Source organism: Panthera leo, chromosome E3 (assembly GCF_018350215.1).
Source record: "Panthera leo isolate Ple1 chromosome E3, P.leo_Ple1_pat1.1, whole genome shotgun sequence".
Taxonomy (NCBI): Eukaryota; Metazoa; Chordata; class Mammalia; order Carnivora; family Felidae; genus Panthera; species Panthera leo.
Window position 1 is genome coordinate 14,359,868 of NC_056694.1, and position 576,716 is coordinate 14,936,583.

The window sequence follows — 576,716 nt, forward strand, 5'->3', positions numbered from 1 at the left end:
CCCATTCGGCTTGGGGATCTATCCTTTGGCCCTTGACCTCTCGTTCTTTTGCTGCCATGATATGATGGCTACAGCTGCAGCAACCATGTTGTAAGTATAAGGTGACTTTGAGAACAGTGCGGTAGAAAATAAAGATACCCTGGGTCCCTGATGAAGCTATGGTACTAACTCTGGGTTGCTACTTCGGAATTTCTTTACACGGGACAGAAATAAAGCGAAACGGAAACCTTTCGCTTATGCGACCATTATTTGGGATTCTCGATAACGTGGCATTGAACCACATCTTACTGATTCAGAGACAAAATCTCTTCTGATTCAGCAAACTTGATTCAGGGTGGCCTAAAATGTCTGCTGCAATGGCTCAAGCCTGAAGGTACAGATATATACATATCTATGTATGTATGTAATATATATATATATATATATATATATATATATATATGTCTCGAGGATTTAGGCTAGGCCTATACTGCCTACATCCATTCCCTCCAAAATGATAGTCCCTAGCCTCTCACTCTCACGCTGTCTCTGAAAAGAGAGAGAGAGAGAACACAAGAGTGAGTGGAGGAGGGGCAGAGAGAGAGGAAGAGAGAGAATCTTAACCAGGCTCCACGTTCAGCACAGACCCTGACTCCGGACTCGGTCTCACAACTGTGAGATCATGACCTGAGCCAAAATCAAGAGTCAGACGCTCCACCGACTGAGCCATCCAGGTGCCCCTTTAGTCTCTTTTGAAAATGGATGAATAGATGACATCAGGTGTCTACATTTCCCCCCCAAGACACCGTAGTGGATGTGATGGGTGTCTTTTTGGGGCTGAGCTTTCACTGAAGTGTGTTTGCCTCCCCCACGCTCCCTTTCCCCTTCTGGGCCGGACGCAGACACCAGTGGGATCTCAAAGGATAGTGGAGCCATAAGGTGGAAGGATGCTCAGCCCCTGAACGACTGCATGAAAGAGACCCTCTCATTGGCCCGAATACCAAACCAGGGTTGTTTTGTTGAGCCATTATATGTTTGGGTCTATTTGTTACTGCACCGTAGGCTACCCTAGCTAATACAAGCTCTTTTATACATTGTGTTGGCTATCTATTGCTGCATAACAAATGATTCCAAAGCTTAGAGACTTAGAACAACATTTGCACCCTCACAGTTTCTATGGGTTGGCTCCTGAAGGCAGCTTCTCTGGGTCCTCTGCATGGGGCTGGAGTCATTTCAAAGCCGTGCTAGGAGAAGATCTCCTTCCAAGATCTATGGTTGTTGGGATGATTCGGGTGGACTGAGAGTTTGAGTTCTTTGTGGGTGGCTGGCCAGAGGCCAGAGGCCTCGGTTCTTTGCCGTGGGGCCCTCATGACACGGCAGCTTCATCAGAGCAAGCAAGAACACCAGAGAGGAAAAGAGCTAGTGAGACTGAAATCACGATCTTGTGTATCCTAACCTCAGAAGTGAAATCCCATCGCTTTTGCCATTTGCCATTTTCTAGAAGCAAGTCACTAAATCCGGCCCACCCTCAGGCAGAAGATACACAAGGGCCTGGATGTCAAGAGGCAGCAGTCACAAGGAGCCATTCAAAAGCTGCCTATCACACACGCGAAGGCCCCACAAGAACCCTGCTTGAATCCGGTATTTACCCCGATTTGGTGAGGCCTAGCTACGTAAGGAAACCGAGACCCAGAGAAGTTAGGTAGCTTGGTCAGGGTCCTCGGTGGTAGATGGAGAACGATGTGTGGGACCAGCACCTGTGTTTGTCTCACTGCACCACCTTCCAGGCTGCAGGGCCATCGTGTCCAGCAGTGAGCCCGCATGTCTGGGCTGCAGGTGCATTGTGTCTGGTAGTGACCTTGCATGGGTGGGGTGGCAATCCATTGCATGAGAGCCTGAAAAAGAGGCTGTCCGCCCACTTCAATCCCTGTGCAGGGTCCCTGCTTTCAGGAGCTGCACTCTGGTCCCCAGCCCCAAATAGCTGATCACAGCCTCAGTGTGTGTGTGTGTGTGTGTGTGTGTGTGTAAGAAAGAGAGGGAGAAGGAAGGAAAGAGAGGCAGGAAGGGACAGGAAGTGACAGTAGAGGCATATATAAAGACAGAAACAAGTTCAGAAGGAAAGGGAGGAAGAAACAGCATTGGAAATGCAGATGAGACATTCAGAGAAAGCCGAAGAGATAGAAAAAACGACAGAGAGAGAGGAAAAGAAAGAAGGAGCAAGGTAAGTAGAAAGTGTGGGAGACCGGCAAGAAAGAAACTAGCAGAAGGGAGCGGGCTGGTGGTCCTGGGTCTTTTGCCAAACCTTCTCCCCGGCCCCGCCCATCCCGCCCTGGAAGAACGGTCCAGGGGCTTCTCTCACCTGCAGGCCCAGCGCCCCCTGCTGGAAATCTGGGTTTACATTCGTCAATGGCGTGGAAGCCACTCCCCCTGCTTACCTGTTAAGAGGACAGTAAATTGGGGGATCTGACGGCTGGGTCTGGCCCGGGTGTGCGGAATGGTTGCCATGGTTGCCGAGGACGGCGGCACGGTGTGTAGCTGGGCGGCCGGGCATGTTGGTGGCTGGATGTGTGAACAGAGGCTGCCTGGGCCCCGCGGATGACCTGTGCGGCCCAGAGCGATGCTGCCACACCCCCTGCCGGCGCCCGGCATTGATTTCTGTTGCTCCTTTCTCTAAAATGAGTTCAAAGAACACGAGGGGGGTTGTGACACTTGAGTGACTTTTCAGGGGATGGCGAGGAGGAGGAGCCCAGAACTCTCTGGTAACTTCCCAGGGCGCTCTGGTCTGACAGGCGGTCCCAGCCCCGGGTTGACCTGCTACCTCCTGGCATTTGAAGGCCCGCCAATCATTTTTAGCGTTTTCCACGCAGCGGAGCCTCTTGGCGGTCGGTGGAAGCCTATAGACCCCTTCTTAGAATAACATCTTAGAAATGTGTGAGATAAAGCACGTAGCGTTACAGAGAAACCCGGTTCTCCAGAAACACACAAATTTTATGGTACAGAAATACACGTACCTTTTTATTAATACATTAAATAAAATATATGAAGAGCCCGATCACTGTAATTTCAACGTTGTAGGAGTACATACATCACAAGGTTTGTGCAACAACTAACCCGACGTGAAACTGTGATTTCTACTGGTCACATTCCATCTACTGTGGATGGACTTTCATAATGGAAGGAAATGCGAAATGTCACTGGGAGGTGAAAGACACGAAGGGCTCGATGATTTTCCCACCCAAGTTCACGGACTCCCTGAGTTCTATACATGGAGCCCTCAGGCGTCCGTGGGTCCTGAGGTTTAGAAACTGCAGATATAGAGAGCTCTTGTCCAGGTCTTACCTTGCCGAGGCACTTCTGGACGCCAGACAAGTTTTCTTGGAGCCGATCCCTAAGTGAGTTAAAGGCAATTCCATGGATGTTGCCCCAGCCACTGATAATAGTGATGACAATAATACACTTTGGTAAAAGAAGAGTGGCCAAAACATCTCCCATGTTGACACCCATGCAAGGGGCTTTATTTCATCTGATCTGTCCACCCCAAGCCCCATAAGCAGCCCAGACAGCCCCACAAAATCCCAGAACAGTGCTGACTTCCTGGGTCATCGCAGCCAGCTCCCATACCAGGGTCCTGGGGCCGGCGGGGGCGGGGTGGGGCGGTCGTGAGCAGGTCAGCAGGGAATCTGGGAGCCTGCCTCTCAGCCCGCCCTGGGAAGCCACTGCCAGAGGCTGTCAGCGAGAATGGTTCTGGAAACCGGCTCTCCGTTACTCTTTGCTCCCAGCTTTCCTGGTTCCAACCTCCATTTTGCCACACACCGGGCCAAAGATGCTTGCCTCCGTCACCTACTTTGAGGACCTACTTTCAACACGTTTCTCCGGTTCGATCCCAGAGGGAGCATTTGCCCCATAGGCTCTCTCCCATTACATAAAGGAAATACTTTGGTCCTCCCCTGGGACCCACGGGGCCTGGTATAGCCTTTCCCGTCAGGCCTTCTTGCTGGCAGAGGATGATTACCAGGGTAACAGATGCTGTCAGGCCTTCCACAGTGTGCACTGGCCGACTTCCAAATGTCCTTACCCGTGTCTCTTCGCCTGGGGGCTTTCCACGGCCACCAAAGCAACGCCTGACGGGAGTCGTATATAAATATCCAGCTTCTTCCTGCTCAAATGGGAAAAGTCTGAGCCATCAGAATTTGGGGAAGCCATCCATGCCAATTCCCCGAATCTCCCCCACAGAATTAAGCTCAGGTCATCCAGGCGGTGGCTGGCTTTATCGGCCTGCCTTTCTGTCCCTTCTGGGGTCCTGCTCGTCCCAGATAAACTGGCTGCACTTGAAGGTTTGTCGCAGTGTCTGTGTGTGAGGGGAACGAGCTAAGACAAACAGCTACCCCGTTCCCTGGCAGGCTTGTCTCTGGGGGAAGGAATCGTGGTCCAGGGGCATGGAGCTGGTCTAGAGTCCTTTCCTGTTTGAAGAAGAATCACAGCTAACTGGATCCAGCCTCGGACCCCAGCCCAGGCCCTGAAGCCCCTCTTTAGATGCTTTGTGAGGGGTAAAGGGCTCTCTGATGGGGTCTTTTGGAAACTTCCATGCGTGTGCTCATCGGCTGAAGTTACGGGGGATGTATCTATGGGGCAGGAAGAGGGTTCCCAATATTCAACATTCTCCAAGTCTGGGAACAAGAATCTCTTTCCTTCTCTGTGCCCTCTGACATACTTCTCTTTCTAGATTCTTCCTGCAGGATGGCTAGTGAGGGCTCCTCTGTGAGTTCGGGATTTTACAAAGGATAAAAGCAGCTGGCTTCGGGGGCACCTGTGTGGCTCAGTCGGTCAAGCGTCCAATTCTTGATTTTGGCTGAGGTCATGATCTCGCGGTCACGAGACTGAGCTCCCTGTTGGGATTCCCTTCTTCCCTCTCTCTCTGCCCCTCCCCTGCTTGCGCTCACGCTCTCCCTCTCAAAATAAATAAATAAACACTAAAAAAAAATAAGCAGTTGGCTTCGCACACTTCAGCGAATGACCTGCCATAATTTCCCCTCAAAGTACAGCTGTAGCTAACCTTCCAGAAAATATGGGGGAGGGGTGGGTTATCCAGCTGTGCAAACAATGCCTACATCTGTGATCAGATCCTTTGAATACAACAGTATCTGGGCCACAAAGCAAGGACCAACCCTTGTGTCTACAACAGACCCAAGGTCACTAGGAATCTGGAGCTGGTTAATTCTGCCCATCAGGGCACCTGTACAGAGAGGCCAGTTACTGTGCCCACATGTCACAGGTGGGCATGGCCAGGAAACCCCTTGACCCTCATAAAGTGCCCAGTAGGACAGACAAATGTGCTCGAGACAAGCTCTAAGGTTAAATATGGAATTCGAGGCACCGTGGACACCATAGAGAGGACAATAGGGAGGAGACCACTGAGTAAAGACCTCTGGAAACTTCCGGCCTCCTGGGCCCTGCCGGTGTCTGAGCCTCCTTCCCAGAGGTTTCCGAAAGAAACACTGTGCCGGCGCCATCTAGTGAGCAAGAGAAGAAGTGCCACAGCTGAGATGATCTTCAGCTCCGAGCAGAATCTCTAGCTTCATCGGCCGACCAAGCCCCCTCAGTTCATCTAAACTTTAGACAGTCTCTTCCTGACTCTAGGCCCCCGGCCCCCCTTTTCTAAGAGCATTTACTTTAGAAAACTTGCCAATGAAAATTCTTTCTCCGCCCTTTGGAAATATGTATAAATCGTCTCCCGCCTCTTGCCAATTCTGCAACACAGGAATGTCTTTCTCACGGACCTGGGAGCCGTCCCTTTGAACTCTAGTCATGGAGGAAGACGGCAACCTTATCCCACAACTTCTGGGGGTGGGGGTAAGAACCCAACTTAGACGGATGCCCATCAGCAAGCACAGATGGCCGAATCACAGAGAAAACGATCTGCAAGCTTGGGAGTAACTCAATGTACTGGACACATCCTATCGTTTGGCCTCCTCCCCGGCCTCCTCCAGGGTTCCCTCCCAGCTCACCTCATTGCACAAAAACTCTGCTGCCTTTTGCTTCAGCAGAGTTGCGGTCAATCTTTCTCCCCTATTGCCGTCGTCTTGACTAAAGTCTTCCTTGCCTGCTCCTCTTGTCTGATGCCATTTTTCTTTGACATTCTTAACTTAGCTCTCCTGAGGCCCCTTCTGCAGGGCCTAACGTCAGCCCCAGGAGGCCTTAGGACCAGCAGAACCTCTCCCGCCCCATCCATCAGGGTAGGCAGTGTCCGCCCCAGGGCTCCCAGGGTCCTCTTGCCCAACCCACTGCCCTAATTCAGGCCGCTGTTCAGCAGAGCGGCCCCACCACCCTGGGTCCGGAAGTGTGGAACAGAGAGCTTCTGGGATGCTCTGCGAGAAGGTGCCATTGACTAGGCCCTCACTGATTTATTTTTCCTTTGAAAGCTGTCTTCTCTGTTGCTCATGGGATTCTGGGTAGAAGGAGTGTAGTCAGATGTCAGGCCGCCATGTTGATCTCATTCCCACACCAAAGAGGCTGTGATCCTGAAACAGGAGCTCGGGCACAAGACCCCTCTTCCTGGGACACCTGTACTTTGGTGCCGCTCCCCAGCTCATTGAAAAAATTCCAATCACCCACTCTCTACAGCTTCAGGCTTCATGGTCCCCAGTCTCAAACCACAAGGACCAGTTCTGAAAACTTAGGTTGTTGGCAGTTGTAGGAAGAACCATCTTTAATTTCTTCAAAGATTCCAGAGCGTTTCTTTACCTCGGTGGTCAACTTGTGGTACGGTGTCCCCTTAGAAGCTAGAAGAAGGGCTCCCAACCCCCTTTATAAACAGAGCAGAGAGAGGGGCGCCTGGGTGGCTCAGTCGGTTGAGCGTCTGACTTCGGCTCAGGTCATGATCTCGCGGTCTGTGAGTTCGAGCCCCGCGTCGGGCTCTGTGCTGACAGCTCAGAGCCTGGAGCCTGCTCTGGATTCTGTGCCTCCCTCTCTCTCTGCCCCACCTCCCCCCCACACACACTCTGTGTCTGTCTCTCAAAATAAATAAACGTTAAAAAAATTTTTTAAACAGAGCAGAGAGAGACGCAGTCCTGGCCAGTGGTGACTCCGGTGCACGTAAGACGCGAGCTTCCTTCATTTCAAATTTTAGAAGTGAAATTACGAGTGTGTCGCCGTGTGGGTGACTTTGGCCGGGAGGAAGTTTGTGTCAGGAAAACTGTTTAGCTCTGCACATTCTCCTCAAATCTTCTTTTCAAGATGTTCTGGCGACTTAGAGGCTTCCGGTAGTTTGTATGTGTCTCCTGGGGTCCATAAATGAGCTGCAATTTTATGAAAATGGAATCGACTTGACATGTAGGGTCTCATCCATTACTGCCAAGTAAGCGATGGGTGGGCAGTTGGCGATAAACTTAAGCGTTCATTTCCTGCCATTCAAAAGCAATCCCTCTAGGTAAATGGGTATTTCAAAGTTCAGCCTTCCTCTCTCTCTTTTCTCCCAGTTTCACTGAGCTATAATTGACATTGTATCAGTCTAACGTACACCACATAACGATTTGATATCTGTAGGTGTTGCAAATTGATTCCCCCAATAAGTGGGACGGGATTCCCGTCACCACATACAGTTACATGTTTTCGTGTGCGTGATAAGGACTTGTATGATCTATTACCTCAGCAACTTCCAAATGTACAATACAATATTGTGGTGGTGGTGGTGGTTGTTTTTCATTTGAGAGAGAGTGCACATGTGCACGCGGGAGGGGCAGAGGGAGGGAGAGAAAGAATCTCAAGCAGACTCCACGCTCAGTGTGGAGCCCGACGTGGGGCTCGATCCCGTGATGCCAGGATCACGACCTGAGCCGAAATCAAGGGTCAAGACGCTCACCCGACTGAGCCACCCAGGCGCCCCACAATATGGTATTGTTAACTATTGCCGCCATGCTGTGCATTGGATCTCCAGGACTCACTTGATCTTATAACTAGAAATTTGTACCTTTTGACCACCCTCGTCCACGAGTTCGGTGTTTTAGATTCCACACAGAAGTGAAATCGTATGGTATTTGTAATTCCTCTGCATGATTTATCTCACTTAACATAATGCTCTCAGGGTCCATCCGTGTCGTGGCAAAGGGCAGGGTTTCCTCTTTTGTTAGGGATGAATAATATTCCACTGTGCGTACATACCCCATCTTACCCATTCATCCGTGGATACTCAGGTTGTCTCTGTGTCTTGGCCGCAGTAAAATGGGGGTGCAGACATCATTTCAAGAGAGTGGTTTTGTTTTCCTTAGATAAATACCCAGCATTGAAACGGCTGGATCACAGGGTAAGCTGTATTTTTAATTTTGGGGGGACCCTCCATGCTGCTTTCCAAAGTGGCCTTCCACTCTCACCCACAGTGCACCGGGATTCCCTTTTCTCCACATCTTCACCAACGCTTGTTTTCTCTTGTCTTCTTGAGAACAGCCACCCTAACTGGGGTGAGGTGACATCTCATTGTGGTTTTGATTTGCATTCCCCTGAGGATGAGTGATGTCGAGCACCTTTTCGTGTACCTGTTGGCCGTTTGTATGTCTTCTTTGGAAAAATGTCTGTAAGTTCCCTGCCTATTTTTAAGTCAGTTTGTTTGCGTTTTGCTATTGAATCGTAGGAGCTCTTTATGTATTTTGAGTATTAACCCCCAAGAGTACTTGCAAATATTTCCTCCCATTCCGGAGCTTGCCTTTTCCTTTTGTTGCTGGTTTTCTTTTCCGCACAAGACGCTTTTTAGTGTGATGTATCTCTCATCGCTTCAAACGTACATATCCTCATATATCATGTGCCTCATATATATGGCACATGTGGGGTGCAAGTGGGGTGGTGGGGGTGGGGTAGGTATCTCTGGTCTCCTTGCAGTCCGTGGGGCCTCTGCTGACCTCTACTGGAATGTTCTTCATTTTGTGTCCCAGGGATGGGCTCAGCAAGTAACTGAGTTACGTTGGCATCTACCTACAATAACCAGAGGTGCCTTCTGGGCACGAGATGCCATATTTTGTGGCCGCTTTATCCTGTCCCCAGGCTTCCTCTGTACCATTGTTCCCCTCACTGATTCCAGGTCCCTACAGTGGCGCCTGCAGAAATTTCTAGACTCCCTATGGGCCCCGCCTAGGCCATAGGAAACTGGAAATTTCATCGGTCTCACTGGGCTGGACACCATTTCTACAGTACTCTGACCACCACATGTTGGCACAGGGCAGCCTATAGGTAGTTGGTTTTTCCACTAAATTCCAAAGCTCTGTCTTCTTTGGCTTTCTTTCCATCTTTCCTCCCTTCTCCAAATCTCTTCTGCACACCTCCATAACTGAAAGGGGAAAGGGGATTGCCCTCCTTCCCGTGGGCACCGAAAGTCACCTTCCTGCACCAAAAGTCGCACGAAAGCCTACATTCAAACCACCCAGCTTGGCTCTTGCTCCATAAAGGGAGACAATTGGATGCTAGAAATCCTTTCCTCTGTCAGCAAAGCCTACAACTGTGGGCTTCCTATTGACTGGGAAAAGTGGAATTTGAAACACAGAACTACACAAGGACCTTTTGTCTCAGGCCACAGCCACCTTCTCTTCGAAACAATGAACCTTCTCATCTGATAGGCGAAGGAGAGACCTCGTGGCACAAGCAAAAATCAGGAATTATTGGGAATAAAATTACATTGCTGTATAATCTAAGAACACGTGAGCCCTTGTTAAACAAGATTTTGCACGTACATCCATTTGGGGGGAGGAAAGCAGTCAAAGCTTCCATCACATTCTCAAAATATCAAATTACCAAAACAGAACCGCTATTTTAAGGCATCTATCTGGCTAGTCCTGACAGTGTAATTTGCCCCAGACATTAACATGTCAACCTAGAAAAGCTCATCATGATCCCTTCATGCACACTGGAGTGCCCCAGCATCTCTTTGTGGCACGCAGAACAATATCGCGACCCTGATCTTACAGGTAAGAAAGACAAAGCCCTGGTCCAGCAGCCAGTGAGTGTGGCCAACTTTCGGGAATGTCTTGGCCAATCTCATTGGTTTTCAGGGGAGGAAACGAAGCTCTGAATGAGAGACTTACCTTCCCCACCCCACCCCCCCACCCCTACCACCATCGGTGCAGAAACAAGACTGGAAGGACTGAGAGCCTCAGGAATGGAGCGGGACCAATCCTGGTGCCGAGGCCCAGACAGGCTCCCAGGATCTCCCATCCTGGAAACAGTTTCTGTACCTGAAAATGCTGTTGCCGATCATAACCGGCAAGGTCAAGGTGTGATGGGAAACTGAAGATGGGAGGAGGGGGGTTAAAAACAGCATTAAGTACATATTTTAAGACACAGCCGATGAAAATTCTATAGGGAGTCTCTTCTCAAAACAAATCAAATTCCATGGCATTGAAGACTCTGTCTTGGAAATGATCGTCTTCCCAAATCACCATCTTTAACTGTTCAGTAATTGTCAATAACCCATGATCATCTAGGGCAACTTGTCCTGCAAGTTTTACGGAAAGCAAGACAAACTTCTTCGAGTGTTTGTGACAAAGCCCGTCCCTACTGGCTTTGTTAATTGCCTTCTCCTGTTTCCCCTCCCTCCCTCCCTCTTCCCTCCCTCCAGCTTTCCTTCCTTCCTTCCTTCCTTCCTTCCTTCCTTCCTTCCTCCCTCCCTCCCTCCTTCCCCCACCCTCCCTTCTTCCCTCCCTTCCACCTTTCCTCCCTCTCTTCCCTCCTTCTTTCCTTCCTTCCTCCCTCTCATCCTCCCTCCCTCCTCCTTCCTTCCTTCCTTCCTTCCCTCCTCCCTCCCTCCCTCCTCTATCCTCCCTTCTTCCCTCCCTCCCTCCTCCCTCCTTCCTCCTTCCTTCCTTCCTTCCTTCCTTCCATTCTCCCTCCCTCCCTCCTTCCCTGCCTTCCTGCCTTCCTTCCTTCCTTCTTTTCTTCCCTCCTTCTTCTCTCCTCCTTCTTTCTCTTCTTTGTATTTTTCCCCACGGGCCACCGCTCAGTATGGTGAACCCATATGCGGCCTTTTCATAAATTACTGCCTCTCTGGGTTTGATCTTGGCAGCATGAACCTGGAGCTTGCAGCAGGACACAGCATGCTCGGTGCTGATGCCTGGTCCTTCCAACAAGCGCCACACGGTGGCGAGAGCACACTTGTTCTGGAACGGTTCAGTTTAATGGGGCTAAACTGGGTTGTTGACAGGTTTTCAAAGACCAAGGATTTTCAATATTTGGTTTAGGCATAAAGCTGAATTATTTCAAAAACCTGGGTGGAAAGGAAGACATCCAGATGGCCAACAGACACACACGAAAGGATGTTCCACATCACTCACCGTCAGGGAAACGCAAACCAAAACCACGGTGAGATGTCACCTCACACATGTCAGAAATGGCTGAAGCCAAAAAGATAAGACATAAGTGTTGACGAGGATGTGGAGGAAAAGGATCCCTTGTGCACTGGTGGTGGGAAGGCAAACCGGTGCAGCCACTGTGGGAAACAGTACGGAGGTTCCTCAAAAAATCCAAAATAGAAATACCACACGAGCCAATAAGTCTGCGATTGGGTATTTACCCCAAGAAAATGAAGACACTAATTTGAACAGATACATGCATTCCTCTGTTTACTGAAGTATTAGTCATAGTAACCAAGATATGGAAACAACCCAAGTGTCACAATAGACAAGTGGATAAAGAAGATGTGAGATATATATATATATATATATATATATATATATATATATATATGATGGAATATTACTCAGCCATAAAAAGGGACAAGACCTTGCCATTTGCAACAACATGGATGGACCTAGAGGGTATTTTGCTAATTAATCACACCTATAAATACAGAGAAAACACTGGTGGATGTCAGAGGGGAGGGGGCAGGGGGTGGGGAGGGGGGACAACAGGTTTCCAGTTAAGGAATGTATCGGGCATGGGGATGAAAGGTACAGGGTAGGGAGTACAGTCAAGGGTATTAGGTGGTATGACGACAGATGGTCGTTACACTTGTGAGTGTAGAATAACGTACAGAATTGCCAAATCCCTATTTTGTACACATGAAACCAATGCTACGCTGTGCATCAACTATAATCAAGTGAACATATTTTTTTTTGAAAAACCGGGCATTTTAAACAATTAAAAAAAACAAACCTCAGACGGAGAGGGCTTGCGCCTCCAGCTTTGTGACACAGAGTCACCAGCAGTTCCCCCTGTGACATCTGGGGAGCGATTAAAAATTCAGATTCCTGTGGCGCCCCTGGGTGCTTCAGTCGGTTAAGCGTCCGACTTCTACTCAGGTCATGATCTCACAGTTCATGAGTTCGAGCCCCGCATCGGGCTCTGCGCTGACAGCTCGGTGCCTGGAGCCCGCTTCGGATTCTGTGTCTCCCTCTCTCTCTGTCCCTCCCCCGCTTGCACTCTGTCTCTGTCTCTGTCTCTCTCAAATATAAATCAATATTTTTTAAAAATTCAGATTCCTGGGCCCCACCCCCACCCTACTGGTTGAACCCTTTGGTGAGAGGCCTGAGAAGCTCCGATTTTATCAAATTCTCCAGTGATTCCCATGCAAAGAACCCAGCGCTGGCTGGTAGGAGCTTGGGATTGCCATGGTTGTGGTACCCTGGGGGGGGGGGGGGGCGGCGGGGGGTGAGGAGTGGGGGACAGGAGCAGGCATTTCCTTCCAGGCTCCAACCCGGCCCCTTTGGCAATCAAAGTCCATTCGGTGATCTGAGCCTGGGTCTCCAAACCAGCACTTGGTCTGACCCCTTGGGTGGCATAAAAAGGGTACGTTCTGGACACACAGAGCCTTCATCTCTGACCACTGTAAGGACTGGAGTCCTTATGCCTCCACTTAGGGCTTGTTGGAGGTCAACTGTCTTCAATGCTTTCCTCACGACCTGCCCCGGACTTACTCGGGGACCTCACGGCAGCTCTTCTCTCTTCAGAGAGGAAGAGATCGTTCGTAAACGATCGAGCACAATGCGGAATAAGTATGATCATCAACGTCGTTGCCCGTGGAAGGCAGGGTGTCGAGGGTCCCCGTGTCACCCTGTGTCCCATGATTCGTAAGACAGACTCCCAGGAGCCAGAAAAACGATCATCCCCCAAAGTATGGTTTATTTCAGTGGAAAGGTACAGCTGAAAATCAGCAACCGAGAAAGGCAAGAGTCCAGGAGAGACCAGGCGGAAGCTTCCGGTTGTGCACGCCCAGTGGTCACGCAGACAGCACCGAATCCTCCCCGCGTTGATGTGGGACCTGTATGAGGTCTCGCCAGCCAGGGAGGCTCACAAGAAATTTGCCCAGGGCTCTTCCTGGGGGTCATGTAGGCCTGAAGCAGCTCACTGACCTTAGGTACTCAGTACCCAGCCCCTCACCCCACCCCCAGAGGTCAAAAGGGTAGACCCCAGGCAAACAAAAGCAAACACTCATCATAAATCTTGTTGTTAGCTTACGCCCACAATGACCCCCTTATCAGCCAGGATATTCCAAGGGGCGGCTCTCCAGGGGTCTGGAAAAGCTAGTCCTAAAGGCCTTTGAAATGTGCAGGGTCTTGGGGGGGGGGGGCTGCAGCTGAGTTAACCGGCTGAGCAGGCCAGGCAAGAGTTATTGTCAACATCCGATACACTGGGAGACGGAGATTGACATATGACAAACGTCAGGGCACTTGGGTGGCTCCGTTGGGTTAAGCGTCCAAGTCCTGATTTCGGCTCCGGTCGTGATCTCACAGTTCGTAGGTTCGAGCCCCGAGTCTGCTGAGGGCGCAGAGCCTGTTTGGGATTCTCTCTCTCTCACTCTCTCTCTCTCTGCCTCCACCCTGCTCGCGCTTTCTTTGTCTCTCAAAAGAAACAAAACATTTTTAAAAATTAAAAAAGAACTGTGACAAAGTCACAGAGGATAAGACAAGAAATGAGGTGTCCTACCGCCAAAGGGGTACAATTCAAGACAGGGATACTGTGTGAAAAAGCGACTGAGTGAAACGAGCAGTGTTGACCAGGGTTGTCGCTGGTGGAAAAACCCAGCCGTGGAGAGCGGCTGTTGGAAATGCCCGAGGGCGACCGTGTGCGGGGCTAGGGTGCTGAGACCCCCAGCCTGCAGCCGGGCTAGAGGAGAGGATTGTTCCTATGTTCATTCGACTTCCGTCTGCACGCTCAGGAAACGCACAGAACCAACAGCTTCAGCATTTAAGTCAACATGCGGGGGACAGGCTTGCAGGTCCGGGGGCAAGAACCAGGGTTCAAGGGCGTGCCCAGCCTGGTGCCAGGCTCCGTGCGGGAAGGCAGAGGGCAGGGGTCCTGGTCTTGGCACCAGCCCGTATGAGGGCACAGGGTCCCACTCTGCTCTGCTGGCAGCAACAGAGACAGTCACATGTCACCTTTGTGTTTCTTTTTTCTTTTCTTTCTCTCTCTCCCCCTTCCTTTTCTTTCTTTCTTCCTTCCTTTCTATTAAATAGACAAAAAAAATTTTTTTTTAATTCGAGAAAGAGAGAGAGAGCACACAGGTGGGGTAGAGGGGCAAAGGGAGAGAGACTTTTTTTTTTAACTTTTAAAATGTTTATTTATGTTTGAGACACACACACACACACACACACACACACACAGTGAGAGTGGGGGAATCACAGAGAGAGAAGAGACCCAGAATCCAAAGCAGGCCCCAGGCTCTGAGCTGTCAGCACAGAGCCTGACGCGGGGCTGGAACCCACGAGATGTCAGATCATGACCTGAGCCAAAGTCCGAGGCTCAACCAACTGAGCCACCCAGGCACCCCGAGAATCTTTTTTTTTTTTTTACGTTTACTTACTTATTGAGAGAGAGAGAGAGAGAGAGAGAGAGAGAGAGAGAACAAGAGCAGGGAAAAGTCTGAGAGAGAGGGAGAGAAAGAGAATCCCAAGCAGGCTCCGCACTGTCAGCGCAGAACCCGACGCGGGGCTCGAACTCCCCAACTGTGACATCATGACCTGAGCACAAATCAAGAGTCCAGTGTTCAACCGGCCGAGCCACCCAGGCGTCCCACAAATGTCACCTTTTTTAAAATTTTGGGCTACAAAATTGTTAGAGCAGCTCCCTGGTGTCCTACCTGCCGCCCCAGCGGATCTCCCTCTACCCGGAATTCTGGTCATTTTTTTAAGGGAAAATGCTAAGTATTCTTAGCATAAAAACAAAACCTTTCACAGCTCAGAGTCCAAGCGGGTGCAGCCCGACAGCCGCAGGAGCAACAACAGCAGTACAGGATGGGCTAGGACTCGGGGTGGGGGGGTGGGGACGACGCTGAGCTGGATGCCCACCCCGCCCGCACACGCTCAGGGTTCAGGGTCACCCTGCCCAGCGGGCGGAGGGCCCTGGAGAGTCCTGCGGGGCGGCGGGAGGCGGCAGCAGAGAGCACCGATCGCCGCTAGAGGGCGCCCCGCGGCCGTCACCGGAGGACCCGAGACCAGCCGCCGAGAGCGCCCCGCTCCCTGAGCTCTGCCAAAGGGACCCCACCGCCCACGGCCTTGCCCTGCCCTCCCCCCATCAGCCCTTGCCCTCTGGGCCGCTTCAGCCAACCCAGCTCAGCCACTTCTCTGGTCCCTGGCACCTGGACGCCTCCTCCGTGCCGCCCTCCGTGCCACACCCCGTGGACTGATTGTGGATTCTGGTTGGTCCCAGAGGCTCCAGGCGAGGGTCTGGCCATCCGCCTTTCTGCCCACCGTGGGTCTGCACCTTTAGGGGTGACCCTAGGAAAACTGGGGGCCCGCGACCTGCAGGGTGGTAGGGAGAAGCGCGCCCCCCCCCCCCCCCCCCCCGGTGCCAATGTGTCCAGGTTGTTGGTGTGGACAGAAGCCAGTGCCAGTAGGAGGACCGCTTCCGGCCCGAGGCCGCCCTGGTGTGGCTGACCGGGAAAGCCAGGGTCGCGCAAGGAGGAGCAGCCCCACCAGCCCAGCGTCCTCCTTGACTCCCAGGCGGGAAGACAAAGAGGGGGTGCTGGCGGAGGACCCCCTGCGGCGGGAGCCTGGAACTCCGCCAGCCCCGAGAAGGGCCCGCTGGGTCACCACCGGCAGGTCCCTCTGCCTCTCCGCTCTCCACACCTCATCTGTGGAGTCCTCGCTCCAGGATAGGATTTGCCAGGGGCCTGGGGACAAATCTATGAGGACAAGCTTTGTTCAGTAAAGGCCATCTAGGCGAAAAGAGAAGGTAGAAAAAAAGGAAGCAAGGGAGAGAGAGAAGAAGCCTGTGCCACAAATCCGATGCTCGCCATGACCATGTGGACAAAAGAGCAAATCTGGTATTTTCCTTGGTGCCAACTGGCGCTGTGATACCCTGTCCCCCCAGGAACCTCACTGCCTGCCTCTCAGTCCACCCAGTGCCCTTCCCTGCCCTGCCCTTCCCTTCCCTTCCCTCAATACCATGTTCTCAGAGCTTCCAGAGACAACCTTGATGGAGGAGGGAACAGAGCGACCCTGCGTGCCCCCTCCCATCTTCGTCTCTGACACGGGGTCCCTGGGCCTCAGTTTCCCCATTTGCCAAAAAGGCTCCCCTGATTTCTAAAGTTCCTTTCTGCTGACTTTCAAGTAGCCAAATTGTCCAGATTCTCAGCCTTCCCTGGTTCAGCTTACAACTGCCTGGGGAGCTTTAAAATATTATGGTCTGGGCGCTCCTCCTCACCCTCCCCATCCTGATGTAATTGGTCTGCGATAGAGCTCTGCATCAGTATTTTTTCAAAGTTCCCCAGATAATTAGAAAGTGCAGCAGAGTTGGGAACCTCTGGCATCGAATTCCTGCTGAGAAATATTTGCATCCTCTTAGGAGACTCCTGGAAACTACAAAGTCCCCACTCAACTCCTCCCTAATGGTTGAATAACAAGCACGCTCTCGGGGATGGAGTGATATTTGGGGACAGCCCCCCTCGAAGACTTGTGAGCCTCGTGGATAATAGGCATGACAAGCAGAGAGCCTCTTTTTCTCTTTGTCCTGCCTCTCTGCCCCTTTCCCCCACTGCTTCCTGCCTGCTGCTACCCCCCCCCCCCGCACCCCCCACCACCCGCCGCCACGCACACCCATCTGGTGGCAGTTGTGTTGACTGATTGGTAGAAGGTTCTGCCATCTGGGATGGCTTTCCTTGCAGTCTTTCTCCCCAGCTTCCATGCCGTCCTTCTCTAGGACAATGTCCCTCCTCACCCTCCACAGGAAAGGACTCTTTTCCTTCCAAATGTCCACAGCCTGAGCTGGCAATCAGAATCCTACTGCTGAGGGTCAGGGGTTTGGACAGGAGAGCCCAAGGGAGGGGGTGATCTCTAACAGCGACATTCCCTGGGCCACATTTGGAGCAAACTCAACAGCATCCTCATTGTCCTGATTCAGACCATTCTGGGAAGCGAGATTCTGCAGCTTTCAGATTGTTGGGAAAAGCTGTAAGGGAGAAGGCAGGGTCAGGACTTGGGGGACCTGGTTCATGTCTTAGTTCTGCCATTAACTACTTGGTACATGACCTTGAGCTTGGCACTTCTCTCTGAGCCTGTAAAATGAGATACTACCAACTATTCCTTTCAATGATGACTTTCTATGACTTCTGTGACTCTCTGTGGCACATCCTGGATGCCAGAGAGAACAAAATGGTCTTATGGCAACAAACAGGAGCCGGTTGAAATTTATTCCATAATTACTTGAGCACCTCCTATGTTCAGGACACTGGTGTAGGTGCTGGGAATATGGCAGTAAATTCAGTAAATCCCTTCCCTCCTGAAGCTGGCAGTGTGGAAGGAAGCCTGGCATTGGGTATGGGGGCCTCCCGTTGCATCCTGGCAGGGGATGCATCCTGGCAGGGGGATCCTGGCAGGGATCCTGGCAGGGGATCCCTTTTTTACATCCTGGCAGGGGGAGGCACTGTAGGAGCCCCAGCAGTAGGGTTCTGTGGAGCCCACAGAAAATTCAGGGGAAGGTGCCCTGTCATAGGTTGTGGTTGAGGCAAATGAACTACTGGTAGGAGCTCTGAGCTATAGAGATATTGAGGAAAGAGCTTCCGGGCACAGAAGCCAGCAGTGAACCAAGAAATCTGTTACCAAAAGTGTGATTCTACAGTCTCGCTAAAGTCTAGTTGCTTTTTTGGGAGATTTTATCAGACTTTCCATACAGATAATCACGTCTTTTGCAAGTAAAGACATTCTAATCTGGATGCATTTTATTTATTTTTCTTGCCTTATTGCACTGGCCATGGCCTCCCCATACAAGACTGAATAGAACCAGTGAGAATGAACGTTTTTGTCTTGTTCCTGATATAAGCACAAAAACATTCTGTCCGATACCATTATGTCTGAATGCTAGCTGGTTTTTTTGTAGCTACTGTTTATCAGGTTGAGACGGTTCCCATAATTTTGGGGGCACCTGGGTGGCTCAGTTGGTTGAGCATCTGACTTCAGCTCAGGTCAAGATCTCATGGTTTGTAAGTCTGAGCCCCGCATCAGGCTCTGTGCTGACAGCTCGGAGCCTGGAGCCTCCTTCAGATTCTGTGTCTCCCTCTCTCCCTGCCCCTCCCCCACTCACACTCTGACTGTCTGTCTCTCTCTCAAAAATAAATAAACATTAAAAAATTTTTTTAAAGAATGGATTTTGGGTTTTGTCACATGCTTTCTCTGCATCTATTGAAATCATTTTACATTTTTCTTTTTTAGTTTGTTATTATGATGACATTTACATTGATAGATTGATTTTTAAATGGTAAACCAAGCTTGCATTCCTGGGATAAACCTCTGTCAGTTATGTTGTGTTATTCTTTTTATACGTTATTGAATTTTATTTCCTAATGTTTTATTAAAATTTTTTGCATATAGGGGCGCCTGAGTGGCTGAGTCGGTTGAGCGTTCGACTTCGGCTCAGGTCATGATCTCACAGTTCGTGGGTTCGAGCCCCACGTCGGGCTCTGTGCTGACAGCTCGGAGCCTGGAGCCTGCCTCGGGTTCTGTGTCTCCCTCTCTCTCTGCCCTTAACCCACTCGCATTCTGTCTCTATCTCTCAAAAATAAACATTAAAAAATTTTTTTTAATTGTTTGTATGTAAATTAATGAGGGATATTGGTTTGTAGTTTTTTTTTTTTTTCTTTTGATGTTTTCTTCTGGTTTTAGTATTGGAATAATTGTGGCCTCATAGAAGAGGTTTGGAATTTTTGTATCCTTTTTAATTTTCTGAAAGAGTTTGTGTGGGTTTGATATTAATACCTCTTCAAATGTTTGGTAAAATTTACTGCTGAAGCCATTTGAGGCTGGAGTTTCCTTGGTGGGAAGATGTTTAGCTAAAGACTCACCCTTTCAATACTTATGAAAATCTGTAGTGATATCATCGTTTCATTCCTGATACTGACTGTTTGTGTCCTTCTTTCTTCTTTTCCTTCTCGGTCTGATGAAAAGTTGTCAGTTTTACTAATCATCTCTCCCCAAACCAGCTTTTGGTTTCATTTATTTCCTTCACTATTTTTCTGTTTTTGTCTTCATTCATTTTCCTGCCTGATCTTTATTATTTCCTTCTGCTTTAAGGACGACTTTAGTAGATATACGGAGTATGTCTGCTGGTGACAAATTCGTTCAGCTTTGGTGCATCTGAACACTCTTTACTGTGTCTTTGTCTTTGAAAGATATTTTCCCTGCATAAAAAAATCCCAGGTGAGCAGATCCTTCTTTTCAGCATTTTAAATATATTTCTTCAAGCACTCCTACGTCGTTTCCTGATATCTACACTCACTGCCAGTTTGATTCTTTATACATGATATCTTTCCCCACCTCTTGGAAGTTTAACTCTCTTTGTCACTAGATTTAAGCAATATATTGTAATATATTATAGATATAATATATATTGTATATATAATTGTCTTCATATTTCTTGTGCTTGGAGTTCATTGAACTTCTTGGATCTATGGTTTGTAGTTTTTGTCAGATTTGGGAAAGCATTAGACATTATTCCTTCACATATAATTTTCTATTGGATGCCCGAGACTGTGAATTTTACCTTGTTAGTTGTTGGATAGTTTTGTATTACCAACAAAATTTTTGAACTTTTCTCTGGAATACACTTGATTGTCTAGGAAGAGTGAACGTTTCGGTCTTGCTTTTTTGTCAGACACCAAATCAGCATTTTAGTCTTGGGTTAACTTTCCCCACGAGTGAGACGAGATCTTGCTCAGTACTTTTATTGGGTTGAATAATGTCCCCCCTCCCGATATTCATGTCAACCTGGGAACCTCAAAATATGGCATTATTTGGAAATAGAGTCTTGACAGATGTTAAGATGCCATCACGGAGAATTAAGGCGGGTCCTGAATCCAAAGACTGGCGTCTTTATAAGAAGAGGAAACAGGGGCACCTGGGTGGCTCAGTCCGTTGAGCACGCGGCTCTTGATTTCGGCTCAGGTCATGATCTCACGTTCGTGGGTTTGAGCACCACTTGGGGCTCCAAGCTAGCAGTGTGGAACCTGCTTGGGATTCTCTCTCCCTCGCTCTCTGACCCTCCCCAGCGGGCACACACATGTGCACACGCTTTCTCTCCCTCTCTCTCAAAATAAATAAAGAAAATGTAAAGAAAAAAAAAGAGGAAACAGACACAGGAATGATAGCCATGTGGAGGCAGAAGGAGAAAGCAGGAGTGATACAGATGGAAGCCAAGGATTGACAAGGCGTGCCGGAAGCCCCAGAATCTAGAAAGAGGTGAGGGAGCATTTCCCCTTCGAGACTTGGGAGGGAGCATGCCCACCCCACCCCCCCGCCAACATCATTATATCAGACTTCCAGCTGCCGGAGCTGTGAGGGAATAGATTTCTGTTGTGTTAAGCCACCCAGTTTGTGATCATTTGTTACAGCAACGCTAGAACATTAATACGGTACTTTCACTGATGTTCATAATTGAATTGTGAGGTTTCTACGCTGGATTTGGGAACAGGCATCATCTGAGCTGTTTTCTCTCCCAGAATCTGATAGAGTCCTTAACGCACATTTGATGGTCAGCGACCGGATCCTGCAGGAAATGCTCTGCAGGCCCTGAGTCCTCTGTGTGCACCTGTTACCTCTCCAATTCTCCGCCTGTAACCTCCAGCCACTCGGCCGTCTCCGAGTGTCCAGCTCCGATTTTTCAAATCAGGAAGCTCGCCAGCCTCTGGCTGATGTCCAGTGTCTCGCCGAGCTTCGTACGTTTGTCCTTTTGTTCGATTTTGTCACGATTTCATGTGGGGTGATCAGTCCTGGTTACTCCATTTTGTCTCATATATTTTTTTGCTGATCTCAGTGAAGAGCTTTTCCTGTCTTCAGTAGGGAACTCACTTGTCATGCGGGCTTAAGATTTTTTAAATGTATATTTGTTATTTTTTTATTACATAAATTTTAATTACCGTTGTTCCCTCCTCCATATCTTTAAAGTTTTTAGACGTATAGAAATATTGAAAGAAATAGTGAAATGAGCACATGTATATCCTTGATCTAAATTCAGTAATTATTAACATTTTCCCACCTTTGCTTTCTCTTTTCAGTTCTCTCCCTCCCACCCACCTCTCTCCCAATGTGACTACTAACTCATGATTTTTTATTCATTGTGTTAAAAGCAATCGTGGTTTCTCTTCCCTTTTTGATGTTCAGATCATTCCAGATTTGGCCAGTGGCATCCCCTTCATGCTGAACTCTGATGGATCGCCACTATTCTTTGAAATTTGCTTAATTACTGGCACAACTATATGTCCCAGATTCACTCTGTATTTTCTGAGCCCAGCCCTAGAATCAACCTAGTTCTTTCTGGTGGCTTTTCGAAACCAAGCTCTGGTCACCAGGTGTCCTCATTGCTGTAAGAGTGTCTTTTCAGCCGTCAAAAAGAATGAAATCTTGCCATTTGCAACAAGGTGGATGGAGCTAGAGTGTATTATGTTAAGCAAAAGAAGTCAGAGAAAGACAAATACCGCATGATTTTACTCGTATGTGGAATTTAAGAAACAAAACAGATGAACGTATGGGAGAGGGAGAAAAAGAGAGGGAAACAAACCATGAGAGACTCTTAAATACAGAGAACATACTGAGGGCTGCTGGAGAGGAGATAGGTGGGGGAAGGGCTAGCTGGGTGATGGGCATTAAGGAGAGCACTTGTGACGAGCACTGAGTGTCGTATGTAAGTGATGAACCACTGACTTCTCTTGAAACCCATACTGCACTGTATGTGAACTAACTAGAATTTAAATAAAAATTCAGAAAAAAAAAAAAGAATACCATAGTACCAGGATAAGCAAAAAAAAAAAAAAAAAGAAAAAGAAAAAAGTGTCTTTTCTTCTATGTCCTTTCTGTGGAAACAGCCAGGGAATATGTTAAAGTGAAAAGTCATGAGTTCATTGACATGCCCGTTTCAAAATAATCATTACAGAGTTTTGGTCCACTATTGCATTGCACAGTATTTTTAGTTGTTTATGTCTTTGTGAAACGAGTATTACATTCTAAAAACACATTCTTAAACTTTTACTTCTGTAATTCCAAGTTAGGAAAAAATCTGTAGGCGTTTTCTCCTTTTATGTAAAACGGGGAGACAAGTATCTTTTCTTAACCGGCCCCCTTCCCATCTCTTGTTAGGTCTTCATTAATTTCATCTTCGAGTCAGACAGAAGTAGATTTAAATCAAGGATCTGCTGTTTTCTTGATTTGGCTCACCTTGAGAAAGATAGCTAAACTCTCTAAACCCCCCTAGTTTTGCTGCCATGTCGGGATTAATAATAAAATCTGTTTTATATGGTGATTCTTAGGATTTGATGAGATAACAAAACTACTTAGCCAAGTGCTCATAGTGATCATTATTAATGTTATTATATTTTATTACTCATCTTGCGATATGTGTCTCTTTCGATTTGGGGGGTGGAGGCTAACACTTACCCTATAGTCTTTGCCACAATAATTTAGCACCAGCTCTATTAAACTCTTCTGGGCTTCGCCACTGGTCCCTTTGGGGGACAAGCTCTTCATTTTTGAGCGAGTAAGTTTGAGGTCTGTCTCAGGTTGTCCAAATACAATCTGATTGCTTTAAAATGTACGGATGTTTACATTATTTCTGGTACAGTAAACACTAGCCACATGTGACTATGTAAATTTCAATTCAGAATAACTAAAATTAAAGGAACTAAATTATGCAGTTCTTGGTTGGCACTGGCCACATTTTGAGTCCTTGACAGCCACATGTGACTTACGGCTTCTGTATTGGACGGTACAGATAGAGAACATTCTCATCATAGAAAAGTCTATCAGAAAGCACTGATACAGACAATACTATATTGTTTTCTGATACCAGAGGTTCTTAGAACAGTCCAGTTTTATGTTTCTTTGGAGATAAATCACCTTTCTTTTTTTATTACTTATTTGAAGACTTATAAGACTTTTTCCTTTATCCTTGAAATTCAAAAAAGAGAAGCCCTTTCGTTCGTTAGCACAGTAAATTTTTTTCCACTGCTTAATTTAATAAAAGTACTCCAGTGATATGGGAATGTAATCATGGTGTGCGTTTATGAAATTTTAAACAAAGTCAATATTTTCTAATTGAAATAAAACATGAAATACCGAAGTGTATGGAATTAAAAATTAAACCTCCTTCATTGCCTCAACTCTTCTCCCCAGGGGGAATTACTGTTAATAATTTGGTATACATCCTTAGGCATGCTTTATGTAAGTAGATATTCACAAGTTAAAAGCGTGTAATTGAGACATTTTCCGTTAATTGGCTGACACAGTATTTACTGTTCTATAACCTGCGTTTTTCACATAACAATATTTATTAGAAATCTTTTTGTATCTATTCTATTTTTTCTAAGGCTGGGGAAAATGCCCTCCTGCTGAACATTTGAATTTCAATTTTTTTTTCTTTTCTAAAAATGTCATGATGTATATCTTTAACATGTACCCTTATGCCCACCAGATGTCTAAAAGCCAGTAGAAGCGCTGGTTGAATAATACATACGTTTACATTTTTTTTTTTGCCTCCCCAAAAGACTTCTCCAGTTGATAGCTCTATGAACAATATAGGAAGATATCAATGATACAGTTTTCCACACTGCCGTTAACACTGGAGAGTATGATTTACCATTTGTTTTTGGTAAATTACATGGTAAGACTTAACTCCCATATTGTCTTAATTGGGTGGGACCAACTTACAAAGTCATTCTGTAAAGAGTCCTTTATATTCTCTGAATATTGACCCAAGGACTCCTCTTCTCTGCACATGGGGCGCTTAGCTTAGGGTCTCTCCACGTCCATCTAGCGATATACATTCTCTTCCCCTACAGCTTTCTCCCCAATCTCTGGTGTTTGGACTCCTCCTGCATCCACTTGGCCACCGATATAACCTCCCTCCCATCCTCTGAACGCTTGTCAAAACCACAGGGTCTCTGATGACCTTTCTCTACTGCTGATGACATCTGACTGGACTCTGAAGGTAAGAGGGAAGGAGACATGGGTCCTCTATTTTCGTGATTATCAAGGTTCCTGTCTATACAGGAATATTTAAATAAAATATATTGTACATACTTTGAACATGGTTTTTACGCATTATTTCACAAATATTCATATGCATTAAAAATATTCTACATCTTTAAGAGCTGCATTATAATCCACTGTATGGATATTTCATAATTTATTTCATAAACTCACTATTGACACATATAAACTGCTTCCCAAACTTTTATATCAAAAATAAGTGTGATGAATATTTTTGTAACAAGAAGTGAAATAGTTGGGTTAAACATATATATATATATATATATATATATATATATATATACACACACACTAATATATACATATTAGTATATATATTATATACTATATATTAGTATACTACATATATACTATATTTACATACTATATATTAGTATATATATTAGCATATATATAATATATATTATATATATGCTAATATATATTAAGATTTTATATATATATTAAGATTTTATTTTATATATTTATATAATATATATTTATTTTATATTTATTTATTATATATATTTATATATATAATATATATATATTAAGATTTTATTTTTAAGTAATCTCTACACCCAACATGGGGTTCAAATTTACAGCCCTGAGATCAAGAGTCACATGTTCTACTGACTGAGCCAGCCAGGTGTCCCTGATGGGCATATATTAATTTAAGGCCAAAGACAGCAAGTTTTCTCTAGATATACTATACCAATTTATGATCTCCTCAGTGATGTATGAGGTCCTAAAGAATTTTCCTATATATATATATATATTTTAAATATTTACTTCTTTTTGAGAAAGAGAGAGTGTCCACACACGGGAGCACACGTGCAGGGGAAGGGCAGAGAGAGAGAGGGGGACAGAGGGTCTGAAGCACTGACAGCATAGATCCCAATGGGGGGCTTGAACCCATGAACCTTGAGATCGTGACCTGAGCTGAAGTCAGATGCTTGACTGATTCAGCCGCCCAGGCACCCCTTTCCAATGTTTTCTTACTTAAAGTTTATTACTTAACCTTTTACAGAGAAGACTATGTATGAGCCATTTAAAATTAATGTTTTTAATGGTGTGAAGTAGGACTTCTTACACTTTTAAAAAATTTTTTAAATAGTGAAATTGAATAATCATGCAAAAAGTTTATAAAACATAAATAGGTTTCTTATTACTACCAAATGAACATTGTGTGGTTTCTCACTTAGTTGGAGAAAAAGAATATAAACAGCACCCCAGGCCTTGCCAAACCAAGGCCACAAAGATTTACTCTTATATTCTCTTCTTATATTAAGGTCTGTGATCCATTTTGAGTTAATTTTTCTGAATGGTGTGAGGTAGGGGTACAAATCTATTATTCTGCATGTTTATATCTAGTCCTAGCACCACTGTTGGAAAGACTGTTCTTTTTTCCACTGAATTTTATTGTCATCCTTGTTGAAAATCAGTTGACCATAAATGTGGTTTATTTCAGGACTTTGAATCCTATGTCACTGATTGTGCCAGTGTCACCTGTATTTGTTTACTATAATTTAATAGTTTTGAAATGTGAGTGTGTGACTTCTCCAACTTTTTTTTTTTTCAGGATTGTTTTGACTCTTCTAGGGTCCCTTGTATTTCCATATGAATTTTAGGATCTGCTGGTCAATCTCTTTAGGAAAGCCAGATGAGGATTTTGGTAAGGATTGTGTTGAATCTGTAGATGATTTGAGAAATATTGTCATTTTTACAATATTAAGTCTTCTGTTCATTAAACATGGAATGTTTAGAGATAGTTTTACTTCTTCCCTCCCAAATTGGATACTTTTAATTTTTTTCTTCTCTACTTTCCCTGACTAAAACTTCCAGTACAATGTGAGAATGTACATCTTTGTCTCATTCCTGATGTTAGAGGGAAAGTTTTTGGTCTTTCACCATTAAGTACCCTACTAGCTTAAGGGTTTTTGCAGATGCCTTTTTTAGGTTGAGAAAACTCCCTCCTATTCCTAATCTGTTGGGTGGTTTTTTTTTTTTTAACATAAAATAAAATGTTTAATTTTATCAAATGCCTTTTTTGGCAACTATTGGCATGATCATGAGGATTCTGTATTTTATGCTATTGATACTAATGCTATTACACTAATTGATTTTTTTGATGTTAAATCAACCTTGCATACTTAAGATGCACTGGGTCATGGTGTATAATCTTTTTTATATGCTGCTAGGTTGGTTTACCAGTAATTTGTTGAGAACTTTTGTGTCTATATATTTATAATGGATATTGGTTGGCAGTTTCCTTTTTATTGTGATCTCTTTGACTAGCTTTGGAATCAGGATAATGCTGGTCTCATAAAATGATATGTGAAATGTTTCTCCTCACTTCTTTAAATGTATGGTAGAACTGGCCAGTGGAACCATCTGGTCCTAGATTTTCTTTATGAGAAGTTTTAAATTTTTTTGTTCACTCTTTTTGTAAGTTTATTTTATCTTCAATTTCTTCTTGATTCTGTTTTGGAACTATGTGTTTGGTCTACGGTTGTTCATAGTATTTCTTTATAGTCCTTTTTATTTCTGTTAGGTCAGTAGTGTTGTCTCCTCTTTCACTCCTGATTTTAGGACTTTGAGGTTTTTTTCCTTTTTTCTCCCCCCTCAGTCTAGATAAAGATTTGTCAATCTTGGTTGATCTTTTCAAAAAACCAAAATTTGATTTTATTGGTTTTTCTCTACTGTTTTAGTGTTTTTTTAAATAATTTTTTAACTGACATAAAATCCATATGACATAAAATTTACCATTTTTAAAATAAACATTTTCATCACCTCAAAAAAACAAAAAACAAAAAACAAAAAACAAAAAACAAAAAAACCCTGTACCTATAAGCAGTCACTCTCAGTTCCCCACTCCTGCCATTCCTGGCAATCACTAACCTGCTTTCTGTCTCTGGATTTTTCCTTTCTGGACATTTCATAAAAATAGAATTATATGATGTATACTTGGTGTTATATGATGTTACTTGGTGAATTATATGATGTTACTTGGTGTCATTTCATTTAGAATACTGTTTACAAGGTTCATTCATGTGGCAGTTTGTATCAGTACCTCATTCCTTTTTATAGCTAGATAATATTTTATTGTGTGGATATACCACATTTTGTTTACTTGGTGATCAGTTGGTGGATATATGTGTCATTTCTATTTTTTTCACATATTAATAATGCTACTTTGAACATGCTTGTGCAACATTTATTTGAACATATGTTTTCAATGCTCTTGAATATATACCTAGAAGTAGAATTGCTGGGTTGTATGGTAACCCTAAGTTTAATGCTTTGCCAAACTGTTTTCCACAGCAGCTATATCATTTTACATTTCCACTAGAATGTATAAAATTGTTGACAGTTGAATTGCTGAATTGTTCCAAATTCTCCACGTCCTCCTCAAATCTTCTTATTTTCTTAAAAAAAAAAAAATCATAGGCAACCAAGTGTGTGCGAATACACTGTGGTTTCAGTGTATTTCTTAATGACTAATGATGTTGAGCATCTTTTCATATGTTTATTGACCATATCTTCTTTGGCAAGTTATACATTTAACTCCTCAGCCTATTTTAAAGGTTGGATTATTCCTCTTTTTCTTGTGAGAAACATTACAATGGTAGTAGTTTTTCATATATTCCAAATACTAAATCATTATCAGCTATAAAATTTATGAATATTTTCTACCATTCCTTGGGTTGCCTTTTCACTTTCTCGATAGTGTTCTTCAATGTATAGAAGTTTTTATTTTCTATGAAGTGTAATTTATCTGTTTTTACCTTTCAATGCTTGTGCTTTTGGTGTCATATCTAAAACAATGTTGCTTAATCCAAAGCCATGAAGATCTAAACCTATTTTTTTCTTCTAAGAGTTCTATTGCTTTAGTTCTTACATTTAAATCTTTGATCAATATTGAGTGAATTTTTGTATATAAGGAAAGAGATCAACTCCATTCTTCTGCATGTGGATATCCAGCTGTCCCCAAACCATTTATTGGAAAAACTGTTATTTTCCCCACTGAATGGTCAACACCTTTGTCAAAAATCATTTGACAATAAATGTATATAGATTTATTTATGGGCCCTCAATTTTATTTCACTTGCCATTTATCCTTATGCCAGTATTACACCTATCTGATTAACTTGATTTTGTGGTAACTTTTGAAACTGGGAAATGAGAGTCTTCTAACCTGGTTCTCCTTTTTCAAGACTGTTTTCGTTGTTCAGAATCCTTTGCATTTCCATCTGAATTTCAGGACCAACGTATCAATTTCTGCCAAAAAGGCCGTGGAATCTTTTTAGGGGTTTTGTTGTATCTGTATTTAATGTTAAATCTTCCAATGCACAAACATAGAATGTCTTTCCATATAGGTCACTTCCATTTTTTTAAACACTATTTTGTAATGTTCAGACTACAGCCTCGCACCTTTTTTTAAGTAAGCTTTACATGCAACATGGGGCTTGAACTCATGACCCCAAGATCAAGAGTCACATGCTCTACCGACTGAGCCAGTCAGGCATCCCAAACCTTGCACTTTTCTGATTAAATTTATTTTGAAGTATTTTCTTCTTTTTGATATTATAGCAAACATAAGTGCTTTCTTGATTTCATGTTTAGACTTGATTGTTAGTGTATACAAATACAATTAATTTTTGTATATTAGTACTGTATCCTGCAATTTTGCTGAACTTGTTTATTGATTCTCATACTTTTTGTTTGTGTGGATTGTTTGAAGTTTTCTACATACAAAATTATTTCAACAGGTAATAGAGATAAGCTTATTTCTTCCTTTACAATTTGAGATCACTTTACCCCCATACCCAATTCTTTGGCCCAAGCCTCCAGTGCGGTGTTACATAGAATCAAGAATGGACATCCTTGTCTAGTTCCTGATATTAAAGGAAAAGCTTTCAGTTTTTCACCATTAAGTACATTTTTAGCTGTGGGTTTTCTCTAGATGCCCTTTATCAAGTTGAGAAAGCTCCCTTCTATTCTTAGGTTTTTGAGGGTTTTTTTTTAATAATGAAAAGGTATTAAATGCTTTTCCTGATACTACTGACATGATCACAAAGTTTTTGTCTTTGTTATATTGATATGGAGTATTAGAATAATTGATGTTTTTGGATCATAAGCCAATTTTGCATTCCTATGATAGATTTCACTTGGTCGTGGTGTATGATCTGTATTGTGAGCTACTTGATTTGACGTGCTAGAATTTTGCTGAGGGTTTGTATGCCTATATTCAAAAGGGACATTGATCTGCAGTTTTTTCATGTGATATTTTTGTCTGGCTTTTGGAACCAGGATAATACCGGTCTTATAAGAGGAGTTGTGAAGTACTCTCATATATTTTACAGAGATTTTAAGAGAAATTATGTTAATCTTTCTTTAAACATTTGGTGGAACTCACCAGCGAAACCATCTGAATCTGTCTGGGCTTTTCTCTGTTGGGTGATTGTTTACTGATGTAATACATTATCATAGATAAGTTCAAATGCAAAATAGCAAATTCAGAAAAGATTTCTATTTTTTGTCTTGAGTCAGTTTTGGTAATTTACATATTTCTAGGAACTTGTTGATTTCATACAGGTCATCTAAATATTTAGAATACAATTGTTCACAGTGTTCTGTTACAATCCTTTCTTTTTCTATGAGATCAGTAAAAATGTCCCTTTTTTCATCCCTAATTTAGTAATCTGAGCCTTCTCTATTTTTTCTTGTGGTAACTCTAACTAATGATTGCATATTTTGTTGATCTTTCTAAAGAACTAAACTTTGGTTTTCTGTGAGTTTTCCTGTTGTCTATTTACTTTATATATACCCTCCGTCTATATTATTTCCTTTCTTCCTCTTGTTTTGGGTTTAGTTTCCTCTTTTTTTCTGACTTTTTAAAGGTGAAAAGGTGGGTATTTGATTTGAGGCTGATATTTTTCAGTGTATGCATTCACAGCTATAAATTCCTTCCTAAGAGCCAAAGCATAAGAGACTGTTAAAAACTGAGAACAAACTGAGGGTTGATGGGGGGTGGGAGGGAGGGCAGGGTGGGTGATGGGTATTGAGGAGGGCACCTTTTGGGATGAGCACTGGGTGTTGTATGGAAACCAATTTGACAGTAAATTTCATATATTAAAAAATAAAAATAAAATTAAAAAAAAAAATAAATAAATAAATAAATTCCTTCCTAAGTACTGGGTTCACTGACTCTCTTAAGTTTTGATATGTTATATTTTCGTTTTCATTCATCGCAAAGTATTTTCTAATGTCCCTTGTGATTTTTTTCTCTGACCCATTAGTTATTTAAGAGTATGTTGTTAAATTTCCACATACTTATAAATGTTCCAAATTTTCTTCTGTTATTGATTTCTAACTTCATTCCATCGTGGTCAAAGAACATACTTGGTATGATTTTAATTTTTACAAATTTAGTTAGGCTTATTTTGGTCTATAACCAAACAAATGGCTTTCCTGGAAAATATTTCATGAGCATTTGATAAGAATGTGTATTGTGATGTTGGGTGGAGTGTTCTATAAATGTCTAATAAGACTACTTAATAGCTTTTCAAGTTTTCTATTTCCTTGTGATCTTCCATCTGATTTTTGTTCCATTAATGAAAGTTGGTTATTGAAGTTTCCAAATATCATCGTAAAAGTATATATTCTTCCTTCAATTCTGTCGGTTTTGCTTCTTTGTATGTTTTGGAACTCTGTTGTTAGGTATGTGTATGTTCATTATTTTTATATCTTTTTGATGAGTTGGTCCTTTTTAAATTATATATCCTTTTTTTGTCTATGGTAACAATTATTGCCTTCATACCTATTTTGTTTGATATTAGTATAGTCACTAGAACTCTCTTTTGGTTTGTATTTGCATGGACTGTTTTTTTATTGTGGTAAAATAGATATAACATTTTCCATTTTCATCATTTTTAAATGTACAACTCAGTGGCCTGAAATAAATTGACAGTGTTGTGTTAGCCATCATCATCTATTTCAAGAAGTTTTTCATTATCCCAAACAGAAACTTTGTACCCATTAAATAATAACTCCCCATTCCTCCACCCCTCCAGTCCATGGTAACTTTTATTCTACTTTTTGTTTCTTTTTTTTTTTTTTAATGTTTATTTATTTTTGAGACAGAGAGACAGAGCATGAATGGGGGAGGGTCAGAGAGACAGGGAGACATAGAATCTGAAGCAGGCTCCAGGCTCTGAGCTGTCAGCACAGAGCCCGATGTGGGGCTCGAACCCACAGACCGTGAGATCATGACCTGAGCCGAAGTCAGAGGCTCAACTGACTGAGCCACCCAGGCGCCCCTCTACTTTTTGTTTCTATGAATTTGCCTATTCTTGATGCCTCACCAAGTGGAATCATATGATATTTCTCTTTCTGTGTCTGGCTTCTTTTGTTTAGCATAATGTCGTCAATGTTCATCATGTTGTAGCATGTATCAGAATTTCATTCATTTTTGTGGCTAAATAATATTTCATGGTATTCGGATGACACATTTTATTTGCCCATTGATGTGTTGATGAACTCTTGGGTAATTTCCACTTTGTGGCTATTGTGAATAACGGTGTTGTGAACATTGATGTACAAATATCTGGTAGAGTCCTTGCTTTCAATTCTTTTGGATATAAAACTAGGAGTGGAATTGGTGAATCATACAATATTTTTATGTTTAACTTTTTGAGGAGTTGCCAAACTATTTTCCACAATGGCTGCACCATTATCCATTCACACCTGCAACGTATGAGGGTTCCAATTACTCTAAATTCTCAGCAACACTTGTTATTTTCTGTGTAATAGATAACGGCCATCATAACACATGTGAAGTGGTATCTCATTATTTTGACTTGCGTTTCCTTTAGAACTAATGATGTTGAGCATCTTTTCATGTGTTTATTGGTCATTTGTATATCTTCTTTTGGTAAGTGTCTATTTATGCCTGTGCCCGTTTTTAAATCACGTTGTTTGGTATTTGGTCTTCAGTTGTAGGAGGTTTTTAAATATATATTCTGCATATTAATGTGTTATTGTAGGTATGATTTGCAAACACTCTGTCCCATTCTGTGAGTTGTGTTTTTACCTCCTTGATACATGTCCTTTGATGCAGAAAGGTTTCAATTTTGATAAAATTCAATTTATCAACTTTTTTCTTTTGTTGCTTGTGCATGTAGTGTCAGATCTGAGAAATCATTGCCAAATCCAATAACATGAATATTTTCCCTATTTTTTCATCTAAGACTTTTATAGTTTTAACTCTTAATTTAGGTCTTTGACACATTTTAAGTTAACTTTTGTATATGGTATACAGTTAAGGGTCCAACTTCAGTCTTTTGCATGTGGATATCCACTTTCTTTTCACCATCTGTTGAAAAGACTGTTCTTTCCCCATGAATGGTGCTGGCCTGTTTGTCAAAAAATGAATTGACTGCACATGTGAAGATTTATTTCGAGGGCTAATTATTTCATTTCATTGGCCTATATATCTGTCTTTATGCCAGTACCATACCCTTTTGATTACTGTAGATTTGTAGTAAGGTTTGAAATTACTTTTGGCTATTTGGGGTCCCCTGAGATTCCATATGAATTTAAGAATCCTTTTTCCATTTCCTGGAGAAAAAAAACACCATTGGTATTTTGATTAGGGATTGCATTTAATTTATGTCTTATTTCATTTCTTCCACCCCCTTTTCTAGTTTTTGATGTACAAATATTTTACTGATTTCATTACATTATTCTGAAGTATTTTATTCTTCTTGATGCTATTTCAAATAGAATTGATTTCTTTATTTTCCTCTTGAATTGTTCGTTGCTAAAATGCAACTGATTTTTGCATGTTGGTTTTGTGTCATTCAACTTTGCCGAATTAATTTATTAGCTCTCACAGTTGTGCGTGCATGTGTGTGTTTGTGTGATCTTTACGGGTTTTACATATAAGATAATATCTTCTGTGAACAAAAATAATTTTACTTTTCCAATTTGGATCCGTTTTATTTTTTTCTTTCCTAATCCCTCTGGCTAAAACTATATTAAATAGAAATGATGAAAGCCAACATGCTTGTCGTGTTCCTGATTTTAGAGGAAAAGCTTTAGTCTTTCACCATTGAGTGTAATGTTAGCTATGAGTTTTTCATACAAGGTCTTTATCATTATTAAGGTAGTTCCCTTCTGCTGTTAGTAGTTTTTTTTTTAATCATGAAATGGTTTTGAATTTGACAAATGCTTTTTTTGCATTGAGATGATCATGTGTTTTCTCCTTCATACTATTAATGTGGTGTATTACATTGATTAACTTTCATATATTGAACCACCCTTGCATTCAAGGGTGTATATACAAAAGTTATACTTAGTCATGGTATATAGTCGCTTTAATATGCTGCTGAATTTGTTTACTAGTATTTTGGTGTGGAGATCTTTGCATTAATATTCATAGAGGATATTGGTCCATAGTGTTTGTGTGTGTGTTTTTTTTGGCTGGCTTTGGTATCTGGAAAATGCTGGCTTCATAAAATTAGTTAGGAAGTGTTATGTCCTTTTCAATTTTTAGAACACTATGGAAAGTGTTTAGGTTAATTCTTCTTTAACTGCCTGGTAGAATTCATAAAGCCATCTACTCTAGGTTTTTATTTGTTGAGATATTTTTGATTGCTTATTTAATCTCCTTCATATATCTTTAGGTCCATGCATATTTCTATTTATTTATGAGTCAGTTTCATAATTTATGCATTTCTAGGAATGTTTCTATTTTTTTAGGTTATCTAAATTGGATATTAAAAACTGTTCATAATTTTCTCATAATATTTTCTATTTATGTGAAGTTGGTTAATGATGCTCCCACTTTAATTTCTGATTTTAGAAATTTAAAACATCACTCTCTTCTTTTTGTAATCAATCTAGCTAAAAGTTGGTCCATTTTTTAAAAATCTTGGGGCGACTGAGTCGGTGAAGCGTTTGACTAGTGATTTCAGCTCTGGTCACGATCTCACAGTTCGTGAGACTGAGCCCCACGATGGGCTCTGCCCTGACAACAGTGGAGCCTGCTTGGGATTCTCTCTCTCATCTCTCTCTCTCTCAAAATAAATACACAAAATCTTAAAAAAACATTAAAAACCTTTTCACAGAACCACACTTTGTTTCATTGTACTTCTTTACTGTTTTTCTTTTTTCTTTTTTTTTTTTTTAACGCTTTATTTATTTTTGAGACAGAGAGAGACAGAGCATGAACAGGGGAGGGTCAGAGAGAGGGAGACACAGAATCCAAAACAGGCTCCAGGCTCTGAGCCGTCAGCACAGAGCCCGACACGGGGCTCGAACTCACGGACCGCGAGATCATGACCTGAGCTGAAGTCGGCCGCTTAACCGACTGAGCCACCCAGGCGCCCCTCTTTACTGTTTTTCTATTCTCCATTTCATTTGTCATGTTTTAGTCTTAATTATTTCCTTACTTTTTCTACCTTTGGGTTTAGTTTATTCTTCTCTTTTTAGTGCTTTGAGATGTACAATTAAGTTATTGACTGAAATCTTTCTTCTTTTTTAATGTGTTTACAGCTATAAATTTCCCTTTCAGCACTGCTTTTGCAGTATCCCACAAATTTTCATATGTTGTGTCTTCACTTTCATTTGTCTCAATATATTTTCCAGTTTCCCTTGCGATTAATTCTTTGAAATTGGTTGTTTAGAAGTGTGATGTTTAATTTCCACATAGTTATGAATGTTCAAGTTTTCATTCCTTTATTGGTTTAGTTTTATTCCACTGTGATTAAAAACATACTTTGTATGATTTCAACTTTTAAAAATGTATGAAGACTTGTTTTACATCCTAACATATGGTTAAACCTGAATAATGCTCTACGTGCACTTGGGAAAAAAGTGTATCTTGCTCTTGTTGGGTGTAACGTTCTGTATGTGTCTGTTAGTTCTACCTAGTGTATAGTGTTGTTCAAATCCTCTATTTCCTTATTTTTTTTATTTTTTTTAATTTTTTTTTTGACGTTTATTTATTTTTGAGACAGAGAGAGACAGAGCATGAACGGGGGAGGGGCAGAGAGAGAGGGAGACCCAGAATCGGAAGCAGGCTCCAGGCTCTGAGCCATCAGCCCAGAGCCCGACGCGGGGCTCGAACTCACGGACCGCGAGATCGTGACCTGAGCTGAAGTCGGACGCCTAACCGACTGAGCCACCCAGGCGCCCCCTCTATTTCCTTATTGATCTGTGTGATTGGTCTAAGAATTATTGAAAGTGGGATATTGAATTCTCCAATTATTATTATAGAACTGTCTATTTCTCCCTTCAATTCTGCCAGTTTATTTTTTGCTTTATGTTTGGGGGCTCTGTTGTTAGGTCTGTATGTTTATACTTGTTATATCTTCTTGATGTATCAAACATTTTATCAATATATGATGGTCTTCTTTGTCTCTGTAAACTTTTAAAAATGTAAAGGTTAGTTTTTTATTTAAAGCCTCATATTAGTGTAGCCACCTAGCCCCCTTTTGGATACTATTTTCATAGAATATTTTTTTTCCTTCTTTTGGTTTTAATCTCTTTTTTGTTCTTATATCTAAAATGAGTCTGTTGTAGATAACATTTGGATGGATTCTATTCTATTATCCAGTCTGATACTCTCTACCCTGTAACAAGAGGCTTAATTCATTACATTTAATTTGATTCCTAATAAAAAAGGATTTTTTATAAATAAATATAATAACCTCTGTTATTTATCTATTTATTTTATGTGTCACTTTGTGTTCTTATGTGTCACTTATGTTCTTTGATTCTTCCATTATTTCCTTTTTTGCTGCTTAGTATTTTTTATAGTGTACTATTCTCTTGTTTCATTTTCTATATCTTTTTTAGTTCTTTCCTTAAGAATTGCTTGGGGCACCTGGGTGGCTCAGTCATTTGTGTCCTACTTTGGCTCAGGTCATGATCTCACAGTTTGAGTTCGAGCCCCGTGTAGGGTTCTGTCAGCTCAGAGTCTGGAACCTGCTTCAGATTCTGTGTCTCCCTCTCTCTCTGCTTCTCCACTGCTCACACGGTCTCTCTCTCAAAAATAAATAAACATTAAAAAAAAAAAGAATTGCCTTGGGATTATAATTAATATCTTAAGCTGATAACACCCTAGGTCAAATAATAAAAAATTAGTCAATAGTATACATCTGTTTTCATACATTTCCTTCCTTCTCCTTTTATATTTTTATTGTCACAGATTATGTCTTTATACATTGCATGCCCATTATAATAATTATTATTTATAATTATTATCATTATTATTTATAACAATAAATATTTATAATTATTATTTTATAACAATTATTTATTATACTTATAATTATTATTTATAATTATATTATAACTTATATGATTATAAATTTATAATTATTATTTATGGCCTATTAATTAATATGGAAAAATAGAAGTTGCAAACCATACCAAAAGTACAATAATACTGGCTTTTATATTTACCTATGTGGCTAACATTACTAGTAGTCTTTATTTTTTTATAGCTTCAAGTTAATGTTTAGTGTCCTTTCAATTCCTCATGAAAGATTCCCTTTAATATTTCTTATATGGCAGGTCCTAATAGTAATAAGCTTCTTCAGCTTTTGATTATCTGAAAAAGTCTGGATTTATTGTTCATTCTTTTAAATGTTTATTTTTGAAAGAGAGAGAAATTGAGAGAGAGAGAGGAGAGAGAGAGAATCCCAAGCAAGTTCCATGCTGCTAGTACAGAGCCCGACATAGGGCTCAAACCCATGAACCGTGAGTGAGATCATGATCTGAACCAAAATTAAGAGTCAGATGCTCAACTGACTGAGCTACCCAGGCACCCCTCTTCTTCATTCTTAATAGCTAGTTTTGCTACAAATCTATTTGTCTTGGTTGCTACAAATCTAGTGTCTTAGTTGACAAATATTTTCCCCTTGGACTTTAACAATATCATCTGATTGGCCTCTATTCTCCATGTTTTCTAAGGAGAAATGAGCTGTTAATCTTATTGAAGGCTGCTTGTATGTGACGAGTTGCTTCTCTGTTGCTGCTTTCAAAATTCTCTTGTCTTTAAATTTTGACAGCCTGAATATCACATTTTTAAAATTTTTTTTAACGTTTATTTATTTTTGAGACAGAGAGAGACAGAGCATGAACGGGGGAGGGTCAGAGAGAGGGGGAGACACAGAATCTGAAACAGGCTCCAGGCTCTGAGCACAGAGCCCGACGCGGGGCTCGAACTCACGGACCGTGAGATCATGACCTGAGCTGAAGTCGGACGCCTAACCGACTGAGCCACCCAGGCGCCCCATGAATATGACATTTTTTGATGTGTATCTCCCTGATTTTATCCTCCTTGGAGGATAGTGGACAAGCACTATCTCTTTAAATTCTTTGAGAACCACTTCCATCTGTGAGATTTAAAACAACAGCCAGCCTCTGTGCTTGCCCCTCAGCAATCAAAGCAAATATCAGAATTCAAAACACGCAACCTTGATGTTTGGAGGACATGAGTCTCATTGCCCATGTTGGTTCCAGCAAGCTACACAAGAATGCTGGCTACTCTCCCCACGGCTGCCTACTGTGGCATTGGGGGCTGGTATGCAAAAGGCCATAATTCACTAGAATTTATTGAAGTTCACCAGCTTCTTTACCAAGTTCTCCCATGGACACACTGCAAGTGTTCAAGTAGATACCAGAGTTCTAAACTAGTAATTTCAGACAGTTTTTGCCAGCTCAATAGTTGCTTAGGTGGAGGGGCAGATTTCTAGATCTCCTGACTCCACCATGTTCTGTGATGTATAAATTTTTACATCCTTTTACTTATCATTTGCAATTTTGAATCTATAACAAGTCTCTTGCAGACAGCGTGTAGTTGGATCATGTTTTATAAATCTAGTCTGCCAATCTCTATCTTTTAGAGAGTTTAATCCATTTACATTTAATGTAATTACCAACAAGGAAGCATCTCTGTCATTTTACTACTAATTCCTATATGTCTCTTTTGTTCCTAAATCCTCCATTACTACCTACCTTCTTTTGTGTTAGGTATGATTTTCCAGCATACCATTTTATTCCCCTATCATTTGTTTTCCTACACTTTCTGAGTTATTTTCTGAGTGGTTTCCATGGGAGCTGCAATTAGTATCTTAATTTGTAATAAACTAGTTCAGATTAATACCAGTTAATTTTCAATAGTATACAAAATCTTTGCTCCTGTAATATCTTGGTTCTTTCATGCTGTCATTTTTACAAATTATACCTTTACACATTATGTGCCCATCAACATAGATTTACAGTTATTGCCTTTATGCAGTTGTCTTTTGAGTCAAATAGAAAAAAAGGAGTTACAAACAAAAATGCATTTATGCTGTCTCGTTCTCTCGATGGAGAATCTGTGATTGAGTTTTTTTCTTCCAACACTTTGACTATATCATACCATTAGCTTTTGGCCTTCATGGTTTCTGATAAGAGACCAGCTGTTAGGCCCTAATCTAACAGTGTTCCCCAGATGAGTTCAAGGACAATCTAGTAAATGTCCCTAGGATGGAGAGTTTCTGGCTCCCTTACACCACAGTTGTGGGGAGTAATGAAGAGAAGGGACCTTTATTAAATCAGAGAGATGAAGACATAGCTTGTTCTACTTTAAGTCTACTTCAAGTAGACTCCCTACTACTTGTAGTTTGGCAGAGTTATTATGGCTCGGAAGGAGGACTACGAGTTGTTAATCCATTATATTTCTTCATTCAGTCTCATTGGTTCTGAAGTTATTAGGAACTTCCTTTGAAACTCTTATCTTTGGTTTCCAGTGTTGTATTTTCCCATTTTTACATCTGCACGATTATTTTAATAACACTTGGGAGAAGGAAAATGAAGCATTATCCATTATCTTTCAACAATGCATATAACTTCTCGAGTGGCTTTTACACCAAGATAAACAGTGAAGTAAGGAAAAGCATGGAAAAAAAAATACCATAAGAAACTAGAAGCCCTGGGGCAGTTGGCTGGCTCAGTCAACAGAGCCTGCAATTCTCCATCTCAGGGTTGTAGGTTCGAGCCCCACATTGGGTGTGGATTACTTAAGAAAATAAAATAAAATCTTGAAAAACAAGAAACTGGAATCCCCTCACGAAAAGCTGTCTTTCTTTGCTCTGTAGAGTGGCAGACAAGAAACTTGTCAGGAGGGCACTAATTTGTATGAATATATAAATCTCTTATAGTTAAGCTAAGGTATCTGTGGTCTCACATTCCTGTGGTTTCAGTTACCTGTGTCAACGGAGGTCTGAAGGCAGATGATAGCACCCCCTGTAGGCTATCATGATGCCTACGTTATTTACCTTCATTTCATCATGAAAGCGTTTTATCTTCTCACATCACCATAAGAAAGGTGAATGCAGTACAGTAGGATATTCTAAGAGAGAGAGAGAGAGAGAGACCATGTGCACGCGCGTATTTATTATATATATTATTATAGTTATTTTATTATTAGTTATTGTTGTTCATCTCTTCCTGTGCGTAATTTACAAATTAAACTTTCATAGGTTTGCACGTATAGGAAGAAACATGGTGTATATGGGGTTTGGTACTACCTGTGATTTCAGCCATTCACTCGAGGTGTTGGAATGTGTCCCCTGCAGAGAAGGGAGACTACTGTATTTGGAAAGTAAAGACCATCCACATAAAGCCACAAGTCATTGCAGGAATCAGATTGTGCGGTGAGGGTCTCACATGTATATTTCACATCGGTTCTCGCCCTAAAGGCTTCTATCCTGACAGGTGGGTGGAAACGGATTCTCAGGGCCCTCAATATGTGACATGCGGTGATATGTAGCTGCAGTGAGGACATTTGAGAAATGGCTCAGCGCTCAGACACCCTCATAAAAATTCTGGAATCTCCAAACTTGCTGAGAGAAGGCAAGGGCCGTAGTATTGCCAAAATGAGTCAACCAAAGAAATTTCACTTTTTTTTTTTTCTTTTTAACCTCTGGGAAGGGAGTTCAAAGCATATTATTTCCGAAAGCCAAGCAAAGAAAATTCACTCCAATGATATGGATATTTGACTTTATACTTCTTAGGCAAGATAAACTATTCTTTTGTGTGGGCCGACGTTGAGACTCTTGCCAACATTCTACTCGGGTTTAATAGGATAGATTACCTCGGAGCTTCCCAGAGTCAAAACAAGCAACCAGCCGAGGTTGCTGAAGTCAGAGCGGTAAGATCTTCCAGAAATCACAGAGGAACCTCAAGTTAAAGAGAAAAACCACAGGAGTTCAACTTGATTTCAACCCTCACATTTCCTGGAAATCATTTGCGAAAACCCAGGTTTGGCAATGAATCTGTTAAATAATTGAGCTAAGGTCAAGATTAGCAATGTGTGTGGTGGGACCGTGGGCTCATGGCCGAGAGTTTGATTGACCAACTGCTTAGGTGTGCACATTGTAGAAGGGCTTAAAATGAGTCCTGTGCTGGGCTGTTCATTTGAGTTGAGCAGAAGAAGCCTCTCGGGATGGTGTCCTGATCCCACAGCCACTGCCGCTGCCTATTTAGACCCTAGGAAATCCATAGGTTTTCTCCCCCAGTTGTTTTGGAAGTTGGTGGCTCCAAAGGAAGCAATCACATGGGGCGCCTGGATGGCTCAGTGGGGTACGCATCCAACTCTTGATCTCAGCTCAGGTCTTGATCTTAGGGTGGTGAGTTCAAGCCCCGTGGGGGGCTCCGCGCTGGGTGTGACGCCTACTTTAAAAAGAAAAGAAAGAAACAATGACAAAGTCCAGCAGCAGGATTTCTTGTAATGTGGAAACTGAGGCACCATACTCTGTCTCCATGACACCAGCCTGTGTACCCACTCAGAGACGGCTTTGATTTTACTCCTACCTTCCAGCCCATCGCTGGCACAAAACATCCCTCATCTGCCCAGTTTCTGCAGAGCCAGGCTGATGCGGGGCGTACCTGATACCCAAGCCTGAAGGTGAGCAGTTTCCCTGAACTCTGAGTATGGGGACGTCCCCACGCTTGGATGGTGGAAACTAACCAAGACAGGCTGCAGTTTGCTCTCTGGCTGCAAGGTGGGGAAGGAAGAAACAGATGGGGAAGGTTTGAGAACAAATTTGTTTAGGTGGCTGCCTTTTTCGGAGGCTTATCGAGGGCAGAGAGACCAAACGGCCACTTGTTTTTCAGCAGCAAAAGCTACTTAGCCCAAATCTATCCGCTACCGATTGGATACCCCAAATTTGCTCAAATTTATCATGATTTAAATTAAATTCAGTGACTCCCCCACCCCTTCTCAAACCAGAACCCCAGGTCTCCCTCAAGCCACATCAAGTCAACCACCAGGCACTGTGGCCTCTCTTTCCCCAGTCTGTCTGGGTCCTGACCTCTTCTTCCCCACTCTCACTTTCTGCGGCCACCATCGCATGTCTCCCCTGGATTAACACAAAGTCTTCCAACAAGTCTCTCAGCCAAGTGCGCCGTGCCTCTGGGCTTTGCACACGCTGATCCCTCTGCCTGTCACGCCGCGTCCCCCCTCTGCCCGGCTGACTTCTTTGTCCTGCCCCTCCAAGAATTCCCCTACAACAAATATAAATGCCAACAATTTCAGGAAGGTGGCGTATCCAAAGAGGGAGGGGAAAGGAGAATGATAGATCCGAACTGCAGTATCCGAGGCATCTTAACTGTTTTTCTTCTTCAGGGAGGGAGGGGGCGGGGGGGGGGGGGGGGGGGGGGGGGGGGGGAGAGAAACCGTGAGAGCGCGCGCCAGAAATCTCAACCAGAACATTGACATCTATTAGAAGTGGATGAAAGGTATACTGTTGTCTGTTTTACATGGGTTTGAGATATTTCGTAATTGAAAAGAAAAAACGTGTTAACACAACCGATGTTCCTCCTTGGCGTTGCTGTTATCTTTTGTGGCGAATCCTTCGGTAGGGCTTCTGATCCTGGGCTGTAATCACAGGCTTACCTGTCTGTGCTTTCTATGAGACTCTAAGCCGCCCGGGGGTCTTGTTTATGTTTCTATCTGCCTCCTCTTAGTCCCTAGTCAACACCTGCCAGGTACCCAAATAGGTCTGTAAAGAATTGGCCTGATAGCGAAGGCTGGTGCTCCGCGGTGGGGTTGGTGGTGGCAGGTGTTGAGGAAGACCCGCAGACATGAGAGGAGGGATGGGTGTAGACCAGCTGAAAGCCCAGCCCCCATCCCAGCCCAGGGGGACCAAGCCTTAAGGCTGTGAAGACCTTGATCCCGGCTGAGACCAAGCCGGTGGCATAGATGCTGTGGCTTTCAGGGAGGGTGAGGGGAGAGCCAGCGGTGATCCCAGTTCTTTGGTGCCAGATCCAGTAGGTAGCGCCTTCGAGAAGCTTAAGGCACCGAACCTAGCGTATCAAGGAGGATAATTCCTAGACCGGCTGGAGGAGCTCGGAAATAAACAAACATGTAAACACAGGCTGGCCTGATTTTGACCAAGGCTTGGGAGCCAGGGTGCAGGGGCGGGAGGGGAGCGGAGGCGACGGAGGGGAGGGCGGGCACAGGAACCTTGTGCTCCCAGAGAATTCAGATATCTGGGCGACGTGAGGTAATCTGGTTTATTTAGCAAACACTTATTGAGGACCTACTGGGTGCTGGGCATAATACGACACGCTAGATATTAAATGATGAGAAAAATAAATTGTGTGGCTAAGAAGCTTAGTTCAGTCACATGGCTGGGGCTGCTCGCTCATCCGAAGTTACAGATGACCGGGAGTCTACACAACCCGCCTCCACCCTGCACACAACAATCCCCTTCTGGCCGCAGATGCCTCAGGGGCTCCCCAGCCCCCCCAAGTTCTCTTTTCTACGACAGGGCACTTCATCCTTGGAAGAGAAGCCTGGTAGGAGGCACGGAGGGCTGGCGCTGGAGAGACCCTGATCAAGAAGAAACAAGTCTGTGTGGTTCCTGGGCCAGGGGGCTCGAACACGTGAGGATTGGGTCTGGTCCTCTTTGTGCCGAAAGGCCCGGAAGAGCGAAGCCTGTCCCAGGGGGTGGGCTCCTGCCTGCTCTGCCATTGCCTCTGAGAGGCAGGATTTTCTGCCCAGGGCAACTGGGAGCTGGGCCAGTTGCCCCAGATGGCAGCCTGAGGCTGGCATACACGTGAGCGCCTCAGAGCCTCCCCATGCCTCTACCTCCTGCTTCTTTGTCTCGTTCAAGGCTGCTTTTGTGCTCATTTTTTATAACGGCCTTATTGAGATATAATTCACACACCAGACAATTCATTCTCCCTTTCCGCTCTGTTTTCTCCTGCTGTCATCCAGATTATTAACCTCAGGGAAGACTGGGGAGGGGGAGTGTCATCTATCCCGCATACACCGCTCCCACCCTTTTGCTTCCTGGCAGCCATGGCTTTGGCTTTGGCAAGGCAGGTGGGGGAAGACCACGAAGCGCCTCCAGTTCAGGAGCCAGCGGCACCTCCCTGGGAGGGAGAGCAGAGGTCTCTGCTGCCCCACATATGTCTCTGCTGCTGTGCTTAGGGCATGTGAGTTACTACTGCAACCCCAGCCTGGGAAATACTTCCCGAGATCGCATTACTAAGAGCATTGCTGAGGGACCGCTCAGGGAGATGGCTCCCGATCCCTGGCCTGCCACTTGAGGCAGTGAACCCAAACTGTCTGAGCCAGCGTGTCCCCTTAGCACAGCCCGGAAGCTCTTCTGCATCGAGGCACCTGCCCTTCTTCCTCATCCTAGGAAATTTGGATGTGAGAGAGCAGGGTCCTGGCTGGCTCTGAGCTGCAGGGCTGATTGCTGAACATCGCTCAAGCCAGAAGAGCTTTCTGGCACCACCAAAGTTATGGAAAAATCCCCATGGGATTCAAAGGTACGTTCATAACTTGAGGGAGAGCTTTGATCTACCAGGTCTGAGCCAATGTTCAGGCTTCACTGTCTCTGTGGTTCAGGGGTCAGAGATTTGTCGCCCCACCCCACCCCCGTGGGACTTTTATCCTGCAGGACACTCCATGCTGGGGTAATTACCCCAGAAGAATACATATTCGTGACTAAATGCTCCTTGATGATAAAAAAAATATATTAAAAATCAGAACAGAGAGGATAAAATCGAAGTTATTATCACCGGAATTTGCCAGAGGCCCCCTTTAGCAGAGAGAAAACCATGTGTTTTCTGCCGAGAACAGTCTATTTTTAAAATTTTTAAACGATAACAAATGCTTAGTGATGTTACCTTGTAAGTTGCCCCGCCGGAGAAGGTGTATAAAATGCAACAGTGAACAAGGGGTCTCCTGGGAGATCCTGGGAGAGTCTACCCAAATGGATACTCAGCCTGTTGCCTCAGTACATTTGGGGAGATGTGTGAAAAGTACTTTACTTTTGAAAAGTAAAGAAAAAATAGGAGATGCCCTCATGGTTTCTGGCATCAGGAGGTCAAGGTTCTGGTCCAAACTCAAGCGGGATCTCTTAGTGTCCTTAAGTCACTTAACTTTCTGGTGTTCTTCTTTTCCCTATTGATAGAAGGGAACGGGTGTCTCTTTTTATGCCCGAGAAGCTCCAATAACACTGCAAATTCCAGAAGTTTAAGGGAAAGCTATGTAATGCCTGAATGCTAACATTGGGGAAGAATTTGGCAAATGCAATCCCGAAAGGGTGACACCATTAGCTTGGGTGTCTGCAAATGTCTGGCCCTGGCCAGAAGATGTTTTGTTCTTCTCACCATATGATCCATAACCAGCTTATCCCCCCTTATGCCAATCATTCCCTTCCAAAGCCCGACCGTGAGGACCAGATCCCCAGCCGCTTTCCTGATCCTTGCTTCTTGGAAGAAGGTGATGCCGGACTGCCGTCCAAATGGGTCTGGTTGCCCTCCAGGGTCACAGGAGTGAATTTTGTGACAGCTTTGCAAGCCACACCACAGATAATGAACTGAATCTCTCATCAAAAGAAAAAAAAAACTTTTATTTTTTTCTATTGCATAAATAATGGTAAATTAGACTCTTTTTTTATACAGATTATATATTTACAGACAAGTCTGGTTACAGAAAACATCTGGTTAATATGGCAGTCAGTTTTCCTTTATACACTAAGAGGACATATTAATAATATATACTTCATTGGATTAGTAAGTTGCATGCCAAGTTAATTTATATTAATATTTACATTTTATATAAAGATTTCCTTTTGACTAGTCTGCTGACTCCCATCACTTAATAGCAGAAATAATCATCTAACACAGAATGAGGAAAAAAAAAAAAAAAAAGGAACATGAATGAGGTAAATGGGAAGACTGTGACCCAGGATTTCAGTCTGAGTGGCCCATTCTGGAAACGAGAGCTGTCAGGCTCCAGGCATGCTGGTCCTAGGATCCTCAGCTGTGCTCCAGTCTGCATCCAGCCACTAACTATACTGTGCTTTCAGAAACAAGTCACGTCTCCAGTCTAATGACTCCTAGGCTCACTGACCCCACCCCTTCCCATCCTCAAAGATGACAGTTTGCCAGCCCACTGCCTGACCAGACTTTCTGGATCTGATTTCCATCCAAGGGCACGGTCTTTGGTTAGTCCTTGGATAAACAGCTTCTTCTTGGATTTCAGAACTGGTGGGGGGAAGTCAAACCCCACTAAGAAGCCACTCAAGGACCCCTGAAACCAGATTTCCAGGTCAGAAAGGAGGAATATTCTTTGATTTTCTCTGGGGAGAGCCGAGAGACCCTGGCTTGTGTAAGATTCTACCAGGAGCTGAGAGGACCCATTCCTTTCCGGACCAATCTGGGTCTTTCCAGGGAAGGTCAGTAGGGCTTCTATGAAAACAAGCTTATGTGAAAATCTCAGTCCAATTCAGGTAGAGGTAAAGGGACAGAAACCTAGGATGTTATGTTGTCATGGGGCAGAAGGGCTAGGGATTTTATGCGTCCAGTGGTCACTCTTGTCCTGCCCTCCACCCCTCACCAGCGTCGGTGTTTCCAAAGCAGGCACCTGTGCTCAGCATCCCTCAGCCTCCAAGAGACCATCCCGCAGCGGCTGGTCTCCCCAGACTGCTAATCTCATTCCTGACAATCGTGAGAGACGGTGACTCTCTCCCTTCTGCAGTGTTAGGAATAATTGCAAACCATTATCACATATACCGGAATGGCCAGGAAAAAAAAAAAAAGAAAAAGAAAAAGAAAAAAGAAATGACCGGAAGTTGTGCTCTTTATTCAGTAGCTTCCAGTTAGGCTTTCTCAGATGGAGAGACACCCACTTTGTCCTGGGATCTGGCTTTGTTTCACTCTACTGATCCCGGAATTCTCATGCCCGTGATCTGCCATCAAGTGATCAAATCCCCTTACTTTTCACCCTGGCTCAGCCCATCTTTGATGTTCCCTTGAGTCAGCAAGACCTTAGGGAGTCAACAAAACCTCTTACTTGCAAGACACCACGCATTTGACGGAAACCAATTTGCACTGTTTCACCTACAAACAACGGACAGCAAATGAGACCCTTTATTACAACTGCCTCTTGGGACCCGTGTGAGAAAAGAAACCGCCAGTCCCCAGTTCACGCGGGAATCCGGCCCCTCTCAACTCTAGGCATCATCTTGACTTGTTTCAGACAAACAGAGTCACGATGGGCGGGCTCTTCTGGTTTCCCTTTCCTTTTGCTTTAGCGATGAGAGAGCTGAGGCCAGGAAGGGAACGTCACTCAAATGATCGGGCTGGTGGGCGGCCGAAGCACGTGAGGTCCCGCACGCGATCGTGCTCCCTTACGTCTGGCTCTCCCCTCCGCTCTCCTGGCCTCAGTTCAACAGGTCTGAGCCCAGACACAATGCCCCCTGGGGGGGGAGGCATTTTGAGCTTGGCAGATGTCCCATCCCCCAAGGAAAGACGAGCTACGGCCTCCACTTGACGTCTGCCACCACCCGTGTCACTGGGGTCAGGTTGATGGGCAGCCCCGTGGCACTCAGTCCCCCGCAGGCCACAGATTCAGGGAAAGCGTCCAGAGACCAGCCTCTGCAGCCCTTCACAATCTTCCTTTTTCTCTCACAGGTCCAGTGATGCAGCAACACCACCCTTGAAGTTTTCATTCCCTGGAATATTCCTTCCTAAGTAGCCTCCTCCTCTACTCCCCTGGAAAATCCCAGCCCTGCAGCCCTTTCACTCGGACAATAACTTGTAACATCGTGAGAAGCACTGTTTTGAAAGCCAACCCATCAAGCTCAAGGAAAAGAGGCGGATGAGGGCTCCACCCACCATGGGTGTTGAACCGATTAAGCTACCCAAAGTCGGGCCAGGCAGGGGGCAGGGGGCTGGGCGAGTCTTTTCCGGGTCCAGAGGGCTGTCTTATGGGACTGGCAAAACCTGATCCTTTGTGGCTATTACCTCAAGCCAACGGCATCAAATTAATTTTGCCGTGAAGACTTTCCGAGCTTTGTCACCGCGTCCCTTGAGACCATAGAAAGAGGGTCCCAAACCAGTATAAAGTAGAAACCATAGTCATGCGCTGTGGCCATGCGCATTAGCAAACGAGCACGGCAGACTAAGAGAAGTGTGTGGCTGGTGTGTGCATTTGACCTTATTCCTCCCCCAACCAAGTGTCAATGGCAAGGCCACCATAGCTGAGGACAGTCCCCTGAGTGATTTAGTCAAAGGAAGTATGAAGTGAAGCTGGACAGTTCTGACATTTAGATGGCTGTGGAGACAGGGTCCACAAGGGGCAGCCCGCCCGTCCTCCACTTTGCTAGTGGTTCAAATAATTCCACTGGAAAACCCTAGCTGCTGAATAATGTTACTTTGTTATTTCTGATGGATCTCCCCCCACCCCCCCCCCCAACCCTTCCGGGACAGCCGAGTAATGAGGAGGTGAGGAAAGACGGCTATGGCGAGGGCTTAAGATTCCAGACTCTTAGCCCCGTGAGGATCCCTGAAGAGGCCAACGGGAAAGTTGTGAACTCGGGTCACTGCAGACAGACGTTCTCCAGAGAGTAGTCCTCCTGGGAATACAACCGGTATGTGCCCGAGTCCAGAAGCCTAGGCTCGGCCCGTCTGTATCATCGTGGCGCTATGGGAAAAGGGACTGTTCCCTGCAGTGGGGTTCCAGATCTCCCTACAACTCCGTGGAGCAGGGTGAGTGATACTATCGTTATGGGCTTTTGGAGAAACAGGGCAGTGAAATGACCCAGTCTGGTTGGGGACCTCCAACTGGGAGGAGCAGAGCTCAGCAGCGACCGCGACCATGGAGAGAAAATGGCACAGCAGAAACAGGGTTTCATGACATGTAGCCACACCCGTGGCCAGGCCAGCCAACCCCAGGACCTGTGCTTGGCCATCACACCCTCCCTCCTCAGTCATGGTCCCGGGGAGGCTGCCAGCTACAAGCTAAGAGCAAAACTCGCTTTGATTTATAACCTGAGTCTGGACTGAAGCCTAGAGAAGGCATTTAGAATGAACGAGAAATTTCCCCCTCCCAGTGCTTAGATGCGTCACTTAACGATTCTCTGCAGGGGAGGTGAGGGGCATGACCCTCAGCATGACCTTGCCAGCTTTCACTAGGTTCTCTGGGTAATCGCGACAGACCATTCGTCATGTGCGACTTGAGACGGGGGACAGGTATGGAGAAAGGACACGCCTCGCGGTACACGTCTTGTTCTCTGCGAATAAAACACCTAGAAAGTTCAGAAGCCTCTGGGCTTGCCTAAGACCCCACGTAAACCTCAGTTCACTTCAGTTCACATTTCTGGCTTGTGGGAGAGCCGTCTCAACAGGCCAACAGATGCTTTTAAAGATTGAGGCTTAAAATATTTTTTGCCTTCCAAATGACATTTCTGCCTTTTCGCCCAGATGAAGGGGTCCTTGCTCTGGGCCCTGGGAAGGGTTGGGGGGGAGGAGGCGGGGTGGGGAGAATACCACCCGGCTTTCAGGTAGCTCCTGTTCTCCTGAGCACATGGAAGGACGGTTTCAAAACACCAGAGAAGGCAGAGAAACCGCCAGATTTTTCTGAGAGTAATTTACCCCACCAGGGGGGATATGGGTGCACGGAGCCCGGTGTTCTTTAAGAAAATGTTCCCTATTTTTGTGTGCCTTGGCAAACTCAGGGTGGAATGCGAAGGTTGCCATGGCAACATCACCCCCCCTCTTTTTTTTACAGATTGGTCACGTGGGACCCACGCACATTCTGGAAGCCACTTCTAATATTTCCCATGCTGGGTCCTGTCTGGGGGCTCTGTCTGCTTCTGGAGTGATAGGAGACAGCTTTTTTGTGGGGCCAAGGGGACCAGGGTCTGCATCCCTTGTCCCCCTAGCAAAATGCCTCCCCGATCATCCCTTGTGTGGTCTGGGGGGCACCTGTTCTTACAGCAAGAATGAGCCACGCTTTAACCATGAGCATCATAAGTGCTGTGTGTGTGCGTGGGGCGGGGGGGGGGGGGTGGGCACGGGGCTGAAGTAGCTCTGGAATGGACAGGACCTGGGGTGGGGCTGCAGAAAGTCAACATCTTAAGTCTTACAAAGAATCCCGACACCTCTGAAAGACCATCCAGGCAAAGCAGCCAGGGCTCACCTCGCAGACACAAGCTCTCGCCTCCCAAAGCGTCAGGCGCGCCTCTAACTCTGGGCTGTCTCCCCACACTTCAGCTCCTGGGTACCATGCGTGACGCCACCATGGTGGCAGGTCAATTCCAGCCCGCCCCAGAGGAAAGTTCTATAGCTTCCTTTTCGTCCTCTCTCCCTGCAAGGGACACCTGCTCCTCGAATCCCTCCTGGGTAGGATTCGCGGGTCACTGGGAGAGGAAAAGGGTCCTGTTCAGGGAGAGGATGCTGGGGCCTCGAACAGGCTGTTGGTGCCTCTCCAGAGCTCTCTTTACTCTCCACCCCTGCACAGCGGCTCATTTCTCTTCTAAGCCGCACATCCTTCGGGGACCCGGTTCTCCAGGGGGAGGCACAGAACTTGCAGACAGCCAGCCTTTGAAGAAGCGTTGCGATCCCCTCTCACGGGGCAGCGGCCTTTGGGAGTCCTCCCGGGGTCTCTATTTAGTCTGGCTCCCCAGGAGGGCATGGCCTAGAGGTTCAAGGGGTCTTTCCCATCCAAGTCCAGTTGTGGGGCGGGGGGGAAGGTAAGCCGCTTGGGGCAAAACCTAATGACGCAGTCGTCTTCTGTGTTAGTGTTCTGCGCTCGGACCTGTCCTCCTTCTGGAAGCTCATCCTGAAGGGACCGTGGGGAGTCGGGCAGGGGTAGAGAGAGGAGGCAGACGTGCACTGGGTATTGTGGCAGGACGGAGCGGGCAAGGGGGAGAGGCAGGCTGTTGCCTTCCTTGGCCTGGAAGGAACTCCCGGTAGGACTCTGGGCATTTTCCCAGCAAGACCCTCAACCCCCAGGGCTCTTGGGAACTCACACCTGCTCCGTACTATGGCTCAAACCCTAGTTTTACTTGTGCTCATCAGGAATATTTGCGGGCTCCCACCATGGGGAAGTTTCTACAGCTGCCCCCAACCCCCCCCCCCCCACCAGGCTGCTGCAGGAAGTGCTTGCAGAGTCGAACTGGAAAAAGACCCTAAAAGGACAAGTCAGGTTGGAAAAGGCGGAAAGGGAGAAAAGGAAAGGGAGGGGCCCCTGGGGAAGGGGTTCGGGGGACACACACCCCACACCGCAAAACCTAGAGAGGAGACATTCTGGCACCTCCATACTGGAAGACAGGGGAAAAGGGAGAGGGAAAAAGCACGTAGCTTCAGGATGCAATGGAAAGAAAGGGGCGTGACACCATTCTACAGAAATAAAGACCTGAGCTTGGAAAAGTGCAAAGGAAAACACGGCATGGAAAGGTTATGGGCCGATCGGACTGTGCAAGCTTGAATCAATAGCGGTGGCTGATACGGCGTCTGGGAAAAGTCGGGAAACTACAGGTTGACATGCCACTGAAGAGGGACCCTGGGGTTCGGGTCCCTCCCCCCCAGCAGAAGTATTCCGCAGGCAGGAGCGAATTACCTGCTGGCTGCGCTGCTTCACGCCTCTTTGTTTCCCCGGGAGGGGGGAAAACGAGTCAGTTGCAGAATCTGACCGCTGCAGGAGGTGATGTACGTTTCCGTCTTTTCACTGTGGACCGTATTTCTCTTTTGCTCGGGGGAGGACTAACAAAGCAAGTTGGAAATGGAGAAGATAAGGTGCTCGAGGCCCTTCGCTGACCGAGGTCTGCTGGCACGGAGGCGGGTTCGGGCTCCGCGACTCCGGGCGAGTGGGGTGTGAGGGTCCCAGGCCCTCCCCGCACCCCCCACCCCCGAACTACCTGGCCCACCCGAAAGAGGCGGGACGTATGTCGGAGAACGAGCTTATACCGGGAGTAAGCGATTAGGAAAGGGGGATGTCACACACGAAGGAGCCCAGTATATACGTCTGTCTACATGTCTATGTTACAGGGACGCCCACGAGAATGCTTTTTTTTTTTTTTTTTTTTTCCCACTAATGGCAGCACAGGTGGCAAAAGCCGGGAGAAAGGCTCTCTGCAGATTCCAAAATGCTGGTGCGCGATGGGCTCTAGGAACAGAAAGCCAAGTGCCGACGGAAACCGAGAGCTCCCCAACTCTGCCAACAAGAGTCCTCTAGAAAAGGCAGTAAGAACGGAAGCGAAGGGGTGCGGCGCTGCACCCCGCTCGATGGCTTTCCCCTCACGCCTTGGGGTGGGGGGTGGGGGGGGGGGCTCCACTGGGTGGAGGAAGGAAGCCCCCTCTTCCGTAGCAACCAGCAGCCAGCCTCTTGGGACTGAGGGTTCCCGCAGCCGGGAGTCTCCAGCGGACCCCTGGGGTTGAAAGGACGGGGGTCACGGAGGTGGCCGCGGGCTGACGCCTCGCCCTTGCTCTCTTACACCGCCAGCCTGGGTGGCCCCTGGAATCCCGGGATGGAAATGAAGTCTCTCTTCAGAGTTCCTAGGGGTGGTTGAAGCAGTCACTGGGAACTCCTGGCTATTTTATTGCATTAGGAAACAAAACCATTAAAGCATTTAAGACAGCCCTTTGGTGTCCCTGCCAAGGAGATGAAGTGAATGGGCAACACCTGTTGCACTGCAGCCTTGGGGGGTCTTCGCCCGACCGTGCCTGGTCTGCAACCGTATCTGCTTTTGCGGAGGAACAGAGTCTGCCCGCTGGGCATGCGCATGCGCGGTGAGCTGGGCACGCAGCCCGGTGGGGGGCGGCCTACTCCATGCCGCTCCGGAGGATCTGGTTGGCCGCGATCAGCATGACGCTTATGATGAAGGCCATGGCGAAGGCGCAGATGAGGCTCTTGCGGACGCAGGTCTGCCTGTTCTGTTTCTGCGCATGCACTGGGGTGGGGGTGGGGGGGTGGGGAGCGGAGGGCAAGGAGACGCGGGGTGGGGGGGGGAGTGGGGAGGGGGGGAGAGAGAAGAGAGAAATGACACAGTGAGACAGGCTGACCTCCTCCTCGTCAACAAGCCCAGTTCCGAGGCTGAAGACGGGTCACACCGACAAGCATGCCCCGGACCATCCTCGGACACTGAACACCACGTCCTCTGGCAAACCGTGCGAAACAGTCAAAACTTGACCAGAAACCAAGAGAGATGTGATGCTCAGAGGAGGGTACAAACTTCCGGGTGCAGTAGAGCGCCAGTGACTTTCTGCGCAACAAGAGAAATGTAACGTTTTGGAGTTTCGCAAAAGGCACCGTCCAGGCATGGCTGTGTCGGTTTCTGCAGAATGCCGGGCTCCCGTTTCTGAGGCAGCTGCTAGATTCAGATGCTTCCCTACGTATTCACGCTGGGCCGGAAGCAACTTACCTTCCAGAATTGTTCTTGGGTGGCTGCTGGTCGGGATGACCCTAAATGACTTCTGGCATTACTTGAGTTACGCACGCCAGGGGGGTTCTAAGGAGGGTTCCCTGGGCTGGCAGCATACACATCCCTGGGAGGTTTTTTTAAAAAAAAAAAAATTTTTTTTTAAATGTCTATTTATTTTTGAAGGAGAGAGAGACAGAACATGAGCGGGGGAAGAGCAGAGAGAGAGAGGGAGACACAGATCCAAAGCAGGCCCCAAGCTCTGAGCTGTCAGCACGGACCCCACCGTGGGGGCGAAATCATGACCTGAGCCGAAGTCGGACGCTTAACCGACTGAGCCGCCCAGGCACCCCCATCCCTGGGAGCTTACTAAAAATGCAGGTGCTCATTCTGGACCCCACGCCCAGTCTACCGAATCATAAGCTCCAGGGATGGGGCCAGTGATCTGTGTTTAACCAGGTGATTTCGGTGAAGTCCACATGCTGTGTGGACAGGACCGGTGGGAACCCAGGAGAGAGTCACAAAGCTCTGTCAGACCTCGCACAGGCAGGGCGTCCCCGCCCCCACATCCTGCGGCACCAGGGGTCTGCCCTTGGGTCCTGGGATTGTATTCTTTTCATCCTTTTGTTGGGCTACGTCTTGCAACAGCATTTTTATAAGGCCCTTAAGAAACCATTGGGAGGTCTGCATCAGTTGGGAAAGTAATATGGACCAGAGACAGAGAGATGGAAATTACCAGAAAGTAAAGTTTTGGTCAAGTGTGCCGAGGCAGAACAGATCTCTCTTCCAGGCATTGCTTCCTATACCAGAACTTCTTTTCCTTCTTTGAGTCTACACCCCCTCCCCCCCCCCATCTGTCTGTGCATCCGTGATCTTTGCACACAGTTTACCACTTAGCGTATGAGAGAAATCTGTGCCCTGGAGGCAGCTGGGAAGCTGTGTACAGCAGAGCTACTCACTGGACCAGTGGCAACAGCACCATCTGGGAGTTTGATGTAAATGTAAATTCTTGGGTCCCACCGCAGAATTCCCGAATCAAAATCTCTGGGGGTGAAGGCCAGGAATTTATGACTTAATAAGTTTTTCGGGTGATTAGGGAATTGCTAGGCCCCACCCCAGAATTTTTGATTCAGTAGGACTAGGTGGGGCCAAAAAATTTGATAGAGTTTGAGTTGCTGGGGACCTGACAGGTGTGTGTGTGTGTGTGTGTGCTCATGTGCGCGCATGTGTGTTAGGGACATAGGGTGGGGGGTATCGGGGAAGATGGTTCTTCAGATTCAGACGTTAAGAAACCCAATGCCAGGGGGCACCTGGGTGGCTCAGTCAGTTGAGTGCCTGACTCTTGATTTTGGCTCAGGTCATGATCTCATGGTTGTGAGGTCGAGCCCCACGTCGGGCTCTGTACTGACAGCATGGAGCCTGCTTGGGATTCTCTCTCTCTCCCTCTCTCTCTCTCTGCCCCTCACCTACTCACGCTCTCTCTCTCTCTCTCTCAAAACAAATAAATAAACTTAAAAAAAAAAAAAAAAAGAAACCCAATGCCAGAAGAACAGCAGAACATTTTCAGATTACCTTCCATTTTGAAAAGAGGTCCTTCTGCTGGACGTTATACTCTACCTTTGCAAACCTCCAGCTGAGGGAAAGTGGTTTTTCTCTGGATGGGATCAGATTATGGCATGGAGAGGAGGTGTGTGTGCGGGCGCGGGGGAAAGAAATGCAATTTCCCTTCATATTGCTTGCAATCTCTCTGTACGAAAGAAGCATGGCAAGAGAAAAAGGTCAAGGTAGGGTCCACATGCCGTTCAAGAACCTAAAAGTCATTCAATTTCAAGTACGTCTTCCCCTTGACATTCAGGGGCTCCTCTGAAATCCCTGGAAATCACAGGGAAGAAGTGGGAAGCCGGGGATGTTTCCAAAGACAAATGCAGCTTTCTCTAAGAGAAGGGGTGTCGGGGGCTTGTCAGGGGGCCTCTGTAAATTACATCAGGAGGGTTTCTCCAGCAAGCCACGTTTCACAGAGACCCAGGGCCCCGTGACGCAGCTCTGCCCCCACCCCTAACACTTGTTGATTATTTCTGCACTCTTAGGTGCTGTCTTTTTTTGTTTTAATGTTTTTATTTATTTTTGAGAGAGGGAGAGAGAGCAGGAGCGGGGGAGGGGCAGAGAGAGAGGGAGACCCACAATCCGAAGCAGGTTCTAGGCTCCGAGCTGGCAGCATAGAGCCCGATGCAGGGCTCAAACTCACAAATCATGACGTCGTGACCTGAGCCGAAGTCGGACGCTCAACCGACTGAGCCACCCGGGTGCCCCTCTTGGGTGCTGTCTTGTTCTCTTTAATCCTGGATCCCCTGGGCTTTTGCTTCCCTTGGGTGATTGAAAGTAGTTTTGGTTCCGTTCTCAACTTGTTGATCATGTCCGGGTCTTAGAATCTTACAAATTCTTACCCGGAGAAAGAAAACTTCCTTGGTGCCGAGATGCCCCCATCCCAGGACTGGGCAAATATAAAAAAAAAAAAAACTGCCAGCCCTCCCTCGGTAAGGAAAAAAGGAGGTGGCGTTTAAGAAGGAAAGAACCAGGGCTGAAAATAGGAGGATGGGAAAGTGGCGTATCTGGCACTTTCTGAGAGCTGGCTAATTTATTCTGGGAAGTTCCTCAGCATAAACATGCTTCTGAAGGCAGTCATCTACCTTTCCTTCCTGAGGGCTAGCGAAGGCCGAGAAAAATTGTGTGATTACGCTGAGGGAGAAATCTTTGGCTGAAGCCCTTCTTTGTGAAGGACACTCGGAAAACAAGGTTACAGGCGACAGGATTATCCCGCAGGAGAGCGGCTGCACCTTTGATCTGAAAATCCTTCAAAGCAGTAGGAGGGGAGAGATAAGGAAGGAGGAGAGGCCTGGAGACCTAATAGGGTGTACTTGAGGCCATGCAAATCCCAGTCTAGACCAAAGTCCTATAAGCAGAGTGGCACTCCCAGCTTGCTCCTCTCGGTGGCCCTGAAACATCATCATTTCAGCCTCTGTGCCTCCACGAGAATCCTGTGACGTCCAGTTCTCACGTTGTCATAAATCGTGTGGCAGAGTAAAACAAGTCATGATTTCGGAGCCAGACCCAAGTCTAAATCATAGCTATTCCAGCTCTCGGCTGTGTGACCTTGGGCAAGCAAAACTTCCTCCGGCCTCAATTTCCTCATCTATAAAATGGGAGTAGTAAAAACTGCCTTGTTGTGAAGAGTGAGGATATATGAAGGTACTAGGGTATGTTTGTGCCCACGGAGTGCCAATTCTCTTTTGTAAACCTTTAAAAACTTTTTTAATGTTTATTTTTTGCGAGACAGGGGGAGGGGGAGAAAAATGTGGGGGGGGGGGAGGGGCCGAGAAAGGGAGACAGAGAATCCCAAGTGGGCTCCACGCTGCCAGCGGAGAGCCGGATGCGGGGCTTGAACTCACGAACCGTGACGTCGGGACCTGAGCCGAAGTCGGACACTTAACCTACTGAGCCCCCCGGGCGCCCCCGGAAACCTTTTCGAAACTTGCCTTCACTTACTGAACCCCGCCTGAGTAGGCCAGGCGCACGCCGCGTGCTCTGCACGTGTCATCACAGACCTGCATGGTGGCCGTCCCCGTGAGAGCTGGGTGTGTGACTGTCCCTTGACAGGTGGGAGCCTCTGAAGCTCCACGAGGTGGAGTCCGAGTGCATTTGGCCAATGGCGCAGGTGGGGCTTGGGCCAGGGTCTGGTTCTAACACCCGGGTTTAAAACTTCTGCACAAACTCTGCCTTCTTGACCTTTCGCTTAGCGACAGGACACTCAGCGATAGGAAGATCCAAAGAAAAGCCACTTCAAACCCCTGATGTGCTTGACGGTACAGCCCGCCCCGGGTTAATGTGTTTGTTGATAATAATTCAAAGCCTGTCTTCGGCTCTCATACATTTGCACTGTGCTACAGTTTGGGGTTTTACTCTGTGTCTAGGGTTTGCTTCCCCAGCGGAACTCCGGCTCAGCCCAGGATGACCTGTGACTCCGGGCTAGGGCTTCTCTTAACCACCGCGCAGGAACAGCCCCGGGGCAAGCGACTGAACCTCTCTGAGCCTCAGTTTCTCTCTCTGTGCAAGGAGGCGATGCTAACCGTTCTGCTAATGTCGAGCATCATCTCAAAGATGAATGAGCGGATACAAAAAGTGAAAGCCACGCCCAGCTGTGAATTGCCAGAGAAGTGCAAGACGCCCTTGTATCCCCTGAGGGCTGGAGGAAAGGTCTGCTCATTTTTCTCCCGTTCCCCGCAGCCTCCAGCACGGGAGTGAGCATCCGAGCAGTGCTCCCAGACCTTTGCCGTGGTCCCTTCCCTCGTGAATTCGTTCCGGGCTGCAGTGAAACTCACCTTCCCAAAGCAGCACTTAGTATGCGCCACGGATTCCCGCGACCTTTCTGCCAACGCTTTCTTGCTGGGGAAGCGCGTGCCATCCAGCATCTCAGCTCAGCTGGGAGGGCCGCCGACCACCTCCTGTCCCTTTCCCACCTCTGCTCCTAGACCGCTGTGCCTCCTTGCCGAGCAGCTTCTGTTTCAGGCAAGCAGGGGTCCCCACGCGTCCCCACACGAGACTGTGCGATGCAGTCCAAGGCTTGGCGCCCGTTCTCTCTGCTGGGGGTGCCCGCTGACCTCCCCTCTCATTTCTTCTGGGCGTACCCCAAACCTCTCTTCCCTAGGAGGCTTCTCCTGAATGTCTTGCTCTCATAGAGCCTGATCTTTAAATTTTTGTAATGATTGGACTTTTTTTTTTTATGTTTATTTATTATTTTGAGGGAGAGGGACAGGGAGAGAGAATCCCAAGCAGGCTCCGCACCAGCAGCGCGAAGCCCGGCGTGGGGCTCGAGCCCACGAACTGTGAGATCACGACCTGAGCTGAAACCAAGAGTCGGATGCCTAGCCAACGGAACCACCCAGGCGCCCCATGGACTGGTCTGTCAATACTTGCTTATTTTTAATTGAGATGGCATTCCCATACCGTAACATTCAGCCTTTTAGCGTGGACAGTTCAGTGGCATTTAGTACATTCACCAGGTTGGGAAAGAATCCACTACCCAATTCCAGAATGTGTTCATCACCCTAAAAAGAAACGCCACACACGTTAGAAGTCACGCTTCGTCCCTTCATTCCCGCCTCCCCAGCCCCTGGCAATCGCTAATCTCCTTTCTGTCTCTATGGAGATACCTCTTCCCGGCATCGGGCATAGCAGATACATGCAAATGTACAACGTGTAGCCTTTTGCCTCTTACTTCTTTAACTTGGCCCAGCCCATGCATGCTGTCGCATGTGTTGGTCCTTTATTTCTCTTTGTGCCACCTTTTGTTTCTCCGTTCACCAGCTGATGGACGTTTGGGTTGTTTCCAGTTTTGGGCAATTATGGATAATGCTGCTAGAACATTCTTATACAAGTTTTTGTGTGGACGTGTTTCCAGCGCCCTTGGGTACAGATCCGGGTAGGAGTCCAATTTCTGGGTCGTATGGTAACTCTTTTCGAGGAACTTGCAACTGAACAGGGAAAATGGCAAGAATGTATCATGCTGCTGGCAATCTTTTCCATGTTTCTCTTCCCATGGGGCCCGAGCTCTCTTTCCAGCAGAGTGGTTGACTTAGGAGCCCAGAAGGAGCATGGGGGGAAATTGACACAGGAGCACATAGAAGTGGGGTCTCCAGTTTTCTTGAAAGCTTGGTAGCAAGTCCTGAACACCTACAGACTCCTGGATGCTATATGGCAGGACCTGGGTTTGTGAGCTCAAGCAACAGACAGGTTTTGCTTTGTTATTTTAACAGATTTAGGGGCGCCGGGGTGGCTCGGTCGGTTGGGCGGCCGATTTCAGCTCAGGTCATGATCTCCAGGCCTGTGGGTTCGAGCCCCGCGTCGGGCTCTGTGCTGACAGCTCAGAGCCTGGAGCCTGCTTGGGATTCTGTGTCTCCCCCTCTCTTTCCCTCTGCCCCTCCCCTGCTTGCTCTCTGTCTCTTTCTCAAGTAATAAACATTCAAAACAAAACAAAGAACAAAACAGATTCACACTGCTCCACTCGGCAAATGACAGGCAGTGACTCTAGGAGTTTTCTCCTGGAGTCTGCACGGATTTTGCCACGGACTGGCTGGGTGACCCTGGACGTATTGGGTTCATAATCCCTCTGGCTCAGTCTCTTCGAAATGGGGCTGCGTGTCTGGAGGCTTTGGCTCCCAAATGAGGCGAACCAGAATCATAACAATTCTGATTAATTGCCCCCACACAGACCTCTATGTAAGTGATATTTCTGGCAGGGAGTTCGGGGCTCAGGAATGTTTAAAAACAAAACAATACAAAACCCATCTTAGGTGATTCTCACAATGAGCCAGAACTACCAAGTCTGGGAGCTATTACTGCTCTGTGATCCTTCCAGGTCTCACATTTTATGATTTTATGAAACTGAATATTTCCATAGCCTAAAGTGGAACTAATTAAGAGCTCCTGAAAGTGAATATTCTTTTTTTGTCATTTTTAAAAAAATATTTTTAGTTACTCTTGAGAGACCGAGAGAGCGAGGGAGCGAGCACGAGCGGGAGAGGGGCAGAGAGAGAGGGAGACCCGGAATCCGAAGGGGGCTCCAGGCTCCGAACTGTCAGCACAGAGCCCGACACGGGACACGAACTCACGAACTACGAGATCATGACCTGAGCCGAAGTCGGACGCTCAACCGACTGAGCCACCCAGGTGCCCCTGAAAGTGAATTTTCTATACATCAGCGAGACCAAGAATGCTCAGGTACCCCAGGTAAGACCTGCAGAGATAGATGATGTGGTTGAATAGCAGTGCCATGTTTTATGATACCTGTTAAGGGGAAGAAGGGCCACCCTTCTGGCTCCTTCTCTACCATAAAATCCTCAGGTTTCTAGCCATTGGACGGCCAGGTCTTGCTTGGAGGGTTCCACTGTGGACCCTTGGTGAGGTGGCCAGGTGTTGTTCTGGCCTTTCCGACAGACCTTCCTCTTCTGGGAACGTAATTCATCTTTTGGTTTGGGGATCTGTAGCTCAGTCTTCAGACTGATTGAACTCTTGGTCCAGGGTTCCACCTTCCCCCTGCAGCAAACCAGACTGGCCAAGTAGAGTGTGCCAAGCTCTTGGCTGGGTTCAGGGTTAGGCATGTGGGCCAAGCAGGATTGATGGGAGCCCCTTCTTGGAATGGAGGTGAATCTTCAGGGAGAGAATCCTGTCACTTCGGGGAGAGACAGCCTGCCCAAGAACGAAGCCAACAGAGAGGAAAGAAGGACAGAGACTGGGAATGAGACAGTGACAGACGGGGGGTTGGGAGGACGAGGGAATGTCGCTTGAGCTCTTTCGATCCAGGTCAGCCAAAGTTCATCCCTTTGCCAATATTTTTTAGTTTAAGGGCGTCTGGGTTGAGTTGCTGCTACTTAAAACCAAGAGTCCTGACTGGTACTTTTGGCACCTCCGATGTTGGCATCGACTTGACTTTAGGAGTGAAGGTGTCAAGAAGAATGTTCAAACCCTGCACCTTTGGTCCCTGTGCCATCCTTCAAAGACGATGTGGCATTCTAGCAGTGGGGACGCACGACATCTCCAGGAAAATAAAATCAAATCAGGAGAACAGACCTGGGGCTAGGGATGAGCTCGTTCTGTTTCGTTGTCTGTTTCGAGTGCTCACTCATGTGTTCAGCCTTATACAAAATAATCTCATGTGTCACTTCATGTCCCAGCCACACGAGGCAGTCATTGTGTGATTCCCATTTCACGGATGAAGAACATTAGGCTCTTACTGTGTATGCAAGTGTCTCAGGCAAGTGACCGCAGACAGGACAAAGCAGGATTTTCAGCCAGGCCTGTCCAGAGTGCAGAGTTGGAGTCCTCAACGACCAGGCGTACTAATCAAAACCAGTCCTCCAGCTGTCTACCCCGTGTCTCAGAATCTCATCACTCCTCACTCGTGGCTCCAGAAAACTTTCCTGCCAGACTGCTGTGAAGGATTCCCAAATAGAAGAAAAAAAATCCCTTTCTGTCTGAAGTCCCAAATCTCTCTGAAAACTGTGTCCTGTCTCACCACCTGCCACGGACGCTCCGCTCCACCTTAACCTCCACCCGCAGAGAACAGGTTTTATTTAAGGAAATTCGTGGCACCGGGCAAACCGAGAGCAGATGGTGTAGGAGACGTGTTATGCCCTTTTCATTTGGACGGGCCTGAAATACCCAACGTGCACGGCCAGGTGATGGGACAAGGCTCCCCATCTGGGTGTGCATTTGACATCCCAATAGGAATTCTGCAGCTTCAGCAGGGATGGCTGGCCTGGAGACCTTAGATTTGGCTGCAAATTCTTTCTGACCTTCCGCTGAGGCAGAAATTGTTGAAGCTGGACGTGACCGTCATTGTCCAATCTTTGCATTGCAGAGGTGAAGAAGAGAAGGCTGAGAGTTTCTAGAGAACTCACGCAGGGTCACATATCTAGTCCAGCCAGGGGTGGGCATGTAACCCGCATGTCTGCGCAGTGATGCTTTGGGAGCTAGGGAGCTACCCGGCCCGCGTCCCCTCCTTTGACATTTATTTCTCTCGTCCATCATCCCGAGGCACTGGATGGCGCAGGACAGCTCTGCCATATGCCTTTCACAGAAACGATTTCTCCCCCCCGTTGATGATTTCGCTTTACTTCCTTCTGCCGCGCGTGTTGTCAGAATGTCTAGAAAAATCTGACAGCTGGTATTCCATTTAGGGACAACATTTGGGGGATGTGTCTTGAAAGGGCTCACACACAGTCTTGCCGCGCCTTCTACTCAACTTCCAAATATAATATGACTTTCCTGGCGATGACATGAAAAACGAGTGACGATGAAGTGCCCTTCCGTAAAGGGGCCTGAGACGCCTGTGTCTGGCTAAAGGGAGCCAGAGGAACAAATGAAGGGGCAGGGCCTTGTCAGATAGCCCCGGGTTCACACCCGTCCCCGGTATTTGACGTTGGACGAGCGACACCAGTCTGCTGAGCCTCGGTTTCCTCATCTGTACCAGAGGGGCCACAGAACTTCTCTCCCAGGACACGCTGACAGGTGAGTTGCTCGTGTTAACAGGTGACCGGCCCCTGGCTGCCACGCCAGGCAGTTCCCTCCCGTCCCTTTCCTCCTGGACTGTATCGATATGGAGGAAGCAGTAAACACATTAGAAGCGGTAAATCAAACATAATATATATAATATAATTTGTTAGGTGAACCCTTAATAAGGATCCGGTGACAGGCAACTAGATGATTCAACCACAGGACCACTCGATTCCACATGTGTCAGCAATTGGAACCAAATAGTGAGACAAGAATCTGTCTCTCAGCGTCACTGGGCTTCTGTTCCCCAAAGGCGAAATGTCTGGTGATTATAAAGGAATCACACGGAAGCAAAACGTCTTAAACCTCTCACGTAGCCCGGACGGTGAGTGGGCATTGCGGGTAGGCACATAGTCGGGTAACTAGCCCATTTCGGTGAATGCTGACCTATTTATTTTTCCAAATAGTTAGAACACACATATTGAAAACTGACAGCTCAGAACATTGAACATAATTGATCTTAATGAGGGAATTCAAAAAGATCTGGGGCGTCGGGAACACTTGAAAGGCATACTTTGAGTTGAGGATTCTCTTTGGACCGGGGGCTGGATAGACGGCCAGCTGATGGGTTTTGCCGGAAAGCCCCTGAATTCAGTGCGATTCAATGACCTCATGCCCAAAGCACCCAGCACGGTGGGTGACACTTGGTCCGGTGTTTGACTCAATCTGAATGATTTCTTATCTGGAAGCCGGGTGTGAATAAAGGAAAGGTCCACTTCAGAACCCTTGTATTATATTCTTCTGGTCTCTTCCCGGCCTTAATAAGGGCTTCTGTAGATGACTTCTTTTGGTGCTCCAGGAAAATGGGTTCTACACATGACACGAACCCCCAACTCAAGGGTTTCCTGAAGACAAGTCAAGAAAGCTGTCCTTCTGTGTACCTTGGAATCTCATCCTAGTACCTCTTGTCCTTCCCCTGGGAGAAGATGGAAACATTCCTGCCTCCTTATGATCACAGAGCCCTATCTTCCGTAACGGTAAGGCAGATTAGAACGCGTGAGGGGCCCTGTGGATGTGTCTGTGCGTGCACGCGTATCTGTGGTTTGCGTGGGCCTAAGAACCAAATGGGTAAAGACAACAAAATCAAGCCAAAGGGAAAACTAAAAGGAGAAAAAGAAAAACATAAACCTCGTCCACCAAAGGGGGCCACATCCCCCCCACATCCATTCATGTGGAAGGAACGATCGAGATTTCCTGACTTAATGGACAGAACCTGAACACGTTTGTACAAGTCTCAGACCCAAGATTTGTAAAAGCGAAAAGTATCATCACTGGTGTAAAACGACGCTAGGGCCTGAGGAAGGGCCTCCTGTTCGGCTCTAACAGGCTCCACGTCAGGTCGTGCACATCAGCATTTTCAAACCCCTGCTACGCTCCGGAATCTCAGTCTTGACCCCCAATTTGCTGAGCTCAGAGTTATTTGATGTGTGCCTCTTTAAATTCCATTCTACCAGGGCGCCTGGGTGGCTCAGTCGGTCGAGCATCCCACTTCGGCTCAGGTCATAATCTTGCAGTTTCGTGGGCTCGCGCCCCGCGCCGGGCTCTGTGCTGACAGCTCAGAGCCTGGAGCCTGCTTCGGATTCTGTCTGTCTGTCTGTCTGACTCTCTCTCTCTCTCTCTCTGCCCCTCCCCTACTTGTGCTCTCCCTCTCTCTCTCAAAAATAAATAAGCATTAAAAAAATTAAAAGAAACAAATTTCCATTCTACCGCACATCAGTTTCATCGACCAGCTCATCCTTCCTCGCTCAGAGACAGGGCAAAGACCTGCACTTTTAGGTTTCTTTTTTGTTTCTTCATTGGTTCCTTCCTCTGACATAAAGTAAGGCAAGATTCCCAGTCCCCTTGGATCTCCCGGGTTTCCAGGTTGAGCTGATCAGCGTGGGTATCTACCTGCTGCAGCCAAGTTGTTTGGTTTGATTCGTTTTTTGCTGCAGCAAAATTTTAACAAGAGCAGGAGGGAAGAGCTCCCTGGGAGGGTAGGGAGGAGGTCAAGGTCGGCCACAAGGCCTCAAACGGACTCTTCCAGTCCTAGGGCAGCAGCGGGGAGCTCAGTGCCTGCATATCACCTCATCCTAGACAACTCTGCCCAAATACACAGTCAGGGCAGCCCTTTCTTGAACAAGGAGACGGCTGCGGGCATTAAATATATCCACCAGTGACTTCAGTTCTCTCCGAGACTGGAAAAAATCTTTAACCTGAACACAAACCAATGAGCTCGCCTTTCAGGCCAAACGGCACTGACATAATATTAAAACAAACACAAAACCAAAAAACCCTCTGATGTGAAAACAAGCAAAACGGCTTATGTAATCCACGTTGCAGAGGGCATTCAAAAAAGCAATGTGCTAATTACAAAGCAATGTTTCTCTTATTCGAGAAGGCCACGAAGTTTAAAGCATTCAGCACAGCAACTGGAACGTATCAATAAACCCCACGGTTGGTAGCTGTTGCCCATGTTATACGTACGAGTCAATTAGAGCGGACCCAGGAAGACTTCGATTTGGAAACCCTTTCTCCCTCAGTGTATTAATATATGAGCTTTTGAATAATAAAAAGACATTGCTTAGGGTTCAGATTCCTTCCCAGTGCAGTCTGACCTTTCCCAAATTACTAAGACTTGTGACATTTCTCTGAACAAAACACTGACCCACAAACGAAGGCTCTTGTGGAAAACAAGATGTCCAGAAATACTCCCCACCCCATCTCCAGAGCATTTGCTGACAGTGGGGGGCCAGAGCCCCCGATGCTTCCATTGTTTGAACACACAGTCTGTCATCAGGGTGGAAAGAGCTGGGTCGAGATGGATGGGGGAGGCCAGGCCTGCTGTTTTCTCAGGTGTTCCTCCCATCTCTGCCTGCCTCGCCCCTGCTCACCCTCCCGATCCCCCTGCCTGTCCTGCTGCACATGTGGCTTTGGCTGTGACCACCCTGCTCTCGTGTGGTCTTGCGTGGCTCCGACTCCAAATACAGCCACTGATGCTCCAGCCCACGTGTCACATGCAGGCCGACCGGGGCAGCTTCTGGGCCACAACCGGGTTTTGTTTGCCACACACGGCGTTTTTGAAAGATTTTTGAATGCCTTCAGAAGGGGGCACAGCTCTCAAGTTTACCCCAATCCCTCCCTATCCACCACTCCCCGTCTCCCTGGCTTGAGTTAATCGCACTTATCACCTCGGAGTAGAAGCGTCTCTTCCTGTCATGGCCTTTAATCCTGCACACGATGCAGTGGTGTGGCCCGGACAGGACCCCTGGGGGCCCAGGTCCGAATGAACCACTGTGGCCCCCTGGACTAACTCCGTTCTGCATAGACTCCCCGCTCAGCCGGCTCTAACGTGTCGGCTCCGAGACCAGGCAGGGCGAATGCCATCCTGGTGGCTATGTGACAGCTTCCCAACGGTGTGCCCCGATTTGTGTAAGTGTTCGGGAAAAAGAATAGAAAAGAGTGGCTAGACCTCTTTAAGAGATCCCAGCCCTGAAAAAGTTAGAGATGGCTGGGCCTGATATCCTGTTTTAATGTCATTAAAAAAATCTTTTTTTTCTATTCATCAGGGTTGTTAAAGCAGTTCTGATTTTCAGAGTTGGAAAGAGGGATTGAATTATTTAGCTTCCCTGGAACTTTCTACTGATTAGGGGATCAGGTAGGCTGGTTTTGTTTTGTTTTGTTTTTCTTAACTTTTCTTTCATGAGCCCAAGAAAAATGGCCTCTCGTGGGTCTATATTTTGGCCCCAGGAAAAGCTTCTTTCTTCTGTAAGTACAGGGTTAAATTCGCGAGAGTATTTTTGTGAATGGGGCTGTTTCTGACCAGTGCCTTCAGGGAGCAGAGCACAGAGGCAGTCCTTTCCTAAGGGTCCCGCGAAGTAGGTGTAATTATCCTGATGTTTATAGGTCAGGGTACGCCCTCAGAGAAGGCACACCTGGTGGCCAAGGTCACGCACTTAGCCACTGGACTTGACCCGAGTTGGGCGCGGGAGTTTGTACCACTCCACGCAGCCCCCCGGCAAGTAACGGCAAAGTACCACAAAGCTGCCCATCTAATCACAGACCTGAGAGAACCACTGGAGGAAAGACAGGGTCCCTAGAGGTCCTGCAAAAAGGCAGGGTTTGGGGGGGAAAATGGAAAAAGAAAAGGAAAGGAAAGGAAAGGAAAGGAAAGGAAGGAAAAGAAAAGGAAGAAAAGAGAAGAGAAGAGAAGAGAAAAGAAAAGAAAAGAAAAGAAAAAAGAACCTATTGCATCTTTGCGGAAAGGATCTTGCGACCTCAGTCCTGGATTCTTGGCTTCAGGACAAGGCCCTCCAGCCCCGACTGTAAATTCACTCTTCACAGCGAGGGTGTGAAGGTGTTGGCCGGTCCCAGACCAGGTAGGAGGCGGAATCGGGGGCACCTACCTCCTTCGAACTCTGTCTGGCAGTTCTCCGAGGTCTCCTGCAGGCTCTCCTCCTCGTTGATGATGATGTTCTCGATGTCCTTCATTGTCAAGTGGTCCCGGAAGGCGTGGTAGAGGATGTGCTTCAGCTCCTCCAGAGTTATCCTCTGCATGTCGAACTGTGGGGATAAAGAGGGATGAGCAGGTGTTGGGCGCATGGGGCTGAGAACTCAGCCTGGGGCATGGCTGCCAAGCCCCAACAGCCCAAAGCTCCCGTGTGGAAGCTCGGCTCAGCTTTCCAGGATATCAGATGAGCAGCTTTTTCCATCGTGTTCTGCTTCAAGCACACTCGTGAACTCGCAGGCACTTACTGGGGATACAGTGAGCACAACATAGCCCCCTCGGTTGAGACTCCCGGAGGAAAAAAAAAAAATGCCACCTGCTAGTTGGCCTCCCACTCACCCGGCCATCTGCCGTCACCTCCGCACGCCCTGCACACCTCACGGACTTGGAAGTTGTGTCACACCTCAGACAATGCACACATCTCTAAAGATGTTCTGTATCTCCTGCGAAGCTGGCCGTTCCCGTCTTGCTTTTTAGATACGCATCATGTTCTAACAAGATAACATCCAGGTTCAACGCCGTCTTCATGAGGAAGGAAAGCTAAAGGGAGGTGTGGCATCCCCCAGTATGGTCTTCGTGTCCTCGTGAGAGTCTTACACTCTCCTACTCCATTTCTACCAAGTGTGGTCCTGTCACTTCCTTGGCCAATGAAATGTGAGTAGAAGTCACATCCGCCGCATCCAATTAAAAGCTCTAAAGGCCACATCATGTGCTCTTTCTCCTCTGCCATGAGAATGGCATGCCCCATGTGGGGGCTGTCCCTTCCGTCTGGGCCCCAGAACAAGGATAAGGTGGGGAAGATCTGCAGACACCCCGCTAAGGAAAAGGAAGACGAGTACGAAACGCCCTTCATTGTTATCAGCCGTAGGCATTTCAGGCTTGTTTGCTAACTGGGTTTAAGTCAACGATACCGAGATTATACACATCATACAAAACATATTTAAAAAATAATACAAAAAAATTTCTATTAAAAAAAATACAACCACGCACAGAGGTCAGAGGCTACCGTAACAAACATTCGAAAACACCATGTTCCAGGGCCAAGGGGTGGGAAATGAGAAACACGTGATTGGAGGCTGGAAAGATAAAGACCCACGGATGTTATGCAGAAGCATGACACTCGGTTGCGGCATTGCCTGTGATGATTTGAAGGACAGGTATATGTGGGAGGAGTTTGTGGCCTTAGGTAATCAGTCTGGGGAACAGCATGGTTGCAACTGGCGGTAACGGACAGGGTGAAACCAGAAAGAGGTGGGCTCCTAACATTAGCGACTCAGGCAACGACAGGTGCTGGCAAGGACGCGGAGAAAGAGGATCCCTTTGGGGGATCCCAGGTGCTGGCGGGAAGGCAAACTGGTGCAGCCCCTCTGGAAAACAGTATGGAGGCTCCTCAAGATATTAAAAATAGAACCACCCTACGACCCAGCAATTGCGCTGCTGGGTATTTACCCAAGGGGTAACAGAATGCTGATTCGAAGGGGCACGCGCACCCCCGTGTTCACAGCAGCCCTATCAACAACAGCCAAAGGAAGGAAAGAGCCCAAATGTCCATCTACTGATGAATGGATAAAGAAGATGTGGTAGGTACAGACAATGGAATATTATCCAGTGATCAAAAGGAATGAAGTCTTACCATTTGCAACAATGTGGATGGAACTAGAGTGTATTGTGTTAAGCAAAAGAAGTCAGCAGAGAAAGACAAATATCATATGAGTTCACTTACATGTGGCATTTAAGAATCAGAACAGGTGAACCCAGGGGAAGGCAAGGAAAAACAAGATAAAAACGGAGAGGGACACAAACCGTAAGAGACTCTTAAATACAGAGAACAAACTGAGGGTTGCTGGTGGGGTGTTGGGTGGGGGGACGGGCTACATGGGTGATGGGCATTGAGGAGAGCACTTGGCGGGATGAGCACGGGGTGTCGCATGTAAGTGATGAATCACTGAATTCTATTCCTGCAATCATTATTACACTCCATGTTAACTAGATTGAATTTAAATTAAGAAATGCGAAAAAAGAAAGAGGTGAGCTCAGAGTGAAATAAGTCAGAGAGGAAGACAAAAATCATATGATTTCACATATGTATGGAATCTTAAAAAACACCCCCCCCCCAAACAAACATAACAACCCTGAGCTCAAAGATGCAGAGAACAGATTGCCGATTGCCTGATTTGGTGGGTGGGTGGTAGGTGAATGAGGGAAGGGAATCAAAAGGTACATGCATTCAGTGATGAAACAAATAAATTCTGTGGGTCTAACATACAGCATGGTGACTGTAGTTAATAACACCGTACTGCATATTTGAAACTAAGAGAGTAGATCTTAAAAGTTCTCATTACAAGGGAAAGAGTGTGCAATTACGTGTGAGGAGGGATGTCAATTAAATTTATCGTAGGGGCGCCCAGGTGGCTCCGTCGGTTAAGTGTCCGGGTCAGGATGTTGGCGCCGGTCGTGATCTCACGGTTTGTGAGTTCGAGCCCTGCAGCAGGCTCCGTGCTGACAGCACGGAGCCTGCTTGAGATTCTCTCTCTCTCTCTCTCTCTCTCTCTCTCTCTCTCGCTCCCCCCCCGCCCCTCCCCTCCTCATAATCATTCTCTCTCTCTCAAAATAAAGAAATACACTTAAAAAGATGATTGTGGTGATTATTTTGCAATATATACAAATATCCCATCATTATCATACACATAGGAAGCTAATGTAATGTTACATGTCAATTATATCTTAATTTTTTTAAAAAAGGAAACAAAACAAAACAGGAGAGAGAGATGAGCTCAGGAAAGAACAAGCCAGGAACGGAGACCACTCAGAAATTCCTGGTCTTGCAGAATGGAAAGAAGAAACTGTTTTTCATCTTCAACCAAGAAGAGATAAAATTGAGAAATGTTATAAATTACAAAACAAATCAAAGTGGTCCTTATTAAAACCTCTGGAAATGCTAAGTGACTCTCCAAGGAAATTGGTTATTAGGTTTAGAGAGAGTTATGTCTCAAAATAATTGTGGCTGTGGCTATTAGCAAAATACAATTGAAATCAAGATTTAAAAAAAAAAGAAAGACGAATTTTTTGAGAGAGCTCTACTGGGCAAGAACCAACAGCATGGGATTAAAAGGCTCTATCACTACTCAAAACATAAAATGATCTTTGGGCTCCCAACCTTTTATTAGGAGAATAAGTGACACAGGCCCAAAGCAAGGTGTATTCCAAGGCCCTCATCAGGAGGGAAGGAGACTAGTGGAAAAGGGCAGAAGGTCTCCCAGATGGTGAAGCTGGGAATCATTCTTGACATCATTCAGTGAAATCAAGAGCAGTTTTCAGGAAGCAGAACCAGGATCTAATCAAGGAATATTCCTCACCCCAAAGTCTGTACGACGAGATTTTAGAATTGCTCTAAGCTTTTGACCGCTATGTGTCTTCCATTGTTTTCTTCTTTCTTTCTGGATGGGATTGTTTTGGGTGGTTAACCCGAGTCTGTTCCACCCTTATATGTTGAGTGTGTTGGGGGCGAGGGAGAGGGATTTGTTTTTTTAATCCATATGTCTCCAGATCAGGAGGAGCCATACCCAGATTTAGTGTATATCATCAGGGTCTAGATCTTGAGTCTTTTTGTTCATTTATTTTATTTATTGAGAGACAGAGACAGGCAGAGAGAGAGGGAGAGGGAGAGAGAATCCCAAGCAGACTCCACACTGTCAGTGCAGAGACTGATGTGGGGCTTGATCCCACGAACTTCAGATCGTGACTTAAGCCGAAATCCAGAGTCGAACGCTTAACCAACTGAGCCACCCAGCTGTCCCTAGATCTTGAGTCTTACGTATTGTAATTGGATGGGATTTTTGAGTGTTTCCCTTGGGTAGGGATGAGTCTATTTTGTGGCTAAAGGGAGGAAAATGAATATTTGTGAGCAAGGGTGTGGGCTGTAACAGGTTTTATTGTTTCTAACGATTTTTCCCCCTCCCTGTGAGAGGATCATCTCTCCCTGCCCATTGGCCCATTGATGTCAGGCTTGGGCCAATTAAATGCCAGTGAAAGCCATATATGAAAGTGATGGGTGTCCAAAGAGAAGTCTCAAAGCCGTCTTGTGTTCTGCTATTTCTTTTTTCCTTCTGTCACAAAAACACTTGTACCAAGTAGGGGCTGCTCCTGCACCGTGGCTCCTGGAATGAATACGACGTGGAACTAACCCACAAAGGGCATGCGAGTTGAGAGAAATAAACCCTTATGTTGGCCACTAAGACTTTGGGGTCTCTGCAGTATAACTCACCCAAGAATGCGTACAGAAATGTTTTAATTTAACGTGGATCACGGTGAAAGAAAGTTCTCGACCTTTTTCTTTCCCGGCTTTCTTGGTAAAGCAGTCATTACCTTGCTTGAAATATGCCCTTCTTCTAACAAATGAAAGGGGGTTTGACATTTGCCGGAAATCGAAATGATTTAAATCTAAATGATCTGAATCGAAATGACTCAAGTTTGCCGGAAATCGAAATGACTCAAGTTCAAAGCCGTTTATATAAGTAAGAACAACTGGGGTGGGTGTGTAAAGTGGATTTGTCTCCGGCATCACAGTTTAGTGACTATGGAGTGAATTAGGAGACGCACCTAGGGTTGACTCGCGGTCTAAAGTGTCCTTTAGATTTGATAGGGGAGCACGTGGTTGCTAGTCTGGGTGCTCCCAGAAGGTCGGCGAGATGCAGGAGGAGGGTGACGGACGTCACAGATGAGAAAATTTGGGCACGCCATCCACCGTGCCGCGATCAGAGACTGAGAGTGACAAAATCAAAGAGACTCTGAGAAAATGAGTAAGAATTTCCTGGAAGGCCGGAGGAAGGACCGGAGGAGCTGGAGAAATCCAGCTGAGACTCTGCTGAAAATCAGAAATTAGGTGAAAAGAATCAGCCAGAGTCTGACAAAGTCAAGGCAAGATGCAGATTCCAGAAATCTCCATTTTCCTTTCATTCACCTATCTGGGTCATCTTTTAATAAGAGGATACTAATATTTAAACAAAATTAATTAAGTAGGATTCCAAGTTTCCTATGTTGTCAGAATAGATCTCTTTTGCAAGTTTGAAAGGCATCACTGTCAAACATCGTGCCAACAAGGATTCCTTCCAAGATCATCAGTCCCTGAGCTTTTTAATTTTACTTGAGTCAATTTTGGAATGATGTGCTTTTTTTTTTTTTTTCCAGAAAACCGGCCAAAAGATCAGCAGGCAACTATACTCAATAGTGCTGCAGTTTTAAGTTTCTCTCAGTACTTTAAAAAAATATTTTTTAAATATTTATTTCTTTTTGAGAGACAGCGAAACAGAGCACGAGCAGGGGAGGGGCAGAGAGAGAGAGGGAGACACAGAACCCGAAGCGGGCTCCGGGCTGTCGGCACAGAGCCCGACGCGGGGCTCGAACCCACGAACGATGAAATCATGACCCGAGCCGAAGTCAGATGCCCAACCAACTGGGCCACCAGGGTGCCCCTCTCAGGACTTCTTACGTCCCATTGTTTACTTACAATCCTACTTGTTTTTCTTTCTCCTGGGTTTGGTTTTTGTTGTTTCATTCTGGTTTTACTAGATCATGGCTAAAGAATGCAGCCAGTACATCTGTTATTTTTCAGGAACATAAGGAGTTTTCTATTATGATATCTCTGCAGGGTCAATTGCACAATCATATTTATCTCCAGTAATTATATTACGTAGCCTTACAATTCTAATCTGCTATCTCCTATAACCTTATTTTCTGGGGACTACTTGATTTGTCAAAGACCGTAAGTAACACATTAAAGTCTGTGAAGGGAGTTATATCTCAAAGTCCTAATATTTCTTAAATGAGGCCATTCCTTAGTGCAGAAAGATTGATTTCCTAATCCAACAAATAGTTATTGAGGCTGACTCGATGCCAGACACTGATGGAGATGCAAAGGTGAACAGGACATGAATCTTGCTCTCAAAAGACAAGCCAATAAGTAATTTTAATCCAGTGTGTTATTAGCCAAGCCAGGGGAAGCACAGGATGGCTTGGGAACCCCTGGGAAAGGCAGCGGGTTCTAGAGGGCTTTCTGGAGGACGGGGCTGCAACCGGAGACCTACAGACGTTTGCTGGGTGAGTGGGCATGGGAGACAGGCAAAGGGAAGCCATGGTGGCCACACGTCATGGCTCTACCAAGACCTAGGGTGTGAAAGCTGACATAGTCCTTGAATGGCCATAGGTTGAGGTCTTCTGGGGTCTGGGAGCAGGAGACAGGGGTGGAGGATGCGGGGAGAGCCGTGGGGAGGGTGCTAATCAGTGAAGGTCTTGTGTGCTCCAGTGAGGGACTTGGTTGCTTTTTGTTTGTTTTCACTTTTTTTTTCTTATTGTGGTAAAATATACATAAGCACAAATTTACCGTTTCATCCATTTTCTTTTTTTTTTTTAATTTTTTTTTTTTAACGTTTATTTATTTTTGGGACAGAGAGAGACAGAGCATGCACGGGGGAGGGGCAGAGAGAGAGGGAGACACAGAAGCCGAAGCAGGCTCCAGGCTCCGAGCCATCAGCCCAGAGCCCGACGCGGGGCTCGAACTCACGGACCGGGAGATCGTGACCTGAGCCGAAGTCGGACGCTTCACCGACTGAGCCACCCAGGCGCCCCGCCATTTCATCCATTTTCAAGTATACGATTCTGTGACATGAAGTACATTCCCATCATTGTGTAATTATTACCACCATCCATCTCCAGAACTTTTCCCATGTTCCTCAGCTGGAACCCCATGTCATGAAATGCCATCTCTCCATTGCCCCTCTCTGCCACACCCCCCCCCGGAACCCACCATTCTACTTTCCGTAGAGAGTCTAACATGCGGGGCTCAACAGTCAGTTGAGCATCCAACTCTTGATTTTGGCTCAGGTCATGATCTCAGGGTCGTGGGATCAAGCCCCATGTTGGACTCTGTGCTGAGTGTGGAGCCTGCTTAACATTCTGTCTCTCCTGCTCTCTCTGTCCCTCCCCTGCCTGTGCTCTCCCTCTCAAAAGAAAGAAAGAGAGAGAAAGAGAGAGAGAAAGAAAGAAACAGAGAGAGAGAGAGAGAAAGAAAGGAAGGAAGGAAGAAAGGAAGGACGAAAGGAAGAAAAAAGAAAGAAAAAAGAAAAAGTCTAACAGGAGTCTAATAGATTCTTCTAACAGGAGTCTAAGAGAATCTTCTATGATTCTCATAGAAGTAGAATCATACAGTCTTGTCCTTTTATGGCTACCTAATTTCACTTGGGTTTATCCACGCTGCTGTGGGCCTGCAAATATCTGATCTTGCCCCTGCTCGCAGTTTTCTTGGGTATATGCCACCCAGAAGCGAAAGTGCTGAATCATATGGTAATTCTAGGTTTAATGTTTTAAGGAATGGAGGTTGGCTTTTATCTTTTGGGTAGAATGGGGTGCCATTCAAAGATTTTCGCCATTACTTCCTCAGGTTTGGGCTTGAGAAAAATTCTCCTCCGTGGACAAGGGGCAAGAGGACCAGACAAGAGACTATTAAAGCAACAGCTTTAGAAAGCATGGCGGTCTTCACGTAACTTTCCAGGCCCAGGAGGGAGCCGTTCCGGCCCGAGGTGCCACATCAGCACACCAAAGCTTAGATAACCGTTGTGTCCTTGTAAATGCTCCTCTCCACCAGAAGCATGCAGTGAGTCGATTCCCAAACACCAAGCCAGCGCTGGGCCTCCTCACCCCAACACAAGGAAGACTGTGGGGCCCCAGCCAATCAGATATTTTCTCTTTGTCTCATCCTTATTCTTTATTCCTTATCCTGTAAAAGCCTCCGGCCTTCCGCCCCACTTTGCAGTCCTCCGAATGCAAACTGTCCGCTTCATGAAGTGTAAACGTTTGCTTTTATCACCCAAGTTGTCTTCTTCGATCCCTCTTTAGCAGCGGGGCCGTGGTGACAGAACCGCAAACCACGCGAGAGCGTGATGGGCAGGACTCAATGATTCATTGTGTGTGGAGTGTGAAGGAGAACGAGCCAATCAGGATGACGCCCGTGCTTTACGTTCAGCCGGATGGGGGCACAGAAAGAAGGAGCCTAGAGAGAAAGGTGACCAACTGAATTCTGGATGTGAGCATCGGAGGTTCCTGAGGGACAGCCCAACGAATAGCCCGTATCTAGATATGGGCTAATGATACAGCTTTGAAAGTCACTTGCCTACAGATGATAATAAAAGTCATCAGAAAGGATGTCAACACCCGGGAAGACGGTACGGAGTGTGAAAAAGCCCAGGAAAGGCACTGGGAGGACATCAAGATAAACAGGTTACAGCCTCCATCCATTACAGAATGGGCAGTGACACCGTGATTTGTAATAAATGTATATTTTGGTCTTCCATTTTTTTGTTCCTGGTTCCTCCCCCACAGCGCCCCAAACCCTTGGAATCTCCAAAGTGATAAGAGCAACGGAAGCATCTTTTGGTAAAATATTTGGTCTCTGGTCCTCAGTTCCTGCAATTGCCTTTGGCCATAAATGGGGGTCTGGTTATTCCCAAGCCCCTTTCAACTCCAACTGGGTTTATGTTAATGAGGTGACTTTTGGAAGTCTCTGTAAGACGGGGGAGCAGGTGGCCAAGGGAACCAATCCTGCACAGATGGTTTGTAACTTTCAGTTCCACCCCCGGATTTCCAGGGAGGAGAGGGGCTGGAGGTTGACTCAGTCACCAGTGTCCAATGTTTTTTAATCAATTGTGCCTAGATTGTGAAGCCTCCATAAAAACCCAAAAGGAAGGGATTTTAGAGAGCTTCTAGGTTAGTGACACTTTCCTGTGCCATTGGGTCAGGACCCAAACTCCATGAGGACATCAGTTCCTTTGTTTGGGATCTCACCCTATGTATCTCTTTATCTGGCCATTGATTTGTATCGTTCAGTATCCTTTGCGATAAACCAGTAGTCTAGTGAGTAAACTGGTTTTCTGAGTTTTGTGAGATGCTCTAGCGAATTAACAGAACCCAAAGGAAGGGTGTCCCAGGGACTTTTGATTCATAGCCTGCCAGTCAGAAGGACGGGTTCCAGAAGGACTGGATTTGCAATTGGCAACTCAAGTGGAGGGCAGTCTTGCGGGATTGAGCCCTTAGCTTCCGGAATCTGATACTGTCTCCAGGTAGATGGTCAGCATGGGGTTGAATTACAGGACCCCCAGCTGGTGTTGGACAATTGCTTGGTAGTGTGAGGAAAAACCCCACACACACACTGGGATTGGGTACGGGACTGCAGTATACCTTTAATCAATACACACAATCAGTCATTAAAAACATATGCAGGTGTCAAAAAGAGACTAATAAAAAAAACAAACAAACAACAACAACAACCCACCTCAGACTCTTAAATATGGAGAGAACAAACTGATGGTTGCCGGAGGGGAGGTGGGTGGGGGATGGGTGGAATAGGTAAAGGGGATTAAAGAGTGTTCGTCATGACGAGCACTGAGCCATGTATAGAACTGTTGAATCACTATATTGTACATCTGCACCTAATATAACACTGCATGTTAATTATGCTGGAATTAAAGAAATAAAAATTTAAACCCAAAACCAAAAGCTAGGAGCCTAAAGTTTCAAGATATATCAAATTATTTTTCAAAATCACCTGTGGTGTCAAATGATACTAAATTTATCAGGCATATGTTATCCAAAAATAATTCAAAAAAAAAAATTAAGTGCCTTCTATTTGAAAAAAAAAAAACGTTTTTACATCAATATTGCTGCACCGGTTTTCTTTTGGAATCGATTTTCTGCTAAATCTTTGTCTCCTTTTAGGTTCTTTTTAAAACAAAAAGTTTATTTATTTTAAGAGAGAGAGTGCATGAGTGGAGGAGACAGAGAGAGAGCTAGAGAGAGAGCTAGAGGGAGGGAGAGGGAGAATCCCAGGAAGACTCCATGTTCTCAGCATGGATTTTTTAAAAATGTTTATTTTTGAGAGAGAGAGAGAGAGTGAGCAGGGTAGGGGCAGAGAGAGAGAGAGAGCGAGACACAGAATCCGAAGCAAGGTCCAGGCTCTGACCTGTCAGAAGAGAACCCAATGCAGGGCTCAAACTCACGAACTGGGAGATCATGACCTGAGCCAAAGCCGGATGCTTAACCGACTGAGCCACCCAGGTGCCCCAGATTTAAAAAAAAAAAAAAAAAAAAAAAAAAATCTAACCTGAAAGAAAAAATTAAAAAAAAAAAAAAATCCAACCTGAGATTCTTTGCTTTTCAATGGTGGAGGCTAATTCCATTTTTATATTGTAATAAACATGTTTGGCTGGACTTTTATTTCATCCTCTGCTTTCTCTATGGTTTCCTTGCTTTTTGTCTTTTGCAAAACATAAAAAATAAAATAAAACCCCAAACCTATAGTTGTTCTGTTTTGATTATACCGGTGGATATCTTTCTATTTATCAAATGCATTGCTTAGGCCATGATTTCTTATATTATCAAATTCAGGAAATTAAATTGCATTTTCTCATCTTTGCTTGCATATGATAAGAAAGTTTATAATACCTTTATTTCTGACCTCTTACCCACCACTTTATAGCCTTGCTAAGTTTAATTGGAAATTTACTATGACACATTTCCTACCATGTGCATTTTTCTAGAATAGTATTTGGCTTCTGCATTTAATTTTACAACAAAATTTATAACAGCTTTCTGCTACCTCATTGTATTTAATTGATTTCCATGCTCGTTTCCATTTTTCTACGACTGTCCCGATGCTGAGTACCTGACTTTCATCCAAATATCTGCTAAGAGAATTTTTGAAAATAGTTTGATACTGAAGCATTTGTGAACACTACCTTTTCTGAGTTCTTATAATCTGATACTTTGCTCCCACCATCTCCTATGACAGAAAACTCAGCTTGGTATAAAATTCTAGAATCCCACAAATCTCCTCAAAGCGCCCTCGAAACTTCTCCAGATCTTCTATTGTTTAACGTGAGGGAGGAGCAAAGAGGTCAGATAGTGGCCTGCATTTTTACTTGGATGATCATTTCTTTCTTCTTCCTGGACTCTAGTAGGAATATTGCATTATGACATTTCAAAAATGTTTTCCGTGCTGTGTTGTTATATGATTGGTATTTATTTATTTTTATCTTTAAGATTTTATTTTTTAATTATTATCATTATTATTTTTTGAGAGAGAGAGAGAATCTCAGGCAGGCTCAATGCTCAGCCCAACGTGGGGCTCGATTCCACAACCCTGGGATTATGACCTGCACTGAAATCAAGAGTCTGACGCTCAAGTGACCCAGGCGCCCCTAAGATTTTATTTTTAACTAATCTCTGCACCCAACGTGGGGCTCAAACTCACAACCCCAAGATCAAGAGTCATAGGCTCCACCAACTGAGCCAGCCAGATACCCCAAGTTACATGTTTGGCATTGATCTGGGCTGGGGTTTTGTGAGGGGGCGTTTCATATTTACACTAATGTCAGTTTCTGCCTCCTGCTGTTTCCTGACAAGGACTTTGACTGCTGTCTTTCTCCTGTTCTATGAATAGGTCCCTTCCGGGAACACAAATTGTTCTAAAGTCTCTCCCCATTGTTTCTGTCCTTTTCACCTCTTCTCTGATCATTTTCATCTCTTTGCTTTGTATTTCACATCACTGCTTCCCCTCTCCCCCCATTGTTAATTCTGCTCCTACCATCCGTGGTTGAAGGTGTTAATTTTGCAGTGTCATTTGATTCCTTCCGCGGTCATTATTTTAGTTCATTCCCTTTGTGCCCAGGCTGTTATTGTTGCTTTTTTTTTTTTTTTTTTTAGTTGATCCAACATCTCTCGCGTTGCTTTTAAAGATTAAAATATTAAAGAACATCAAACAGGCATCTTCTACAATTCTTCCCTGACGCACTTTGCAGGCACGCTCCTCCTCTCTATGCTTTTCCTTAGGCATGCCGCATTGTAATTAATCCCATGCTACCGTTGCTGGTGTTTCTGTCTACCTATCAGTGAATGAGGAAATGTAGGACTTGCAGAAGAGACCAGGTGGGATGTCTCAGTGACTCAGAGACTCAGTGCCGGGTTGGCTGTGGGGCTTTTGCTGAGCATCTGCAGCTGTGGGTATCTATGATCTCCCACCTGCAGTTCCTTGGGCCATTCCTCAGGTGCCGCTTTGTGGATTTGTGGGTGCAGATTACTCTTGCTCAGGAAGCATGGCGCTCTCTCTGTGTCTCTTTTAAGTTTGTTTTGAGAAAGAGAGAGAGAGTGGAAGAGAGAGAGAATCCAAAGCAGGCTCCCCGCTGTCGGTGCGGAACCCGATGTGGGGCTGGAACTCACAAACTGCGAGATCGCGACTTGAGCCCAAGTCGAAGGTTTGACAGACTGACCCGCTTCGGGTGCCTCAGGAGGCGTGGTTCTCTTCAGGCGGGAAGATCCTAAACTAGTCTAACGCAGCGGCTCTAAAGTGGGTTTCCTGGACCAGCAGCACCAACGGCACCCGGGAACTGGTCGGAAATGCAATTCCTCCGGCCCTACCCCGGGCCTCCTGAGTCCGGGATTCTGGGGGACGGAATCCAGCAACTGTATCCAACAAGACTGCAGGGGATTCCCTCGCTCACTCGACTTTGTACCAATAGACATGAACTTCTAGCGCAGAAGGGAGACCCAGGGCAGGCTGTCCCGTGTGGCCATCTACCGTGCTGATGAAACATGCCAGTCCTTCACGCTCTGCTCTCCTCTGCGTCATCGATGCTGGCGATCATGGTCTCTAAGTAGGTGCGTAAACAGAGGAGTTGGTGGGACCCATTGGTACCGCAGGCTTCCCGGAACTCCTTACCACCGCTCCCCCCACCGGGGGTTCTTTGGTCTGTTCACGCGCCTCTGCCAAGAGGTGGTGGGCACTCTGAAGGCCTGCGCTGTGCCTTACACGGCGTCCACGGCCAGTCCCGTCACGGAGCCTGGCCCCGGCCGGCTGCGGGACAGATGTTCGCTGAAAGAATGAGCGTGAGTCCTCCATTTGTTCTAAGCATAGTCCTTCCTACGTGCCTTCCCTCTCCGTCCAAGGTCCCTCCACCCAAAATCCGACAGAAGGCCGGAAAGAGCCCCTGTGCCACGGGACCCGCCATGCTCAGATTCTCTATCATTTCAAGGTGGAAGGGCAGCATCGTTGAATGCATTTTCCCGCTGTGAGAGGAACCTCAAGGGTGCCTGAGTTTTTAGCGAAGCCCTGAATTCTTGATAAGGTGTAATACTCAGCTGCTGGACGGATGGAGCTCTCTTGCTCTCTGCTGGGCGCTCTGCTCTGTGAGGAGACAGCGAGACGGGGGGCCCCCGCTTTCCTGACCGGACGGATTCAGGTGGATCCAAACTCCCTCACCACGGGAAGGCGTGAAATTAATTCGATGACATAGTTCTTTCTCCTCCGGAGAGAAGCACGGGCTGAATGAGCTCCGGAACATTCCCCACTTCTACTCTTTTCTCTGCCCATCTGCAAAAGGCCTCATCCTACCCAAAGGGAGCTGCCCAAATCAGTGGGCCAGAGCTTGTCAACCAGGGGGTGGAGCTGTTTACCATGGTAGTGACCCCTGTCGTCTGGGACGTCCGGATGGGATCTTGGGCAGCCAGAGTTCTCCTGAGTGACTGAATTCTCTCACCCATTTATCTCGGTGCAGCATGAACATACAGCCATCTTCTCTAAGTGGGCACCCATGGGGCAAGGCCACACAGGGTCATTTGATCTGCAGAATTTCCTGCCCGTGCCTCCACCCTTCCTGCTTGGCCCCACACCACGGACAACACAGCTTCCCCCGTCCAGTAAGAAGTCCTCTCCCGAGAAAGGGTGTCTTGCCATCAGCCTGCCAACCGTGTCCAGCGGTGAAGCACGGGAGATGCCAGGGTAACCAGAGAGACCTCCAGAGTCCTTCCTGGCCCCAAGATTTTCTCACGTGGACAACCAAACCGGGAGACTGGGCTGTAAAGGCATGGGGAGACCCCTCCCCACCGTGAGCGAAGGGGCAGACACATCTGGAGCCTGGACAAGATGAGCAGACCGGGCAAAGGAAGAAGAGGTTGGTAGAGTTGACAGCGGGCATCAGGCTGTGATGGATCCATTGGATTCACGAGAGTCCCCACCCTTGATGTGGGGACATGAGGACAGAGAGGAGGAGAGTGCGGTGTTCCATGGTCCCACAAGGAACCGGCTCAGGTTAGCCCGGGGATTGGCTCAGCCTCTGCAAACACCCCAGTGCAGTGGTGACCCAGAAGAAAGATGAAGACCCATCACTGCGCCACAATGAGGTTGAGTACCTGTTTACTGCCGCATTCTGGAAGACGGTCTCCGCTGACTGCCAGCCCGGTGGAGCGGACCTGTGGCTCCGAATCTACGGCTGACATGGCAGAGGCTTTGCCCTCCGGGAAAGACTCACCGTTCTGAACGAAAGCAAGGAGCAGCTTTGACCTGCCCCCGCCATCACCATGGCAGGTGCCCCTCCCCAGCCCCTGCTCCGAAAGCAGCTCAGAGCCTGGCCCCGGCCGCTCCCGGCTAAGTGATTCTCCTTCTGCTCCTCCTCAAAGGCCATCTCCGACAGGGCAGCTTGGAGGGGACGCTGAAGCGGCCCATGTCCCCACAGCCTGCCCAGCGCTCAATGAAGCAAGATGTGCATGCGTCGTGCCTCGTTTGTCCCAGGCTCCTCCACGCGTAGGGGCTCACCCAGCCTCCAGCCCCGTATGTCTTACGGAGGGTGGCCCCGGGCACACACTCCCACGGTGCGGCCAGGGTCCAGGGCCACTTTACTCTCTGCGGCTCGTGTCTCGTAGAACCCAGGCTGCACGGTAGACGTGCTCCCCTGCCGTACGGCTAACAAGCGATCGCATTTGAACTGGCAGTGCCTTTCCGGGTGAAGATCTGTAAAGACAGAGAACTGGCTTGGGACGCGCGCCCACCGACGGGTCCTCTGGCTGCGAATCTGAGACGAGACGCCCAACGAGACCAGACTGTCTGCATGTCAAACGCGTGGCTTCCAGTTTGACCGGTAGCAGGTGGAAGGAGAGCCTGGACGTAGAGCAAGCTTCCCTTGCACTCAGATTTGGACGGCGGGCTGGGCCTTGCCGGAGCCTCACGGTTAACTAATGGAGCCGACGGAGGAAGGGAGTGAGATTAGGATCGGGGTTCCGGATTTCGGATTTCGTCTCTGCCTTCTCCCTTCTGCCAGGGCCACACGCTCTGCTGCTTTCATCTGAACTTGGGTTTGGGGATGTGCACCTCGCTCACCCCGGCGTGACTGTTAAAACGTGCTGGCCAGGTTCCCCTGTGACGGGGGGGCACACAGCCACAGGTCAGACTCTGACTCTGACTGTGGCTGCGATATTTCTGTTCTCTGGAGGCATTGCTTCCACTTATTCAACAGCTATGTTCTGAGCACCTGCTAAGTGGCAGGCCCCGTCGTCGTAGGCGCTGCGGACACATCGGGGGGGGGAGGGGGACAGAGAAAATTCCCTGTCCTCATGGAGCTTAGTGTAGTTTGGACAGGCCGAAAGTGTGAACAGAATGTCAGATGGTGAGGTAGGTCGCACGCCCAGGGGCGCCAGAAGGAGGTTCTTGGCGACGGTGGTGGCGAATTTGTTTTCGTTTTTGTTTTGTTTGTTTTGGGTTTTTTATCGTTCGTATTTATTTTTTTTTTCATTTAGATTTTTGTCAGCTAACATATGGTACAATATCGGTTTCAGGAGTAGAACCCAGGGATTCATCACTTACATACAACATTGGGTGGTTCACTTTTAAATGAGGAGGTCGGGGTGGCGGGGGGTCCTGCCATTTGGGCAGAGACATCAGGAGGTGAGAGTGGGTGGGGTGGCTCTTTGTGGGGAGGAGACTCCAGGCACACGGAATGGTTGGTGACAAGGCCACGAGGCGGGCAGCTGCTTGGGGTTCGGGCCGGAGGGGCTGGAGGGCAGGGAGCGAGGGCGCACTGGTCTACAAGAAATATGTCTCGTGTTCAACAGGAAACTGTTTCTCCTTTTAAAATGGAGATAATCGGGGCACCTGGCTGGGTCAGTCGGTTAAGCCTCCGACTTCTGCCCAGGTTATGAGTTCGAGCCCTGCATTGGTCTCTGCACTCGCAGTGTGGAGCCTGTTTGAGATCTTCTGTCTTCTCTCTCCCTCTTTCTCTCTCTCCCACAGATAAACATTAAAAAATAAAACGAAACGGGGCACGTGGGTGGCTCAGCCGGTTAGGCATCTGGCTTCGGCTCAGGTCATGAATCTCGCAGTCGGTGAGTTCGATCCCCGCGCCGGGCTCTGTGCTGACAGCTCGGAGCCTGGAGCCTGCTTCGGATTCTGTGTCTCCCTCTCTCTCTGCCCTTCCCCCCCTCACACTCTGTCTGTCTGTCTCTCTCTCTCAAAAATAAACAAACATTAAAACAAAACAAAACAAAACAAAGTAAAATCAAATGGAGATAATCAACGCCCTACAGCGCAGTCCCTGTTGGGTAAGGTTAAAGGGGTGATAACTGGGTACAGGGCAAATGAGAGGACATTCACAGCTCACCGCTCCCAGTCTCAACCGCCACAGTGACTGGAGCCTTAGCCTGAATAACAATTCACTCACCCAGTACCTTTCCGCCAGCTTGATCTGTCCCACTGGAGTATGAACGTGTGAGGAGCCCGGAGAACAGAGTTTTCTGGGGCCCTCCTACGAGTGGGTTTTGTGGAAGGCCGAAGAACAGCCCCAAAGATATCTACATCCTAATCCCAGGGTTTGCAAATCGGCACCCTAATGTGGTAAAAGGGGCTTTGCGGGGGTGACCGAGTTAAGGACGTTGAGACGGGGAGATTATCCTGGATTCTCTGGGGGGGTCCTAAACGTAATCACAAGGGCCCTTACAGGATGGAGGCCGAGGGAGGTTGGGCGCAAGAGGACAAGGCAATATGATGAGGCAGTGCTGCCCTTAAAGATACAGGGAGGGCCACATGCCATGGGGTACAGGCAGTCATCAGAAGCTGGAAAAGACAAAGAAACAGCGCTCCCCACCCCAGAGCCACTAGTAAGAACACGGCCCTGCCAACACCATCATCTCAGCCCAGTGAAACTGATTTCCGCCTTCTGATCTCCAGAATGCTAAGAGGATAGATACATTTATGTTACTTCCAGCCACAAAGCTTGTCACAATTTGTTATAGCGGCCATAACAAGTTTATGTTTGGTTTTTGTTTATAAAATAAAGGCATTTTGCCAAGAGCTCGCTCAGGTCTGGGAAGAACTCCTCTCACCTTCGAGAGTTCGGACCCAGGGGACACCGTGGTTTGTCAGGAGAGGGTCGCACAGCTACCAGACTGTCCAGTTTGGGGGCCGATGGCAAACCGTGAACACTCTCCTTAATAGTGGGCTCCCGTGAGACAGGGGCAGAGGGTCCCAAAAGGGAGCCCACTCTACCCGGCCCCTGGGAGATGTTTAAAGTCTGCAGTGTCTTGGGGATGATGGAGTGGGACGATCAGAGACAACTAGGAAAAATACCTGTGCCCTCAGAGCAACTCTTGAGAAGCAAAGACATATGTAATTCCCCTCTGCACGTCTAATGGGGTTGGTGTTATTAATGTGAGGGAGTGTTAAGGCAAGTATGTATGACAGATCTGATTGAAAGTGAAGGCATAATGAAGAAGCCAGTGGTGTGTGTGTGTGTGTGTGTAAGTCCTTAGTTAGGAATACATTGAGAAAAGCCCCACGACCTTGGCTTCTGTCCAGACACTGTCGTGTAGGGCTGTGTGACCCAGTCAAGGTTTCTAAGCTTCTCTGTTCCTTAGTTTTCCCGTATGGAAGAACACAGTGTTATTGATATCACCGGATTGTTCTGTGGATGGAACCCTTTTTATCCTAAAATGCACAGCTCCTTGTACTTCGTACAGGTTGCCTGCTCTGTTGTGCCCCCCCCCCACCATGAAAAGTTAAGTGGATCCAGTGTCCCCGGGTCAGTTATCACAGAGGTAAGACTCGACGGAGGCTGCGTCCAGGGTCTGTTTTCGCCCCTTAGTTGGTTGCCGTGGCAGTTCCGGAAAAATGGGATTAATCAGCTGGGTTCTCCGTATCCCCGTGCAAATAAATGCAGAGTATTTGTGCCACTGGTTGATGCAGGGGCTAATGGAATTGTAATCGAGGATGGATTCTGCCACTAACTGGCCGAGTGTCCTTAGGCAGGTCACTTAATAGCTTGGGATGTGTTTCTTTATCCATTTAAAATATAATGATGATGATGATGATGATGAGACAAGAATAGTAATAATGAAGTAATACTCATAATAATAGTAAGAAGAAGATCTGTCTTAGCCACCTCTTAGAGATCTGGGGAGTCTCAAATAAAATAAGAATGTTAAATCTTTCTAATGAAAAATGCAAGGTAATGCAAATATAAGAGATAATTTTGATAGGCCTATTCACGATGTGATGTCTGATTTCATCTCCGTATTTAGGCTCATGGAATCCACCTCTGCCCCAGGCTGGAAGCCGAAGTCGGCCGACACGTAATTCTGTCTGAGAACAGTGAAATTCCAGCTCCTTGTGGCTGCAGCATACCTGGGTTTTTTTTTTCCTCATTTAAAGACTGTCACTTAGGCTTTTAGGATTCTCTTGACAGCTTCCATCTGGCATTCAGCAGAGCAACAGAGGAGATGTCATTGCATGACTTGTCTCGTTCTGGAACGTTCCTTTTCCCATACCCATGACCCCAGGCAAGTAATTCTTAGCAACTATCCTCAGATAGAGAAGAAAGCCATTTCCGATGGGCTGGGGGTTGGGGGAGAGGAGCCAGATAGGAACCACCTGTAAATGCAGATAAGGAATGTAGAGCCGGTTGGCGGCTTGGATTGCCTTGGCGATGAGTGGGACCGGTCTGGATCCGGGAACTTGTTGGGAAACAAGGTCCCGGAAGCCAAGGTGACCTGTTGAAAATCCACCAGTGACTCCCTAGGTCTCTCATCATCGAGTCCAAGTCCTTCAACACTTCCCCTCACACGTGATACACATTATCCCACACCCGGGTTTATCATCACACCTACAATGGTGTATGAAAATTTCCCGCTGACGTTTCTGCCTTGTCGTTAGACCAGAAGATCCTTGAGGACAGAGGTGTATTCCGTTGGTGGTTTTATTTCTACAGCACCTAGCAGAAGTTAGCCCGAGCTCGGCATTGGCTGAATGGAAGAATGAGTGCGGGCTGTCTTGAGACATGGGTAAAACCATCAATGCATCGAGGAAAGCTCCCACGCCCAGAGAAGCAGGGCAAATGGAAATGCCCCAGAAACGGGCCACGATCACATATGAAAGTTAAAGCAAGAGGATGAATTGAACAAAATCCAGGGGCAGTCATAAAAGGTAAAGATGGGACGACATGGGATGCACAATGGATGAAGAGAAGGTGACCAGATACAGGATGAAGAATCAAGAGACCAGAATCAAACGGGTCTCGGCTGAATAGAGGGCAGAAAAGAAACAAGCACATAGAAATGAAAGAAAAGAATGGCAAGGTGGGGCTGTGTGTCCCTTCCAGGATAGAGAATTAGTAGCATTCGTGGTTAAAAATTAAGAGAACTAAGGTACTTTGTTCTGAGATTGAGAAGGGAAAGGAAGGTGGTTATTTTTTCCCTTAGAATCCAAAATTAGTTAGAATATCCTTGACCCAGTTTTAGTTCCCAGAGGCAACCCATGCAGTTCAGAGACCTTCCTCCTCCAGGAAAACAACCAGACAGGAGTCCAGGGTTAAGCCCATGGCTCTCTGTTCGCGAACCAGATCACAAATGCAGACCATTTTAAGCCATATGGCCCTTTGTTGTAGGAACTGGAACCCAATCGTGGTGTGTGGGAATGTGGCACGGCGCTCTGTTTTCGCAACCAGATCACAAACACGGCACTTCGTTAAGCCCTTGGCCTTATGTTTTAGTAACCGATCAACAAATACAACATTCGGTTGGGCTGCAGGGTCCCCTGTTTAGCAACCAGATCGCCAATACGGCACTTGGGTTAAGTTACGCTTGCTTCTGTTTTGTGTCACCAAATCACAACTAAGGCATGTGGTTTCATAACCAGATCACAAACGTGGCACATGGGTAAGTGGTGTAGCTTTCCAACGTAGGAGCCAGAGACAATTTGGAGACTGTGGTTAAGCTGTAGCCTCTCTCCCTTTTGCTAAGCAGGTCACACGTCTAGCAGGTGGCCCTGTGTCTCAGATCACAAGTTGAGCACACAGCTAAGCTGTGCAGGGCTGCGTTTGTTGGATTCAATTACACATCCTGACCTCATCCTTTAAGAGTTTATTTGTTGCCTATGAAATTTTAATCAGCTAAAGATAAACATTTTGGAAAACAAGATAACTGAGGCCATGAAACCAGGGGCTCCACGTCAACACTTAAAAAGGCAGATTGGGCTCATGTCAGGGAAGTGAGGGAGGTCAAGGGGAGGGATTCTGGAGGAAACATACCACCCCTGCCAGAGCTGGTGACGTGAGGACATCCGAACAGCGATGGGATAGACCAAGGCCATTTCATTAGATGCTCTTTGCCGCTGTGGATTGTCACACTGGAGAAGAACTCGGCGTTATAATTTGAATTACTGCAAGGCAAATATTTACTCCCCACACTTATGCTGTGACTGGAGTATATTCTGGCCCCAGAATATACTGGTGTGGGACTTGGCCATGTGACTCGCCTTGGGCACTAAGATGTCAGAGGAAGTGGCATTAGCAGAGGTAGCTGGGCAGCACCTTCTTGTACCAATGACATCTCAATGCAAAAACCTTTCTATGAGTTTCGGCTGCCGGGGCCCAGAACAAACACAAGTCGGGCAGACCGGAGCCCAACTTGCCCTGGAAGCAGAGCCTCCCAGCTGACCCTCAGCATAGATCAGCTGACTTGGCAGAGCCATGAACGTCCCTGTAAGTGCCTCTTGTTACATGTCACTGGGTTTGGGGGTGACTTCCTGTGCAGCATCATCGTGCAACATTAACTGATACACTCGGAATTTCCAAGGGCAGGAGTAACCGCACCGCGGGAGCGGGAAGCGGCACCAAGGAAAAGGCCACACGGCCGATGTGGCTCTGAGTGAAGGTCAGGTCTAACAGGAAACAAGGGAAGAAACGCCGACCCAGATTCACTGGCTTTACCCTTCATGGAGAAGCGGCTCTACAGAGATAAGCTTCCCCTCACGCACCTGCCCATGCTCCTGGCCCCCTCCACGCTTACGTATGTGGCCAGCCCACTGACACTCATACTAGTTGATCGCAAATTCTATTCCATTATTTACCTTTCCTTATGCAAAGGACGGTGTGCTGGAGGAAATGAACACACCGAGTTTGCAACCTGCGAAAAGAATTCAAGACATAAAAATGGCAGGAGCACTTCTGAGGCTGGAGAAAACATACGTTTGAAAAAATGTAGGAAATAAAAGTCAACTCCACACAGCAGTTGCTTTGTGCTCCCCGTGGTATTCTTATATACATATATTTGTTGATTAGATGGAAACGAGTTAATATGTAAGAAGGAGTGTCTTAAAAATCTAATAACGCTATAGCAGAAATGACGACAGGAGCAGCAAAGAGCAAGATTTATAGGAGAGAAAATGGACTCAGTGATTCAGATGGCAAAATAAATATCATTAGCTCTGACATGCAGAGAGAAGGATCCAGAGATGAAAAGCATACGAGAGGAGATGATAAATATACGGGACATAGAATAGAGATATACAGAAAACCATTATTTCTTTAAAAAATTTTTTTTAATGTTTATTTATTTTTGACAGAGAGAGAGAGAGAGAGACAGAGAGAGAGAGAGAGAGGATGAGTGGGGGAGGGGCAGAGAGAGAGGGAGACACAGAATCCGAAGCGGGCTCCGGGCTCTGAGCTGTCAGCACCGAGCCCGACGCGGGGCGCGAACCCACAGGCCGCGAGATCGTGACCTGAGCCGAAGTTGGACGCTCAACCGACTGAGCCACCCAGGCGCCTCAAGAAAACCATTATTTCCAAAGAAGAGCCAAGAAGACACAGAACAGAAGCAATAACCAAATAATAATAATAAGACAATACATCCTAAAAGTTTAGTTCTCCAGATCTTTAGGCCTTACTGTGTATCAAGTAACATAATTTCAAAGATGCCAACGCTTAGACACATCTGGATGAGATGTTTGAAATGCAAAAATGAAAACTGTTGCAAAACATCTCAGCGTCAAGAGCAGGCTACCTCCCAAGTAAGAAAACCGGGCCTTCTTGGACACGTGCTGTGCAACCCTGAGCTCCAGAAGGCAGTGGAGAGATATCACTGGGACTTTAAGAGGCAGTGTTTTACTTACGAATTTGACACCTGGCAGGTTCTGATTCATCTTCAAAGACAACAGACCTTGTAACAGCTCTGCAAGAGTTCAGAAAGCATAAAATCCACCACCCGTCCTAAACACATCATTTAAAATGCACATTGGCTCACTGACAGATGAATAAAATGAAGAGTTCAGGAATGGGGAAAGCAGGACCTAAAGGGACTGTTTCTGAGAACTGAAACCATCCAATCTAACGTGTACTTTAAAATGAATGTTGTAAACATGACTATACAGCAAAACGCAAATAAAATAAGATGGCTATTTCTTAAAAATAAAGGCATAGTATGAAAAACCAGTAATTTAACCATAACAAATTGGATCTAAATCCCATATTGCATGATTGAAGATCAAAACGTAAAAAAGGGAGAGATAATAAGGGCGGAAAAAAGTACTAATTTCTTTTTGTTTCTCCCCATGAAATATGGGATTGTGATACCTCTAGCTTTGTTCCTCTTTCTCAAGATTGCTTTGGCTATTCAGGGTCTTTTGTGGTTTCGTACACATATTAGGATTATTTATTGCAGCTCTGTGAAAAATGCTGTTGCTTTTTGATAGGGATTGCATCAGATCCGTAGATTGCTTTGGGTAGTACATACATTTCAACAATATAGGTTTTTCCAATACTTAACAGTTTTGGCTATCCATGAGCATGGGATATCTTTGCATTTGTTTGTGTTATCTTCAATTTCATTTGTCAATGTTTTATGGTTTTTCGAGTCCAGGTCTTTCACCTCCTTGGGTAATTTCGTTCTGAAAAAAAAAAAAGTACTAATCCCTTTATTTAAATGGGGGCAGAGTTCTCATTTAATCGCACTGGTTAGTAGATTAATGTTAAGTGATAGTTGTGGCAGCGGGCATATTTACCATGTTTCTGATTTTAATGGAAATGCCTTTGAGGCTGTATCTAATTATATTGTTTTTTTTTTTTTTTTTTTTTTTTTACAAATTTTGTTCTGTTGAAGATATGCCCAGGAAGTGAAGTGCTCTTCTAAAATAACTACATGAGGGGCGCCTGGGTGGCTCAGTCGGTTAGGTGTCCGACTTCAACTCAGGTCACGATCTCGCGGTCCGTGAGTTCGAGCCCTGCGTCGGGCTCTGGGCTGACGGCTCAGAGCCTGGAGCCTGCTTCCGATTCTGTGTCTCCCTCTCTCTCTGCCCCTCCCCCGTTCATGCTCTGTCTCTCTCTGTCTCAAAAATAAATAAACGTTAAAAAAATTAAAAAATAAAAAAAATAAAATAAAATAACTACATGAGTAAACAGACTTTCATGGTAAATATGAATAAGGGGGTGACTGGTGGCTCAGATGGTTAAGGGTCTGACTCTTGGTTTTGCCTTGGGTCATGATCTTGCGGTTTGTGAGTTCGAGCCCCACATCGGGCTCTACAGTAGTGGTGTGGAACCTGCCTGAGATTCTCTCCCTTTCCCTCTCTTTCCATCCCCTGCTTGCTCCCTCTCTCACTCTCTCAAAATAAATAAGCATTTAAAAAAATAATAAAAAAATATGAATGAGAAATATAGCGTATTATTCCCCCTACTGGAAATTAGAAATATAATTAGTATAAATGTTTCTGACCGGTCTTGTAGTCAAAAAATCAGTTGAATTTTCCATAGGGTGGTGTTTGCCAATAATTAAACAGGGAAACCTTTTTTCAGGTGATACTGTCTCAGCCACTGAGGTTGTCCCCATCCTGTCTTATCCCAGGTAGGCATGTGACTCACTTTTGACCAAAGAGACATGCTGTGCTGTCTGCTGGGGGTCCTGGGAAGCATTTTGTCCACAGAAAGAGCACCACAGAAAGAGAAGACTCCTCTTTAAGCTCTGGGCACCGTCAGGTCTAGATGTGATGTCTGGAACAGCCACAATCATCTTGTTACTGGCACGAAAATGACACTGTTCTCGTCACTGTGCTTTGTCCCTGCTCTACAATGTCTGGGGTCTATTTGGAAAAAGACTGGAAAGCTGGGGTGGCTTGACACTTGTGGCCGAATCATCTGAAGGCTTGTTCACTCACGTGTCTGGTGGATCCGAGGAAGATTCCAAGACCAGCGTTGCCAAGGATGGAGCCTACCCATGACCACTTCATGTGGCTTAGCTTCCTCACAGCATGGTGGCCACAGCACGGCAGGCAGTTGGACTTCTCGCGTGGCAACTCAGGGCTCCGAGTGGGACTGTTCCGGCAAACAAGGTGGATGCTGCCCGGCTTTTCTGACCTAGCGGTGCATCATTTCTACCGAATTCTGTTGGTTAAAACAAGTCACAAGCCCACCAGACTCAAGGGAGTGAGAAGGTGGACCACCTCTCTACAGGGGGATTGCCAAGGTCATGCTGCAGAACATGTAGTGCTACGGCCATATTTGGAGAACACAGATGGGAGGAGGAAGGGAGGAGGAACTACTGACTCAACCAACCCTGAAGCTCCTTCTACCCCACGCTTTTTTTTTTTAATGTTTTTATTTATTTTTGAGACAGAGAGAGACAGAGGAGGAGCAGGGGAGGGGCAGAGAGAGAGGGAGACACAGAATCGGAAGCAGGCTCCAGGCTCCGAGCCGTCAGCACAGAGCCCGACGCGGGGCTGGAACTGACGGACCGCGAGATCGTGACCTGAGTGGAAGTCGGCCGCTCAACCGACTGAGCCACCCAGGCGCCCCTCAACTCCACGCTTCTGTTCACTGACATACTTCCTTACCCCTTCAGCCAGTTCAAGTTGGTGTTTTGGCTGCTTGCAACAGAAATGCATTCTAACAGAAACAGATATTGATATCCTGCAGAGCCAAGTGCATGGAGAAAACTGTCCAGAGAATGCTTGTATGTCAGTAAAGAATGCACATGTTCCTGGAAGGCAGATCTGTGGTTTAATTGCTGAGTCTTCTTGGGCATTTACTGAATCTCTCCGAGCCGAGCCTCAGTGTCCTTATCTATAAATGGGAATAATAATCCTAATAGGGTCGTAGGGAGGATGGAATGAACCTGCATCTGTAAAATGCTTATTGTTGTCCCCGGCACAGAGGAAACCGTAAATGACAGCCTACACCAGCCCTGTTTTGCGGTCGAGTATGTGGCAGCATTTTGGGGAAAAGCCACATTTAGGATGTATCCTTTCTATTACCAGGGGGTGTGTGTGTGTGTGTGTTCTACGTATTTATTGAAGTGCTCTTCCTTCCCCCTCTGAAAGAATGCCCTTTTAAAAGGAAGAAAATCGTGGAAGCCTTTGTCACAAAATGACAGCCAAGGGATCTTTATTGTCTTAGTGCCAGAATCCTGTCAAAAGCAGAAATGCAGCCAAACCTAGTTAAGCAACAAACAGGGGCTGTTTTAAAAGGATACAAGTGTGTGTGTGGTGGTGGGGTGGGGGGGGGGGCAGTGGTGACACTGAATCCTAGGAGAGGAAGCGAAGGATAGGACAGTAGTTCTCAGGACCCAAGGGCTGCCGTCCTCCCTCGGGTGACTAAAAGCGGAACAAGGGGACCACCTCCCTTCCCCCAGAAGGCAGCCGTCACCCCCTGTCCCTTCCCGGGCTTTAAGACACTCAGTTCTTTCTGTTTCTCTGTACCCATGGCTGGAAGGGGCCCCCGCTCAGGTCACGCCAACAAAGACTGAACGTAATCACGGGGTGGGGGGCGGGGGGCAATTGCAACAAGAACACCACCTCCCAGCCCATCCTGGTCTAAGGCTCACCCTGGGTTCTGGATGTTCTATGAGGGAGAAGTGTTTGGCTCCTACCTCACGTAGAGGGACCGGGGGTAGGCTGGGCATATCCGGTCACATGACGGCCTTGGAGGGGCAGGATTCACTGGGCGTGACATTTGGAGAATCACAGCTTGAGCATGGGAACTTGGATGATTCAAGAAAGAAATGCCAGGCCGCCCTGCCGGGGCTGCTTGTGTCTCCCCACAAGGGAGTACACAAGTGGGGGGCTCTGCACTGTCCCACGAGCGGACCCCCATGTTCCCGGTGGCCCTTTCAAACTTCTCCTCGGATGTTGACAGCTGCCATTTTGTGTGGGCTCGGGGAGAGCCCAAATACGTCGTCCCCAGGGGACTCAACACTAGTTTCAGAAAATCAGGGGATGAGTCAGAGCTCTTGGTATTTTTTTTGCCCCCGTGGCTTAGCTGATTTCTTCCTGCGATGCTGCCAGCATGGTCGGTGGCACAAGAGCAGGGCGTCCAAGTTTACAGTCAATTCTAAATTAAGAAAACCTCGGTGCAGCCTGGAACCCAGCCAGAGAAACGCACCGGTACATTAGCTTCTTCCATTTGCAGCCTTTACGAATGCCAGCAAGCTGTGCTTGTTATATAGGGGGCTTTGATAACACGCTAATACGCTTAGCGAGGTAAAAATAAATAATAGGGCCTCTTGGAGCTCTCCTGGCTTTGAACCCCCCCCCCCACAACTATGAGTACTTCTGTAAGCAATGATTCCAAACAGCCAACAGGTCCTTCCCTGCACCCCCCGGCATTGCCTCACATCGGGAGTTACACCTCCTTGGACTTGCATTTAGATTGTAACGTAACTACCGCAATACCGCATTTGAGCCAAACGAAAATCTATTTAGATTTTATCTGCTTTACAATGTTTCTCGGAAAATCAGTGAAGGAAAACCCTGGACCCCCGGAATCCCGGGGTGGCGAGCGGCTTTTACTTTGTTCTCCGCTAGGCACTAATCCAGATACAGACGTGAGGATGGGCGTCCTTAAAGGAAGAAATGGGAGCAGAAAAACAGGATTTGTAGTGACCGGATCCTTCGTGACTTCTACGTCGTATTCTTATTCTCCCCCTCCCTTGATTAACAGGGAGACGGTCACCTTCCCCTGTTTAAATATTTCTTTACTGTGGCTCCTGAAGAGCTCTAAGCAGTTGGGACAGCTAGCAGGTGCCCTGGACCACCATCCTGGATTTAGAGATGCTGGATTCCCTAGTGATTCCAACAGCGAGTTTAAATCTCCATCCACCCAGAAGAGCCTTATCGGAATCAGTTTGACTTTCCCTTCCCCCCGCAAGTTCTTCTGGAGCTGCACCTGTCGTCACCACTCCCTGATAGCATCAGCAACAAACAGACAGAGGGACAAATACAGAAAGGGGCGGCCAACCACACCGGTGCATCATTCGTGAGTAAGAGTGAAATTAAAAAAAAAAAAAAAATCAGACGGTCTTCATTTTGTTCTTTCAGTCTGAACTGCTCTGGGCCCTGCGAGTCCTGGAAGGTTGGTCCCAGCAGCCAGGATGCCGAAGCAGCCCATGTGCCCAGGGCTTCTCGGGGGCAGCAGAAGCCTGGAGCGCTGAGATGCTGGAGGCAAGGACAACCCAGTCCTAGGCCAACAGGACTTTGCGGCAGAGACTGCCTGTCGCCTAAACACTATCCGCTCTCCCCTTTGTCCTATCCTGTTGAAGTGGCTAGGTGCCCAGACTGTCACAGGCATATGCAAAAGTAATGGGCAGGCTTTGGGGGGGAGCGCTTGAACAGGAAGTTATGTAATTGGGCAACCTTTTCCATCCCTCCTTCCGCTTCCTTTCTGTCCAGGCCTGATGGCCGGAGCTGCAGCAGCCATCTTGAGACAACGAGGGAAGGAGCACGGGAATTGCACCCCCCCTCCACCCCAGCCCTGACATCTTGAGCTGCTGAGACAACAGCAAACACTGCCTCCATAGGTGGGAAAAATAGATTCTTATGTGCTTATGTCATTATAGTTAGTACTCTCTACAGGCAGTCAAATGCAATTTCCATCTCTATACACAATGGAAGGAAGACAGATTGTGTCTTCCATAAAAGGCCAAACAATGGAGTTGGATGAGTCCAGCCCTGGTTGCTGTTTACTTGAGCAGGATCGAGTGGGCTTTCTGGTGTCACAGCCACGGTCTAGGAGCAAAACCTCTCAGTCCCTATCTCTGTTTGTTGTCGATGCAATCAGGGAGTGGTGACGACAGGTGTAGCTCCAGAAAAACTTACAGGGGAAAGGAAAGAAAACGTCAAACTGATTCCAATAAGGCTTCTCTGGGCTGGATGGAGAATTAACTCACTGTTGGAATCACTAGGAAATCCAGCATCTCTAAATCCAAAGAGTCTTTATTAACTGACTCCTGTAAAGATTCAGAGAGAACTGGGGAGGGTGACAGGTAACTGACTCCTGTAAAGATTCAGAGAGAACCGGGGAGGGCGACAGGCGTCATTAACCAAAATGTGATAACAGGTCTGGTCATGGGGAAAGCCCCACCAAGTCACCTGTCTGTATAAAGCCCACTCCTCGAGCGACCAGGCCTTCCTGAATTTTGACTTCTCCCAGGGCTTAATTCTTTGATGCAGTAGGAAGACACAAATGAGATCAATTTCCGGCTCCATCGCGGGCCGTCGTGTGAGCATGCGTTCCAGGCAGCGGCACGGCCTTGTGAGTAGAAACACTACGGTGTCGTTCAGGGGTTGAGAGTGCAGGCTCTCAGGGGAGCCTCAGTGGCGCAGTTAAGCCTCCGACCCTTGATGTCGGCTCAGGTCACGATCTCACAGTTCGTGAGTTCAAGCCCCACGTCAGGCTCCGCGTCGATGGTGCGGAACCTGCTTGGGATTCTGTGTCTCCTCCTCTCTCTGCCCCTCCCCTGCTGGCGCGCTCGCTCGCCCTCGCTCTCTCTCTCGCTCCCTCTCTCAAAATAAATAAGTAGACCTCAGAAATCGATTTAAAAAAAGAGTGCGGATTCTTGGCCATTATTCCTCGCCCTGGGGGCTGAGGACGACAAGCTGCTTAAGCTCAGTTCACAGCTGTAAAGTGGGGACGATCATAATACCGCGGTAGGACGCTTGTAAGGATGCATCAACAGTGCCTAATACCCCTATGGAACAAGTGATGTACGTCCTCTGTTATTTTCACTAATAATGAAGTTCTTCACGGGGGCACTGAGCCCCTCTTCGCCGGTTTGTAAAAGGGGGACGCGACGGAGCTAGTCCATTGCACTCGCCTCAGGGGCTGCCGTGACATATGGCACGTTAAATGCCTGGCGAACTGCCCTGCACCGGCAGGCCCTCGAGAAATGTTCCCTTCTCCCCCTGCCTCCTCTTTCTTGTGCTGTGACTGAAGCCCGCACAGCAGATGGCCCGGGTGAGTGTGCGCGGCGGGCTTTATTTTTGCGGATTGGTATTTCAGGGGGAGGGACCGGTAAGGGCAGCAGACGGGCCCCTAGAAGGCAGGTTACTCAGGCATCCGTCTCAGCAGCTTTGGAGCCGATGGCAGGCTCGACATTCTGCTGTTGACAAGAGTGGGCCTTAAAGCGGGAGACTCCTGTCACTTCTGCACGCGGAGCGCATGGCGGTATGTCTTCTCTTTCTTGGTCGGGCGGGTGAAAAGGGAGGACGCCTGAGGTTCCCGGGGTGGGAGGGCTGTATTTCTGAAGCTCCACGCTTGGGGCGGATCCTCATGACGGGGCCCAACTCCCCCCCACGTCAGATGTCCCTCCATCACCTCAGCTGCCATTTGCGCTTCGCAAGGGAAATGGCTTCAAGCGAGGTCCAATTTCTTCTCCGTTAGAGTCTCACCTGACTCCTTGATAACGACCCAAAACCATGTCGTGACAGGACAGGGCTCGGGTTCCAGGCTTCTGCTCCGCTCACCCTGGAAAAGCTGGCTCAGGGCTAACCGGCTTGGCGAGCGTAAATGTGGTCTCAAGCAGTGGAATATCCACAGGCGGATACATAACAAATGAAGAAGATAATTCAGTCATTTAAGTTGGAGCAAATTCCCCAAATATCTTCTTGTTATCACTCTGAGGAATCAGACTCCGGAGTTCTTAGGGAATATATTAAAACAGCTAATTAAAGTGTTTGAGAAGCTGGGGAGGGATTAATATTAAGGGGACTGGAGTGACAGAGGGAACCACAGCGCTCGACGGGAAGGGTGGAAGGCGAGAAAAGGAAGGAAACCTGAACTGAGACGTGATCGTTAAATGGACTCTTTGCTGACCAACGTGCAAGAGCTTCGTAAATTCTGCCTTAACTCAAGGATCTGTGAGTCATTGGAAGCACCACACATTGCAAACAGGACACAACAGACTGAGCTCTGTAACGTGCCTTATTAATTTAGCTTCACAACCCTCCTGTCTCCCGAGAAAACGAGCGCAGTCTGAAAATCTATGTCAACTGAGCTTTTGATACCGGACCTCCGTATCGACAGACTTTCGGCACACACCCTCCCTGCCAGGAAGAAGGGATTGGGGGGTGGGGGCGGGCAAGGTTCCCTTCACTCTTGTCCTTCTCTAGGTGTGGCCCAGCCCTGGGCGTTTAAATAGCCCACCCCAGCTCCACTTTTAGAGGCTGACGTCCAATGAAAACAAACTCTTGGCATCTTGGCGTTGTCCGTGCCCAAGTCCTGGCCTTCCTTCGACCTTGTCCTCAGCTTCCTGACCTTTGTGCAAGGCTCTTGACTTTTTGCTTAATGACATTTTGGCTTGAACCCTTTGTCTCTAGTCGTCAACCTTAATGCAGAGGTTCATCAGCGCTTCTGGGGAGCTTGTTGGAAATGGAGAGACCCTGGGGGTGGGGCCCGGCACCCAGAATCTGGGTGATTCTGACTCGTCACTTCTGGTGCTGCCCTGGGTTTTCCTGCTGGGTTCAGATGGCACTATCCTGGATCCCACCTGCTTCTGACCACTGTAACACCACCATATAGGAGGAGAGCTGATCTCCAGCAATGACTGGGGCATTTGGGATATACCAACAAAGAATCACCCTGTGAAGACAGACAAACTTCTCATTGGGTATATATTTATGTCACAGGCTAGTTGAGACCCTTCAAAGGGTATGTTTTTTGCAATTCTGATTCTCTTATTTTGCAGAAATTAGAGGACGCCTGGGAGATGCCAGGCTGAAGTTCCAGCCAGAGCAAGGCCTTGTCCATGGTTATGAAAGTAACAACACTGACCTTTCATGAGGAAAGAAGGGCTTTCCGTTGTTTTTTTTTTTTTTTCCTGAGTAGGAAAGACAACAAGCACTGCTCCTTGAGAAGTTGTATTAGTGAGGGTTCTCCAGGCACACAGAACCAACAGGAGATACGTATATATCTCCTGTTTATTGTGAGGCTTTGGTTATACAATTCAATATAAGGAATTGGTTCATACAACTATACAGGTGGCTGACAAGACCCAAGATCTGCAAGGTGATTTGACAAACTGGAGATCGGGGGCAAGTGATGGCATAGTTCCGGGATGAAGGCTCGAGATCTAGGAAGAGCTCACATTTCAGTTCCCCTCTGAAGCAAGGCAAAAAAGGCCAGTTAGAAAACAGCGAGGCCTGAGGAATTCTCTCTTATTTGGCTTTGATGTTCTGTTCAGGCTTTTACCTGAATGGATGAGGTCCACCCACATTAGGGAGGACAGTCTGCTTGACTCAGTCTACTGATTCAAATGTTAATCGCATCCAAAAACACCCTTGCAGACACACAGAGAATAGTATTAGACCAAATATCTGAGCACACTGTGGCCCAGGCAAGTTGACACATGCAATTAACCGTCACAGAAGTGAAGTCAGTTTCAAGTATGACAGTAAGAATAGGCACCCCAGGAGATGAATGCCTTAAAAACGCCACTTCCTGTACATTGTTCTAGTTAAGGAAGGACTACAAACTGTGTCAGAGTAGTCAGAAATGAAGCATCATAATCAGAAGAAAGCATGATAGATCAACTTTCACAGAACAGCACCAAATTTATGCTCTGCCGATTACATTGGGTGCCAGTAGCCATCTTGAAACTGAGTGGCCTCTTCAGTTCAAGAACTGAGTTTGGAATCTGACCGATATCCAGAAGGCCAAAGAGGAAGACAAAGAAGAATTCATCCATTCCGTGCTCTGGAATCACAACCCCAGTCTAGCTCTTTCCTCTTTGAAGGATAAACAGGAAAAAAAAAAAAAAAAAACACACCAAAGAATCTTTCAAAGAACATTTCTGTGTAGTGAAAATAGAAGTACCCATAGAGGTAGAGAAAAGGTGTAGCACTCAGAAGGTTCATCACAAAAGAAAAGCTCACAAAGCATTTACTTTGTGTTCTAAGTGAAAAACACACGTGCACACACACGTACCCATGCACCCCACAAAATTTTATCTATGAGGCAGGTTCTAAAAACATCATAGAAAAAACAGCAGCAGAGGTAATAAAGAGCAGGGCCAACGATGTTAAACTCTGACTCAGGTTTTAGAAAACAAACTTGGAAAGTTCACCAGAAATGCAGAGCTAAAGGACAGAGAGGAAAATGATGATGACCTGGCCCAGAATCGCTTGCCAATAAAAAGCATAGCTGAAGAAGAAACCAGAAGAGAAGCCGTAATCAGAAGCATAACCAGACACGTGTCAGCAGATTGACAGAGTTTATTATTGTTCATAGGAATTTTAATGAATAAGAAAGCACTCCAAGATAGTCAGATACAGCATCGGCACACAAAAATCAACACTTTCCCATCATCGATGATAACTCACTAGTGAACGTAGTGGTAAAACAGACGCCATTTTGTTACAGAAAAAAACGGAAGTACCTAGGAATAAATCTAAGAAGAAACCATTAAAATAGTCATAAAGGCCATAAAAACTCTTTGATAAAGTGAGAGAAACAGTGTATTCATGGATGAAAAGACCCAAAAAGACTTGATATGTCAAATATATCCGTTATGAAATGAATGAACCATTCAATTCAATCCCGATCAAAACCCTCACAAGATTTGTCATGGAAATAGTAAATTGATCCTAAAATGTATACGACAAAGAAAATAAGCAGGAAGAGCCAAGATAAAAAAATAAAAGAGGGGCACCTGGGTGGCTCAGTTGGTTGGGGAGCCAAGTCTTGATTTTGGCTCAGGTCATGACCTCATGGTTTGTGGGATTGAGTCCCATGTTGGGCTCCCCGCTAACAGCACCTGCTTGAGATCCTCCCTCTCCCTCTCTCTTCCCTGCTCACGCTGTCTCCCTCTCTAAATAAATGAACATTAAAAGTTTTGGAAAATGTAACAGAGCAGAGACCGACGCTAACAGATATCCGGATATATCATAAAACCTACATAGGCAAATAAAATAGAGTCTAGATCAGTGGAATGGATGGTGGAGTTCAGAAATACACCGACGATATATAAGAATTTAGCATGAAGGTCACATTTCAAATCACTTAGGTTAAGGATTCTGTGGAATTGGGATAACAGCCTATCTATTTGGGAGGTAAAAAAGACCCATGCTTATAATATTTATATTGCACATAGATGAAATACACATAAAATTTCTAAAACAGAAGCAAATATAATGCATATATAATTATATAATATATATTACAAGTATATTAATAACATATATGAACATACAAATATAAATATATGTTGAGACAAATACCTTAAACAAGACAAAAACAACAGACAGAAGGAAAAGATAAAGGGCTTTAACTCAGTGAAAATTTGAAACCTCTGCAGGGTGAAAGCAGAGTTTTGCAACATTCATAATCAGCAAGAGATTAGCTTCCAGACTATAGGAATGGGGAATAAATAGAAAAGGATAGATAAACCAAGAGTAGAGTGAATAACTGATGAAGAAATATGAGTGAACAACAAATACATGAAAAGCTGTTTAACCTTAATTAGAAATCAAAGCAACGTGAGTTAAAAATATAAGCAGCAATTTTTAATCTATCAAGTTGGTAAAAAATTTAACATTTGATGGTCTTATAGGTTGGAGAGAATGTGGCAAGAAAAGGTCTCCCATTTCAGTACAGCAACTTTTTTTAAATGTTTATTTATTTTTGAGAGAAAGAGTATGAGCAGGGGAGGGGCAGAGAGAGGGAGACACAGAATCCGAAGCAGGCTCCAGGCTCTGAGCTGTCAGCACAGAGACCGATGCGGGGCTCGAAGCCACGAACGGTGAGATCATGACCTGAGCCGAAGTCGGACGCTTCACCGGCTGAGCCACCCAGGCGTGCCTCGGCACAGCAAATTTTAAAGGTAATTTGACAAGATCTACCAAAGTTAAGAAAGTGAGAAGCCAATAATGCCAATTTGCTTTCCCCGTGTACTCCCCTAGGGGAACCCTCAAGGGTGTGTGCACGTGAAGGCAAGAATAGGCATGTTTCCTGCAGGATTTTTATCAAAGGAAAAAAACACTGGCACCCAACAGGAAAATGGCCAGGTGAAATATATCATGTCCTTAACATGGAATCTGCACAACAGTTTAAAAGGTATGATTGCTCAGCATACTGACAAATTGTTGAGTGAAGTAAAAACAAGAATGCTAAGCAAGTATGGTATTATTTATGGAAAAAGAAAAGGACCTCAACAAAGAGTATTTTTGCCTGGGATTAAGCACAGGAGACATCCTGCAAGGATCCATACTGATGTGATAATAGTGATTAGAGACTCCTGGGGTTGGCAGGTGGGTAGCAGTCCTGGGGTGAAATGTGCACACAGCAGCACAGCTAAGTCTTAAAAACACAGCTTAAAGGGACACAATGAAATAGACTTTGTCAATTTTGACTACTGTTGTATCCCTGTGTCTACGATAGTTCCTGGCATATAGTGGGTGTTCAGTAAACATATTTTTTTATTTGAGAGAGAGAGAGAGAGAGACAGAACACGAGCAGGGGAGAGGGGGAGGGAAGGAGAGAGAGAGGGGGAGGGAGAGAGAGAGAGAGACAAAGAGACAGAGAGAGAGAGAATCTTAAGCAGGCCCCACGCTCAGCACAGAGCCCAACGCAGGGCTCGATCCCGCGACCCTGAGATCATGACCTGAGCCAAAATCAAGAATCAGAGGCTCAACCGACTGAGCCACCCAGGCGCCCCCAGTAAATGTTTGATAAATGAATGAGAAAACACAATACCATTTATGCCCATGAGAATTTACATGCACTCAAAACAAAAATACAAACTTTATCCTAACAGATGTGCAATAAAATGTGACGGAGGTAAAATAGGAGTAGGAAAAGGAAATGAATTAGATGAGAGGGGTTTTTTTTTCGTAAGGATCTGAGGCGATGTTGTGCCATACACTGAGAAATGTGACTAATTCAATTCTATACCTGATGCGCAAAAATGAACAGAGGCATCTGAACTGGCAGAAAAGCAAAGATTCTTCAAACTCTAAGTGCAAGCAGGAAACCAGAGAATTAAGGAACGCTCTAAGCTAGCTTTCTTCCTGAGAGGATCTGCCAGTCGTCCTGGCCATCAGCCATGGCTTTGATGACCCTGCACAAATTGGGGACCACACAAGACGAGGGGTCTATAAGAGGTTCTGCATAAATCCTGGGGAATCCTAAGGAGCAGACACAATGGTTGTGAAAATCGTTCATGGTATTTCATGATTCATTCATTCCATTTTATCACTGAACAGGACTTCACTGCATACCTTTGCTACAATTTTGTTTACTTATAAAGTCTCCCGTTGATGGACATTAGGTGGTTTCCGATGTGTCGCTGTGGTGATTAAGGCGGCTACGAACAATCTTGTACACGTCGTTTCATACATTTTTATTTCTCTTGGGAAATTACTTGGGAGAGAAATGCTTGGGTCATTGAGTAAATGCATGTTTAACTCTATAAAAAATAACCAGTTTTTCAAAGTGATTGCACCATTTTTTATTGTTATCAGCAACGTATTAGAATCAGGTGTACTGTATGTTCTTGCCAACATTTGGTATTGTCAGTCTTTTACACTGTAGTCTCTTTTTGTGGACAAAAAGTGGGTAATTCATGGTTGTTTTAATTTGTGGTTTTGTATCTTTTAATTTGGGAAGTGGCCAAATGCTGTGCACATTTTTTATGGGGTTGACTTTTTATTATTATTGAGTTGTTTATTATTATTATTCTTATGGCTGAGTTTATTATTATTATTATTATTGAGTTTATTATTATTATTGTGTTTTATTATTATTGAGTTGTTTTCTTTTTTAAAAACACTATTCTCCATACAAGTCTTTTCTCAGATAGGTGAACTGAAAATATTTTTTTTTCCTAATCTGTGGCTTACCCTTTCATATCCTTAGTGGTTCTTGTTAAAGAGCAGAAGTTTTAAATTATGTTATGTTCAGTGCATCAATTTTTTTGTGGTTAGTGATTTTGTGTTCTGTCCAGAAACCTTTGTCTGTCTCTACGTTGTAAAGATATTCACCTATTTTCTTCTGGACTCTTTACAGTTCTGGCCTTTTGGGTATATAAACCACCCTAAATTGGTGATTGTGTGTTGGGGGGGGTGGGGGGCAGAATATAGGGTAGGGGCCAAGCAGATGTTAGAATTTGAACTTAAATTTGGATCCTTGATTTTTGCTTACCAATGATCTCCAGAAGACATCCCAAACTCATGACAGTGGTTTCCTCTGAAAAGGCAGGCAGGGGAGAGGTATGGAGATGGCACACAAAAGGGGTATCAGCTAGATCAGTACTGTGTTATTTATTTTAGGAAGAAAGAAAAGGTCAGAAGCTATTATAGGAAGCTGGTGATGTTTGTTAGTTTTGCGTAAGAGCTACGTTGGTGTTTGTGGAAAAGGTCTTGTTCTGCTTATTTAAAAAATTTTTAAATGTTTTATTTATTTTTGAGAGAGACAGAGTGTGAGTGGGGGAGGGGCAGAGAGCGAGGGAGACACAGCATCTGAAGCAGGCGCCAAGCTGTCGGCACCGAGCCCGACGCAGGGCTCGAACTCGTGAACCGCAAGATCATGCCGTGAGACAAAGTCAGACGCTTAACCAACTGAGCCGCCCAGGTGCCCCACTGTTCTTCTTATTTTAAAAAATTTTCAGAATTCAAAAAAGTACAGAATAGTGGAGCAATAAAAAAGTTACTTTAACAATGAGGACTGGAAGTTTCATGCTAGACAATACAATTAAGTGTTGTAAACAGGGCCAAGTCACTCTCAAAAGATCGCAAATTTTCAAACTTAGAGATGCAATGCGCCGATTCAATTGTTGTCAATATCTATTAGTCAGCAAGTGACACCCGTCAAGATATCTGAAGAAACTAGGGGTGCCTGGGTGGCTCAGTTGGTTGAGCATCTGACTCTGGACACTTGATCGCAGCTCAGGTCATGGTCCCAGGGTCATGGGATCACGCCCTGCGTTGGGCTCCACACTGAGTGTGGCGCCTGCTTAGGATTCTTTCTCTCTCTCTCTTCCTCCCCCCACTTGCACACTCTCTCTCTCAAATAAAAAAAGATATCAAGACAATCTATTTAATGTGAAACTAAACATAATTAAAAAAAAGAAACGATCGGGGCGCCTGGGTGGTTCAGTCGGTTAAGCGTCCGACTTCAGCTCAGGTCACGATCTCACGGTCCGTGAGTTCGAGCCCCGCATCAGGCTCTGGGCTGATGGCTCAGAGCCTGGAGCCTGCTTCCGATTCTGTGTCTCCCTCTCTCTCTGCCCCTCCCCCGTTCATGCTCTGTCTCTGTCTCAAAAATAAACAAACGTTAAAAAAAAAAAGAAAGAAACGATGGCTTCATTAAATACGAATAGCACAAAATCTCAGCATTCTTTGATACGGCTCAACCTTATACTGTAATTTAAAACAGTGCTACAGCTGTCATGACAAGGGGTATCTATTGTAAAAAGCTGTGTGTTGTTCTGAGATTCTGTACAAAGAGCAGCCAATGGCGGAAACTGATTTAGAACATTCTTCACACCAAATGTGAATATAGCTTAAACTCAAACTTTGTGCTAATAAAGAAGAAAGTGATAGATAATTACATGCATCGGTGCCACAGTCGGTGAAAAAGAAATACGCACTTTAACGTAAGTGCTGAAAGTACAGTCTGGGGAACAGCAATATCGGTGTCACCTGAGCCCTTACTACAAATGCAGGTTTGCAGGTCTCACACCAGACCCACGCAGCTTTAAGAAGAATCCACGCTTTCTGAAGCTCTTCAGGGGATTCCTTTGCTAAAGCTGGAGAGTTACTGCTCCTAGTAGGAACCTGATGATTTCTTTTAAGATGCACGGTAGCTGGGATGATGAACTTTATGTGTCAACTTGATTTGACTAACGGATGCCCAGATAGCTGATCCAATCTTATTTCTGGGTTTGTCTGTAGGGGGGCTTCTGGGAGACATTAGCATTTCAACTGGTAGACTGAGTAAAGAAAGTCGCCCTCACTATCGTGGCTTGGTATCATCCAGGCTGCTGAGTGGCAGAATGAACAAAAAGGTGGATAAACTGCTCTATGCTTGAGCTGGGACATCCATCTTCTGTCCTCAGACATCAGCGTTCTTGGTTCTTGCCCCTTTGGACTCAGGCCAAATTACATCTGTGGCTTTTCTGGGTCTCCAGTTTGCAGATGAAAGATTGTAGGACTTCTTAGCGTCCATAATTGTATGAGCCCATTCCCATAATAAATCCCCTTTTCTGTGTGTGTGTATGTGTGTGCACACGTCCTGGAGATTTATTATATTATTATAATGAATAATCATTATAATTATTATGTTTATTAATAGTATGTACATGTCACATGCATTACAGGAGTGTTTATACATATTCCCTATATAAAAATGTGTGTATGTATATATGTATGTGTGTGTGTGTATGTATATGTCTCTTATTGGTTTTGTTTTTCTGGGGAACCCTAAGACAACACCTAAAGTTCCTTCCTGTGTTTGGAGAATCCTCTATCTTATGATTAAGATGGAGAGTCCTCTATCTTGGGACATAACATCCACCTTACCTGAAAAGCCAAGGTCACCAACCTCCCATGCAGCTGGGATTTGGGCAAGTGACCCAGGCTTGGCGCATCAGACAGACCAGCCCAGGCTTTCGATCTGGAGCCAAGGCTGCAAAGAAGCCACTATGGGGGGTTCCATGTGACTTGAGGCATGGCCCTTAGTGGCACGCCGAATCCGGGAGTGCCAGTGGAGGTCTCCCTGGAAGAGTTCTGTCCTGAAGTTTGGACTCTGGACAAACTTCCTGTTTCCTTGCTTCACCTATTTCCTATAACTTCCCCAAGCCTGGCTCACCAGCCCTCCAATCAATTCAGTGAGCTACCCATGTCTTAAAATCAATTTCTTTTATTTATATTAGCTTAAGCTATTATTTATATTATTATACATATTTATGATTCTATATTATGTGTATTATTTATATTATTATATATATTTATTATTTATATTAGCCAGCGTTGAGTTCTGGGGCTGACATCAAACATTCTGACTACATATGCATTCAATGCAGTGCTTATTGATTTTATTTTTTCCTCCCAAAGGCTCTTTTCACACGGGTGGTATATTTTGGAGTTGAAGGCATTTTAGAATAAAAAATAGTTACATACATGAACATTCATCCATCTGCATGTGGAGGGGAAAAAAAAATCTAAAACGTAAATACAGAGAACAAACTAAGGGTTGCTAGAGGGGAGGTGGGTGGGGGGATGGGCTAAATCGGTGATGCGCCTTAAAGAGGACGCTTGTGGGTGAACTCTGGGTGTTATATGTAAGTGACGAATCCCTGGGCTCTACTCCTAAAACCAATACTATACTCTGTGTTCACTAACTTGAATTTCAATGAATAAATTAAAAAAGAACCTAAAATGAAAAAATAGACCGGACTATTTAATGTTTTATTTTCCACTTTTCTGTATTTTTATACCTGTTTTCCCACGAACAGACATTAATGTTCAAATAAAAAAATTATTAACATGTTCTAGCTTTTGGACAGGATCATGATGTGTGTGTGTGTGTGTGTGTGAACTCTAAATTTCTTAAGCCTTAAGTGTAGAAATCCTGTTATTCAAATGGACCAGTCTTCTTTAAAAAAAAAAATCAGAAGTTCAAACAAAGATTGATGTCAAAGGTAGCCATTACAGTTATTTGTAATTAGCACAAAGGAAATGAGTTAAATAGCCTCACAAATGGGCAGCCGCTAAATAAATTTTGGTGCATCCATACTCCGTAATCTTAGATGACCATGAAATAGTCAAGTTTCCAAGATGTGTTCAATTACGTGTCTTCATGCCCCCGGCACCATCAAAGCAAATGTCAACATTGCTCTGAGTTAAGAATTCAATAGAAAGGAGCCGTAGACGTTTGTGAAATGGGAATTTGGTCTGTGAATCAAAGGAAGTTCGACGGAGGGGCTGGAAGTTCTACCTGGGACAGCCGCTCCAGGCTGGCTGAGAGCTGCTGTCAGGGGCATCTCAAGGGATTCATCCCCTGAAAACCATCAGGGGAGGTTTGCACCCATCCACTCCTTCATTCTCGTCTCCAATCAACTGGCTGTCTTCCCAACTCCTTTTCCCTTGTCTGTCCTGCTCTCTCGGCTGACAGAGTTGCCCACACTCACTTAATCAGGCCAGAGGCTGAGGCTGGGCTCTGGGCTTTCACTAATTCTAATGTAAATTGCTTAATTACTCCTCCCCTTGGAGAAGCGCCAAGGACCCTATCTTTTTAACCAAGATGTTTGATGAAAATATAAAACAATAATTAGAAAAGGAAATAATAAGTACTAAGTAATAGCTGAGTTCCTCACGGGTCAGAGGCTCCAAAGAGCACCCCGTGTTCATGGGAACATTGCTCATTCTGGATTTCTGTTATTAAGAAAGCAGGCCAGAGAGCTGCAGGATCCTGGTGCATAAGACATAAGGCAGTGATGAAAATGTTACAGAATATTTAAACTGAACGAGGCTCCCTGAGCTCAGAGTGGCGGGTCTCCCCTCCTTGGGAACCGTTTTTCCTTTGCCTGTTTCCTTAAGGACACTCCATCAACCCTATCACTCAGGGCTGTCTTTGAAAGGAAGGTCGTGGGTTGTTCCAGAGGCTCCCGGGAACTTCGATTTCTGCTTCAACCTCTCACTCCCAATTTACATCACGACACTTGCCTATCGGCATTAAAGACTAAGAGTTGACCCTCATATCCAGGTGTGCCCTGTATTCATCGGGTCTGGTGCCTCCTCCCATTTGAAACTTGAAAGTCTCTGCACCAGTGACGGATGTCAAACCAGGACCAAATCCAACATCGCCCTTCCTGGCCACCTGGCACTGATCCATCGGTGCATTTGGATGAGTGTAGTTCCCCCTAATGGAGCCCCGGGTGACCCAGACCCACGGTTATGACTTAAGCCATAAAGAATGACATGGCATTGATTGCCAGGTCGACATTATGCCGCGAGCTTTTACAACCACCTACCGCTGCCCAGAAAGGTAGCCGAAAGTGAAAGAGAAAATAGGCGGTGAGGAAGTCTTTAGAGCAATGGGTGCACATAAAAGGACACTTCCAGGGAGCCCTCCATCTAGGCTGCTTAGTGCCTGAGCTGTCTGCAGTGCTCCCCTCACTGAAGCCAGAGGGAGCATTTGCTGAGGAGACATTTACAGCAGAGGGAGACTCCACAGAGAACGCCAAGTGATTGGTAAACCAACAGGGATAAAGGCAAACATCTAATTCAAGGCAGCCTGGATTATCAGATTATCACCTGGTCCCATGTGGATCTTCGAAGAGGACCATTGGGTCAGATACACAGAGATAGAACAAGGAAAGAAGAACCGCCCAGACAGACGGAACAGCCACTCCCTACCCGTATCTCCAAAAGGGTTTTTCTAATTCCTAATGCATGGAGGCGTGTGGTTAACCCTGCCCCCCGGAATGTATGAAGAATGAAGCAAATTGGTGTGTGTGTGTGTGTGTGTGTGTGTGTGTGTGTGTGTGTGTGTGATGCATTTGCAAGAGCGAGTCAGTCACTCCATAAACATCTCTTGGGTTTCTACTGGCGGTAGGCGCCGAACCCTCCCTGACTTCAGGGTGCCCATAAACGCTCTGTCCATGATTTGGAATCACCTCTGTTCACTTAGGTTTCTTGTCCTTATAACATCTCCTTTTGAATCTCTTCAGCTATTCTTTTTTTTTTTTTTTAATGTTTATTTATTTTTGAGACAGAGACAGAGCATGAACAGGGGAGGGGCAGAGAGAGAGGGAGACACAGAATCGGAAGCAGGCTCCAGGCTCCGAGCCGTCAGCCCAGAGCCCGACGCGGGGCTCGAACTCACGAACCGTGAGATCGTGACCTGAGCTGAAGTCGGACGCTCAACCGACTGAGCCACCCAGGCGCCCCTCTCTTCAGCTATTCTTTAACAGTGTCAGGTGTAAGTCAGATTTGGTCTGTGTCACCCTGGGCTCCAGATTTCAGCAGGATTCTGTAGACTATCAAATCTATGTTCAAGAGTAACGTCCAAAAAATGTGGACTGGGTTTCCTGCCTCAGGGATTTCCCTTTAACCTGAAATGGGCCTTTTCAGGTCCCTAATGGCACCGAAGGCAGTTTCCTTAGAGGCTTCCAGGGCTGTTGGTCTACAAGGTGCAAATCCTTGGCCATCCAAGAGATCCGAATAGACAGAAGCAGGAAATGGAGGGGTTTCACGGGTTAGCTCCTGGTGTGTGAGATGTGCCTGGTTTCTCAAAGGGTAGCCGTAACTCTGTCTAAGATGCGATCAACTGATCTTTCCTTGACCTTTTGGGGCTGGACAGAGATCCGGCACACAATTCCGAGGAGCAACCAGCCTCTCGTAATCAGCAAAGGTAGCTGCTAGGAGGAGTTCTGGATGCCAACTTATTCTCCCTCAAACAATCGAGGGTCGGGCTGAGTTAAGATTAGCTCATGCTGGAGACTTTATGTTACGCTGCTAGGCCCAAGCACCTTGCGCTAGAATAGACAGACAAAACTATTCCAGATTCCAGATCTGGAATTTCCAGAAAGATTCAAGTGATGTTGACAAGGTCACATCTTTTTATACACCATCTTGACCCATATCCAAATTCCCAAATTTTGCTCAGTGTTTGATTACTTCTTTTTTAAAAAAATGTTTAATGTTTATGTATCTTTGAGAGACAGAGAGGGACAGAGCACGAGCAGGGGAGGGGCAGAGAGAGCGAGAGGGAGACACAGAATCCGAAGCAGGCTCCAGGCTCTGAGCTGTCAGCACAGAGCCCGATGCGGGGGCCCGAACTCACGAACCGTGAAATCATGACCTGAGCCGAGGCCGGACGCTTAACGGACTGAGCCACCCAGGCGCCCCAGGGCTTGATTGCTTCCAACTTCCCTGGGTCAGCCTATCAAAAACCTGGCCATGGCCAGCACATCAGAGCTGCCCAAGATGAGAAACTATTAGAAACTAGAAATGTAGGCAGGAGGTTTGATTAAATGGGCAGAGAGGAACAAGCCCCATCCAATGATAAGAACTTGTCTCAACAGAGGATCTATAAAGACAAAGAAAAACCTGACAAGTTGATGGCATAGGAAATATAATGCAAAACCACGGGGCCACTCCAGACTCCAGGCAGGAGTCTGTCGATGTGCCCGATTGTAAGACCAGGAAATATAATTTAAGAAATCGTGGCATCTGCACTGGTCTGCTGGTCTCTCTAGCTCTTGTCTCCTAGTCTCTCCTCAAGTCTCTGGAGCTGACATTCTATTCCAGCCGGTGATTCCTCAATCCCATTGCCAGCTCTGATCTCTGCCTTGAGCTCCACGTATATACATCTGACTGTGAACTCTCTGCTGGGTGCCTAACTAGAGCAGGAATCTGGAATGGAGGCTGCTCTAACTTAAGCTCTACATTGTCACCTCCCTGTTCTTCAAAGTGTATTTATTTATTTCCTTTGAGAGAGAGAAAGAGAGAGAATGCACATGAGCAGGGGAAAGGCAGAGAGGAAGAGAGAGAGAATCCCACGTAGGTTCTGCACCATCAGCAAAGAGACTGATGTGGGGCTCAAACCCACAAACTGTGAGATCATGACCTGAGCCCAAACCAAGAGTCAGATGCCACCCAGGTGCCCCTCTTCCCTGTTCTTCCTGATCTCAGAAAATGGTACTGTTTTCTTCCTGGTTATTGAAACCAAACTCCTACTACACCTCCACATAGCACCCAGTTGGCTTTGTTCTTTATGGATCTTCCATTGGTATTAGTTTTCTTTAACGTTGAAATCGGATCGCCTATCCCATGATCGGGATCCTTCAGATAGCCTCTCAGGGTGCTGGTGTGGCTCGACCATTAAGCGACTGACTATCGATTTCGGCTCAGGTCATGATCTCATGGTTTTGTGAGTTTGAGGAGCCCTACATTGGGCACAGCATTGATGGGGCAGGGCCTGCTTGGGATTCTCTCCCTCGGTCCCTCTTCCCCTTATGGGTACTCTCTCTCTCTCTCAAAATAAATAAATAAACTTTAAAACAAAATTCCAAATAGCCTCTGCTGGCAAACAGAAACAATGAAATATTTCTCTTTTTGTAGCGATCAGAATTCTGAGATTACCCGCAGTGACCCACCAATCTTCTATGATTCCCTTCCCTTTGGTGTGGGACATCACCGTCATGCTTAGGTTACTAATCAGATGACTTTGAGTTCATCAAAATGGAAATCACACTGGGAGAGCCTGACCGAATCAGAGGAACCTTGCAAAGAAGGTGAAACCGGTGAGATACGCTCTTGGTGGCCTGGGAAAAGCACGCTGCGACATGACTATGCGGTCCGCATGACCAGGAACCGTGGGCAGCCTCGAGGAGCTGGGAGGGACCCCCGGCCCACAGCTAGTAACTAAACAGGGATTCAGTCCTGTAGCCAGAAGGAACTACATTTAGACGACAAGGTGGGATGAGCCCGGACAAGCCTGAACTCGACATGAGCACCACAGTGCTGTGAAGACGGTGCGAAGCCTTGAGCAGATGATCCAGTTGAGCCATGCCCGGACTCCCGACCAATGGGGAACGGGGAGAGAACGAGTTTGCATTATTTTCAACCATCCAGTTTGTGGCCATCTGTCATGCGGCAGTAGAAAACTCACCCATGGTGGCTCTCAGAGCCCTACCTTATCTGACTCTCCCCTGCCTCACTGGCTTTATCTGCTATTACTTACTTCCCTCCCTCACGACGCAGCCATTAAAACATGGTTGGTCACATGGTTAACCTTGGAGTTGAGTGAGTAGGAGGGGCGTTCGAGGGCTTCTAGAGTGCTGGTAATATTTCATTCCTAGATCTGGGTGCTGTTCGGTCAGGTATGCTAAGCTTATGAAAATTCATTGAGCTGTACCTTAGGATTTTGTGCTCTTTTATTTTTCGCAGGTTAGATTCAATACAAAATTTGCTTAAAACTACCTTTGTAGGAGAATACGTACTGACATGACAAAACGCTCATTTTATTTAAGTGAAAAAAGTCCAAGTAAAAATGGCCAATTTTGGAAAGAAGAGCAAATGAAACTTAAAAGCATATTAATAGAAGTTTTCTCGAGAATGCAAACCCTTTTTAATACTGGGCAAATTTTAAAGTTTAAAAAATGTTTACTTATTTATTTTGAGAGAGAGAAAGAGAGCGAGGAGGGGAGGGGCATAGAGAGAGGGAGAGAGGGAATCCCAAGCAGGCTCCACACTGTCAGTGCAGAGCTCTAATAGTATCAGACAAAATAGACTTTGCTGTAACAGCTCTATAAGACTTCACATGAAATAGGTCTACAATAATAGTTAAAGATTTCAATACCCTACTTGTAATAATGGATGGAACAACCAAACAGAAATAAGTAAGGAAATAGAAGACTTAACACAACAGATCAAGTAAATCCAACAGATTTACATAGAACGTTCTACCCAACAAGAGCATATACATTTTTCTCAAGTGCACATGAGACATTTTCCAGGATACACAGTAAGTTAAGACACAAGTGTCAATAGGTTTGAAAAGCTATATACCATACAAAGTATCTTTTTGGACCACAACACGATGAAGTCAGAAATGAATAACAAAAGGAACACTGGAAAATGTTTTAAAATGTGAAAGACAACACACTTCTTTTTTTAATGTTTATTTATTTTTGAGAGAGAGAGAGAGAGAGACAGATCCTGAATGGGGAGGGGCAGACAGAGAGGGAGACACAGAATCCGAAGCAGGCTCCAGGCTCTAAGCGGTCAGCACAGAGCCCGACACGGGGCTCGAACTCACAAACCGTGAGATCATGACCTGAGCTGAAGCTGGACGCTTAACTGACCGAGCCACCCAGGCGCCCCACGACAACACACTTTTAAACTACCAATGGATAAAATAAGAAATCACAGAAAATGTGGAAAAAAAATTTAGAGAGTGAGTGAAAACAAAGACACAGCATACCAAAACTTACGGGACTTCGCAAAAGCGGTGTGAAGCAGGTGTTCATAGCTACAAACATTCAATTGAAGAATAAGAAAGATTTCAAACCTACAACTTAATCTTATGACTTAAGGAATTTAAAAAGGACAAGCTAAACCCAAAGCTAGCAGAAAGAGGGAAATAATAGAATTTAAGGAAGAGGTAAATGAAATAGAGAACAGAAAAACAATGGAGAAAATTACTGAAGCCAAAGGTTAGTTCTGTGAACAGATCAGCAAAATCACCCAACCTTTAGCTAGATAAATTAAGAAAAGAAAGAAGACCTGAATTACTAACATCAGAATGAAAGCAAGGATATTACTAACAATTCTATAAAATAAAAAGGTTTCTAAGAGAGTACAAGGAACAGCTGTATGCCAATAGATTGGATAACCTAGAAGAAATGGACAAACTCCTAGAAACACGAAACCTACCAAGACTAAATCATGAAGAAATAGAAAATCTGAACAGGCCTATAATTAGAAAGAAGATGAATCACTAATAAAAATCTGACAGATAAAAGACCTTAACTTGATGGTTTCATTGGAGAATTCTACCAAACATTTAAAGAAGAACATATATACCAATTCTTTTCACACTTTTCAAAAAATTGGGAGAGGGGAACACTTCCTAACTCATTCTTTGGGTCTGGCCTTATCCTGGTATCAAACCAGACAAAGATAACATAAGAAAACTACAGACCAATATCCCTTAGGAACATTGACGCAAAAATCCTCAAGAAAATACTAGCAAACTGAATTCAGCAGCATATTTAAAAGACTATACAGCATGATCAAGTGGGATTTATTCTTGGAATGCAAGAATAGTTCAACATAGGAAAATGGATCAATGTAATATATCAGTTAACATCAGTTAGCAGAACGAAGGAAAAAAAAACCACACGATCACCTCAGTTGATGCAGAAAAAATCATTTGACGAAATTCAAAACATGTTCAAGAAATAAACACCATAACTGGGAGTTCTAGCCAGAGCAATTAGGCAAGAAAAAGAAATAAAAGGCATCCAAAGTGGAAAGGAATAAATAAAAATCTTGATTTGCAGATGATACGATCTTATACATAGAAAACCCTAAAGACTCCACACACACACACAAATGGCTAGAATAGATGAATGTGGCAACGTAGCAGGACGCAAAGTTAACATGCAAAAATCAGTTGCATTTCTATACACAAATAATAAGTAATCTTGGAAGGAAATTATAAAAACAAGTCTATTTATAAAAGAACATCAAAAAGAACAAAATATTTAGAAAGTAAGTTAACCAAGGAGGTAAAAGATCTGTACAATAAAAAGTATAAAGCATTGCTGAAATAAATTAAAGAAGACATGGATAATTGTAAATATATCCCATATTCATGGATTAGAAGGCTTAATATTGTTAAAATGTCAATATTACCCAAAGTGATCTACAGATTCAATGCCGCCCCTATCAAATTCCCAATAGCATTTTTTTTTCCGGAAAGAAAACTCCCTTATAAAATTCATATGGAATCTCAAGAGACCCAGAATATCCAGAAAGAACTTGAAAATGAATACAACTGGAGGATTTACACTTCTTGATGTCAAAACTTACTACAAAGCTACAGTAACGAGAACAGTGTGGTACTAATGTAAGACAGACAACTAAACCAATGCAATAGAATACAGAGTCCGGAAATAAGCCCTACCATATATGGTCAAATGATCTTTGACAAGGGTGTCATGATTATTCAATGGAAAAAGGATAGTCTTTTCAATACATGGTGTTGGGAATACTGGATATCCACATGCAAAAAAAGTAAAGTTGGAACTTGTCCTAATACAGCTACAAAAATTAACCCCAAATGGATCAAATAGTTAGCTGTAAGTAAAACAATACAGTTCTTAGAAGAAAACAAGACAAAATTTTCATAATTTTGGAGTTGGCAACGCTTTCTTGCATATGACACCAAAGGCCCAGACAACAAAAGGAAAAACGTACAAATTAGGTTTCATAAAAATGTTACAATTCTGTGCACCAAAAGGCACCATCAACAGAGGAAAACTACAACCCACAGAACGGGCAAAAAAAAAGTTTGCAACTTATATTTCTGATAAGGGATTAATATCTAGAATGTAAAAAGAACTACTAACACTCAAAACGAAACGAAACAAAACAAAACAAAAACAAGCAACCTGATTCAAAAATGGGAAAAGGACTTGAATGGACATTTCTCCTAAGAAGATACACAAATGGCCAAGAAGTACCTGGAAATGTGCTTAACATCACTAATCATTAAGTAAATGCGAATCAAAACTACAATGAGATTCACACCTCACACCTGATAAGATGGCTGTTATCAAAAAAATAAACACAAAAAACCAAGTACTGACAACGATATGAAGATGTTGAAACCCTTGGGCACTGGTGGTGAGAATGTAAAGGGGTAGATACAGCTGCTGTGAAACCCGGTATGGCGGCTCCTCAAAGAATTAAAAACTTAATTACCGTATGGTCCAGCAGTTCCACTTCTGAGCACACGTATCCAAAAGAAGGGAAAACAGATGCCTGAAGAGGTATTTGTCTACCCAGACTCACAGCAGCATTGTTCATAAGAGCCCCAAATTGGAAGCTGCCCCAGTGTCCGCGGAAAGATGACGAGATAAGCCAAACGTAGTAGATACATACAGTGGAATATTAGTCAGGCTTAACAAGGAAGGAAATCCTGACACCTGCGGCAACAAGGACGGAACCTGGAGGATGCTACGCTAAGTGAAATAAGCTAGTCAGAAAAAAGGCAAACGAGGTATGATTCTACTTCGCGAGGTGCTTAGTGTAGTCAAAATCATAGCCACGGAAAATAGAACGTTGGGTGCCAGGGGCTGGGACGTGGGGAGAACCGGGAGTTACAGGGTTTCAGTTTTACAGGATGAAAAGGGTTCTGGAGGTAGACGGTGGTCAATGGCTGCAAAACAGTATGCATACATTTAACGGCACTTAAATTGGTGAAGCGTACATTTAAAAACGGTACACTTAGGGGCGCCTGGGTGGCTCAGTCGGTTAAGCGTCCGACTTCAGCCCGGGTCACGACCTCGGGGTCCGTGAGTTCGACCCCCGCGTCGGGCTCTGGGCTGATGGCTCAGAGCCTGGAGCCTGCTTCCGATTCTGTGTCTCCCTCTCTCTCTGCCCCTCCCCCGTTCATGCTCTGTCTCTCTCTGTCTCAAAAATAAATAAACGTTAAAAAAAAAAAATGGTGCACTTAAAAATGGCGAAGAGGGTAAATTTTCTGTTAAGTGAATTTTACCACAATGGAACTATTGTAAAAAAAAATATTTTTTTAAAATTATGTTTACCAAGTCTATCCTCATCCTAGAATCAAAATAATTGAGGGGGAGGGAGAAAGCATGATTTGCTGTGTTGATATCAAAAGAAGATGGAAAGTGACAAATTCCAATCAGTGTGTTTATTGGCCCAAGAATAAATGTAACCATTGGAATGTGAACTGACTCCAGAAAATAAATGGCCAAAAAATACAAACAGAAAACTAATAAAAGAAGCTATGCCTGTAGCTTTTAAGTAGTAGGAAAAAAAACACCCAAACTAATAATGAAATAATAGAAATAACGAGACACTTTTAAAAACACCTAGCAACTAAAATCAGCAGTTCCTTTGTCTTAATTTGAAAGCACCTAAGGAACATATACTTAAAGGCACGGAAACGAATCTTTAGATTGGCTAAATAAAACTGAATTTGTTTTTCCTGGAGATTCGTCACTAATTGTACGCCTTCTTCACTGAGCCTGCTTCCTCCTGCTCTGCCAGTGGGGAGAGGGCGGTGGTATAATTTCTTTTCTTTTGGAGGGATTGCGGCCCCACCCATAGAGCCAGCTAGGGCTTAACTGGGATCAGGAGAAAGCCTTGACCATGCCAGACTTGCGGTTTGGTCAGGAAGAGGTGTGGTTTTCAGAACTCAGTCCTCAGAGGTTCCCACTTTGGGGAGCGAACCCCAGTTCTGCCATTATCCTGCCCCTTTTGGCTTCGGTCACGGTGTCCCACACAAGACCGGTAACAGTGACAGTTTCTGAGGCCACCCTGAACTTCTCTCCCCCTTTCGTCAAGTCCCATAGAGGCTTTGTCTTAAAAGTTCAACATTTTTCTTTCGTTCTCCCATACCTAGGTCCCCCAAATCCCTCTACCAGCTATGCACAGCCATCTTGTGCATCCAGACAATTGTGTGTTTATGCAATCATTTCTTTAGTGTGTTTTTATCTAAAAGTGTCCCTCTGTGCTATTTTGCCAGGTTGCCAATAGCAGCCATGACCCCAATCCAGTTAGCCTGCCTTCCTTCCTTTCCTTCCTTCCTTCTCTCCTGTCTCCCTTTGTTCCTTCCTTCCTCTGTCTTCCCATCCTCCTTCCGTCCATCCCTCCTTTTCCTTTTCCACGTTCTCTCTTTTTTATTTGTACTTGAGTCCATCTTTTCAAAACAACAGCTTTACTGCGGCACCTGGGTGGCTCAGTTGGTTGAGCATCTGACTCTTGATTTTGGTTGAAGTCATGATCTCACGTTGGGTTCCATGCTGACAGTGTGGAGCCTCTTGGGATTCTCTCTCTCCCTCTCCCTCTGCCCCTCCCTGTCCCAAATAAATAAACTTAAAAAAAAAAGCAGCTTTACTGAGGAATAATCAACATATACTAACTGATGTGTATTTAAAGCACACAATTTGGTAAGCGTTAACATATATATATACTCACGTAAACACAGCCACATTCGATATGGTGAACATATCAATCACTTCCCCCAAGTCTCCTTGTGTCCCTCTGGTATCCCTCCACACTTCCCCTCCCCCACCTTCCTCCATCCCCAGGCAGTCCCTAACCTGCTTTTCCTTCTTCACTGTCAATTAGTTTGCATTTTCTAGAATTGTATATGAATAGAATCATACATTACGTTTAGCTTCCCGCGTCTGGCTTCTTTCACTGAGTATAATCATTTTGAGATTCATCCCTGTTGTTACATTATCAATGGTTCTTTTTTCTTTTCTTTTTTAAAATTTTTTTTAACGTTTATTGATTTTTGAGACAGAGAGAGACAGAGCATGAACGGGGGAGGGTCAGAGAGAGAGGGAGACACAGACTCTGAAACAGGCTCCAGGCTCTGAGCCATCAGCACAGAGCCCGACGCGGGGCTTGAACTCACGAACCGCGAGATCATGACCTGAGCCGAAGTCGGACGCTGAACCGACTGAGCCACCCAGGAGCCCCTGTGGTTCTTTTTTTCTATTGCCGTGTAGGACGCTATTGCTTGGATATGCCACAATTTGCTTATCCATTCACCTGTCCACAGACACCCGAGCTGTTTTCAGTCTTCGACTATTATAAAGAAAGCTGCAACGAACATTCACGGGCACACACAGGCTTTTATGTCTCTCGGGAAAACATCTGGGAGCAGAATGGATAGATCCTATGACCGGTAAATTTAAATATTTATTTATTTATTTATTTATTCACTTATTATTTTTAAAAATGTTTATTTATTTTGAGAGAGACCGAGCGAGAGCAAAGCAGGGGAGGGGCAGAGAGAGAGGGAGAGAGAGAGGGTCCCACCCAGGCTCTGCACTCTCAGCACAGAGCCCAAAGCGGGGCTCGATCTAACACCAAAGTCAGGAGTCGGATGCTCAACTGACTGAGCCACCCAGGTGGCCCTCTTTGGCCATTTTTAAAAATTGAATTGTTTTCAGATGGTTGAAGTTTGAGAGTTCTTTACATATTTTGTATACAAGTCCTGCCAGAATGTATTATTATATATGCAAGTATTTTTCTCCAAGTCTGTAGCTTATATTTCCCTTCTTTTAAAGGGTTTTTGGCAGAGTAAAAGCTACTAATTTTAATGAAATACGATTTACCAAGTTTCTGTTTTCCTTTTTCGGATCATGCTTTTGCTGTCATAGCTAAGAAATCATTGCCTAACCCAACATCAAAACAATGTTCTCCTATAATTTCTTCTAGAAGTTTTACAGTTTTGATGTCACATTTAGGTATGATGCATTTTGAGTTAATTTTTTACATGGCGTGAGGTACAGATCCAAATTGTGTGTGTGTGTGTGTGTGTGTGTGTGTGTGTACGCGCGCACATATCCAATTATTCCAGGGCCATTTATTGAAAAGACTAACATTGCTCCACAGGATTGCCTTTCCACCTTTGTCCTCATCACCTATTTTGCCCCAGGCACAACATCACCACCTACTTCCTTCATGCTGGTAATGACCATGGCAAAGGCAGAGGGCTAAGCCCCGCATGAAGGTAGTTTCCAGGTTAGCAGGAGCTGCTTTGAGAAGTCCCACGAAAAACTTCCTTGACATTATCAGGTGGGGTTGCCCAGGTCCATAAACCACATGCTAGACAAGACCCAGCCTCTGCCCCCTCTCTTCCTGCACAGGGGCCCGTGTGGCATTGGCAGGAGAGGAGATGAGGAGCCAGCTCAGCTGATTCGTTCTGAATCCTTTCCTCTTAGATTGGGTGATCTCCTTTTCAAAGGCAAGTGGGTGGGGTATCTCTTTCCATTTTCAGCAACCTCAGTGGGAGTGAGCCCCTCTGTGGCAGGAGGGACAGAGGGCTTCTCCTTCTCTCTTGCAGTGGCAGAAACAAAACGCCTCCAGGACCTAAACACTCCCATTACCGGAGAGCTGTATACCAGAGAGTTCATCAGACTTTTCCAAGACCTGGAAAAAATACTCCCTTGGGTTCTAAGGCTGTTGTCCTTAGTATCTTGGTATCTCTTCATATACAACATAACAGGCACTCGGCATTTCTCTGAGTGTGAATCAGAAGTCAAGAGAGAGCAAATCGGACTACTTTATAGCCATGTGAACCCAGGAATCATTTCATTCTTTTAAAAAAATGTTTCTTTATTTTTGAGAGAGAGCGCGAGTGGGGGAGAGTGGGGGAGAAAGAGGGGGACAGAGCATCTGAAGCGGGGAGCTGTCATGACCTGAGCTACCCAGGTGCCCCGATAATTTCATTCTTATAATGTGTTGCTTATATCTGAATATTTGTATGAGACAGTCCATTCAACGCTCCATGCTTTGGGTTAGTGTAAGGTGTCGGAAGGAGAAAAGGGAATCTTGTAATCTAGCTGAAAAATGCTTTTGAAAGTTAAGTGGGCAAGGCTGCTGGCCACCCCAATAGTGTCTTGGGGGTGGGGGTGACCACCTCCGTGGACCGGGCTGAAGCTCTGCCCACCAAACCCCCCAGGTGTCCTCCTCACATGGTCAAACCAGGAAGCCATATCTAGAAGAGCATTGATTAGTGAGCTGTAGGCAACAGCCAAGGGCAGTAAGTTACGTCCGGGGAGAGAAAGAACAGTGAGAAATGGACATGAGCTTTACCTGGATCTATATTTTATTTCTTCAGAAACAAAAAGTGCTCTAAAGCAAAATGTAGCAAAATGTTAAGGTCTGTTCATCTGGATTGCTTGTTAATTATTTTCTGGGCTTGTCTGTGTGTTGGAAATGATTCATAATTAGAGATTAATTTTTAAGCAAAACAAGGCTAAAAAGAAAGGCGAAACATTATTAGTGACTGTCTGAAGAGTAGGCTCGTTTCCCCTCCTAGTTTCTACTTTTGTGCATTTTCTGAAAGCTTTATATTGCGTCTTTATTATTTTTATAAATGGGAAAAAAATAATCCCACTTTAAAGCCACAGAATATCATCAAGTGAGATAAATAGGGATGGACTGAGGAAGAAAAAAGGATCCAAGCACAATGCTGATAAAGTGGCTGCTAAAAAAAAGCATAAAATGTGGCTAAAGCCCGCTAATTTGTACTTTACTCATTCTGGTTAATGAGTGGACGATTTGGTTGACCCTCGCACAGTTGGTTCGAGAAGACTTGCTTATTGCTAGCAGGTGACCCTCCATCCTTAATTCTCAGGCTATTCTGGAGCCCAACCCCACCGGTCACGCGGGTGGGGGACACATCGCTTGCGCGTCTGGTTTTGCCTGCCAGGGAATCTCCATTCCAGGGCCTTGTGGGCCCGTCAACTGGCTGAAAACCCACCCTGTGGAAGGAATGATTCAGCAAAAAAACCAAAGGTGAGCAAAACTGCAGGAAGGCTCTTCAATCTACTTAAGAGAACAAACTCTTTTAATAGCTGTTAGCTCATTAAGTGTTGAAATGTAAATATTGTAGCTAATTAAATACAGTTTTATTTATTCCTTTCAGCAGATCCAGCCGAACATCCATCACAGAATACATTTTTAATGAAGAAAAGAGCTTTTTTAAAAAAAAAAAAAAAAAAAAAGGATTTGTTAACACAGACTGGCCTCTTTTTTCGATTAGCGTAAGAGATCATAAAGCCTCATTTCCCCGCGTCTCTGCAGCCTGTAGGACTTTCACAAATATTGGGACATGTCCAGCCCTCCACCTCTCCGGGCCTGTACCCACACAGTTCAATGCGGCTGGAGAAAAACAGCTGCTGGTGTCCTCGTCTCACTGGAAACTCATCAGCCCCCACGCTGCATTTCCCCGTTCATGCTCTCCTGCTCCCCTAGACAAGGAGTCCGCACCTCTGCCTCTCTCCCCTCCCGCACACCTACACCTCCATCCTTTCTCTCAACACTGATCTGAGCTTCCTACTTTACTGAAAAGCGTTCAATTGGGTGTAAGAGAGCATCCGCAAGGTCCCGAAACACCCCCTGCCATTGCTCTGCACCTGAGCCAGTGCACCTGTCCTTCTCTTCTGTGCCCCTGGGAGCCCACCCCCCCCCCCGCCTTACTTGTAGCTCAGCCCCACTCATTTCTCTGAATGTCTTCTCTCTATCCTGTATCATCAATTTTCCTCTCTACTGGATCTTTCCCATCAGCATACAAATGAGCTGTTATTTTTCTTACATTATAAGAACAAAAGCTAAAACTAAAAACCTGTCTTGACCCCGTTTCCCTTCCAGCTACCTCTCTAATGCTTGTCACGGGAGAACTCCTCCAAAGACCTGATGATGCTCACTGTCCCCCAAACCTCCTCCTCCTGCTCTCTCATGAACCCATTCCAGCACGCTACCCCAATCCTCTCGTCAAGGTCACCAATGACCTCCATGTTGTTAAACCCAATGGTTATTTCTCACTTGACCGACGACGAGGAGGGTGACGGTATAATTTATTGCAATGCGATGTTGACAGTGAACATGACACGATGATACCTGTGGCAGGATAACAGGTGGGACTCCAGAACTGTGTCCAGCAAATCAGGAAGGAGGTAGGATTATCTGGCCTGTCAACATTTTTGACACCTTGAAATCCTTTCTTTTGTCTTCAGGGATGCCACACCCCTAGATCCCCTCCTTCTCTGCATCCTGTGTTGGTTCCTCCTCACCACGGAGACCTAAGAATGTTCAAGTGCTCGGGGGGGGGGGTGGTGCTAGGAATGCTTCTCAACCTACCCTTACCTGCCACGAGACCTCGTCTAGTCTCATGGCCAACATACAGGTGATTATCAGAGACGCATCTCTGGCCCGGACCTTGCCTCTGAACTCCAGACCAGGCATCCCATTGTCTCTTCTACTTTTTCACACTCTTGCACGTTTCAGTGAATGCGGGTCAGTCCTGCCAACTGCTCAGGCCCAAACCCTTAACTCCGGTTGGCTCATCCCTCACTCTCCTCCCTTACACCTGACACCCAGAAAAACCCTCTTGTCTCTACTTTCACAGAGTGTCCAGAACTTGACCGTTTCTTCCCACCCCATCGGTACCACGCTGGTCCAAATAACCATGAACTCTTATTGAGGCCACAGTTGATCTGTGAACAACACAGGGGCCACTTCCAGGAGAATTTTTCTCAGTAAACACAGCACAGGACTGTAAATGTGTTTTCTCTTGCGATTCTCTTAGTAACATTTTCTTTCCTCTGGCTTACTTTATTGTTAAGAATACAACATAGAATACGTGTAACACAAAATACGTATTGATTGATGGTTATATTATCAGTGAGGCTTCCAGTCAACAGTAGGCTATTAGTAGTTAAACTTTTGGGGAGTCAAGGGTTATACCTGGATTTTTGACTGCGTGGGGTGACTGCACCCCCATTCGCCCTACCCCCCCACCCCCCCGCCATTGTTCAAGTGTCAGCTGTGCTGCGAAAATCTCCCGACTGGTCCCCGCTTCAGCCCTTGTGCTCTATCTATGCACCACACAACAGTGGGATGGCTCTCCAAACGAGAAGGGACTTCCTCACTGTGGCAGGTAAGGTGGTACTCCCCACTTTCCATCTCTGACTTCGTCCCCTGCACCTCCCCCACACCACATAGATCTCCGTGTTATTTTTGGACCACCCTAGACGTGGCTCCTCCTCAGGGCATCTGTGCATTCTATTCCCTCTCCTGGAATACTCTTCCCTCTGCTTTCCCATGGTTTGCTTTTGTGCCTTTCTTCAAATGTCACCTTCTAAGAAATATTCTCAGATCTAGTTAAACAAATTGTTTTTAACGTTTATCGATTTTTGACAGAGAGAGACACAGAACGCAAGCAGGGGAGGGGCAGAGAGAGAGGGAGACACAGAATCGGAAGCAGGCTCCATGAGCTATCACCACAGAGCCCAATACGGGACTCGAACCCACAAACCTGAGCCAAAGTCCGATGCTTCACCAACGGAGCCACCCAGGAAGCCCCACTCTCAGATCTATTTAAATGACAACTCCCCTGTCCCCAGCAGGACCCGTCATCTTGCCCTGCATTCCTTTCCACCATAGTCTATTTCATCTTCTACCAGTCTAGATCAGTACTGTCTTCTAGAACCTTCTGTGACAATGGAAATGTTGATTCTACCCTGTCCCAATATGGTAGTCACTAGTTACATGTTCCTGTTGAACACTTCAGAGTGGCTAATGCAACTGAAGAACTTATCTTTTAATGATATTTAATTTTAATTAAGTTTAGATAGCCACATGGTACTTATGGCTACTATCTTATACTATACCATAATTCCCTATTCTCCCACTCATTTGTCCAGAGTTGGCTGACTTTAAATATGATCTTCATGACAGTACGATCCATAATACACTTATCCCCTCCATTAGAATGTAAGTTCCACGAAGGCAGATTGCTTCTGTGCTCAACACATAACAGGTGTTCAATAAATACTTGCTGAACGAGTGACCTTTACCTCAAGGGTACCGTTTGAAGGGCCAAACTTTGTTTCTGTTTTCAACACTCTTAGAAATTCTTCACAGACTCTATGCCGTTTTCTTAATTTAGTGCCAGAATATATTGTTTCCTTGCAATTTCAATGTCACTATTCTGTACGTAAATTGTGATGTTGCCATAAATTGTGTCCTCAGAGACCGTTAATGTCATCCCTTCGTTATCTACACCAGATTGCTAGGTTTTTATAGACTGTCTACTAACTGACTATTTATCGTTAAGTTCTTCCTACTGCTGTCTTTAGTATGTGCCTTACTTTTCAACAGAGGTAACTGGATAAGGCTTGAGGGTACTTCTGTTCTCCCCCAGAGCTAAATTCACAGGATTTGTGATGACTTTTATTGCGGGTACATTCAGAGTCTATTCAAAGAGGTTGGTTGTCTGGAAATGCAATCTGCATGAAAATAAGATCTGTGGTAAGAACAAGGGCAGTTACTACTATTCCTCTCTCAGAGATTAGAAATTAAAATCCAAGACGACAATCGCAGGCCGTGGAGCTGGAATTAAACTTTGAGTCCAGTGTCCTCCCATCTAACCCAGTCCTGCTCAAAGATGTGGTTCAGGGGCGCCTGGGTGGCTCAGGAGGTTAAGCGTCCGACTTTGGTTCAGGCCATGATCTCACGGCTTGTGGGTTCGAGCCCCGTGTCGGGCTCTGGGCTGACAGCTCAGAGCCTGGAGCCTGCTTCAGATTCTGTGTCTCTCTCTCTCTGACTCTCTCCTGCTCGCACTCTGTCTCTCTCTGACTCTCAAAAAATAAATAAACGTTAAAAAAATTTTTAATAAAAAAAAATATATGGTTCAAAACCACTTACTAGAAATCACCTGCTGTGGCCCTCCCACTAAACTTACTGGCTCAGAATCTTGGGGGCAAGGGTTTGAGACTCACTGTGCTATTTACTTGCTGGCTGGAAGTACTGTATAATGCTATTCTCTTTTTTTGAGTTTTTATTCCACCGGGGAAAGAATGATGGTATTTTTATTAGGTCCCTGCTCATAAACTTGTAGCAACTGCTGTTGCAAACCAAATGAGGATTTTAAGCACTGATACATTTGTTCCACGGATCTGCCTGCCCTGTACTGTAAGTAGAGGCGTGATTGATAAAAAATATGTCTCGGGAACAGATTACAGGTCACGAAATACATCCAGATTCTCTCGCTGCCTCCCGGAGAGCGCAGAGATCCATTTGTCAAGTATGAAGACCTCAGAGGATATCGTTGCCATCAAGATTAACCATGGGAATGTGAAAGGTGATTATTCCTTGAGGTACAACAAGGTCACCTGCAGCAAAGGCAAATGCACGTGCGTGGCCGCGAGGCTCCCTGTGCGCCAGCTTGCGGTCCAGAGCTCGCAGCCTGGGATGCCAGCCTCGGCTCACACGTGGACTGGCACAGCCTTGCATTTGGGGTTGTCTGTCCACAGCTTCCAGTCACTGCAGCAACCAGGTCCGGAGGAACAGAGAACAAGTCCCTTGTTCTGCGACTCCCCGGGGCCATTTCTAGCAAGAAGCGATCCTGGCAAAGCTTTTGGTCTTTAAATGTGATTTCTGTGACTTGGGGTGGGACAAGGCAGGTCTAGAGGAGCCCGGGGTTCAGTGGGAAGTCTTAGATAAAGGCTCCGAGTGGGACACAGGATCTGGAGAGTGGGTTAGTAAGGAGCCACCTGTCTCACCTTGGAGGGGGAGAAAGGGTTGGGTGGACGGAGGGGGAGGGTTGTTAATGGAGCCCAGGTAGGTTCTTACCCCACACGCTGGACAGGCTCAAATTCCAGAAACCCCAGAAGCGTCTGTCCCCGGGAGAGTGCACGCGCAGATTGTGGCTTTTGTTATTTCCTGCTCAGTCCACTGTGGCGAGGAGAAGGTAGCGCCCACAGAGCACGGTCCATAGGAAAGGTGTGCCTGCTGATCAGCAGGTTCAAGGTCAGGAGTCAAAAGGAAGCCTACATCCCTGCTTTCACAGGAGTTAATTTAGCAGCTGAGAGGCTCGGGGCGTCTGGCCAAGAATACAACAAGGGACTCCCTGTGCTTCATGGTAGGTGAATTTTTGGCAGTTAAAAAAGGAAAAAGAAAAGTCTTCTTATGAGCGAAGAATCTTTACTGGGGAGGATAGAGCTAACTTTCTGGCGTTCCTTGCCATTCACATTACAACAGCACACTGGGAGACACCCTGTTTAGCAAGGGGGAAGGTTGAGATTTAGCAGAGTGAAGCCAGAACCAGAATGGATCCGCCTAAAATGCTTAGAAAAACTCGGTGAGAATTCCAGACATGCTAGCCGTTCGTACTAGCTGAAGTTGTCCAGTTCACACGGGGCAGAACCAAGATTTGAACCCAGACCCGTCTGACCTGGAAACTCGGGCTCTGACCCTCTACGCCATTACTGTCCCCAACTATTAATATTTGTCATTTTGTTTGGCTTCCCGGTCAAAGATGAAGAAGCCGCCTGAGTAGGCGCGCCCGCATTTGTGTTCTGGCTCATCACACTCATGATTTCCCCGTGGCTTCTGGGCTTCAGATATCCAACTAAGCAATTGGAATCCTTGTTCTTTTTTTTTTTTTTAAGTGAAACTAATAAGAAAAAATTTATTGAGATAGTAATTTGTGTTTCCTTCATGCTTGCAGAAAGATACTCCAAAACATGAGAACAATGCATTAAAGGAAAATACACACACACACACACACACACACACACGCACAGGAACATATCAATAGATGCTAGAAAGACATCTAATAAAAATCAACAGCCGCTAACAAAAATCCTGATTAAAATAAAGCTAGAAGGAAACCACTTAAATGTGTTCAAGATCACCAAAGTCCAATAGTAAATACTGTTCCACATGTTGAAATAGTGGAGCCATTTCGAATTAAACAAGAATCTGACAGGTGCGTGTGCTTTTGCTATATTTTTCAGCACTGCTTTGCAAGTTCTAGTGAAAGCGTAACAAAGTGGAGAAGTGTATAAAGGCAGGAGAAAAAGAAACACAGTTACATTTGTGCTGGAAATGTCATTGTTGAAAATTACAAAGTACTGGAATTAATGAGAATTTAACAAAGTGACTATGTGCAATATTTACTTGTCTTAGGGTTCTTTCTCAATTCTAGAAATGAGGAGAATCTAGAAATAGAAATGGAAGAAGGAGTTAACCCAATACAGTGGTCCCAAACTATAAATTATTCAGGAATAAATCTGACAAGAAAGTCAGAGAAGTTTTATGAAAATAAACCAATACAATCCAATTTATGATAAATGAGAAGACATTTTACAATCTCAAATGTGAACATTTAATGTTACAAAAATGCCAATTACCTCAACACGAATATATAATTTATTGCAATTTCCCATTGGAAACACAAGCTTTTTTTTTTTTTTTTAATTGGATGAAATTATCTTAATGCTCATTTGAAAGAACAAACGCTCAAGATGAGCCAAGAAAGTCTGGAATACAAAAGCTAATTAGGGGGAATTCGCCCAATGAGATAGTGTAACACATCAGCATGTACTGGAAAACCATCTGAATGCACCCTCAGACATTAGCATGCATCAGAATCTCCTGGGAGGGCTTGTTAAAATCGTTAAAACAGATTGCCGGACCCCCCAGAGTTTCTGATCTCCGAGGTCTGGGATAGGGCTCAACAATTTGCATTTCTAACAAGTTCCCAGGTGATGCTGATGCTGCTGGGCTACAGGACATTCTTTGAGAACCATTATTGTAACAAATCAACATAACATTGGCCAAAAAAAAAAAAAAAAAAAGACAAACCGGTGAAACAGACAAGAAGCCAGTAACTACCGAATGCATATGAGTATTTAATAAATGACAAAGGCTATCCATAAGGTGTGACTAAGAAAAATATGCTGCGTAAAAATTTGTATAACGTGGTCTTAATAGTGTGTGTGTGTGCGTGTGTAAGTATATATATTTTGTATATATGTGCCTGATGAGCAAAGGTTGAGGGAAACGAAGACAAGAGAGAAGAGGCAGAGAGGGGCACCTGGGTGGCTCAGTGGGTTAAGGGTCCGACTTCGGCTCAGGTCATGATCTCACGCTTCGTGAGTTCGAGCCCCGCATGGGACTCTGGGCTGACAGCCTGGAGCCTGCTTCGGATTCTGTGTCTCCCTCTCTCTCTGCCCCTCCCTACTCGAGCTCTCTCTCTCTCTCTTCCTCTCTCTCTCTCTGTCTCTCTCTCTCTCTCTCTTCCTCTCTCTCTCTTCCTCTCTCTCTCTCTGTCTCTCTCAAAAATAAACATTTTTTTTAAAAAAAAGGAGAGGAGAAATAGAGAGTTCAGTCAAAAGGAAAAGAATAAAGCAGCACTAAAAAATTACCAATATATATGATATTATCACACCGAGGCATTTACATAAAATTACACCCGGCCATGATTAATGATGTGCTCACACAGAGTTTGAGCTATGACCCAAGGACAATAGAAACTACATTCCAAAGTGAGATGCCAGACATTCCCATTTATCTTTCCCTCCACAAATAAATACTAAATGGCTCCTATATATGAGGCTCTGATTTGGATGGGGAACAAAATAAAGTCTTCTCTCTCACGTGGCTCACATGCTAGTGAACCTGCACCGTGAGGACTTAATGAAAAGGAAGGTGAGGGAAGCTTGTTCCTGGGCTCTCGGTGCTCACCCCCACCACGGGGGTTGGTGCCATTTTGGGGAGAGGATACTCAGAGAGAGCCATCAGCGGGCTGTGAGTCCTCCTTCCTGGAAACGGGAAGTGGGGGACGCTCGCCCTTCCTCTCAAGCCTTGCAGAGGGTCTCCCGTGAGATTCCTGCAGCTCAAGCACAGAGGGGACTGTGGTGTGATGTCTGCCTGGGAAACCTAAAAGGCTGGCTAAGGGGTAGAGGACAGGATGGGGGAAGGAAGGAAGAGCCGTTGTGTTGGGTATTCTCTACTCCAGAAGTTGTGGACGCAGGTAGAGTGACCACATCCCTTTTTCATCCCCAGTGGGGCCCTTTTGTGCATGAACATAGTATGCTGGGCAAACAGGCATGCACAGGACGGTCCTGGGCCAACTGGAAGTATAGCCCCTGTACACACAACAGAAGTTCCTCATGGGCCAGATGGGCCATATGAGACAGAGCTGGTATGGGAGTATCCGGACGGCCACTGTAAAATAACAGAAAACATTTACGTTGGTCCCTGCCCCTGGTTCCTGGCACTGAGCTTCTAAAACCCTTGAAATTTCCTCCATGATAAGAACAATGGGAGCGGTTTTTTTTGTTCTAGTATTTGGTCTTTCCACCTGGTTGCTGACACAGAGCTCCTAACTCCTTTGGAATCTCCCTGGAGACAGGAGCGTCTTTGGTTTTAATGAGGTGACTCTTGGGATCTCCTGGACGGCTTCAGAATGGGGGCTGGCCACCAGAAGGGCCAAGCCATTAAAACCACAATGAGATAGCACCTCATACCCGTTAGGATGTCGATTACCAAAAAGACAAGAGGTACCAGTATTGACTGGGTTGTGCAGAAACCTGTGCACGGCTGGTGGGAATGCAAACTGGTGCGGCCACTGGGGAAAATGGTACGGAGGTTCCTGAGAAAGTAAGAACAGAACTACCGTATGGTCCGGCAATCCCACTTGGGGGTATATATCCGGGGGAAATGAAGTCACTATCTTGAAGAGATATCTGCTCTCTCGTGTTCAATGCTGCATTCTTCACAATAGCCAAGATACGGAAACAACCTAAGTGTCCATCAACAGATAAGGGAACAGGTAAGGGGATAAAGAAAATGTGGCATATACGTATAAAAGGGAATATTACGCAGTCGTGAAAAAAGGAAAATCCTGCCATTTTGGTGACAACGTGGATGGACCCGAGCGGCATTAAGCTGACTGGATTAAGCCAGAGAAAGACAGATAACCATATCACCCCACACTTACATATGGAATCTAAAACAGCAACAACAAAAAAGTCAAACTGATAGAAACAGAGTAGGGTGGCAGTTGCCAGGGGCTAGGGGTGGGGGAAATAGGGAGAGTCAGGGAAAGAGGTACCATTTTCACTCGTAAGATGAATGAGGTCTAAGGATCAAATATATATCAAAGTGACTATAGTTGGCATTACTGTATTGTATAACTGGAATTTTCTAAGAGTAAAGCTTAAGTACACACACACACACACACACGCACACACATGGGTAAATGTATGAGGTGATGGATATGTTAACCGGCACACGGTGAGCATTCTCTCATGATACATACATATACATATACAAATCATCATGCTATACGCTTTGTCATTTGATTTGTCACGTCTATCTCGATAAAGCTGAAAGGAGAGAAAACGATGAAGAAAATGTCCTCAACACAAATTAAACAAACAAGCCATGCTTAGAAGCTTGGAGCTTTTCAGCCCCATATCCTCCAGGAAGGGAAGAGAGGTTGGCAATTCCTATCATGATCCATCATGCCTGCATAACGGAGCCTCCATAAAAATCCCCAAAGTACGGGGTGTGGGGAGCTTTCGGGTTGGTGAACACATCTGTGTGCTAGGAGGGTGGCGCACCCCAACTCCGTGAAAACAGAAGTTCCTGAGCTCAGGGCCTCACCCTGGGTAGCTCTTCATCTGGCTGTTTATTTGTATCCTTTGAAGTATCCTTTGTGATAAATCGGCAATCATCAGTAAACTCTTTTCCTGAATCCTGTGAGCTGCTCTAGCAAATTACTGAACCCAAGGAGGGGGTCACGGGAACCCTGATATATAGCTGCTCGGTTGGAAGTACAGGTGACAGATAATGATGAGACCCTCGAACGGCATATGAATGGGGGGGGGGTGGGCAGAAGCAGTTGTGTGGGGCTGAACCTTTAGCCTGTGGGATCTGATGCTGTCTCTACGCAGTTAGTAGCAGAATTGCGTGATGTGGGAAACCCACACATCTGGAATCAGGTGTTGTGTGAGAGTAAAAGAGAAACAGGGAGATTTTCCTAGATGGCCACCTAGAGGGGACAAGGGATCTCGGTGCGGAGGAGCTAGAGGTACCACCCAAATCCCTAGGGGCTGAGGCAGAGGGAAGTGGCAGCCTTCACACGGGAACTGCAGGGGGGAGGTCCTGAGTGCAGAGGGCAGGGGGTGTCCTGGAAAACATGAACATGCCCACGTGAGAAAGAGGAGGCTTTAAGCAGATGCCCAAGCCTGGAGAGCCGAACCTGGACATCACAGCGGTGTCAGCGGCTAGAACACCCCTCTCTTCTTCACCGCACCCCTGCCCCCGTCCCTGCTGGCTCTGAAACCATGGCTATGGAGCGGGAGGAAGAGCAGTGGGAGAACCAGATGGGATCCAGAGAGGATTCCCCCCACCCAAACTGGGGGCAGGGCCAGGGCTCTGGGAGAAATGACTTTAAATCTGATTTAGGGTTCTGGTCCAGCACGTTAACGACTGTTACTTGACTGAAAGTAACCATCGCGCAGAACACTTTTAGTAAGAGCAACCAGAAAAACCCCACCATGTTTTCCCCCCGATGATGGAAGAACAGAGTTCGGGGACACCAGGAGACCAAAACAGAGTCGCCTTCTTCCAAGGGTGCGTGTGTTTAAGGGTGCTATATAAAATCATAAAATACTGCAATGAATTGCAATAGAGAAAGTGGAGACGAATTCTCCTCCATCAGAAGAATGTTTCCCCCTGTGCTCTGAGCGGGGGACCCCAGGTCTGGGGGGCCGTTAATGGTTGTAGAGTTTCGGCGCCCAACGTGGAGTGGTCCGGCATCCGGGAGATATCCCTGCCCACACTGGCCTGTGAAACCTGGTGGGGAGGAGAAGGTCCTTGTAGGGGAGGGGAGGGAAATTCTTGGAGCGGTGGAAAGGCAGAATTGGTTTCCTATGGGTAGAAGCTTCCTTTTCAGAGGCTGAGAAAGGGCACGACTTGTGGAGTCCCCACAGGTGACAGAGTCCTGGCCTTCCTTGTCGCTATTTCCCAGACGGGTTGAGCGCCAGATGCTGTGGGGCCGGCCAGTCTTTTCTCAGGCCTAAAGAGTGACACCCAAATGGAAATGATGCTCTGAGGAGGAGGGAGCATGTGGGCCCAAGAAATGCAGCGATGAGCCCAGAGCATCATCCCAGAGCCACAGGCAGGAAGGTAACTATGGCGACTTCCACAGGAGCGCTCCAGGTACCGCTCGGGGGTTTCTCACACGCCTCTAGGGATTAGGAGGCATTCCTGAAATGCCTGAAATGTGGACGAGATCAAATTTCTTGCCACGCTGGTGAGAGAGAGGCTCAGAACCCGATCAGATCCGATGGGGAAGTGAAATAATAGCCGCTCTGGAAGACGACACACTTGGGCTATATCCGGCTCTGCTCTGAACACATACTGTTAAGTGAAACCCACAACAAGGCAGAGGTTTAGAGAGTTTCGCGCTCTCCAACAATTGCGCAGGGTTGATGAGTTGGGTCCTTGAATCGAACTCATTAACCGAAGGGGAGGTCACGAAAGAAATTAACTGGGCCCTGTGCTAATTCCACATTCTACTGCACTCTCCTCGGGTTGATTTCGATTTCCTCTACCGGCTCGTATTCTGGCTCCGAAGGAACGTGATCGCTTCATCATTACTGGTGAGTGCACTTTGCTTTTTCTGTGGCCGCGTGGCTCTCGCAGCCTCTGAGTTCAGGAATGGCCCAAGGGTCAGTCCCCCCTCCACACACTCCTTTCCGTCTCTTCTCCTCCTTCTCCTCCCTTCCCATCTGGCTCTCTGTCAAGAATTCTTTTATTTCTCTGGTCCAGCTCCTCCCCTGATGAGTTGGAAAGACCCACTCCTCCTGTGTTGCTATTTGACTCACACTTATTACTACACGCACAACATTCTGGCCCCACGGGTGGTGGGTTTTCTCCCACACTGAGAGATTCTGTGCGACACCAGCTGGTTGTCTGGTAATTCAATTCAAAGCTGACACTGACCAGAGTTTGCACAGATCCCACAGCTTAAGGGGTCAGCGCCCCCGCCCCCCCATGACTGCCTCCTACTTCAGATGCCAAGTTACCAGGTTACCAAGATCCCCAGGTTACCTACAACTTTTGTCCAATTTGGTGACAAATTGGAGGTTCCATGAGCTCCCCATGTTGGATACAATTATTTGCTAGAACAGCTCATAGAACTCAGGGAACTCAGAACTCAGAGCTCCCACTTAGGAGCTCTGTCAGGAACCTGGGTCAAAGACTAAATATTAAAATAAAAGATACCTCTAGTTCTCATATCACTTCAGAAAATTACAAGGATTTTAGGAGTTTTCACACCTGAGTTCTAGACTTGTATATAAAGCTGATTACCAAACGTCTCACTTGGGCATCTAATGACCATCTCAAAATTAAGTCCCAAACAATTCTTAAACCCTCCCTTCCTCTAAAAATAACAAAAACCAATTTTAATTGAGTAGCCAACAATAAAACACCCCAGACTCCTTCCCTCCCGGTCTTCTGCATTTCAGTGTTGGTAATTCCATTCCCCCAGGTGCTCTAGCTAGTTTCTAGGAAAGATCCTCTCTACTTGTCCTCCTTGTATTTCTTCAGTCCAGTCCATCAGCAAGTCCTGCTGTTTCTGCCTCTGGAATATTCCCAGTGTGACTCCTCCTAACCCCCCCCACCCACTGCCCCCACACCACTTCTCTCTATCTGGTCCCCAGACTTCAACTTCTCCTTCTCTGAGTTTGTATCCCGCTCATGAGCCAAAACAACTCTGTAAATACACAAGTCAGATCACAGCTCTCCTTTGTGTGGAACATTCCCATGGTTTTGATTCACACTCAGATGAAAGGTCAGTATCCTTACCTATAAGAATACTGGGTCCTACATAATCTGACCCCTGTATTAGTGTCCTGCTCCTATTGTAAGAAGTTACCCACATACTCAGGGCTTAAACAACACAAACGTCTTCTCTTACAATGATGGGAGTTTCGAAGTCTAAAATCTGGGTGTCGGGGGGGCTGTGTGCCTTCTGGAGGATGAAGGGCAGAATCTGTCTCCTTGTCTCTTCCAGTTTCTCCAGGCTGCCTGCGTTCCTTGGCCCATGCCCCCTTCCTCCAACTTCAAAGACAAGAGTCTAGCATATTCTCTCATCTCTGACCTCTGCTTCCTTCTATCTTGTCTCTATCCATCGAACTCTCCCACCTCCCTCTTATAAAGACCCTTGTCATCACACTGGGTCCACCTGGATAATCCAGGATAATCTCCCCATCTCCCCATCTTAAGGTCTTAACTTAATGACATCTGCAAAGCCCCTTTTACCCTGTAAAGTAACCCAGCAGCAGGTTCCAGGGATTAGGATGTGGACATCTTTGATGGACCCTTATTCAGCCTACTGTCCACTTAAATGCAACTGTGTCTCCTAAACCCCATTCTCAACACTTCGGCCTCGGACACATTGGGCATCTTGCCGGTCCTGGCTACATTAAACTAGTTCTGGATTGTTGCTAACCTCTCAGAGAGGTCTTCTTTTTCCATCCAGTTTGGAACAGGACCCCCTCCATATTTTATTCCCTCATGCGTCTCTCTTTTTCATAGCACTTACCAATGATCCATTAGATATTTATTGGATCATTTTTTTTTCTCCCCCACACTAAATTCCATGAGAATCGTGGTAGGGGCACCTGGGTGGCTCAGTCGGTTAAGCGTCCGGCTTCGGCTCAGGTCGTGATCTCACAGTTCGTGAGTTTGAGCCCCGAATTGGGCTCTCTGTGCTGACAGCTCAGAGCCTGGAGCCTGCTTCGGATTCTGTGTCTCCCTCTCTCTCTCTGCCCCTCCCTCACTTGCACCCTGTCTCTCAAATATAAATAAACGTTAAAAAAAAAACAGTGGCACACACGCACACATTTTGTTGTTCACTTTCATATCTCGAAAAGCGTACGGCACAAAACAGGTACTCAAAAGTACTTGATGATACATGAATAAATGAGCGAACCCCTGTTTCTCTAACAATATAGAACGGGATCAGGGACGAGAAGCTACTTTCAGATGTTTCAGAACTCAGGAGTGTCTCAAGTCCCCAAATTATAAAGCTCTCGTGGCACAGGACTCCTATTTCTTCTTAGGAGTACAAAGAGTGAGAGGAGATGTAGGCATTTTCTACATCTCTACAGGTGTGCCTCCTGCTTCCCTGCCCTCCATCAACGCACCGGACAGGGCTGAAGCATTACCCTACCGTGCCACAGAATGCCACAGACACCACTGGAATAAAAAGCTGAACAAAGACACAGACCCTGGGGCTGGGGAAGGTGGGCGCTGGGGCCATGGGGTCAACATGGAGTCAACATGCTCCCGACTTGGGGGCAGATCAGCCCCTTGCTGGTGGTAGTGCACGTTGGGACTTGTAAAAAAAAAAAATAAATAACATTGTCCTCGTCTTCGCAAGGGTGTTGTGTCAGGGCAGAGTGAGCCAGCTCAGGAAAGTGCTGAGCTTAGCACATACACTATAAACAAAACAAATAAACAAGACTGAGATGCACTGACCTAGAGCAAAGAGATTTGCCAAATGTTTTTGACTGTTACACATCCCTGGCTCTCGATCCCTATGATTCTATTTTCATCCTTCCCTCCCTTTGGGGAGAAATTCACAGGAGCATTGCAAATGTTGCTGTGCAGCCTGAAAATCAGGAAGGAACCACAGAAGTAAAAAATTCATTTCCATAGTAACAGGCTTGGAACCATCCCGGCTGCCAGTAGAATGAGTCGATTTGATTCATTCCAGCAAACATATCCACAATTTTATTTAAAATGTGAATGGCGCAAAGAAGTCAATCGGAGGGTCCAGAGAAAACGGCTAGCTCCGAAGTTCAGGGTGGGTCTGAATCCTAACACACCCAACACGATTTAAACCCGCCTTTAAGAGACAGTAGCAAGTTTTCTCTGCTTTGAAGGCAGTGATTCATCATCTCACGGTGACCTACTAAGTCCTCGCCCCCTGAGGCAAACGGCCCCTTTGAAAGCTTCATTATTAAATCAGCTTGGTCCACATGACAAGTCAAAGTCATGGCAGCCACCGTGGCGTATGCTGGCCTGAAGTGCCCCAGAAGGGACTTGACAAAGCCAGCTTTTCCTTTCAAGGTCCAGCATTTCAGCCACTCCTGTTTGCCCTTAGCAAGTCATGTCCTTGTGTTGGAAAGGTTCATTTGCTCATTCGTTCGTCCGTTCATTTGCTCATTCGTTCGTCCATTCATTTGCTCATTCGTTCGTCCATTCATTTGCTCATTCGTTCATCCATTCATTCATCTACTCATTCATTCATTCACTTGTTCATGCAATTAATCAGCAGTTATCGCTTTCTTTCTTTTCGTGCGTGTAGTATTAGATACTGAGGATCCCAGAGGTACCCCAGGGGTACCTGTCCTTGAAGAATTCACATTCTGCTGGGGGCACAGGAACATGTACCAAGATCACAAAACCGCGGAAATGCCGAAATAGGCTGAGGCACAAGGCGCCGTGGGAACTTAGGGGGAAAGTGTCTACCTCAACCTACATCTTAGAGGACGAGAGAGATCCTACGGGGAAGTTCCTAGCAGAGGAAATTCCAAACGGTTTCAAATATGTGGAGGTTGAAACGGAAGGCACGTGTGGGGAGCATCATACGTGTGGGATGCGTGTGGAGGGGTGGGTGTGCAGGAGGAGAGAGGCGTGAGGCTGGCAGGGCAGACAAGGTTCTGCTCCTGCAGGACCCTGAAATTCGACTCCCGTGTTTGGGCTTGATCTGTTGTGCGAAGTGCACTAGGCACACACCAGTGATGGCTCTTTGGCCAGCAAGATGGTGGTTATGCCTGTGGTTTAGGAAAGGAGCCCTGGTAGCAAATCTGGAGGTGGGAGCCCGGGCAGGTGTGTGTGTGGGGGGGGGGTCTCTGCAAGAGTCAAAACGAGGGGCGGTAATGTGTGAACTAAGGGAATAGTGCAGGCACTGGGGGCAGGGGGTGCAGACAAGACGTGCCTAGGAATTTAGAATCATCAGAGCTTGGCGACAGACAGGAGATGGAGGGGGAGGGCGAGGGAGGAACACAGAAGGATGAGGCTTCCCTTGAGCGACAGGCAGCGACACTGACGTGTGCGTCAGAGGAGGAGCATCTCTGATGGCAGAACAGGTGAGTGGGCACGAAGGGCAAGACACGTTGAATTTGGGACCCACGGAATTTGAAGTGCTTGGAGGCTAAGGGGACTGGATCTGTGCATTTGGAAGATGTAACTGGGGGACTGAAGCCTAGGATTGAGGTTTGGCAATAGTCACTGCCGGGTTGCAATCACAGGCTTGAGTCAAGGCCTCCTCGAGTTCGGGACTCACACGATATGTCAAGAGAGCTGAGGAGGGTGGTCTGGGGAACAGAGGTGTATTTAAGACACTGGAAGAAGAAGAAGAGAAGACAGGACCAAAAAATGTCAAAACCAATGAACCAGGGTGCCTGGGTGGCTCAGTCGTCGGTTCCGCATATGACTCCTGATCTCAGGGTTGTGAGTTCAAGCCCCATGTTGGGCGCAAAGCTCACTAAAATAAACACACACACCACAAAACCAAAACCAATGAATAGAACACCAAGTGGGTGAATTGGATGGGGTGTGAATTATATCCCCACAAAGCTGTTACGTTTTTAAAAAGGAAGAAGGAGTTTCAAAACGAAGACGGGGGTATGTGTGTTAAATACAGTCAAAGGTCAAGAAAGAGAAGGGCTCCTGAGTTTCCCAACTAGGAAGATAGTGTTGATCTCAGTCAAAGAGATGCCAAGACGCCTTCAAAGTGGAGGAGACAGAAGCCATATGGCAATGGGTTGGAAGAGAAGTAAGCTAATTGTCTTAAGGATCGGTCAGTCGTCAGCAAGTTTATAGGCCAAGAATTGGGAGCCTGCCGGTAAGAAGTTGCAGAGGAGAGGCAGAGAGAGGGGTGAACTGAGGTGGCACAGCCCTAGAGGGCAAAGGAGGAGGGAGGTGGGATCCAGGTCCCCCCATGGGTGGGGGCCTTGGGCAGAAGTGGGCACAGCGACCCCACTGAGTTTGGTAAAATAGGCCAAGGAGGTGGCGGACATTCACTGCTGATGCCTCTCTGTTGTTCTAGAAGTAGGAGGGAGGCCCCTGCTGAGGAGGGAGGAAGCTTGACGTACCAGTCCCAGTCCCAATGGCCAGGACAGGAAGGTGCAGGCGGGGGACAAAGGTAAAGGATGTACCACAGAGCCTGGGACCCAGGGGAGGCTGAGAACACAGATTCTTGTGCCTGTGGAAAGAACTAGATCACTTTAGCATCTACACTCTGGGAAAGGTACGGCAGTGCCTGACTTAGAACGGGTCTGAATTGACTCCTCCATTCTCCCTGGACGTGGGGAGTAAGAATGATAACAGGGGCACCTGTATGGCTCAGTCAGTTGAGCGTCCGACTTCAGCTCAGGTCATGATCTCACGGTTCTTGAGTTCAAGCCCCGCGTCGGGCTCTGTGCTGACAGCTCAGAGCCTGGAGCCTGCTTCGGATTCTGTGTCCCCCTCTTCTCTCTCTGCCCCTCCCCTGCTTGTGTTCTGTCTCTTTTGCTCTCTCAAAACTAAATAAGCTTTTTAAAAAATCTTAAAAAAAAAAAAAAAAAAAGAATGACAACAGAACTTTCAGGAACAGAATCGAAGATGGGCACATCCACTGTGACAGAAGGAGCCAGGGTGGTCACCGTGGCCTTTTCTGTTAGGGAGGCCTGGGTCCCGTCCATACTCTGGCTCCTGACAAGACTCAGCGCCCTTTCCTCCTTTCCTGACTCCCTCTGGGTCCATGCTGTGTTTCTTCTTGATTCTATCAATAGTTTGTTAAAAACCTTTTCTTATGAGAGCAACACATGCTTATCATATACAAGAGAGAAAGAAGAAAAAGAAGACATTTCTTGATGAAATTGAAGTGAAATTTTCTTGAAAGAAATTTCATCAAGAAGATAAAAGAACCACCCATAATAAATAAATAACCACACATCCACTGATAGCACTTGGCATCTTTCTTTCCAACATCTTTCTCTGCACCTACACGGTTTTAACATCGTTAACATCAAATGTGCAATTTTGCTTCCAGCCCTTAACGTAAAGTTCTCGTCTGAACACCTTCCGTGAATATTTTTAAAAATCTTACCGCAGACATAATTTCAATGCCGCCTAATAGTCCCCTGATTGGATATACCATCCGAGAGGAACATTCTTCCACTTTTAGGTTGCTTCCATTTTTATTTTATTAAAAATAGAGCTAAAGCAAATGACTGTGCAATGTTTGCGTGTGGCTCTTGTCTCCCAGAAGTAGAATTACTGGTCCGGGGCACCACGACTATCTCAAAGACTCTTACCTAATACATGCCGTCCAATCGCTTTCCAGAAGGTTCGTCCAACTTACCCTCCCACCATCAATGTGTGAGAGAAAGAGAACCCCTTGCTCTGCTCGTTTATCCTTCCTCAGTCAAAATTCCAGTGAAACGTTTGATGAAATGACAGATGGAGTCTAATTCCATATGGAAAAATAAAAACTCGAGAATATGAAGAAGAAAAAAATTTGGTTGATTGATGCTGGAAGGGACAATTAAGCCTTGTCCAACTGGGTATTGAAACACAGTTGTAAAGCTGCAGTATTTAAATCAGTAGGATCTGCAAAGTAATAGGTTGGTCTAGAAATAAGCCCTGGTAAATGAGAACGTAGGATATGCTATGGAGATACTTTACGTCAGTGCAGGGGAACTTAATACACAGGGCCTGGGAATCTCGTTAGGATACCGGGTACCAGGACCCACTTTCAGTAGCCAAGGGATTTTCAGTCCCGGTGAAACTTGACAGAATATACGAGACCAATGTTTCCAAGCTTGATCAATCCTAGGAGATTTTATAGACTTCCTAATGTGTGGCTGGGCAGCACTCTGGGAGGTCGCCCACAGCTGGTTTGCAGGGAAAACATTCACAAATCCTCCATTGATGACCTCTGGCCCCATATTATCTTCTCAGATCCGCCCTTCCCTCCCCTCAAAGGGTCAAATCTGAAATGAGGAGAACAAACGAGGCTCAGAGGGAACCCTAAGGGCTCCCGTCGTGGTATTTTCCTTTTGACATTCCAAACATAGCCTCGGACATCCCAGAAACATCTTATTTTAGCTAGATTGCGTTCTTCAGGTTAAAACAGGGTTTCTCAACCTCAACCTCATTGACATTTTGGCCCAGATAATTATGTGCAGTGGGGGTGGGGGTGGGGGTGTCCTGGACTTTGGAGGGTGTTTAGCAACATCTCTGGCCTCTGCTCCCCAGGTGCCAGTAGAATGACTCTCACCCCTCCTGGATGGTGACCATCAAAAATTGTCTCCAGACATTACAAAATACGCCTCGGGTCGGGGGTGGGGGCAGGGACGCGTGTGTGCGCAAAATCTGCCTGGCTGAAAACCTCCGGGTTAGAGTTGTTTATGCGGGAAAATGCGGATTGCAAGAGTGGTTTTCCAAAGTAATTGGCTGAGGCCAAAACCCAGGAAATTATTAAATTGAGCGTGTTGGCTTTTTAGAGACAACGTCAGGTTGAGACAGGCTCCGGGTTGAGATTCACCTCGACCTATCACGCCCCCATTATCATTGTGAGCTTCCTAAAAGCGAGGTATTTGGGGCCCCCCCAAAATAGCTGTGATCCTTGACTCTCATCTTACACACCTAAAAGAGGTACAGATGGGTTGCAGAATTAAGAGTTTTAAAACTCAGACCATATAAAGAATAAAAGGAAACAGAAGTCAGTGTTTTTCAAAGGTCTGCATGAGGGCTTTCTAAGTCTCTCCATGCCATCCCTCTGTGGTTAAAGACCAGCACAGATGAAATTAAATATCAAACAACAAACCGGGAAAAGTATCCGCAACACTTACGAACAGAGTATGCTGGGTCTTTCTTTTATGAGAAAAACACAAGGACCTCAATGGTTAAACGAGGAAAAGGCCACAAGCAGAGACAGAAATGAACACAAGCAGAAAATCGGTGGCTAATGATCATTTGAAAAAAAAAAAAATCTATCCACTTCGGGGGCGCCTGGGTGGCTCTGTCGGTTAAGCGTCCGACTTCAGCTCAGGTCGTGATCTCACCGTTCGTGGGTTCAAGCCCTGCCTTGGGCTCTGTGCGGACAGCTCAGAGCCTGCAGCCTGCTTCGGATTCTGTGTCTCCCTCCGTCAATCTCTCTCTCAAAAATAAATCAACATTAAAAAAATTTTTTAAAAAATCCATCAGCTTCACTAATAATCAAAGAGATATACATCCAAGCAAGATGCAGCGTGTGACAAATCAGCAAAGATTAAATAGCAGTGAAACAGCCCAACGTGGACCAGTTTCTGTGCCTTTCGGGGAACATTTCATGTCTTGAGCATCTATGTGTCAGGCACCAAGTAGGGACCTCTGGATACCGGGAGCAGAAAGATGTGGTCCCTGCCCACAGGCTTCTGGCCTGGTGAGTCAATTTAATTTAACAAATACCTATCACATGCTAGAAAGGCACTTGACGAATGTCGACACTTTCACTGCTTCTCCCAAAAAACGTATGGAATAGCTACCACTATCATTCTCCTACTTTACTGATGGGAAAACTGAGACACAGAGAGGCTAAGAAGGTCGCCTAGTCATACAGCTGTGGGCTGAGATGGGCGACCGGTGTAAGCAGTTTTGTTCCAGACCCTGCTCTCAACCACTGTGCTAAGCGGGCTCCAGACGGTGTGATGGTCCGACGGCAAACATGAAGAAACAAATCTGTGTCTTCACTCTATTTATTTTGCCATCTGAGAGCATGATAGGGCTTCTCCATTTGATCAATTTCCATCTTAGTGCTCAGTAATTTGGTTTAATCCCGTATGTTTCTTATTAAGATTATTCCTGCATCCTTTATATTTTTGTTGTTCTTAGAAATGAGGTCTTTTTCCATAGTTCTGACTGGTTTGACTGTGTTAGAAAAATTGGCTCTTTAATATTTATGCTGTATCTGGCTACCTTGCTGGATTCTCATTGTAATTCCAGAGTTATTCCTAGTGATTCTCTTGACAATTTTCCCTCATTTCAATGGTTCCTTTTGTTTTTATTTCATTGCATTGCCTACGACTTTTTAAAAGAACATCAAATAATTGTGATGATCTTGATTTTTTGTATTCATTCGACTAATGACTTGTTTTGTTTCTGGGTTTTGTGGGAACGCTCCCCATGCATTGTCTTTGGCTGGGTAGATTTTCCCCACTCCCCAGTGAAAATCTGATTTTCTCTCATGGGGACTGAATTCTGGTATCAATATTACACTCATGCCACGTGGCCACCAGAACTTCCCCTAAGAGCTGTGGTAGAATAACACAACAATAGGAAGGGGAACAAAATTACCTCGAAAAAGGAGACCTGCAAAGAAGAATTAGGGCTTCCAGGAACGCGCCCACTGAGGCCAAGGTCTGGTCCTATGCAAATAGTTCCACAGCATTGTTAACTTAGAGTCTTAAAAAATTTTTTCTTAATGTTTATTTTATTTTTGAGATAGAGAGAGACAGAGTATGAGCAGGGGAGGGGCAGAGAGAGAGGGAGACACAGAACCTGAAGCAGGCTCCAGGCTCTGAGCTGTCGGCACAGAGCCCGATGCAGGGTTTGAACCCATGAACGGTGAGATCGTGACCTGAGATGAAGTCGGACGCTTAACCAACGGAGCCACCCAGGCGCCCCAACTTAGATTCTTTTTTTTTTTAAATTTAATTTTATCTTTTTTCCAACTTAGAGTCTAAACTACTGGAGGGATGCTTCAAATTCCACTTGTTAATAAGCTTGGAACCACACTGTCCACAGAAATATCTTAAAATGTTTATTTCCTGAAAATAATGATCTCTGTAAGCTCTCTGATATAGGAGGAGAATGCCTGTAGGATACCTGCTGTGTCTCAGAAGTCAATTGAATTCTACAAAGGGCACCAATTATTATGAAAATAGCACATACCATGTCTTTCAATTTCAATAATAGATGCTTAAATTTTTTTTAACCGTCTGTTCGTTTTGGAATCATCACCCAGATGCAAGAAAAGACGTGACTTCACTGGGAATGTCACATTTCTTTGCAGGACGCCGAACATCATAGACAACACGAATATTTGAAAATCTGTGACTCCATAAACTTGGCAATTGACGGCTGATTCGTCCCAAACTATCATCTCTCTTTATTAATTCAGCATGTCCCCAGAGAATTTGTTGCTCTTGCAAACTCAGCAGTTCCTAATGTTTAATAAAAGATTTGGCTTCCAAGAAATAGCTGAGCTGGTTAAAATGGAGTCAGCTTACCAGTCCTGATGCAACAGTTCCCAAATTCTCGCTAAAATATTTGTGAAAGAACAAAAATCCAATAAACTGAAATCAGACCAGAATCTCGAAGGAATTCACAACCGAGGGCCTGTGGTGCTGGATGAACAAACATAATAGGATGTCTCGTGTAGGTCCATTAAGCCTCCTCCTCTAGAGCACGAAAGGAAGGACAAACCTTTGCCATGTCCCTTAAGCCCTGAGAGCCAGAGACTGAACCAACAGAACAGCTGGCCAAACACCTCTGTTTTGGGCAATGTCTACCTTAGTCTCTTCCTCTATCCACACAGAGCCTGCAACCCCCAGAGGACACTCTGCTTCCCAGCAGAGGAGGACTGGCCAGCCTCCTGGGAGGAGACTTCTCACTTGCTGGGCACGTGTTCCAAAGAGGAGAACAGAACGTGCCCGGGCTGAGGTTTTTCCTGTATCGTACCTTCCCATGTTTCGGAGATAAGAGCATGAGAAGACTCCATCTGAGTCTGTAAAACCTTCATGGATGAAGATTGGCCAAAACAAAACAAAACAAAACATAAACAAAACCATGGAAATTTGCAAACAGCTGTGGAATCAAATGCTTCCTCTAGACCTGGATATATCAGGGTGATTGTACCAGCACCCAAAGGTCCGTTGAGCAGAACCAAGGATTTGCCACATGGGTTGCCTGTTGGCAAACACTAACTCTGCATACGTGTCTTCCTGTTCAAGGGCAAAAAAAATCAGAAACAAAAATCCTACATCGAACCCGTGGAAGGCGACTCTAACACGAGGTAAAGGGAACATAAGTGTGAGTATTCAGACTAAGTATGTATTTTTGACATGTATTGCCTAAAGGAAACAGTGGGATGGAAATCGACCATGCGCTCAGTATCAACAGGCTGCAAAGAGGGGCTGGAGGAAGATGATCCATTCTGGGCCTCAGCGCTCTATGTAGTGTTCAAGTCCGATGTCCAGCAAACGGTAAAAACTAGTGTGGCACATGGAGAGGTGACACAATGTGAGCCAGAACCAGCAGAACAACTGAGAACAGGAACGGACCCGCAGGGACTTCAAGACAGAGGTTACAGACACAGACTGTAAAACAAGGGGGTTTACAATGTTCATGGTGAAATAAACCAAGCGTCACAATTCTGGCAGTGGATTGAAAACTACAAGAAATAACCCAGATGCTGCAAATTTAAAAACGGGAAGAAGAAAGAAAGAAAGAAAGAAAGAAAGAAAGAAAGAAAGAAAGAAAAGAAAGAAGAAAGAAGGAAAGAAAGAAAGAAGAAGGAAGGAAGGAAGGAAGGTAGGAAGGAAGGTAGGAAGGAAGGAAGAAAGAGTACTGAAAAACAGAATAACCCCAAATGAAGAACTCAGTGGATGGATTTAAGAGCAGATGAGACACAGCTGATGGAAGGATTGAAGACCTGAAACAAAGGTCAGAAGAAGTAATCCAGGATGAAACAGGTAGAGGCAGGAGAGTATAAGGAACCTACAAGAGACAGTGAGGAGATCTGAGAGAAAGTCCAAGGAAGATACATAAAAGGAAATCCACAACTGGTACTTGTCAACAGTAGAAATGCAAAAGGGAAAGACAAAGCAAACTCTCGAAAGCAGCCAGAGGAAAAAAATGAGATTATCCTCAAAGAAGCAACAGATCGACTGAGCGCTGACAAATAACCCTCAGAGCAATCATCTGTGGAGAGTAGTTTTCCCAGCACCCCCAGAGGCAAGAAGACGATGGAATATGGCGGCACAGTGGGGATGCGGAAGGGGCTATCTGACTAGAATTTTCTTCTAGAAAAAAGAAAAGACCAATTATAATTACTGAACTCTGTATAATCATGTACGTCTATTAAATGTAAGAGACTCAGATTCAATTGGATTAGTTAAATTCAGCAAAACCCAATGGCTTATCTGCAGCCCACGCTAACACAGGAGGGGAAAAAAATGCCGCTCACAACATACACACATTTCCTCACTCCTTCTCCCGTCCAGGCCACCCCTCCCCTCACACATACTTTTCATAAAATGTCAAGGAATAATGCTAACAAGAAACGTAGGGGGCTTGGATGGAAAACATGAAAATCTCTACTGAAATTTATAAAGGGAAAACAAATATTTACTGAGCCATTCCCCATTTCTGAATGGCAAGGGCCTATATCTTAAAGGTGTCAGTCCTTAAAGTCAGGCAATAAACACCCCAATGATATTTATTTTGGAATTAGAAAGAACATTCTAAAGTTCATGTCAAAAATAAACATGGAAGAATAATGTGGGAGGACGGTACCTCCAAATACTAAAGCATATAAAATGGTTCAGAATAATTGACATGATACGGTAATGGTGACCTAAGCAACATATGAATCCATGGCACAGAATGTGTCTAGACAGAAAGACACAGTAGGTATTTGCTTCTCCAGGGGGGAAAAAAAATCAAGGGAAATCCTCATCGTGTAAATGAAGGAAAGTTCTCGAAGGATTGAAGAATTTAATGTTGCTTACTAAATCAAATTATAAACCATAAAAATGAGAAGGATTGGTTAACTAAGCACTAGATGGGAAAAGGCCTTTTAATAATCGTAAGAGCTTTTCAAGAATCATGAAAGCAATACAAGAAAATAAAACATTTCTGGACTTGTCAACTTCAGATTTTTTTTAAAACTCTGCCGTGTCAAAAACAAGAGAAACAAAACAAAAACACAAAGGGAAACTTACAAAACATTTTCAATGACTCTGACAGACAAACATTTAACGTCCAGAGTCCTGGAGTTTTATACATCAGTAAGTAAAACAGGTAAGGCCTCAGAAAAGACAGTGCGAATACCTCTGGTTACCTTTAAACACGGCAACTTTAAATGAGAAACTTGGAGAGAATTTTCACATTGGCAGAACTTTAACAAGCATCTAGGGGTGGACACTCTCTACCGCTGCTGGAGGCCGTGTACGTGGTGCAATCTCTCTGGCATGTTCTGTCGCTCGTTAATATAAACACTTTATGCTGTGGAGTCTGGCAGCAGGTAAGCATAACTTTCCATTTTCCAGGCTTTGGAAAGTGCTGCTCAGATGCAGACGATGTTATTTCCGGGGCCGGGAGCCAGCAGGCAGTGAGGGGGGAGAGCTCAGACGCCGATCCAGACTTGGAATGTGCGGGGAGCTGTTTAAGGGATTCAGAATTCAGGGGAGAATACAGGGCGTCGCTGGAGTTCCGAAGGCCAGGACGGGGGGCACGGGTGAAGGTCAAGTTAAGATCGGTGGGCATAAAGACTCAGTTACGCAACATGAATAAGCTCTACGGATGTCACCACACCGATGTCAACCATCCTGTTGCACACTTAACAATCTGTTAAGAGTGTAGACCTCGTATTAAGTGTTCCTCGCACAGTTAAAAAAAAAAGACAGGAAAAGAACACTTGGTCCGGGGCCACGAGAACAGCAGACAACAATGGCATGTTAAAGCAGTACGGAAGATCGATCCATCGACCCAACGAATACCACAGAGCAGGGGTTTCTAGACGGGGACCACGTAAATGCTGGCACCGTGATGGTGACAAGACAGGTGCTGTCTGGCACCCAGGAGCTGACAGTGTCGTTAGTGGGGCATCCCTGGAAACAAGATAAAAAGCACTCGAATGGGCAGACAGGCAAAAGAATGCGAGGTTTCACGAGCATGCGTGATGTAATAAGCAGGCATCAAGACAGCGTTAGAGCGCAGGCCCTAAATTCAGAGTAAACCAGCAGGCAGGGAGGGGAGACCGGCCGCAGCCCCGGTGAGGGTTGCGTTGCTGGGGAGGCAAACAGGTAAAGTGTCTCTTTCTGCAGAAGGAGATGGCTGCGTGCGGTTTGGAGGCTTACAGCTCCGCCCCACGTCCTGCCTCTGTGCGGCCGGGCTGGGGAAGGGTCCTGGCCGGGTTCAGGCGACAGAGGTGGACGGCCCACCTTTGCACCTGCCTCCACCCTGGGCCAGGTCGGGCTGACAGTGGAGAGGGGAGTGGTTCGTGTGCAAGCTTCCTCTGGCCTTTTCTGCTTAGGATAATTGAACATTTAAGTGATTGTTCCGCTTCATCAAGTACGGTCCAGGGAGGCACTGTGCAAATTGCTAAATCAATGTATTTTTAAACAGAAATGAGGTAAAAAAAAAAAAAAAAACAACAACAACAACAACCCCCCAAAACCCCAACAACTTAATGAAGGCTTGATGTGTTTCGTGGCAAGGGTCTATAGGACACTGCATTTCCCTCCCCGTGAAGCCATTACCGTGCGTTCTTGTGTGACAAACCGGAATGACCAATTGGGGGGGCATTTGAATGACAGCATTCTGTTTGCTCGCTTGCAAAGGTCAGTGATTCTCCATGCATAAACTCTAAAGAACACCACGCAGGGCCTCAACCTCAGCAAATGATGGGGGGAAATAACTACCTGGTCTGGAGTCAGAAAAGGAGCCGGACTCCAATGTCAGCTCCTGTGGTGTGACCCTGGGGCAAATTACTTCACTTTGGGGCCTCAGTTTCCTGGTGGTTAGTGATAATACTCACTTTGCCAGGTCTCACCGAGCCTTAAGCGGGTCTCTCCTCGCTAACCTATCTCAAGCACTCGCAATCTGCCCGGTGCGATGTTTAGCCCTCCGTGAATTCTCAGACGTGAGTATCCCCGGCAGGTGGAAACAATCCCATTCCCATTTTAGAGCCCGTATCTGTAACGTGTGCAGCGGACAATACTTCTTCCACCGGTCCCTCAAACGACTCATCATGCTCCTAGTTTGGATTCCAAGCGTTAGATGTGAGGATATCCCGTCCCAGAGATAAAACGCTAACAAGACGTGTGTGTGTGCGTGAGTGTGCACACACGTGCAGGGGAAGAAATGGCTGCTTGGAATCAGAAAGGTTTCCTACAGTAGATTGTTGTGGGTCTTGGGTCTAGGCTTTGAATTACGGTCCTAATTATTTTTACTCAGTTCTGTTATCCTTCAGACACATGGCTTTTCTTGGCTTCTCATTTCACATCTGCGGTTAACTCAGATTAAATCCTGTTTTCTCTCTCCCACTTACCGACCCCCTTTGCGCCAACCCCCCCCCAACATCCACCCAAAAGCCATCTCATTTGGGGCCCCGGTCTCCCACAGATTGGAGCTTCGGCGTTGCAGACCTGGAGTTTTCTCCTAGACTTACATCATACAATCTCTTTAAAAAAATCACGTTGTTTTTACTTTGGACTTATCTTCCTTCCAATTTAGAGCCAATCACAGAGCACAGAGTTTGGTCAAGAGCAGCTACTTTCGATGCCAAATGGGAGACAGAACATAAATCAAAAAGTTAACATCGAGAGGTTTCTGAGGCTCCTGGAGAAGGGCCAAGCTTAAAAGTGACCTAGGGAGTTTGGCCGGGAATGGAAAACAAGAATTACTTTGCTTAATTGTCAAAGTTCTCAGTTTTAGGGGAAAAGCAGATGTGTTAAAAGAACACTGGAAAATGTACTGAAAAATAAATATAATGATGCATACCTCGGCTGCACTTTACTCAAAACCCTCTCCCTCGTGCCTGGCTTGCCACCTTGACCACATCCTCAAGAAGTGGGAATAGGTAAGCGGCAGAAATGTCTTCCTCATTCTTCACTCTGAAAGGGAAGCCAGCTCGGGGCTCCTCCCATGGTCAGCCTGCTTGAGGTCAAGACTGCTGGGGCCGACCAGGACAAGCCACCTGTCTCCGTCCCTACCCCACCTCCCAGTGAATGACCTGAGTCTTCTGATTGAAGGTAAATCGGGGGTTGTAACTAAATATACAAAAAGTAGATGTAGTCACCGGGAAACTGATTAGCCGCTTGGTTGTAATTCACTAATGCAATAATTCATTATTCATTAATTCAGCCAACCCACTAATTCCTTGTTCATTAACTCAATTAATTCCTGTAGCTATCTCTATCTCCTTTTGGGAAGCCAGCCACTTCCAGCTGTGTATGTCTATGTTCCTTTGTGTTTCACTTCTGCACGCATAATCTCATGACGCCTCTATGATATTTGATTTCGAGTTTCCCACTGCATCGTACCAGCTTTTGGTGCACACAGAACTTCCCTGACATCAAATCACGTGTGTAGGGATCGGCGTATGTTTCTTACACAAAGTCACCGTCGATTCCTCCTTTGTACAAACACCCCCTGGGTAAAAAGAATAAATAAATATGACCAAGCTGGCTGCTACTGGAGGCATTTTGTGCCTGACATCCTAGGTACCTTAGCTTTCTTAAATTTTTTTTTTGTAACGTTTATTTATTTTTGAGACAGAGAGAGACAGAGCATGAACGGGGGAGGGTCACAGAGAGAGGGAGACACAGAATCTGAAACAGGCTCCAGGCTCTGAGCTGTCAGCACAGAGCCCGACGCGGGGCTCGAACCCACGGACCATGAGATCGTGACCTGAGCCGAAGTCGGACGCTTAACCGGCCGAGCCACCCAGGTGCCCCGGTACATTAGCTTTCTATCCAGTAATAATCCTCTAAACCTGGGCATGTCGGATTGACAGAGTGGAATTAGGCAGAGGCACGTCTGAACAGGACTGGGATAAACTGAGAGGCTACCCCATGTTTTTGGCCATAATTACGGTGCTTTAAGTTGCACGCCGGATGTCTCGCCAGGTTATGTGGTGGGATAGTTAACATCTCTGTGTTCCCTTGAAAATATGAACCCTCTGCAGGGCATTTTGTAAGTGGGTGCACTTGTTAGACGAGTCTAGGATATGCTGTTGTAACCGACCCCAAAGGCTCTGCTGATGACCGTCCCTCAGAGACCCAGGTGACCGAGGTTCCTTTAGATTCTGATGCTGCCGTGGGGACACGAGGCCCACGGCTGTGCCACGGTGAAGGAAGGGGAGAACGGGCAGACTCACATACCGGCTCTCAAATGTTTCCAGTCTGCCAGTGCCCCTTACCACTGCTGCTCATTTCATAATTTAATCGAGCCGCGTGTTTACGTCGAAATTTCGGGTGATGGGAAAGGTATCCGTCCTCTGTGCTGGAACTTCAGGAGGTCGGGAAATATTGGTGAACACTAGCAGCAGGCAGGACACGTGTGGGTTCTGGCTGTTCGGCGTCCACACGTCACCGGGCAGGTAACTCAAGCCGGGCCAAAGGGACCCTCTCTCCAGGGTCTCTGATCTGCCGAGTGCTTGCGCGGGACAATCCCAAACAACGCTTATTTATCCTGCAACGCCAATGAACCAGCTGGAGATCAAAGTCTCTCCAGGGACCTTCACTCTTGCGTGGAGATACCAAAGAGCAGAAAAAAGCACTCATTCATTCTAGCAGCCTCGCCCTCCAGCCCCCCGCTACCCCTTGTTGTTCAGCCTGTTTCTTTACCATTCCTATGAACTTTGAGGGCAACCAACACTCTCCTGATGTGTTCCTTTTCTGCTTAGTAAGAGTCGGTTTTTGTTACTTGCACCTAAAATGTTCCCCAACAGGAAACAAAACCCTTAAACGAAATGTCCAGCTGACGTGATCCGCCGGGTCCTGTAAGATTTATCTACAGGTATGTGCCGGAAGGGGCAGAGGGGGGAGAACACCTGGTTCGAAGCCACGGAAATCACCCTGCTCCTCTCTTTGCCGTGTGAACTTGAGCAGACCCAGAAGCTCATCTGTCAAATGAGGGTCTGGGACAAGTTTATCTTCCAAGTCCTTTCTGGCTCCGGTGGACCGCGACTGTGTCATTCTGGGACCCGCTGAAATGAGCCCACACCCTGTATTTTGGTCCCTGATTGAAACCAAAAACAGGCGCCACACTTTGATAAATAACCTGTCAACTCTACGCTTTCATTTGGAATCACATTAGCCTAGGAAACCACGGGTTGCTTGTATGTTACATTTCAAATGCACAGAGATCCTGGCATCCATCTGAGGACCTGCCATCCACCTGGGGGCTCTGCCTTGGTGGTAAGGGTGGGATCCAATCCAAGCGATCATGCTTGTTACTCATCTGATTCCTATTTATCGAGGACTACGTCCTTTCATTATTTGAGATCGGTCGGGTTCCTTCATGTGTGTCTGCTTAGTACCCAGGAGGCAGAAGAACCAGGCATTTCCAGAATATTGTGATATATTAATGTCAATAAAAGTAATGACTGCAAGACCCTCAGCTCTCTGTCTCTAATTAGAGGAACGCTAGGAGCTGGGCAGAGAGAAAAATCCCGAGTATTTCTCAGCAGGCTGGTGCGCGGAAGAAAAACGAGATGACTTTCCCTGTGAATAAGATTCACCTCTGATTAAAATTCTGCCTGGGGAAAAAAAAAAAAAAATCTGCCTAGAATTAAAAAGGTGATGTACTGAGATATGAATGACTCACTTAATCAGAAGGGCCTCTCTGTACACATTATTCTCCCTGCCTTTAGCCAAAGTTGACTCTCTTGCACTCTTAACGTTAGAAAAAAGGGGTTTTTCAGGATACCCTGCCCTGGCCAAGTGAGGACAGAGACCAGGAGGCAACAGCGACATTCTGCGACACAGGAAGGGGCTTCACTGAATCAAAGAAGACCATGGTCAAGGGAACCTCGGGGGGCTTTGGTTCCATATGCTGTGGTCAGAGGGCAACCTTTGGTTGTGGATTTTGTTTTTCCTCTCTGCGAGCTACTTGACCGCAAAGGGCTTAGTCTAAGATCTGGGTCTCTTTGCCCCAGGAATGAAAAAGTGGTCATTTTAAAGGGGATTTCAGTGCATGTTAATCTCCCGGTTGAGGTGAGAAGAGGGAGAGAAAGAAAGAAAAGACTCGAGTAGCTGAGCAGAAGAGAGACTGGTTGCTCAGACATTCCAGAAGGTTCCAACAAGCCAGGGCCCCTTCCTGTGAAGTCCGAGGCTTTCTGCTGGAAAGCAAAAGGTGCCCAGCAAACGCCCCTGGTAACCAGTCTCAGCCGAGGACAGCAGACAGCGCGCTCTGTCCAGCCAAAGCGCTCGGCAATTTGAGAGTCTGCTCCTTCTCCAGGCTGTCCAGTGTTTCAAATGCAGTTTGTCTTTTTACCACAGTTGCAACCTCTCCACTTGCAGCCACTTAAAAGCAGAGGAACCGGCCACGCAAAATAGGGCGTGCGCTTGCGACCAAGGTCGGAAATGCGGCTTGACAACGTTTCCGTCTTTCGTGCAAGGTAGGGGATTTTTTTTTAATGAGTTCCTTCTCCCCAGTTCTGGCTATTTCTCAGCTAGGACTCACCCAGCAGATTAACTGAGTTTCTGCTGACCTTGGCAGGAGAGAGCAAACCCAAGAATTTGGCAGAACGGAAGCTATGCCCGCGCAACCTGAGAAACCACACGTCCGACTCACGGGTCGGCGGGTTTGGGGTGCGGATTATCCTCTGGATCCGGGAATCCGGGGGTCCAGGGATCCCGTTAGGGCCTGAACTGTGGAGCTGGCAGCTCTGTGTTGTGTCTTCCAGTGTCGGGTTTCAGGACACCACCTTGTAAAAACAATTGGCACACGAGATTCTCATGGGCTCGGCGGTTTGAGCTCAGGCTGGCCCGAGGGGCTGAGCCAGTGCTGCGACTGAGGCAGAATTCCTCGGGGCGAAGGCTTGGGGTGCTGAGCAGGGGGGGAGGGGGCGAGCCAGCACCTAGAAAGTGGAGGCCGGGAGCGGCATCCAGCACAAACATCTGCAGATGAACCGAGGGATACTTCCCATTGCGAGCTGATGCGGAGGCCAGATGTGCGCACTCCCCGGGGCCACCTCATCCCCTGTGGCTGCTGCTGACAGCTGCCCGCCAGGAAAAGGCAGAGGGCGAAGGGTGAGATGGAAAGAGCTGTGGGAAGTTCGCCAGGCCCCGCCTGGAGGCTGGCCTCCATGGGCTCTGAATATTCCAGCAGTCACTTGACTGTGCGCGTCAGGGGAGCCCTTGCTGCTTTGCTAGGCGCAGCCCGACAGCCGCCCGTAGGAGGGCGCCTCCCAGCTTCTGCAAGTTGCTCTAGCAGGGAATCATTCGGAAGGTTGGAGGGTCCGTGACCCCCTGGGGACAACGTGTCGGCCTGGGGAGGTAAATGGTCTCCACTGCGCAGGGACTAGTTACAGAAGTCGGGCGCTGGCTTCCGCCTCTTCCGAGAGAGGAGGATGGCAGCGGCAGATGAGTTGCAGATGCTAAGTTGCAAATGCCATCAACGCACGCTGCCCAGCAGGTCCTCATCGCAAGAGGGGGCGCGTCAGGCATCTCTGTCTCTGGTGACAGGTGACAGAACGGGAGAGCGGAGGGGAGGGGCCTGGTCCAAGGCCACGCTGGAATTCTTTAATCTGCTACACGGCTTCTCTAAAACTAAAGTTCATAAAAGGCCTCCGACTCTTACCGATGGATAATATGCTCGACACGCAGGGCGTGTATGCGATCGCTTCTGGGTGCTGTTTAAGGCAAAATCATCGAGGGATGAGGGCCTCCGCAGGAAAACCTTGGAGAAAGCCCGTTTCCTCCTCTTTATAACCTCCATTCTCATTACAGGCCTCAATCTCCCCCTCTGCGAGGTTCGAGCTCCTCAGGGCAAGAGATCGAGCAGAGATGAACTCTGTCCAGCACCTTCTACTTCCTTCCTTCAGGACGAGACAAGAAACGAGCCATCTCAATAGCACGGCCTTTTGAAGACAGGTGAACCAATTAGGTTTCTGACAGTTTCTATCTCCCTTTCCACTTCTTCCTCTCAAAATAATCACATCAGGCTTTGAAACCAAATGTCTAGGCACAGGGACACAGCCTGGCGGATGTCAAGTGGCTACGGAAAAAGTATGGATAAGAAACGCCCACCTGACCAAGGGGAGGAGCAGGGCCCCGAGGCCAAGATACTATCTTTAGGAGCCGGTGCTTGAGATTTCCAGGGATGCGGCCATGTCCAGTCCCCTCCTCCCGACCCCCCAAAACAGGGGACATCGTTGTCACCACATGTGCCCAGTAGCTAAAAAGACGTGACCTGAGCTCTCCCAGTTCCGGGGATGAACGAAAGCAACAGTGCCATAGCACCCCTCCGCCTCGTCCGGTCCCTCCACCCCCCCACCCTCGGCCCTGCAGACCTCAACATTGTCTCCGTGGTGAACTTCCCTGGAAATCAGTGCTGAGGAAGGGCTATTTTCGTAACACGGGGGTATGACACCTGAGTGAAGGTCGGAGGTGGATTTTCAGAGCCCAAAGGCCTCGCGCTCGTTAACGGTGCACGGGGCAGTGGTCTAAGAGAGAGAATCTTGCCAGGGAGTCAGGGACAGAAGGTCCCATTTCCCACCAGGACAAAGGGCACAAACCTCGCAGAGAAGGCAAATACCAACACACGCGCTGTAAAGAAAATGGACTTCACAGCCTCCAAGAGAGACCTGAGCTCGCCCAGAAAGCACTTCCCAGAGAGAGTCCAGGCAGCCCAAGCGCCGGAATGGTCTCATGACCCAACCATGCGCTTGGGATTGGGATGGACTGCTGGGAACTTTAAGTGCCCCCGGGACCTGAAGATCCGGATTTAGGAGCAATGCATTTAGGGTTGATGACATACAGCTGCAAAATAATACTCTCTGGTTCCTCATTTTGATCCAGATTCCTCACCTACATACAGTGTGGGTAGTAATCTCTGACTTACCTAGAAGATAGCGTAAGGATCAAGCTAAACAGTGCACAGACAAGTATTTTGCAACACGTACAAATACATGCTTTCGCCGCCACGTTGCTGCCTGGGTGAATTATTTTTACGAAGACCTGGGAAAAGTGGCTCTTGTCATCTTTGTCCAACGGACGACTCTCGAAGACTGTCCACCTGTGAGGCAGGTGACTAGTCATCTGTTCCCTTCGAAGCGATGTATCGATAGCAAAGGACTTGTCAAGACTGAGCTGATGCAAGACTGAAACTGAGCAAATACGTAACAGCTCGGAGCCTCGAGTTTCCACATCTGTCAAATGGTACCAATAACTCAGCCCTCTCAGGTTTCCAAAGATTAAAGGAGGTTGTGTCTGCCAACAGCTTTCTCGCGAGGAGAACTTGAGGCATGTCAAGGCTCTTGTTCCTGTTTGTTTTGCATTCGAGCACTGGAATTAAAAAACCTGAAAGAATAGAGAGTTCGCCTCGAAGAAGGTGTGGGGGCCAAAGATCTCCCCAAGCAGAAAATGCATGTCCCCCAAAGGGAGAAGGCAGGCCTGATCCAGCTTTGGTCAGGGACCCTGGCTGAGACTCACCATGGAAGAGTCATTCTTGGGGTCCCCCTGATTCTCAGTCCAGACCCTGGCCCCTTGGAATGCCGTCCATCTCCTAAGGCCAAGTCCTCCCTCCTTTGTGAGATAGTCTCAGGCCTCCTCGCTTGCAATCTCCATGGTTTGCCCAGTGCTCCCACCTTTTTTTTTGGTTTCACTATAAAATGTACTTGAGAGTTTGCCATAGTTTATTTTGTGTGTGCTTCTTGGATTCATCTTGATTGATCTATGAGATTTTGGAGAACAAGAAATATGTAGTTTCATCTTTGTATCCCTATACTGCCCTGTAATAATATGGGGTTTTTTTTGTGGTTTTTAAAAAAATGCTTAATGTTTATTTTCGAGAGGGAGAGAGGGAGAGAGAATGAGCGGGGAAGGGGCAGAGAGAGGGAGACACTGGATCTGAGGCAGGCTCCGGGCTCTGAGCTGTCAGCACTCGACAGCTCGAACCCACGGACCATGAGATCATGACCTGAGCTGAAGTCGGACGCTTAACTGACTAAGCCACCCAGGCGCCCCATGATATCTGCTTTTTGAATAAAATATATTTCCAGCTCTTACCTCACCATCCATCAGAGCCAATCCTATAAATAAGCAACGAGAGCTGTCGTGGCCATCATCACCTAAGCCTTGGATGCTGCAGCACTTAACAGACCTCTTGTCTTCAAACTGGCCTCCCCGGTTCATCTTCTTCAAATGCCGTTTTAAGATACCATATTCAAATTTCCCATTCAAATTCTTTGCAAGGTGCAAACTTGAAAGCCCTGAAGGTAAGGGTCTCCAGCTTACCTCCAATCCAATCCAGCTTTTTAAACTCATTTAACCCATGCATTCCCAAACCAGTAAGGCTGACTCATTCACTTATTCATTGATTTTTTTTTTTTTATTCATTCCTTCAAGTAGGGTTGAGTGCCGATTATATGCCAGCCATTGTGTTAGGTGATAGGGATCTTTATACAAAGATATCATCCCCGATCTCAATGCCGTAGCCATCTGGTGGGCTGGCAGAAAGTAAAGGGCCTATTACAATTCTAAGTGATAAGACATACTGGGGTACAGATGAGCCAATACCCAAATTGGCCTGAGGGAATCAGCCAAGGGTTGGCAGAAAAGAGACCAGAGTAGAGTGGTTTCCCAGAAAGACCCCACGCACTGGGTAAAGAGAGGCCATTTGAGACAGAGAGAAAAGAATACGCAGAAAAATTAAGGACGTCATGAGAATATGGTATAAACTCACGTGTGGCTCCGGACGACCCAGCTGGGAGCTAAACTCAAACACAAGGGGGATCTCCAAGGTTTGTGATGTGGTATTTATTACCTATGTCAGTATTTCTCAACTTGTGTTCTGGAACCAGGTTCTGAGAGACATCAGGCAGATTACTAAGGCCAGAAACATTTTTAAAGGGTTCTGCGGTCAAAAAAAGTTTGCAAAGTAAATACGTGCTTTCCCACTCCCCCCCCCCCCCACCCACTTGGAAAGTTACAATGTTCATAAGCGTATTGAAGGTTCTGCTAAGCCTTGCAATAAAACAAGATATTTAAAGGGTCCGAAACTTATTTATCCAAAGAAAATGACACCACCATATGTCTCCTGCAGGAGGGAATCCAAGGACCGACAGGTTTGGAAGTGCCGGTCTATACGCTACCACACGCATTAGGCACATCTGTCCTGGCCCGTAAATTGAAGGCATGAACTTCAGATACAAACACACACAGATTTGAATCCTGTTTCCAACACTTCCTTCCTGTCTGAACTTGGACAAAGGCCCATCTTTGATGGACCTTTTACTCACCTATAAAATGGGCATAAAATATGCTTTCTCCACGGGGTGGTTTCACTGAGGCCTTCCGCCTGACCCATAATATGTGCTTAAAGAATTTCCTTTCATTTATTATTGGTTAACAGTTACGAATATCTAATCTATCAGCCCAAATAACTGTAAGAACCTTATGAGGAATATAGCTTTGCTCATCGAATTTCCAGCATTCTGGCAAAGCTTCTCCACAATGTCTCTTAAAAGATTCTCGTTTAATGATACTCAAAACTGAGCACAAAAGGATTCTCTGAAATACTGCAATTAGAAAAACTGCGATAGAAAGAAGAAAAAGCAAAACCCAAAACACACATCATTAGGAATGTACTGATTTTCTTAAGTGAGGTATTCTAATGTTCACAGTGACTCCCTACCCTCTAGCAACTGAAAACTAAGTTATGTATATACTCAATGGAATACTACTTGGCGATCAAAAAGAATGAAATCCTGCCCCTTGCCAACAACATGGACGGAACCGGAGTGTATTTTGCTAAGTGAAATAAGTCGGTCCGAGAAAGACAAATATGATTTCATTTATGTGGAATTTAAGAAACACAACAGATGAACATAGGGGAAGGGAGGGAAAAATAAGATAAAAACAGAGAGGGAGGCAAACCATAAGAGACCCTTACCTAAAGAGAGTGAACTGAGGGTTGCTGGGGGTGGGGGGGTGTCGGTGGGGGGATGGGCTAAGTGGGCGAGGGGCATTAAGGAGGGCGCTTGTTGGGACGGGCGCTGGATGTCTTATGGAAGCGATGAATCACTGGGTTCTACTCCTGAAACCAACACGACATTGTATGTGAACTAACTTGAATTTAAATAAATCAGTTAAAAATAAAAATATAGAAAAACAAACCACATAAAATACGGTCCTAAAAAGAGAAATATTTGCCATGTGAAGATGAAGATTATAGCCGATTAGAGTTGGTAGGAATTTTAATACACAGGTTTTTAAAAAAGCAGATGAAGAAAGGCTCTTCCGTGTGTGGCCTGGGACACATGCTCTGTCCTTGGCCTTGAAAACCCTTTGCTTTGGCCCCGTGGAAACTCTCACACATCCTTGAAGACTCAGCCCAAGCATCACTTCCTTCATTAAGTCATCCTTGATTCCCCAGCTTGGGTTAGGTAACACCCCCCGGGCTCCTGCCATATCCGTGGACAGTTCCATTAGGCAACATCCACTGCATTCTTACCACGTGGTTGCTATGGCCACAGCACTGGAGACGTAATTGATGGCCAAATAGAGGCGGTCCTGCCCTCAGAGCTTATGGTCTGATAGGACAGCAGACACCTTTTAGATAAACAGACAAAAAACGTATTGCAAACTGAGCAAGTGCTGTGAGGCAATAGAGGAGACCTAATAGAGAATCAAGGGGGTTCTGTTTTACTTGTTTACCTTGCCGTCTCCTCCACTGGCTGTGAAATATTTGAGTGCAACCCTGTGCACATCTGTGCCACTTGGCACGGTATTGTGGCACAGTGCATTGAACTTGGCATGCATGACCTCTTGAATGAACGAATGAGCGAATGAATCAATGAATTCAATGAGTTAAAACCGAGACACATAGGGTTTGCCTAAGCTGACAACTAATTAGTTACCATTTTGACTACTACCGTTGTTTAAAGGGGGAGAATACTTGTAAACATATACATATATACATGTATATTTTTAAATGTTCATTTATTTATTTTTGAGAGAGTGAGAGAGGGTGAACAGGGGAGGGGGAGAGAGAGAGAGAGAGAGAGAGAGAGAGAGAGAATCCCAAGCAGGTTCCGCACTGTCAGTGCAGAAAACAACTTCTGCCATTCGATTTCCAGTCCCAGGCAATGGGTAATTGTTTGGAGCCCTTTCTTGACTCCTGGCCCAGCTCTGGCTGCTGTTTGCCGCGAATAAACGAGTGAGTAGCCGCACAGTGGGCTTCATGCGGCGCGACGCAGAGAAGACGCTCTCTACGCACATCTGTTCTCTAGGACCGAAAGAGCCCATAGCCAACCTCAGAGCAATTACTACTGTGTTCTGTTGATATTTGGTTTTATTTGGCTCCTTGGCTCTCCCGGGCCCTGTAGAATCGCAAACATCATCAATGGCTTCCAACTAGAGCTGGCTGGAAGGAAGAATACGTTTTATTTGGAGAATGGTGGCTCCCCACGCACTTGTGATAAAAGAGGAAGGAGACGTGTGGATTTGTCCAATAACCTCAACGGTGTGTCGTGCAAGCGGGGTCCGGACAGAAGACTCACTCCATGATTCCAAATCCTTCATGAAAACTATTTCATCGGCAGCCCACACTTGCCTGCCTTCCTTGTGATTCTGTGGGGCAGACAGTGAGATTACCTAATTTAAATAAAGAGCTAGCTCGTTGCTGGTTTTTTCTTTCTTTCTTTCTTTCTTTCTTTCTTTCTTTCTTTCTTTCTTTCTTCCTCTTTCTTTCTTCCTTCCTTCCTTCCTTCCTTCCTTCCTTTTTCTTTCTTTCTTTCTTTCTTTCTTTCTTTCTTTCTTTCTTTCTTTCTTTCTTTCTTTCTTTCCGGGTGCCAAGAAGATTTAGAGCAGTGACCCGGCTCAGGGATAATATTCTCAAAGAACTCTCAGATTCAGTGAAAAATTAGGAAGTGCACATAAGGACGTTCACATCCCTCCTGGAGAGAGCCCGATGGGGAGGCACACACATTTTTTAGACCATCACAAAAGATAACACCGCTCCCTCCCCCAACAGCGCTTGATTTTTAAAAGTCACCAATGTCAGCACTGCCTTTAATGAGTCTGTAACCAGAAGTTTGCACCCGAAGACCAGGATTTCAGGGTTTTCTTTTTCTACAGCAGCTGACAGAACTCACCCCTCACCTCAGAACCTGGCTTTCCAGGTACAGACTACATTTTGTTTTTTTTGGTGGAAGACATGACGTGACATGATTTCCAAAACTTGAATACAATATTTAACACGTACACAAGAATGTGTGTATGTTCTGTGTGGTTTTTTTTTTTTTTTGCAAAGCTATGAAGCATAATGGACCAAACACCTGGGTACAAACACCCATGAAGCCATTATCCGTTACCAGCTCAAGAGCCAGGATACCACCAACGTGCGTGAATTTCTAGAGTCTCTGTGGCCCCATCTACCGCGCATTATCTCCGATAAATCCGTATGTTTCTAATTCCTTGCCCTTAAATAGCTCTACCTTACTTTGTTTTTCCTCTCCATACTGTTTCTGTTTTATTCTGTCTGCCTTCGTGATTTCTCTTTACTTTAGATTGTCAGCAACTTGACTGTGGGATTTACCTTCACATAATACAATGATACACTCAACCCGAAAACAGTATCCTTTCAACTGCTCCCTCGTATCGTTTCTTCCACTGCCGTCATACGTTTAACTTCACATGTGCTACAAACACACCACCTTAGGACTATTTTTGCTTTAAAGGGTCAATTTTTAAAAAGGGATTAAAAAAATGTAATTCATATCGCCCTGCACGTCAGGGCAGAAATCTTCATTTCTTTATGTAAACCCACGTTTCTCTCGCCATCTTGTTTGTTCTGCTTTGGGACTGTCCTTTGCCATTTTTTACAGCACAGGTCTGCTGGCAATAAATTCTCAAGGTCCTTTTCGTCTGGAAAAGCCATTATTTTGCCTTTGATTTCAGAAACTATTTTCACAGGGCATAGAATTCTGGATTGACAGAATCTTTTCTGTCATTTTAAAGATGTCACTTCTTGTTTCCGATCTACATAGCTTCTACTAAGGGGCCTATCGTGACGCTTATCTTTTTTAAAATCATTTTTAAGTATTAATTAATTTAATTTTAATTCCAGTGCAGTTAACAGTCAGTGCCATATTAGTTTCAGGTGTACAATACAGTGATTCATCAATCCCAAACATCACCCTGTGCTCATCACAAGTCCACTCCTTAATCCCCATCACCTATTTCAGCCGTTCCCACCCCCTCCGGTAACCATGTTTTTCCTACAGTTAAGAGTCTGTGTTTGGGTTTGCCTCTACCTTTTTTTCCCTTTGTTTGTTTCTTGTTTCTCCAATTCCACATGTGTGAAATCATATGGTTATTTGTCTTTCTCTGACTGGCTTATTTCATTTAACATTATACTTTCTAGATCCATCCAGATCTATTAGTTCTAGATCCATCCAGATCTGGTAGTTCTATTTTTAATTTTTTGAGGAACCTCCATACTGTCTTCCACAGTGGCTGCACCAGTTTCCATGCCCTCCAACAGTGCACGAGGGTTTCCTTTTCTCCACATCCTCACCAACATTTGTTATGTCCTGTGGTTTTGATGTTAGCCATTGTGACAAGTATGAGTTGGTACCTCATCGTGGGTTTGATCTGCATTTCCCTGATGATGAGTGATGTTGAGCATGTTTTCATGAGTCTGTTGGCCATCTGGATGTCTTCTTTGGAGAAATATCTGTTCATGTCTTCTGCTCAGTTTTTAATCGGATCACCTGGGGTTTTCTGGTGTTGAGTTGTACAAGTTCTTTATTTATTTTGGATACTAACCTATCAAATACATCATCTGCAAATATCTTGTCCCATTCACATTAGGTGTGCATGTGTATGTACGGGTGTTATTCTATGTGTCTTTTTCCTGCTTGGGGTTCAGGTCAGCTATCTACCCCTGCGTCTCAGCTCTGAAAGCACCTTCCCAAGTTCTCTGTGATAAACAATGGAATTGCTTTGAGCATGTCTGTTTCGAAGTGAACACAATGGAGGTCCATGGAGCAGGGCCCGTGGGTATGTGCAAACCTATATTCTCAGGCTGGTTCACACTCACAATCTGGAAATTTGTTAGAAATTTTGGCCGAATTCTTTCCCACTAATCTGGCGCTGGGCCTCTCTCCCTCCGTGACCCCCTAGCGGTGACTCAGTGCTGTGTCCCATCTGTCCCTGGAGGTGTCTGTCTTTCCATACGCTTCGGGCTACGTGGTTGCTCTGGGGTGGGCTTCAACTCTCTGATGGATTCGAGAAGATTTGTAATTTTTGTAGTTACCCCAGATTTTTCTGGTTATTGCAATGAGAGTGAAGCTCTTTCCTGTTTCCCATATCCTAGGCAGACGAGAAGTTCAACTATAATGCAAAATTTTTATTCTCTCCCCTTAATCTTCTTGTTAGGTCTTAGGTAAATCCTCTGAAACTTTTTTTTTTTAAGGTTTATTTATTTTTGAAGGAGAGAGAGAGAGACAGAGTGTGAGTGGGGGAGGGGGAAGAGGGAGACACAGAATCCGAAGCAGACTCCAGGCTTGAGCTGTCAGCACAGAGCCCGACGCAGGGCTCGAACCCATGAACCGTGAGATCATGACCTGAGCTGAAGTCAGATGCTTAACCGACTAAGCCACCCAGGCACCCCAGGCCCCTGAATCTTTACTAATTTTTGTAAACTATTAATAATTTAGAGAAGTGTGTTAAAATTTCCTCCTATAATTGGCCAATTACTGTTCATATTTTATCAATATTTTGCTTTATATATTTTGATATACAATAATATGTCACATACCACTTATGACAATAGGTACACAGAATTTTAAAAAATTCTCTCCTGTTGGTTAGTTAAATAGTTTATGACCAAATACTGTCTCTCTTTGTGCTAATAGTGCTTTTTTCTCTTAAAATCTAATTTATCTGTTTTTTTATTAATATAGTCACCCCATGTTTCTTCTGGTTATTCTTTGCATGTTACTTTTTTCTATCCTCTTATTTTCAGTCTTTGTTCAAATATTTTGGATGTGTCCCTTAAGTAGCATTTGGCTGATCTGTTTAAGAAAAAAACAACCTGATAGGGTGCCTGGGTGGCTCAGTCGGTTGGGCGTCCGACTTGGGCTCAGGTCACGCTCTCGTGGTTTGTGGGTTCGAGCCCCACATCAGGCTCTGTGCTGACAGCTCGGAGCCTGGAGCCTGCTTCAGATTCTGTGTCTCCCTCTCTCTCTGGCCCTTCCCCGCCCCCCAAAGATAAACAAACATTAAAACAAAAAAAAAAAAAAGAAAAGAAAAAAACAACCTGATATGCTTTTTGTCCACAATAATTATTGAAGGTTTTAGAACTGGCTAGTTGCAATGTCATTAATATTTCTGCCACTGAATACAGGTCAGAAATTCAGACCTAGAAGTCCACACTGAATTGTGTTATTACCTAGAACTTCTCCACCTCTGAAATTGTTAATTGAAATAGTTCTCGGACTTCATTTTCTAATGAATGCTCTTCTGTGCTTCTCCCAATATATAGTCCTTTTGGTAACATCGACACCCTTAGTCTCTTGGTTCTAAGTTCCGTCTGGCTTGATCACTCCCAGGCGAGATGGCTATAGTGCCCTCCCTCTTCTCTTTACCCCCAATCATGCCACCTGTCGTTGTCATGCATCCTCCATACTGTTGCCAGAGTGACCTAAGGTTCGAATATGATCGGGTCACACTGCCTTGCTTGCGATGCATCAATAAAATTGAGATCACACTGATGAGCATATGGTGCCCTGTGCTACCTACACACTACCTATGTCTCTATTCTGGCTGTTTCTCTGCTGCATCATTTTTCCCCCCATCAGAAACCTCCCGTAGTTCCATGAACTCACTGTGTTTTTTGAAACAGCTTTACTGAGATATCATTCCCATACCATCCAGCTCACATATTTAAAACATAACCACTCAATGATTTCAGTATATTCACGAGGTTGTGCAACCCTCATGATTGTTTCTACAATTTTAGATTATACGCCAGCACTCGTTATCATTTATGTGTCTAAATTTGTCATTACAGCCATCCTAGCGTGCACAGAGAAGTATCTCATCGTGGTTTTGATGTGCATTTCCCTAATGGCACGACATTGAGCGTTTTTTTCACGCCATCATTGGCTGTTTGTATGTTTCCTTGGGGAACTGTCTTTTCAGATACTTTGCCCCATTTCTTTCGTTGGGTTGTCTGTCTTGTTATTCTTGGGTTGAAAGTGTTCTTTACATATTCTAGTTACAAGTCTTTTATCAGCTACAGGACTTAGGACTATATCATTTCCTCGTGTCGTTTGCCTCTTCACCTGAAGTCTGGGTTGTGTCATCTTACAATTTTGTAAATGAGGCTTTAAATTTTAAGGAAGTCCAATTTATTTTATCTTTTGTCCCTTGTGCTGTTGGTGTCGCATCCAAGAAGGCTTCACCTAACCCCAAATTATGAAGATTCACTCCTTAATTTTCTTCTAACAGTTTTATAGTTTTGGCTCTTATATTTAGGTTGATGATCCATTTTGAGATCATTGCCATGTCTGGTATGATGAAGGAGTCCAGCTGCATTCTTGTGCACATCCCGTTGTCCCGACTCCTCACATTCTGGTGCTTCTCACATGCTGCTTCCTATGCTCTTAAACTCCTTCCTTTCCCCTCTCCATTTTTAAAATTCTTACTTGCATTCCAGATGAAGCAGAACCTAAGCCAAAGTCTTCTCCGACTTCCTGGTCTAATTTAGATGTCCTTTTTTGGTGCTTCTATGACATCGTGCATTCTTTTTTTTTTTTAATTTTTGTAATGTTTATTTATTTTTGAGAGAGACAGAGAGACAGAGCCGGAGCGGGGGAGAGGCAGAGAGAGAGGGAGACACAGAATCTGAAGCAGGCTCCGGGCTCTGAGCTGTCGGCACAGAGCCCAATGTGGGGCTCGAACTCGTGAACCACAAGATCACGACCTGAGCCGGAGTCGGACGCTTAACTGACTGGGCCACCCAGACACCCCAACATCATACATTCTTTTTAGATCAAGGGTCTGTGACCTTTTTTTTATGGGGGGTGGGTAAAGGGCCAGACAGTAAATATTTTAAGCTTTATATGCAGAGGCAAAAGTCAAGGATATTCTGTAAGTACTTAAGCAGTGAGAGAGCAAACAAACTACCAAAAAAAGGAAAATAATGAACTTTAAAATGTAATAGTAATAGAGTACTTTTTTGGTCATACAGATTTATGAATGAGAAAAACCAAACTCTTTTTTGAGAGGAGATAATATCTTGCTTACTTGGGTTTCACATTTAGCATTCCCGATCATTAAATTAATGGCACATGTTCATCTGCGAAAACCATTCTTAGCTTCGGGCCATACAAAAGCAGGTGGTGTGCTAGATTTGGCCGACGGACCACCGTTTCTTGGCTTTGTGATAGATCACAAGTTCCAGCCCCCTTCCAGACCTGACATACCTGTGGCATGGAGGGCAGTCCCAGCCATAACTGTGGATGGCTACAGAGGCATCCTCTTTGGGGAGGGCGGTGAGGAGGTTTGCAGTGGCAGGTGGTATAGACGAGCTTAATCAGTAGCCTTGCCAATGCTCCTTTGTTACGTCCTCCCAAATTATAGATTATAGAGTCTGGAGAGCTGGCACTCATTATCTCTCAGCCTGTCTTGTAACTAGGGGTCGGCCAACCTGAGGTACTCACGTGACCTATTGATCTAGAAGTGAGAAAATGCATGGGGAGGGAGGCAGGGCATGAGGCACGCACCCTGGTGTGGATTACGAACCTAGTGGTATAACTCTGGAGCCGGAAGTTGTGGTGGTAGCTGGAATCAGCAGGTGGCTTCTTGAATCGCCGGCTTCCCTGTCATGGTAAAGGCAGTAGGTTCTCTAGTGTGATATGGGAAGTGGTTCTTCGAAGCTGAACCTTTCCAGTAATACAGGGAGCTCTCTACTTCTCTAATAAGACTTTTTTTTTTTAATTAAAGTTTTTGTTTGTTTGTTTATTCATTTAGAGAGCGCAAGCAAGTAGGGGAGGGGTAGAGAGAGAGAGAGAGAGAATCCCTGTGGGGTCCTCACTGTGGGTGCAGAGCCTGAGGTGGGGCTCGAACTCATGAACCGTGAGATCACGACCTGAGCTGTAATCAAGAGTCAGACGCTTAACTGACTGAGCCACTCAGGCGCCCAAGCCCTAGTAAGACTTGTAAAACTACATTAGGGGCACCTGGGTGGCTCAGTTGGTTAAGCATCGACTTCAGCTCAGGTCACGATCTCGCGGTCCGTGAGTTGGAGCCCCGCGTCGGGCTCTGTGCTGACAGCTCAGAGCCTGGAGCCTGTTTCGGATTCTGTGTCTCCCTCTCTCTGCCCCTCCCCTGTTCATGCTCTGTCTCTCCCTGTCTCAAAAATAAATAAAACGTTAAAAAAATTTTTTTTAAAAATAAAATAAAACTACATTAAGTAGAATCTTTTGTCTTCCGACCTGACCACAACAGGTACATTAGAGTCTAGGGGGGCATGGAAAGTTATTCTTATAAGCATCTGCCCCTTTGTAGTGCCAACTTTGCATAATTCCAGATAGTACACATATCATATTATAAAGAAATGGTTGGTTTTCTTATGTATTTTCTCCAATAGATTGCAAGAATTTTGTGAGCAGGCACTTTGTCTTAATCAATTCTGAATCACTGGTGCCTGGCGGTCAGTAAACGCTCAGTGAAACACCTGAAGCATAAGCAACAAAATAAAGAATAAACAAGCGGGACTACTTCAAACTAAAAAGCTTCTGCACAGAACAAGAACCAAGCAACAACATGAAAAGACAACCTACGGAATGGGAGAAATATTTGCAAGCCATGTATCTGATAAGGGGTTACCGTCCAAAATATACAAAGAACTCACAGCATTCAAGGAATTCAGTAGCACAAACCCCACAAATGATCCAATTAAAAAAATGAACAAGGGACCTGAATAGACATTTTCCCAAAAAAGATGTACGATCGGCCAACAGGTACGCGTAAAGGTGCCCCACATCAACTATCATTGGGAAATGCAAAAAAAAAAAAACGCAAAAACAAAACAAAAGGTGCAGCCACAGTAGAAAACAGTATGGAACGTCCTACTGTTTGATTCAGTGATTCCACTTCTGGGCATATATTTCCCCCAAAATAAAAACAGCATGTTGAAGGGATAGCTGTGTCTCCATGTTCATAGCAGCATTAGTGATGACAGTCGAGACACGGAAACAACCTAAGCGTCCATCAGCGGATGATCGAGTAAGTTATGGTAAGTCTGCGCAATGGAATATTACTCGGCCATGAAAAAGAAGGAAAGCCTGTCATCTGTGATGACGGAGACGAACCCTTAGGGCGTTAGGCTAAGTGAAATAAGTCAGACTGAGAAAGACAAACACTGTATGATCTTAAGGGAGATTTTCCACTTACGTGTGGAATAAAAAAAAAAAAAAAACAACCTCATAAAAAAAGAGATCAGATTTGTGGTTCCCAGAAATGGGGGCTAGGGAAAGTGGATACTGGAGGAATATGGCCAAAAGGTACAAAGTTCCAGTTACAAGATGAGTAAGTCCTAGAGATTTACTGTGGGATACTTGAAATGTTGTTAAGAGAGTAAATCCTAAGAATTGCCATTGCAAGGAAATTTTTTTTTCTTTTTCCCTTTCTTTTCTTTCTTTCTTTCTTTCTTTCTTTCTTATTTTATTTATTTATTTATTTATTTATTTATTTATTTATTTATTTATTTATTTTTTGGTACCTGTGTGAGATGATGCATGTAACTAAACTCATTGTAACCATCATTTCACAATGTATGTAAGTCAAATCATTATGCTGGACACCTTAAACTGATACAGGACTGTAGGTCAATTATACCTCAATAAAACTGGGAAAAATGGCATTAAATTAATGCACAATCTGGCTATATAGGCACTCCTTTTTTTTTAAACGTTTATTTATTTTTGAGAGACAGCTGGCTATATAGGCACTCTTTTTTTTTAAACGTTTATTTATTTTTGAGAGACAGAGAGAGCCAGAGCACGAGTGAAGAAGGGGCAGAGAGCGAGGGAGACATAGAATCTGAAGCAGGCTCCAGGGGGCGCCTGGGTGGCTCAGTCGGTTGAGCGTCCAACTTGGGCTCGGGTCATGATCTCTCAGTCTGTGAGTTCAAGCTCTGCATCAGGCTCTGTGCTGACAGCTCAGAGCCTGGAGCCTGCTTCGGATTCTGTGACTCCCTCTCTCTCTGCCCCTCACCCGCTCATGCTCTGTCTCTCTCTCTCTCTCTCTCTCTCTCTCTCTCTCTCTCCTTGTCAAAAATAAATAAACATTAAAAAAAAATTTTTTTTTGAAGCAGGCTCCAGGCTCTGAGCTGTCAGCACAGAGCCCGGTACGGGGCTTGAACCCATAAACCTTGAGGTCATGACCTGAGCGGAAGTCGGACGCTTAACCAACTGAGTCACCCTGGTGCTCCTGGGCATTTCTAAGTTTTTTAGTGTCCTCTAACCAATTCCTCTATCCAAATATGTTACCTTCTTACCCAGGGAGAATCTGAGCTCCTTTATGCTGAGAGACTTTTTAAAGTAAAACATTCCCAGTTACATGGCGAGGCTCAGAGTACTGATAATTACGGGCCTCGGGGGAATCGAGGAGGGTCAACCCCAGGGCCAGGCGGGTAACCTAAGTGGAGACACGGGACGGGTGCAGAGCAGTGGGGGTGGCAGAGACAGAGGAAAGGCATGTCCCTGTCCAAGGTATGAAGCTGGCTACGCTCAGCATCATCAGGGTTGCTGGGTGGGAACACAGGCCTGCCCTTTTCAGAACAGCTCATCTGAATTTTTCTATGGAATCGCCCTCTTTTAAAATGTGGTCGACCAACCCCAACAATTTTAACTTGGGTTTGCCAGACTGACTGGCTTGTGGGGCAGCCGTCTGCAACCTCTATCTCACATGGGTCTCATGACATCCTCCCCCCCCAAAAAAAAACCCTTGAATTGAATTATCAAAGAAAGATCATATTTAGTGAGAAATGTGCTTCCATCTAATATCTGAGAAGGTTCTGACCAGAACAGGTGGACACCCTGGGGAGGGTTGTCAGTACTCATGGGATACATGGAGCAGGGGTCACCAGTGTAGATGCGGTCGTCTCTGGGTCTGTAGATGCAAAGGCCTTGTGTGGCCCAAGACAAAGCAGTGGTGGGGAATTTTCTGGAGAACGACTGGACAGAGGGCTGCTAACGTGTGCGTCCAACGGGCAACGGAACTGCTTTAGCTATTTCGAGATGGGAGAGGGCTGTGATGAAGACGAGAGCGGGGCACAGAATACAAATGAGGTAGTCATGGCCCTAGTGAGAAAGGACGAGGTCTGTCTGCCAGGAGCAAGGCTGTCTGGAGAATGAATCAGTGGCTGTCGAGGAACGAATGAAGACCGTCACAGCACAAGGTCGCTGCTTTTCCCTTCTCCCTCCCCTTCAGCCACGAGAGAAGGGAAGATACCCATCTGCCCAGGGGTGATGGAGGTTTGGGGACACTCAGCCGCGAAATGCAGTCTACAAGCTAAATACGCCTTCCGTAGTTTCCGCTCTTCGTGCAGCCTGTCCCTATGACCTCATTTTGACAACGCAGCCAAGTGGGGAGTGCTGACTTTTCAGCGTAGTAGAGACTCCCAGGTGTGCTGGGTGAAGTTGTACAAGGACTGGGATGTGCTGAAAATAATACCCTGGAAGTTCTTCTCTGCATGACTAGAAAGCACGCCAGGCCTCTAATGGCACAGCCCGCTGCGTTAGAAAAAAGGCTTCCAGAAACCACAGGTCTCATCTAACAATAAACAGCATCCAGGGACTCTTAGGCATGGCTGCATAAATCTGGTTGCTTAAAAATAGACAGGCATAAAGCTTTGCTTCACTCCCCTGGCACTGAACACCAAGTCAGAAGGGGCAGGGGGCCTTTTGAGTCCTCTGGGTCCAGGAAGTTCAGGTCGGATGTCAACATGGGACTCTGGGCTCCAGGGCACCAGGACTCTCTCCGTGTCAGATGTGGGCTGTGACAAAGGCTGGGTGGCGATGTTTGGGTCTTGTCCGCCAAGCTGCTCTTCTTTCCAAGGTATGATGGAGCCTATGCTTCGTCAAGCTGGTTATTTTATCCATGTCTGAATTTACTCAACATAGATTTAGGTAGCATTCAGAGAGCTCCCTTGGGGTAGTCAGGGAGGGTTTGACATTTTAGGCCACATCTGAGCTGAGGCTTGTACGAGGGTTAAGCAAAGAATGTTCCCAAGAGACAACATCAGAGCGTATCACAGGGATGGGGTTGCATTCGTTCCTGACGCCATGGGGTAAGCAGGCTTCCTCATTACCCTCCGCCAGGAACGCCGGACCCTCATTCGCTCTCGACAATTTCCAGAAAGAAATTGTTCCCACTCTGCCAAGAAAGATGCGGCACAGTAAGGACCGGACTGTTTGTTGCTTGTTCAGAACTACGTCCCCAGTGCCCAGAACAAAGAAGGTGCTCAATAAACCCTTGGTAAATGAATGCCAAGTGAATGACACCGCATCACGAATTGAGGGAGGCAGGAGCACCTGGGTGGCTCCGTCAGTTAAGCGTCCGACGCTTGGTTTTGGCTCGGGTCGTGATCTCACGGTTCGTGAATTCGAGCCCCGTGTCGGGCTCTGGGCTGACAGTGCGGAGCCTGCTTGGGATTCTCTCTCTCTCCCTCTCTCTCTGCCCCTCCCTGCCTCTCTCCAAATAAATATATTTATTTATTAACTTGAAAAAAAAAAAAGAATTGGAGGAGGCCTCGGGATGGCACAAGGCTTAGAGGAGCAAGAGACAGCCAGCTGTTTGCAGTTAGTCCATGCTTGGGGGGATGAATGAGTAATTGAAGGACCGAACCAAAAGTGGAATGTGGGAAGGAAACAACAAATACAAGAGAAAAAAAAAAAGATTTTCAGCAAAATTCTAATAAAAGAATAAGAGGGCAGAGTAAAGGCAGGTATAAATGTTAAGCTTCTTGCTACACAAATGATAGACAAGGGCTAGTCATGTCAGGGATTAATATTATTAGGCAATCTCTTTCGTGATACTAAATTTCTTTTTAATCTTTATTTATTTCAAAACAAAATTTTTTAACGTTTATTTATTTTTGAGAGACGGAGCACGAGTGGGGGAGGGGCAGAGAGAGAGAGAGAGAGAGAGAGAGAGAGAGAATCGGAAGCAGGCTCCAGGCTCTGAGCTGTGAGCACAGAGCCCGACGCGGGACTCGAACTCATGAGCCGTGAGATTGTGACCTGAGCCGAAGTCGGTGGCTGAACCGACTGAGCCACCCAGGCGCCCCTCTTTTGTGATACTAGATGCTATGCAGGAGATGCTGTCTAGCCATAATACAGTAATGCCCACGGGTTTATAGACGGTAGTTGTAACAGTCATGATGATTTTCCCGTTTTACAGGTAAGGAAAATGAGGCAGAAGGAAGTAACTTGCCCAAGTCACGTTGCTTGGAATGGGATTGGGCTCCACCTGGGTGCTACATACTTCTACAAAACAACACACCGAGATCCAAGGGTGGGGTTCAGATTGCTGCTAAGGTGGAAATCCAAAATGGGCTCCTGGCTTCCTTCCTGAACCTATCCTGGAGATTTTCCAGGAGCAAGGATGATACGTCGCTATTACGTTATCCTTGACTACATTCCTTATGCCGCGTCTCTATTCCCGTGACTTCCGCGCTCCACAACCGGGAGCCTGTATCTCCCACTGCATCATATACTTCATGAGCGCCACGCTGGATTTCAGTGAGCAACGTTCACATCCTTTCACCCAGCAAATCCACCTCAACAAATATATCCCTCAGGGGTGCCTGTACCTATGTGATTGTCAAAACTACAAGGTTGTCTCCAAGAGCTTGCAATAGTGAAAGCCTGAAGACCATTTTTATGACCATCCATAGAGGAACGGGATAGAAAGGTTATCTAGAGAAAACATGTGGACTCCATATCTCACACCGTACGGTAGTGTCCATTCCAAGGGGATTCACATTTGAATGCAAAAAATATATTACAAAGTACTAGAGAGGCATGGAGTGGGGGCAGATTTCCTAACTATGACACCCAAAGCAGAAGTCGTGAAAGAACGATTGACAAGTTTGATCATATAAGAATTTCAACAGACACGTTAGCTATAAAAGACAAAAGCCAACTGACAGGCCAAAGAAATCTGCGACTTTAATTACGTAAAAAACCCACTAATTTATTTATTACATTAAAAGCTCCTACAGGGGCACCTGGGTGGCTCAGTCGGTTAAGCATCTGACTTCGGCTCAGGTCATGATCTCGCAGTCCGTGGGTTCGAGCCCCGCGTCGGGCTCTGTGCTGACCGCTCAGAGCCTGGAGCCTGTTTCAGATTCTGTGTCTCCCTCTCCCTCTGCCCCTCCCCCGTTCATTCTCTGTCTCTCTCTGTCTCAAAAATAAATAAACGTTAAAAAAAATTTAAAAATAAAAGCTCCTACAAATTCAAAAGACCAGCGACCAAGAGAAAGCTATAAATAAACTCACAGTTCACAGAACAAGAAATACCAGTGTCTCTTGAATATATGGATTCCAGCATAATCATGCCATTGTGGTTTCTTTTTGACTTAATTAGGAGTGTATAGAAGACATTTCATTTGTCTTTTAGCTATTGATTTCTAGCTTAATTCCACTGCGATCAAAGAACATGCTTGATTATTTCACGTCTGAAATTTGTGGAGACTTGTTTTAAATTCCCCCATGTGGTCTATATGTGGGTACGTGTCCCATGTGCACTTGAAAACGATACATGGCGTGCAGTTGTTAGATGAATGGCTTTTATTATCAATGAAGTCCTATTCGTTATTCAGGACGTTCAAACCTCCTTCGTCTTCACTGACTCACTGCCTGTTTGCTCTTCCAGTTACGGAAAAAGCGTTTTAAGGTTGAGAAACATAGCTGGATTCGTCTAGTTCTCCTTTGAGTTGAGCGAGTTTTTATTTTATCAGTTGTGAAACTACACCACGAGGCACACAGAAATTGAGGACTGCTACATCTCCCTGCGGAATTGACTTTTGATCTCTAGCAACGCTTCTTGTCTTGAAGTTCACTTTGATATTGATATAACTACACCACTTTTGTTTTGGCTCATGTTTGTTGGGTACATATTTTTTGCCTTTATATTTTAAAAAAATTTTTTAATGCTTTATTTATTCCGTGCCACTTTGGTTTTGGCTCACGTTTGTTGGGTACATATTTTTTGCCTTTATATTTCAAAAAATTTTTTTAATGTTTTAGTTATTTTTGAGAGAGAGAGAGAGACAGACAGACAGACAGAGTGTGAGCAGGGGAGGGCAGAGAGAGGGGGAGACACAGAAACTGAAGCAGGCTCCAGGCTCCGAGCTGTCAGCACAGAGCCCGACGCGGGGCTCGAACCCACCAGCCGTGAGATCATGACCTGAGCTGAAGTCGGACGCTTAACCGACTGAGCCACCCATATATATTTACAATATTTCTGCATTCCATGTGCGTCTCTTGTAAGCTACATACTGATGGATTTTGATGATCTTTCAGTTTGAAAAATCTTTGCCTTTTATTAGACTATTTAGTCCATTAAAAGAAAATGTCATTACTGATATATTTGGGCTTAAATATACCATGTTAATTGCATCCCTGAGCCGTAAAACATGATCTTGAATTAGCTCACCCAGCACTTCTGAGAAAATGCGAGGACCCTACAACACTTTAACCCAACCTACTTCCTTTCCTTTTTGTACTATTGTTACCACGCTTTTAATTCTGCATCTTAAAACTGCATCTTAAAACTCTACACTTTATTATTTTATTGGTTGCTTAAAACACTCAATGTTCATCACTTTTCCCACATATCTACCACATTTTTATCTTTTCTAGTCCTCTTCTTTTCTTCCTGAATTATCGTATTTCCACCTGGGATCATTCTTCTCCTGCCTGAAGAATTCTCCTCCGTGGTTTCTTTCAGTTCAGATCTGTTGGCGATGTATTCTCTCCGTTTTGGTGTGTCTGTAAATGTCTTTCTTTCACTTTCATTTCTGAAGGAGATTTTTATGGGTATAGATTTTTACAATAGTGGGTTTTTTTTTTCTCATTCTGCGCTTTAAAGATCCCGTCTATTATCTTCTGACTTTTACCATTTCTCTGGAAGAGTCGGCTGCCAGTGTTGTAGAGAATGTCTTTTTCTCTGACTGCTTTTAAGATTTTTCGTTGTCTTTCCTTTTCATCAATTTTACTGAAATGTACAGAAGGGTGATAGTCTTGGTATTTATCATGATGAAGGTTCACAGGGCTTCCAAGGAAAAAGGACTCAAGGCATTGGCCAACTCCTAAGCTGTAAAATGCACCCGCGGCTTGATATTTATTTTATCGGTTTTGGAAAATTTTCAGTTGGTAGCTCTTCAGACGTTGCTTCTGCCCAATCTTCTCTCAACTCTCCTTTGGACGTTCCAATGACACATAGGTTACAGACTTGTGAATTATATCTTTCTGCATTCTTCATTTTATTTTGCTTTAATCCAGATATTTTCTCTCATTTGTCTTCCAGTTTGTTTATCCTATTTTCTGCTGTGTCCGATTTGATGTTAAATCGGTTATTAATTTCAGTGATTATGTTTCTCATTCCAGAATTTTCATTTGGACATTTCTTTAAAAACAGACAGAAACAATGATTCCAGGCCTCTAATAAGTTTTTCTATCTTTTTATCGATTTCCTTGAATGTATTAATCATGGTTATTTTCAAGTCACATCTGATAACACAGATGTAGTTGACTTTGGGGTCTGTTTCCACTGTCTATAGTTTCTACTGGTTTTGGTCATATGGCCCCATCTCTTGGTATGTCTAGTTATTCTTTTTTTTTTTTTAATGTTTATTTATTTTTGAGAGAGAGAGAGAGAGGGAGAGAGAGAGACAGAGAGAGCGCACACGTGGGGGAGGGGCAGAGAGAGAGAGAGAAGCAGGATCCAGGCTCTGAGCTGTCCGCACAGAGCCCAACGTGGGGCTTGAACCCACAGCCGTGAGATCATGACCTGAGCCAATGTCAAGACACTTAAGGTGCCCCTATTCTTCATTCATAGAGCATTCAATTTCATTCTGTCAGGTAGACCGGTCAGGATGAGTTTCATGGTTCTCTAGTTTTTCCTCACTTCGGAGGCAGATCCCTTTAAGGGTCTCATCCGGAAGCCTGGGGTGTTCACCAGGGATCCTTCTTCTTTGCAGACCCCGAACTCCTAGTTTTCTCTCCCCGGCACTGTGAAACTGACAAGATCTCTCTGATTAAACACTTCTCCTCTTAGACCTTAGAAACAAAGATATCTGGAACTTGCGTATTTACAACTTCTAAGTTGGCAAATGCCCTGCGGTAAAATTTCATGCAGTCTTTTTTCCTGGAAGTAGGCCCTTCACATTTAGGTTGCGTTCGTGGCCCTCAACTCCAATTTTGTCTACTCGTCCCTGCGGGGATACCACAAGCTGAAAGCCATTGCTTTCCATTCTGCTTTATACTGTTCGAGAAAAATTCTCTCGTGACTTTGCCACAGCATTCTACCTCATCAGTACTCCTCCACCTTCCTCTTCTGAGTTTCTGAACCCTCAAGTCTTAAGTTGCCTTGGTTACTTTCCGGTGCCTTCAAACATCGGAGTTTTTGTTCCTTATCTGGCTGTTACAGTTCTTCACGACAGAAGTTTTATCCAAATTGGATGAGTTCGTTTGTTTAAGTGTTTGGTTTTGGTGCCGGTTAGGTTTTATCGTAACCGGATGTCTCCTCTTCAGTTGTTTCTCAGAATATCGGTTGTATCAGTATTGGAAGTATAAACAGGTACCAAATACACAGAACATAGAAACTATTTTCTTAACTAGCCGATCGCCTGATAAAAGTACGCAGGCAGGGGCCAAATGAACGGAAGCCACGGTGTCTCCCTCTGCACGGGAAACAAGTTAAGACAGATTTCCGATAAGTAATTTTGTCCACAATTACTCCATTAGATTCAGAAGTAGGTGCCTAGAGGAGTTACTTTAAAAACAAAAATTCCACATTCAAATAATAGAAGCCAAAAAGTCAGTGGATTTCATTATGTCCACAGTGGGAATTTATTCAACGGAGTACACGACAGAGGGTACCTGCAATCTGCAAAATTGACCAACAGCTGGTACCTGAAATGCAACGAGATGGGAGACCCAGAATAGAAGATGGGCAAACGTCACGAATCAGCAATTCACAGAAAGGTAAACCAAACCACAAGTTTCTGAAGAGATGCTCAATTTCGTGAGTGTGTAGAGAAATGAAATGAAAATGCAGACAATGTTATACCACTTTATAATAATGAAACTGGTAGAAACTGGAAAGTCAGACGATTGTTTATGAGAAGTTCGGGAAGAAAAGAATCGTTTATACTCATGGTAGGAGAGCTAGCATCACCATCCCGGAAATTAATCTGCCAGGCTGTAGGTATTTTATAACCCAGAAATCCTCTTCCAAATTATATAGTCTAGGGAAATTCACACGGGTCTAGAAGGGGACAAGTATGAGAACATTTACGTCAACAATATTTGGGGATTGGGAACTGGGACACATTCTGTGCGTCCATCACTGAGAAAATAAGAGTTAACTGGGATGGATGTGTACGAGGGAATGCTATGTGGCAATTAATGAGCTAGGGGTACTTTTTGCAATTGTTTAGATTTTATTTTTTTCAAGGTTTTTTTAATGCTTACTTATTTTTGAGACAGAGAGAGAGACACACAGAGCGTGAGCAGGGAAGGGCAGAGAGAGAGAGGGAGACACAGAATCCGAAGCAGGCTCCAGGCTCTGAGCTGTCAGCACAGAGACCAACACAGGGCTCGAACTCCCAGACTGCAAGATCATAACCTGAGCCGAAGTCGGATGCTTAACCGACTGAGCCACCAAGGCGCCCCTGTTGTTTTCTTTTTAAAGTTTATTTATTTTGAGAGAGAGAGAGAGAGAGAGAGAGCACATGCGTGCATGTCTGCAAGTAGAAGAGGGCAGAGAGAGGGAGGGAGAGAATCCCAAGCAGGCTCCGTGCTGTCAGCCTAGAGCTGGACACAGGGCTCGATCCTACCAACCGTGAGATCATGACCTGAGCTTAAACCAAGAGTCGGATGCTTTACCAACTGAGCCACCCAGGTGCCCCAACACACAACGATTTTAGATAAATGGTAGATACAGTCCCGTGGAGCATGTACAGACCAGGCCTTCTACGTAGGTTGCCTGGGTTGAATCCTTTCCGTGCCACCAAAAGGGTAACCTTGGGAAAATCACTGAACGTTATCTGTGCTTCGGTTCCTCATATGTTAAGTGGCAAGGATAAAAGAATTTATTTCATAGTGTGGCTGGTAGGATTAAAAATGATAAAGTAGACAAAAGCGCTTAGAACAACAGGGCCATGGTAAATCCACTTAGAGTTGGTAATAATTATTATTTTCAAAGGCATTGATTAAAAACTTCCAGGGTAGGTATAAGCAGTTAGGATGAAAATGGGGGTCAGGATGCCGATAAAAACATAGTCGAATAAGTCGCGGTAGTGTGGGGAACCCCTCTCCCCCCATAGACACACACATCACTATTATTATTTTTTAAGTAGACTTCACGCCCAGCGCAGAGCCCAAGGCGGGCTCGAACTCACAACCCTGAGATAAAGACCTGAGCCGAGATCAAGAGTCAGACACTTAACCAACTGAGCCACACAGACAGCACCTCCCAGCACGCGGAGGTTATTTAATCAGGACCTTTGCATGAGCTGGTGGTCACAGTATGCTCTGAACTGATAAGAATAATGAACTCAAATTTCTGAGTTTAAGATTCCCCAACCTGAAAGAGTTAAACTCAAGATAAGCAGCCCCCATCTCTGGGGCATGGACTTAGCCATTTCTGAGTAGTAAACTTTCATTGCCCTCTTCCTAGGAGGAGCTCACCGGTCTAAATTAATATCTTGCTTATACCATATGTCCGTGGTGTTGAATAAGCCTGCTGAGTAAATTCATGTAATCGTTGCCTATTGTGTCTGATTAAGTCATTCTTCAAACAACTAGTTTCTGTGTAATTATTAATTACTAATTACGAATCAATCAATTACTAAGTCCCAGGTTGAGAGTCTGTTATATTTACAGACACCTGCTACCCTCCCTCTCTGATCTCTGGCCTGTGTTCATGCAGAAATTGGGTGCTAGTCCGGTACCCGCCTCCTAGTATCCTTGGAAATGAAGACAGAAAAAAACCCCACATTAATGGTTTGTCTTAGAGGGGACCACGCTGAAATCTCGTGAGGTCAACAAGATATACAGATGACACACTTAAGTACCGAGACAAGACTGAACATAGTAAGTATGAATACAAGTGCAGGGGCGCCTGGGTGGGTCAGTTGGTCAAGCCTCTGACTTCGGCTCAGGTCACGATCTCACAGTTGGTGAGTTCGAGCCCCACGTCGGGCTCTGCGCTGACAGCTCAGAGCCTGAAGCCTGCTTGGGGTTCCGTGTCTCCCTCTCTCTCTGCCCCTCCCCAGCTCATGCTCTCCCTCTCTCTCAAAAATAAATAAACATTAAAAAAAAGGGAAAGAAAAAAGAAAAGAAAACAAGTGCAGACCAGAAGTGCTCCAGTTCAGGCGAGGTAACAAGGTGAAGCTTCTGGGGGGCTTCTATGGGACCTATCCACTCAGTGGGGTTCTGCTGAGGACAGACATGGGGTAAAGGCGACTTGGGGGACAGCCCCTGGCGGGAGCCTGTGTGCCAACTCTGTAGATTGGTTAGGCAGTTCGGGTCCTAAAGCATTTCTGGAAATAGTAGACCCTCGGGCAATGGCAGGCTCTGTTCATTTTCTTTTAATTAGCTGAGTAACATCACGAGTGAAAAAAGTCCCTCCAAAGGAGGAGAAATCAGGGTACCTTCACTCATTTCTATTTGTCTATTTCCAAAGACCTTGAGTAACAAAATCCAATTCATATAAAAATAGCGATGATGATAAAGGTAGTCTGAATTTATGTATCCTCTTATATCCAAGAGGGCTCCAAGAACTTTTTATATGAACACGTCATTTTTTTACACTTGTCTCAGTGAGGCAAGCACTGTAAGGCCTTTTTTTTTTTTTTTTTTTAACCTGAAATAGAAAAGAGCCTTCAGGCACAGGGCCATACCTGAGACAGGTCTAGAACCAGGCCTCCTGATTCTGACTCCGGGGCAGGTGCCTGATGGCAAGGAAGGAAGTTTGCAACAGCTGAAACCGGGGGTGGGGGGGGGGGGAGGAGCAGTTGCAGTGACAAATGACAGCTGTCACTCACTGAGAATCTACCAGGTCCCAGCTCTTTGCCATGAGTTTCGTGCTCGTTATCTCAGTTAAGGTGACCACACCATGAACTAAGGCACTTTTACAGACCAGACTATGAACCAGAAGGCGCGAGCAACTTGTGTAAGTGAGTACTTACGATCGAAATTAGAATGGCACCTTAAGCCGCAAACTCACCACGTAGTTGCCCTGTGCCACAGTCTGCTGGGGAATTTCTGAAAACATTATAGGACTTAAAAATGAAAAACTATATTGTATGGAAGCTTATTTTTTGCCTAAAGAAAAAAAAAATCCACACAAACCAGGCTGCTTTATAATACTGTTCCCGTTACGCACTTACGACCAGAAAACTCAGGGCTCAGGTCTTCCAGGGAAACTTCTAGGCTAGCTGTAGGATTCTTGCCTTTCCTTCCAGTTAGGGGTAATTTAGAAGGAAGACAGAAAGGGCTAGGTGTGTGGACGAATTCAAGATATCTAGTCCCAAAGCAAGACAGCCAGACTGCCTGATAGAGGAAGGCTAATGGAGGCGTGAACAATAAAGACAGAAAGTTCACTCGCAACCGGCATCCCTGAGGCCGTGACTTGTGCTCTCTTTGTCTCCTTTCCAGGGAGGTAGAGATAAGGCCAGATCGGTAATGGTTGCAGATCGGCCCTGGGGGGCCGACGCCCAGATTTTGTTCAGGCGATCACGCGTCCGCCAGACTCACGAAAAATCTGGTAGCAGAGGGTGACAGGAGGGGTTCGCTGAACAGGCACCCCTTGGGGAGACAGTAGGCATTATGGTGACCCAGTGGGGGGGGTCTAGGCAAGGTGTGAATGCCTGCAGAGAGGGGGCCGCTTTCCTACACGGACCCTGCCCTGGGCAGGCGGGAGGGGTGGCAGGCGGCCTCCTCCCCTGGCCGGGCAGCGAAAGTTCCTCCCCTTCTCCGGGCACGTGGCCAGGAGAACTGATTCGACAGGTCTACAGAATGACGCGACAGGTCTTCAAGATGCTCGATCTCTCCGTCACTCCCCAGATGCCAGGGAGCCGTGGCCATCTGAGAGGAAGGCCTCACTCGTGCTCCTCTGGGACCCATTGGAATTGGTTTTCTGTGCTACCCGTGGTCATTAGCACAGCGTGGCCTGGGCTGAAGGGCCGGCCATAAATATGATGGGCGTTCCGAGGAAGGATGCTGTTCCTTGACCGTCTGAAAAAGAAGCTCCTTCTGGGTGATCGCTCACACCTGTTTCACCTCAGCGTTCGGGTTTGGGCAAGTGGAGAAAGATCCTGTGCGGGACCTGCTCCAACTCCCTCATTTTACAGATGGGGAAACTGAGGCAGAGGAACCCCCCCGATGGGTCGAAGGGCTGAGAATAGGAGCTAGGTCTCCCACTACTGTGCTTTTTGATATTCCAGACTATTCTTGCTGATGCAAATCTACTCCCTGCTCTCCGTCTCTCACACCTCTGATCTACGCTCACCTGAGTCGGCTTCTGAAAAAACCACGAATCCCATCAGGACGCCCTGGTTCAGACCCACAACGGCTTCCCAACTCTTTGTGACGGCTGCGCACTCCCACCGATCCACCCCTGCCCTCCCTCCTGCCTCGCTGCACTCGAGCCTCGCCAGTCGTCTTGCTGTTCTGGGCATATGCCAGCTTGTTCCCACCTCAGGACTTTGAACTTGCTGCTGCTTCTGCACAGAAAGCCATCCCCTCAGTTCTTGATAAAGCCTGCTCCACCTTCTCGTTCCTTCCCGAGCCATTTCGCCTCCTCCAGGAAGCCCGCCCTAACCAGCCATGCCCACGTAGCCCCCCCACCCTGTCTCTATCCTATCACTCTGCCTTGTTTTCACCATAGCACTTAGCAGGAGATGACACTTATTGACCCGCTGATTCATTCACTGCCGACGCCCGAAAGCTGCCTGGCACATAGGAGGCTCTTAACTGTGGGTGGAATTACTGTGGTGAAGGATGACTCCCGTGGCCGCCCCTTGGGCACCACACACCTTGGTTGGATGGCGTAATGGAATTTGATCAAAGCGTTCTGGCACCAGGCGGCCTCAGGAAAACACTTCACTTCCAGTGACGAAGCAAATACCAGAAACGGCTTTCCGGCTTCCGAGAGAACTCGGTGAGGAGTTTGGTTTGTGGCGGCCTCTCACATATACCCTTGGGATTTGAAGGTGTCGAAATTCCATGCTATGACCACACAGCTAATCACCAGAAAGGCCAGGAGCTTTGGCTTTTGCCCTGAGCCAAAGCGCTTGACTCTAAAACGCACTCGAGGACCCGAACCGTCGTGGATCTTCTTCCTTCTCCAGCTTTTTCTGCGTTCTGGTTTCTCAAACTGCTGCAGCCTCCCCCCAAACCCCCCTACGGGGAGGGCACGCTCAACCCATCCATCACTTGCCCAAACTAGCAGATTGCAGCTTCTGACTGCAGAGTGAGGACCAGGACAGGACCACCCCGGCATGGAGTCTGCTTTCTGGGGCATCTCGGAGAGAAACAATTGCTCGCTGAAGCGTGAACGATGAGCCAGCCCAGCCATTCCAGCAGCTTCCTCCCTGCGTCCCAATCAAGTCACTGATCTGTTGCATTGGATCGGCTGACTGCAATTGCTAAATGGAAGGAATCAGAAGCAACTGGGTGGCACTTTCCCGAGTCATGAAACCCTCAAGCTCAGCGCCCTCAGATTCTTGGCTCCTCCCCTGGTGCCTCCACATCCCCCCAGGGGCTCCCACGGGTAACACGGGTAACTTCAATCCTTTCCTCCTCTATGATGTCTGTGCTTTTCAGCCCCTGCCGCCCCCCCCCCCCCCCCATCTACATGAGACCCTCAGCCATTACCTGGATGACTCCAGGAGCACCCTTGCTATGCTCCAGGCTCTGGACTGGTCCACCTTGTACAAGTGGCCAGATTATCCTTTCTAAAACCAAGGTCTTGTCAGCTCAGCGCTATTGGTTTCGTGCGTCCTCACCTTCACATTCAAAGTCCATCAGAACCTGCCCAGCTTCTACTCATCCCTCAAGCCGTCTCCGCAAAGTCTTCTTTGATTCCTCCGGGGGTAGAAGCGCTTCCCCCTCTACACTTGCACAAATGCCCGTGCATTTCTTTTGTGTCTCAGTCATCCATACTTTCCACCTTGACTCGTCAGTGCCCATGGCTTCCCTCCTACACCTCTTTGTTCATCTCTGTGTTCGTCACACGGCCTTGCGCCCTACGCTGTTTAAATAGATGCCATCACCACACGCTGGTGTTGACAATAGGTTCATTATTTTAAAGAGGTTCAGTGATGGCCCCAGATGAATACAATAGCTGCATCAGCAGCAGGAGAAAGACGCCATTACCTCTTTCTGTCTTTTAGACTTCACCAAGGTTTTCCTGAGAGGTCTATCTCATTTTAATATATATTCTTTTCATAGAGCTTTTAGATTTCTTTTTCTTTTTTTTAATTTTTAATGTTTATGTCTTTTTGAGAGAGACACAGAGTGTGAGCAGGGGAGGGGCAGAGACAGAAGGAGACACAGAATCCGAAGCGGGCTCCAGGCCTGGAGCTGTCGGCACAGAGCCCGACGCGGGGCTCGAACCCACGAACCATGAGAACGTGACCTGAGCTGAAGTCGACGCTCAACTGACTGAGCCACCCAGGCGCCCCGGTGCCTTTAGATTTCTAAGGTGTTTTCACATCTGTTACGGCATTTTATCTTATGACAGACAACAATTTCCATATTATGTGGTAAGTGCTCTAATGGCAGCAGGCATACGTTTCTCTAGGGGCATAGAGGAGGCACCCCTCTCCCAGAGGAAGTGAAAGCTAGGGACAGTCTTGAAAGGCAAGTTGGGGGTTGAGGTTTGCAGTGTAGAAAAAAAGACACAGCCTCGGCTCAGGGATAAGAGAGAACCTAGCCTGTTGGCACAACTGAAATTAATTCATTATCGCTAGAGAATCCAGAGTGGGATGGGAACGGCGAGTGACTGCCATTAGTTTTAGGGCAGTTATTAATACTCTCAACCTTACAACGTGGAAACTGAGACTAAAGAAGGGAAGTCACTTATAAAGATCTAATGCACACCCCAAATTCTTTTGGGAAGACCCCTGTGGAATCTCCAATTCTAATCATAGTCTGGGTGCACACCAAGCTCACGCTGACACAGCCTTCTTATTATCTCTCATTTTACATCAGAGAGTTCTTGAATCTTCTGATTTCTGTCACTATTCTTCCCTAAGAGAGTTATCAAAGGACATCAAAAGAGTTCTGAAAGACTGAGAGAGGAGTCTTTACATGTACATCAGTTTGACTTTGGTCATTGGTTAAACATCTCTTTAAAATGCTTTTAGTGGGTAGCTATTGTTCAATAAATGTGTGTGGCAATGAAATGCCCCTAATCTTTTCACCACTTTTCATCGGCCCCAGCTAAAAAGAATACACCATAATGCAAAAGAAAAAATTTTTTGTATGATGCTTCGGACTCTACAAATAACAATACAATAGAAAGAAAGATAGGTAACATTAATAGAACAGTCAGGTAATGTTCTAAATGCTTTGCAGTTAACCGCATTACAACTCCAAGAGATGGGTTCTGTTAGCACCTTTCTTTCCACTTGGAGGTAGACAGAGGCCCAGAGGAGTAAAATAACTCACCCAAGGTTATAGGCTACGCACTGTTGACATCAGTAATCTGCACTTCATCACTTTGCTACATCTTCTGTAAAGACCAAACATTTGCAGATCTATCGTATTTTTTAAAAAATCTAAAAATTTTTTTTCAATTTTTTATTTTAATTTTATTATGCAATTCATTTCAAGTTAGCTAACATAGAGTGTATGCAGTGTGCTCTTGGCTTTGGGAATAGATTCCCCTGATACATCACTTACGTACAATACCCAGTGGTCGTCCCAAAAAGCGCCCTCCTCAATGCCCATCACCCATGTTCCGCCTCCCTTTGCCCTCCACCCCCATCAACCCTCAGTTTGTTCTCTGTAGTTAAGAGTCTCTTATGGTTTGCCTCCCTCTGTTTATAACTATTTTTTGCCTTCCCATCCCCCATGGTCTTCTGTTTAAGTTTCTCAAATTCCACATATGATTGAAAACATACGATATCTTTCTTTCTCTGACAGACTTATTTCACTTACCATAACGCCCTCCAGTCCTATCCATGTTGTTGCAAATGGCAAGATTCCGTTCTTTTTCATTGCTGAGTAGTATTCCATTGTGTGTATATGTGTGTGTGTGTGTGTGTGTGTGTGTGTGTCACAGCTTCTTTATCCATTCATCAGTTGATGGGCATTTGGGCTCTTTCCATAATTTGGCTATTGTTGGTAGTGGTGCTATTTATTTTTGAGAGAGAGAAAGAGAGAGAGAGAGAGGGAGTGTGTGTGTTGGGGGGGAGAGAGTGGGGGAGGGGCAGAGAACAAGACAGGACCTGAAGCAGGCTCCACCCTTCAGCACAGAGCCCAACGCAGGGCTCAAACTCACGAACCACGAGATCATGACCCGAGCCGAAGTCAGACGCTTAACCAACTGAGGCACCGAGGTGCTCCTCTATTTTTTTTTCTGATATTATCAACTATGAGAGTCAAGGCAGAGGAAATATTATAAACCCCTCGCTTTTGGTATATTTTAGAAACTGAGGTTCTGACACACACTGTGGCTTGCCCATAGCCGCTCATCTGATTTCTTGGCCTTCACGGCCCCCTCACCGGCCTCATCTATCCTGTCTGTTGGTATATGAGGAGACATTTGGGCTTTTTCTGCAGTTGTGTGAAGAAAGGAAAGCCTTTCCATAGGCAGGTGCCCAAGTTGGGTAGAAGCAGGAACCCCCTGGAAGCTTCTTTATTAATAATGATGATGAGAGAATTGATGCCTTACATGCAGGTAGCACTTTTTAACTATTTTCAGTGTATCTCTATATGTATTATCATGTCTACTCCTCCCAATGTCCTGGGGGGGTGACTAGAAGTTGGATTTTTTTTAACCCATCTGGTTAGGCGAGGAAACCAGAACAGAGGTTTCATAACTCGCTGAATGAATTTATTCACAACAGTGTGGTCGACAAAGAGTTGTCTTAACATGTGGGCAAGGATCTAAAGCGAACAAGGGAATGAGCCCTGAGGTGTCTGGGGGACAGGTTTCCAACTAGAAGAAGACATAAGTGCAAAGGCCCTGGGGCGGGTACCTGCTTGATGTGTCCGAGGAACACGCAAGAAGCCAGAGTGGTTACAGCAGAGAGCAGAAGCTAAGGGTAGCAGAGGCATGCCAGGCAGGATTTCAGCTTTTAGAAAACACAAGGGGGAGCAAAAGAGTGACATGAGCTGTCTCACATAGTGACTTCAAGTCTGGTTATATTAATAAAGGGGGGCGGGCAACGGCAGACACAGGAAGACCAGCGAGGAGCTACTGCACTAATTCAGGCAACAGGTTCAGGTTCAGGTTCAGGTTCAGGTTCAGATTCAGGTTCAGGTTCAGATTCAGGTTCAGGTTCAGGTTCAGATTCAGGTTCAGGTTCAGATTCAGGTTCAGGTTCAGGTTCAGGTTCAGATTCAGGTTCAGGTTCAGATTCAGGTTCAGGTTCAGGTTCAGGTTCAGACTCAGGTTCAGGTGGCTTGAACCAGAAGGAGAAGGGGGAGAAGTAGCCAGATATTGGATTTGACACCTCCTCCCCCCCCCCCCCCCCCCCCCCCCCCCCCCGAGGAGGGTTAGAAACATAACACCTTTCAGGAGGGCCTGGGGGCTCAAGACTGAAATCCACTGTGCGGTCTGGCGCCCAGGCTTGCCGAGGGGCTGGAGACGGAACATGACAAAGTGGTGACATCCAAGAGAGGGTGTCATAGGAGTCTGGGGTTCAGAAGAAGTGTCTGAGCGTATAAATTTGGGAGACTTCAGTATATACAGGTATTATCATGGAGGTCATCAGTGACCTCGACGGGAGCTTTATTACAGAGTAGGAGCAGGAATGGAAGTCTGTCCCATCAGAGTGGACTCAGGAGTCAAGGTGAGGACAGACTCGATGGCAGTGAGGGAGTCCAGACTACTCTTTGCAGGGTTATCCACGGAGGGCAGAAGAGAAATGAGTTATGAGCTGGAGGTGGCCAGGGGGTGGGGGGTGGACAGGGTTTCATTTGTTCTTTTCAGGACGAGAGTTGTCCTAGAAGGTTTGTATCCTAATAGGATGATGCAGTGGAGAGAGAGGAGCCGACGCACATTTGACATATGTTCGCTCGTGAAGCCTCAAGATGCTCAAGGAGATGGCCACAACTCCCACTTTATAAGCGAGGAGCGTAAGTTAGCGAATTTGGAGATTGCACAGTAAGGCCCAGCTGGGGTTCAGGCCCGGGTCTACCAGACCTCAAGATGAGTGCTTTCCCACTGTTCTGTGTGGGACGTGGAACATGGCACATCGGTTTCTTCGGGTTCAAAAAACCAATCGATGTGGGGTCTGTACATAAGATGGACCTAAGGGTTTGAGGGTACCCAGGCTCAGCGGGCCCAGAATGCTTTGGGGCTCAGGAGAGCCACCTAAACCGCAGCCAAGTTCTAGCAAACCCTAGGATATACTTAATGCCGAATAGGCGGGCGGCCCGCCCTGGGAGGAGGGTGAGAAATACAACATCTTTCAGGAGGGCCTGGGGGCCCAAGCCTGAAATCCACTGTGCAGTGTGGCAGCCGGGCGGGTGGTCCCAGGCGAGCCCAGAGCAGGCGGTATCGCTGAAAGCCCCCCCACCTAGGAAGGGAAGACGGAGCGGGCCGCATTTCTGGAATGCCAACAGCAGGAAAGAACTCCTGTGAAGGATGGGATGATTGGAGCACGTATGCATGCTGCAGGGAAGAAAACTGCAACCAGGAGAGACTGCAGATAAGAGTGTCTGAAAATTTTATGACTCTGTGTTATTCCAACTCAAAGTCTTGATTGAACTTAGCAATGCAGATCCGGTGAGCCAGGTGAGCATTTATATTTCATAGTTTGAGAGCTGGTCCCTTCGCTTCCCTTCACGGGGAGCTTTATGAATTGGCGGAAGGTGAGGAAAGCTAAATGAGACACTGAAAGCGACTGTGCAATTAATCATCTTGTTTTTATCGCCGCGAAAGTCGTGGCTTGGACACCGGCGGAATCTAGCAGCCACTCTCGGCTCTGATCGACAATCCCCTTTCATTTTCCGTGCAAGAATTTTGATTTATTCTTTTTGGTGAGGTTGATAGGAGGGAGGTGGGCCTGTGACTCTTTGATTCATGGTTAACGCGAAAATTTTTCTTGACTGCAAGAAATTGAACGTTATTGATTCTGGAAAGATGAAAACATGAAGCGATCTGATATAAAAGCAGAAAGGTCAAAGCCACAAAGGTCTGAGAAAGAAAACAAAGACAGCCTTTTGCAGGAGGGAACCTGGGCAGGAAATACTTCACCCTCCAGAAGCTCAAACCCCCAGAAGCCACCGCTTTCACACCTCGACGTTCCCCGCCCCCTACACCACTGCGGAGCCCTCAGCTTCCGGTTACCGGGATCCTCACGGAAAACCCGAGATGTTTTCTCAGCTCACCCGTCACAAGCCCCCCCCCCGATTAAGCATCTTCAGTTCGCAGACATCTGAATGCACTGTGCAGCGGGGTGACTTAGGCGGAAATGAGCAGGTGGATTCTTTGGATTTCTGGTGTTGCTGCTGTTGTGGATTATTTGAACAGGGGAGGGAACAGGGGAGGTGTTTCATTTTAAGGCCGGGAAAGGTTTCTTTGACAGGGCATGGTGCATTCGGTGTTTGGGAGGCTGGGGAGGTGGCACGGACTGACTGCTGTCCCTGTCACTGCACCCGCACTGCCTGCAGTGCATCTTTCTTCACTGCTACATAGTGTTCCAGAGAATGAGCAAGCTACCATTTAGTCTTCACTATTTTTTTTATTTTCTTTTAATTTTTTTTTAAGTTTATTTATTTTCAGAGAGAGAGAGAGAGAGGGGGGGGGGGGGCAGAGAGAGAGGGCGAGAGAGAGAACCCCAAGCAGTCTCCTCACTGCCAGCGTGGAGCCCGACGTAGGATTTGAACTCACGAACCCTTGAGATCCGTGACCTGAGCCGAAATCAAGAGTCGGCCATTTAACTGACTGGACCCACCCAGGTGCCTCTCTTCGCTATTTTTAAAAAATGTTTATTTATTCATTTTTGACACAGGGCGAGCACAACAGGGGGAGGGACAGAGAGAGAGGGAGACACAGAATCCGAAGCAGGCTCCAGGCTCCGAGCCGGCAGCACAGAGCCCGATGCGGGGGCTCGAACTCACGAGCCACGAGATCATGACCTGAGCCGAAGTCGGACGCTCAACCGATGGAGCCCCCCCAGGTACCCCTGGTCTTCACTTTTTGATGGCTATCTGGGTGGTCTCCAGTTAGAGCTGGGAGGGTACTGTTTTGAATACTGGCAGCTCATGGGCCTTGGCGCTCTGTGCGCTCTCCTCTGTAAGGCACGCAATGGGAGAGGGATTCTCAGGCACCGGTAGGCGTGCCGTTAAGACGGAGTGCCAACCCGTTTTCCAAAAACCGCATACCCGCGCTGGTAGGAAAGGACTCTGGCTGCTCCTTGTCCTTGCCCACATGTGACAATGCCATCGTTTTCCACGTTAACCGTGTAGGTAAGTGCGCAGTGGTGTTTCATTATGATTTCTTTATTGATATTTTTATCCAGTTTTACTAAGGTATACTTGACACGAAGTGTGGAGTCTGGATGAGTGCATATACCCGTGCGACTGCCGCCCTGTCACACACACATGCACACACACATACGTGGTTCTGGTGAGTTTTATTCTTGGCGTTACACACAGTTCCGTAAACCTGATTGACTCATGGTCTTTTCTGAAGGCCTGAGAGACAATTATAACCATCACCATAATGAGGATACCAAGAAGTTCCTTCATCTCCCTAAATAGCTTTGAGTAAACCTTTGTGGTAAAGCCCTCCCCTCACCCCCAAATCCTGACAACCACTCCTCTGCTGTTCCTATAATCCTATCTTTTCCAGAATGTCCTATAAATGGAATCATACAATATCTTTTTTAAGACAAACCTTTTTCGTTCAGCCGAAAGCCTTTGAGATTCACTGACATTCCTACATATATTAATAGTTTACTCATTTTTTTTTGTTGCTGAGCAATATTCCATGTTTTCCATGGTACCACAGTTTATCTGTTTACCAGCTTATAGATAATGTAGGCCATTTCCAGTTTTGGACAATTGTGAAAAGAGCTGCTATAAATGTTCATGCACAAGTCACAACTCGTGTGTGTGCATAGATTTCTTTCTTTCTTTCTTTCTTTCTTTCTTTCTTTCTTTCTTCCTTCCTTCCTTCCTTCCTTCTTTTCTTTCTTTCTTCCTCCCTCCCTCCCTCCCTCTCTCTCTCTCTTTCTTCTTTCTTTCTTTCTTTCTTTCTTTCTTTCTTTCTTTCTTTCTTTCTCTCTCTGAAGTAGGCTTTACGCCCAGTGCAGGGCCCAATGTAGAGCTTGAACTCATGACCCTGAGGATCAAGACCTGAGCCGAGATCAAGTCCAACGTTCAAATGACTGAGCCACCCAGGCACCCCAAGAGTTCTAATTCAACTAGGGTAAATTCTGAACGGGGGTGTTGGATCATATGTTAATCTTATGCTCGACTGTGTTTGAACATGCCCAACTGTTTTGGCAGTAAAGCGGCTGTGCCATTTTACATTCCATGAGCAACATGTAAGAGTTCCAATGGCTCTGAATGCTCGCTGACATTTAGTGTTATCAGGGTGTTTATTGCTTTGTTTCATCTGTTTGTTTGTTTTAATTTAGGCAATCTGACAGGTGTACCTCCCTGTGGTTTTAACTGCATCCCCCTCTAATGACTCGTGATATCGAGTATCTTTTTTCCCTCTGCTTATTCACCATCCACATCTCTTCTTTGGTGAAGTGCCTGTTCACATGTTTTGCCCATTTTTGCATCGGGATGTTTGTTTACTCACTGTTGATTTTTGAAAGTTTCTTTGTATATTCTGAATAGGAACCCCTTTTGGGATGTGTAATTTACAGATATTTTCTCCCACTCCACTTTCCCTTTCATCCTTTTAACAGTATATTTATTTATTAATTTTTTTTTACAAAGCAAGAGCTTTTGATTTATTTTCATAATTTTTTCCCTATGGAAGTATCATTGGCATAAAATTTTCTATTAGTTTCCAGGTACACATTTTACTGATTTGATTTTTTTTTTTACATTATGAAACGATCCCCGTGAAAAGTCCAATTACCATCTGTCACTACACAAAGTTATTACAACATTATTGACTATATTCCCTCTGTTGTACCTTACACCCTTGAGACTTCCTAATTTTATGACTGGAATCCCCTTCACCTATTTCATCCATATTCCGCTAATCCCCTCTCCTCTGGTACCCACCACTTGCTTTTCTGTATCTATGGGGCCATTCCTGTTTTGTTTTGTTTGCTCATTTGTTTTCAAAATTCCACATCGAAGCGAATCATATGGTATTTGTCTTTCTCTGCCTTATTTCACTCAGCATTGTATTGTCTAGGGTCGTCCATGTTGTCACAAATGCAGGATTTCATTTTTTTTTTGGCTGAATATTATTCCAGTGTGTGTTTGTGTGTATATGAAAAATGCTGTAGTGAACATGGGGGTGATAAAGCTCTTAGAATTGTTAGAATTGTGATAAAGCTCTTAGAATTGCCCGATCATGTGGTAGGTGTATTTTTAACGTTTTGAGGAACCTCCATACTGTTTCCTGTTTCATTCCTACCAACAGTGTACTGAGGCTCCTTTTCTCCACAGTCTCACCAACACTTGTTATCTTTCATCTGTTTTTCCTTAAATGCTTATTTATTTTTGAGACAGAGACAGCAGGGGAGGGTCAGAGAGAGAGGGGAGAAGAGAATCCCAAGCAGGCTCCACACTGTTAGCACAGAGCCCGATGCAGGGCCCGAATTGTGAGGTCGTGACCTGAGCTGAAACCAGGAGTCAGAAGCATAACCGACTGAGCCACCGTGGCTCCCCTCCGTTTTGTCGTTTTTGATATTAGCCAATCCGACCAGTGTGAGTTGATATCTCACTGTGGTCCTGATTTGCACTAAAAGTTTCTTTTGATGAGATCCAATTCCCTTTTTTTTCTTTTATGGCTTGTGCTCTTGGTGTCATATCCACGAACTCTTTGCCCAATCCAAGGTCATGGAGGTCTTTGCCCAATACCAAGGCCACAAGTTCTGATTCGCTCCCTGCGGTTCCAATATCAGTTTGCAAAGCCTCTGCAGTGCTATTCAGATGTGCCCTGGGTGTGTGCAATCCACTGGCCAGTCTACAACCTGGGTGATTGTCTACACTGCGAATCTGTCCTCAAAGCCTTTGGTATGCTGTTCAGAATCAGACCTATGCGTGTGCAACCTGGGAGTGAGCCCACAAGTTCATATGACTCTGTGGACTTGCTTTCCAAGGTCTGTCCTCCATGTGTGCTCAGGGCCCCCCTTCCTGGCCTTCTGGCTAAACAGTGGGGCTTTAGCTTCCAAGCTCTACCATATACTTTCCACAGCTGGTTCTGCAAGGAATGACAGAGAAGACACAGAGAGGGGGAAATGCAACCAGCTGGATGGTTGAGGAAACAGGAAGAACCACAAGGATTCCTCCCAGGGCCCTGGCACAAAGGCTTAGGCGCCACGAGGCTGGCACTTTTGCAGCGTCCTCTGCAGCAGGGCCTGGTTTGGGTGCTGGGGCAGAAGATGATGGAAAACATACGAAAAAAACGTCCCCTACTCTCTATGTCCCAAAGGGGCCTGTTTCCCATTCCACAGACCAAAACAAAAGAAGGATTCTCCCGAGGGTCTTAACTTTCGGCCCCTCGTGTGCGCTTTGGGGGCTTGGGGATATCTTTGAGTCTGAGCTTGGGGGACATCAGAGAATAAGAATGACAGGCAAGTCGCTGCCAGTTCAGTGGCACTTTGAGCTCCCCAATCCACCTGCTGGTGTTAACTTCTCTGAGTGCACAGAGAGCTGCTCCCTGGGCACTAAGCTGTTACATTGTGTGAGCGCTCTCTCCTCGCTCAGAACCAGAACGTCTCTCGCCGTGAACGGAGTTTGCCTTCACCTGGCGACTGACGATCTTCCGAGAAGTCTGTCGGTCATTTGAATCTACTCTTTCGTGAAGTGCTTCTTCAAGCCTTTGCCTATTTTTCTATGGGGCCACTTGTATCTGGCTTCTTGGTTTCTTAGTTATTCTTTATATATTTTGGAGATGTCCTTCTATGTATGTCTGTGTACATATGCATGTCTGGAGATAGATGGAACTATGTTCTCCCAACCTGTGACTTGTCTTTTTACTTGCCTTAATGGTGTCTTTGCATGAATTGACTTCATTTTTTTTAATGTTTATTTATTTTTGAGAGACAGAGAGAGACAGAGCACAAGTGGGGAAGGAGCAGAGAGAGAGGGAGACACAGACTCTGAAGCAGGCTCCAGGCTCTGAGCTGTCAGCACAGAGCCCGATGCGGGGCTTGAACTCACGAAATGCGAGATCACGGCCTGAGCCAAAGTCGGCGCTTAACCGACGGAGCCACCCAGGCGCCCCTGAGTCCTAATCATCAATCTTTTCCTCTATGGTTAGTGCTTTTCGTGTCCTACTTAAAAAGTCTCTGCCTCCCCCAGGTCACAGAGCTTTCTCCCACTTTCTTTTTTAAAAGCTTCATTGTTTTTCAGTTAGCAATAATTGCACCTCGGACAAACCTCATTGGCTACCGTACTGCCAGTGCACAAAGCTGTAGAAGCCTTATTATTTTCACTTTTCACATTGAGATTTATAATTTACCTCGAGTTGATACTTGTTTATAGAATAAGATAGGGGCCCAGATGTAACCAGTTGACATCTTTGGAAAGGCCGTCTTTCCTTCACTGCATTGTAGTCTCTCCATTGCCATAAAGGAACTAATCGTATTCTTCACATAGGTCCGTTTCTACACCTTCTGTTTTGTGCCATATGCTTTGTTTCATTCTTGCCCTGGGAACCAAGCCAGGCCATGAGACAGAAGTGGTGGAGAAGCCATACCATACAGAGGGACAATAAAGGCATCTGACCCCCCCCCGATTCACTGGTGCTACACCCCAGTTTGCTCCTGTCCACGGCTCCACTCTCCTTTCCGTGGACACTTGTTTAAAAGCACCTAGTCTTGGGTGAGTCAGTTGGTTGAGCGTTGACTCTTGGTTTCAGCTCAGGTCCTTATCTCACAGGTGGTGGGAGAGCTCTGTGCCGGGCTCTGCACTGACAGCATGCAGCCTCCTTGGGATATTCTCTCTCTCTCTCTCTCTCTCTCTCTCTCTCTCTCTCCCTCTCTCTGCCACTCCCCTGCTTGCACGCACGCACTTTCTCTTTCTCAAAATAAATAAACATTTAAAAAATTAAAATAAAAACGCCTACCTTTGTGACTTGGGAAATACACAGGTTAATTTTCCCCTGGGTAATAAGCATCCTTTCCATGTAGATGACGCTTAAATCCACCAGAACAGTGGAGCTTTTCATATCGGGCCTTCCATGGAGAATTGCGTATTCTATAATCAGCGGTTTCCATGGCATGGATCACTGGATTGGGGGTAATCTGTTGTCGGGAGTCACAAGCCAGCAGCAGAGAGTGGGGATGAGGTCAGTCCTAGGGAAGAGTCCTATACCTCCTGATCGACATTAGTGAACTTAGAGTTGGGCTTCTCACCCTGCTCTCATCCTGACCCATCTGAAAACAACTCAGCGAGACCCCTGTGGATAGTCTTCCCATTTGTCAGGGGTCTTATTGGTTGTCCCAGAGATACCTGGAATATACAGTTCTGGAGAGAAGGGAAGACCCTTTGACTTCTCCTCATGAGGACTTGACTCTCCCACCCATCTTAGGAAATTGTCCAAATCCATGAAAACAATAGTCTCGATTCTCCAATCCTCTGCCGGTGGTCCCCTACTAAAGGCACTTTGAGACAACCTGCTCAACCTTTGGAGCTGACCTGACCCATCACCGTGTACCTAGACAGGCTCTGTTTCCCACCCAACCTCAAAATAGACATTGCCTGCTGCATCTTCTTGACTGAGAAATTAGACCCTCAGGTCACTTCCCTACAAGTTGCCTGACCATCCATATTGGCTTTCTCTATGATGGGTGACTTTCATATGAGGTCACCCATCAGATGGGTCACCTTCAGATGCTTCTACTCTGGGGGCTTATAAGTCATAGAAGATGAGGATGGGCTGCTCGATCTAAAGCAACCCACTCTGTGGAAAGCTGTGGCATTGTCTGAAGTTAGGATAAATGGTAACTTGAATGATTTGCCCTCCTCCTTTTTAATCAGATTTAGTAGCATCCTCAGAATGTTCACCAAAAGTGACTAACGATCCTTTCCCAACACATGAGGATAAGAGCATACCAGTTTTTCTGATAAGTTTTAATATTCTATGTGTAAAAGAGATTTAGAGTTTAGGACATCTCTGTATATCGTAGGCTTTTGACTTTTTACATTTCTGACTTTTGGAGGGTGAGGGGGATGGGCAGTGAATACTTACAGCAAAGGCAAGAAACAAATGCCATCCCACCTCCATCTCTATCAGCACAAGAGGACCACGGTCAAACTCCATGGCTCATAGGACCAGCGCCTATTTCTAGTCCTGATTCCTTTCCATTCCTTGGCAAACTGAATGTGGTGCGCCTTAGTTACAACCCTCCACTTGACCATCAGGGTGCAAGTCCCTACATGACTATCTGGTGCTGACATTAAGATCATTTATTTTCAAAGAATTTGACACAATCGGCCAAGTCACTATCATTATCCCTGAATTGGATGTGGATCCAATGAATCCGTACCTAGACTATTTAAGGTGCATCAGCATCACTTTCCATTCATTCATTCACAATGAGCCAGGAGGCTCTGTGCGAGACGCTGGGTATACAATGGCGTAGAAGACAAAGAATTGGATGTGGAGCTTACATTCCCTGGGGATCTCTCTTTTAAAGACAGATATTTAAATGTTAAGAGAAATTTGCCTACCAAATATATTCATAAATAGAACTGAGTTGTGCTCCATGATAGCATATGAAATACATGTGAGGAAAATGTTACCTATAGTTCTACCCTGGGAATCAGCCTCATAGACCGGTAATTTTGCAATCTCTTTTCTGGCATAAGATACTTAGCAGATTATGTTTACATTTGTACCATACTCCCATGGGTGCTGTTAAATAAAATTCCCAAATTTCTCTCCTTGTTAAAGAAAGAAAGAAAGAAAGAAAGAAAGAAAGAAAGAAAAGGAAAGAAAAGGAAAGAAAGAAAGAAAGAAAGAAAGAAAAGAAAGAAAGAAGGAAGGAAGGAAAGAAAGCAAGAAAAGAAAGAAAGAAGGAAGGAAAGAAAGAAAGAAAGAAAGAAAGAGGAAAGGAAAGGAAAGAAAGAAAGAAAGAAAGAAAAGAAAGGAAGAAGGAAGGAAGGAAGGAAAGAAAGAAAAGAAAGAAAGAGAGCAAAAGAAAGAAAGAAAGAAAGAAAGAAAGAAAGAAAGAAAGAAAAAGATTGAAAGGTATTCTGACAGTTCTCCATTTGCCATCCCCCAATCCATTCTCTTCCCCCTCTCTATCCCATGCCCAGGGAAGCCGACACCTGTGGGGTACATCTCCTAGACAACCTTGCAACTGGCTTCCAGTTGAGTTAGGCCAACGGGAGACAATAGCAGGAAATCTGAGGGCAGCAGAAGAGAGAGGTCAGGATATTTCTTCCCCGTTCACCTTCTGATAGGTGAGTGGGAACACCTTCCATCTGTGTGACCCTCGGGGAGCCTCACAATCTCTTGTTTGTTCCTTTAACCTGCCTACACTATGTAAACAGTCTCTTCATTAACGCCTCCTCATTTGTATCTGGGTGCATTCTGTTTCTTCATGAAATTCTAACACACAGTGCAAGTGATAAGGAGGGAAATTATGATTGGAACAACTCGAATCCACTCATATGCACAAAAGACTAATGTTAGTAGAAGCAAATTACGTGTAACACACCTCACTACCAACACCGCTTCTAGGTTGGGGAACAGCTGCCCAAGACCAAGGCATATTTGGCCCCTCTGTGCTTGTGCCCAACGTCCAGATGGATGTTCTTGGACAACAGGAAGACTGAATACGTCCCCTCCTTTGAACTCTTTACCATGGTGAGGCTGCGGTGCTAAACACTTAAAGACAGTTTTACTGGGGCGCTTGGGTGGCTCAGTCAGTTAAGCCTCCGACTCTTGATTTCGGCTCAGGTCACCATCTCACGGTTGTAGGATGGAGCCCCACATTGAGCCTGCTCGGGATTCTCTCTCCCTCCCCTCTCTCTCTGCTCCTCCCCGGCTCATGCATGCATGCTCTCTCTTCCTTTCTTTCAAAATAAATAAACTTAAAACAAAAACCAGTTTTATCTATAGCCTGCCACAGCAGACGTGGGTCTCTCCCTTCTCATGCTTGATTTGTCAGAGACTGCCAGAGCAAAAAAAAAAAAGAAAAGAAAAGAAAAAGAAAAAGAAAAAAGAAACAATTAACATAAAGAAATAAAGCAAATCCCGATGAGAGTAACGAAGTGGTAAGGGAAAGTGAAATCAGAAGAGATCAGCAGAACTCCCGTCAATTCAATACTTACTCAAAATGCTAGTAACTGTGAAAGATTCAGGTACAATAAATTCTTATTCAGAAATCTAAGTTTGATTCTCAAATACTATAATGAGGACAGGTGTAGACACAGGTATCCAAGATTCGAAAGTGGTATTGAAGTTTTGGAATCTCAGATACCAGGGAAACCGGGAAAGTTTACTCTCCCCCCGTGTCACAAATGAAGGTCCCCTGCCCCAACAGTAAGCTCTAAGCAACTTTCCCACCCGCTGCCTTTTTTTTCTGCCTCCCTTCTTCATCTCTAAATCCCACTCTTTTTCCTTTCTCCTCTTTGTCACCCACTCTAAGGTATTTGATACATGTCTTTAGGCAGGTTCTTTTGCAATAATAGTTATGATAGACAATACTCTTGGAGCACTTACCATACGTTCTAAATGTTTTGCATACATCAACTCATCTGATCTGAGTAACGGTGCAATGAGGTGTCGTGGTTTTACAAATGGGAAAACTGAGGCACCAAAAAACGAAGTAGCTTGCTACAACAAACAGTAAGTAGTGGAACCTGGGATTTGGACCCATGAGTTCTGGCTCCAGAATCCATTCAACTGTCCATGTGTTTTAGACTGCATAAATGTATCATGCTATGAATCTCATTGTGTTTCTTTGTTGACTGAAGAATCCATTTTTATGATTTACCCACATTGTTATAGGTGCACATCTGGATTGTTGCAAAGTATTTCATACTGTTCACACGCACCCATTCCCCTAGGGAGGGACCCCTAGGCTACCTCCAACTCAGTACCACAAACAGATCATAATAAGCATCCTCCTACATGCCCTTCTACAGTCCTGTATGAGAATGTCCCTAGGAAGAACACCCAGCCTGGGATTTCTGGGCATATGCCCACTTAATATCATTAAATACTTACAGATTGCCCAAGCAACTTTCGAACTGAGTTCCCTCCCTCCCTCCCTGCCTTTCATCCTCCCTCTGTTATAGGCCCTGAGCTAGAAACCGAGGATATAAGCATGAACAAGAAAGATGTGGACCCTACTCACACTGAGCTTACAGTCTAGCTCCTAGCCAACTGAAAAGTGTTTCCATCAGACAAAAACAAACACTGTATGATCGCACTTGTATGTGAATCTCAAAGAACCCCAAACTCATAGATACACAGAACAGATCGGCAGGGGTGGGGAGGGTGTGTGAAATGGATGAAAAGGTACCAAAAAAAAAAAAAAAAAAGTGTTTCCATGGATATGACCATATCTAGTTTTATCCTGTGACCATTAATATCATTTTCAAAAGGATAACTCCTTATTCCCTTCCAAAGCATAAATATATTTAATTTATGGAGCATCGCATTCAAAGTGTATGCCTGTTTTCCTCTGTATACATTACAAGTCTGAGCGTCTCAGACAATATTCTACATGAGGTGGTCTTTAGATACCGTGCTTCCAATATTGGCCAATGCAATTAGCGCAGGGAGTAATCTGTAGGGGATCAGATGGTTTTATTGATTTGGGTTGAACACAGAATCAGCACCTTAAAAATACCACTGGGGTGTAAGTTAGTAGAAATAGTTTTTGAAGATTCAGGGAAGAACAGAAATGCCTTCTGGCTCACGTTTTTTTTAAGTGTGCCTTTAATTGCTTAGATACGACTTTTGGAAAAGCTTAATCATTTGTGCGCGCTCTTTTCCTCCAACCTTCTGTAAAACAATACTAAAAAATTCCTCCCGTTTGCAGATATGATTTTACTGACCTGAGTCAGGAGTATCTTTACCAGGCATCGAACCCATTCAAGAAAGGAGGGTTTCAGAGTTAATGTTAAGAAACAATAAACTATGGGGCACCTAGGTGGGGTCAGTCAGTTGGGCAAATGACTTTGGCTCAGGTGATGATCTTAGGGTTCGTGAGTTCAAAGTCTGCTTCAGATCCTCTGTCCCCCTCTCTCTGCCTTCCCCTACTTGGGCTCTTACCAAAAATAAACATTAAAAAAGTATATATATTTAAAAGAAACAATAAACTAACAAAGAAAAAAAGAGACAAAAGACGAGACTCTTAAATATGGAGAACAAACTGGGGGTTGCCAGACAGGAAGTTGGTGGCGGTGGAGGGGGTTGGGTGAAACAGGTGAGGGGGATTAAGAATACACTTATCATTGGGGCGCCTGGGTGGCTCAGTCAGTTGAGCGTCCGACTTCGGCTCAGGTCATGATCTCACAGTCTGTGAGTTCGAGCTCCATATCGAGCTCTGGGCTGATGGCTCAGAGCCTGGAGCCTGCTTCCGATTCTGTGTCTCCCTCTCTCTCTGCCCCTTCCCTGCTCATGCTCTGTCTCTCTCTGTCTCAAAAATAAATAAAAACATTAAAAAAAATTAAAAAGAAAAAGAATACACTTATCATGATGTCAGGCGCCTGGGTGGCTGAGTCGGTTAAGCATCTGACTTCGGCTCAGGTCATGATCTCACGGTTCATGAGTTCGAGCCCCGCGTCAGGCTCTGTGCTGACAGCTCAGAGCCTGGAGCCTGCTTCGGATTCTGTGTCTCCCTCTCTCTCTGCCCCTCCCCCACTCATGCTCTGTCTCTGTCTCGAAAATAAATAAACGTTAAAAAAAAATTTTAAGAATACACTTATCATGATGAGCCCCGAGTGTTGTGTGGAGCGGTTGAATTGTTATATTGTACATCTGAACCTAGTGTGGCACTATATGTTAATTACACTTGAATTTAAAAAATAAGTAAAAATTTAAAAAAAGAAACAACAATTAACAAACACCAAATGCATATAACCTACCACTGGATTCTATCAGAACAACTGAGATATGTCCTTGGTTCAGCTTCCCCAACAGATGCTGTTTCTGGATATGTTCTTTAACAAAACGTCATTTGACCTTTATTAAGAACTGTTTTTTGTTTTTTGTTTTTTTAATTTTTTGTTTTTTTTTTTTACGTTTATCTTTGAGACAGAGAGAGACAGAGCATGAACGGGGGAGGGGCAGACAGAGAGGGAGACACAGAATCGGAAGCAGGCTCCAGGCTCTGAGCCATCAGCCCAGAGCCCGACGCGGGGCTCGAACTCACGGTCTGTGAGATCATGACCTGAGCTGAAGTCGGATGCTTAACCGACCGAGCCACCCAGGCGCCCCTATTAAGAACTGTTTAAGAACAATCTCTTTGAACTCTTAAATACAGAGAACAAACTGAGGGCTGCTGGAGGGGAGGTGGGTGGGGGGATGGGCTAGATGGGCGATGGGCATTAAGAAGGGCACTTGTTGGGATGGGCACTGGGTGTTATATGTAAGCGATGAATCACTAAATTCTGCCCCTGAAACCAATACTACGTTATATGTTAACTAGCTTGGATTTTTAAAAAAAGAACAATTCTCTTTTTAACGGATTCACATGTCTATTCCAATAATGCAATGGATGAACTGTTCAAAACTGATACAATCAAAATATTAAACCTAAAATGAGAAAAACATATAGAAGAAAACGCAGGAGGCCCCCCCTGAGTTAAGCAAAGATTTCTAGGTAGAACACATAAAACGTGAATCATAAGACGAATATGACAAACTGGACTTCACAAAAATGGAAGACTTCTTTTTTCAAAAAGCACTGTTAAGGCAATGAAAACACAAACCATCATCAGGCATAAATATTTACAAAACAGGGGCGCCTGGGTGGCTCAGTCGGTTGAGCGTCCGACTTCGGCTCAGGTCGTGATCTCGCGGTCCGTGAGTTCGAGCCCCGCGTCGGGCTCTGTGCTGACCGCTCGGAGCCTGGAGCCTGTTTCGGATTCTGTGTCTCCCTCTCTCTCTGCCCCTCCCCCGTTCATGCTCTGTCTGTCTCAAAAATAAATAAATGTTAAAAAAAAAATTAAAAAAAAATATTTACAAAACAAATACCTGTTTAAAAAAAAAAAAACTTGTGTGCAGAATATATAAAGAACGCTCCAACTCAATGATAAGGAAACAGTCAATACAGTGAAAGATGGGCAACTGATACAACCGTAAATATCACTACAGAACATCAAGCAAGTGGAAAGAAGGCTAATAAAAGTCATGATAAGTTACCGCCAGAAACCTACTAGAGTGTCTAAAATTAACCAGGAATAAAAAAGGCGAGAATGTCAAATGTTGGCAAGAATGTAGAGCAACTGAAACGCTCAGACATTGCTAGTGGGAATTAAAAAGGGCACAACCACTTTGGAAAACATATACCCACCACATGACCCAGCACCCTACCTAGGTATCTACTCAAGAAAAATGAAGACATACGTCCACACGAAGACTTGTACGTGAGTGTTTACAGCAACCGCATTCATCATCACTCTGCACTGGACTGAATGCGTGTGCCCCACCCCACCCCCAAATCCCTATGTTGAAATCCTAACCCTCAAGTTGGTGGTCTTAGGAGGTGGGGTCTTTGGGAAGTGCTTAGGTCATGAAGACTGAATCCTTGCGAATGGGCCTAGTGCCCTTATAAAAGAGATCTCGGGGAGGGAGCTCTCTTGTTCCTTCCGCCATGTGAGAACACATGGCTGTCTGTGAACCAGGAAGCAGGCCCTACCAGAACCAATTCTGCTGGTTGGTTCTTGGACCAACAATTCTTGGACCAGCAATTCTGCTGCCTGATCTTGGACCGCCCAACCTCCAGGATTGTGAACGATAGACTCCCGTTACGGATAAGCCCCCCCAGGCTACCGTATTTTGTGATAGCAGGCCCAAATGGCCTAAGACACACTTCAGACTGGAAATAACCCAAGTGTCCACTAATTGGTGAAGGGATAAACAAACTGGGCACAAGCTAGAGTAGGGCACTGGAGGATTGCTAGGCAATCAACAGGAACGGACTGTGGACAGACGCAACACAGATGAACCTCTCAAGTATTCTGCAGCTTGAAAGATGAAAAGGTTACGTCTTATATGACTACAGGATGTTAAAGAAATGTCATATTTCTACATTACTGTAGACAGTAAGATCAGATCAGTAGTTGCTAGGGGCTGGGGCTAGGGGAACCAAGTCCAAAGGGGCACGAGAAATTTGAGGGGTGATAGAAGTATTTTATATCTTTCTCTGGGGCGCCTGGGTGGCTCAGTCGGTTGAGCGTCCGACTTCAGCTCAGGTCACGATCTCATGGTTCGTGAGTTCGAGCCCCGCGTCAGGCTCTGGGCTGATGGTTCAGAGCCTGGAGCCTGCTTCCGATTCTGTGTCTCCCTCTCTCTCTGCCCCTCCCCCATTCATGCTCTGTCTCTCTCTGTCTCAAAAATAAATAAACATTAAAAAAAAAAAAAGAAGTATTTTATATCTTTCTTGTTGGTGGTGGTTACACGAGTGTATAAGCTTATCAAAATTGATAGAACTGTACATCTAAAAGGCATTTTGGAAATTACGTATCTAAATATTCCACCCAATGTCCTTTTCACATGGAGCCACAGAAGAAATGTCTCAATACCAAAAACGGTTGTATTTCTCTTGAGTACGGGGGTTGCTGTTATCTTTTGGAGACCGTGAATCACGACTGATTAGTTACCTCCTTGCCTCAGCTGTGAAGGCAGGGAGCTGAGAACACCCATGTACTGGGTATGAATCTTACCCTTGACATCATTTGATTTCTTCTTCCTCTTGACCCGATTTCTTCCTAACAAATTCTTCTATCTTAATGTCATCTATGTATTTTTTGGAGACTAAATATTTTTTTCATCAAGGTACAGTACAGTCAAATAAATACATCATAGGACAGGTAGTAAGTCACAGAAGTGTTTCCTCCTGATATGCATTAATAAAAGTGCACGCCATAAAATCCTAACTCGTTAAAGCATACTATCATGTAATACCTAAATTTGTCTTATTCACTTTTGGGTGCTTCCATTTGTAAGGAATGAGGGTCAAACATAGCATTATAGGGACAAAGTCAATAGGATGTTATGTAGCAAAGAGAGGACCAGGGAAGTTTATTTTGGAGAAGCGAAAAGGCAGGGCAAATGTGCAAGCTGCCTTCAAATAGTTTACAGCTTCTCAGGCAGAAGAGAAGTGAATTAATTCTATTGGATCAGGAGTGGGATCAAGGGGTGTAGGCTATCCCAGGACCAACTGGGGCATAAAATAAAGAATAGATTTCTAACCGAGCACAGCAAAGATGCGATATATTATCCGCAGATAATTAGATCTCACTAATCTATCTCATAATAGATCTCACTATTATGTGAAATCTAAGGAAATCTAAGGAATCTAAGGAAAAAGAGTTCCTGGCAATAGGTAACACCAAACAGGTTAGATAATCATTTGGTTGGGATCTCATACACAGATCCATTTAGATAAATTGTTGTTCCCTACTGATCCCGAGATTTAATAGTTATTTGATTCTATTAGAAAATAGTGTCCTTCCAATATGAAACAAACTGGTTTTGACCAAGCAAACACCATTATTTTTTTTTACTTATCATTATGATTTATTATATTGAATTGTATTATAATCCCAATGTGTTACAAATAAAAAGGTTGTAGCAAGTAAACATTCTTAAGGCTATTCTGGGATCCGGCCCTTGCAAAATCAAACACAAAATTGTTACTAGAGTTTTAAGGACTCTTATTTGCAAAATACACCCTTTTCTTGCAAGGCAAGCTGACCTTCCGTGCCCTCTGGAAATAGACACGCAATGTAGCACTCTGAATGGAAGTTAAAGTAATTTCCCACTTTGTCCTTGTGCTTTAACACTTAGGCAATAAAGCTCATGACATTTTCAATAAAAAGCAGAGAAGGAGAAGTGCTCCTTAGTCACGGAAGAGCTCAACCCAGCATCACCCGGGCATTCTCCCATTTGACGAAGTCCAATCTTTGCTAAGCAGCCAGACCTACGATTTAAAACTCACTTCCATCAGTACAAGGGACCCGGGGGTAATTGGTTCTGCACAATTGAGAGCTCATTTCAGGCTGGCTTGAACGCCTAAGTTCCAAGGCTGTGTCATGTGTCAGTTCACCCAGAATTCCCAATAGACAGAAGTAACTGGTGAGAAACACCCTGAGGGCATTTTAGGTGTAATAAACAAACCAGGAACTGAGGGAGAGAGGGGAGAAGCAATAGGGTGGTAGGACAGGGAATTACAGACAAGTTGCTACAAAAGAAGACCGGAAGATGGGGGAATAATAAGCAGGTTTAGTGGGAGGTACAGTAGAAACAGATCAAAAACAAAGGACCCGAGGAGACAGTTTTTCCCAAGAAGACATACAAATGGCCAACAGGTGCATGAAAAGTTACCCTACGTTGCTAATCATCAGGAAATGCCAGTCAAAACCACAATGAGACATCATCACATGTGTGTTAGAATGGGTATTACCAAAAAGACAAGAGATCACAAGAGCTGGGGAGGATGCAGAAAAAAGGGAGCCCTGTGGGTGGGAATGTCAGTGCAGCCACTATGGAAAACAGTATGGAGGTTCCTCAAAAAATTAAAAGCCGAACTACCATTAAAAATTCCACTTCTGGGTATCTACCCAAAGGAAATAAAACCACTCTCTCGAGGAGCTCTCTGTACCTCCATGTTCACTGCTATTGTTCACGGTTGCCAAGACACGGCAATGACCTACGCATCTCTCAGTGGAGGTACAGGGAAAGAAAACATACACTGGAATATTTTTCAGTCATAGAGAAGAAGGAAATCTTGCCATTTTCAACAACACGGATGAATGTGCTGGGCATCATGGTAAGGGAAATAAGTCAGGCAGAGAAAGACAAATACTGTATGATCTCACTATTATGTGAAATCTAAGAAAGATGAACTCATAGAGTAGGTGGGGGGTTGCCAAAGGCTGGGGGGGAGAGAAATGGGCTGATTTTTCTCTCAGGAAGTGGTATCGTATCATTATCCCCATTGGACAGGTATAGAAGCAGGTTCTGAGTGGTTAAGCTAAGTTCAATCTAACTAAAAATTGGTGAAATGTGCCCACAAGTGAATCCAACAGATGGACACAGAACGGCTTCCACACACCTGGACTCTGAAATACTGGAATTTTCTTGCCTCTCTGAAACCTTCAGGCTTCCATGGATATACAGGTCCCATGCTTAACACTGACCTTCAGCTGGTTTTGAACTTCCCAGGGTACGGCTCGGTAGTGAGTTTGCATTCTGTTGCGTGCCTAGAGGAAAACCAGTTTTGTGTGTATCTGGCTTCAAAGTGGTTTGCCCACCAGACCTCAAGTGATGTGGCCTCCGGGGGGGGTGGGGGGAGTCATTATATGGAAGGTTTGGGTTTGTTTTTTTTTAAATCGTGTTGGTTGATATCTGAAAGGAGAACATTTTTACCTTCTCGTCTATTTATGTCTGCTGGGAGGAAGTTCAGGCACCTCTACACATGCAGGAAAAAAAAAAACAAAAAAAACCACCCAGAACCAAAATGTGATAATTTGGTCAAAGGCGTGTCCACTTCTCTGTTAGTATTTTGTCACGAGTGATAAATGATGTCAGACAAAGCTGTCGGACGAGATTTAGAAGGTGTGCAGGGGGGGAGCCATCAATTTCCAACTTAGGGAATTTAACAGATTTTAATGACTCTACAGCTTGATGACTCTACAGCTTTGGATTTCAAGCTTCACTGGCACGTGTGCTTGGCAGTGACCGGAAGGCGTTTATACTCCCCTAATTGGATTCCTGTAAGGCAACCAAGCGTCATTGGCTGTCTCGGCTGCAGTCAGGAGACGCTGGTCTGCAGACCGGCAAAGCACGTGGCCAGAGTGTGGTCTCTCGCGATCTCTTGTTCGTTCTCCAGATTTTGCACCTCGGAACAGTCATCTGATGCCAGCTCTAAAAAAGACCAACCGTGCCACTGGCACTGAGCCCCAGGAGATGTCCAGCAGGTCACAACCATGCTTGCCTTTCGAACCCCTCACACCATCCCCAAAGTGGGTGGCGGGGGGTCCTTTGAGAGCTGATGCTAGGTGGTCTCATAGCACCCAGCACAAGTAGGTGCTCGGTGCACTTTTGAAAAAACCACCCTGCATGGCTTAACAGAGGCATTTCCTGAAAATTGAATTCTGCTTCAAGAGTTTACTGTTTCTGCTGTGTGTACCACAGAAAAAAAATGGATAAACTAGTAGATATGGGTCTGTGAGCCAGTATATAGCAGACTCACTGCGTGGTTTGAACAGAAATGTGTCTTTTTGCTTCGGGTGCCCGGGGGCCTCCGTGGGTTGAGCATCCGACTTCGGCTCAGGTCATGATCTCACAGCTCCTGAGTCTGAGCCCCGAGTCGGGCTCTGTGCTGACAGCTTGGAACCTGGAGCCTGCTTCAGATTCTGTGTCTTCCTCTCTCTCTGCCCCTCTCCCGTTTGTGCTCTCTCTCAAAAATGACTAAACAGGGGCGCCTGGGTGGCTTGGTCGGCTAAGCGTCCGACTTCGGCTCAGGTCATGATCTCACGGTCCGTGAGTTCGAGCCCCGCGTTGGGCTCTGTGCTGACAGCTCGGAGCCTGGAGCCTGTTTCAGATTCTGTGTCTCCCTCTCTCTCTGCTCCTCCCCTGTTCATGCTCTGTCTCTCTCTGTCTCAAAAATAAATAAAAACGTTAAAAAAAAAATTTAAAAAAAAAGACTAAACATTTTACAAAATAAAAAAATAAAAAAAAAGAAATGTGTCTTTTCCTTGCTCAAGATGTAGGCTTTTGAAACCAAAGATGCATTTATATGCTATAAACCCTCGTTAAGAATTTTGGACGTGGCAAATTTTTACAATGTCTGATGATCTGATGGGAGTACAGCCTAGGTCTTCCTTTTCACTGTCATTGAAGAGGGACTGCCTGAGCAAACAAATCGGGTAAATAAAATTACATGGCTGTATTTAAGTAACTTAAGAAGAAAGAAAACTGCTAGGCACTTTGGCAGTTTAATTGAGGGTATAAAAGGATGCTAATTATCAATGTGTCTCAGAGCTTCCATTTAAAAACACTTTTTAGAAGTAGCAGCTAATTCCAATTACCTAGATACACACAAATCCGGTGAAATACCATGATAAAACGCCATACCCTGAAAATGCCTACGTAATGAGATATCTCTAACTAATTCAGGCTGACCTTGCCTACGTAGCCTGAATGGATGCAGTTCAACCACATCGGCAGTAAATACAATGATCGCCTTTATTGATTTAGAGCATCCTTGCAGTAAAGAAATCACAGCAACCAGGGCTATATTCTCGGCTCCTGGGAAGGAAGGAATGGCCAGTTCTTCCAGGCTCTGGGGCACTGGCTCCACTGATTTCTTGGGGTGTCTTCTTCTGCTACCAATCTACCTCATCGTCCCATCCCTAAAAGGCTCTAGGACAGAATTTGGTGGACAACAGTGACGTGAGATACCCTGTGACCTGGATGAGCTGGCAAGAATGAGTGGGCAGATACCAGCAAGTTCTAAGGAATAAGCCGTCAGCAGAGACAGCTGTGACTTGGCAAATGTCGGAGCAGATGTTCTTTCCCCGGCCCTGCTGTCAGCTGGAAGGAACTTTCCCGGCATGCCGTGGGGGGTGGGGGGAGGGGTGGGGGTCACAACCTGGTCCCAGCTCTGCTTGCAGCTCTGCAGCCCCTGCCTGGACGGGGCCAGTTCCGCTCAGATTAGCAATTAGGTTGGAAGCCAGCACAGGCTCCATTCGGGCAGCACTTCTGGGAGCTGGGACCAAAACTCCTGAGAGATGCTGGTGTCCGTTCCCATTAACCTTCCGTCCGGGGGAGGGAGGTCCTGTCCTCCAGCCAGGAATCCACGCTGGGGCTTCACGTCCGCTGGGCCTTCCATGGAATCCAATCAGTCTCTGGCTCAGTGTCGTCTCAGCAGAAAGAAGACCGCCGTGCACATGTAGATGTGCTTTTCTGGGCAGACCCACCCCAAATAAGGAGGCCCAGAGAGAGCACCACAGCGGAGGGACACGTTAAGTAGGGAGTTTGGGCCATGTTTTCGCCTCTTCTGCCACCCGTCTGACATTGACCCCTCTGGTCGGTGGCATCTGTGTTCTAGGTCATTGAAAAGGGTGCAGCTGAAATGCTAGCTCAAAGAGACACCTTCGCCCCCACGTTTCCTGCACCATTGTTTACAACAGCCAAGACATGCAAGCAACCTGAGGGTCCATTCTTGGACGAGCGGATAAAGAAACTGTAGTATGTAATTATATTATATATAATTATATTTTTAAATAATTATATATATATTTATATATATATAATATAATTTATATATATATAATTATATAATTACATTATATATAATTACATTATATATATACATATATACATATATATACATATATACATATATACATATATACATAGTGTAATTATATATAATGTAATTATATAATCAATTATCTAATATATATATACATATATACATATATACATATATATATAATGTAATTATATATAATGTAATTATATATAATGTAATTATATATAATGTAATTATATAATCAATTATCTAATATATATAATTAATTATACTAAGTATAATTATACATATTATACATAATTATATGTATAATTATACATATTATAATTAATGATATTATGTACAATGTATGTATATTATATAACTAATATATAATTAATTATATTATGTAATTACATAATGCAATTATGTATATACAATGTAATGTAATGTATGTAATTATATATCTATAATTCAGCCATACAAAAGAATGAAATCTTGCCATTTGCAGCAACATGGATGGACCTTGAGGGCACTACACTAAGTGAAATACTGAAAGACAAATACTGCATGATCCCACTTAAACGTGGAACCTAAAAACAAACCAAAACCCGAACTCACCAATACAGAGAAGAGAATGGTGGCTGCCAGAGGTGGGGGGAAATTGAGGGTCAAAAGTTACAAACTTCCAGTTGTAAGTTTAAGAAGTCTTGAGGACGTAATATGCAGCATAGTGACTATTGTTAATGATACTGTATCGTATACTTGAAAGTTGCTAAGAGATGAGATCTTAAAAGTTCTCATCACAAGAAAATAAAATTGTGACTACGTGTGGTGATGGATGTCAATTAACCAGATTCATTGTGGTCTTGTTGTCTATATTGTGCTCATTTCACAATATGTACAAATATCGAATCGTTACGTTGTATGCTGAAACGAATATAATGTCGTGGGTCAGTTATATCTCAACTTAAAAATTACCCAAAAAAGATGAAGTTTAAGTCCAACATCAGAACCAGTGTTTCTATTCTCTCTTCCATCCATCCTCCCTTGTTAATTTTCCTGACATGATCTACACCCAACGTCTACCGTGCGCTTCACGGGAAACCCCTATAATCTTGTAGGCTCTGTGCCTCTTGGTCCCCCCTTTTATGCACTAACTTTCACACCCGTTTGCTCCTTCACCTTCCCTTTATGATATCAACTCCAGTATGAAACACCGTATTATTAGTTACATTGTGGTGTTTCCATTTGATGTCTTGGGTACCCTCCAATTACACCAGACTTAGTGCCCCAGGAGAGACCATTTCCAACTACGCACAACTGATTTAGACGATTCTCAAGATAAACCTTTTTCGGTGGGGGGAGACAACCGGTGACTTGGGACAATGATTTCAGTTAAGAACAACAACAACAAAAGGCATCCTAGGACAAAGTGTGCACACGAGGGTAAAGAACAAGGTTGCCCACTTGGTCATGGCGGGGCCTCAACGGTCGTGGACACTACAGTGTCTCTCTGAGCAGGGCTGACCAGGGAAGCAGAGGAAGAGGCAAATCTGGCAGCTGCACAGGCCATCCGAAGAAGCCCTTACTTCAGAGACGTAAGTGCAGGGGACGGTCTAGGACCACACACTCCTAGTGCTGAGGTCTGTTCTTCCTCCCAGAGCGGCCCCCTCCCCAGATGCAGAAATAGCAGAGGATTTGATCTTTGAGCCACGGTTACCTCTACAGATTCCTGCGTTTAAACTGGCCCAGGCTCCCATCAGCTGGGAAGAAGGGCCAGGTAGAGGAAGGGCTCAGGTGTTCCCAGAAACGAGAGGGTGAACTGCCTTTGACACTTATCCTATTTGAAGATATGTGCTCTCGAGGAGGGCTTACAGCCAGGAGAAACCTGCTTCCTCCCACAAGATTTTACAGTCAGAGGGGCTGGTATATGGCACTCAGCCTGACAGGCCTGTCACGTGGATGATGGATACCTGCAGGGGCTTACCTGATAGATGCACGTGCCACAGGGCTCACAAAAAGCAGTGCAGACAAAACAAAATCATCCGTCTTCATGCCTATCATGAATCACAGCAAAGCAAACTAATACATATATTAGCTGCTACCAAAAGTGTATATTAAAGCGAAGCACAGGCTCAGGATCCGCATTTCCTTCTTGTGTCTGGAAACTTCCCCAGCATAAGTGTCTTGGTGAGAATCTGAGCCCATTCATTCCTCAGAATAAATCTTCAAAAAGTCAGCTCCTCTGCCTCAGGCTTGTCGAACCAGACATATTCACCCAGGATCTTGGATCCTGAGCCAGCGTTGCAAAAGATCAGGGACTCTAGAAAGTTCTTTATGGAGTTGGCAGAGGCACAGCGGTGGCCCAAGTACGGAGGGTTGGAGGGGGCACCAGCTATGCCTCCAGGGATGAGAGGCAGAGGCTGTGGGGTCCTCTGGGACCCATTCTTGACAGGCCTTTGCCAACCAGTCCATCCTCCCAATGCAGAGACCAAATTCTCCCTGCATTCATTGCTGTTGGCTCCTAGAGCTGCAGGCAACACTAAGATCCTCCCTCATTGCAAGGACTAGTCTGCTTTTTCTACACCACCATTATCATAATGTGCATCGTGATGGATGAGAACCATCATGCATTGAGGAGAAGACTTTACTGAGCAGCCACCTGCTCAGAGACAATTCTCCTTGGGCCTTTCACGTTTCTGCACGTCTTACAGCACAACCACCGACTGCCTTTGCTTAGGACTATCTTCTCAAGGGCATCTGCAGAGAGAACAGCCTTTGAAGGCATGATGTCTTCTCCAAAGGGCAAGTTAGATCATGGTCAGGTATGATAAAGATGGCATGTCTCTCCAGGACAAAGGCAGGTAGGCTTACTGCCCGTTATAAAAGATTTAGGTACCTTAAGCTCAGGGGTCCTCTGCTGTAACTCTATGCAGGTGACACCGGGCCCTCCAAGTGTCATCTTGTAGGAATTAGGGCTCAGAGAACCAGCTCAAGAAGCTATTGCTGTCAGCGACAGGCCTTGTCTCTGACCAGGAGTCTTGTGTCTTCTGCCAGCATTCATGGAACTGTGTCAGGCGCACCTGCTAGGTTGCAAGGAGTATAAACTCACAGACCTATAACATTCTCGATGTTATTTTACGGACCCAGCGCAGGTATTACGGACCCCTAATAGAGACACAGAAATTAAGGAAGTAGTTCTTGCCCTCAGGAAGCCAAAAATCTGGCACGAGTGCACCAGTCAAGTTGGCACCAGAAAGTCACGCTTGGAGCATCCCGACCCCACTCCAATATAAGTAAGGAAAAGGAAAGACACGGTCCCGCTAACGAACCAAGTTATCATTTCTGTAGCCAAAACCTGAGCCAAAATTGAAGGCAGAAAATTGCATTGAATGTGCCAGCCTGCTGGCTGCAGGTACAGTGACAGACAGAGGTAACAGGGAGGCTCCTCACCTGCTGGGAAAAGAGGACTGAACCTGCCCAGGTGAGATAAGGGGGGGTGGGGCCCCCTGGCACTGAGACCAGCCCCCCGCCCTGCTCAGGAAAGGCCATCAGGCTCCAACAACCCCCTGGGCTCACACACAGCTAACCCCAGGGAGGCCAGAGGAAGCAAACAAACGTCACCCCGGGGCACGGGCCAGGACGTCCTAGGAGTCGCATTGCATCTACACGACAGCATCAGGGTCACCCAAATTCCAGACAACAATCATCAAGGACACGGAAGTGGCGGTCGCTGCCTTTCTTAGGAGGGTCATGGAGATACTGAGTAATTTTGAACTTTGTAAAAAAAAAAATGTTAAAACATGTATTTCAAAATGTAAAATAACAGAAATGTGGAGCTTCGAAATCAAGCAGGAAAAAAGGTGTGTTTGGGGGGGGGCAGTAATCTATTCAACAGGGAAGAGAATGCAATCTATCCAATGGTGAACAGACAACACAAAATAAAGGCAGAACAAATGATTCCTAAAGTGTCTATAGTGTCCTGCCTGACCCCTACACATAAAGTGTACAATTATTTCTTTAAAGACAGACTATTCGTTGGAATTTTTCAAATTCAGCTATCTCCTGCTTATAAAGACAGACCCCCCCCCAAAAAAAAACCACACACACACAGAAATGTTGAAAAGAAGTCAAAGGGAACTATGTCACAGAGCAGACGTGAATAAATGATGATCTAAAAGCTAGGGAAGGTAAGAAACCAAACCAGAAAATATTAGTTTGAAAAGACTAGTTTGAATAGGAGTTTGAAACAGATGGATCTCTAGCTAATCTCAATTTTTTTCTATAAATTATTAATGATAAACAATTAATCAGGGGTGCCTGCGTGGTTCAGTCATTAAGTGGCCGGCTCAGGTCATGATCTCATGGTTCATGAGTTCGAGCCCCACACTGGAAAGCCTGCTTGGGATTCCCTCTTTCCCACTCTCTCTATCCCTCCCCTGCTTGTACCCCCCCCCCCAAAGAATAAATAAACTTTTAAAAAATGTTAAAAAAAAAAAAAATCTCTTACAAGGAGGTCAAGATCAACAACCTGGCTACCTAACCAGCGCAGTTAATAGATTCAGGTGGAACAGAATAGGTCAGGCCTTGCAGAAAGAGTCAGATCTTACTGGAGGGTGCAGGAGAGAGCAAGAGAGAACAGGCAGAAGTGTGACCGTGTAAATGAGGGGACCGAGCAAACAGTAGGAGTCCAATCAAGTAGAGTTAAATGCTTCAGCAAGGCTGCAAGGCGTGTGTGTGATCCACTCTGGTTTGCCCTGGCACCGGGACCCACGCACCCCATGAAATAGTAATTGGAAGAGAGATTTAGTGAGCCCCCGTCAAGAGTCACCATAACAAAAAATGCGAGAATGATGTTATGAAGAGGAATAATTTGAGTTACGTATAGCAGGGTTCACTTGCCCGGGAGAACTCAGAAGGGTATCTGAGTAACGCTAATGGGTCTCAGCATCCTATGATGTCAGCGGAGCCAGTCTAAGAAATGAACCACGGGGTTGCAAACCCTGCAGTTACCCAGCCACGCTAGCTTGACTATTTTACTCATCTCGTCTAGATTCTTCTACGGGAAAAAGATGGAAGTTCTCTCTCTCCTGGGATTGTGGTGATTTGGCTGGAGTTTGTAGCCAGAGAGGCTTAAATTATTCTACTTTTGCTATTACCCAGAAGCACTGAGTCCCCCAGAGGTAGGAGGAGAACAACGGGTCAAACAAATCAAAAGGAAACGATGCACCACCAAATTGAAACTCTGGCAAAGAATACGAACAGGCAAATCACAAAAGAGAAAACCCCAATGGCCGATGCACGTGGGGGAAATGGCCACCCTCTCCAGTATTAAAGGCAAAACAAGCCAAAAGGACCACAAAACGTCATTTCACATCTTGGCAAAGATTTAGTTCCCAAGGATGCAGATAAGCAAGAAAGCATAGGTGGGGGTGGGGTAACCTGGGGTGGGGGGGGGGGGGCGGAACCTGGGTGCCCGGTTAAGTGCTCGACTCCTAACTCCGACCCAGATCACGATCTCAGGGTCCTGAGATCAAGCCCAGTGTGGGGCTCTGCGCTGAGCAGGGAGCCTGCCTCAGGGTCCCTCTGCCCTTCCTGTGCTGGCGCATACACGCATGCGTGCTCACGCTCTCAAAGCGAGCAAGCGAGCATCGGTGGGATTAAACGTTGAAACAAGCACTTCGGGAAACATTTTGGCAACTCTTTTTTTTTGTTTGTTTGTTTTCCCCCACTATTCTTTTTTTTTTTTTTTTTAATTTAATTTTTAAGTTTTTTGGCACCTCTTAATGGAGCCGACGTTGTGCCCGCACCGGGGCGGTTCCGCTTCCGGGTGTCTGTCCCGGCGATCAAAACTTGCGGACCATCTAAATGACCGATGACGTGACGCTGATGGCGTCAGTGATAGTACAACGGGCTGCCCTTCGGCATTTAAAATAATCTCAACCTACACACAGCGACATGGATAAAGCTTAAATAGCCTCCTGAGTAAAAATTAAAAAACAAAAACAAAAACAAAAACCCAGCCAGTGGCAGTAGGGCACATTTTAGACGGAATTGTAAGAGGAGATCTTGTTCTAGGCACACGTAGTGCGTGCGAATCCGGCGGGGTGGAAGTGACAGTCTTGATCTTAAGGCCACAACAGTTCAAGGGGGTTGCAGGCATCACTTCCTGTTGGCCACGTAAGGGACACCAAGTGTATAACGTTTAACTTCTCAAATTCTGAAGCAAATATTATCATGTTACCGTTTGTTCAACTGTTCAATATACCACTTGTTATGGGACGCGCTGTCTAATTCGCTCTGTACTTTTCCGTATGAGTAAAATATTTAAATTCTTAAATGTCTTGTGGACCAAAAAAAAAAAAAAAGTTTTCATCCAGGAGCAGAGTGACGCGGCTGTAACTGGATATATGTTCAAGGGGCAAAAGGGGACAAAAGTAAAGCTATGCTGTGTTGATGTCACAAGTGTCACTTACTTATTCAGCGTTCTGTTGCCACAGGAAACCACGGATTTCAGGCAGGTGGCCCGTGTGCTGTTACAGCAACTGACACAGGACACGGCGAGGACACGGGAGCAGGGCCGGGAGTGTGCTTCCTCGGTGAGGGCTGACGGAGACAGAGGCTGTGCCACAGGGTGGGGGGCACAAGGGTTTTCCGGGGTCTAGGGAGGAGGGTGGGAAGGGGGGGGGGGCTGTCCCGGCAAAGGTATGAGCCAATGGGAAGGTGTGGAGGCGTGGTCAGGACCACAGGTAATTCTCAGGGCTCCAGGGGCAGGCTTGTGACCTTACTGCCGGGGACAGGACAGGGCTGAACTGGAGAGGACAGATGGTACAACATTTTGGAATTTGGACTCTGTCCTCGGGAAGCCGTGGAGTCTCTGAAAGATTCTGTGCAGAGGCATGACCTTGAAGGATCCTTCGGTTCAGTTTCTTGCCTTTAGGCAGATAAATGTCTAAGGCTTTCTGGAGGGTGAGCTTTTTCTGGACGGTGGGCTTGTTTCTTATTCTGTGTCTCCAAGGACAGGGACTCTGCACATCTGTCGCCGTGCCGAGCGAACATAGCTGGGCGTGGAGAAGGTGACAGCCATGGGGAGAGAGAGATGGGAGGGGAATCAGACCCAACCCGCGGAGTCCAGCAGGCACAAAGATGCAGACAGCAGGGGAGGGGGAGGGTGGCAGTGGAAGGCTGAATCAGGCCGGCAGAACACAGTGGGCCCGGATGTGGCAGTCTGCGGCAGGAGAGGCTGATGACAATGGTGGTGGCTGCCATCATCATCACCACCATCAACAACACCGTAGCAAACACTGATACTATGCCCACCATGTGTCAGGACCTGTCCTAAGGGCTTTACACGGTTCAGCTAACCCTATGTGGCAGGTAAATCATTATCCCCGTTTTATTTAAAAAAATTTTTTTAATGTTTATTTTTGAGAGACAGAGAGAGAGACAGAGAGTGAGCAGAGGAGGGGCAGAGAGAGAGGGAGTCACAGAATCCGAAGCAGGCTCCAGGCCCTGAGCTGTCTGCACAGAGCCCGACGCGGGGCTCAAACTCACGAACTGTGAGATCATGACCTGAGCCAAAGTTGGACACTTAACCAACTGAGCCACCCAGGCGCCCCTATCCCCATTTTAAAGATGAGGAGAAGGAAGCAGAGAGAAGGAGAGGGAGTCTGACTGTGATCCCACAGGTCTTAAGGAGCAGATCTGGAAATGACAGGCAGCCTCGGTTCCTAACCTTCCACTATTGCTGCCTCTCCACAAGGAATCCTGGGAGTATCCTGCCAAGCAGAGAAGGCATCCCCAGATCACGGTCCATGCGGAAAGCATCTCTAGATATGAAGCAGGCTCTGGCCGTGAGAGAACGGGGTCCAGACACGGACAGACTCTGAGTCAGGAGAGCAGAAGCTGGTTGACCAGAAGTTCAACTCGATGCTTGCTATTTCTGTGTAGAGTATTTGGAACAGGAGGGCGGGGGACTAAACATACCAGGTGCCACGCACCTCAGATGTGGTATCCCATTTGACCCTTCGTGTGGATGTTCCTATTAGCTGAGGAAGCCGACGCTCTGAGTACCAGTGATGGGCTTACGTTCACACAGCACACACAGGCAGAGCCGGAGGGAAGGCTACTCGCTCGGATGCCCTGTGTTTTTCCCTATTACCGCACACCGCCTCTCCGAGGACTTCCCAAGTGCCCACCAACCCGGTCTGAGTGCTGGCCCAGAGTCATTTCCTCGCTAATTTCGCCGAAGAATACACACAGAAATAAATAAAAAGGAAAGACACCCAGCACCAACTGTGAAATGAAGATAAGAGAACACAGGGCAAATCTTGGAGGAATTTCCACGAAGGGCCGCGTTCCTGGGGACAGATGTAGAAAGAAACCACCACCTATACCCTCTGAGCCACCAGAGGAAAAACACAGGCCCAGAGAAGTTGGAAAACCACACTAAATTACCTCCGTGCTCTGTAACATATCCCAGGACACTGGGGCAATGTGGATTAGAAAAAAAAAAATGTTAACACAGTACTTTTGAAAAGATAACGAAGAACAAAGGGAAAATAAGCATTACCCTGATTAAGGGGGATAAAGATCACTGGGAAAAAAACTTACTGTTCACACACACACACAAAAATGATGATACTTGAAAATATCTTAGGGCCTTCGAGACATCCAAGAGGATTTGGTCACAATGGAACAGAAATAGGGAGCCACAGGAGGAGGAAAAAGTGGAACTAAAGAAACAGAGAAGGATTTCAGGAAGAGAAAAGAGAATGTTAAGGAGCTCAAAAACGCAGAGCAAAATTAAAATGATTTCAAAGGTCATACACAGCGGGACGTCTACCCCACATACCAGGAGTCACATGCAGCAGGCGGTGTCAGAGGTCCTCAGATTGTGGATGGAAACAGAAGAAACAGAAAAAGAAAGGTTAATGGATAAGAAGGAAGAGGCAAAACACACACACACACACACACACACACACACACACACACACACAAAACAAACAAACAAAAAAACAGGTCCGTCTTAGGGGTTTTGTCTGTTGCACGGGAGAAAAACTAAACAGAGCAAAAGCAGTAATTAAAAGTTTAGTTTTGAGAGGGACAGCTGAGTGGGGGAGATTCAGAGAGAGAGGGACACAGAGGGTCTGAAGTGGGCTCTGTGCTGACAGCAGGGAGCCTAATGTGGGACTAGAACTCAAGAACCAGGAGATCATGACCTGAGCTGAAGTTGGACGCTTAACCTACTGAGCCACCCCGGAGCCTCAAGAGCAGTAAAAAGAGAATACCAGAAAGCTGTACCGGGTGGAAAGGCCCGAGTTGATATATCAGAAAAGCTCCCTGAGATCCAGGCAAAGTAATAAAAAAAAAAAGATCTATTCTGCCCAACATGTGATTGTACATAAATAAGAAACATTAGAGGCATCCGGCCGAACAAAACAGGTTCTCTACAAGGAACATAAGCTGAATCAAGCTCCCCTCCAACTTCTCTACAAAGTACAAAAAGCAATGAATGCATACCTGAAAGAATTTCTTTCTTTTTCTTTCTTTCTTTCTTTCTTTCTTTCTTTCTTTCTTTCTTTCTTTCTTTCTTTCTCTTTCAAGTTTATTTATTTTGAGAGAGACAGAGACAGTTGTGAGCAGGGGAGGGGCAGAGAGAGAGGGAGAGAGTGAGAATCCCAAGCAGCAATCTGCTGTCAGGAAGGAGCCCGACACGGCGCTCGAACCCACGAACCGTGAGAAACCAAGAGTCGACCGAGCTACCCAGGAACCCCACCTGAAAGTTTCCGATGCTGTATTCTGGCTGCCATTTTCCTTCTATCTTCCTTTCTTAAAGAAACCTGATCTGATTGGGAGACCAATGAGTCAAGCCCCAAGGGTGGATCATAACACATCGAAGCTAGGCAAGCGACCACATCCCTCTTGCCAGTATCCATCTTCTCAAGTCCCCCTTGTAGCTGGGAGCGGACATGCCATTCTGTTTTGGCCAATGTCATTTAAAGGAAACACCTGCCGGGAGCCTTCTGAGAAAGCTTTCCCTTTACTTATAAGAAAGAGAACCATCAGGGCAAAGAAGGTCTTTGGCTGCCGAGATGATGATGGCTGCCGAGATGATGATGGCTGCCATCATTGCCTTCATCATCATCATCATCATCATCGCCATCACCATCAGCATTACCAGTTCTGGTGCCTGAAGGTATAGCAGCCATCCTTCAGCCGGAGGGCAACATGGACGAAGGTGAGGCTTCAGCAGGCTGAGCATCGTGGGACCGAAGACCAAGCTTCAGGATGACATCACTGAGCCTTTGCTTCCCGTCCTGACGGCCCACTCCAGACATCCTACTAAGTTAGATCTCTGTCCTTACTATTGAATCCATGGGTAGGTTCTCTTTGACTTGTAACGGAGAGTATTGAGGATATAAATATTAATAGGCGAAGCACAGAAAGACATTCCAACATCATCACATCGTTTGAGAAACGACGGGCCACACAAAATTGAACGAGTTTGCCAAATGCAGGCTGTGTCAGAGTTTTCACGAACTAGTGTCTTTTATGGGACTCCAAGAGATGAACTGCATGAAGTAGGAGACATTCCTACGATTTATTGGACCATGGAACTTGAGGAAGCATGTGGAAGAGTAGGATTCTATGTAAAATACTATGAGAGATGATTATAGGACACCGAGGTTAGCATTTTGTGACCCAAAAACTAACCATATTTTTGTTTTGTTAGCAAAGTCGCAGAAGGATCTTTTCAAATCTGCAAAGGGCTCGAAGAACATATCTCTTACATAATCCCCTGGTCCCCAGTATGAAAAATTGCAAACACACACACACACACACACACACACACACACACACAAACCAAGCTCTCCAGCCAACTGAGAGAACTGTAATTAACAATTCAGACATAAGAAATTTAGAGTATAAAGAAAACTTTTTAGAGATAAGGACAATGAACTGTTGTAAATATGGATACAAAACTAAACACAAACACTGAAAATATTCTGAAAAAAGAAGACTTAATGATGGAAAAAAGAGCTGTTTAATAATGACGGACACCTAGCCCAGATAACATGGTATAGACCCATTTCTCCCTGCTTCCTCACCAAGTACCACGATAAGCCGTGGAGATAAGGTAGGAGATAACCAAAGGAGAATTCTCGAAGGTGCTAAAAGGAGGAAGGTGAACCTGTTAGGGACCCAGCACCGGAGAACAAAATAGCAGAATATCTTATATTCTCCCACCCGGTGGAAGGAGGTAACACAGATGCAATGCATCCCGTCCCTCAAACCGAGCAATAGGAAGAGGCATGGGTAGGCACTTTCCTCCCTCATACTGAATGGGAGCTCCTCAGACAACACTGGACAAACCCACGGTGGGCCATGGGGATCTACTGGGGGCCCCACTAATGATAAACAGCTAAGGGAAGTGCTCTCCTTCCCTGGAAGCCCTGAAATGTCCCTCCCCCCCGTCCCAGGAATTTAATAGGGAGGCCCCAGCAAGAGGGACCTCCACCCAAACAAATGGCCCAGCCCAAGAAGACTTGGTCCCTGTGGGCCTGAGACTCTCCACCTCTGCCCAGAGACTGGGGGCAACAGCGATATGGATCTCATCATGGCTCCAATGGATTAAGCGGATCTCAATAAGCACTTGACCTGCGAAGCATTCTTTGTTCCCCACGGTTAGGGGAGAACGCCATCACAAGATGGCCTGGCTTAGGAAAACTCTTGCCTGAGGACCCCCTCCCGCACAGAGAGACACCCATCATCCTGCCCCAAGGAAACCCTTTCCCCTCCACAAGTAGCATGAGGAGGGATGAGTGGGAGACCCGGTAGGAGCAGATAAACCGAGCAGACTAAAATATCACCACAAACGCTGTGAAATGAAACTGTCATTTGGAAGCATGGCCCACAGAAGTAAGCCGGGACCTGCATGTAATCCTACACAGGGTGACTACCTACTAAAAATAAAAGATTTAAATAGAACCCAGCATCGACTAATATATTAGGCAAAGTGTCCAGGATACGATAGGAAATCGCCCATCATCTCAGGAACTGAGAAAATCACAACTCGAATGAGAAAAGAGATTTCGCGGACACCAATATGTATACGAATTAGACGTTGGAACCATCTGGCGAGGATTTTAAAGAAGGCATCATAAAAATCCTTCAACAATCACACGTTCTCTTCACACAAGTGAAAAACAAGAAAACCTGAATGAGGAAACAGAAGTTATGAAAAAGAACCAAATGGAAATTACAGAACTGAAAAACACAATTGCAGAAATAAACAATTCGTGAGCTGGGAGAGTAGAGATGACAGAGGTTAGAAAAGGTGAATTGGAGGGCAGATCAAGAGTTTACACAATATGAACAACAGAAAGAATACGGACATATATAAATTACACGTGTGTATGTGTGATTGTATAATAAGCTTATGTAATTTATATAGTCATATGTATATATGTACAGATATATGTAATATATTATATATATATGTCTATATATAAAAATTTATTCCCTATAAATCATGGACTGACAGGTACAATTTCAAACTATATAAGGGCACCCGGGTGGCTCAGTTGGTTGAGTGTCCGACTCTTGGTTTCACCTCAGGTTGCGATCTCACGGTTCGTGGAACTGAGCCCTGCACCGGGCTCTGTGCTGAGAGTAGCGCTTGCTTGGGATTCTCTCTCTCCCTCCTCCCTTCCCCTGCTTGTGCTCTTTCTCTCTCTCTCAAAATAAACAAATACACATTCATTTTTTTTTAACTTTTTAAATTAACTTTTTAAAATTTTTATTAGAGAAAAAAACCAGACAATCTTTGTGATCTAGGCCGAGGCCCAGAGTTCTTAGACGTGAGACCGAAAGCACAATCCGTAACGGGAAAAGCTGCTAAGTGTGGACTTCCGCAAAATTAAAATTCTTTTGTTCGCCAAAGCCCGCGCAAAGAGGAGGGAGAGATACGCTGGGTACTGGGAGAACATGCTTGCAAGCGACCTATCTCACCAAGGAGTGGCACCTAGAATATATAAAGAATTCTCAAATCTCAGCAGTAAGATGAAACCAAACAAAAACAACTATCTAATGAGAATATGGGCAAAAGACAGACACAGATACGAACGGATGACGTAGAGATGGTAAGTGGGAAGTAAACACTGGAAAGGATTAGCCATCGGGGAACTGCAAATCATGCAGTGGGCTATCACTGGACACCCACCAGAAGAGCTGAAACGGAAACGGCGACAGTATGAAAGCTGGTGAGGATGTGGAGAAAGGGGACCACTCGCACGTTGCTGGGAAGAATGTAAAACATGGCTGTCATGCTGGGAAACCGTTTAGCAGGTTGTTTGTGGTTTTGGGGGTTATTTTTTAGAGAGCACGTGCGAGCAGGGAGAGGGGCAGAGGGGGAGAGAGAGAGAGAGAGAGAGAGAGAGAGAGAGAGAGAGAGAGAGAGAGAATCTTAAGCAGGCTTCATGCCCAGCACAGAGCCTGACACAGGGCTGGAGCTCATAACCCTGGGATCATGACTTGAGCCTAAATCAAGAGAAGGATGCTCAGCCGTCTGAACCACCCAGGCACCCTAGCAGTTTTTTGTAAAACCAAACACACAATTCACAGGCAGATGGTTAAATATACTATGGTACATCCATAGCATGATCTATTATTCATTCAGCAGCGGAAAGGAGCAAACTCCTGATACACACAACTTGAGTGAATCTTGAGGATACAACGCTGAGTGAAAGAAAAGTCATTCCCAAAAGGGTAACAAAGTGTATGCTTGCGTTTACAAAAAAAGATTCTACACCGGCAACATGTTAGAAGTGAAAAGCAGATTAGTGGTTGGCAGCAGTTAGAGATAGGGCTGGGGGTGGGGGTTGCGAGGAACTGTTCACTGTATCGATTGAGGAGGCAGACGCACAAACTTACACATATGACAAAACTATACAGCAGTAAACATCTATACCCACAAATACAGGTACAGGTAAAACTGGGGAGGGGCGCCTGGGTGGCTCAGCTGGTTGAGCATCTGACTCCTGATGTTGGCGCAGGTCATGATCTCACAGTCTGTGAGACTGTGTCCCGTATCAGGCTCCATGCCGAGCACGGAACCTGCTTAAGATTCTCTGACTCCCCCTCTCTCTGCCCCCTCCCCCGCTCACAAGTGCGCATGCTACGCTCTCTCTCTCTCCCCAAAAAATAAAACAAGTAAAACTGGGGAAATCTGAAGAATACTGGTGAGTTTCATCAGCGTCAAAATCCCATTTATGATACTGTACCGGGACTTTGCAAAACGTTACCCTTTAGGGGAAAATTGGGTGGGGTGTACTTGAGATCTTTCTAAATTCTTTCTGAAAACCGCATGCGAATCTATAACCATTTCAATAAAAAATTTAAGAAGACAGAATGTATAATGCCAGATTAACATAAGTGCAAAGTGAAAGCAGAGAATAAATATAAGCCGAATTTTGTGTTAAGGAAAAGTCAAAAGTCATTTATTCTTTTGACTTAAATATTCAGACAGATATCATTTTAACTACGTATTTCATAAAAGTCAAAATCAGTACAAGGATTATAACAAAAAGAGCCACCTTTATACTGAATTTAAAAGATAAAGCATATAAAACAATCTGTATAGCAAAAGACAGAAAACAAAGGACATGGCTTAAAATCAAAAAGAATAATATAGGCCCATCGAACTGTGAACAAACACCCGTTATAAAAGGATTGCCAAGGGATTAAGGACAAATTCTATTAAATTTGTCTATTAAAAGACAAATTCTCTCTGGCCCATAAAAACCAATCTGACACCATGAGTCTTTTAAAGAGAAGGCTACCTAAAAAGAATTTTTTGAAGGAAGAGGATGGATAAGGATATACCCAGTCACAACAATAAAACGAAAATGAGATGAGTTTGGTATTAATATAGAGGGGCATTTAAGACAAAAATGGTGGATGGGCCAAGAAGGCTCTCTGTAGGTATAAATGGTGATAACGGGTCCATACTGGGATTGCCACATTTTAATTTGGTGACTAGCTTTCCCTCTAGAATAACACCTGTGCCTGTCCCCTTCTCACTACCTCAGCTGCTGCCACCCTAGTACAAGCTATCAGCCTGTCGCTTGACTCCTGAAATAATTTCCTCACTTCCCATTTCCGTTCCAGCCCCCGACAACCCTAGGCAGCGGTAGTTTGCGTGTAAACCAAATCATGCCACTGTATTGCTTAAAACACTCCGGTGAGTACTTTTCTACATAAAATTATATCCAAACTCCTTGTCTGTCTGGGACCTGAGACAAAGAGTTCTTCCCTCAGTGTCAATTCATGCTTCCTTAATAGCAACAGGCTCCTCGATTTTCAAATCGGGGAACATGGCTGTCCAGAGGAAAGACTACATTTCCCGACATCCCTTGCTGCTGGGCGTGGCAACACGGCCGTCTCCCGACCAACCACGTGACTAACTTCCCACCAATAGGACATAAGTAGAAGGGATGTGGGCAACTTCTTGAAAGACTTGGGCACCCCTTTGCCTTCCGTTGCTTTCCGTTTGCATTTCCGTTTGCCTTTCCGTTGCTTTCGGGTGGCGGAAATGCAGATGGGGACAGAAGCCATGTGGGTAGGGCGACACCCTGGCGCTTCGGGGCAATGAACCAGCTGGAGGCTGAGCAGTACCGCACCAGGCCCGAGCGCTGTGCGGAACAGGAGCACGTGGCCACAGACTTACGTCCGAGTGTCTGCGCCGCTGTGAGGTCATCTCAGTCATCTTCCTCTGAACCTATGTCCCCACACAGGGCCTGTGATGTCCCACAAGAGCTGGTCTCCGCCACATCTTCAACCTCATCTCCTACCATCCTCCCCTTGCCTGCCAAACTCGAGTCAAGCTTGTCCCACCTCAGGGCCCTAGCAATGGCCGTCGCCTCCCCCTGGCGAGCACTGTGCCCAGAGCTTGACAAGCGAGAGCTTTCTCTCGATGTAGGGCTCAGCCCAAATGCCCCGTCCTCCTCACCTTCTCTTCACACGCTGTTGAAAGTTGTAGAGTAGGCACCCTGACTGCCCCCTGCGGTAGTATCCTGTTGTATGTATGTCACAGAACTGAATATTAGGAGGTGAGTATCTGTTATTGAGTGTCTATCTCTCCCTGCCCCTTACACTAGAATATCAGTTCCACGAGAGCAAGATACTCATCTACTGTTCACGACTATATCCGTGCTGGCCCAACAATTAGCCTCTCAGTTAGCATTTGTTGAACGGGTCAACCGACCAAAGAATGAACGGCGATATCAAACACACACCACACCACACACCCCACAGAGAAAATGAAACAGCACTGAGATCCTCAACGCCATCAGTCTAAGACAGACTGAGTAGATACAAAATAGACCAGGCCATTCAAGATTTTTCATGTGAGAGTATATAGTTCTATTGCCTACAAACTGAGGGTAGTCTCTGCAATTACCAAATCGCATTTACGCAAAGTGAACACATACTGAGCCACATTAAATGGGCACAATAAATAGTATAAGAAGAGATTACATAAGCAGTATTCTATGGCTGCCATGTAATAATAAAATGAGAAACTAATAACAAATTATTAAATGAAGTATCCACTAATATTCTTTGAACAACTGTTGAGTGACGGAAGGCATTAACTACGATTACAGACCATACAGTAAATGATAAGACTATCTCAGCATGGTGATAAAGCTATACTAATAGAAAAATTCATATCCAAGTTCTTTCATTCATAAAGAGAAACTAAATAAAATAATCCTTGAACACAGATCTGATAAATAATAACAGTAAGGAGGGAAAGCAGAGAGGAAATGAAGATAAAAGTTATAAAGACCTGAATAGAAAACAGGAAAACGATCCTATTAATTAAATAAAAGCGTTTCTTAAAAAAAAAAAATCAATGAAATAGATAACTTTATGACATTAATTAAAAATAAGAAAAATAAAAATTACAATTAAGAGAAGCTACAACAGGGGCGCCTGGGTGGCTCAGTTGGTTAGCGTCTAACTTCGGTTCAGGTCATGATCTCGTGGACAGGGAGTTCGAGCCCCATGTCGGGCTCTGTGCTGACAGCTCAGAGCCTGAGGCCTGCTTTAGATTCTGTGTCTCCCTCTCTCTCTGCCCCTCCACCGCTCGCACTCTGTCTCTCTCTCTCAAAAATAAACACACATTAAAAAATTTCTTTAATAAATAAAATAACATTAAAAAAAAAACCAAACAGAAGCTATAACACTACACTTGTGGTGAGCACGGCCTACCGTATAGAAATGTCAAATCACTTTGTTGTAGGCCTGAAACTAATGTAACATTGTGTGTCAACTCTGGTCAGATAAAGAATTGTTGTTTTAATTTTTAAAAAGAGGTACAAATTTCCATTTATAAAATAAATAAGTACTAGGGATATAATACCTATAGTTAACTCTGCTGTATGGCGTATTTGAAAGTTATTAAGAGAGTAGATTCTGAGCATTCTCATCACGTGGAAAAATATTTTTCTTTTTTTGTATGGCAGATGTCAAACTTATTTTGGTAATTAATTCACGACATACGTAAGCCAAATCATTGTGATGTATGTCTTTAATTGATACAGTGCTCTACGGCAATTATTTCTCAATAAAACTGGTCAATAAGAGAAAAAGAGAGAAGCTATAATAATGGTAAGAAGGTGCTTTTGAAGAAAGTTTTAGGGCACCTGGGTGGCTCAGTCAGTTAAGTGTCCGACTTCGGCTCAGGTCATGATCTCGCGGTTCGTGGATTCGAGCCCCATGTCAGGCTCAGAGCCTGAAGCCTGCTTCAGATTCTGTGTCTCCCTTTCTCTCTGCTCCTCCCCGACTCGGGCTCTGTCTCTCTCTCTCTCAAAAATAAAATAAACATTAAACAATTAAAAAAAGAAAGTTTTAAACAATTGTGTGTACAAGCCTATGCTCATAAGTTAAGTCATTTTGAGGACCTGGAAACTTCCTTAAGACAACATAAATTTTCAAAATAGACTAAAGAGCAATCAAATGTTATAATCAAAGAAATATCTCAAAAAAAAAAGAGAAAGAAACAAAAACCCAAGCAATTTTATGGACTAGCCTGCTCAGATTTAAGATCTTAAATAAATCTATACCATATGGAACTTATTGCCAAAAACAACAACAACAAAATGACTGAAACTGGACAAATTGATTTTATCATGCTAGAACAATTGTTTCAAAACCTAATAAAGACACTTATAGTTCTGTATAAACGACAGGCTGCTCTTATTGATAAATATGGATGAAGAAATCACAATTGGTGTCAACTCAAATTTTAAAATTTCATTACAAAGTCAAATTACATTAAGAAAATGACCTACCATGACAGCAAATGTTAATCTTAGGAGTGTAAACATTGTTTAATGTTGGGAACTTATTAATCGTTATATCATATCAATAAGCTAAACACGGATACTCACGTGCTCCTATAATGAGAGATTCGAAGGAATTTGCTAAAAGCTATCATATATTCATATTAAATAAACCGTTGGTAAGTAAGACACATCAACATCGAATCTCACCCTCCTCATGTATAACTAATCGTCAGGTTTCAGTCAATATATGTGGGACTAAAATAGTGTCAGATGGGGGAAACAGAATTGCGCCAATGTGGAGACAGAGTCACATGCAGAACGGAAGAAAATCAACTGAAAAGCACATGACCACTAACGAGAGAATCCGGTAAGGAAGCCAGATAAAAGTCAAAATTCCAAACCCACAATACCGGCAGAAAGTGGTGAGAGACATACAATGACCACATCAAACGCTTATTCAGAATAGCAAAAGTAGAAAAAAAAAAAATACACGGTTGTACCTCAACAAGAACATGTGGGGACTACGACCCAGAGCCCCAAGGGGCGGGAGCTCGGTGAGAAGGGCCCACGCACCAGTCGGCAGGTGGCTGAGATCTCTTCTTTCCACCTCCCTGACCAAGTGACCCTCAGAAACTCTGTCTTATGGCAACAAGATCTCTGGAACTGTGGTCAGAAAGTGTCTCCAGCGAACACCGGATGATCCCACTTATATGAGAAATGCAAGAGTCAGACTCATAGAAACAATAGAACGTGGTTGCCAAGGGCTACTTAGCAAGGGTTTGAAAAATTATTTTCAATTTTTTTTTTCCTGAGCATAAAAACGTGCTGGGGTGGGCAACAGTCAGCCTTGAGTTTTGGGTAGGGGGGCCACCATGCAGAGGCTTCCATGAGTTCTTCCTCCCCGGGGCTGGTGGCTAAAATTCTGATGACATGCCTTCATACTCTCGTATCAATTTTTGTGTCTTGTTCACCATGACAATGGGCACATATGTTAGAAACTCCAATCATCTTTTGCCATTGAGAACACTTGTTTTATAATACGATTTTGTTAACTTGAGGTCTTGGTAATTTCACCGACAAATAACAGAACAGATCATACAGCCTAATGTAGAAACTTCAGGAAACAGAAACAAAGATAAAGAAAAAATTACATTCACCTTGATTCCAATCCATAATAACTAATATCGTCGGGAAGATTGCGTTTTCTCCAGTGTTTGTCCATGAATATAAATGGATGGCTCACAGATGTAGAAACGCAATGTAATTATCCTGCATATGCAATCTCTACGGACTGTAACATGGAAATATTATTTCAAATAATTGTATAACGCTCCGTCTTTGTAAGCGCCTCTTCTACCTCTCCGACTAATTTCAGACGACAGAGTCTTAGACATAGAATTATTTTTAATTATAGGGTTTCGCGTTTGAAGAGTTGTAGCTAAGTATCACCAGAGAGTTTTCGGGCAAGTTGTACAATTTACATTTCCACCAGCAGCATACGAGCGTGTCCATTTCATCCAACTCTTGACTGCACTGGGTATTATCCTAGTTTGATTCTTTTCCAATCTGATAGGTGAAAGCTGTCGCCCAATTACTATTTTACACTTCTTAGATTTCTAGTGAGGGTGAACTGCTTTGACCTGTATATTGAAAATACTGACCAATTACTGCTCCTTATTCCATTGCTCTACCGTCAAGAGGTTTTCACATTGCTGTCGCAATGTTCTTCACATATGCTTTATTCTGTCAGTTACCATATTTTTTCCTTTTTTCGTTTTTAAATATTCTTTCAAATTTAATTTTTAAATATTTTTAAATTTTTAAATATTCAATTTAATATTTAATATTAAATTTAAAAATTTAAATTTTTCAATATTCTTTCAAATTTAATAGCTTAATACTTTTATTTACGATTCTTCCATTGGTTTAATGCTTAGAAAGGCATGTCCTGGAGGCACCTGGGTGGTTCAATCGGTTAAACGTCCGACTTCGGCTCAGGTCGTGATCTTGCAATTCATGAGTTCGAGCCCCACGTCAGGCTCTGTGCTGACAGCTCCGAGCCTGGAGCCTGCTTCGGATTCTGTGTAATCCTGCCTCTCTGCCCCTCCCCTGCTCACACTCTGTCTGTCTGTCTCTCAAAAATAAACATTAAAAAAATTAAAAAAAAAAAAGGCATGTCCTACTAGAAAACTAGTTACTATTGACATGTAATTTACCACCTTTTAAAACAGCTGAAACTTACAGACTAACAACCAATTACATTTATAAATATGGATAAATAAAAGAAAACCCGGGGCGCCTGGGTGGCTCAGTTGGTTGAGCGTCCGACTTCGGCTCAGGTCACGATCTCGCGGTCCGCGAGTTCGAGCCCCGCGTCGGGCTCTGTGCTGATGGCTCAGAGCCTGGAGCCTGCTTCGGATTCTGTGTCTCCCTCTCTCCCTGCCCCTCCCCTGTTCATGCTCTGTCTCTCTCTGTCTCAAAAATAAATAAACGTTAAAAAAATTTTTTTTTTAAATAAATAAATAAATAAAAGAAAACCCCAAACTACCAAGGTCTGACTCAGACCAGTAAGCTGGACCAGATGCCTGTCCCACACACCCGGCTCCCCAAAATCTCAGTGGCTCAATGTTTTTCAAATCTGAGCGAGCATCAGGGTCACCTGAAGGGTTTACTGAAACCCAGGCTGCTGGACGCCCTCCCCCTGCCCCCCTGCCCCCCTGCCCCCGCACCCCGCGTTTCTGATTCAGTGTTTCTGGGGTGGGGCCCAGGCATTCGAATTTCTAACAAGCCCCAGGTGATGCCTGTGTTGCCGGTTCGGGAACCACACTTCAAGACCCACTGCTGATGCTAATGCTTTCCATACTCCACACTTCACAAGTCAAATCACTTTGGGGATTCAGGCACTTGCTGTCAATCTAACAGGCCTCGTGATGGGCACCGCTCCTGAAAGCTGTTGTGGTTCTGTTCAATGATGAAGATCTGGGGAGCAGCAGTTTTGGATCTGATAGAGTGGCAAGTTGACAAAATATTGGGGAAAGAAGGAGACTGTTGGTGCCAGATTTGACGCGGGGAAAGACTCCGCTTGCTGGAACGCAATTTATCCTTAACGTTAAAAAAGGAAAGATCTTGGCGTTTTCTAGGTCGTGGCCCCATGTAACAAATGCCTCACGGGATCAGCTATGATTTCTCCTGTTTTTCCATTTGCTTGCCCTGCAAGTTTGACCAACGGTCCCCCTCACGGGACTGATAATCTCCAGTGTTACGGATGAAAACGATGTAGATATTGAACAGATTCTTGACTAGCTAGGAACCGCATTTTCCTTCCTTTGTTTTCCTTTTTCTGATTGCACAATTAATGCAGGCCCACTGTTGAGATTTTTGGAAAGCACAGAAAGATGGGATCACTCATCATCCTACCACACATGACAAATCACTGTGAATGTTCTGATGTATTTCTTTCCCGTACTTTTATGCACAACAGATCTGGATCATAATGTAGCTGTACATAGTGCTTTCTTCATAGGTCGTGAGCATAGAACATCAAGTGCTCTCAACTGCCTGTGAGTCAAGAATTTTAAGCACAGCTCCTTGCTCGTCTTAGCCACGGCCCTGGGGCCAGCACATAAATGTCCCCAGCAAAAGCCTGGGACCTGGGCTGGAGAGGACTGGCCTCTGCATCAGAGCATAGGTCAGCGACCAGGACTCCGGGGCCATAGCGGAAACGGAGAGCCAGGGAAGACAGGAGACCGGAGAAAGGATTTGGAATGGAGGGACAGAGGCCAAGCCTGGAGAGATTCCTGGGGAGCAGCTGCAGGTACTTTACTACATCTGTTGTGTATTATTCTACCAGATGGGGAGGAGTGGACAGCTAGAAAGGAAGCCGCACAGGCCTCAGGTTGAAGAAGTTGGCGTGGCAGCCGCTGATCTGGACCATATCTGGGAATGGGTGCCCCATGCACTCTTATGTTAGGGTAACTTACAGTGTCCTGAACATTGCACACAGCTGTGAGATAAACCAGCTATGATAACGACCGGCTTGCATATGCATGAGTAAGGCTCAGGATGTTCAGGCAAGATTCTCGAGCCATGCATAAAAACCAGGGCCCCCGTATGAGTTTCCTATTTCTTGACCTCCAGCCTCGGACGCGTTCCCACATACCCAGAGGCATCCAGGGAACAGATTCATTTGCTTAAATATTTATGTGTTTTATTTCTTAAAACAGAGAGTCTAAACCAGTGAAGTCTTGATGAATCCAGTCTGGTTGGGACACAATAAAAAACTGATAGTGAAGGAGCCTTAGGTGTTTTACCTGCACCTTCCGGTAAGACCCACAAATGGCTCAGCTCTCCCAGACAATGCGGGACTCATTTCTCTCTTTCTTCAGAGGGAGAAGAGTTTAACAGAAGTGGTGGCTGGACCCTGGGGCCGGGAGAGCTAGTTGATTTCCTAGGATCCTTGCCATGATCCTCGCCATTGTATGCTTTCTGCAAACTCACTGCAGAACAGTTCTGCACAGCACCGGTGGTCAAGGGGGAGAAAAAGATAAAGGGCTGCCCTTAGTGACTCAGGAGTGGGGCTCTGTCCCCTGCCACCAGGGGCCATCTCCTGTATTGAAGACTCCTCTTCTCGGGTACAAGTGGAGTCATGTTTGAGGACCCCACTTCCCGGCAGGTGCCATCCACCCGAAACACTGAGCAATGAAAACCATCCCCGGTCCCGAGTCCCATCACCTTTCAGCCCCACCCCTCCCTCCTCTCCACTGTCAACACCCACCAAGTCCTAACGCTGACTTCAAACACCATTTCGCATTTCCTCCCCAAGTAAATCACTGCGGGAACAGCAAACACACAGAAACCTGATGAATGAAGGGTAAGAACACAATAAAAATTTCCATCAGTTATTATCTACTTAAGAGAGAGGCTCTGAACTGGCTGCCAAGAAACCTGTGAGCCTCATACCCAGAAGGCTGAGGACCCTGGAAAGGCAGAGATGCTGGGGTATGGCTCTCAGACCATCCTCCTTGGGAAGGAGGCTGTGTTAGTAGCCAATTACATCCCCCTTCACGGATACCAATTTCCTGCAAGGAGCCAGGGGCTCATAACTTTTGGGATGAGTACCAATGGATAAATAGCTGTTGCTGCAGAATCCCGGTTGATTTTATGTTACTCTTGGCACTGTGGGCCAGGACGGTGAGAAAGGAGCCCAGGAGGACGGATTTAATTAGCAAGATGAGCCGAGCCTAGTGCCCTGCTACGATCGCTTCTCAGAACGCAGAGCCATGGTCACGGTTTTCCTCTGGGGTAGGAAGAAACCAAAGCCTGGGGAAAATGAAAGGCCATGGTGGCAATGTCGGATCAGAAGATAAGCCAATTACAGAATCTTTACCCTTGGTGGTAGCCAGTCTCCAAGATGCCCGCCCCCCCCCCCCCCCCCCCGCCGCCGCCGGTGACCATGGCCTCTGGGTATTCGCCAAGTGTTCCACTCCCACAGTGACTAGGGATGCGCTGTGTAACCAAGATATCGGTTCTGGACATCCCAGAAACGATGGAGTTTGACTTCCGGGAGTAGGTCATAAATGACACCGTTGCCTCTGCCTTATACTCTCTTGGGTCCTTTGTTTGGAGGGAAGCCAGCTGCCGTATCACGAAGACACTCAGGCAGCACTCTGGACAGGTCCAGGCCTCCTCCCGACAGCCACCGTCACCTTGCCACCCACATGGCTGAGCCACCTTGAAGCACTTCCGCCAGCCCCGGTCAAGCCTTCGAATGATCACAGCGCCAGCCAGCCTGTTGACCGCAACCGCGGGAGACGCTGAGCTGGAACCACTCTTGCCAATTCCCGACCCTCAGAAACCACGTGAGATTGTATACGTGCACTGTTGTTTTGTGTCACAATCTCTGGTGTCACCATCTATATTTTGTAGCAAATAGATCACTCATACGCCCCCACCAAGTGTACTATCCTATCTGTTTCCACAAGAAGCTGACTTGGTCCCTGGTGGGAAGCCTTGTCAGAGTGTCTTTTTTTTTTTTTTAATTTTTTTTTTTAACGTTTATTTTTGAGACAGAGAGAGACAGAGCATGAATGGGGGAGGGTCAGAGAGAGGGAGACACAGAATCCGAAACAGGCTCCAGGCCCCGAGCTGTCAGCACAGAGCCCGACGCGGGGCTCGAACTCACGGACCGCGAGATCGTGACCTGAGCCGAGGTCGGCCGCTTAACCGACTGAGCCACCCAGGCGCCCCCAGAGTGTCTTAAGTGAACGAACTTCTCTGTGCTAGAGTGTCTGCACCTCCTGATATCAATATCCCCTGCCAGAGGCAGAAAGCTGCCGTTCCGGTACTCTTCGACATCCGCCTCAAACACTGTAGCAAAGTAAACACATGCTTATACACACGCATATGCAAACGTTCACACGCACAGAGCTTTCTTTTAAGCCTGAAAAAACCACTCGAGCACTGGGAAAATGAACGTTTTTCCAGGAAGGACCGGATGCTCTAGATGTTTTAAGTGCCATTTATTCATGCTGTCTCTGCATAGACAGATGGAGGGGGGCAGTGTGGGAGGGTACAGCTGACTACTGAGAATTGATAGATGTCTCTGTTCTCCTTTGCTAGTCACAAAATTCTGAGCTGTGTGAGGACCAGCAGGTGAGGAAAGCCACTGTCACTGAGCCCGTGCATTCCTGCATTCATTTAAATATTTCAGAATGGAATTTCTCCCCCTTTACACACTTTTCCCCACCCTGTTTATCTCCCTGGGTGAGGAGGAGGGTCTTTAAGAAGACAAACACACAGAGACTTTGTGAGCATAATGGCATGTCCGGATTATGGTAGAGGCAGTCAGGATACAGAGGGAAATATTGCCTTGCTGTGTAGACGCTCTACTATGAAGAACCTGGGAGACACGAGGCCTCTACTCAAGGTACAGATTAAGAACCTGGAGCTCCTTGCCCTCCAGAATGGAGGCTCAGAGCCTAGAAGGCTACCGGGGGCCACGAAGGCAGAGGCAAAGGGTAGAGAGAGCACTCAGAGTGGGGAACAAAGCAGAGCAGAGAAGAAGGGAAATCAGGCAGAGAAGGAGAACGTTCGTCCAGAGCGAATCTGCAGGGGCTGAAACACGGCCTGCTGGCAAACCATGTTCCCCCACCTTCGTAACTAGGTATTCATTTTTTATTTCTGTCAAGGGCCTCTACCTGTCTGTCCTTCCAAGTGTTGAGTCATATCTGAAGGCTTACATCAGCGGTGAAATATTCTCACCACATGGCAAGTAGAACCATGGAGGTCCTTCTCTAGGGAGAGTCAGCACTGATCATAACCACAGGCTGGGGAGTCAATGTGGGGATGCGGTTCTCGTGCCTCACTCCCCTGGATGTCCTCCAGAACCAGGTCCTGTCTCTGTGCTCATCTTCATTTGTGCAACCTCTCTTGGTGAGCTCATCCTTGCCTATGATTTCACCCACCAGCTCTGATGAATAACAAATCTGGCTCCTCGTCTGCCATCCATCCCCGACCGTAGCTCCGTGTGGACCTGCCCCCCTCTCTTGGTTGTCTGACCCTCCTTGCACTCAACAGGTCCAGCTGAGAATTCAGTTCCACACAAAGACTTCTTTTCTCCATGACCTTATCCCTGACCTTGGGATCATCTCAAGACTTCTCGGTGCTCGGGTCCCAAAGCCATTCTGCCGGCGGGGCCTGAGGTCTTTCCCTTCAAACTACACCTTCGTTATGGACAATGACTATCCTAGGTTCACTGCCTCCACTCTAATCAAACACATCGTGACCAGCCCGGAATGCTCTTTTTACTTCTTTGTCTCTTACGCCCTGCCACATTTCAAAGTTTTCATTTCCTAAAGCCTTATCTGACCCCTCAAGACCACATTTGTCTCCTTTCTAGAACTTCTATTCATCCTATTCAAAAATTGGTTATTGAAGGTCTATGGTATACAATGTGTGAGGTGCTGAGGGCATGAAGAGTGAAGTACCAGGCTTCAAGGAGATTAGACTAGTAACCATCACACCAAACATCTCTCCTTTGTTTTCTCTCTCTTAATTGTGTTTCCCCAGCCAAATTCTTAAAGATCCAGGACTATGTCTTAAATGTCTTTTGTGAACCCCACGGTGACAGACTATAGGGCATAACGTATTCATATCAAGTGCTTGTTCATTATATGCAAGATGGGTGGCAGAAAAAGACAAGAGATACATGTCGACTGCCGTGTTTTCCTAGATTAGAGAATTATCTCTGGTTAAGACAAAAAAAGCACATCAAGAAATTAAAGAAACCAGACTGTATTGGAGTAGTGTTTTACAAGTCTAACCAACAATTCAATGTCATTTGACAAATTATTTGATTCGGAGTTTAGTAGTAGTTGATAACCCCTTCCCAAATTCCATAATCATGAACTGATCGTCACATATTATGATTAAAGAACTAATATGAAAATGATTTGTAGCATTTTAATAATTTAAAGGCAGATGTTTGAAATGTCCAAAGAGATTTTACAAGATAGAAGTAAGAGCAAATTGAGAAGCAGCGAACACAAGTTCTCAGATAAAATCATTCTGTGCTAGCAAGGACAAGGGAACTGATAGGATCTAAACACATGAGGCAATCCTGCCATCCACTCTGCAAGGTCCCTTGGAACCAGGGACAACACAGGGCTCAGGCAATACCAATGATGTCTTTTCTATGTGTCCCCAGGAAACAATTTTTTGTGAATCACAAGTGGAGGAATATCATTTCCCCCAAATGTCAAACCGTTTCTAAGAAAAAAAATTGGGAGATATTTCACTCGTCTAAATTTTAAGTGAGTATAGTTTTGATTCTTTGAGGACTGGTATGGACCTCTACTTATAGACATCCAGTCCAAGGAACACGTGTCACTCCATCCCAGAAGAGATCTTCACATGCTGAACAGAAGCTCAAGAATTCAGATTCAAAAGTTAGTCCCCGGCACATGTTTACTGTCAAATTTCATCTTTAAAAAAAAATGCGTACTCACCTGCCAGAATATGCTGTCTATTGTGTTTCCGAGAAAACCATCGCGACCTTCGGAAGACACGAGTTTGGGGCCAAGAATTGTCATGAATTCGTCAAAGTCCACCTGGCCATCCCCTGGAAGGAGAAAATAGAAATATGAGTTGAAAAGTAGTTGAAACTGACCCACTGTCCCCAATGAAATAAACATCACCACGCTTTTCTTCTTGGCATGACCTCAGTCAATGAAGAGTTGAGAGCATTACTGAAAACTGTCCAGCTGTACATGATAGAAATTTCAGCTTTATCCTCGTCGCCCACATATAAATTTAGAGATCAAGTCTTTCCCTTCTTCCATACCTGTGCCTGCTCGATCTTCCTTGTCCATTCAATCGCCAGTCCCCTTCTGAAGATTGTGGTAGGAAAACGTTTCCAAGAATTAACGTTCCCTGTTATAATTATGTTACTATTGAGATGGCTGTCTGCCCTCACACTCTTACCTCCACACCGTCTCCCATACAGTTTACACCCCCTCAAAGCATAAATGATCATGCTTTTTAAACATCAGTGGCATCTTTTTTTTAACATTTATTTATTTTTGAGAGAGAGAGAAAGAAAGACAGAATGTGAGGGAGGGAGGGGCACAGAAAGAGCGAGACACAGAATCTGAAGCCGACTCCAGGCTCTGAGCTGTCAGCACAGAGCCCGACGTGGGGCTCGAACTCACAAACCATGAGATCATGACCCGAGCCGAAGTTGGATGTTTAACCGACTAAGCCACCCAGGCACCCCAGCATCAGTGGTCTCCTTATCTTTGGCAAAGAACACAGTATGGCATTCAGGTCCCACTATCCCTTTCGCTGCCTTTTGTTCCCCACCCCTACACAAAATGCCATGCTCTCTCAGAACTTCATGCCCCTGTACATGCTGTTCCCTCTACCCAGGATGCCGTCTCCCCACTGGTCTACCCGATGAATGTCAACTCATTCTCTAAGACGGAGCTTAAATATCAGGTTCTCTTTTTGTTTTTCTTTCTGACCCTCATCTCACTGGACAGAGTTGGCCAAACTCGATCTATCATAGGCCCTATCAGTCCATGTCCCAGTCACTGGTTTGCATACCTATTTCCCACCTGCATCGTGAGCCCTGCAAGGTCACGGACCCAGTCTGAAACTTCTTTGCGTATTCCACATGATGGCGGGTACTCAGTATGTACTTACAGAGTGAATGAATATCTCTTACTCGTTTTTTTCTTTGCTCAGTTCAGCATCTTTCATGCGAGATCTGACACTGTCCACCAAAGGGGGGACTTGAGCCAACTTAGACAAAAGCAGGCCTTCGAGGTATTGTCTGAGCCCCAGTGACTCATCAGTGTGGCATTCTGTGCCCTTAGAACTGCTCAAGGGGGCCTCTCCACCAAGAGCTCTCCACATGTTAGCCCAGCTGGTGCAGACGGCCCAGGTGTCTGCACACAAGTTTGGCAAAGTGCAGACGCATCAATCCATTCCCAGAGTGCAATCACCTTCAAAGAGTCCTCGTTCAAAACCTATTTCAAAGAGCTGAGCAGATGTCATCGTCAAGATGCCAATAATTCCGAAAAAGAAGTCCAGAAACAGATCGCGGTGTAGATAAAACACCCTAGGGGGTAAGGGAGAGTCAGTGGGAAAGGAAAGATTTAGTACCAAATGGATAGGACAGTCACTGGGCTACTGGAGGAAACTGATTTCCTTCTCACGGTGCAACACGACAGAGGCATCTAAAATTCCGCCCTTACTGGTCATCGTGAGAAGGCTAATTCAAGCAACGATGAGTTACCATCCTACCTTTCAAATTAGCAAAGGCTTCTAGAACGCTGGCAGAGATACAGAGAAGAGATGGGCTGTCTTATGCCTTCCTGGTACACTCATCCTGGGTACTGGATACTGACTGACAGTATTTCAGATGCTGTAACACGCTGATTCCTTTTGATCTAACAACTTCACTTTTTTTTTTTTTTTTTTAATTTTTTTTTCAACGTTTTTTATTTATTTTTGGGACAGAGAGAGACAGAGCATGAACGGGGGAGGGGCAGAGAGAGAGGGAGACACAGAATCTGAAACAGGCTCCAGGCTCTGAGCCGTCAGCACAGAGCCCGACACGGGGCTCGAACCCACGGACCGTGAGATCATGACCTGAGCCGAAGTCGGACGCTTAACCGACCGAGCCACTCAGGCGCCCCTAAATGTTGATTACTATTAAATCCTGGTTTCTTTGGGTTTGAATAGGAGAATGTGGCCTGCTAATATCCATTCTAGAGAGTTCGGTGATGCTCTTTCTGTAATTTTGCATATAATCCTGTATTTATAAATGTTTCACAAATATTTTGAGAGGTACGACGTTTGTTAGCTGCAGCAGTCAGTATACGGCCGATGACTTACTTATTGTGATTGTATTGCTTAGATTATCATTTGGGAAGCCAACACCACCTAACTCAAAGAGCAAATGTTATGGAGTCAAGATCAACCAGGGTTCAAGCCTGGGTTTCGTCTCACTCAACGGTGCGGTCAGTTATGGGTGACGTTATCTGGACCTCCTTCATGCCTTCATGAAATGGACACACTCATCTCTACCTTTCAGTGTTGTTGACAGAGATAAATGAGGCCCCTTAAGTCAAATCCCTTAGCAATGCTCCTGGCCTGCAGTTGGTCACAATAAGTGGCAACTCTTATTGAGTTTTGTCTACTTGATCTGCTCTTAACTGATAGAATATCAGACAGTCTTATCTCTTTCAGCTCAGGAAAATGTCTTCTTATGATTCTTTTGAGTATTCCCATGCTATTCTTTCTTGTGAAATTCAAGTCTCCAATTTCTGTTTTTCAACTCTATCATTTTCTCTTTCATCATTTTATGTTTCTCTTATTTCCCTCTGTCTTTACTTAGAGTAAGTTAGGGCTGTAGGTTGTTCCTAGAGCTGTCTCTGCAATTGCTTCCCCACCCCCAACGTAATAGGTTTTCCAAATAGCATTGATGTTCACCTACATAAAATGAATACACTAATGTATTACTTCTTACATAACACATAGAGGCGTGTACTAAGTAGAACTGCATTAAGTAGAACACTGTTAGTGTTCTCATGTATTCTTCTCACTGAAGCTGGGTCTCTCTTTCTTCCATTTGTGCCTCAAGATCTTATCTTCTCACCTCATCCTCCAATGTCCTTGTTTATGGAGGGCTGTTTTCACCTACCAGGTTGGGAATACAAAGCAGGTATTCCTTAAACTTTTTTCTTTCTCTACGGTGAACAATTTTCAGAAGGAGATTTTCTTTTGTTTGGGTATTCAGAATAACGTTCCTCTCCTTTTTGTACCAATCCTTGTATTTTCTTCGCTTTCAATTCCATGGGTCCCAATGTTGGCCAACCATCAGCATGTATGGATGTCACTGACCACCTTCGAATACTCCAGTTGTGAGGTCAAAGTTTGCAATGCCTAGTGCGGTTTCTCATGTCTAGTAAGTATTCAGTGAAAGAATACTGAACAGAGTTTGTTCTCCTGCCTCCATTCACCGATGCTCTAAATCTGGTGAGAAGTTACGGTTGAAGAATTATGATCAAGAAGCAGTATATTAAAAAATGACAACCACTCCCAAGACTTGTTACACTCTGGGTTTCTACTGTCTCCAGCCTGCTAAGGCACTGCATAGGAGACTGGAGCTTGCAGCCCCCACACCCACCATAGTGCTACCTGTGGCTGGAGCTTTTGTCCATGTGATATTCTGGGGTCGTGCCTACAAATGGAGGACAAAAGGAGGTACCATGGAGGAAGGGACAAGGGAAAATAAGAGATGGGAACAAGATACCATGCTTTTTTTTTTAATATTTATTTTTTAGAGAGAGAGAGCAGAGGAGGTGCAGGGACAGAGGGGGCGGGGGACAGAGGATCCAAAGTGGGTTCTGTGCTGACAGCAAACAGCCCATGCGGGGCTTGAACTCACAGGCCGTGAGCTCATGACCTAAGCCGAAGTTGGACGCTCAAATGACTGAGCCACCCAGGTGCCCCTCTCATGTTGTTGATTTTAGCCACTCTGGCAGGTATGAGGTAATAGTCCTTTTGATCTGCATTTCCCTGACGATCGTGATATCGGGCATCTTTTCATGTGTCTGTTGGCCATCTGTATGTCTTCTTTGGAAAAATGTCTATTCATGTCTTCTGCCCATTTTTAATTGGATTATTTATTTTGGGGGTATTGAGTTTTATAAGTTCTTTATATATTTTGGATACCAACACTTTATCAGATGTGTCATTTGCAAATATGTTCTCCCATTCTATAGGCTGCCTTTTAGTTTTGTTGATTGCTTTCTTTGCTGTGCAGAAGCTTTTTATTTTGATGAGGTCCCAATAGTTTATTTTTGCTTTTGTTTCCCTTCCCTGGGGAGATATATCTAGAAAGAAGTTGCTAAGGCTGATGTCAAAGAAGTTACTGCCTGTGTTCTTTTCTAGGATTCTTATGGTTTCCTTTTTCACATTTAGGTCTTTAATCCATTTTGAAGTTATTTTTGTGTATGGTGTAAGAAAGTGGTCCAGTTTCATTCTTCTGCATGTCGCTGTCCAGTTTTCTCAACACCATTTGTTGAAGAGGCTTTTTCCCCCATTGGATATTCTTTCCTGCTTTGTTGAAGATTCATTGACCATATAGTTGTGGGTTAATTTCTGTGTTTTCTTTTCTATTTCATTGATCTAGGTGTCTATTTTTGTGCCAGAACCATATGGTTTGATAACTTGAAGCCTGGAATTGTGGTGCCTTCAGCTTTGCTTTGCTTTTTCAAAATTGCTTTGATTATTTGGGGTCTTTTGCGGTTCCATACAAATTTTAAGAAAGTTTGTTCTAGCTCTGTGAAAAATGCTGTTGGTAGTTTGATAGGGATTGCATTACATGTGTAGATAGCTCTTGGTAGTATAGACATTTTAACAATATTTCTTCTTCCAATCCATGAACATGGAATGTCTTTCCCTTTCTTTGGTTCATCTTCAATTTCTTTCATCAGTGCTCTCTAGTTCTCAGAGTACAGGCCTTTCACCTCTTGGTTAGGTTTATTCCTGGCTATCTTAAAGCTTCTTGTTTCTGTGCAACTGTAAATGAGATTGATTCCTTCATTTCTCTTTCTGCTGCTTCACTATTGTTTTATAGAAATGCAACATATTTCTGTACATTGATTTTGCATCCTGCGACTTTACTGATTTTGTGTATTCGTTCTAGAAGTTTTCTGGTGGAGTCTTTCAGGTGTGAAACTAGTGCTTTTATTGAAAAGGGGCAGTTTGTCAGTAGTGATTTAAGAAAAGACTGAAAAGCAATGGAATACGATTTAAGAATTTATAAAGCAATTCTAATAAAATACCTGAAAAGCTTCTCAAATGGGAATAATCGCACCTTGAGTTTTTTCATATTGTTGAGAAATAATATTCTTCTTGTCATATAAACTGTTCCAGGATAAAGCAAAAGAGGAAAAGCAAATGTAACTCTGATACCAAAATACACAAGAGGAAAACTACTGACAAACCTCACTTATGGATACAGGTAAAAGTCCTGAAGCCTGAACTTGAAAATCTAATTTGAAATATACTAAAAGCACAGCTTACCACAGCTGCATACAGATTATTCCAAGACTTGAGTACAATTTAATATTAGGGAAATCAATTAATATGATAAATCACATCAATAGATGCAATTCCTTAAAATGCTGGTGTCTATGGATCTGATTAAAATATAATATCCATTCAGGACTTTTTACACTGGGCAAAGAATAAGACTTCCTAAAAAAAAAAAAAAAAAAAAAAAGGTAAGAGTGATGGATCTCAAGACAACAGCGGACATCCGCATATGTGGAAAGAATCTGCATTCCAATACGCAAGGAACCAGGATGCTTGTTACCGTTTTTATTCTGATCATTCCCAATAGGCTGACCAACAATATGGCAGGAAACAGAAGTAAAACATACGACCACAGGAGTGGAGAAACCAAGATGATCACTATTCTGAGGACAGTATGATCGTCTGTCTAGAAAAAAACAAAAGACCCAACTGTGATTCTGGGGAATGTAGTAACAGTGGCTAGGTACAGACAAACATTTAGAAAATCAATGGTTTTCTTGTGTGGCGGCAAAAACCATTTAGATCTTTTTTACAGGAAAGAAGAGCCAAGGGACTTCTGGAGAAGGCAGAAGCAGGGGCTCCTAAATCATCTCCCTCCAGCCTCCTGGCAGGTCCCCTCTGTGGTGGACGCAGGTCTGGGCAGAGAGGGCGCCTGGAGGGAAGGTGAAGGAAGGCAGAGGGAGGGTGTGGAGGGTCGGGCTGCCTCACCGGTGAGGCCCCTGGGGAAAGAGCGCCACCCATTCACTCCGGCAGGCTGCTGGGTGGTTCCTGACCCCACTGACTCCCAAAACACTTGGAGAAAGGCTGTTCTGTAGGTTGAGGTCTCCCCCCCAGAGAGGGGCTTCCTCCTCAAGCCTCACTGGAAGAGGGACACCTGTTCTCTTCAGACACAAGATGGGCATCATGGGGCCCCCCTCTACCCGTGCGTTTCCCAATGCCCAAGAACCCGCGCCTTGGCAGAGAAGGAGGGCAGAAAACTATAGGCAGACAAAGAAATAGCAGCTCCCTTCAGGGAGGTGTGGTGAAAAGAGGGAGGGGACCCGACCGCTTTTGGTGCACTTGGCTCCCCCTGCACCGCGATGGGAGGAGGAAGAATGTACCAAGAGAAAGAAAACAAAAAGGAAGGAAATCTGAGCTCTCAGGGAGTGAAATCAGAGGACACAAAGGCTCCCAGGAACTAAAAAGTTTGATTTCCAAAGATGCAAATTCACAGGCACACTGGAATACTGGGTGGTAAGCATTAGAGGTGAGAAGGGGCCTGGACAGGAGGTTCTTAACCTGAGAAGGACAGGGACGCCAAAGAAAGAACAGCAGAACAGATGAGTGCTTGGAATGACCTGAATTAACGCGTTCGACTGTTGATGCGCACGGACGAGGTGGGTCTTAGTTCATGACCTAAAATCAGCAAGCAGAAACCAGCAGAGGTTAGGTCCCATGTGCACTGGCCAGGCCTGGGCCAGCTGGGGTCTGAAGGCCGCAGTGTGACTCCAGCGTCCTCGATGTTAACCACAAAGCCAGCAAAGATGAATCAGCACTGATTAAATACACGTTAGAGAAAACGACCATCATCCAAAGAGAAAAATCTCTATGATCGCACAGAAAGGACAAAATAACCAGGAATAAACTCGAAAGTGATATTTAGGACTCAGATGAGGAAACCTATACAACTTTAGTGAGATATTTTAAAAAACCTTTCACAGCACCCAGTCGGCTCAATTGGAAAAGCTTGCGACTCTTGATCTCAGGGTCGTGGGTTCGAGCCCCACGTTGGCTGTGAAGATTGCTTAAATAAATACAAAAAACAAACAAGCAAATAAACTTTAAAAGAAAAGCCTTTAAAGAAAACGGCAAATGATACTAGGCTTCGTGATGGAAAGGTTACTGCAAAGATGTTCATTTAGATGTTTAATTTCAATAAAAATCCCTATGGAATTTTTTTGGCAAGCTTTCCCAATGACTCGGAAGGTCATTTGGAAGAATGAGCAGGCCAAGAAAATCTTTAAAGATAATTAAGAACAGTAATGCCATATCTATTAATAAAATGTATTACAGAACTACAATAATGGGGAAAAAAAAGTACTGATGTAAGAATGGACGGGAGATAAAACGGGACTGTCCAGAACTAAGTCCTTGTAAATATGGGCAATAAATAGAAATAATTGAGTAGAGAAAAGGCTTCCTTGTCAAATGGTGTTAGGAAGAGAAGAATTACAACGGAAAAACCAATTTGCTCTTCCTATTTTACTATAAAACAATAAAGACATAAATTAGAATACACAGGTAAAATAAGAAAAACGTTTCTAAGCTGCAAATCAATAAAAGAAAAGCAGAAAAGTAAAGACTCACAGAGTTGCCAACCTCCTCTGTATGTTAAAGATGTCAGAGACTAGATTAAATATTTAGCAATAAACTAGGAAAACTGTATGCAATGAATACGGGAAGAGGATAATACTCTTCAAATACAAAGGAACTCATGAAGGTGTAAATGCTAGAGGATGTGAACAGGTAACTCACAAAGGAAAAATACAAAAGTTAAACACGTGGAAAATGTTCAACTTTCAATAGTATGAAAATAAATGCAAATTAAAAGCAATAATGAGATAGCATTTCCCACATCCCCAGGATGCAAAGATTGCATTTTTTTTAATGTTTATTTATTTTTGAGAGAGAGAGAGAGAGAGAGACAGAGCGTGAGCAGGGAAGAGGCAGAGAGAGGGGGAGACACAGAATCTGAAGCAGGCTCCAGGCTCTGAGCTGTCAGCACAAAGCCCAACATGGGGCTCGAACTCACCAACTGTGAGATCATGACCTGAGCCGAAGTCAGAGGCTTAACCGACTGAGCCACCCAGGTGCCCCAAGACTGCATTTTTAAGTCTGATTTTAAGATCGAGTCCGCAGTTCGCCACGACTTCGCATTCACATTGATGGGAACAGGCCTTGGCACAGCCTTTCTCGACACTAATTTGGCAATACCCCTGAGATTAAAAGCCCCTTTTTAATACTATTTTCCTTTGATTCAGTAATTCCTTTTCTGGACTCCATCCTAAAGACTTCCATCAGAAATTTGGAGAAAGATCCCCGCACTATGTTGCCTATCGTGGCATTATTTGTAACAGTGAAAAATGGAAACGAATGAAGAATGTAAATATTAAATTAAAAATCAACCCACCCCCCAGAGATAACATTACCATATTTTCTCCTCGACGAATAAAGAAAACTATGGAAGTAATACTTTCCTGTCCTTTCTCCTTGAGGTTCTATGGTGAACATCTCCCGTGAGATTAAAAATCTTTAAAACATAATGAGCCCCATAACACTCTACAGAGAGCTAGAGGTTTCTCAATCAGTCCCCGATTTTTGGAAGGTCCAATTGTTTCCAGAAGAGCACATCATAGGGTTATAATACAACAGTAAGTTATTTCTCTTTTTTTAATGAGTTACGTGTCCATCTGAAATAGTTCTTCAGGGGTAACGGCTCTGCAGGACCAAGAGTATAGCTGAATCCTGAGGACGTCCTCCGCGGAACGTGTACTACAGCTTTCCGAATTGTACCGAAGTAAGTTTGCTCGGCACCGACCCGTCTTATACAGAATGTTAGACAATCACCACCCATATCATTTCACATGAAATTAGAATCGTGTAGAAAACTGCTCTTCTGAGGCCCTGTCGCCATAACACATATTAAGAAAAAAATCACAACACAGTAAACATCTACGTCTTGTCCCCATGAGTCCCTGGATGATGATGAGTCTAATTATTCTACCTCCAGTAATCATTAGCTTGCTTGAGTGCAAAGTAGGAGTAAATATTGCGTGCTGCCTGCCGGGGCTGTTGAAAGCTGAAACTACCCAAAATCTTTAGAGCACCCCCACCAGTGTGTCTGTCATACGGGGTCCCCACACTGGGCAGAAAGCCAAGGGTTTGGGACTTTGAAAGATGACTTCTGAACCGAAATAGTCGAGGACAATAACTTCACCAAATCCCCTATGAAAAAAAAAAACATGTGCTGTCCCGTGAAGATCACAGGCACCAGGCACCCTGAGAAACAATGCAACACAAAAGGACAGTGATGTACAAAAGCTAGGACGCTGCCTTAAACAAACGGAAGTTGACAACAACCTCTGGAACTCTCTGCCTTTAAAACCTGGCTGTCACCAGGGGGAGACAGAATCATCTTTACCTGTTTCCATTTCACTGAAGATTCAAGGTTTTAAATGTGGACTTAGACCCAAATGGGATGCTTCCTGGATTGTGAATACCCAATTTCATTTATACTTTTAAATGGAAATTCTAGAAGTGTATGAAACAGCTTTAAAACTTCTAGGATATACAAGACATGTGGAATTTCTTTCTTTTCAACGGTCTCCTAAAACAATCTTTATCAAGGAAAATGAAGGAACCATGCGTAGAAATGAACGTCCAATCTATGGTGTGCAGGGTCATTCTCCGTTTCTTTCTTCCCAAGAACTAGAGCCCCAAACCTCGGTCAGGAGGGACAACTTCCTTCTGACACTAACCCCGTCTCTTCTTAGCAATGCAAGGATGATGTGTAAGAGCAATGCTCAAGCGACAGTGTCAGGGACACTTGCCAAGGGGCGCCTGGGTGCCCCCATCGGTTAAGCATCTGCCTTGTGATTTCGGCTCAGGTCATGATCTCATGGTTCGTGAGCTCGAGCCCCATGTTGGGCTCTGCACTGAGTGTGGGGCCTGCTTGGGATTCTCTCTCTCCCTCTCTCTCTGCCCTGCCCCCACTCCACCCACACTTGCATGCTCTCTCTCTCTCTCGCTCTCTCTCAAGATAAAAAAATAAAAATTTAAAAAATAACATCTGCCAAGTAAATATGTACAGACTGAACCAAAAATCCTGACATTATCAGTACTTAGTACTCCTGCACTGTCAGAAGCTTCCTGAAGGGAAAATTCAGTAAAATCAGGACTCTAAGCTAAATTTATTTTTTAAAAAATTTTTAACATTTATTTATTTTTGAGAGACAGAGAGACACAGAGCATGAGCAGGGGAGGGGGAGAGAGAGAGAGAGAGAGAGAGGGAGACGCAGAATCCGAAGCAGGCTCCAGGTTCTGAGCTGTTTGTCAGCACAGAGCCCGATGCGGGGCTCGAACTCACGAACTGCGAGACCACAACCTGAGCTGAAGTCGGACGCTCAACCGACTGAGCCACCCAGGCGCCCCGGACTCTAAATTTAAAGGAAGCTATTTGGGAATTCGTTTACTCTGAAATCTTGTTGTAAGCACAACATTCTAGAAAACAAACCGAATTCTAATAGATTTCAGAGCTTGGCTCTCAAGATGGAGATGGCTGTCAATCACGGACCCAGGCATTCATCGTATACCAACAGTGGAAGACTCATAGCAGCCTATATCCCTATTTCTTGGAGAGTCCTGCAGCATTCCCTCAGTATTTTATTTTATTTTAACATTTATTCATTTTCGAGAGACAGAGTGTGAGTGGGGGAGGGACGGGGGGTGCGGGGGACACAGAATCCGAAGCAGCTACGTGAAGAGTCTGAGAGGTAAACATTAGCAGGAGACTTGGGGAAGAAGACCCGAATGTGACGCACAACAAGCCAGCCAAGAGTTTACTGTATCTCCCTTCCGGCACGCCCAAGCTAGGAGCCGGCCTGAGAATGGGCCCTGGAGTGGACAGCAGGAGCTCCAGGAAACCCTCTAATTCTGACTTCACGGTGCAAAGGGGGTCTGTCAATGCTCGGAGAGAGTGAGGGAAATACTTAATATTTTTTTTCATGTCTCCAGTCCCTCGGGCCCCAACCTGTAGGCACCGAGAAGGTCTGAGGGAGAAGAACCTTCCCCTTGGATCAGAGGAGCCATCGTCCTCGGACAGGGGAAACCCCTGATGCTTTTTTTTCTCTTTCTCTTCTCTTGTCATTTGGATCAAGAAGCTGGCACGGCCACGGAAACTGTGTAGCAGAATGGGACAATTATAAAGCCCCATATTTCTGGCTGTACGAGTAAAAAGGACCAGAACTGGAAAGGATCAGGAAGATCTGGGACAGCGAAGGGCTTGGCAAAGCTACCCCATCATATCGTTTATGAAATCCTGGGCTCACCCACAAGCTGTTCACTCAGCTGACCCTGAAGAGTAGCCCATAGACTTTGAGCAGAAAAACAGGACTGACTTCTACTCAGGTCCCAGGATAGCAGACTGGATCTGAATCGCAGCGCAGAGGCCCTGAAAACTGACCGGGCACTAGACTCGCAACCCAAAGAAAGCTGGTCGGAATTTGTGGCTTACACCCAACCAAATCAACTCCTGCTTAAACAAGAATATCAACATTCTCCGCGGGATTTCGAAAGGCCGAGAGTCTCCTAACAAAACCTTCAAAATGTCCAAGGTGTGATAAAAAATTGGTCAGCCTATGAAGAACCAGGGAAGTCTCAACCTGCATAAGAAAACACAATCTAGAAAGGCCAACGACACGTGTTGGAATTATCTGGAAAAAAAAAGAAAAAAAGCTTAACCACAATAGAGATACTGCAATGAGTCAGGGCAAATGCTCTTGAGAGGAATGTAAAGATAGAACGTTTCACCAAAGAAATAGATGATGTAAATAAGAATCTAACAGGTACTTTAAAACTGAAGAAAAAAGCCACTCTCAACAACATCTCTGTAGAGAGGGTCAACTACAAAATAGGAGTGATAGAAGAGTTAATGAACTTGCATAGACATCAATAAAAATTATGGGTTATTCCCCTCTCCTCTTCTGTGATTAATGTCCATTCTATAGGAGTCCCAAAAGGAAATGAGAAAGGCTGTAAAGAAAAAAATATGTGAGGGAATAAATGACTGAAAACTTTCCAAGTTCGTTGACAGAAATAAACAGTCAGGTTCAAGAAATTCAGTGAACCCCAAATAGAATAAATCTTAAAAAAAATGCTCATGCTCATATAGACCATAATCAAATTTCTGATAAATAAAGATGAAGAAAACAATCCAGAAAGCAGCCAGAGAAAAAGGAAGCATTATCAGTAGGGAAACAATGATTTGGATGACTACAGATTTCTCATCATAAAATACGAAGGTCGAGTAGAAGTGAGACAACGGACTTAATGTGCTACGAGAAAAGCATAGTCAACCCAATTCTAGATCTGGTGAAAATATGCTTCAGGAATGGAGGTGAAATGAAGAAATTTCCAGATGAAGAAAAGCAGAGAAAATCATTGTCGGCAGGCCTACTCAAACATAATTTTTTTTTAACGTTTATTTATTTTTGAGAGAGACAGAGACAGAGTGTGAGCAGGGGAGGGGCAGAGAGAGAGAGGGAGACACAGAATCTGAAACAGGCTCCAGGCTCTGAGCGGTCAGCACAGAGCCCGACGCGGGGCTTGAACTCACGGACCGTGAGATCATGACCTGAGCCGAAGTCAGACGCTCAACCGACCAAGCCACCCAGGCGCCCCTACTCAAACATAATTTTTAAAGGAACTTCCTCAGAGAGAAAATGAAACTCAGGACCTCAGGAATGAAGGACTGGGTAACTGCAATAGCCTGTTCTTACCCCATTTTGTTCTTTAAAACCGCTTGACGGCTGAGGACAAAAATTGTAACATGTCTGATGGAGCTGTCAATGTAGGTAGAGCGATATCAACTCTGAGCAAGGATGACAAAGGAAATGTACTGATTCCTCAAACAACCCAAAACTCGCCAACGATGAAAGACATGACGGCATAAGCTGAATAGTCCTACTGAAGAAATTAGATTCATAATTGAAAATTTTCCGAAAAAGAAATCTTGAGGCCCAGATGGCTTCACTGGCAAATTCTACCAAACATTTGAAGAAGAAATAATATCAATTCTACACAATCTCTCCCAGAAAACAAGAGAGGAAGGAACACGTCTCGACTTATCTTATGAGGCTAACGTTACCCTGATACCAAAGACAGTCAAAGGCATAAGAAACAAACAAAACAGAACAAAAAAAAACTAGAGCCCAATATCTGTCATGAATTTAGACACGTGAGGAGATATTTTGGCGTGATCAAGCTGTTCTGTATGGATCAGTGGTTACATGAACCCACACAGGTTAAGATTCATAGACCTGTATGTTACTTTAAAAATTCTACTGTATGTTAATTAAAAATTAAAAAAATAACTCTTCTAGGCTGATAGCTCTCAGCTTGCATGAATCGGCAGGCTTGAACATCTGCAAAACCATGTAATAATCTTTCAAAATGGTGTGGCGCCTGATGTCCTATAAAGGAAGAGAGTTGGGGGTTGCTTGGGAAAAGCTGCCCTCTCTTTAAAAGGGGGACACACTTGCTTTGGATGTTGTCCTGTGAAGATGAGATACATAGCAGACGTCTTGTATCCACGAGGAGAAGCCGAGAGAACCGCAGAGTTCTAACTTCAGATTCCGACATCCCGAGTGGCTGAGTTAACCAGCCAGGAACTCATCCTACCTCTAGATTTAATGGGAGAGTCAATCAAGCTATGACATTTCATATAGTGGCGGCCGAAAAAGTCTGCCTTGGATGGTATACCCGAGTGTATATTTGAATTACTGTGCCCAGCTTTTATACAATGGGATACATGCCTTCTTAAGAGCAAATAAGAAAAAAAAAAAGTTTTACTCTATGAAGATTCTATGAACCGTCAAGGTGCAATTGAACTTTTTACTGAGAAAACTATTCAGAGCCAGTTAAGGTAAGATAAAACTAATTGCTTTTGGCAGACACTTTTGTTTGCCAAGATGGGCAATTCTAAACAACTCTATCGGATTGGGTAACTCAGCCAGGGAGGTGGGGAAGGCTTTTGTGGCCAGCTCGTCCCGACACACTACGGCGATGTAATCCCACTGAAAACTGTCTATTTTGAAATAACTATATTATTGTAACATAGGAAGAGGTGCTTGCAGGCGCCCGGGTGGCTCAGTAGATTAGGCATCCGACTCTTGATTTGGGCTCAGGTCGTGAGCTCAGGGTCATGAGATCAAGCCCCACATTGGGCTCTGTGCTGAGCATGGAGACTGCTTGGGATTCTCTCCCCTTCTCTTTTCTGCCTCCCCCGTACTCTTGCTCTGTCTCTCTGTCTCTCTCTCTCTCTCTCAAAATAAATAAATAAACATTTTTTAAAAAAAAGGAAAAGAAAAGGGGTGTTTGCAAGCCCCGGCATCAAACCTTCAAACTCAAGGTCATTTCCTTCATGCTCTGTGAGGCAGGACCCCTGGCTGTCTCGTCAGTACTTGGTCAGGCATTTAGCTGATCCCAACTCATCTGGGGCGGGGGGGCGGAAATCCTGGCCCCCGCTTTTATGTGGTTCTGGGGTTACTACATTTAGGCACAAACAAACACCAGGGTATTACATTTAAATAATCTTTGTCACTGGGGCACCTGGGTGGCTCAGTCGGTTGGGCGTCCGACTTCAGCTCAGGTCACGATCTCACCGCTCGTGAGTTTGAGCCCCACGTCGGGCTCTGTGCTGACGGCTCGGAGCCCGGAGCCTGCCTCGGATTCTGTGTCTCCCTCTCTCTCTGCCCCTAACCCCCTTGCATTCTGCCTCTGTCCCTCTCAAAAATAAATAAGCATTAAAAAATTTAAAAATATAAATAATCTTTGTCACTTATACATTTGATTTTTTAAAAAGAACGAACCGCCTTTAAATCAACAACACGATATACCCTTAAATCTTGACTATTAATCTCAACTCTTAACTACTAGTTCTAAGGCGCCCGCCCACGCAGCCCAGTCACCTGTAGCCTGCTGGACATGTTGCCGTTATGGTATTCCTTATTTCCCCTCAAACTCTGCCTCCACAGCATCGGCTTCCACCCACTGGGCCTTGTTCTGGTCCTGAGGCCACTCAGAACGTCTGATTCCTCTTCAGCATGACCGCCCTTCAAATATGCAGTGACACCCTAAAGTGCTTGAAGACAATTATCACGTCTTCACAGAATCTTCTCCATAGAGCAAACATTCCCAACCCCGCGTGTGATTCATCAGAGAACGTGTCCTGGAGTCAGGCTGGGACCCTGGTTCTCTCCGTCACAGGTCCTCTATGGGATCTTAAGGTCAAGAGGCCAGACCTGAGCCCCATACTTCATCTGTGGTCTAAGCGGCAAGGACAGAGGGGAAGAATTACTTCCCTTGTCGCAATACCGTACTCGTAACAGCACGGTCTAGAAGTAAAACTCTGTTGTTGACAGTCCCGTCGTCCCGTGGATCCACGTCGAACCTCGTGCCAAGCACTGGAACCCTGTGCTGAAAGTTGTCTTCCTCTTGCCATGCTTTTCGTCTCCTAATCTCGTAGGGCTGGTTGTCTGGGTCCAAGGGCGAGACCGTACGACTGTTTCTGAGAAATCGCAGCTTGTTGGACTCAGCCTAATTGTTCCAGCCTGTCAAGACCTTTTTGGATCCTGATTCCATCATGCACTTGCTTCAGCAAATCACTGCTCAAATGCCAAAGCAAAAGGAAGCTGGAGACAAAGGCCTGTGGCAGGTTACAGGGAGCCTTTCCTGGAGCACAGTTACTCGCCTAGTTATAAATCCACCTAATTTAGTAGCATCTAGCCTCTTTTTGTCCATCTTGGCTTCAGTACTTTTATATATCAAAAGTAAATTGGTCAAATGCCTTGGTGAAAACCAGATACCCTCCGTCTAGGGTAGCCATTTTCCCCACTTTTCTGTGTGTGTGTGTGTGTGTGTGTGTGTGTGTGTGTGTGCATGTGCGCACCTGTGTATTACAATAAAAGCAAAGGTTTTCAGGGACCAAAGGTTTTCAACGGCCTTTTCTGCTTATAACTAAATATAACCATACATGAGCTGATCTGCCTTTGGTAACAATCACTCTATGAATTTTGACAGTGATTTGAATCTTCCATAGAAACAATACTACAATTATAATGGAATTCTGAGATTTGACTTCCGCAGAGGCCAAGGAGTGCCAGAAATCAGGAAGGACCAAGCTTTGAGAAGCCCCTTATACCGAGGGCACTAGTTTGTCCTGGGGAGCTGATGACACATGGTAAGATTTAAAAAATTTTTTTAATGTTTATTTATTTTTGAAAGAGACAGAGTGTGAGCAGGGGAGGGCAACACAGAATCTGAAGCAGGCTCCAGGTGCTGAGCTGTCATCACAGAGCCCGATGCAGGGCTCGAACTCATGGACCGTGAGATCATGACCTGAGCTGAAGTCAGACGCTTAACCGACTGAGCCACCCAGGTGCCCCGACACATAGAAACTGTTTAAGGGACCTCAAGAGTCATTACGGACATCACAGTTGTGGGAAGGGGTGGGAGGTCTCAGTGTCCGAGGAGCTCAGGTTCAGAGGACTCTGGGAGCCTATTTCAAAGGGCTCCCACTTGACATTAAGGGTTAGACCCATGTCAGTATTAGATTTACCCCTTTCTTGGTCACTTTGATAACACCAGTAAGAATATAAGCTCATACCTTTTGACCACTTATGTGACAGGCATTGTTCTAAGAAATTTAAACATCCAATTCACTTAGGCATCATAACAGCCTTATGAAGTAGGTACTATTTTTTTTCATATGAAATTTATTGTCAAATTGGTTTCCATACAACACCCAGAGCTCATCCCAACTGGTGCCCTCCTCAATGCCCATCACCCACCCTCCCCTCCCTCCCATCCCCCATCGACCCTCAGTTTATTCTCGGTTTTTAAGAGTCTCTTACGGTTTGGCTCTCTCCCTCTCTAACCTTTTTTTTTTCCTTCCTCCCCCCCATGGTCTTCTGTTAAGTTTCTCAGGATCCACATAAGAGTGAAACCATATGGTATCTGTCTTTCTCTGTATGACTTATTTCACTTAGCAACACACTCTCCAGTTCCATCCACATTGCTACAAAAGGCCATATTTCATTCTTTCTCATTGCCAAGTAGTATTCCATTGTGTATATAAACCACAATTTCTTTATCCATTCATCAGTGGATGGACATTTAGGCTCTTTCCATCATTTGGCTATTGTTGAAAGTGCTGCTATAAACACTGGGGTACAAGTGCCCCTCTGCATCAACACTCTTGTATCCCCTGTAAAATCCTAGCAGTGCTATTGCTGGGTCATGGGGTAGATCTATTTTTAATTTTTTGAGGAACCTCCACACTATCTTGGAAGAATAAATATTGTTAAAATGTCAATACTACCCAAAGCTATCTACACATTCAATGCAATCCCAATCAAAATTGCACCCACATTCTTCTCAAAGCTAGAACAAGCAATCCTAAAATGTGTATGGAACCACAAAAGACCCTGAATAGCCAAAGTAATATTGAAGAAGACCAAAGCGGGAGGCATCACAATCCCAGACTTTAGCCTCTACTACAAAGCTGTCATCATCAAGACAGCATGGCATTGGCACAAAAACAGACACATAGACCAATGGAATAGAATAGAGACTCCAGAACTGGACCCACAAAAGTATGGCCAATTAATCTTTGACAAAGCAGGAAAGAATATCCAATGGAAAAAAGACAGTCTCTTTAATGAATGGTGCTGGGAGAACTGGACAGCAACATGCAGAAGGTTGAAACTAGACCACTTTCTCACACCATTCACAAAAATAAACTCAAAATGGATAAAGGACCTGAATGTGAGACAGGAAACCATCAAAACCCTAGGGGAGAAAGCAGGAAAAAACTTCTCTGACCTCAGCCGTAGCAATTTCTTACTTGACACATCTCCAAAGGCAAGGGAATTAAAAGCAAAAAAGTGAACTATTGGGTCCTCATTAAGATAAAAATTTCTGTGCTGCAAAGGAAACAATCAACAAAACTAAAAGGCAGCCGACGGAATGGGAAAAGATATTTGCAAATGACATATCGGACAAAGGGCTAGTTTCCAAAATCTATAAAGAGCTCACCAAACTCCACACCCGAAAAACAAATAACCCAGTGAAGAAATGGGCAGAAGACATGAATAGACACTTCTCTAAAGAAGACATCCGGATGGCCAACAGGAACATGAAAAGATGCTCAACGTCGCTCCTCATCAGGGAAATACAAATCAAAATCACACTCAGATATCACCTCACGCCAGTCAGAGTGGCCAAAATGAACAAATCAGGAGACTATAGATGCTGGCGAGGATGTGGAGAAACGGGAACCCTCTCGCACTGTTGGTGGGAATGCAAACGGATGCAGCCGCTCTGGAAAACAGTAGGTACTTTTTATCCCCTTTTGTTACAGGTAAGAAAATGAGGCACAGAGAAGTTAGAGGCGCTGAAGAGGGAACTACTTAAGTTACTTACGCCTCCAGGTAGGGCTGGTCTGAAGTGGAAGGAGAAACTACTTCTGTGTTTTAGTCCGGCGATGGGGACAGGAAAACAGAGGCAGAAACTTGACCTGAGCCTGACATCTACAGAGACAAAATGGATCCCCCCCCCCCCCCACCTCACTCCCTTGTCTGTGGCTCTCCTGAGCCTCCAGAACACTCTAGAGAGCAATATTTTGTAGAGAAAAATTAAAAAAAAAATAAAAAAATAAACAGTATGAGGTATCTCTCCCCTCCAAAGAGGTACAGGCGAATTGGTGAATAAATTGCTTTGCTAAGATAGAGTCAGCATGGAATGCCCAGCGAGCTAGTGAATGGCCTGCCTCTGCTGCGTGTCCTTGATAGCATGCTATCTTCACGGGCCCTGGTCCAGCAGGAGGGACCCCAGGCCACCTTCTGCTGCCTCCCTAATCTGCATCAAGTGGCAGATACAAACCATGGATCAAGGGCAAGGAAGAGCAGCTGATTCTATCCCATCTCACACAAACCGTGGAGTAATCTTAATTTTTCAAAAGTTAATCCCTCCCCCCCCCGCCCCCCCGCTCCTACGCGCACGGTATGTGAGTCACTGTTTACATATCTGGTCCCCTCCTAGACGATGAGTTAAACCAGACTAATTTAGTAATCTCATTATCACCAGCCAATTTGTGTCCACGTGTTCATGCAAAAATATCATTCTGAATCAAATCTCTCATCATCAGTTTTGGCTAAAAAGGACAATGGTGGGGGAGAACAGCAAATCTCTCTACTTTCTTAAAAGCATACACTGCTATCAGTAAAAGATTTTAAAACATACATGACATTCATTTATTCATAAGTTATATGCACATACTGTTTACTTCTAAAATATTAGCAAAACTCAGCTTTATTCTTAATTTTACATACAAAAAAAATTTTTTTAAGGTTTATTTGTTTTTGACAGAGAGAGAAAGCGAGCGTGAGCTAGGGAGGGGCAGAGAGAGAGGGAGACACAGACTCCGAAGCAGGCTCCAGGCTCCGAGCTGTCAGCACAGAGCCTGACGCGGGGCTCGAACTCAGGAACCGTGAGATCAAGCCCTGGGCCGAACTCGGGCGCTTAACCGACTGAGCCACCCAGGCGCCCCCTTAATTTGACATTTAAAAAGATATGAGGAAGTTCTGGTATTTTCTTCCCACGCCTCAGTGCATTTTTTCCATAGCCCTTACAGTGTCCCACGTTGGATACCTGTGATATAGACCATGATAAAATTAAAGGAATACTGGGGCACCTGAGTGGCTCAGTTGGTTGAGCGTCCGACTTCGGCTCAGGTCATGATCTCGCGGTCCATGAGTTCGAGCCCCACGTCGGGCTCTATGCTGACAGCTCAGAGCCCGGAGCCTGTTTCAGATTCTGTGTCTCCCTCTCTCTCTCTGCCCCTCCCCTGCTCATGCTCTGTCTCTCTCTGTCTCAAAAATAAAAAAACGTTAAAAAAAAATTAAAAAAAAAATAAAGGAATACTGAATTATAATCATGGCTTTGACATTAATTACATAATGATCTGGGGCCAAATTATTCTTCCTTTTTGTGTCTCATTGTCCGTATTTTTCTGTTGGGCTAATAATACTCACTTAGCTGCCTTGCACAGATGGTAATAAAACCCCCAAAAAGGTTAAACCGTATGTTGACACAAAACAGTGCTATTTTTACGATTTTGACTATTGTATTGATGATTGTGGAAAAGCACTGCAAACTCACAGAAGTAGACTGATTCTAAGTTCCAGTAGGGCTCAGCACCATCGCTGAGCACAGTGAAAATCACATCCCTATCAAGGATGATTGGGCTAGTCAACCAGAGTATTAGAAGTCAAAGCACATGGGGAGGGGAAAGGACTCTGACGAGTGGCTGAGGGCATAGGTATTGAATTACAGATCTCCTGAGAACCATCAGAACTCTTAGGTCATGGGATGGGCTGCCACAGAAAGTACTAGATACAGGAGGGAGTCGGGCAGGCACACATCCACCACGGACCACTGTAGGGGGACGTTTGCCTGGATGGGTGGCTGTACCATGACACCCGGTATCTGCTTCTTGTGGCTGCTATCACAAATTGTCACGCCCTTGGTGGCTTAAAACAAGAAAACTCTTCTCCCGCAGTTTTGGAGGCTAGAAGCCTGAAATCGGTACCACTGGGTCAAAATCAAGAGTACTCCCTCTGGGGGCACCCGGGTGGCTCCTTCGGTTAGGCATCTGGCTCTTGATTTTGGCTCACAGGTCGTGATCTCGCGGTCATGGCCTTGAGCCCTGCATCGGGCTCTACGCTGGGTGTGAAGCCTGCTTGAGACTCTCTCTCTCCCTCTGCCCCTCTGTCACTTGCTCTCTTAAAAAAAAAAAAAAGTACTCCCTCTGGATGCTCTGAGGGGAGAATTCATCCCTTGCTTCTTTCAGTTTCCGGCGTTTGCTGCGTTCCTTGGTTGGTGGCCACATCGCTCCAATCTCTGCTTCCGTCTGCACGTGGCCTTCTCTGGGTGTGCCAAATAGCCCTCTGCTTCCGCGTCATTGCATTTAGGGCTCACCCTGATAATACACGATAACTGCCCCAGCTCAAGATCTTTAACTTAGTCCCATTTGCACACTCTTTTTTCCAAATAAGCGGACACCAGTTCCAAGGGTCAGAACCTGATATCTTTGGGAGGCCCCTTTTCAGCCTACCACACTCCTCTCTGGTTTCCCTGTACCCTGAGATCCTAGGACCCCATAGTGAGGGCACAGGCAGCAGCACAAATAAAATAAGGTATTGTAGGGGCGCCTGGGTGGCTCGGTCGGTTAAGCGTCCGACTTCGGCTCAGGTCACGATCTCACTGTCCGTGGGTTCGAGCCCCGCGTCGGGCTCTGTGCTGACTGCTCAGAGCCTGGAGCCTGTTTCGGATTCTGTGTCTCCCTCTCTCTCTCTGACCCTCCCCCGTTCATGCTCTGTCTCTCTCTGTCTCAAAAATAAATAAATGTGAAAAAAACATTTAAAAAAAATAAGGTATTGTATAAATGGCATGAGTGTGAAAGCAGCGGGCGATGGAAGGAGGGCCCAACCACGGCCTCTTGGGGGATGTACAGAGGCCCCTAGAGCATCAGACCCAGAAGCACATGGAACAGAGAGGAAAATCCCAGTGCCTGACAGTCTCCAGGCAAGTCCCCCGGCCCTGGCCCGTCCTAGTTTCTTCTCCCTTCCACCTGATATTTTCTAATTGCTTTAGGAAAAACTCTTGTCACTACGAAGCAAACAACCTCTCTGTCAAGACCGGTTTGGTCAGTCAAGCACAACAGCACATATGAAGGCAGAGGGCAGATGAAGGTGAAGGGCTGTCAGGGATGCAGAGCACTTCCCACTCTCCTCTTTTCCTTTCCAGAATGTCAGAAGACTTGCACCAGGCCATCATTTCTACATGGCCTCCTGGGGAGGCCAGGCCAGAACAGGGAAGGCGTGTTCTGGGACAGAGACTCCGTCCGGCTGCCTCGGGCCTTCGAGGCTCTTCCAGGCCCAGCGCTCTGCTGCTCACGGAGGCCTCGGGACTCAGCCGGGTTCTCCTCCCTGATGGCAACCTCAGACATTAAACGCATCCCGCCTGCTCTGCACAGCTCTTTGCGATCTGTGAGTCTGCCTGCGTCCCTTTGGAATCTCTTCATAGCCCCTGCTTCTGTCCCCTTCAAAGGGGTAAGAGATCCCTGAGCTTATTATGGGCCTATAGAGTAGGACTTACTTTTCCGTATCCCAAACTTCTCGCTCGAAATAAAAAAGATCTCGAAGGATCAATTTCAAAATGTCATGTACAATCCTGGGTTAGCTCTCTACAATTATAATATTACAGATCTTAACCTTGTCCCCCTTAGCGTTTGCGTCTTCATTTGCAGGGGACCAAACTTTGTCGTATGTTCCCGGAAGGCCTCCCCCACCCGCCATGGCTCAGTGTTTTAAGTCCTCTTAGAAGTTTGGCTCCTAAAGCCTTGCTGTGACATAAAGCAGAAGCACTTGCAGTCCTCAGGCCTGACTGAGCTCACCCAGAAGGCTAAAACACAACCAGGTGGAGAGACTCGAATGGGTCCTGCTTGTTTTTATGGTTCCCTGTGGTTTAAGAAGCTACAATTCCAGATACGTGTGGCTGCTGAACGTTAACGAGGGGAGACGAGGGTATCCTAACAGTGTTTCCCTAGGATCGTAAGAGGTGGGATTCGGGCTGCATTTAGTCCCTCCTTTAAAAAATATTTGTTGAACACCCACCAGGTGCAAGGGGTCAGTTAAGAAGGAAGGGAATCAAATCTCAATATGACAGATCCCTGCCCTTAAGAAGCTAACTGTGCTGGGGCACCTGGGTGGCTCAGTGGTTTATGCGTCTGACTCTTGGTTTCGCCTTAGGTCATGATCTCCTGGTTCGTGAGTTCAAGCCCTGCATCAGGCTCTCTGCTGTCGGTGCAGAACCTGCTTCAGACGTTCTGTCTCCCTCTTTCTCTGCCCCTCCTCTACTCACACACTCTCTCCCTCTCTCAAAAATAGTTTATTAAAAAAAAAGAAGTGGGGTGCCCAGGGGGTTCAGTCAGTTAAGCATCTGACTTCAGCTCAGGTTAGGATCTAACTGTTCATGAGTTCGGCCCAACCTTGGACTCTGTGCTGACAGCCTAGAGCCTGGAGCCTGCTTCAGATTCTGTGTCTCCCTCTATCTCTGCCTCTCCCCCACTCACACTGTGTCTCTCAAAAATGAATAAACATAATTAAGAAAAGAAGCTAACCATTCTGAATGCATAAACAAAATGTGTACATATATGTGCACGCACACACACACACACACTCAGAGTAGGATATTATTCAGCCATAAAAAAGAAGGAAATTTTGCCATCTGCAACAACATGAAGGGCATTATGCCAAGTGAAATAAGTCAGGGAAAGACAAAACCTGTATGATCTCACTTACATAGGAATCTCTGGGAAAAACAACAACAACAACATGGGGAACAGATTGAAGACTGCCAAAGGCAAGGGACATTGGGGAGTGGGGATAAAGGTGGTCAAAAGGTACAAACTTCCAGTTACAAGATAAATTAAGTCCTGGGGATGTCACATACAGCACGGTGACTACAGTTAAGTATATCGCATCGTATATTTGAAAGTTGCCTGAGGAGTAGATCTTAAAAGTTCTCATTACAAGAAAAGAGAAAAAAATTAACTACGCGTCATGGTGGATGTAAAACAGACATTGTAGTAATCGTTTCACAATGCATACATATATACATTATTATGTTGTATACCTAAAACTAATATAATGTTATATGTCATTTATATCTCAAGTATATGCAGATATACACATATAGATAAAGAAGCTGACCATCCCACAGGGAGCATAAACCGTGAATACAGCTACCAGCCACATCAGCCTTTCAGGATGAGATGTCAAATCCAGCCTTTGGCTGGCCGAGAAAATGAATCAGAAAGCAGATACCAAAAATCATGTTACGGGCTCAGAAAAGAAAACGATCACATTTGGAAGCCTAACCAAAATTGAAGAAACAGTCCAAGCTGGATCTCAGAGACCCCTAGTCAGAGGGGTAGGACCCCTCAGGGTCCACATCTTTGAGTCTGTGTGGCCTGTTCCCCTTCACCCCCCCAAATAGATTGGCATGGCTGCCCATTTTATGGGAAACGTGGCAACGGATTTGGTTCCCTGACAACCTACTGACCAAGTCCATGGACATTCATCAATCCCATTAATCGACAAATATTTATAGAACGTCTATCACCTGGAGAGCACTGTGCTAGGAGCCAGGGGGAGCCAAATGTAAATTGGAGTAGATCATACCTGGAAGAAGTTTCTAGTCTCATGAGATAAAAGTCTATAAAGAAACAGATGTGGAAGAGTCATCAGTTAAATGTTATGAAAACTGAAGGAAGAAGATATTACTTCCAGCCAAGCAGGAAAGAAGAAAAGGCATCTGAAGATCAGAGATGGATACAACCAAAAATGTCCTATAACCTGTTTCTCAGAAGAGGAGGTAAGACCTTGAATGATGTTTAGTCTTCTTGATATCCAATACGACAAATACTACAAAAGATTTTGATATTTGATATACAAATACTACAAAAGAAAATTAAAGACTATGATATAAAAATCAATAAATCTTATGTTACATGATAAGGGAATATGGAAACAAAGGTATTTATATATATATATTTTTTAATAACAAATATATTCATAACAAAACGAGGAGGGAACACTCATAACAACTACAGTTCTCCTTTCTGTAACTGGTCACGTAGTCAGAACAGGTAACCTTCTTCTAATGCCAATTCTGTTCCCCCTTTGCCTTCAGCAAGCATCTCCACCAGCTGTGATTCTCTCCATAGTGGGGTGACCCAAATCTTCATTCCCGAAGGGTTAAGGCCAATAGTAAGTAGTCCTGCCTGGATGGTGCTGTTATGGCTTTCCATGGACTTTAATCACAGGGCACGGTAACACCAAGAGAGCCCTAGAGGATCTCCCGCATCCAGACATACTCTTCCTTACCTCCACCATGGAACAGCAGTCCAATAATTTTCCCACGGTAGTCAGGATCAAACACCCCAGCCAGCACAATCAATCCCTTCTTTGCCTTGTTGGTCAAGAAGCATGAGGAGGCCAAAGTGGCCAACGGCCATCTTAACTTTCAGTTCAATGGAACCATTGTCCTGTCTCCGGATAAAAGCATTCCTCCATTTGTAACTAAGGCCTCCAGACCAGCAGAGGACAAGACCACGGGGACAGGATGCAACAGTTTTGCCAGCGAGTCCCTAGGAGTAAAAATGGAGTGGACTACTCCTATTTTGAACCCATGAATCCTGGCTATAAGAGAGACAGAGCCGCACACTGTATACCTACCGATTCAAGTATATATTGCCTTCTAGACAACCCTGCCCTGGCCCTGAAAGGTGTTGCCACCTAGCCGGCCCTGTAACAGAGTCTTCAAAAGCTTTTTCCACTGTCCCACTAAAGCCAGCTGCTTCAGAACGGTGGGAAGCACCGTAAGACGGGTGAATTCCCGGGGTGTCTGGGTGGCTCGGTCGGTTAAGCACCTGACTTCGGGTCAGGTCATGATCTTGCGGTTTGTGGGTTCAAACCCTGCGTCAGGCTCTCTGCTGACAGCTCAGAGCCTGCTTCAGATTCTGTGCCTCCCCCTCTCTCTGCCCCTCCCCCACTCACACTCTGTCTGTCTCTCTCTCTCAAAAATAAATAAATGAACATTAAAAAAAAAAGGATATCGGTGAATTCCTTGAGCACGGGTCCACTGCCATACTTCATTTGCTGTAAAGGGAGTTCCTTGATGAGAAACAGTGCCGTGTGGAGCGCCGTGAGGGTAGGTAAGGCATCCTGTAAGTCCACAGATGGTAGTTTGGACATAAAGGGAAGGCAAATCTGTACCCAGTGTCTACTGAAGTTAAGGACAAACCCTGCCCCTTCCATGATGGAAACAGTCCAGTATAATCAACCTGACTCAGCGCTGGTCTCTGTGGCTGGCAGACTGGGCACTCGGCCGTGCCTGCAGCCCAGTCAGCCTTGGTGAGTGGAGGTTCAGGTCTCTGAGCCCATGTATGACCTTCATTCCTGCCACCGTGCCCACTTTTTTCACTAACTCATCGGGTAATGCCGGGGGTGGCTGGGGAAAAAGGCGGACTGGTATACACAGAACAGGTCGTCTTATCCACTTGATTAGCAAATCCCTCCTCTGCTTGAGGTCACTCTGTGATGAGCATGCACTTGAGACACACATATTTTCATGTTGTTTACCCACTCACATATCTCTCCCCCAAGTTTCCCTGTCACCAGTCTTCCCATCACGTTCCTTTCAAGGCCCTGACCATCTAGCCAAACCACTGGCCACGGCCCGTGAACTGGTGTATAATCATATGTCTGGTCCTTTCTCTTCCCAAGCAAAGTGAAAAGCCAGGTGCACTGCTTGAAGTTCTGCCCAGTGGGAGGTTTTCCATTCACCATGGTCCTTCAGGGACGCCCCAGAGAGGGGCTATAGAGCTGCAACTGTCCATTTTCAGGTGGCCTGTGCCTACTGTGTAGAGCCATCTGGAAACCAAGTCTTTTCCTTCTCTGCCAACCAATCATAGGGAGCTCCCCATGGGGCCACAGGTGCAGGCTGCAAGAGAGAAGTCAGTGTAGCAGAAGTGGGGACCATGGGCACTTGGGCCACTTCATATAACTTACTTGTATCTTCAGGGAGTGTTTGGGCCCGGTCACATACGTACCACTTCCATTTGACGATGGGATGCTACTGTGCGCACCCAACTTTATGGCTTGGTGGGGCAGATAACACTCAGCTCATGATGGGCAGCCGAGGTTGTATAGTAACATGGTGGCCCATGGTCAAGGATTCAGTCTCTACAAAGGCCTAGTATCAGGCCAAGTGCTGTCCACACCACTGGACGCCTAGAAATTTCACTGAGGTAGAAGACCCCTGAAAGTCTCACATTCATTTCCCATATTCCCACTCTGGCATGCAAACGTCTAACCAGGAAGTCCAGACCAGTTGCTACTTCTCGCTCACAAGGTCTCACTGGCATAGTGTCATTGACATAACGGACCATTGTGATATCGTGTGGAAGCCAAAGACGAGCAAGTTTCTGTAGACTAAATTGTGAGGAGCTGAGGAGTTGATACACCCTGAGCTGGGACAGTGAAGGTATATTGACGGTGTTGCCAGCGGAAAGCAAACCACTTCGGGTGGTCCTGCTTGACAGGAATGGGGAAAAAGGCACTTTCCAGATCACTAGCTAAATACCAGGGAGCAGGGGATGTGCTGATTTGCTCAAATAATGAAACCACATTTGGTCCAATGGCTGAAATTGTTGCCACCACCTGGTTACGTTTAGGAAAATCCACTGTCATTCTCCAAGATCTATTTGTCTTCTTCATAAGCCAAATAAGCGAGTTGAATGGGCATGTGGTGAGTGGGAATCATCACCCTTCTATCTTTCAAGACGCTGATGGTGGCACTAAGCTCTGCCATCCTTCCAGGAATCTGGTATCGCTTTTGGTTCACTATTTTCCTCGGTAGAGGCAGTTCTAGTGGCTTCCACCTGGTTCCTTTCACCATAATAACCCGCATTCAACAGTCAGGGAACAATAGTGGGGATTTGGCCACCATCTAAATACATCTATTCCAATTATTCATTCCAAAACTGGGGAAAATAATCGCAGGAGAGGTTCAGAGATCCATTGAGCCACTGTGAAACAGACCGGACCCCCATAAGTCCCCACTCTCACTGGTGGACCACATACCATTTGGGTTCTTGTGGAATCAGTGTCAGTGCCCACTGTCTCTAAAGGATTGGTTATCTCCTTTCCCCCACTGCATGGTGGCCCTGGTAGAAAGCTCTGCGTCCCCCTGGATTAAGGATTAACAAGTATAAAGTTGGTCAGTGTACTGAGGCCTTCCTTCAAGAGGACCTGACCTCTCCTTCATTTAAGGGGTCTAGGTCTGTAGATTGGCTCAAGTCTGGGGATTGATAGAGGGACCATAACTCTGTTTTTATGATTCAGGTTAGACTTTTGTTTACTTGATCTAGAACTTTTCTGATTACACAGATCAAGTGAGAATTTAGTAGGCTGCCCATCTATTTCACTTTTATGATCAACTAGCTGTGAGAGTCAGACCATACTGATTGCTTCTTTGACTTTACTGTCTATCACAGCAACCATGTCCCCCTTGCCTTGGTAGGTGAGTACCACCACTTTGCCCTGCCACCCTAGGTTTCCCAATTCAGTGACTATAGTTGCCACTGTAAGGTTTGGCCCACAGAGAAGAGGTACCACAGAGATCTTCAAGGATGACAGGGATCCCCTCATAAATGTATTCTTTTTTTTTTTTTTTTTTAATTTTTTTTTTCAACATTTTTTATTTATTTTTGGGACAGAGAGAGACAGAGCATGAACGGGGGAGGGGCAGAGAGAGAGGGAGACACAGAATCGGAAACAGGCTCCAGGCTCCGAGCCATCAGCCCAGAGCCTGACGCGGGGCTCGAACTCACGGACCGCGAGATCGTGACCTGGCTGAAGTCGGATGCTTAGCCAACTGCGCCACCCAGGCGCCCCTCATAAATGTATTCTTCACAGTGTAGGTGAAAGGTATATCTTCTGGACCCCCACCCCGTGCTGGTGAGTAGGTCTTAAATGACAAATCCACTGTAGCATTCCAATATCCCTGTCTTTAAGTCCCTCTACATTAAATCAACGGAGGTCCAGCATTTCCATCTCACTCACTGTGGGCCACCTTCTGGTCCATATTCCAGCTAACAAACCAAATTGTTAGAGTCCTTTCTAACTCCCAAGCTGCAACACTAAATGCAGAATCTCTGCTTGGTGAGCCTAATCCAACTTTCTGTTCCTTCCACCATTTTTCTGCACCCTTAATTTCCATCCCCTTACGTGTTCCCAGATTTCTGTCCATAAGTTAGAAAACTCAAGTAGTTCTTTCGGATTGTAGCACACCTCCTCATGGGTCACATTGCGTACATTGTCTTTAGGGTGCTGTTAGGACTCAAGTCTAGTTAGCAAAGAGGGATGGGGGAGATGGTTCCTGAGGAGATTCAGCATCGTCTTGCATGACAACTGCCTCAAGGGAAGGCATTATAGTTTCCTCAGAAAATTCAGGGTTCATCCCCTAGATGGAAATACTGCTCCACAGGGGATCGGGTAACTTCTTCCACTGGCAAAGAAGATTCATCAGAATTTGGGGGCTCAAAGTCTCCAGCTTCATCAGGATGTTCCCATATATCCCCATTCCACTTTGATGACCCCATTCCTTCCAGTCGATGCCTTTCAATAGTAGGCATTCTATGAGGATGGAAATTCAACTTGCATTAACTCAGCCAGTTGGAGGATGAGATTCTGGGTTTGATTTTCAGTAATCTCAGCCCTTCAGCGACAAGAGATAAGTTTCTCCTTCAGGGTACGCATGGAAACTTTCAGATCATTTATGTGGCACTTGAACTGGGAATTTGAATTCCTGAGCACATCCTTCGTTTCCTTGTTCTGTCCGGCAACATGAGGAACAGTCAATCTCATTATATTCGTTAGTTGACCAAAAAGGTTTGAAGGTTTCATATATACAATCAGCCAGATCCGTGCCTCTTATAAGTGGATGATTAGAAGGATCCAGTGGTGATTATTTTCCATATCTCCCATTGCCAGATCACCCCGCACACCATCAGTGCTCTGTTCATCACTGGAAATAGTCATTAGCATCTTTACATCAAATCAGATTAGAGAGCCAATTTAAACTCCAGAACCAATTCAGAAAGCTTATCCTTAAAATTCTATTCCTCTAGAACCATCTTTGGTATCTGTGCAGTTAGGGTTCTCCAGAGAAACGGAAGCAATGGGATGCTTACATAGAATATATATACATCATGAGAGAGATTTATTATATTTATATGTACAAGGAGATTTATATCTCTCTCTATAGACAGACATATAAAAAGACTTATTATAAGGAATTGGCTCATGCCATTACGGAGGCTCGAGAAGTATCAAGATCTGCATTTAATCAACTGGAGTCCCAGAGGGACTGATGTTATAGTTCCTATCCAAGTCCACAGGCCTGAGAACCAGAAGAACCAATGATGTAGTTCTTGACCAAAAGCCAGCAGGCTCAAGACCCAAAAAGAGCTGATATTCCAGCTCGAGCCTGGAGGTAGACACATACTGCTGTTTCAATTCCAGCAGCAAGCTGGAGGAGGTCTCCCTTCCTGATGAGAGGGTCAGCCTTTTTGAGCTCTTCAGGTCTTTAACTGACTGAATAAGGCCCACCCACATTAGGGAGGGCAGTACGCTTTACTCAGTCTACTGATTCAAATATAATCTCATCCAAAGACACCCTCAACAGACACCCCCCCCCCAAAATATCTGGTCGCCCTGTGGCCCAGACAAGTTGCCACATACAATCAGCCATGATAAGTAGGAACAAAGACAAGCAGGTTGGAAGGTGAACAACTCGCACCGGAAACATCCCACACTTTAGTTCGGCCGGAGCGGTTCCTCATCTTTAGAATAACTTGGAGCTCTACTATTTTATTATGGTCCTTTGTCTTCTTGTTGAACCTGTGCCGTAACAGTCCACAGCCCACCTTGAAGGGGAATGGCTACAGAGAAAGTACTGAGTAAACACCGGGTGGGGAATTAGTGCTACCCCTCCTCCCCACCTGACAGCATTGTCCCTGCCTCTCCTGGGTAACCTCGCCCTGGTCCATCCCCAGCCCCTGACCAGCTCTGTCTCTGCATCAATTCATTCAGACACCCTGGGACACTGGCAGGGTCTCACTATGGAGTATATTCCTCCGTCGGACAGTTTGATCGAGTTCTCTCGGGTCTTTCCTGCCCTACATCCCTGGCTCCCCTGCCACGTCCCTAAAGGCCCCAGAGCCGTCACTGAGGCCTCAAGCCATCAGAGATGAGATCTCGACAGAGAAATCTGAAAGCGGAGGAGGGGAAGCTAAGCTTAGCAGAGAGAACAAACCGAGGACGTAAAAGGCAGAGGAAGTACTCACGGATCTTTCCAGGGCACAGGGCAGACGCACTTACGGCCAAAAGAGAGGAGCACGCCCAGGTGCGGTGTCAGGAGGAGAGGAAAGAAATGCCCACCGTCCATAAAGCCAATTCATCCTTTCCATGAATACCTCCTGGGCACCTACAAACAGAGCCAGGCTCCGCTCCAGGCTAGTACGTGATCAAGCTCAGTGGAAGTCCTCAGGGATGGAAAGCTTAAGGTGGCTGACAACCTCCCTGTGAAGCACAAACCTGGAGAAGCCTTGGTGTCCGACTAAAGCAGAAATGGTTCTGAGCTAGGTCTCTCCAGCTGTCACTCCTTTCTCCAGGACGACAAGGAAGACGGCATCAGGCAGCTGCCCCTGGAAAGCTGTTTGCTATGCCTTGGAAAGTTCTTATTTGCAGAGCCAGGCCATTTCCAGGTGGGGTGAAGGACGCTTCAAGGTCCCTGCCGTGGGCCAGGATCCTGGGCCGGCCGGAGGTGGAGAAAAGTTTAGGACACACCTTCAAAGTCTCCAGCTCCTCCCTCACTTTCTCCCTACTCCCAGCCCTCTTTCCTGCCACCCCCCACCCCCCGCCCCCGCAAAGAAGTCTTGTCCTCCCTGGAAAAATCTCTAGGGGGGGTGTGTGTGTTTGTGCACATGTGCGCGCGTGCGTGCACGCGCGTGTGTGTGTGTGTGTGTGTGTGCCAGATCTCACACAGATAGGAAAAACGACACCAATGAACTAAGAGAGTACCCACTGTGTTTGCATCGGACTACCTTGCACCCAGGGACAGGCACAGGCAGGGAACCAAAGCCAGGGTTCTGCCGACTGTCTTCCAGAAACATGCTGTCCTCCCTATGCCCACTTACAGACTATCGGTAATGATCACTTACAGACCCCTGGAAACCTCTAGGCTCTTGCTCCCCCAAAACTCTCTCCACCCTTCAAGTGCTGGGAGAGTAGGAGTCTTCCAGACTGTTTCCCAAATGAAGCGGTGCTGGGCCCACAGGTCTGTGTCTGGAAGGCACAGTTGCCATGGCAACCCTAGCTAATGAATAGGTATGTAAATGAGGGAAGAATTCTATTCATTATTAGCTGGAGGTGCGAAGTGCCTGCCCTTTCCGAGGCTTGGGGGGAGTGAGGCGCAGGCAGGCTGTTAGAGAAGCATTTGTTAAAGCAAAATTTTGGTGAAGCGTTTGTTTGCAGAGCTCACCTTAAGAAATGATTCTTTTTGGGGGGCCCCCCGCTGGTTAAGCGGCCCACTTCAGCTCTGGTCATGACCTCAGCGGTTTGTGAATTCGAGCCCCGCGTCGGGCTCTGGGCTGACAGCTCAGAGCCCGGGAGCAGGCTTCGGATTCTGTGTCTCCCTCTCTTCCTGCCCCTTCCCCTCTCATGCTCTGTCTCTCTCTCAAAAATAAATAAACATTAAAAAAAATGTTTACAAAAAAAAAGAAATGCTTCTTTTCGGTGGTAGCCTCATGAAGTGATTTTTATCTGCGGCTCTCCCCCCCCCGCCAGAAGGAAACCGGGGTTCCACAAAAACACACGGAATAGGCCACCTGCATTTGTGCGCCTCAGGAAAAACCACAGCACACATTCGTATCGCAAGCAGAGAGCCCCAGTTTTGGTCCACATCGGTAGTTTGTGTCATAAGTAAGGCTTAAAAGACTCCCAAGCTGTCCCAGAGCAGCCCAGCAGTGTCGGCTTAACCCTCCCCTGATTCCCCATTAAAATGCCCTGAAAATCCATAAACAGACCGGAACTGGCAACAGCGATTCACCCTGAGGACCAGAGGAAACAAACCAGAGCCCAGATCCGAGGACCTTCAGGCAAGAGGTGGACCCTCTGGGGGAGAACACTCCAGGGGCCATGATAGCTGGAAGGAGACAGCCCCTCTCGCGCCGCAAAGAATTCTGTTCTGGCCTTTTGGGGAGACCTGGGGCAATTTACTTAATTTCTCGGTGCTTCCATTTTCTCATCTGGAAAATGAGAGCAGTAAAAGACCTACCTCATAAGGCTGTTGTGCGGATTAAACGAATTAAAGTAGGTAAAAAGAGTACTTTCCCACTAGGAGGCAAACTCCACACAGGCAGGGAGTGTGTGTGTGTGTGTGTGTGTGTGTGTGTGTGTCTGTCCCAGATCTGTGCCAAGTGCCTAGAACAGGACAGGGCGCGTGGAGGGTGCTCAACCAACAGCTGGCAGTGGAATGAATGAAATGGCTGTTAACTGAGAATGTGGAGTGTGGAGGGGGTGAGGGGGGTAACAGGCAGCCTCCCCGGGGCATCTGGCCTGGAGGAGAGATGTTAGCAGAAGGGTGAGAAAAGGCCTGCTGGGGGTCTCCCGGGCAGGCAGGCGTCATGCACATTGTTTGCTCTGATTTGGACCGAAAACAGGGCAGGGGTACCAGGAACTGGAAAGATGCTCACTCAGACCAGCACTGGATGCGTTCTGACTTGCCTGGGGACAAGAGGAGAGCCTTGCTCAGTAGATCCGAGACACGATTAGCATGGGCTAAGGGCAATCCACGTAGCCTCTCATTTGGCAAATGGTCATTCGTTTCTCACTCGAGGACCAATATATGGCGGTGGTCCTGTTCTATCCATAGGATGTAAGAGAGGGGTTTCCACTGAACACATAATCTGCAGGAACAGCATACTCTGGAAATGAATTTTATGTCGGAAACCACAAGAAATGTTGAGAAAGAATCTACTTCATATTCTCAGAAACTCCTAGAAAATATCAGCTCTCAAAGACAAATGAAAAGAAACTAGGAGATTGCCCTTTGGGCTGGGATGCAGAACGTCACAAGAGACCATCCTCCTCGCCAAATAACGAGAACAGCGGAGATAAGTCACAAATCTTCCTTCCTCCCTCTCATCAGAGAGCTAAGGAATCAAAGACATCTACATGAACTGAACTGCAGAAAGTGAGGAGCCCTTCTGGGAGCGAAGAGAATCACAGCTCCTTTCACTCATGGCAGATGCGGGATGAAGGAGGAATCAGCCTAACTTCTCACACCCTTGTCACCGCTGTGACAGTGCGGCAGAGCGCTCTGTCCCCATCACGACTCCATCGCATGGACCGTCCCTGAGTGAAGGCAGCGAGCAGGGCGAAGGCCGGGGGTAGGGCCGGAGGGCTGAGCGAAACCCCTCGGAGGCCCGCCAGGCTTCACGGAGTGTCCGCACCTGCTCTCCAGTGACCAGGACAGGTGGCAGAATGGGGAGCTCCTAAAAACTCGGAAAAAATCCAGGGTGGAACCGGAGTGCGGAGACAAGTCCCCATTGAACAAAAAGCTGGCTGCCTCCGGAAAGCTTGGCAGCTCAGCTATGAAGCCTAAAGACATCTGCAGGGTCTTGTCAGCGCTCAGATCGCGAGCCCTGGTGAACAGAAAGTCCTGACACCTCCCTCAAAATCTTTCAAGTCACTGTGAACTAAATCTAACTCAAACTGTACCGAAGCCCCCGACGGGCTCAACCGCGGGTTACATTGGCTAAGACCCCGACACAAAGGCCTGGCTAAGAAGAGTCCTGCCAACTTCTCTGGGGGTAAATTTTCTTTATTTCAGTCTTCTAGGTTCTTTTACACACAATATCTAGCATTCGATAAAAATCATGAGAAGGGGCGCCTGGGTGGCTCCGTGGGTCAACATCTGACTCTCGATCTTGGCTCAGGTCATGATCCCAGGGTCGCAGGACTGAGTCCCACGCTGGGTTCTGCGCGGAGCGTGAAGCCTGCTTGATTTTCTCTCCCTCTGCTGCATTCCCGCTCATGCATGCGCACTCTCTCTCTCAAAATAAATAAATAAATAAACAAGTTAATTAATTAGTTAATTAATTAAAAATGAATAAAATAAAAATTATGAGAAAAAACAAGAAGGTATGACTGATAGTGCAGAGAGGAAAATTCAAGACGCACACCTAAGAGACGGCCCAGGTGTACTCATGGTCTGACTTTAAAATAACTATATAAATATGTTAAAAGATCTAGTGGTAAAGAGAGAAAATATGTGAACAATGGGGAATTTCCATAGAGACATGGGAACTACAAAGAAGACACAAATGAAAACGCTAAAAATAAAAAAAGAACAGACATGAAAAACTCATTGGACAGGGCACCTGGGTGGCTCAGTTGGTTGAGCGTCTGACTTTGGCTCGTCGTGATCTCACGGTTCGTGGGTTCCCGGGTCTGTGGGTTCACGGTTCTGTGCTGACAGCTCAGAGCCTAGAGCCTGCTTTGGATCCTGTGTCTCGCTCTTCCCTCTCTGCCCCTCCCCCACTCATGCCCCGTCTCTGTCTCTCAAAAATGAATAAATGTAAAAAAGAAAAAACAAAAACCTCATTGGATGGGCTTAAAAGCAGACGGGACCAGGCAAATAAAAGGATCTGTCCGTAAAAAGTATCTGCTGAAACAGGCACACACAAAGGGGAGTGGAAAAAAATCGAAGCACAGCACTGACGATTTGACAAACAGTATCAAATGGGATAACAAGCGCATCACTGGGCGTGCCAGAAGAAAAGATAGGGAATAAAAAAGAAGAAATAGTCCAAGTGATAATGACCATGGGTGTACCAGAATCGATGAAAATATCAACCCACAGTCCAAGCAGCTTGACGCACATCAGTGACATCGAATGCAAAGAAAATCATGCCCAGGCACAGCATCAACTGCCGAAAACTTGCAAAAAAATCTTCAAAACAGCCAAAGGAGAAGACACAGCAGCTGACAAAAGGTAACCACGGCAGAAATAACTGTGGATGTCTCATCAGGAACAATGGAGGCCAGAAGATAATAAAATGATATGTTCCAAATACCAAAGAGGCCCCCAAACTTTAATCTGGAATTGTCTATTTTTTACATATCATCTAAATGTGACGATAAGATAAAGGCATTTTCTTCAAGCAGATGGTGATCACCAATGTTCATTCCAGCATATTCACAAAAGCCAAAAAGTAGAAATAACCCAAACGTCCACCAACAGATAAATGGATGAACAGAATGTGCCACAGACATACGATGGAATATTATTCAGCCATCAAAAGGAATGAAGTTCTGATTCCTCCTACAACGCATGAAACTTGAAAACGTTAAGCTAACTCAAATAGGCCAACCACCAAAGGGCAAATATTGTCTAGAATAGGCAAATTCATTGAGACAGCAAATTATAAGTTACCAGAGGTTGGGGTAATATGAAAGTATTGCTTAATAGTTATAGAGTTTCTGTTTAGGATGATGGAAAAGTTTTGGAAATAGACAGCGGTGACAGTTGCTGACATCATGAATGTACCTAATGCCACTGCATTCTCCCCTGAAAAGTGCTTAAAGTGGTGAATTTTACAGTATATGTATTTTATCACCATAAAAGAGACAAAAATGGAAAAAAAAGGCATTTTGTCAGCGAAATGCTGAGAGTATTCTTCTCTGATAGAAATGCAGTGGAAGAAATGCTAAAAGGACGTCTTTAGGCTGAAAGGAAATTAAGCCAGAAGAAAGCTCAGGTATGCAAGAAGGAAGAAGCAGCAGAAAAGGTAAAATGATAATAAATACAATAAAGTATATGGGGAAGCAAATACATGGCAATGTCCATTTATATGTTGTAAGATTCTTACATTGCTCATGAAGTAGCATAAGATTATTCGAAGAAATAATGTAAGTTTTTGCATATTGTAATCTCTAGAGTGACCACTAACTACACATATACAAAGCAAAATAATAAAACGGTAAGAGAGACCAAATAGAATGACTGAAGCCCCCTCTTTTCAACTGAGAGAAGGCAGGAAAGGAAAAAGAGAACACAGAATACATGGTTCTAACAGAAAACATGTATCAATATGGCTGACTTACACCGAATCTTACCAACAACTACATAGATCGTAGATAGACGCTAAGAAGATCGGTTGGCTAGATAAAAAAGAGACCGGGTATTTGCAGCTTATAATAAATACAAAGACCGTAACAAGTGGAAAGTAAGACAGTTGAAGAAGTAAGCCATATATATGCTTAGCAATGTCACCAAAGACTTCAAGACAGAGAGTGTTATCCAACATTTCATTACAGTAAAGGCTTACAGAGAAATGTATAAAGAAAACACTTTATGAAGAAAGTATCACAATTTTTAATGTGCGTGCGTCTCGTAAGAGAGCATCAAAATACACGCACCAAAGTTGTGGAACTAAAGGGAGAAATCGCCAAGCCCGCCTAGTTGGGAGACCTAGGGACGGAACTGACATTTATAGACCACTACACCCATAACACAAAATACACATTCTTTTCGAGCGCACAGAGAACCAAATGCTGGGCCATAAAACAAGACCTGGCAAATGTCAAAGGGCCAAATTCATTCAAGATACGCCTTCTGATGGCAATGGTAATGAAACGGTAACCGCAACATACCTCGCTGATATTTGATAATGACAGTAAGATTTCTATACAATCTCTATTATTTAGAAACTAAGCACGGTGTTTCTAACCAGCCTAGGAGTCAAAGTCAAGAAAAATGCACAAGGGCATTAGAAAATAGTACACACTGACCAGGAGGAAAGCAACGCACTGTGACCTGTGGAGTGAGAAGCACCTTGAATGCCTGGAGAAGACAATGCAGCGTTCTTTATGCAGCCCTGGAAAAGCAGGCGTGGCCTCCCGTCTCCCTGTTCCTCTTTTCTCCCAAGACGCATCCCGACCATGCAGCCCCACACCCACGCATACTGGTCGTTACAAGAATGCTGGGAAAACAGAGGAGAGAAAAGAGGTGAGGACGCTTTCCAAACTTTAAAATACTCTGCAGAAGTAAATAGCGCATGTATTTAATGTGCTGTTGCCACTCATTATTACAACACCAGGATTTATCTTGTCCGGGTGGCAGCAGCAGGGAGTGGGGGCCGAAAAGGCTGGAAGTGGAATCCCAGCCCCATTATCTACCAGCTGTGTGGCTTCTTGGGCGACAGAAACTCATCTGGCTCTTGGCTTTCTCATCTGTAAAATGGGTACATGCTGCCTTCCTTACCACGTGAAAGAGGTTAGCCATCAATGTTAGTCTCCCTCACTTCTTCTGTCCTATTCAAACCAGGCCCAATTCCCTGACATGTAATAATGTTTACTATATATTTTTTAAAGGATTTATAGAACGTGGCTGAAGGCTTTAAACACACTTGTATTAAAAAAGAGGTTTAAAATCAACGATCTGAACTTTCACTCTAACAAGTTAGGCAAAGAAGAACAAATTAAATAGGGGTAACTTGAAAAAAATAATAAAAAATTAAGGCAGAAATCAGTGAAATAAAACCAGCAATAGCATTATCAAAGTCGAAGTTAGTTGTAAAATTTATTAAGAAAATTGATGGCTGATGAAGGGAAAATGGAGTGAAAGCAATTAACAATATTAGGAATCAAAGATCCTACGGACATTAAAGGGATAATCTCGAAATATTAAGAAACACTTGGGTCAAAACACTGATAATTTACTAAAATGCACAAATTTCTTAAAATACAAAAGTGACCAAAAATAATGCAAAAAAGAAATAGGAAATCGAGGGGCACGTGGGTGGCTCCGTCAGTTAAATGTCTGACTCTGGATTTCCGCTCAAGTCACGCTCTCACCGATTGTGAGATCCAGCCCCGGGGTTGGGCTCTGTGCTGACAGCAGGAAGCGTGCTTGGGATTCTCTCTCACTCCGCCCCTCCCACACTCGCTCTCTCGCTCTCTCTCTCTCAAAATAAATAAATAAACATTAAAAAAAAAATAGAAAATCAAAATAGCTCTATGATTTCAAAGAAAGAATTTTATAATCAAAAGGTTTCCCATAGAGAAAGATGAATAGGTCTATGATAAAGCATTCAGCATTATAAGATCAGTGTCATGAGTATATAGGTGTTGACTTCATTCAACTTTTTTGCATGACTGAAAATTTTTATGATATAACATTAGAGAAAAAAATCCTTCTAACAAAGAAAATTTCAGGTCCAGGTGGCTTCAAATAAACATTTAAGGAAGAAAAATGCCAATCCTACAGAATTCTTTCAGAATATAGATGAGGGGTAAAAAACACTAACCAATTCATTTTAGGAAGCCAGCATAAACCTGATACGAAACCTTGACAAGGACATGTTATAAGAAAATTACAGATCAATATACCTCATGAACACAGATGCAATAATCCTTAACTAAATAATGAGCAAATCAAATCTAGCAGTACCTGAAAAGGAAAATACAAACTGACAAAGTATGGTGTAATTGTAGGAATATGAGGTTTGTGCAACGTGTGAAAATATATCAATGTAATTTACCACACTGGCAGAACATGAGGAAAAAATGATCGTTTTAACAGATGCAGAAACAGTATTTGAAAGAATTCAATACCAATTCAAGACGAAAACTTACAGCCATCGCAAGTAGAGAGAACGTATTTAATCTGTTGAAAGCATCTTCAAAAAGCCTACAGCTAACTACTTGCTACGTGGTGGAAGATTTAACCTGGGATCAAGAAAGAAATAAAAGTGTCTCCTCGTATCACTTCAATTAATCCTAGCTGGTGCAATAAGGCAAGAAAAGAAATATAAAAGGCATAAAACTTTGAAGGAAAGAATTGAAACTGTCAGAGACAACATCTTTGAGTCTGTAGAAAATCCTGTAGAAGCTATTAAAAACTCGTAGAACTGGCAAGATAAAAGACTGTAAAATCAACTGAAAAAGCAACAATTGTTCTCTACATAATAGTAGCAGATAATCTAAAAGTGAGATTTAAAAACAATGCAATTTACAATGGCATCAAAAATCACCCAGAACCTAGGAATAAACCAAGTCATCCACAATGAAACATACAAAAACACGATGAGAGCCAAAGAAGGAATGAAGAAACGTACCCTTTGTAGATCACAAGTCAACTGTTGTTAGTATGTCTGTTCTGTTAAAATGTGTCTATAGTTTTAACACAATTGGAATACAAACCCCAGATAGTTTTGTTGATAAAATTGACAAGCTGACTTTTATTTTTTATTTTTTTAAATGTTTATTTATTTTGAGTGGGGGGGGGGGGGAGAGAAAGTGAGTACGTACAAATGGGAGAGGGGCTGAGAGAGAGAGAGAGAGAGAGAGAGAGAGAATCCCAAGCAGGTTCTGCACTGTGAGCACAGAGCTCCACTTGGGACTTGATCTCATGAACCATGAGATCATGATCTAAGCTGAAATCCAAAGTTGGAGGCTTAACCGACTGAGCCACCCAGGCACCCTGACGAGCTGATGTTTTTAACTCTGTGTGGAACCATAAAGGATCCAGAATAACCATAACAATTTGGGAAAAATGAACAGTTTCAGGACCTATACTTCCTGATTTCGAGAGAGCATAATACTATAGGAATCAGCACAATATGATGTTACTGTACACAAAGGAGGAAATCGATCAAAAGAACAGAGAATCCAGAAACTGTCACAATCCAGAAACAATCAATATCCAACCAAGGTTTCAGGTCAATTCAAAGAAGAAACAAAGTCTTTCACAAACTGTGCTTAGAATAACCAAAAACTAGTGCAAACAGAATCTCAACTTGTACCTTCCTCCATCCACTAAAACTAATTTCATGTGGATCACAGACCTCAATGTGAAAGCCAGAACCATCAATCTTCTAGAAGAAAACATAATCAAGTATTTCTATAATACTGATACAGGCAGGGGCCCCTGGATGACTCATTCAGTTGAACGTTTGACTCTTGATTTGGGCTCAGGTCATGATCTCACAGTCGTGGGATCGAGCCCCACATCGGGCTCTGCACTGACAGCACAAAGCCTGCTTGGGATTCTCTCTCTCCCTCTCTCTCTCTCTCTGCCCCTCCCCTGCTCATGGCCCCTCTCTCTCTCAAATAAAGAAATAAACTTAAAAAAAAAAACGAAACATTGATGCAGGCTAATTTTTTTTTAGATGGGAATCAAAAAGCACTGAACTCCAAAGGAAAAAAAAAGTGATAAATTGGCTTTAATCAAACTTAAGATGTCTGCTAATCAAAAGACACTATTAAGAAACGAATACATAAGCCACAGCAGTAGGAACAAATACTTATCAAGGAATTATTTTGTTCAAATCTTACACTGGGGTATGAGTTACACTGCTGTATGTAACTGTCAAAACTCATCAAACTGATCACTCAAGAACTGTGCATTCTATAGTATTTGAATTGTGAATCAATTAAAAAATAGAGATCTGTTGAGAACAGGCTGCAATGAAAGGAAGCTGGGGAAATGATTAAAAAAAATACTACAAAACTAGAAAACACTACAAGAAAAAAAATACAAATAAAATAAAAACTCCCTAGCAGAATTAGAATCTACAATGTAAACCCCTGGTCTCAAAATTGAACTAATCTCACTGCTAATCAAGACAGTGATAACAATTCTTGGAGGAAAAAATACATATTTGCAAGGAAGATCATCTGGAAATCATATTAAGATAAAAGAAATCAAACAAGCATATGTGCATTTATCACAAAGATGATATATTTACAGAATTAAAAGACAATAAAATATGAAGAATGACAAGCAGACATTACATTAACACATTTGAAATCCAAAAGAAACGGGTAATTTCTGGGAACAAAATCAAATTTACTAAAGAAAAGGATCATTTGAATAGGTTCATAAATACGATATAAACTAAATACTGGTAAAGAACCATTCAAGATGGTTTTATGCTTACATGACTTTGTAGGAATGCATTCAAATATTCAAAACTGATTATTTTATAATCTCTTCCAGCGCATAAAAAGATGGAAAACTCCCAAATACCTTTATAAAACCAGCAAAACTCTGATACAAAACCCTGCCAAATGGAAAGGAAGGGCAACACATCAATTATTTTTTATGGATGTAGATGCAAAAACCTAAATAAAAAATAAAACACAGCTAGTCAAACACAATAGGATATTGAGAGAGAAACTCATTTTAATGAAGAAGGAATCTTCCTGAACTGCAGGCGTTTTTTTAATTTTAGTAAATCCAATTAAATAATATATATCATCAACAGGCAAAATAATAAAAACTATGGATTATCTCAGTAGATGCCAAAAAGATACTGAGTAGCTACTACTAAAGAAAAAAAGGTAAGCCAAAAATAGGATGTTGCCCTACCATTATAACTAATATCCATCCCAAACAGCAATCAAGGCCATTTGCAAGTTTCAGTTCAACTCTGGGGACATTTCCATTAAAACCAGAAACTAGAGGGGCACCTGGGTGGCTCAGTTGGTCAGCATCTGACTTCGGTTCAGGTCATGATCTCGTAGACAGTGAGTTCAAGCCCTGTGTCGGGCTCTATGCTGACAGCTCAGAGCCTGGAGCCTGCTTTGGATTCTGGGTCTCCCTGTCTCTCTGCCCCTCCCCCGCTCACACTTCATCTGTCTGTCTGTCTGTCTGTCTCTCTCTCTCTCAAAAATAAACCTTAACAACAACAACAAAGAACAATGAAAACAAACAGAAACAAGAAAAATGTCTGAAGTTACTATTATTATTTGATCTAAAAGTTATACCCACAGAAACAAGACAGAAATGGGAAAAAAACAGGGACCCCCACATAGTGCAAATCCAGAAATTTCAGGGAGAATTTTTGTAGGGATCCCATGCATACCCAGACCATAAGAGACACCTACTCAGTTTCTCTTCAATTTCCCTAGGCTTATAATAACCTGCTTATAGTTCCCTCACGTCACCCCATTCTCTGCCTGGTGCTGGAAGGGGATCTGACTGCTGCCCGCACCCATCTCTGCTGGAACCTAGTCCAGCTTGACCCTGAGTCAGCCTTGGCAAGATAGATCTGCCTCTACTCTGAAAACTCAAGAGACCTGTGTGCGAATTTCGTGGTTCGAAAGTCACCAGCAACCGTCTCAGAACTCGGCAACTGCCTCACTGCCAAACGGATTTACCAAAGAATGTTTGGGAAGTATCCGATTTATTTCCTCAACCGCACTGAGAGGATGCCACCTCATCCAAATTAGAAAAGCGACAGGAAAGATGACACAGACCTGAGAAAGTATGGTTACAGGAATAAAACCCAGTGATGAGTACACGGTTCACAGGAAAGCCTCAAAGTAGTGAAGAAGTCAAGATAGGTGTATGATATAAATGTATATATGAGAAATCCAGAAGACGGAAGAATGACAGAATGGACATCTGTGAGGGGAAAATATGGAGACCACAGCCCAGGATCTAACCCGCACAGAAGGCTAGGACACTAACATCTGATGAAGCAAAAACAGAAAACAAAAGGGGCACAAAAAAAAAAAAAAAAAAAAGTTTCCTAGGGAAAAACAAAAAACAAAAAACCTCAGTCTAAACATCCAGAGTGTGAATCACATCATAAGCCCTAAGAACAGCAAGAACCAACTTACTAACCAGCATGAACAGTGACAAGCCAGAGAAGCAGAGAAGGTGAGAAATTCACACTTCGCCAGTAATAGGATGCACCCCGCCCCCACCACAATTAGGTTGATTGCAAGAAATACACAGCAGGATTGCAGTGAGCTTCTTGATGTCAAAAACCCAAAATAATGGAGTAGAAATCACTGAACTTTAAAAGAGGCCAAAACCCAAGAATCTTGTACCTAAATTGAATTGTGTGTGTCAACAGAAACATTCTCAGGCAGAAATAGTCGCAGGTAGGTATAGGGTTGAGGTAAACCTCCTGAAAAAAAAAAGAAAAGAAAAGACAGAAATTTTGGAAAGTTTATGCCGAACAGATGTATATTAATTTTTAAAAAAAGAAACAGAAATCGTGGTAAATGTGGCTGCGTGTCAGCACTGAAATTAGTTAAATGTACAGGCAAAATAATTGTTTCAAAAATAGCTATAAAATTGATAATATTCTTTAAGCCCGAAAATTATTTTTAGAAAGGGAAGGGAAGCACATTTATAATAACCATATGTTGAAATTAACAAAGAATAGAAAAGAGAAAGGAAGGAAACATTTCATTTCTCATCTTCCATAAAAAAGACTGTTACTAATTTGTAACTGGTGTTAGAGATCAGTTCACCAAACCTTTATGGACATTACTAGAAAAAGTGAAATCAAGAAATCTACCTTCCAAACAACCGCAAGAATACTTAGAGAAACAAGCAAACAAACATCCTTTGTGCACAGCAAAGGAAACCATGGATAAAATGAAAAGGCAACCTACAAAATGGGAAAAAATATTTGCAAATTATGTATCTGATAAGGGGTTAATATCCAAAATATAAATAGAACTTATACGACTTAATAGCAAAAAAAAACAAAAAAACAAAAAACAACACAAAAAACAACCAAACAATCGATTAAAAAATGGGCAGAGCATCTCAATTGACATTCTTTCAGAGAAGACCTACAGATGGCCGGCAAGTACATGAAAGGGTACTCAACATCACTAATCATCAGGGAAACGCAAATCAAAACCACAGTGAGACAGAACCTCACACCTGCTAGAATGGCTGTTACCAACAAAACCACAAGCATTGGCCAGGAAGTGGAGCAAAGGGAACCCTCACTCTCTGTTGATGGACTTGCAAATGGTGCAGCCACTATGGAAAACAGTATGGAGGTGCCTCGAAAATTTTAAAATAGAGCTACCAGATGATTCAGCCATCCCACTTCTGGGTATTTATCCAACGAAAGCAAAAACACTAACTTGAAAACATACATGCACCCCCGTGCTCACTGCCGCATTATGTACAAGAGCCAAGACATGAAAACAACCCAAATGTCCACCAATGGACGAATGGATACAGAAAATGTGGTGTGTGTGGATAGATGGATGGATGGATGGGCAGGTAGGTAGATGGATCAATTGATCAATTAATCCAGGGAACAGATTGGTGGTTGCCAGAGGTGGGGGCTGGGGGGGAGGGGCTGGGTGAAATGGGTGAAGGGAGTTAAAGATACACAGTTCCAGTTATAAAATAAATAAGTCATGGGGCGCCTGGGTGGCTCAGTCGGTTAAGCGTCCGACTTCAGCTCAGGTCACGATCTCGCGGTCCGTGAGTTCGAGCCCCGCGTCAGGCTCTGGGCTGATGGCTCAGAGCCTGGAGCCTGCTTCCGATTCTGTGTCTCCCTCTCTCTCTGCCCCTCCCCCGTTCATGCTCTGTCTCTCTCTGTCTCAAAAATAAATAAAACGTTAAAAAAATTAAAAAAAAAATAAAATAAAAAAAAAATAAATAAGTCATGGGGACATAATGTACATCATGATGACTGTAGCTAGTAGTACTGTATTACATAATTTAAAGCTTCTAAGAGAATAGATTTTATTTTATTTTTTTTAAATTTTTTTTAATGTTTTATTTATTTTTGACAGAGAGAGAGAGACAGAGCATGAGCGGGGGAGGGTCAGAGAGAGAGGGAGACACAGAATCCGAAGCAGGCTCCAGGCTCTGAGCCACCAGCACAGAGCCCGATGCGGGGCTCGAACCCACGGACCGCGAGATCATGACCTGAGCCGAAGTCGGATGCTCAACCGACTGAGCCACCCAGGCGCCCCAAGAGAGTAGATTTTAAAAGTTCTCATCACAAGAAAAAAAATTCTGTAACTATGCGTGGTAACAGATGTTTACTAAACTTACTGTGATCATTGTATCATGATATTGAAATATCGAATCATCACGTTGTGCACCTGAAACTAACATAATGTGGCATTACATGTCAGTTATACTTCAATTTTAAAAAACACACTGCAGTTTAAAAAGACAAAGAAAACAGTACACATGGAACCAGCCTAATGCAAAATGAAGAATTAAGACCCAATGTAAAAGTTCTGAAATAAAGGATAGGTTAAGGTTGCCCATAAAAAGGCTCTCAGGATAATTAAAAATGAAAACATCCTTGGCACAAGAGCAGACACTCAGATCTGTGGAACAGAATAGAGAACCCAGAAATGGACCCACAAACATATGGCCAACTAATCTTTGACAAAGCAGGAAAGAATATCCAGTGGGAGAAAGACAGTCTCTTCAGCAAGTGGTGCTGGGAAAACTGGACAGCGACATGCGTAAAAATGAACCTGGACCACTTTCTTACACCATACACAAAAATAAACTCAAAATGGATGAAAGACCTAAATGTAAGACAGGAAGCCATCAAAATCCTCAAGGAGAAAGCAGGCAAAAACCTTTTTGATCTTGGCCACAGCAACTTCTTACTCAACACGTCTCCAGAGGCAAGGGAAACAAAAGCAAAAATGAACTACTGGGACCTCATCAAAATAAAAAGCTTCTGCACAGCAAAGGAAACAATCAACAAAACTAAAAGACAACCCATAGAATGGGAGAAGATATTTGTAAATGACATATCAAAGGGTTAGTATCCAAAATCTATAAAGAACTTATCAAACTCAACACCCAAAAAAACAAATAATCCAGTGAAGAAATGGGCAAAAGACATGAATAGACACTTCTCCAAAGAAGGCATCCAGATGGCCAACTGACACATGAAAAAATGCTCAACATCACTCATCATCAGGGAAATACAAATCAAAACCACAATGAGATACCACCTTCTACCTGTCAGAATGGCTAACATTAACAACTCAGGAAACAACAGATGTTGGCGAGGATGCGGAGAAAGAGGATCTCTTTGGCATTGTTGGTGGGGATGCAAGCTGGTGCAGCCACTCTGGAAAACAGTATGGAGGTTCGTCAAAAAACTAAAAATAGAACTACCCTACAACCCAGCAATTGCACTACTAGGTATTTATTCAGGGGATACAGGTGTGCTGTTTCGAAGGGACACATGCACCCCCATGTTTATAGCAGCACTATCAACAATAGCCAAAGTATGGACAGAGCCCAAATGTCCATCAATGGATAAATGGATAAAGAAGATGTGGTATATATGTACAATGGAGTATTACTCAGCAATCAAAAAGAATGAAATCTTGCCATTTGCAACTACATGGATGGAACTAGAAGGTATTATGCTAAGTGAAATTAGTCAGTCAGAAAAAGACAAATATCATATGGCTTCACTCATATGAGGACTTTAAGAGACAAAACAGATGAACACAAGGGAAGGGAAACAAAAATAATATAAAAACAGGGAGGGGGACAAAACAGAAGAGACTCATAAATATGGAGAACAAACTGAGGGTTACTGGAGGGGGTGTGGGAGGGGGGATGGGCTAAATGGGGAAGGAGCACTAAGGAATCTACTCCTGAAATCATTGTTGCACTATATACTAACTAATTTGGATGTAAATTTTAAAAATAAAATAAAAAAAAAAGCCCTTCAGATACTAAAAAAAAAAAAAGAAAAAAGAAAAAAGAAAACATCCGGGCATATATTGTGTAGACGTTTCACACAGAGAGGGCAGGAGTGCACCAGGCTGTGTTCCCTGGAAGAAGCAGAATAATGGTGAATATTCCCCAATGACCACACTTTAACAATGAATGTTATGCAAACACGGGCAAAAAGGTTATGCGGCAAAAATCAACATAAGGCAAAAGCATAATTAAAAGTGTTTAAAGAACACTGATGTTGATAAAAGATAAAATCTACTATGAGGGCAGACAGAGAATTGAAAATCGTAATGAAAATTCCTTGGAAGTAAACCAAGGAAACAAGGTAACAGCAGTGGGAGAGTTCAACACATCAAAGTTACTTATCTCAGATGAAATAACGAAAAATACAGGTGGAAGAAATACAGGTAATACGAAGGTAACTTCTATGCACGTACGAAAGCCTCGCACCACAAAGGCGATACCTTCATAAAAGCTCATATTCTTGGTTACAAAGAAAATCGTCCCAAATAGGTCATATTTACTTTCCACAATGCAATAAAACTAGAAAATTTAAATGTAAACTAGAAACTCAAAATTCCAGTGACTTGGAAATCATAAAACGCTTTCCTAAAGAATCTGTAGAGTGGCAGAGGGAATGAAAACACACGATAAAATATTGTGAAGCCAACAGGGAAACAATAAAACTATCAAAACGTGGGAGACATTACTAAAGCTCTTCTCAGTGGCAAATTTCCTGCCTTAGTTGCCTTAGTTAGTAAATAATAAAAAAAAAATTAAAATAAGTCAGCTACGGAAGTTACTAGAAATGACAACAAATAAGCAACACGGGAACACACACAGAAAGACGAAACAAACACAAAAACATTATAGAATTAAAACTAAGGGAAAGGAAGAAGGAATTGCCATAGCAGTGGAAGATCCCCTCACCATTCAGGTCCACCAAATTTTTGTAGCGAAGGAATTTGGTCCAGTCTTGTTAAATTCTCCAAGGTTTTAAGAGGAGAGAGAAGTGCATATTTTTTAAGTTTTTTATTTGTATTTATTTTGAGAGAGAGAGAGAGAGAGAGAGAGAATCACCAGCAGGTTCCGTACTGTCAGTGCAAAGCCTGACGCAGGACTTGATCCCAGGAACCGTGAGATCATGACTTCAGCTGAAATCAAGAGTCGGACACTGACCCAACTGAGCCACCAAGGCGCCCCAGAGAAGTGCATATTTTTAACATGAGGTTTTCTGCTTTATAAAATGACGTGTGAGCCCAATAAAACAGGGCTATAAGCTGTATTTGGCTGGTAAGCCTGCAAGTAGGCAAGTTCCTGGTTGGACTACTTACTTGGGCTTGACTTCATTTCAAGAATTTATATTTTCCAGAAAAATCTCCATTTCGTGTAGATGTTCAAATGTATTTTCACAAAACTGTATCAAGTATTCTTCTTTAAACTTCCCACATTTTTTCATTCCAGTTTTAGTGGCAACTCTATTTAATTCTTAATTAAATATGCTATATTTTTCAATGTATTGCATTTTTTTCTAAGAGTCAACTCATGAAATTATTCATTAAGTTGGAAGGGTTTTTGGTTTTTAATTTTTAGATTCCAAATGGGTAGGATCCTTAGTCAAACTTTTATTAATTTCTGGTTTATTTTTTTTAATTTTTTTAATGTTTATTTATTTTTGACAGAGAGAGAGAGAGAGAGAGAGAGAGAGCATAAGGGGGGGGGGGCAGCGAGAGAGGGAGACACAGAATCCGAAGCAGGCTCCAGGCTCTGAGCTGTCAGCACAGAGCCCGACGCGGGGCTTGAACTCACAGACCTCGAGATTGTGACCTGGGCCGAAGCCGGATGTTCAACCGACTGAGCCACCCAGGCGCTCCAGGAATGACTTATTAAATAACGCTCAATACCGGTCGGGGTGTTCTGAGATGGCCCTCTCACGTATTCCTTCCGGTACACCTTGCCTGACAGAAATGTTATTTACGTATGAAGGACTGTAGCAAGTTCTTGTCTTCCACATAATACTCTTGCCTCTAGGAATCCAACACGGTTTCTGTGTTCATGATGTAGTGTGTATACCAGGAAGAAACAACCTTCCCAAATGGGATTCTGAGACTGGTTTGCTCACCTCTATTATTAAATGAAGCACTGACCTTCCTGCCAGTGAAAAACAGGATACGGGTATCCTTGACAGAAGTGGGATCATAATTAATTAAATGTCATCTGTGGTTTCTTGGGATAAAATAATTATTGAAAGCAAGGCTTTCGAAGACCCATGTAGTTCCTGTGTTTGACCTTTACGGCAGCAATGATGACTACAAGGAATGTGGAGGGCGGGCTGCTTGTGAACGCCCTTGAGAGAGAAAACAAGCTCAGACCTTGAAACTCTCAGCTCTGGTCACAGTCAGAGGACAAGAGTGATTCCAAGGTGGCCCCAAAAGAATCACGTGCTTCAGGCAACTGCAGGCAGGACCCCAAGGTTCACTGCGTGGTCTGTAGAGTTGTTAAGTTGCGATCATGGACTCCCCAGATCTCTGATGTAAAATAAATTTAGGGCACTGATCGGAAGGAAAGGAGTGCGACCTAAGTCTTGGAATGGGGATCTCTGGGTGGATTCAGAATACAGAATGCCCGAGTCTCCCTCGTGTCCTCTCTGAGATCTCCCTGAGATCAGACAAGACCAGCTTGAAGATCTGGAAGAAACACAGCTGCAGTGGCTGCCTTGAAGGGGGATGCCTATTTTCAAGATCTACTCCCACCGAATTTTGCTGCCTTTACTTCCATGCTTACGATCAGATCGGACACGTCCCAGGAGAAGTTTCAAGTCCGGTAGGAGAGAACACAGAGAGGTGAGATGCTGGTAATTTCTATCAGTGTTAACATTGGATTCCAGGGCGCTAAAACAAGGGAGAGGGAATATAATATCCGCTGAGGACGCTCTTACTGAAATGGGTACTCATTACCAGAAATTGTTTTTATTACCTTGGTTTGGGTAGTTAGAAGTGGCTCAGACAGTCTGATCTTTGGCTGAAGGTTGGATTCAATATGGCCAACTATCAATACGTTTAAGATGATAGACTTTCCCTGGCATAACACAGAAGAAGGAATTGCTCCCAGAGTCAGGAAGGTTGGAGTTGATTTCTCATGAACATCTACCCCAACTATATATCCCCAGAGGACCTAAAAAGGATTCCCCTCATTAAAGCAACGAGCAACCATCCTTCAATTCATAGACTCTGTTCTAGGGTCAGGCTTGACTCCTACCAGCATAACCTCAGAAGTGGCTGGAGCTTGTCATCCATCCAAAGGTGACAGCAGGAGACTATCTGGAACAGTAATTGGTAACCAACACATTCACCTATAGGTCTGAAATACCTAGGTGACGTCATGACCCTGGAGTACGTGTGTATGTGTGTGTCCTGTTTAGTCACCGCTTCAATGCCCTGCTGTCACCCTAAGTGATCTATACCCACCAAAATCACACACACACACACACACACACACACACACACACAAATAATGTATCTACAAGATATGTGGTTAAGACCTTAAATTCATATGGTCTGACCAGCAACGTGAACCAGGCAAGTTACTTACTTCATTTTTGTCATCTACAAAAATGAGAATCCTACTACTTAGTACCTATGATATGAGAACAAAGAAGTTAATAAAGTTAAAAAGTTAATGAAGCCTATAACAGTGTGTGGCCAAGGTAAAGACTGCACCTGTGTTATTCTGCTGTTATTGGGGACATGGTGAGCTTACATAAGCGTTGGTCATCGTTATCCTCATCCAGCTAAGACTTAACCATGGCAAGATCCAAGTACATTCAGCAATAATGCACTGACAAGGAGTGACATATATAATAGTTTGATGCTATTTGTGGTATTCACAAAGGCAAATATTTGGATATATTCCTGTAACTGACCTCCGCCAGGACTTTGGCTTTGTGAATTACTTCCAGTTTGTAAGTCGCGAATCCCTGGGTGGCGAGTTTCAGGCAGGAGACTGGGGAGGGGCCTCACTCCACGGAGATAACCTCAAACAAGGAAACACCTTCTCAAAGTTGTGCCTTAGACTAGCACTTCTCAAACTTTCCTGCATATATGTATAACCTGGAACTGTGGTTAAAATTCAGGCTCTTGGGGCACCTGGGTGGCTCAGTCCAACTTACACGTCTGACTCCTGATTTCAGCTCAGATCATGATCTCACTGTTAGTGACTACGAGCCCCACATGAGTACAGAGCCTGCTTGGGATTCTCTCTGTCTCTCTCTCTCTCTCTCTCCCTCTCTCTGTCCCTCCCCCATGTGAGCTCGCTCGCTCTCTCTCTCAAAATAAGTAAATAACTTTAAAAAATGCAGGCTCTGAATCAGCAGATCTGGGGTGGACCCGAGCTTTGGCATTTTAAGCAAGCTCCCAGGTGATGCCTAGTCTGCAGGTCCCTGGCCCACGGACGGAGGAGGGAGAAAGCTGGGGCATCCGGAGGAGTGAGGTCTGTCTGGGAGGGACTCCTGCCTTCAGGCAGGGCTGGCCGACCACAGACTGTCCTCGTCCTTCGTCAAATTCCCAAAGGAAAAATCTCCTCTGCCTTACAGGCATTTACCTCTAAGTCAGACCTTCTTGCTCAGACAAGTGCTCACAGCTTTAGATTTTTCCTTGGGTCCAAAGTCCCCTGGTTATGTCAGTGGACAGACACACTGCTGTCTGTAACTTGATGAGATTGTTAAAGAAGGTTGCAGGCTTCTGGGCCCCGCTGTGAGTCTGACTCTACTGGTCTGTTTTTTAACACGCCCCCCAGGTGTTTTCTGATGTGCATCAGGTTCAAGACCTTCTGTTTTCGGCTACAAAGCCCCAAGTGTCCCTCCGCCCACTATACGCCTTCTGCTTCACTCATGCAGACTGTGGGCAAGCATCTTCCCTCACACACAGGAAACAAGCGTGCGTTCTAGCTCACAACAGTCCCAGAGCATCCACACCAGTACCAGACTTGCATGAATGTGAGGCAGACGTGAGCGCTCCTCCGAATTAGGCTTCCACTTTCGTCTTCTAGGAGATCGCAAATGGTCACAGGAGAGGTCATGATCGTGACTAATCGGCAAAGGACGTACCTGTAAGGAACAGGCAGCCGAGGTGGGGAAGACGTGCATGCGAAGGCGTGGGCACAACAGGCCCATTGCTAACGGTGCCACGTGACTCCGGCCACGGTTTTGTTCTTTGCAGTTCAGTGACTTGTCTCAAAATGAACCAAAGTGAACCTGGCCAACCACAGAAATGAGCAAGTTCACACACAGCGGCCGCCTGATAAATCTTTTCAAGGTCGAGCTAAACGGGGTCAAATTCACTCTCCAGACAGAGGTGGGCCTAAAAGCAAACTACGAACCCATTAAGAGATAGGAAGTCATTTCAAAAGCCCACATTTGCTGGAATTTCCTGACATTCTGCACCTTCGAGAGGCAGAAAGGAAATCGAGGAGAAAGAAGGCAAGGCCTACCTTGGTTTCAAAAGAGGGCCTTCTGTTCTGTAAGGGCAGGAGCCCCCAAGGGAAGCTTGCAGGGGGAGAGGTTGGCATCGGCACCCGCGAGTGGGGCCCTTGCAGAGGCCCCAAGTGGCCGAAAATGTCTTTTGGTTTGACTGCTTTTGGGAAACTGTGTGCAAAGCTAGCTGAATTCGTTCCAGATGGCCACATGGGTGTGGCTGGTGAAACTATTAAAATCTGGAGAGCAGTCAAAACTAGCCCTTGGGACTTGAAGACACCAGGGCCTATTCCCCTGTGAAGGAGGCTGCAGGCTCGGAGGGGCCCCCGGAGCCACCGTGGGAAACGCAGAGGTGTGAGGAACAGACGGGTCGTGGCAGAAAACCCGAGTCCTTTTCAAGCAGCCTTTCTCAACCCGCTTCTATGAAAGTGGTAAGCTTTGCAGATACTGTTTTTGGGTGCAGATACTTTTTGGGGTGACTAATTTGTCAATTCTTCCAAAGGCGGCACATGACCAGTAGCAAAAGGCAATGGAGAGAAGTTGCTTCCCCCACATGCGAGGCAGGCCTTAGGGCGCTGGGCTTAATTAAATGCCTCCAGGGGCTGCATTGCGAGATCTGCAGGCTTGCAGTTTCTGGGCTGAAGGGGAGATCCTGGCCAAAAGCATCCAGGAAAGGGGGATTCTGGTTCCCAGCTGGCGTTCGGGCAAAAGTCCCCTCGGCTGCAGAGGCTGATAAAACGGAAGAAGAACCGCGAGCACCAGGGGGTGTGGAATGGAGTCAAAGTGACGAGAAAGAGCCTTTGCAGTCAAGGGCCAAAGAGGAAGCAATGGGCATCAGGCGCAAATTCTGGTTTTCTGTTTATTTAACTCTGAGCACATCTGCCCTCACGGCGCACACACGCGTGTGCACGCACACACACGCAGGGGCAGCGCTGAATGCAAATTGGCCACAGGCCCAGACAGCAATCCCAGACCCTGCAGCCTGCCTTCCATGGTGTCCTCTGGAAAACCAGCTCCACACACACAGGCTGCAGCTGTCTGGCTGCGGGCTCTGTGTCCAGGAAATCCCGCCGAGCTGCCTAATCCAGGGAGCTTGCTATTACACGCTTAGGCGGCAAGGCACCCCACTCCCGAGGAACCACCTAATGAAAGCCTCATGTGTCAAATTGGGTTGCACAGACACACTTAGGCTACTCCAGCCGGGCCTTGTGCCGAAGGTATGACCTCACCGTCGGGCAGACCGGCAGGGACCCCAGAAAGAGAAGAGCGGTGTGTGGGCCAGACCCGCTCCTAATCACGGCCAGCTTGGATGGACGGAGGCACTGCCCCCTCTCCCGCTGCCCCGGGACACCGGGGTCTGCGGGCCCGGAGGCACCATCATCTTACAAGCTAAGCATGGAGCTTAGGCTGCAGCCCAGACACCCCGTGTTTTTGGCATTATCCCCATAAAAATTTCTGCCACGCCAGGAGTTTCATGCCAGAGAATAACTTAATTCAGTAAGGCTGAATCTCCGTGGAGAACTCCCAGTTACAGAAGCTAGAAAGGAAGGATATAATTAGGACCCATTTTTTGGTTTGTTTGTTTTAACAGAAGCTCAAAAGGCCCATTTCAGAGAAAGACACTGAAAAACAGTCCATCCGTATCCAGAATGCAGTACCCCAGAAATGTCACTTACCAGCGTCATTTGCAGAACTCTTAAAGACACGGTTCAGTCTCAGACTGGGCATCTATCACTTAGTTCTTTTCACGCTTAGGCAATTAATAAACTGGGTAGAAAGTTCCTTCTCTGTGCACGGCTGCCCTGTCTTCATACCTTCTGTATTAAAGCTTGTGTGGGCAACAAAACAGAACCTCGAAGAAGCTGAGCTTCAAATGTAAAGAAATGTGGGGCGCCTGGGTGGCTCAGGTCATGATCTCAAGGTTCATGAGTTTGAGCCCCAAGTCGGGCTCTCTGCTGTCGGCACAGAGCCTGCTTCAGATTCTCTGTGCTCCTCTCTCTCTCTCTCTGCCCTTGCACTCTCTCTCTCTCTCTCAAAAAAAAATAAATATTAAAAAAAAGTAAAAGTCTTTACCTGATGGAGTGACTGCAAAGCAGCTGACGGCCTCAGCTTTTGTTAAAGGAACTAACAGAAATTCTCTGCAAGAGAACTGTGAAGTTCTTTTAACTTCTGGGAAGTTCTTCCTTTGGCATTCCTTTGAGTAAGATGAGCGGTAAGTAAATTGGTGACACTTGAAAGCTCTTAAACCGAACGGAAATTTGCCACGGGCGCACAAGATCCCTCGGGACTCCAAGACCTCGTGGAATCAGGGAAGATTTGCAACAATGTAAAAACTCCCTGTGAGCTGAGATCTGATGACTGAATACACAAAGAACCGGAAAGAACTTTGAGGCAGACCCCACGATTTCACCGGAGTAACTCACCCACAATAGCCCTGGCTCATTTTTTTTTTTTTTTTATTAAATGTAACTAATTCCATTTGCTTCTAGTCCATTCCACTTAGGTTTTGTTCTACGAGTTGTGGGCAGAGACTCAAAAGCGCAAAATCTTCGTTCCACGAACAGAGGTATAAATTAAGATTTCTATTATTTTAAGAAGGAAACTTTTTCTGGAAATGTATCTCCGAAATGATGATGGGGGTCAACGGAAAACAGACTTTGCTATACGATATGTGCTTCGCTCCGGCTTTTCAGAAATATCTAAAGCAAGCAGCTAAATATAAAGCAAGGTCAAAATCAGGCCTGCAAAGACATGGTGAATCACAATCAATCAGAGCCGTTAAGGACAAGGCTGGGACTGCTCATACCGCTGAACACCCCTGATGAAACATCTCTTTCCTGAACCAGAAAATAAATGGTCACAGCTGCGCTTCGTGGTTGGCGCTGGGGTTCATTCGCCATATGGCCACCCTTATTATCATCCTTCCGGCAACTCCAGCAAAGTAACAGGAGCGAGCGGTTTCTTCCAATCAGGAAGATTGGAAGTTTGCAAGTTGCAAGTTGCAAGCTGGCCTGTATGTTTGCAGGCCAAGCAAACATCTCCCTCCCATGGTCCTTTCCTTCAAAGGACTTCCCGACCCCATCATCCCCTGCTTCCTTTTTTTTACTTACACACTTCATGCTCTACCTGAGAGTCCCAATGCCCACCACGCTGGACCCCGGAGGCCCGGGATCAAGCTGCTTTTCAGAGGGGGGGAGGGTGTTGAAAAAAAAAAAAAGAAGAAGGCTTTTTCTTGGACCTTCAGTCAAGGCAGAATCTGAACGTCGGGGGGGGGGGGGTCACAACAGGTTTGGGGTAGCCTCCGGGTTTTAGACGAGGAAAGAACCTCAGAGATGTCAGGTGTTGTTTTTTTAGAACTTTTTGAAAGTACAGTGAAACCTCACTCCCTGACCCGCCCCCGCCCCCGTGAGGTTGTATATAGAAACCCAGTAAGTAAAACAGATAGGAAAGAGCTGTTCTACCCAGACAACGGCACATGATTTGGCCGTAAAAAAGAAAAAAAAATGTACTAATACACGCTACAATATGGAGAAACCTTACGAACATTATGCTAAGTAAGAGCGGCCAGTCACAAAGGATCCCTACGTTGTGGGATTCCATTGATATGACATGTCCAGAGAGGCACATCCACAGAGACCAGTAGATTAGTGGTTGCCTAGGGCTTGGGTGATAGAGGGATTGAGAGGTGGCAGCTAAAAGGCAGAGCTTCTTTTCGGAGTGGTGAAAATGTCCTAAAATTGATTATGGCATTGGTTACCCAAATCTGTGAATACACTAAAAGCCACTGATTCACAAAATTTCAGTGGGTGAATGTTATGGCATGTGAGTTCTGGCTCAGTAACGCTATTTAAAAGAGAGGGAGGGGAGGTGGAAAGAATTATGGTGGCTGTTCCACTCGCCCAGCCTCCTTCTTCACCCTGCCCTGCCCGTGGCCTCAGAACCACCTCTGCAGGGCCCTGGGACTCCACGGAATATTGTTTGAAAAACCCTAATCTAGCCCTCAAATGTAAACTGAGACATGAGCCCAAGCCTTCTGACCCCAAGTGCAAGGCCCTTTAACACCAAGGTCTCGCTGGGGCGCCCGGGTGGCTCAGCCAGTTAAGGGTCCAACTCTTGATTTCGCTTCCGGTCACGATCTCACAATTCATGAGTTCAAGCCCCGGGTGGGGCTCTGCGCTGACAGTTCGGAGCCTGCTTGGGATTCTCCTTCTCTCCCCCTCTCTCTGCCCCTCCCCTGCTCACACTCTCTGTGTCTCAAAACAAATGAATAAGCTTGGGGGCGGGGGGGAGTCTCGCTGACAAGCTGGGGCTCATCTCGGGGGCCGTGCCGCGTGCCGGGGTCTCACCGTCCATGTCCAGGCGCTGCATGATGATGGCCAGTTCCACCTCACTCGGCATGTACCCCAAAGAGCGCATGGCCATTCCTAGCTCCTGCTTGGAGATGAAGCCGTTCCCATCTCGGTCCAGAACCCGAAAGGCCTCTCGGATCTCTACAAGGGGAAAGCAAAGAAGGTCCAACGGTCACACGTCTTGGTCTCTTGCGCTGAAATGATTGGTGATACTCTGCTGAACACTCCTAACTGCTTTACGAATAGCAATAGGTCAGAACCGTTTAATCAGATAAAAGAAGCAGCCAAACGAGGGACAAAAGAAAAGAGAGGAAGAAAAGAAAAAGCAAACAGAAAGGAAGAGAAAAGGAAATGAGAACTAAGGAAGGGAAGGGAAAAAAGAAAACCAGCTTTGGAAGGCCCGGACCATCCTTAAACCCCGCGGTCGGCGCACAGTTGGACTGTGGTCCCAGTTGACGCTCGTGTTAACCGAGGACACTTCCTGAGCAGGAACGAGCAGTTGGGTTTCAGCTGTGAGGAGAGAGCTGCCTCTTAACCTGGGCCATTCGTTTGCAGGAAAGAAGAGATTCCCCTTTGCCCACCGGTGTCTCAGCTCCCTACCGCTGTGGGAGAGGTACAGAGAGCTCTTTCAACCTCAAAGGAAGACAGGAGTTAAGTATCCTCCTGTTTTTATCTCATGCCTCTAATTTACAGCTGTTTTATGGCTATAAACAACCTCGGATCGATAAGAGTGTCATAAAGGCCCAAAGGGCATCTTTAATCACATCCTCTCCGGGCCGGCGGAGAATTGGACTCTGCTATCAATAAGGCCACTCCACTCGGCAGGTGATCGCCTGTCCTCTGACCCCAACCTGAGCTGTTCTGCGTTCCACCCAGAGCCCCTCCCTCCAGAGCCCCGGCAGCCCGTCAGTCCTGGGTGGGCTGGGTGCGTCCCACCACATCCTACCACCGCGAGGCAGGGCACAGGGAATTCACTCGAGACCGTGGTCTCAAGATGACAGGTTCATCAATGGGATCTGAACAGCAGACTTGGCCGGCTTTGACCGCTCATCAATAAAGCCGGTGCAAGCCCAGGTATGGCAGCTGCCAACATCCATCATGCCGTTCAACAAGTATCGGCTGTCTGTACCCAGGGAGCACGGAATTAAGTGCCGCAGAGAACGAACAACAATCTGTTGGGTGCCGTGGTTCTCCTCCAGAGCCCTACGCTCCAGCCGGGAGGGAAAGATCCATGCAGAAGCTTGCAGGACTTCCTCCAACTAACACGAGACACTGGGCCTAACCCCTTTACCTACTAAATACCTCCCTAAATATCTGGCCGTGCTCCCGGCAAATACCCTGAACCACACCCTCACCCAAACAGGCTTCGTCCCTTCCCGTTGGTACCAATTTCCCGCGGCTGCTGTCACAAATCACCACAAACGTGGCAGCTTACCACAACAGAAATTTATTCTCGAAGCATCTGGAAGCCAGAAGCACGAAATCAGTACCCCTGGACCAAAATCAAGGTGCGGACGGGGTTGTGGTCTCTTAGGGCAGAATCTGTCCCTTGCCTCTTCCGGCTCTTGGTGGCTGCCTCTCCTTCCTCGGCTTGTGGCCAGGTCGCTCCAATCTCTCTGCCTCCATGGCCCCATCACCTTTTCCTCTGCTGTCTCCCATCTTCCCCTGCCTCTCACTTATCAGGACACTCGTGACGGCATCTAGGGCCCTCCCAGGTAACCCAGGATAAGCTCCTCACCGCAGGGTCCTCAACTTAGCATCTGCGAAAGCCTTTTTTTCCCCAGGAAATATTTACAGGATCTAGGGATGAGGGCCTGGTACCTCCAGGGCCCCGTTTTCCGACCGCTGCACTGTCCCAGCCGGTATTTCCACCTGAGATGCCCTGTCTTCCTCTTTACCTGCCCAAAGCATGTCAGGCCTCCCACAAAAACATCTTTGCTCACCATGGCCAATGTTCTCTCCCTGTCTGCTACTGGTCGGGCGGTGGGCCGGGGGCGGGGGGGGTCATCCGTCTTCGGACTCCCACCCACACCCTGAAGGGGGCGCTACCCAGACAGGTGTCCAATGGTGGATCCTCCCTGCACAAGTAAGGATCCCATGTAAGTAGCAGATTCACCATGGGTACGAATTCTGCCTGCTGAATGCTTTCTGAGAATAGGTGTGGGCTCCAGCAGACAGAAGACCAGCCTGTGCGCCGGGACCCTAGGCTCCTGGCCAGGCGCATTAGCTAATTAGGTCCACAGCCAAACCCGGAGGCCTCAGATTTCTCATGTGTAAAATGAGCTGGGTTGGCCACGAGGATCCCTAAGGTCCTTCCAGACCTTTTCTGGGGATCTGTGGACATTGTTAAAGTGTTTAAGAGAAGAACAGGAAGCCTGTGTTCTCCTTCATACCCTATTAATCTGCTGTTCAAACGCCCCTCTTTTTTTCCATTGAGGATAAAGAAAAAATTTCAGTCTGGTCCAAATTCTGAATCAAGGGGTTTGTCTGCGCTTTTAGGCTTTTCTCACCAATGAAACATGCCCAAGATTCCCTAAGGCAGCCATATGTTTTCCTACCAAGTCCCAGGTGGCCCGGAAAGAGCTCAGAGCCACTGCTCAGCTTGAGGTCATGGCACTCAGCACTCGAGGACAGCGGGGCGGAGACCACGGCCTCATATGGCCTGAGCCCAGATGCCAAGGGCAGGAGGATGCAGACGCAGGGGCTCCCAAGGTGGGAGTCAGCTCACCAGGAAGTCAGCCTGACCCTGCCCTGCAGCGGGGGCGGGCTTCTCCCTCAGCCTCAATCCCCCCTTCTGAAAAATGGGTTGGGTGCTAGCCTCTACATCAGGCCTCTACTTCCAGAACTGGCACAAAGCATGCGGCAATAGAAAATGTCAGATGATGACAGGGGCCCAGGCTGGAGTCAAAGAAGAGGCCAGGGTCCTAGGCGGGCCATCTGGATGGCCGGCTTCCGGCTGACCTCTGCCCCCTGTTCTCCTTTCCCGAGTCACATCTCCACTTCTCCTCCGTCTGACTCAGTCGTGAGCTCCCTGGCTATTACAGGGCTTGGCCTCTTTCCGGGGATCCCCTGTATGTCCTGGATCTTACAAACGAACTGGCCTGTATCCCTACACGGGTCACCCCGGAGAGGCCGGACCAGGGATGTTTGTGAACTCGGCCTGGAAATGAGGGCCTTGAAGGGTATGCCTCCTGATCCCCACCGCACTGCCCGGGCTGCTCTACAGTTGCCTCCCCCTTGGGCTGCTGGAGTCGGACAGCGTCCATCCTGGAACTGCCCTGGGAAGGGACACGCTTCCCCGAGTCCTCGAACCCCCACGGTTTGCTGTTCTGCCGTGAGTAACCAGGCCAGCCCTGCTCCAGCCCTGCTCCAGCACCGCTCAGGTACACATCAGCTCAGAGTTCTGTTTTCTGTGGCCCCCAGTAAGTGGGACAAAGCTGTAATTCTGTTTGCCCAGAATATCTGCTCCTGGCTCCTGGGTAGAGACAGAGAGAGAGAGAAAGAAAGAGAGAGAGTGTGTGTGTCTGCAAAGGCAGACAAAGCTCACTAACTTCGTTTTCTTTCAAAATAACAGGGACAAAAAAAAAAAAAAAAAGTACAAAACTAGAAATCCATCATAGGAGCCTCTGGAGATTTAATCTTTCCAGGGTAGGGAAAGCCCAGGCAAACGAGAAGCTTATTAGAAGGAAATGGGTCTTGCAGCCGGAGACATGTGATGTGTGCCTCATTTTATTTTTATTTTTAATAGCAGAACAGGGTGTGAGAAATATGCCCATAAAACCAGCGGAGACACGGAAGCAGGCCGGATCCCCCTGCCTGTGGCTACAGGGCAGGCTGCTGGCAACACGAAGGGGCTCTGGCCACTGGCCACATCCTTGGGAAGTGGGGACCACAGATCAAGTTGCAGGAACAACCCAGTAATGCGGAGCACTTTTCCCTGGAATTTATCCCCTCTCTGGGCTAAAGTCCCTGGTGCTTCAGGGTTACATAAGCGTGCTGTGCTTTTGGTCTTTAAGTACATTTCATGCTCACACAATACGTGCACATCAGGCAACGGTATGTGATTCTTCCGCCTCCAAGATGCCTTTGCAGGCCACAGTAGAGGGGACAGTGGCGGTGACGAGAGCCTGTCCCACTGCCAGTTTGTGGTGTATGAAAGTGGCCATGGTTAAGTGCCTCTCTACCCTGAGGTCCTGGGGCCGAGCAAGGTCTTGACTAGAAAGCACGCTGCTCTAGAGCCCAAAAGATTTACTTCTCATTACACCAGCAAGTGTATTTTCTTAAAAATATCAGAGCCACCACTGGGACGACCTGTATCCCTAAGAACCAGGCTTTGGGTCCATGACGCTCTCTAGGGACATAGCCAGTTCGGGCAAAAACAATGGCAGAGGCTGGACTATCATACAGAACGGATTCATCAGTCAGGTCACTCCAATAAAGTGTGCATGAGATGACATCCAACCAGAGTCAACAGTCGTCGGCTAGCGTTCTGGCCTTGAAGAAGCAGCTGAAATTCACAGCGCTAATTTGCAAACTCAACTCGGTAATGAAGAACAATACTTTTTCCTATCTCAATCCCTGCTAGATGCGAAATCTGCTCAGTCTCCACAGACATGTGTCTCTAGGAAGAATATGGGCTTCAGCCACAAGAAGCGATCACTCTGTTAACGAACAAGATGTGTTCCGTTGACAGACGTCACTGAGAAATGGCGGAACCAGAGACATGCAGTTCAGCATGGCAATTATTAAATACCCACAGAAGCGTACCAGAAAATACACGATCGGAGCCTCGTGGTCTTTATTCAGGAAAATTAATAGGACAGGGACTGGGGCAATGAGAAAAGAGATTTAGAAGGATTTGCACCTTTCTGAGAAGGACAAATGAATACTTAGAGGTGATTAATACAGCCATTCATTCGATGAAGAGTTGCTGTTTACTTATTACAGGCCATATGCTGTGCTGGAACAGTTGGGTAGCAAAAGAAACTTTCCAAGCTATGAGAAAATTATAGTCTAGTTGGTCTAGTCTAGTCTAGACCGAGAGGTAACGGGATCTTCATACCAGAGAATGACAAGAGCAGGAATCAGAGTCCACACAAAACCCCATGGACGTCCTTCCATATGAGAGAGATGACCCTATGGAAGGGTCACACCGGAATCCTTTGGCATTAAGAGATGAGGGGAGGGGGCGCCTGGGTGGCTCAGTCAGTTGAGCATCCGACTTCGGCTCAGGTCACGATCTCACAGTCCGTGAATTCGAGCCCTGCGTTGGGCTCCGTGCTGACTGCTCGGAGCCTGGAGCCTGCTTCGGATTCTGTCTCCCTCTCTCTGACCCTCCCTCGTTCATGCTCTGTCTCTCTCTGTCTCAAAAATAAATAAACATTAAAAAAAGAGAGAGAGATGAGGGGAGGAAGTGCACGAGGACGAGATGGCAAAGGGCCTTGGGAGCCGTGTGACCTTCACCCTACAAACCGGGGGTTGGCAAAGGGTGGCCTGTGGCCAAATGTGGCCCCCCACCTGTTTGGTAAATAAGGCGGGGTTTTTTTGGAATGTATCCATGCTTGCTCATTTACACACTGTCTGGGTCTGTCATCTACAGTCCTACTGCTTCCGCACTACACCTGTAAAATTGAGAAGTCGTGACAGCGACGGTTTGGCCCATGACGCCTGAAATACTCACACTTTGGCCTTTTATGGTTAAAATTTGTCAAGCCCTGCTGTAGGCCACAGGGAGTCCTCAGTGGTTATAAATCCAATCAACCAATCAATCAATCAATAAAAGAAAGGATCAGATTGATTTTTTTTAATGTTTATTTTTGAGAGAGAGAGAGAGAGAGAGAGAGAGAGAGTGTGTGTGTGTGTGTGTGTGTGTGTGTGTGTGTGAGCGGGGGAGGGGCAGAGAGAGTGGGGACGGGATGGGGACAGAGGATACGAAGCGGGCTCTGTGCTGCCAGCCCACGGGACTCCAGCACACGAACCGTGAGATCATGACCTGAGCCAAAGTTGGACACTTAACCGACTGAGCCACCCTGGCGCCCCGGGATCAGACTGTTTTTTTTTTAATTTTTTTTAACATTTATTTATTTTTGAGACAGAGAGAGAGCATGAACAGGGGAGGGTCAGAGAAAGAGGGAGACACAGAATCTGAAACAGGCTCCAGGCTCTGAGCTGTCAGCACAGAGCCCGATGCGGGGCTCGAACCCACGGACCGCGAGATCATGACCTGAGCTGAAGTCGGCCGCTTAACCGACTGAGCCACCCAGGCGCCCCTAGACTGGTTTTTAAACCAAGGGTTCCGGCATCGGAGTGGCTGGGAGGTGAGAAGCGGGGGTCTTACTGGGAGGACTCACCACAGTCTGCGGGAAGGTGAGGAAGCCGGGCTCACCCCCACAGTGCTGCTAACAGGGTCTGAGGCTTTTCTGCGTGGCCAGGCGGGAGGGCTCGGGAGTCCAGCGTCTAGGAGAGGGAGCGTTGAGGATGATGCTGGGGTTTCTGGTTGGCCTGATGGGGTGAGGACCGATCACATTAACCGAGAGAGAATTCAGGAGGAGGCACATACTTGCAGAGAGGGAAGGGAAGGGGCGTTTTGGTCACACGGCGTACAGGACCGTGAGACGTACCAGGCGGCCAGATCTGGTGAGCATTTGGCCATACGGGACCAGCTACTGCTGACAGTAATACTGGGTACCCAACCAGAACGGAAAGTGGGAACAGAATGACCGTAATTGCCCATAAAACGCTGGTTCGATCCCAGTGCGGGTTTTAGCGTGAATGAGTTCCAATTCAATTCTGTTCAATCAGTCCACAAATACAACTAATTGGTTTCAATAAGCAGGGAACACAGAGGTGAGGCCTCCGACAGCCAGGGGGGCGGGGTCCTCAAGGAGGACCCATGTGCCAGGAGGAAGTGGGGTCAGAAGTGTTCCCGCATTTCATAATAGTGAGGGGACAGGCCACAGAGACGGGGGGCAGGATGGGGCTCCGTGCTGCTTTGTATAATGCCCTTTGTTAAGCTGGATTTTTTTTCGTGGTACTCTCTCCAAAGGGCTAAAGGATCCTCACTCCTAGGTTATTTGCTGTTTGAGGTGCGACTCCATCCATTTCGACAAAGCGATCATTCATTCTGTGCTACTTGCACAGACGTAGATGGTAAGGAACACTACTAAGAGGGGTCCCAACCCTGGAGGCATTTCTCTATTTCTCTGTCCTTTATCTAAGTGGAGTCCTGTTTCACAAAGGAGGCTGAAAGAATGCAAGGTGTACCCGAGGGAAAAGAGAGCGCCCGGGAGATAGGAGAGAGAAGTTGAAACAGAAAACACCTGGAAGGGGCGCCTGGGTGGCTCCGTGGGTCAAGCGTCCGACTTCGGCTCAGGTCACGATCCCACGTGAGTTCGAGCCCCGCGTCGGGCTCTGTGTCTCCCTATCTCTCTGCTCCTCCCCTGTTCATGTTCTCTCTCTCTCTCTCTCTCTCTCTCTCTCTCTCTCTCTCAAAAATAAACATTAAAACAAATTTTTTTTAAAGAAAACACCTGGCAATTACATGGGGGAGGAGGTGTGCTGCCTACTGATGCGTTATGATCGCAAATCCATGTGTCGAAAGCTTATTTGTGGTTTGAATTTGTTCTGAATAACGTGTTTTGGTGACATTGTGCTGAAGGTGGATTTGAGGACCTTCTTATCCAACTCTCGCACCTGAAGTAGAGGGGACCATTGTGTCCTTGACACCACTGTGACGGCAACGGTGCCCATCACGTGATGGGCTTTTCCATTTTAAAAACCAGGAGGTGCACCCAGCAACGTGAGAGCATCTGGTCTGGGCAAGGCCACTCTTCGCCGATCTAAATGGCTCTCCGAAGACCCTGCCACACACTTGCTCTTGCTGTGCCAGGCTCATCTTGGTTGGCGGTGGTGCTTAAACTGTGCGGCAATCTCAGGAAGAGACGGAACGTCTCCCCATAGTCAGTGGTACAAGCCACGTAACTGTCCCTGGAGTAAAACCATCTTCAGAGCCAACAAAACCTTGCCAAGAGCCAACCTTGCAGCCAACACAGGTACCGTCACCTCCGACCTCCCTGCCCCAGCAGTGAGCGACCTAAGCCGGCAGCTGGTACCCAACTTTTAGTAGGAAGGACGGACTCTACCGAGAACCAACTCATAGAAAGGCACACCTCCAACTTTGGGCTTTCTTTCCTTCCTCTCCCCTTGGCCTGAACAATAACGTCAATAATCTCTCCCTAGCCTGAAGTAGGCTATTCCTTTATTGGCTACTTAGGAGGCATTCTCCTGTATGCTACTGGTTTATGATATATTACTATTATAAATGATAATTCCCACAATGAACCTGATTAAATAAATTATCAGCAAAGGCAATCTCAGGATCTAAGCATAATCTGTCTCGAACCAAACAAGGTGAGCCTTAGGAGAGCCCGGAAGGAGGCTGAGGATTGTAGTCAGTGCAGCAAAGAGGGCTTTCCGGTAGGGGCACAGCGTGGGCGAGGGGGCAGAAGGGATGTACTCTCCCAAGAGGGTGGCAGGCAAGGGCCCCTGTTGGGAGGCACCTGCAAAAAGATATGGCTGGCCATAGTGACCATCCCTCCCGGATGGCATAATTGCCTCCGTGATCTAAGGTTAGAATATAGAGTTGAGCAGGGCTCCTGTAAGCCCACCAGCCCCAGACTCCCCATGAGTCACTGGTAACCCTGGGCACAGACAAGAGCCTGTGTTGAAAAACTTCAAGGGCCTTCAAAGCACTCAAGACTGGCGGGCCAGCGAGGCACTGCTCATCCTGGGTATCTCAAGCACCCCCATGCGTCTGGCCTTTTTCCTTACCTCATGGTCAAAATGGCACCTTGCATTAAAAAACAAAGCCAACTCCTCCCCTAGCTGGCGTTCAGAAAGAAAAGCATCTCAGTAACTCAGTAGGGGGTGAAACTAGACAGAGACTCCATATCCCCAGGTCATGAAAAATAATCATTTCTTTCCTAAAATTGGGTGGCACAAGGCAGTCAAAAAGTTAGGGCCATTTGTAAGGGCTTAGGAGCTGGCACAGAGTTTATCTGTCCCCAAAATTATACCTCCATAGATAAAGCAGAAAATTCTGCTTTTAGCATGCCAGGTTGCTTCAGCTGATGGAAAATTCCCCAACAGTAAAAGAGCAAAGCAAATTAGAATAGACACTAACAATGAAAGCCCATCCCAGCCAGGGGCACCCTGTGTTGGACAGAATGTTCCAGGCAGGGCTGAAAGGAAAAATCATTAAATTAGATGTGAATATGTATGAGGGTGAGAATGGCCGGAGGGTCTTTATACAAAACAACAAGCTGATGAGTGAGGAGAGAAGAAGGGCAGTTTCCGTTCTTGGGGGGTTCTGGACTTGACCTCTGGGGTCAAAAGACCAGAGCTAGACCCGCACAGGGATGCAACATTTCACAGGTTACACATTGATGTATGCTCCTCAGGAAAACGCCCCCTAAATGTATAAAGAAAAAAAATAATCATCTACTTCACCGGCCAGCAATAACCACCGCTAATAATACATTATGGCATTTTATTCCAAACTTTTTACATACACATATTCTTAATTACATTTGGATCATGCACTCTCTATAGCTTTGCACGTTTTTTTCCATTTAACACACAACCATCTCGATCTTCCATACAGTTTATTCGTCTTTAGAGCATCACTTCTGATGGCCACGTGGCGTTCCGTAATATGCCTACAGCGCAACTGGGCTCACCACGCTCCGAGTGTGGCACGTTGAGATCGTTTCTGCTCTTAAATAATGCTGCCTTGGAAATTCGTGTATGGAAATTTTCACGTGTGTTGATGCTCATTTCCTTAAGATGATATCCCAGGAATGGAACTGCCGGGTCAAAGGGCAGGAACATTTTTAAGGCGCTTAATACATATTGCCAAGTTGCCCTCTAGGATCCATTTCTGCTCGCAACACCTGACACCAGCTGGGGGGGGGGGTTCCCCACCCCTACTAATTCTCCAACTCTCTGGATGTCCATCCGGCGTCCGGTGATTCCGTCCAACTCTGACATTAACTACTGCGCACAGGTAGTGTAGACCTCACAGGTCAAGCCCCACAAAACTGGCCTCGCTTCAGACGTCGGCCGCAAGTCTAGGCTACCTGTACTTCTGAATGTCCAGCTATAACGTCGGGGGTTCCCGGGGCACCTGGGCGGCCCCGTCGGTTAAGCATCTGACTTCGGCTCAGGTCGTGATCTCGCGGTCTAGTTTGTGAAGTCATGCCCCACGTCAGGCTCTCTGCTGACAGCTCAGAGCCTAGAGCCTGCTTCGGATTCTGTGTCTCCCTCTCTCTCTCCAAACTCCCCTGCTGGAGTGTGTCCTCTCTCTCTCTCTCTCTCTCTCAAAAATAAACATTAAAAAAGAGTAATAATAATAAAGTCTGGGGTTCCCACGATCCCGCCTTGGGCTTGATCATCACTAGAACGGCTCACAGAGCTCTGGAAAGCTCCTTACTTAACATTTACTGGTTTATTATAAGGGATACAACTCAGGAACAGCCAAATGAAGAGATGTCGAAAACAAGATCCGGAACGGGGCTGAGGGGGTGTGGAGCTTCCTGGGCACACAACCCTCCCAGCACCTCAATGTGCTCACCAAGCCGGGAGCTCTCTAAACCCTGTCATTTAGGGCTCGGCAGGTTCTGTCACGTAAACATGGCTCATGAAGTCACTGGCCACCGGGAATCGAACTCGATCCGCAACCCTCTCCCCTCCCTGGAGCCGGGGCATGGGGCTAAAGGCTCCGACCCTCTCATCCTACCTCGGTCTTTCCGGCAACCAGCCCCCACCCTGAAACCATCCAAGGACCCCAGCCACCCATCATCACATTAGCAGACAACTGACACTCTTTCACCACACCAGCTCACAGGGAAGGAGGGCTCCCTGACGAGGCAAGAAGAAGGGTGAGTGGAGGAGAGCTATGCTCCTGACCCCAGACTAGATCTGCTTCGGGGGCAGGATGTGGGGCCGTTTGCCCCAGGAGGAGACAGCCCAGCTCCCACGGCCCAGCAGACCGAACAGCTTCATGGGGACTAGCCTGGTGCCTCTGCACCAAAGGAGCCACGTCTCACACAACAACCAGCACCTTCTCCGAGAAAATGAGGCAAGCAGCCCGGGACAGAAACTTAGGCGCTGGACCATTTGGCATCTACAGCAATATCGCAAGCAGCACATCGAGTGGAATTTATCTGTGAACAAGACGGTAACAATCAATACAATTAATTTTTCATTAAGTCACACTGTTCCTGTGCTACAAACGTTAATATCCTGAGATCGGAGAATCATTAACATCCGAGAAAACAAAATCATTTTGTGGATTTAGCACCCACGTGGAGGCCAAAAGAACAAGATCCAAGTTCCAGAAATAAACCAGAAGCAAGCTGAGTGGAGAGCGGGAGACATCCTCTCCGGAGTGGCTCACACCCGATTCTCTTGAGAAGCTAAATTTCTCTTCAGATCACTCAACTCCATTCAAGCCAACAAATATGCCTTGGGCACCTCCCGTGCGTCGGCAGCACTCTAGGCACTGGGGGCCTCGTCCCAGGAGACGGAAACCGAATAGCGAAGAGGACAGCCGACGGGGAGAGGGGGACCCACTCTGAGCCCACAGTGGGAAGGGAATGTGGAGGACAGCTTAGTGGTTGGAAGTCAGATTCTTTCTCTGGCCCTCCCGGAGGATCATTCTAGACACCAGATCTGTCCCCCGACCTCTGTGATCTCTCCTGCGCTGGAAACAGGAAACAAGTTTACAACAGAAGGACCAAGAACCAAGCCCAAGGAAACACGAGGGGCTATTACTGTTTTTGTTTTGTAATGAGGAAGCGATTAGTTTTTTTAAGTTTATTTCTTTTGAGAGAGACAGAGAGAGCGCGCCAGCAGGGGAGGGGCAGAGAGAGAAGGGTACAAAGGATCCGAAGCAGGCTCTGCGCTGACAGCAGACAGCCTGATGTGGGGCTCGAACTCCCGAACTGTGAGATGGTGACCTGAGCCGAAGTCGGACGCCTAACCGACTGAGCCACCCAGGCGGCCCCAAGGAAAAGATTCATTTTAAAGGAGGTACAGCTTTGTTTTGATTCTGTCACTTCGTGGCAAGGGAGAAGGCTCTGCGCAGCCCAGCACACGGGGTTCGAGAACACCCAGGAAGAGGGTCTGGGGTTGAGCAGGAGGGGGGCTCAGGCCTTCTGTGTGACCCACTACTGAGTAAGGGGGGCCCTTAGGAAGCCCGCACATCCATCCATCCTTAAAGGACAACGGATGGAAGAGCGACAGACAAAGCCAAAGAGCACATCATGGGCACCTTCAGAGCAAAGGGCCTATGAAAGTATCACATTTGGTTATTAAAACCTTTGCCTCATCTCCACATCCTGCCAGGGGAGGCCAGCGTAGCACGCGGCCTTTTCCTTCCGCCCCACGGTAAGAAACGCATTGCACATCACGACAGACGCATAACGTAGCTATAATACACAGAAGGTGTGCGTATGTGCGTGCATTAGGTCGAACCATACAAAATTGCTTTTGTACAGCTAAAAAATGGTCAAATATCAGCAGTTTCTTCTTCTGGTTCCAACTACTATGTGATAGATAGCTCACGTCGATTATGTGCTCGGTCTGTACCAGGTACTGCTCTGAGCATTCTTGGTGTATTAGCTCTTTTGGTTTTTTTTTTTTTTTTTGAGACAGAGAGAGGGCACAAGTGAGCGAGGGGCAGAGAGGGGGAGAGACAGAGCGAGAGAAGTGGGGCTCACCCGAAGGGGGGGCTCGAGCTCACGGGGGGTGCATCTCCAACTCACGAACCACAAAATCATGACCTGAGCCGAAGTCAGGTGCTGAACCGACTGGGAACCGGCCAGGCACCCCGGCATATTAGCTCATTCATGCCTCACAACTCATGAGGTAGGTTCTGTCGTTAGCCCTCGCCCAAGGCCATGTGGTTGCGTCAGGACAGTGATCTGAACCCTGGTCTTCTGGCCCCCCCCCCCCCCCGCCCCGGGGTTTGTCCTCCTAAGCTTCATTTTCGACCTCTTCAAACACATACCTCCTGAAACAGTACGCACCCTTTCTGCCGGTGACACTGATATTTCCTATTCTTTTTCTTTCTTCTTTGCGAAGCACGCCCCGGTTCACTAAATCGTGCTCACTCTGCCCGAGTAGTTCAGGACCCACACTTGGAGGAGGGCTGGCCTGTCCCCTGTGTCGGCTTCCCCGGGGTAGCCTCTATCTCACGATCACTCTCTGGCCCTCGCCCTTCTCGTCACATCAGGCTCTCCCCCAGCAGCCTCCTGAGCTTGCCCCAAGATCTCCCCGTCGCCCCTGAACCAGTGTCTTCCCCCATCACTGCCCCGGTAGTGGGATCATCCCATTTCCCATGTCTCCACTGAGCAATTAGCTCTCGCTCAGTGCCAAGGAAGCGGCACAGGCTACCCACCTCCGTACCAACGTCGACTTAACAACCACCTTTCTGGAGTCCCCGAGGGATGTGACATTCTGGAAGATCAGAGAAAAGTCTTTGTTTCTGTAGCCCCCACAGGCCTACCAATCCTTTTTTTAAGTTTATTTATTTATTTTGAGACAGGGAGAGAGAGAGAGAGCGCATGAGCGGGGAGAGGGGCAAGAGAGAGAGAATCTCAAATGGGCTCTGCATTCTGACAGTGGGGCTGGATCCCACGAACCGAGAGATCATGACCCAGGCCTAAATCGAGAGTCAGATGCTCAACTGACGGAGCCCCCCAGGCGCCCCCCCAGGCCCCCCCAGGCTTAACACATAACACCGGCTGAATGACAGATTTCGTCCTTCAGGTCTGAAACCTCCCAGCTGCATCTCCAGCCCTGGCCTCTGCCCCGCCCGGAACAGATCAGGAAGGGAGGCGGAAGCAGGCAGGCCCTCCTGGCCATAGGCATCTACCAGTTTTAGAGGCTAACCCGGCAGCACGAGAGGACAGCGACGGTCACACCTGTTTCCCTTGACTTCTCGGCACCAAATTCACCCATCCTGCGGTCTCTTCGACCGAGGCGGGGCCGGGGCCTAAAAGAGGGTCCAAGAGACTCGAACGCTGCCTGGGCAGTTCAGCCCACAAAACAAGATTTCTCGTAACGTCACCCTCCACGTAATTCATGGCACTGAGACTCAGGGCAAAATGACAAACGGTGGGAGTTGGAGACATTGGCTCCATTCCAGAAAACGATTCCCCTCCTGTTGTGTAATTTGTCAATTTTGACTCATCAAACCAGGCCTTCCTTTTCTCACGTGCAAGGACACTCATAAGCACGGCCCGGGTCTCGTCCCTACTGGCCTCACAAATAGAGTCAGCCCCGGAGTTGCGGCCTAAAGAATGGTAGCCGGATGAAATTTAAAACAGCGTGAGCCCGAGCCCCCCTGGTAAAGCGTGAGAAGGAAAAGGCGCAGGAGGTTTGGGCTGACACAGGGCCGCTCGGCCCCTCGGAAGGCCACGGGATGGCTCCCTCCCCCAGCTCCCCAAATTCCCACATGCCAGCCTTCCCATCAGCTCCGGCCACACCACTTGCCCCTCCATTCTGCCTTCCGGATCACCGATAAATATCGGGCCTGGATACGAAAGAAATTGTTCTCCACCGCAGGCTGCATAAATATCCCATTATCAATAGGAAGCAATTTATTTGCTTAAAATTGCCAACTCTCTCATTTTGTTTTAACACGCTGGTTCTCTATCAAAATGAGTCTGCACCTTTGAAAAGACTATTTTCAAAGAGCCTCGCACTGGCTCGAGCATGAGAAATAAAACTGAAATCAGCTGAGGCAGACTGGCCTCGACCCAGCCCTCCAGTGTTAAAAGGGCAGCTCAGATAAGGGGGGGGAAATTGCTTTAGGAATTCTACCCAGACACTTAATCCTAAGTGAGTCACAGGAGAGTGAGCCAACTCTTCCAGAAGACACGAGTACGTGCAGTTAGGCACACGCGTGCACACACACTCACACACATCATTCCCGATTTCTCCTAAAGCGCAGGTGACCCAGCTGGGAGGAAGCTACCGGGCCACACACGTCCACGCAGACTTCCAAATCATGGAAGCAAACGGCATGATGAGGTGACAATGAAACCATGGAGAAAAGGATGCATCGCCTAATATCCAGGGCTGAAATAATCAGTTGAGAACTTGGAAAATATTAAGTTACAACTGTCCATCACACATCTACCCAAATCTGCTTTTGAAAACTTAACAAAGGGAATTAAAGCAATGAATTGGACAGCAAAAAAAGAACATCTTTCTAAAGAACTGAAAGCAGGTTCCTACATTTAAAAAACTGATGAAGGCAAAAAAAACCTGGGAAAAGGAAACCAAAATAAATTGACATATGGCAGACAAAGGGATAGTCGGATATGCAAAAGATTTTACTAGGATGCCCCAACAGAAAAATGGAAAAAGGCACAGATTTCCCCCCAAAAGGAAAAATACAGACAGCCAAAAACCATATCAAAGAGAATTACATCCATTAGTTTTTTTCACTTGTGCTATTTTTTTTACTATTAATTTTCTAGCGCAAATAGGGTCTGTCTGTCAAATTCATCGTCGGTCAATAAATATTTGCTGGTGTGTACCAGGTACGACACACTTTTGGGAGCTAGGATATGACTCCCACCTCACTCAAAGTAAAACCCACAGCGCTGACAGTGGCCTACAGGGCCCGACGCAATCTGCCTTCCCACCCTTATCTCCCCGATATTACCGCCTACTTCTCTCCCCACTCGCTCACTCCACCCCACCCCGGTCCCCTGGCTTCCTTGCGGTTCCTCTAGCATACCCAGCTCCTGTGCACCTAGGAATTAGCAGTGACTGTTCCCTCTACCCTTCCCGCCTCTGGCAACCACCAATCTATTCCCTGTCTCTGTGAGTTCCGGTCTTGTGTGTTTGTTTTTGAATTTCAATCCGCACCGTGAGCACAGCAGAGAGTCCCGACGCCGTGTGCTCGTGGGCCCAGAGGGAAGACAGACAGTAAACAGTAGGCCCTTGGTAAAGTTAAGTAACGCGGGGCGTAGAGGCGTGGCAGGAGCTACAGAAAATACAAGACCGAGAAGGGGAGTAGATAGCACTGCAGAATCGTCGAGGGACAGGGGTTGGGTAGCAATGTAAGTCCAGGTTAGGGCAATGGAGCTGCGATGAGAAGACATTTGAGCAGCTGAAAAGAGTGGTCCACGGGTTACCTATGGAAGAGTGTTCCAGACCTAGGGAACAGTCACTGCGACTCCCTAGGGGCACATGAGCCCGGTACACTAGAAGAGCAGCAAGGAAGCCAGGGGACCGGGGTGGGGTGGAGTGAGTGAGTGGGGAGAGAAGTAGGTGGTAATATCGGGGAGACAGAGGTGGGAAGGCAGATCACGTAGGGCCCTGTAGGCCACTGTCAGCACTATGGGTTTTACTTTGAGTGAGGTGGGAGCCATAGAAGGTTGCTGAGCATCAGAGTGACTTGCTCTTATTTGCGTGTTAAAACGATGAAGATCTACAGGATGGCCGATATGTACACACAGAGGTGCTTAACGTCACCAGTCATGAGGGAAATGCAAACCACAGTCACAATGAGATATCACGGTGCACCTGTCAGAATGGCTATTATCATCAAGACAAGAAATGACCTGTATTGACCAGGCTGCGGGGGAAAAGGGAACCCCGGCGTACCGCAGGTAGGCAGGAGTATAAATTGGTGCAGCCACTGTGGAAAATAGCACGAAGCTTCCTCAAAAAATTAAAAATAGAACTACCATATGATGCAGCAATTCCATGTCTGGGTATTTATCCAAAGAAAATGAAAACACGGACTCGGAAAGATATATGCCCCTAATGTCTGCTGCAGCATTACGTACAACAGCCAAGATAAAGAAGCAACCTAAGCGTCCATGGACGAATGAATGAATGAATGAATGAATGAATGCAGATGCGCTCTAGGTACACGATGGAATACCACTCAGCCGTAAAAAAAGAATGAAATCTTGCCCCTCACAACGACGCGGATGGACCTTGAGGATACCATTATGTAAAGCGAAGTGGGTCACACATTGAAAGACAAATACCGCGTAATCTCGCTTTGTTTTGGAATTCAAAAACAAACACACAAAACCGTGAGACAGAGAACAGACCGGCGGTTGCCAGAGGCGGGCAGGGTAGGGGGGAGGATGAAATAAGTGAAGGGGGTCGAAAGGCACAAACTTGCAGTTATAAAATAAATGTCACGGGGATGTGACATACAGCATGACCGCAGTTGATAATACCGTACGGCACGTGTGAAAGTGGCTAGAGAGTAGATCTTAAAAGTGTTCAACACAAACAAACAAATTTTGTAACCAAGTGTGGTGACGGATATTAACTAGACTTACTGTGATCATTTCCCAATATATACAAATCTGGAACCATTGTGTTGTGCACCTGAAATTAATATCATGTCGTATGCCAATTACACCTCCGTTTCACAAAAGGGCGCTCTGGCTGCTGTGTTAACACACTTTGGGGAGAACTCAGGAGCAGAGAGGCTGCTGCAATGGTCCAGGCGAGAGACCATGACTCACGCAGGAGGGAGGGGCGATCAGGTTCTGGATGCGTTTCTTTTTTTTTTTTTTTTTAATTTTTTTTTAACGTTTATTTATTTTTTGAGATAGAGAGAGACAGAGCATGAACGGGGGAGGGGCAGAGAGAGAGGGAGACACAGAATCGGAAGCAGGCTCCAGCCTCCGAGCCATCAGCCCAGAGCCCGACGCGGGGCTCGAACTCACGGACCGCGAGATCATGACCTGAGCTGAAGTCGGACGCTCAGCCGACTGCGCCACCCAGGCGCCCCTATGGATGCGTTTCAAGGTAAAGCCGGCAGAATACCCTGAAAGGTGAGGTGTGGGATGTGAGAGGAGGAAGGGAGGCAGGAGGGCCCCGTGGTTTCTGGCTACAGCCCCTGGAAGGTCAGCAAGGCTTGTCGGAGGATGTGCCCAGAACTGTCGAAGACACGGGGTAAAAGCAACTCTTCGCGTATGCTGGCAGAGGGGCACACGGGTGCACTGTCTGCGGGCCAATCAGAGCAATAATTACAAAAGCCTTAAAAAAAAACTGGACCTTGTTTGAATCCTGATGAGGGCAAATCTGAAACGGACACTTTTGAGAGAACCGTAAGAAAGAAACAAGCTAATTTAAGTTAGAGAGATATACAGATCCGATTATGGATGATGATACAGAGTCTGGGCTTTGCTTTAAAATACTCCAGGGGGGGCGGGGGGGGGGGGGCTTGCGTGGCTCAGTTGGCTGAGCATCCGACTCTTGATTTCAGCTCAGGTCATGATCCCAAGGTTGTGGGATGGAGCCCTGCATCAGGCTCTGCACAGAGTGTAGAGCCCGCTTCAGGTTCCCTCTCTCTCTCTCCCTCTGCCTCTCTCCACTGCTCGTGCACGTGCTCTCTTAAAATAAAAAAGTAATTAATTAAAAATAACACTTCAGGAGAAAATGCCTGGGGGCAGAAGCGAGAGATGAAATACGATAAATAAAATGTCGACACTCATTGAAGCTCCATGATGGCTACTCAAGGGCTTACACTATTCTCTCTGCTTTTTGGTATGTTTGACAATATCTATAATAAAGACATCTCAAGGTGTCTTTAGACGCGGCAATTCCGTTTGCAGGCATTTATCGTAAAAGAGGTGCGTACAAAGATTCATCCGCAAAGACGTACCACAGCCGTATTTTTAATAATAAAAAATGGGAAACTACAAACAGTAAGTAATGAGCTAAATATATGATAAGAGGCCACTCTTTTAAAAAAAGTAGGAATATCAAATCTATCTCGATTAATACAAAAACTGAGTATATGAGAAGAGTGCATTTCAAATAATGTGAAAGGGTGGCTTCAACAAATGATGTCAGGACAACTAAGTAGATGGCTGAATAAAAAACATAAGAATAAAACCACAGTCCACACTTTCCACCAAAATAAATTGTGGAAGAATCAAAGGTTCCTGCCAAAAATAAATTCCAGAAGAATCGAAGGTTCAATACACAAAATGAAGTCCTAATTATATTAGAAAAAAGCCACGAGGAAATTTTTGTAAAATCCCAGAGTGGATAAAAGGCTTGTACAGGCTGTACTAAGCAGGGAACAAATACCAAAAGCTGTAAAATAAAAGATCGATAATTCTACACAATTTTTAAAAGCTTTTTAAAAAAGCCTTTTCATGGCAAAAAAAAAAAACCCCAAAAACCAAAAAACAAAAAACAACCCTACAGTACCTTACGTCAAAGATCAGAAACAAAATGGAAACATCTGCAGTGTATATTACAAAGGAGGTGCTCATTTCCCTTATATTGAGAAAGCTCTCGTGTACATCAATGAGAAAAAGGCCACCAAACCCAAAGCAGAGCGTTCAGAGAATATGAGCAGCTAGTTTCCAAGAAAGGAATTACGAAGCACGCATAAAACAATGTTCGCCCCAACCCAGGATAAGAGAAATGCAAAGGAAAGCGACATGTGTATAACATATTTCAGCCGGGAGGCAGGTAAGCGCATGAAGTTTGACAACACGCTGTGTAGGTAAAGCTGCGGGAAACGGACCCTCTACACATCGGGTGGTAGGGCTGAAAACTGGTAGAATCTCTTTGAAGTGCGCTAAGGTGAGCTCTGTTCTATGAAAACCAGGGCACACGTGGGGCGCCTGGGTGGCTCAGTCTGTTAAGCGTCCAACTTCGGTTCAGGTCATGATCTCACGGTTTGTGGGATTGAGCCCCGCGTCAGCACAGAGCCGGCTTGGGATTCTCACTCTCCCTCTCTCTCTGCTCCTCTCCACGCCCCCCTCCCAAAATAAATAAACTTAAACACACACACACACACACACACACACACACACACGGTCCCAAGTTAAAGCTGGGTGATGGGCCCCCATGGGTGTACTTTACCCTTGAATTGTCCATAACAAAACATTGCAAATTACAGAGATCTGAATCAATGCAAACACCCATGAACAGAAAATTGGTTAAATCAAGTATACTACACCCAAACAATAAAAGACTAGGCAGCTGTAAAGAGTAAGAATTTTCTTTACATCCTGATGTGGAATGACCTGCAAGAACTATTGTGAAATGAAAAATGCAAAAAGGTGTTGGTCAAATACTACTATTGGTGTAAAAAGAATTAAAAAAAAAAAAAAAAAAACGGGCACCTGGGTGGCTCAGACGGTTAAGCGTCCGACTTCAGCTCAGGTCATGATCTCACAGTTCATGGTAGGAGCCCAGCATCGGGCTCTGTGATGATGGCTCAGAGCCTGCTTCAGATTCTACGTCTCCCTCTCTCTCTGACTCTCCCCTACTCCCACTCTGTCTCCCTCTGTCTCTCAAAAATAAATAAATGTTAAAAAAAATTTAAAAAAAAAAACCCACGACACAAACTTGCTTGGGAAAGTACAGGCTGTCCTGGTTACAGGAATCCAGTAACCGAGGCTCTCCTGCAGAAGGGAACCGGATGAGGGGAGGAAGGATAGGAATAGGGGGACACTTTCACGACAGCCACTTTTCTGCCTTTTGAAAGGTGTGCCATCAATGTGCTAGCTATTCAAATTAATAAATAAGATTTAGGACTGTAAAAATCTACGCTAAGTCATTAATAGTGGCTGTCGCTGGGGGTCAGGGTTATGGGTCATTATCACTGTTTTCCAAATATTCTACAAGGAACTTGTATCTTGAGGGGAGAGAGAAGGTTATGTCTGAAAGGGCAGAAACGAGGAGGCGACTTAATCAAAGAGCTTCTCTCAACCATCGAAGAGAAAGTGATCCGTGGCTCCTGGTGGCCTGATGCTGCTACAGCCCTCTCCTTGCCAGCAACACCGCGTTGCAATGTTCTGAGCTCCCGCGGGGTGTCGGGGACCAGGCTGGGTGAGGACCCGATGCAAGGTGAGATCTGGCCCTGCCCTGCCAGCACGCACGATGGGGCAGGTGGGGAGGGAGGCAGAAACGCGGACAGGCATGACAGCACCGTGTGATGAACACTCCAACACCCACAACTTAAGAAAGCTGGGGGTGGGGTGGGGCGGTGGGGGCGGTGGGCAGGGGTCATGGGAGGAACGGAATTTCGCAGTAGGAAAATGCACGAGACCTTTACAGACGGATGGCAATTGGCTTCCAGATTATATGGTGATGATTCAGTTTAGTGTCAACGATAGAATAGCTGACCCCGTTTGTCAACTGGCATCCCTTGGTGACTCAACCTTGGAACAGTTCCTCACCATTCACATTGGTCCTCCAGTGCCGGGCCCAGCTAAATTTGCTAACCATTCCTCTTCACGCCTTTACGCTTCTGCCGCGTCTCAGCTCAACAGTCTTGCTCCGTGCCCAGCCTCCTGCTGCTGTTCTAAGTGACCTCGAGATCCTGAACCGCTGCTTCCCTCCTATCTTTTACCCCCTCTCCGCTCAAGAAACCTCACCCACGGCCCCATCCCGATCCTCGCCCCTACCCAACCTGCCTGCCACTCTGAACCTTAAGCTCTACCATTTCACTCTCGTAGCACGAGCTCCTATTTTTCCAAGGGTCACTCCCATCCAGCTTCTCTTCGGTCTTCTGAGACCTTCAGCCCTCCTGGTTCTTCTTTGCCCGTTCAACGCAATTAGGAGTTGCATCCCACGGAGCCTCCCCACGTCTGTGGCCAGAGACAATCTTTTTCCCACGCCTCTAGGCAAGACCTTCATGATTCTTCCCGAACTCCAAGTCCCGCTTTCCAAATCCTTCCCCCAAACCTCAGCGAACACCGTTGTCCTCCAAATGCTCTTCAGAAAAGAGGTCAGCCCAGAGCAGTTTTAATTCCTCACCCCTCCTCCCACGTAAGCTTACCTCCCACACCCTTGGTCTCTTGGTTTGCGGTAGCCATTGCCAGTGCGGGGGGGCTCAAATCAGACTCCCTTAGGGCCGGGTGGCCCCAAGGCCTGAGGCCACTGCCAGGGTCTCTCGCTCACACATAGTTCCTAACTATGCACCACACTCGTGTGTGCGATCTTGCCTCCCCAGGGGTGGTCGAAAGGGCTAAAGGACACACTCCAGAAGTTCATGAGTATTAACTTCCTGCAAATTCACTTTTGGCCAGAGAAGAAAGCAAAGAGCTAGGAAATAAATCCCCTCTCCATTCCTCTCTCCAGTGGACGGTCCCCAAACAGTGTTTGTATATAGCCTATCCGGACACATCCCGCACAGCTAAGACCTCACAAAACAGTGGCTAACGTGGCAACGGATCACTTGCTGTTTGCTTCTCATCCTTCCCCCTCTCGCTTCTCTATCCCCTCATTCTGTTGCCCTGGGTTTGCACCTCCCCAAAGACTTTAGCACTTAAGCCTTGCCTCAGGCTCTGCTTTCCAGAGCTAACATGCCATGCGTGCTCTAAATTCCATTACTTCCTTCCTGTCCAGAGAGTTAGAGCCTTATTCTCTCACTTCTATAGGATGTTTTTTTTAATATGTAAATGCAGAAAAGCCAAGAGAATGTTGTAAGTGAACCCCTGTAAACCCACAACGACGTCAAATCTTAACGTTTTGCGATTTTGATTAATTTTTTTAGAAAAACAAAAAGAAGTCGGACATCACAAATACAAGCGATGCTCCCTGATCCCATATCTGTCACTCCACAGATAAAAGCACCATCTTGAATTTAGTACCGATCATTTCCGTTCAGGTTTTAAAAATTCTTCCTATCGTAAAATATTTCAAACGTAAGACTCCATTAGAGAAAAGAACATTATAGTCAACGTGTGTTTACCTAACCCAGCCCCTTATGAAGCCTATACATTACACCATATTTACTTCAGATGTCTATTTTTTTAATGGCTTCATGGAAATATAATTTACATATACCAGTTTGAAGCCCCTTATAGATCATTTCTCTGTTTCCTCTCCCTCCATCCAATTGTAACCAGTATCGTGTAGGTGGGTATTGGGCATGCATATATAATGGACACAAACACACATATACAAACATAAACATCTATACATTGATGTATACAACTTGAGATTGTTTAAACTACTATGTAATAGTCTATCTCCAGCCGATTGGTACATAGGCTGCTGGAATTTTTTTTTTTTTTTTTTTTGAGAGAGAGAGAGAGAGAGAGAAAGAGGGAGCACAGGGGAGGGGCACAGAGAGAGGGAGGGAGAGAGAATCCCAAGCAGTCTCTGCACTATCAATGCAGAGCCTGATGCGGAGCTCGCACTCACAAACTATGAGATCATGACCTGAGCCGACTCAGGTCGGCTAGAAATTTTTTTGATCATTTTTAAACGTTTATTATTTATTCTTGAGAGACACAGAGAGAGGAGCCAGAGTGTAAGCAGGGGAGGGGCAGAGAGAGGGGGGGACACAAATCCAAAGCAGCCTCCAGGCTCTGAGTTGTCAGCACAGAGCCCAACATGGGGCTAGAACCTATGAACCGTGAGATCACGACCCGAGCTGAAGTCAGACGCTTAACCGACTGAGCCACCCAGGCGCCCCTGCCTCTGGGAATTTTTTAGATGAAAGGTAGCCCCAACAATGAATCCGCATCCTGGGTAGACAGTGCCTCTCCAGCAGCTACACAATCAGTTACAAGCTGGAGGCCAAGGAATCATTACACCCGAATATGCTGGACTCACTCCCGCTCTCTGTGCTAACTCTGTTTCTGATAACCCTGCGTGTCCCCCGTCTAATGAAACGAGGGTCCTTGCATGTGAGAGGGGTTTCTTCTCAGAGCTTCCCCCGCCCCAGAAGAGCTGGAGCATTGAGTACATTGGATGGACACCGTGCACTGTCTAAAAATAACACTGTTAAGTCGTAGTAACATGGAAAAGGCTCGTTATTTATTGTCAAGTAGAAAACAAATTTCTAACTATTAACGTGTTGTGTGACCATCGTTTTCAATGACGAGATTATACTGGAAGGATCCAGGAACCAGCCCGAAAGGGGCCGATGGTAACATGAAAATAAACAACAACCGGAAGAGATAATGGTCTATTGAATAAAATGGGAATTGATGAGCCAATACCGATATCAATGAATGAATGGATGTGGATAATAAGAGGCTCCTGCTTACCGCATCATACCAATAAATGCAGAAGGAACGCTGGGCGCTGAAAACCCATCATTTGGTAACTACCATTGTCACAATTGATTCAGGCAAGAATCTCTAATGGCTACTACAACTAGGGAGTGAAAGTTTGATGAGGAAGAGGTATTTATAAATTTCAAAGTATTTCCCCACTGCATACTTATTAATTATGAAGGGGAAAGAGTCCCTTTACGTTGAGAAGCCTGGCACACTGAAGGCAGCCATCAAAGTTAACATCACGAGTCGGGGGCAGATCATCACCGTGCGTCACCTGATCCAACGCTGTGAGGGGGGCACGTCGTCATCCCTCTGTCCTATTTCTGTAAAAGCTGCCAAGCTCAAATCTAAACCATAAGGGACAAACCCAACCTCAGGGACATGTTACAGAATGACTGGCCTATAACATCACAGATGTCCTCATAGTAAAAACAACAAAACAAAACACAAAACCCGAGGCACCTTTTGAAATGTGGGGGAGGGGAAGACATCACAGATAAATGCTAAATATGATCTTGGATTGGATGAATCTGCCAGAAAGAGCAGTACCGGGAGATCTGGGGAAATCTGATGAGTGGCTTGGATTACACAATGGTACTACCCATGACTAGTCTCCCGATTCTGATGATGATATCATGATTAGCCAGGAAACTGTCTTTGTGCAAAAGGGGCACAGAGTATTCAACAATGGTGGGACACCATTATCTGTTGCTTACCCTACAAAGGTTTTGAAAAAGTAATCAGACATATTTGGGAGAGAGAAAGAAGGGGAAGGCACATAGAACCAAACGTCAACAATCAGAGACTATGGGCGAGGGATATTCGGGAGATCGTTGCACTATTCTTGAATCTTCCCTCTAGGAATAATTGAAATTATTGAAAATAAAATGGTAAAAACCAAAAAACTATGTGATGTCGATTTAATTACATCCACGTGGTCAAGTAGGACGCACAAGCAAAAATCCCATTTCTAAATGACGGGAGAAAACCTACTGTTTTAAGTATCAGGATAAAAATTATATAAGCAATATGATTTGCACTGTAGAAACACGTGCCTCGGGGAAGAAACACAGGAAGTAAATCCAACAAAATACAGAGATGAATTATCATCGAACGGTGACATTCCAGATGACTGCCAGCAGCTGGTGGTGGTCAATACACTATTCTTTATTTACAAATGCATCCACCTGTCTGATTTTACAGGAACCGAATGTTATTTTAAAAAAAAACAAAACCAAAGCAATGAATGAACTGAAGACTTTCCTAGAACTGCCCTCTCCCTTCCGGGGTCCATTTTTCTGAGCTGCTCCGAAGTCTCAGAGCGGAAATCTATTTTGCCAAAACTCCAGGCATCTGTTCTTATACCGGATTCTTTTGAAAACTCTTTTTTTTCCTCCAGCTCGTATTAGTCAATCCTCTGTGAGGAGCAAACCGGTCACAGACTCTGCCCTTAGAAGGGTTTACAAGATACGTATTTTAGCACAGGCTAAGAACTGAGTTAGCTAATCTTCAAAGAAGGCGGCTGCCATCCCATTCAACCCCATAAAAAGTAATTTGTTCGGGGGGAGAAAAGCCATTTCAACACGAAAATTGGTTCACGACGATACGCCTGATAAAAACAGCACATACAGGAGCTGCTGGCAGACCCGTCTCCCCACCTCTGCCCCCCTCCCTCACTTATTACCCTTCTCTCTGTGTGTCACTCGAATGGAAAATGAGGCACTCTCAATGGGAAAATAAGTTGGGACACTTTTTTTTTCTTAATTCTGGAGCAGTAAACCAGGACTATTCACACATTGTACGAAGAAGCAAAATAATAATAATAATAATAAAAACTGAAATTAAAAATAACAAACATTTACTCCTTCTGCTCTTTCTACCTGAACTTTTTCCAGAGGATTCTCATCGTATCTAGCTCAAACTCAAAAATTCACCCCGGACCCGTCCCCTGCTTGGTGACTGGACCACCCCTCCCCCCCAGCATTCAGAGCTGTGGGTTTAAAACAGCACATCTAGGGGCGCCTGGGTGGCTCAGCCAGTTAAGCGTGTCACTCTTGATTTCGACTCAGGTTGCGATCCCACGGTTCGTGAGTTCAAACTCCACGTTGGGCTCCATGCTGATAGCATGGAGCCCGCCTTGGGATTCTCTCTCGTCCTCTCTTTCTCTCTGCCCCTCTGCCCCCCTCAGGATAAATAAATAAACCTAAAACAAAACAACAGCACATCTAATTACAGATCACTTCAGCATCAAAGTCCTCATTGGCTCCTACCCACTCACTAATTCGGCATTTATGGGGCTGGTATTTAAGGCTGGGCTGGAGCCCACTGTGATGGCGCAAGGTCAGACCCCCTCTTCCAATGGGCCAGGCTCTTCCCAAACTGGGCCACACGGTCCTCAAACCTCTTGACACCCCCTCCTCCCCTCCAAGCTACACACTGGACATGAGCTCTTTGCTCAATTAAGAGCAGACCTTCTCTTTGAAGTCAACGGGCTATTCTGCTACTCAGAATACCCTCTTCCCTATTTCTTTCTTTTAAGATGTACAGCCAAAGCCAGGTTGCTTACTAAGCTCTTCTTGGGAAGGAAGGGAGGAAGTCACTCTCTCCTCTGGAATCAGTGGGCAAGAGCGGCCAGGAAGGTGTGCTCAGAAGCGCCCAGGCCAAAGCCCCCCTTGACCTCTGGACCTCCTGTCCGAACTGCACAAATGCTTCTGGCACAGGAACCAATACTGGGAGGTCCCTCAGAGGAAATCTTGGGGAGGGCCTTTCCCCCTCCCCATTTGTTAAAGGAGGGGGGACAAAGGAAGAAGGCCCTTTTGGGGGCTGACACCCCAGCCCCGGAGGCAGGATGTGGTCCGTCTGGGGCTGAGGGCATCAAATGCCAGCCACCTGCCAGATGGTCCTTCAGTCCACGACACGTCCCAGTGAAATACTGTCTCTAATAACCAAATAACTGCTCCTGTAGCTACTGGCCCACCACCCGTCTCCCCCACACAGTGGTGCTCGATCAACGTCTGCTGAATGCACCCAGGCAGCCCTGGTAAGATCTTAAGATGTGTGGGCACAAATGGTGGGGTGGCCTTAGCAAGGCCCCAGAGACAGCATGGGGTATACTGGGCGGCAGCCTGTTGGGGCTCATCAGCTTACAGGACAGGCTAGAATGTGGCTTCGCCCCTCTACACACACAGCCCCGAGCACCCCAGGGCTGTGCGTGGCTGCCCGTCCCAGGCACTGGAGCCTTGCCCTGTGCCCTACAACAGACCCCCTCTTCCAATGGGCCAGGCTCTTCCCAAACTGGGCCACACGGTCCTCAACCGCCGAGTATAGCAGCCTCAAGGCCGAGCCCGACCTGCTGCTATGTTGGTTGACTGACCCAAGGCCACGGTCACTGGCCCCAGATTCCTTGCCTCCTGGGAAGGATGACAACAACCATCCAATGACAAAGCCAACTTCCTCGTGTCTGCCTTCCTCTTACAGACCCCTTGGCAGGTGAGGGAGCAGGAGGTGGGGGGGGGGGGAGGAGGCCCAGCGTGAAAGCTTCCTCCAGCCCCCAGGCACTGCAAAAGGATTAGAAGGACAGACAGGACAGATGGAAGCTGCCTTCTGTTGAGTAGATGACCTTCCCAAATCTGTTGCATGAGCATCATGGAGCCCAAGCTCCGATTAGGTTGAAAAGGCCCTCATTATTTGAATAATTAAGGGAACTGAGTTACTGAACACTTTCTCTGCTAGAGGAACTGATCTAGTTTCTGGGATAGAGGACTGAAGAAGCCAGCTAAGGTCCTTGTCCTCATAAAACTTACGTTCCGGTGGATTAAGACAGATGACTCATGACGGAGCAAGAAGGAAATTTCAGACAGTGGCAAGGGCTGGTGAGAAAAAAAATCATAATAAAACATGCGGTGGGCAGAGATGACCGGGAGAACAAGGGGTTCTCCCTGCAGACAAAGCATTGTGCTGAGACAGACAGAAAAAGGAGCTGGCCAGGCAGAAACCTAGTGGGAAAGCAACCTAGGTGGGGAGCAGCCAACACAAAGATCCTGAGAGGGTGAGCCTGACATTGAAGAAACAGACCCAATGTATGCGAACTGGAGAACCGTGAGCAGGGCTGGGAGTGGCTGCGTTCGGGCCTCTCCACCTGTCGGCCGAATGCTCTTGGGCAATCTACTTCCTTCGCAGTTTCTTAGTTTGCAAAACGAGAATCATACCCACATTGACCTCGTAGGTTGTCAGACCTCAAGGATACAGGACATGTAAAACATAGAGGTGCCTGGCTGGCTCGGTCGGTAGAGCACGTGACTCTTGATATCAATGAGGTGGTGAGTTCAAGCCCCACATTGGGCATAGATATGATTTTAAAAAAAAACATATATAGCATCTATGTCAGGCACATAGTAGATACTCAAGAAAGATTAGTTGTGATGACGATGACGATGGTGACGATGATGATGTCGTCGTCACGGGCCTGCACTTGGCGGTAATTCCCAATAATGGAAACACCAGGCGCCACCCATTGACTAGCCCCTGCTGTCACCCGTGAGCACGCTGCCTTCCGGTCCTTGGCATCTTCCTCGTTGGGACTCACAAGCTCGTCACTACCTGCAAGGCCCTGTGTCCTTCTGGTGGGGGTGCGGTGACAAAGCACCACAGATTTGGTGGTTTCAGCAACAGCATGTTACCGTCTCACGGTCCTGGAGGCTGGAAGTGTGAGATCGAGGCGTTGGTAGGGTTGATTCTGTCTTGATTCTTGAGGGAGAATCTGTCCCCTGCCTCTCCTCCAGCTTCCCGGGGGAGTCCTGGTAATCTTTGGTGTTCCTTGGCTTGTAGATGTCTGCCTGCACCTTCACATGGTGTTCTTCTGTGTATCTTTGTCCAAATTTCCCCTTTTCAAAAGGACGCCAGTCATATTGGATTGGAGTCCACCCTAAACACCTCATGTCAAGTTGATCACCTCTGTTACGACCCTATCTTCAAATGAGGTCACATTCCATGGTACTGGGGGGGGAGGACACCAACATATCTTTGGGTGGGGAACCAATCTGACCCGTAACAGACCCACACCTCACAGCTGGGATTCTGCCATCGGCGTGGCCTCACGCTTGCGGGTCCCTTGCCCAGTGCTCTCCCCGCTTCTACATTCCCAGACACGTGTTTCAGACCAGCCAGAGAACATCCTGAGCGTGAGTGGAGGTCCGCCCGAACACCTGGGCCCGTGTTCCTGCCCAGTAGAGACACTTTCCTTCTAAACCCAAAGGTGTGAGGGGGAGTCACCAGGCTCACTGCCTCCCCTCTGAAAAGCCCAGCATTCCCCATGCAGAGAAACACGATACTCTGTTTATGCCCGATGGAGACACCGTCCTAACCGCCGCCCGTGTCTGTGGGTGTTCGGTTTCCTATGGGAGCCCCATTGAGACACTGTCGTTATGAAGCTGGACCTTTCATGGCCCAAGAGGGTAACCAATAGAAGACAACCTTCCAAGGGCCCTTCAATCCATCCAATGCCCCACCAGCTTCCAGTGGCTAAGGACAGGTTTGGCACAACCTACCTCTCTCGGGCCACGGCCAAGTGCCCCTAGGCTGTGCATAAGCGGACTCGGGTTTTTCCAAGCTGCAGAAGGTGATCTGAGGTCGCCCCGTGCAAGAGAGGTATAGAAAGAATAAACAACTCCAAATAAGGCACGGTTTGTCCCCAGACTGTCCCCGGCCACTTGGACAAATAAACTCAAATGCACAGCTGTTTTCTCAGTGCCTGAAGCGGCATCCCTTCCGGGCTGAGTAGAGCAGGATAAAAACTCCGTGCTTACACCGGGTGACGCAGGCTAGCAAAACGCAGCCCCTTTCCTTATAAATCAGTCTGAAATGGTGAATGTTACGGCTGACACTTTCAGCTGGCAGGTCCAAATTGTGTTCCGAGAAGTATATTTAAGGACCTGCCTCTAACACCTCTGGGCTGCAGTGGTCCCACCTGCCAACGTGACATCACGGTAGGTCCGTCACACCTGTGTGGGCTCCTCCAACGGGAAATCTGGTCACTGTGCTGACGGGAGAAGTCCCGTCTGCCGTCTGTCCTTTGGGAACCTCTGAGGTGGGGGTGAGGGGGGGCTGGATCTTGTTCAGGAATTGTCCGTGCCTGCTGCCGGTGCTGGGTTTCCAGAAAGTTGTCAGACGAGAGGCTCACTCGCAGGACGGAGGTCGCCGCAGTTTCCTGGGCCTGTGGCTCCCATCGCGGGATATCAGCTCGGAAGATTCTGCGGCCTCAGAGCACTTCTGCCCCATGTCAGTCTGGAGCCGGCCCTGGCTAACCCAGGCTTGGTGTCCAGAAGCCACATTCAAGGTGCCTGGCTCTCCTGAGATGAGGCTTTCATGTTTCCAAGGTAGCCCTGAACCATGAACCACTAACAGTTCACATCCCAGCACAGGGGAGTGAACTTTGGCCAGAAGTAACTTTCTCGCAAATTAGGCACTAGCTTGGGGTCAGGAGGACTGGGTCCCATGAGGAAGTGTCCCTGGAATGGTGTCGAAGCGGGCTTTCAGCAGTACAGCATCAGACTGGATCAGAAAAGACTGGGGTTAGGAACATATAAAATGGTTTTAACTCCTAGAAAGATGAAGTCATAGTTAGGAACCAGACAGACTGCTTCCTTTACTAAGGAGGGCAGTGAGGGAGGGGAAAAGGGGGAGAGGGGGAGAGAGAGAGAGAGAGAGAGAGAGAGAGAGAGACATACTATCAGATCACTGCCACCCGGTTCAGCATCATGACGAATGCCTTATGGAATGACGAATGCCTTAGCCAAATGGAACTTTACCCAAGAACTGTGTATCCTAACTCCTGATGTTCTCAGGAGACATTTCTTTTTTTTTTTTTTAACTTTATTTATTCTTGAGAGATAGAGAAAGACAGAGCATGAGCAGGGGACGGGGAGAGAGAGGGGGAGACACAGAATCCGAAGCAGGCTCCAGGCTCCGAGCTGTCAGCACAGAGCCCGCTGCGGGGCTCGAACTCACAGATCGTGAGATCGTGACCTGAGCCGAAGTTGGACGCTTGACCGACTGAGCCACCCCAGGCTCCCCTCAGGATACATTTCCGATGACTGGCCCAAAGGCGTTACTCTTGCCATCAGGGAAGGACTGCCCAAACGAGCTCAGTAAAAACTCCTCAAATACCCCAATTTAGTCTGTGAAGCCCTGAACGACAGAAGCACAAGGTAAGCTCACCCGGGGATCAGTTTAGGGACCGCATGACGCTGGCTCCCAGACCACACACTGTTCTTATCTGCAAAGAGCACAGAGCTCCTGGGATGAAAATGGCCCGCGGGAGGGACCTTTGCCCCTTCTGCACACATGGGACTGTGTTACAGACTGAACGGCACTCTCCCTGCCAAATGCGTGTTGAAACCCTAACCCCCAACGTGGCTGGGTGTGGAGACAGCCTTCAAGGGGGTAATGACGGTTAAACGAGGTCACATGGTGGGGCCCTCATCTGGTAAGACTGGCGTCCTTACAAGAGGAAGAGACACCAGTGCCTCAAGTGCACACGCAGACAGAAGGCCATGTGAGGACGCGGCGAGAAGGCGGCCACCTGTAAGCTATCTGTAAGCTCGCACCAGAAATTTACCCCGCTGGCACCTTGATCTTGGGCTTCCAGCCTCCAGAACCGTGAGAAAATTAGTTTCTGTTGGTTAAGCCGCCCAGTCTGTGGTCCTGTGTCACAGCGGCCGTGACTGCTCCCATGTGACCAGCATGAGCCTTTTGTACAAGGAACAGCTGCAACCAAGGTAGGGGCCATACTTTGGTTTTCCCACTCCTGCTGTCACAAGTTACGATAAACCTCGTGGCTTAAAGCAACAAGGATTTATTCTCTTGTAGTTTCTGGAGCCCAGGAGTTTGAAACAGGTTTCATGGGGCTAAAGTCATGGTGTTGGCAGGGATGGGTCCTTCTGGAGGCTCCAGGGGAGAATCCTTGACTTTTCTACCTTCTAGAGGCTACTTAAGGCCCCTTCCTCCACCTTCAAGGCCTGTGTGGCTGTGTGAAATCTTCTCTCTGAGCAAATGCCTCCCTCTTATAAGGGCCCTGAGATTACACCGGGCCCACGCAGGTAATCCAGAAGAATCTCTTAACCACATCTGCAAAGTATAAGGTAACATATTCACCATTTCCAGGGTTAGGAGGTGAACATGTTGTGGGGGGGGGGAGGGGGAGTTATTCAGCCTACTACAGGCAATAGCTGATCTACAAGCACTTTCTAGGATTCTCCAGAAGAGGCCGAGGTCCAGGGGAGCAGAGTCCTGTGAAGTCATCAGAGGCCCGCAGTGGGCCTCTGTGTTCATGTGCAGGGCACGGCCTGGGTTTCCCAGGCAGTGGCAGACCACATCCCGGGGAAACAAGAGCCGGGGCACCGTAGGCCAACTAGAGTGGGTCGAACAGGCCCAGCTGCTCAGAGGGTCCCCTATGCGCAGGACCCTGGGGAGAGCCCTGTGTCCTCAGGCCACACTGTAGGAGGCACCCTTCAGCAGCATCATGGGCAGTTGGGCCCACGGCACCAGGACCCGGGCCACAAAGCTTGGCTAACGCCCCACACTGATAACCCTGGAGCCGCCGACTCTTTAACTGGAGGCCAGCGGAGAGCGGCCTATAGGAAGAGGCCCAGCTGGTTTCCTCCTTACCTTCCTCCTGGGTTTGGGGCGGCCAGGTACCCCGACACATCGAGATATGCCACCCCCATACAGATACAGGCGCCCTACCCAAGCAGGATGTTCTCTCTGTGGCATGACTGCCTCACTCGGAAGGGCAGACCATCCGTGGTGGGAGTCCCCCGGGTGGCAGGGATTCAAAACCCACCAATTCCAACATGCCTCGGGATGCTAGAGTGAAGCATCACAACCCGACCGACATATACTGGCCCTGTCCCAGACACCCAGGGCCTCCGAGATGCCAAGGCATAGACTTTTAAATCACAAGCATTTGATGAAGCCCTAAGCCTGTATAAAGGGCTGGGCAGGGCCTTGCGAGAACACCAGGATTACCAAGAGAGAGCTAACCACAGAGAGGGGTGATTGTCCTGGGCGAGAGGGATATTTACAAAATGCTGGTGGAAAGTATAAAATCATGTACTGGCTTGTTAATAAACATGGGCAGAATGAAACAAACAAACGACCTGAGCCCACCGTGTCCCCGTGGGAGAGCTTGACTGATGACAAGGGAATGAGTGCTGTTAGCTGATTCATTCATTCATTCGTTCATTCACCCATTCTGCAAACATTTGTCGAGTGCTTGGTGTGCCAAATACTCAACCAAGATATACAAAGATCAGGCATGGCTCTGGTCCTCAAGAAACTCCTGATCTAGGAAGACAAACAAGTACATTAAACAAAAACAAAACAGCAGTCAATACGTGTAAGAATGTAGCAGATAGCCAGGAAGGGGAGCGATTGGCTTTGCAAGTGTCTAAATTTTCAATTTTTCAATCAACTAGTCATTCAACGAATATTTCTTGAGGGCCAACCACAAGCCAAGCTCTCTGCTAAGCACCAGGAATCCAGTGGGAACAGACCAACACAATCACTGACCATGTGGAAGTTAGGTTCCAGTCTATGAAGTGTCCACAACCAGCACGTCCACGGCGACAGAAAGGAGAAGAGAAGTTGCCCCAAGCCAAGGGGATTGGAAGGGATTGAGGAGTGGCTGCTAATGGCTATTTGGGGGAGGAATGGAATGAGATGGGAATACTCTAAAATTGACTTTGGGTAGTGGTCGCACAACTCTGTGACTATATCAGAAACAATTAAATTGTACACTCTAAATCGATCTATGTATGGAATTTGTATTATATCTCAGTAACACTGATTTTTAAAAACCGTGGTGGTAGAGAAACACAATCAAGCAGTCACAATAGCATGTGACAGCTTCTAAGATGAAGAAGTCCAGGGCACTCTGGGAAGTTCTCAGGGGCTTCCAGCAACACCTCTTGAGAGAAACTTCTGGAAGGTTTCCCAGAACAGGTGACGTTTAAACTGAAATTCACTTCTCGAGAAGGACTTAGACAAAGTGAGAAGCCAAAGCGGTTCTAGGCAGTTGGAGGAAAGCATGCGGAGAGAAAAAAACACAAGGTGTATTTGAAAAGCTGAAGAAAGTTCCGGAAAGCTGGAGACGAGTGGAGGAGTGGGGGAAAGCAGGGAGAGGTGGAAACGTAGGCACAGACCTTTTTGTGAAAGATGTGACAATTTCCAGAAGATGTAACTTCAGCTGAGAGGCAAAGGGAAACCATTTGAAGGCTTTAAGGGGGATTGACAGAATCAGATGTGTATTCCATTCATTCAGCCAGCCAACAGATACGTAAATATCACATCAATACCTTTGATGTGCGAGGCCACATTCCAGGGGGCAAAGCCATGAACAGAACAGACAAGATTTCTTCCCTCATGCAGCTTCCATAATTATGAGCAGTAGTGACAAAAAACAAATAAGCAGATGAGCTAACTACACACTTTGGAAAGACTCTTCTGGCAGCAGGAGTTCGGGGAGAAAGGCTTGATGGGAAAGACTAGAAAGTCCAGGCGGGAGATGAGTGTGTCTGCAGCAGGTCCTAGGGAATGCCTCCCCCAAATAACAGCCCCATTCCAACCTTTCTTCTGACCAGCAGAAACTGCCTTCCACCACCGAACATGCCAGAAACTTGCTTTTCCAGCCTTCTTCAGTTAGAGCATGGACAGTGACCCAATCGTGACCCTTGGGAGTAAGGCTGCAGAGGGACATCTTAGGAAGATGCTCCTCTTTCACAGAAAGTGACACAAGCAAGACAGGTCCCTCTTCTCTGATGTGGCTGTGCTTGTAAGCGACGCCAAGAACTGTCACAGCCATCTTAACCCCACGGGGGCAACATCACTGTCACATTAAGGGTAGTGGAGTGGGAAATTTAAAAGCACCTGAGTCTTGGTGACATTTTGAACGCACTGAATTAGCCCTGGAACGGTCCTAGCTCTTACTTCTTACCATGTAAGAAACAAACAAAGAGCCTCTTCTGGATTAAGCTGCTTTCTTAAGTTGGGTATTCTATTTGCACCCAAAAACACCACCAGGGACTTGAGGTGCAATGCAGGCTGCTGGCAGTGGAGATTTACAGGAAGGAGGCACAGAAAAATATTTAGGAGGAAGGAGAGACAGGGCTTGGTGATTAATTGTCACTGCAGGTGAGAGAAACAGATGTTCCTGAAGATTTCAACAGCTTGACAGGTAGACTGTCATTCCCTGGGCCAGGGAACACAGGAAGAGGAGATGTGGATGATTTGGAGGTTCCTTTGAGATGTCCGATGAAAGACGGACAAGAAGGAACACAAAGGCACAGGCTGGGCTGGGCAACCAACCCAAACAAGTCCAACTGGCATTTCCTCACCCTGTCAGTCTGCGCTAGAAATCACACAAGGGCAACACAGCAGATCAGTAGAATGTGGTTCTTCCACTGAAGTGTTAGCTAGAGATGAGCCACCCTAAAACTATCAGCTCCCCTCTGCGCTCTCATGAAGGACACAGGCAAGAGGGGACATCGGTCCAAATCTTCAACATTAAAGAATACTTTCTTTTTCTGCAATGCTATCGCTAGCCTCTGCTGCTTAGTGGTGACTCAATATGGACATCGTTGATCCGTCCCAACCCTGATAAATAATTCATGGATCCAAAGCACCGTGATAGCAAGGGGATATTTCTCACTTCCCTACAGCCTGAGATTCTGAGAGGCGGGGCGGGGGCATGACGCAGACAAAGGAAGCCGTGTCACTGTGGGGGCATCGCCACGGCTACACTGTCTCCACACTCATTCCCACACCCTCCTTCCATACCCATTCACCACAGAGCCACAAGAAGCAGGACGTGCGCCTTCCCGGCCTCCTTTCCAAGTAGGGGGAACCACGGAACCCAGTCATGGACAATGCAACTGAAGCAGAAACTGGCAAGGAGTTTCTGGGACAGCTTTTGCTTTGCTGATGAAAAGGACAGGCAAGTGGTCACTCTGAATCTCCCTCCTCCCTGCACTCCTCAGTCGGGTCACCACGCCTGGAGATTCAACGGCTCCTATTGAGACCGCGAAGAGACCAGCAGAAAGACAAAGAAAAAAGAAAGGATGACGTAAAGGGGTGGTGGAGATGGAAGGAGAAGAGGCCTGCATGGTGTCGTGGATTCTTGGAACCCAAGTTGGTGACTTCTGCCTCCAGACTTCCCATGTAAGAAAAAATGCATCCTATTTGTTTAAGGCACTGGTTTTTGGTTACTTACAGCTAAACTGACAGCTAGCTTCAAGTGTCTAGAATCTGAGACTTGAAAGACTGGCTGCAGGTAACAGACTCTAAAATGTGGAACTGGCAGAAGGAAGAGGTAGTCTGCCAGGCAGAGTAGAATTAATTACTCTGGGTTAAAAAGGCAGTGATTCTTGTAATGTGGCGGAGACAAGTCTAGTTGACATTGTTTTGATGATATTATCGGGGGAGGCAGGCTTAGCTCCAAGATCTGTCTGTATGTATATACACAGAAGTATGGTATATGTTATAGGTACTATAGATAGTATATGACATGTATTATATGGTACATATTATATATAACATATAGCACAAGGTATCAGGTAGTATTTGTAATATATATACACTGCTGGGGAGAAATGAAAGAATTTTCGAGCCAGAATTCTATATCCTCCTGAAACCATCTTTCAAAAACTAAGGCAAAAAGAAGACATTTTCAGATACAATAAAGCTAGAGGAATTTGTCTCCTACGGCCCTAAATGCAAATGACACTCGGTGGAAACTCCATCTATAGGAACAAAGGAAGAGCACCGGAAATGCAAAATAATCGGGCAAATAAAAACGTTTACTTTTTTCTTCCCTTAATTAAAAAATTGCTGGCTAATGAAATGTTTACAAAGTAGAATATTGATGAATCCATAATATAAGTACATGTCAAGCGCATGACAACATTACCAAACAGAACAGAGAGAATACAATGTTATACACATGTACTCATAGATGGGTAACATACCGTACAGATGCAATATTCTGTTTATATATATAATTAGAATATCACAGATTTCTAACATTTTACATGAAATGGAATATTAAATCTAAGTAAACTGTGATAAGGGATGTATATTGTAATCCCTAGAGCATCCACACGCATGCATGCATGTGCACGCGCGTGCACACACACACACACACACACACACACACACACACACACAATCAAAGCAGTATGGCTAAGTATGTGATGGAGGAATTAAAATTAAATACCAAAACATATATCCAATTAACCTAAAAGAAGGCAGGAGAGGAGAAACAGAGAGAAAAGAGCACATATGGATCAAATTGAAGACAAATAACAAAAAGGTAGAAAGCAGCCCAATTATACAATAATTACATTTTGTGTAAGTCAATTAAACATTCCAATTAAAAACTAGATTTCCTGACAAGATAAAATGTCAAGACTCAGCCGTATGCCACATACAAGATACGCGCTTTAAATTAAAAACACAGGTAGGAGGGCAGTAAAAGAAAGAGGAAGGTTTGTATGGCCACGTTAACATCAGCAAAAGCTGCCTTTAAAGCCAAACGTATGAACAGAGAGAGAAAGAGACACTTCATAATGCTAACTGAATCGATTCGCCGAGAAGTTACAACAATCCTCAGATAAATGCATATGCACATAATAACAGGGTTTCCAAACACACGAAGCAAGAATAAACAGAATTAAAGGAAGGACAAGAAAAACCCACATCCCTCATTCAGGAATTGATAGCAGAGGTAGGAAGGAAGAAAGGAAGCGGGGAGGAGAGGGAGGAGAGGAGGAAGGGGGAGAAGGAAAGAGAGGGAGAAAACAAAGAAAGAACAAGAGACAAAATCCACTCAAGGTCAGTAACCATCACAGTGATTGATGTAAGTTACAATCACAATGGGATATTGGTGTCCGTGCACTGGATTGGCTACCATGACCGACAACACCAAATGCTGATGAGGGTGCAAAACAACTGGATCCCTCACAACAGGTGGTGAGCGTGTAAAATGGTGTAACACCTTTGCACAACGGTTTGACAGTGGCTTATAAAATCGACCATATACCTACCCAGCAATTCTACCTCAGAGTATTTACTCAGGATAAACAAGAACACACACACACATACACACACACACACACACACACACACACACACAAAGTGTACAAAAAGTCTTAAAGCCACTTTCTTCATAACATCCCCAAGTGAAAACAACTCGTCCGATATCGAGAGTGGGTAATCGAATTGCAGTACGCACACAATAGAATACTATTCATCAATTAAAAAAAAAAAAAAAGATGCACCCAAGATCAGAGCACCTATATATATGAAGCAAGTACTACCAGACTGGAAGGGAGAAAATTGATAACAATGCAATAACAGTACAGGACTTCAATACCCACTTTCAACAATGGATAGATCATCCAGACGGAAAATCAATAAGGAAACACTGCACTTGAACTACACGTGAGACCAAATAAACCTAACGGACATATACAGAGCATTACACCCACAGCAGCAGAATACACATTCTTCTCAAGCACACACAGGACATTTTCCAGAATAGATCATATGTTAAGCCACAGAACAAGTTTTAACAAATTTAAGAAGACTGAAATCATATCAAACATCTTCTCTTTTTTTTTAAATTTTTTTATTTTTTTAACGTTAACTTATATTTGAGAGAGAGACTGTGTGTGTGCACGCAAGAAGGGGAAAGGCAGAGAGAGAGAGGGACAGACAGAATCCGAAGCAGCCTCCAGGCTCTGAGCTGTCAGCATAGAGCCCAACACAGAGTTCAAACTCACAAGTCAGGAGATCATGACCTAAGCCAAAGTCAGATGCTTAACCAACTGAGCCACCCAGGTGCCCCTCAAGCATCTTTTCTGATAACATGATCACAAATATGTGGAAGTTATACAACGCCTTCCTGAAGAACCAATGTGTCAAGGAAGACATTGAAATGGAAAAAAAAATCTTGGGACAAACAAAAATGGAAACCTAATATACCAAAACCTATAAGATGCGTGCGTCAAAAGCAGTACTAAAATAAGGTTTATAGCAATAAATACCTATGTTGAAAGAAAGAAAGAAAGAAAGAAAGAAAGAAAGAAAGAAAGAAAGAAAGAAAGAAAGAAAGAAAGAAAGAAAGAAAGAAAGAAAGAAAGAAAGAAAGAAAGAAAGAAAGAAAGAAAGAAAGAAAGAAAGAAAGAAATATCGATCTTGGGCATCTGGGTGGCTCAGTCAGTTACACTTCCGACTCTTGGTTTCAGCTCAGGTTGTGATCTCAGGGTTTGTTACCTGAAGCCCCACAGTGCTTCTCTGTGCTGACAGTGCAGAGCCTGCTTGGGGTTCTCTCTCTGTCTCTCTCCCTCTCTCTCTGCCCCTCCTGCTCTCTTTCTCTCAAAATAAATGAATAAGCTGAAAAAAAGAAAAGAAAGATCTCAAATAAACAATCTAACTTTACATATCAAAAAACTAAAAAAAGAAGTGAAAGGTATAAAAGAGTTAACAAAGCCCAATATTAGTACAAAGAGGGAAATAAAGATCAGGGCAGAGGTAAACAAAGTAGAAATTGGAAAGACAATAGAAAAAAAAATCAATGAAATTAGGAGTTCTTTTGAAAAGAGAAACAATATTGACAAACCTTTAGCTACACTAAGAAAAACAGAAAGAAGGACTCAAATAAATAAAATAAAAAATCAAAGGACAGACCTTACAATCAGCAAAGGATCATAAGAGACTACAATGAACAATTTTCCACCTGCTGATTGGATAACCTAGAAGAGATGGATAAATTCCTAGAAATGATACAACCTATGAAGACTGAATCATGAAGAAATACAATTTATGATGAGACTAATAATGTGTATGGAGATTGAAAACTTCCCAATAAAGAAAAGTCCAGAAACAAATACCTCTATGGTGAATTCCACCAAACATTTAAAGAAGAATTAATCGCAATGCTTCTCAAACTCTTGGAAAAAATTGAAGAGGAAGGAACACTTCCAAACCCATTCTTTTGAGCCTAGTGCTAGCCAGACACGGACACTACAAGAATAGAAAATTACAGACCAATATCCTGATGAACACATATGTAAAAATCTCTAAGAAAATATTAGCAAACCTCATTCAATAGCACATTGAAAGGATCATACCCCATGACGAAGTGGGATTTATCTTGGAGACATAAAGCTGGTTCAACATACACGAATCAATAAATGTGATACCCCACATTAATGATTATCAGAAAGGAAGAAATCAAATTGTCTCTGCAGATGACATGATCTTATATATAGACAACCAGAAAGACTCCACCAAAACACTTTTAGAATAAATGAATTGGTAAAGTTGCAGAACACAAAATCAACATACAAAAATCAGTTGCATTTCGATGTGCTAACGATGAACTATTCAGAAAAGCAATGAAAAGAGTCCCACTTATATTAGCTTCAAAAAGAGTAAAATACTTAGGAATGAACATAACCAAGGAGGTGAAAGATCTATACACTTCAAACTATAAAACAAGTGGGACTACATCAGACTAAAACGAGCCTGCCCAGAAAACAAAATGGTCAACGAAATGAGAAGACGACCCACCAAATGGGAGAAAATATTTGCAAACCCTACACCTGATAAGGGATGAATCTCCAAAATATATAAAGAGCTCATACAACATAACAGCAAAAAAATCAAACAAGCTCATTTAGAAATGGGCAGAGGATTGGAGAGGGCATTTTTCTAAGGAAGACGTACAGGTGGCCAACGGGTACATGACAAGGTGCTCAACCTCACTGATCATCAGGGAAAGGCAAACTGAAACCACAATGAGACATCACCTCACGCCTCTTAGAATGACTATTATCAAAAAAGATAAAAAAGTGTCGGCGGGGATGTGGAGAAAAGACAACCAATGTGGACTATTGGTAATAGTGTTTAACTGGTGCAGTCACTATGGAAAACACTGTTCAGCTTTCTCAAAAAATTTAAAATCGAACTACCATATGATCCAGCAACTCTTACTTCTGGGTATTTATCTGAAAAAAAAAAAAAAAAAAAAAGAAAACGCTAATTTGTAAAGATATATATAACCCCCATGTTCACTGCAGTATGACTTATAATAGCAAAGATATGGGGGAAAAACCCAAATTGTCACTGATGGTTGATTTGATAAAAGTATGTGGCATATATGCACCATGGAATATTATTCAGCCACAAGAAAGAAGGAAATCTGCCATTTGTGACAATGTGGATGGAACTCGAGGGCATTATGTTAAGTGAAGTAAGTCAAGAGGGAAAGACAAATACCATAGGATCTCACTTATATGTGGAATCTAAAAACAAACAAAAACAAGCTCATAGATACAGAGAACAGATTGGTGGCTGGCAGCAGAGGGAGTGAGATGGGGGAAGGGAGTCAACAGATACAAATTCATAGTTATCAAATAAATAAGTTATGGGGATGTAATGCACAACATGGTGACTACAGTTCAAAATACTGGCTTGAGGGGCGCCTGGGTGGCTCAGTCGGTTGAGCGTCCGACCTCAGCTCAGGTCATGATCTCACAGTGTGTGGGTTCGAGCCCCGCGTCGGGCTCTGTGCTGACAGCTCAGAGCCTGGAGCCTGCTTTGGATTCTGTGTCTCCTTCTCTCTCTGCCCCTCCCCTGCTCATGCTCTGTCTCTCAAAAATAAATAAATGTTTAAAAAAATTTTTTTTAAATACTGGCTTGAATATTTGAACATTGCTAAGGGACTAGACCTTAAAAGTTCTCATCATCAGAAAAAAATCCTGGGACTATGTATGGTGACAGATGTTAACTAGACTTATTACAGTGATCATTTTGCAATATAGACAAATATTGAATCATTATGTTGTACACCTGAGACTAATATGTTATACACCAATGTTTAAAAATCCCATGGAATTTTTCAGAGAAATAGATAAACACTCCTAAAATTCACATGGAACCACAAAAGACATCAAACAGCTAAAGCAATCTCAAGTAAGAAAAGCAAAGTTGGAAGCAGAAAACTTGCTGATTTCAAACTATACAACAAAGCTTCAGGGATCAAAACAAGTAAGGTATTGGTAACACACACACACACACACACACACACACACACACACACACAGGTCAATGAAACAGAATAGACTACCCAGAAATAAATGCATGCACGTATAGTCAGCTGATTTTTTTACAAAAGCACCAAAAATAAAGAATGGGAAAAGGATAGTCTCTTCAATACACGGTGCTGGGAATACTGGGTATCCACAAGCAAAAGAATGAAATTGGACCTTATGCTATACGTGAAAATCAACTCAAATCTGATGAAAGAGTTAAATATAAGACCTAAAATCATAAAACTCCTAGAAGAAAACAGGCGAAAAGCTTCTTGACATTGGTCTTGGCAATGATTTTTTGGATAGGACACCAAAAACGCAGGCAACAAAAGCAAAAATAAATAAGTAGAACTATATTAAACTAAATTAAACTATATTAAAGTAAATTAAACTATTAAACTAAATTAAACTATATTAAACTAAATTAAAAGTGTCTACACAGAAAAGAAAACTGTCAACAAAATGGTGTCAACAAAATGGCAATCTACCAAATGGGAGAAAATATTTGCAAACCATATATGTGATAAGAGGTTAGCATCCAGAATATGTAAGGAACTCTTACAACTCAATAGTAAAAAAAAAAAAAAAAGTAAATAAATAAAAAATAAAGCAAATAGCCCATTAAAAATGGGCAATGCCATTTTTCTGAATAAGATACACAAACAGCCAACAATTATATGAGTAGATGCTCAACACTACTCATCAGGGAAAGGCAAATCTAAACCACAATGAGGTATTACTGCACACCTGTTATAATGTCTATTAGCAAAAGAAAAAGGTAACAAATGTTGGCGAGGATATAGAGAGAAGGCGACCCTTGTGCACTGTGGGTGGCAATGCAAATCGGTGCAGCCACTATGGAAAACAGCATGAAGAGTCCTCAAAAATTTACAAATAGATCTATCATATAATCCAGCAATCCTACTTTTGAGTGTGTATCTGAAGGCAATGGAATCACTCTTTCAAAGAGATATCTGCACTCCTACATTCATTGTATCATTGTTCACAACAGTCAAAATATGGGAACAACCCATATTGAAGTATCCATCAGTGGATAAAGAAGTATATATCTACATATATCTTTATATATAACTATATATAACCATATATAATGTATATAACCATAATATGTTATTCAGCCACAAAAGGCATATTATTCAGCCACAAAAAGGAGGAAATCCTGATATTTGTAATAATGTGGATGGACCTTCAGGGCATTATGCTAAGTGAAATAAACCAGACAGAGAAACACTAGTATTGTATGGTATCATTTACACGTGGAATCTAAAAGCAAAGTCAAACACGGGGAAACAGAGAATGAAAGTACTTGCCAGGGGCTGTGGGACGGGGGAAATGACAACATGTTGGTCACAGAATGCAAACTTTCAGTTAGAAGATGAATAAGTTCTAAGGACCCAGCGTATATGTAGCATGGTGCCTATAGCCAACAAGGCTGCATTACATATTTGAAATTTGCTAAGAGAATAGATCTTTTTTCAATATTTATGTTGAGATGAAGGGAGAGAGAGAGAGAATGTGTGCATGCACAAGAGTGGGGGAGGGGCAGACAGAGACGGAGACAGAGAATCTCAAGCAGGCTCGGCGCTAACAGATCGATGCAGGGCTTGATCGCAGGAACTGTGGGATGATGACCTGCGCTGAAATCAAGAGTCAGAGACTTAACCTACTGAGCCACCCCGACACCCGTCAGAGAGTAGATCTTAAGAGTTCTCACACGCGCGCACACACGCAAAGGCAACTGTGGGAGGTGATGAACATGTTTGTTAACCTGATTGCGGCAATCCTTCCACAGGTGTATATCATCATGCTGCACACCCGAAATACACTACAACTTTGTCAGTTACAGCTCAATAGAGCTGGAAAAACAAAAGAATCCTGACATACGTAACAATACGGTTGGATCTCACAGACATTAAGAAGACAGACACAAAAAGCACATACTGTGTGATTCCATTCATATATGAAGTCCAAAGACAGGCAAAATACGAATCTGCCGTGACAGAATGCTGCACAGTGTTTGCCGATGGGAGGAGAGGACTGAACAGGAAGGCGGGGCTGATGGAACTCTCTAGGGTGATGGAAATGTTTTAATGCAAGTGCCAACAAACAGCAGCCCCCAGGGCCAAATCCAGCCTAGCTCTTATTTTTGTAAATAAAATTTTATTATAACACAACCATGCTCACTTGTTTACATATTGTCAGTGGCTGCTTCTGTACTACTAAGACAAACGTGAGTAGTCGCAATAGAGAATATGGTACACAGGGGTGCCTGGGTGGCTCAGTTGGCTAAGCATCTGACTACAGCTCAGGTCATGATCTTGTGGTTCACGAGTTCGAGCCCCGCGTCGGGCTCTGTGCTGACAGCTCGGAGCCTGGAACCTGCTTGGGATTCTGTGTCTCCCTCTCTCTCGACCCCTCGTCTGCTCATGCTCTGTCTCTCTCTCAAAAAATAAATGAACGTTAAAAAAAAAAAAGAATATGGCGCACAAATCCTAACATATTTACTGTCAGGTCCTTTACAGAAAAATGTTTGTTGACCCCTATCCCCTGTGTAACATACAGAGTAATATAATATAGCAAAATGGGTTGAATTACGTGCCCCCAAAAGATACACTGAAGTCTAACTCCCAGACCTCACTCAGAATGTGACCTTTTTTGGAAACACGGACACGACAGATGTAATTAGTTAAGATGAGACGCTGGGTGTCATTGTAAGAAGATGGCCATGTGCCGGCAGAGACATACGGGGAGAAGGCCACGTGATGATGAATACAGAGACTGTAATTATGCAGCTGCAGACCAAAGAATTCCAAAGACTGCTGGAAACCACTAGAAACTAAAAGGAGGCAAGGAAGGATTCTCCCTTATACATTTCAGAGGGAGCACAGCCCTGCTAACACCTTGATCTCAGACCTCCAGCTTCCAGAACTGGGAGACAATAAACTTCTGTTGTTTAAGCCCTCTCCTCCCACCCCCACCCCCCACCCCCGGTTTGTGGTCCTTTGTTACAGCGGCTCTAGGAAATGAATACACATGGTTACAGGTGTGTGTGTGTGTGTGTGTGTGTGTGTGTGTGTTTAAAAACAGTGAATATATATATATATATATATATATATATATATATATATATATATAGATTCACTAAATATAGTGCTGGTGCTGTCTCGCTCTCTCAAAAATAAAAATAAAAACATTTTTTAAAAGAAGCTTTAAAAGAGTATAAGCAAGTAAGAGAAGCCTTACCAAGATAGGAGATTAAAGACCCAGACAGCAAAACACAGATTCGGCATGACATCAACCCACCAGAACCTATCGTTTCAAATTTCTTCAAGGCAACCGCCCATAAATTTAGGTCTAAGAACGATGGCAGAACCCAGAAAGTTACAGAAACAGATAAGAGTCATCAGATGTTTAAAAATGTTTGTATTTATTTTTGAGAGAGAGAGAGAGGGGGAGGGAGGGAGAGAGTGAGTTGGGGGTGAGGGGGCAGAGAGAGAGGGAGGCCCAGAATCCAGAGCAGGCTCCAGGCTCCGAGCTGTCAGCACAGAGCCCGACGCAGGGCTCGAACCCACAGACTGTGAGATCATGACCTGAGCCAAAGTCGGATGCTTAACCGACTGAGCCACCCAGGCGCCCCAAGAATCATCTGATTTTTTAAGCGATGTCTAAACAAGATCTTTAGCTGTAGTGCTCACACTTAAAGCTGTCTGGAAATAAGCAGAACTCCAGCAACGAGGCTGTCTCCCAGTAACAGGTGGAATGCACACCAGATACCATGAAGGAAGGGCACGCAGCATGTCGGGCAGTCACCACTGTGGTCCAGGACGGATCCTTCTAGCTGGTTGACCTAGCAGCCGCTCCTAACCTCCCTTCTCCTTTACCATCCTTTACTCAGTGAAAAGCTAAACATTCCCTTTTCCAGCCTCACTGGCAGTTCGGGCTGTCTGTCCATGTCTTACCGCTCTGACCAGTAAACACTCGAGAAAGCTTCTGTTCTCAAACAGAGAGTCACAGGAGGCGAAGCTGTTGTGCCCTTGTCTTTTCCTTGACGCTGGCAGATGTCCGTGTGATGCTAGTAGATAGCCATCTTGAGACCACGTAACACCAAACATGAGGACAAAAAGCCAACAGCTACTTGTGAGAGGGGAGAAAGCTGAAAAAAGCCTGAAGACTTATGGGCATCACTGTGTTGCTTCATCTGCTATAACCTGTCCGTTTTCAGATTTCTTATCAAATGACCAATGATTATCTTTGTGATTTAAGCCACTGTTCATCAACAGTTCTGTTACTTGCCGTCAGATGATTCTTAACTGATAAAAACTAACGATTTTATTCCTTCTAACTAAGAGTTCCAGCAGGCAAGAGAGAAAAACGGACCATGGAGGAAGCAGCGAATGAATTGTAAATAGACCGAGTGTTCTTCAAAGGCTATGAGTAGATTTAAGTCTACGTGTGGGCAACCTCTAGCATGAAAATATCAAAATAAAAGTAAAGCAGTTGGTAATAAAAGGAGGAAGAGGAGAAGAAAAAAATAAGAATTGTTAACATTTATTGATGACTTTTACTAGGCTCTAAGCAATTTACAGGCGTTGCATCATCAACTCAGATGGGAACTATTGTACCATAACGATTTCAAGAACAACACCCTTGTATTCATTGAAGCATTATTTACAATAGCCAAGATATGAAAGCAGCCCAAGGGTCCACGATTAGATGAATGAATGAAGAAGATGAGGGGCGCCTGGGGGGCTCAGTCAGTTAAGCATCCAACTCTTGGTTTTGGCTCAGGTCATGATCTCACAGTTTGTGGGATCCAGCCCTGCATAGGTCTCTGAGCCAAGAGCACAAAGCCTGCTTGGGATTCTCTCTCTCCTTCTCTTTATGCCCCTCCCCTACTCATGCTCTCTCTCTCTCTCTCTCTCTCTCTCTCTCTCTCTCTCAAAATAAATAAGTAAACTAAAAAAGAGAGAGAGAGAGAGAGAGAGAGAGAGAGAGATGCATTATAATGGAATATTATTCAGCAATAAAAAAAAAAAGAATGAAATCTTGCCATTTCAGAAAAAATGAATGGAACTAGAGGGTATAATGCTAAGTGAAATAAGCCAGACAGAGAAGGACAAATACCATATGATTCTACTTATACGTGGAATCTACAAAAAACAGAACAGAGGAAACAAAACAACACAGAAACAGACTCTTAAATGCAGAAAATAATCCAGTGGTTGCTGGAGGGGCGGTGGGTAGGAGGATGGGTGAAGTGAAGGGGATGAAAAGGTACAACCTGCAGCTATAAAATAAATAAGTCACCAGGATGTAATGTACAACATTTGGAATATAGTCAATAGTATTATAACAACTTCGTATGGTGACATCATAACTAGATGTACTGTGATCACTTACAAATATTGAACCGCTATGTTGCACACCTAAAAGTAATATCATATTGTATGTCAATTACACTTTAAGGAAGGAAGAAAAGAAGGAAGTTAGGAAGGAAGTTAGGGAGGAAGGAAGGAAGGAAGGAAGGAAGTTAGGAAGGAAGGAAGGAAGGAAGGAAGGAAGGAAGGAAGGAAGGAAGGAAAGAAGTGAGGAAGGAAGGAAGGAAGGAAGGAAGGAAGGAAGGAAGGAAGGAAGTTAGGAAGGAAGGAAGGGAGGGAGGGAGGAAAAAAGGAAGGGAGGGAGGAAGGAAAGAAAAGAGTACCAACAAGCATGTTAGAATCAACCAAGTATCTAAGGCTGCTGCCAAAATTATTTAATAAAGAAAATACTAGACTAAAAATAAGTAGACAAACATTCTAGTTTTGACACTACTACTCATGTGCTCTGTGAATTTGGAGAAGTGCTTAATTTCTCTGGGATGGTTTTTCTTCCCTTAAAGGCAAATGTTGGAGAAAATAATCCACAGGGTCCCCTTGCGAGCTAACATCCTAATTTCCAAACTATCTGGTCTGACTCAAGCCATTTGGCTACATTTTTAAGAGTTCAGGAAATATCTATGAAACATCACGGCCATGTCAAGGGAGCTATAGGAATTGATTACCCCAGGCTCCAAACACTTGGCACAAATGGTCAGGGCAGGATAAAGAGGCTAGGATTGTGCCAGTAAGAATAGTTAAGTTCCTAAGTGCTCTAAACATGCTAAGACATTAACTTGAGGGGAGAATTACCGTCCAGGTAAGAAGGGGTCTGTTGACACATCTATCTAACCCGTGTTAATGACCAGAAACCATGTGTACTTGATTTGGGGACATCATGAGGGTTTTGTGTTGTTTTGTTTTGTTCTTAGCAAATTTCTCCCCTGAGTTAACATTAAAATTAGTTGACATCTTCTCAACACACCCTTTTTATTTAAAAAAAAAAAAACAAACAAAAAAGACAAAAGACAAAGAGTGACTGGGGTTACGAACTGGGATGAGGTCCTGAGATGAAATATTCACACAGACAATCCACAAACTCAATAATCTTCCGGGCGGGGAAGCAAAAGTTGATTATTTGTGAAGCGGACTGTGAATAAATTGGAAAAAACGAGCTATTCGAGCTGTAGACAATTACATGGATATGTATTTATGTTTAGCATCAGTAGTAAAATTACATTTTCTAGTGAATCTACAGCTCAGAGCTTTAAAATATAGATCTTTTAAAATGCACCAAACAAAATTCCAAGGGTTACGAGAAATGTTTTATTTATAATGTTTGCATGAATCTAGACACGGTGCCCATCTGTCTCTTCCAATATATTTTCAAAACCAGATTTACGGATTTTAACTAGAAAAGTAAAAGGGATGGTGTTCTGACTCCACGCCAGCTTAATTCAGTCTATTATCATATTTTTCTTCATTATAACCTGGCTGATGCAATTACCATAGTACCCTTCACTTGCCGGCTTCGTGCTGTGTCCGATTATGATGCATTCTTCCAAGGATGCACCCGGTAATATCTACGTCTCTCTCACCCCTTCCTCTACATTTCCACATACTTGGTGTGGTGAGAGAAAAGGGCATAATCAGTGAATGAAGGACCAGAACTCTCATTACATGGCACCTCCTTCTTTGGAAAAAGACTCGAAGGAGAAAAATGCTCCTCAAAAAAGTGAAATTTCCCATTCACCCTCTATGGCTCCCCCTTGCCTATTGTTTATGCCCCTTCCCTCCCTCTAACTTCTCTTTTGCTGCTAGTTAGTTCCACCCTCTCATATGTGTCTCCCTTTATGGCTTTAATGACTCTGAACCTAGTTAAGAAAGAATCTCGTGTTCTTCCAGCAACCATCTTTGATGACGGGGTCCACTCTAAGCCAACGAGATGAACAGCAGCTACAACCACTCGCAAAACAACCTTTCAAAGGATTTTAAAAGTTCGTGATCGTGGGTTTTTAAAAAAAAAAATAGATTGGAATCACTTTTTAAAAAAATGTCTAATTACTTATTTTGAAGGGAAGGTGTTAGGGGCAGAGAGAGAATCCCAATCAGGCTCCACACTCAGCACGGTGCCCAACACAGGGCTCGATCCCTTGACCCTGGGATCACGACCTGAGCCGAAATCAAGAGTCGGATACTTAACCGATGGAGTCACTCAGGTGCCCCATGATCTTGTGTAAGTAGAGGCCCAGAGATCAGAAAACATCCGGCATGAGGAAGAACCCCAGAGTCTCAGCTCCGGGCGGAGTGGGGGGTGATTCTTAGCTGAAATTTAGGCATCTGTAACTGCCATGTCTTTACCAAAGATTCAAAACAACTGAGAAATCTATGTATATCCGGATTCTTTGATCTACTCAGAGAAAAACAAAGAGCCATTTATTATATTTTATCATAGATTGGAGATGAACTGAATAATTGAGCTGAAAATAAATACTGGGAACTCATACCTGTGGGAACTTAGGGTATAATGATAAACCCTGCATAGGACTTCACATAGTCAAGATTAAGTATCGGCTGATTTAAACTTGTCACCCCAGCTCCCAAAAGACTAGTATGCTTCAGAGTCATTAGCTAGAGCTGTAGACCTCCAAATAATGAAAACTGTCACAAAATATGGGGCACCTGGATGACTCAGTCAGCTGAGCATCTGACTCTTGATTTTGGCTCAAGTCATGATCCCAGGGTCATGGGATTGAGCCCCGTATCAGGCTCCATGTTGAGTGTGGAGCCTGCTTAAGATTCTGTCTCCCTCTGCTCCTCTCCCTGGCTCGCATGCATGCTCTCTCTCTCTCTCAAAACACATTTTTTTAAGTGTCATAAAATTCATTTCTAAAATGCGTGGTGAATGAGATAGGATCTGTAATAAATGGCTGGATAAGTAAATGGACGAATTAAGGAATAAAAAATACCTGTAAAACCCGTAAATACCTAGAAAGCAGGTATTAGTTATCCTATGTTCTTAGTACAAATTTGTTGACCTGCAGGACAAAATGCCCACAATGAGGCCTAAAAAGCAGGAACAGAATGGAGAGAAAGAATTTTTTGAGGATTTACTACGTACTAATCTCTTCATCTTAGGTGCTAATCTCTTCATCTTAGTTCCGAAACAACACTGCGGTCATTCTCATTTGTACACATTTTATATTTACTTCACACATGAGTAAACTAAAGTTCACAGAGTTTAAATATTAAAGTACCATTTATGTACACAGACCTTCTCTCTCTCTCTCTCTCACACACACACACACACACACACACACACGTTATCTTTGATTCTTACAATCTGATCAGGAATGTATCATTATTCTATTTGAAAGACAAAGAAACTGGGGCCCAGAAAGATCAAGAAATTTGTCGCAGGTCACAGAGCTATGAAGCAGCACAGCCAGGGTCAGAATGAGAGCAGGAGACGGCCCAGCAGTGTCCCTGGCTTCTGGCCCTTGTTTATTACCACCATTCTCCAACATGGTCACAGACTCACCAGTGAAAGGGCGATCTACAGAGAGCAGACCCACAGATTCCAGGCTGGCTGTGACCAGGCAGAGGGCAAGAAACCCGTGGAAAGGCCAAATCAAACAGTGTGCATTTTTACAGCCACTGTTCAAAGCCTTGCTGCATATCTCTTAGCTTTCCAAGACTCTCCTGAGTAAAAACAGGGTCGCCCTTGCCTACAAAGGATGCCATGAGGATATGTGAGATGTCTACCAAGAAAGTGCTTCAATATCTTGTCAGTTGCATGCAGACCGACCATTTGTCACTTCTTCCAACAGCAACCATTGACGAGAACACTCAGAGACAGAAGGCGTCTCTGCACCGGCAACACGCACAGCCCTGGTGCTCTGTGTCCAAGCAAGCACTGGAGCAAAAGGAGACAGTGCAATTACAGGAAAAGCAAACTACAGTTAAAAAAAAAATGCTAACAAACAAAGATACAAACTAACTAAGTAGGGCTTATCCCAGGAATGTAAGGCTTGTTGAACATCCAAACATCAAAAATAAAGGTAATTGACCATTTCAACAGAATAAAGCAGAAGACCGCTCTATCATTCCAGTTAGATGCAGGAAAAGCACCGGACAAAATGAAAAACCTATTCATGACAAAACCTCACAGCAAACCAGGAATAATGGGTATTTTCCTCCATATGATAAAGCCCACAGCTAACACCCCACTTGAGGCTTAAATACTGAAGGCTTCTGCTCCCCCCCCCCCCTTAAAATTGGGAACAAGTCAACAATGCCCGTTCTCACCACTTGAATTCGCCTTGGGACTATGGGTCTTTGTCACTGTGATAAAGGCAAAAAAAAGAGATCTGAAAAGAAGAAGTAAAACTGTCTCTTTTTGCAGATGATATGACTGTTTATATAGGAAATGACAAAGCATCTACAAAACAACTTTAGAACTAACCGATGCATTTAACAAAGTCACAGAATACGAGGTTCACATGAAAATTCAACTGTATTTCTATATGGGAGCGGGAGAAGGTGGAAAATGAAATTATAGAAACCAATTCCATTTTGGTAGTGAGAAAGAAAGAAAGAAAGAAAGAAAGAAAGAAAGAAAGAAAGAAAGAAGAAACATAAGGTCCATCTAACCAAAAGATATGCAAGACCTCTAAATTGAAAACTTCAATTTAAGATTATTTAGGTTCTGAAAAAAATCTAGATAAATAGGGACAGATCTTTATGGACTGAAATACTACTCAGTGTTGTTAAAAGTTTAATTCTTCCCAAACTGACCTACAGATCTAATGCAGTTCCTATCAAAATTTCATCAGGCTCTTACACTGATACTAATAATTTGGATTCCATATAAATATGAAAATGCTAAATATCTACAAAAAGCCAAAGCAATTTTGTGTAATATTTATTTATTTATTTTGACGGGGGGAGAGGGGGAGAGAGCACAGACAGGGGAAGGGCAGAGAGAGACAGAGAGACAGAGAGAGGGAATCCCAAGCAGGCTTCATGCTGTCAAGAACAGAGCTCGATGAGGGGCTCGATCTCATGAACCAGGAGATCATGACCAGAGACGAAATCAAGAGTCAGGCGCTTAACCAACCGAGGCACCCAGGTGCCCTGAAGCAATTTTTTAAAAAAAGAACAAACTTATCTCAGCTGAGTTCAGGATTTATTTTAAAACCACAGTAATCAACAAAGAAAAAAAAAGACAAACAAGAAACCAGACTCTTAAATACAGAGAACAAATTGGTGGTTGCCAGGGGGGCAATGGGTGGGGGGATGGGTGAAACAGATAAAGGGAATTAAGAGTCACTTTTCCTGACGGACATTGAGCAATGTATAAAACTGTAAAATCATTACATTGTACACCTGAAACTAATGTAACACTGTATGCGAATAATACTTCAATTAAAAAATAAAATAAAGTAAATAAATTATGGATGGAGAAACTGAAAAAATATATACAAGAATTATAGATCACTGGAATAGAATTAAGAGTTAAGGAATAGAACTATACACATATGTAATCATTTGATATTCTACAAAGGTCCTAACATAATTCAGTAACAAAAGATTGGTCTTTGTTGGTTAGTTTAATAAATGATGCTATAAGAATGCACTACTAGGTATTTACCCAAAGAATAAGAAATACTGATTTGAAGGGATACATGCACCCCAATGTTTATAGCAGCACTATCAACAATCGCCAAATTATGGAAAGAGCCCAAATGTCCATCGACTGATGAATGGATAAAGAAGATATGATATATATACATAACACACACACACACACACACACACACACACACACGGATGGTTATATATACACATACATACATATAATGGAATATTACTCAGCCATAAAAACGAATGAAATCTTGCTATTTGCAATGACGTGGATGGAGCTAGAATGTATTATGCTAAGTGAAATGAGTCGGAGAAAGACAAATACCATGTGATTTCCCTCATATGTGGAATTTAAGAAACAAAACACATGAAACATAGGAAAAGGGGAGAAAAAAGAGAGAGGAAGACAAACCGTAAGAGACTCTTAATGATAGAGAACAAACTGAGAGTTGATGGAGGGAGATGGGTGGGGGATGGGCTATATGGGTGACAGGTATTAAGATGGGCATTTGTGGGGCACCCGGGTGGCTCAGTTAAGCATCCGACTTCGGCTCAGGTCATTATCTCATGGCTCATGAGTTCGAGCCCCACGTTGGGCTCTGTGTTGACAACTCAGAGCCTGGAGCCTGCTTCTGATTCTGTGTCTCCCTCACTCTCTGCCACTCCCCCGCTGATGCTGTCTCTCTCTCCTTCAAAAAAATAAACATTAAAAAAAAACAGAGGGGTACTTGTGATAAGCACAGGGTATTGTATGTAAGTGATGAATCACTAAATCCTACACCTGAAACTAATATTACACTGTATGTTAACTAGCTAGAATTAAAATCCAAACTTGAAAAAGGACAGAAAATCAATAAAGGACACTGGTAAAGGTGAAAACTAAAATCAAATAAATGATGCTGTAACACCTAGATATCCACATGGAAAACAAACAAACAAACACTGACCATTATTTCATATCATAAATAAAAATGAGCTCAGAACTGACTACAGACCCCAATATAAAAGCTACAAACCATGAAGTACTCGAAAAAAGTAGGAGAAATCTTTATGACTTTGGGATAGACAAAGATTTATTAAACACAAAAAGCATAAATCATACCAGAAAATAATGATACATGTGCTTTAGAAAAATAAAAGTATTAGCACTTTAAAGGTCATTGTTGAGAAAAATGAGAGGGCAAGTCATAGATTGGGAGAAAATATTTGCAACATGTACATCAGACAAAGGTTTTAGATCTGGGATATACAAAGAGCTCTTTTTTCCAAGTTTATTTATTTTTGAGAGAGAGAGAGACAGCAGGAATGGGGAAAGGGCAGAAAGAGAGAAAGAGAGAGATTCCCAACCAGGCTCCCGGCTATCAGCACAGAGCCTGACGCAGGGCACGAACTCATGAAACTGAGATCATGACCTGAGCTGAAACCAAGAGTCAGACGCTCAACTGACTGAGCCACTCAGGCGCCCCTAAAGAGCTCTTATACTTAAATATAAGAGAACAGGGGCGCCTGAGTGGCTCAGTCGGTTGGGCGACCGACTTCGGCTCAGGTCATAATCTTGAGGTTTGTGAGTTTGAGCCCCGCGTCGGGCTCTGTGCTGACAGCTCAGAGCCCGGAGCCTGCTTCGGATTCTGTGTCTCCCTCTCTCTCTGCCCCTCCCCTGCTCACATTCTGTCTCTCTCTGTCTCTCAATAACAAATAAACGTTAAAAAAAATTTTTTTTTTTTAAAAAGAGAACAAACCTAGTAAAAAACTGGTACAGACTTTCACAAATGAAGAAATACAAATAGTCAACCAGCAGACACAAGAAAAGATGCAGGTCATTAGGGAAATGAAAATAAAAACCACAATTACATGCCCACTCCACCCGCAGTAGAATGATTAAAATTAAAAAGACTGATAATTTCAGTGCTGGCAAAGATGCGGAGTAACTGGAAATCTCATACCCTGATCACAGGAACGTAAAATGCCACAACCACTTTGGAACACAGTTTGGCAACTGGCGGAAGGTTAAAAATCCACCTGCCCTACAACCACCCGCCTTAGCCCATTTGGGCTGCTGTAACAAAAATACCATAGCCTGGGCGACTTAAACAATAGAAAAGTCCTTCTCGCAACTCAGGAGTCTTGCAGTCCCGCAGTGAGGTGCTGAAAGATTTGGTGTCTGGTGAGACTCCACTTCCTGGATCACAGATGCCCGTCTTCTTGTCGTGTCCTCACACGGCAGAAGAGGCAAGGAAGCTCTCTGTGCTCTCTCATAAGGGCACTAATCCCAACCAATGAAGACGCCATACTCAAAACACACTCGCCTCCCAAAGGCCTCATCTCCAAACACCTTCGCATTGGGGATGAGGTTCCAACATATGAATTTTGAGGGGACGCAAACACTGAGTCTATAATACCACCTATTTTTAGTTGTTGACTCAAAAGAAATGAAAACACAGGGGCGCCTGGGTGGCTCAGTCGGTTAAGCGTCCGACTTCAGCTCAGGTCATGATCTCGTGGTCCGTGATTTCGAGCCCCGCATCGGGCTCTGTGCTGACCGCTCAGAGCCTGGAGCCTGTTTCGGATTCTGTGTCTCCCTCTCTCTCTGACCCTCTCCCAGTCATGCTCTGTCTCTCTCTGTCTCAAAAATAAATAAACATTAAAAAAATTAAAAAAAAAAAGAAATGAAAACACATGTCTCTATAAAGACATAAACAAGAATGCTTTATTTGGCATCCGTATATGGCTAAAAAATAGCCAAGTTGTGGCATATCCATACAAGAGAATACTACTCACCAATAAAAAGAAATGAACTGTGATATGTAGCAAAATGGATGAATCTCAGAATAGTTATGCCCGAAGAGGCCTGAAGCAAGAATAAATACCGCATGATTCCATTAATGTGAAATTCCGCAAAATGAAAACTAATCTGTAGTGACAGAATGCAGATCAGTTGGGAGCAGGGAGCAGGGCGTATGTTGGAAGGAATGGATTGCAGAGAGCAGATGGAAGTTTGGGGATGTGATGGAAACCTCTGATGTCTTCTTTACTGGGGTAGTTTCATAAGTATGTAATTTATCAAACCTCATCACATTGCTTTAAACCATTTGAAATATCTGCAGTATAGTGTATGGAAACTACATCTCAATATCTTTTTTAAAATAATAAGCCAGGGGGGAACGAGTGAAGATGGCGGCGTAGGAGGACGCTGGGCTCACCGCGCATCCTGCTGATCACTTAGATTCCACCTACACCTGCCTAACTAACCCAGAAAACCACCAGAAACTGGCAGAACGGAGTCTCCGGAGCCAAGCGCCGACGAGAGGCCCACGGAAGAGGGGAGGAAGGGCGGCGAGGCGGTGCGCGCTCCACGGACTGGCGGGAGGGAGCCGGGGCGGAGGGGCCGCTCGCCAGCCAAGCAGAGCCCCGAGTCTGGCTGGCAAAAGCCGAGGGGCTGGACGGACTGTGTTCCGACAGCAAGCGCGACTTAGCGTCTGGGAGGTCATAAGTGAACAGCTCTGCTCAGAAAGCGGGAAGCCTGGGGGACAAAGGGAGGGAGAGCTGCTGAGCCCCCGGACGACAGAGCTCAGTTTGGTGGGGAACAAAGGCGCTCGCCAGCGCCATCTCCCCCGCCCATCCCCCAGCCAAAATCCCAAATAAACAGTTCCTGCCAGGGAACTTGCTCGTTCCGCGCAAACACCCAACTCTGTGCTTCTGCGGAGCCACCCCTCCGGCAGCGGGTCTGACTCCCTCCCGCTGCCACAAGGCCCCTCCTGAAGTGGATCACCTAAGGAGAAGCGAGCTAAGCCTGCCCCTCCTGCCCCCGTGCACCTTGCCTACCCACCCCGGCTAATACGCCAGATCCCCAGCACCACAAGCCTGGCAGTGTGCAAGTAGCCCAGACGGGCCACGCCACCCCACGGTGAATCCCGCCCCTAGGAGAGGGGAAGAGAAGGCACACACCAGTCTGACTGGGGCCCCAGCAGTGGGCTGGGGGCAGACATCGGGTCGGACTGCGGCCCCGCCCACCAACTCCAGTTAGACACCACAGCACAGGGGAAGTGCCCTGCAGGTCCTCACCACTCCAGGGACTCTCCAAAATGACCAAACGGAAGAATTCCCCGCAGAAGAATCTCCAGGAAATAACAACAGCTAATGAACTGATCAAGAAGGATTTAAATAATATAACAGAAAGTGAATTTAGAATAATAGTCATAAAATTAATCACTGGGCTTGAAAACAGTATAGAGGACAGCAGAGAATCTCTTGCTACAGAGATCAAGGGACTAAAGAACAGTCAGGAGGAGCTGAAAAACGCTTTAAGCGAAATGCAAAACAAAATGGAAACGACGATGGCTCGGATTGAAGAGGCAGAGGAGAGAATAGGTGAACTAGAAGATAAAGTTATGGAAAAAGAGGAAGCTGAGAAAAAGAGAGAGAAAAAAAATCCAGGAGTATGAGGGGAAAATTAGAGAACTAAGTGACACACTAAAAAGAAATAATATACGCATAATTGGTATCCCAGAGGAGGAAGAGAGAGGGAAAGGTGCTGAAGGGGTACTTGAAGAAATAATAGCTGACAACTTCCCTGAACTGGGGAAGGAAAAAGGCATTGAAATCCAAGAGGCACAGAGAACTCCCTTCAGACGTAACTTGAATCGATCTTCTGCACGACATATCATAGTCAAACTGGCAAAATACAAGGATAAAGAGAAAATTCTGAAAGCAGCAAGGGATAAACGTGCCCTAACTTATAAAGGGAAACCTATAAGACTCGTGACTGATCTCTCTTTTGAAATTTGGCAGGCCAGAAAGGATTGGCACGAGATCTTCAATGAATTGAACAGAAAAAATACGCAGCCGAGAATCCTTTATCCAGCAAATCTGTCATTTAGAATAGAAGGAGAGATAAAGGTCTTCCCAAACAAACAAAAACTGAAGGAATCTGTCACCACTAAACCAGCCCTACAAGAGATCCTAAGGGGGATCCTGTGAGACAAAGTACCAGAGACATCGCTACAAGCATAAAACATACAGACATCACAATGACTCTAAACCCGTATCTTTCTATAATAACACTGAATGTAAATGGATTAAATGCGCCAACCAAAAGACATAGGGTATCAGAATGGATAAAAAAACAAGACCCATCTATTTGCTGTCTACAAGAGACTCATTTTAGATCTGAGGACACCTTTAGATTGAGAGTGAGGGGATGGAGAACTATTTATCATGCTACTGGAAGCCAAAAGAAAGCTGGAGTAGCCATACTTATATCAGAAAAACTAGACTTTAAATTAAAGGCTGTAACAAGAGATGAAGAAGGGCATTATATAATAATTACAGGGTCTATCCATTAGGAAGAGGTAACAATTATAAATGTCTATGCGCCGAATACCGGAGCCCCCAAATATATAAAACAATTACTCACAAACATAAACAACCTTATTGATAAGAATGTGGTAATTGCAGGGGACTTTAACACTCCACTTACAGAAATGGATAGATCGTCTAGACACATGGTCAATAAAGAAACAAGGGCTCTGAATGACACATTGGATCAGATGGACTTGACAGATATATTTAGAACTCTGCATCGCAAACCAACAGAATATACTTTCTTCTTGAGTGCACATGGAACATTCTCCAAGATAGATCATATACTGGGTCACAAAACAGCCCTTCATAAGTTTACAAGAATTGAAATTATACCATGCATACTTTCAGACCACAATGCCATGAAGCTTGAAATCAACCACAGGAAAAAGTCTGGAAAACCTCCAAAAACATGGAGGTTAAAGAACACCCTACTAAAGAATGAGTGGGTCAACCAGGCAATTAGAGAAGAAATTAAAAAATATATGGAAACAAACGAAAATGAAAATACAACAATCCAAACGCTTTGGGACGCAGCGAAGGCAGTCCTGAGAGGAAAATACATTGCAATCCAGGCCTATCTCAAGACACAAGAAAAATCCCAAATACAAAATCTAACAGCACACCTAAAGGAAATAGAAGCAGAACAGCAAAGGCAGCCTAAACCCAGCAGAAGAAGAGAACTAATAAAGATCAGAGCAGAAATAAACAATATAGAATCAAAAAAACTGTAGAGCAGATCAACGAAACCAAGAGTTGGTTTTTTGAAAAAATAAACAAAATTGACAAACCTCTAGCCAGGCTTCTCAAAAAGAAAAGTGAGATGACCCAAATAGATAAAATCAGGAATGAAAATGGAATTATTACAACCAATCCCTCAGAGATACAAACAATTATCAGGGAATACTATGAAAAATTATATGCCAACACACTGGACAACCTGGAAGAAATGGACAAATTCCTAAACACCCACACTCTTCCAAAACTCAATCAGGAGGAAATAGAAAGCTTGAACAGACCCATAACCAGCGAAGAAATTGAATCGGTTATCAAAAATCTCCCAACAAATAAGAGTCCAGGACCAGATGGCTTCCCAGGGGAGTTCTACCAGATGTTTAAAGCAGAGATAATACCTATCCTTCTCAAGCTATTCCAAGAAATAGAAAGGGAAGGAAAACTTCCAGACTCATTCTATGAAGCCAGTATTACTTTGATTCCTAAACCAGAGACCCAGTAAAAAAACAGAAATACAGGCCAATATCCCTGATGAATATGGATGCAAAAATTCTCAATAAGATACTAGCAAATCGAATTCAACAGCATATAAAAAGAATTATTCACCATGATCAAGTGGGATTCATTCCTGGGATGCAGGGCTGGTTCAACATTCGCAAATCAATCAACGTGATACATCACATTAATAAAAGAAAAGATAAGAACCATATGATCCTGTCAATCGATGCAGAAAAAGGCCTTTGACAAAATCCAGCACCCTTTCTTAATAAAAACCCTTGAGAAAGTCGGGATAGAAGGAACATACTTAAACATCATAAAAGCCATTTATGAAAGCCCACAGCTAACATCATCCTCAATGGGGAAACACTGAGAGCTTTTTCCCTGAGATCAGGAACACAACAGGGATGCCCACTCTCACCGCTGTTGTTTAACATAGTGTTGGAAGTTCTAGCATCAGCAATCAGACAACAAAAGGAAATCAAAGGCATCCAAATTGGCAAAGATGAAGTCAAGCTTTCGCTTTTTGCAGATGACATGATATTATACATGGAAAATCCGATAGACTCCACCAAAAGTCTGCTAGAACTGATACATGAATTCAGCAAAGTTGCAGGATACAAAATCAATGTACAGAAATCAGTTGCATTTTTATACACTAACAATGAAGCAACAGAAAGACAAATAAAGAAACTGATCCCATTCACAATTGCACCAAGAAGCATAAAATACCTAGGAATAAATCTAACCAAAGATGTAAAAGATCTGTATGCTGAAAACTATAGAAAGCTTATGAAGGTAATTGAAGAAGATATAAAGAAATGGAAAGACATTCCCTGCTCATGGATTGGAAGAATACATATTGTCAAAATGTCAATACTACCCAAAGCTATCTACACATTCAATGCAATCCCAATCAAAATTGCACCAGCATTCTTCTCGAAGCTAGAACAAGCAATTCTAAAATTCATATGGAAACACAAAAGGCCCCGAATAGCCAAAGTAATTTTGAAGAAGAAGACCAAAGCAGGAGGCATCACAATCCCAGACTTTAGCCTCTACTACAAAGCTGTCATCATCAAGACAGGATGGTATTGGCACAAAAACAGACACATAGACCAATGGAATAGAATAGAAACCCCAGAACTAGACCCACAAACGTATGGCCAACTCATCTTTGACAAAGCAGGAAAGAACATCCAATGGAAAAAAGACAGTCTCTTTAACAAATGGTGCTGGGAGAACTGGACAGCAACATGCAGAAGGTTGAAACTGGACCACTTTCCGACACCATTCACAAAAATAAACTCAAAATGGATAAAGGACCTGAATGTGAGACAGGAAACCATCAAAACCCTAGAGGAGAAAGCAGGAAAAGACCTCTCTGACCTCAGCCATAGCAATCTCTTACTCGACACATCCCCAAAGGCAAGGGAATTAAAAGCAAAAATGAATTACTGGGACCTTGTGAAGATAAAAAGCTTCTGCACAGCAAAGGAAACAACCAACAAAACTAAAAGGCAACCAACGGAATGGGAAAAGATATTTGCAAATGACATATAGGACAAAGGGCTAGTATCCAAAATCTATAAAGAGCTCACCAAACTCCACACCCGAAAAACAAATCACCCAGTGAAGAAATGGGCAGAACACATGAATAGACACTTCTCTAAAGAAGACATCCGGATGGCCAACAGGCACATGAAAAGATGCTCAATGTCGCTCCTCATCAGGGAAATACAAATCAAAACCACACTCAGATACCACCTCACGCCAGTCAGAGTGGCCAAAATGAACAAATCAGGAGACTATAGATGCTGGAGAGGATGTGGAGAAACGGGAACCCTCTTGCACTGTTGGTGGGAATGCAAACTGGTGCAGCCACTCTGGAAAACAGTGTGGAGGTTCCTCAGAAAATTAAAAATAGACCTACCCTATGACCCAGCAATAGCACTGCTAGGAATTTATCCAAGGGATACAGGAGTACTGATGCATAGGGGCACTTGTACCCCAATGTTTATAGCAGCACTCTCAACAATAGCCAAATTGTGGAAAGAGCCTAAATGTCCATCAACTGATGAATGGATAAAGAAATTGTGGTTTATATACACAATGGAGTACTACATGGCAATGAGAAAGAACGAAATATGGCCCTTTGTAGCAACGTGGATGGAACTGGAGAGTGTGATGCTACGTGAAATAAGCCATACAGAGAAAGACAGATACCATATGGTTTCACTCTTATGTGGATCCTGAGAAACTAACAGAAACCCATGGGGGAGGGGAAGGAAAATAAAAAAAAGAGGTTAGAGTGGAAGAGAGCCAAAGCATAAGAAACTCTTAAAAACTGAGAACAAACTGAAGGTTGATGGGGGGTGGGAGGGAGGGGAGGGTGGGTGATGGGTATTGAGGAGGGCACCTTTTGGGATGAGCACTGGGTGTTGTATGGAAACCAATTTGACAATAAACTTCATATATTGAATAAATAAATAAATAAATATAAAATAAAATAAAATAAAATAAAATAAAATAAAATAAAATAAAATAATAAGCCACAGCAAATTGAGAATAGGGTGAGGGAACAAGAAAGCATTCCTTCTAAGAAACAAGACTCTCGAGGAACATAATCACTGCCACCAGGTATCTGGTGGGCCATCAAATGCAAAAGTCTGATTCTGCACTGTCTCATCACAAGGTCCAGGACAAACTGGTGGAATCTGAAGGCAGCAAACTTCATCTGCAAATAAGAAACAGATTCCTGGGGCGCCTGGGTGGCGCAGTCGGTTAAGCCTCCGACTTCAGCCAGGTCACCATCTCGCGGTCCGTGAGTTCGAGCCCCGCGTCGGGCTCTGGGCTGATGGCTCAGAGCCTGGAGCCTGTTTCCGATTCTGTGTCTCCCTCTCTCTCTGCCCCTCCCCCTTTCATGCTCTGTCTCTCTCTGTCCCAAAAATAAATAAAAAACATTGAAAAAAAAAAATGAAAAAAAAAAAAAAAAGAAAAGAAACAGATTCCTAACCCAAAAGAATAATCCAAAAATAAAAGTGGCCGCCATGCTGAAGAGGGAGTTTCTTGGTACTGGAGGTACTCATGGAGAGGCAGGGCAGACTGGGGTTTTGGAGAAACATTTTGGGGAAGGTAGAGGCTACCCCTAAGACTTCTTCCAACTGGACGATTCTAGGATTCTGCAAGACTAGAAGTTCCCTGTTGTTCGATGCTGGTATACAAAAGCCCAAGGTTACACCATCTTGCTTTACACCAGGTGATTTTCCCCAAAGAAAATTAAAACATCACAATAGAATTGAGGAGGAACTTTCTATCCTCTCTATTTGGCGACTGACACCCCTGCTTTCTTTTGGCAGAGGAACACTCTCACTGAAGAGAGATGGTTTTGGATTTTGCTCCTCTCCAAAAGCGCGTATCCCGTGAATAACATGCCTGAAGTTAGCATAAACCCTGGTGACCGAGTGGAAACACCTACTGTGATTCAGCGTGGCTGACTCTCAAAGTCCTCCTCATCGGACATCTAACTCACACCTTCGTCTCCTGCTGTGTTGGAGGGATGCATGGGTGTAATCGTTAAGCATCAGGACAGAACTACAAAAACTACAAGACCTCGTTCGTGCATGCGTGCATGCATGCATTCATTCACTCGATGAACATGCCAGCATTTTGATGTATTAGGACACTCTCTTCCCTGATCTGTGTGGGCTCTTCTCATTGTTATTTCCAGGGCTTAACGTGACTTAGGGAGGAGGACATTCATAGAAGGAGACGCATTTTAGGAAGGGAAACAGAAATAAAACCTCACAGGCTGCCCCAGTAGGCCTAGCCCGACATCAGTGTTAGACTGATACATAGCTCAGGGTCTCCGTGGGCAATTTCTTATCATACGCGACAGGCTGGGGTTCAACCTATCGGCTAAACTCTATATGAAAAATGGGACACTGCCTGGAGATTTGACCCCACTGTCGCAAACGGGACTCCAGCCACCTTGGCAGCCAAGCTGTTTGCTCTTTCTCGCTCTAGCTCTTTCCCTTGGGGACAGGTCAGTCTTCATTAGCACCTTCACCGGGTGCCACGCAAGGGCAAAAGAAGGAACCTGCACCGACCCAACCACCTGTTTTCCAGCCACCTGCTCTCTCGCGGAGAGGGAAGACCTACCTCATTTGGTCAGTAGCTTGATCTGCGGGTTTTTAATTTCATCGATCGCGCTGGCCCCAATTTGAAAGCATAATAGGGAGGTGTGTTTGCATTTAGCTCTTACAAATAACATCCTGAAAGTGCAAAGGAAAAATCCGTAGGGTAGTCAGAGGGAGAATAAGGGCCCATGCGTACCTGGTGAAGGAATATTCGTGAACCCTTGAAGAGTAAGCAAGAGACAGGAAACAAAGGCAGGGTCAGGCACAAGAAGGAAGACCCCTTTCCAATAAATCAGAACCGGACCCAGTCAGCACTGAGGATTATTTAACTCTAGATTAAAGGGAAATCCTGAAAAAGAAAAGGCAGTGGGGGGTGGGGGGTGACTGGGTGGCTCAGTCAGTTGAGTGTCTGACTTTTGCTATTGGCTCAGGTCATGATCTCACGGTTCATGAGTTCGTCGAGCCCTGCATCAGGCTCTGTGCTGACAGTGTGGAACCTGCCTGGGATTCTTTCTCTCTCTCTCTGCCCCTCCCCTGCCTTGTGCTCTCTCTCTCTCTCTCTCTCAAAATAAATAAATAAAACACTTAAAAAAAAAAGGCAGTGGGAAGTGTGACAGTAAAATCTTTGTGTGAGAGATCACGTTGAATAATGTCCAACACAGGGGCGCCTGGGTGGCTCAGTCAGTTAAGCATCCGACTTCAGCTCAGGTCACCATCTCGCGGTCCATGAGTTCGAGCCCCGCGTCGGGCTCTGGGCCGATGGCTCAGAGCCTGGAGCCTGCTTCCGATTCTGTGTCTCCCTCTCTCTCTGCCCCTCCCCCGTTCATGCTCTGTCTCTCTCTGTCTCAAAAATAAATAAAACGTTAAAAAAAAAAAAAGAATAACGTCCAACACAAATTAACTGTAATTACTAATTTGAAAATGGGTTCACTGACATATTCTCGTTTTAATTTTTCACATGGTTAGTGTCTTTTAAGCATTATCATAGATGTCTATTTCAACTAGGGGTTGTAAAACTCATTTTGTCAAATTTAGAGTTCATTAAAAGATAAACCGTGAACTCTAAAACCGTGCTTTTATCTTGTATTTTATATCAAATTTGTTTGACAAATCTGAAGTCCGAGCTTTCCCATGTTTTAATATTGCTTTTGCCTTTAGGCATCATGACTTACTTTAAGAGACCCAACTTTGGGGCACCTGGGTGGCTCCGTCCGTTAAACATCCGACTCCGGCTCAGGTCATGATCTCACTGTTCATGAGTTTGAGCCCCACGCTGGGCCCTGTGCTGACAGCTCAGAGCCTGGAGCCTGCCTCAGATTCTGTGTCTCCTTCTCTCTCTCTGCCCATCCCCCACTCACGCTCTCTGTCTCTCAAAAATGAATAAACGTTAAAAAAAATTTTAAAGACCGAATTTGACATAAAAGACGGTTTTCTTCACAACAAACGAGAACCTAAACGAAAATTGGCAAGTTCTTAGATTAAATTAACAAAGCCAAGATTTAGATATTTTCTCAAGTATAGGTAAGATCTTAGTTAAACTCAGGCTTCAGACAGACTACTCAGGTAGAAAGGTGATCTGGATTGGAAATCCTTTAAAATAAATTCCTCATTATGATTTTCAAGGGCACTCAATAACAAATGAAAGCAGATAAGAAAAATATTCTATTTATATGTCTAACCAGGACAGCTCTGGAGACTAAATAAATTTCATGGGTAATTAATATCATTTGCATGAAGACTAATATGCCTGAGATTAAAAGTTCTTTTTCTTTTTCTTTTGTTTAAGTTTATTTATTTTGAGAGAGAGTGTGTGTGACAGGGAAGGGTCAGAGAGAGAAAGGGAGAGAGAGAGAGAATCCCAAGCAGGCTCTATGCTGTCAGTGCAGAGCCCAATGCGGGGCTCAATCTCACAAACCATGAGATCATGACCTGAGCCAAAATCAAGAGTCGGATGCTTAACTGACTGAGCCACCCAGACACCCCCAAAAGTTCTTTTTCAAACGACATCTAATTTTCTGGAACATCCCTACCCTGACTCAGAGGGATGGCTGGCCCTGGTGAACACATTTGTCCCAGAAAACCAAACAGGTCAAGGTAAGGGCAACAACTTAAGGCAAACAATTTAAGGCAGACCCCAGTTTCCATCAACTGAAACTGGCAAGTTTTCTAACAGAGTCTTGTCTCATTGGACACTTGAGGATAACTGAACTTATTGCCATGGAAATTAAAACTTAAGTGGAAAATGAATACCCTCTACATATACGCATATGTGCGTGTGCACACACACATTGTGTATGTAGATGTAGTTTCCAAACATGCTCAAAATTACACAGATGATAAAATGAATCCCCCCATAGTCGTAATCCGGATCCAATCATTTTTAAGATTTGGCCACATTTACTTCATCTGTCCTTTTAACCTCTTTTTTGCGGAAACGCTGCAAAGCACACGTCAGGTATCGTGTCATTTCACCCCTACCTACATACTTCAGTGCACATCTATTAAAAAAACAAACTTCTTCTTACATAACCTTATACTGTTATCACCCTAACAAAATAAACAAGAATTCCTCAGTATCAGCTAATTCCCATGCATAATTCCATCTCCCTGATTGTCTCACGGGCATTAGGTTATACGATCACGTCGGGGTACAAACGAAACAAACCTGTCTCCTCCTAGAACCAACCACCCTCTTCCCTGCTGCCCCCTCTTTTCGAGGCGTTTTAATTTGTTACAGAAATTAGGTCAACTGTCCTGTAGTCCCACTGCAAAATAATAAGAAATATACATATTGGTCTGTGACCCCAGTTCCTGCTAAGATTGATCTTTGACCCTGTTCCTGACATAGACCTCGTAAATCCCACGGCACTTCCGGAGTGACAGGAGGATCTTTTGTTCTAACGAGGCGATTCGGGGTGAGCTCCTGGATGGGGGCTGGCCCCCAGAAAGGCCAAGCCATGATTACATGTTTGGAACTTACAGACCCACCCCTCATTCTCTGAGGAGGGGAGAGGAGCTGGAAATCGATCGTGCCTATGTGATGAAGCCTCCATAAAAATCCCCAAACTACAGGGCTCGGGAAGCTTCCATTAGTGAACATACACACATGCCAGGAAGGGGGGGGCGGGGAGGGCATACCTCAACTCCACAGGGACGAAAGCTTCTGCACTTGAGACCCTTTCTAGACTCCACTGTCTATGTCTCTTCATCTGGCTGTTCATCCATATTCTTACCATATCTTTTATCGTATAATCAGCTGGCAAATGTAAGTGTTTCCTGAGTTCTGTGAGCTGTTCTAGCAAATTACCGAACCCCAGGAGGGGATCATGGGCACCTTGATTTGCAGCTGGTCAGGCAGAAGTACAAGGGACAACGTGAGACTTGCTGGCATCTCAAGTGAGGGCAGTCTTGTGGGACTGAGCCTTTAACCTGGCATCAGACACTAACTCCAGGAAGACAGTGTCAGAACCGGATCGAACTGTAGGGCACCCGGGTGGTGCCGGAGAACTGGTCAACGTAGACACATGCATCTTGTGGCAGAAGTGTCGTGGGTGTTTGGGTCCTGTAAAGGACAGCAGCAAGCTTGTCCTGGTCACCCAAGAAGACTGTGTGATGTTATTTAGCTAATCTCTCTGTCCCTCATTTTTCCTAAAAACAGAAGTTGGCTCTAGGGGCGCCTGGGTGACTCAGTCGGTTGGGCATCCAACTCGATTTGGCCTCAGGTCAGGATCTCACGGTTCGTGGGACTGAGCCCCGAGTCAGGCTGCACGTTGGCAGGGCAAAGCCTACTTGGGTTCGTCTCTCTCCCTCTCTCTCTCTGCCCCTCCCCTGCTTGTGGTCTCTCTCTCAAAAATAAAGAAACTTTAAATTTTTTTTTTTTTTCAACGTTTTTTTTTTTTTTTTTTTATTTATTTTTGGGACAGAGAGAGACAGAGCATGAACAGGGGAGGGGCAGAGAGAGAGGGAGACACAGAATTGGAAACAGGCTCCAGGCTCCGAGCCATCAGCCCAGAGCCTGACGCGGGGCTCGAACTCACAGACCGCGAGATCGTGACCTGGCTGAAGTCGGACGCTTAACCGACTGCGCCACCCAGGCGCCCCAAAAATAAAGAAACTTTAATTCTTTGGAAAATTGAAAAAAGTACAATATAAAATAAAAAAATATGCTGGTCTAGAATGAGACACGTATCACCAGATAAATATAAGAGAATGTGATGTGTTCTAATACTGCTATAAAAATACAGATGAGTGTATGATTAATCTCGGTGACAAGGTCAATATGAGTCGGGCTTTGAACAATAACTGAAACGCAGGGTTGATGTAAAGAAGGAAAATACTTTCTAGACAGGGAGACGGGCTCCTGCAAAGGCAGGGCGAGGTGACAACGGTACAGACAAGAGCTCTAGATTTTGTGTGGCCAGAAGAAAGAACGCATTTGCAAAGTAGCAGAGAAAGGTTGGGTGGGGCCGGGTGGGGAAGGCACTGAACCTCACGATAAGGAGTCTAGACATTAGCATTGGCTGCAGGGAACCTTCAAGGTTGCTAAGCAAGAGTAATACGGTCAGAGCTATGTCTTAAGAAGAAAACTCGAGCGAAAGGGGGCGGATGAATAAACAGAGGGAGAAAGAAAAAAGATGAGTTTGAAGCCTCCTATCATCCACATGAAAAACAATGAACCCGAGCGGTATCCCTGAATTTGCCAGTTAGACAAAAGGAGGCAGAAATTAAATCCAGATGCGTTTCGAGGGTGAAACATACAGGTCTTGGTGACAGGAAATGTGAGAAGTGAGGCAGGAGGACAGAGGAGGACTCTGAGGGGTGTGGCCGTAAACAGGAAGTAGTTGAAATGCAACCGCATTTACTAACTTGCCAACTCAAGAGTGCAAATCGATTAAGAATTAATATTAAGCGTATTTGCAAATAGGCAAGTCAGAACAAACACCTCCGCAAAATAAACTCCTCAGGATTTCTATTTTGAAAATACATGCAGGGCAACTAACGCTTACAGCCTATTTTTAAATTTTAATGTTCCAGCCGTAGTAAATTATGAATGTCCAGTCTGCCAGGATGCCATCCCCAGAGTCGAAGAAGATTCCCAAATTTGAGGGATAGGTTGCCTAGCAACCAGAGTCCCCTGGAGCCGAGAAACACTGACATATTTTCCCCCAGTGAAGACTTTCACAAGATCTAAAACAGGAGCAGAGGGAAATGATCATTAAAAACTGACCTTATGACTCCGGTTCAGTTAAAGAAACCTGAATTTGCTCAACCAGCAGGGGGCAGCCCATCTTTTCTAAGGAACCTTTCTAAAATCCTCAGGGCGTGTGAGTACCCATTTCCCATCCTTGGCTAATCCCAACAGGTGATCATCTCTTCTCAGTGGTACAACCCCAGAGGCCCGGCAGTCAGTTTTTCTATGGTCTTCCCCAAACAGACAGATCTAATCTTACGCATCATGTACTCGCTGAAGACACAGGTTCTGGGTACTGATTTGAATCCTGGCTCTGCCCCTTACTATCTGTATGGCCAATTGAGTAATTCTTCAATGTCTCTGTGCCTCAATTTCCTCCTCTGTAAAATGGAGAGAGTAATAGAACCCTTCCTCATAGTGTTGAGAGCATTTAAGTAAGTTAATATATTTAAAGGACTGGACACATGATTCTGGCACACAGTGAGCACTCAATAACCCTTGGGTAGGATTAGTATTGCTTATTACAGGTGTCTTCTACCATATACGGAGAGAGAAACACATTGCATTGGTTATACAAATACGGGATGATATTCTGGCTCTCTCTCCACTGCCTCCTACCCGTCCATTCCACTTTGTAGTAAAATATTCCTCCAGAGTCCCAAAGAAAACACAGGAATTGTCTGAGAGTTCTATAGCTGGTAGGAGGAGAAGGCAGCCAGGAGGAAACACCCAAGGCATCCGTGAATGGATGTGAGAATTTGCAGCCTGTAGGTAACAAGGTCACCGGAGTCCAAGCAGAGAGCCTCCTCTCCCGCAAAATGCATACCAACACGTAAAAAGAGGGAACGTTTGCTGGAAATGCTAAAGACTGCCTTAAGAGGAAAGGAAAAGAAGAAAGGAAGATGGGTTGTGACAACTAAGCAGGTGGGGAAACAGCAGGGAATTTTCAGGATTGCTCAGGAAGTTTTCCTGGAAAGACCCCCAGATGAGCAGAGGAGGGCACAGAACTCACCCTCTCAAGACCCATAAGCCCAGTTCTGGTATACAGAACGTGCCCTCCAAGGATGCCCATGTCCTATGAATATGTCACCTGCCATGGCAAGGACTTTGCAGGTGTACTTCAGGACCTTGGGTTCTCCTGGGTTATCTGGGTGGGTCCAATGTAATCACAAGGGTCCTTCCTAAGAGGAAGGCCAGGACGGTCAGAGGAGGATTGCATGACACGGAAACAGCCAGACTGATGCAGGGCGCTGAGCCAAGGACCCCGGGGTGCTTCCAGAAGCTGGAAAAGGCAAGGAACAGATTCTCCACTAGCACCTGCGGAAGGAGCACAGCCCTGCTGACCCACCTCAGACCTCTGGCTTTTAGAACGACAAGATAATAAAAATGTGAGGTTTTAAACCACTGTACTTGTGGTCATTGTTATAGCAGCAATAGGGAAGGAATACACAGTGGAAAAGAGGAGGAGCTTAGCTGCAAAGTCCACGTGCACCCCCAGAATATGCAAGAAGGCAGAGCAGAAGCTTGCAAACCAAAGAAATTCAAGTACCATCTGCTAAAAAGTGACGGGCGGGGACGGTGTTCAGAAGCTGAAATAGAACCAACTGAAGCCTGACAGAATTTGGCAAAAGGATGTGATTGTTTTCGTCAATTAGGAATTGTAAGAGGGTATTATTATTACTTATTGTTATTATTACCACTGCTCCTACTAAAACTAGTGTTCCTGTTCTGTTTCTGTGTGGGGGGTGCGAATTGTAAGGCTCTGAAATGGACGAGAGGGATTCCCAGGTGTCTGGTCTGACACATTTTTCCAGGTTTTCAGTGTTCCGTCAACTTTGAGCTATTATACGATCTATAATTTGCAGGAAACCAATAATAAGTAATGTCACAGAACCAGGTGCCACGAGAGCCAACACTGTGCCAAAGAATGGGGTCGACGCTGGGCTCTCCCTGGGCAGAGGACTTTGTACAGTAGGATTAACTGCTGCTTCCCAGACAATAATGGACCAAAGGCTGACTACGGGAATCGGGCTGGGGGGTAAGAAATGAGGTCCCATGGCCAAAAGCATCAATCCCCAGGATGCTTCATCTTTGTCTCCCCCGCCCCCGCCCACCACACACAGACAATGCTCCCCTATCCCGGTCTAGGAGGGGCAACTAAGTATTCTTCCCACCAAGACTCTCCTTGCCTCCAGGATGGTGACGACATTTTTTAAAAAGAAAGACGAAGAAAGGAATCAGGAAGAGCAAATAACGTGATCCTCAAATCCTGTTACGTATGATCAGGACTAAAAGTAAGAAAATTTTAACTCCCCCAAATGTTCAGGTTAAAAACATAAATGAGCTGCAGAAATGGTGTGAACCTAGTCACAGATGAGCATCATCGTGGATCATCATTATAGGACACTGGCAGGCTGATTAGTGTCCCAACATTTGGAGTCGATGTTACTATCTCTGCCGTGTGTCCAAAATTCCAAACATTCATAATATTATGGGAATAATGGACATTTTGGCTTTACTCCTACGTTATGGGTGATGATTTTCTTTCTCTGTCAGCTAAACCTTTGGTTCCTGGTTTCAAATGGGATTTTATTACATTAGAATTACAAAGCCTCAGTTGGGAATAAATATTGGACTATATTAAATCATTCCACTGTGGTTTGAGGTTCCTCTTCTTCTGTTTCTAAAACGATTAATAAGATGTCCTACGTCAATGAATTACTTTACTCTGAGTTACACTTGCATTCCTAAAAGAAGCCTTCCCCATCTTGGGATGCAAGATTTTGAATCCCAATATCCCAGAATCCCAGGTTTTGAACGCATATAGCCACGTTCTGTCCACTAATCAATTCTTTTGGACTTTTGTGCCTATATCAGTATTTTCTAAACTGTTTGGCAAGATGTTACTAAATGTGCAATGATTTGTTAGAAGCTTAGAAGGGCTTATTCTCCCAACTTGAGAAATGGTGGGTTGAAACAACATTAGCAGGTCTCCACCGCACGAATACGCAGCCGCAGAAGGGGCTGGCGCGCACCTTGAATCTCAAGGACAGGGAGAGAATGTGCCGCATTTCCCAAACTTATTTGACGGTGGAAATTTTTCCCAGCACATCTATTTACATTTCCCAGAACAGCACTCTGCGGAACACCAGTTTTGAAAATGCTGGTTAATTAAAGAGCAAGGCTTGTTTATTTTGTCTGTTTCTAAGATAACTTTCATTGAGGTTTGAATTCTGGATCATGATTACCTAACAGAATAAATTCGGTAAATTCGTCCATGTTTCAGAGGGCTTTTTAAATACAGGAGTCATCTATACCTTGAAAATTTGAAGGAATTCACTGTGATACTCTCAGCTATTTCATGGAAAGAGGAGCATTTTGATAAATTGCATAAACTCTTACTTGGCCCTGAGTTACCCTGCCCTAGTCAATTAAAAAAAAAAAAATTGATTCCTGGATACTACCCTCTTATCAGATGTGTGATTGGCAAATGTTTTCTCCCTCCTGGGGTGTCTTAAAGAACTCATATAACTCAACAATGAGACAGAAGCACAATTTAACAATGGCTAAAGGATTACACAGATATTTCTCTAAAACAATATACAGAGATGCCCAAAAGCACCTGAAAGGATACCCAATGCCATGAGTCCAGGAAATACAAATCAAGACCACCATGAGACACATCCATTAGAATGGTCACTATAAAAACAAGCCAACAGGGGCACCTGGGTGGCTCAGTCAGTTAAGCATCCGACTTCCCATCAGGTCATAATCTCATGGTCGGGTCTGTGGATTTGAGCCCCTCGTCGTGCTCATAGCTTGGAGCCTGGAGCCTGCTTCTGATTCTGTGTCTCCCTCACTTTCTGCCCCTCCCCCACTCATGCTCTGTCTCTGTCTCTCAAAAATAAATAAGTGCTAAAAAAAAATTTTAAAAACAAACAAACAATAAAGTGTTGGTGAGACTGTAAAGAAATTGGAACTAGGTAGGATGACAAACTGTAACTAGATTTCCGGTGGTGATCATTTTGTAACGGATACAAATATTAAATCATCACGTTATACACTTGAAACTAATATAACAGTGTAGGTCAATTATACCCTCAATATAAAAATGAACACGAAAAGATGTTCAATCAAAAAGAAAAAAGTTGGGGGGGGGGCGGTTAAATAAAATTGTGTTCCTTTTCTTAAAGATTAAAATCTGATTAGCATTCAGTTATATGTTCTGGTGTTTATTTATTTATTTATTTTTTTGTGCAATTTATTGTCAGATTGGTTTCCATACAACACTCAGTGCTCATCCCTATGTTCTCATGTTTAAATATGCTTCATGGCTACTGTCATATATGCATTCTAATTTCTTTTTTTTCTTTCTTCTTCTTTTTTTTTTTTTAGAGAGACAGAGCGCACACATGTAAGAGGGGCAGAGGGAGAGGGAGAGAGAGAATCTTTAGCAGATTCCATGCTACAGGAGTAGAACCCAACACAGGGCTCGATCTCACGACTGTGAGATCGTGACCTGAGCGGAAATCGAGATTCAGATGCTTAACCGACTGAGCCACCCAGGCATCCCTACACATTCTCATTTCGAATTTTGTTCTATCTTTTGCATTCCTTCACCGAACAAAGAATTCGAAGTGCCTGTTGCAGAGCAGAAACCGGGCATAAAAAAAAAAAATGGCTAAGTTATCACTTTGGGGAAACTCGTGGTCTAGTGTGAGAGACAGAAGCAGAGACAAAAAAATTGCAATCCCTCATAATAAGGGATGTAATAAAGGCATTCAAACGGGGATGGTAGAGACAATAATAATGTGATTAACAGCCTGGAGGAATTGGTGCCATCATCAAAGCCTTCGGGTCCTAAAAAACCAATAGAGAACCACATAGCAATTTAGGGGAGGCTGCAAATCACGCCAGGGAAGGGAAGAAAATGGCAAAAGGGAATAAAGAAAGAAAGGAGGGAGTCTACAGGGCAAGGGGCAGAGGACAGCAAGGGAATGAGGCTGGTTAGGTAACTTTGAGCCCCAAGCGTGAGCCTGTATGGGTTTCCTACTGCTGCTATAACAAATTAACACAAACGAAATGGCTCTAAAACATCGCAGATTTATTGTCTGATGGTTCTGGAGGCCGAAAGACTGACAGGGGTTTCAGTGGGCTGAAATCAAGGTGCCAGCCCACGGTGCTCCCGTCAGAGGCTGTAGGGCAGAACGTTTCTTACCTTCTCCAGCTTCTAGACCCCACCTGCATCCCTTGGCTTATGGCCCCTTCGGCCACCTTCAAGGCCAACAACACCGCATCTTCTTTCCTGTCGGACCTCCAACCCTCTGCTTTCGTTTCCAGATTTCCCTCTCTACCTGTGACCCTCCCGCCTCCCTCTTGACAGAAGCCTTGTGATCACATTGCGAGCAACATCTTCACAGGTCCTGGGGATTCGGATCATGGAAATCTTTGGGGGGCAGAGGGTATTAGTCTCTCAACCACCAGGCCCTCATGTGACTTGTCTTGAGTCTGGGTTTCATACTGCAGGCAATAAGGGGCCAGGGAAACCCAATAAGGGTTTAAGCAGGAAAGTGACACAACCAGATCACGACAAAGAACTCTGGCAGCAGGGTGAAAGACGGCCTGGAGCAGGGGCAGACTGGGGGTATGAAGAGCTGTTAGGATCTAATACCAAGGCAAAGCAGAGGGGAGGAAGGCGGGGGAATGGGCAAATGGGCAAACTAAGTGAAAGAGAGAGGGAGACACGGGCTTCCAGTTACGGAACAAATAAGTCATGGGGATAAAAGGCGCAGCACGGGGAACCCAAGTCAGTGGCACAGTAATAGTGTCGTATGGGGACAGATGGCAGCGGCATGGCGGTGAGCACAGCAGGACGGACGTACAGACCCATCGAATCACTGTGTTGCACACCTGAAACTAATGTAACACTGCGTGTCGACTATATGTCAATTAAATCGATGAAGTTTGAAAGCTAAAAGGAAATAAAATACAAAAAAAAAAATATATATATATATACTAAGGCCAAGCAGTAATGGCGGGGATAGGGAACAGCGTCCGATTACTGAAACAAGCAGGACTTGGGGACTGATTTGATGAAGGGGGGCAAGACCAAAACTCACCCAAGCGGAACAGGTTTGGCGAAGGGGTTCTCCTAACTGGTCTCTGACCCTCTGTTCCTCCCTGCCACTGTGCTCTCCATAGCTCCCCCTCCCTTTTCTGCGGTCCCACGTGCGTTCGGTTCACATCAACTACTCCCTCTAACACACAGGGTACTTCCTGGTCTGGCCTCCTCCCATGTCTCCAGCTGCACCGGAAAACATTAGGCCGATTGCAGGATGCCAGTTACAAAGGTCACACACTGAATGATGGCCCCTCAATCCATCCCAACCCTCAACCTCAGCAAGTCAAATCACTTGATACTTCCTGTCATGCAATGTGGCACATCATCGGGTGGCCTCGTGCATCAGTTCAGACTGCTGCCACTGCCTGGACCGTCTGTCCCAACTGTGACTGCACACACATGCTCCTCTTTGGGGGCTTCGTTTCTCTGTGCATTTCTCTGTGACTCTTCGAGGAGGAATAACCACTGCCTTCTCCATATCAGTGAACTAGGCATGGGCCTCAATTATTTAGACTTGGACACATACTTAGATCCATAATTCTCCCACTGCTGGAGAACAAGCATCCTGAAATCGAGAACAATATCTTACTCGTCATCCTATTCTTGGTGGCTAACACAGCCTCTTACATTTTACAGCCTCTAAGTAAAAGTTTGGTGTCAATGAAGAAAGACAAATAATAAAATAGAGTCATTATGAGCTGTAAGATGTCATATTTAATCCATCAACCGATGAACGGATCACCAAAATATGACATATCCATGGAATGGAATATTACCTAACCATGAAAAGGAATTAACTCTTAATACAAGCTACGATGTGGATGGATCTTGAAAACATTAGGCCGAGTGCAAGATGCCAGTTACAAAGGTCACCTACTGAACGATTCCATTCCTGTGAAATGTCCCTAATGAGCAAATCTATAGAGACAGGAAGTAGGCTAGCTGCTTAGGGCCCGGGGAAGGGGCCACAAGGAGTGTGTTGGGTGGTTAAGGCTAAAGGGTAGGGGGTTTCTTTATGGGGCAATAAAGATGTTTTCAGATTGATCATGCTGATGGATGTACAACTATGTGAATATGCTAAAAGCCATACACTGGACACTTTAAGTGGGTAATACGGTACCTGAGTGATATCTCAGTAAAACTGAGTTACCAAAAGAAAAGATGTCATTTGGAACCAATTAGGACTCACTAACGAGAAAGAAAGGATCAGAGAGACCCTGGGAAACAGGCCTAAATGGTGGTAAATAGTCATCCAGGTGGGCAGTGAGGAACAGGGAAGTGAACGAGAGTTGGCAAACATTGAACTCTTCACTCTGTGGCATTTACTATGTTAGGCACCTCACTTGCATTTCCTCCTTTATTCCTAAGAGTTAGAGATTTTTATTCCTATTTGGAGAAGACAAAACAGGGGCAAAGACAATCCCAGCCACTTGCCCAGAGGCTCACAGTGAACCGGGGATGGAGGCAAGGATTTGCACTCGAGCCGACTTTCTCCAAAATCCACACTCTTGACCACGCTGCTTTGTTTATAGGCTTGTGGGTGTGTTGGACCTCTTCGTTCTCATTTTTTGCAAGGGAGGATAATCTTTTTAAATTCCTTAGTTGGATGAATTACTTCTTTTCTTGACTAAGGAAGCCACTTAAATCTACGAAGTACCTCTGCGTGATGTTTCAGTGAACTTTGGCCACCTGTCATTTGTACCGACCTCATTTTTTTTCTTGTCGGAATCATCTGTTTTTCTCTATCTGATGTCCCTTTTGCTGGTTTTTCATTATCGAATGGGAGGCTTGCTTCTTTAGACTTCTGTTACATTATTCCCAGAGAACGTGGCCTGTACAGTTTCTGCACTGAGGGATTGAATACATTTTCTTTTTCCTCTAGTACGTTATCAAGTTTTGTAAAAACCCCAGAGACTCTAGAAAGGAAGGTTCCTTCCCTCTTTACACAGGAGGTACCTAATGCTCGCCTTGATACGGTAAATATATTTTATTGCTTCGGGACTTCCAAAAAAGAAAATTCTAATTCCTTCTTAAGTTGTTTTCAAAATAGCACTGGCCTTCTCAGCAATACATTCTTAAGGCGAGCAACATACTTGGAAATTAAAGGAGGAAGAACATGTCTGAGTAATTCAAAAGGCCAGGAAGAAGCCAGCCATTTGTAATCAGATATTTCAATATTTTCAAGGCTTTTGACTTCAGCGCGATGAATGGCCATAAAAAGATATAAACCTTCTTGTAAAAGACTTGGCTTCCTCTGCTCTTACATAATCAAGCTGACATTTGAATTTTGGCAAAGGATCGCAGGTACCTTGCTTTATTTATTACCTGAGATTAGATAAAAACATCACTGTTATCAAACCACACCAGGCTTTTTCCTAAAATAAGGTGCAATTTTTCAAGCAAGGATCACTTTGTGCTGACATCAAAGTCTACAGGACGGGATTCCCAAGCATGTCATACACGGAAACCGCTCTCCGTCCTCCCCTCCTTCCCCTCTCCTCTCTGTTCCCCGCTTGCTACACACCCCTCCCCTTAAAATAACCCACCCCCACCAATTCCTTCCTCCACCAACTGCTACATTTATAACATGGCACCAACCTAAAAAAAGAACAAGGAAGTACCAAAAAAAAAAAAAAATGCATCGAAGTTGTGCCAGCGAGGACCGAAGGGTCCTCGGGCACCGGATCTGTCATTCTACATCCTGTACGGTCACTACTGGGGGCAGATAGCTGTCCTGTGACCCCACGCTTGCTTCTCGTCGGGTGGGGCAGACTTTTGTCACCGGGAACAGCCCACGAGGTCCTGCAGCCAGAGAAGGGTGCCCAGGTCATCAAGCCCTCGCCAATCCCTCCGGCGATCTTTACGCTCTCAGAGGCACCCCTCTGGAAGGAAGAGTCTGTCCGGAACCATCTGAAGAATAAGGAGTAGAGGCTTGATGCCTCCTCGCCCAGCTTCCCATGAGGGGCCACAACCCCAAAAGGCGGAAGCCCAGCTCCCCCTCAAACGCCAGGCCAGTGGCCAAACCACAGCCCAGGCGCAGATGCAACCGGCCCGCCCCTCCCCATCCCCAACTGGAAGGCTGGCTCGACGACGCCTTCAAGGCACCCCTGGCTCTGCCCATGAAGCAAAGACGGCCGGCTGGGAAGGGTGCAGCTGACCTCCACCAAACACCCTTAGTCTTCGCAAACCAGAACGCCGGGGTGCCAAGAGGTGAGCTTCGATGCACCCCCCGCCCCCGCCCCGTCACGTCCCGTTGTGTTTCTTCCTGCGCTCAGAACGTTCGGCTTGAGCAACTCAAAGAGGGCCAAACGAGTATGACGCGCGGGGAGTGAGAGGGGGCGGCAGGGACACAGTGACACATTCTTGAGGCAGCCGGCACAAGATGCTGGAGCCGGGCGACCGGGGTGAATCGTCGCAGCACCATCATCTACTAGGTCGCACGGCGATGAGCCAATACCCGAACCTCTCGCGGCCTCATTCTTACTCGTGGCCTGGAAACGTTACGGTGCCTACCTCTTTGCTAAAAACTTGGGAAGTACTCGGCACAGTGCCTGGCCATAGCACTCAGGAGTCAAGCACGTGACAGACAGCATCTCTTCTTATCTCACTTGCTCATCACAAATATGCCTTGAGTCCCATTGTACAGATGAACAAACGGCCGCTCGGACAAGCTGTGTAACTAGCCCAAGGTAACGCAGCTAGCGGGGCGGAGCTGGAAGTTGGTCTGACATCCAAGCAGGGGCTTGAACACCACGAGGGATGTGGTCTCCGTGGGTCAAGGACCACACACTGGGGACACGGAAAACACCACCCTGGGTAGCAATATATACGACGGTGGTCGTTTTTCAGGTGCTCTGTTGGTTTAAGATGCCGCCACGTCAAAGCAGTAGCGACAGTAGGTGAAAGGTTACTAGCATCTAAGACCTATGTTCGGAGCATCAAATATCATACTCACTTGTGCAGCTTTAGAAGGACAGCTGACCCCCTGTCACCCAAGCGGACACGAAGCACAGCCTAGCACAGTCCATGTGCCCCGTCTGCTGGCAAGAACTACATCTGGATAGACCTGGCTTCGAAATAAAGAGTAAAACCTGGCAGAGAGGTCTATAAAACTATTTCAGGACTATCCCCCAGCATCCCGGGGGAAGAGCATGCCTCAAGAGAATTCAAGGACGTGAGGGCTTCACGAAATGGCAAAACTCTATAGAGCAAGAGAACAGCCTGTGAGGAAAAGAAAACAGGACGGGATGAAGAGGAATGTGAGTGACCCAAGAATTGGAAGAAATGAAAATGCTTCTAAAAACCCACACGGAGGTCAGGCAAGACAGACACTGCAGAAAAGGCAAATCAGTAATGTTAAAAATACACTGGAGGGGCGCCTGGGTGGCTCAGTCAGTTAAGCATTCGAGTCTTGATCTGGGCTCAGGCCATGACCTCACGGTTCACGGGTTCAAGCCCCGCAGCCCCGAGGCTGCTTGGGATCCTCTCCCTCCCTCTCTCTCTGCCCCTCCCCTGCTCGTGCTCTCTCTCTCTCTCTCAAAATAAATAAACATAAAACAAACAAACAAACAAAGAATATACTTGGAGCTCCTGGGTGGCTCAGTCGGTGAAGCAACTGACTCCAGCTCAGGTCATGATCTCGCGTTTGTGGGTTGGAGTCCCACATCAGGCTCTCTGCTGTCAGCACGGAGCCCACTTTGGATCCTCTGTCTCCTTCTCTCTGCCCTCCTCCACGCGTGCGCTCTCTCTCTCTCTCTTTCTCAAAAATAAACGTTAAAAAAGGAAAAGAAAAAAGAACACACTTGGGAGGTTCTCCAAGAATGTGGAGGCAAAGGATAAAGAAATAAAAATAATGAGAATGATAGCTATCAAAAATCAATTTAAAAACTCCAATATAAAGATAATTGATTCTTTGGAAGAATAGAACAGAACAAAAAACAACAAACTAACGAAGAAAAGAAAACATTCTTTCTTGACCTTTAGGAAAATCATATGCTATGAAAAGAGGTCCTCACGTGGACTTAGGCTGGCAAAATGTGAAAACTTTGGAAAAGTTAAAACCATTCAAAGATGAGAGGAAAAAAATACTGAGAAAAGAACAAAAATGCAACTGACCCTGGCTTCTCAGCGATAAAATGTTCTAGAAAAGGCTGGAACATTGGGGCGCCTGGGTGGCTCAGTCGGTTGGGCGTCCGACTTCAGCTCAGGTCATGATCTCGCCCTCCGTGAGTTCGAGCCCCGCGTCGGGCTCTGGGCTGACGGCTCAGAGCCTGGAGCTGCTTCCGATTCTGTGTCTCCCTCTCTCTCTCTGCCCCTCCCCCATTCATGCTCTGTCTCTCTCTGTCTCAAAAATAAATAAAACGTTAAAAAAAAATTTAAAAAGAAAAAAAAAGAAAAGGCTGGAACACCATCTACACAGTTGAGAGGAAGGTTTAGAGAGGCTGAAGGCATGGTTCAAGATTTTGAAAACACACCGGTTTATCTGACATCTGTGAAAATAATATCCTTGGCTATTCCTGCTTTGAGAATATATACCACCAATTACCATGCTTTCAAAAAAAAAAGCTGTAAGGGGAGCCTGTGTGGCTCAGTCAGTTAAATGTCCGACTTTGGCTCAGGTCATGATCTCACAGTTCGTGGGTTCAAGCCTCGCATGGGGCTCGTCCTTCTCAATTTCTTTCATTAAGTGTTCTGCGGTTTTCACAGAATAGATCTTTTACCTCTTTGGATAGGTTTATTCCTAGGTAACTTATTGGTTTGGGTGCAAATGTAAATAGGATTGATTCCCTGAGTTCTCTTTCTGCTGCTTCGTTGTCGATGTATAGAAATGCAACAGATTTCTGTACACTGATTTTATATCCTGGGACTTGGCTGAATTCGTGTTATCAGTTCTAGCAGTCTTTGGGTGGGATCTTTTGGGTTTTCTACATAGAGCATCATGTCGTCTGAAAATAGTGAAAGCTTCACGTCTTCCCTTGCTGATTCGGATGCCTTTTATTTATTTTTGTTTGTTTGTTTGTTTGTTTTCTGAATGCTGAGGCTAGAACTTCCAGTACTTTGTAAATAACAAAGTGGTTCCTGAATGTGGAGGCAAAGCTCTCAGTCTTTTCCCCCACTGAGGATGATATTAACAGGGAGTCTTTCGTATATGGCCTTTATGATGTTGAGGTATGATACTGAGGGTTGCTGAAGGGGTGATGGGTGGGAGACAGGCTAAATGGGTGATAGGTATTGAGGGGGGCACTGGTGTTGAGCACTGGGTGTTATACATAAGTGATAAATCACTAAATTCTACTCCTGAAACCAATATTACACCCTATATGTTAACTAATTCGAATTTAAATAAAAATTTGAAAAAAAAAAAAAACAAATGGTCAAAAAAAAACCCCAATGATCAGCAATGAAATCAAGAAAACATTAGCTAAACAAATTTTAACATTAAATAATAAAAATAAATAAATTTATGTGAAAACTAAGTAGATCATGCTATAATAGAATTGTGCATTTTCCCTTAATTATTTTGCCCCCAAACTCTCGCAACCAGGTAGGGTAAGGATTTCAGGATTTTGGTGGGGGGCCCTGGGCCAGGTTATTCTGTGATACTTCCCTTCCCTAAGTGGCTTCCGTTCTCTGCTTACTTCCTGGGACCAGGATCACATCCTGAACCCTACAGGCCACATCAAGTTTTGTGGACCCTTCGAATAACAGCAGATGTTTTGTCCCACTGTAATCAGCAAAGACTAAATTATTTATACTGCTGCGTACCGTGTAAGAATTAACACAAAGAGCTTTATTTCTGCTCCCCCAAAACAGGACTACATGAACAATTTAAAAGGTGTCTGCATCGCCAAGCAGTCTGAAGTCTGGTTTTCTGCTTCCTTATTAGTTAATAACATTTTCTGTAAATGCGGAAGCAATTCACGGGCAACGCCAAAGATACAGAAAAGTACCAAGGAGGAAATAAGCACGCATAATCCCAACACCCAAAGAGAAACACTGCTAAATTTCATATTGTTCAATCAGCATTTCCCCTTTCCTTCTTATCAGAGTACTCAGTTTCTTATTAATGGTATTTAACTATGGGGTTTAGAACTTCCTTTATTCACAAAATATCATATAATTTTTTAAATGCTCGTATCAAAAACTATTAGTTGGAATGGGTGTACATACACCATTCCATCCCATGAATAACTGATTTATGGTTGACTTAATCCCAGATCGTTGGACATCTATTTTGGACGTAAGAATTATACTATATATTATACATTATATTATGCTAGGAAATAACTAAAAGCTTAGGTTCAGGAGCAAATTTTCCTGAGATCAAATTCCTGTTCTACCATTCATTAGTCATGGGATTTTGGCAAAGTAATTAAACAATCTGTACCTGTTTCCTCCCAAGCATAGTGGGGATTATAACAGTGTATCGATTAAACGAATTAACACATGTAAAGGCTTTAGAACGCTGCCAGCAACAGGATAAACAGTATATATTTAGGTTGTTCTTTGTCCAATACTTCTCTACAGTGTGAAATGAGCTTCTCTGTGTATTTTTTTAAATGTATATGATTATTTTTTTAAGATGAAATTCTTAGAAATGGAATTGCTGGGTCCAGAACCAATTCACATTTTTAAACTTGTGTACATATTGTCTAATCTCACACCAAAAAGTTGTACAATTTTATCCCACCAACAAAGAATGAAAACAGAATGAAACGGCTATTTTCACAAAACAGCCTTGCCAATACTGGATATCTACACTTTTTTCCCCCACAGCTTTGCTAAGATAATGGATGAAACTGACATTTTGTTGCCTTATTTTGCATTTCTATTACCAATAAAGCTGTCTGCTTTCTCTGAAGGCTTACTGGTGACTTTGACTTTTCTTCTTTTACGCAAACCTGTTCACGTTCTCTGCCCAGTTTTTGTTAGTATTTTTCTACCGATTGCCAAAAAGACTTCATGTATTAGCAATAAACATTTCTATTATGTGTTGGAAATATTGTACTTCAGTTTGTCATTCGTATCAGTTATCACAACAGACTGGTTCATAATTTTTCACATGAAAAGATGCTCCACATCACTCATCATCAGGGAATACAAATCAAAACTACAATGAGATATCACCTCACACCATTCGGAGCGGCTAAGCTTAACACAGGAAACAACAGATGCTGGCGAGGATGTGGAGAGAAAGGGGAGCCCTCTGGCACTGTTGGTGGGAATGCAGACTGGTGCAGCCACTCTGGAAAACAGTGTGGAGGTTCCTCAAAAAGTTAAAATCAGAACTACCCTACGACCCAGCAATCACACTACTGTGTACTTACACAAAGCATACAAAAATACTAATTCAAAGGCACACATGCACCCCGATGTTTACAGCAGCATTATGCACAATAGCCAAATGATGGAAAGAGCCCAAATGCCCATCGAGTGACGAATGGATGAAGTTGTGATGTATATACATATGTGTGTGTGTGTGTGTGTGTGTGTGTGTGCGCACACACAATGGATCATTACTCAGCGATAAAAAAAAGAATGAGATCCCGGCATTTGCCGTGACGTGGATGGAGCTAGAGAGTATGATGCTAAATGAAATAAGTCAGGCAGAGATAGACCAACACCATATGATTTCACTCATAGGTGGGATTTAAGAAATAAAACAAATGAGCAAAGAGAAAAAAGAGAGAGAGGGAGAGAGGGAGAGACCAAGAAACAGACTTTTAACTACAGGGAACAAACTGATGGTGACCAGAGAGGAGGTGGGTGGAGGGATGGGTTAAATGGGGAATGGGCATTAAGGAGGGCACCTGTTGTGACGAGCACCGGGTGTTGTATAGAAGTGACGAATCACTAAATCCTACACCTGGAACTAATATTACACTGCATGTTAACTAACTGGAATGTATATAAAATAAAAACATAGAGGGGCGCCTGGGTGGCGCAGTCGGTTAAGCGTCCGACTTCAGCCAGGTCACGATCTCACGGTCCGTGAGTTCGAGCCCCGCGTCAGGCTCTGGGCTGATGGCTCGGAGCCTGGAGCCTGTTTCCGATTCTGTGTCTCCCTCTCTCTCTGCCCCTCCCCCGTTCATGCTCTGTCTCTCTCTGTCCCAAAAATAAATAAAAAACGTTGAAAAAAAAATTAAAAAAAAATAAATAAATAAAATAAAATAAAATAAAAACATAGAAAGAAAGGAAAAACAAACAAGAAAACGATTTTTTTTTAAAAAAAGACTTGTTCTGGGGCGCCTGGGTGGCGCAGTCGGTTAAGCGTCCGACTTCAGCCAGGTCACGATCTCACAGTCCGTGGGTTCGAGCCCCGCGTCAGGCTCTGGGCTGATGGCTCGGAGCCTGGAGCCTGTTTCCGATTCTGTGTCTCCCTCTCTCTCTGCCCCTCCCCCGTTCATGCTCTGTCTCTCTCTGTCCCAAAAATAAATTAAAAAAAAAAAAAAAAAAAGACTTGTTCATAGTGTTTTTACTTTTTTAAATGCTTCTCATTCACAACCTCAAACCCACCAAATTTGTCCTGCACAATTTATGACTTTGGGGTTATAACTGGAAAAGCACTCTCAAACCCATCGTTCACCTACACTGCAATCTCCGACAGCTCTTCATGATTTCATATTTTATATTTAACTCTTTAACCCAAGTGCAATTTATTTTATGCTTTAGCATAAGTAAAGAAATGAACAACTTTCTTCCCAAACATTAACCCATTTTCCCAATCCTGTTTACTGAATCCTCTTCTCACTGACTTCAGACTCTTGCCATATAAACTCAAATACACCACCAGCTTCTCTCTTCCATTATATCACTCTATTCTAAAATTAGCACCACTTTTGGGGCACCTGGGTGGCTCAGCCGCTTAAGCGTCCGAGTTTGGCTCAGGTCATGATCTCGCGGTCCGTGAGTTCGAGCCCCGCATCGGGCTCCGTGCTGACAGCTCAGAGCCTGGAGCCTGCTTGGGATTCTCTGTCTCCCTCTCTCTCTCTGCCCCTCCCCTGCTCATGCTCTGCCTCTCTCTCTCTCTCTCTCAAAAATAAAGTTAAAAAAATTTTTAATAAAAATAAAACTAGCACCACTTTTCATTAATGTAATTTTAAAGTGAATTCTATTGAACAATTCTTCTAACGAACTTGGGAATAATTCTGTCACGTGCCCCAAAAAGTCCGGTGGGAGCATTGCTGCTGTTAGAGCCCAGTAGGTGTTATTCTGTGTGTTTTGAACTTTTTCTTCATAAATATAAGTCATCGGTGAATTGGGTCTCTGCTGTCCGCCCTCCGTGTTCACAGGCTCGCAACTTGGCTTCATGCCCTCGTGCTCTGTGTCCTCAGGTTTTTCTCAGACCCGTCTTCCTTATCACTAGATTCCCTGCAATGTTTCTGTAATAATTCTGTTCCTCACTTCTTCTAAGACAACCTACCAGCTTTGCCTCCAAATGCTCGCTTCCTTATATTCTCTTCTAAATTTTGCCAAATTCATTTTCGTCTTGGTCTGTTGCCTGATCGTAGAAGCTTATCTTTCTTATACTTTGTCTCTTGTTTTAGGGTCTCTGGTCTCTTAAGTTTCCTTCTGACTGAAACAGATGCTGACTAAAATGTGTTTTTGAACAAAAATCTGTTTTTAAATATGCCCCCCTTCTTTACTTCTTGCAGGATGTTGGTCTCCATTCATGTTGCAGATTTCTTCGTATGCCCCACATTGAAGGCTCTCTTCTCCCCGCTTCTTCGGTCTTCATGCAGAACAGACCTATCCCTTCGTGATATTTTTCTGATATTCACTCAGAAGCTTCGAATATTAAAGACGTGGCAGAAAAGAAAAGACTCTCAGGAACCACTCAAAGTGGTGGTATGATCCGAACTTTGTACCATGCCCGGCAAGGACCTGCATGATCTGGTTCGTCTCTAGTTTCTTCTCCTCCAGTCTTACCGTGCTCCAGTCACCCTGGCCTTCGGTGTCTTAGTCAAGGGCAAACGCATTCCCACCCGCGAGTTCTGAGTTGAAAGGAACGCTCTGCCCTTGGATATTCCCACGGCAGACGACCGCTTCTGTTTCAGGTCTCCCTTCACGTGTCCCTCCCCTGACTGTCCTCACCGCTCCTCCTGTGTCCGTCCCATGTTTGTCACAGCCTGTTTTATTTTCTCAGTAGCATTTGCCAGCACCTAAAAGCATCTTACTAATTTATCTGATGTCTCCCCCTGTCAAAAATGTAAGCCTGTAAGAGCAGGGGCTTTCCCCGCCTTTTGTCATCGCTGTAACTCCAGAATCTAGGATAGTTTTGTGCAAATAGCGGACACACAAGAAATGTTTGTTGAGTGGATAAAGGTTATGTAGAAGAGGCAGCATTCTGGATGATTTTTATTTTTCTCTTCTTATTTTTCTTGATTTTTCATACTTTCTAATGAATATAGATCACTTTGCTAGTTTACAAATATATTCTGAGGGGTACCTGGGGGGCTGAGTCAGTTGAGCATCTGACTCTTGATTTCCACCCAGGTCACAATCCCAGAGTCCTGGGATCGAGCCCCACATCGGGCACTGCACTGAGCCTGGAGCCTGCTTAAGATTTTTTCTCTCTCCCTCTGCCCCTTCTTTGCATGTGCATGCACTCTCTCTCTCTCTCTCTCTCTCAACTAAAATTTTTTAAAAAGGAGAAAATCCTTTTAAAATATGTATATATATGTGTGTATACACACATATATATACATACACACATACACATGTGTGTGGATTCTGAAACAGAAATATCTATGCAATTTTATACGGAAAGTTGGCTTCCCAAGTTTTAGCAGCAAATCCTTTTCACAGAATCTTCGTGGATTCTTCCAACATATAAAAGAGACAAAAGCAGTATTTGAGTATTAATCAATGTATTTTGAGGCTCAGATTATCCCACCTGCTTCTTCTAAAAATCAACAACTATGACAATGAAGCTCTTTAATGAAAACTTATTGTATTTTGTTTTATTTTTTTTTTTTGAAAACTTAAATTTTAAATTGAGAGGTGTGGATGAAATACCTTATGATATTCTTAAACAGGGATTACAGGAGAAAATTTATTCTTCAACTTTATACAATAACGAATCAACCAAGCTACGCAAATTCTCACACTCATGGTTTCTAATAAATTTGATTTATAATGCATTTGACTGTGTGTTGTTTTCGTCACAGTTCTAAGTAGACTGGAATATATTCAAATACTAAATGTGGATAAAACACTCAGACCATCACCGAAGCACATCCGTGGAAGAGATTTTGGAAACCACAGGGATTTATCTGCTACTGGCAATTTTGTAAAAGTTAACATGCAGAGCAAAAAGAGTTGGAAACAAAATGCACCAATATGTTCACAGTAACAGTGGCTCTATCTCAGCGGTGGCATACTGGGGGAATTTTTGGATGTACGTGTATTAATGCACAATGGGGAAAAATATTCTTTTTTTTTTTTAATTTTTTTTAACCTTTATTTATTTTTGAGACAGAGAGAGACAGAGCATGAATGGGGGAGGGGCAGAGAGAGAGGGAGACACAGAATCCGAAGCAGGCGCTCCAGGCTCTGAGCCATCGGCCCAGAGCCCGACGCGGGGCTCGAACTCACGGACCGCGAGATCGTGACCTGAGCTGAAGTCGGACGCTTAACCGACTGAGCCACCCAGGCGCCCCGGGAAAAATATTCTTAAAGAAGCCCATGTGAATGAATCCCACAAACAGAATGTTGAACTAAAGAAGCCAGACACAATAGACCCTTTGGTTCATTTTACGCAAAATGCAAAACGAGGAGAAGCAAACAGGCAGGGTGAGAAGTGAGGGTAGTGGCCGGGAGGTGGGAGGCATCGTCAACCTGGGCTCTGAAATTGGTCCTGTTCTCCTCCTCTTTCCCTTCTCTCCCCTCCTCTCCTTCCTTTTTTCTACACGTCAGTGGTTTTCAGTATATTCCCTGATATGTGCATATCTGGGTTACCGTAACAGGCAACTTTAGGACATTTCCATTATCTCAAAAAGAAACCCCATGCCCTTCCGCCATCATCCTCCACCCCCCTACCCCCACCCCCCCGCCCACCCCCTAAACAACCACTAATCTGCACTCTGTCTTTATAGATTTCTCTGTTCTGGATACTGCACGGGAATGGAATCATTGATGTCTGGATTCTCTCCTTTGGCATAAGGTTTTCCTCACCCCCTCTTCCTTCTTCCCTTTTGGTGCCACCATCCAAACCTCCTGGCGTGCTGATAGGGGTTTTCTTAGAAGGCTCTCGGTGTGTGCTAACAGTTCCATTTTTCCTGGGCCCCCCTACCCCCACCCCGACTAGACTTCTCTTGTGTGTATTCCATCCCCTGGGAGTCTTGTACATGTGAAGAATAAATTATTTTGTGTTAAGATATGTTGAGTCGTCAGAGTAATCATTCCAAAATGAAAATTTAATTGTTACACCTCTAATTAAATCTTTCCAAAGGCTCTCCATTGCCAACAAAATTAGCTCAGGCTCCCCATAGCCAAACCCTCATGGCTGTGTCTGACTTGTCCCTCGAGGCTGTCCCTGACTTGTCCCTCCCCACCTCTCCAGACCTCAAGTCTTTGCCCGGCTTTTCCTGCCCTGTCCATGATCCCAACACAGGAAGCTAAGTTCCCCAAACCCTTGCTCCAGACAAGGGGAGCCTGGTACAGTTCCCCAAATACGTGCGCTGTTTTCCATACCCTTGCTTTTGTGAAAATGTCCCTTCTGCCTAGAATGCCCTTCCCTCCAGTTTTCTTCCCTGCCTACCTGGTGAACAAACATCTCCTAATGTTTTTTATTTTTAAGTTTATTTATTTATTTTGAGAGGGGAGGATGGGCAGAGAGAGAGAGAGGGAGACAGAATCCCAAGAGGTTCCACACTCAGCACAGAGCCTAACTCGGGGCTTGATCTCACGAACCATGAGATAACGACCTGAGCTGAGATCAAGGGTCGGGACGCTTGACCAACTGAGCCACCCAGGCGCCCCAACCTCTGCTAATCTTGGGGCTCGGCTGAAATACCTCCTCCTGCCTCTCTATGGCAGCACCGGCCAGCTTGTCATCCGTGCCCTACAGAGCTCCGTTTCTCCTACCACCTGTGAGAGACCGGGCGGAACAGTAGGTCTCCTGTCTCCTGGCTTCCGGCGAGTTGTCTAACCCCCTGAACCTCGGCACGCCCATCGGTAAAACGATGATCCAGACAGAAAGGACTCCACAGATCTTCTCGAGAATAAGACTAGATAACACAGCCAAAGCACGAGAAACAGTGCCTGGCACCTCACACATATTCAACAAATGGTAGCTATTATTTTAAAACTTAATTGGATGCACTTGTTCGTATTTCTGTCCCGTGCTTCTAAAACGGGAGCCCCCTGAACACTGCCGGCCGATGACACGATGGGCCACAAGGTGGGGTCAGGCCTGGGTTTGAATTCATACTCTGCTGCCCCTGAGCTGGGCCAGTTTCCACATCTCTAAAATGGAAATGCAGGAGTGCGGTTAAGAAGATTAAAGAAGATGGGGCGCCTGGGTGGCTCGGTCGGTTAAGCGGCTTTAGAAGCGCTTAATCAAATGCCCAACATACAAGGGGCATACAAGGGGCTACCCAAACTCTCTCCTATTTCAGGGGCTCGGGAATGGCCAACCATGACATCAGGCTATCTCCCTTCCAGACTCTGTGGGGATTGCTTTTTAAAAGCAACCTGGGTCGGGGCGCCTGGGTGGCTCAGTCGGTTAAGCGTCCGACTTCGGCTCAGGTCATGACCTCACAGTCTGTGAGTTCGAGCCTCGCGTCGGGCTCCGCGCTGACGGCTCGGAGCCTGGAGCCTGCTTCGGATTCTGTGTCTCCCTCTCTCTCTGCCCCTCCCCCACTCACGTGTGTCTTAAATACCACCCAGGGGCTGAACCTATCCAATTTGGAAGCTACGGGGGAAGGCCTCAGACCCAGCATTGCGGAGAGCCCCATCCCCCACCACAGCTACTCCAAAACAGTTTCTGCACCTTCGGTCATAGATGCTAAAGGCCTAACTTAAAATAAACATGCTTCTCAAGAGGGTAGCACATTGACCTGTAGAGAGTTCCAGAGCAAAACACCTTAACACAAAACCATTCGTGGATCACCATTGGCACAAAGAACATCCGTGAGGCCAATTTCTGGTGCGGGAGCCGAAAAACACCAAGGAAACTAAAGGAACCACCGGCCCTCCTGGCTGCCAGACCCTCATTTCCCCCCAGCATGTGATCAGATAAGGAACTTCCGATCCAAATGAAAATCAGAAAATGGGGCTATTTTGGCAGAAATCTTTCTAGCACGAAGACACGTTCTATCACGCCTCGTTATGATCATTGTCAATGCAGCGCGTGTCCTAATTAAAAATAACTAAAATCTGTCAACACATCATCCTTGTTCTCAAAACTCGTAGCAAGCTGCCCAGGATGGTCACTCTGGCTTCCAGGCCAGAGGAGGCCCAGCGACCATCCTTGGAGACCAATGAATTTTCTGGATCATTTGCTTTGCCTCTTAACCTGGGTTCCCTAAACCACAAAGCCAGAGGCAAAATCTTATGGGCCAGAAAAGGCAAATCTAAAGAAGCACAAAGCAGATTAGTGTTTTCCCAGAGCTGCAAGTAGAAAGGGAAAATGGCCACAAATGGCCCGAGGGGTGTTTTGGGGGTGACGGAAATATTCTAAAATTGATTTTGGTGACTGTCGCACGGGGCTGTAAATTCTATGGTATATACGTTATACTTCAGTAATGCTGCTTAAAAGAAAAGAAGAAAGCTTAAGGGCTAACATTTTATGGGGGAAACAGAATCCCAGAAGAGCTAGAGTGACCGGAAAGGGGACCCTGGCAGGGAAGAGGGTACAGTGGCTCTGAGGGACTGCACGGCCACGTCTCCTCACCTGACACCTTCGTGAGGGTGCTCTGCTCCAGAATGGTGTGTCCCAGGCAGGGAGGGAGAAGAATGTACCCACCGGCTCCAGCCCCGCACCCCGCACCCCGCACTATTGGGTTGCTCGTGAGCCCAGAGAGGGTTCAGCGGCATCTTGCACCTTAGGGTGATAGCAACTGAGGTGAGGCACGAGGGGTGGCGGGTAAAGGCCCTCTTGGGACATGCGCTTGGCCAGCTGAGGGCCTGGGAGCAGCTGCCACAGGGAGCCTGTGGTCTGAAGCAGCAGGGACACGCAGGTGACAGCTGTTACAACCACATGACAAGCACGGGCCTTGCCCCGGAGCCTGGCCTCAGCCAGCAAGGCCCGGGCACGTGGATCTGCGTGGTGCGGAAGCTGAATCTCGGGGCACTGGGTGGCTCGGTTGGTTGAATGTCCAACTTCAACTCAGGTCATGATCTTACGGTCCGTGGGTTCGAGCCCCATGTCAGGCTCTGTGCTGACAGCTCAGAGCCTGGAGCCTGCTTCAGATTCTCTCTCTGCCCCTCTTGCGTGCTCTCTCTCTCTCAAAAATGAACAAATGTTTAAAAAAATAATAAAAAAAGAAGCAGCTGAATCCCGTCCACTCGGCAATGCCTACCCTGCCAGATGAGGTCACGTTCACACGAGACTGGCCAGAACGGAAAGGGCACACTGCTCAGAACCTCTCCCAAACTCTCAAGTCGGAGGGAGAAAAGGACAGTGAAGCCCCACGGTAAATCACCGTTGTCCCATAATACTTCGAAAGAGCTAAAACCAAGATACAGCTCCAAAGTAGCTACCGGCCGCTCCAGCCGTGGTTACACCTCCAAGAAAGAACCCACGGGTGCGGCAGCACCTTCCGGACCCACCCTTCCTGGGCAGACTCAGCCCGCGGTGCTTGGGCCTGGCCATTTCTACCCAACCCGGGCCTTCTGATTTGCAGTCTTTGCTACAAAACTGCCCACCGGTCCGGCCAAGACTTTTTCGGGTCTCCATCACGGTCTGAGGCTCCCCTGGGCAGATGCTCTGTGGAGGGCTCACCTAGATGATCCACAATACTCTCCTTATCCCGAGGCCTGCTGCCCTGCAAACTTCATCCCGTCCGCAATCTTAATTCCACCCCCTCCGATGTACAATAGATTCGCAGGTTCTGGGGGTTAGGACAAGAGCATGTTGGGAGGGACCAGTATTCTAACCTGTCACGGAGCACGTCCCAAGTGGAAGGTCCCTTAACCCTCCGAGGGTGGGAAACGATCAGCATGGTCCCCTAAGAAGCATGGGGTAAGTACCTGTCACGTTCACGTCACTTTCTTTCCCTCCCCTGTCTTCTTGCTCCTGAGGTCTGACATGAGCTAGAGCCGGGGATATCCTCTTTCTGGTGGGCACTGGGCACCCAGTTGGGCCAGGTGCGCCTCCGATCCCAGAATAAAGCACAGGACAGTATAGCTGAGTGTTTGCCCCCAAGCTCTTCTCCAAAGGGGCACCCTTGCCATGCTTTTTAAGCAACATGTGCATGCGGTCAAAAGTTACGGAAACCAGCGAGGACACTAGAAAGGAGTCAGAGAGTGTGGCAGTAAGTACCTTTTCGGGGGGAAGGTGCTTCTCCGCGGATGAAGCTGTGGGCCAGTCCCACCTCCCAGCTCCCCCTTGGATGTGGTTGGATGTGGCCAAACGGGAAGGGGGTTCCGGGAGATGGAGTGTGGCACAGCCAGCTTCTCAGGGTGGAAGAAAACCCCAGGGACTGACAGGACTGAGGAGCCTCCGGGAGGCAGCAAGTCTGGGGCCGGGCATCCTGCTACTCATAGTACCACTACCGCCAGCCCCAGACAGGATTACAGAAAACACCGCCATAAAGCACTTGTCCGGGCCGACGGCGCTCTCTCTCCCTGGCCCCGTCACCGCTGCTTCTATGGCAGCCAGTGCACCTTCCACAGCAAAATATGGAAAACTGAACAGAAAAGTCAATACCGAAGGCGCCGAGTTCTGCCAAATAAGTGAATTGGCCAGAGAGCCACCTAAAGGCTCAGAGGTCATGGTCAAGGAAAATGTGGGCGAAGAAAATGAGATGTGACAGGTATCTTTGGGTCCAGACCGCCATGTCTGGAAGCACCAGACAAGTGACTGGCACAGCGGGTCTGTTGTGATTGACTGGGGTCTGTTCCCTGGAGTGGGGGATTGGCTGGAAATCTCTACCCTGGCCACACTGAAAACAGCCTGTTTGAGAAAGAACGCTCCAAAAACAAACATCATTTTGCATTAGTACACGAGGTCTAAATAGACATAATCGTCCTTCAAAGAAGCAGAAGGAGGCACCAGGAAGAATAGGATCATCATAGTAATCAAGTCCTTCTTACGGATATTAGTGATTTGACCCCACAAAACATTAGCTCTGAGGCACTGTCTTAGTCTCCTCAGGCTGCTATAACAAAAATGCCACAGACTGGGTGGCTTAACCGACAGACATACACGTCTCAAAATCCTGAAGGTTGGAAGTCCAAGATCAACATGCCAGCCGGTTCAGTTCCTGGTGAGAACCCACTTCCTGGTTGGTAGACAGCTGCCTTCTGCCTGTGGCCTCACATGGTGGAGACAGGAGGTTCTGGAGACTCTTCCAATTCTTTTAAGGGCGCTAATCCTATCGTGGGGGAACCTGCCTTTGTGACCTTATCTAAACCTAATCACATCCTGAAAGTTCCACCTCCGAACACTATCACATAGGGGGTTGGGCTTCAACATACGAATTGAAGGGGGGTGAGCCTCATTACCCATTCAGTGGTACTTTGGCTAAATTCACCTCATCTGTTCTAGTCTGCAGGGGAAAAGTCCTCGGGGATGGGGAGACAGGGATTTTGCTGTTCCAAGAACAGCTGGATGCAGATATCACCAGCCGCACACAACTCAAACCGGAAACCGCCCCATCGGGATTTCCCCATCCTGACTCTGAGTCCAATGACGCGCACTTTGACCGAATATGCATGGCATTAAATAAGCTCTCAGACTTTCCCTTCCTTAATTACCTTCAGTCACTAAGGGCTGACCAGCAGCACAGAACATGAAAAACTCCTCTGCAGTGGCAGCCGCGAAGCCATCCGGATGTAATTGAGCCTAGTGCCCCTCACTGAAGAGTCAACTGAGTCAACATGGAAAGCAACACGTAATACCCTGACCCACATTTCCATTACAATTCATGAAGACACACACATGTGCAAACACACATGTATACCCACACGCATGCATACAGACATACACACGTATGCACCTATACACCCCACACACGTATATATACACATGCATACACATATGCATACAAACACACGCATGCACACACGCATATGTACATATGCATGGACACACACGCATATACGCACCAATACACTTCCCCCCCACATGCACATACGTGCATACAAACACATACATGCACACACATACACATGCACACGTATGCATGTACACGTACATGCACAGATACCTGCATGCGTACACATGGATACACACATACATGCATACTACATACACACAGACACATATACATATATATGCATCTACACACTCCCCCACACCCACATACACATGCACACACATATGCATACATACACATGCACACACACGTATGCCCATATACATACACACACAGGCAATAGAACAGGAAATTACATATGTATAAGAGAACGTCCTATATGAATGGGAGAAATCTCCATGGCTGAGCGGTCAATAGGGTCAGCGTGAGAAACAAAATCCTGGGACAGGCAAGAGCTACCTTCTCGCCAAAACTACACATATCAAAGAATGCAGGAGAGCACTTTAACTCTGCATAGGAAAAAAGAATTCAATCTCGCTAGTAATCAAAGTAAAACAAAATACCATATTATTTCAAACTACCAAATTGGCAACTACTTTAAAACCGTGAACACAATGTTGGTGAACGTGCCATAAAACGGGAATTTGCATACACGGGGTCGGTGGCAGGAGTAATTGACAACATTCGGAGAAACAATCTGGCAATGCTAATGAGAACCCATAACGTTTACACACATTGACCCAGTGTTTTTGCTGGTACAAGTCTGGATTTAAAAAAAAACACAAAAAAACCCACCACTAATACAGGCAAAGATTTCTCCTATAGTAGCTCATCAGAGTATTACTTATGATCAGGAAGAAATGGAAATACAGCTCAGTGCCAAATAACTGAAGGTGAAGGCATTTCTCCATTAGCTGTATTTTCCGGGGCAGCGCTCTCCATTCAGACCCTCCATTAACCTGTGCCTGCCCCACCAGGCAGAATCTGACCCGAACCCGCTTCGCGCCTCCTGCTCAGGGCTGCGGTGAGTCTAACCAAGACAAGGAGTTTATTTTCTGAATGTTAGATGAATTATGTAACCCGGAGCAAAATATCTAAGGGGAAAATGAATAGAGGACGTAACGTGAGGGCGGAGGGTACTGAACTGGCCAGTAGGTCTCACTCATTTAGGATTTCTACCCTCACATTCTTCCCAAGGACTAAAAAGCCTTGATATCCCTGTAAAACTAAACCCACAAAAAAGGGAGGACAATTAAAAACAAAAATGGGGGGCACCTGGGTGGCTCAGTCGGTTAAGCATCCGACTTCAACTCAGGTCATGATCTAGCAGTTCGGGTGTTCGAGCCCCGCACCGGGCTCGCTGCTGACAGCTCGGAGCCTGGAGCCTCCTTCAGATTCTGTGTCTCCCTCTCCCTCTCCCTCTCTCTCTCTCTCTCTCTGCTCTGCCCCCTGCTCATGCTCTCTCATTCTCTCTCAAAAATAAAAATAAACATTAAAAAAAAATTTTTTTAAGTAGTAGGAAAAGGATGCATTTAAAATAATAATAATAGTAATAATTTTTTTAATAAAATAAAAATGGAAGGGGGGAAAGGGGATAAAAGGGGCAGAGAAAGAGTTGCCACGAGATACCAGGGAGTGATCTAATCATTACAGCCAGGGACTGAATTTAGCACTGCGATTCCTGACAGCTTCAATAGAACAAGAAACACTCTGGGTAATAGAGTTCTTATTGTGCGATTAAAGAAGAAGAAGAAGAAGAAGAAGAGTGGTTCCATTGGAGAGATTCATTATTATCAAGTACTGAAATAAAACAGCGATTTTCATGCTTCCTTCGTATAGGGTTTTTTTTACAAGCGAGACGGAACCTCGGTCACGAGCATTCACACCTCTGCACCTTGTCACTGGCCCTGTGTCTCCCCTCCTAAACAGAGGAGTCCTGTTCGCCTCCCATGCCTGTGCCTTCTCAGCTATAAACTACACCTCTGTCCTAGAAGCACAGCGGAGGTGTGGATCCAGGGCATGTACTGACCTCAGTCAAGGAAAGTTGGTCCCAAGGTAAAATGGCATCCGGCCGTCACCTTCGAGACAGCGTCTCTGGACCTCCCACTGGATGCCAGTGGAGAACCAAATGAACCAAAGTCCTAACAAAGAGGAATTTCTACGACCTTCAAGTCACAAGGACACAGGCTGGAAAGCATGGCTCATGGCCCACTGGTGGCCACCATGATACACGCGGCCCCAGCTAAGGCCGCCCCCGCCAAATTGTCTCTAATGCCCCAGCCCAGCCCTGCCCAGCCCGCCACCAGAGAGGAACATCAGTGCCCACCCACCAAAAAGCCAGCGAGTCTTTCTGAACAAGTCGGCTTCACTACCAAGGGGCACAACAGAACGATCACGGCAGGATTTTTGTTTGGTTGGCTGTTTGGCTGTACAAGGCCATTATGACACTTCGCCTGCCCCCTGCTTCTTCAGAGACTCTGCATAAGAATCTGGGGCATGCGGCCCGGCCCTTGTGTTAGGAACTGCTCCCCGGTTCCTGATAATGCTGGCGTGCTCTCCCTTAGGAACCTCGGCCCTACCACGTGGGAGCCTGGTTTGGGGGAGGCAGAGCGGATTTCTCACTCGTGCCGCAGGACCTTCTTTACACCCGGTGGTAAAGGTCTGCCGCCCAGGGTGAGCTCCGGGTCCCAGGAAAGCGACTGGCACTGGCACAGCGGCAGTAAAACAGAACGACGATGGCATGTATTGGCCACCGTGTATTTGGTGCGCTGCCATCAGGCGGAGGGGAGGAGAGACGATCCCATCCTCAGGGGACAGCAGAGCTGACCTTGGTCTGAAACCGTGGCTGGAGCCAGCACGCCCAAAACCTACCAGGAGAACTTCAACCCCAGCAGAGTCACTTCCAAAGCCCTGGAGGAGGTAAAACGCAAAGGAAGCATCATCTATGCACCGAAAACAGGAAACGAGCCCACGCGAAGAAACCGCTCCTTTGGCTCACGAGGAGTATGAAAGGTGATGGGTTGTTTGATAGACATTATAGGGGGAGAAAGGAAACGACTGGTTTCTCCCACTGCTGTACAGCATGCTAGAAATAAAACCCAGCGAACAGAAGGAACCCAGTTCCTCTGCTTAACAAGAGCAGGGTAGTCCCAGCGCCTTCCCTGAACTTGCCCTTCATAGACTCTGGTGCCATGGGCACCGGGGTCGCGATCCAGGCCGGCAGGGCAAACCTCGGGCAGGTTGGTGCTCCCTCCCACCCTCCGCCTGTTTTCCTTCCGGCCAACTTTCCCCTACGAGCCCATCTCCAGTCACCGGGATGGGGCTGGGAAATGACATCCCCAAAGGGCCATTACAAAGAAGTGAGTAGGGAATTTTAGCCGTGTCGATCCATCTTCCAAAGGAACAGATAGACAATGAAAGGGGTCGTTTTCAGTTTTGTGTGCCAAAGACCAGCGGCTCGACAGGAAGGTCATGCAGTGCTCAGTCTCTGAAGGCAGATAATTCAGTGTGTATTCTATTTTAAAGCCGAGCCCTTGGTGCTACCTTGATGATTTTGTAGAATTTACACTGAAAGGGCATTAAAATGTCACACCATCTTGTGCATTCCCCACTTCTATGTGCTCTTTGCAAGAAAATGAAACCCGGCCGCTCTGAACTCTTAGCAAGCCCCCACAATGTCTAAGGCAGGCGATTTAAACTGTGCATATTTTCTGCGAGGCAAAAGGGTACGGGGAAAGAAATAGCAGTGGGAAACCGTTCCTGAAGCCGGGACTCTTTTCTGAGCCACGATTTCCTCTTCTGCAAAATAAGGAAGACCCCCACCTATCTTCCGGTGGCGACCCGGTGGCAGAAAGCACACAAGCGCCTGGAACGGAGTCTGGCACATTCTTAGCTAAGCCTTCCCTCCCCCTTTGGGTCTGTTTCCTTCCCTGCAAGGAAAGGTGGAGAAGAGAGAGCCACGCCAGGTGACCCGGCATCAACGCTCTGCATAATGAGGACTCCCCCCGCCCAGACATGTCATCAAAAGTCAAACTCCACCATCCACGTGTGTCCCAGATTCACACGGACAGGATGAAAGCGATCACGGCCGACTGCATCTTCCACGGAGAAAAGAGAGAGGGCAGGAAGTCTCCGTACCGTTACGAGGAAGAGACACAGAGGCACCAGAAACCGGGATAGCGTTTCCTACGTTACACCGTGGGTGTCAGGCTGCAGGTCTTCGGCAGGCGGGACAGGTACTCTGTCCCAGGACCCACCCGCACTCCCTCCCATAGAGGGGCTTTGCTCTCTCTGACCCCTGGTCTCATTCCCGCTGAACTCCCTCCAGTGTCAGATTGCAGGGTCACGGCAAACCAGAACAGTTCACAACAGGGTTTAGAATATTGAACCCCTGCAGTGAGTGCCTTTCGACGCAGCTCTGCCTTCCCTTGTCACAGGAACTTGGGTCAAAACACCAGCGTTGGGCCCATGTCAAGGAAGGTCTGTGGTCCCAACAGCTATTTATCTCATCTTAGTAGACTGGCCAAAGAGGCAAAGCCCTGTTTCCAGGGACTAGAAAGGTTCCGTCCCCCCACATTCTGTGTTACCCATAAGTAACTCGTCCTGAGCTTAACATCAGATAATAATTAGTTTAACTGTCTGGCTTCCCCAATGCACTAAGAGCTTTCCTAGGTATCTTTTGGGGGTGAGAGATATTTTCTAAAACTCGATTGGGTTAATGTACGCCTACCTCGATTCATTTATGAAAAATCATTGAACTGGACACTTAAAACAGGCGAATTTCATCGTATATAAAGTATGTCCCAATCCAACTATTTCTTTTTAAACTCCACTATCCATTAGTGAGTGGCCTTGAGCAAACTGCCTCTCTGAGCCTCCGTTTCCTCGCCTGTAAAACGAAACAATAATTGGTATTATACAACAGGTGTGGGGTTTATTTTTTTATTTTTATTTTGTTAGTTTATTTGAGAGAGACAGAGACAGCGTGAGTGGGGGAGGGGCAGAGAGAGAGGGAGAGAGAGAGAATCCCAAGCAGGCTCCACACCACCAGAGCAGAGCCCAACATGAGGTTCGAACCCAAACTCTGAGATCATGACCCGAGCCGGGGTCGGGCACTTAACCGACTGAGCCGCCCAGGTGCCCCTAGTCGTGTGGTTTAAATGAACTTATGTGTGGAAGGCCCTTTGGCAAACACTCCACACGTGTTGGTTGCTATTTTTATTGTCTTATTTTGTTTGTCCAGCACAAAAGATACAATGGAGGGAAAAGAAAAAATAGTGGAAGAAAGCCTGGGTGCCGTGGTAAGTAGAAAAGTATCTCCCCAAGTATGTTCATGCCCTGGTCCCCAGAACCCGTGAGTATGTCACCTCCTGGAACAGAAGGCCTTTGGAGATGTGATTAAATCAGGGACCTTGAGTTGGGGGGTATTATCCTGGATTAGCCCAGTGGGCACTATGTAAACACAAGGGTTCTTAAAAGATGGAAGAGGAAGGGGCGCCTGGGTGGCTCAGTCGGTTCAGCGTCCGACTTCAGCTCAGGTCACGATCTCACGGTCCGTGAGTTCGAGCCCCGTGTCCGGCTCTGGGCTGATGGCTCAGAGCCTGGAGCCTGCTTCCCATTCTGTGTCTCCCTCTCTCTCTGCCCCTCCCCTGTTCATGTTCTGTCTCTCTCTGTCTCAAAAATAAACATTTAAAAAATTAAAAAAAAAAAAAAAGATGGAAGAGGAAGTTAGGAGAGTTGGAGAGAGAGAACTGTTGGAAGATACTGATATTGCCTTGGAGGATGAAGGAAGGGGCCACGAGCCCCGGAGAGCAAGCTGTCTCTAGAACTTGGAAAAGGCAAGGAAATGGACGCCCTCCCAGCATCTCCAAAACAAACATGGCCCTTTGGATACCTTGACTCTAGCCTGGTAAAACCCACTTCGAACTTCTGACCTCCAGAATTGCAGGATAACAGCTTTGGATTATTTTATGCCACGAAGTTTGTAGTAATGGGTTACAGCAGCGATAAGAAATCAATACAGGCACGGGGGCACCTGGGTGGCTCAGTCAGTCAAGCATCCAACCTCGGCTCAGGTCATGATCTCGCAGTTCACAAGTTTGAGTCCCGCGTGGGGGCTCTGTGCTGCCAGCTCGGAGCCTGGAGCCTGCTTCAGATCCTGTGTCTCCCTCTCTCTCTGCCCCTCCTCCACTTGCACTCTGCCTCTCAAAATAAATAAACATTTTTAAAAAAGAAAGAAAAAAGAAATCAGTATGGGCACCGTGTTGTGGAAAGCCTTGAATGTCAGGGTGAGAGTAGATCTAAGAGGGGGAGTCTGATATTGATATTTGGGGTGTGTAAGACGCCCTGGAGTAGCAGCAGGAAGGCAGCAGGTGGCCACGGAGGATGCTATTCCTTTTTTGAAAAAAATAATATATACAGTCTTCTATTAGTTTCAGGTGTACAATACAATGATTCAACAATTCAGTACATTTCTCAGGGCTCATCAAGATAAGTGTACTCTTAATCCCCTTAATCGATTTCACCTGATAAGAGGTTAACATCCAAAATGTAAAAAGAATTTTGGGTGGCTCAGCTGGTTAAGCATCTGACTTCGGCTCAGGGCGTGATCTCACAATTCATGAGTTCGAGCCCCTCGTCGGGCTCTGCGCTGACAGTGTGGAGCCTGCTTCCGATTCTTTCTCTCCTTCTCTCTCTGCCCCTCCCCATCTTGTGCGTGTAAACTTTTTTAAAAATCCAAACTACAAAAAGCATTTTTGTAACCCAATACCAAAAACACAAGTAATCTGATTAAAAATGGGCAGAGAACCTCAAGAGAGAGTTTTCCAAAGAAGGGCACCATTCACGTGGAACAGAGCGGGGAACAGGTGGGGAGGCAGGCTAGCGGGGAAGGGCGCGTGAAGGAGCTGGTGGTGTTGGGAGAGCGGGTGGATAAACCCTATGTCACTCAGCAATCGCCCGGAGGCAAGATCCAACAGAGAAGACCCAAAGAGGACAATAAGCCTGGCCGGCCCATGGGAGCAGAGTGACGCCATCCACGGGGGTCATGAGAGCTGGTTGCAGCGGCGGGGGCAGGGTGCCCAGAGGGGGTGGGGACACGGAGAAGCTCAGTGAGAGCCTCGGGCAAGGCTTAAAGCTTGGGTCAAATAGGAGCGCAGGTGGCGGCAAGGATACCGCTTTGGGACCCCCGAGTGCCAAGGCGAAAGCCAAAAGCACCAGCATGGTAGGGAAGAGCGTGCAGGAGACGGACAGCTTGAGTAACAGACACGTTTAGGGGTTGGAAGAAGGAGAAGAAGCAAACCAGAAGACAGACGAGCCAAAGGAGAGGAGGGTTTTGAAGAAGCCACCAGGGACCCCTCCAGGGGCTGATTCGACACCGTAGTGACAGCAAGAATCAGATTGCAAAGGGTGAGTGGAAATAAAGGAGTAGAAAAGAGCAGACCCATGTTAAGATGGAGAAGGCAAGGAGAGGAGCTACATGGTAGCTTGGTCAGAGAGCGGAGAGGAAGAAAAGCATTTCTTAGAATCGAAGGCTCCCGAACACGCTTGAACGCTTGGGGGAGCACTGGGGTAAATGGTAGATTGGGACTGGGGGGGAAGGGATGGAGAATTAAGCGATGCGAAGGACATGGTGTTAACAAAGAGAAGAGTCATTTCCTTTCAAGAGAAAGAAGTTGGGGCCTCTGGGTGGCTCAGTCGATGAAGTGTCTTCGGCTCGGGTCACAATCTCGTGGTTGGCGGAGTTCGAGCCCCGCGTCCGTCTCTGTGCTGACGGCTCAGAGCCTGGAGCCAGCTTCGGATTCTGTGTCTCCCTCTCTCTCTGCCCCTCCCCCACCTGCACCCTGTGTGTGTGTGTCTCTCTCTCTCTCAAAAATAAACATTAGAAAAATTTTTTTAAAAAGAGACAAGAGCAAGAGCACGATAATAAAAACAGACACAGGTATTCACGGGAAAAAGGGAAGGTTGACAAGAGCTTGCCTCGGGTAGCCTCAAGCTTTGACAGCAAATTGAGAGAGGCCAGCAGAGCCTTGCAGAGTCCGGGGGAAAACGGAGAGAGGTCTGCTTTGGATGTCGAGAAGGGAAACTTCCCTGAGAGCCCAGCCAAGATTAGACCCTCCCCAGAGGCCACCAGCCAGCCACGCATCCCCTGCAAGGTAACACACCCGCGGCTCATCTGCCAGGTTGACCTGGTCACAAATCCTGAACTGTCGTTCCCATTGCTAAAGTGCACTTGTCTGATCCTCCCAAGTTCTGGAGGGAGGAGACCGTCTGGAGTTTCAGCCTCCGTGCGTCCCGGCTCCTGGATCACAGCACCTGCCCCAGCGGGAACCGTGTGATGGTGGAGAGGCATAGAAGGACTAGAAGAGAAGCTATATTTCAGCTTGTCCCGACATACTGGCTAAAACTTGCTTTGAAGAGCCACCTGGGTGGCTCAGTCGGTTGAGCGGCCGACTTCGGCTCAGGTCATGATCTCGCGGTTCGTGAGTTCGAGCCCCGCGCCGGGCCCTGTGCTGACAGCTCAGAGCCTGGAGCCTGTTTCAGATTCTGTGTCTCCCTCTCTCTCTCTGCCCCTCCCCCGTTCATGCTCTGTCTCTCTCTGTCTCAAAAATAAATAAACGTTAAAAAAAAAAAATGAATCAATGTTAAAAAAAATTTATTTTTATTTTTATTTATTTATTTTAAAGAAAGGCAGACTGCCACGTGCAGCGCCTCATTTGGATGTGTCTGGAGCCTTGGAAGCCTGACTACCCTACGTTCTCCTACAAATGGGCCTTGAGAGCTTGTTTGGAGGTTCTAGCAGGGGAGCGCAGCTACTCGTATACCCTTGACCGAAGAACGGTCCTCCTCTATCGGGGAAGGTCGTCCTCTTCGGCCGAGCGCGCAGCTTTGGGAGGGACGCACACGGAGAGGTGAGGGAGGAAGGGGACACCCGCCTAGCCAGCCAGATCAGCCGAATCAACCCTGGCGATCAACGGGGTGACAGATGTCGCGGCCAGATCGCCCTCGCATCCTAAAAAAAAATTTTTTTTTAACTTGCTTTAAAGAAACACAGTAAATAAAAAACATAGAACAGACAAATTAGAGTGTGACCATGCTTTATGGAACTTCTTTAAATACTGAGCTCCCTTAGTGCATTTTAAAAATAATTTGCTTCACAGAAATCCATTTTGGAGGCAACTCCTAAAGAAATATTTCCAGGGTATACAAATTATTTAACACCAGCACAGACAGGCTTGCAAATGAAAGCCGTCACGGGCCCACCAGAAGGAGCCCCACACGCTGTACTGTGGAGCAGAGAAGGAGGCTAAGGCAGCCCTCGTTACCGAGACTATAAAAGTGCTCGGGGCCCCCTCAGGGGACCTGGCACATTTCTAAACGTGTGGGAAAGCTCTCAAGTTCTCCGGAACCCCGGACTTCACCAGGACATCCCTCATCTTGGTGTCTAAGTTTGTTACTAAACCTGCCAATCAGGGCTCTGCCTTGTCTCCCCAACTTAGCACACAATCCTGGAAGGTCAAGTTGTGACCAACTGTCCCTTTGAGCCTTGCTGACTCCCTACCCCCACACTCACACCCTTGATCTTGTACCACGGGCAGGTGAGTAACCAGCATCCAGGTAGGGCCGTGTCCTGATTAGGACCAAGCCCTGGAGTACTAAAGACCTGCTTTGGTATCCTGGCCCCACCTCCTACTAGCTGCAAAATCTCACAAAAATCACCTAACCTTTACAAAGAGATAGTCAGTTGTACCAACTTCGAAGGTGTGTTATACACACAACACCTATCACAACCTGGAAGGGCTCATTAAGTTTCAGTATTGTTATTAAGTCTTTAATGAAGTCTTTAACGAACATTTGATTGGCCTATAGGGCCGAAAGGGAATTCACAAGATGCCCATAGTCGAAACTACTCAAATAGTGTTCAGATTTACCCATCTGGCTCATCCGTCAACCAAATCGACTAGAGAAAGAAACCAACAAAATGGGGTGGTCTCTCCCCAAGGAAGTTCTACAGGGACACAGAATACAGAGGTTCAAATATTTTGTAATAAACTAGGAAAGCAGGAAGCAAAACCTGCCCATCAAGGCAACGAGGAAGCCAACCTTGTCATTCATCTGCTTTCACTGGGAGTTCAGGGCTGCAGACTGTTCTTTTGCATAACGGTGGGTAATGCCAGCCCCTCCCCAACATCAGAGTATCCCTACCGGCAGAACCAAATACTCTGAGCTAACTGTGCTATGGAGGGGAGGGGGGGAAGAGCAGCAGGGGGAATGGGGGTGTCACTGGTTTCAACTTAAATGATAGAATGCAGGTATTAGTATCTATCACACAGAAGGGCTCGATAAACGTTAGGTATTAGTGCAACGTTCGAGGTCTATATTGAAGGAGCAAGTTTATGTCCTAGGACACCTTCCAGAACCTGGTTCTACGCCATTCAGTTGATGTGCAAAGAAGATGAAGTTTGACAAGCTAGGGATCCTTGCTATGCCGATAAGAGGAAATAGAATGGACTTGAGGCATCATGCCAACGTCTGGCAAGTGTCTGCCAACGTCTGGCAAGTGTCTGTCGGCCAGGAGCTGCTGTCAGTGGTCCTTATCCCGGGTAAGGAAGACAAGGGGAAGAACACAGGACCAAAGAGGCAGCCTGCGCCTGCCACTGAGAGAGCAGCAGACCAGGAGGGGCAGAGGCAGGAACTGGGATCACTGGGAGACCAGCAGGCCGACTGTGGAGATGGGACACCCAGCTGGACAAGGGCCCAGCATCACGACAGGAAGAAGGGCTGAAGAGGGTGGCTTGGCTTCACTCAAGAGCCGTAAGGCCCTTAGCTGGAGCCCGCATCTCCTAGAAGTTTCCCCGAATGCCTAACACAAAAGCAAAAAAGAGAAGGACCCTTCTCTAGACCCTCCACAGCCAGAGTTCCTTTGGCCGCTCATGTGGAAATCTAGAAGAAAAGCAAGACTGCAGACACCAGGGAGATGACACCGAGCAATAAGGAGTGCCCAAGAAATGCTAACATGAGAAATGGAAGAGCCTGCAATGTCACGGCCCTCTCTGCCTGGCATTGTTGGCAACAAATACATAAAAGAGAAGATTTTTACCAGGATAATACATGTGCATAATTTAGCATGGTGAAGCGCTCTGAGAGCAGAGGCAGCTTCCAGAAGCTTGTGAGGGAAACGGAAGCCCTATGAAGGACAGGGGGCACTCCCCAAAGCTCCAGGTGAGGGTTAGCTGTTTGGGGTCTGTGGGTGTCAGCCTTGGGAAACATTAAAATCGCTGCTCAGGAGTAGTTATGTTGGTTATGAAGGCACATCGAAAATGAGCTTCGATATTTCAGCTTTTTTTCTTTGCCTTTTTAATTTTAACTAGAGCATGCTCTATGCAGGGAAACACATTTCATTTCTATAAGAACAAGTAACAAGAAGCCTAAGCTGCCAGCACCTGTTCCATAGGAATTCATGGTATAAGAAGTGTCATAAAAAAAACAAACAAACAGACTTTAACGACACAGGACCCATCACAGACACCCTCGTACCAAACTAGACAAGGCCATGGAGGAAAACCGAGAGGTCTCAGACCCCTGACCCACACTGACAATTAACAATCATGTGCAAGTTTACGCCAAACTATGCCTTCATCTCCTGTATTTCAAGTAACATGGCGCCACACCATTTTTTCTAAACACATCTCCTGGTGCTTCCTGTTCGAATATTCTATGGTGCTCTGCTGCCCCAGCTCCCAAGCACACCTCAAGTGCAGGAATGATATTCTTTTGCTTCTGTCGTTTCCTGCATGTAGTAACCCTGCGCAGTAGGAAAATCAACACATAATAAAATTAAAAAAAAAAATTTTTTTAACGTTTATTTATTTTTGGGACAGAGAGAGACAGAGCATGAACTGGGGAGGGGCAGAGAGAGGGAGACACAGAATCAGAAGCAGGCTCCAGGCTCTGAGCCATCCGCCCAGAGCCCGACGCGGGGCTCGAACTCACGGACCGTGAGATCGTGACCTGAGCTGAAGTCGGACGCTTAACCGACTGAGCCACCCAGGCGCCCCTAAAATTTTAAAGTACTACTACATTTTCTACGAAGACAGAAAAATCTTTCTAAACTCTTCAAAGATCACTTTTCTAAGGTGTTAATTTTCTAAATCCCCAAGCTAAGTGGGCTTGTAGGTCAGTTGACTCAGTTGGCCAACATGATTCTACAGAGAAGCCAAAACCGTGGTTTGTCAAATGATTCAGCATGCCCAGCCCTCACCAGCTAACACTAAATGTGCCTCAACATCAGCAGGGTTTGGAGCAGAGAGCACGGACTGTTGACAACAAAACAGCCCCTTTGTTAAAACCAACAGAACCACCCTCAAAACGCCTCTCCTACCAAAAGTAGGCTAGCCTTAGAAATCGGAGATCAGGAGAGGTAGGGAAAATGCAAATTCAGGACAAAGGAGACAGGACTTGGTGTCTATTCTGAATCTAAGCTCTGCCTGAGTGTCACTGTAGCACTGAAATCAAGTTTTAAGCTTAAATATGAGTGACACTCTCTTCCAACAAGCTCATTTTGTTGCATGAATAACTAGACAATGCTGGAGACGACTCTCCCCTCAAGTTCTAACTATAATGACACGACACTGATCTTTTTTTAAATTTTTTTAATGCTTATTTATTATTGAGAGAGACAGAGCATGAGCAAGGGGAGGGGCAGAGAGAGGGGGAGACACAGAATCTGAAGCAGGCTCCAGGCTCCAAGCTGTCAGCACAGAGCCCGATGCGGGGCTCGAACCCACAAACCATGAGATCATGACCTGAGCCGAAGTCGGTCGCTCAACCGACTGAGCCACCCAGGCGCCCCTCGACACTGATATTTTCAACAGACTCTCCAGTGAGCATGAGGGCCACTTAAGGAAGCCACAGGACCTACTACTGCTGTCATTGCTCCAGACGCTTGGGAGAACCTTCTTCTGAATGTCCTTCAAAGCCAGTGACAAGGAATACATATCAACCTGGTCACTGCATAATGACACAAGTGGTCTGGCCAACTTGGTCAGTCACTGGCCCACCCGATTTGACTCTAAAACAGCCAGTAGCTGATGCTAAAACTATTCCTGCCCTCCAAAGACAGAGATTTGTCACCAGGGAGTATATTCCTGAGGCTGTCTCAAGGGGCTCAAGACCGCTCCCCCAAAAAAGAGTCCTTCCTGGAGCGAAGGCAGCTTTCTTAGAGAAAAGATGATTAATTTGCAGGTCCTTCAATCCCACTGGGCTGAACTAGATTTCAGAGTGACCTGTGCACCCGATCCTTTAAATCCCAGCTCAGTCAAGGGACCTTTCCAGGAAACAGTGCTCCCACCAGCCTCCTCAGAAAGAATTAATCCCCCTCCTCTGGCCTTGTACCTCATACTTCTGCTGCAGGGACCGTCCCTCATAATCCATTGCCACAATCGTCATCACTGTCTACAGGAGCCCCTCTCCATGCACTGAAATGGGGTTAAACTATCTTTTCACCCCTTCAACTCAGACCCAGTATGAACTACGCTCTCTGGCACCTCGGAGGTTCTCAGCTAACATTCGCTGAATTGGAATATTTTAGTTCCAGTAGGGGAATCACATTACTTTATCATCAGCCTTGCACTCTGTACAGCACCCACCCATTCAGCAGGCACGTACCTGGGACCAGACTGTGCCTGACATGAGCCAACATGAAAGTGCTAGCAATGTTTTCTGGACCCGTCCCCTGCAGATTTTGGGTGTTTTTGTTCTGTTCCGTTTGTAACCATTTGTTAAAAGTCAACAAAGGCAAGAGCACCACCCTTTCCCCCCACCCCTGCTCATGCAGAAACAAAGAAGGTTCAAATACATCCAACAAAACACACTCTCATGTCTAAAATGACTAAGAGTCTGGGCTGCCTGGGGGGCTCATTCAGTTAAGCACCAGACTCTTGATTTCAGCTCAGGTCAGGATCTCACGGTTTGCGAGTTCAAGCCCCGCACGGGGCTCTGCACTGATGGTGCGGAGTCTGCTTGAGATTCTCTCCCTCTCCTTCTCTCTCTCTCTGCCCCTCCCCCACTCACGCTGTCTCTCTCTTTCTCTCTCTCTCTCAAAATAAATAAGCTTAAGAAAATAAATAAAAAAATAAAATGACCGAGACGATAATGCAGCCATACCTCTGTCTACAAAGGCAGCGCATGAGATCTGAAAAGCATAGGCCACTACGATGATGGGTTATGCAGTTAAAATCTTTTTTTCTTTTTTCTTTCCTTTAAAAAAAAATTTTTTTAATCTTTTAATGTTTATTTATTTTTGAAAGAGAGTGAGAGAGTGGAGGCCGGGCAGAGAGAGAGGGAGGCACAGAATCGGAAGCTGGCTCCAGGCTGGGAGCTGTCGGCATAGAGCCTGACGCGGGGCTCAAACTCACGAACTGCGAGGACATGACGGGAGCCGAAGTCGGACGCTCAACCGACTGCGCCACCCAGGCGCCCCTAAAAAATTGTTTTAATGTTTCTTTATTTTTGACAGAGAGAGGCAGAGCGTGACTGGGGGAGAGGCAGAGAGAGAGGGAGACACGGAATCCGAAGCAGGCTCCAGGCTCCGAGCTGTCGGCACAGAGCCCGACGCGGGGCTCGAACTCACGAGTTGTGAGATCATGACCTGAGCTGAAGTCGGACGCCCAACCAACTGAGCCGCCCAGGCGCCCCTTTTCTTTCCTTTTTTTAAACCATTTTAACCATGTTTTTAAATTTTAATTCCAGCATAGTTAACGTACAGTGTTCTATTTAACAAGTTACAGGTGTACGATACAGGGATTCAACTATTCTGTACATTACTCTGTGCTCATCATGGTAAATATACTCTTAATCCCCTTTACCTATTTCACCCATCCCCCCACCCACCTCCCCTCTGGCAAACGTTAGTTTGGTCTCTATAGTTAAGTCCATTTTCTTGCTTTTTTTGTTGTTGTTCAACTGTTTTTGCTTCTTAAATTCCACCTAGGAGTCAAGTCATATGGTGTTTATCTTTCTGTGACCAACTTACGTCACTTAGCATTACACTCTCTAGATCCATCCATGTTGGTGCAAATGGCGAAAGTTCATTCTTTTTATGGCTGAATAATATTCCATTGTATATATATCTACATCTTCTTTAGCCATTCATCTATCAATGGATAGTTGGGCTGCTTCCGTAATTTGACTATTGTAAATAATGCTGCAATAAACATAGGGGTGCATATAACTTTTGGAACTCGTGTTTTCAAACTCTTGTGGTAAATACCCAGTAGTGGAATTACTGGATCATATGGGATTTCCAGTTTTCACTTCATTTTTAATTTTTTTTTTATATTTTTGAGAGAGAGAGAGAGAGAGAGAGAGAGACAGAATGCAAGCAGGGGAGGGGCAGAGAGAGGGGGAGACCCAGAATCCGATTCAGGCTCCAGGATCTGAGCTGTCAGCACAGAGCCTGAGGGCTTGAACCCACAGACCGTGAGATCATGACCTGAGCCCAAGTCAGACACTCAACCAACTGAGCCACCCAGGCGCCCCTCCAGTCTTCATTTTTTGAGGACCTCCATACTGTTTTCCACAGTGGCTGCCCCAGTTTGCAGTCCCACCAACAGTGAACGAGGGTTCCTTTTTCTCCACATCCTCGCCAATATTTGTTGTTTCTTGGGCTTTTTATCTTAGCCATTCTGACAGATGCGAGGTGGTATCTCATTGTGGCTTAATTTGCATTTCCCTGATGCCATTTTAATCATGGTTAAGTGTGTAGTTCAGTGACATTAAATCCGTTCACACTGCTATGCAGCCATCACTGCCATCTACCTCGAGGACTTTTTTATGATCACAAACTGCAATTCTTTACGCATTAAACAAAAACACCCCGTCCCCCCTCCCCTCAACGCCCGGCAACCATTCTATCTTCTGTCTCTGTAAATCTGACGACTCTAAATGCCTCCTCGTATAATAAGTACAGTCATACTGTATTTGCGCTTTGGTGACTGGCTTACTTCATTGAGCATAATGTCTTCAGAGTTTACCCGTGTTGTAACAGGTGTTAGAATTTCCTTCCTTTTCAAGGCTAAACAATATTCCATTGCGTGTCTACACCGCATTTTGTTTATCCATTCGCCTTTCGAGGGACATTTGGGTCATTGCCACCTTTTGGTTATTGTGAAAAATGGTGCCATGAACATGGCTGTACCAACATCTGTTTGAGATTTTGGGGGCATATACTCAGAAGAGCAGGCTGCATCGTACGGTAATTCTATGTGTGAGTTTCAAATCTTAAATGTATGTTTAACCTTTGAGAATAAGAGGGATACATTCACAATGTTTTATACACTATTGAGAAAATAAAATCCACCGTAGTGGAAATGTCAGGTTTCATCTATTGGTAAACAATTCAAAGAAATAAATGATCACGCATTCAGAGACTTCTAGAAATACTGGATAAACACATTTGAAATTTAAAAATCAACTGGCTCGTGATTATTATCAGAAAAAATGATATCAAGGTTAGCCAAGACATTTGAAATCCATAGATATTCCCCAAACCCAATTTTACTCAACTGTCTCAACCTTACCAGTAAAATCAGATAAAGGGAAGGAAGTAAACTTGATTTTCTCCCTGTTCCCAACTGACTAATGTCCATTTGTTTTTGAAATCGCTGTACCTTTGACACTCAGCACTGACTTAGGAGACCTCAGCTGTGCCCAGAAGGTACAGGAAAGATCAGAACATGGAGACTCAGAGGGCCAGCCAAAGTCACAGGACGGGAGAAGGAGAACATGACCCACCCCCCGCCCCAACTCACTGTCAGCACTCTGTGGTTCTCCTGGCTGGGATGAGTGACCTTGGACAAGGCCCCTGCTCCCTCCGAGCTCCTAGGACTGCCAGAAGATCTAATAAGATCTGTATACAGACAACACTGGGGGGCACAGAGCTGCGGTTCCTGACGAGTACAAGGAAAAGAGAGAATTTTGTACCAGACTAAGGCCCAGAGATGATTTCTACTTAGTGAGTTTGAGTGGAAATAGTTCTAGGATATATAACATACCTCTGTTGCTTCTCTCTAGCCTTCATCTGCTAGCCAGAGGTCACCATGAGCGTCCACTGTTCTAGCCCCCCGTACTGTACGAGGATCTTCTCGGGAAGATCCGGACGTTATGGGAACCAGAAGAGAACCCAGAGTGACTTTGCTGAAGAAATCCTGTCTGCTGGGTCATGGAGCCTTGAATTTTTCATCGGTGCATTCCCGGTGCCCAGCAGGTGGTAGGTACTCAATACAAGGACAGGGTAAATATCCCTCAAGTCGGATTATTCCGGAATTCTGGGAACTTCAATTCCTTCAAGTCGCAGCATTTCCAGGAGTCCACAAATATTTACCAAGTGCCTACAATGTGCAAGGCTCTGTTCAAACACTACGAGAGATTCAAAAATAAATCTGTTCCTGCCCTTCAGGGTATATACTTCAGTGAAGGAACTAAGACCTACAGAAGTGGGGAGGGGTGCCTGGGTGGCTCAGTCGGTTAAGCGTCCGACTCTCCACCGCGTGTTACTGTGATATAAATGAGGAATGAGCCAGGTCGGAGCACAAAGAATGAGTTCCGTCCGGCTGGGGGTGGGTTTTAGAGGCTCCAGAGAAGCGGTGGCAGCTGGGGGACAGCAGGAATAGAACGCCAGCAGACAAGAAATGGGCAGAAAGGGCTGCCCAGGCAGAGAAGACATATGTATAAGCAGCCTGGAGCAGGAAAGGGGGGTTTTTCTACACTATTGATTCGCAGAGAGAATGATCGCTGCTTTTCTCAACTCCCTATGCAGCCATGACTTCCGCACACACCCCAGAGGCGTCTGGGTGGGCTGTTTCCTCCACCCCCTGGGGGTGGGGGGCTCCTTCCCTGTGTCAGGCACCCCCTCCAATCGCGGAAAGAACCACCATCGCGGCCGCGGATTCCGGGGCACCAGCTACGGGCGTGCCACGCTCCACCCACGCCCCCGCGTGGTGTCCTGGACGTGACCCATTGTGAAGTTCAGGAAACCAAGATCAGAGAGCTGAAGCGACCGGCCAGACGTCACACAGTCAGCCAGCGGCAAAGCTGGGATTCTCACGGGCGACTCAAATGCGTGGTTCAAAGCCCGGGCCTCGGCCCTGCCGGAGCCTCACAAAACACAAAAGGCTCAGCTCTTCTCTCGACAGGGAAGGCGCGCTGTACTCGCTCCTTGACATTTTTTTCTTTTTCTGTTCCACCGGCAACAAAGTGCAGAGGAATGTAGCTGCCCACAGAGTCTCCCAGCCCTTGTAGGAAAGCGTATATCATTATGCCTCCTCCACAGTTTTTAATTGAGAAAATGTCACTATGAAACACCACTCCGGCGGGAGACGTTTCTAGGCTCCCCTTCTGTCTCTCCTCCCCACAGGGCCACGCTCCCCCTTCCCCGATGCCAGCTTCCCTGTATCCGCCGAAAGTAAAGCCCTGCCTCAAGACGCCACCCTCCCTCTCTCAGACATACCTGAAGCTCCTATCGGTGACAGAGGACAAAAGCTCTCATTTCAAACCTAGGCACTGCCTGAGAGGGGTGACTGACCCCATGGAGAGGGGGGCAGGCCCCCAGGGAGCCTCTCTGGACGGACCCCAAGTGCAAAGGCCCGGGCCCTGGGGTGAGGGGTGGCCTGTGGGGGGGGGTCGGGTCATGTCCCTTAGCGAGGTGCTGCACGCACCCAACAGAACGAGGAGCTGGCCTCCGTTTCTCCCCTTGTCACTCCCCAAGCTAACATTCAGTGAAATCAGCAAGCCCAAGGCCACGGAATTTGTGAATTCACACAAGGTGCACGTAACCATTATCCCATTCTTCCGAGCACGTTTTGATCAGAGAGGAATCCAAAAAAAAAAAAAAAAAAAAAGATTAAATGCTTGAAAATGACCTGAAGAAAAAAGACACGAAATAAGGAGGTGACCCTTGGGCCACCATAATGTTCTACGCAGGACCGTCCGATTCGTCCTCCCCACTCTCAGGACAACTGTCCTCATTACTCATATAAATTCTGTATAATCATAGGCAGCCCAGTGCGTGCCCAGGGGCCATCCCCCTCCACGCCCCCACCCCAGCGCATGGTCACATCACTTTCTGACTGTGACCCTCCTGCCTCCTTCTAATCAGGACCCTTATGATAACATCATTCCCGTCAGGATAATCCAAGCTAATCTCCTCATCTCAAAATACTTAAGATAATCACATCTGTATTGTAAATTTTCTCACCTAAAATAACATATTCACAGGTTCCAGGAGCAAGGACCTGGACGTATTTGGGGGGGGCAGGGGGGGACCACGTATTTGTGGCCTACCACCGCATCTGTAATTTGGGGACAACATTATTCAGCCTACCACCGCATCCATTACATTTCAATCTCAAATTTTGTTTTTCAAAAATATAATCTCAATCCCAGTTTGAAAACCAAGATACTCTATAATGGATTATATTTCTGTTGCTGTGGGAAGCATTTTCAAGAGGATGTTTTAAGTTTTAGGGTGTAAAATAGAAGACAAAGGGGGCCCTGGCTGGCTTAGTTGGTGAAGCACATGACTCTCGATCTTGGGGCTGTGAGTTCGAGCTCCACATTGGGTATAGAGATTACTGAAAAACATAAGATCTTTCAAAAAATAAAAGGGAAGAGAAAGGTAAAAATAAAACATTTTTAATCAAGAAGATGAAGGGAACAGGGCGCCTAGGTGCCTCAGTCGGTTATGGGTCAGACTCTTGATCTCAGCTCAGGTCTTGATCTCAGGGTCATGAGTTCAAGCCCCGCCTTGGCTCCATGCTGGGCATCGAGCCTCCTTAAAAAAGAAAAAGAAAAAAAAATAAAAAGACAATAAAGGGTAAGCCGAGCAAAATAATGAAAAATCACATCAGCAGTGGTAGAGCACAGATTCCTTCCTTAAAGAAATATTGCAAAACCACATGGCTTATGCTAACAAGCAGGTAGAGATCCTACAGTTCCAAATGATCTGGTTACATATGGACATCCAGATTCATCGTTCTGCCCCATGCCTCTTCTTGAGTGGGGACAGGCTCAGGCCACCACTGCCTGGCTCCAGGTTCACTGCTGCTGAAACTCCAATGGTCTCGCCAGCCCCGTGACGCCCGCTGTGAGCCACAGAGGCGCCACCTTTCTGAGCAAAGCACCAGACGCTTGCCCTCGCCCGTCCCCTGCAACCATCATCCGAACACTGCAGACGAGCCACCCAAGCTCTTCCACGTCCTTTGTCAAGGTCAGGAAGTCGAGAGCCTGGCCCGAGGTCACATGCTTCATCACGAGAAGGGGCAGAACCGGCCCAGAGCGAACGCTTTCCACCCCGTAGCCACTGACCCCATCGACAGTGGCTCAGTCTGTTGAGCATCCGACTTCGGCCCAGGTCAGGATCTCATGGTTCCCGAGTCTGAGCCCCGAGTCGGGCTCTGTGCTGAGTGGCCAGAGCTCAGAGCCTGGAGCCTGCTTCAGATTCTGTGTCTCTGGCTCTCTCTGGCCCTCTCCCACTTTCACTCTGTCTCAGTCCCTCCCTCTCTCAAAAAAAAAAAAACATTAAAAAAAATGTTTTAGTAAAAAATAAGAATGAGCCTATCCAAAAAACAAAAATAAAACTGAATGAATAAAAGGGAGCCTATCATCTGAATAAGATGAGCCCGAGAGGCTGAGCCACTGGAGGTTAAATCTGAGGTCCTGGGAGTCAGACAGCCCGGTCTTTGACCTGGCTTCTCCTCGCCCAGCTGTGTGACCTTGAGGCAGTGACTAAACCTCTCTGTGCCTCAGTGTCCCCACGTGGAAATGCGAATCAAAACAGCAAGGACCTGGCTGAGCAGTGGTGGAGACAGAATAAGAGGGGAGCAGGGTGCACGCAGTGGGTCTCCTGAGCCTACACCCTTAGGCACTCACCGTGTCAAATGAGGCGTCCCTTTCCTTCCCCTTCGACCACAAGGGCCTGGCTTCCCTTTAGCCTGGGGTGTCGGGTGGACTCTCCTCTCCGGCCTCCCGTGAGGTTCTCGGCGGCAGCACCCGCAGACATCGGGGCTGAACTAAACTCCGCAGAGAGTTGGCTGTACCTCTTTCAAGCACAACCCTTCCTGCCTGCCCACTGCAGCCCCACCCGGACCTCACCAACCTTTCGACCCTGCTTCGCGACGGGCCCACCTCCACACCCGCCACCCGGAACAGGCCAAAGAGCCTCGAAGGCCCAGCACGCACCACACTTCCACCCCCCGGGGGCCACCCTCCTGTCGCAGATCCCACGGCCTTTCCGGTCCGTCAAGGCCCCACGTAAGTGCCTCCCTCTTCTGGAAGCTTTCTCTGACAAATCACGCCATCCCCACCCCAGGACATTATTGCTCCTTCCTCTGAACTCCTATAGTTTATCTTCTGTAGTGCTTGAGGGCATTTGACGGATTAAATTCGTACGGATTCATTGGTGGGGGGGGGGGGGATTTTCTGCCTATTGGCTACCAGTGTCAATATCCTGGTTGTGATACTGTATTATAGGTTTGCAAGATGGGGGAAACTGGGTAAAGGGCAGAGAGGACCCTTCTGTTTCATTTATTACAATCGCCTGTGCGTCTATCTCGCTAAGAAGAAGAAAATTACTACGAGTTAAAAATCTATTTCGGACCCCCCCCTTTGCCACATGCCACCTAAGATATTTTACCTATTTAAGCCTCATTCCTTCCCTGACCTCCAGACGTGAGCATCCGACGGCCTAGCCAAAATTTCCACGTGGATAACTAAAAGAAGCATCTCGGAATTACATTCAATGCTGACCTCCTAGGATTTTCTCCCTCTAAAAGAATCTCCATTCTTCCGGTTGATCAGGCCACAAATCCTGAGGTCATCCCTGACTCCTCTCTTTTATACTCCATACTCACCCATCAGCAAACCTTGGTAAATCCACCTTCAAAATAATCCAGAATCCAACCACTTCTCCCCACCTCCGTGACGACCCCCCCCGGACCCTGGCCACCATCATCTCTCATCTAGGTGAATGCAGTACCCTCCACCCCACCTCTAACACTTCCTATCGTCTCCTGCTGCCTTTATGTTCAATAATTCATCATCACATAATAGACAACATCTCCGGCCAGAAGCCCCGTGGGGGGTTAACTGCAGCAGCCAGAAGCCTAGCACAGTGCCTGAAACATCACAGGCACTCGATAAATATTTGTTGAATGAATGACGTTATGCCTTTGGCATTAAAAGAGAACCCTGAGGTCAACATTACTGGCTCATTTTTACAAGTAGGAACACTGAAGCTCAGACAGGGTCACGGGCTCCAGAAAGCACGAAGGCCAGAGGTGTCCTGTTCTGAGAGCCACGTCCCATCTACCTGCTCCGCCGGCCCTTAGTCTCTTGGGTGGACCCTTAAGGGCAGGATCCGTGTCTGACGGATCATTTGGACTTTCGGCACCTGGACGCAGTGCTTGCATATTTGCAGAAATGCCACGAACAGAGGGAGGATGAATGCAACTTTTCGTCTATGTATCAGCACGGAACCAACGGCCTTGGTTATTATTTCTCACTTACGTACTGGCTCTACGTACCGGAACCTTCATTCTCACAACTTTCTTCTGTGGGGCAAGGTTGAGGGTGAAATAATGATCCCCGTTTTACTGGGAGACAAACCGAGGGTCCACCTCTTTGAGGCTCTGCCCACTGAGCCATACTGCCTGCCAGCAGCTGGCGCGACCAGACCGGTCCTCACAGTGCCCGGGACACTTCTGTGCCACTGGTTTTTCCTCCCAGCGCACCGTGTCCTGCAGAATCTCGCTAGGAGGCTTTTATTACTGGGTTTCCCCAGCCTGGCCTTTCTTTATTCTTTCTTTCTTTTTTTTTTTTTTTTTTTTTTTTGAGGAAGGGACAGCGTCTGCTGCTGAGCCCACAGCAATGACATGTGCCCCCCCAAGTAAACCTTAGCACCAACCTGGACGTCTTATCTCACTTAAATAAATATTCTTCAAAGAGAGCTATACACTGAACAGATGGGTAAATTTCAAGATTTAACAACTTACGGGGACGTTATTAGTGTCGCATTAGAAGGCAAGCTTTATTGCCCCCATATATCAAAAAAGACACCCCATCTTAGAGAATTCTGGTCTTAATCATTGGCGAACCTGGCCCTGGCCACGCCTGTAAGAGAAAATACACCGAGGCCCTCTGAACCTGGGTAGAACCCTGATTTCTAGTGCCCCCACCCATGGAACTTCTCTCCTGTGGCGTCTCCAGCACGTTCGTAAGTGTTCATCCCCCTCCCCTGATATCCTGGCACGTCCGATCCGATAATGTCAGCAAAGTGTTGTCGAATAAAAAGTTCACACAACATGATGGCATGTCCTGTGGTCTGAGGGATTCCAGAGGTTCCAGAGAGAAGGTTCAGGGGCAAGCCAGAACCGGGGACCCCAGAACCAGAGACAGGCTCTCAGCACCACTGCCCCCTTCTCTCTCTCTCTCTCTCTCTCTCTCTCTGTCCTTCCCACACTCATATGCACACACTGTCTCTCCCTCTCTCTCAAAATAAATAAACTTAAAAAAAAAAAGAAACATACAATCATACACACCTACACAAATACAACTACACAAACAGACAAACGCATACACCGTCATAAACACACATACACACGCTCACGCAAGCACACAAACATATAAACACAATCGCATAAACACACACAGACGCGACGACACAAACATACAAACATAGAAACCCGCGCGTGCACGCGCCACCCTGATAAGGGATAAAATGATGGCCAGACGCCAGATTCACAGAGAAGACCCCGTTTTATCCCTTCCCTCTTAAATATCCTTCTCCCTTTCTAGTTTGGTTCCATCAACTCCTTTTCGACTGGCCGGGCAGGTGTATTTGGCAGGGAAAACTACAATCTATTTCTAGGACACCCTGAAAAAAAAAAAAAATTTGCGTGGCCAAGGGCCAGAGTGAACTTCTTGGAAAATCGAAGACAGTCAAGGAGTTTAGACAAGTTTGTGACTCAAACTAATAGAAAGAGAGGGGCACTGTCCCTCAATAAAGCAAATCAACTTAGCACAAATAGGTGACCTATTTTTCAACTCGGAGTCCTCCCAGCTGATAGAGGATTTTGGCTTTTAAGAATACGAAGGAGAGCTAGGGGCCTAAACGTGGCGTGTAAGCACAGCCAGAGGCCATAAAGAAGCTTGGCGGGAGAAGTGGTACCCTCAGTACCCTGGCCACCAGCGACACCTGTGATCAAAGGCCTAACTGCCTGCTGGGTCTTGAGGTTCCATCTCCGGCCCACTTTCCTTGATCCACAACTTGAATATCGTAAAGATTCCAAAATCTCTCTCTCCCGGCTAAATACTGAGCCCCAGAATTCATCACTCAAGGGCCCACTGGCCATCGGGACGGCCACTGGGATGATTTGCGGTTCTCGTGATCTTCTTCCTATCCTGTTCAAACTCCTTTCTCCCCGGCCTCAGTGACCAGCAGCACCTGTGCCTCACTAGTTAGGTGGCTGCACATCTAACTCTTCGTCCTTCTCGCCCGCCCGACCCCCACACGTCAAGACCTGGTGTGGTGGAGACTGTATGACGTGGCAGTTAAGGAAGGGTATGGGCTTCGGGGTCAGAGAACACAGAGTACGGATCTCAGTCCACCAACCGTGAGTTGTGCGACCTTGGGCAAACAACGTAATCGCTGTCACATAATTCCCCTCATCTGTGTAACAGGGACAAGAATCCCTCCCGGAGTTACTATGAGCACTACACTGGATCACATCAACACGGTCAAGTGTCCGCACCGGTAAATGCCCAAGCCCACGTCTCTCCAACCCACTGCCACTTGCTGAGGTTAGGTCCCCACTGTTTCTCCCCTAACTATGAGAATGGGCTCCTGTGGGTACCCCAGCCTCTAGATCCACACGCCCCAAGTCCATTCTCCACACCACAGCCAATGCCATCTTTGCAAAGACAGATAGGACCTCACTAGCACACGATGATAACACCATGCCCAGTCCTCCCACAGCAAGCAAAACAAAATAAGATCCTAATGGCCCAGTTCACCAGATGGGGATCAGCAACTACTCTTACCCTTTTGCTGAAGCCCCTTAAGAATACGACGAAAGTTGTCGATCTTCTCCCCAGAAAGAAAGCTCTACGCATAAACACACAAAATATTCCGAAGCTCCAGGAGATACACAGACCCCAAGCTCAAAGCCCCTGACTTAGGACATTCTTTGGCCTGACCATCGTTGCTCTTCATAAATCTGTCCCCTAAGCTAACTGCAGTCGCTAAGGAGTCAAATTTTGAAATAACACATTTCTTAATGTGCACATACAGGGTCTCCAAAATCTGGCAAGAGAACTCAGCAGTCAGCTCACGGCACTTTTCCCAGAAATGGATGGCACCTGTGAAGAGTTCTTACGGAGAGGAGCACAAAATCACGATCAATCATGCCCTTGAAACTCTCAGAAGTTTTTTGCAGCCTCAATAGGTGCTGGCTAAGAAACTGCACACCAGTGTCTGAGGACAGGTCCCACAGAGGTTCAGGAAATAGTGAGTTCTCAGGTCTGTCCCCATGATGCCCCTCCCTCACCTCTCCCCACCTGAGTGCCAGATGGCAGAGAGACTGAGCTCTCTAAAGTCACCTACAAATTGCTCGGGGGCACCAGACCAAGAACTTTAGGACCCGTCCTCCCTGCAACGCTTCTATGCGGGCACGCTAAATGGCCACCCAGAGGGTTGCAGTGAGTTACGTAAGGAATGAAAATCTGCTTTCCAGTATGTTGAACTCAAAGAGCTGACAACATCCTCTCCCAAAGGGGAGTGCGTTCTGGTCACTGAGCCATGATTTCAGGCTCCCCGTCTCCTATCACCACCTCTGCTCCAACCCATGGAAATAAGCATTGGGGGACACATCAGTTTCTTTTAAAAGAAAATTTATGTCATGTTCACTCCTGATCCTTGGAAGCATCACAGTGAGGACTTGAAAGGCTTGAACTTTCAGCCATCCACAGATGTTTCTCACATCAAAGCCCAGATCTTATGGGATCCTGGTTCTCTCTCTCAGGATAACACGAGCTTGAAAAGCTAGCATCATTCAGTATCTTTTCCTCTCCATCCTTTGACAATTTAGACTCTTGCCTCTACACTAATGAGGGCAGGGTCTCTGAAAGATAAAGAGCTGAGGGTGGGGCAGAAGGAGTAGGAAAGGTGTCCCTATGGGGCTTACAGCCAAGACATAGAGAATCAAAATGGGATGTCCAGAGATGTCCACGTTGATAGGCCTTTCCAATTAGGGATATTCACATCCTGAAGTGAGCCTGTCCCGCCAGGATAATTGTGCAGGATTCTGGCTAGTGGTCTGTTTTTTCCTCTAAAGAGCCACCTTGCCCCTAACCTGGAAGTGACCATCCTTTGGGTGTGTCTTGTCATTGTCATTACCACTACCACCACCGCCATGGTCAACATCGTCAACACAACGACAGCAACAATTACTACTACCGTTACTATGTATTGGGCACGTGTGAAATACACAACAGTAACTCACTCTGCATTGTGTGAGTCTACCGTCATCCCTGGAAAGTACATACTGTCATCTATACCGTGCTGGTGAAAAAGCCAAAACTCATGGAGCACTGCGGTAAGTCACAGGTCCCTACGTGTCATGCATCATGAACCATGCTTCACCACCATACAGATCATCCCAAATCCACTCTTGTTAGAGAGCGAACAATCAGGAACAATTAGCTCACTTTGGGACAAACTTCTCGTCGCAGAAGACCTGCGTCCGTTCATTCGACGAGCGTTTCTGAGCGATCGCTGTGCACCTAGACTTTCACCATGTTTGCACATAGGGATAAATATGGTGTATATGCGCACTGCCCTCAACATGCAGGCAAACCCACCCAAAGTCAATGACCTCCTACAGGGCTCTAGGGTCCCTGCCATCCCGCCCGCCCTGTTGGCTCTACCCCCTTTCGCCCTGCTGAGCCTCTTCTCTTAGAATTTCAACAGATGAGTTTGAAATGCAGTCAATACATATATGAGAAAAGGGACAAACCTGCGATGTTTTGAAATTACAGACTCATCAAACCTAATCAACCTTACCAACAATGCTTCCTCCTCAAAAACAGTAAGCAGGGGACTCTTGAAAGCAGTTTTGCATGTAAGGCGCTAATTTAACACTTGGAAATGGGTTTAGAGACCAGATTACTCGTCTGTGGTCGTATGGCTGCTGATTCTGGGAGTTTAGGTTCCGATCTGAGTGCCAGAGGAACAAGGTAGAAGTGGATTTCTCTCTGTTTCACCACCGTCAGGCACCCAGGCTCCTTCCAGCTCTGCATTCCGGCCTCCACGGAACTCTTTGTCTTGGTCTCCGTGGTGAAACTCTTTGTCTTCATGGCGTCAGATGAGGACTTTCCCATCCCAATAATAAGAAGGAAGAAAGGATAAAGAAGAGGCAACATGCACCAAAAGTTGCCCAATGTCACTTCTGCTTACATCTTACTGGCTGGAATTTACTAATATGGCCACATCTAGCTCTCAAGGAAGACTGAGAAACGTAGTCTTTATGCCAGCATCCACAGGTCCAGCTAAAATTTCTGCTATTAGGGGAAAAAGTGATATCGGAGAAGAGCTGCTAAGTGGTACAACTGGGATAAGAACCCAGCGCTGAGGGACTCCAGAGACCCTACTCTGTCAAGAACAGGTAGGCTTTAATTCCTATTTTTAAAACCATGACCACCGGTCCTCTCTTCTTCATTGCATAAAGAAACTGCTGTGATTTTAGAATTTTCTATATACATTTCATTAGCTTTTGACTTAATAGCTAGAAACCATCTCCAAGCTATATGGTCTTTGGTGGTTTAAAAAATATACCTGGTAATTCTTTCCTTCAAAAGATGGAGCCTAATTCCACTTACCCTAAGTGTGGACTGTATTTAGTGACTCACTTCTCACACTTCTAATGAATATATATGGCAGAAGTGATGAAATAGGACATCTGAGACAAGGTCATAAAATGATCATTCATGCTAGCAAGAGGCAAAGCCCATGCTTTGAAGTCACTCAAGCAGTCCTATGGACAAGCCTTCACGGAAGGGAGGGAGGGAGGTGTCCAGCCAAGAGCCTTGTGAATGAGCTTAGAATTGGATTCACCAGCCCCAATCAAGCCTTCAGATGACTGCAGTCCCAGGAAACGTCTTGACTGCAAACATTTTTAAAAAAATGTTTGCTTATTTATTTTTGAGAGAGAGAGAGACCGACCACGAGCAGGGGAGAGGCAGAGAGAGAGGGGGAAAGAGAGAATCCCAAGCAGGCTCCATACCCAGCATGCAGCCCAACGTGGGGCTCGATCCCACCACCGAGAGATCATGACCTGAGCTGAAATCATGAACCAGATACTTAACCAAATGAGCCACCCAGGCGCCCCTTGACTCCAACATTTTGAAAGGTGCTAGGCAGACCAGCCGTCCATGCCACACCTGAATTTTATGATCCTGAAAAGAGACTTGGGTTTTGGAGGGCTTTTTTAAAATGTTTTTGGGGGTGCCTGGGTGGCTCAGTCGGTTGAGCGTCTGACTTCGGCTCAGGTCATGATCTCACAGCTCGTGAGTTCAAGCCCCGCATCGGGCTCTGTGCTGGCATCTCGGAGCCTGGAGCCTGCTTCGGATTCTGTGTCTCCCTCTCTCTCTGCCCCTAACCCACTCGCATTCTGTCTCTGTCTCTCTCAAAAATAAATAAACATTTAAAAAAATTTTTTTAAAAATAAAATGTTTTTGGAGTATTTGTCACACAGCAATATAATAATTCAGGTCTCAATGTAAATTTAGTGTTCTTCTGGCTTGAGAGAGAAAGTAGAAATGACCCTCTTGGTAGCAAAAAAAATTGTATTTTAAATGGCTGTGTCCCAGCTCAGCACCTGCTTTTAAATGATTTGGAGATGGGTTTAGATGAGATGCTCTCGATGCCACTGTGAAGAGGTAAGACCAGCGAGCCATCCCTGCTAGAACATATTGCTAATATCACATCCCTGAGTAGTCCCAGGAAGCAGCTGAACCTGCTGTTAGCCAATTACCACCAGGAAAAACAGCTCAGTATCAATGAAGCCAACATCAGAATGATGAGTTTTGGCAAACTCCCTTCGGCATCCAGATGGATAATGCTGAACAATTCTACTCAACAGGTTACCTTACTTAGTTATGTGGAGAAGCACCGAGGGGTTTAATTACCTCAGGAGATCTGTTAGGATGCATTTCGGTTGAAAGTGGAAGATTCCACAGGAACAGTATCAAGGTTATTTTCTGAGAGAGACGAATGGTTGGTAGATCCTGTTCCTCAAATATCCCAAGTCAAGGTCATGGTTTATGATGCCGGCTCTTGAACTTTCATACCAAGATATCGCCTCTGCCTACTATCTCCAGAGGAGGAACCAGAGAAACATGTTCTATTGCCAAGGGGGGGTAGGGGGGCGGGTCTCAGAATCAGCCAGTGGGAAGACTTTTTAAACTACAACCTTCCCTCGTCTCTCTGCATTTGGAGAGTCTATAATCCTTCATCCTTCATTGAGAATCACCACCATCATAAGCCACTATTACTAGTGGAAATGCACAAAAAAAAAAATAAATCCTCAGAAATCTGAGGGTGAGAAAAAGTTGGTAGGCACCAACATCTCTGAAATAATACAAAATACTTGCATATTGGGTATTTTTATTATGGGCCAAAGGGTTCCTATTTAAAATACAGACGAGGACACCTGGGTGGCTCAGTTAAATGTCTTGATTTCAGCTCAGGTCATGATCTCACACCATCCATGGGATCGAGCCCCGTGGGATTCTCTCTTTCTTTCTGCCCTTCCCCTGCTTGCATGCTTTCTCTCTCCCTCTCCCTCTCTCTCTCTCTCTCTCTCTCTCTCTCTCAAAATAAATAAATAAACATTTAAAAAATAAAATAGAGAGAAGATTCTTCTTCCAATGGGGCACTTTAACACCATCCTTGGAATAAGGTAACACGTGTAGCCTCTCTGCCCCAACCAGTTGGAAGCTTAGAGCTAAATTTCACGCCCATTCATAGTAACTGCATTAGTTTAAGGGGCTGTCATTTTTTTTTCTTCCTCTTTGTATATGGAGTTTTATTTTTCACTTCTGTTCTGACAGCCTTTGCAGTTTGCCTCTTCATTTATCATATGATGTCTAGATCCCATTTGGAAGCAAGGCAGCATAGAAATTTACAAATGAATACGATGAACGTGGCAGGATCGGGACTCAGGTTTCTTTCTTGGATGCAGCTACCAAAATGCATTTTCAGAACAAGGGGCGGGAACCTCTAAGAAGACTGAAGCAACTGTCCCTTAAAGGAGTGGGCCCTGGGAAGCAGCTACCATCAGAGAAATCCCTCCTTGGCTCTGCTTGGAACAGAGCTTCGGGGACTCGCCACGAGAGACTTCCCTCTCAAGGCTCAAAGGCAGGTCGCGTTGGTAGATAAAAGACCCAGGTGGTGAGGCTAATTCCCAGCTCTGGGGGCCGAGCTGCGTTTCTGGCACTCCCACTCTTGTTGGATGCTGTGCTTCTTAGTGTAGGTTTTATCGCCTCCTCCGGAAGAGAGAACGGGGAGCCATCAGCCTTCTCCGATAAGAGTTGGGAGTTTCTCTTCTTGTGACAGTCATGTCTCTGCCTCCTGAAAACCCCTCTTGAAAAGCCTGTCGAAGGAAGTGTCTCCAAAAAGGCAAGTAGGGTGTGCCTCTTGGATTTTTAAATCAACCAGCGAAGCGAGAGGAGGGAAAAAAAAAAAAAAAAAAAAAGGAAGGGAGGGAGGGATGGGAGTCTTCTTTACAAGAAACTATATGATGGACCGAGATGGGTGGGGGTGGGGAGGGGTCCTTCAGAGCTCCCGGCCCCCTTCTGGCATGAAATCATGCCCATCACCAGCCTTCTCCGGGCTGCACTGCACCTCTCGGTGAGGAGCACACTGGGCTCACACAGAGCTTTAAAAATATCTCTCCACCCACTGCACGCTTGATTAATCAGGCAGGTTCTCACCCATGTGTCACAGCGGTGGCAGTGACATATACGATAGTGACATGAAGGTGCAGGGAAGGCACAAAAGGGTCTCATCTAGCAGGAAAGAGGAGGCCTAGCATAAAAGTTAACCAGCATGGGCTCTGAAGCCAGGTGACAAGCTGCACACGCTAGTTAGCAACCTTGGACAAGGTTATTCCACGTCTCAATCTTCCACACTTGTCAAAATGGAGTTAATAATAATACCTGCGTCAGAGGATTACTGGCAGGATGAAAGGTGTTAATTCATATAAAGCATTCTGAACGAAGGTTCCTAGCACGGAATAAGCACTCAATAAACTTCCGCTCGGGTGATTATGATGATGGTGACCACCACCAATGTTGCAACTTGAAAGATGGGTTCCAGTAGACAGAAGCAACTAGAACAAAGGCAGAGAAGCGGGAGAGATCTTGAGGTGGCAGGGAACCATCTGGAAGGAAAGCAGGGAGTCAAGCGGACAAAAAGGAAGGGTCTGGGGGGCACCTGGGTGGCTCAGTGGGTTGAACGTCCGACTCTTGATTTCAGCTCAGATCATGATCTCAAGGTGGTGGGCTCCATGCTAAGCACGGAGCCTGCTTAAGATTTCTCTCTCTCTCTCTCTCCCTCTGTCCCTCCCCAGCCCTCTCTCTCTCTCTCTCAAAAAATAAATTTAAAATTTTTTTTTTAATTTAAAAAAAGGAAGGGTCCAGGCCACTCGAGACGTCGTATGCTTGTTTCACTAAAGTTCACACAGCTGTAGGCTGTGGAGAGCCATTTAAGAATTATAAACAGGGGCGCCTGGGTGGCTCAGTCGGTGAAGCGTCCGGCTTCGGCTCAGGTCGTGATCTCGCGGTTTGTGAGTTCGAGCCCCGCGTCGGGCTCTGTGCTGACCGCTCGGAGCCCGGAGCCTGCTTCGGATTCTGTGTCTCCCTCTCTCTCTGCCCCTCCCCCGCTCATGCTCTGTCTCTCCGTCTCTCAAAAATAAATAAACATTAAAAAAAAAAAAGAATTATAAACAAAAATGAAAAGTTTAAGGGTTAAGTGCTATGTTGGTTGAAAATTGCCTTTAATGGGTCTGAGTAAAAAAAATTAAATTATTAACAACAGACTTCTGCTACAATAAAGTAACTGGTATAAAAATACCCCTCCCACCATGTACAACCACACAACTGAACAAAATATATAAAATACATAAAGCAGCTGTTTCCAGGCAGTAGACCATGGACAGCACAAGACTACAAGTGTAGGGAGAAGGGAGACTGACCAGGTGAGCTCTCCACCTGGGGACCGCTTCCCAAGCCCAGGTCATACTTTGGGGTAGCTGAAGGAACTAGAACCTTATGGGATAAGGCAGCGGAGAGAAGAAAACTGCAGAGAGAAAGCCCCAGAAGCCTGCAGGTGAGGTGGGTCTCCTATGAATACTTGGCCGAAGGCTGGACTACCCACATGTAAATTGAGATTAAACCAGACTTACCAGGAAGCAGCTTCTCGGAAGTTGAGAAGAGAAAAGAAATGCAGAATTGAGGCAATCCCGGATGTCTGGAAAAAACCTCATTAATACCCCAGGCATCCAGCTGAGACACGAGAAGGACCACATCACAGGAATAAAGAACACACTCTAAAGGCCTTCTTTAGATCCACATGATCAAAACCTAAAACCAAGCCCTGATGAGACTCACAAGGAAGACAGTTTGGAGGCCGAGTCCCTGCCAAGTCAGAGGGGCTTGGGAGACATGTTGGGATTCCCACAGCCCTACCCTGAAGAAGCATAAAACCAAACCTAAACAACTTGAAAGCAGCCAGGTAGTAACTGAACTACCTCCTGAGGCAAAAATCAGCCCTCTTCAGAGAAAGATAACAGAACACAGAGTCTCCATAGCATAGCATTACAATGTTTGGTGTACGAACATTAACAGGCATGCAAAGAAACCAGAAAGTGTTACCATAATCTAAAAAAAAATAAAAATAAAAATAAACAAACAATAAAAACCAATCCCAAGATGGCCTAGAGCCCAGATGTTGGATCTAAGTACATAAAGGCTTTAAAGAGCTACTATGAATATAGGAAAATTTGTCCAAATAATTCAAGAAAAATATTGTTTCAATGAGTAAGCAGATGAGTATTTCAGCAGAAAAAAATGAAAACTCCAAAAAAGAACCCAGAATTAAATTTCTAGAATTTTAGAGATTAATTTTAGAAATTAAAATTCTAGAACTGAAAAAAATTGGGTGCATGCCTGTGTGTGTGTGTGTGTGTGTGTGTGTGTGTGTTGGAAAAAAGGGAGACAGAGAGAAAGCAAATGCTTCAATATTAACAATTAGATGAAGACATACAGTTATTCACTATACTTTCCAAACCTCTATGGATTTGAAAAATTTTTTAAAGACTAAAGAAACTTTTTTTACAGTTTATTTATATATTTAAGGAGATAGAGAGCGAGAACACAAGCAAAGGAGGGATAGAGAGAGATAGAGAGAGAGAGAGAGAGAGAGAGAGAGAGAGAATCTCAAGCAGACTCTGCACTGCCAGCACGGAGCCCGATGTGGAGCTCAAACTCACCAACTCTAAGATCATGACCTGAGCTGAAGCCAAGAGCTGGACACTTAACCCACCGAGCCACCCAGGCTTCTCAAAGATTAAAGAAATATTAAAAATATATACTAATATATTTGCAGGCCAAGAAGAAAAAAAGTTATAAGTAGTCGGATAACCTAATCAAGTGCATGATTAGGAAGTATCCCTCCAATGAAATGAAACTGAACCGAGACATGAATGACACTCTAGATCAGGCACAAGGAGATCAACTCCTGGTGACTACAGCTGTCTGGGAGGTGGGGACCTGGCCCAAGACAAAAGCAATGTGGTCAGAGAGCAAGGGTTCGTTTCGAGATATGTTGAAAGAAGTCAAGATCTGCATGACTTTGCCAATTACATGGTGGCGGGGGGGGGGGGAGGTGAGCGAAAAAGAAGAATCAAGGATGGCTCCCAGATTACTTTTGTAGCTGACTGGGTATGATGTGACATAATTTCCTGCGAAACATTCCAGAGGAGAGGCAGTTTTGGAGAAAAAAGAAAATCCATTCAGCTCTGGATCTCTGCAGCCTAAGGAACACGTGAGGCATCTACACAGGACGATGGGTAGCAGATCTCAACTGCAGGAGAGAGGCAGGGATTGAAGATCTGCACGTCGAGGCAATCAGCACATAGGTGTCTGGGGGGGACAACAACAAAAAACAACCCCAGGGGACTACAGTGGGCAGAAGATGAGGGGCACGCGAGGAACACTGGAAAAGACGAAGAGGTAGAAAAAATGCAGGCGGAGGACCAGCCAGCGACGTGGATGCCAAAGCAGTGACACACGTCAAAACCAGGGGTGTAAGCGGCACCGCCAGGTGCTACAGAAAGCAGCACCCCAAACTCAAATTAAAATAGCCCCCAAAGCGTAGATAAGAGCACATCCCCAGAAATATTAATTTTGAGATGCATACACACGTCAGGCGTTGAGGAGAATCTTCACTGTTTGCAACACCAAAGAAACCGGAGAAAAGCAATTTCCACCCACCCCTGGGAACTACAGAGGTACTTACGGCAGGAGGACATTGACTCACTGCCATCGTTTGCCCCTGCAAACAGCGACCCACAGGCTACCTGCCCAGCAAAGGAGGCGGTCACTCCCTATTTCATAACAACTGTTTTCCATGGTGACCTATTCCCCAACCCAATCCAAACCCAGCCCGGCAGCACCCCCTTTTTGTAAGCTCATCAGGAAACCCTACTCTCCAGGAGCAGCAAGAGCTATGGGTTGCTATGTCCCATCCTGCATTATTTGGGGGGAAGATGAGAAGTGAACCTGGGATCACTGAGTGCTAGATACTAGTTTGGGAATAGGAAGAGGAACAAGACAAGGGAGAAACAAAGGGGTTACATAATTCTGTGGCACAGGAAGCAGACCCAGGAGTAGCGGCAAACAAGATCCCACCTCCAGGAGTACCTGGGTGTCTCAGTCGGTTGAGCGTCCAACTTCAGCCCAGGTCACGATCGTGCGGTTCGTGAGCTCAAGCCCCACATCAGGCTTACTGCTGTCAGCGCAGAGCCTGCTTCAGACCCTCTGTCCCTCTCTCTCTGCCCTGCCCCAGCTTGCACTCTCTCTCAAAAATACATAAAACATTAAAAAAGAAACAAAAACCAAAGGTCCCACCTCCACTCAGAAGCCATGGACTTGGGGCGCCTAGGTGGCTCAGTCAGTTAAGTGTCTGACTTCGGTTCAGGTCATGATCTTGTGGTTTGTGAGTTCGAGCCCCACATCGGGCTCTGTGTTGACAGCTCAGAGCCTGGAGCCTGCTTTGGATTCTGTCTCTGTCTCTCTCTCTCTGCCCCTCCCCTGCTTACACTCTGTCTCTCTCTCTGCCCCTCCCCTGCTTACACTGTCTCTCTCTCTCTCTCTCTCTCTTTCAAAAAAAATAAATAAATAAACATTTAAAAAAAAAAAAAGCCATGGACTAGACGAGTGGCTTCTACAAACTGGACTCTCCAGCTGGGGCTGACAAGGGGAAAATTATCCCAGGTCCAAGATAAAGTGAAGACAAAACAAAGAAACTAAAGTTTCTTTACAAACCCTGTTGGCTCACAGATTCTGGGCCCGCAAAGGACTTTATGGAGTCACAAAGTAGAACAGAAAAAAGCAAAAGGGACCATAGAAAAACATCTTCTAACGGGAAGTAAAGGTAGCATCAGCTGGAAGACGTGGAGGAAAGGCTTCTTGTATATATATGTGTCTCTGTATACATCATGACAAGACACAGAAGAGATTTTCACAAACTGTGTCCACGTTGTTCTCAATAAGACAAAGAGTTGAGAGAGAATAAACAAATAAGGCCCCAGGAAGGCAAGAAGTCAGAGGCATGAGGAAAGCACATCCTAAGACTACTGCAGCAACAAAAAAGGGGGATGGTCCGATTATACCCTAATAGCTGAAGCTGGCGGCAACCCAAATACCCATTGAGAACAGAACAGATAAATAATTGTGGTATATTTATAGATGACGGGATACTATAGATTAGTGAAAATGAATCAACTTCAGCTATCCTCAAAAACATGGCTGAGTCTCGCAAATATGTTGAGGAAAAGAGGCTGGGAACAAAAGAACAGACATGGCATTGGCCCCACTGAGATGAAGGGAAATGCAAACACTATGAAACGCTGAGAGGAAATAGGCTGGTGGTCGTCTTTGAGGAAGAGGCATTGGAAAGGTCCTCGGGGATACTTTCAGGTGCTAACAATACTACATTCCTTAGCCTCAGTAGTTGTTGAATGAATGTTCACGTTCAATAATAACTGAATTGTGCATTAATACTTCCCTGTATTCTATTTTAACAAAGTTGGGGGTTTTTTTGTTTTTTGTTTTTGTTTTTTGTTTTTTAAAGGAAGGAGGCAGGAACCTGGGTGGCTCAGTCAGTTGAGCATTTGATTCTTGATTTTTGGCCCAGGTCATGGCCCCAGGGTCGTGGGATCGAGCCCCAGGTTGGGCCCCATGCTGGACGTGGAGCCTGCTTGAGATTCTCTCTCTCCCTCTCCCTCTGCCCCTCTCCTCCACTCACGCACCCTCTTTCTCTCTCTCTCTAAAAGAAAAAGAAAAAGAAAAAGGAAGGAGGACCACTGAAGTAAAATTAAGCTTCAAGGAAACTGAAACTTCCAGAAAACTGAAGATATGCTCTAAAGGCAGTAATAAAAAAATTTTCTTAATGACTATAGACAAGTAAGTCAATGATGTAGAAGACAAACTCGAGAAGGAATGCAGACTACATAAAATGATGTGAGTAGAGATGTATGATGTGGAAAACAAAGAATGAAAATGTAGCATTAGAACGAAAGGCACAAAATACCCGCACTCAGACGTTTCACAGTGGCCAGATTACACCCTAACAGCCCCAAATGGGAAACCCAAATATCCATCCTGAATGAAATGGATACAGAAATTGAAGTATACTGACATACAATGGATACTCACGCCATGTATGAATGAAAACGTATGAACTCAGACAGAGGTAAATTTAAAGATTAAGACGGCAGCATCGTAAGATTAGTCAGTCAATAGGATTAAGAAAATGGTTTCCACAAAATTAGAATTGGTAAACCTAATAAACTTTTACATGATACACTCTGAAAGTGCAAGGTATCGCTAATAGGGGCACCTGGGTGGCTTCGTTGGTTAAGCGTCAGGTTCCCGATCCCGGCTCAGGTCACGATCTTGCAGTTCATGAAATCGAGCCCCGTGTGGGGCTCTGAACTGACAGCACAGAGCCCGCTTGGAATTCTCTCTCTCCATCTCTGTACCTCTCCAGCTCGTGCTCTCTCTCTCTCACTCTCTTTCTTCCTCCCTCTCGGCCCCTGCCCCGCTCATGTGTGTGCGCTCTCTCTCTCTCTCTCTCAAAATAAATAAATAAATATTTTTTTAGAAAGATACTGCTAATAAATTTTGTATGCACATAAATTCCCCGGGTAGACTGCAAATTCCTTGGGAACAGGTAACGAATATTATACTTATTTCATTTCCTCCTCTACCCAGAAAGCATTCGGGTAAACATTCCTATCGTGAATGAATAAATAAGAACGGACAAATGAATTAAATAGGAATGAATGAATGTCTCCACCAATTCATCACTGCTGCGTTTGTTTGTTAGGTGATTTCCAGCTCCAGTCTGGCCAACTGCATGCAGGTTTGCATGACTCCCTCTCTTTGTTTAAAGAAAAGAAACAGAAACTCTCCAGAGTGTATGTCAGCTGGAGATAACCTGCATGGTGAGTGGCTCTTTTCACACCTCTTCTCAGAAGGTAACCACTCACCGACCGGGTGAGTTTGTCCCTTCCACTGAAGGAAAGGGACATTCTATCCCGGGTGATAAACAGTAGCCGGGTGGGGGAACCTGTCCCCTCGGCGATTCGTAAGCGGGGGATTGCAGCCGCCACGGGGTAAGGAAGGGGGCACAGTGAGGGAAGGTGGTGCCCAACTAATGGACCACAAAGGAAGCTTTGATTCCCCTCAGTGTCCAAACATCAACTCCCTGTGCAATGCCATGTTTCCTCTGAGGATAAATGAGTGGCCCAGAGCAACAGGAAACAGGTCTTTAGGGCTCAGAGAACAGCAAACAGACAAAGCCTCGGAAAGGTGTCTTCCCAGAGAACCAACCTGCGCTTGGTTTTCAGACCCTGCCTGCTGGCTCTACCCTCAGTGCACATCTGCACAGCCCTGCCCGGAGCCCCAAGATGCTCGTAATAAAGCGTGAGCAGTCATAACTCAGGGTTCACCTTGGCCAAAAGTAAATAAGTAAAAGGAATCTTCCATCAGAAAATAAATGGCCCTTCTCCAAGCTGAGAGCTGGATTACCCTCCTGAAGGACAACAGAGTGTCTTCAGCAGCTGGCCTCAGGCCTCAGGCTATAAAGTCTGGCTGGACTTCATTAGGGTCCCCGCGGGGCCCCCACTGCTAAGCCTGCCCATGTAGGCTTGAGGGCTGTTAGAATCTCTCCCTGCTATTCGTGCCTACTGAGAAGGCACCTTTCGGCCCTGCTCGGCTGCCTGGGGCTGAGTGAAACACACTCCTCAGCTAGGCCACTTGCCCAGGTACACGGAGAGCGGTTCCACTGGCCACCCCGGGGATGGGGGGGCGTGGGGGGGGGACGGCAAAATCCAGCCCGCAGTCCTCTTGAAAAGCTGTGTGCCCTGGCAGTGGCCCAGATTTAACAGAGAAAAAAGCCGATGCTCTAAGGAGAAATCATCTCTTGATTATTCAGAGCAACGCTGGGAGGGAAGGGAAAAGGCAAGGGAAAGCCGGGATCTGTGAGAGCCACAGGTGATTTCCAAACTCCCTTTGGTTAGTCATCTCGACCTCTTTAAGAGTCACCTTTAAACACAGGGACTTTCTGCCCGGATCTCATGGCCTCTACTCACGGAGCCTTCCAGCCCCTCCTGCTGATGACTGAGCCCAGGGACCTACTCAAGTAAACACAAATGCAAACACACTCCCAAAGCAATGCACCACTTCCCTAAGCGGACTCCCCGGGGGTCCGGGGAAGCCTGGGTCCCGCTCAACATACTAGCTGAGCTTTGGCCTTCTCTATGGTCACCTGGCTTTGGAGGCAGTCAGGCCTCTACTGCCTGCTTCTGCGTCCGAATGTCCTCTGGCCAACTGAAGCCGAGGAGATCCCCCGAGGGTCCTGCTCTCCTCTCCTGCCACCAGCCTCTGTCCAGACGGGGGCGAGCCTGGCTCTGCTTCCTGTCACTCCGGCTTCCTGTCACATGCCCCCACCGGGAACCCTACCCACCAGCCTCTGCTGCCTTACGGTTTACTTATATAAATAAGCCAGTCTTTTAGATGAGCAAGCAATCAAAATGGACAAGAGCAGGAAAGGCTATCAGATGGCCCTGTCCCTCCGCCTTCCTCCACTCCTGCCCAGTCTGCAGCAAGCTGGGCTTCGCTGGCCCAGAGCTGGATTTCCCCGCCTTCCTCTTGCGAGTAACGGCCGTGAGGCGCCCCTCTTGCACGGAGACGGCACGCTGGTCAGACCATGTCACTTAAAAGCAAATAGGTGGGCCATCGGGGGTAACTCTGACTTCTCTTTAGAAAGCAAATTTCAACTCCATGCTTTAAAATGGTGTTCACAAGGAACACGGCATCCCAAAACGTCGGGGAGAGTGGATTCTGGCTCGGCCTCTGCAGATGTAGCACCTAGCTGAACATCTGGCTGATTCCACCTCATTTTCGATTCTCGAAGAAATAAAGTCCTTCTTCCTCTTTGTAATTTTGCTGTTTAATCAGGGGGTTACCAATGAGGAGACGACAGGGCACGGTCCCAGGATGAATTTAGTCATGGTGTTCCCATCCCTATCCCTGCCCTGAACACCCAGGACTACACTGTGTAACAAAGGAACAGAGGCAATTAAAATAATTGCTGTCCATTCCCACCACGTCTAGGCTTCCAGAGGATTCTGATCTGGGCAGGATTCAAAGCACCATGGCCCCAAGTCAAGAGACAGCCATTAGCAGGGCTTAAAACCTCCCCTACAGCTGGGCCCTGCGTAAATGACAATATGGAAACAGGACGACGCCACTGGTGATAAAGATTCCGTAAACTGGAAAATGTATTTTGGGAGCTGAAGGCTGTCCCCCCAGTCCGTGTACAAAGAAACCAAATAACGAGGTCTGTCCCGCACAAAGAAGTCATTTATGCAGAATTTCTCTCTGAGCCCGTTCCCGTCCGCACCACCGTTAGCCTTGGCCACAACTGGTGGCCGGAGTCTGGCGCTTTCACCGTAGACGCACAATTGCCTCAGATGCCTCCCGTGGGTGGCTGACCTCCCAGACAGGGCGGGCTCCTTACCGTCCAGCTCCTCCACGGAGATATTAGCAAGCTGCTCGCTGTCGCTGCCCGCGGACAGAGATCGGTTGAGGTAATTCCCCTTGTACAACAAGCCAGCGGTCACATGGTGGAAAGGCATCTTCTCCCTGTTCACAGAGAAGCGGGAGTGGGGAGAGAAAGAGGTCACCGTCCATTCCTTCTTTCCTTCCTGAAAGGACCACCTTGGTTTTCAGATGGCCGGTTGTCACTTTTAAAAGAACCATCACATTTCTAGAGGGAAAGTCGGAAAAATCCCAGGGTCCCCGTGGCCTGAACAACTGTCCCGATTTACTCGTGAGTTGGAACCATGTGGTCCTTGCACGCCGTGGGACATCATGTCATCATCACATCCTCGTCCTCTCCAGGCAAAGAAGAAGCCTCCCTGCTCCTTCACTTGGCCCGATAAACTTTTTTGGTGCTCCTTAAGGAACGCACATCTCAGAAATGCTGGGCTCCCCGGGGACTGGGCGTCTCGGCTGTGACCGTGTGGAGATCCAAGGGTTTGACTTCTCCCAGGTAAAGCAGATGAGCCACTCACACAGCACCCGAATCGGGTGGGAAACGGCAGGCCCTAAGTAAATACAGACAACCTTCCGCACCTGGGAGAAGCGGCCCCCGTGCCAGGCTTGGGTGCAGACACCTGCTGGTCAAAGCCGCTCATGAGCGCAGCCCTCTGGGACGCCACTCACACCACCCGCCCTGCCAGAAAGGTGCGTGGCACTCAGTGTCCCAGAACAAAGCTGCTTCCAGAATCTTACAGGGAATTACTGCATTCCTTAGACCAGCAAAGCTCCTCTGCCCAGAAGACAGCCCTGGGGCTTAAAGAGGTCCCACCAGTGCGACACAGCCTAGGGGAAGAGGGAGGAAAGAGGCAGCGTAGGGAGACAGAGCAAATGCAAAAGAGAAAGACAAGGCAGCTAGAAAGGTGGGCTTCTCCACAGCACAGAGAACACGACTCTCTGTTACGGCGAGGGAGCCGCTGAGCGTGTTGGGACACATGTTGTGCTCCCCTATCTGGAAAGGGGACTAAGAGGACTGATCCCCCTTTGAGTGGAATTAGGGAACAGGTAGGAAGCACGGGGAGTCCATTACAGGCTGTGAGTAAAGAACACCTCTTAACAGAGCTCCGGGAAGGTGAACTGGGCAGCACTGGAATGGGTGATCTCCCCATCCCTGGGGGCATTCAAGCAGAGGTGAGGGCCTCTCTGCCAGGGTTCTGTGGGAGAGAGATAACTCCTGAGCTCTCTCCCCACACATCCCTCACTCTCCAGAGAAGCCACTTGTGAAGTCTTATTTCTTACTACGGTTTGCACCTGTACGATAAGAGGGAGCAGCCCCAAGGGCCCTCCAGGCACTGATGAGGTACAAGCTATGAATTACAGGAAGACCCGCCCCCCCCCCCCCCCCCCCCCCCGTCTCTGAGGATGACGGCTCAGGACATCCAGCCTTGCTGTCCCTCAAACCCACACTCGTGACAAGAACTGCCCTAACCGTGGGAGGTTGGAGCCGGCAGACACCAGGGACACCCGGTGACAAGTGACAAGTCCCGCAGGACCCACACCCCACCCTCTCTCCAGTCCAGAGCACACACCGGCAGGTCCCTGTTTGGGCTGAGAGCCGCTGACTTACAAACTAACCAACGAGACACCTAAAAGCTACGGGGCTTGACCCGGAACACAGAGCCGGTTAGCAGAAGAATCAGTTCTAGAACACAGGCCTTCTGAGTGCTATTTCCACTAAGCAAGCGTCAGCCAAGCACCAGACATTTCCACCGGATGTCAACCTCTCATTTCAAACTCAAGATGTCTAAAAACGAATTAATTATCTTCCTGTAAAATAGGCCACACTTCCTGATTTCTCGATTTCTCTCAAAGGTACTTTTCACTCATCGTAACAGCCGGGACATCTCTCACAAATGTTCTGGGTCCCCCAAAAGTAAAACAGACACACGGCTGAGGCAAGAGCCAGCCATCAGGCTCCAAAACCACACTCACCCCTCCCCGGCTAACAAAACCTGCATCCGCCAGCCAATGACGAACGGCAGGATGCTAGTTACAAAGCACGGCTACGCTGGTCAATTACAAGGGGAACATTCTCAGCTAATTAGAAGTCAGACTTACGCCTCGCAGCTGAATCCTCACACATAAAAAACAAGAGTCTTTTGTGGCGCCTGGGTGGCTCAGTCGGTTGAGCGTCCCACTTTGGCTCAGGTCATCATCTCGCAGCGCGTGGGTTTGAGCCCCACGTCGGGCTCTGTGCTGACAGCTCAGAGCCCGGAACCTGCTTCGGATTCTGTGTCTCCCTCTCTTTCTGCCCCTCGCCTCCACCTCTCTCTCAAAAATAAACATCAAAAGAAGTTCAATACAAGAAGCTTTCTCTTGGACAAACACTTCAATTACCATCTCCTCTTTTCACCGAGCGAAGATTTTCAGACCAAACACAGTGAAAAGTGAGAATCAGGTGTCTGAATTAGGAGCACCCTCCCTTTTGCCAGGGCCGATCCTAATTTGGGGACAGGGCCATGGGCTGTGCTTAGTTCCCAACACTGGCTTCAGCTTCCCTCCCAGCACTGGCCGCAGGACCCAGTCGGCTTTATCAGCGGTTATCTTAATTTCTAAGTCATACAAACAAGGGAAGACACTAATTTCACCACCAGGGGAGAGTCTCCCCCCCCCCCCCACCGGCCGCTGAGCTCAGCACATGTGCAGAAAACATCCCCTTCTCCTTTCACCGCCCATCATTCTAGGTTGTCCGCATTTTATAAACATCTGCCCATTATGAGCCTGTCTGTCTGAGGCTCTGGGGGCACCACGCAAATGCCTCCAGCCACAGTGACAAGGTTATACTCGGTCGGATGTAATCCAAGCCCCTCCCCAGGTTCAGTCACAGAATATATGTGGAGCACTTTGCAGAGAAAACTGGCCACCAGTGAGTCCCATTTGACAGACCAACATGATTTGCTTCTGGAAAAAGCAGCTTGCAAAAGTAGGCTCACAATCAGGGCGCCCAGCCTGCGCCCCCAACCGCTCCACGTAGAGTGGGGAAAGGAAACACGTAAGTGGACCCTGCGCGTGGACAAATGGAGTCGTGTTCAAGAAAGGGAGGAATAAATACAACCCCAAGGAAGCTAAAAACAGCCGCTGCAATTAAAACCAAATTTCACTCCACGCCACCTGGGGAAACCCAAGCTTTCAGATGGTCTCTTTGGCCAAGGAAGGGAAATACACACAAGTTCATCAGCAGAGACAAACACGATCCTGCACCGGAACTTAAAGATGGATCCTTCTTTCCAAGAAATATTTTTTCAGTGGCGATTTTATTCATCGAGAGATATTAATTTGACGGTATGTCATATGCACAATTTTTTTTTTTTTTGTATTTTCTGTAAGGCAGTGCAGTTTCATGGTAAGGAGTCAGAACTTGCTGGTCAAATCCATGGTTGGGACTGAAATTCTAGCTCTTACCCTTATGGGCCACGGAGGTAAGCTGCTAACCTCTGTTAGCAGCACTCTCCTCCTATGCAAAAATGGGGTTTTGATATACACCGAACAGTATTTTTGTAAATGTGAAAAAAGATAAATTCCAGAAAGCACTGGGTTTAATACTAGACATACTCCCAACAATACCAGTGATTATCTGCTGAAGATTGTATGAAGCAGGACGCAGGGCAAAGAGACCACGGATTCAGTAGGTTGAAAATAAAACATGCTGGGTTATTAAGAGGGGATCAGTAAGGACCCGGCAGAGGGCGAGCTTCAGAGAGAAGTTGAATGGCAATGTGCACCCGGGTGCTGAGGGATCTGGTGTGTGAACAGCAGAGCACGGGGCGGGGGGCAGGGGGTGGGGGGTGTCCCAATGCCACGTGCTCTCAGCAAGCAGCCAACTGTATCAGGAGCGAAGAGCTATTCGAACGGAAAGCACCAGAACTGAAGATGAGTCTGCTTCCTGGGCACCGGGGAGGCTGGCTTCATTGTCACCTCGAGGGCAAGGTATCAGGAGGCTAAAAGGGGGTGGGTATAGGGGGAAGGGTGAAACAGGTGAAAGGGAGCAAAGGCACACTTATCTTGACGAGCACTGAGTAATGTGTAGAATTGTTGAATCACTATGTTGCAAACCTGAAACTAACATAACACTATGTGTTCACTATACTAGAAATAAGATTAAAAATAAGGAAGGAAGGAAGGAAGGAAGGAAGGAAGGAAGGAAGGAAGGAAAGAAGGAAGGAAGGGGAGAGAGAGAGAGAGAAAAGAGGAATGAAGAGAGGGTGGAAGGAAGGGAGAGAGGAAGGAAGGGTAGAAGGAAGGGAGGGAGGGAGGGAGGAAGGAAGGAGGGAGAGAGAGAGAGAAAGAGAGGAATGAAGAGAGGGTGGAAGGGCGGGAGGGAGGAAGGAAGGAAGGTGGAAGGAAGGAAGGGAGGGATGGAGGGAGAAAGGAAGGAAGGTAGGAAGGAGGGAGAGAGAAAGAGGAATGAAGAGAGGGTAGAAGGAAGGGAGGGAGGGAGGAAGGAAGGAAGTGAAGAAGGAAGGAAGGAAGGGGGGAGAGAGAGAGAGAAAGAGAGGAATGAAGAGACGGTGGAAGGAAGGAGGAAGAGAGGAAGGAAGGGTAGAAGGAAGGGAGAGGGAGGAAGGAAGGAAGGAGGGAGAGAGAGAGGAATGAAGAGAGGATGAAAGGAAGGAGGAAGAGAGGAAGGAAGGGTAGAAGGGAGAGGAAGGAAGGAAGGAAGGAAGGAAGGAAGGAAGGAAGGAAGGAAGAGGGAGGGAGGGAGAGAGAGGAATGAAGAGAGAGTAGAAGGAAGGTAGGGAGGGAAGAAGGAAGGAAGGTGGAAGGAAGGAGGGAGAGAGGAAGGAAGGGTAGAAGGGAGGGAGGGAGGAAAGAAGTTAGGAGAGAGAGAGAGAGAGAAAGGAATGAAGAGACGGTGGAAGGAAGGGAGGGAGGCAGGAAGGAAGGAAGGGAGGGAGGGAGGAAGGAAGGGGGGAGAGAGAGAGAAAGAGGAATGAAGAGAGGGTGGGAGGAAGGAGGGAGACAGGAAGGAAGGGTAGAAGGAAGGGAGAGGGAGGAAGGAAGGAAGGTAGGAAGGAAGGAGGGAGAGAGAGAGAGAAAGAGAGGAATGAAGAGAGGGTGGAAGGAAGGGAGGGAGGGAGGAAGGAAGGTGGACGGAAGGAGGGAGACAGGGAGAGAGGAAGGAAGGAGCGGCTTCTGTTTTTAGGGGCAAGGAACTGGCATGTTTCCTGGCAGAGTAATAAGCAGAAGAGACCCACTCACATCGACTTGAGATGATGCCCGTCGAGGATGGTTAATTTTATGTGCCAACTTGACTGAACATTATTCTGGGTGTGTAAGAGTGTTTCTGAATGAAATGAAGTTTCAGTCAGTAGGCTCGGGGGGGGAGGGGTGGGAGTGGGAATTGCCCTCCCCAAGGTGGGGGGGGGGGGGCACATCCAACCTGCCAGAGGCCTGAAGAGAACAAAAAAGCAGAGGGAGGGAGAATGCGTTCTCTCTGCCTAACTGCTAAGCTGGGACACCATCTTCTCCCCCCTTCAGACTCCGACCCAGACTGGCGTTTACACCATTGGCTCTCCTGGGTCCCCAGCTTGCCAACCGCCTTTCATGGAGCCTCTCGGCCTCCATCACCGGGTGCGCCAATTCTTATAATAAATCTCGCTAGGCATCCCTACTGGTTACGTTTCTCTGGAGAACCCAGACTAATACACCTTCCAAGTTTTTGTCTACCGTCCCAAAGACTCAGGCACGCTGCTGCGGGCTGATATTATTATTCGGGACAAATACTGCACCAAAATGTAATTCTGCAGGGCTCCTCAAAGTGTGGTCTGTGGACCACTGCCAGTCGAACACGGCTTACTGCTGGTCCGCACCGAGATAAGGACAGGAATTGAAAGACAGCATAGAAATTTTTACAGCAATTTATAGCATTGTCCCCACATCTGAGCAGGGGACCAGTTGACTTCATGTTCGAACTAATCCTTCCCCACGAACAGTTTGAGAAGCACTGCTCTTTATTTAGGTCGTATAGGTTCTGGTAATGGACCTCAGAGATGGGGAGGGGGGGAAGAAATCTAGAGAAAGGCATTTTACCTTGTCTCTGAAACTTTTTCAAAGGATTTAAGAATTTTTAAAGTCTTCGACGGACTCTGGAAAGGAGGGACAAGACCTCAGCTGGAGCTTGCGCTCTCCGCGGGCGCCTGGGATGAGCACGGAATCGACTGCGGACTTCCCAGAGCGGCCTGTGCGGCCAGGAGACATGCCCTTGCAGATCTTGAAGAGGGAACACGATTGTTTTAGAAGCGCTTAGTCAAATGCCCAACATACAAGGGGCATACAAGGGGCTACCCAAACTCTCTCCTATTTCAGGGGCTCGGGAATGGCCAACCATGACATCAGGCTATCTCCCTTCCAGACTCTGTGGGGATTGCTTTTTAAAAGCAACCTGGGTCGGGGCGCCTGGGTGGCTCAGTCGGTTAAGCGTCCGACTTCAGCTCAGGTCATGACCTCACAGTCTGTGAGTTCGAGCCCCGCGTCGGGCTCCGCGCTGACGGCTCGGAGCCTGGAGCCTGCTTCCGATTCTGTGTCTCCCGCTCTCTCCGCCCCTCCCCTGCTCACACGCTGTCTCTCTCTCTCAAAAATAAATAAACATTAAAAAAAATTTTTTTTAAGCAACCTGGGTCAAATCCCCGCTGTCCTCGGCACCCCTGGGAAGCAGCAACCCCCTTACCTCCGGCTACTCAAGGATCACACCTCCCGGTAGGCCACGTGGCTAGAAATGGGAGGGTTGGGGGCACAGGCCCTGCACGTGGAGATGTGAAATTTGCTGCAGGCACAGGTGTCCGTGAGAAGGACCCTAGGAGCAAAGACCTAGGTGGATTATGGCTTTTCACGTCTTACTTTTGATTTAGGAAGAAATGCAGAAGATCTGAAACACCCCAGAAATGTACGTCTTCTCCTCACAGCCCAGGAGTTCAGTAACGGGGAGACGAGAAGATCCGATCTTCCTCCAGCAAAGATGTGCCACGTGAATGCCAGCCAGACGCCGGGCATTTGACTAAGCACTTAGAAAACAATTGTGTTCCCTTGTGAAGATCTGCAGGGGCATGCCAATTGGCAAACAGAGTTGGGATCGAGCTCAAATCAGACAGGAATGAGTAAGCAGAAAACACCAACGTGGGGGTCTGCATGAGAAAAGTCTGCATCATTACAGGAGGAAGCACTTTTAAGAAGATGTAAAGCAAAGAACATACTGTCAACAGTGATATGATCCAAGAAAGAGGACAATTTTACGGTTTCTGGTTATGTCCTTACAAACAAGAAAGGGAGCAGGGTGCCTATGAAATGAGAATGCAAATTCATAAGAAAATATCCGAGTAGGTGAGGCGATATCAGGTCAAAAAGCAGAAAACAATACACTGAGAGGCAAGCTGGTCTGGAGAAGGGGCAGGCCTCGCAAAGCAAAGAACCCAAAATAGTAGCAGAATGAAAATCTCCATTAATGGCAATAAAGAGTATTTCAGGCAAATAGAAAATCGAGCAAATAACATCATGTGTGCACGGACCCACCACTCAGGTTGAATAGAGGCTGATATTTTACCTTACTTGGCATAGATTTTTTTTTTGACAGTAATAATAAGATTATGTTGATGCCCTGCCCACCTCTCCCATTCCTCCACCTCCTCCCCTCCACTGTGAAATGCATCCTTCCCATCCATGTTTTAAATTCCCCTACATTTGCTAGTAACTGTATAGAATATATTATAGTATTGCTGTATATATCTTTACATTTACATAAATAATATCACACCACACATATGCTTTTACAACGTGCCCATTTCACTCTACATTAAATTTTAGGGATTTGTCCAAATCCATGTATATACACCTAATTTATTTTTAACTGCTCCATAGTTTTCCACTGTATAAATATGTTGCAATTTGTTTATTCACTAGGTAACTGACGTCAAAGTATGCTACGGGGAATATCCTCGTGTGTGTCTCTTTGTATATATCTGCCAACATTTCTTCCGCCCAGAGACCTACATAAAATATCACACAGGCTTTACCAAACTGCTCTCCAAAGTGGTTGGAGTTAGTTTTCTATTGCGAACGTAACAAATTGCCCTTGAAGTGAGTGACTTAGAACAACAAATATTTATCGTCTCACAGGTTCTGTGGTTCAGGAATCAAAAGTTGCCTCGCTGGGTCGTCCTGGCTCAGTAGATCTCATGAGTCGTCTGCAGTCAAGACATTGACCAGGGCAACCACCCTCAGAAGGCGTGACTGGATCTGGAATTCCAGATGGCGTACTCATACAGCTATTCACAAAAGGTCTCACTTCCTTGCGGGCACCACCGTAGGGCTGCTCAAGTGTTCGTATGAAATGGCAGCTGGCTTCCCCCAGAGACGTGATCCAAGAGACAGAAGGGAGCTTTTATGACTTGGTCTTAGAAATCACATGCCGTCGCTTTCACTCTATTCAATGCATTAGAAGCAAGTGGCTGCCTAAGTATAGCCCACACTGTGGAGAGAGGACTCCTTTGAAAGATGGGTGGTTAGTCTAAGAGCGTGTTTATTTGCCCCACAGCCTTGCCAACATTTGGTATTAGCAGACTGTTAGACATTTTTCTTAACTGAATGTCCCTGATTGCTAGTTTAGGCATCTTCTTCCGTGACTTTTGGCCATTCTGGGTTCCTCTTCTGTCAACTAGCTTCTCATAGTTATGTATTGGGTTGTTTCTCATCTTTGGATTGCCTTGTTCTTCCGTGTTATTGTCGTCCGATGTTTCAGGTCAACCTTCCTTTCAAGCCCTCCCATTATCCGTCGTCGTCGTTGTTGTTGTTCCGTTTACAACCAGAGCTTTTCTAGACTCTTGCACGAGTTCACCGATTACTCAACTCATTGTCGCTTCTTGTGAGGCACACTTTCCTCTGAGTTCAATTCCCTTTTATTTATTTATTTATTTATTTATTTATTTATTTATTTTGAGAGAGAGAGCACACAAGAGCATGTGCACGAGCAAGGAAGGGACACAGGGAGAGAGAGACAATCTTAAGCAGACTCCACACCCAGTGTGGAGCCCAACATGGGGCTCCATCTCATGACCCTGAGATCATGACTTGAGCTGGACTAAATCTTAACCGTTACATTATTGTATCTTTCACATTTCTTAAATCATTGTTTTAATTTTTTTTTTTAAAGTTTACTCATATATTTTGAGGGGGGCGGGGCAGAGAGAGAAAGAGAGAGAGAGAATCCCAAGCAGGCTTCATGCTGTCAGTGCGGAGCCCGATGCAGGTCTGGAACCCACAAATCATGAGATCATGACCTGAGCTGAACCCCAGAGTCAGACGCTTAACCGACTGGGCCACCCAGGTGCCCCGAATTCTTCTTTTTAGTTTTCGTTATTTTTATCTGTGTATCTCATAAGCAACTTCCTCAAAATTAAATTCCCCAATTCTCGTTTTCAATTGTAACTTAATCCGTGGCTTAACCTGTCCACTGACTTTTGCATCGAAAAGACCATCTTTTCCATTTCTGGCCATTTAACTTGGTTTCTCTTACCAATCCTCCTCTCATTGTGCACTGGGTCTGAATCTTTGGTTACAATTTCTAGTCTTTTACCTTTTAGGTTCCTACTTGTTCACATTTTCTTTCAGAACGTCTGTCGTCTCAATTTCTTAAGGCACTAATCCTCCTCTTTGTGCTTCTTGGACGTTGCCTGGTGGTGAACTGTGGCGGGCTTGGACTACCGCTTTCTGTGGCAGGAACTCCCGTGGCATCCTCAGCAGGCGCAGCTCTTGCCTTTGGAGCCCCATGCGCTGGGAAAGTCGAGTCCGTGGCACAGGTGCCACGGGGCACAGGGCCTCCCGAGCTGAGGACCAGTTTGTACCTTCATGCTTGGCTTGGAATGCCTGCACCCACTCTCGGTCTAAATTTGGACTGCACTTCCCTGAACTCCAGGTTTGAGTTCTGATTTACCACTGGAGCCTTTAGAGCCTTTGTCTGGGCAGAAATAAACATCTCTGCCACTGTGCCGAGCAGTGGGCAGACTGAGTCTCGTCTCCACTTAAAGGAGGGACAGCCAGACCGTGGTCTCAGTTCCCGCCCCTGCCTGTTGTGGCTCCAAGACCACACTTTTTACCCCAGCATGGACCTAAAACTCAAACTTCCAGAGCCTTTTTGGGTTTTCCTACTCTGCAGCAACATCTAGTCCTCTGCTCTTCTCTGGGCTCTGAGTTTCCGTCTCTTTCTCTTCCGTTAAGTTGTTTTACCAGGCAAAGTACAGTCAGGAAAACAGAGCCCTGTCAGGTAGTTCAACAAAAGGATTTAAAAACATGGCCTGGGGCGCCTGAGTTCAGTCGTTAAACATCAGGCTCTTGATTTCGGCTCAGGTCATGATCTTGTGGTTCGGTTCGTGAGATGGAGCCCTACGTCGGGCTCTGCACTGAGAGCACAGAGCCTGCCTGGGATTCTCTCTCTGCCCATCCCCTGCTCACGTGCTCGCTCGCTCTTTCTCTCTAAATACATAAATAAACTTAAAAAAATAAACAATAATAAAAGTCAATATTTTAATAGCTGCAATGACATTTTGTCCAGCTTTCTTGAGATACACCCGACCTATCACACTGTGTAAGCTTAAGGTGTACAATGAGTCAATTCGATGTACTTAAATATTGCAAAACAATTATCACCCTAGTGTTAGCTAACACCTCCATTGTGCCACATAATTACCATGTCTTTTTTGTGTTGAGAACAGTTCAGATCTACTCTCTTAGCAGCTTTCGAGTACCCAATGCAATATGATTCACTGTAATCACCACGTTGTATATTCGATCCCTTGAACTTATTCATTAAAATTGAATTTGTTAATATACGCTCTCCGATACTTCCTAGATTCAAGTTATTAAGTTAAAATTACAGGTTTATCTTCAAAAAACAAAAATGGAAATAACTCGAGGTATACAGCAAAGTAACATTCAAATAAAATGTTAGGTATTTGCTTTCATTATCCTAAAGAGAAAAAATAAACACGACGTAAGTCTTAAATGCTGACTTCTTAGAAAACTAACAACAAAATAAATTAAGGAAACAGGAATAATGAAAGAGATGAATTAGAAAACAGATAAAAGAGCTGGCTATTGAAACAGAAGCAATAAACTAGACGAAACTCTGACAAGTCTATTAAAACAAATAGAGAAAGCACAAATAGAAAACATTCTGAAATATGAGAAGTCTATGTGCAACTAACTCTAGACTAATAAATTTAAAACACTGCTTAATTAAGTGAATGATTTTTCTCTCAAAACACAGAAATTAGACTTTTTGGGGAAAGTAATGTGATTTAATATCATTCATGCTCATTGAAGTACTTGCCATAACACTTTGTTATATGCAGTGATTTAAAGATCTGCTTTTAGGTTGGGTGTATTTCCATACTAGATTTTAACATCTGCCGTAACCAAAAATACACCTCAGAAAGAGACACAGATCCAAACTGAAGAAAAATGTCATTGGCAGTATTTACTAAATCACAATATTCACTCTGTACTCCCACCCTCCAGGCATACCAAGATTTCTGCTGATATTTGGCTGGTAAAGTTTCTTCTTCCCTAATGTCAATGGATGATTTTGCAAACTGAAAGCAATCGCATTTTTGTATTTTTAACAAATGGGTCTAAAAAACACTTGATCTCTTCATTTGGAAGATTTCTTAAGCGGTTGACAAAGTTCTGTTTCCAGATTTTTTAGCTTCGCAGATTTGAGTTTATAGATAGCATGCTCACATCTTTTTTTTTTTTTTTTTTTGCAACAGAATCACATCATGGTTGAAACATTTCCAAAAACATGATTTTCAAAATGCTCTTTCCATAGCATGAGTTTCCTCTAAAAGAAGTCATTTCCTCAAACCTTTGTTGAAGTGTCATCTTTAAGTGTGTGTGGCCAACAGCATCCACCATCTCAGAAAAGATCAGCAAATGTGGATCACTCCCCTGTTGGTGGCAGAAAGTGTGTGACCCTCTGTGTTTGACAACTCTTTTAAGAACTTTGCCCTGAACTAAGCCCCACACTTGACTGTGATGCAAAAGCCATCTGTAGTCATTTTCCATCCCATTTCAAAGATACAGGCCAGGTTTCATTATTCATGACAGTGAACACAGATCAACATTTTAAATAGTCTTTTCGCATTTTCCAATGGTTTCAGCCAACTTTTGTCTGATCTGATTGGCTCGTCAGTGTTTTAACTCATAAAGCGCTGATGAAGGTGTCTTTTGGGGAGCACAGGAAATGCCATCGCAGCCGGTGTCTTGAGGTCCACTTGGGCCCGTGTGAGATGCATGATCCCAAAGCTGGAGCTTCTTGGCACATATCCTGCCCCTTTTTGGAGTGCTCGTCTAATTAAAATTAATTAGTATAATCTGTGAATCCCCCACACCAGGCATTTGTGTCACAAGTCACTGGAAACAAGGGCATGAGGAAGTCACTGGAAATAAGGTCAGTGCCCCCATGAACCCACCTGTCCTGAACACATCACCCCCATCACATCAGACCAGCAGGCAGATGAGCAATTGAGGGTCGGTGTCTCTCCACAGTGGACATTAGTGAAATGTAATTTCTTTCTCCTTCTCTTCTCCTCCTACATCCAAAGGGACACCAAACGCATCCCATTTTGAAAATCACTGCAGAGGTACTGCCATTAAAATGAGGGAGAAGACAACTTGCCCGTCACCTCTTCTACTAAGTAACATGATCCTAGAAATTCTACTTAATGCCGTAAGACATGAACGAAATGAAGAGACTGTTTAAAAGGAGAAGACCAAGAAATCAAATGATGGAAACCTGGAGTGAATTATATGTAAATATCTAACCCCTCTTTCATAGTCAAAGGACATCAAAGTTAAAAGGGAACCACAGAAATCACAAAGGAAGAGGCTGAGAGCCTTGCCGGTATAAAAATATAAACTTTGGAGCATTATAAACAGTATCACTAAAAGTAAGAGGCAAACAGGGAACACAAAAACAACATGAACACACAATTCACAAAACTGGAAAGACAAACAACTAATAAGATATATGGAAGTAATAGTTGATCTCATAAGCCACCAAAGAAATAAAATTTTTTATGCTGTTTTTTCAGCATGGGACGGTTTTGTTTACATATTTTTTTTTTGTTTTTAGCATATTGGGGAAAATATAACGGGCTGGGGACTTTGTGGCCACTGAAACAACAGCTTAGAGAAAACAATTTGGCAATTATGTATGAAGAGTCCAAACACTGGTTCTCAGCCTTTGACCCAGTAACTCTATTGTCTGAAGTCTATGCTGAAATGTGTTCAAAAAATTGTGCGCCAGGAAAATTGTATTGCGTTGTATTTAAAATGGAAACAAATGGGTGCCTGGGTGGCTCACTTAAGTGTCTGACTCTTGATTTTGGCTCAGGTCATGATCTCACAGTCTATGGGATAGAGCCTCGCATCCGGGCTCCATGTGAAACCTGCTTGGGATTCACTCTCCCTCTCTCTCCTTTCTCTGCCCCTCCCCTGATCGTGCTGTCTCTCTCAAAATAAATAAATAAACTTTTTTTTTTAATTTTGAATGGAAGGACAAAGAAAGTAAAGGAAGAAAAATAAGAAAAAAATCTTAAGATATAGAAATCAATAAGCAATGCACATTAACCAGAGTAGGCTGCGTATCAGTGATGTTTGCTAAAATTTTAATGACATCGGGACTCTTTATAACATACTGCTAACTCTAAAAACATTTCAAACATAAAAACAGAACAGACTTCTCTCTCCTCAAATCCCGCTAAAAGCATGGGATCGAAGAACAAACTGGAATACATTCATAAAAGCACAGAATATGGAAGAAGGGGACCACCATCACTGGTTCAAAACAACTGGCAGAATGATTTCGCTCATCTTGATGGACAAGGTTGGGCAGAGCAAGTCCCGGCTGAAAACGTGACAAGGGGAAGGCTGAGGTAGAGAGATGCACTGTGGGACGGCACGAGCGCCCCGAGCTGGCAGGTACTAAGAGCTAGAATGGACACAGGGTGGAATTGGGGGTGACTGATGAGAGCCCTTTACTTGGAACAGCTGAGCGGGTCTCGCACCCCAAGGAAAAGGTCCTCTTACTGGAGTGAACTTCCTGAGGGTTGGGGGGGTGCCCCAGGATGAGGCCCTCTTCCTCTGGCATTTGCTTGGGGGCGGCCTGTTCCCCCTTTCCCGGCCAGAAATGGAATCCATGCCCCACCCCTCTAAAGGTCTGCAGTCATTCCTCACGTTCAGGGGCAGATGCTGGTGTTGACGACACAGGAACCCTGAAGGGACTCGATTTTAGAAAGGCTCCAGCTCTCCCACTTCTCCACGAGGCCCCGTGTACTCACGTTCTGTATGTCACCTTGCCCCTGAGTAAACCAAAGAAGCTATGTTCCCGCCCCCAGGGGGAAGCCAACAAGTTACTCATTCTCTGAGTTTCATCCTCGGCCCCCACACACCTGATAATATCCAAGAAGAACCAGATCCCCAGCAACAAGACATTAGCCTCGAACAAACCTCAGTCGCCACTGGCGTCAATGCCCCTGCCTTTGGGGGTTTATGGAATAACACCTGTTTCTCAGCTGACACTCGCCTTTGATCGGACCCTACCCAGGATTCCTGAAGGAACACATATCCTCGACCCCTTTCCAATATAAAACCCCGACTCCAAGAGACGGGGAGACTCACTTCTCTTTTTCTGAGCCTCCCAAACGCTCCCTCTGCTAATACCCGTGTCATTTGCTCCATTCAGTAGACTCTGCTCTCACTTCCTCCTTGTCTGATTTCTATCCTGGGTGAAGCCAAACGCGCTCTGGGCTGGTCCCGAGGGGCCCCCTCAGGGTCCTGGACCCTTGCCGGCCTGCGTCATGGACAGGAAGCCTGACTTGTACTGGCACTTGCTTTCTTCTTTTTTAAATGTTCATTTATTTTTGAGAGGAAGAGACAGAGTGTGAGCAGTGGGGAGGGGCAGAGAGAGAGAGAGAGAGGGAAACTCAGAATCCGAAGCAGGTTCCAGGCTCCAAGCTGTCAGCACAGAGCCCGACGCGGGGCTCGAACCCCCGAACCGTGAGATCATGACCTGAGCCAAAGTCAGACGCTTAACCGACGGAGCCGCCCGGGTGCCCCATGTACTGGCACTTTCATTCAGAAAGCTCGGAAATGCTAATGCCAAACCAGGACTGCTGGACCCTTGAAGACACTCAGCATCCCCAAGGGGACAGCAAAGGTGACCCCAGAAATAAGAAGAAGGATTCTGGAAAGAGAAGGCACCTTGGAAGAATTTTAACATAACACTTCAGGGAGACCTGACAGGCTGCTTAGAAAAGTGAGCGGTGAAATCAAGAGCTCGGGAAAGTTAAAATTCGGATTGGAAAAAAAAAAAAAAAATCAGTACAACTAGAGGGGAAATTTATGCACAGCACACAATATAGAAAAATAAACATTTTTCATTAATACACAGGATTAATGCAGAAGGGCCACATCCGTGTCATAAGCATTTCAGGATGACAGAACAGAGAACTTGAAGGAAAGGAAATAATAGAAGAAAAATATCTGATGATATGAAGCTCTGGACTGAAAAGGCCCATCAAGTAGCTCAAGACTCATAAACAGCCCCAAACCTCATAAGGTTACAGAGCACGGGGATAGAGAAAGGACTCTAAAGCTTCTAGAGCAAAGGACAGACAGCTTCCTGATGAATGATGATCACGCCGGCAGTAGACACGTATCAGCATCCTCGGATACTAGATCACGGAGCGGACTGCTTAAGTCTCGTAGGAAAAATTACTTTATACCCAGTCAAAATCCAATCAAGACAGGCACTTAGAAAGTGTACGATTCATACACACTTCCTAACAGAGTCACTCAATCAACTGTGTCGGCAAAACATACAAGGAATCCAAGAAATTGGAGAATGGGATCCAGCCCGTGGATGGAATCTAACAAGGAGGTGCGCTCCCAGAAGGCCACCGCGGGAGCAAATCAGACCAGGGCAGGGACAGGAGGAACCTTCAGGAGCCAACGATGTGCTGCAGCTGGGTCATCTCCGCAGTCACACGGCGATATCGAACGTCAGACGCAAGTAGAGAGGGCTGTCCTCTCTCTTCCTCCAAGGTGAGGGCTTTTTCCTCTTTCTTCTACAAGTGGCACAAGATTGATGACACAATAGTTGTTTCTGCACAGAATATTTATAATAATAATATTCATCATAATATTATAAACACTAATTATGTTCTTTTCGAGTCTGAAAGCGATAGACAAATCATGGGAATTTCAATTCCAGATAGAGCACGAGTGTACGTGTTTGACCCCATGATGGTCTGGTGATACAACTGGTCGAAAACAAGGAGAAAGGAACGTGGGGTGTGAAGTCCCTCATCTCTCCCAGTGGGAGGTCCAAAGGTACGGATTAAAGTTAATAAGGAAAGAGTTAAGTGTATGAGCTAACGCAAGGAAGCTCCTCAATTCAAAGATTTAAAAATAAAAACGTGGCCAGCAGAGACAGGAAGGTAAGGACAGGGAGGGCTGGGGGGCAGTGGGGCTCCCCTTGTCCTTCATTACAGGGGATGGGGATGTTCTACTTAATATTTATCTAATGTTTATTTTTTTGAGAGAAAGAGACAGAGTGTGAGCAGGGGAGGGGCAGAGAGAGGAGACACAGAATCGGAAGCAGGCAGGCTCCAGGCTCTGAGCTGTCAGCACAGAGCCCGACGCCGGGCTCGAACTCCCGAACCGCAAGATCACGACCTGAGCCGAAGTCGGATGTTTAACCAACTGGAACACGCAGGCACCCCATGGGGAGGTTCTACTTAAAACAGGGAACCAAAAACGCAAGAGCACTTCATCTGGAGTGATTTCACCCACGGAGGGTGCCAACAATGACAAATGGCTAAAAGCAGTTGCCTCTGTCGTGAAGGCTTTGACTGACGGGGACTCTTACTTTTTATTTGTACCCACTTATATTGTTTTTTATTATCTGATCCCTGTATTACTTTTATGAGGTCAGCCCATAAAATTATATGGGAAGCATAACCACAACTATATAAATATAATTACCTGGTCACATCTATATTCACACGCATATTCACATGCATTCATATGGATGCCCACATACGTGTGCTCACAGGTATATTCGCGGAAAAAAGTTATTGGAAGGAGATAGAACAAAATGTAAATACTAGTTCTTGCTGAGTGATGGATGTAACTGTATTCTTATTTGTCTGAACTTTCCACGCTCGGTACCATGGATCTATTTCATGTTTATAGCTGGGAAGAAACGAACAGGGTTTTAGAAACTGAAGAGCCTGCCTAGAATTTCCTGCACGTGAGGGCAGGACCCCAGGGAGCCTGAAGGCAGAAAGAAGGCTGCTTCAAGGCCAGGGCTTAAGAGACCCACAGCCATCACACGTGAGTACACACTGCGTCTGCAACCACAGGCCCCGGAAGACGGAGCCTGGGCGGGCGAGCATTAAGGGTTACTTACACCCAGCAGTGTGGACCAGATGTGCATCTCTTCTACCAAATCTGATTTAGAGTGGAACCGCCTCCCCGAGATTTTCCAAGGATCGAGGGCCCGCAGGTAATCAGACGAGCACACCTGCTGGAAGGAATTTTATTTAGATCAGCGTCACAGGAATGCCGAAGCTCGCCTGCCAAAAGAGAGGCTTTTGGCAGATGATTTTGAGTTGTTCTTTCTGAAAGCAATTAGACAAAAAGTTCAGCTGCTTTTTAGGGCTCCTCCTTCAGGCTATTATAACCTTTTTTAATTAATAAGTTGAATGTGAAAGGGTTTAATTTTAATAAATTTTTATGGATCCTCATACAAGGTTTTCCTGCTAACTCTTCTGGAAATTTCTGGCTGCTCAAGCATCCAGACAAAGGTGGGGAGTCTTGCTGGCTGAGTCAGGAACCCTCTCCCAAAGACAGTGGGAAGCGAGAGACTGCGGGGTCTGGGGGAAAGAGCCGCACGCCGTGCCCAACCTTGACCGTGCAGAGTTCTCCAGAATTCTTCACTAGCTGTCTTAGTCTGCCCAGGCTGCCACAAACTATCATTGACTGGGTGGCTTCAACAACAGAAATTTATTTTCTTACAGTTATAGAGAGTAGAAGTTCAAACTTGAGAAACTTAACAGAAGACCATGGGGGAAGAGAAGGGGAAAAAATACTTTCAAACAAAGAGGGAGGGAGGCAAACCATAAGAGACTCTTAAATACAGAGAACAAACTGAGGGTTGATGGGCAGGAGCGTGGGGGGCGGGGGTGGGGGGGAGGGGAAAATGGGTGATGGGCATTGAGGAGGGCACTTGCTGGGATGAGCACCGGGTGTTGCATGTAAGCGATAAATCACGGGAATCTATCCCAAAGCCAAGAGCACACCGTATACACTGTATGTTAGCCAACTTGACAATAAATTATATTTAAAAAAGAAGAAACAAACTAGAAGTCCAAGATAAGAGTGTCGGCATGGTTAGCCTCTGGTGGGCGCTCTCTTCCTGGTTGGTACAGGGCTGCTTGCTTACTGTGTCCTCACGCGATGGGAAGAGAGGGAGAGCAAGGAAACTCTCTTGCGTCTTTTCTCATAAGGGCACTAATCCCATGATGAAGCCTCCACGCCATGATCTCAACTGAACCTGATTATCTTCCAAAGGCCCCGCCTCCAGAGAGCAACACAGTGGGGGTTAGGGCTTCAACGCTTGAATTCCCGAAGGGACCTGATCCAGTCTATAGCACGAGCCAGATTCAGAGCAAATATGGCTGAAGGTGGACAAAATCAAGCCAGGCGACTAAAAGTCTGTTCCTTTGTGTTACTTGTTTAAACTTGAATTAGCACTATATTGCCTGGAAGAGGCTGTAAGAGATTCCTGGAAAAAGGTACTGCACCCCTGGAGATTTAGCTCATTTGGGCCAATTTACATAAAATGAAAAGCATGTAAATTAGATTCATTCAATCCATCATTCAGATGGAAAGTAGTTTGAAATTCACCTATTGTTTAGGAGGTGACAGCATAAGAATATTTGGAAATAAGACATAGTGCTGGGGACAAGGACTTCATCATATTTTGAGATTTCTTCTCATTTTTCCATAAATCTGAGGGCACCCAGGGGAAGGCTGAAGCCAATCTAGCCACAGGGAAGGTCAGTTCAGCCGGTTGGTTGTTTGGTGGGAGGGACTTAAAGCATCTCTACGCTGGGATCCAGGATGGTTACAGCAGAAGTCACAGAACGTGTCCTCCAAAAGTCACAAACTATCAGGATAGGAGTCCCAGAGGTCAGGTAATATCTGGGCCGTGCACCTGAGAATGATGCACAACTCAGGCAGAGAAGAGTGACCCCCAGGAGCAAGCAGCCTTGTTTAGTCCAGCTGGCGTGGCAGAGGGTGACGCAGGGCACGGACTTCTTACCTGCAGGCCAGACACGGGTGCCCTGCAGAATGCCACGCCCCAGACAGTCCACAGCCTTGGGAATGTCACAAACCGGACACAAGGTCATCCCAACAGCCAGGCGGAAGACTGAATGCAACGCGGCAGTCACCTCGGGGACGTCGGCTGGCAAGGAGAGGGTCCCAGTTGACAGGAGAAACAAAAGGCAGAGACCAAAAGTAAGCACACAGGCTGTCCTCCTGGTCAGCATCTAACCTTCACAAAGACACCGTGATGGAGAGGAATCTGCTGAAAGAATGAGAAGCTTTTCTACGCGCAAGGGACACAAACGAATTTTAGAAAAATCCACAACGAAAGTCTACAAAGTACAACCAGACTGTGAGCTCCTTGGACACAAACTTCTCCCAGGACCAAAGCCTCTGTCAGGCACATAAGGAGCACTCAGAAATGTTTGCTGAGGGGCCCCTGGGTGGCTCAGTCGGTTAAGCGTCCAACTCTTGACCTTAGCTCAGGTCTTGATCTCATCAGGGTCGTGAGTTCAAGCCCCACACTGGGCTCTGCGCTAGGCGTGACGCCTACTTAAAAAAATGTTTGTTGAATGCACACATGAGTGAGTGGATATGAAAGAACCTGTTTTGCTGAGAACCGCCAAGACAGAGAGGAGACAAGGTCTCCTGGAGCTACCCATCCTTCCACGGTGACTCCTGGAGCGAAACACATGTCCAGGGCCTGTGGGAACAGAGAAGTCGAATTTGGGAGCTAGAACTCTCATGGAGTCATAATGATGCCAGAAGTTTCTCTGGGGACCATGTCCATCTGGCATGAAAATACCAAAGAAGATTCTTCAGAATAGGTCATGCATAACAGCAGTGAACATTTGCAGAGGGCTTACTGTGTACCAGGGAATTCTACAAACAATGCTAAGCAATATGTCAGTTGTACCTTGTAAGGCAGGATTAATAGTATCCCCACTTTACAGACGAGGGAAATGAAGCACAGGCATAATAAATAACTGGTCCAAACTGCAGAGTTAGTACCCGGTAGAGTGGGAAGCCAAACTCAAGTGGCAGGGCTCCAGAGACAACACGTAAGACTCCCTCTGCAGTGACTGTCCCTGGGATGGACAGACAGCAGCAACTAAAGGCATGTATTCATCCCAGAAGTATGTACGGATGCTGGCCCTATCCATCCTTCTGGAGCCATCACATGAGGCATGGCCTCTGCCCTTCAAAACATACCTACTAGTCTGTCTGTAAACAAATGTCCTGGAGGCCAGTGCGAGGCTCAAAAGGGTCCAAGGAACTTGGGAATGGAAGCTTCTTCTCTGACAAAGCAGAAGGTCCAGGGCAAGGTGCTGTGGGAGTGTAAAAGGCGCTGGAGAAAGCAACGGAGGCGGGGAGCATTCTCAGGGAACTCAAGGAACACAAGGGTGGCGCCATGACGGAGGGAAAGGAAGCCACCTTCAAGAGCCCTTGGCTGAGGGCATCAGAGGGAAGCCTGATGGAGCAGAAGTGGCAGGCAGGGAAGGACACCAACAGGCAAAACAAACACAAGTGCAAGGTCCCCCCACTGTTTGCTGTCTTCTTTTGTCCCACAGCCAGCCAGGAAAAGCAACACTGGATCGCTTCCCACACTCCATTCGAAGCCAAAGAGGTACAAAAGCCAACCTAATTTAGTCATCTTCCCTCCGCTCTCCCCTGAAATGACCTTACTCACCGGGTCCAGGGAGCTGTTCTGAGTTTGAATGAGCAGCTTTTTCCCCTGTGCTTCTTGCTTCAAGGCTGCCTGGAGGTGGGGGGATTTCAGACCAGAGACCGGAGTGTGAGGAAAGAAGCAGGCTCCGGTCAAGGTGCTGACGTTCCCAAGGCGGGGACCTGCCAGCCCACTGCCCACCTCCGGGCTCTGCCCTCTCCTGTCCATCTGTGGGCCTCTCCCGGTCACGCCCCACACCCCATCCCTCGGTGTCATCATTCCCTGATGCTAAGGGTGGCCCTTCTTCAGTGTCCAGTTCAACTCACTCAGCAAGGAGGTCTTTGCCATAAAAAGAGAAGCAGCGTAGCAGATCGGCCTTCAAGCTAAACAGACCCCAGACCCCGTCCTGACTCTGCCAGGTTCCAGCTGTAAGACTCCAGATGATGCAACCTTCTAAGTCTTAGTTTTCCCACCAGTACAATGGGGAGTCAGAAGGTATTTGCCCCATTGAGCGGTCATGAGTATTAACGGGGATTAGCCAGAAAATACTTAGCAACGCGCCCAGGTCCTGGCACTCAGGATATGGCTGAACATGCACAGCAATGGCTTCCAAACGGCCGCGCGCACGAACATCAGTGGGTAAGGAAGGTCCAGGTGGGGAAGGGACGGTAGGGCAGAGAGTGTGACCTCGGTGACTGTAACACTGATATCACCCTAGTGCCACTTCAGGCGGCACCTTGGGTAGCTCTAGACTCAGTCACGAACTGGGGTGGTGGGGGTGGGGCACACTGAGGCATCTGATGACATCAGCACAGAAACAACAGCAAGAGTGTAAAGTCTTAGAAGGGGCCAACAAGGAAAACGAAGGTGGTCTGTAAAAGGGGTAAAAACGTGGAACGTTTTAAGAGAAGTAGGGTGAACTGTAAAGGGCTGGCATGCCATAGCAAGGACCAGACTTTAAAGAAAAACAGGGATGATCCAAGGAAACAGGAAAGATCCACAAGACGTGCCTAGGAATGGAGTGAGTAAACAGGGAAGAAGCAAACCAAAGATGAGGAAGCAGCCTCAAGGCAGCCATACCAGTCACACGCAAGGACGACTCGGGTCCCAGTGAGTCCCTCCCCTACACTCTTTTGTTTTTTGCTTCTTGACCTGGGTTGGGGCCACAAACTAGGTTCCCCATAACACACGGCACCATGTCACTTTGAAGGGGACAGAAAATTGTAACGGGTGAGCCAATATAACCTTGGCAACATAACCTTCCTGAAACATGACTTTGGAAAAGATGCCTCCCGTTTAGAAAATTCTAGAAGGACAAGGAAGTAGAAGAAAAAACAATGGTTTTTTTTTTTTTTTGGGGGGGGGGGTGCCTGCGTGGCTCAGTCAATTAAGTGTCCAGCTCTTAATTTCAGCTCAGGCCATGACCTCATGGTTGTGACATAGAGCCCCGCATGGGGCTCTACGCTGAGCGTGGAGCCTGCTTAGGATTCTCTCTCTCCCTCTTCCTCTGTCCCCTGCTCACACACGCTCTCTCTCTCTCTCTCTCTCTCAAATAAATAAATCAACTTTAAATAAAAAAGTGGTTTTGACTAGTTGAAAGCTCTGTGACATCTGGATAAGCAGTGACCATAAAGATCAGAATTCTCTTCCCATTAAAAAAAAATGGTAATTTAAAAATATAAAAAAAGAATAAGGGAAAATTTACCCTTTGGTAGATTTTTTTAAGTTATTAATAATTAAGCCAGGGTAGCACTGGAAAAAGAATAAAAGCAGTAGTGGGGCCGAACTCACAGATGAGAAGTTCAGTCCAAATGAGTGTGGTAATTCGGTACATAACAAAACCGGATGGAGGGGCGCCTGGGTGGCTCAGGTGGTTGGGCGACCCAACTTGGGCTCAGGTCATGATCTTGCGGTTTGTGGGTTCGAGCCCCATGTCAGGTTGTGCGCTGACAGCTCGGAGCCTGGAGCCCATTTCAGATTCTGTGCCTCCCTCTCTCTCTCTGCCCCTCCCCTGCTCACGTTCTGTGTCTCTTTCCTTCAAAAATAAATAAACATTAAAAAAAATAATTTAAATCGGTGGATGGATTCATTCCATAAGTAGTATTGGAAAAAACTGAAAATCGTTTGAAAAAGAAATAATGATGAAGTTAGATCCCTGTATCACATCACAGCCCAAGTAGTTGCTGGATTTAAAAATGTAACGATGGGGCGCCTGGGTGGCTCGGTCGGTTGAGCATCCGACTTCGGCTCAGGTCATGATCTCACGGTCCGTGAGTTCGAGCCCCGAGTCAGGCTCTGTGCTGACAGGTCAGAGCCTGGAGCCTGTTTCAGATTCTGTGTCTCCCTCTCTCTCTGCCCCTCCCCTGCTCATGCTCTGTCTCTCTCTGTCTCAAAAATAAATAAATGTTAAAAAAATAATAAAAAATAAAAAATAAAATAAAATAAAATAAAAATGTAACGATAAAAATATATATTAGACTTCCGGTAAAAACCGGCAAATCAACCTCACCTCATTTCTCGTCTCTCCTTTCCAAAACATGGCTCAAATAAGAAGGAAGGATAGCAGGCAGGGAAACATTCCTCTGAAAGCCACAAGGACAAAGAGGAGGGAGGGGAGGCTTCAGAGATGTAGAAGTCACAAAGCAGAGGGGGTGGTGTTGAATAGTATTCAACTGTTTAAGTTGCGTGCGGTCCGCTACATTAATAAAAAGTGGGGTTTTTTTTAATTTACAAGACAAATTTGATATTTAGAAGTAAATATGTTCGTAATCTTGAGGGTGAGGAAGAGTTTTCTAAGCACGACCCCAAACGTAAATATTTAAAAGGGAAGGATACATTTGATTAGATATTGTTTTAAAAACAAGAAGTTAGGGGCACCTGGGTGGCATGCTCAAAGTCAGTTGAGCATCTGACTTTGGCTCAGGTCATGATCTCGCGGTCTGTGAGTTTGAGCCCCCGCGTCGGGCTCTGTGCTGACAGCTCAGAGCCTGGAGCCTGCTTCGGATTCTGTGTCTCCCGCTCTCTGACCCTCCCCCGTTCATGCTCTGTCTCTCTCTGTCTCAAAAAAAATAAATGTTAAAAAAAAATTTTTTTTAATAAATAAATAAATAAATAAATAAATAAATAAATAAATAAATAAAAACAAGAAGGGGCACCTGGGTGGCATGCTCAAAGTCAGTTGAGCATCTGACTTTGGCTCAGGTCATCATCTCGCGGTCTGTAAGTTCGAGCCCAGTTCGAGCTGTCTGTGCTGACAGCTCAGAGCCTGGAGCCTGCTTCAGATCGTGTCTCCCGCTCTCTCTGCCCCTGCCCTGCTCACACTGTCTCTCTCTCTCTCTCTCTCCAAAATAAATAAACATTTAAAAATATTTTTAAAAGTACATAAATAAAAGCAAGAAGTTAAAAAATAATAGAAAAGAAATGAAGAGGTGCACCCAGGTCGATCTGTCGGTTAATCGTCTGACTCTTGACTTCAGCTGAGGTCATGATCTCATGGTTTGTGAGTCTGAGCCCATGTCAGACTCTGTGCTGACAGTGTGGAGCCTGCTTGGGAGTCTCCCTCTCTGCTCTTGCCCCACTCATGCACACACTCTCACTCTCAAAAATAAACATCAAAAAAAAAAAAAAGAAAGAAATGAAGAGATAAACAGCAAACTTGGAAAATTTTGCAACCTATAATAAACAGTACTATTCTCTCTGTTGAATTCATACAACTCATTTTTTAAAACAGAACACCTCAGTAGAAAAAGAGACATAAAACATCAATATGCAATTCACAAAAGAACAAAATCAAATGGCTAAGAAGTGTATGAAAAAGAGAAATGAGCCTGCTTGCTTATGATCCCAGAAATCCAGGATAAAACAACAATGTGAAACTATTTTGGCTGTCAAATTTCAAGAAGCAATCAATGCCAATAGCAAATGTTGGGGACAATGCGTAAAAATGAGCCCTTTCATACATCCTGGCTGGAAAGAGAATGGAAACAACCTTGAGGAAAGGTCAAGTCCTTGACCTGGTCGTTCTGCTTCTAAGAATTTAATCCTTAGAAAACTACTTTCAAATGTGCAATATTTTTCGATAATAAAGACAAAGTCAAAAATACACACGTCCACTTGCGGGCTAGCATACATTCGTTAAAAATGGTGAGGAATGGAGCAGCTGTAGCAATCCAGAGAGACATCCACAACTTATCAAGTTAAAAAACAGCCGATACAAGGGCATCCTGGGTGGCTCGGTCGGTTGAGCGTCCAACTCTTGGTTTCGGCTCAGGTCGTGATCTCCCAGTTCGTGGGTTCGAGCCCTGCATTGGGCTATATGCTGTCAGCACAGAGCCTGCTTGGCATTCTCTCTCTCTCCCTTTCTCCCTGCCCCTCCCTCACTTGTGCTTTCTCTCTCAAAATAAATAAATAAACTTTAAAAAACAGCTGATACAAGAGTACCGACTCACCAACCCCTTCTAAGAAATAGAGGAATACTTTGTAACGACTGCAACACCCACACCAGCACTCAGAACAAACTCCAGGGGACTTTAGCCCCCAACTGGGATCTGTGCTTATCTCTGGGTTCTTGGGACAAAGGGTAAATTTTACTTTCTTCCATTTGCTTCCTTTCTAATGTTTGGCCACAAATCTTGCTTTTGTGCTTAACATTTACATATGAGAAAGCAGTGACCAGATGGCAGAGGTTTCCTGCCCTGCGGGGTTGGTGAATTTTCGTTCCCATCATCCCAAGGGGGAATATATCCCCGAACATTTCTAAGTGAAAGCTGAACAGATCTAAACCGGGCAACTTGAGGCTACAACTGTTTCCGCCACTCTGTTTGCTCTGCCTGGCCGGCTCCGCCTGGGTGACTGATGACAGCCAGCATCTGGCAGGATGGGATGGCCAGGCGGCAAATGGCAGGGACAGAGCTGTGGCCGCAAGGCGGGCCCTCGTGGCACCCAGACAGGCGGGATCTAGGGAACCCCCACCCACAAGACCCAGCAAGAAGCTCTGAACGGAGGAAAGGAAGGGATCAGGGGTGTGTGGGAGGCATCCCATCCAGCCCCTCCAGGGTGAAGGGCTTAATGCACCCGCCCTCCGAGAGGCGCCTGCTGTTTACCAAATCTGGTAGACACAGGAACCCAAAGGGCGTCCTTGAGAGGAGTGAAATGTGACAATTTGTGCCAGCGTGGGGAAGGCAGAAAACAGAATGGCGACCCACCACACCCTTGCAGAGAATCGCTCTACCCTGTGCACCAGCTCAAACTCTATTTCCCAGGGATCTGCACGATAGAACCTGACCTCCTTGCTGTTACTTCCAAGGAGCGTCTGTTGCTGCTGGCCCAGAAGATCCTCTCGGCCCTCCCCTCCCTCTGCCAATTACCTAATGGGCTGGAAACTTCGCTCAAATTCATGAGGGGAGTTCCTACCGGAGAGGACCTTACAGGGAATGTTTTAACGTTAAGGCAAATAATTACTCCCTTATTCGTCTGGTCCAATGTATTTAAACGGTCCCTTTATAAAACACCTTCATTTTACGCGTTGTTTCCTCTCCCGCTTCTCCAAAGAATTTGAGGTATTGAAAGGTGTACTTCATTGAAGACCTTCTCCTCCCCTACCAGCCACTTCCTCAGGGACAAGTGTCTGTGCCATCATCCCCATTTGACACTAGAGCAAACGATCACACAGCAAGTGATGGAGAAGATTACTTGCAGTGAGAACCACCTTGCAAACCAGTCAGGGCCCACTCTTACTCCACGGACATCCGAGTCTTAAGATCAAAGAGGCCCAAAGGCGCAGCTAGATCCCGCCCCCCCCCCCCACCAAGTACTGTGCTCCATTAAACTTAAGAAACATCTCCAGGGGCGCCTGGGTGGCTCAGTCGCTTGAGCGACTGACTCTCGGTTTCAGCTGGGGTTATGATCTCGTGGTTCGTGAGTTCGAGCCCGCGTTGGGCTCTGGGCCGACTGTGGGTGGATCCTGTCTGGGATTCTGTCTCTCTCTCTCTCTCTGCCCCTCACTCGCTCTCTCTCTCTCAAAATAAATAAATAAACTTAAAAAAAAAAAAAAAAGGCAACATCTCTAAACTTGTCTTCCAGGCAAAACACGGTGCCAGGCGCCATGGAAAAACCAAACGCACACCCGCACACGAGCAAGCACGCACACATGCACCCCGCCAAGCCCCTTAAAAGCCCTTACGATGTAGAAGAGGGAGAAGTAACTGTAAGTTAGTTCCTGGAGGGTCTATTGCCTCACCGGAAGGTGCCCCCCTTTCATGTTACCTTCCCAGGACTCGGCAGCTCTAAACGTGCGACAGAGCACAAGCCGATAAGCGTAAGAGTAAATGTGCAGGTAAGTGTGGGGAAAGCAAATTCAACTGCGGGAACCACGGAGCACTTCACTAGGAAGGTCAGGTTTAACTCGGCCTGTGAGCTGCCGACACAGCGCGGGCAAAGACACAGAGGTCTGTCGTCTGCTGGAACTTGACCAACGGGTCAATGCCCAAGGAGGTCACATGAAAGTCACAGAGGAGCCAAAGTCTTCATCTCGAAAGATGCAGCTGGACCAGAGTGGCATGGCTGTCCTCGTGTTTCCAGGGGACGATGGGTCTGTAGGAGCTGGCTCCAGTCCAGGTCAGAGCAATGGCAATGGCGTCAGAATGTCGGGCACACACATAGAGAAATCACACGTGGGTGGGGAGAAGGGGGCCAGAGGTGACAAGAGCCTTCTTATTCTGAGTGTCTGTCGGGAGCCTTTCCCTCCCGACCCTCAGAAGGAACCATCCTCCTGACAGCTGACTCTTGGACTTACAGCCACCCCAACTGCGAGAAAATACATTTCTCTGGTTTAATCCACCCGGGCTGCGGGGCTTTGTTCCAGAAGCCCAGCAAACACATACAGAAAGGTAAGAGACGAGAAGTCCAGTCAGGAGAGTTCGTTCAGGAGGAAGTTACATGAGGAAAGGGGAGGTCAAGGGTGTCAAATGTTCCCCAGTGGGAGAGATGAGTCCACATGGTTAGATTTTAAAATGAGGTGAGAATGTCAGTGACCTTGTAAAAAGCCAGTTCACAATATATTAAGTATGTAAGACTTAAAAAGCAGGGGGCCAGGGAAACCTGCGTGGCTCAGCCAATCGAGCGTCTGACTTCGGCTCAGGTCATGATCTCGCGGTTTAGGAGTTCGAGCCCCGCGTCGGGCTCTGTGCTGACAGCTTGGAGCCTGGAGCCTGCTTCGGATTCTGTGTCTCCCTCTCTCTCTCTGCCCCTCCCCTGTTCACATTCCATCTCTCTCTCTCTCAAAAATAAACACTAAAATTAAAAAAAAAAAAAAAAAAGCAGGGAACCAACAAGTAGGTGTAACTGAACCAAAGTGGGCTCGGCTCGTGGGGAGTCAGAAACTGCACCGTCACACAAGAAAACTTTTATTTGCAACAACTAAGGAGATCACTCATGGGGAATGGTTTCCAAAGCCATGACTCTCCAAGAGAGGGTGAATGGGTTCCTCCTGTTTGGGGTTAGGATGACTATTTAGATGGGGAAGCCTTGTCATCCTGCGTAGAGGCGGGCATAAGATGTCACATGAGCCTTAAGGAAACGTGCCTGTATACTGTAATGGTATGTTATGTAAATGAGGCTGAGGCTCCTCCCTGGGCCGAGACTTTAGCGTTTTGATGATGCAAAGGCGACCCTAGGTCATTCCAGAGGTCAGCTCATGGTCCACCTGCGTGGGTGGGAGTCATGTTCAGCTCAAAGGATCTGGGTGGTCTGGGCCTACCAGAGATTTTATCAGGACAGTCACCATCACCAGGGGGATGGTGGCAGGTTTCCTTGATCTGAGTGAAGCGGAAAGCTGGAGAAATGTTAAGACAAAGGTCAGTGAGTATAAGGCCGGGTCTTAGGATCTACACAGGGTTGGCCCACAGCAAAGGGTGAATGGGGCTGACAAGAATAAGGTGGAAAAGCGAGAGCAGCAAGGGGGGACTCTCCTTCTGGAAGCTTTGCATTCCAGAGAGGGAAATGGGGAGGCAGTGAGGTCAAGCAAAGTCTTGCGTTGACTTATGTTTATGAGCTTAAGGAAGGAAAATCTGAGATTTGAGTTGAGAAATGGAAGCCCATTAGATTAACGGCAAAGCCAAGTTTTCCTTGTAAAGGAGTTAAGGACGTCTGTTCCTCTGAAACAGGAAGACAGGTGAGTATCTGAAGTAGAGATGGAGAATGTTGACGTCGAGGGTTACAGGAGTTGCAGTTCGTGCCCTTGATCCCCCCAAATAGGAGGCAAGGTCATCCCCTGAGAAGGCATATGGGTGAGAAGAGCGGGGTAACTAGGAAGCACAGAAGTACAGACGTAGCAGATAGGACAAGAAATCAGCCTGGAGCTCAGGAGAAGGATTAGTAAAAAGAATCGGGGCCCCAGCTGTTGTTGAACAACATAACTTTTTAATGAAATCAACTGAGCTGGCTGAGAACTTGAAAAAGTAAATGCTTGACTTTATTCAAGGTTGAGGGTTGCACAGTGAAGACAGTAATAGGTCAGGAAGGTCAACGAGTACAGGGTTCTTGGGAATTCAGAGTAGAGGTAGTGGCCCAGGGTTCTACGCGAGGCTTGCTAATGACCTCTAAAGAGACAGAGTCATTACAGGTTACACGTCAGAAGGAGGCAGCTGCACAGTTATCCTAAAGAAGGAGTCCGCCAACCATAGGCCATGGGCCGAAATCCGGGCCACCCTTTGTTTTTGGAAGTAAAGTTTTGTTCCAACACAGCCACACTCATTCATTTACATCCTGTCAATGGTGGCCTTCCTGCTACAACAGCAGGGGTGAGAAATTGCAGCAGGGACCACAAGACCTGCAAAGCTAAAATATTCACTATCTGCCCCTTTCCAGAAAAAGTTTGCCAATCCCTAAAGGACCAGAACTGTAGCGTGAAAAAGCAAGTGGCAACACCAAGCAAGCAAGAAGGGAGGGAGAGCCAAGACTAGCCCAAGCTGATGACCAAGGCAGCGGGCACGGGATTGGGTAAAGGGCACCATCAGGCGGCCTCAGCCTACGACCAAGGGCAGAGCAACCAGGGCAACCCTGAAAACCCAATGCAGAGAGCAAGCCTGAAGTGAGGGAGACTGCAGGGGTTTCCATCTGTCCCCTAGAACCCCCACAAGAGGCTCATATTGGGGGAATGAGCTAAATCAATATGAACAATCCAGCAAGAATGAGGCAAAGGCTTCACCATGAGTTCAGTGGGTGGCCACCAGAGAAGGATAGGGGCCAACACAGAGTCCAGTGGGTGGCCAACATGGGACGGTGGTAGAGTCTGTAAGTCAGGGCAATACAGGTTATCTTTGACCTACCATACTCACAGGTGCCCCAACTGACATTCCAACCCTACCAACTGGCCGTGGATTCTCTTCTTTGTTTATGAACTAGGGTTTGCCCACATGTGCGTCCATCAAAGGACACATCTCCCGAGAGCCGGATGGGGAAAACAGGACAGGCCATCTGCCTCAGGACCAACTCCAATGGTGTGAGGGAGAGGGCATCCATGTGAAGGCAAAAGTGTGTCCCACGAGGCGAATGTCACAGTCAGAGTATGTATGACAACGTTCTATGGAAGTTTCCTGGACAATCGTAATTACAAAGGCAGGATAGCCTGGCAGCTTAAGGGCTCGGCTTCTAGTCGTGAGTCCAGCTTCCCTATTCATTAGCTGAGGGACTTTCAGCAAGGTGCTTAGCTTCTCCTCATCCATACAAACAGAAACAATAATGGTATCTACCTCACCAGGTTGTTGAAAGGATTAAAGGAGTTAACATATGTGAAGAACTCAGAAGGGAATACTTACATAACCATTAGCTATAATTATACTGCTTCAATCTTTATGCTAATTTTCATGTGCCCCTCAGTCTTCTACTCTATATAAAGGTTTGATCTTCTAGGGCAGAATACACACAACCCAGAGAAAGCAATGTCCTGTCCATTTCAGTCACCGAGTTTCACATCCACTGTCTTCGCCTCATGTCAGTTACAAAGCATAAAGCGATGGGCAGGAAACCGTCCCCATCAACACTGACGTGCTGAAACAGGTGCCTTGAGTTGAAAAAGCAGCAAAAAAGGATCCAACAAAATATAATTTATTAGTCATCTGAACACGTCATGGCTGGGTGATAAATGCCAAGCACATCAATTATGAACTATTCTTACAACAGGTTTAACATCAGGGAACGCGACATCGGGGAACCTGTATGTCGCACACGTTCCTTATTTGTTTCAACGACAGGAGAAAAACATTTGGGGTAAAAACGGTAAATGCAATTATTTTGCATGAAGCAGGGCAGCCTGCATCGGGGTCCCGCCTGGGAGCGGGCTGCTGAACATCTGTCAAAGTGTCAACTCAAACCACAGACGTGAAGAACTTCGTCAAGCTTCCGCGTAGCTAACTGAAGTTGGCGGGGTGGCGGAGGGAGAGGATGGAAAATCACAGGTAGAATACATCTCTCAGTTCTCAGGTGCCTTTAATGTGACTATATCTGCAGTCTTTCTGGATGTCTCTGTCCTCTGATTGCCCTGCACCGGGAGCAGTGCTGGGGGGAGGGGAGGGACGTTCTCCTCCAGCCTCGCTTTCCTCCTCTTTGTCTCATGTCCACAGCAGCCCTGACCAGATGATGTGGCTCAGGGCAAATCACTCGGGGTCTCAGTGTCCTCCCCTCCAAAACCCAAGTCGTTCAGACTGGATAATTCCTAAGGTCCCTTCCAGCTCTCCGAGCTTCTGATCCCAACTGTATAAATGCTGGCCAGAGACAGAACACGCTGGATCCTGAAGGACAAGTAAATGCAAGTCACTGTACCCATGATACCAACTTTTGGTCTCCAATACCGGAGCGATGATGTTTAAGTGTCCAGAGAACTTTAATGAATATTTAATTGCTCTATTCTTTATAAGAATATATAAAGATGGGAGGCAGGCTCCGGGCCTCCTGTTCTCCAACCCTACCCTGAGGGAACCAAAGATGCTGTAATATCATGGAAAAGCAATGGTTCCAGAAGCCCTCCATGTGAAGCTAAGGAAGGAAGGAAGACGATTCTTCTAACTAGGTCTTGCCCACCCAGGGAGTCCCAGAAGCAGTAGGGCCACTGGGGAAGAGGGGATGGGCGAAATAGGGGATCAAGGGGTCCAAACTTCCAGTGATAAAGTAAATCGCAGGGATATAACGTAATACAACATAGGGACTACGGTAATAATGTTGTAATAACTTTGTACGGTAACACGATAACTAGACCTAGTGAGGTCATCATTTGATGATGTATACAAATATGGAATGCCCATGTTGTACACCTGAAACTAATCAAATACTGTATGTCAGTTATAAATCAAGAAAAAGGAAAGAAGAATAAAGGCAGGCAGGCAGGAAGGAGAGTAGGCAGGCTCTAAGCCTGCTGCAGACCCAGGCATCAGGATTTACATTTGACCAAGATCCCCAGGTAATACGCAGGCACCTGTTTGAGAAAAGCTGTTCTCGACCCGGGTTCTCAACGGTGACTATACAGTGGAATCATCTGGGGTCTGGGTCCCACCCCAAGATGCTGACATCACCGGTCTGGGATGTGACGATGGGGCATTAGGATTTTTTTAAGGCTCCCCAAGGGATTCGAATGTGCAGACAACTGAGAAACACTGAACTAAATCTTCCACTTCAGGTTCTAAAACTCAAATCCAGGGGTGCCTGAGTGGCTCAGTCGGTTGAGCGTCCGACTTCAGCTCAGGTCACGGTCTCGCCGTTTGTGAGTTCGAGCCCCGCGTCGGGCTCTGTGCCGACAGCTCGGAACCTGGAGCCTGCTTCGGATTCTGTGTCTTCCTCTCTCTCCGTCCCTCCCCTGCTCAAGCTCTGTCTCTCTCTGTCTCAAAAATGAATAAAAAACATTAAAAAAAAATTTTTTTAACTCAAATCCAGGGCCAGCCAACCTCCCTCTGGAGAGGTCTGTATCACCTTTCCCAAGACCACAGGAGGTCACCCACTCCCAGGAATTCCAAATCGGTACCTGCCTCTTGCATTTACCATCCCCCCTAGCGACTAGGCTCCTATAGGGCGCGGCCACTTACAGAGAGTGCTGCCTATCAGCACTGGCTCGTTCGCTCTCTCTCTCTTGTGCCCACGGCAGTGCTCCAGATCAGAGGACAGAACTTTCTTCTTCGGCAACACCTTTCATCCAGGGATCTCCAAGCACACGACTCCCCAGGGCCCATCGCTTTAGTCCCTTCTGCTATGCAAGATTCTGAGTCAGCCTGCAGCACGGATAATAATTGAAGGCTGACAACAATCTCTGAGTGTGAGTCCACTGAGTATCAGCACTTACGTTTCCTTCATTTTTAACAATTCTTCTTAAAGTTTATTTATTTTGAGAGAGAGAGAGAGAGAGAGGGAGAGAGCAGGGGAGGGGCAGGGAGAGAGGGGGAGAGAGAGAATCCCAAGCAGGCTCCACAATGTCAGCTTGAACTCATGCACCGTGAGATCACGAACTGAGCCGAAAGCAAGAGTGGCTCGCTTAACCGACTGAGCCACCCAGGCGCCCCTCCCTCATTTTCAGACCCGTGGTTCCTCCTGTTGCCCACTGTCCTTGGAGGGCTCCGTGGATCCTGTGCGTCTGGGTTTCTGAGAGCGGCGTGTATCTCTGGGTGTAAGAAGTACAGAACTTTGGTATTTGTTAGGATCACACAAGGCAGAAGCCAGCAGCACTTAAATCTAGCAGAGCAAGACGTGGGTTAGCGTCCATGCGACTAACTTGAGGGCTGGGTCGGAGAACCACCGGCCTCAGCTGAAGGCAGACAGTCTGTCCTCTACCGGCTACCACTTCATGTCTCACGAAGCGGAAGGACTGGGGCCACCCAGGAAACAGACCTGAAAGCCACACACCCCGCAGATCCCTCTTTACGGCTCCGCATCCATGAGTTCGCCCAAAAAAAGTCATTTTTTAACTGTTTATTTTTGAGAGAGAGAGAGAGAGAGAGAGAGCACGTGGACACACGCAAGAAGGGGAAGGGCAGAGAGAGAGGGGGGACAGCACAGAGCCCGATGTGGGACTTGAACTCACAAACTGCGAGATCATGACCTGAGCCAAAGTCGGATGCTTAACCCGCTGAGCCACCCAGGCGCCCACCCCCCCAAAAAAACCTGACTGAACCACAGTGATTTCACAAAGTCAGATGCCGATCTTTCTTGCAGGGAGTCTGTCTGTGACAGCCAGGGGAAGGTGGGGACTTCAGCTGGTGAGTCACAAGCCTCCGGGGCCCCGCCTGCAGTGGTGCTGATTCCCTTCCACCACATTCTGACCCTGGGCACGTGACCGAACCTCGCTGCATCTCCGCATCTCCATCTGTAAAATGGGGGAAGCACTAATCCTCAGGGAGCTGACGGCACATAGGAAGCACTCGGCAGGCTCGCTATTAGCCCTGTCACTTCCTGTTGGAGGGGGAATGTGTGTTTATGTGTCTGTGCATAAAATGAATCATCAACCATCGACCAGATTAAATAACAAAGCAACTGGTTTTAAGAACACGCAGCAGGAACGCTGGAGGCTGAAATGCTACATCGACGTGCCGTACAGATGTTTGAAGTTTTCTTACCAGACTATAAAAATGTTTACACAGTAATTAGGCCTGTTATCAGTACGCAAACAGATTACACTCTACAGAACGAATGAACAGCTCAGAAACCCATTTTTCATCAGGTTCAGAGCGCTTTCCTAATTCTTGGGTTTACCAAAATAAATTCACTTCCTGACAACACGGAGCCACTGCTGAGTGCCGGAGAGTGGCGCCCGGGTGGGGGAATCGGCAGAGGGCGCACACACGCGCGCGCACACACACACACACACACACCCCACTTACTCTCTCAGGTCTTCAATTTCCCCCCTGTAAAATGAGACAACCCGAGGCCCCCTCTCCATGGCTCTATTCCATTACCATCATTCTCTTCGGAGCACATACTTGCTCTCCTTTTCATCAAGAAAGGACGTGTTTAATTATGGTAATGATGGGGAAGGTGGTAATTCTGCTGAATCACATAATGAGACTCCAATCCCACTCTCGTTCGGTTACATTAACATGGACTTTGGGCCACTCATTCCTGGCTCGTGAGCCCCCAAGATCCAGTCTGCGCGACGAGGCCACGCAGACAGACGGCTCTTCCCAAACGCATGGGCAGTGGCTTAAGCGAGTGTTATTCTTTTCCCGTTTTCAAGGGACGAAAGAGTATTCTGTGGTAATAAATATGTCACCAAAATAATTGGCTCAGCTCCCTGGTTTGCTCCTCCTAAGTTTCCGTATTGGCTAACTTTTGTTAATGAAAACAATGCAATCGTGATACCAACTTTTGGGCTCCAGTCCTAGAACAATAATGTTTCAAGGCTCAGAGATGAACTTTTAATGAGTATTTAATTGCTCGATTCTTTATAAGCATAAAGCGTGCTTTCAGTGAACACTCTGAATACCAAAAGGGCAAGATTCAGTTTCTCTTAGCTGAGTTATGTGTTCAAGTTTTCCCAATGGTTTTGTCGCAAGGGGGGAAAAGGTCATCTGGGTAAGAGCTCGAGAGGAAGGAATTTTGCGGAGTAATTTGGATAGGGTGATTTGTTTTAGCAATATTCCAAAATCCTTCAACAAAGTATAGATGCAGGGATCTGAAACACACACGGAAAAAAAAAAATCGAACAACATATGACCAGAAATGTTAACGGTCTGGGGAACGACAGGGCAGAAAGGTACTTTTATTTTTTTTATATAACATTTCTGTGTTGCTTTAATTTCTTATAAAAGAAAGAGAATGTTTGCTCTCCGCACTAAAAATATTTTTTAAGCATAAAACAAAGCGCCACCGATTGGACAGCTGGTGTCGACTATAAACATCCTCTTTTCTGGCCCAACCAGGACCGTGGGTTTTGACATCAACCTTTCCAGAAATGAAACGGGAGGGGGAAAGTGTGTAGCAGACAGAATCTCACAACACCCCTTAAAATCATTTTTTCCTGATTATAAAAGAAACGTGTGCTCATCTTCAGGAACGTAAAAATCATCTGCAATGCCAACACCTTTGGACAGCAGCGTTAATATATTTAGTCCACTCCTTTCCATTATTCTATACCATGTTTTTAAACAAAACTGAAATCATACTAGAAATGTGGTTTCAATTAACTGGTACAGTAGAAACCACTAAATTAAGGTCACCAATGCATTCTCTCTCCATCTGTTACTCTTAAACTCTACATTTTAACTCTGATGGATAAAAACCCACTTTATTGTACCAAGATGGTGCACACAGAATGCACAGCTGCCAGGGTGCTCTTTTGAAAACATAAATTATGTCACTCCCCCGTTTGAACCTCTCCGGCAGCCCCCATCAAACTCAGTGTCAAACCCAAACTCTACAAGGTGACTTCGCAGGCGCCCCATAAATGAGCCCCTGATTCTTTGAACTCGTCTTCTACCACATTAGCCTCCTTCCTGTTCTTCTAACGCACCCGTTTTGTTCCTACCTCAGGACCTTTGCACTGGCTGTTGCCACCACCCAGAAGTTCTTCTCCAGATCTTTCCCAACTTACTCAGCTTAAATATGGCTCCTCACTGAGAACTTTCTTGACCGCCCAATCTGAAGTGGCACCTCCAATTGTCTCAGATCATCAAATCTCATTGCCGATTTTTGTTCTTTTTACTGTAAGTTACACCACAAGACTATGAAAGCACCACCTCTAATTCACCATCTTCCCCAGACCTGAACCAGATATGCTCAATAAGTATCAGTTAAATGAATGAAAATGTTTTCAGAGTATCCAGATTTGTGGGGCAGGATATAAAGCAACCTACTTAAACAGGCCTTATTCACAGCAGCAGGGCCCCTTAATGAGACTCAAAAATAGGTCGTCACCTTCTCCTGCAGCCTGGTCATGGACAGCGGCCCACAGCACCGCCTGTGGGAAAACAAGTGTTACTCAGTCTTGGCCAGACCTTTGTTTTGCTTATCCAGACCATTACCTAAACCGGAAAGCCAGTGGCCACACTATACCCTTCCCTTTCTCCTACCCCTACATCAGTTACTTAGTAAGTCCTCTCTCCTGTGAAGGAGATACCTAACATCTATGCCACCATCTTCTAACAGGATCATTCCAGAAAACTACTCTCCCCACCCCCAATGCCCTACCCAAAGCTCTGCTAATTGGACATTTCCTCTGAGCGCTTGGAATGTAGCAGAATAATGGAATGAGGAAGAGGAGGAGGAGGAAGAGGAAGGTGACGGAAAAGTTGACAGATTATGGGTGCTTCCATAGTACCCACTGGTATGGAACCGGAAAGCAAGTCTGCCTCGAAGATCCCCACCACTACCTAAGTCTCCCCCGCTCCGTGTCTGGCTCTTCAGCCCTGTGACTTCCCATCACAGGTTTTAGCCAGAGTTGCTGTCGGTTACCCACAACCTCGCTGGCATCCACGCCCCTGGTCTCCTCCCCGGCAAATCCATTCTCCGCCGGGTCTCCAACCAGACCTACAACTCGAATCTGACCACACTGCCCACCCCCAACAGAGAAAGGCTGAGCCCCGAGTCCTGACCCAAGGTCTCCATCGTATCATTCCGGCCTCTTCTCTTGTTGCTCCCTCCCTCCACCTTCAAGCTCCAGGAACTGCAAACCCCAGGCTGCCTCCTCCTATTCTCCGTGCCTTTTCCCGCCCCTCTCACCTCTGGCCCGCCCTATTTCCTCTGCATTGGAATACCCATTCAAGGCCGACCGCCTTGCAATCATCTTTTAAGCTCAGCTCAGACATCGCTGCCACACTAGGCTGGATGCCTTCCGTCTCTGCTCACAAATGTGTAGCCCTAACACATGGCCTGCCTTCCCCACTAAACTGTGACTGTTTTGATGACAGGCGCTGTGTCATAGTCATCTCTGTATCCGTAACCACATAATAGGCGCCGAAGGCATTTTGGTTAGATGTTAAGTGATTAAACACATAATTCACTTTGAAAACCCCAGGTTGGAGGCAACAATGTGTTTTCGTTTTCCCCCTTTCTGACCGTATTCAGCACTACCCTCAAACTGAGCGACCGAGGGATCAGCCAGGGCTCTGCCCATCGCGAAGGATGATCGCTTGAGAGTCACGACGCACACTGTTTTCAAAAGCATCAGAGGCTGTCTCTGGTGGTGCTACCTGACGGTTCTCCATCACAAGAGGACCTTTCAGACACTCTGACGACATCAGTTTAGGCCTCCAGTGAAGGGCAGAGATGCCCCCTACCCCATACCAACGTGGGCACAGGCAGAGAACGTGCGAAGAAAGCATCAGCAGCCTACAATCGAAGCAACCCGGTCTGGAACTTGACACGGCTCCGGTGTGGGCGCACCTGGAGGGCAGGGCACCTGCCTCCAGAGCTCCTCCGGTGCCCGGGCTTCCTCGTCGGGAACGACGAGCAAACATAGGGTGCCCACTAAGGGGCTGGCGCTAAAGAAGGCATGGAAGGTCAGAGGCTACTCAAACACTCCTCAGCTCATAAGCAGCACTGTGGGCTTAGACTCAGGAACCCCAGCCTCTTAGAATCAAACCCTAAACCCTGCCTCTCACCCACAAGCTGCAACAGCCTCAGGAAAGGTATTTCGCTTCCCTGGGCATCAATTTCCAAATGTGAAAAACAAGGATAACGTGAACTCAGATGTGGAAGTGTCCGGTACCAAGTAGGGACTCAGAGACAAGGTCTCCAAAGACCTTAAACCTCCCGAGTCCTACCAGAACCTGGGGGTTCCTCTCACTATAACAACTAGCGCCCCCTTCTGCCACCCAATGAGCACTGCATGGGCTGCCAGTACTGGTCAGGACTGGCAAAGCTGGGGCCAGCTAGGACCAGGCTCAAGGACCAGCTCACAGAGACCTCTCCCCAGCTGTTGACCCAGGAGCACACTGTCCCTCCCAACGCCTCTTGCTATGGAAAAGAAATTTCTAGACTGGAGCCCAACCCTGCCCAATATTCAAGCCCTGATCAGAGGCCTCCCCGCCGTGGAGACAAATGTTCAACTCACCTAAGCAGCTGTCCCACGCGCACCCTCACCCCCCCCCCCCCCAGCCCCGCTGCCCCTTAGCGAGGAAAGCGGGTCGTCTTCTCCACGGAATCAACTGGATTAAACTATTTTCTTTCTAAAGAGCCCCTCTCCTGCACCCGCACCGAAGGCCTGATTACTGGCAATGAGCAACACTCAGAGTTCAGAGAAAGGTGGATCTTGATGAACAATTCTAAGAAGATTTAGCGCTCCTCCAATCAAATACGCTAGGGATTGTGTTACCGGACTGTTTGGCTTTCATTACTCCGCGTGGATACATCCAGTAGCCAACTTGGGTGTTGTGGACCAGCTTCTCGGTAAACAGAGCCTGTCTTCAGACAGCTAGTCTGAAGTGTCTGCAGTGAGCTCAGAAAGGGGGGCCACGCGGCTGGGCTTCCGCCCGCGCAGGCCGCTGGGGAACGCAGCCCCGGGCATCCACGGGGCATCCGTGGGGGCCGCCGCCGCCCGCCCAAGAGACTGGCAAAGTTCCGCAGCTCCGGGCATGCATCCTAAACCGGGTGTCACCGCAGAGCCCAGGAGAGGTCGGAGTGGCCCCCTCAGACTCCAGTCAAAGCCTCAGATAAACAAGCAGCGAATACAATCCGGACTCCACCAACACTTCCTTCTTCGTCCCCCGCCCCCCCCCCCCCAAAACTCCCTTCCACCCCACAAAGAGGAAATAAAAACCACCAACAAGCCAAGGAGGAGAGCTGGAGTCCAGCTTCGATTAAAAAAAAAAAAAAAAAAAAAAAAAAAAGCCCTGCTCTAGCCTCAAGACAATTTCACACCAAGTGGCTTTAAAACCCTTCCCAAAGCTCTGATGCCTGGATTGAAAAAGAGTTTATCTCTTTGACTGAAAGCCAGCGGTGAAAGCAGCAGAACGGGGCAATCTTAGGAGTTAGTTTTCCCATTTGCACAAATGCGGGGTGTCTGGACATCCCGAGGGCAGAAACCTACCCATTCTTCCTAGAGAAGGTCACCTAGCTCTAACGCGGAGGAGGATCTTATTCGCGTGAGACTGTCGTTATTAATTAGCACGCCTCGGGCTCCGGTGGCCACGACCCGGCACGGCCACACACGGCACCGGCTGCTGATCTCCGAGCCCGGCAAAGTCTCCTTTTCTGCGGAAAAACAGGCTCGGGGCCTGGGGATGGCGCCCCGGTCTTGGCACCCGGGGAACTGCAGGCACACTTGCACCTGGGCTCAGGGCTTCAAACCAACCGCAGGGAAAGGCGCCTTCTTCACGCACGCCTCCTCAGAGCGAAAAAGAGCAGTGGCAAACGCTGCTGCGGGTGGGGGCAGAGGGCGCACGTGGCGGGCGCCTCGGAGGCAAAACGCGGCCCTGGGTCCCCGCTCGGCAGCACCGTCCCGTCGGCGTGGGGCGTCCTCCGCTCGCCCTGGCCCCGGGGCCCGCCCCAGAACTACCTGCTGCTGCCTAGGCGCCCTCAGGCCAAGTCTGAGGAAGTTCACTCCCCGCCGCGCCAGTCCGGGGAGGCTGGGGCGCCGCGTAAACCCGGACTGCCCGGGACAACCGGAGCCCGCCCCTGCCCGGGCGCCCGACCCCGGGAACTGCCGGGGGCCCGGGGCCGGCCGAGCAGCGGCCAGGTCCCAGCCTGCACTCCCGAGGCCTCCCGGGTTATCCCGCGCTCCCCGGGGCCCGCGGACCCCGGGCGGGTGGCGGCGAGAAGCGTGCGCCCCGGAGGGCTGGCAACCCGCGCCGGGGGTGGGGGGGGGGGGGGTGGGGGGGGAGCCGGAGGTGGAGGGAACCCTGCGTCCCGCCTCTCCCGATCGCCATGACCCCGGCTTCCCGGAGACCTGGAAGCCGCGCTGCTCTCCCACCTGGGCTGCGGTGCGGCTCCCTCTCCTCCCCTTCCTTCCCGCCGCCCGGGCGCCCGCGGCCGGGGGCGCGCAGCCCAGCGGCCCCCCGGCGCCGCGGACTCCGCGAGCGGCGCGCAGCCTGCAGCCCGCGCGGTCCGGGACGCCCGAGCGGGACGTCCGCGGCCCTTCCCGGCCCCACGCCCCCGGGCGGGCGGCCAGCAGCCACCCCCAGGGGAGGGCCAGGTGGCTCGGGCGGCCCCCGGCCCGCGCGGCGCCCTCCGCCGGAGCCAACAGGTACGGGAGGCGTTGTCCGCGGGCGGCCGGCCGGCCGCCCGCCCGCTCCGGGGCAGGGGCTCCGGCGCCGCGGAGAGGGGCGAGGACGGAGGGGAGAGGCGGGGGCGGAAGGCGCGGGAGGGCGCGAGCGGGCGGCGGCACTCACCTCTGGCTGGGCCGGGGCCGGCCGCGCGGCCCGCTGCCCCGAAGCCCGGGTTCCGAGGCGCCTCCGCGCGGCGCGGGGGGCTTCCTCCGAGGCCCGCAGGGAGGGGGCGGCGCGGCCGCAGGCGCCGGCGGGCAGCGCTCAGCCTGGCGCTCACACCCCCAGCCGGCAGCCGCGTCCCCGCGCCGGCATCCTCGCTGCCGCCGGCTCCCACGGCGCCCCGGGCCGCTCCCCAAGCGCGCGCCGGGCCGGCGCGAGCCCCTCGTCGGCTCGGAGCGCGATCCGGGCACGCTCCTCCCTGTCCTTGTCCTCTGCTCCCGTCTGGGGACGCGTGCCCCGCACCCCGGCACGGCGCGCTCCTCTACCCCTCCCGCTCCCGCTGGCCGTGCAGAGCCCCGGCGCGCGGGCTCAGCCCATGTGCGCGGCTGTCTCGCTGCGCCCCGGAGCCCAGTGGCCGAGGCCCCGCCGGAGTTGCGCGCCCTAGAAACTCCATGCAGCTCCGGCCTCCTCCCCGGCTCCTCCCCGGCGGGCCCCCCGGGGCCTGGAGGCCGCCCGCAGCGCCGTCCCCGCTCTGCCTCCGGCCGCCACAGGAGCCGGGGTCCAGGGCTCGCGTCGGCCACCCGCGCCCCGGCTGCTCCGAGGGACGGGGAGCCCCCACCCCCACCCCTTCGCCTCTCCAATGGCTCCCTCGGTTTCCAGGCAGCGCAACCTGAGGAACGCCTCGGCGCGCGCGCACTCACACTCGCGCACACACACACACACACACACACACACGCACTGCACACACAGGCACACACGCGGGGGGCGAGCTGGAGCTTGGCAGACGGTCCTCCTTCTTTTCCTCCCCAAAGAAGCTGCCCACGTTAACTCCGGCAAACTGCCGTTTCTCCGTATTGGACAACTCGCCCGAGCGCCCCCCACCTTAACTGCTTCGTCCCCGGTGCCCACACCCTTGGGCCACAGTCCACACCTGCATCCCCGCCCGGGGGAAGGATGGGAGGCCGAGTCCAGGTGCGGGAGGGGGATTCAGCGTGCCCACCCCTGCCACCATCCAGGGAGGCCCGACTGCGGCCATCGCTCCCCTGGGACCCGGGAACACTTGGTTTGGCCCCCATTTCCCTTTCCAAGGTCACAGAATGGACCCGATGAGGGGGAAAGGGCGTTTGGACACAGGTGTGAGTTAGAACTCCGAAAGACTCTGTGTAACCGCCTGGTGCTGACCTCCGCCAAGTCCATCCTCAGACCCTTTTTCTGTCTGCCCCGTGCCTCGAGGACAACATTAGAGCTCAGTCCCCAGTCAACTTTCCAGTCTCCACCAGTCTACCTCTCCTGTGCCCGGAAGCTGACAGAACACGCATTGCCACGAAGGTCTGTGTCGTCAGGTAAAAGAAAGAATCAAAACACCGAGATGGGTCTCAGACTGTCCAGTAGACAGAGTCAGGCGCCTGCCAGTCCCTTTCTGCTCCTCCCAAGAGTGTGCCAAAGGGGTAAGGAGCAACCCACCTGGCTGGAGCAAGCTAGTCTTTCCTTACTGCACCCTCCTTTCCACAGTCCCAAGTTTCTTGCCCCCCTCTAGGTGGCAGAAAGACCGCTCACCAGCTCAGATGCCTCCGATTCCCAGGACCAAAGAAAAGGTGTATCTGAAAATTCTCACACCAATCAGCAACCGAGCAGGCGACACTGCCATAAGCCTCTGGTCCAAACAGCTCAGCAATCACCTCTCTGCTGGCTGGGGCAGCTGCCAAGGGAATGTGGGAAATGGCCCTGCCAGCCAGACACGCAAGTTAATCAGGGTCCCCTCCTCGCCAGGCCTGCAGCCTGGGTATGGTTCCCCTGAGCCTTCATAATATTCATTGCGGGCACCAGTCCTCTGGCATTTAGCATTTGCTACCCTGCGTTATTACTGTCTTTTCTTGAGCCAGTCTTGCTTCCCAAATTATGTTCTTGAGCCACTGGCTGCGTCCTTTGTCCTTAGTTCAGATGTGCGTAGAAGTCGTTTTCAGGGGTTTTCATGAAGAGCTGTTGGCAGATGAACCAACAGCGTCGGTGATGTTTTCCTGTGATCCCTTCGTTTGGATGAAAACTGCATCATTTTCTAACAATCTGTTGCTTTCTGTAAGTGATTGTTTTGTCCCTTTCTGCATGGCAACCGGGTCACCAAAGCCCCTTGGCAAGACTATATACTGTTGAAGGAGAAGAAGGAGGAGGTGGAAGGCGGGGGGAAGGGGGAAGAGGTAGGAAACTGCAGGCCCAAAATGGTGTCACTGAGACTGAGTTGCCAAATCCCCAATGTAAGTGCAGTTTTAACCTCCCCTGGAAATGTAATCTTAACAGGTTGGCCAGGAATTTGTCAATCCACACCAATGAGTCCACTCCCCGGGCCCTCTCCAGCCCCCAAAGGAAGATGAGGTCATCTGCATGATAAGACCCCAGATTTTCCCCCTAGAAAGCAGGTCTGACCTGGAATAATCCTTTCCTTTTGCTAATAACTCTCTTGCCCCTACCTTCCATCTATAAAACCCTTCCATTTTGTGCAACCCCTCAGAATGCCTCTCTGCTTGCTGGATGGGACGCTGCCCGATTCACGAATCATTCAACGAAGCAAATTAGAGCTTCGAACTTACTTGATTGAATTTTAACAACACACACCTGACGGAGTTCCTGGTAGACTGCAGGGGCCACCATTTACCCAGAATAGGATATGTCGGCAGAAGTTCTCTGCCCTTGCTTCCTGCCTGTGGGGATTTGGGCCAGCTTGTCCTCTCTAAAGCCCGCTGTCCTCGTCTGTAAAATGGGAATGATTACAGCATCTACTCTATAAGGCTGTTGTAAAGGTTAAATGTGATCGTGTGAAATAGTTCCCGTATAGAGGAGCTACACAAATCAATTCTAGGCAGAAAGTAAGCTTTCAACAAACGTTGGCTGTTGCCATGATTAGTGAGTAGTTAATACATACCAAAGACATCACCTTGGGTTTCGTCCCCAGATACTAATCTCTGCAGACCTCAAAACCTAGAGAAGCCAGGTGGCAGACTTCGGCAAGCACGCCAAAGGCAGTTTCCTGGTTCTTACCGACAATGACTATTTTGAGACTTCCAGGGTGAGTGTGTAGGTTCAAAGGCCCTGACACCCTTGCCCCAACTTTCATTCGATACATATTTATTAAGGGTCAAGCATGTGTCTTTTCCTTCCCATTAAAATGCCAAAGAAACTCTTGTGCTGATTAGCAGAATGGAAGCTAAAAGCAACCTAGAAAAAAGTGGGTGGGAAGAAGGACTGCCCTTTATCTTGCATTTGTAGCTGGATTGACATAAGTATTCTCTCCAACCCAGAACGATACAGCCCTCCAGGCGAAAGCTAGGGATAGGCCATAACTTCATTCTACCACCTGGCTTTGGGACTCAGAGTTACAAACCGGACACCTGGATAAATAGCAGCCTTACCACATGGTCATCATTTTCTGACATGGCCAAAGTCATTCCTGCCTCTACCTCATCCCTTCCCCTATCTTTCCTTCTTTGCTTTTACTTTTTTTCAAATTTTTTTAATCTTTATTTATTTTTGAGACAGACAGAGCACGAGCACGGGAGGAAGAGAGAGAGAAGGAGACACAGAATCCGAAGCAGGCTCCAGGCTCTGAGCTGTCGGCACAAGAGCCCAACGCGGGGCTCGAACTCACGAGCCGCGAGATCATGACCCGAGCGGAAGTCAGCCGCTTAACCGACTGAGCCACCCAGGCGCCCCTTTGCTTTCACTTTTAATGAACACGTTTACTTTCAGTGCCCAAGACACCCAAGGGTAGAGGGTAAGGAAGGGATCTGTTGTGTTCTAAACAGAAATAGGTAGAAAAAGACGAGTCATTTGGGTACACATATGCTGGAGGGTAAAGCTATTCATGTATTTCATCAAAATACAGGATTTAGAATGCATTGGGTTCTTTACGACACGCATTTTCTACTTGGTGGCTGGAGATTTTAGAGTGGTTTGTGAGGCAGCAACGGATCAGTGGAACAAACTTTGGTACCTGGAAGCCCACTACCCCTATAGCAAAAACCAGAAGCACTGGCCTTGGGATTGAACAATAGGCAACAGCCGTGCCTTTGAAAGACTGTTTTAAGTCAAAGCTGCCTCAGGATAATAATGTGACACATGGGAAGGTACCTAACGAACTCATGTATCTGACAAGGGAGGTTTCCAAGTAGAACACAGAGCCAAAAGAGTTTTTCTGGATGCCTATGATAAAAGACAAGCACAGATGCGTTAAAGAAGACACTATTCTTTAGTAGAATTTAGAGGAAATGGAAAGAACCAGAACATGCTGGTTCATTCTAGCATCTCCGAGCAACGGTTTACAAATCTAGAGCAGTAAAATGTGGACTCTGGATAAAGATTAAGTTAAGGGTGGGGCTATAAGATCCTTTAAGACCTCACGCATTTTTAAGGGCATTCGGGGAAGAGCTTCTAAGAATCTGAGAGACATGGCCCCTTAGCACCCTCACCAGGAGCTGAAGAGAGAGAAGGACCTATTCTTAAAGAAATGCAAGTCTGGCTTTTGTCTCCTGGATGAATTATAATTTGAAGCAAAGGAAGTCTTCAGTGGTGTAAAGAAAGTATACTAGCTTGGGACAAAAAGCGACAGAGACAGCACAAAAGGAAAGGAGACCATTGGATCCACGATCCTCTAAAGGCAGCAAACAGGCTGCAAACATGTAAACAGGCTGCCATTTCTTATGGAAGACAGATGATGACTCAAGAGTGGAACCGAGAGTCCAAAAGTCCAAAGTGTAAAGGCAAGAGTCAAGGATCAGTCCCAAGGGGTAGGACCAGGCCCCAGTTAAGGAACTAATGACGTATTTCCAGCCGGATTTCCGTGCTGCTCTGGATCAGTGACTGCTACAGAAAATAGCTTCCACATCCTCCCTTAGTGAATGCGATGCCTGTTACAGTGTTTACATTTCTTTCTCACCTGTGTACGTTGAGCATTTAAGCAAGAGCAGGGAGGGGTTCACAGATATGGAGATGGAGAAGAACTTCACCCACGGAGCCTCATCTACGCCTGAACCTGCTCTAGATGAACAGATCCAGGACCTCAAGCCTGAGCCTGAGACCGGAGGAGATGAAACTTTTCGAAGCTTTTCGATGTTTCTGGGTGTTTTTCATGTAGGAAGAATGTAAATAAATTTTTAGTATGGTGGATTAAATACGGCCACAAACGCTTTGATATTCCTCTTTTCAAGAGCTGGGATCTACATCTCCCTACATCTCCCTTGAATCTGAACAGAATCTATTGCTTTTTAAATAGAATACGGAAGTTATTCTGTGCCCGTTTCCAGGCCTAGGACTAAAGACACTGCAAGCTTTCATTTCCTGTCCCTTGGAACACTCTCTTGGAGCCCAGAGTCACTCTGTAAGAAGTCCGGTTACATTTTGTGAGGCAGCCCAAGCTAACTGTGTAGAGAGGGTGTGTGAAGGGAGGGGGGAAGAAAAAAGAGAGAGAGGGGAAAGAAGGAATGAAGGAAGGGAGGGAGGGAGGAAGGAAGGAAGCAAAAGGAGGGAAGGAAGGAAAGAAAGAAGGAAGGAGAAAGTGAAAGGAAAGAAGGAAAGAAAGAAGAGAAGGAAGGAAGAAAGGGAGGAAGGAAGGAAGGAAGGAAGGAAGGATGGAGGGTAGGAAGGAAGGAACACCTGGACAGTCTCCAACTATTCTAGCCCCTCCTGCAAGAGTCCTCCTAGCTGAGGCCCAAGATACTGCAGGGCAGAGACAAGCCATCTTCACTGTTCCCTGTCTCAATTCCTGACCCACAGACTAGAAGAGGGAGTAATAAAATGCTGTTGTAAGCCACTTCGTTTGGGGATGATTTGTTACATGGCAACAGATAACCAGAATGATTTGCTACCTTGAAAAGAGTCCAGACTATGTTGTAAAGTGGGAAAAGCAAGTTGTAAAATAACATATATGATACCATTTTTGAGAAAGAGAACTTTGTACGTGGCATCCGTATATACGCAATGTATCTGCACAGACTATGATTGTAATGCTATCTGTTACCTGACTAAAGAATCAATATTGGAGAGACTTCCACTTTTTAGATATGTATTATATACATGCTCTACAACAAATATTTTTAATATCGGCTGATTTTTTTTAATGAGGAAAACATGTCCTGCGTTTATTTTATTTCGAAGAAGTAAATATGTAGTATATACCTACAAAATGAATAACACACTCTACCCTTAAAAAAATAACCAAGGTTTAGTCTATTATGGGCTTATTAATGGAAAGAGATTATATTGACGCTTATGCTGATAGTTCTTTTAATATCTAGGATAAAGACAAATTCAAATTATCAACAAAGAAAAAAGAAGTTATCAGCAAAGGGAAAAAAATCAAGATTGGCTTCAGGAGTAACACTAGATCACAGAATAAAAATGAACCCACAAACTTAGAAGGTAAAATGTTATCACCCAGAGTTAATTCATCCAGTGAGGTTGTTATCATGTATGAAAGTAAAAGAAAAATATTTTCCTAATGAAACAGGTGAGGGAAAAAATGGCTTTTTACTTTTTCTTTGAAAAAAATACTCAAAAACTTGTAAGGCTAAAAGGAAAGGACTACCTCAAGGGATTTTGAGGTTTTGGGGCGTATCAGAGGCATAGAGAGAAAACGATCAGGTTTCAGCACTTCCGAGACAGCTAGGACGTGAGGGACAAAAATGCATGGGAAAGAAACCCTCAGAAAAATGAAAGCATCGGTGTGCTCTGCTTTGCCCCTAAAGAAAGGTGCCTCCTTTGAAGCTGTGTGGGGTGAGAGGTAAAGAAGAGAACCCCCAGTGACTAAGAGGCTACACCGTGAAGAAGACTATGCAGGAGTCTCAGGGGCCTGCAGAACAAAACTTGGAGGTCACAGCCTACCAACGGGGAAGGGGACTGATGAGCCCCCAGCGTTTCAGGTGAAGCTCTTGAAAGACTATCCACAAAGACAAAGGGCAGAGCAAAAGCCTTTGGAGAGTCAAGTCCATCTTCAGACTATCTCAATTATTGGTCAGCAAAAGGTGATCTGCATGTGTTCTAACTGTCTGCCAGATGAGAATTTCAATCTCTCTGAGGGGACAGAACAACACATAGAGACGCTATAATATATCATATATAATAGCTGGCATTTAATCCAAAATTGCGAGGCATAGCAGGTGACAGGCAAATTAAGGAAAACCGGTGAAAAAACAGACAAGAAAACCATAGGAGATCCAGATATTGGAGATGTAGAAATAATAAACAACCAAATTGAGATAAATTTTCAAGAAAATAAATGGTAAGACAAAGAATTCACCAGGGAAGAACTAGAATGTATTTTAAAAACAGAATTAAATACTAATAATAATCATTAAATAACAAATACAATAGCTCACTAGATGTGCTTAAAGCAGATTCAACAGAACGAAAGAGATTGCTGAACTGTTCCTTAGTTTGGTAGAAAATATACTACCAAAGAGAAGAAAGAATCAAAAATAGAAAAAAGAGCTTAAGAGACACATAGAATATGGTGAATAGACAAACATATAATTGAGGTTTGGAGAGAAAGAATGGGGTAGATGCAGTATTGACTGAGAATTTTGCAAAACTGAGAAAGATATTGAGCCACAGATCCAGGAAATCTTCGAAACTCTAAGCAGGATATGTTCAAAGAAAGCCACACAGAGATAGTCACCATGAGACTTTCAAAAACCAAAGACAAAAGATTAACAGAAGCCAGTCTCCCTCAGTCTGACTACTTCACTTAGCATAATACCCTTCAGGTCCATCCATGTTGTCACAAATGACAGAGCCTCATCCTTATGACTGCATAATATTCCAGTGTGTGTGTGTGTGTGTGTGTGTGTGTGTGCATGTCTTCCTTATACATTCATCTAATGATGGACCCTTAGGTTGCTTCCATATCTCAGCTACTGTAAATAGTTCCACAATAAACATAGGGATGCAAATATCTTTTTGAAGTAATGTTTCATTTTCTTTGGCTAAATATCCAGCAGTGGAGTTATTGGATCATATGGCATTTCTATTTTTAATTTTTTGAAGCATATCCATATGTTTTCCACAGTAGCTTCACCTAAGAAATAAGTTGGACTGGGAGAGACAAACACCATATGACTTCACTCATATGTGGAATCTAAAAATAATGATAAATAAACAAAAAGCAGAATCAGACCTGTAAGTACAGAGGAGAAACTGATGGTTGCTAGAGAGGAGAGGGAAACGGGAATGGGAAAGACGGATGCAGAGGAGTGGGATATACAGCTTCTGGTTATGGAATGAATAAGTCATGGGAATATGAGACATAACATAATATAACATATAATATATAATATATAACATAGCCAATGATACTGTAATAGTGTTCTACGGTGACAGATGGTAACTACACTTATGGGCATAGCATTGTGTATAAACTTGTTGAAGCGCTATATTATACACCTGAAATTAATGTACTATTGTGCATCAGCCGCACTCCAATTAAGTCACAGGATAAAAAGTACAGCAAAGGGAATATAGACAATAATATTGTAATAATACTGTATGGTGAGATTGTAACTACATTTATGGTGAGCATCGTGTAATATATAAAATTGGGGAATCACTATGTTATACACCTGAAACGAATATGACATGGTATGTCAACTATACTTCAATTATAACATTCTTTAAAAAAAAAAAAAAGAAGCTGGTTCCTTTTTCCTTTACACACACATGCACAACTTTCAAATGAACAGCCAATGACATCTCAACAGAAATGATAAAAAGTGTAACTTACAACCGTTGATATAATCTTTGGCATGCTAAAAGAATAGAACTGTACACCTAAAATTCTGAATGCGGTGAAAATACTCATTAAGAAGAAACCTGAGGAAGTTTTGCTTCTGAGCTAGTACCAGTCTTGCCCCCAACTGTTAATTAGAACGCTAGACAAAATATATGAATTCACTGTTTTCAATAATTGGACGACAGCCAGTACAGGACTAGGATCCATTTGAGAAGAGAAACAAATGAGATGAGCCCTACAACTGTCCAGCCTTCTGCCTGGAGGCATTTTTCTGTACCATCGTAAAGGAAAAAGAAACCAAAATGGAGCACAGTGGTCTCGTTGACTTGAGTAGATAGAGATCAGAGTTCATGGAGGCTTAGGCAGCTGGAATTTGTCCAGCAGAGAACTGAAGAGAGAGAACTATGCACATAAAAGAGCTGAGAAAATCTTTCTAGGGATTATTTTGAGTTCCTGGTTAATAACTAAGACCTGCATGTATAGGAAAAATTCCACGTGGTCAGGCAAAGGTGGAGAGCCACAAGTTGAACAATTTCTAGAGGTAATAAAGAACTGGAAGGCATTCAAGTTCTGATGGACCCGAGTGGGGAAAACACCTGGGATTACAGTAGAGACTCTAGGTAGATTGCCCCTTAGTAGTTGGAATAAACTAGTATTAGGGTATTTTATTGCCCTCACCAGGCTTTAAAAACCATCAAAAGGGTCAAGCTAATTTTCAAGTAACTTAACCGCCTAACAAACAAATTTCAAAACTCCCAAGAACAACTGCAAAATTCAGAGATTCTACAATGTAACATTCACGGTGTCCATAGAAACAGAAGCAAAAATACTGGGAATGATGGAATTAGCAGACAAGGGCTTTCCTATAGCTATCATAAATGTGCTCAAGGATTTAAAGAAAAATATAAACACAATGAAGAAAAGAATAGAAACTATTTTCAAGAAGCTAATGAAATTCTAGAGCTGAAAAATATAATATTTAATAATAAAAGGTTACTGAGAGACTTAATATAAGATTAGATACCATAGAAAAAAAGAAAATGAACTTGAAAACACAGTAATAGAAACCAAAGCACAAGAAGAAAGATGACTGACTTGTAGGACAATATAAAGCAATCTAACATATGTTCGATGTTAATACATGAGGTGTGTGCGTATGGAGAGTAAATAAGGCAAAATGATTTGAATAAATAATGGCTGAAATTTTCCAAATTTGATAAAAGCTATAGATACACAGATCCAAGTGGCTTATGCACCTCAAGCAGGATAAAATGGAAAACTACACCATGGTACATTATAACCAACTTGCTGAAATCCACTATCAGAGAAAATCTTAAAGCATCCAGAGGAGGGGCGCCTGGGTGGCTCAGTCGGTTAAGCAGCCGACTTCGGCTCAGGTCGTGATCTCGCGGTCCGTGAGTTCGAGCCCCGCGTCAGGCTCTGTGCTGACAGCTCAGAGCCTGGAGCCTGTTTCAGATTCTGTGTCTCCCTCTCTCTGACCCTCCCCAGTTCATCCTCTGTCTCTCTCTGTCTCAAAAATAAACGTTAAAAAAAAAAAAATTAAAAAAAAAAAAAAAGCATCCAGAGGAAAAAGATACATTGTATCAAGAGAACAGAGATAAGAATCAACTAACTCCTTTTCAGAAATAATGCAAGCCAGAGGACAATGGAACAGCACCCTGACTATAAAAGACAAAAAAATATTCTTCTAATGTGAAAGTGAAATTGAAACTTTTTAAAATATTCTTTTCTTTTAATTCTTTTATTTATTTTTGAGAGGGGGGAGGGGCAGAGAGAGAGGGGGACAGAGGATCCCAAACGGACTTTATGCTGACAGCAGAGAGCCCGACGTGGGCCTGGAACTCACAAAGCGTGAGATCACGACCTGAGCCGAAGTCAGACACTTAACTGACAGAGCCACGCAGGTGCCCCGAAATTAAGTTTTTTAGAGAAACAAAAAGTAAGAGAATTTATAGTTTCCAGGCTAAAGTAAAATGATAACAGATCAAAACTTAGGAATGAATAAAGCTAGAAATGGATAAATATGTGAGTAAATGCAAGCAATTTTTTTCCTCATTTTTAAGTTTCTTTAAAAGATAGCTGCTTGTTCAAAGAAAAATTAATACGAATGTATTATGGAACTTATACGTATAAAGTAAAACGTATACGACAAAAAAAGCACAAGAATATGGGAGGGAGGAAATAAAAGTGTATTGTTATAAAGTACTTAAATTATTTATCAAATAATGTAATATGATTTGGTATTATACTGCTGTATGTTAAAGGTGCATACTGTAAATCCTAGAGCAAAAAGAGATGGGGTAAATAATCTCAAATGTAAGAGATAAAAGGGCATATTTGAAAAAAATTAATAGCAAAGAAGGCATGAAAAGAGGAAAAAGTGAACAAGGAACAAAACAGAAAAGAAACAGCAAGATGTCAGATTTAAACCTAAACCTATTGTGAATTACATGTAAAGAGTCTAATGCTAGGGGCGCCTGGGTGGCTCAGTCGGTTGAGCGTCCGACTTCGGCTCAGGTCACGATCTCGCGGTCCGTGAGTTCGAGCCCCGCGTCGGGCTCTGGGCTGATGGCTCAGAGCTTGGAGCCTGCTTCTGATTCTGTGTCTCCCTCTCTCTCTGCCCCTCCCCCGTTCATGCTCTGTCTCTCTCTGTCCCAAAAATAAATAAACGTTAAAAAAAAAATTTAAAAAAAAAAAAAAAAAAAAAGGAAAAAAAGAAAGAGTCTAATGCTACAATTAAAAGGCAGAGACCATCAGGCTAGATAAAATACAATCAGACCCAATCATACACTATTTACAAAAAAATGCTCTTTAAATATACAAATACATACACAAATGGGTTAAAAGTTTAAGGATGGAAAAATATCAGGAAAATATTAATCATGAGAAAACTGCAACAACTATATTAATATCAGACAAGAAGTATTGCCCAAAATAAACAGGGTTAATTCATAATCATAAAGGATCAATTCGTTAAGAAAAGACAACAATCCAAGTGTAACTATAACAAAGTTTTAAAATACACGATGTACACCATATAAAGAAAACAACAAATGGGAAATTTTAACACACCTCCCTCAGTAATGAATCAAACATGTAAAGATCTAGAAGACTTGTCAAACACTAGCAAATAACTCAACCAAATTAAATTTATAGAGCACTGCAATGACCACTGCAGGATACAGTCTTCTCAAGCACACATAGACTGTTCATAAAAGACAGACTGTATGTTGAGCCACAGAACAATTCTCAATAAATTTAAAAGTATTGAGATCATACAGAAAACACTCTCTGACTGCAATGGAAATAAATTGGAAATCAATAACAATAACACACCTGGAAAAATCTCCAAGTTTATGAGTAAAATGCAGTATTACATAATGCAGGAGTCAAAGAATAAATCACAAAGGAGGTTTAAAAATATTGCGAACCAGGGGCGCCTGGGTGGCTCAGTCGGTTGAGCGGCCGACTTTGGCTCAGGTCATGATCTCGCGGTCCGTGAGTTCGAGCCCCGCGTCAGGCTCTGTGCTGACAGCTCAGAGCCTGGAGCCTGTTTCAGATTCTGTGTCTCCCTCTCTCTGACCCTCCCCTGTTCATGCTCTGTGTCTCCCTCTCTCTGACCCTCCCCTGTTCATGCTCTGTCTCTCCCTGTCTCAAAAATAAATAAAAGACGTTAAAAAAAATTAAAAAAAAAAAAATATTGCGAACCAAATGTAATGAAAACACAATGTGTTAAAATTTGTGGGATACAGCTAGAACAGTGCTTAGAGGGAAAATTTTAGCTTAAAGTGCTTATTTTAGAAAAAGATGAAAGGTTTAAAACTAATTTTCTAAGGTTCCACCTTAAGCTGGAAAAAGAACATCGAAATAAATCCAAATAAAATAAGACAAAGGAAATAACAAAGAACAGAAATCAATGAAATGAAAAATGGACAAACAATAGAGAAAAATCAGTGAAAATGTCAATAAAATTGATAAATTTCTAAGCCAATTTAAAAGTATGGAGAAAGCATAAATTAGCAGATTAGACAAGATGAAAGAGGCTGTAGTAAAGATCCGAGAGACACTGAAAATAACAAAAGAATATTATAAACAACTTTATTCCTAAAACGTTGACAACTAAAATAGAAGAATTCTTTGAAAAACACAAATTAATCGAACAGATCCAAGAAGAGATAGAAAATCCAAACAATCCTGTATCTTTTAAAGAAATTTAATTCATAATTAACAACCTAATTCCAAAAACAAAACCAAATTCCTTTATGCCCAGAAGACTACTCTGATGAACCCTAACAAATATTTAATGAAGAACAAATATCAATCTTATAAAAAACCTCTCATAAAATAAAGGGTGATGTATCTCAAGTCATTTTATGAGGTCAGTGTTCCCCTATTGATAAAATCAGATAAAGATCTTACAAGAAAATAAAATGATTGTAAATGTCAAGGACTTAACAGTATATTACCGAACTAAACCCAGGAATGTAGAAAAAGAATAATACAGCTTGACAAAATGGAGTTTTTCTCAGGCATACAAAGTTGGTTTAAATTTTTAAAAATTAATTAGTATAATTTATCGTATTCAGAGAAGAAAAAAATCATGATCATCCTAATGCATGCATAAAAAGTACTTGACAAAATCCAATACCCATTCATGATGAAAACTTTCATAAAAGTAGGAATAGAAGGAACCTTCCTCAACTTGATACAGGGCATCTCTAAAAAAAACTGCATCCTCCCAATGGTCAAAGATTGAATGCTGTCCCTGTAAAACCAGGAACAAGGCATCTTTGAACATTTGTTGGAGGCCTAGCCAGTGAAATAAGTTAAAAGAAATAAAATGCACACGGATCGATAAGGGCAAAACATTTTATTCAAAGTCAACATGATCATGTATGTAAAAAATCTTAAGGAATCTGTAAGAAAAGCTGTTAGAACTAATAAGTGACTTTAGAAAGTCAAAACCAAAAATCACAAAGAAGCAACTGGAAAATGAAATTTGAAAAATAGTACCATTCACAATAGCATCAAGAACATGAAAATGTTAGGTATAAGTTTAACAAAATAAGTGGAAGATCTATATACTGAAAACGACAAAACACTGCTGAGAAGAATTCAAGATTAAAAATAAATGGAACTCTATAACATGTACTTGAATTGGAGTTCTGATGTATTTAAGATGTTAATGCTCCTGAAATTGATCTATGAGTTTAACATAATCCAAATAAAAGTGCTAGACATAATTTTCTGCAGAATTTGACAAGCTGGTTCTAAAATTTGTATAAAAATGCAAAGGACAGATGATAGCCAAAACAATTTCTAAAAAGAAGAAAGTGGGAAAGGACTACCTGATTTCAAGATTCAGTATAAAGTTAATCAAGAGAGTGTGGTTTTGGCAAAAGAATAGACCTACAGATCCAAGGAACATAATAGATCAGGAGTAGATCTGTACATATGTGATCACTTGATTTTTGACCAAAGTGCCAAGTTAATTCAACAGCAGAAAGGACAGTCGTTCCGTCAGATCATGCTGGACAATTGGTTTTTCATGTGCAAATGAATGATCTTTGATACTTACTTTATTCCATAAACAAAAATTCACTCAAAATAGATCACAGACCTAAACGTAAAAGCTAGGGGTGCCTAGGTGGCTCTGTCACTTGTGTCTGACTCTCGATTTGGGTTCAGGTCATTATCTCACCATTTACAGGATCAAGCTTCAAGTCAGGCTAGAGCTAACAGTGCGGCACCCCTTGGGATTCTCTCTCTCCCTCTTTCCTGCTCCCAGCCCCACTTTCACGTGTGCACTCTCTATCTCTCAAAATAAGTAAACTTCATTTAAAAAAATAAATGTGGAGTGCCCGGCTGGCTCGATTGGTTAAGCATCCAACTTCAGCTCGGGTCATGATCTCATAGTTTGGGAGTTCAAGCCCCACATGGAGCTTTGCACTGACAGTGCAGAGACTGCTTGGGATTCTCTCTCTCTTACTCTCTCTCTGGCCCTCCCTCACTCACTCTCTCTCTCCAAAGAAATACATAAACGTAAAAAAATAAATCAATGTAAAAGCTAAAGCCACAAAACTTTTATAAGAAAACATAGGAAAAAAACCTTTGCAACCTTGAGTAAGTAGAAATTTCTTAAATAAGGCACAAAGAGCACAAATAATAAAAGAAAAATATTAATAATTTACCTCATCAAAATTAAAATCTTTTACTCTTCAGAAGACACCTTTGAAAAAACTGAAAAGACAAGTCGCAGAGAAAATTATATACATATATAAGCATATATGTATATAACTACATATATATAATACACACATGTAAATATATACTACTTATAAAACACACACATATATATACTATTTATATATAAAACATACATAATGCCATACATATCTGGAAAAGAACTTATATCAAGAATATGTCAAGAAATCTTGCAACTCAATAAAATGAAAATATACAACTTAATTTTTTTAATGGGCAAATGATTAGAATCACAAGATATACAAATGGCCAATAGCACATGAAAAAGTACTCAACATCAGAAGTTATCAGGGAACAGGGTGTGTGGGTGGCTCAGTGGGTTGAGCATCTGACTTCGGCCCAGGTCACGATCCCACATTTTGTGGGTCTGAGCCCCGCGTCAGGCTCTGTGCTGACAGCTCGGAGCCTGGAGCCTGCCCGGATTCTGTGTCTCCCTCTTTCTCTGCCCCTCCCGTGCTCACACTCTGTCTCTCTGTCTCCCAAAAATAAATAACTATTTTAAAAATTAAAAAAAAAGAAGTTATCGGGAAATTCAAATTAAAACAACAATGAAATGCTACCATACAACCAGTAGAATGGCTAAAATTAAACCACCTGACAATACTAAGTGTTCACAACAATGTACAGCGACTAGAACTCTCCGATAATGCTGTTGAGCATGTAAACAGTTCAACAATTTTGAAAAACTGTTTAGCAGTTTTTTTATAAAGTGAAACACACAACTACCCTATGATTTAGCAATATCAGTTCTAGGTATTTTTCTTAGAGAAATAAAGTCCACAATATGACTTTCACATGAATGTTCATAGCATCTTTCTTCACAACAGCTAAAAACCAGAAACAATCCAAATGTTTCTCAATAGGTGACTGGATGAACAAATTCTGAAGTATACTCAGCAATTACAGGAATAAACTAGATCCCTACAACAGCATTAGTTGAATCTCAGAAACATCATTCTGGATGAAAGAAGCCATACACAAAAGAGGATGTACAATATTACTTCATTCTTATGAAAGTCTAGCGGGTAAAATAAATCTATGGTGACAGAAATAAATTAACGGATGCCTAGGAAACAGATTGACTGCAAAGGGGCCAAAAGGAATGTTTTGGATTGATGAAAATGCTTATTATCTCTTGACTATGATGATGGTTACAAATTTGTGTACATTGGTCAAGACTTGTCCAACTATACACTTAAGGTGAGTGTGTTTTATTGTATTAAATTGTTCTCAATGACATTGCTTTTAAAAGAAAAAACAAATAAAAAAGTAAAGCCCAACAAATGCGATTGAAAAAAAACTTTTTTAAGATGAAATTTGTACATTTAAAGACACACAGGTAGAGAATTTGTCATCAACCCCCATCCTAAAAGAAGTATTAGAGTGAGCTGTTCACACAGATGGAAATATGATTCCTGATGGAAGAATGGAGACAGAAAGATAAAGAACACTGGAAATGGTCAATATGTGGTAAATCTAAATAACAATTATTATGTTTGACTCTAATAATAATAATCTTAATAATGATACGTCGGTTGTTAAATTCATGAAGAAATAAAATACGTGACAATTGCACAAAAGGTGGAAGTTGGGTAAATGGAGTCAAAGAGTGTTCTTGGCTCTTTGCATTGTAACAGTGATAAATGTACTAATTTAGGATATGTACCAGGGGGTCAAGGGTACATGTTGTAAGCTCTAGGTCAATCACTAACAAAATAATGAGAGCATATAATTCGTAAGCGGGAAATGGAAGAATGAGAACACAATGCATTCCATCAAAAGGAAGGAAGGAGTTAAAGGAGAACGTAGAACAGATGAGATGACTAGAAAGCAAATAGTAAGATTATAGATTGAAATCCAAAATAATCAGTAGTCACCATCCATATCACCAGGCAAAACGTATTCTAACATCAAGACAAAGATTGCTAAATACTAATATAAAAATGTCCAAGGAGATTCTGTTTACAATAAATACACGATAAATATGAGGACATAGGAGTTTTTAACATGAAAGGATGGCATATGCAAAAAATCACTGAAAAAAGCAACTGGTATGGGTGTACTAATACCAAACAAAATGAATTTTAAGGTAAAGAGGTTTTACTAAAGATGAAGAATGACATTTCATAATGATAAAAGTGTCAATTTCCCAGGAAGATAAAACATTTCCAAAATTGGGTAAACCTAATAACATATGCTCAAAATATAGAAAGCAAAATTGATAGAATTGCCCAATCTGACTGATACAGTAAATAATCAAAGATCTAAAAATAGAACATAAATCAAAAGAAGAGAATCAAAAATATATTATCTAATGGCAAACAGACACATGAAAAGATGCTCAACATCGCTAATCATCAGGGAAATACAGGAATGAGATTTAAGAATTTATTTTTTAAGATTTTTTTAAAGTTGGGGAGCCGGGGGGGCTCAGTCGGTTAAGCATCCGACTTTGGCTCAGATCATGATCTCACCATTCGTGGGTTCGAGCCCCGCGACGGGCTCTGTACTGACAGCTCAGAGCCTGAAGCCTGCTTCGGATTCTCTCTCTCTCTCTCTCTCTCTCTCTCTCTCTCTGCCCTTCCCCCACTCACGATCTGTCTCTCTCTCCCTCTCAAAAATAAAGATTTATTTAAAAATAACAACAAATAATAAAGTAATCTCTACTGCCAGTGTGGACCTTGGACTCACAGCCCTGAGATCAAGAGTTGCACGCTTCATCCACTGAGCCAGCCAGGTGCCCCAAGATTTGTATCTTTTGAAATGCACCAAGGAGACTCATGCCAAACCAACTGAATCCAAATTTACAAAAGTGAGGCCCACAGGACTGTCATTAAAAAATATTTCCATAATGATGGGGGTGCCTCGGTGACTCAGTCAGTTGAGCATCCAGCTCTTGATTTGGGCTCAGGTCATGATCTCATGGTTCCTGAGTTCAAGTCCCAAACGGGGCTCTGCACTGACAGCATGGAGCCTGCTGGGATTCTTTCTCTCCCTCTCTCTGCCCCTCCCCTGTTCTCTCCCTCTCTCTCAAAATAAAAATAAACATTAAAAAAATATTTCCATAATGAGATAACATTTTTAGCTCAACCAGTAGGTAAAAATTAAACATAATCGTGACACCCAGTATCGGCAGAAGTGTAGAGAAATAAACGTGTTCATAGGAATACCGAGGGGAGAGGTAGTGGTCGGAAAACTCCTTTTCTTGGATTTCATGTTCCCACGTGGAGTCATATCAATTTGAGCGTAATTAACCCTCTGCTTCGTCACCCACTTCTCTGGTTGGTAAATTTGGAGGAATGAGAAGGACTGGCAGCTCAGCCTGCCCTCCTGTCTCGCACTGTTCGGCCTTGAGCTTGCGTGTGTCCATCACCTCCTGTAACTGGCCAGGGGGTGAATGATCTAATTCTGGGCGCAGTATCATGACGTTGACATTCTGATCCTCGTCCGCGTGACCTCAGTCTTTTAAAACATTTGAACCAAAGAAAAGCGCACTTTATTGATTTCTCTCAATCCGTCATCAGTAGCAAAGTCAATACATGTGAAAATGATAGTTACTGCCACCCACTCGACAAACCTGCCACCTTCGGGGCACGCGCCTTGTATCCTCTCTTCCTTCTTCCCCCACTGAAAGGCCCAGTGTCTCTTCCTGCCTCTGGCCGGTCCCTCTGCTGAGCTTAGGACTGCATTCCTCCCTATGTCCCAGCATCCCTGCCCTAGGCCTGATGACTTCTATTTGTAGCTTTTAGTTCCATAATTGGCATAACCCTCTCTTTTGAAAGCCAGATCACTTTGGAATCATTTTTGGCTTCCTCGACCCCATTCCCAATCCATCTCTAATTCCCCGCACACGGTTCGAAATTCCAAAGTAAAAGCACAGTATGCGGTAAAACACCTCTCCCACCTCTTCTGGATCTTCTGCTTTTCCTGTATCCAGCAAGCACTCTTAGTTACCTGTGTGTCTTTCCCAGAGATACAGTACAGATGTTTGCTATTTCTCCATATAAATGGTACCACACTGTATGTATTGTCTTCCAAGAGGAACGCCACCTGATAAGCGTAGAAGGAATGATGGAAATTTAGACGTCGCCATGTTAAAACCAATTAAGGAAGGATTGATAGAAGCAAGAAATCAATCTACCCATTTATGCAAGGCTTGGGTTTAACATAAACAGACAACTATAGAGGACATTACGGCAATTATGGCCATACTCAAGGAAATCTTGGAGGGGGGGAAGTCTGTATGTACTTTAGTATATCAACGTTAAGTTTCCTGGGTATGATCGTTGTACTGTGGTCATGTAGAAGAATGTAATTGTTCTTAGGAAATATGTGCTAAATATTTAGGCGCGAAGTCTGTCATAATGTCTTCAATTTATTCTCCCCTAATTTTCAGATGGTTCAGGGGCAGGGTGGGTGGGGGAAGAAGGTATACGAGTGGGTTTTGTGTGCTATTTTTGCATTTTTTTCTAGGTTTGAAATTTTTTAAATAAAAAATTGAGAGAATAAAAACATCACATGTTTCTATAAGCATAGAAAAAAATGGGTTTAATAAAAAGCCGAACTGGCATCTCTGAGAGATGAAAATGAGACGGCATTAGATAGAGGAGTAAATACTGTCACATTCCTCAGCCAATTTAGTTCTGCCTTGTTGGCATTTGTTATTAAGAATGCATTATTTTTATCTTTTGTATTTTTTTAAAAAGCTCACTTTTTGTAACTTTAAAAAGTCTCCATAGGTTATTCATGTATAAATCAGAATTACATCTTTCCAAATACCCACACTGCCCCTCACACCACCCCCCAGAATCCCTCGATTTCCTGGATTGAACAACCAAGGCTCAGCAGGAAGCTTCTAGAACCCTGGTGACTAGGGCTGGATGCTAAGTCTTTTGAATATCACTTCCCATAAAATCCACTAATATGTAGAATGGATGTTGAATTAAAATGATTTCACCCACATCCAGAGGTTAAATTGGACACGTAGATGTTTTTTAAAAGTTTACGATGATGTCAGACACTGGAACGAATGACATCACACTTACACGAAGGGTAGTTTACCAAAAGCTGACCAGGTTACTGCATATCAGACTCAGGAAGAATGGAGAGACAAGGAGGAGAGGAGAACAAGGAGGATGAGGAGAAAGAAATGGAAAAGCCGAGAGAAAGTAATGTTTCCTTATCTTCCAGAGGAAAGATTCAAATGGAAACTGTTCAAGTGCCTTAACTGAAAAATATTTTTAAGAAGGTAAAGTAAATTAGTGGAACTAAATACCCACAGAATATACATTCTAAATCACCGAAGAGAAAAAAGAGTTTTAAGTTGCACGACACATTATTTTTCTAAAGATAAATGCATGTAAAACTCACCTTTTAAAAGAAGTGCCAGGCTAGGTTTACGTTTAATAGACACAAAAAGTTGAAAGTGAAAGAATTGTTAGCAGGCATTCATTGGTGGGAATGTACACGAGTTAAATGTTTTTAAAGGGCTCTTTGTAATACATGGTAAAAATTAAAGCATGTGTGCCTTTTCACCCAGAGGTTTCTTTTATAAGAACTTATCTTACATGTGTATTTGAACAAGCACACAAAGATTTTCATGGAAACATTGCGGTAATTTCCAAAAGAAGGAAAAGAACCTAGGAATGACGCTAATTCCCACCAAAGGGTTTTTTGGTTGGGTGTGTGTTTGTTTTAGAAAGTAAGCAATGGTGTGTTGAGTACAACAATTTAAAATAATGAGGTCAAGGTTGGTTTAGATGTAATGATATGGGGATAGGCCCAAAATAACTGAAAATAGCAAATTGTAACACAGCATGTTAAATGTAGTTCCATTTGCATAAAAGCAATTTTATTTACATGCTGATAGGTGCACAGAAACTCTAGAAGAACATTCAGTCAATATCAGCAGTGACTATTTCTGGGTTGGGGGATTATGAGTAACTTTTGTTTTCTATATAAACCTTTTTTGCACTGTTAAATTTTCAGGTATGTGTTGTATAATAAGGAATTCGTCTGGTCTTTGCCCCTGGTTTTCAGCACAGATCTTCTAAAACTCTTGGGATCTCCCAAGTGATAGACACATCGGCTATTCATGAGCCCCTGGAACACACCCAAGGCTATGCTAATGAGGAGACTGATGGTAGGCCCTGAGAGAGCTTCAGGATGGGGCTGGTCACCAGAAAGACCAACTTTGTGACTAGAGGGTTGAAACTTTGACCTCCAAGGAGAGAAGAAAGCTGGAGATTGGGTTCAGTCATGTCACCAGTGGTTTAATCAACTGTACCTATGGCAAGAAAGGCCAGTAAAAACTCTGGGCAGTGAGCTCCTCGTTGGTAGACACACTGATGTGCCCTAGGATGGCGACGTGCCCTGATTTCTCAGGGAGGTGGCACAGAAGCTCTGCCATCAGAACCCTCCCAGACTTCACCCTGCCTGGCTCGTCATCTGGCTGTTCCTGATTTGTACCATTTAGAATCACAAGTAGAGCACTTTCCTGACTTCTCTGAATCATTCTAGTTAATTATTGAATCTAAGAGAATATTGGGTACCAAATTTATAGTTAGTTGGTCAGAAGTGTGTGTGACCTGAAAACCCCATAAGCCTGAGGCTGGTGTCCAAAGCAGGGGCACTCTTGCGGAGGATTAAGCCTTTAACTTGCCGAGTTGGCACTAACTGTACGTGGTCAGTGCCAGAGCTGAACTGCAGAACCGGGTAGGATTGGAACAGGATAATTGGCACTCATGTGACAAGGGTTATTTCTTTGGAAATAGTAGCAAAAAAGTTTTAAGTAAAAATATGGGAAATGTAGGCCAATTCAAATAATAGAATGAAGCCCAGGGGAGGCAGTTCAGCTTCCGTGGTAGCATGGGAAGATCCTGAACTCGCCTCCCCCCGTGGACACAACAAAACTACAGCTACATATGCAAACTTTTCCTCTGAAAAGGACATGAAAGCTAGCTGAACAGCTTCTCTGAAACAGAGGCTAGAAGGACCACATTGAGATGGGCGGGAGAAGAGATCTGGCCTCCCTACAGTCCCCACCTTTGGTGTGGCAGCCCACAGTCAGGAGGGATCTCACAAATGTGGAGCTTCTCCCTGAGGGGTGAGGAGTTTGTGTCCCACATCAGGTACCCAATCCCTGAGACCTCCATGGAAGAGATGAGTCCCCAAAATGTCTGGCTTTGAAAATCGAGTGGGGCTTATGTCCAGAAGAACCACAGGGCTGTAGGAAAGGGAGATTCCACTCTTAAAGGGTTTGCATGCAGATCCACTTACCCTGGGACCCAGCACGAAAGCAGCACCTTGACAGGCACCTAGACCATGTGAGAAGGAGACTTGTTTGCTAATCTGACAGCGTCTGCTAAAGGGGCAAGATCCTGTTAGAACTCTCTCTAGGGACTGGGGCACTGGCAGCCACCATCTTTGTGTTTTTCCTGATGGTGAGGGTGCATCCTGCCTCCACACTGCTCCCACAGCCCTACCAAAGCCAGGGGGGCAGTGCCCTGCCCCTGCACCACTCCCTTGGCCCTACCAAAGCTGTGTACACAGCCCAGACAGGGGATGTGTACTGAGTACCTAGCACCAGTGGATTGTGTTCAGGGCCCCATGAGTCTGAAACAACTGGAGAAAAAGCTCTTGGCAGGCTACCACCCCCAGAACACTGCCTAGACAGCAGACTGAAACCCACCACAAGTCTTTCTGTGAAAAAGGCCTATTTACTTTTCCTGGAGCTTCAGCTTGAGGGGCAGGCTTCAGGCCTAGCATGTATCTAAAGGCTACAGGAACGCTCTCAGGAAACATGCGCTAGGGATTCCATCTTTGTACTCTCCCTTTGGTCTCACTACAGCTTGCCAGTAGGTCCCAGAAAGGAACTCTTACACTTATCTGGAGCCTTGATTTTTGCAATAGTCACCAAAAGGACACCAAAAGGATCAGGTGGTCTGGAGGACAACAAGGTTTACAATTGTGACCCCATAGGACTGCATGCACACCTTATGCATACCTTAAAAGCTGCTGTCTGAGGGTCTAACTTTCAACTAGTCTGAAACTAGGTGCTGAGACCCTTCCCTCCGGATCACTCACAGGTCTTGGCATATCCTCAACAACTGGGTCCTATCAAGGATGAGTTAGGCTGTTTAGAACATCACAAAGGTCTGAGAGACAACCAAGAGCTAGGGCAAGGTTAAATGATAAAGTTCATCTCCTACAAACAAGCAACACATACATACATACACAGAGGGTAAAACAAAATGAGGAAACAGGAATATATTTCAAATGAAAGAATGACATAAACCCCTATATGAAAAACTTAGTAAAATAGATAAAGATAAAGAGGTCAAAGTCATGGTCATAAAGGTGCTCATCAAACTTGGAAGAAGAGTGGATTAACAGAGTGAAGACTTCAACAAAGAAAGAAAATATAAGAAAGTACCAAACAGAAGTCACAGAGCTGAAGAATGCAGTCACTGAACTGAAAAATATGTTAGAGGGGTTCAATAACATATTAGATGAAACAGAAGAAAGAATCAGTGATCTGGAAGACAGGTTAATGAAACTCACCCAAAAGGAGTAACAATAGAGAGCCAAAGCATAGGAGACTGTTAAAAACTGAGAACAAACTGAGGGTTGACGGGGGGTGGGAGGGAGGGGAGGATGGGTGATGGGTATTGAGGAGGGCACCTTTTGGGATGAGCACTGGGTGTTGTATGGAAACCAATTTGACAATAAATTTCATATATTGAAAAAAAATAATAAATAAATAAATAAATAAATAAATAAATTTGTTTTTAAATTTAAATTTTAAATTAAATTTAATTTAAAAATTTTTAAAAATAATAAACACAGCAACCAATCTAAAAAAAAAAAAACAAAAGGAGTAACAACAAAGTAATTTTTTTTATTTTTTATTTTTTACCATTAACACTTTGTTTATTAAACTTTTGCAAAACAATGTCTATGGCACATGCCTTGAAATGCAACTACTTATCAGTAAAGTGTATGGCTGGCTGTTCAGCTTTTCAAGAAAGTGCCCAATTATTTTCCAAAGGTTATAATTATTTACATTACAGTGAGGGGTTTATATGTCCATCAACTGATGAATGGCTAATGAGAAAGAATGAAATCATGCCATTTGCAGCAATGTGGATGAACCGGAAGGTATTGCGCTAAGTGAAATAAGTCAGTCAGAGAAAGACAGATGCCATATGTTTTCGCTCATATGTGGAACTTGAGAAACTTAACAAAAGACCATGAGGGAAGAGAAGGGGGAAAAAATAGTTACAAACAGAGAAGGAAGGATGTAAACCGTAAGAGAATCTTAAATACAGAGAATAAACTGAGGATTAATGGGAGGGGATGGAGGGAGGGAAGCGGGTGATGGGCATTGAGGAGGGCACTTGTTGGGATGAGCACTGGGTGCTGTATGTAAGCGATGAACCACAGGAATCTACGCCCAAGATCAAGAGCACACCTGTACACACTGTACGTTAGCCAATTTGACAATAAACAAAACAATTTTTTTTAAAGAGGAGATAGCTTAAAGAAACTATAGGGCAGCATCAAGCAGACTAACATTTGCATTAAAGGGGTCCTAGAAGTAGAAGAGAGAGAAAGGGGCAGAAAACTTATTTGAAGAAATAATGGCTGAAAACTTCCCTAACCCGGGGAAGGAAACAGATATCCAGATCCAGGAATCCCAGAGAAGTTTCAGATAAGACGAACCCAAAGAGACCATATCAAGACACATTATAATTAAAACGTAAAAAGTAAAGAGAAAGAGAGAATCTTAAGAGCAGCAGAAGAAAAGATAACTTGTTACAGACAATGGAACCCTCATAAGGCCATTACCAGATTTCTCAGCAGAAACTTTACAGGCAAGAAGTGAGTGGCATGATATATTCAAAATGCTGAAAGGAAAAAAATTCCAACCAAGAATACTCTGCCTGGCAAGGTTATTATTCATAATTGAAGGAGATATAAAGAAATTTCCAGACAAGCCAAAGCTAAAGGAGTTCATCACCATTAAATTAGCCTTCCAAAACATGTTCAGTCTTTCAGCTGAAAAGAAGGGGCACTAATTAGGAGCAAGTAAACACATAAAACTAAAAATCTTACTGGTAAAGGTAAATATATAGTAAGAATAGTGAATTAATCATTTATAAAGCTAGTATAAAGATTAAAAGACAAAAGTACTGAAAATAACTACAGCCACAATAATTAGTTAAGGGATACATAAAATAAAATGTTGTAAAATGTGACATCAAAAACATAAGACATGGGGCGTCTGGGTGGCTCAGTTGGTAAGTGTCCAACTTCAGCTCAGGTCATGATCTTGTGGTTCACAAGTTCGGTCCCTGCATCGGGCTCTGTTCTGACAGCTCAGAGCCTAGATTCTGCTTCAGACTCTGTGTCTCCCCCTCTCTCTGCCCCTCCCCTGCTCATGCTTTGTCTCTCTATATATATCTCAAAAATAAATAAATATTTAAAAAAATTTTTAAACATAAAACATTGTGGGAGGGGAGTAAAAATGTGGAGTTTTAGAATGTATTCCAGCTTGCTTTCAACCTAAAATAGACACACCTACACATTGTTATATATGAGAAAGCTAAAACCTATAGTAGATATACTAAACATAATAAGAAAGGAATCTAAACACAATGCTATCGAAAGTCATCAAACCACAAGTGAAGAAAGAAAAACAGAGAAGAACAGAGAAGAACTACAAAACAACCAGAAAGCAATGACCAAATGGAAGTAAATACATATCTATCAATAATTACTTTAAATGTAAATGGACTAAATTGTCTAGTCAAAAAACATCGAGTAGATGTATGGGTAAAAGAAACAAGACCCATCTATATGTTACCTATAAGAGACTCACTTCAGACGTAAGGACACACGCAACTAACAGTGAAGGGATGGAAAAAGATGTTTCATGGAAATGGAAACCAAAAGAAAACTGAGGTAGCTATACTTATATGAAAACCAAATGGACTTTTTTTTTAATTTAATGTTTATTTTTGAGAGAGAGAGAGAGAAAGAGCACAAGTGGGAGAGAGGCAGAGAGAGAGGGAGACACAAAATCTGAAGCAGGCTCTAGGCTCTGAGCTGTCAGCGCAGAACCTGACGCGGGGCTCAAACTCACGGACGGCAAGATCGTGACCAAATGGAAGTCGGACACTTAACCAACTGAGCCACTCAGGCACCTCTGAACTGGACTTTAAAACAGAGACTTTAGTAAAAGACAGAGATGGGCATTACATGATGATAAAGAAATCAATTCAACAAGAAGATACAACGTTTGTAAATATTTCTAGATTCAGTATAGAAGCACCTAACTATATAAAGCAAATACGAATAGGCCTAAAGGGAAGAACTGACAGTAATACAGTAATAGTGGGGAACTTTAATACCCCACTCACACCAATGAATAGATCATCCAGACAAAAATTCAATAAGGAAACATCAGCCTGAAATAACACATGAGACCAGATGGACTTAATAGGTATATACAGAGCATTTTATCCAAAAGCAGCAGAGTATATATTCTTCTCAAGTGTACATGAAACATTCTTTAGGATAGATCATATGTTAGGCCACAAAACAAGTCTCAGTAAATTTAAGAAGAAGATAAAAATCATATCCAGCATCTTTTTTGACTCCAATGGTGTGACACTAGAAATCAATCACAAGAAGATTGGAAAAATCACACATATGTACAGATTAGACAATATGTTACTGAACAACTAATGGAGAAATGAAGAAATAAAAGGAGAAATAAAAGTATCTTGAGAAAAATGAAAATGGAAATACCATATACCTAAATCTACTGGGTACAGTAAAAGCAGCTCTAAGAGGAAAGTTTATAGAGATACAGGCCTGTCTTAAGAAACAAGAAAAATGTCAAATAAACAATTTAACTTTATACCTTAAGGAGCTAGGAGAAGAGGAATAAACAAAGCCCCAAGTTAGTAAAGGGAAAAAATAATCAGAAGAGAAATAAATAAAAGAAAGATTTAAATGACAATATAAAAGATCAATGAAACTACGAGCTAGTTCTTTGGAAAAGATAAACAAAATTGACAAACCTCTAGCTATATTCACTAAGAAAAGAAGACAGAGGACTCAAATAAAATCACAAATGAAAGAGAAGTAACAAGCGACACCACAGAAATATGAAGGATTAAAAGAGACTACTATGAAAAAGTATATGTATGCCAAAAAATTGAACAACCTAGAAGAAATGAATACATTTCTAGAAACACATCACCTTCCAAGAATGAATCATGAAGAAGTAAAAAGTCTGAGCAGACTGATCACCAGTAAAAACATTGAATCAGTAATCACAAAACTTCCAACAAGCAGAAGTCTAGGATCAGATGGCTTCCCTGGGTGACTTCTACCAAATAATTCAAGATTTAATACCTAGCCCACTCAAACTCTTCCAAAAAATTAAAGAGGAGGGAACTCTTCCAAACACATTTTACAAGGGCAGCATCACCCTGATACCAAAAACAGACAAGGATAACACACACACACACACACACACACACACACACACACACACTACAGGCCAATATTCCTGATGGGCATAGATGCAAAACTCCTCAACAAAATATTAGCAAACTGAATTCAACAATACATTAAAGGGATCCTTCACCATGATCAAGTGAGATTTATTCCAGTGATGCAAAGATCAATAAATATGACACACCGCATTAACAAAATGAAATATAAAAACCATATGATCATCTAAATAGATGTAGAAAAACATTTGACAAAATTCAACATCTATTCATGATAAAAGTCTCAACAATGCAGGTAGAGATGAAATGTAACTCAACATATTAAAAACCATATATGACAAGCCCACGGTTGACATACTCTACAGGGAAAAGCTGAAAACTCTTCCTTTAAGATCTGAAACTAGACAAGGATGCCCACTTTCACTATTTTTATTCAACATAGGATTGGAAATCCTAACCAGAGCAATTAGGCGGGAAAAAGAAACAAAAGTGATCCAAATCAGAAAGGAAGAAGTAAAATGGTTATTATTAGCAGAAAACTTGATTTTATATATAGTTTTATATATAGTTCTATTAGAACTAATAGATTCAGTAAAGTTACAGGGTACAAAATCAATATATAGAATTTGTCACATTTCTATACACTAACAACAAATAATCCAAAAGAGTAATTAAGAAAACAATCCCACTTACAACTGCATCAAAAAGAATAAAATACTGGAATAAATTTGACTAAGGGGGTTAAACACCTGCACACCGGAAACTATAAGGCATTGATGAAAGACACAAATAACTGGAAAAATATGTTATGCTCATGGATTAAAATAATTTAATATTGTTAAAAATGTCTATACTATCCAAAGCAATCTATATATTCAATACAATTATTATCAACATTCCAAAGGCATTTTCCACAGAAATAGAACAATTCTAAAATTTGTATAGAGCCACACAAAATGGTAAATAGCCAAATTGATCTTGAGAAAAAAGAACAAATATGGGGGCACCATGCTCTCTGATTTCAAACTGTATTACAAAGCTTTAGTAATCAAAACAGTAGTATTTTTATCATCATAAAAACAGACACATATCAGTGGAACAGAATAGAGAGCCCAGAAATAAACCCACACATATACGGTCAATTAATTTATGACCGAGGAGGCAAGAATACGCAATGGGAAAAGGACAGTCTCTTCAACAAATGGTATTGGGAAAACTAGTTAGCTATATGCAAAAGAAAGTATATGGACCATTATCTTACACCAAACAAAATATTATCTCAAAATGGATTAAAGACTTGAATGTAAGACCTGAAGCCATAACATTCTTAGAAGAAAACACGCACGGTAAACTCTTTGACATTGGTTATTGGAAATGACTTTTTGATCTGACTCCAAAGGCAAGGGTAACAAAGGCAAAAATAAACAAATGGCACTACATCTAACTAAAAAGTATCTGAATAGTGAAGGAAACCACCAACAAAATGAAAAAGCAACTTATTGAACAGAAGATATTGTTTTTTATTATTTTTATTTTTAATGTTTACTTATCTGTTTTGAGACAGAGAGAGAAAGAGAAAGCATGGGGGAGGGCCAGGGAGAGAGGGAGAGAGAATCCCAAGCAGGCTTCATGCTGTCATCACAGAGCCTGATGCAGGGCTCAAAGCCACAAACTGTGAGATCATGACCTGAGTCAAAATCAAGAGTCAGACGCTTAGCCAAGTGAGCCACCCAGGGACCCCAGGAGAAGATATTTTCAAATCACATATCTGATAAGGGGTTAGTATCTAAAATATATAAATAACTCACACAACTTAGTAACAACAGCAACAAATCCCAAACAATTTGTCTGAAAAATAGACATTTTCCTACAAAAGACATATGGATGACTGACAGACACATGAAACGATGCTCAACGTCACTAATCATCAGGGAAATGCAAAGAAAAACCACAAGGAGATCTCACCTCACGCCTGTCAGAATAGCTATTACCAAAAAGACAAAAATAACACGTGTTGGCAAGAATGTGGAGAAAGGGGAACCCTCTTGCACTGTTGGTGGGAATGCAAACTAGGGCAGCCACTATGGAAAACAGGGTGGAGGTTCCTCAAAAAATTAAAAATAGAACTACCCTATGGCCCAGCAATTCCACTTCTGGTATTTATCTGAAGAAAATGAATACACTAATTTGAAAGGTATGTGCACCCCTATGTTCATTGCAAAATAATTTACAATAGCTAAGATATGGAAGCCACCCAAGTGTCTGCTGATAGATGAATGGATAAAGAAGATGTGGTATATTACGCAATGGAATACTACTCAGCCATACAAAAGGATGAAATGTTACCATTTGCAACAACATGGATGGCCCTTGAGGGTATTCTGCTAAGCGAAATAAGTCAGACAGAGAAAGATATATGATGTATGACTTCACTTATATTTAGAACCTAAAACAAAACAAGTGAACAGCAAAACAAAACTCAGATACAGAGAACAGATTGGTGGTGGCCAGAGTGGAGCGGGATTTAGGGATAGGTGAAATGGGGATCAAGAGATACAAACTCCCAGTTGTAAAATTAATAAGCCATGGGTGTCATGCACAGCATGGTGACTATGGTCGATAATATTGTATTGCATAGTTGAATGTTGTTAAGAGAGTAAATCCTTGTAACTTTGGATGGTGACAGATGGTAACCACACTTATGGCGATCATTTCACTATGTAGACAAATGTCAAATGACTATGTTGGACACCTGAAACCAACATAATGTTCTATGTCAATTATCCTTCAATTAAAAAAAAAAGAGGGGCACCTGGGTGGCTCAGTCAGTTAAGCATCCGACTCTGGCGCGAGTTATGATCTCACGGTTCGTGAGTTCGAGCCCCACGTCGGGCTCTGTGCTGACAGCTCAGAGCCTGGAACCTGCTTCGGATTCTGTGTCTCCCTCTCCCTTTACCCCTCCCCCACTCACACTCTGTCTTTCTCTCTCTCTCAAAATAAATAAACATTTATAGAAATAAAAAATAAATAGAATTTTAAAAAAAGAAAAGAAAGCTCACAATTTAAATACCAAACAAAACTGAATGCAAGATGAAAATGGTTAAACAGGACAAGGAGAGTCACTTAGTAATGACAGAGTATAATCCACAGTGAAAATATTTGTAATGTACTATTATACAACAAATAACCTAAGACCAAATCATGAAAAACTCTCAGGAACAGCATGGGAATTCACTTAAGTGGGAAGTTATAAAAATACATACCAGAATCAACAGCTTTCTTACATACAATAATAATAAGGCATAAAATATGGTAAAAGCGAAATAAAATTCTATTCACAATAGCAACCAAAAATTAATCTATGTGGAGAAAAATTTTAAATTCTACTGAGAGACATAGAAGGACACATGAATAAAATGAATTCTTGACTAGAGAAGTATACTTTATTTTATTTTATTTTATTTTATTTTATTTTATTTTGTTTTATTTTATTATTTTAGAGAGAGAGAGTGGGGAAGTGGGGCGGAGAGAGAGAGAGAGAGAGAGAGAGAGAGAGAATCTTAAGCAGGCTCCACACTCAGTGCAGAGCCCAACTTGGGGCTCGATCCCACGACCCTGGGATCATGACCTGAGCCAAAATCAAGAGTCAGACACTCAACTGACTGAGCCCCCCATGCACCCCTAGAGAAGTATACCTTATTATTAGATAAGTAAAACTATTGTAAAGATGTCAGATCTCCCTAAATTCATTTCAAAATTCCAGGCAATCAGAATCAAAATCCCAATGGGATGTATACCGGAATCGGATCGACTGATTCTAAAGTTCGTCTGTAAGATTCAGTATTTACCAAGAGGCCAAATAATTAATGTGGAAGAACTAACTCTACCTGATATTGAAATATCCTGTAGATCTATAGTGATTAAAACTTCCTCATTCCAATTCAGGAGATGAATTAAAATGAATACTTCTGGTTTATTATCTGCCTTTATATCTTCCTCTGAAAGGTAAGCTCCATGAGGAGAGGAGTTTTGTCTCCTTTTTATACTGATATAGCTCAGTTGATGAGAAAGTGCCTGGCACATAAGTATTTGTTGGATAAATGGATAAACAAAGCAATGGAATTGAATTCTTAGTACAGAATAGACACGCAGAGACTTAGGGATTTGGATACTGTGTAAAGTGGCATTTCAAATTAAAATGGAAATAATCAATCAAAGTGTTATTTGGAAAAGAGTCAAACCAAACTCTTCATTCCATATAGTGAAAGAGATTTCAAGTGTATCAAAGATGTAAGTGTAACAAATAAAGCCATAATACTATAAGAAAAATAGAGACTGATATTATAATCTTCAGGTGAGAGAATCCTTTTAAAGCACAAAACAAAAGCCAGACACCATGAAGACAAAGATTTATAAAGTTGATTCCATTAAAGGAAAAGGTAAAAACAGTAACAGCAACATCAAAAATGTGTACAAAAACAACAACCACAACACATATAACCCAATTAACATGTAAACAAAAACCTGGAATAATTATTTACAACATAGATAGTCAAAGGATTATTTTGTCAGCATATAAAAAACTCCTCTAAATCAATGATAAAAAGATAAAAATAATGGCAAAGTGCATAAAATGAGAAATATATTCATAAAAGTATGTTTAAAATCACTAATAAAGAAATATAACTTAATGCAAAGATGTCCGGGTATTCTTCTATCTGACTGACAAGAGTTAAAAACATACATAAAATCCAATGTGAGTGAGGATATAGAAAAAGATTCCCTCTTAGTAAATGTCGGTGAGATTGCAAGTTGTACGTTTCAAAAAGGTAATTGGACAATGTGTATCAAAGTGTATACACACATGGGCAACAATTCCAGTTTTAAGCATTTATCCTAAAACCAAAATCAGTCAGCCAATTGAACAAAGATGTTTATAGGTATATGGAGTATTTTGTTGTTCCTATTAATGAAAAATCAGAGGCGAAGCAAATGCCCATCAATAAACAACTAAATGATTAAAGTACGGTAGGGTCACATAGTTAATACCACTAACTGACCTGGAAACATACCTATGACGTATTGTTCAGTGCATAAATCAAGCTAGAAAACAGTATTCGAAGTTAGATACATCTAAATTGCATGTCTATGACCCAGCAATTTCTCTCTTAGGTATATAACCAATAAGACAGCATTCATGTGCTCGCAAGAGACGTGCACTATAATATTTAGAGCCGCACTATTCATAATAGCCCCAAACTGGAAACCACCCAAATGCCTATCAACAATAAAGTGGATAAATAAATTATGACACAGTCACGTAATGGAGAGATAGCTCAACAATAGTGAATGAACCCCCTAAAGCCATATAGATGAGCCTCACAAATATAATGCTGATTGAAAGAAGACAAAGCAGAATACACGCTTCATGATGACATTTGAATAAAATTTAAAATCTGGCGAAAGTAACCTATGTCATTAGAAGTCAAGACAGTAGTTATCCTTGGGTTGGTGCGGAGCGGGTTGTGATGGGCAGTGGGTACAAAGATGGCTTCTGCAAGGCTGGCAATATTCTGTTAACTGAGCGCTGGTTACCTGGGTATGCACACTTTGTGGTCGTCTGTACACCTAGGAGCTGTATACTTTTCTGCGTACACACGCACATACAAACACACACACAAAATGGTTTGCACAGACAGGAAGATGTCAGGAAGTAGCCTGACAAGAATGTCAGCAGTGTTTTAATCTGGAGAGGGGATTTAGCATGACTTTGGCTTCCTTCAGGATATTTGTCTATATCAGTAGACACAATTATATACAGGAAAATACAATTCGATTGAAGGAATAGAAATAAATTTACTGAACATTCAACTCAAAAATTTAGAACAGCGCTCACTTCGGCAGCAAATGTACTAAAATCGGAACAATACAGAGAAGATTAGCATGGCCCCTGGGCCACGATGACACATAAATTTGTGAAGTATTCCATAAAAAAAGAAAAAAAAAGAACAATAAAGAAAATGAGAACATGGGATGAATGAAGTGATAAAGAGCCAGAAAACAATCAGATACTATGGAGGCTGACTGAGAGCGATCAATATGCTTCCTCCCAAATGACCGTTAATGAACTTAACAAATTTACACCAATAGACAATGTGGGAAATAGCACTTTAACCATGAGCCAAAGAACTGGGGGAATTTCTGCTGATTTCACCATCACAGAGAATGATTTAAAAACCCATTTGGGGGGTGCCTGAGTAGCTCAGTCGGTAAAGGACCTGACTCTTGATTTTGGCTTGGGTCATGATCTCACACTTTGTGAGATCAAGCCCCGCATTGCTGTGGAGCCCGCTTAAAATAAATAAATAAATAAATAAATAAATGCCCATTTTAAAAGTAAGCTTATTGAAGTGTAATTAACATATAATAGACTGCATATAAAGTATTCAATTTAGTAAGTTTTTATTTTTATTTTTTTAGTAAGTTTTTAATACATATACACACCCATGAAGCCATTGCCTCCAAAAGTTTCCTCATATCTCTTCCTTTCACTTCCTTTATCCTCTCCCCTCACCTGTAAGAAACATGATAGTTCCCTTTTCTAGAGTTTTATAGAAATAGAATTGTAGAGGGCACCGGGTTGTCTCAGTTGGTTAAGTGGCCAACTCTTGACCTCAGTTCAGGTCATGATCTCATGGTCCATGAGACTGAGCCCCACGTCGGGCTCCATGCTGACAGTGAGGAGACTGCTTGAGATTCTCCCTCCCTCTCTCTCTCTCTCTCTCTCTCTTTCAAAATAAATAAATAAACATTTTTTTAAAATAAGAGAAAAAGAAACAAAATTGTAGTATATGCATTTTTGTAGTCTGGTTTCATTATTCCAGCATAATATTTTGAAATGCACCCCTAATTTTGTATGTAACAAAATTTTGTTGAATCATAGTTCATTGGATGAAGACACCATAATTTATTTACTCACCAGTTGATGGGTATTTAGGTTCCTTCCAGGTTTTGATTATTATGAATAAAATGAGCAATGAGCAATTTGGGGTCATGTTTGAGTCTTTATGTGAACATATGCTTTCCTTTATTTTGGTTACATGCCTAGAGGTGGAATGGAAGGTCGTACGACAGATGTATTCAGAATGGATTAAATTAATGTATTACCATGTATGTTTAACTGTTTAAAAAACTTCCAAATTATTATTCAAAATGATGGTACCATTTTGCATTCCCACCAGCAGTGTATGAGCCTTCCAATGGCTCTACTTTCTTGCCATCACTGGGTATAGTTAGTCATTTTAGTTGTAGACATTTTCATAAGTGTGTGATGGCATCTCACTGTATTTTTTTTCTTTTTCTTTTAGAGAGAGAAAGCACGTGCACATGAGCAGGGGAGGAGCAGAGGGAGAGGAAGAGAGAGAATCACAAGCAGGCTCCATGCTCAGCATGGGGCCCAGTGTGGGACTCAACCTCATGATCATGACCTGAGCTGAAATCAAGAGTCAGACACCCACCTGACTGAGTCACCCAAGCACCCCTATGATGGCATCTCTTTATAGTTTTGATTTGCATCTCCCTAATGATTAATGACGTTGAATATTTTCTCAGGTGTTTATTTGCCAGCTTTATATCTTCTTTGGCAAATTATCTGTTCATATAATTTACCCACTTTTATATTGAGGGTTTTTTTTAATTGAATTTAGAGGGCTCTTTATATGTTTTGAATACAAGTCCTTTATGAGATATATGATTTGCAAATATTTCCACTCAGCCTGTGGCTTGTCTCCCACCCCCCTCCCCCTGCCCCATGGCTTGTCTTTTCCTTCTCTTAATAGTATCTTTTAAAAAGAAAGTTCTTAATTTTGATGAAGTCTGGTTTCTTGATTTGTTCTTTTAGGAATCATACTTTTGGGATCATATTTGCCTAACCCAAGGTCACAAAAGTTTTCTCCTAGAAGTTTTGTGATTTTATGCTTTACATTTGGGTCTAAGATGCATTATGAATTAAGTTTTGAATATGGTGATATGGACAGATTGAAGCATGTGTATGTACAGTGGATGTATATTGAAATATGGTCTATATTTGTACGTACTACATATGGATATCCAGCATTTGCACCAGTGTTATTGAGAAAACTATGCTTTCTCCATTAAATTGCCTTTGCACTTTTGCCAAAAAGTCAATGGACCATGCTTCCACTTCAGGGTAAGGTGAAGTAAGCCTATTAAACCCATATATATCCCACTGAGTGTAGCCTAAAAACAGGAGGGAATGTATGCAGCAGCTATCCGAGGACTCTGAAAATAACTACTAACAGGCAGATTGGGGAAGAACATGAGAATTCAAAAGACCACCCACTGGTGATGAGTTTATCATTACTTTCTTCTGGTATTTTCAGGTCTGAATGTAGTGAAACCTGAAACCGGAAAGTGAGAATTAGCACAACAGAGAAGACTCCAGGAGATGCCTCAAATTCTGACTTACTGTATGCGTAAGTGGTTTCCTAAAAGAGAGAATATGAAATTCACAATCGCTCTTTCTTTTTTTCTTTTCTCTCTATCATCTTGTATCTCAGCCCCCAAACAACCCATGGAAGCCAAAGCAGGAGGGGCAATGAGAGCCAGTAAGAGCCTACAACTTTGAGGAAATAACGTACAAGACAACTATAATATAAAAGTAGAAAATAAAAGGACTTATGTTGGCGGTAAGGTCTCTACATTTTACTTGAAGTGAGAAAATAGCAAGTGATATCAGTGAAACTGACGGAGTGGGGAACTCGAAAATTCTGTTACTCCATAAAAGTAATTTTTTTAACTGGCAAAAAAAAAGTCAGAATTAACTTTTTTCGATGTCCGGAAATTAGCCAAAATTTTGTGGAAACTATAGACCAATATCCCTCATCAACGTAAATGCAAAATTCCTTTTTAAAAAATCAGCAAATCGGGGCGCCTGGGTGGCGCAGTCGGTTAAGCGTCCGACTTCAACCAGGTCACGATCTCGCGGTCCGTGAGTTCGAGCCCCGCGTCAGGCTCTGGGCTGATGGCTCGGAGCCTGGAGCCTGTTTCAGATTCTGTGTCTCCCTCTCTCTGTGCCCCTCCCCCGTTCATGCTCTGTCTCTCTCTGTCCCAAAAATAAATAAAAAACGTTGAAAAAAAAAATTTTTAAAGAATAAAAAAAAAAAATCAGCAAATCAAATCCTGCAAAACTGAAAGGACAATGCAACGTAACCACGTGCTATTTATTTCAGGAAGGCAAGTCTGCCTATAATATTCAAAAACAATCAGTGTAATCCTCCATATGAAAAGCCCAAAGGAAAAATAAACAATAAATGGTCTCATAAATAGATGCAGAAAAAAAACACGTGACAAAATTCAACCTCCATCCATATTTAAAAATTCTTAACAAACTAGGAATATAAGAGAACTTCTTCAACCTGGTAAGGGGCATCTACAAAAAAGCTAAATCTAACACACTTAATGGTGAAAGACTCAAGGCTTTCCTCCTAAGATCAAGAACAAGGCAACACTTTTACTATTTCTCATTATACTGTCCTGACTTTCCCCAAATGCTGACTCTGACCTTGAACAAAACTTAAGCTTTCCTCATGTCAGGGTGACCTTCCAGCTTCCTAAGAAGTAAGCTTATGTAGTGCTACTCCTCTGAAAAGGAGTTTCTAGTAACCTAGAAAGCAATGTGCTTCCTCATCACGTTTTATAAACTGAGCTGCAACCACAGAGAGCTGAGTTTCTTACCTCTCGATTTTGAAGTCTCCCTGTTTGCAGTTTGTTTCTCAGTCAACAAAATATTCACAAGTAAAACCCTCTGGATTTTCTTTTGACAATGTCATTAGACTTTCTTCATTGGTAAGTATGGTAAACAAAGTTCTAAGATGGCTCCCATGACTTTCCTCTTCCCAGTATCCATGCTTTTGTGTAATCCTTTCCCCCGTAGCAAAGGAAGAACTGTAACTAAGAATATGACAAAGGTGAAGGGATAAATTTCAACGTTGCAAAAGTAACTAAAATATTGAATAATCTGACTTGTAGGTTAACTGAAAGGCAGATTATCCTGTCTGGGCCTGAACTAATTAAGTGATCCCTTTAAAAGATCTATAGGTCAGAGACTCAAAGTAGTAAAGTCTCTCTCTCCCTCTCTCTATCTCTCTCTCCTTCCAGTCCCTTCTCTCTCTGTCACTGGCTTTAAAAGAACAAGCTGCCATGAATTCTGTAGCTTCAAGGAAATTAATTTTGCCAACAACTTAAAGGAGTTTGGAAGCAGATCCTTCCCTAGCCAAGCCTGCATTATGAGAACGAAGTCCACTGAACATTTTGATTTTAGCTTTTCGAGACCCTGAAAAGAGAACCTAGGTAGACCTAACCAGACTCTTGACCTACAGAAACTTAGAGACAATAAATAGGTGTTTTAAGACACTAACTGTGTAGTAATTTGTTATTCAGCAATAACAAATTAATACAACAGCTATGTTATCTGTAAATATAGACAGTTTTGCTTTTTCCTTTTCAATCTGGATGCCTTTTATTTATTTTTCTTATCTAATTACACAGGCTAGAACCTTAGTACAATGTTACATAGAAATGGAAAAAATGGGTATCGTTTTCTCATTCTTGATTTTAGGGGTAAAGCATTTGATCTTTTACCATTATGATGAGGGTAGCTACAAGCTTTTTGTAGATGCTTGAATCAGGTTGAGGAAGTTCCCTTCTATTCTTAGTTTGTGAAAGTCTTTTTTTTTTTTAATCAGGAATAGATGTCGGGATGACTATATGATTTTTTTCTTTTAGTCTGTTATAGTGAATTATGTTGTTTGATTTTAGAATGTCAAGCCACCTTTACATTATTGACATAAACCCCACGTGGTTGTGGTGTATTATTTTTATATAATGCTGGATTTGATTTGTCAAAATTTTATAAAGAATTTTTGCATCTATGTTCTCGAAGTATATTGCTTTGCAGATTTTTTTGTAATGCTTTTGTCTGTTTGTAAAAAATCAGAATAATGCCGGCTGAGTTAGGAAGTATTTTCTGCTTTTCAGTTTTTTGTAGGAGTTTATGCAGAACTGATATCATTTCTTTAGCAAAATTTGTTCAGTAGAATTCACCAATGAAATGATCTGTCTCTGGAGTGTTTTTGTGGGAAGATTTTAAAGTACAAACTTTTTTTTTTTTTAACTGAAATAGGACTACTCAGGTCATATATTTATTTTTGACTGGGCTTTGGTGATTTGTATCTTTTAAGAAATAAGTCCATCTCATCTATACTGTCCAATTTACTGACATAAAATTATTCACAATATTCTATTTTTGTTCCTTTAATCTATAGAATCTGTAGTGACATTCTCTCTCTCATCACTGATATTGGTAATTTATGACTTCACCTTTTTTTTCTTGATCAATCTAGCTGGAAGTGTATTGATTGTATTGATCTTCTCAAAGAACCAGCATTTGGTTTCATCAATTGTATCTATTGTTTTTCTATTTTATTGAATTTTTTCCGATCTTCATTCTTTTCTTCCTTGCTTTGGATTTACTTTCTCTTCTTTTTCTAATTTCTTAATGTGGAAAGTTAGATTACTGGTTTGAGATCTTTCTTCTTTTCTGATATGGATATTTAGTTGTATACGTTTCCCTTTAAGTAATACTTACCTACATCCCACACATTTTCATATGATGCATTTATATTTTCATTCAGTTCAACATACTTTCCAATTTATCTTTTGAGTTCTTTGACTCATATGCTATGTATGAGGGGCTTTCCCAAATATCTGCCTGTTATTGATTTCTAACTTGATTTCGTTGTGATTCATGAACATGTCTTGTAGGACTTGAATTCTTTTAATTTATTTATTTACAGTTCATAATATGGTCTATTTTGGTAAATGTTCCATACCCACATAAAAAAGAATGTGCATTCTGCTGCCGTTGGAAGGAATATTCTATAAATTCTAATTATGTCAAATTGAACGATAGTGTTATTCAAGTCAAGTTTGTTCAAAATCTCCCACTATAATTTTGGATATGTCTATTTCTTCTTGAAATCCTAACCATTTTTACTGCCTGCATTTTGACGCTCTGCTGGGTCTGAGTTCCTACTCTCTGAACTGAGGTCCAGAAACTCCTCAGGCAGTAAGTTGGGGCAATCATAGGGCTCACTTTGCTTCCTGTTTCTCAGGTTCCTCCATTTATCTCTTATTGTGTTACTGTGAAAAGCATTGTTTCATGTATTTTCTAGTTTCTGTTGTTATTATTGTATCAGGTGGGAAAGTAAATCCAATTCATGTTATTGTTTTTTTGACCAGAAGCAGAAGTCTCTTGAAACCCCATTTTTAAATTAAATATGTTCACCTCTTGTAGTTGAACAGTACAAACAATTTCAGAGAATGTTGGGCAGGTTTTGAGTCAGACCTACTATCTACCTCTGACTCCAGGGAAAGCCAGTTCTAGACTGAAGAGAAGCTGAGACAACTAATAATTTGGTTCCTCTTCAAAATGATTTTCTTTCAGTATTGGTCAGTGTTTAATGGGAATTTGGGGGCTTACATTTCCATTTTAGAAATAACTCTCTATTTTCAAAATAAGGTATTTTTCTTTTTTTTTTTTAATTTTTTTTTAACGTTTATTTATTTTGGAGACAGAGAGAGACAGAACATGAACGGGGGAGGGTCAGAGAGAGGGGGAGACACAGAATCCGAAACAGGCTCCAGGCTCTGAGCTGTCAGCACAAAGCCCGACGCGGGGCTCGAACTCACGGACCGCGAGATCATGACCTGAGCCGAAGTCAGCCGCTTAACCGACTGAGCCACCCAGGCGCCCCAAAATAAGGTATTTCTTATACGGGACAAAACATTATAACATTTTCCCTTGTGAATTAGTACTAATTTGTGAGTTTTGCCCTCTCACAGAGTTGGCTGGAATTAATACCTCTCTAAAAGAACAGAAACAATTTACAAGAAATTGTGATAGAAGTCTTGTTGGAAATACATTTGAAAACTAAAATTTCCCACTTTCTGGTCTGGATAGACTCTATTAAGACTCATGATCTGTTTCCCATTGTCTCTTGCAGTTAGATTGGTGCCAGAACGAATTTAGCCAATGTGTGCTAAAATGATTTATACCACTTCCAGATAAAAACAATTAAAAGCTGGTGTGTTTCCTTTTTTTCCTCCTCCCTTGCTATGTGCCTCTGGAGGCCATGTTCCCCATGGCGTAGCTCCCAGGTGGGACAGCACGTCTCCATCTGTATCAGCCTTCTTGGGAGAGACACATACACTTTATTTATCAATCCACTAAGATTTTAGGTTACTATGACAAAGTCTACCCTAATGAATAGAGTTTATTCTTATTTTCTCTGACAATAAGGTAGATTTTAAAGGATACATTAAAGAGTTTAACTTTAGATAAGGTGCAATCAATCGAATACAATTTAGTATCTCATTCAATACAACAATTACACCAGTGAAACGACTCAACCTATGTAAATAGCACTACTCCATTCATCACGTTCCTTCAGAATTCTGACTGCCAACTCTAGGTGACTCTCGGGTTTTTTCTGGTCATGGTATTAATGACACAGACCAAGTTTCCCTTTGCAACATGTGCAAACACATTCGCAAAAATATCCAACGGGACTAGGGCACTACCAACGAAGAGCGTTCTTGACACTGTTTGAAGGTATTCTTATTACAATGATAGCAGGACCGATCGATGTTTCACCAGTTACGGAAGGTGTGCATAGAAATCTAAATTAACCACTGTCACAATTCTCATTTGTTCTAGAAACGTATTAGCACGCCATAAGGAGATGGCTAGACAGTTTTTATCTATGTATGCCATGATTAGATCTATCTATCTACAGTGATTTTCATATACTATATTTCAGTAACAAATACCCTATTTTCAATACTTTTCCTTGTATACCATATGCCAGGAGGCATCCTTGGTTTCTTTTAGAGTAAGACTTGTAGAGAATTGAAGCAGGAAGAAGAACCGAATGAATGAGAGAGAGAGTAGCATACTATGCTGGCAACACCAGAAAATATTTTCACGCACCTGAGAACTGACTACCATGGCATAGCACCAAAGTAATACTAAGGGAGACACCAGTTGGACAGTTCCTCAGAGTTTCCATAGATACATAGCTATAGTTACAGATACGCAGAGGCATAACTATAATGATATCTATCTCTCCATACCTATCTATCTCAATATTTAAATCGTAATATTTAAACATTGAGTAATATTTAGGGGCGCCTGGGTGGCTCAGTCGGTTAAGCGTCCGACTTCGGCTCAGGTCACGATCTCGCGGTCCGTGAGTTCGAGCCCCGCGTCGGGCTCTGGGCTGACCGCTCAGAGCCTGGAGCCTGTTTCGGATTCTGTGTCTCCCTCTCTCTCTGACCCTCCCCCGTTCATGCTCTGTCTCTCTCTGTCTCCAAAATAAATAAACGTTTAAAAAAAATTTTTTTAATTGAGTAATATTTAGATATTACAATACTTAATATTGTAATATTTAAATAAAATAGAAATATTACATTGTAATATCTAAATATTGAGATATTTAATATTTAAAGCATTATAAAATAGGATATTTGTTATTGAAATACAATATATGAAAAACATCATAGACCAAGAGTTGGAAGCAGTGGACGTTGTTTTTGTTAATTCTGTAAATTCTTTAGCAGAGTCAGGAAATCTAGCAGTCAGAAAAATAGAACATCCCACACAGAACCCAGAGCCCCTGACCAAATGGATACCAGTTAAATTCCACAAATGGGTAAGTGCCAAGCTGCAGTAAGAGTGAAGAAGCCAAACGCAGAGCCTGTCAGACAACATCATAACGTGTAGGACGGGATATATTGCCCAGAAGGCTCAAGAAAAGAGCCTATTCTTAAAGATGCATGTTAGGAAACGGAAATAAATTTTAGAAACCATGTCCTTGGGGCCATGATAAAGGGTAAGGAAAGCATGAGCTATGTGAGCTTGGGACAGGGGGAGGAAAAACCAAAGGGAGGGCAGGGACACAAGTGGGGAAAGGAAAGAAATATCTGGTAACAGGAAAACAATGTGCATCAGAGGCAATGAAGAGTAGATGTTTCCCTGAAGAGTAAATCAAAGCTTTGACATGGGAGAAAAACAAAAAGATCCCGCACGCAGAAGGAAAGGATGAAGATTAAACGTTTTAAAAAGAAAATGTCCCAGGTGTGTAGGGCGAAGAAATAGAGATGCAACATAAGAAATACATGGGCTCCCTAGGAATAAACCCAAGCTATAGAAAAGAGGTAGCAATAATAACAATCATAATAAAAAGGATTTTTTTTCTAAACTGACTAAAGAATAAGTATAAAGACCAGAGTGGATCACACTGTCCTGACAAAATTCATGAGACTGACACATAAAATGTGTGCTGGAAAATTTGTTGGAATTCGAGGATGATGGCGGGAGGGGATTCACGGGGATGTACAGGCCAAACGCAACACGAAACCGAAAAAACCCAAGCCCTCCGGGAAAGACTCAAAACAGTACGTGTCAGTGATCAGCCCTTCAGCTGACGGGGGGCCGTGGGCACTGCCCAGCTGTGTCCCAGCACTGGCCACATCCACGAGGATCAGCACTAGAAACCCTCCTGTCAGGCAGCAGAGACTCACGGGAGAGGAGGCATCACCTTGATGCTAAAATAGGATGGACCAAAGGAGAAACATGGCGACTGTCAGTCAAGAGTCAAGTCATGCACGCAGACATGCGAGCGTAGCTAGAAGGCTCTGGGAAGCTTACGTTCCCAAAGAGTGAGTGGCAGGCAGTCAGACAAATGCTATTGGTGACCGTTGTCACAACTTCATTTGTAACTCCAGTCTATTTTCGGTTAGAATGTGAGCCCTGGAGAGCAGGACCTGCGCCATACTGTCTTCACTTAATGTCTGCAGCAGCTGCCACGAAAGGTCCTTGGGTAACTGCAAGCACATGGCTTTAGTCTCACCTGCCAGGGGTCGTTCTGGGACAGCTTGGGGGTGAGTCTGTCTACTGAGGAAGAGAAAGGCCCTTTCCAAAAACTGGCTCCCGCCCCGTCAAGGGGAAAAGTGATGATTTCGCAGCTCATTTCCAATCCACAGTGAAAGTAAGCAGTTGGCTCTGTTGTCCTATTATCGTCACAACAATACCCATTTCTTATATACAACTGCATCCCTGAGCATGACTTAGCGAAAGAAGGAGGAAAAATGCTTTGTCCATTAAGAGCAAGGAACATCTTGCGGTTACATCGCCTTTTAATAAAATGATTTTCTTCTTTGGTATGGACTTACGCTGAACTACCTCTGGAAATTACTGCTTGGCATGGGGAGGTGAGGGCTTGCAAATGTGCTGTCTCCAAGAACTGCTCCTAGGAGACCAGAAGACCACAGAGAGAATATAAGCCTATGTTGACTTTAACACATGGTTCTGGCACAATTGGACACCTGTATGTGAAAACCTAGACCCAGGTTTACAAAAATCAGTTTAAAATGGACTATAGACCTGGGTGTCCAACACAAACTATACAATTTCTAGAACAAAATATAGGAGAAACCTAGGCGACCTCATGTGTAGTAAGGGACATTTAGATCAAACACCAAAGGCACGATCCATGAAAGAAAAAAAATGATTAAGTTGGACTTCATTAAGATTCAAATATTATGCTCTGCTAAAGGGACCGCCAGGAGAATGAAAAGACAAACCCACCTCAGGAGAAAATATTTGGAAAAAAATACATATCCGGCAAAGGGCTTATAGCCAACATATACAAAGAAATCTTAAAATTGAACAATGAGAAAACAAACACCCCCGCGGAAAAAAGCAGAGGAAAGATTTGAGCAGACAGCTCACTGAAGAAGAGCCACAGATCACAGAGAAACGCATGAAAAGATACTCCACATCGTAGGTCATCAAAAAGAAACAATGATGAGACCCTGCTACACCCCTATTAGAATGGCTGAAACCCAAAAACACAAAAATAAGAATATCAACTGCTGGCAAAGGTGTACAGCAAAAAGAACTTTCTTCCTTGCTGGTGGGAGTGTAAAAATAGTACAGCAGCCACTTTGGAAGATAGTTTGGGAGTTTCTCACAAAACTTAACATAGTCTTATGCTCTCCAGCAATCATGCTCTTTGGTACATATATATATATATATATATATAGAGAGAGAGAGAGAGAGAGAGAGACTTATAGCAACTTTATGCATAGTCACCAGAAACTGAATGCAACCAAGATGTCCTTTAACGGGTGAATAGATAAACTGTAGTACATTTATAAAGTGGAATATTATTCAGCCAGCAAGAGGAAGGAATGAGCCACACCAAAACAGAAATGGATCTGAAATGGACATATATACATGAAAGGAGCCAGTCTGAAAAGGCTGTATATTACAGGGTTCCAATGGAATAACATTCTAGAAAAAAAAAAAGGTAAAAACTAGGGAGACATGAAAAGATTGGTGGTTGCCCCGGGTTCAGGGGCAAATTAGGAAGGTTGACCAGGTGAAGCGCAAGGTGTTTTTTAGGGCGGCAAAACTATTCCTCGCGGTACTGTATTTGGGGATATGTGACAGGATACATTTGTCAAAACCCACTGAACTTCAGTCCGAAGAGTAAACCTTAATGTATGCGAATTGTAAAAAAATCATTTAGGAGGTCAGCAGCATCTCGGGATGGAATGCAGAATGTGACAAATCAATCTGTATTCAAATGTATGAAACAGCTTCTCTGAAGGGATTGGGGGTGTGTGCTGATGTAAGTAACTTTGGAAATGAGTGGAGTCTGTAAAGCTAAGGGCAAAGGAATTGCACGCAGAGCATTGTCATTTATAAAGTTGCTTCCCACAGGTATATGTGTTAGCACCTCTGACACGACTATGAATGTGTGTTGCAATTAAACAATTAAGTAAATGGATGGTGGGTGGTAGGAGCTGGCTTTCTCACCGATGGAGGGGAATTGACGGGTAAGTAAGAGGAAGCAGCTAGAATGATCTATGTGATAATGGATTAGACTTGAAGACTTCAGAAGAACTCCCCTTTAGCTTAATATGGACTCACATGGTTACATATAGAAACACATAGAGATACATGTGCTTATACATAGGTTCATGCACACACACATATCCCTTGCTCTGTTGACGGAAAGGGCCTAGAAGCGACAATGCCTCAAGAGCAAACAGCACACCTAGGGCTCAGATACTGGTTTCTAATGCCATTCTCTAATAGAAGAAACCAGGCCAATGCTCTGGGGCAGGAAAAAACCAGAATGAGCCCGGAGCACCTGGTAGGGCCAGAAAGTAAGGAAGTACTCAAAACACAGGAGCCAAGAGCTCCCACTGGCCAAAGCTGCAACCATTTGAGCAGCAAAACAAATAAAGTTGTATTGAATTATTACCCGGATTGTGAAGTAAATATCCCTGAGTCCATATGTATGGAAACACATGATTGAATGAAGACAGAATCTCTTGTTACAGGATTCCAGATAACTTACGTAGATATTCTGCCCTCAGAAGTATAAATGGAACATAACTCCTCATTTCTTATGTGTAGTCTGTGCATGGAAACTTTCTTACAAAGAATACAGTATGCAACCCAGTAATTCCACTACTGGGTATTTACCCAAAGAAAATGGAAACATGAATTCAGAAAGACATATGCACCCTTATGTTTATTGCAGCATTATTTAAAGAGGCAAGATGGGGAAGCAACCTAAGTGTCTATCAGTAGATGAACGGATACAGACGTGGTACACACACACACACACACACACACACACACACACACACTTATAGATACGGTGGAATATCACTCAGGCATCAAAAAGAATGAGTTCTTGCCCTTTGTGACAACATGGATGGACCTAAAGGGTATTAGGCTAAGTGGAATAAGCCAGACAGAGAAAGACAATACCACATGATTTCACTCATATGTGGAATCTAAACAACAAAGCAAAAGAACAAACACACAGAAGCCAGAGACAGACTCAAACACAGAGAAGAAAGTGGTGGTTGCCAGAGGGGAGATGGCAAGAGGATGGGCAAACTAGGTGAAGAGGACTGAGGGGGTCCAAACTTCCGGTTGTCAAAGAAACAAGTTGTGGGGATGAAAGTTACGGCATAGAGAATACAGTTAATAATATTGTAATAATGTTACACAGTGAGAGATGGTAACCATACTTAACGGTGGTGAACACTGTGCAATATATAGAATCGTCAAACCACTACGTTGGATTCTTGACACTAATAACATCGTATGCCAACTCTACTCAATGATAAAGATTTTTTTAAGAGTACGGTGTGGAAAGTGTGGAAAATTTAGGAGCTTTACCGTGGAGAATCCTGACAAACACCTCAGCCGCGTGATCCAGATCGACATCGACAGTGACAAGTCGCGTGTGTTGTATGTACCTTTGCTAGGACGTGATAAAAATGGCACTTTCTCTCTGTGATCTTCCCCCGCCACAACCCATAACCCCAGCCTAACCATAGGGAAAAAACATCAGACAAATCCCAGCGTAGGGACGCTCAACCTACCTGACCAATACTCCTCAAAGCTGTCAACGTCATCAAAAACAAGAAAAGCCTGAGAAACTGTAAGAACCAACAGGAGCCTAAGGAGGCATGATGGCTAAATGTAACATCACGCCCTGCATGAGCTCTTGGAACAGAAAAAGGATATTGGATAAAACCTAAGGAAATCTGAATAAAGTATGGACCTTGGTTACAACTGCGTGTCAATATGGATTCATTACATGTAACATATGCATCATCCTCGTGTGAAACGATAATAGAAACAAGTGAGCGTTGGGGATAATGGGAACTCTGTATTACCTTCTCAATTTTTCTGTAAATCTAAAAGTGTTGCAAAAAAAAAAATAAATAAAGTTTAGTCTTAGACATGTTTAGCCCCTCTTGTTGTCTCCCCAGGTGATGTGTTTCTTGGTCCATGGTCACGGGCATCCTACTGGCCTCCAAACCCGAAACTCAGAACTGGCAAATAGGGCTTTTCCTAGTTTGTGCAGCTCTCTCAGGAGTCCTGGGATCTGCCCTTGCTATTTGGCTGCCTCTCAGCTCTGTGTGGCTGCACGTCCCTGAGTGTCTGCATCGCCAGCCATCCAGGTGTGGCCCAGGGTTCTGCACACGTCCTCTGTTCTGGGGACACCTTGGCGTGTCCCTGTGGCAGACTCATTAGCTCTTCACTTAGTGTCTGTGCCCCAGGACGGAGTGAGGTTCAGGCTCTCACCTTGTTGCCTTCTCCACACACTTAACTAGACCAAAGGGAGCATCGTAGGGCAGGTGCCTTATCTGGTGGGCTCCCGGAGTCCCCATGGAGGGGTAAGGCAGGAGCCTCAGTTCCCCGGTGCTGAGAGGGAGAGAGAAGCAGTATAGCCTTCTTAATTCTCCTACCCCTTATCATTTGTCCTTCTCCTCCCTCCAACCCATGACCAGAAAACTGAGAGAAGTTTCCTTTACATCTCCTGTGTCCTGTGCTCCTTCCTTGCTGCAGCCCCACGATTAAAGCTGACAGCTGGTCAGGGGTGTCTTCTTTGCCCTGGGAGAAGAACTCAAAAGTCTGAGGCTCTCCTGTAGCCTTTGATTGTACAGATTTTCCCTGCCCATGGAGCTCGGCTCTGAAGCCTAGTGTCTTCCTACAAAGTCAAATACCTGTCGTCCAGCCCCAGGGTAAGAAGTCTCTTGACCCAGGCTCAGCCTTGACGTTAGCATGCACCAGTGTGCTATTGGCCAAAATATTATTCCTATTACCCACTGCCAGGGTGTATCACTGAGTTCAGTGGCTTGTCCCCGTGGGAGAGGAAGTCAGAGGGTTAGAGGTTGGGTTTCCTAAAGAGAGACGGAGATTTGCCCAGGGAAGGGCTGAAGAAGGAAGCACTCGCTCTGAGAAATGAGACAGCAGGGCCACCCCTGAGGCCAGGCAACGCGGCTAAGAAATGCACCAGACAGGGGTCCTGGGGGCCTTTCACCCCACAGGGGCCCGGGGATAGAATTCAAGGGGGCTTCCATGAATTTGGTTGGGAAAGAATGTATCTTTATTTTCATCAACCTCGAAATGGAATCTAGCATTTTCTCCAGCTGTAAACACAAGCCACGAGGTGCCCTGGAATTAGCAGTTACTGTGACTTTGTCACTCATTTTCCTACAAGGTTACAGCTGTAACCATTATAATGTTGTTTACACCCACCACCACGACATTTCAAAATTATGATAGCTTATTATTTAAGGCATCAATCTTATTACTTAAGGCATCAACAAAGAAGCATATGTATGATTATATCACACACTTATTTTGTTTAATATTTTGACACTGTACTTAAATGTAATTGATTTCCTTTGTTGTTGCCTCAATTATTCTATTTCATGCATTTAAAAACATAATTCACGGGCTTCATCAGACTGCCAAAGAGATCCGCGCATAAAAATACCCCTTTAAAAATATGTTGGGGGGACTCTAACAAGATTTATTTGTATATTGCAATCACCCCCCCCCCACTTGAAATTCCCCAGTTATTCCCAAGCTTTGGGTAAAACCTGTGATTGATATGCATCTGCTGTGTGTTTGGTGGGGTTGCAGGGATTTGAGAGAGGCTACGGCAAGGGAAATCGTGCTCCTGCATCAGCACCCGGGCCCCAGAGGCTGGCGACTCCTCTCGTTGTCCCAAGAGTCCCGGGTGTGAACCCCAAGTGAAGCTGCCCGGGGCTGAGATAGTGCTCAGCCGGTAGATGGGAGCAGGTAACAAGAATCAGGAGGATTGACTCGGGAACAGACCTGAAGCCCGCCTGTTTCCCCCCACATAAGGAGATAACCCCGGAAAGGGAGTGAGGCAGACATTTGATTAACAGCAGCGCAGAGGAACTGTTTATTGCTTTCCCTTAAGTATGTTTCATCAAAAGTCTGTGTGAACACGGGCCAATTAATTACACGCTCTAAGGGCCCCCTCTGGTTGTGGAGGGCACCACTTGCATAGTGATATGTGGGGGGCCCTCCATGGAATGTGCTTGTTATCACTTCTCCTGAAAACCTGGCTTGGTTGCTGCTTCTGCCCCTATGGCACCCACAGGTCGGGATAACTTAGAGACCAACGCTTTTCTACCACGATGTTCAGAATTATCCATCGGCTTCTCGGATCACTGGGAATGCCCTTATCTTTACTACGCCCCCAGCGTCCAGTTCTGTCCGTGTCCCCTGGAAGCAGAGACACAGCACTGGGTGCTGGTGGATCCAGGACCCGTGAAGGAACACCGTGGTAGCTTTCCAATATGGCCCCCAAGTTCTTTGAACCTCCTCCCACCGATAAGTGAGGTCTCTGTCTCCGCTTCCTGAATCTAGGAGGATTTGAACTGCTTTGACCACTAAACGTGCCGGAAGTGATTTTTACAAGGCAGTGTCGTAAAACGGCCAACCAGGTCCTAGCTGGTCCTCCCAGAAGGCTTGTCCCTACTTGCTTGTCTTCAGACCCAGAGGCCATGCTATGAGAAGCACAAGTCACATGGAGAAGTCGCACGCTCCCAACTGAGCCGGTCCTTCAGCCTTCCCAGCCCAGGCACCAAACATGTGAAGAGTGACCAAGTGGTTCCAGCCCCAGCCACCGGAGTCTTCCCAATGGGAGCACCAGACATCACAGGGCAGGAATGAGCCATCCCTACTGGATTTCTGACCCACAGACTCCATGAGCCTCAGATGTTTGTTGTTGGTTTGTGACACGCCCCCCCCCCCCGAGTTTGGGGTGATTTATTACAAAGCAATAGTAGCCAGACTAAGGAGAAATAAGAGGTCCGGAAGGAACAGGCTCCTACAGTGGCCACATGTGGGCCACTGGACTTGGCTCCAGTAGGAGAGACTGGAGGAGGAGCACCTCATGGGACAGGCCTGAGGGGCACTGTGTCTCTCAGTTCCCTTTGAACTCTGTGATGGGCAAGACGAACTTGATCCTGAGGCAAAGTGCTGCTTTATAGAGCCCTCTGCTAGCAGCAAGAATATTAAGGCACGCATTCCGCTGTCCCTCCCCTTCTCTGTCCCACTTTCTCAATAGGAGCAAAATGCTCAAATTAAAATTTGATTCAAACACCAGGGGTGTGCTGGATGTGTTTGGTCTCGCCCAACAATTCTAAATTTTTTCCCAAAAGGGCTTCTGAGAATTATGGGGTCATAGCCCAAAACACAGCCCCCTGCAAGCAAGAAACCTCTTTGGCCATTTTTATCTTAAAAACTAGCATTCCAGAGGTGCCTGGGTGGCTCAGTCAGTTGAGCGTCCGACTTCAGCTCAGGTCATGATCTCACTGTTTGTGGGTTCGAGCCCCGTGTCGGGCTCTGTGCTGACAGCTCGGAGCCCGGAGCCTGCTTTGGATTCTGTGTCTCCCTCTCTCTCTGCCCCTCCCCCACTTGTTCTTTCTCTCTCTCTCTCTCTCTCTCCCTCAAAATAAATAAACATTAAAAAAACTAAAAAAAAACTAAAAAAAAATCTTTGTAAACCCTAGCATTCCACACCATAACATACCAGCTTTTGTTTGAATATTAATCCATCTAAGATTACTGGCCAAGAGGTGAAATGGACGTTGGCATGAACGTGGGCCGTGTTTATCCTATGATGTCGATACGTTCTGGCCCGTTGCTACATCCCCCATACAAGGACCAGAAAGACAGGCAAACACACTCCTTATGCCCAAAGCCCTTCCAAAGAAAACAAATTCCTAGGGGCTAATTGGCTTATTGAGCATGGGGTGCCTTTAGAGGATGCTTATTAATATCAATGTTAATCATCGATTTGTGGCATGTTTTATTAGAAGAACCACACAGAAAACAAATGGATCCTTGGTGAAAGGAGGATTCTGGAATCTCCAGGCGGGTGAAAGACTGATCAAAACTTCTTAGCTACGATCATTTGTTATATTTTCTGAGCAGTCCAGAATGGACACTTGGTGCATCTAGAATTTTTTTGCTTCATGAAGACTGCGCTCTTGACCCCTTGCTCTCTCACTTCCTAAGGGACGCTAGTCCACTAATTATCACCTTCAAGCCTTTCTCCTCTGTTGTCACCATCCCCTCCATTCCAGTGTCCCCTGTCCTGGGAGGCCCTTCCATTAGGCAAATTGGCACAATAATTCTAGAGAGCGATTTGGCAAATCCAGCGAAAGAAAAAGCATGTATACTTTCTGACCCAGAAATTTCACTTCTAGAAAATTTATATTTAGATATACTTGCACTAGTTCATAAGGATAAATATACAAAGATGCTCATTGCAGCACTGCTGGTGGGAGCAAAAATAGAGCAGCCTCAACAGCCATCAACAGGGCACTAAGTTAAATAAATCACAGTACAATAGAAAACCATGTTGGTAATAAATTGTTAAGTGAAAAAAACACTTGCGGGGCGATGTGACTACTAATAACAACAAATTGTGCATATTTGGATGGATAAGTGTTTATTTATTCTATCTACATTATGCAGCTGCAGGGGGGTGCCATTCACGTCGGGTACTTGTTTGGGAAGTGAATGTGGTGCCCTGGAGCTGTACCACTACGTGTGTGTGTGTGTGTGTGTGTGTGTGTGTGTGTGAGACATGCTCTTAGGCACGCCCTGTGCATGAATTTATCTAACACATAAGCTCTATGGTATTAATCTATCTCTTCCATGAGCCTATAAACCACACGAGGAAACGATTATTCACCTTATCCCTGGCACTCAGCACAGAGCCTGGCACACCAATTTAGGGTGTTTGAATGAATATTGGTGTGCGCATTCACTGGGCCTAGGGTGTATCAGTTACTTATCATTTGCATTGATCTGAGAACCAGGCATGTCCTAAGGAGAGGAAATCAACATTTAGTATGTGATTTCTAGGCTCTTACACAAACACGACACACACGCCCAGGGTTCCAGGCTCGAACTGTGTTTGGAAAAGCTGAATTAAACAAAGATAAACCGCTTGCTTTGCTGTAGAGCATCTCTGAGATTTTCATATGCATTGATATTCTCCAAGAGGTAGATAGATCATGGGTTATCATCTGAATTTTGCTGACCGTGAAGCACTTTTAGAGGAATATTTATTTACACTGATGTTCAGAGCCTCCTCAATTTGTAACGTGTTGCGCTAGAAGAATTATCACAAGTAAACAGAAGCAAATAAACCCCGGATAAAAGAGGACTCCCAAGGTAGGGTCAGACAACCTCCTGGAGAATGAGAGTCATTCTAAGTCTCTTAGCTAAGACCATCTGAAATCCCAACTGGGCGGCTGGGTCTGGAGGGAAGGGAAGGGAAAAGAAGTGGCCAGCACAACAAGGGAGAGAAAAGCATGATTGCTGGTGTGGCGATGTGGCAGCAGAAACCTCCCCCCCACCCAACCCCAACAGGGGCTTCTGAGGACCTGGCAAGGCTATCAGTGAACATCCCAGGGAGAAGGGAATTGGGGTCAGCAGATTTATGGGTTCTTTTTGGAAAGTTCTTGATTTAGTAGGCACAGCCCATCAACCATAGAGTTTGTAAACTCACCCAATAGATTTTGATGGGCTAAATTTTGAACTGGCTCGATCTTGGCATTGCCCTTTGTACTTAACACTCTCCTTTCTTCCAGCCAGCATATGATCAGTGGACTGACAGGGACAGAGGCCAGATCACGGTGAGGGAGGGGTGAGAAGTAAAAGAAAGGTAGAGCATTAGAACAAGAGTAGGAAATGTTTTCAAGAAGTTTGAGCAAAATGATAACATATCAGCTTTTTTTTAAAAGATAAGTGACATGAGAACGAATGTTTATGATTGGGGGAAGAAGAAAGAGATTGAAGAATAATAAAGGAGGTAAAATTGTTGGAAGAAGGTGAGAGAGGGTGCCGGAAATGAATGCCCACACACATGTGGCAGGTGGTCCTTGGACAGGTAGAGGGACCCCCTCTTTCACCATGACGGGAAGGGAGGAGAAAAAATGAACCAGAATGCAGAAAAGGTGACAGGAGGATGGGTAGAAAGTTGAGGAAGTTTTTTCTTGGGGCCTTTGTTGTATTTGTGAAGGAGGAAGTGACATGGTTTTTAGAAGAGTGAACAGGGGTTGAAACAGTCATGGTGAAGAATGTGAGGGGACCTGACCACTAGAAGAATCTAGGCCACATGGAGGACCCACTGGGGTTGAAGGTTGTGAGTGCGTGAGGTTGCCTACCCGTGCCCCGTATCCATAAAGGATTTTCTTTCACAGTGTTTCCACATCCTGAAGTGGGGACAGCAATGGCAAACATCTGTAGAGTGGGTTGTCAAAGAGAGAAGCACTCCGCATGAGCTCTCAGAGGTGGAGTGTTCTAGAAGGTGATAAGATGATGGCTCGGGCCACAGGAGTGAAGCTGGAGAGGGAAGAAAGTCACTGGAGTTGAAGTTGAGGAAATAGGAGGTGAAAATTTTGGCTGGTCATCCACAGGTTGTCTTACTTTCCTCAGGACGGATACAAGACTTAACAAGCCACTAATGTATTCAAGAAGTGTGGTGATGATCAGAAGGAAAGCAGATGATGGCAACTAGGAGAGACTGGAGGCGAGATTTTTACACAGCTCTTAAGGGTTTGTGATATGAAGGTCTCCCAATAGCCTGTTCGGGTGAAACATGTCACTGTTCCTCTCAGGGGTCCTGGAGGACCTCCCCATTCTCCCAAGTGTGTGTGTGTGTGTGTGTGTGTGTGTGTGCGCGCACACACACACACACACACACACACACACACCTTGCTCCAATAAGAATGGGTCCTCTTCTCTGTTTTAAGTACTAACATTCCCCATAAGACATTTTAGAAAGGTTTTTGTGAGCAAAAAAGCTGAATATCACTGATGAGGCCCAACCCTTCCTAACCCAACAATGAGCCCAAGACCATCTAGTGAGTTGATGGAGGTTCCCACCGCTGAATCCCACTACGGTAGCATATGGTGTGCACTCTCCCCTAAGATGCCCCCATGGCTACTGCTCATTGATGACGCACCCTCGTTAGGGCTGATGAGTTGAGTGCTGTTGAGGTCCGGCAGAGCCTGGAACCCAGGGGAGGGAGGAACAGTGGCCATAGTGGGGCCATGAAATTCCTGGACACCTTGGGACAGGGTGGAGAGGATGAAGAAGAGAAATGAGGATGGGCAGACTGGGGGAGGGCAGATTCTGGTCGATTCCAGCCCAGCTAGGGAGGCCAGCCTAGTAAGCAGGCAATAAAGGTTGAGTTCCTTCTGCCTCTCCTATGCAGGACCTTAAATCATGGAGGAGTTTATGGGTCTTGTTTATGGAGAGACTCTTTTTATAAGCTATTCAGAACAGGGGTGGGAGGGAGACATAGGGAGAGAAAAATTCCCTTTGAATTTCCATTGCTTTCAGAATCAGCAATTTAATGAGTCATGCATTCTGAATCCTTGCTTTGTCTACACGTTTTCATTTCAAAATACTAAAAACACTTTGTTTGGAACATGGACTATTTTTAGTTCATATATCAAGAGTCCACATCCATTTCTCCCCATATTAGAAAAACTTCCTTCAGATTGGGTTGGGGCAGCACCAAAGCGGTAGGGCTGTTTACTTAGCTGTAGTTTGTGGAAGCCACCTGGGCATCTCTCTGTTTCCTGGGGGCTCCTTCCAGCTGGCCATCTGGGCCTACTGACGATCCATGGGTCAGCTCTAGAACTGGCCCAAAGACCCCAGATCCCATAGTCTGGATAAAAGGGGAAAAACATCCCCTCAGACCTCCAGGCTGAGGAATCAGCACCTTGGCAGACTAGAGGCAAGTCAGGTCTTCATGCTGACTCAAAGAAGTGAAGGAGGTCCCCATGGATAGGTCATCTCCTTCAGGTACATCAAGAGAAAGCCTCCCCACACTTAAGCAAAGACAGGAATAGATTCTTCTGCAGGATTCTTCTGTAAATCTCAGGAGGAGATCTGGGAGGAAGGCTGAAGGTACCAAAGGGTACCCTACTTCTCCAGTCCCTGCCCTCTGCATAGGGTCTCTCTCCACCCTGCACTTAGAGAGTGCCCCCAGCCAGTTTTATCTACCTCACTGTTTTTGTTCCATCAGTGATAATTCTCTCGTCTGGGGACCACTTTCTTTTAAACCCTCCAGCTTAGAGCATTAATTGCAAGTACCTTTCCAGCACTTAATGGACAGCCAGCCAACTTCAAGAATGGGTTACAAAATCCAATATCTCAAGGAAGTAGGGTGATGAGGTACCCACTTCTCTGGCCATTGCCTTCCTCTCCCATCTGTGTATTTATAGTGGAAGAAACCGTGCCCGTGCCCTCTGACTCTCTTCCCCTGGACCCTGTTGGTTTGATCTCGAATGGACAACAATGAGCCTATTCCCAGGGAATTTGAAATTGAAACCATGCTGATTCTCAGCTGAGGCTAGTTGCCAAATTGGCAGCTATCTGACATGGATAATTTTCACGTGGACAGAGAAACTGAGGAGATATAGATAGGCAGAGAGAAGTAGTTTTCTTGGGTTTACTGTGTCCCCCTAGGCCCTCATTCCAGCCACCTCCGAGGCCTTGGATTCCACGAGGCAACCCCCATGTCCCTAACCCCTGCCTAAAGTCTTCCAAATATATTTCCCTTTCCATCTAGGAGAGCTCTACCTGACTTCTGTTACTTGCAACCAAAATGGTACCAGGAAGGGGGAGAATGACCTGGGGCAGGAAGATGGGACACATCGAGGAGATGCCTCCCTACTTTGTAATTTTGCCTACTCTGCCCGCACCAGGCATAACCACGTGAGCCACCACACAGCCTGCTTCAGGGGCTGAGGAGGCCTCTGATGCTCTGTAGGCTAGCCCTAACATTGTCCCCTCTGAAGGAGTCTCCAACCAAGGAACAAAGGACCGGGACACAATGTGCTCTGCGAGACAACGTTGCTGGGGACCGTTGTGAGGACATGCTTCCGGTAGGCCGCATTCCTGTCCCCTCCATGCCCAACCCTTGTGTTGAGACCCAGACCATCAAACCCCCCTCCCATGGCCCCACCTCATCCTTCTTTTTAGCTGTCTTGCTCTGTCTACTGCACAAGGAAATCTTTGAGAAATGTGTGAGTGTGTCCCCAAGGAAGGAGTAAGTAAATGTGGGTTTGTGGTGATGTGAATGCATGATAGGAATAATCCAGGAGTCATAGAGACCCTCGGCGTGGGGCCCACAAAGAATTAATGCCAACCCCCCAGGAGAAGCCGATGGTGTGGGAGAAGCAGATTCTTTCCACCTGGGCCACTGCTGCCCTTGGAGACAGGCAAAACTAATCTGTCCAATTCATGCCCATCACAGCTCTGGCCCCAAATCCTAAATCCCAAAGCCGCAGGAGCAAATGAGGAAATATTTTTTATTGTGGGAATATGTTGAGCAAAATGGTCTTTCTGACTCCATCAGACTTCTTTGCTGCTTCCTGTACGATATCGTCATGGCCAGTAGGGTAGATGACTATCCTTTCCACATTTGCCATTTGCCACAACCCCCACAGGACATGCAGAAGAGTCTCTCTGCCCCAGTTCTGACCTCCCTCCCTCAATATGTCCCCTACTTTCCCAGGGCAAGGACCCAGGATTCGATCACTTATCCTAGGCTGAGGAAAGGCCGACCAGGAAATTCACCCTTGGAATGGACCATTCTTCCTCTTGGGGCTCCTCTCCTGGAAGCGGTAAGCTGGAACGGGGAGGCCCAGCCCAGGTCCATCCTCCCACCCTAGCCAACCCTCCTGATCAGAGACTTGCTCCAAGCCTGCCCTTCAGCACACCATGCCCTTGGCCACGGGTCTCATCAGCCCCAGCTTTGATTTCCCGAACAGTAAGTTGTGTTGGAGAAGATTCTGGATTGAACCTGCAGTCTCGTCCCCAGCCCCTGGGAGAAATCACTAAAAAGCAGGAGCTGTAGTCACCAGATATATTCCCACTTCCTTTTTTCCTCCTGCAGCCCAAACCATAAACTCACGGCCCCCACCATAAACACTTTCGGTCCCTCCTGGCAACCGGTGGCAGAGACGGCTGGAGGGCCCATTCCCAGTAGCCCGAGGGAGACCATTCCAGAACATATCCGATTCTATGACTCACCGCAGACCAACTCCTTGATCACGTAGATCAAAATTTCCCTCTGTACAAAAAACCTCCCGGAGTTGAAATTCCTCTTGAGTTTTTACAGCCTTGAACGTCTCCAAGGGCAAGAAAGAGAGCAGGACTGAACCCGTGTGGCTCGGGGAGCACAAAACCCCTCCCCCTCAACCGACCTCCTCACCTGTAAGAGGGGAGAGGCAGGCAGGCCAGTGGTTACGAATGTAAGTTTCGGATTCAGAGAGATTTGGGCAGGAATCCTGGGTTTCCCTTTGCCTGGGCCATCTGGAGAAAGTTGTCGAATATCTTACTTTTCTCCCGTAAAAATGGGGTTAATAACACTCCTCCGGGGTTATTGTGAGGGTTCATTGCCAAGACTGGGAGACTGCGAGATTATCTTTGCCAAGCTCCTGCTCCCATGCCGCCACGGGGTACGCACTCTGTAAATGATATCTGTCCTTCCTAACAAGCACCCCCTAACCTAATCAGCTCCTGACAGGGTCAGTTTGCAAACCCATCCTCTTGCTCTGTCCACACGTCTCAGATACAGCCCGTGGAAACCTGTCAGGCTCAAGATGTGCGGTAAAACCTCTGTACCCAGCTGGGACGCGCCTCCTCTCAGGACCCCTCCCAGGCGTCCTGTCCTCGCCCCCACCCACAGGACACTCAGACGCTCGGCAGCAAAGGCTCCCAGCCCCCGCCCCCGCACCACCCCCTACCTGAGGGCTGAAAACAATCAAGTCCTGAGCAAACACTCGAGAAAGCGCTTTCTCCGGGGGGTTTGGGGGGAGAAGACTTGCCAAGTGGGGAAGTCGGGGGCCTGGCTCCTCGGCGGCTCCTCTCCCCCTCCGGGGGCTCCTCTGCCCCCCTTTTCCTCATTCTCAGGCTTCCCCTCTCCAGGTTGCTCGGGCAGCCGCATCGGAGGTCCAGGGCGATGTTCTCAGGGAGATTTGCGAGCACATCAAGGGAACGTCAGCGGAGACACGCGGTCTGCAAGAAGTTGACAGAAACTTACTGCCCGCCCGGTGCCGCTCGGTTATTTACTCAACGTCGGTTGCCTAAATTATTTACACCCTCCCTTCCGTGTTTAAACAGGACAATGCACAACCCGCACAATCCTAGCACTAAGAAGTATAATTACAGTTGTGACAGATGTTTAGTTATTAATAAGGCCTCAATGTCACCAGAGGGTATTACGCAACAAACCAATAATGTGCCTTTGGAAGCAACCTTTGGAATATTTACAGGTACTTTTCCGTTCACACTCCCGGGGGCTCTGCTGTAGTATTCAGCTACAGCGGCCAACGTGATTGCAACTTGCAAGAAAGCCCGGCGCCTTGCCAGCATAATTTGTTGCCTGGCTATTGACATCAGCAGAGCCACGGAATCAAAGTGGGGGCCAGAGTTAGAAATAGCCGTCTTCGGGAGGGGACTCTTGCCAAGCCTCCCGGCTTGTGACGCTGCTGGCGATCCCGGGGCAATGTCGTCCTGTCTTCTGTAGACAAACCTAACAGCGTCCAAGACTAGTTTCCTTCACCAGCTTCCATCAGGCTTGTTTCCCACGTGTACTGAGCCGCTGGGTTCCCTTTACGTCACCATCTCTCCTTTTCTCTCCCACACCTGGTTAACCCCTTCCCGTCCTTCGTGACGGGGCTCAGGTTAAGACACCCCTCGTCTGGGCCCACTTCTGCTGTTGCCCACAGTCTCCACCCCTCTCTCCCGGCAGCACTGCGTTGAGCAAAGCTCCAGGCAGGGAGTAATTCACATGCACGCCCTGTCATGGGGGCCCAGGCGGGAACAACCTTAAAATAATTGGTTGTGCAATAAGCGCTTATTGAACTAACACTTGATAGATATTGGTTCTCTTTGGTTCCATACTGAAGTTAAAAGGAAAGGAAAATAAAACAGAGTCTCAAGAGGTGCGAAGCACAGAGAGTTCAGCTGGAAGGATCTTGGTGGTGAAACAAAACGAGCCCTGGTCACCCTACACCGAGTCCTCGTCTGAGAGAGCTGGCCCCGGGGGTGTCTGCACATTGCAGCTGGCAGTGGCCTCTCCCGGCAACAGGCAAATGGGTCTCCAGCCCTCACTCTGGGTCCCTGCCCATCACCTCCTGGGAAAAGGCTCCCAGCTCTACTTCTGGCCTTCTCGATCTGATGAGAGGTCTATTTCTATGTCTGGGAAGCATTCCGCCTGCAGAAGTCAGCTCATAGGGGATAGGCTCAGAAAATGCCTTTAGGAAACACAAAGGCTTGGGGCGCCTGGGTGGCTCAGTCGGGTAAGTATCTAACTTTGGCTCAGGTTATGATCTCAAAGCGATTCGTGAGTTCGAGCCCCGTGTTAGGCTCTGTGCTGACAGCTCAGAGCCTGGAGCCTGCTTCGGATTCTGTCTCTCTGTCTCTCTCTCTCTCTCTTTCTCTGTCCCTCCCCCACTCACACTTTGCCTCTCTCTCTCAAAAATAAATAAACATTAAAAAAATTTTAGGAAACCTAAAGCCTTGAAGAGGTGTGTGCGCATGTTATCAGTGTGTAAACTCTGGTTGTGACTAAATGCGTGGTAGGCACTGAATGTCAGCCCCATCCCAGCCCAAATGAGACAGGCTCAGCCATACGTAAGACACATCCATGCAACCCTACTTATCTCCAGGGTTGCGCACACACACACACACACACACACACACACGCTCACAGACAGGTCTTCAAACATTCACAGCCTATGTGTGATCTCACACTCACATCCAGCCCCTGCCCTTGGACATACAGCCACACAGCTGCACACACTGTCCCCGTCAACATGCACCCACAGGAACCCTCACACATGTAGGCACACAACCCATACCCGCACGCACTATGGCACCTGCTGACCCACACGTGCTGCGCACACATCTGTACTCCTGTCATCATCTCTAGTTACCACGTTAAGTTAAAAAGGAAAAACAAGTGTCCTGTGTCATTACGGTAGAAATAGAAAACAAAACAAAACAAAACGGTGTCATTTTATTTTCAGATAGGCTTTTAGTTGCCATGACAGGCTTCGCACCATGAAAGTTGTGATTGGTGGCAAACACGGATTTCAAAAGAGAGTAATTAGCTCCCCATATACAAGAACTTCCGACTTGCTGAGTCCCCTCCCTCATCAGTGCCCTCCACGCAGAGTGGACACCAGGGCAGGGGCACCCCCCGCCAGTGCTAGCCTGGCCGCCAAGGCAGCACTAGGACCTGCCAAGAGCTCTCAGCAAAGGATGTCCAAGCTGATGGTCACAAGGGCATTAGAACCCAATCCACTTAATTACTTGGAACTTGCTCCTAGCTCAACAGGAGCAAGGCCCTCGGGGTGCAGCTTCCCCATAAGGAACAATTACACCTGCTCAGCTGGCCTCTGCTGCCCTTCACTGCAGCACTCGTGATGTGTCAGAGAAACACAAAGCTGGGGGCTGGTCTCTTGGCCAAAAGGGGACTTGGCTCTTCCAGCTGGAAGCTATCTCCCCAGAATGCTCCTCCCCAGGTCAAGGCTGGCCTGTCACACAATGGGGGATACCAAAGGAGCCCTCCATAGGCTGGGGCTGACGGCCCAGGGTCAACTAAGTCGGCATCTGGATAGAAGATGGACGTGCATCCTGCCATTTCTCTAGGAGCTTCTCGAAGACGAGAGCCATGGTGCACACACCTGCCAAGTCCCTGGTGGCCGTTATGCACCTTGAGACCCATAGTAAATACCTGCTGAACGTAACTCTTTGTCCCCAGATTAACTGCTTATCTCTTTTCCTCATGAGAATCCTAAAGGCAATTAACTTCTAGAATTTCTCCTTCATGCCCCTTTGCCACTTGTCTTTATTACCATCTGAAAGGTCAGCCAAGAGCTGGTTTCTGAGCCCACGTTTTGAAGTTAGAGCTTTGGGCTAATTCCTGGACCCACAGTGGTGTCCTTCCTCTTCAGCTTTTCATTTCAACAAATGACCCAATCACTTCCTTTTACATCTAGAATGTTCCTTGAGCACTGCCCATCCACTGTGAGGCACTCAGGGCCACTCAAGGTGTCGCATCTACTCCATCTCTCTTACCAACTCATAATATGCAGAGACTGGGGGTGGTGAGGAGTTTGAGAACACGGATAATTGAATCAGGCCATGCAGGTCGCATCCTGACTTTGCCGGTTATGGGCTGTGTGACTTTGGAGAAGTAACTTAACTTCTCTGTGCTTCAGTTCCCCCATCTGCAAAATGGGTCTCATAATAATGGCACCTACTTTTTAGGATTATTGTAAAGCGCTTGGCACAGAGTAAGTACTACGTATGCTAGATATCATTATTAATTCCTTTCTTTTGCACCTAACAGGCTGAACACCCACTCTGTTCAGATGGGTGTTGGGCTGAACCTATAGGAGGATAGGGACAGACACAGCCCCGAAGAACCCAGAATCAAGATGGGAACACAGACACAAAGCATAGACCAAAGAAGGGGCTGCTCTCGCTTCTTCAGTTCAATGAGTCAGTTTGTCGTAAAGAGTATCCAAGAGGAGGGGTGCCTGGGTGGCTCCGTCGGTGAGCGTCCGACTTCGGCTCAGGTCATGATCTCGCGGTCCATGAGTTCGAGCCCCGCGCCGGGCTCTGTGCTGACAGCCTGGAGCCTGCTTCGGATTCTGTGTCTCCCTCTCTCTCTGCTCCTCCCCCACTCACACTCTGTCTCTCTCTCAAAAATAAATAAACATTAAAAAAAAAAGTATCCAAGAGGGGAGGTTCTAATTCTTCCCTTCAGTCCCACCATTTAAGAGCACAATGGATCCCTGTGCCTGCCTCTGCGGAGGGGAGAAGTAGGGATGCAGTCTCCATGAATCGGTCAACCTCATCATTCCAGCATCCATGTCTCTGAGCATCCCGCTGGGTACACGGGTCACCGGCAAACTCAGTCCTTGGTAGACTGTCGTCCCTCTTGGAGTGTCTGAAATTGCAATCACTGTGGGAGCGAGGTATGGCTGAAAATCTAATGTTTATGATTGGAGGGCACCAGCTTGAATTTTTTGGCATAAATAATTCACAAATATGGGGTGGATGCACCCCAAGTACTGCCCAGACTGATTATTCAGACTAAGACCCACTTCGAATGTTTGCCAAGAATGCTCCCCCCCATTCTGACCACATTGGGCATCAGGTTAGTCTTTTGTATCTTGTAGCCCCTGCTACATTGTACAGTTGTTGATAGACACATTATAAGCACAACTGTATCCTCTGTAATGCTCAACAAGGGTTTTGCAGGTGGATCTTTTCTCTCAAAGCCCTCCACCTGTGTGTCGTCAGATTGATCCACAAATAAAATTTATTTTTGTTATAATGGAACGTAATTCTAATTAACACTTTGTTCATCACTTCTTTCACTTGCTACTTTTTAGCATAGTTCAAGTTTATTTGTAGCATATTTCCCGTACTGCACATTGTTATTAATTATAGTCATCTTGCTGGACTTCAGGTCTCTAGAACATATTCATCTTGTAACTAAAATTTTGTAACCTCTGACCAACATCTCCCTTCCCCTCCCCCACCCTCTACCCCCTGGAAATCACCATTCTATTATCTGTTACTTCTTTTTTTAGATTCTGTATATAAGGGAGGTCATGCATTATTTGTCATTCTGTATCTGGCTTATTTCACTTAGCATAATATCCTCCAATTTCATCCATGTTGCAGCAAATGGCAGGATTTCCTTCATTTTTTGACTGATTAATATTCCAATGTGTGTGTGTGATATGTATATGTATATATATCACACACACACATTGGAATATTAATCAGTCAAAAAAAAATGAAGGAAATCCTGCCATTTGCTGCAACATGGATGAAATTGGAGGATATTATGCTAAGTGAAATAAGCCAAATATGTGTATATCTGTATACACACACACACACACACACACACAATATATATATATATATATATATATATATATATATATATATATACCATACACACACATATATATCATATGGATTATATATATATATGCATATATATATATATTTAAGAACCTAAGTGCCCATCAATAGATAAATTGATGAAGAAAATGTGATATATATGGGATCATTCATTCATTTTCTTCATTGATTTATCCATTGATGAACACTTAGGTTGTTTCCATACCTGTCTACTGTGAATAATGCTGCACTCTACATGAGAGTACAGATATCTCTTTGATAGTGATTTTGTTTCCTTTGGATATGTACCCAGAAGTGTAATTACTGGATCTCATGGAAACTCTATTTTCAATTGAGGAAACTCCGCACTGTTTTCTACCGTGGTTGTACCAATTTACACCCTCACCAACAGCGCCCAAGTGTTCCCTTCAACATAATTCTGTTTGGAAGCTACCTTTGGACAAAACGTTGAGCGGAATGAGTGGTATTTAGCGAGGTACAGCTTGCTGAGAGCAAGAAGTCGGAGGTAGAGTGTGAGGTCCAGCCAGCCCCAAAGCTAAGTCTTGCATTTACTGGAACACGTGGGCACTGGGGCTCCTTCTATAGGATGCATGTTGTCAAAGAAGAAAACTCTCTGCTCAACGTGCTGATGAGCAATAAATTCTGACCGTTGTGCTTTGTGCTTATTGTCTCTGAAGCTGTCCTCCTGCAGAGGACACTTCACTTAAAATATTTTAATACCAAGGAATATTCAAAAGCTCAAATAAAAGATAAAAAATAAACTGCTGGTTTGCATTAGGAAATGTCCACTGAGTTTCTGAAAAATACAAAAGCACATGCTAAATGTTCCCTTAAATGTAACAGAAAAGTGAAATTCATTTTCTCCCTGTTTCTACCCCAAATCACTTAGATATATAATAATAACATGGATACCCAGACAAAGCCAAGATTCTAATCCACATCTAAAAACTGTAAGTAGTTCCTCAAAAGCACCTGCAACATAATTCTGCAATTGCTACTTTTCAGGAGTCCCAATGTCCCTTCATGTCCTGGCTGAGAGTCACATAAGCAAAACACCCTACATCCTGGTTCCTCAAAATGAAAACCAAGAAATATAAATGGCTCTGAGCAACTCAATCGAAAATTGAAAATCGCAACACAGTAGGAAACTGGATACTTCCTTAACATAAATACATATATATCCACATCAGTTCAAGAGTCAGTATCCAGCCTCTTCCTTTTGAGAAAACCCCAGAGACTTAATTGCTAAAATCAAGATAAAGTCTCTATCCTCACTACTATTCACTGCATTGTTACTGTCTCTGTTACTATCCCCACCGCATCGTCGGCATTAACCAATATGATTAGGCAAGCAATTAGAGGCATAAGATCAGAAAGGAAGAAACAAAATAAAACCAACTCTCCTTCAATAATATAATTATATATCTAGAAACCCAAAAGAACCCATGAAAACCCTATTGCACATAATAAGAGAATTTAACAAACTTTCAGGATGTAAGATTAACATATAGAACTTATTAGACTTCATATATAGAAACAATACTGAGAAGAAGTAACACACAAGCAGAGCCTGTTCACAACGGCAAAAATAAATAAATTAGAAGTGTTACATATTTAAAAGTTCTATCAAAAGGAAAAGTAAAGGAATTCCTAAAAGTAGAAAATAAACTAAAACATGCAGACACGACTATATTTCAGGTCGATGCTTAACTTTGGAGAGAAGGATTTTTTTCATCCTTTAAAACTTAATATTTTGATTGCACATCCCAAGTGAGATAGAGCCTAGGGAAGAAATCATAAATAAATTAATGTTATTAGGAATCAAGATTTTCTGTGGTGCAGAAAAGAGACATAGATATAAAATTTTAAAGTGAAATAAGAACCCGAAAATTTAATTTGCATAACAATATTAGTATGACTTCAGGATTTATTTTTCTTTCAAGAATATGCATGTCCCAGGGCACCTGGGTGGCTCAGTCGGTTAAGCATTCGACTTAGGCTCAGGTTGTGACCTCAGGGGTTCAAGAGTTCAAGCCCCACATCGGGTTCTCCCCTGCCAGTGTGGAGCTTGTTTCAGACTGTCTCCCTCTCACTGCCTCTCCCCCACTCTCCTTCCCTCCTTCTGTCTCTCTCTCTCAAAAATAAATAAGCATTAAAAAAAAAAAAAAAAAGAACATGCATGTCCTGGCTTTGTCACTGAAAAGCCTTGACAGTTACAAAACCAGCAGCAATGAGCACCACTAGAACTCATACTGTGGTCTCTAAATACCATTTTCAGCCATAAGGACTCAGCTCTGTGGGAGGAAACATAAAAGTCAGGCCTGAATACAGATAAGCTCCCAATGACGTCATGTGATAGAGGAGGCCAACTTTAAGACAGGTCCAATGGCCAGATTCGGAATAATCCATTACTCTGAAAATGGATATGAATGTAACTGCTAGGGCACCAACTACTCACTATTTTTTTAAAAGAAATGATAAATGAAAGGAAATAATCAAGCAATTTACCCTGCCTTTCTATATAGACTGTTGATGATAACAAGTTCTTTAGAGAGGCATCACAAGTAAATTAAGAAGGAACGATAAAATGAAAACAACCCCAAGTAAGAAGTCTTTAAAATGGTTAGAAACAAGATGTGATAAGCATGGATCTTGACACCTTATCTTGCGTGTAAAGTAAGGGGACACAATATGCTCTGGACACATGGTCAGTTTTGCATTCGAGTGGGTTGGACATTCACTAGTGTTTGCTAAGGTAAGTAGATGAAGAGGCCAGGTTAGAAACGAGGGCGCGGGACAGGGGCTTTTTCTTAGCTTTCCTTGGCTGAGTAAGATGGCATAATAGAGTTTCTGCCACCCTTGCTGTGATCACTGGCACGGTAGCTCGGATGGTCCCAGCAGATGTGCTCAGGGTTTGGAATTAGTAGACACCTAGTAAATGTTTGTTGAATGAATGTGGGATGCTGTGAAGCCCGCTACCTACAGGACGTGCTGTGAGGCATTCCAAACAATCCGCCCTCACTCTGAACTCTCTCACTTACAAGTATATCACAATGGCTAGAATGTCCGCAATGACAGACATTCCTTTGGTCCGTGACCTTGTTACGGGAATTGTTCTTCGACGTGGAGTCCCTGGGCAGGGGCGCACGGTGATTTGTTGTAAGGTAAGTGGCAAGTAAGCTGTGACTAATGATAGTAAGCACATCTAAGAGAAGAGTATCATTAGTCTTCATAGTACAAGGATATTAGCATAACCAGGGAGTCCTGCATGGAACGTAGCAAGAAAAGGGGGGGGGGGCATCTGCTGTCTCACTTTGGTCTTCAAAGGTCCCAGCGGGTTCATCCCAGCAGGATTTGGGGTGCAGCCCCAGGCTGCAGGGCCCACTTAGCCCTGCTGCGACCCTTGACGGACCCCCACCACCTTAATCTCGCCCACTCCCTGCCGTCTTGGACCCACATCCAGCCTCTGACCTGAAGACACGGTATAGGAAGTTCCTCCCAGTGACTCCCACTCGTTGTACTGGCAGAGGAGGCAGCATCTAGCTTCCCTTTGCTCTGATCCCCTCATAATCAACACCAAATAATACCATACCTCATGTTCTGAGACTCTACGTTCGTGTTTTAACATCTGTGAAGTCAGGGAGACTTTTACAGTCGTTGACATCTAAACCGGATGAAATACCTAGTAATGGTTGACCCAAATGAAGTACTCCGTGCCAAGCGTGGGGTTCTAGGAACTTGACATGAATTTATTACTTAATCCTCATGATAACTCTGGGAGGCGGGTCCCAATATTAATATTATCCCCATTCTAGAGGGGAGGAACCTGAGGCACGAGGCACAGAGCTGGTGAATGGCGGAAGGAGGAACATGCATGCTGTGTTCCCAAACATGGTTCCTCTCCCGAGCCCCGCAGTAGGGCCCACTAAGTTTCTGCAAAGAGGCTGAGGTTGTGCCCGGCTGGTGCCCCTCCTGCCCAGCCCTTGGGGATCCCCCAGAGCATCCTGGCAGGGTCCCTCTGGCCACCCACAGCCTCTCTCTCTATCTAGCAGGCATACAAATGCTGTCATTCCTGCATGTGCCGTGGCCCCAACATGGTTGGCAAACGTGGCACCCTATGGGGGACCTTTGGGGGCCAGGCGCACTCTTTTTGTTTTCCGCTGCCCAGGATTCGGTCGTGAACCCCAGTGTGGACCCTGGTTCCCTGCTTCCTACCACTTCCCCTCATTCTTGGGGGGGAAGCCCTGTCCCCAGGGCATCCACTCTCCTGGCTGGGACTCTTTTCCCCGGACAATGAAAGATACTCAAGACAGCTCCCAAATACGGACCCAGAATGCTGACTGCCACCCAGACCCCACCCTGGCTCACTGGGACACAGGTGGGCCTGCATGCCCAGGGACAGCCATTGGATGAACTGACCCCCAGCCCCTGTCCAACCCCCCCATGCCTGTCCCACTGAACCTGTTTTGGGAAAACCAAACTGGGACACCCAGTCAGTCAGAGAAAGACAAATACCGTACGATTTTACTCACATGTGCAATGCAAGGAACAACACAAATGAGCAAAGGTGGGCGAGGGAAAGAGAGACAAAGCAAGAAACGGACCCTTCACTGTAGAGAACCGTCAGTTACCAGCGGGGAGGTGGGTGGGGGGATGGGTGAAATAGGTGATGGGGATTAAGAAGTGCCCCTGTCGTGATGACCACTGAGTCACGTGAAAGTGTTAAATCACCATATGGTACACCTGAAATTAATATAACGTTATACGTTATATATATACGTTATATATATATGTTACATATTATATACGTTATATAATACTATATATAAATGTAAATATATATAACACTATATATAAATTAATATAACACTATACGTTAACTAACTGGAATTTAAATAAAAACTTTTAAAAAATACCTCACATTCCAAATCAAGCCCCAGGCCTTGGTCAAAGTTCTCTGTCCCCAGCCTCAGGAAGTTTCCAGAACCTGTCAACCATTGGACAGAGAAATCCCCAATACACCCCGCTCTTCCTGGAGGACCCCTCTCCCCACCCCTAAAAAGAAGCTCCCAGATGATGGAGGCCACACCCCCCAGCCTGGCTTTCCTAGTAGGACAACATTCATCCATCTGCCTCCTGGCCATGGCTGGTCCTGCTCCGCCAGCTCCCTGAGAAGCTTCCAGAAGGCCACGCAGGCTGGCGCCTAGAACCTATTTGGACAAGGTCAGTCCCACCCTCTGACCTGGGGGCTGCCTCCTGCAGGGGAAGACATTATTAATACCTGCTTTTTCACTGCTGGGCGTCTGGGCAAGTTTTGCTACTCACACACGTGCATACATGCACGCATGCCCGCACACGCATGTTCCCCTTCCTTCTGCTTCCACGCCATCTCTGAGGCTTTCTGCTTTTAAGAGTTCCCTATTGGGGAGCCTGGGTGGCTCAGTCGGTTAAGCGTCTGCCTCTTGATTTCTGCTCAGGTCATGATCTCCCGGTTTGCAGGATCGAGCCCCATGTCAGGCTCTGTGCTGACAGTGCAGAGCCTGCTTGGGATTCTCTGTCTCCCTCTATCTCTGCCCCTGCCCTGCTTGCGTGCAAGCAGCAAGGTCTGGAAGGACCTCACTCCACCTTTCCCGACCCCACCCCCACTGCCACTCACCCTCACCCCAGTACAGGAGCATAGAACTTTCTAGAGATAGAGCAGAAGGGAAGAGTTTGGAAATGGCCAGCGTAAATTGCCAGTGTGGGTTAGTCAAGCAAATGTTTGAGAAAGGATGTCCTGAATTTTCCTTAAGTCTCTCTCTCTCCCAGGACTGCTGAGACGCAGGAGCTGTGGGCCAGGGACCATGTGCCCTGTGTCTCCATGTGTCCCCACCCTTTGCAGTTGCCAAGTCTATCCCTCGCTCAAGCATTTGTTCCCATTTTTGTGACGTGACTGGATGGCCTGAGACCCCCACTGGTCATTTAATTGCCCTTCTCGACGGTGGTCCTCTTGCCTCCAAATGTACATCCTGAAATCCAGGGATGCTGTGGACTGACTGTGTCCCCTCCGAATTCACATGCTGCAGCTCTAACCCCCAACTGTGAGTGTATTTGGAGAGAAGGCCTTTATAGAAGCAATTTAGGCTAAATGAGATCATAAGTGTTGAGCCCTAATCCTTTGGGACTGTAGCCTTAGAAGAAGAAAAAACAACCACTCTCTCTCTCCTTCACCTTCTCTTGCTCTCTCTTTCTGCCACGTGAGGACACAGTGAGAAGGTAGACGTCTGCAAGCCAGGAAGAGCTCCCACCAGAACCTGACCAGGCTCTACCCTGATCTCAGACTTCCAGTCTCCAGAACTGTGGGAAAATCAATGTGTGTTGATTAAGCCCCCCAGTCAGTGGTGTTTCTTCATGCAGTCAGAGCTGGCGAGGTTTGCACCCTTCTCTTGGCTCAGCACCTGAGTCTAATTCATACGAGTGTGGGATCCTTATTATAAAGCAGCCAGTGGTGACCCCAGTGCCTACAGGCACTGGGCGGTAACATAAAGATACAAAAAAGCCAAATGTCCAGTACAAAGGTGGCAGGAGACCATGATGGAATGATTCCCCTTGTCCAAAGGGGTGGCCACAGCTCATCACCAACTGACTGTTGCTGTCGGGATACGTTCCAGTATGGCCAGATGGAATGTTTAAAAAGGAACTGGAAATGCAGATTGTTAAAGTAATATATCAGCTGATTTTTAAAATGCCGGCGACCGCATCAAAAGTTTTAAGACAGCAACAAAATGAAAAACACAACAACGCAAGAACAACAATGGCAGACCTCTTTGTGGGCTAGCTCTGGTCCGTGAGCCATCTAGTTCACCATCTCATTTGGGAGGAACCTCCTGGACAATTCTGGAAGCCAGAGCAGTGATTCAGATGGTGGGACCCCAGCAGTAGGAAGAGGCCTGTGCATGGCTAGGGGGCATATATGTGGCCCACCGGCCTCACCATGGGGACCTGGCTGTCTGGTGCAGGCCGGCTCTCAACTGTGGCTTCCCTCATCAGTGGTCATACAGGTGCCTGTGCCCCATGTACTCCCCGGGGGCCAGGACCTCCCATCTAGAAGCAGCACAAAAGCAAACAGCCTCGGCCCCAGACTCACTTTGCCCGTGTGCTATGGCGACGCTCTTCCAGAAGCCGATCACGATGCCTACACGGGCCCCTTCCCTCCACCCTTGACACTTGCCGGTCTCCACCCGCGACGTCACACCCAGCTGGAATGCACTGGAATGAGCTGGTACAGGAGGCAGAGAAGTGCAGGACAGCAGCAAGAAGCCACAGGGAGCTGAGGCCAAAGCCTCGATCCAGGGTGTGCTTGGCCAAAACATGCTCCAGGCACCAGGATGGCTGCCAGAGCAGGCTCACCTCCTCGGGGATTCCCAGTAGAGGCCTGAGTCCTCATCTAGGCTGCAGACCTGGAGACATGCTCAATACGTACGGCTGAGGAAGGTCCAGATAGGCATCTAGAGGCTGGGCTTCGGGAAACACCAGTGCCGTTGGGTGCCCTCCACCCTGCCTCCCAAGGAGGACGCGGACGAGACCTCCCACGCAGCGGACTTTGGTTGCCCAGAGGGCTGGAGGCTGCAGTCTCCGGCATGTCAGAAGCATCCTGCAACCCCTACTTTATCCCTCCAACCCAGATGAGACAAAGTTGGACGCCAGGCAACAAAATCAGGGTACAGAACCACCAGTGGTTTGTGTGAACAAGCCGGCATTAAGGACCTAAACCAAAAGTGACAAGGAAATCAATTACAGGCCCGAGGAGGCTCCGCTCCCACCGAGCTCTCACAGCCCCTCTCCTGCCAGCACCGGTTCCTAAGTGACTATTCCACCAGGCCTTGTGTATTTGAATGTGTTCATTATATTTTAATATGATTATGTTCAATCCAGTAGACTGAAACAGATTTGTCCAGATGTATAATTAGTTTCTAAATGCTTATTATTCTTGGTGGCAGAGTTGGCAGAGGCTTTGAGAATGGAGAGGAGTCCATTAACTCCTCTTGTTCATTAGTCATGGTTGTGGGGACTCATCAGTAGGTCTGGGGTGACCCTGGCTTCCCTGGGACACACGGGCCTCAGACTCCGTCGCGGTGATCTTGTGCTCTGAGCCCCACCCAGCGATCGCTGGGTCTCCAGGTTGACCTGGAGCTCCTCCCCCTCTGCCTGCCGGTTCTTCCCCATTCCTCATCTTTGGGAGGAGCTCTGTACCCCCACCCCAGGGGTCTGGAGGATGGCAGTCCCCACATTCACCATGGTGTCCCTAGCACCTAGCACAGGACCTGCCCGTGGCTATATACCCACCACTCCTGGGCACGCCCAGCTCACCTAGGGCTCCTGGAACTTGAGAGAGCTTTCCAAGAGGACAACTCTTTTAGACAAACCCTATCTCGATGGGCCTTCAGTGGCTCAGGCTCTTTACATCCTAGATGGTGACTTTGCTTCCTGGTTGGGTAGACCGGCCGATCCACTGAGAAGCAAGGAAGAGAGACGATCCCAGGAACACTTGGTTTTCCCTCACTGATGCCCAGGGGTACCTCTGGGCAGGGCATTTGCTGGTCATTTTTAACTCAGGGCTTATGTCTGGGTCTTCTTGAGTAATCCTTGGACGCTGGGCTTGGGAAGTACTCTTAGTCCTGACTGTGGGAATACTGTCCCAGCTCTCTTTCCGTAGCTGGCCTGGGAGTCATTCCAGGGATCTGCCCCATCTTCTGAGCATTCCCAGGGTGTGTATGCAAATCAGGGCTCACTATAACCCTAAGCCTAACCCTAACCTTAGCACTGTCTGAAGACATAACCAGAAAGCAGCTTGGGAAAATAAAGCAAGATGCCACAGACACATAAGTTGCATATGTGGGCTTTGCTCCAGCCCAGGAAGAAGTAGCTACCCGATCTCACCCTGCACCCCGCAGGCCGCACGACCTCTCACAACCCCAAACAGGTACCACTTTTCATTAGGTAGATGCTGCCTGGGAGGCTTCGTTCACTGCCGATGGATACCTGAATTTCAGGGCTCCTTTACCCCTGGCTGTCATGGGCTGGGGCCAGCAGGGCAGAGACAGGGACAAGCTGGGACTCACCTGGGCACCTGGTCCCTGGGATAAGGGACTTGCCTCTTCAACAACACCCAGCAAAGGCAGTAGAGCTTCAGAAAGAGACAGGCTGCTTTATTTCCCCAGATTCCTGGGCACAGAAACTCGGTGGGGCGGGCGGGGGTGGGGGGGAGGTCATCATGCTTCATTTCCTCATTGCCCAGGGCCTTGGCAGAGCAGGTGCTAAATTCTGGGAGCTGTTCTGGCCAGACACATGAGCGTGAGAGACCACAGCCCCCTGGCTGTCTAAGAGCTTGAGGGGAGGGGGCCCGTGCTGCCTTCAGACTCCACCCTTTGGAGAGGGACCCCGGCTGGTTGTGAACCTCCCTCTCCCATCCTCTGCCCCTAACTAGTCTCCTCTCTTCAGGGTACCGTCAGCCCAAGTGGCCCTTGCTTCTGGTGCCAAGCAGCACCTGGCATTGTGCTTTCAGCTGACTTAAAACGTTCCTTTCCAGGGAGATTCAATTTCAATACACATTTATCATTTATGCTGTTAATGCTTGCTCTTAACCCTTCGTGTAAATTTCCACCGTCTTCTTCCTCTCTTTTCACCTTTTTGGTTTTACCTTCTTACTTTGTTGGCTCTCTCTTTGACACTAATCGCATCAGTTTCATCTGGTTTTCATCACCTCGTCTTTATTTTTACTGGGTGTTTATTCAGAATGTGTGTGTCTAGTGTGTTTCCTTTTCTCTTTATTCTCTCTTAGTTTTCTTTCCATCTCAAACTTCGATTTTCCTACTTTCTGCCATTCCTGCATCCCTGTGCACAGGTAACCCTCTATTTACCTTCATGGCTTTTTTTTCTTCTGCTTTTCCGAGGTGCTAATAGGGCAAGTCTACCCCCAGGGCAGAAAGTGCCAGGCTGCACACATAGGTCAAGGGAAGAGGCTCCTTCCTTCACTCTGTCCTTGGAGAGACGGCTCCCCAGATAATCTCATCCCAGGAGACCCCTGAGACACTGCCCCTGAGCCAGGGCAGGAATTATTACCTCCCTAGAGGGGGCCCATGTACTCTCTGGAAAGGGCCTTGCATCCTGAGGGCCCACACCACGTAAGCATTCTAGAAGGAGGCCTCACATTTTATAATAATCCAGCTGCTGGAAAATACATGCATCTAAATTTGTGCCTTCCTGCCAGCTGGCAGGAGGGGCCCAGCTTCCTGCCCCTGAGCAGGAGCCCCCAAGATTGGCCAACGCTCAGGAATCGCAGCAGAGACAAACCGGTACTGATCTGTGTCACATGTATCGAATTTCAGACCGGGACACCTTGTTTTATGGGATTTTAAGAAGACCCTTCTGTGGGGCAGGTCCTCCAGGCCCAGCTCCACAGAGAGACAGATGGGGCCAAGCAGGGCTATTCTGCTGTGAGCACTGAGCTGAAATTCTCAGCTGAGGAATAGTCTCTTAGGAACCACCCTGTCAACTTCATCTAGGGCTTTGTTTTGGGGACGGTGACCAGCTATGGCCAGCACTGACCCCGCTGTATGCTGCTTATCTGCCTCGACCCTGCTGGGGCCCATCACCCACCGTGCGGCCTGCGGTGGGCTGCAATTCTCGCCCACAACTTCGTCCCCCCCTACCTAGGTGGCCAGGCAGCCTGCTCCTCTGCAAAGCCAGAGTGATCTTTGGAAAGTATAAGCCAGATCACATCATGACTTGCTGAAAATTCTTCTTCGGTGATTTCTCATCCTATGTGGAACAAGATGCCAGGGCCTTACTGTGGTCTATGAGGCCGGGTATGATGATCCCGCTGTCGTCCACCTCTCTGACCGCCCACTCATCCCTGCCGCCGAATCCCTGCCTCTCCAACGCACTAAGCCCCTTCTTCCCTCAGCATTTGTATACCTGATGCTCCCTCTGGAGGGCTCACACCTAGATCCATGAATGCCTGGCTGCCCCTTATCATTCAGGTCTCCTCTCAATGTCACCTCCTAAGAGGCTGCCCCCAATCATTCTTCTACCCACTCCACATACACACTCCAGGCACTCTCCGTTTTTAGCCATCATAGCACGTATCACCATCTAAAATGATCTTCTCCGTCTACCTACCTACCTGCCTATCTATTTATTTGCTAAGCTTGGGAGTTCTGCTTCTATTCATCACACAGTAGCTCGTATTAAACCAACTCTCAGTTGTAAATAACAGTCATAACAAATAGCGGTCATAAATTCTGGGCAATACATAAAAGACTCTAGGGCTCAAAAGGCACTGAGAGCGACCAAAAGTAGGAAGACACTGAAGGGGAGTTGAAGTGGAAAGAGCGAAAGGCTGAGCGAAACTGAGCAGCGTCCTGTTTTTACGGCTTTCACCCAAGGGCAGCCCCCCAAAACCATCAGTACCCTGTGAGGCTGGACACTGAAGTCTTACTGCTGAGGAATCGGAAGACAGAGCTGAGGGCATCCCCGGCAGCTAGAAAGGATGAGAGACGCCCCAGAAAGGAGAGGATCACAGAGGGAGGGACCCAAATCTCGTGAGTAATGCTGTCAAACCTCTGGTTGACCCCCAAAGTCCACACGGACAGGGCAGACTTGAGCAGCCCAGCCAAGCTTCAAAGAACTGAGTGGACACTTCGGCCACCATCCAGCTAAAACAAACACATTGACAAACAAATGAATACTCTTCGGATGAACATAACAGAGCCCAGAGTCTCTACCGCATATCATTCGCAAAGTCCAGAGCACGATTCAAAATCACTAGACGTACACACAAACAGAAAAACATGATCCGTACCCAAGAGGAAAGGTAATTGAAGGACACCAAGTTGATTCAGATTTTGGAATTAGCACCGATTGCCAAGTAGGCAATATTTGCTAAATTTTTATTATCTGTACGTCACCACTAGCATGTGAGCTCCGTAAGAGCAGGAACCTGTTCAGTTCTGTCCCTTTCTCTGTCCCCAGCTTTTAGAATAACAAACGGTGTATAGAAAACACCCCAAAACTATAAACATGGAATAAAGCAGGATTGTATTTTTTCCTCCTTGTTTTCTATCTTTAGTACTTGAGGCCCCTCCTAGAGGAACTGAACACTGACAGAGAACAGAGCAGTCTTATTCTTTTTTGAACAGAGAGCACAGTTTTATGGTCATGAATTACTAGTGGCTATTATAGACAAGTGGCTTTAATCTCTAATTGCTGTCAAAAAGAAAGTAGGTAGACCAGCTATCCTGAAACCCAACGTCATCATTTTTCAGAAAACATTCTTCATCACTTAGCTGCCGTCGGGTCCAAAATATGTATGTAAAGTTAGCTTGCTCTAGGACCTGGGTGTTCAATTTGTGCCCAGTTTATCTCAGAGGAAATTATGACGTCCACGGTTAAACATAATCGGTGTTTACGGGGACGTTAATCACTGAGGTAGATGTTTACATTTTTTCTGGATCAAACTTTTTTCTGCCCCAGTCAGAGTTTGGGAAGTTGTTAGAGCCTTGGTCTGGACTCTAGATGGGACCCCAAATTCTCCTCGAGGAGTTTCCCAGCCCTGCTCAAGGGCAGGGTGATATTCAAAATTGGTAACAACCCATAGGGCGCAGACTCTGACCGATCAAAATGGATGCCAGTCAAATACCAACCAATCAGAAGAGATACCAGCTCTAAGGAACTGCATCCTGCCTAGCATTCTGTTCAGGAGGGTGTCCTGGTCACCTCCCCAGTCTCCATGAGAGCATTTCAGTGCCACCTCCAGCTCTACCAACTGTTAAAGCATATGGGGCTGGACCCAACCAGCAGCCCAGGGCAGCTGCCCTCCAAGTACTTGTCAAGGAGAATTACCTCAACCTTCACTGCTCAAGGCTCATGCTGTTGGGAGAACCACCACTCATCAAGTCAAGTCCCTCCGTTTTTCTAAACTGTAATTGTCAAGCTACTATTCGCAGTGGGAGACCTCTTTCTTCAAGTAAGTCTTACGAGGAACCCCAATGTGAAAAATGAAAGGAACAAAGCGGAGAGGGTAGGGTATATAAACCCCAGTGCAACCCCCTCCTTTACCATCTCCCTTACACACACACACACACACACACACACACACACACACCTTAAACACTGCAGCAGCCTCCGACATTACACCACAGAATCACTCATCATGGAGAACAGCTTGAAGGAAAGGCAGCCTGTCATAGGCTTAACTCTGATTAGGATTGAGTCAGACCTTCAGAGAGTGTTTGGGGTAGCTCTGTCTCCCTAGCCGTGCCCCCCACCTGGAAGAATGTTACAACAGTCCGCCCTATTAAGTTCCCTGCCATCTGGACTGGCGGTAAGGCGGGTCAGGACGCTGCTGGTCGCACTGCACTGTGGCCCGTTTTGGGGGACCTGTGGGGAAATATTTCTTTCTACCTCCAGTAACATGAATAGCTGTGCCTCTCCTGAGCAGCTGCTTTGCTTTTCTCACATGGATGCTGGGTCTGCAACCAAAGACTGCTTCCCTCTCTGTGTCGGCTCAGAGAAAGCCCAGGGCTGCCCTGGAGTTCAGCTCTAGCAAACGCACAGGGTCTGATGTCATGGATTTTGCGTCCTAACCTCACTCCTGGCTCCAGCCTTGCTTTCTCAGTCTTGTTTTCCCGTGGTCTTATTTTCTCCGTCCATTTATTTGTTATTGAATTATGTCTTGCACTTGGACGTGCGTCTTTGCAACCTGCCCTGCACCGCATCCTTTCTGGAACTAGGTGGAGAACAGATAAATGGATCCTAAACGTGCACCGTGGCTCTCTTAAATTGGCCACTTTACGATCTCCTTTAGCAGGCACCAGTTCTCACACCGGCAATCTCACTGTCTTTTAAAACTAGGAAACCACTGCCCGGCCGAAGAGACGATGCTGATGAACTAACTAGATTCCACTTTATCACAGACTCATGTCATCTTGCCATCTTGTGTAAGGCACCACAGCACCAGTGTGCCAAGGGGAAGTGCGGAAGGAGTAAACCCATCGCTCACCCAAACCCAAATATCTGAATCCAAACATTTACTCCTCTCCCTACACCCCTCCATGGACTATGCTAAGGCTTTGGTGGGGCAGGGGGCAGAAGAGGGAGGACTCAGGTTATCGGACAGTCTCAGCGGAGCCTAAGTGTCCATTTCCGCTGGTACAGTTTCGTTTGCCTCCAACTCAGCGACTAGAAGGGCGAAAAGCAGTCTGAACCATCCAGTTGTCTTTCAGATACAGGTCAGTCTCCCCACGGCTCCACGCCGGGAAGGCAGCCTTAGCTCCCAGGGTCAGAGAAACGGGTGAGCGGGTGTCTCAGCAAAAGCAGCACATGCGCAGGAAAGCAGGCGCTGGACCACTGAGCGTCCTCCGCGGTTCGTGTGATGCCCAAGTCCGAGGCTTAGGTAGCAGCTCCGCTATAGACACAGGGATGAAACAGAGACGATCTGGAGGAAAATCCCTCCCGGAAGGAATGTAAAGCCAAAGAGCTCTCCCACACTGGCCCCGCGCTTCTCAGTTCACCCGGGGCCACACAGATGCAAGGCTGGGAGCCCCCCCCCCCCCCCCCCCCCCCCCCCGGCCAAGATCAGGGACGGTGGCTGTGGTTCCTGACACTCCTGGGGGAAATCCACGGGGCACCAGTAGATGGATGAGCTCCTGCCACCCCCACCCCAACCCCCCGGGCAACGCCAGGATACAGTCGCGCAAATGCAAGAAAACCCTCAGCCTTGGCATTTGGGAACCAGTCTGAGCTTTTCATTCTCGCTTTCGCTCAGGCAAAGGTGTTTCCCGCTTCAGACTGGCGGTCTCGCTGGTCTTGGGAAGGCAATCGGGGGCCGGGGCTAGAAAACCAATGAGGACGACGTCGGCCTCGGCGCAAAGGCACGTCTCAGGGGGCTGGAGCCCAGTCCAGACAGCTACCTGGGACCTGATTCAAAATGCGCACTGGGAGCCAGGGGCCTCCCGGGCCCCGGAGAATATCTCTCACGACAGAGGGAGTCTCACCCTCCGACCCACAGAGGTGAGCCCAGGGGACACGCCGGCCTCCTCTCGAAAATGCTGGGGAGACCCCGACAGCCCCGGAAGCGGCTGGCTCCCCGGTGCCGGACCAAGCCGGGGACAGCCTGCGCTGAGCTGAGGACTGTTTGGCACCTCCGCCGGCTTCTCAGAAGGCAGGGGAAGAAGCATCCCTGCGGGGATGGCAGGAGAGAACGTGCTGGAAGCCCATCTGCAGCCGCTTTCCACGCTGGAACATTCGGTCCCAGGATTAGGGAGGGTGGGCACTAGGCCTTGCGGGGTGTAAACACCGGTGACACGCGAGGCGCAATTGTCTACACCGCCCTCCGCCTGCCCGGGACTCCCCGAAGTGCACAGAGCGGCTTCCTTCCCGTGGGACCGCGACTTGCAGCCGCGGGGAAAGGTCGAGGCCGTGGGGAGAGGCCAGCCCCGCTCTCCGCGAATCTGTGAATTGGCTGCCCCGCTGGGACTCTCTGGAGAATTCCAGGAGCCAACTCTCGGCCTCCCTTTGACAGAGTCACTTTTCATCTCTTTGGCTTCGGGCACAGGCAAAGGCGCACAGGCGAAAATCAGTTAATAACTATGCACATTTTATAATAAATTTTAACAATTTAAGAGTCTGGTACAGCTTTATTATAGTTTTTATTTCAACACACTAATTCAGTGCGTAATAACCTGCCAGAAACACAGAATTCACTTGACATATGCTCTGAGCGTCAAGATAATGGAATATGCTGAAGAAAAACCTTGGGTCACACCCAGCCAGGCAGCTCCTTCTCTCCTGGGGGATCTGGGGAGAGCAGCGGCTCTCAGAGTTGCTGAAATGGAATGGAATCTGGACGTCTCAGCCTGGGTCCCAGCCGGGCTTCCCTGCGAAGGGCGGCAGGGATCTCGGAGCTCAGACTGTGCCGTGTTTAACAGCCCAACTCTGCTGGGATTAGCCTCAGAGCACAGCCTGCCCCACTGCATTCCTTCGATCTTTAGTGGCTGGAAGGTGAATGCCTCATCTTCTGGGCTGGCGGCTGAGAGAAATGAGATCAGCCCAGAGGAAAAGCTCCCAGGAGCCAGGTCCAGCCTTCCTCCTCCCCCTCTCCTTCTTCCTGCCTCCCCCCCCACCTCCCCTGCCCACAGTACCACCCTGGCATTGTTCTCAAAGAGTGGCCCCCAGATCAGCAGCCTCTGCAGCTCCTGGGAAGCTGTTAGAGGTGCAGATTCTCGGCCCCACCTCAGTCCTACTGACTCTGAAATTCTGGGGGTGGGGTCCAGGGCGTCTGTGTCTTAACAAACCCTGCAGGTAATGTCGGTGCATGCCCATCACTCAAGTTTGAGAGATCAAGAGAGAGAGTTCTAGAAGGGTCTGTTGCTCTGATCAAGCAGAATGAGCAAGGTCTGGGGTCGAGCTCTCCTGCTGCTGTCTCTACCTTGCCAAGGAGACTTCCGCCTCAGTTTCCTCACGTGAGGAATAAGGACACAGGCTGGACACTCACTAAGGCCCCCTGCGGCCCTGACATGGCGACAGATGGCTGAAATGAAGCCCAGCGGAGACCCCACAATGGCCTTCTCTTTAGGGAGAGACCAAGTGGACCACATCTTAGAACCGCTCCCCCAACCCCCACAGGGTATGTGGTTGCCAAGGGCCATCTTGGCTTTACTTTTATTTTATTTTATTTTTAATGTTTACTTATTTTTGAGAGAGAGAGAAAGAAACTGAGCACGAATGGGGGAGGGGCAGAGAGAGAGAGGGAGATACAGAATCAGAAAGAAGCAGGCTCCAGGCTCTGAGCTGTCAGCACAGGGTCCGATGCGGGACTCAAACTCACAAACTGTGAGATCGTGACCCGAGCTGAAGTTGGACACTTAACCAACTGAGCCACCCAGGTGCCCCAAGGCCATCTTGGCTTTAAAACGAAGGAGAACAATGCCGAGGTGAGGGGTCCTTCACCAGGAAAAGTTAAAGACAGGGAGACACCAAGCTAAGTTGAGCGTGTGTGAGCGCACACACCGTATGAGAATTTATCCAGGTCCCTGCTTCTGTCATTTGTCTTCTCTCCCCTTCATCTCTCTCCTCTGTCTCTTGGCGACCTATTTCTCCAAGAACATGACTAAGTCTCTCCCGTTCTGCTGGGGCATAAACAAAACCCTTCTTTAGGTGTTACAGCCTTCTCTGCCTGCCATCATCTCCCTCCATGCCATGACGATGAACTTTCTTGGAATAGCGGTCTCCCCTCAAACCATCACGTCAAAGCTCCACTTCCTTCCTTGACCTCCGTCAATCTGACTGCTGCCTCCATCGCTCCAGGGAACTGTGCTGACGGCCTCCTACTCTCGAAATCCATGGGCCATTCCCCAGCCCCTACGTTGCTTGAGCTCTCTGGCATTTAACACCCTACTACCTCCTCTAGGATCTACCTTCTGACTGTCCCTTGTCAGGCTTCAGATGATACTAAATAACTGCCAACCTTTGCCCTTTTGTATCCTTAGCTTACGCTCTTGCATTTCACTGTATAAGTACATATTTGTAAATGCTATCCAAAATATGTCGTGGAAATAGACAAGGCATGGTCTACCTAATTTTTTCAGTGGCCCTTAAGTGAAACTCCAGAAGAAAATATTCTTTTAGAATGAAAGGCCAGAAAACTTCTGTTTTCCTTGAGCTTAATATCTCGTAAACCTTGACACTCAAAAAGCAAATCTCAAAACGTCTGAAATGGGCAAATCGATACTGTCAGTTCTGATAGAGCACTGGCTAGAAATGATGACAATTTATATACCATATAATTATGATATGAGAACTTCTTGGATATATATACCATACTTCAGTAAATTTTTTAAGGACTTCCCATTTTCCCTTTTCTCACTGGGAAATTATGATCAGATTAGTGGCTCAATGACATTCTTTTTTATTCTTTTGATTAAAAAAATGATTTTTTTTTAATTTTTTTTAACGTTTTTATTTATTTTTGAGACAGAGAGAGACAGAGCATGAACAGGGGAGGGTCAGCGAGAGGGAGACACAGAATCTGAAACAGGCTCCAGGCTCTGAGCTGTCAGCACAGAGCACGACGCGAGGCTTGAACTCACGGACCGCGAGATCATGACCTGAGCCGAAGTCGGACGCTTAACCGACTGAGCCACCCAGGCGCCCCTAAAAAAATGATTTTTAATGTTTACTTATCTTTGAGAGAGAGAGAAGAGAGAGAGAGAGACAGAGTGCGAGCAGCAGAGGGGCAGAGAGAGAGGGAGACAGAATCCCAAGCAGCCTCCACGCCATCAGCACAGAGCCCAGTGCGGTGCTTGAACTCACACACTGTGAGATCATGACCTGAGCTGAAACCAAGAGTCGGACGCTTAACCGACTGAGCCACCTAGATGCCCAAGATCTTGCTTTTCTATTCTAAATTGTGTTTTCCTTGGTACAAAATGTGTATCCTTAGTTTATGATTATATGTTTTAGATTTCACAATATGTACACATCCAAAATGCTTTATGGAAGTAGATGAAGTAGAAATAAATGGCCTTTCAAGTAGGATAAAGGCTATTTTTTGTCTCTAAATCCTTCATGCCTGGCATATGGTAGTTGTTCGATTAATGTTGGGAGAAAGAAAAGTTTATCTGTAAAAGAACAGAGAGAGACAAATCAGGTAAAAGTGAGTGGAGGACGTAGGGGTCAAGAAGAAGTTTCTTTTTATTTTTAACGTTGGGGGGGCAGAGACAGAGGAGAGACAGAGAGAGAGGGAGAGGGAGAGAGAATCTTAAGCAGGCTCCATGTTCAGCTTGGAGCCCAACATGGGGCTCGATCCCACGACCCCAATATCATAATCTGAGCCAAAATCAAGAGTTAGACACTGAACCGACTGAGCCACCCAGGCACCCCAAGAAGGGTTCTTTTTAAGAGGCAAGAGCTCTAAGCAGATCTCCAAGGGGGGTGGAAAGAAGACAGGAGAAAAGGATCTGTTGACAATGAGGAGGGTGATCTATGAATCTTGCTCCCAGAAGAGGAGAGGAGATAGAATGTAGGAAGGGGTGAATTGTCTTAAACCGAAGAGAAACCTCTTCTTCAATCTTCTTGATTGGTTTTTCCTCCTCTTTTCAACCTGTAAATAGTTGTAATGCCTCAAAATTCAGTTCTCTTCATCATAGTCTGTCTCCTGATGATTTCATCTGATATAGCTTGAAATACCATCTGTCCTCCGATGGCTCCCAAGACTGTCTCCAGCCTGGATCTCTGCTGTGAACTCAGGACTGCCCACTCAACATCTCTGCTGGGATGCTCACCAGACGCCTCAAAGTTAACAGGAGAAACACCGAACCCCTGATCTTCTCCCAAACCTCCTCCACCCACAGCCATCCCCATGGGAGGCCAACGAAGCTTGAGTCATCCTTGACTCATCTCTCTCTCACACAACTATCCAATCCATCAGCAAATCCCATTGCCTCCATCCTAAAAAAGGGAGAGAAAGTCCAGAATCCTAGCACTTTTCACACCTCCACTGTTACCCCTTGTCCAGCCACCAGCCCCTCTCACAAGGATTTTGGATTCGCCTCCTCGCTAGTCTTTTTGCTTCCACTCTAGCCCACCTACAAACTTTTCACAGCATGGTAGCTAGAAGGTTCATTTTTAGATGTCTCCCCTCTGCTCAGAGCCCAGGGCTAACTTCCATCTTACTCAGAGTAGAAGCCAAAGTTCTTATGATGCCTCTAAGAGTCTATATTCCAGTGCCACCTTCTCCCTCCCTCCTGTGTAGGGTTGTGCACATGCAGGCCCCATCACTGTCCCTGCACCCTACCCTCCTCTGCTTTCTTTCTCCTCCTAACATGCTATTTACAATTCACAATTCATTTTTCTGTTCTCACTGTTTGGCTTCCCCACTGGATGAAAGTTCTACAAGGAAGGTTCTACAAAGTTTCTGTCCGGTTTGCTCACTGCTGTAGCCTCAGAGCCTAGAACACAGCTTGGGATATGATCGGTGTTGATTAAGATTTGTTGAATTCAATTTTCCCAAGTTATTCTCTTGCTTAAAACCCCTCAGTGACTCTTCATCTCCTTCGGAATAAAGTCTCCTCCTTTGTAGGCACCCAAGGCCCTTTGGGATCTGCCCACCTGCCCACCTCTCCAGCCTCCTCTCTCACATGGTCCTCCAGAACACAGCCCAGTAGAATTAGCCACCACTCCTTATGGCGACTTGTCCACCACTGGTCTCCTTTCCCAAGAAAAGCTCTTCCAAAGCCACCTCTTTGGGAACTCATTTTGGGAGTCAGTCGAATTAGGGTAGGCGCCACCCCCGTGCCCCCACAGTGCCCTGGGCTCTTGCCTCTCCTGGCCTGTACCAGTCTGCACTGACACCCTTTGTTTACTAGTCTATCCCCATGCTTGAGAGCAGAGGTGCCTCACTCTCAGGTTGGTATCTCCAGCCCCTAGCCAGGGAGACGCTCTGTTAGGTGGTGTTGGTGGGTGGGATTGGTTATTATTATCGCTGTTACCTTTGATAAATATTTATTCAATCAATTACTCTCCTCAGTAGTACCAAATGTCCATATGCAGCTCAACTTACTAATTAATTGGCTGATACATAGACTGGCTTGTTCTACTAACCAGAGAAACGTGATAAGTGCCTCTTTGCACCGAGAGCTGTTTTCTCTTTTTAGAACCTCTTCTTCTTCAAAGCATGAAGAAGAGGGAGTAGCACATAATGAGGGAGGGCAGAAGTCACCTTGACTTCTTAGCAATCAGAATGGCTTCAAGGACACCCCTGGAGTCCACAGGCACCTGATATGATCCTAGTGCAGGAGACATTTTTTTATTACAATTCAAATTTCCATACAAAAGGATACATTTTAGTCTAAATTTATTGCAGTCACAGGGCTCTTTGATCTCTCTGGCTTAGCTACATTTCTTAAGTAGACTTGAGTGAGAAGTGATTTTGCTTAGTCATTAAAAATCACCTATGGTGAAGGTTAAGTGTCCACACGCCGTCGTGTATTCATTCAATGAACCTCTATGCAGTTTTAGTGCCACTGGGAGCTGTGTAATGACACAGAAGAGGTCATCCCTGCCCTCGGAGAAGGCATGGCCCAGCATTTAGCAAAGGAGTCACTGGAGTTATTTAAGTAGTTTTATCCTTCACGTGAAGCTTTGCTTAGTTGGAGGCAGATGCCTTCAGAGGAAGACAAGAGGAAAGATTTCTTCTTCTTTTTTTTTTTAAAGTTTGTTTGTTTTGAGAGAGAGAGTGAGCGAACGGGGAAGTGGCAGGGAAAAGAGAGAGTTCCAAGTAAGCTCTGCACTGCCAGTACGGAGCCCGACACGGGGCTCAAACCCACGAACCATGAGATCATGACCTGAGCCAGAACCAGTAGTTGGAAGCTTAAATGACTGAGCCACCCAGGTGCCCCAAGGAAAGATTTCTTTTGTACCCGCTGTGTACACAGAGTTCTGTCACCTTATTCCATTGAATCCTGACAGCTCTACCATTTCACAGATTGAAGAAACTGAGGCCCAGTGAGATTAAGTAGCGGGCCCGGGCAACAGGTGAGTAAGTGGTGGCTCTGAGATCCCAGTGAAGGTCTGCCAACAAAGGCCACGCCCTTTCCATTCCACCACCCTGGTGATGCGAACGCCCGCTCAGGCCATTCCAAGAACATCCATGGACCACAAAATGTACAGAGTTGCCATGTCTAAACGAACTCCACTGGGATCCTTTTACAGCTTTTTGAAAGCCAACAGTCATCCAGTAAATTCAAACACACACACACACACACACACACACACACACACACAAAACCATTAAGTTGAAAAGAAAAATTGACACAAAGGAACAGTCTACTTATCTACTTATTTACCCGTCCAAGGCGTCTATCCCAGGCCTCTCCCTGCCCTGGGAGGGCTTTGGGGGAGCCCGGGTTCTTTTGGCTTCCTCTAGAAAGTGGCCGAGAAGAAGGGCGTCGACTCCAGCAATCATGCCGAGAGAGGCAGAGGGCCTGTGGCGTGCAGGCCCCAAGGGTACAGAGGGACAAGAGCAAGAAAAGGTACCTATGGCTATATGAGGAGCTCCCAGGCGGACACTCCATCTGTGGGCTCAGGGGAGCAGCCCTGCCTCCGTGGCCACAGTCTTACATCCCAGCTGCAGTGACCCTCAGTGAAGCCATCCGTGGACCAGCCGAAAGCAGAGCCCGGAAGTGGCCACCCAGCCTGCAGTGCCACTTCTCTTCACCCTGCACGGTGCCTCCCGCACCCTACATCTATGGCGGGTTTTCGTTTGCTGGAAACTTCTCTCCCTGGACGCCTCCCGCGGAATCCTCAGATTATTACACAAATCCACTGCCGGGCCCAGTGATTCGGAGTTCCATCCAGTGCTTCATTTGTAGGCTTTGAATAGTCTCTCTTAACCAGAGCGTTTCTGCCACGGCTGAGAGTTTTATTATTCTGAAAATAGGAATCACTTTGCACCCACAGGGTCTGGGAGGCAGATATCCTGCCTTCCCCAGCATTCACCCAGAGAAAGTTCCCATCCTTTGCTGGGGGGCGGGAGAGGGTTTAGCTACACACTCCATAACCACTGTTCATGTGAGCGATTGAGGATTCTGCAGGCAATAACTTTGGGGGAAAGTCCCCGCTCCCATGAGCTGTGTTTTGGCTCAGATCCCTCCCAAGACTTGAGAAGTGATGTTAATCATCCGGAGTGTTTTAAAGCTCCTGGAAAAATCAGGAAAAGCGCTTTTCCTCTCCTCAACTACTTTCCCCGGGTGGGGGTGAGCATAAGCCCTTGGAAGCCCCCTCTCAGCACACAGGCACCCATGCTCTGGGCTCCTAGGGACTGTAACTCAGGACAGTAAAAATGGCTCCCTCTGCCAGGGCCTGGCTCTCAGGGACATCTGTGAAGTCGTGTCAAGCTGACTGAAAGGAAACCTCTCCTTCGGGTATGACTCAAGAAGAGCATTTCACCCAGAAGGAAGATGTGGGGGCGAAAACAAATCAATGAAGGATTTGCAGATAGATGTTCTTTGGGCCCGAGTACAATTTACAAAATGCAATGTAAAAGAAGATAAATCTCCTCCCCCTCTCTGCCAGCCGAGAGCAGATTCCTGAATAAAAACAACTCTTTGCAACAGAACCTTAGGCTCAGCTAGAAGTGAGTTTCCTCAAAAGGCACAGGGAAGGGGTTGCAAATTCCTGAAATCCCACAAGCATTTTAATCCAGCAGCGTTAAAGTAGGGAAGGGGAGACCCGAGGACAGGGACCAGCGCCGTCTTCCTGCCGGGACGATTTATGGAAAAAAAGTTGGATGGAATGAGTTTTTCAATAACACCGGGCAAGAGCCGCACAGCCATCTTCAGGCCAACCGGATGGCAGGTCATTGATTTAAGAAGCAAGTCAAGCCAGGGTTATGCCCTTTTAATGATGCCCTGAGGGAAGGGACCCAGCAAGGAGGAATGGTTCTGTAGGAACCCAGGCTTGTAGAAACACGTTTCCTAGCTCCTGCGAACCACTTGGGCAGCTGGGTGAAGCCAGGACCAAAACAAACACGTTGGGAGCCACCTCCAGACCCCTCGACCCCTCCCCTTCCTCCGAACCCCATGAAAACTTGATTGGTCTCAACTAAACACAAGCTGGGAGACCGGAGGGGAGGCAGAGGGGAAGAGGGAGAGACGGGGGGCCAGGCAGTGTCCATGCAGTCAGTGGTATCATTGATTTAGAGCCACACAAGCCCCAGAGTGCCATCGACAAGGATCATACCTCCTGCTGATCTCGGGGGAAATTCTCCAAGATCCATGGCTGGGAGTTTAGGAGAATCTCTAAGCCATCAGGAAGGAGCGGAGCACTGCAGCTCCTCAGAATGATGGACCAGGGCGAGCTTTAATTAACAGGGTCTGATGCCTCTTCTTTTTTGGTAACTGAGCAGATTTAAAGGGCTAGAGTCCCAATTTGGAGGGTGCCGGTGTGGCTCTTCCTGCTGCCGTTGCGGCTGCTCCGGCTGCTGGCACAGCTTCCCGCAGACCTCTCGCTCCAGCTCGGACTCGCGGCTCTGAAGGTGGGAAAGTGCAGCTAGTGACGTGGGGGGTCCCGGGCCGCGTGGTCTGGATCAGAACCGCAGGGCCGTGGTCCTAGGCGCTGCCCACCCCTGGGAGAGCCCGGGTCTCCCATGCTGTCTCCCAGACCAGGAGGGAAGGTTGGGCTCTTTGGGTGCAGGTGGCCTCGGGGGCGTCCTCTCCGGACGTGGAGCTGGATGGACGGTGCCTGGGGAAAGCAGGAAGCGTGGGCTCTGCTTTGCACTCCTCTCCTGAGAGCACTGCTGAGTGGCAGCCATCCTGTAAACTGCACGCCTGCCCATGCACACGCCTGCCCATGCACACACACACACGCCTGCCCACGCACACACACGCCTGCCCACGTATCCACACGCCTGCCCCATGCACACACATGCCTGCCTGGGTACACATATATGCCTGCCCATATAAACACACTTGCCTCCCCATGCATGCACACACGCCTGTCCAGGCACACGCACGTGTCTGCCCAGGCACACACACACAGCTGTCCGGACACACACACATGTCCCCCCTGCAGACATCCAGATGCAAAGCCACATGGACCGCAGCCAGCCAGACGTCTTACCCACACACCTGTGTTTTACAGGTAGATCGCCAAGAGAAGTAGTCGTGACACAGAGCATGGCCAGGAGGGGAGGTAGAGGGAGGACGGTTCAGGGAGGAGGGGAAAAGCTATGTGGGAGTAGCCCAGCTCTCCGGCTGCCTTTCCTAGAGCAGGGCTCGTGTCTGGGATAGTTTCGGTTCAAGACCATCACCTCCAGGGAACCCCTCCCGCCACAACCCCTTTCTACTTGCTCCTGCCAGTCTATCTGGGAAGCCTCGTCTTGGGCCAGACCCCAGGGTCTCATCCTCATGCTAATTCACCATATGCTTGGCATCCAGACAACGGAGTTGACTTTTCTGGGATGCTTCTGTAGCCAGTACGGTAGTACCTTATGTGATACCTTAATACCGCTTTCTTCCGGTAAATACACAAAATGAACCCGGCCAGGTGGGGCTCCCCAGACGCAGCGTTCTGCCTCGGAGTGAGTGCCAGGGGGTGTTCCAGAGGGAGCCGGGCTTTGGGATGGTGGGGGGGACCTCAGACCCTTCCGCTCTGCCAGGAGCACATGTTCGACCCCTTCCCCTCTTGGACCTGGATTTTCTCATTTGTAAAATGTCACTGAGCCAGCGATGCTCGTAACAGAGAGGGGAAGCAAGGAGGGGGACGCAGGCGCTTTTAGAAAACGCGTTCCATTAACACCAAGCTTGACCAAATCTTGGCTGACGGGGACAGCACACTGCAGAGGGCATGCGCTAAAAAATCTTGAGAAACACTGTGCAGAATCATCTCCAAGGGCCTCAGCGTCAAGGAGGGATGGAGTGGGTTGGATACACTCTCCCTGATCACAGACTCTGCTCTGAGAGATAGAGCCCGCACGCAGCCAGCTCAGACGAGCAAAGGTCAGAAAGAGGTGGTACTTTCTATTCTAGCTGAGCCTGAGGGAAAAATCACTGAAAAGTACAGTCTCCACAAAAATCTCTCTCTGTGCCCACTTCACCCTTGCCCGGCACTCTCTTCCCACCCCGAGATGCCCAGAGCCAAAGAATCTGCTATCACCCATTTAGACATCAGTTGCATGTAACCTCTGGTCTTCAGTCTTCCTGGAAAACTCGCATACGGCATCTTCTCTTGCCTTTAAAGAAAGCGGGCAAGGGGAATGGTCAGATCAGGGCTGGGGGTGGAGGTGGGAGATGTGTGCCCGGGACCAACCCCGGAGCCCCATGGCACCTCACGGGCGTCTCCAAGGAGGTCGAGAGAGGCTGGCACAGCAGAGAGATGTCCAAGAAGAACGCTTGACAAGGACGTGTCGGAATGGGGAGTGGGGAATCGCAAATTCCGTTCTTTCCAGCCAGCCCCTCAAACCCTTGGGGTCTCTTTCCTGGTTTTCAGGAATAAAATCAAGCCCCACATTTTTTAGACTGACAACAAAGAGAATGTTCGCACGGGGGAGGAACAGTGGCCTCGACACCCTTTTGCTTGGGGTTTTCTTGGAGTACTTGCCCCACATTATCACAGCCACCCCCATGATGGCCTCACGGGACTCTATGCCCTGAATGCCACGGTTCAAATGTTTCCTCAACTCTCTCCACAGCCCCTCAGAACAAAAAGCTGTATGGGTGCCTCGGTGGCTCAGCGGGTTAAGTGTCCGACTTCAGCTCGGGTCATGACCACATGGTTTGTGAGTTTGAGCCCCTCCTGACAGCTCAGAGCCTGGAGCCTGCTTTGCATTCTGTGTCTCCCTCTCTCTCTGCCCCTCCCCTGCCCCTGCTCACATTCTCTCTCTCTCTCTCTCTCTCTCTCTCTCAAAAATAAATAAACGTTAAAATTTTTTTTTTCAATTTAAGAACAAAGAGCCATGAACCCAGAGATTTCATGGGAAGCCAGGTCCCCTGGAAGAGGCAACAGCCTTACTCAGCTTTGCGGGGCAGGGAGGGGCACCCGGCTGAGTAGGACAGGACATGTCGCCTGCAGCATCCACCACCAGGAAGTGCCCTCCAGAGAACGCTGACCTCTCAAAGCCCACACTGAATCGAGTATGGCCCAGAGAGGAGCAGGAGCCCCCTCCCCTCCTGTCTAAGCTCTGCCATTAACATCCCTCTGGCCCAAAGATGGCCTGCCTCTTCTCCAGTGATTGACAGATGGGAATGTCCACTCTTCATGCCCGTCTGCAGGAGCTTAACTTTATCAGACTTCTGCAAGATAAGCTTATCAGCATACAACCCAGGAGGCCCAATCTCTGTATGAGGTAGGAGTGATTTTGTGGCGTCTCGAAATTGGCCCGTCCACAAATCTGCCTTTGTGAATATGGCTGTTCCCTGTGGCCACTCAGCCTTGGCCACCCACAGACACTCTGTGGATGCTGGGGCTAATTTCTCCAGACCACTCTTCGCAGGCAACCCCGGCCCACTGGCTTTCTGGTTGGTTCAGCCAGAGAAGGACTCTAGGAGGATGGGGAGGCCAGAGAGGAGAAAACCACAGAGAGATGACTCCTGTCCCCAGGTGACCTCTGGTATGGCTAAGACCAGCCTCGATACCCCCTGCAACATGTAGTGCCAGCCTCGCCCACGTCACAGAGGCACCAGTAGCCAGCTGAGCTATGACCCTCAAGGATCAGACTGCCAGCCGTGCCACACCCCACCCCCACCCTGGATGCCCTCGGTCACGGCAGTTCTGCTGGGTTAACGCCTCCCTCTGGGGTCTGAGCACCAGTCCCCTTGGGCCCCTCCTAGCCCAAGAGAGACCATCTCTTCTCTTTTGCTCCCCCAGCTCCTGGGATGGTAGCTGTTCTTGCAATTACTAATTCTTGGGGTCATTTCAGCTTTCCAATTCCTGTGTAACTAGTCCTGTGTATTGAACGCCATCTGTTTGAGACATCTTAGTGTGGTTTTGTTTTCCTGGCTGGACAAGAATTTTCCTCAGAGATCCCAAATTTGAGTGTTCCGATAGTCGTGATCAAGTCATAATCTGAACGCCCTGGCACTTATCATGCATTTGAGAATATAAATGTTAACATTTTCAGATTAAAAGAAGTTACAAGACACAGCAAAATGTCAAGATCTCTCTGCAGGTTGGAGCCCGTTGGCACATCTTGTTATTACATATTTGTCATTTATTACACCAAATTTTTACGTATCAAAAAGAAAAAAAATATCCCTCGTCTAATTTTAGATCTACTGAATTCAAAACAAAAGAATCTCAAGGCCAACTTAGGAAGTCAACGGCAAGAAAATGGAATTGAACGCCAGCCCAGCAGGGAAGGACTGGGTAACTCTACACGTTCTATTCTGTTTATTATTTAGCTGTGTTGAGTGTGTTAGGTAAACAGTTATACGTTTCACTGGTATTTCGGAACTCGGACAGTGTAGGCTATCAGGGTATTGGAAGATCTTACTTCATCTCTCATTTCATTCTTTTGGGGGGTCTGTGGTCTGAGAGCAACCCACTGAGAACAAAAGACCGCCGGACAGAGCTCGGACAAGGTGTCCTCGTCCAGGAAGTCCAAGGGAGGATCTGGCGCCTTCTCCTCCACACCGAACGCATAATGATGAGAGCTGAGAGCAAATTTTGCTCTGATATCTGCCCAGACGCAGAAAGAGAGGAGTGGCAGGAAGAAGCGGCCCCCAAGGGGCTGGCAAGGCTGCTTTAAGCAATGTCCTGTCCAGGTGGGCTGTTTGCAAAAAGACAGGAAGAGGAATAGAGTGACCATGTGTGGCATGAACTTTCTGAGCACAGGGACCAGAGCTGTTCACTAATGCAGTTTCCGGTCTCAGACCAGTGATTACTGAGTCCTCCTCCTTTGGGAAGGCTGTTGTAGAGAGGGGAAGGTAAAAAACCAAAATCACAGAGAGCAGAATTATCCCCTCTTCTACGGGGGACAGGGCTAAGAATGTGGGGAGAGGGAGCAAATCGCCTTTGCATTCCCTCACGTCATCTCTACCTCTTTCTGCTGTTCCAGGACCCACATCAAGTCCGATCCAGTGGGTGCCACCCTACAGATGTGGCCCTTCACAGACCTCCCCCTCCGCAACCCCACTGACACCGGCTTCGCTGAAGCCATTTGGTCTCTCCTCTGGTCTCCTACAAGAAACGTCTAAATGATTCCCCCTACCTCCATCTATCCATAAATAGTGCCCAGGGTCCTGCCAGGCACCAGAGACAAAGCCCAGCCCCTGAGGAGCTCAGGAGATTGCAGAAGAACAAATACCAAACAGTTGCAAAGGAGAATGAGGGCAAATAACAATAAATGCATAGTGCTGCTGCCAGTTCTCGTCATGGGACTGGCTTACTCTGGGGAATTGAGGAAGGCTACTGAGGCTGGTGGTGAAGCCAGGACCTGGAAACTAAGTAGATGCTGATGACGTGATGGGGGAGAGATTGTTTCCAACAGAACAGGCTCTAGGGCACCAGGCCCCAGGCGAGGCCAGGGAATGGAAGAAAGCCAGCTTGGCATTGCTCAAGAGGAGAGATGGTTCGTGGTCAGAGGCAGAGGTAAGCAGGGGGCACTTGCGAGGCTTGGGGCTTCATGGTCAAGGACAGAGGAAGCTCCTTCAGGGCTGAGCTGGGTTGTGTCATAGTGAGGAAAGCCCCTTTACAAAAGATCTTTCATCCATATGAGATATCTAAGGAATCTGTTGTATAATCTAAGCAATGAAGGAAAATTGAACAAGGGTATACAATTGGAGGACAATGGAATCAATCTTTCTAAAACATAAAACATTTATTACCCACGGTGTTTGGGATAAAATCAAACCCCTTAATCTACCTAAAATGTCCTTTGTGAGCTTCTAGCATCAAGGTACCTTTTGTTACCTCTCCTTCCAGGAGCCCTCCTAATTTTCATCAGCTACAGCCACATGAGACCACTTGCAACTCCCATAAGAGGCTATCCTTACACGACTCTGGGCCTTAGCACATGCCGTTCCTCCAGCCTTGAATATCCTTCCTTGGTGCCTTAGTGAACTCCTACTCATCTGCCAAGACCCTACTCAGATGTCACATTCTCTGGGAGACTTTCTACAAGGACCACCTTTCCCCCTACTACTTCCTTCCCCCACTCAAGCAGAGAAGGTACCTACTTCCGCTGTAGCAATCACCATACTGCGTGGCCATTTTTCCTCCTACGTGATTGTCTTCCCCTCTACAAGGGTAACAACTTCCTGTACTTAGTGCCTGGTACAGGCTGATCCCACAATAAACTCTGGTTCAAATGAGCTGGAGGATCTACTTCCACACTGACAAGCTAAGTGAGCTTAACTCCCTGGTGAAAAATGCAAAATTTGTAAAAGTCACACCTGTGAAGTTCTAATAAAACGTCAACAATCTGTAGCCACTCATGGCCTATTACCAAGGGAAGGTCTGCTCAATAAGTAAATAGCTGTCTTACTTGTTCGAATAATACACAAGTAATGATTTCTTAATTTTTTAAATTTTTCTCACATTAGTCAAACTGTCTAGACTTGTCTCACTGAGGCCCTCCCCACAGAATTAGGCCACACAACCCAAATGCAAGGACGGTAGGCCTCTTGGAGGCAATCGCTTCTCTAGTCTTGCTCATGAATTGCTAAATCATAGGAAAGGACTTTTTGGAAGAAAAGGTATTAATTTCCATGAATATGGAATATGGGTGCACAAGATTCAGAGCCACCAGCTTACAAAACCACCAAAGTCACTGCACCAACTTAACAGGTAAAAACACATTCACCTCATTCTGTGGGTGGCAAAGTGGAGATGAAAATCCCCCCACCCACTGCCCCATGGGGCTTTTGGGAACAGATGGGATCAATTGCACAAATGTAAGATGTTGGTTGAGGTCTCCCTTGGGTACCAGATGCAACTTCTTGATCAGTTCTTGTGCCCTGTCCTCTAACATATCATGGGTCAGCCTCCACAGCCATGTTTACCTGGCAGGTGTGCATTTGGCACAGGTGTTGTTCTATGCCCTCTCCTCCTTGATGGCTGGGCACAGAGCTCTGCCTTCCGGAATCCCCCATGAATCTGGGTTTCACTCCATGGCCCTGAAGTTCAAGGGTTCACAGGACTTGCAAATAGCAGAAACAGATAGAACAAACAGGTGCTCCCTGATTCATTCTCTCCAACCATCCTGGATTCCTCTCTCTCCAGTTCTTGCCTTCCTCCTTCCTTCTCTCTATCCCACTTCCTAAACCGAGAGGGCAGCACTCTTGTGCCACAGAATACTTTATGAGAGGGCAGTTCAAAGCACGAACTGGACTGAAGGATAAAAGTGTCGTTAGTGAAATCTGTTCCCAAGGCCTGGGGGGGCTCTGGGCCATTGGAAACCCCTCTAAGTCCTGACACAGAGGTGCAGCCTGGGCAGACGTTGGGTCCCCATGCTCACTGGCTAATGCAGCAGCCTGGGGAAGCAGGGGAGCATCCCTGGGTGAATTTCCTGGAGGTAATGAGAGGCTCACAAACAGCTTGATGGATAGCCTTGCTCCATCCACCTGACCTTGGGTACCAGCACAGCTGGCCGTGCCATCTGAGCCTCTCAGAGTACAGCAGCCCCAGCAGGGTGCTCTGGATAATGCATATTGTGAGTGGCAGTGTCATTTCCTTAAATCACATTGCTGTCACTTGGCAAGGCCATCTACTGACACTCAAAGGCCCAACTTCCTCTCCTTATCTCATAGCCGGAGGAGATGCCAAACTCAACAATAAAACCATTGGCTTCTAAGAAAACAAATCCGTCAGACAAGTCTATATATACAGACACAAGCTGAGGCTAGAAGAAGCAAAGCAGAGTGATGTCCACAGTCCCAGTGTCCCAGTTCCAAACACAGAAAACCCACTGTGGAGAGAGGGTTACAGTCAAGCAGTAGAGTCTGGGCAAAGGGCAGCCCTGTCAGGCGTATATAAACAGCCACCAACCAGCCCTGCAATCATGGTCCTTTCTGGCCAAGAGATGGGAGTCATGCAAGGAGGCTTGGGTGGGAAATGAAATGGGAGCTGCCCAAAGCATCCACTCCCTTCCTCTAACTAAAAGACCCCCATGTGGTTCACTCCAGCTGGGCCATTTACAGTCCATTATGAGGTTGGACTGGATTTATGTTTTCCCTGGCCAGAGTCCTTGTTAATTTCCATGCAACATCTACACAATCAATACATGCTCATCATTGCACAGAGAAGTAGTCTCCCCAAATGGCGTCATCCAAGGGTCACTGCCATTAAAGTTTATTTCTATTCATTGCCAACAAAAGCCTGGCAAAAGCTTCCTTCCCCACCACCTGCTTCTTTATACACTAAGGTGGCAGGGCTCTGAGTCTCTCCCAAAGGACCCAGCTGGGGCAGATGCTGGGCCACAGGGGCTCAATTTGGACAGGCTGTCCTTGGAATCTGAGACTGGATCCCATCATTTCCTTCTCAGGTTACAGAACTAGCACATTTTAAAAGGTAAATACCATCATGGAGCCAGCCACCATCTCTTCCAGGGACTTAGAAAACTCCAAAAATCCAAGAAAGCCCAGAGGGGAGGGAGGAAGATCACCACAAGCCTAAAAGAAAAACATGGAGGGTTCTGGGATGGCAGAATTGGAACTGGTTGGGAATGGGATAGATCTCATCTCTGACTGAGTCCCTACCTAGCAAACTTCCCCCCAGCTCCCACAGCCCCTGCATAGCTTGTGCAGAAGGGGTAAACATTCATATGGTCTCCCTCCCACTCTGGGAGTGGGGGGGACACTGGAAGTGTGAATAACCCAAAGTGCAGAAAACCCGTGATGTGAGGCTCTGTTGGGTCTTTGTATAGCCATAAATGGATATATTATCTTTTTATTTTGTCCTGTATGCAGTTGGACTCAGGGACACAGCTAAACGCCAGGGCAAAGTAGGACTAGTATTGCTTTGCAAAATAAGAAAACCTGTTCCTATTTGGTATATTATCATCCCCCAGTCCACCTTTCCTAATAGGAAAAGGAGGAGGAGGAGGAGGAGGAGGAGGAGGAGGAGGAGGAGGAGGAGGAGGAAGGAGAGAGTGAAGGAGAAGGTGGGTGGAATTCCTTCCTTGAATTCATATTACAATGGTGGCAAAGTAGCAACAGTAGGCATATCCACCCCAAGGGTATCCCATTACTAGCCCATTCACTCATGCTAATCCCTCATATTCCTGGCTTCTTCCTCTTGCCCTCTGTTCCATATGGCCAACCCCTGCAGCTAAACCTTTCTTAGCATTCCTAAACCCATCTGAGATTATTCATTGAAGAATCCCACTCAAGACTCTCTGATTGAAGCTGCCCCAAGTAATTGTGTAGCCTGAACAACTTCAGTTTTGGGAAGTACACCAGTCAAGTAAAATTAGAGCAATATCCCCAGATCCCTTCTTCAGCCATCGGAAGAACAGTCACTGATAGTTTGGCTTATGAAACCCCTTGGATTCCTAAATTTTAGTCCTTGAGATAGATGCCATCACATAGCAAAGGCTATCACATAGCTAAAGACAGAAACCACCAATGTCCTACATCCCAAACTGGGACCCATAACTGAGAATCTCCTGGACAGAAATTATGGTGATACCACATATGTCCACCCCTAACTTGACTTTTTGAGGCTTTCTGAGATGCCCTAGTCCCTCTTGATGTCTCCACATCTGCCCAGAGTCCCAGAGGAACATCCACAGGTACTCTCAGTCCAGTTAATGCTTCAGACTCCTGGCTACCAAACCCAAATATCCTGGACAAAGCACAGCAGGGTATCTCAGATGCCATTCTCTCGCCTTCCTAGAGCTTGAGAAACAGGAGAGAATTCAAGGAGTCAGGGTGTCGATGGACATGCTCCTGGATAACTTTTATTTGTTCTTTATGGCTAAAATCAGACATCACCTCATCCAATAAGTCTTCTGTCATACACAAGGTTAGACTCCCATTCTCTGTGCCCTCAAAGCATCATGTACATCTCACCTAGGTTTACTACATGACATTGTAAGTTCCCAGAGACCTCTCTGCTCCCAAAGTCACACTAGACTACATGCTTCTGAGCCTAGGGAATGTGTCTTACTGGTCCCTCTGGAAGGCTGTAGCAGTGACCTCCTGCATTTGCTAGTGGCCTAGACACGCCTAACCCCAAACTTGAGTTTTAAGACCTGGCTTGTGCCTATTTGTACCAAGATTAACATTTTTCTGCTCACCCACACCCCTAATTGCTGTAGCTAGGGGAAATGAGAAGTGGGAATTGAAAACAGTTCTCCAAGGCCAAACCAATAGAAGAGGGTTTTGTAATGTCACAGTCAAGGTCGGGAAAGAGACAGACACTCTTCCAGCATAATAAAGTCCAAAAATTATGCTAGCAGTAAGACATGAATCTTGTATGTAGATCATTGAAGTCTGTAGGCAGGAGATTAACACTTGCAGTATAAGTGATTTGTTGTTTAAAGTCGTTTGGGATGATCATAGAGTAAAAGAAAAAAAAAAGTTTCCCACCCAGAAAAGGGTCCCCTCCCTTCTCTTCTCTGACTCCAAGTCTCCCTCTCTTTCTGAGCAGCAGTAAAATGAATGAGGACTTTAACACAATGAGGAGCTGGGATACCTCAACCAAGGGAATAGTCCTAGCCTGGGAAAGAAAGAAAACAACATGAAGCAGAATGAGTATAAAAAACAGGTCCAAGTGGGAGATCTGGTCAACCAAGAGGACCTCCGTGTAGGTGCCAACACCCTAAAGGTCTGGGCAGGAAGGACCCATGCTTGGTACGATGCAGGAGCTTGAGCTAATTAGTTTGAAGCAACAACGCCCACCCCCTCAACCCATTACCATCCCAGTGCTGTATAGTTTACATTCTATCACAAGGACCTGGATTGAAGAACACACTGAAATTTCCTCGAGGTCATGTGTGTGTTGTACATGTGTGTGCACATGCGAACATGAAATTGCCTGGTGAAGTAAGAGAAGGGATTAGCCCTCCTTCCCCTGGTCAACAGGAGACACCTACGGTACTTATAGGGCCATTGACATTGGAGGTAAGAGGACACCTGGAGGAGAGTATCCAGCCACAAGGGAGTCCACAGTCTAGTGTGGAAGGGAACTGAGAGGTCGTTTTAGGCATTTACAATATAGTATAGAAAGTGCTACAGAGAAGTGCCAGGATGTTTGAGGACACGGAGAAAGGGCACTTAGGGCTTAGGAAAGCTTTCTGGAGAAGGTGATATCTATGTTGAGCTCTGAAGATCAAGTAGAAGTTAACCAGAAGCATGTCCCTAAAATACCCCAATCCCATGCTTGGAGAACAGCTGCAAGCCCTCCTGTGGGTCTAAAATAAGGAGACCAGTGTGGAGTCACACACATCTCGGATGTGTGAGAGCCTGCTTATTCCCCTTGTGGGTCCCCAGGGCTCATAGACCCTCTCACTTACCTATGTTCCCGGAGACGGTTCCAAATCTTTCCCCTGGAGCTGCCAAAGGGGTCCCGATGCTGTTAGCTGGGCTAAGGAGATGGATTTGCAGTGTCCACACGGCCAGGGAGCCCCACCCCAGAGCCGGCCCTGGCCTGGCCCCTCGGAGCCCACTGAAGTCGTGCCAGACACTGGCTAGGCTGCCTGCTCAGACTGCAAGAGGGAGAAGTGTGCTGTGAGCATCCTGGAGCCCGGCCAGGCCTCTCTGGCGAGGCAGGCAGGTGGAGGAGGAGCTGGAGAGAGCCTTGTAAAAACTCCAGAGGATCAGATTAACTCCCGAGGAGCCATAGAACCAGCGGGCTAACCGCCACCTCTAGCTCCACTGCAGAACCCCACCCAGGAGGGTGGAGGTACATGTCCTTCACCATAGTCCTCTGGATACACCCTTCCTGCTTAAATTTGGGTTGGACCCCTATCCAGCAGCACACCCTGGGTAGAGTCCTCTGCTATGGAACTGACTGTTATCTGTCTTTAAGCTTTTTTTTAAACATACTTTTTATTGAGGCGAAATTCACATAACATAAAACTAATCATTTGAAAGCGAACAGTTCAGTGGCATTTAATACATCCACAATATTGTGCAATCACCACCTCTATATAGCTGCAAACTATTTTCATCACCACAAAAGGAAACCCTATACCTATTAAATAGTTACATTCCATTCCCCTCTACTCACAGCACCTGACAACCACGATTTGTGTTCTATCTCCATGGATTTGTCTATTCTATTCTGGCTATCTCACTTAAATGTTATCATACGATATGTGACATTTTGTGTCCGGTCTCTTTCACTTACCATAATGTTTTCAGGGTTCATCCACATTGCTGCACATATTAGGACTTAATTCTTTTTTATGATCCAATAATATTTCATTGTACATATACACCATGATTTGTTTATCCTTTGTTGATGGATGTTTGGGTTGGTTCTATCCCTGGCTCTTGTGGATGGTGCTGCTGTAAATATTTGCCTGAGCACTTGTTTTCAATTCTTTGGGGTATAGATCTAAGAGTGGAATTGTTGGGTCATGTGGTAATTATATGTTTAACTTAATTTAAACCTATGTTTGTTTTCCACAGTGGTTGAACCATTTTACATTCCTATCTGCAATGTATAAGAGTTCCAATTTCTGCACATTCTCTACAAAACATCTTTTTCCCCTTAATAGCCATTATTGTGTCTGGGAAGTGCTATCTTATTGGGGTTTTGACTTGCATTTCTTTAATGACTAATGATTTTGAGCTTATTTTCATGTGTTTGTTGGCCATTTATATATATTCTTTGGAGAAATGTCTATTCAAACCTTTTGCCCATTTTTAAATTAGGTTGTCTTCTTGCTGCTGAGTTGTAAGAATTCTTTATATATTCTAGATACAAGACCCTGATCAGACATATGATTTTCAAATATTTTCTCCCATTCTGTAGGTTGTCTTTTCATTTACTTAATGATGTTCTCTTTTTTCTCTTGAGGATCCAGAACACATTTTTAAACTAAGTTTTTTATATTTTTATTCCAGTATGGTTAACATATAGTATTATATTAGTTTCAGGTGTACAATTCTATACATCACCTGGTGCTTATCGTGATAAGTGTACTCTTTAATCCCCATCACCTATTTCACCCTTTCTTCCATCCCACCTCCCCTCTGGTAACCATCAGTTTTTTTCTCTATAGTTAAGAGTCTGTTTCTTACTTTGGTTTCTCTCTCTCTCTCTTATTTTTTTTCTTTGCCCATTTGTTTTGTTTCTTAAATTCCACATGTAACTGAAATCATATGGTGTTTGTCTTTCTTTGACTTATTTCATTTAGCATTATACTCTCTAGTTCCACCCATGTTGTTGCAAATGACAATATTTCACATATTTTTATGGTTTAATAATGTTATTTGATGTACAAAAGTTTGAAATTTTGATGAAGTACAATTTATCTATGTTTTTCTTTTGTTGCTTGTACTTTTTATGTCATATCTAAAAACCCATTGCCAAATCTAAGGTCATGAATATTTGCCCCTATGTTTTCTTCTATGAGTCTTATGGTTTTAGTTCCTATGTTTTTGATCCATTTTGAGTTAATTTTTGTATATGATGTGAGGTAGGGGTCCAACTTCATTCTTTTTCAGTAAATTTCCAGTTGTCCCAGCACCATTTGTTGAAAAGATATTCTTTTCCCATTGAATGATCTTGACATCTCTTTCAAAATACTTTGGCCGTGGATGTATGGATTTATTTTTGGATCCTCAATTCTATTCCCTTGATATAGCTATCTACACTGTTTTGATTACTGTAGCTTTATAATAAGTTATAAAATTTCTTCCCTTAATCCTGTTTGAACTCAGTCCAGCAGTGGTGGCCTGAATCGGTATTCCTTTTCCTAACTGGATACCTCATAAGCAACCCCTTACTCTCAAATGTCATTTGAAAACCTGGAGTATGGCTCTAATTCTGAAATCAGGATGAAAGTAGAGAGGGGAAAGAGGGATAACCATGAGAAACAGCGTAAAAATTTTCCCTTTCAGGGGGTGGATAAGCAAGGTGGGTGAAGGGGAGTGAGAGATACAGCCTTTCAGATATGGAATGAATAAGCCACAGGGATGAAAGATACAGTATAAAGAATGTTGACAATGATATTGTAATAGCATTATATGGTGACAGATGGTAGCTATTCTCGTAGTGAGCATAGCGTAATGTGTAGACCTGTCAAATCACTGTGTTGCACACTCAAAATTAATGTAGCATTGTGTCAACTCTACTTCAATAAATAAATAAACAGGCAAACAAACAAATAACACCCCCCCACTCGGCTCTTCATAAAAAAGAAGGGGCATAAAACAGTGAAAAGAATACGGGCATGAGTGGGTTCCCAGCCCAACTCTGAAGCTATTAGCTACGTAGTATTGGGCAACTTATCCTCTCTGGCCCTTGGTTTTGTCATGTGAAAAATGGGCTGTTGTGAAAACTGCATATGTGCAGTAATGCACATAAAGCATTTGGCCCAGAGTATCTACTCAGTAAATAACACAGGATGTAATTGGGAAATGACCATGGAAATATGGCACGTCCTGACTACTGCATGATCTGATCTGATCTACCTACTTTGGAAGGGTGTGCAAGGAGGGTAGATTTCTTGACTGCTTTTAATCAGTCACAGGCACACCCTGAGTCAGACCAGGCAATAGAAGAGACCACATTAGTTCTGTATGTCCTTACCTCCTTGGCTGTAAATGAGCTCCTTGATTAATTAATTTTTAAAGTGTTATGTGGGATACCATAATAGTGAGTAAAGCTTTCTGTAAGTCCACAAATAATGTTGCCAGAAGCTTAGTGACCAAGGAAGGCAAACTCATATCCAGAATGAGGTTCTATTTTAATGATAACCAATCACTGTTCTCTCCCTGAGGAAAGGGATCCAATATCATTAATCATCCTACACCCTGATTAAAGAAACAGGCAAGACAGAGCTTATAGGGTTTTCTAAAGTCTTCCCAGAATTTCTTTTGTGTGAAACATCTCTAGATGGTCAGGTAAATCCCTAAGTGGAGACAGATGTGTTTAATTGGAATCTCCTTTGGAGAGGGAGCCCATTAAGAGCCTGGAAACCTTCAGGGCTGCAGCGTGACTGGCCTGAGCCAAGTGCTGCAAATAGGCTGCGAGCAATCAGCAGGTGCTTATCCTCCAGCCTCCATGAGGAAACATACCTACCTCATCACTGGGCATAGGCTGGGCCTGCACTCTTTCTGGAGGCTGAGTGGCTCTGCACCACCTTCGCCAAAGGGGAACCCATGTGGTCCCTTTCCTCTGTGGGTCACTTGCTTCCAAAGTGAAGTTTGTCCAGGGAGCATGTGACTGGCAGAGTTTCAGTCACCTGCCTGCCTCCAGCTGCAAGGGTATCTGGGGAAGCTTGTCCCGAAGCTTTACGTTGGGGAGGCACTGACATATCAGGTGGGGAATTCTCCCAACACCAGTTGGGTGGTCGAAAGAGCTGAATGTTAAGAATGACAGTTGTCCACCACTTGGGTTTCATAATGAGGTCCGATTTAATCTTGGTAAACACAATACTGCTCTTCTCCCATCCCACCAATGAAGGCAAAGGAAATGATATAAAGACAAAACATGACATGGCAGTGTTGCCTTCCCTAGCCCTATCAACCATAGTCACAGAAATCTCCCCACCTGCCACCTGAGCCTGGCATTTACTGGTCATTATATCCTTATTGAATGAGTGAAGAAGGGACAAATGAAACAATGCAGAAAGATCTGATTCATCTCAGGCACAACATCTGTAATATTTGGGGTTAAGCCCCCCAGGACTCCACACATTCCTGGTCTGCCATCTTCCTACTCGTATCTGACCCCCAACCCATTGGCCCAATCTGAAAGATGGACCTTTTGCCTTGTTTCCAGTTTTTCATTGGAATGTAGATCCCTGCAGCCTGGAAACCCTTGCTAACCTTCCCACAAGGGATGGGACCTGCTGCCTATATCCCTGGATGTTGACCAATTATTGGCTCAAGTCCTGCCTTCAACAGATTTACTTCTGGCACATATTGGGAGAGATGCTGCTACTAGTCTGACTTTGATCTCACTTGCTGCAGGGAACCCTCCTGTCTGTTCCATTTGCTGGGCCAGAGTCCCTGCTGGCCCCAAACAAGCTCATGCACCCATGTTTGGCTGAATCAACTCCCCTGCCCATCAACCAAAGCTGCCAAACTCCTACGATACCCACCTGACTTGCAATGCTCCCTACTAATCTTCAAAGTAATTTTTCCCACTATCTAAGGTACTCCCTAGTCCCCTTTCAGCTGAGTATCCCAAGGCTAAAACTGAAAAAAAAAAATGGTTCTAGGCTTTCCAGTTTTATCACTCACTCCTTCATGGGTATTTTTGGCTGAAACATCAGGGTCAAAATGTTAATTACATGGTTTTCATGCAAATATAGAATGAACACACGTCAAAGATTTATTCAACTTATTAATGAGAGAATCACAGGGTTAGGTAAAGCTGATTCAAAAGGCATTTGAGGAACTGGGTATTTATAGGTTTTTGAAAAAAGCATGTTAGAATAAAGTTGTTAGGTTAGATATAAAACTGGTTAATGTCCTGATAGCGCAAGTAAGACATTTGGAGTTATCTTTTTTGCCAGACGGAAATCAATTGCATCTCCACCAGAAAAAAATCATAGAGTTAACATGTAACTCCACAATGTCTGGGCTTTTAATCAATGATGAATAGTGAGTCAAACAAAGGTACATTCCCCTATAATTAAATAATGCTTTGGGGCCTGTTCAACAATGCCCCTGTGTGACATTGAAAGAAGATGTTGTTCTTTCTTTGCCTTATTTCCAAGATTTAGATGTTTTTCTTAACTCTGTGTATGGGTTGTAAAGATCTCCTTAGGGCTGAGGAAAGCTAGACTCTCAGGGAAATGTCTTCAAACACAGGCCTGCAGTGTTCAAAAGCCCATAGTGATGCCCCATGTACCCAGCACTCTGGTCCACACAGACCCCTGAACACACCAGCCTCTTCCATCCTTGACTTTGCCTGAGCTTCCTTACTCCCCGAATCTGAAACACTCTCCCCCTATTTGTTCATCTGGGTTACTCCTGGGCTCACTTCATGATATGTGGCTAAGGGATACTTACTCCAGCTATCCTTTCTGGACCCTCCCAAACCTGGGAGATCAAGTCCTCCCAATAGAGTATTCGTAGTGGTAATTCTGACAACGCTACCAATTACTGGGTTCTTATCTAATTTAAATCTTTGCATTCAGAGTTTGAACAAAGACAATTTTATCCCATTTTCTTTTTGTTTGTTTGTTTGTTTGTTTTTATTTATTTACTTATTTTCAATATATGAAATTTATTGTCAAATTGGTTTCCATACAACACCCAGTGCTCATCCCAAAAGGTGCCCTCCTCAATACCCATCCCCCACCCTCCCCTCCCTCCCACCCCCCATCAACCCTCAGTTTGTTCTCAGTTTTTAAGAGTCTCTTATGCTTTTCCAAATAACTATCACACAGCTGGAAAGTGATTGAGGCAAACTCAAACACAGATTTTTGGGATATGTTCCTCCACTCTAGAATGGTTTACTTTTCACACTGCTCAAGCAGATCTTCATGAATTCCCTGAGGAAATGAGTTTTGTGGCACATGTCCCCTGCACAGAATGCCCAAGAACATTTCAAAATTGAACAGGCCTGGTTCCCACAAAGAAATATGAAAAAACTGGAAGGAAAGCATCTATTGTGGATATGGTTGAGGGCTCCTGGGAATTCTGGAGTGACCTTGGCTGGCAAAATCCAGCCCTTGGGCAAAGTGCACTGCTGTGAGTCACCTCTTGATTGAGATCTCTCAAGTCTCTCAAGATAGGGGAATTCTGGACATGCTCACAGTACATCTCAGCCTGAGCCTGCCAGCATCCTGGAGGCTTGCACAGCCAACCCCCTCAGCCTTCAGACGGTATCAACCTGTACCATTCCGGGCTGCCTTTTCAGCTTCTCTTCAAACTATACATTCATTCACTCCGCACAAAGTGTGCCGAGCTCTTACCATGTGCCAGATGCCGTACTAGGCACTGGAAGTGGAGAAAGTTAGCAGATCAGACAGAGACGGTCTGCTGCTGGAGATTAGGCTCCATTATAGGGAGAAAATAACCAAATAAGGGCATGTGTAAGTGTGAAATTACAGTTAGAATAACTGTATTCTACACAGGAAAGATGCGTGTCCTGAGAACATGGAAGAGAAAAGACCCACTGAGCTGAGACCTAAAGGGCAGAAGAAGCAAAGAGCAAGTTGGGGATTGGGGTTAGGGAAGAGACATGTGTAGCAACCAGTTCACAGGACAATTAGAAAAGACCTAACTGATGTTCCTAGAGGCCATCACCTGCTCCTCCTTTTGTCATCTTGCCAAGGGTCATCTCTATGTCTACTGGTTCCTCCCAGGACGAATTCTCCTCTATGTAACCTCCTTATCACACTTGAATTCACAAAGCATTTTTCTTGCACCCTTACCTTCCTCACTAATTTCTAAGCTCTGTTAAGGCGCAGATTGTATAGTATTTATCTTAATATCCTCAGGGCCTAGCACATTGCCTGGAACGCAAAAGGCAAGTGATGAATGAATGAATGAATAATTGAATGAATGAGAGCATAACTCCAGGACATCTGTAATCAGCACATGCCATAAGCAGCCCAGCCATTTGGGGCAGATTTATCTCATTGAGGGTATCAAGCCCAGAGGAAGCTCCTGACATCTCAAAGCCTAGTAAGGGTACCTGTCTGCCAGTCTTTCGATACTGCCTCCTGATGAGTGTGGTGTCCTGGCGCCTTGGTGTGCAGAGATGAATTGCAAGCGTATCAAAAATAATTGGGTAGCAAAAATAAAATCAACATTTGCAAATAATATGATTACAAGATTAAATTACAGGATGTGTATTACAGTTTGAATTTGCTTGTCCCTAAAGACTAATGTATGATTTTGTATTCATAAGCTTATTTGCCATCTATATGAGTTCTTGGTGAAAGATGTGTTCATATATTTTACCCATTTTAATGCATTGCTTGTTTGCTTTTTATTGAGTTTTGAAAGCTCTTTATATATTCTGGATACAAGACTTTTATAACATATATGCTTTGCAAATATTTTCTCCCACAAATACATTTCTGTGCCTTGTCTTTTCATTCTTTTAACAGTATTTTACAGACAAATGAATTTTTTAAATTTTGACAAACTCTATCAATTTGCACTTGTACAGATCATGCTTTTGGTATTTAATGCATTTTTGCTTCTGTGAAAAATCATTTTCACTTGGTGTTACATCTTATTTCACTTAGCATAATGTCTTCCAGGTCCATCCATGTTGTTGAAATGGATTTCCTTCTTTTTAAAGGCTAATATTCCATTGTATGTATATATCACATTGTCTTTATCCATTTTTTTCTGTCAGTGGACATTTGATTCCACTTCCACGAGGTATCTGAAATAGTCAAACTTACAGAAGCAGGGAATACATTGGTGGTTGCCAGGGAAAGAATGTAGGGGGAAAGGGGAACTTGTCGTTCAATGGGTATAAAATTACAGTTATACAAGACGAATAAGTTCTAGAGATCTTCTGTACAACATAGTACCTATAGTTAAGACAGTGTGGTGACTTAAAAAAAAGTTTAAGAGTGTAATTCTCACGTTAAGTGTTCTTACCACACACACACCAAAAACAAGCAAAGGGACACAGGAAATTTTTGGACTGAGTAAATATGCTTATTACTTTAATTGTGTTGATGGTGCCATGGGTGTATACATATGTTCAAACTCATCGAATTGTATATATTAAATATGTGCATTTTTTTGTATATGAATTATACCTCGACAAGCTATGAAAAAGAAACTTTTGCTTAACACAGGTTACAAAAGTTTTCTCATATATTTTCTTTTAGAAATGTTATCATTTTAGGTTCTATATGTAGGTCTTTGATTTTGAGTTAATTTTCTATATAATATAGGATATGAATTCAAGCCCCTTTTTGCATATGGATATTCCATTGTTATGGCACTGTTTATTGAATAGACTAGACTAGCCTTTCTTCACTGAATGGACTTGGCACATTTGTTGAAAATTAATTGTCCATATAAGTGCAGATGTATTTCTGAACTTTCCATTCCATTCCATTGACCTTTTA

The 576,716-nt window shown here is 45.7% G+C and overlaps 1 protein-coding gene, 3 long non-coding RNA genes and 1 other non-coding gene across 8 annotated transcripts; 4 read left to right on the forward strand and 1 right to left on the reverse strand.

The window, feature by feature from the left end:
* Positions 1 to 51,818: 51,818 nt before the first annotated feature.
* On the reverse strand, positions 51,819 to 414,901 carry CALN1 (calneuron 1). 2 transcript variants are annotated; one of them, XM_042921280.1, is made up of 5 exons: positions 414,667 to 414,901; positions 293,049 to 293,192; positions 235,619 to 235,731; positions 66,619 to 66,775; positions 51,819 to 52,657 (listed from the first exon to the last, which is right to left on the reverse strand). In XM_042921280.1, the coding sequence occupies exons 2-5, from the start codon at positions 293,122 to 293,124 to the stop codon at positions 52,530 to 52,532; spliced, it is 474 nt and encodes a 157-aa protein (XP_042777214.1). In that variant the 5' UTR covers positions 293,125 to 293,192; positions 414,667 to 414,901; the 3' UTR covers positions 51,819 to 52,529. The 2 variants fall into 2 exon arrangements, with proteins under 2 accessions (XP_042777214.1, XP_042777213.1); XM_042921279.1 differs by lacking the exons at positions 51,819 to 52,657; positions 66,619 to 66,775 and adding an exon at positions 214,911 to 215,321.
* On the forward strand, positions 328,927 to 357,509 carry LOC122209441. The gene is made up of 3 exons (XR_006197601.1): positions 328,927 to 329,350; positions 356,258 to 357,067; positions 357,469 to 357,509. It is a non-coding gene; the product is annotated as an uncharacterized LOC122209441 (long non-coding RNA).
* Positions 414,902 to 414,967: 66 nt separating the features above from the next.
* LOC122209440 lies at positions 414,968 to 418,281 on the forward strand. The gene is made up of 2 exons (XR_006197600.1): positions 414,968 to 415,267; positions 418,136 to 418,281. It is a non-coding gene; the product is annotated as an uncharacterized LOC122209440 (long non-coding RNA).
* A 5,939-nt stretch (positions 418,282 to 424,220) lies between these two features.
* Positions 424,221 to 436,798, forward strand: LOC122209442. 3 transcript variants are annotated; one of them, XR_006197603.1, is made up of 3 exons: positions 424,221 to 424,406; positions 425,275 to 425,392; positions 436,161 to 436,798. It is a non-coding gene; the product is annotated as an uncharacterized LOC122209442 (long non-coding RNA). The 3 variants fall into 3 exon arrangements; XR_006197602.1 differs by lacking the exon at positions 436,161 to 436,798 and adding an exon at positions 427,566 to 428,354; XR_006197604.1 differs by lacking the exon at positions 436,161 to 436,798 and adding an exon at positions 427,215 to 427,339.
* Positions 436,799 to 502,909: 66,111 nt separating this feature from the next.
* On the forward strand, positions 502,910 to 503,016 carry LOC122210388. Its single transcript, XR_006198036.1, has one exon. It is a non-coding gene; the product is annotated as a U6 spliceosomal RNA (small nuclear RNA).
* The last annotated feature ends 73,700 nt before the right edge of the window (positions 503,017 to 576,716 follow it).

Bases quoted from the DNA above. Each gene is read 5' to 3' on its own strand.
- CALN1 (XM_042921279.1), bottom strand. From the start codon at position 293,124: ATGGCCATGCGCTCTTTGGGGTACATGCCGAGTGAGGTGGAACTGGCC. The intron at 235,732-293,048 runs GTGAGACCCCGG...TTCTCCTTCCAG, and splicing joins GCAGCGCCTGGACATGGACG to GGGATGGCCAGGTGGACTTT. The intron at 215,322-235,618 runs GTGAGTACGCAT...CTCCACGCCCAG, and splicing joins TAGACAGCATATTCTGGCAG to CTATGTTCGCTCGGCACGGC.